Genomic DNA, 576,716 nt, shown 5'->3' on the forward strand with positions numbered 1-576,716 from the left:
AGAGTGACTCACAAACTGTTTATAGTGACAGATGGTTATAGTCAGTAACAAAAGCCCATTTTTATTTTTGCACAAAAGAATGTGCAATTCTGACACAGGATGAGGTCTGAATAAACCAAAAACAGCAACTTTTACAGACATTCACTTGCAAATGCTATTATTCAAATGGATACACAAATAAAGCAGAATATAATCTAAGCATACAGCTGAGCAGTTCATGCTCAAATGTGAGTCAGTGACTTTTATAGGAGATTTCATATCTATGTTCACAACCTTCTGGTCAATAGAAAAAAAAAACCTTGTGTGTCTTTCTGTTGCCTTAAATAATTGTCTGAGTTGTGTAGCACTCAAAATAAACACCAAACCCCTGTGAATTCTTCAATGCAATAGAAAACCAAATTATTATAAATCCACCAAGCTAACAGCCACCTGCTCGGCGTTGTTGGGTTTATCTGCCATTACCACCACGTCTTAGCGCACTCATCTTTGACGTTAATAGGGGACAATTGTCAAACAAGAACAGGATGGTGTAACTGACTAGCAATGGCTTCTAGCAACAGTTCATGGCATTTTTCATGGTGAGACTAATTGTGATATCAAGCAGAGGCTCTATTCCATTTAATCAGTGGTCCTTAGAGGGTGACAGCAGGTAATCAGGCGTAATTAAAGCCCACACTTGGCACCCCAGGTTGGGACATGGGGGCCAACAGCACCATGGGTCACTGCCATGGCAGGTTCCCTGCTGCTTGATTGTGGATAATAGACACTCCAATCCATTTGGAGGAGGGGTGGTTTGTGGGTCCACCATGAGGTCAATGCCAGGCTGCTGATTGATTCAAATCAACAAAAAAAGAGGCAAGAGTGGGGAGCATGTGGCATAATGTCGATGCTGATGATGTTAACGACACTCTGCTATGTTGTTTTAACATGCAGATAACATGGTTCTGAGAATGGTTTTATAGGTTCAAATGAAATATTCTGTGCTATGCAGGCATTCAAACTGAGCATTGATTTTTACAGTATATCAATTACATAGGCCAAGCCAGTGATCCCACTTAAGACACTTATGATCAAACATCTAAAGTGATGCAACAGAAAAACAGTAAAAGTCAATGTAGATGTTTTGTGGTCTTTCTTATCTGCACAAGGTTTGCCTTAGTTGTTGAGTTCTTGCAGGAACTTTTCTCTCAAGTCATTATTAAAAATGACAACAGGCATATCCTTGAATTAATGTTTGCAAAACCCACAATTACTGTCAATGTTGAAGCCCCAGGCCATGCTGTGCAATATTCAAATATGTTCTTTATATCATGGATTGTAGTTAATAATAATTTTTTTCTCTTTTTTTTTTTTGACAAATCCAGTCAACGATTATTAAAAAAACACTGCACACAGAGTGTTTATGAAGCTCGGAGACCACAGCGGTGACTTAGTGCCGGCATGCCTATGTGATTGTGTGTGGAGAAATAAGCAGTGAGTGGCAGTGCATGGTGGGGGATCACAGAGAAAGCAGCAAAATGAAGGAACAGAGATTGTAATGAGCTGTGAGCAGGGGAGCTGATGTAAAAGAAACCGTTTCATTCATGCTTTTCAAGGCAGATGATTTTCGCTCCTCCTCTCTTTCTGCACAACCTCCTTGCAGTAGGAATCAATGGTGAATCAATGGGTGTCTCTGAGAGCTGTTTGAGGAAAGCAATTCCTCCATGTTGCTTAAAAAAAAAAAAAAATAATAATAAAAAAAAAGGTGGTGTGCCAAGAATTCCAAAAGATGCCGCTGCTTCGTCCAGGGCGGACACTTTATTGACAGAGGAGGATGTACTGTACAAGAGAAAGCCTTAGGATTAGACAGGCATAAAGAAATGCAAAGGAATGGACTATCACAGCTTTGTTGGTGGTGACGGGAAATGCAAAGAATTTATGAGAAAGTAAAGTGCATCCCATTTAAAAAATGTACATAAATAGCAAAAACAAAACCTCACTACTGCCCCAGCACTAAGCTTAGTTCATGACGTATCTGTGCTCTTATTATTTATAAAATATTCACTTTGAGACACTGAGGTGGATATTTCTAGAGATTCAGAGATTTCTAGACCTTCCTCTCCCTAGCTTCCTCTTTCAACACCTCCACAGGGATACCCAGACAATTCCAGGCCAAATAAGAGATATAATGTCTCTATCTATTCCTTACTGCCCCACAGAAACATCTCACCAGGAACGTGTCCTAGACGCATCCTATTTAGATGCCCAAGCCAACTCAACTAGCTCCTTTGGGTGAACAGGAGCATTAACTCTGAGAATGTCCCAGCTCTTTAACCTATAGCTAAGGTTGAGCTCAGCCCCTCTGCAAAAGAAGCTCATTTCTGCTGTGACTTCATTCTTTTGGGTGCTACCCAAAGCTTGTGACTGTAGGTCAAGGTTGGGACATAGACTGACCGATAAATTGATAGCTCTGGCTTTTGGTTCAACTCCTTCTTCTCCAAGGCAGACCATTACAACCTCCTGACTGCTGACACTGCACCAATCTATCTGTCAATCTCTTGCTCCACTTTAACCCAAGTTGTGAACAAGACCCACAAAACAAACGAAAACTCTTCTGCTTGAGGCAGTATCTCATTCCCAACCTAAAGGGAACAAGCCTACAGATAACAGATATACAGATAACGTTAGCTTAAATAAAACAATGGACATTCTCAATTAATTCAGTTGCTGATAAAGCAACATTTTAAACATTTAGAAGATGTAGCTAACAAGGTCTTCTACATTAACATCACCCAAAAGAGATTGAGGGTTGCCACTTGTCTGTGAGTAATTAACTGATAACAATAGTTAATGATATACATTTAGAATTTAGATAAGAAAAAAAGGAAATCACTAGGATGGAAATGGCAGGTTATGTGTTTAAGCCCAAACATTTAATGTATTTTACACTGGAAAATTGGTTCAGTTCATTTGCACTATTCTTATTAAATTCTTGATTGATGGTCACAATACACTCAAAACAAATTTATTTGCAGCAATTGCACATTTCATTACATTTTCTTCACCCACTTGGGAAATTGAGGAGCTGAACTTTGCAGTGGGGCTCCTGGTACTTCCATTGTGTTAATAGGAACATTTCTGCAGAAGTTTGAGTAGAGTTACTTAGAAGTAAGTCATTTAAACTTGAGAACATTTTTCTGTTGTTCTGTATCAGGACATGCAATGTGGACCTCATTATTGTAAGTGGATCTACAAATTCCCACATTTGCAGAAATCATTTAAATGTTCATAATTAGAGCATTCATATGTATATAGAAATATTACCATACTAATGAAGATGAAGTGAAACGGCTAACAACAATTATTATGGTGCCTAACTACAATAACACATCTTGCAAATTCAGACGATTTTTTTTTCTTTCTGAATGTAACTCAGTGTTTGTTCTTTTTTTCTTTCTTGAGTTCCATTATTCTTCCTATAAATATATGCAGTATATATATGACCCAGTCCCTCACAGGACTTCAAGACATGCAGTTACATCTCATTATGCTCTGTGTAGAAATAAGAGAGACACGTGGCTGAGTTGTACATTCCAAGTGCTAGCACAGCCCCTTAGGAAACTAGTGCTGCTTGGGCTGGAGATCAGTGAGCTGTGACAAGGACTTCGAATTAAAAAAGAAGTGCATTATCTAATGCATGGAGAGCAAGTTGGTACCATATCATCTCCCTAGATCTGTTGTTCACCACCACACAGGGCCCTTCAAAGCATTCTCATTACTCTACATCCCTGTGTTCTTTGCAAGCTTATATCTTAGTTAGCATTTCTGCTTTTTTTTTGCACTCTTCACTCCTGTCCTCTCATTATGTTACCATGAGAGAAAGTTTGGAAAACTTTATTTTGAAGAATTAGGTAGCACACTATATTAGAATTAAAAAGATTTGTCTTTATCTGAGCTTTGGTATTAGAAAATGACTATTAGTACATTTCGGAATGTTTTTCTACATGCAGTTGAGAATAAATTGTTCAAGTAAATTAACCTTAATTTGTGTATTACAGCTTAAGGTTTTATGTAATGTCAATCGTAGTTATGGCATTTAAATAAAAAAAAGAAAAAGCTGTTAAAATTCAGCTTGTTTCATATATCAAATAGTGTATAAGTGTCAAGATTCTAAGGTCAAGATAAATGTTTCATATTTATCTGCAAAACATTGAGCATGAATTTATAATTTAACCTCATTTTATTTTCCATTAGCTACAGCAAGGAATAAAGCCACTATGTATTTTTATTCATCTTTATTCTTTTTTTATGCATTTATCATTCTGATTTTGCTCGTTTTTCAATGTTGAATTTTACCACGAAACAATGTATTTATATATGTAAAAAAATAGCCAGTATTTTTTTTGGGCATATTCATATAGGTTGGTTGTTTGTTTGTTAGTTAGTTAGTTAGTTAGTTAGTTAGTTAGTTAGTTAGTTAGTTTCTTTCTTTCTTTCTTTCTTTCTTTCTTTCTTTCTTTCTTTCTTTCTTTCTTTCTTTCTTTTTTAACTGTTTAGAACAATACAATTATGAATCATTTTACATACATACTTATCTATTAATAATGCCAATAGTTTATTGTTACTGTGATGAAAACAACAATTACTACCACTATTAATAATAATATGTATATATCTATATACCGCAATTTTCGGACTATAAAGCGCATCCATATGTAAGCCGCACGCACTGAATTTGACAAAGATTTTTATTTTAAACATAAATAAGCCGCACTAATGAAACTAATGAACTTTATACAGGCTTTAACGAAAGACAGTGTCTGTTACACGGTGTAACGGGTGAAATATGTTGTGGCTCCTTTAAGAGCAGAGCGGCATTTTGGGAATAGGTTGCCGCCGCATTTTTTCCGGTATTACTGCATGTGTGCAAGGCCGAGGAATATGTCCTTATTATTTTCTGATGCTCATTTCTAAGTTTCTTTGACTAACCCGTAACACTGTTGCCAAGAAAATAAAAAAGCACGAGTTTTGGAAACCTGTCTGTGCTTATATGATTTCTGTTGCAACTGGAGTTAGCGAGCTCTCCCTTCACCCAGACTCAACGCGTTACAACGGCTTGTATCTAAACAGTAGCCGACCAAGAAAGTAATTGTTTACTATCTTCCTCCTTCCTTCCACAACTATTTCTCTCTGGAGTTTATCTTTTGGCATCGTCGTGCGTTAAAAACGTTTTTTCTCCCGAAGCTGTGCAGCTCAGAACACGAGTGAGGTGCGTTTTTTCGTTTCCGTCCGGAATTTTAATTGGTCTAATGTTATGTCGCTCAGTTTTTTGGCTTGAAGTTTGTGAAACCAGGAAAAACCCAGGAAAAATTCATAAATAAGCCGCTTCGTTGTTTAAGCCGTGGGAAAAAACGTGGGAAAAAAGTAGCGGCGTATAATCAGAAAAATACGGTATGCATGTATAAATTCATACTCTTCAACCATAATACGTTGCACTGAGAGAGAATAATCATATTATTTCAGAAAAAATAAAGGATCATTCAAAAGGTTCATCTATTCAAGAATGTGGCAAACATTGGTGTATAATGTACAAATGACCTGAGCTAACTGAGCTTGGTCTATAATTCCAGCTAAATTTTACTGTTATTATTTTAAACTTTGTTTCATTTAGAAATGATTAAATACTTCCTCAAGTTATTAATTAACAAAGTGCAATAATAACTACTCAATGATCTGTTGAACATTTAATAATTACCATTATTAATGAATGTAACACATGCCTCAGGTTTAGCCGTTTATTTGCTTATGTGCAGAGGAGTATTGCATGTATTAATTCACCATTATGAAAACGTTTATTAAGTATTAAATATATGCTAATAAATTAAAGTATTACCAACAACTTGAAAGTGTTTTTTTTAAATTAGCCATCAAGGTATGACTTCAAATCAAGCACAAGCTAATGACATGAGAAGGTAGAATCCGGGAATTCTGATGCATTAAAAAAAAAAACGTGAATGCTACCTTCTCTAGAATATATATAATAATATATTATATATTATAATATTAATATATTATATGAATGACAGGCAAATAGAGACCTGACTATTTGGATGTAGGTGGCCCAAATCATTTGTCTTTCCCCTTTTTAGCTGGCCTGGGGCTAATAAAGCTGTTGAAATGTCAGAACACTCTTCCATAACTTCACTATTCGGAAAGTCATTTTAAGTAAATGTTACTCCTGCATTGTAAAATCACTTCAAAACTGATTACATGATGTAGCCTATGCTGTCAATCAAGCATAGAGTATTCCATGTTTTTAAGCCCTGCTGGATTTGTCAAATAAAAAAAAGTAATTAAATAAATACTGAATAGCAATGAAATATGTGAAATGTATTCCAGAAAAAAATGTTTTCAATAAATAATCACATTTCTGTACTTGTACCAACTACCAGATCGACCAGATTGGGCTCAGCTGAATGGTTTATTATGTAAGGAATAACACACAAAAGGCAGCATGGTTACCTAAAAATGATTTTGCCAGTGCTTGCAAGTTCATACACCAAAGTACTTCCTGTTTTGATAAGTTGTCATTCCCTCACAAGCAGCTTGTTTTTTCCCAGAAAGCATGGACCTTTAAAGTACAGTCACTATTAGAAAGCTTTGACTTTTGAGACTTTCAATGTTAAAAACATGTCTGCTAACAAAGTTGTGTATTAATTGCCTTTTTTAATTCTTCCATTTATTACTCGTCACAGATTAGATTGTGCTAATACCAAACAAGTCCCTCTGTTGGAGCTGATACTGTTACTATAGAAACAATAACTTGTAAGAATGAGCGCATTAGTATTAAAGTATTCTTTATGCTATAGTCAGAACAACTGCCCTCACCATGCTGTTAGATCTGAATAACACACCTTCTGAACAATCAGATTCAGATATTCAACAGCACATCACAAATTGATACCACAGGCATTTTGGTAACAATTATATATAATAATAATAATAATAATAATAATAATAATAATAATAATAGCAATAAAAACTATTCTTAATATAAAATTGTCATGGTACAGAGAAACCAGAAGCACAGTCATCTGTTTCCTGAATGATCTCCCATAATTGATAACTGAATGCAAAGTTCTTACACTAGACACTTCTATAAATGTTCAATAAAACGTTTTTACAGAAAATCATAACAACATATCAGTGACTATATTATGTTATTATTTAGTGAATAAATTGTTGTATTCTTTGTTTAAAAAAAAAAAAACATTATGAAACATTATAAAACATTAATTAATAAAGTTAGAATCAGGGGTTAAAACAAGGTCTGATGTTCAGGTCTTGAAGGGCCTCATTAGTGCAGGAATTTAGTGCTCAACTTGCTTGAACACATTAGTTCAGTTCCTGGCGACCTCCGTAATTAGCCAAGTTAAATAAGGTAACACTCGAAACATGCAGGGGTTAGCAATGTGACCCACATCATTTATTAACAAAACCATTAGCTATTAGTTAGAAGGGTTTTGTTTTATTATTATTATTATTATTATTATTATTATTATTATTAGCAAATCTAATTAATACAAAAAAAACAGAATAGCATGTTGGTACAGCTATTTTTCTTACCCAACCAATAAAACAAAAAAAAAAAAAAAGAAAGAAAGAACAACCCAAATTATTCCCACTTAATTTAGTACAGATGGAAGTAGAGGAGGAATGTAAAAATAATAATAATAAAAAAAACTCGGAAAGGAGTTAAAGAGGGAAAAAACCTTTGGTCTCTATGGGATTTCAATCCACAATACGACGTCATTTATGTCCAGAAAATTATTTCAATAATGATGGCACATTCAACTCAAAACAATCAAGATGGTGGACAGTGCTGTAACTGTGCTTGTTGTGCCTGATTCAGTTAGATAGAGTTAAAACCTATGACTATAAACTACATTCATTCACACAGACAAAAAGTAAAAAATGCATTAAAAAAAGTCTTCTGTTTTTTTTTTTACACATGCGTAGTATAAGTATGTAAGCTGTTTCAGATGTTTCCATATGTGGATGATGTGAAGGTTCTGGAAAACATGAAAATGAAAATTAATTTGGAAAAAATTAAAATGTTGAAAATGTAAATAAAGTGTATTTAAAACAAAATGTAGTTTTCAGATCTTTATTTCAGATTTAGATTTTAAGATTTATTTCAGATTAATCTGGATGCAGTACAAGAAAAAAAGACAGAGATAGACTGGTACATTTTTCCACTTTTCCTCTTTAGTGTTTTATTATTTGAGTAAATATGTTTCCTAAACATCTCCACGCTTCTACCGGTATGTCATCTGGTCCAACCGACTTTCCATTCTTCATCCTCTTAATCGCTGCTCTCACTTCCTCCTTACTAATCCTATCTACATCCTGCTTCACCAACTCCACATCATCCAACCTTCTCTCTCTGTGATTTTCCTCATTCATCAGCTGCTCAAAATACTCCTCCACCTTCTCAACACACTCTCCTCACTAGTCAACACATTTCCTCTCCATCCTTTATTGCTCTAACTTGCAGTACATCCTTCCCAGCTCGGTCCCTCTGCCTGGCCAATCGGTATAAATCCTTTTCTCCTTCCTTAGTGTCCAACCTCTTATACAGCTCCTCATATGCCTTTTCCTTGGCTTTCGCCACATCCCTTTTACCTGCTGCCGCATCTCCTTGTACTCCTGCCTACTTTTCTCATCACTCTGTCGATCCCACTTCTGTTTTGCCAACCTCTTTCCCCTAATGCTCTCCTGCACTTCCTCATTCCACCACCACGTCTCCTTGTCTTGCTTTCTATTTCCAGATGTCACACCAAGTACTTTTCTAGCTGCCTCCTCATCACTCCTGCAGTAGTTGCCCAATCATCCGCACCTCTTCACCACCACCAAGCCCCTGTCTGACCTCTTCCCTGAACCTCACACTACACTCTTCCTCCTTCAGTTTCCACCATCTTATTCTTCTTTCAATCCTTACTTTCCTCCTCTTCTTCTTTGCCTCCAAAACCATCCTACAGACCACCATCCGATGCTGTCTAGCTACACTGTCCCCGCCAACACCTTACAGTCTCCAATCTCCTTCAGGTTGCATCTCCTGCATAGCACATAGTCCACCTGTGTGCACCTTCCTCCACTCTTATACGTCACCCTATGATCCTCCTTCTTCTTAAAATACGTGTTCACCACTGCCATTTCCATCCTTTTAGCAAAATCTACCACCATCTGCCCTTCCACATTCCTCTCCTTAAAACCATACCTACCCATCACCTCCTCATCACCTCTGTTCCTTCACCTACATGCCCATTAAAGTCTGCCCCAATCACCAATCGTTCTTTCCTAGGTACACCATCTACCACTTCATCTAATTCACTCCAGAATCTTTCCTTTTCCTCCATCTCACAGCCAACTTGTGGAGCATAGGCACTGATGACATTTATCATCATCCCTTCAACTTCCACCTTCACGATCATCACCCTATCAGAAACTCTCTTCACCTCTACTACACTCTTACTGTACTCTTCCTTCAGAATCACCCCTACACCATTTCTCTTCCCATCCACACCATGATAAAACAGTTTAAACCCACCTCCAATGTTCCTGGCCTTACTCCCTTTCCACTTGGTCTCCTGAACACACAGCATATCTACCTTTCTCCTCTCCATCATATCAGCTATCTCTCTCCCTTTACCCGTCATAGTACCAACATTTAAAGTACCAACCCGAACCTCTACTCTCCTACACTGCTCCTTTTCCTGCCGTCTCTGTAGACGTCTTCCTCCTCTCCTTCTCCTCCTTCGGCCAACAGTAGCCCAATTTCCACCGGTACCCTGTCGGCTAACGATACCTGTGGCGGTCGTTGTTAACCCGGGCCTCGACCGATCCGGTATGAAATTCTCCTTTGTGATCCGCATATTTGATTTGGCACATGTTTTACGCTGGATGCCCTTCCTAACACAACCCTCCCCATTTACCCGGGCTTGGGACCGGCACTAAGAGTGCACTGGCTTGTGCCCCCCTAATGGCTGGGTTCTGTTGAACATTTAATAATTACCATTATTAATGAATGTAACACATGCTTCAGGTTTAGCCGTTTATTTGCTTATGTGCAGAGGAGTAGTGCATGTATTAATTCACCATTATGAAAACGTTTATTAAGTATTAAATATATGCTAATAAATTAAAGTATTACCAACAACTTGAAAGTGTTTTTTTTAAATTAGCCATCAAGGTATGACTTCAAATCAAGCACAAGCTAATGACATGAGAAGGTAGAATCCGGGAATTCTGATGCATTAAAAAAAAAAACGTGAATGCTACCTTCTCTAGAATATATATAATAATATATTATATATTATAATATTAATATATTATATGAATGACCTGACTATTTGGATGTAGGTGGCCCAAATCATTTGTCTTTCCCCTTTTTAGCTGGCCTGGGGCTAATAAAGCTGTTGAAATGTCAGAACACTCTTCCATAACTTCACTATTCGGAAAGTCATTTTAAGTAAATGTTACTCCTGCATTGTAAAATCACTTCAAAACTGATTACATGATGTAGCCTATGCTGTCAATCAAGCATAGAGTATTCCATGTTTTTAAGCCCTGCTGGATTTGTCAAATAAAAAAGAAGTAATTAAATAAATACTGAATAGCAATGAAATATGTGAAATGTATTCCAGAAAAAAATGTTTTCAATAAATAATCACATTTCTGTACTTGTACCAACTACCAGATCGACCAGATTGGGCTCAGCTGAATGGTTTATTATGTAAGGAATAACACACAAAAGGCAGCATGGTTACCTAAAAATGATTTTGCCAGTGCTTGCAAGTTCATACACCAAAGTACTTCCTGTTTTGATAAGTTGTCATTCCCTCACAAGCAGCTTGTTTTTCCCAGAAAGCATGGACCTTTAAAGTACAGTCACTATTAGAAAGCTTTGACTTTTGAGACTTTCAATGTTAAAAACATGTCTGCTAACAAAGTTGTGTATTAATTGCCTTTTTTAATTCTTCCATTTATTACTCGTCACAGATTAGATTGTGCTAATACCAAACAAGTCCCTCTGTTGGAGCTGATACTGTTACTATAGAAACAATAACTTGTAAGAATGAGCGCATTAGTATTAAAGTATTCTTTATGCTATAGTCAGAACAACTGCCCTCACCATGCTGTTAGATCTGAATAACACACCTTCTGAACAATCAGATTCAGATATTCAACAGCACATCACAAATTGATACCACAGGCATTTTGGTAACAATTATATATAATAATAATAATAATAATAATAATAATAATAATAATAATAATAATAATAATAGTAGTAATAATAATAATAATAATAATAATAATAATAGTAGTAATAATAATAATAATAATAATAATAATAATAGTAGTAGTAATAATAATAATAATAATAATAATAATAATAATAGTAGTAGTAATAATAATAATAATAATAATAGCAATAAAAACTATTCTTAATATAAAATTGTCATGGTACAGAGAAACCAGAAGCACAGTCATCTGTTTCCTGAATGATCTCCCATAATTGATAACTGAATGCAAAGTTCTTACACTAGACACTTTTTATAAATGTTCAATAAAACGTTTTTACAGAAAATCATAACAACATATCAGTGACTATATTATGTTATTGTTTAGTGAATAAATTGTTGTATTCTTTGTTTAAAAAAAAAAACATTATGAAACATTATAAAACATTAATTAATAAAGTTAGAATCAGGGGTTAAAACAAGGTCTGATGTTCAGGTCTTGAAGGGCCTCATTAGTGCAGGAATTTAGTGCTCAACTTGCTTGAACACATTAGTTCAGTTCCTGGCGACCTCCGTAATTAGCCAAGTTAAATAAGGTAACACTCGAAACATGCAGGGGTTAGCAATGTGACCCACATCATTTATTAACAAAACCATTAGCTATTAGTTAGAAGGGTTTTGTTTTTATTATTATTATAATTTTTTAATAATAATTATTATTATTAGCAAATCTAATTAATACAAAAAAAAAAACCAGAATAGCATGTTGGTACAGCTATTTTTCTTACCCAACCAATAAAGCAAAAAAAAAAAAAAGAAAGAAAGAACAACCCAAATTATTCCCACTCAATTTAGTACAGATGGAAGTAGAGGAGGAATGTAAAAATAATAATAATAAAAAAAAAACTCTAAAAGGAGTTAAAGACGGAGAAAACCTTTGGTCTCTATGGGATTTCAATCCACAATACGACGTCATTTATGTCCAGAAAATTATTTCAATAATGATGGCACATTCAACTCAAAACAATCAAGATGGTGGACAGTGCTGTAACTGTGCTTGTTGTGCCTGATTCAGTTAGATAGAGTTAAAACCTATGACTATAAACTACATTCATTCACACAGACAAAAAGTAAAAAATGCATTAAAAAAAGTCTTCAAGTCAAGTATGTAAGCTGTTTCAGATGTTTCCATATGTGGATGATGTGAAGGTTCTGGAAAACATGAAAATGAAAATTAATTTGGAAAAAAATTAAAATGTTGAAAATGTAAATAAAGTGTATTTAAAACAAAAATGTAGTTTTCAGATCTTTATTTCAGATTTAGATTTTAAGATTTATTTCAGATTAATCTGGATGCAGTACAAGAAAAAAAAAAGACAGAGATAGACTGGTACATTTTTCCACTTTTCCTCTTTAGTGTTTTATTATTTGAGTAAATATGTTTCCTAAACAACCAGCAAATAGACAAAGCATTTTTGTTGTACCAAGGTAAATCCAATGGCTTCCAAAGATGCCTATATCAGGACCAACATTATTATTATTATTATTATTATTATTATTATTATTATTATTATTATTATTATTATTATTATTATTTATTTATTTTTTTTATTATTATTTTTTTTTTATTTATTTATTATTATTTTTTAATAGAATAGTTGGTCATAAAAATGCTCAATGTTGTTACTTCAGCTTCTATGTAGCATTGGTCAATGGACAAACGTGGTTTAAATCACAAAGACATAGTTCTGTGAAAATTCTTGCAGGTATTGGTTTATTCAGAGGGATTAAAACTCTACATATTAAAGACTTGTTTTGGTGCTTTGAAAATAACAGGTTCTTCTAAAACGTCTTTAATGGCAGAGTTGTTTTTTTTTAAGCAATAATGTTGTTTTACCTCAAAATATCTAATTATGTAAGAATATATGTTGGCAGTTCAAACATAACACCTTTATCCCATGTGCATTTGGGTAAAGAAATAAGTAAGTGATTTCTGGTATAAATTTCCACAAGCAGACAGAACAACACGGTTGGCTGTGTTGGGCTTGATTGGTGAGCATGAACTTTTTTTCGCCATTTCAAGCGAGAAATAAATCTGCACCACAAAGTTGACAACAACAGGCCTGAGGCTTGAAAAACTGCACAGTGTGATTGAAGCTAGTGCTATGGTATTAATTGAGGGCATATCAAGAGAATATATCAATTAACTGTCAGGAACATAGCAGACAGAGCCTCAGGAAATTATTCATTACTTTAAACTATGCGTGTTTTTTTTTGTTGGTGTTGCTATGGTAAACATATTTTTTTTGCAGATCCACACAGGTAACAAGTACAAAGACCTGTCTGTTTGCTGGATGCACACTGCTGATTGTGTTGTTTGTGATGGAAAAGGCAAGTGTGAAACATGGTCAGGTTTGAGCCTCAAGAAACATAGATTTCATGACTTGCCACAGATTTCATGCATTTGTTATTAACCACGCATTCAGACAGAAGTTAGCAATGAGTAGCAAATCCACTGTGATGTGCAGGTACAAGTGCTTCTTCTGCCTACAAACCGAGAAACGTATTAATGCCATGGAAATAAATTGGGAGTTAACTCTAAATGTGATATTTGGTCTGCAATAGCAGTCGCATGGGAAATCGCAGGGTTGTAAAACTATCCAAGAGTGTTGATCCTGATTTGTTTAATAGATAGAAAATAAAACACATTCTACTTAATGTTGATATCACTTTCAAACTTGTTTACAACTATGCTTTGTCCGATAGCCATAAATGTAATAATATCACTGTGAGATGAACATATAAGTTTTTACACACTAACTTATACACACTATGATATTATAATACAAATATATATATATATATATATATATATATATATATATATATATATATATATATATATATATATATAAAAGAATTATTGAATAGTCCATGTGATAGGCTTATTGAATTAATTCCTGTTTACACTTAGCAGCAATAAAAATTAGTTTCCTTCCCAAACATGGAAAAATTTACAGAATGTACCCTACTAAAAAACAGAAGAAAAATGAGATCCTCTGATAAGCTTTCCCAAAGCACTTAAACTAGCGACTACTTTAATAAATGTTTATTTTATCTGTTCATTATTAGTCTTATATTATGTATATTGCCTGCCAATACTGCCATCCCTGTAAAAATTAGTTGTAATTATAGAAATAAGAAAATAAAGTGCATTTGTGTTATAATTAAAATTCCAAACATTATAACCAGCACTATTAATAGAGTTACTGTTAAAGAAAATTAATGAACAATTTCTGACTATTCGAATTAAAGTGTTTAGTAGCACTATAGTGTAAAACAGTATAATGCTTATTTTGGAGTATAAATAACACTCTGGAAAGTGCACTTTCATAAAGTTAGCCCAAAACTGCATACCTATTGCCTCTAGCCAAGCTCTGATTGACAGGTTTTGATCATCCTTTCCTGGAAAATCCACCCCACTTCCAATGACCTTCCCAATTTTCAGCCTGTAATGCTAAAACGCAGGCTCTAAACTGGAATGAATTCATAAAATGTGCACACATGCAAAAAGGTCAGCGGATGGAGATAGGCGATCACGTGGGAGATCATATTTACATCTTCTAATTCTTAGGGAAATGACAGAAACAGGACAGACTGATGAGCGATGCATAGTGAGCGAGAGACAGAAAGACTGATGGCTCGACAGTCAATCAGAGGGCAATGGGAGGGTGAGCACTGCACCATGGGACTCATTAAAGCTTTACATGGCAGAGAAAGAATAAGATAGAGGCGCTGACAGAGGCTGACCACAAAAAGACAGTTGTGTGAAAAAGTAGTATTGTGAAGTAAAGCTCACACAGCGAGGTGTGTGATGGAGCCCGACGATCCACACGGACTTCATTTGAGAGTTCAAGGTCATCTTTGAATAGCAGCCACTTCAAAAATAAACACGATTGCGCCATGATACAAGAAGCGAAAGCCTGTACTGATTTATTGAAGAAGTCCCTTCACTTCTTCTTTCATGAGAAGCTGTAGTTTCATCACAAAAAGGCCTGGATGACACAATGGTTGGCAATTTTTATCAGATTTATTTGATAGAAACTCTTTCAAATTTTTATAGTCATGATCAAGTTACATTTTTGCCTGAAAGCAGTACAGAAAAAGTAAGATTGCTTAGTTTACCTTCAATTTACCATATTTAGATATGAAAAGTGGTCTAGGAAAAGAGTATGTCATTATGAAATCACCTTGCTATTGGTTTACACCTTCAGCAGGTAGATGGGGATATTAATAAGGCAACGATTTGGCAATAATGTAGAAATTGCAAAATGTATAGAATTTTATTAGTTGTTCCGTTTTTTTCGGTTTAATTAGTAATTAGGCTATTTTCCACAGTGGTGCACCATCTTATATATAAGTAAACAAAATATGATTACTAAATGTATGAGGAAGATGCTACTTGTGCATTGACAAATTTTTTTTTATATTGATGCATTGTCTTTGTTTCAGTTCACACTTCAGAGTGTTTTATCAGCCATGCCTCAGTACTTTTGAAGAGAAGAGAAGAGAAGAGAAGAGAAGAGAAGAGAAGAGAAGAGAAGAGAAGAGAAGAGAAGAGAAGAGAAGAGAAGAGAAGAGAAGAGAAGCGAAGCTTTATACTTGTCACATTTACATAGCAACCCAGTGAAATTCTTTCTTTGCATATCCCAGCAATGTTAGGAAGCTGGTGTCAGAATGCAGGGTCAGCCATGTTACAGTGCCCCTGGAGCACAGAGGGATTAAGAGTCTTGTTAAAGGGCCCCAAAAGTGGCAGCTCGATGATACTGGGGGTTGAACCCCTGACCTTCTGATCAGTAACCCTGAGCCTTTACCACTGAGCCACCACCTCCTCTTGTTAATAACCCCACTAGTAAAATCTCCACATGTTATAAGACTGAATGCACAGCCAGCACCTGTGATCTAATGATAGGATTGTTGAATATTAGATCTCTCGTGTCAAAAGTGCTGACTATAAACTAAATTATTACCGATCAGGATTTTAATGTAATGTGTTTGACAGAAACATGGATTAAACCAAACGAATATGTAGCATTAAATGAAGCAAATCCTCCTGGGTATAGTTACATACATCTACCCCGTCTAAATGGCAGAGGAGGCGGAGTCGCAGGTATTTATACTAATAATCTTTGCATCACACAAAAAACACGTGTAACACAGTCGAAGTTCTTTACACCAACATAAAATATTTAGTGTCCAAAAGCAAGTCTAGTCAGTCAATTATTATTTATAGCCCCCCAGGGTCCTTTCTTGTAGAATTTACAGATTTCATCACAGATCTAGCTACTTCTTTAGACAAAGAATTAAATGTTGGTGACTTTAATATGTATTTGGAAAATCAGAAAGATTTCTTAAGAACAGCAGTTGTGTTCATTCTAGATTCAGTAGGAATTAATCAGAATGTTATAGGACCCACTCATAGTGGTGAAACACTCTTGATTCAATATTAACATTTGGATTTGATATAAAAATAGTCATAATTCCACAGTCTAAAGCTATTTCAGATCATTACCTCATCTATTTTAAAATCTGCCTCAGTCATTGCATTAGTACCTCGCCTCGCTGTAGTTATCGACATAAATTAGATCTCCGTCTGACCCCGCAGAGCCCAAATAGGCCACCGAATGCCTAGAATCAACATCCCTTTACACTCTAGATGATGTAGCTCCCCGTAAAAACAAAATGATCAGGGGAAAAAAAAACACTGTGGTATAATGATCATATGCGCACCTTAAAACAGACCACTTGAAATTAGAACAAAAATGGCGTCAAACCAAATTGACAGTATTTCAATTATCATAGAAGAAAAGTCTCCTGAGTTATACAAATGTAAAAGTGTTGCAATATCAGCATATTTCTTTACCCTCATAGAACAAAGCAAGCATAATCCTAGATTTTTATTCAGTACGGCAGCAAAATTAACAGGAAATAAAAGCACTGCACTAACATGCACAAAATCCATAGATAGCAATGATTTCATAAACACTTTCAATAATAAAGTTGAAAACATCAGGCAAAAGTTCCAGACGATTAATATAAATCCAAACTATTTTATAAATAACCCTGTAGATAGCACTATAATTATGACAATCAATTTACATAGTTTTATTTCTTTTCAAGGGAATGACAATTATATTTATTTCTTCATCAAAATTATTAACTTGTATTCTCGACCCCTTGCCTACAATTTTCTTCAAACAGATAATTCCTTAAACTGGCAGTTATCAAACCCTAAATTAAGAAACCTGACCTTGACCCATGTCAGCTGTCCAACTATAGACAAACATCAAACATCCCCTTTTTCTCCAAGATTTTAGAAAAAGTTGTAGCATAGCATTTATGCTTACATTCACTAAGGAATAATAATTTTGAAATATATCAGTCAGGATTTCGGCTTCATCATAGCATAGGGGCAGCACCAATTAAATTCATTCAAATTTATTTGTATTGCACTCTCAACAATGAACATTGTCTCAAAGCAGCTTTACACAGATAATGTGGTGATAAAAAATGAATAAGATTATCTTTATGTGTAAGTTCGTCCCTGATGAGCATGACGGTGGCGACTGTGGTGAAGGAAAAAACTCCCTGGGATGGCATAAGGAAGAAACCTTGAGAGGAACCAGACTCAAGAGGGCACCCATCCTCATCTGGGTGGCACCAAATGTCCATTTATTACAAATAAATGATATTGAGGTGTGCAGTGATGGTGATCAGATGCAAACTGTAGTCCTGAGTCAGTGTAGCAGACTGCTGACATTAACTACAGTCCAAATCCAAATCCTTAAAGCTACTGTACTCTGTAATTTTATAGATCTACAGGGCGTTGATGAGAAACCAATTGAACAGAGCTCCAATTGAAGAGAACACAATCCAGATGCAGGCCAGGACAAAGTGGGCAGATCCGAGGAAAGGAGAGGGGCAGGAACTGCGGTCGCTGGAACCTCAGGAGCATGTCTAATTAGAGAGAGAGAGAGAGGGTTATAGTGCTAAATTACCTGCTATTGCCTCTGATCAGGGTTTTGTCTCCTTACTTGTTTTGCTCGACCTTAGTGCAGCTTTTGACACCATTGACCATACTATCTTCTTTGCTAGACAAGACAATGTTGTTAGAATAAAGAGAACAGCTCTCTCCTTGCTTAGGTCTTATCTGATTAATCGCTATCAGTTTGTTGATGTAATTGGTGAGTTATCTAATTTTGGTGTTCTGCAAGGGTTTGTCTTAGGCCCACTGCTTTTCTCTATGTATATGCTGCCTCTGGGTGAAATTATACATAATCATGGTATTAGCTTTCATTGCTACTCTAGACATTGGATGCTTGATAACTTTCTTCTGCTCAACCTCGGGTATGACGGAAGTACTTTCACTAGGACCACATGCAGTTAGAATAAAAACTTTCAGATTACGTTACATCACTGGATAGTCTTTATGTCTCTGTGTACAGAACCTTGGTGTGATTAGTTACTCTAGTCTTTCCTTTGAGGCACATGTGAATAACATTACCGGGATCGCTCTCTTTCAAGCTTTTCCACTACTTAATGCTTTTGTTACATCTAGATTGGATGCAACAATGCTTTACTGTCTGGGTGTTTAAATAAGTGCATAAAAAAAGCTTGTTAGTTCAGAATGCAGCAGCAAGACTCCTTACTAAATCTAGAAAATATGACCACATCACCCCATTTTTAATCAGTCTACACTGGCTCCCAATTAAATTTCGCCATTGATTATAAAATACTACTGACGTAAAAAGCACTTAATGGCCTTGCACAGCTGTATCTATGTGAACCTTTGTACCATTATGATCCCCCACGCCTACTTAGATAATAAGGTGCAGGCTATTTGTTGGTACTTCATAAAATAAGGACTACAGCAGGCGGCAGATCTTTTTCTTAAAAAGCCCCACAGTTATGGAACAGACTTCCAATCAGTGTTCAGGATTTAGATACAGTTTAACTGTGTTCAAGTTGAGTCTGAAAACATATTTATTTTGTCAAGCCTTTGATCTGTTGGTTTTTCTTAGGTAAAGGAGCAGATCTAGAGTATTCATGGATATAGAGTGTTTGGTGTATTGGGATATTTGTATGCTGTCGTCCCCTCACTCTCATACGTTCACTCAGGTTTGTTGATGGTGGTGTGGTGGGCCGTCTCTTATCACAGGGATCCCTCATGTCAGTGTTACCTTTTGGTTCTCCCTTTTAGTTATGCTGCCATTGCAAGTCTTGCCAGAGTCCCCAACTGCACAGTGCCCTTAATTTACAACAATTAGGATACTTAATAATCCATCTCTCTCTCTCTCTCTCTCTCTCTCTCTCTCTCTCTCTCTCTCTCGGTTGAGTTAAACATGCTCCTGAGGTACCAGTGACCACTGTTCCTGCCCCTTTTCTCTCCTCGGATCTGCTCGCTTCAACTGAACCTGCCTCTGGATGGTGTTCTCTTCCATTGGAGGCCACTCTGTTACACATTATCTGTGTAAAGCTGTTTTGAGACAATGTTTATTTGTAAAAGTGCTATACAAATAAATATAAATTGAATTCATCAGTTCAAATGAACAAATCTCCAGAAATAAGACTAAAGCTAGTAATCAGCTAATCCTTGGGGATCTGAAACATTAACTAACTATATAGACTGTGCTTTGAATTTAAGGAGTTTGTTTCAGGATTGTGCCAAGAGACTAGGTTTCCAACAAGCCACATGACTTTCTGCACCTGATTCACATTTACTGCTAATAAGCACTGCTCATCCTTCCCTGCACCCCCTGTCTTTTATTTGTCATCTTTCATGGTTGGCATTGGGATTTTCTTTTCAGTTCAGGTTATGGTCTTTGTTTCTTTGTACCTTTATTTTTTGTTTGGTTTCAATTCAGTTTATTTTGTTTTTATTTTTTAATTAAAAGTAATTTATTATCTGCACTTGCATCCACTTTTAGCCTCATTCCGAGGCAGTTCATCAGTCTAAAAACGAACTGCTGATTTGAGAATAGATCCCCTAATGATTTGAACCTTTACAAAACAATTTATTCCAGTTTACACCATTATATACTGTAGATTAGTACCTAAGAGCTGATGTTATTCTCATAAAGTCTGTCTATTGTTCATTTCACAACTCATTCATGTTTCTTTTAAAGGGTACTGTGAATGGCTAAAGATATAAAATTGAATTGAAAGGGGCACCAACTATATGATATCTATGCTCCACTGTTGTACAGAACAACATGCGGCCTACATTCAGTAATTATAGACCACTCAAGTGCTATACACTGGGTCTATGCAATAAAATGGCCATGTGTGCAGCCATAAAGTAGATGTAGCAATGAACAGTTTAATGTGACCAAGTGCACAATATTTCTGTGGTTTAGCTTCACATTAAGGTCTTTCACCCCATGCACATACATTACTGTGGATTTTTTTTGCACTTGTTAAAAGAATCGATCCTCACACCCAGCAGGTGAAATCCCACCAGCTATACTCTCAAATATTCCTTTACAAATACCATCACCATCTTTTTTATTAGGAACACTTATTCTGTAATGCAGCTATACAGACAGCCATGTGACAGCAATGCATGAAATCATGCAGGTACAGGTCAAGAGTGTCAGTTAATGTTTACATTAAACATAAGAATGCGGAAAAAGACCGATATTTGTGACTTTATGGCACTCGAACAAGCCAATTTGAGTATTTCAGAAACTGCTGACCCCCTGGGATTTTTCACACACAACAGTGTCTAGGGTTTACATAAAGTAGAACGGTGCGGTTAACAACAAAAATCGAACAAGTGACAGTTCTCTGAGATAAAAATGCATTAGATATGAAAGACAATCACGGTAAATGTAGCCAGTTTGCTTCAAACTGCATAAAAAGAATTAGTAAGTTATATAACCACTCTCAAAATATGGTGAGCATGTAAATAATGAGCCTTGAGGTGTCCGAGTTACAACAGTAGATGTTCCAATTAAAATAGACAATGTGGTCAGTCCTGTGTAGAAGGTCATCAGAAGCAATAACAACGTTATGAAGAACAACTTGTGATCACTGTTTTGAAACAGGGCAGGTTCCAGCTTGGCTTCCCATGCAGTGGTATGCATCAGGTGTCAAGATACAGGGTTGTTTGTGCATGTGTTCCCTCTTTCATTCTTAGCTGCTGACACGAACACAACCATGCACGCAAGCACGCACACATGGCCGTCACTCACCATCTGATTCTGACAGATGCATGCAGACATCTGGGCAGTCAGGCATGGTCCACGTCACTGAGTGTCAGTGTCGTTTTTGTGTGTGCGTGCGTCAGTGAAGACAATTGGACAAGTCTGTACAACACTGACCATGGGGTTAAAAGGTCTCTCTGCATGACACGTCCGCCATTTACTTTTTCACCTTTCAGAACGACCTACTCATGTAGCTTTTAAGAGCTTTTTCGCATGGCAGGTGAGATATTGCTCGCCCCTCCTCCTACCTTCCTTCTCTTTCTGTATGAAATGTCAGAATTCTTCTGTTCAGCAAAGCTTTTGTATGGCAGGCAAAAAATAACATTTACCTCTGAAAGAATGGAAGCAATGCTAGGCACAGCCAGTGCTTGTCCCTCTTATATTGATTGATTATTTCTAACCAACAGATGTTTTATGAAATATAGAAAAATAAATAATCAAAAGCAAATAAATATACACTCAATAAAGACATATTACTAGAAAAAAAGCTACTTTATGTCATCTCTAGATTTATAACTGATAATGTAGCTAGAGCTAAAATTAGCTAACAAACTCATCTGTTTTTATACATTGCTAAGAAATAGTTAATAGCACCTAGCACATATGTAAAATTTGCAAAATCAGCTAGCTAGCATTCATAGGTTAATGCCTTTATGCATTGCTCAGCAAATATTAAGACCTGCTAGAGTTAATTTACACTAGCTAGTCAAAGTTAGCCAACAATTTTACTTTATACTTCACTCACGAGAATGAAACATATCACATATTTATTTGTTGCCTAAAACAAATGCTGATGGTGGAAAAGTACCTGACAAAATCACTCTCACAACAGACATAGTTAACAATGAACACCATTTCATTGTTTTTATCATTTTACCCAACTAACTATCTTGCACCAGGTTTATATCATATATGCATTCTCCTTTTGCTATGCATGAGAATAGTGTTGCTTAATCCCATAAATGTTTTAAGACAGCACTGTATATGTTTATGAATTATTTAGCTGCCACACTCGTTCCATGCGATAAGTGGATTCTTTTTTTTTATTTTTTATTTTTTGGTGGAGGTGTTGTCTAGCAACTGACTGCATTGACTATTAAATATTATTGAGTCTAAATTTATGAAAACATTCATCCCAAATCATGTTTTATCCTGAAATCTCATTCTGAAGTTCACAATTCAGTTATTTAGCCAAAATAAGCTATCACAGTGTTCACTCCATCATTCTGCATTTCAAAAAATGATAGACAGCCCGCTTTTTTAGTTTTAAAGAGTGTTCTGCCACAGCGAGGTGCAGAAAATGTTATTTTACAGACCAACAGTGACACAATGTACTATATGTCATAGTATTCTAGGTTTCTGTAAAAAAAAAATCCTTTCTGCACATACAGACCTGAAACTAGTCAAAAAAAGTTTGAACAATGTAAATCTAGACACATTTATTTATTTATTTGTTTATTTATATAGCATTTGCATGGGAAACAACTTCACCGTGGTGCGCACGCATTTCTGATTTGCAGTATCTATCTATTATCATCTCCTATTATGCTTTTTGTTCAAATTTGACGATCTTTGCAATATATTAAAAGAAATTGTTCTGTATTTTGTGGATACAGTGTTTGCAGTGTTTTGTTATATTAATTTTTTTGTTATAGTCTGTGTTTACAGGAATTGATTGCATGTCATAACTCTATGTGACTCTAAATGACTCAATAAAGAAGGAAACAAACCCCTCTCATGAAATTGTATTGTACACCTTGTTCCTAATTTGACAACCTTGGCAACCTTGCTGTGTCTTGATGCAAGATGTAAACTTGGAGCCAAGTGGTTGCACATGTTTTCATCTTAGGTGCACCAAATGCATTATGTGGATTGAGCCACAAGCTACTTGCCACGTATCCTAATGCTCCACCAGCTGCCCACCCACCTCTGACTTCTGCCTCCTGTGTGAAAAGCCCTTTAGAGTGATGCATGGATGTATTTATGCGTGTGTTTGCAGGAGAGAAAGTGAGACTGACTGAGAAAGACACACAAAATGCCAGCAGGGAAAAACTGCAAAGTGAGGGAAGCAATTTGGCCTACCTGTCGTGTCCCATTTCAGTAGCTGCCAGTCCCTTTAGATCGTAGGGAGTTGACACACTCCTGTCCCATATGAAGCTCTCGGCTACACTCGTCCACCTTTAATAGTCTTCAGGCCGATCTGACAGCGTCCGTGTTTTGTCGCTGCTTTCAGCGTGTGAATTCATTTCATGCTTAGTTTAGAGACATGATACTGCATGTGTTAGTGTTAATATGGAAAGCCACAGCTCTACAGCTCTTTAGATGCTAGAAGCAGGTCTTGCTAATAATTAAAGAGATGCTGGATGTTGACATGGGGAGATGAGTCGTTTGTGTGCTGAGTGAAGATGGAGAGAGAGGAAATGTTTGCCTTAGCTGTGTAAATGTAGGAGATCCGGAGATAGCTATACACTAAACAACAACATGAGATTTAATTGGTAGATGTTGTCCAGTTCTCGTTCTCTCACTCTCTCTATCTCTTAAACACACACACATATACAAACACACACACTCACTCACTCACTCTTGTTCTCTTTCTGGTCCACAAACGTGCATCTCAACAACACACCACCTTAAGTGCTACAACTGGAGGTTCAGTGCCGCTCATTCCTGTCCTGTTCTCCCTAATTGCATCAGCTAATGGAGTTTCCCACACCCAGGTCCATTCTCATACAATTATGCACACTATGACTGCAGAATAAATTACTTTCCAAGTAGGCTTTCTCTGCCACTTAATAGGTTGTACAAGACTGATGCAAGTGTTACGTTATCCAAAAAATAATGAATAATGAACGTAAAATATGAATTGCTGAAGAGTCAGATTAAAATGAGGCAGGAATTGTATGTGACTCTTTTATTATGAATTAATGGTACCCTATATACAGATTTAGTGACTATTTTAAGATTATTATTTGACAAACCTTTCATTTATGCGCATTATGGACAATATACAGTAGATTGTTTTCAGCAGAATATATACAGTAGAAGGTTTTCTGAACTTAGCTCAGCATCTGTTCATTCTGTGACATTTTCTGGGTGTTCTGTGAACATTTAAGCTAGAAATTATAGTCCAAGCATGTAAGCACTAGTTTTAGTGCTAGTTAGTTTCGAAAGTTTTATGCAGTTGAATATGTAATGATATTTACAAAATAAGTAAATATAAAAAATAAGTACTATATATTCTGTATATACAGGGCTTGGAAGCTGAAACACTGGGAATTAATACTGGGGAATTAAATTGATCAGTCACACCATGAAGTTATGGGAAAGAGTAGTGGAAGCCAGGCTGAGAGAAGAGGTGACCATCTGTGAGCAACAGTATGGTTTCATGCCGAGGAAGAGCACCACAGATGCCTTATTTGCTTTGAGAATGTTGATGGAGAAGTATAGAGAAGGACAGAAGGAATTGCATTGTGTATTTGTGGATTTAGAGAAGGCGTACGACAGGGTGCCAAGAGAGGAGTTGTGGTATTGTATGAGGAAGTCAGGTGTGTTGGAGAAGTATGTGAGGGTGGTGCAGGACATGTATGAGGACAGTGTGACGGCAGTGAAGTGTGCAGTAGGTACGACAGACTGGTTCAGGGTGAAAGTTGGACTGCATCAAGGATCGGCCATGAGCCCTTTCCTGTTTGCAGTGGTGATGGACAGGTTGACGGACGAGGTCAGACAGGAGTCTCCATGGACTATGGTGTTTGCGGATGATATTGTGATTTGTGGTGAGAGTAGGGAGCAGGTTGAGAAGAGCCTGGAGAGGTGGAGGTATGCGCTGGAGAGAAGGGGAATGAAACTCAGTAGGAGTAAGACAGAATACATGTGTGTGAATGAGAGGGAGGGCAGTGGAGTGGTGCAGTTGCAGGGAGAAGAGCTGGAGAAGGTGGAGGAGTTCAGGTACCTGGGGTCAACAGTGCAAAGTAATGGAGAGTGTGTTAGAGAAGTGAAGAAAAGAGTGCAGGCAGGGTGGAGTGGGTGGAGAAGAGTGACAGGAGTGATTTGTGATAGTAGGGTATCTGCAAAAATGAAAGGGAAAGTTTATAGGACTGTGGTGAGACCTGCGATGTTGTATGGATTAGAGACAGTGGCACTGAGTAAAAGAGGTGAAGCTGGAGGTAGCAGAGCTGAAGATGTTAAGGTTTTCGTTGGGAGTGACAAGGATGGATAAGATTAGAAATGAGTTTATTAGAGGAACAGCGCATGTAGGATGTTTAGGTGACAAGGTGAGGGAGGCGAGATTGAGATGGTTTGGACATGCGCAGAGGAGGGACATGAATTATATTGGTAGAAGAATGCTGAGGATGGAGCCACTAGGTAGGAGGAAAAGAGGAAGGCCAAGGAAGAGGTTCATGGATGTGGTGAGGGAAGACATGCAGGTAGTTGGTGTAAAAGAGGCGGATGTAGAGGACAGGGTGGTATGGAGACGGATGATCCGCTGTGGCGACCCCTAATGGGAGCAGCCGAAGAAGAAGAAGAAGAAGAAGAAGAAGAAGAAGGAAGCTGAAACACTGACCAGTCTAGTGTCGGAGGTCTTATGCTTAAGTATACTTGGCCTGTTGGCCAGTCTTCTAAGACCAGCATATGTTTCCTCACTGTTTTTTGTGTATCAGAATGATAATGCACCAAAACTCACAGCAAGCCTGGTGACAGGGTGATTTGATCAACATGAAAGTAAAGCTGAATATCTACCACAGGGTGCACAGTCCCCCAATCTGAATTTTACCAAGCCACTTTGGGGTGTTTTGTAGTAGTAAGTCATGAAATGTTTCCTTGACCAGCATCACGTAGCGACCTGTCCAATGGTCTGCAGGAGAGATGGCTTCTTATCCCTTTGGCCACTGTGTAGGACTTGTGTCTGTCATTCCCAAGATGAAAAGGAGACCCTACACCATACTAATAAATTGTTATGGTATAAAGTATTATGTACGGTATAATTATAGACATCATATAAATGTTTACAGAACACTGCAGGGACATTATTTATTGAGTATCCCCCAAACCCCATTTTATATGGTTTAACAATGTAGTAATTATGATTAAAGCTAAACAAGGGGTAATTTTAAGTGTGATACAGGAACATTCACACCAGAGCCAATTGGGTTCAGGCCTAGAATATTTTCCACAACAATCTCTTTACTGAACTGTACAAAAGAGCATTTCGACACAGATGTTTCTTAGTGGTGTTTTGAGAACTATGTTATCCAAGGTAATGTCAACATACTACCATGAAGGATGAACACATTCAACAGGAGTAACTGTCTATGTAAAGAGAAGATTGTCTGAAAGGGTTGTTTGGATATAAACATAGATTGTGTCCAAAAAACATAAAACCACAGCTGCCCAACTCAATGTAGAATTAAATGCACAACTCGACTCTCCGATTCCACCAAAACGGGTTACCAGGAGCTCCACAGTGTCCATAATAGTGATCTGGCTGTTACAATATTTGATCATTTGTGTCAATTACTGTACCAATATACAATCATTCTACTGAACTCTACACTATACTATTAGCACATTGATGTTTCACTGATGTTCTGCAATCATAATGCAGTTCTTCTCCATTCTGTCTAATGTGTATTTTCTCCATATAATTGTATATAATTTTAGATTCAAATCTGATTTTCTAGGTTATCTTTATATATCAGTATATTTTCTAAAAATGTTTGTATATACTCTAAATATAAATATATTTAAATGCATATTTGGCTTTATCTATCTATCTATCTATCTATCTATCTATCTATCTATCTATCTATCTATCTATCTATCTATCTATCTATCTATCTATCTATCTATCTATCTATCTATCTATCTATCTATGAATGATGAAGTTTTGCTGAGGTAATGAGGATTAGATTGTTAGCATTTATGGAAGGAGTCTCCACTGCCAGTTTGTTCTTTCTCAAAAGGGAAACTGTTGTGATATCGATATGCTATAAGAGGAAGAAAACTGATATGCTGATATTGGAAACTAGGCACTCATTTAATTATCCAGGAGGCATTTTTTGCAAAACAAATACTTCCTAAACATTCTGTCTATTCTCTGTTAGCTGGAATGATGTTTAATTAATTACATTTATACAGTACATCAAGGTCCAAAAAAGAAATGTATCACTTTTCCTTGCCGACATGAGCGAAAATGTCAGCCGACCAAAAAAAGCAGCAAAACTCAATAAACTGATAAGAACATAGTGTAGAGCATGAAGAATTTAATCAGATCAAACCAATACACTAGTACAAGAATAGTACTTTAGAGGTGTAATATGTTACAGAAATGTGTTGTGTAGTATCAGGATTGGTGACTAAGTACACTTTAAATCACATAACTAGAAATGTCCCCCTATTTAGAACATTTTCTATACATTTTTTTGAACATTATCAGGATGTAACGCCACATTATCGTCGTTCTCAAACACATTTTTCATACCTCTTAAACTAAATTCATTCAATGATTTATCATTAGAACATCCACCCATAAGGCCCAGTGTATAGTGTCTTATCATTCTCCCTCAGAGCTGTAATGAAATTATCCACTGACTCCTAGCTCCCAAACCAGGAGCTCATTCTTCATCTCAGTTTTTTTATTTATTTATTAAAAAAAAAAAAATTATTCCCACAATAGGAGGCAGAACACAGGAAGTAGGGAGTCAAATATCAACATTGAAGCACAGGTGACAAATGAACCCCTAAAGGGGGGTGATTTCATGAATTTTTAAACCAGGTGCACTGCCCTAAGCAAAGACAAAGTGTCGCACATCAAAGCTGTTACTCAATACGTTCCTCAATAGTTTGTGGCTGCATACGTGTGGGATTTAGGTTACGTCCTGTCTAGTTTGCTGAGAATGAATTGCATTCCACACTAGTGGGACGCTTACAAATGCTGACAAATGTTTACTATATGTCAGATCAGCACGAAGGTGAATTCTCAAATCTGATTGGTCAGAAGGATATTGATTAGCTTTAACAGTAAGTCCAGAGTGTGCTCCAAATTATAGTTTTAAAGTAATGTATTAATTTGTATTTGGTGTAATTTCTATAATACCTTTTTTTTCACTTTAGATTTATTTGAAACATACATGTGTGTACAATCATATAGCATATTTCAAATTACATTTGCAATTAACTAATGTTTTAAGTATAAATTAGATAGATGGATGGATGGATGAATGGACAGACAGACAAACAGACAGACAGACAGACAGATTAAAAAAATATTTTTATGTTGAAATCAGTCATTTTCAGTCAAGTTCGAGAGGATGTATGTTCATTAACTGATACAAATTTAAAATCCCTGTGGTATTTAAAGTGGAATAAGCCAGATATGGGCATACTGTTAAAGGAAAATTAACACCAAAAATAGATTTTCTACCCCTTTTCTAATGGTCCGCTTTTATATTCCCCACTTTAATTAAAGTTTTTTTTCTTCAAATAGTTGTCAGGATCTGACAGACTGCCCTGCACTTTTTTTTTTTTTTTTACATCTGCTCCAAGATGTTTTATGTTCCCTGCTAGAATTCAAATAAGCAGACATGACAGTAAATTGATTTTACCTGTGAAGGGCAGCAGATGGTCCGAGTGATTTGGCTAACTGCTACTTTGTCATGCCACACACACCCAGGTCTTAGCTCGCATGGCTGGCCCATGCTAATGGGTGCTGCCCAGGCTCAGGGTTATCCATTACCATCCCATCAACCTCCCATTAATGCCTCAGCATGCCCATGCCTCCACAGCCTCCCAGAGCAGCTTGCTGAACCGTTACTACACACACAGACACATGAAGACACACACCTGGTCCATTACCCAGCACTGTAACAGGGTGATAGTAATCTATGTCTGTCTTTCTGTCTATTCCCTATCCTGTTTTTTGTCTGGCATGATTCAAGTCAAGACGTTTTTTTGTTGTCACCCATCTGTGATATGAAATATAGACGCTCTATTATATTTGTGAGGACATTCCACAATAACGACCCACACTTTGAGTACTCGTGTTTTGGAGTTAACGTTTGTTTACATCAGAGGTAACAAATGACACAGTGTTGATGGCAGAATCTATGAAAGTCTTCAGTAGTTGCATTTTCCTGTCCAGGATCATTATGGATCCAGAGCTTAGTTTTTAAACACAAGGTACAAGGAATGGGAATATAACCATTACATGAACTCATACACACACACACTCACACACACACACACACACACACACACACACACACACACACACACAAACACACACATTTATTTGCACATAAAAGTGCTATTTCAAATAGCTAATACATTTACTGCCATATTTTTTTAAACTTGGAGGAAACCAGAGAACCTGAAGGAAACCCTTTCAGCATGAGGATAAAAGTATGAAAATCTATACCTCAACTCAATATCAAACTGGCTACCCTGAAGCTATGATGCAGCCCTGCTACCCACAACCCCACTGGGGCACCCTGTGCTAAGTGTGTTCACACTGTAATCTTCACAGCATGAACAGTCTTTTCTTAGCCATTTACTTACAAACCAGAAAGAAACATTGAAGTTCCTGACAGTAAAGTCTTGTTTCAACTGTCATTATGCCTTTACTTTGACTGTACAGTATAAAAGAATTAATTGCTGCATGCTAGCTAGCTGATTTTTTTTCTCATTAATTAGCCTATACACTCTAATTAACTGGCATGATCAGCATCTTTCTGATTTTTTGCTTGCAACCGTCTTGCATTACATCTGTCATGCAAAATCAAACTAGGGAAAAGGGTCCAAAGTGGCTGCCCTCAAAACATTTTTATGCCGATTGTTGTTATTTGTACTGTTTTAAACCATGATACTGTGTGGCATAACTGAAGTTACATACCCAGGCATAGTCTGAGGCAGACGTGTAAACTATTAATTGCAATCCTTGTTAACAACTTTACAGACACCATACTTTTATTGGCGAATCAGCTACATCGGAGGTAAGCGGATAATTGTGTAAATTATTGTGTAAATGAAGCTGGTCTGAGGTAAAGTTCAAAGCTGGAAGTTTGAAAATCTGAAGAAATTAGATCTTTGCTATGGGACGCCACGTATATTAGAATTATCTAGCAGTATTTGAGAAAAAAAGGTTAATGCTCCCAATATCTATGCTTGTTCTAGCTGTTGGACCATCAATATATCAATAGGTTAACATGTCAATGTATTAATGGCGGCTGCTAGAATTCCCACATGATCTATATTTCCAGACGTCAATGGCACAAAATATTTGCTTTAAAAGTACCTCTAGAGAGGTTCACTGCTGCCTCCGTGTTTATAGTTTATAGAGATATTCTCCATTACACCAAAAGGAGGATTAATTTAGCCTGCAGATCCCCCCAAACAATCCCATTTCTTGCTGAAATGTATTCAGGCCTCACGCATCCCACATAAACCACACAAAGCAGGTACCCATAATGCGTCTGGATCCCAGCCATTTTCCCTCGAACACAACTATAAAGAACGCGACGCGACAGGTTAATAGAATAGGGGCTCGTGTCGGGGAGGCTATTTTAAAATTTAATAAGACGTCCCTGGAATTGGAAGCCCGGGTAGCGATTCTATCCTCTTTTCTCTCCACTCCTGCAACCCTGTCCTGCACCTCTTCGGTGTTATTTAACTGTCTGACCTATGATTTATAAGAGTTTATTACCGAAGACAAGCCAGCTGTATCATTAAATCTAATTTTGCATGTACAGGGCTGATAGGGGTCCAGTGGAGGTGGGATTGTAGTTTAAGGCACTTACCTTACAATCGTATTCAATCAATCACAGCAGTGGTATTCAGTATGTGGTATTTATTTACGAGCTGCTGGTTGATCCAGTACACTTCAGATGCAGCAGGCCAAGCAAAACATAAATAAAACAGGATGCCACCAGAGGTGTGATTGCAGTTTAAGGCACTTATCATTGCCTCTCTCTTTCTCTCAGCGAGCAAATTGCTCGGCAGAAAGGGGAAAAAAAATTCTATCCCTTCATTTTTCAGTTAAACTCATACCTCAGTGCCAATCTTCTGCTCAGTGCCAAAGAACAAATGAAATATGAACAAGCAAAACATTATATGGCTCAACTGGCCCAAGCTATTGAGGAGTAAATTACGAATTGAGGTATTCAATCGTTTATTCACAAGCAGACGGTTGATCCAATATGCTTCAAAGGCAGCGGGGCTAACACAACAGCCCAAGGCGAGCCATTTTGCTATGGATCCTCGAAATACATTTCCATCCCTCTCTTTTGATTAGACTCCTGCACCGAGAATGCACTTTTATTTTGCCCTATTCGCAAAGAGAGTATAAGGAATAAAACTTTTTTTTTTTAGCATTTCACAATGTCCCAGACACAGCAATACTCTCAGCTGCCAATCAGGAACTGCCAATCAAATCAAGCAATGTCTATTCTCAAGCCCAGCACAACACAATACATTATTAGCTTTACTTCACACCTTAACCTTCACAGGAAAAAACTAATCCTAAATAAACCATAGCTTTATAGTATAGCCATAGCTTGTGTTTACACAATAATAAAGTCCTTATATGATTTCGGCATATTGCAGTGCTCATACACAGGGCATATTATAAGGTATGGTGCTTGATTGAATGTTTTATTAGGAAGCAATAAATTTATAGAATAAAAGAAATCCCAACAAGACCTTTTATATTACTCAAATTATAATTTTTTTTTTCCCAGGAAATAAATCATGCCCCTCTTTTTTGGTGAGTTAATTGGTGAAACATAGTTACTTAATTTGGACAAAGTACTGATTAAGTAACAGAGATTCACAAATCTGAAATGTTCTCATTGTCACATTACTTATGTGCATCTAACCATGTTAATCAAATTATTGCAGTTTTTCTTCTTTTTTTTTTGATAATTATTTTCTGCATGTACTTGTCATTTTCCCCACTCCAGATTCTTTCGTCACACTACACTGCACATTTTCCTGCTCATAATACCCTCAAATCAGCTCATTTACAGGCTATTTACAAGGCTAAAATGAGAGTGTTGGCGCAATAAACACAAAAATCTGCAGTGCAGGATTTAAACAAGGACCAGGGGGATGGGAAACAGCTCTAGATGGTTCAGACGTGTTAATAATGTACAGTAGCATCTGTAAAAATACACCACCATCCCCATGGTGCCCTTCCGTGTGAGGTCTGAAGTCCAAAATGAGTAGGATGAATAAACGATACCGAGCCCAGCTGGCGTTTTCAAAAGGCACTTCATTTTTCAGCACGGCCAAGCATGTAGTCTATGACTAATCTTTCGCAGGTTGTTTTTGGGCCCGTGTTCAAATGAAATGCGCACGTAGCGCAGAGCCGTCCTACGCACACACTCAGGAGAGATATATTTATAACGTACAGTTAGACACCGAACTCTAATCACAGATATCCTTCTCCAAGTCTGTTGTGGGCCATCAGTGTAATAAAAACACCTGACATAAGGAAACCTCCTTACAGTTAAAAAAGAATATAAGATTAAAGATACAATAGAGCTGAGTGGTGGGGGGCGGTCAGGGGGATTGCTGGGTTACCAGAGCTTACAAAAAATAAATGATACTGGCTTACTACCATTAGCTCCATTTCTATTTAAATGTGTTTGATAGCAAATAAATTTAGAAAGGGAGGTAAAAAAAAATATCCATGGATACAGTGAAGCTCTAACAGCAAAGGGGAATTAGTAAATTATGGGTGACTGGACATTTAACCTGCCCCACTATGCAAAAACCCACCTAAGGCCTATTCCACCAAAACTGATGCACCAAGTCATCAAACAGTGACCTCCAATATATCAACCATGGTTATGGACACTATGGAATTTGTGCATGATAATTCTAGTGAAGGGAAATCTTAGTTAATGCAGTATACAATTATATTCTAAGCAATTTTGTGCTTATTTTTTTGGCACCAGTTTGGGTAAGGCCCACATGTGCCTGAAATGGTTGTGTATACTTTTGGGATTAAAGCATTACACTGTGTAGTGTGTGACACCATTTAGGCCTAATCGCCTCGAAGCTTTCACCGAATAGACGTAGCTGTTAACCTAGGTATAAGTCCAAAAACAGAGAGATGCATGACTACACGACAGGCAAGACAGGCAAATATATGAGGTCTTTGAAATTTAAGGGACCTCATTGAAAACTGCCATCAAGGGTAATGTAATATAAAGATTTTAACCGGAAAACTCTCTCCAAAAACACTTTGTGCAAGCAGGCACATAGTTGAAAAGGTGAAATAGTTTTATTTGAGCTTTATGTATAAACGCAGGTGTTGGCTCTTCAAGGTTCAGTCATGAACTGTTTACATACTGAAAAGCCTTTTCCCAAAACATCTTAGCGCAAGGTCAGCACAAAGATAAAACTGCCTCCTAGGCTTTAGTAAACACATTCCTCTGCACAATCTATGCCCAGAGATGAGGTTTTCATTAACACGTAAGTCTCGAGAAATGTGACATGCCCTAATAACTGCAGAAATTTACATTTCATACTGTATCAATAATATCAAAAGGTAAGACCCATAAATATAATGACAGCAGAGAATTCAAAATCATACATCTGGATTTGGCCGATACATTAATAAACAGTTAAAACTTTTTTCTTCACATATGCAGTAATGGCAGGAAGCTGTACGCAAAGCACATGAAGCAGCACCACTGAAACAGACAGGGTTATGGGTCTGCTCAAGAATCAACAGTGCGAGTAGGCAGGGTTTAGACTTGAGACCCTGACCTTTTGATTAGGAACTACTGTAAGTACCTTAAACTGTTAAGCTATCACTGCCCCTAAAATCAGAATCAGATCAGAATCAGGTTTATTGGCCAAGTGTGTTGACACACACAAGGAATTTGGTTCCAGTTGTTAGTGACTCTCAAAGTACAGACATAAATACAACTATACATTCAGCTTGGACGATACAAGACAAAACAGACAAAACAAGACAAAAACTAACTATCCAAGACAATATAGACAGGTATGATAAAGAGTTACTTTAGAACTTTGCTTTACTTCAAAAATGACAATTACTGTAGGTGTGAATTCTGTAACACACTTTAGATTAGCATTTAAGACAGTCGTTCAACTTGGTGATTTATGGGAGAGTATCCTGCTGTGTTTGGAGACCTCCCTCTGCAAATAGATCCTGGACTTTCTACGTGGGAGGTCTCTGTATATCACCACTCCCTTCTCTATATCACTATGCTGAACATTGTTGTTCCACAGGGCTGTGTGCTCGGTTCTTTGCTGTTTCTGCAGGTAAGTCATGACAAGCAGCATCATGTTTGTTGATAACATCACAGTGGTGGTTTTCATTGGCATAAACACTGAGTAGGCATACATGGAAACAAAATTTGTGCACAAAAATTATGCAATACTGGAAAGAACACTAAGAAGAAAGCTGGTGTGCACATTAGTGAGGATCATATATGCACAATTAACATTTAGTCAGGAAACAGTAATAACCTCTTTACTACCTTCCCTCTTTACATCCTCAGCACTGTATACAAGAGGAATACCCTGGCCAGCTGTCTCGCTGCCTAGTATGGGAAAAACACTGTCTCAGACAACAAGATCATCAATCCTCTAGTGACACCTCCCACCACAAACATCTGCAAGACCACCATCATTGTTCTTTCCCATTCCAACCTACTAATACACCACACCCTCCTGCTGTCTTGCAGAAGTCCTGGAGCAACAGTGCCACCTTTACCAGACTCTGCAACAGCTTCCTCCTTGAAGTCATCAACTCAGCAACCATTTAAAAAATTTAAGACTCTCAATCCACACTCAAATGATCATATAATATTTAACCAACATAGCACACCAGGGTGTGGTAGCTCAGTGGTTAAGATGTTAGGCTTCTGTTTAGAAGGTTGTGTTCAAACTTTACCACCACCAAACTACCACTGCTTAAACATTAAGCTGTGTAAATAAGGTAAAAACCTGGTTAAAGATTTAATACTGTACATGTAACGTGTTATGGTTATAACTTGTAACTTCCAAAAAGACACTTTTTTAAAATTATTCTATATAATCAATCAATTTCTGTTCTATTGTCTTGTCTAGTTGCCATGTCCTGTTTTTATAATCCTGCGTATTATTTGTGTATTAATTGATTTTTGACTTTTTTTCTCTTACATACAGTATTTGTGTTGCATTGTAATGCTAAAGTAACTATATTTTGTTACGGTGAATGCACATTATATGAGGAAATGACAATAAAACCCACTTGACATGAAGTCTGTTTCATTTTAGAGCATCTTTCAAACATGGTGCAGACATGCAGCCTACTGTACCTTGTCACATTTTTTATTTTTTTAAGAATGCCACTAGTGTATGTTTAAAAGTCTTCAATAGCCAACAATACACTGCACCTGTAAAAAATTAGAAAAAAATATTCATTATAGTTTGGAACATTATATTATTAAACACATGAATTAAACTTTCCACTTTAGCATTATTTGGATATAAATAATATTTACCAAGTAATTAATAACTTAATAAGAGATATGGTTATGATTATGTTGTTGCCATTAAAGGAAATTAATTTAGTTTAATATTTATGCAAAAAAAAAAAAAGATTTTAAAGGGTAATTATTATTATTATTATTATTATTATTTTTTTTTTTTAACATTCAATGTGATGTGTTTGGTATTTATAAAAATAGATCTTGTGCCACATCATGGCATCGGCAGGCTGTGGAAAAAAATGTCAGAACTAAAATGACTTTTAAATTGATGTTTCAACTTTCAAATAAGGCCATGAAAGCATCCTTGTGGGTTATTTTAATATGAACTTCACCAAATAATATTTTGTTTTCAAAATGTTTCTTCAGAATGAATTTCTTTTTTGTATGAATTTTAGTTGAAGTTTAGTCAATGTATGTCAGGCGGAAGAACGTGCCGGAAACCGAAGTGCAAATCATGAAGGTTTTTAATGAACAACAAAGGGGAAAAGGCAGAAAACAGCAAACCCATCCGACAAGGTTCATCAGCATAGACTGTAGAACGGACAATAAACTGGTGGGGGAACGGAGGTTATATAGGGTGGTGGTTGATGAGTGCCAGGTGCAGGTGGTTAGTAGGCTGGAGAGCTGCTTGGAGTGATAGGTGGGTGTGGTGAAGGTGTGGCTGGTGGATCCCTGACAATGTATCAGTCACCTTTCTAAAAATTAAAAGAACATTATCGAGTAAAAGTGGAATACAAAACTAACCCACAACAGTGATTTCACTGCCTTATTGGAGAGCAGAGTCAGTATATTTGTTCAATCCGTAACTAAAAATGATTAAAAAAACAATTGTCAATGGCCAATATGAACTCATGAAACATATCCATGTTTCAGTTGGTTCCTTTAAGAAATTAAGCCCCACTTATGAATTTTGTGAATTAACCAACAGGAACATGTTAAGAACCTAATTAACATATTAATGAAGGGATTTTATTATGTTCAATGTGAAAGTTTTTTTATTTCAATGATAGAATAAATGTTCTTTAGTAAACAAATCAATTGTAAATATTTGTGTCAGCTGCTTTGTTAAAAAAAATTTATCTTAAAAAAGTGTGAATTACATTGTTAATACTGAAGATGCATTAATGCTGAAGGTCATGGTTTGTGAAAATCTACTTTTATGGGCGTTATTATAAATAGCTGCCATTTTTTGTGTCCAACTTTTTTTGTCTGGAAAAGATTTAAAACTAAATCTACCTAATAATAAAATAAAATAAAATAAAATTTAATTTAATTAAATACTACTACTACTACTACTACTACTACTACTACTACTACTACTAATAATAATAATAATAATAATAATAATAATAGGACACTATAAAAATCCAAGTAGACTTAATTTTAATTAATTTTAATTTCATTTTTTTTTATATTAATCTATTTAGTCAAAGACAAAAATTATTAGAAATGCAAAATCCAGAAAAAAATGCAATCTATGTAATAAACATTTTATTTATATAGAATTTTAACAATGACACTGTCACAAAGCAGCTTTACAGAATCCTGAGTATAAAATGTTTAATAATATTTTTTTTATTTCTGATGCTCCTGAGCTGCTGAGTCACACTGATCCTATAATAGTAATGCACAGTCAGTGCTGTGTCAGGGGTGTCAGGTCCAGAACTGAGAACGTTGTAAACATCCATCATATGGCAGCCACTTGGTCCTTCACAGGGTACCATGCATTCACACTTTTACATTTTGATTCACACATATAGGCAATTTAACACAAGCAGTTTACTGTACCTACTTCCATAGGTTTGGAAAAGTTTGAAGAAAATGGAAATCCTGAAAAAAATCCACTGAAGTACAGCAAGAACCAAAATTCAGCACAGACAGTAATCCAAGAATACTAGCACTGTAGGGTGGAAATTCTGTTCACAGCTCAACCATGTCACACCCAACCAGTAATAAATCTAAATGTCTTTTCTATTCAGCAAAAAAAAAAAGTTTAAATCCAGAAATCCCTTTAACCATTTATAGCATCCTATCCTATTTCACTTCCTCACTTGTACACTATTTTGCTCTCTTTTTCCTGATTGGATGCCATTGAATATCATATCATATCCATGGTGTATGGCAGACATATGAAAATATTTGCAAGACAGAAGTCTACAGAAAAAGACAGATAGGCAGATAGGTGCTGGCATCCAATCAGGAAAAAGAGGAACCAAGTGTTGTGATGATTACCTTCAGATCAACTGCAAATCTAGCTAGGTTTGGCAAGTAATAAAGATGAATCAAACAAATCAATAATTGGTTGAAAGATAGAGATACAATCAATTGCTTTATGCTCAGTGTAAAATTTGTAAAATTTGTTTAATTAGTTTTTCAGCTCGAGAAAAAAGTGTTTTTTTTCTACTAAATCTTGTATTTATTGGTCTATATTTTGACTAGCATTTTAAAAATCAGTCCCCTGCCTAACATGGTTTAGAGCTACAAAACTAGCTCATGGTGCATGCACAGCAGCATGCTGTGAAATTACACCAGAGCATGTGATGTGCTTTTATTTTCCACCTGGTATTCACTGATGTGCACAAAAGTTTCTTTTTTCCTTTTATTAATTCTCATGATGCTTCTTTTATACTGAAGAAAGAGTACAGTTGTGAATACTCTAGTCGCATCGTAGCATACTAAATAGTTTGTCAGTATGCCATTGGTTTTAAGGCACAGCACGTGAATTCTCACAGCCTGGAATTCTTTCTGAAGTAGTGAGACTAATCCATGGAGCAGAGAACAAAGCCTGATTTACGAAAAGTAGTTTGCAATCAAGTTTTAACCACTAGAGAGGGCAAAACACTGTTACCAAGAGCTTTAAGCACCAGATCTGTGTCATTCTCATTCTTTTAAAGATGTTTTCAGAGAAAAGCTGTGGCTATGCATTACCAAAATCGACACTCAAAATTAGCACTAAAAATTGCACTAAAATGATGCCAAATCCTGGATTATGAATAGATTATTGAATAATAAAAATTACTGAAAAGTAAAAATTTAATATAAAAAAACGAATAGGTATATTTGTCTCTACCTAAGACCATTAGTGTTCGCTCATAGCAGTCCTGGTTTTGAATAAGCCTGAGGCTTGAAATAAAAGCTGGCTTTAGTTATTTCAGTAAAATTATAAAAAAAAATATATAATTCAGTGTGCCTACCACAGGGCACCCTTTTCAATGCCATGCATATGTTACTTTTGGTAGACTGTCTCATTTAGTAACTGTATGAAGGATGAGTCTTTGTTGAAGAGTGCTAGCAAAAAGCCATCTATTGAGGCTGCAGTCCAGATTTTGGGTGGCAAATATTGTCACAAATTCCTCAAGTTTACTTTATGTTTTCCTCAGCTCCTACTCCACCTCCTCACAGTATGTGTCTGGTGTGTTTCAGCTGTCGCTTGGTGTTTCATCAGATGAGCCTATGTATGTGTTCTCTCTCTCTCTCTCTCTCTCTCTCTCTCTCTCTCTCTCTCTCTCTCTCTCTCACTATATATATATATTTCTATTTTGCTATATATCTAAGTTTCATCATAGTGACTGTGTTTAGTGGTGGTGTTTTGTATTGTTTTAAAAATGTATCATACTCTTGATATCACCCAAATAAGGATGGTTTCCCTTTAGAGTCTAGTTCCTCGCTAGGTTTCTTCCTTATAACATCTAAGGGAGTTTCTCCTTGCCACAGTAACCCCAGGCTGCTCATCATGGATAAACGCACATCATTCAGCTCAATTCTTAAATTCTGTAAAGCTTCGTTGAGACAATGTCCATTGTGAAAAGCGCTATAGAAATAAACTTGACTTGACTTGAATCCATGTGGTGCCATAACAGCATAAATAGTATGGACAGTATAGTCCTATTATGTGACTCAATGTTCTCACCAAACAAAGAGCTTGGTTTTTTAAAATGCATTTTATGCACTATTTAGAGTTTTAACACATTTAACATACAGTTTAACACATTTAACACGGTTCTGTTTCATTGTGGATAAGTAAAAATAATACCCCTTATGTGGCATTTAAACACAGTAAAAAGTCTGTGCATATCATGACAACAATCACAGTGATGAAGGTTTTAAAGAGAGAATTGGCTTATCAGTTTAATTGCTGTGCATGAAATGACTGAACAATCTGTACTTTCACTACAAAACAGAAGGGGCAAAGATATATAAGCTCTGACGACTATTTTGCTGATTTACTCCTTAAGATTCACATAAAATATACTAAGGAATGTGGTTGCATAATGTCACTCGCATTGCAACTGCTCCTCCAAACACACACACACACACACACACACACACACACACACACACATATGAATTGTCTAGATTTAAGTATAAATCAGTCTTATGGCATTTACAGTGTAAAACAATTGACCTACACTAATGTATTTTACATACAATATGCTACAAATAATATATAGACAAAATTTGTGGACACCTTACAATAAGATTCTTTTGTGGGTTTTTTTAACATCCTATTCTAAATGTATTTCCTATTTGCTGTTATAATAACCTCCACTTTTCTTGGAAGATGTTTCACTAGACTTTGGAATGTGCTCATTCAGCTTCATAGGGTGTTAGTAAAACCAGGTAATGATGTAGGGTGAGGAGGCCTGGAGTGCATTCAGCATTCCATTTCATCCTAAAGGTGTTCAATAGGGTTGAGGTCAAAGCTCTATTGCAGACTCCTTAAGATCTTCTTCTCCAACCCATGCAAACCATATCTTCATGGAGCTTTTTTTAAACAGGACCATTGTCATGCTGGAACAGGTTTGGGTCTCATAGTTTAAATGACTGTAATGCTACCAAATCTAGAGATATCCTATACAACTGTGTGCCTCCAACTTTTTAAGGAACAAACGCATGTGGCTGAAAAAGTCGTGTCCTAATACTTTTGTCCAAATATAAAAAATATTCAAGCAAATTTCTAAATATGTACAGTGTGTGTGTATATATATATATATATATATATATATATATATATATATATATATATATATATATATATATATTAGAATGGTTTGTAAATAGTGATAATGATTGCTTGAATAATCCCACCAGTTATTATTCTTGATGACATTTCAGCCATCCATAGGAATTGTGAGACTAAATCAGTGTCAACTGTCAAAAAAAAAATGTTTCTAACAAGAACACTGTCTTTGGAGTGAGAAAATATTTATAAATGATTAAAATTATGAAATGTAAAAAATATTAAATTATAAAAGATTATTTTATAAAGATTTGATTTACCAACACTCTCCTAGTAAATATGTATGTATGTACCGTATTTTTCGGACTATAAGACGCTACTTTTTTCCCACGTTTTTAACCCCACGGCTTAAACAAAGAAGCGGCTTAATTATGAATTTTTCCTGGGTTTTTTTTCGGTTTCACAAACTTCAAGCCAAAAAACTGAACCCCATAACATTAGACCAATTAAATTTCCAGACAGAAACGAAAAAACTCACCTCACCTGTGTTCTGAGCTGCACGGCATCGGGAGAAAATTATTTTTTTTTTAAAGACACGACGATGTCAAAATATAAACTCCCGAGAGAAATAGTTGTGAAAGGAAGGAGGAAGACAGTGAACAATGACTTTCTTGGTAGGCTACTGTTTAGATACAAGCCGTTGTAACACGTTGACTCTGGGTGAAGGGAGAGCTCACTAACTCCAGTTGCAACAGAAATCATATAAGCACAGACAGGTTTCCAAAACTCGTGCTTTTTTATTTTTTTTTTGGCAACAGCATTACGGGTTAGTCAAAGAAACTTAGAAATCAGCATCAGAAAAAAATAAGGACATAATCCTCGGTCTTGCACACATGCAGTAATAGTAAAAATGCAGTGCCAGGCTATTCCCAAAATACCCTTTGCTCCTTAAGAAGGCGCAACATATTTTACCCGTTACACCGTGTAACAGACACTGTCTTTCGTTAAAGCCTGTGTAAAGTTCATTAGTTTCAATGTAGATGGCTTATAGACAGGTGCGGCTTATTTATGTTGAAAAAAAAATCTTTGTCAAATTCAGTGGGGTGCGGCTTATATTTGGGTGCGTTTAATAGTCCAGAAATTACAATAAATAAATAGATAGATAGATAGATAGATAGATAGATAGATAGATAGATAGATAGATAGATAGATAGATAGATAGATAGATAGATAGATAGATAGATAGATAGATAGATAGATAGATAGATAGATAGATAGATAGATAGATAGAAACACTTTAAAATTGATTTGATGATTAGCCCAGAGATTACAGCCCTTTCAGAATGACTCATCTAGCTGATTCACACAGCAAATTTTCTGACTGCATGCCCTGTTTACCTGCTGCTTTAGTCTTTGGCTGTTTTTGACAAGCTTCCTTCCAAAATCTGACCCCAGAGAGCTTGTGATTGACAAATAAGTCGACATGTATTCACAGTATCGCATTAAACAGAGGCAATTTACAATTCATTTCACACCTTGTTTCCCCCCCCCCAATCTTTTACTCACCCTCAGGATTCCAATCAATAATTAAGGATTCTGTTAAGGAGCTTGCTCATGGACTGCATCAACACAAAAATATTGCTCAAGAGGAAACAAGGAGCAGGATGCTCGAGATGGTGAAGATCGAAGGTAATCAAGTAAAACTAGAAGATGCTATCTGGAGACTGACATTCTGGGTTGCAAAAGGAATGAATGAAGGAAACAGAGTGATTTCATGGAAGATAACATGATTCCCTATGTCAATTTGATGTTTGGAAATTGAAAAGAGACAGTAGTTCATGTTCTACCTTTTGATGTCTTAACAGAGAAAAAAGAATTTCCTCCTGTTTTGCGAGCAAAGCAGAACATTCTGTCAGGAGACTTGCAAAAGATAGCTTAAAAAAATATTAAAAGGAAATTGAATAATTGTAGTGACTCAAAGAATAACATAGCTCACAGTGTTGATATGAAGGGAGTCGAACAGAAATACTTCAGTTGCTTTGGGACATCTGGCCTCCTTTATGCCTGTGTGCTGTTAATGTAAATTAAAAGAAGTGGTGAAGAGGAAGGTTAGACAAGAAAGATGTTGCTAATCTGACCTGCCATTAGGTTTCTGGACAGGTGTTTCATCCTACTGTATGTGGTGTAGAACTACAGACCTCCAGTCAATTCCAGGGATCTTTCAAGCACTACATCATCACATTCAAACAGGTGCTGCCTTTATCAGTAATCTGGGAGTTCATGGAAGGAACCAGAACACAAATAGACCCTGTCACAATTGGCAGATAAGTTCCAAAAGAAAAAAAAATGTTATGTTGAGCTGCCAGATTAACAACTATTCATATCTCTACATACAAAGACAGACTATTTGAATAAAGATAACCTCCTATAAAGATATTCCTTGGAAGGAAGTGACACTGACATGGCCCTATACATGTAGTCCTAGTGAGTACATAAATGGCTCGCGGATCCATTAAAGTTTCTTCCTCGTGCCATCTCAGGGAGTTTTTTCTTGCCACAGTCGCCACTGGCTTGCTCGTTAGAGACAAACTTATTACCATACTTTTTTTTATTGTAAGGAATAAACACATTCTTTAGTATTGCTTTCTCTGTGTAAAGCTGCTTTGAGCCAATGTCCATTGTTGAACATGCTATACAGATACAAATTTATTAAATATCTTTTTGGGAAGGTTTTCCACAAGATTTTGGATTGTGGCTAAGGGATTTTAAAGGCATTAGTAAATTCTGGAGTGTAATAGGCATTCAAATTAAACTCAAAAGTGTTCAGTGGGGTTAAGGTCAAAGATCTGTACAGGGACACTGTAGTTTTTCTACACCATGTCTTCACTGTAATGCTGGAACATATTAAGGTTTTTAAGTACAAGTGCAATTGTAATGAAACAGCATCCAAAGACTTTGTGGCCAAAGTTTAGGAACTCACATATGGGTAAGATGGCTAAAGGTCTAACTAAATGGAAAAGAAAAAACACACACAAAAAAAAACAAATTTTAATTGGGAAACACGAATACTGTGGTGTTTTGCAAATTTCTAATATTCAGACATTCTTCACTGCATGATCCTTCTTTCTTTCTCCCAATCTTTGCAATATTTCTTACAACAGAAATTGTTCTATATATCATACAGTAGACTGGCTGCACTTATAATTTGGAAATGTATTATATTTATTCGTATTATTTGCTATAAAACATGATCGTGGTGGCCACATATCACCTCTTATTAACAGTCCAGTCTGCTCTTCTTTCTCTGAAAATGTGAGGGAGCATGGGTATTACTTCAATAGGCCTCTATTCGCACTTGTTGCAGTTCCTAATTTTAACCAGTAGTAAATACAGTGAACACTAGTTTCATAGCTTTTCTTTCAGTTGCACTGCTTCTAGTAGTGTATATTGATATTATATTTTTTTATCCAAATATATTTTAGCCATCACATGTTACCAGGGTCAAAGGAAACTACACTGAGGAATAGCATAAAGTACATGTTGCCTGAAGCCTGTTGCTTTAACCAATCAGATTTGCACACTATTGCCATCTAGCAGGTGTACAATAATCTCTGGAATTTATGTCCTTTGATTGGATAGTCAGCGTGCACAAGTCAGCTCAAATACATTTTTGTGGATTTATTAGCTGTTTTTTTCATTCCACAATATTTGCTTGCAGATACACTTAGAAGAACATTTTTAAGACAGACTTTTCAAGAAAAGATGAGCATGTTGAGGAAAGGTCAGCCAAAACAGTTCAAAATCATTGTTAGCCTTTTTCATGAACCATTTATACTTCTGTGTTTTCTTTCCCACAGAATTTGCACAAAAACTCACAATTTGCCTTAATGTTCAATCCCCAGGAAAGCTGTAATGTACAGAAAAAATGTACAAAAATGCATTTTAAGAGGTTAATATTGATGCTTCCGCTAGCGATGACGTATGCAGCTCGGCTGCAGTGAAAAAAATACTTTTTGAATTGTGTTAATGGGTTTCTTGCTTTAGTAATACTTACCTGTCTGTGATGCAGCACTCTCTTATACTGCAGTTCTGTATAATTTTGAAGGTTTCTATAGCAATGGCATCATAATGATAATACTAAGAGGTGGCTTTATTCAGGAACGACACCACTGAAGGCCTAGGTGTGAAATGCACATATCAACACTGAGTAACCACTATTAAGGATCACATATACAACAACAAGCTAGGAATACAAACAGAATACAACACAGTTTAGCAAAAAATTGTGGGGTTCTTGCCAAGATAGTGTTAAATCAAGAGCCAGGAATAAAGCATGTCATATCCAAGCATTGCCATGTATGATTTGTATATAAATGTCATTTTTAAAGTTTTGTCCTTTTTGTTGTTGTTAAATGTTTTATTAGTTATAAGTAAGTCCATCTTTTTTAACACTGAAGATCGATAAAGGTATATGCAGGCCGCATCCTGATCGGTTGTTGGAATGGCCAAGTCTGGCTGACCTTAGGTGGTCGTTTTTTGACAAAGCGCAGGAGGGAGCAGCACCTTTTGAAACAACACACATTTTTAAAGATTTTCCTAACAGCACGTGTTCAATACGAGGTTCTGGCTGACCTTTCTGAATAGCCTGGCCGCTTCACACTCCAAACACACTCTGCCGTATAAAAGAGCTAGCTGTAGCCAAACAGAATAAAAGGCTACAGCACTAGCATGCAGAGCAGGAGGAGGAGTGGTGTGTTTTTGTCTGTGTGTGTGTGTGTGTGTGTGTGTGTGTGTGTGTGTGTGTGTGTGTGTGTGTGTGTGTGTGTGTGTGTGTGTGAGATGCATGAAGTACAAGAGTGGGCGAAAGGACTGTGTGTTCCTGAGAGCACAGAGCTAGGCTTAAATGTGTCTGAGACAGTGAAAGACAATGAGGAGAGAACCGTGCAAGCGTGTGAGAGTGTGTTACTGCGTCATGCAGGGGATCAAACAGAATGCCTGCAGACACAATCAACACCGACTGACACTCGCTTCATCACTGACAGACTCACTAAGTCTCATCCTGTGCTGTTAGCAGAAATCCATTACAGCCTTCTAAGTAAAAAAACGGCAGGGTATCTAATATAGTACTTGTTCTTCACTTTCTAGTCTTCAGATTAACATTTGCTCTTCAATTTATCTGAACTGAAGTGACTCCATTTCGCTCACTAATGCTATAGCATTAGTTTTGACCAATTGGCAATGAGATGGCAAAGGCAATAAGGAAAGTAGGGATGTCCAACTTCAAACTATATTTTGACTGAAAATGTACCCAAAAAGCAAAAATCCTCTTGAATATTAATCTTTATTACAGTAGAGATATAGAAGTCTGAATTTGAAATGGGATTCTACCTAGGAAGGCGATACAGCAGCAATAGTGTGTCCAGCTCCTCATCTTTACATTTTGCACAAACCGACCTGGTTCTAAAGCTTCAACAATACACTAATATAACTTATTTATAGTAACTTTATAGTTTAATTATTCTTGTCTTATTCAAGATGCATTGCAGTTTTAGACTTTGAGTCCATTAATATGATATTGAATGTTAACCTGCAAAGTACAAGGTTTTATCATCTGCATAACCTTCATATTGCTGGTGAAATGCAGTATTTAAACATTCAATTTTGCTTATTAAATGGCTACCTCATTGTCACAGCAACAAGTGCAATAGTTCTCTCTCTCTCAAGTGGGGTTTGAGGACCACCAGTAGTTTATGGAGCATAGCAAGGAGGTTTTGCGGTTTGTTTTATTTTTTCACCATTTTTTCATTGTCTTATTTATATTCACTCAGTTGGCTTCTTGGTCGTCAGTACAAAGCCAAACAAATTTATGTAAGTACCAGATCTGGAGAAATCATGGATATAGTATATTTTGCTGAACTGGTATATTTGGACAATGTTGTCCACCTATTTTCACACGTTCAATAAGGCTGGTTGATACAGTATGGTGTGCAGTTTCTTATAAGTCACTCCGTACACCTTGATCACACTGTACATTGTCCTTAAACATTAATGAAGTAATGAGAATGCTTAACAATTATTATTTCCCTGTCCCTGTCACACCTTTTCTCTCCTTTATTCTCTGCTAGATTTATCCCAACACCCTACCTCTGGATGGAGTTTGCTTCAATTGGAAACTACTCTGGGCAGCTGGGGATGGTTCCACATTAACCAAAGACCCTTAAAGTTACTGAGCTACTCAAGAAATTTGAGGGAGGATTAAGTTGCATGAACAGTTTGCATTTAATGTCTATCATTACACCCCTCAGCAATGATGGAACTGGAATGAATAGACATTCTGTGCCATCCAAATGAGGGTGGTCCTAATGCCATCTCAGGGAGTTTTTCTTTGCCACAGTCGGAAATGGCTCACTCATTAGAAAACAAACTTTTAGGCACTAAACCTGCTGTATATGTTTTTTTTATCCACTTTATCGGTGTAAAGCTGCTTTAAAACAATGTGCATTATTAAAAATCAATTGAAATTGAATAGAACGTATAAAATTAAATAGCTCCATAGCTCAAGTCAATGTTATTACATTGAACTTATGAGCCTAATAATTAAAAAAGATAGAACCATACCATGTCTTAGCTATTTAACTACATTTGGGTTCAATGGAATACTGTGCAAATCAGATTTTTTTGTCGAAACCATAGACTTCATATTTATGTAAACTCAGTTATAGAAAAGCAATCTGACTGTTTGCAAATGAAATGTTGCCCCAGCATTGTACACGTGTACATCTCATTTTTACCTTAATCACGTAATAATTTGACCGGAATCAGCCAGTAGACTATTATGCCACTGTGAATTAAGGCACAAATCATAATAGGAAATGCCGGCACGTCATCATCACAGTTAATTTTGCTAAACCATGATTTACAATCTCATCGAGAAACATCATCAGCTTGGAAGCGTTCTCTATAAATATGTAAATCAAGTCAGTTGAATATGTGAGGAAACTCAATATGCAGGAAAGCAACACAGCAGTCACCTACAAGAGCGAGCGCTCAGTCAGTGACAGTCATTAGTCAGAAATAAACCAGCGTTCTTATGATGAAGAGCCTTATAAATAATTAGCTTTCTAGTTCTGTTATGCATCAAGGCAAGATGGTGAAATCTGAAAATTTCATGGCTTTTTTATGATGAATGAGTCTCGCTTTTGTTCCCCTCTTGCTCCTTCACATTTGCTGACGAAGCTGACACTGATGGTTTACCTATTGCATCTAAATCTTATTACTTATGCGTTTTTCATATAATAGTGAGCTTCAATCGATGTAAAATAATTTCAGTTAGGTAATTATTATATTAGGCGCCATCGGTGGATTGTTTATAACTAATACATCTGTCGTTTCTCAAAATGAAAGTGTGTGGGGACAAACAGTATATCAGTGATTCATAGTCATTAAAATTTTATACTGGGTATACAAAAGAGGTTATATGAAACTTTTCATAAACTTTCTTCATTCTTTTTAACTTGTTTTAAACAATATTTTGTTATATATGTTATTTGGCAAGACTGCTTTGTTTGATGTAGCTCTTCAGTTTCAATATAAGCCATAGATGGCATAAGCACTTATTGTCCTATGAAAGAAAAGTACACAATGGCAGAAAACTAAAAATATATTTGTTTGTTTGTTTATTAATTGTTAAATAAATGATAAAGATGCATAAATTATTTATGTAATATTTGTAGGGATTGTGACAAGAAGCCACCTTGCTATTATAGATTTAAAGCACTTTAAAAGTATATAAATCATAAATATTTGTGTATCTTTGTGTTTAATGTTTTTTCCCACATTATAATGAAACCAATTCAATTTTCTGGTATTAATGCATTGTTCAATTTTAATACATTAAATACAATTTGAATATACTTCTTATCTCATATGTAAAATATATAAATATATAAAATCTGGTCAGTGGTGATTCTTTTTACTGTAATGGAAATTTGGGAGGCAGGTGATAGTTTATTACTTCTAAATATTTCAAATGGTGTTATGAAATAAAAGAAGCATCTAAAACTACACTAACTGCTGAAGTTTACATACACTATACAAATTTGACACTATAATCTGTCAGTCTTTACTAATGACCTTGTGTCCGAATCAATGCAAATTTCACTCCAAAGTTGTTTTAACAGCAAATGGGACAAAATTTGTAATAGGATATGCATTAGCACATTCCAATCTGATGTCCAAGTGTCCACAAACTTTCGTCCATATAATGTATATTTACATATAAATAGTATTAAAATAATAAAAAAGTAATAAAATGTGATATTGGTTTTATATCTATTTAGTGTCGATATGTACATGTTTGCAGAAGATAAAATAATAATAGTTTATCAATCATCCTGTTGAAAAGTTTACACCCCTCTGGCTCTTGATTGTTTTTGTAATCAATGAATGTGTAAAAAATCTCAAATCAATTTAAATCTCAGTCAATTTTGGAAAGGAGTCAAAGATGCAGATGATGCTGAAAAACCAAATCATGTGCAGTTCCAGAATAATTTTTCATGAGAACAATGTGCAGATTAGCTGTTTGGGACTAACATTGGACTCATGGACGACTATTAAAACAATTATTGATCATTCAAGAAACAACTGCAGTATTGGGAAGCTAGCATATGTTAACTTTTTAATTGGTTCATTCATTGGTTCATTCAATTTCTGCAATTTATTAACATTTTATAGATTCATATATGTCCTATATGGATTTATGATCTTAAGTGTACACAGTGTGTATGTGATATGACTTAATTATGACTATTGGCTCAAATTTTCAATAAGTGATATGCAAGTGTGCATCTTTTACAAGATTAAACAGGCAATATATTACATATTTCTGTTTACTTTATTATTTATTATATACAGAATCACATTAAGAAACATGATTTGTTCACCCAAATCCAATTCTCCTAACAAATCCACAACTCTTATGTTTGGTAGTAACATTAAAGGTAATGAAAAGGGCAACGATAGCTCATGGTTAAGGTCAAGTTCCGATTAAGTCTCTACAAATCTCCTGGGCATCAGTGCCTTCATTGTTTTGGAGGCAGCAATGCAATTAATCCTTTGTAACTGAATGTGCCTTGTCCAAATGCCGAAGTCCTTTAACAAAGCTGGATATTTGGCTAGGTTCTGGTCTTTTGCACTAATGATGGGAATTCTGTCTCTTTATAAAGTTGCAAATCATTTGTATGAGTCTATGAGAGAAATTATTTTATATAAAAATTGTGCTAACTTTTAATAAAAGAAAATACCATTCATTTGCATTGCATTTAATTAAATCTATTTAAACCAAAGCATAACCTGATTGGTCAATCTGTGTTCATTCATCTTCTATAACTCTGAATGTAGGGTATATTAATGCTCTCTCTCGAATTCGTTACTTTCCATAGCAACAAAGATTTGAATTTGATTTGATAAAGACTTGTACAGCTGTAATTTAAGATTAATATTAAGCAGATAAACTTTTTTAACAAAGAAAATACTTTGCATTTATTTCACATTCTTAAGAGAAGTATTGGGTGTTTGCACTTTGTAACTGATATAAAATTTTTCTCCATGGGAGAGTCTTCAACTTAACTTTTTTTTTTATACATAACTTAATACATAAATACATTCAAATACACAAATACTTATTAATACATAAATAACAAAGATGAAAAGCAGAGAACAAAATGAGAGAATGGCAGTTTATTGCTGCTCTAACAAGTGGAACAGCAGTTTCACAAAATCTATCTACATTTAAAGCAAAGCATATTATTAATAAATTAACAACATTTAATTAACAAGAAAATGCTAATAAGTGTAATAAAACAGGAAATAGGAAAATAATCCACTTCAGGTTGGTAAAAGTAACTCCACTTTGTGTTTCTTCACCTCATCATGAATTATTTTCCTGTAACAGCACAGCAAGTCATGTTAATTCTTACTTAAATAAATGTTAAATTACAAAAAAAATTAAATCAAACATGCATTGGAAAATACAGTCCCTGCATTGTTATTGTGCATGCTGTGTCTGAGCTTTATAAAAAAAAAATTTATTTCATTCCAGAAATTGATCACCTCCTCGAATATTCTTGACTAAATGCAGGACATATTCAACAAGCTACAGCACACTAGACCCCCACTGACATGCTGCCACAGACAAACAGATGCTTAAATGTGGTTTCCATGAAATCATTTAGATTTATTAATTGTTATGTTATGCACTTTGTATGTGAGTCTGCTTTCCACATTTACAGAGATGCGGCTCAACAAGCGAATTAGTTTGTGAACACTTTTTTTATAGCCTTGCTTAATAGCCACTTGCACCATGTGGGGTTCCTATAATGCAAAGAGCCTACAGCAAATTTGGAAAGCTCCTAAGGCTAAGGATCATGAGGCTGAGTTTGAACCTCATAGAGAGAGATCAATCATAGTCAACAGTCAATCGATGAAGAAGGAAAAGGATAGGATATGACTTCGAGGGAGCTTGTGGGCATCAGGAGAGATGGAGAGTCTACAATTGCTAAACTGAGGATCGTCCATTTGGTTTTTGATGGCAGCATTAAATTTACCTTTACATTTACATCCATTTGGCAGACACCCTTATCAGTGGGGCAACTGACAGAAGTGCTATAAAGTGTAAAAACAGATCTTGCTCGATAATAGTTCACAAGTACACAGTCTAAGAATAATCAGTCTATAAACTCTGTGGGAGTGATGATTAGAGGGAGTTTACTAGTCCTTAGTTTACTAGGACAATTACTAGTCCTTAGCCCTGTGTTTTCTGTGATTGTTGTTGTATGTAGCACCAGGGTTCAGGAGGAACGTTGTTTCATTTCACTGTGTACTCCATCAACTATATGTGGTTGAAATGACAATAAAAGCTTCTTAACTTGACTTGGAGTGTGGTGCAGTAGAGGGGTGGTAAATGCTTTGAGGTTCTAGTTTATTTTTGGCTTTTTAGGCAAACATCAGTGATTAAAATCTGATGCAGGTAGCTATAGGTAACCAGTGAATGAAAAGTAGCAATGGAGTGGTGTAGTAAAAAAAATGGGATTTTGGCCTCAATGAGCCTGAGCCTGGACCTCAGGATATACCGTTGGTGGCTTTGGAATCAATGGCAGGACAAGTTGTGTGAGAGGTGCCGGAAGGTTTGAGAGATGGCCTAAGGAGGGGTTAATATCCGGACAGCTGTGGCCCCAGGGCTAGAGCATGAAATGAAAAGGATTATAGAAAAGGAAGAAAAAGTATTGACTTTGTATGGTGTCTCAAAAGGGGCAGCTCATTGTTTAAAACTTTGGACTCTGATCTGAAGGTCATGAGTTCATATCCCAGCACTGTCAAGCTGCCACTGCTGGGCCCATGAGCAAAAACCTTAATTTTCATTACACTGTTCAGTTGTATGAATTAGATATGTGGCACTCTGTCAAGATTCCCTAAATGTAAATGTAAGCGTAAATGTGAGGTCAAATGTCACTCAAAACAGACCTACCACAAGCAAGTTGCCGTGGTTCGACTGTGACATGACAAGAGATGGAACAAATATCTGAGTGAGTTGTATGGATCGGAAAGGACAAATTCATCTGGTAATGTAACTACATTAGAAGGCAGCACAGCACTTGCAGTGGAACTAAATAACAACTCGATATTTATGCTTTTAGCCATATAATTGTGATGTTTATTTATAATCACATACCTATGAACAATGCTGAATAGTTGAGTGTAAAGTTTGTAATAGTAAATGCACACTTGCTCAGTGGCTAATGAGGTCTAGGGATATTCCATCCCAGTGATTGGTGAATGGTGCAAGCTGACATCACACTACTGCCTTACTACTGGACTCTTCAGCACAACTCTTAAGCCTTAATTGCTCAGATATATGCCGGGATTGGATTCTGCTTCAGTTGTAAGTTAAAAGCACCAACCAAATGAATAAATCAATAAAATGACTCCAATAAATGTGCAGTCAGTTGTTCAGCCAGCAACTGTTTCAGTTCCATGCTATCAATCTTGATTGTTAGGTTAAATTGTCAATGTTGTGTAGGCTATTTGGAGTTTTGTTTCCCCACCCGCTGTTTTTTTTTTTTTTTTTTTTTTTTTTTTTTTGCAATTCCTGTTAAAGCTAGAGCTATAATGGTGTATTGTGTTATTATGATTCTAATGAAGGATCACATGCTGAAGAAAAGTCAGTAACAATTAGGCCCGCAACATGCAACCAGTCAATTTTGTTCCAAACATGAAAAAAATCAATACGTTATCAGCTGCATAGTTAAAATGTAGCGCACAAGACGGCTTTCTAAACTAACTGTGCGGGTAAACTGACTGCAACTGTCTGATGTTTCATTTACTACTCTTGCTTTGAAAGGGGACACAGCAGAGAGCTGATAGCTGATATACAGATAAGAAAGTATAGTCTAAAAAATAGAGGTTTTTTTTACTATAATCAGATGATTTGCTCAAGTAACATGGTTACACCTTGTTAGAGGGCTTCAATAATTAATAATTAATAATACAGGTTCACTGCACATTGTTATTTCATTCTTGAAAGAATAAAAAAAAAATATATATATATATATATATATATATATATATATATATATATATATATATATATATATATATATATATATATATATATATATAATATTATTGTGTAATTATTGATATAATAATATTACATTATATAAATAAGAGATGCAGATAAATAGATATGGCAAGTCATTCAATCTTGCAATCCCACCACCTGCCCTCTGGATCCACTATGCTTCAGACCATCTCACAAGACCTCCTGCTGTTCATCTCCACAATCGTCAATGGGTCCTTTAACATCTGCCATTTGCCAACTACCTTCAGGCTATTCCCATCTTAAAGAAACCTGCTCTGGATCTATCGGACATTAACAACTACAGACTAGTATCACTTCTCGCCTTGTAAATTTCTGGAATGCACCGTTATTAACCAGCTGTCTGTCTGTATCTCTCACAGAACAACCTCCATTATCCAAACCAGTCTGGTTTCAAAGCGGCACATTCCACCGAGACGGCCCTTTTGGCTGTCTCTGAGAAACTACATGCTGCTCGATCAGCCAGGCTGTCATCTGTACTCATCCTCCTTGACCTTTCTGCAGCATTCGACACAGTCAACCACAAGACTCTCTTGTCTACCCTCAGGAGCCTTGGATCTGTGTTACAGCATGGAAATGGTTTCCTTCCTACCTGGAAGGTTGCTCATACCAGGTAACATGGAGGGAGTCTACATCTGCCCCATGCAGACTCTCCACTGGTGTCTCACAAGGCTCAGTACTTGGGCCCCTTCTTTTCTCCTTCTATACCCACTGTCTTAGTGAAGTCATATCCTCACATGGGTTATCTTATCACTGATATGCTATGGATTGCTCATCGACTGAAATTTAACCCCATCAAGACAGACCTGCTGGTCATCCTAGGTGATTCATCTCAGGTCAGGATCTCAGAATAACTCTTCATTCACCTTCAGCCACTGCTTGCAAACTTTGGGTAACTTATGACTATCAACTGTCCTTCTTCTCTCATGTTACTAATGTGGCTCGTTCTTGTCAATTCTTCTCTACTACAGAGGAAAGATTTCTGCCCACCCATGCTGCCCAGGTGCTTGTTCAGTCTCTAGTTATTTCAAATTGCACTACTGCAACTCTCTGCTGGCAGGTCTTCCTCTGAACGCTACTCGTCCACTGCAAATGATCCAAAATGCAGCTGCGTGACTTGTGTTCAATCTGCCCAAGTTCTCCCACACCACCCCACTGCTGCGATCCTTTCACTGGTTTCTAGTAGCTGCTGCCTACTAAGCCAAAAATGGACCAGCAGCATATTACCTCAGAGACTTCATCACACCTCACACTGCACCATGCTGCCTGAGATCCTCCAGCACTGCTCGACTGGTAGCACCTTTTCTCAGGGTAAGAGGTAAGTATACTTTAAGGCTCTTCTCTGTTCGGGCACCAAGGTGGTGGAATAAACTTCCCCTATATGTCAGATCAGCAGAGTCCCTGATTATCTTTAAGCGACGGGTAAAGACCTTCCTCTTCCTTGAACACTTAAACTAACACTTTCCAAATTTGCTTTGTAAAAAAAAAAAAATAAACAACCTCTCAACCGAATTGTAGGCTGATTAAATTGTAATCTAGAGTACCAGTGTAGATTTATTCATTTATAAGAGACTCAACCCACTTTTGTAAGTCGCTTTGGACAAGGGCGTCTGTTTTAATAATAATATTATATTTAAAATATATATATATCTTTCATGTATTTGAATACATTTTTATTTATACAACCCTATTTTAAAGAACTTGCCATAGAAGTTCCCTGAGCTCAGGTTACTGTCTTTATGGGGATTTCCCTGTATCTGAGGGGGTTTTTCCTCCCACATCATAAAAACATGCTAGTGGATGGACTAAGCTCAGTGAGCTCATAGGTGTGAATGAGTCTGCGACAGCATGCATTCAGGGGTATTCTCACCTTATCCGAGGTTTATTCCCAGAATAGACTCTGAATCCATCAAAACCCTGACCAGGATAAAGTGCTCACTGCAGATAAATTAATTTATCCTATAAATACCTTGCAACATCCGTGATCATTTAACAAGCCCATACGCTGCTTTCTTTCGTTTTCCACAAATGTGGATTTATGAAAGAAAATATATTTTTCTGTGTCTGTTCAGAACCTGCTACCCTGCATTGATTTATGCCCAGTTCGCATGTGTCTGAAAGACATTTGTTTTTCATTTTGAAAACAAATTGAGTAATAAAGCGTAATACAATGCATAAAAGTTTCATTACGCCACCCAACATCATTTATCTTTATATATTGTGAAGATATTTGCACTCTTTCACTACACCCGTGTTTATGTGTAATTATGCTTGATTTATAGATTTCAGCTTCTGTACTCATTTGTTTACTGCCTGCCAGTGACATTAGATGGGCTGGCTAGAATCTGATATTTATCAATAGCTCAACGATGAAGCTATTAGAGCTGAGTAATGCATTATTTCCTGAAGGCATAATAAGAAACATGTTAGACAAACTATTACACATATTTGAAGATAATTTTGAGGGTTTAAGTGATTTAAGTGAAGTGGGATAAAAAATCTATCAAATCAATTAAAACCTAGGGGGTCTAATCACCTGACATCCAAACGAACAATCGTAAGTATTTATTTTTTTAGCAAATAATTGGATGTGGATGCCAAAAAAATTAAACACAGCCATTTGATTGGCGCAGCTTAGATAATCACCAAAGAATGATTTTTCGAATGCCTCACTAATATTTTGCCTTTTTTTCCACCAGATTTTCTCTACCCACCAAAAAAACCATTACACAAAGTCTGCAAAGAAACATCTTTTTACTTCACGCTTGTATTCCCTTTACAAGATGTGCCTCCATAAGTATGAGCTGGAACCATCAGTAATACGCTGGCACTAATGTCATGAGTGGTTGACTTTCACTTTAGTCTAACAGGCATCATTGCTTCAATCCAGAAAGAGGGGGAAAAATCCACATCTTGTCAGAGTAGCTTCCTTTCCTTTTATTTTTTACTGTAAACACTAGATTACCGACCCAGTCACAGAAAAACCGCAGGTTAAACTGGCCCACCCATGTACCTGAAATGTTTCCACAGACCCCACAATGCATCTGTAGACTGTGAATGCTGTGTATGTAATTACAGTCATTTGCTGGATTATGTTTTTGCTGCCATTGTCAGTGATTTGAATCAACATTATGATTTGGGAGCTGGAAGTGGGAATTCTATGACTCATATGAGTCACATGAAAAGATTTAGAGTGTGAGGTTAGGGTTAGAATAAACTTGTTCCTATTATCCATATAAAAAATTCGAAATCATATATATATATATATATATATATATATATATATATATATATATATATATATATATATATATATATACTCTATAATAATAAATACATAATAGTAGTTGGAGTTCAAAACAATTTGCATATTTGTGATGTACATGAAGAACAATTATGGATTGACCAGATATACAATATTATCAAGTTATATTATCAAACTTTTAAGGTCATTCCAACCATATACTGTACAGTACATAGTGAAACAGAAAACAATGTTCCCCCAGGACCAAGGTGCTACATCAGACAAAATTTGACACAAAACACAGAACTACACGACTGACTAGGATGCTTTTTAAAGTGCACATGAGCAACAGTTGCAATTGCAAAACAGCACAAGACAAAGCCGCACCGACCAGTACAAATAATTTGTCATAGTGCAAATGAGTTGTTTATATTAGGGATGTGCATCTCCATAGCTGAGCTGATGTGATTAGCATCCCGATGCATAGCCAACGATACAGAAAAGATACATATGAAGCAGCTACCGATGCAATACTATTCACGCCTATTATTTTTATTTGATCTAACACAATGCCAAAATATATGATACTTTGTATTTAATTATGGTACAGAAAGGTTGCTTTTATTTCTTTGGTTCAGACAGACAGCAAAACATAAATTTACTTAAGTGTCTTCTGACTTCTAACTCATGGCCTTTTCACAAACAGGCTTTTGGAGTTAAATAAAGAAAAGAAAAAAGATGAAATAAGAGGTCTCGAACTCAGCTCGAACTCTGCCATGTAAATCTGACTCTCAGGACACGCCTCGGTCTCCATAGTGTTGTGATGCGTCATATTCACGCAGCAGCAGGGTTGTTGAGAGAACCTTTTTGAGAAACAGTTCAATCTACATATAGAATATACTAATAATTATATATAAATAATGATCTTTGCAAATATGTTGAAAACGATGCATCGCGATACAAATGCCAACTTGTATTCGATGCACACTTTTTAAAAGCAATGCATCACATCATCAACTTTTATGCCGATGCATTCAAGATTCATGTGAATCATGAATCTTACCCTCCCTAATTAATATTATAATTGATACTGTACATACAGTTGATGAGTTTGTTCTATCTATCTATCTATCTATCTATCTATCTATCTATCTATCTATCTATCTATCTATCTAGAATGGCTTAATTTTACTATTAAATGAGTAACATTGTTCATAAGTGTATATTTTTTTTTTTTTTTTTTACTTTATCAAATACACCAAATGTGCTTAGCTAGCTTCCATGATAAAAGCACCAAGGACCTTCTAATTGTTTACTTAGAATTTAATGTTTTACTTTGAAAAGATCGATGTTATAAAAATAGTCAAACTACTGCAAAAATCTGATAATCTTTAAAGCATTTTAATAGTAATATTTCAAGGTAGAGTGCAGTTTGTGTGGGATGCGACATGCAGACACACAAGTGCTCATATGTTTTTTAATGTTTTAAGTTATTTCTCTGAAAGATTAACAAAGTGTTACTAGAAAAACAGTGAAATCTAAAAACAGGAAGGAAAAATTGAGTTTTTTATTATGAATAAATAAACCTATTTTTTTTTAGTTTATGTGAGAGTACCTACATTAGTAATTGTCACTCTTTTCATAAGATGGTTGCACTATTATTTCTCAAAAAAAAAAAACCTTTTATCATTTTCAATGCTTAAAATCACAATGAAGATAATATCAAATGATAAACTCTTTGACAAAATGCAGTTAAATAGTTCCTATAAAAGTTTTTAGTGTAATTTGCAAAAGCAATAAGCTGAAAGGTGAACTGAGGCTGTTTGAGGCAGCTGTGCCAGGGAGGTTTTATAAAGTGTTACCCAAAAGGCATTTTTTTAACGAGGATGTGTGAGTGTAATTACCTAGCATGTGATTTCTTTTGGAAAAATCTACTGGCTCTGGCTAGATGCTGAAAGCATAAGTGCCTGTCCAGATGTGTGCAGCTGTAACACTGCATTGCCTGGAGGATGCAAAGTAAGCGACTTATTTTTGGCACGCTTGACACTCTGACAGTGTTGGTCTGTTGCAATGGTTTACATGGACATGACACTGATAAGTAGGGCTCCATCCCTGAATCCCTGAAATAACCCCCACCCAAAAAAAAAAAAAAAAACGTATACTTTCTGTTTCCTGTGGCCTATATACACTGCGGCATTGCAGATATGATCCTGTAACCATACTTTATATGTGTTCATGTATTCATATAATTGTTATATACTATAAATATCAATATTTTAATAATTCTAATAGAAATGCAGCTTTTATTTGTAGGTTTATTAGTTGTTTTAGGCATAAAATCAATGAGAGTATATCCTGACATCCTCACATATAACCTACAAAAACCTTTACCTTATCTGCTTAGCTACATACTGTACTGTATGCTTTTAATGCTCTGTTTCTAAAGGAAGAATTCATATGACCTAAAGGTACATGAGATTACTGTGGAGTGTACCACTTAGAAACTATACAGACAGCTTTGGAGTGCAGTTAATATGAACTGTTTGCTACAATAGTCAAGGACTACAATTTCCACAAACAATTTTGCATTAAAATGTCCATCAACAATACCTTCACCTCAACAATAATAAAAAATGTACAATAAACGAAGATCTGGTGTCACCCAGATGAGTCTGTTTTCCATTTTGAGTCTGGTTCCTCTCATTCCTTGCTCATAACATCTCATTTTAATGAGTTTTTTCTTGCCACCTTCACATAATTTTTTAGGAATACATTCACAAAACCAAACCTAAGAATTTGATAATTCATATTCTAAATCAATCTATTTCTCTAAAACTGCTCTGTGACAATGTCTATAGTAAAAGTGCTATACAAAATAAAATCAGATTAAGTTCGATTAGATTTATTTAAATATGTAACATTTTAATTATTTCTGTAAATTTTTGTTCTTTATTGATTTCATGTAAAATGTTCAGTTTTAATTATTTTTATTATAAAAAAATTATCAGTTTAAAATTTTTTCCATTAATTTATTTAATGACAATGGCTTCATTTTCGCTCTTAAATTACTAACATGGTGGAGAGGTGTTTTTGTTTGTTTTTATCTTTTTCTTTATCAAATCACCAAATGTGCTTAGCTAGCTTCACACTAATGGCATGAAGGACATCAAATCTTTTTTTTATCACTTTGAAAAATCTTTTGTTAAATAATTTTATTTCACCAGTAATATTTTAAAGTAGAGTGCAGCTTGTGTGGGCTGGTACAAGCAAACATGCTGTTTTTATGGATTTTTCATGTTTTAAGATATTGCTGCTTCTTTCGGCTTCTCCCATTAGGGGTCGCCACAGCGGAGCCTCCTTCTCCATACCCCCCTGTCCTCTACATCTGCCTCTTTTAACTCAACTACCTGCATGTCTTCCCTCACCACATCCATAAACCTCCTCCTTGGCCTTTCTCTTTTCCCCCTTTCTGGTGGCTCCATCCTCAGCATTCTCCTACTGATATACCCCATGTCCCTCCTCTGAACATGTCCAAACCATCTGAATCTCACCTCCCTCACCTTGTCTCCAAAATGACCTACATGTGCTGTCCCTCTAATAAACTAATTTCTGATTCAACATCGCAGGTATCACCACAGTCCTATAAACTTTCCCTTTCACTCTTGCAGATACCCTTCAATCACAAATCACTCCTGTCACTCTTCACCACCAACTCCACCCTGCCTGCACTCTTTTCTTCACTTCTCTAACACACTCTCCATTACTTTGCACTGTTGACTCCAGGTACCTGAACTCCTCCACCTTTTCCACCTCTTCTCCCTGCAACTGCACCACTCCACTGCCCTCCCTCTCATTCACACACATGTAATCTGTCTTACTCCTACTGACTTTCAATCCCCTTCTCCCAGTGCGTACCCCAAGCTCTCCAGGCTCTTCTCAACCTGCTCCCCACTCTCACCACAAATCACAATATCATCTGCAAACATCATAGTCCATGGAGACTCCTGTCTGACCTCGTCTGTCAACCTGTCCATCACCAATGCAAACGGGAAAGGGCTCAGAGCCGATCCTTGCAGTCCAACCTCCACCTTGAACCAGTCTGTCATTCCTACTGCACACTTCACTGCTGTCACACTGTCCTCATACATGTCCTACACCACCTCACATACTTCTCTGACACACCTGACTTCCTCATACAATACCACAACTCCTCTCTCAGTACCCTGTCGTATGCTTTCTCTAAATCCACAAACACACAATGCAACTCCTTCTGACCTTCTCTATGCTTCTCTATCAACATTCTCAAAGCAAATAATGTGTCTGTGGTGCTCTTCTTGGCATGAAACCCTGCTGCTACTCACAGATGGTCACCTCTTCTCTCAGCCTGGCTTCCACTACTCTTTCCCATAACTACATGGTGTTACTGATCAACTTAATTCCCCTGCAGTTACTGCAAGACTGCACATATTTTTAAAGATCAGTACCAGCACTCTCCTTCTCCATTCCTCAGGCATCCTCTAACCTTCAAAAATCCTGTTAAACAATCGTGTTAATAACTCCACTGCCATCTCTCCTAAACATTTCCATGCTTCTACCGGTATGTCATCTGGTCCTACCGATTATCCATTCTTCATCCTCCCAATTGCTGCTCTCACTTCCTCCTTACTAATCCTATCCACTTCCATCTTCTCAACACACTCTCCTCACTAGTCAACACATTTCAATCTTCATCCTTTATTGCTCTAACTTGCAGCACATCCTTCCCAGCTCGGTCCCTCTGCCTGGCGAATCGGTACAAATCCTTTTCTCCTTCTTTAGTGTCCAACTTCTCATACAGCTCCTCATATGCTTTTTTCCTTGGCTTTCGCCACATCCCTCTTTACCTGCTGCCGCATCTCCTTGTACTCCTGCCTACTTTTCTCATCACTCTGCCAATCCCAATTCTGTTTTGCCAACCTCTTTCTCCTATGCTCTCCTGCACTTCCTTGTTCCACTACCAATTCTCTTTGTCTTCCTTTCTATTTCCAGATGTCACACCAAGTACCTTTCTAACTGTCTCTTTTATCACTTCTGCAGTATTTGCCCAATCATCCAGCACCTCATCACCACCACCAAGCCCCTGTCTGACCTCTTCCCTGAACCTCACACTACAGTCTTCCTCCTTCAATTCCCACCATCTTATTCTTCTTTCAGTCCTCACTCTCCTCCTCTTCTTCTCCACCTCCAAAACCATCCTACAGACCACCATCCGATGCTGTCTAGCTACACTGTCCCCTGCCAACACCTTACAGTCTCCAATCTCCTTTAGGTTGCGTCTCCTACATAGAAATATATATAAATCCCTTTACCAGTCATAGTACCAACATTTAAAGTACCAACCCAGACCTCCACTCTCCTACACTTCTCCTTTCCCTGCCGTCTCTGTAGAAGTATTCCTCCTTTCCTTCTCCTCCTTTGGCCAACAGTAGCCCAGTGTCCACCGGTACCCTGTTGGCTAACGATACCTGTGGGGGTCGTTGGTAACCCGGGCCTCGACCGATCCGGTATGAAATTCTCTTTTGTGATCCGCATATTCGATTTGACACGTTTTGACACGTTTGACAAGTGGGGGTGGTTAACAAAACCACCCCCACTTATCCGAGTTTGGGACCAGCACTAACAGTGCACTGGCTTGTGCAACCCTAATGGCTGGGTTAAAAACATGAACATAGTGTTAATAGAAAAAATGAACACTAAAATGTTATCACTGAAAAAATTTTAATAAAGAAAATTAATTTTCCCAAACAAAAAACATGAGGGAGGAAAAAAAAAGGGATTTTTCATACTCATCAATAAGCAATCTTTTTTTCTTATGTAAAAGTATCTAGTTGGTACATTTTTTTTTTAGATTAGATTAGATTCAACTTTATTGTCATTGTGCAAGGTACATATATATATATATATATATATATATATATATATATATATATATATATATATATATATATATATATATATAAATCTTTCTTTACATTTTAGGTGATTGTGATTTTACAGGTTATTTTATAACCATTATGTGATCATGTTTAAAAGTTTTTAATTTCATCATGAAACTGGACATGTGAATGCTATGTAAATATTAATAAACCAGTGTAAAAAATAGTCTAATGGGAAAATAAACACATATGACCTACATGTGAAGAATTAACATAAAGTAATAAATTAATCATGTGGAAAAAAATCGGATGTCAAAGTAAAACCATGTGACCTACATCTGAAACATTTACAGATACTAAAAAAAATCATGGGTGGGAAAAAGTACAGATGAAAAAATCTATATGTAAAGGAAACAAATAAATGTATGTGATAAATTGAAATAAAACTTGTGAAATGATTTAGTTAAAAAAAAAATTATGTGGAAAAATAAAACAACTTCTATATTTTTTTATCTTATTAAAGTCATTAGTGTTCAGACGCCAGCAGAAGGAAAACAGTGGATACTACAGCAGGATTAAATGACCCATTCACTTCTCAAGAAGTTGCATTGGCAGAGTTTGAGACCTCAGTTCACAACTTGTATAGAAAGAATGGGCTACTTTCAGCCTATTTATCTATTCGCATTAAATGGAAAAAGGATGGATAACACTGGAACAAATTGTGAGGCTGCTGATGCGTTGGGTGCAAAAGATTGAGAAAGGAATGGTGGGGGGGGGGTTGAGACATGGCTGTGTGTGCTGGGCTGAAGTAGCCAGTGGGGACATCATACGAAATCGGACTCGACGAGCAGCGGCAGGCTTTTCCACAGCTCACTTCCAAAGCGACAGCTGTCTCCCCTCATCCGGCCAAACATGAGCTGAGAGGAAAGCAAAAAAAGGAGGGAGGAATGAAATGGCAGAAGCGGGAGCCGGGACTGTGCTCAGATCAGAAATTAACACCTGACAAGGTGACGGAGGATTACAGAGGAGACAAGGTCTCACTTCGCAGACATTTGCAGGCTGATCAAACCCAACAGCAGCCTGATATCTGTAACTGATCATTGAAGAAAAGGTAGAAAAGAAAAAGCTGCTGTCTGATATGTGTCTGTGTTTGCCTGAGAGAAAGAGAGAGAGAGAGAGAGAGAGAGAGAGAGAGAGAGAGAGAGAGAGAGACTGTTTCAGCTCTTGAAGCTTGAACAAGACCATTTATTTTAGAAAGGCAAAAGAGACAAACCACACTTAGCTTTGAATATTTGTAATATATTACAGATATTATAACAACATTAAATCTGATAATCCTGATATGTCTGTCAATACACACAGTGTCTGTTAGAGTCTGCAGTGTCAGTGTTTTGAACCAACTCTGATATGAAGCTATATTTTTAAGTCTTTTATACATTTTTAAGTCTTTTCCCAGTGACACACTTTAAGATAGAAGAGTGAAAGCCTTGGAGAAGTAACAACTGCAAAATTTTTGTATTATTAATTATGTGATAACAGCTTAAAAGTGTTTCCCAAACATTCCACATCATGAAGCGATTATAAACTATGAATAACTCTAAACAGATAAAACATACAATGTGTCATTGTTTCTTAGATACAAAATTGTTAGTATTGGCAAAATGTTGCTGTTATGAAATCCAAGGAGTCAGATGCAAGTGCAGGAATCTTCAATAATAAAACAACAGAATGAAAACAAAGACCGGAAATAAACCCCGAAAAGTCAATGAAAGCTAAAGAAAGGGGAGATGACCGAGGCAAAGTAGGGACAACTGAATATGAAATCAAAAGCTACATGTATAAGTAAAAACCTGCCAGTAGCCATACCACTAGAACTCCCTAGACCTAGAACTCTCTCTGTACATGTGTTCCAATTGTATAAGCATAACTTGTGTGTAAATAATGACTTATTACACGCATGTATATGAATTTGGAAAAATTGTAGCAAAACTATTTTAAAAATCTCTGATTAGCTATGTTAACACTTCTCTGGGCGATGTCTAAATATTTAAAAGTCTTCCCAAAGCCAAACCTCTTCAGTTTTTTCACCTCATTATCATACTTATATCTAACACTTTTCAAACCAAAGTTCTACCAATGGTTTGTTAGTATTCTATGGGTAGTACTTCTATTTGCCTTTAATTCCTCCCCTAAACCAATTAAAACCGATCCAAACTTATTTAAACTGAAAAATCAACCGGGTCTCATGAGTTCTTTGTGCAAACCTGAAGGAATGAGAGCATGTGGTTTTCCATTTAAGTGAAAAAAATATAAAATGCAGACCCTGCCTCTAGCCCTAAATGTTTTGAATATGCAGATGAGTTTATGCTTTTTTTATTTTGTCTAGCGGCAGCACAGATTAGTCAGTAATATGGAGTAAAGATATCTTATTACACTGCATTAACCACTACTAATAATCAGCATCATTGTTACAACCCAACATGCTGTGATTATTTCCCGAAAAAATTATGTAATTATTAATGAAGAAAATCTGTCTTTAGTATTTTAAAAATGAATACTTTTACAAGCACCTGGCAGTCGAGAAGTGTTGTCTTTGGCGGTCATGTTTTTTCATCTGGTAAACCGTTTTTTCTCTTTGGTTCTGGTGTTGACATGATGAAGTACAAATTTTGAAAATTCAGCCAAGTACACATGTATGTGGAAAGTATAGCAACAAAGAATTTGCTATTCTGAAATTTCATTGGCTATATTCTAAACACTCAAACAGTCAACAAACTTGGCATTTACCTCCATGGCCTCCATCAAGTAGGACTGTGATTACAGCAAAGTAAGTCACGCTTTTAACCAGGGTCACTGTCCTATGATTTAAACAGTTGTGCTGCGACTACGCTTTGAAATGTCGGTGAAACGTAATAAATTGGAGGGCATTTCCACCGTCACTTTAACTGATAAACAGAGCCACTTGTTCAGGCGCTTACTGACCGCTGGTGCCATTAATCTGCCCATCACGTGTTTAATTATGGTGCGAATGCACAAAAGTTCACTTCACAGAGATCAACCCAAGCTGATCTATTCATATCAAGTGTATGTGTGTCTGTTGGTGTGTGTGTCTGAAGTAGACTGTGCATGATGTACAGAGACACTGCAGAGTCATCGAGTTCCTCAGAAGCTATGCTACTGAACAGGTTTAATTAAGTGTGAACTGTCAGCGCTGGCAGGGATGCATTATTCATGCCTTAAATGCAAAAGCAATGTGGTGATTAATGTTTTCTTCCAAAGACAGACGCAAAACATGTAACTTTTTAGTGATTTCATGATTAACGGTTGTAAGGTAGGGGCACTAGAAAGGTCCTTTAGTAATGGACTGTTCCAAGTTCCAACCCACAGGCTTATGTGTACTGCTAGATGAGAAATCTGTCTGAAAATAATAAATAAAATAAATAAAACTTATTTTATATGGAAAAAGAGAACACTGTAAGTGTGGTTTTAGCTTTCCAATATGATAACAGTCATTGCAGCAAGAACCTGAGAGAACTTGTATTGTGTTTTCAAGCAACACTACAAGTTATCCATTCCTGTAATTATGCACAAAGGGCAACAATTTGAGATAATTAGACAGTTTGTTATAAAGAATATACTCCTAGTAAAACTAGTAAAGTTATAAAGTATTCAAAACTCGTGCTTTTTTTTATTTTTCTTGGCAACAGCGTTACGGGTTAGTCAAAGAAACTTAGAAATGAGCATCAGAAAATAATAAGGACACATTCCTCGGTCTTGCACACATGCAGTAATACCGGAAAAATTCGGCTCTGCTCTTAAAGGAGCCACAACATATTTCACCTGTTACACCGTGTAACAGACACTGTCTTTCGTTAAAGCCTGTGTAAAGTTCATTAGTTTCAGTGCAGCTTATAACTTAAACCCAAAAGAGAAAATTTGAGGTCTTAAAATTTGTAATAATTTGCTGATATTTTTATATATTTATTTGGCAAAACAACAAAGAGAAATTCTCATTGTTTATTCTAATTTCAAAACTAGTTCCAAAAAGCTTGTCTGTGTGTTGATATAAATAGAACTAGCATCTGCTCTAGATTCAAACCAGTTTGTTAAAGGGCTGTTATTAATATAGTTATGTCAGCATTACTGTAGCACCCATTATCCTCACCTACAGTATATCTGTATGAAATCCTACACTCCAACACCTCTCATACTCCAGATTGATGTTCTGTAATGATATTCGTATCATGCAGTGCTTTTAAATTAGCTTAGCCTTCCCAGTGTTATTCCACCAGTCTCTAACCGGCTCTGACTACACTTAACTCATCAGGAGCTTATACTACAATGAGATCAGGGCAAAAAAAAAATATCACATGCCAGGAAACATCCTTTGAGGGCCTCCCAACTGTGCATTAGACTCAATGTAAAAAATTGCTTTATTTCCACCACAAGTCCCAGGAAATACACTGAGTTGCTAATTTATTGGGTGTACCAATCTAGTACGTACTGGGAGATAAACAAATATATAGTATGTTTGGAGGCCTGGGAAAGCAATATATAGTTCTAAAATGACTGCTGAATAGACAAAGTGTCAAATGGTGTGTCATTTTTAAGTCCTGGTTACTCACTAAAGTAAAAGATGAGGAAGTGTAATGTTTAAGACAGCATCACAAACATGCTCAGTTGGTATCTGACAGGTTTTACACATCTTTAGGTAGACCATCTGTTTGTTAACCGTAAAGAATTCTACTCTATATTTGATACCTTTAACAGTGAATAAAATACATGTGGAAATACAATCAAATACAGTGTAGATACAAATAAATGTTTAAATAAATATTTCAAACAGCAATATCTGTATTAAATATCCACGGATCATTTTCTATAAAATGTTATAGCACTGTCTTTTTGAATACTTTATTCTGAATACTACTCTGGAAGATGTGCCTTGAAACTGATGATAGTTCGTGTCAGGTTGCTCATTGTTCTAAATTAATGAGCTCATAAACTGCAGTTATAGTGGTACAAAACGTAACAAAGAGTGAGACAGCTATTGTAAAAATGTCCTAATTAACTCATTTAGTTATTACTTAGTCATTTAAATTACATGGTGAAGTGAACTACTATTTTAACATTTTCATTATATAATATACTTTCTAATATTTTTTCTTATATTTTCTTATTTTTTCTCATTTTATATGTATAATCCCTTTTATCTAATGAACAATTTTCACTTTACATTTCACTTTAAGTTGTATTCTGTATATAACTATGTTTAGAATTTCTGTATTCTGTATATGACTATGTAAGAAAATCTTAAATCTTGAAAATCTTCAATAAAACAATATTGAAAAATGGGCCAAACTGAAGAAGATAACATTGAAATGAGAAATATTACAAAATACAGCACATGGTGTATAACAGCATAACAGAAACAACTATTATTTGTAGGCATAGATGCCTATAATTCACGCATACACACTCTTTCTCTCTTTTTCCGATTTGTGCCATGTTTGGTCCATCATCTCCCGGCTTGTGCATTAAAATTGTGTAACACACATCTAGCCGTGTACTATTCCTTACATAAATAATGTTTATTCTCTGTAGATAGGTTGATGATGCGAACAAACCTGAGCTGAAATACATGAATCTAATTTATATATGGAATAAGAAACAAAACATTGATTGGTCAAAAAGTGTGGTTCTTTATTACATAACTAATTTCCACCTAGAAAAAGGAAGTGAGTATAAACACTTTTGAGTGTAAACCATAAGCTATGAATAGATTTCATTATTTTTTTAATTACTGATTTTTCCCTAGTTAATCTATGTTTTTAACACGATTAAGTCGACATGTTAATCCATGACATTTTAGCAAGATCTTTTCTGGAACACCTTCATCAGAGACTTTTAAGGTTTACTTATTCTACTTAGTCAACATGACCTTTGCCTACTCAGCATTAAACTCAACATTAAATAATAAACACATTTGGCTTGCTGGATTTGATGGTGTTTATACCGTACGTTAAGGAATGAATGTATGCTGTGGTCAATCTGTTTCAACCACAGAGACATTTTAGGTTTTCTATGCCTTAACTGGCTCATATACTGTATATTAAAAAAGCTCTATATACCGTATTTTTCGGACTATAAGCCGCTACTTTTTTCCCACGTTTTGAACCCCGCGGCTTAAACAACGAAGCGGCTAATTTATGAATTTTTCCTGGGTTTTTCCCGGTTTCACAAACTTCAAGCCAAAAACTGAGCGACATAACATTAGACCAATGAAATTTCCGAACGGAAACGAAAAAACTCACCTCACCTGTGTTTTGAGCTGCACGGCTTTGGGAGAAAAACTTTCACCGGTGTTGATTTTTAAACGCACGACGATGCCAAAAGATAAACTCCCGAAAGAAATAGTTGTGAAAGGAAGGAGGAAGTCAGTGAACAATGACTTTCTTGGTAGGCTACTGTTTAGATACAAGCCGATGTAACGCGTTGAGTCTGGGTGAAGGGAGAGCTCGCTAACTCCAGTTACAACAGAAATCATACTGTATAAGCACAGACAGGTTTCCAAAACTCGTGCTTTTTTATTTTTCTTGGCAACAGCGTTACGGGTTAGTCAAAGAAACTTAGAAATAAGCATCAGAAAATAATAAGGACATAATCCTCAATCTCCACACACGCAGTAATACCGGGAAAATGCAGTGGCATGCTATTTCCAAAATACCACTATGCTCCTAAAGGAAGCGCAACATATTTCACCCGTTACACCGGTAATGTGTAATGTGTCTTTCGTTAAAGCCTGTGTAAAGTACATTAGTGCGCCTTATAGACAGGTGCGGCTTATTTATGTTAAAAATAAAAATATTTGTAAAATTCAGTGGGTGCAGCTTATATAGTCCGGAAATTACGGTAGATACAGTATATAACAATTTTGCAACTCAGTGCTTAGGCCCCTGTATGGGTTCAGGCAATGCCTTATCTTAAATCAAATCAAACCCAGTTGGGTTAAAAACATGATTTTTATATTGATCAATTGCACCAGTTGGTGTGCAATTGCAGCAAAGTATTTTCTCTACAAATCTTTACAAGCTTTCCTTTCTAGCCCTCTTCAGTCAGGCTGGAAAAGTGAGAACTGCCTTTGAAGTCACTGTTGTGTAGAGCGAGAAAAAAGGGAGGGAGAGAAAGAAAAAAAGGAATGCAGCACTGGAGATTAATTAAATGCAAGTCGCTGAGGGTGTCTCTTCCAATTAGCATCATTCCATTCCTTTCCCGTGGATTTTTTTGCTGATCGAGTTGCGTCTTTGGTAGCTGATATTTTTCCTTGACAATGGCATTGCTGCTGATTTTAATAAAAAGGTATGAGGACAGATTAAAAACCAGTGCATCAGATAACACTGGCATAATATCGTAAAATAGCTTCAGTGCCTCTTTCTGTCTACGCCAACTGATTAGAAATTGCTGTCACGAACAAGAAGAAAACTTTGGCTGGATTTACAACAGGGAACACTGCACCTCACGCATCAGCGAGGCCTAATAATTAGTAGAGGAGTGCCACTACTTGGCATGATTTACTGGCTGCTTTGTCACTGACTGCAGTGACATTTTTGTAACAGCATCCAGCGTTAATCAGTAGACCTGAATAAGTACTCGTGGATGTTGATTTAGTTGGCCACGACAGACTTACAAGGAAATCAGATGCTGTTATTTACCTATTGTGCGTTTGTCTTGTGCGTGAGTAATGGCTGATAAGCTAATAATCACTTTATTATGTTGCGGTAGACGACCTACTGGTGCAGAATCAAATCCTTTGAATGGGAAGGATAATATCAGAGCGAGTTAACAGCTTGGGATGTTTCCCTGTCACATCAAAATTTAGTTATGAACCACACAACATGGACAATTAGTTACACACAATTAGTGAGGCCTAGTAAAGTAATCACACCATTCTTATTTTTACCCGAATGCAAAAAGAGCAGCTCCTGCTCAAATATCCCATTTACAGAATGTAACCGTTGAGGGAACATCGGATGAATGAATCATAATGACAAACAATGCAAATGAGCTATTCATCAATTATCTGGCAGGTAGGGCAGAAAATAAAACCTACTCATTGTTTATGCCCAACTGCTACACCATATTAACGTGCATGCAGTAATTATAGAATGCTGTAAGAATGGTATATGGCTATTTGTAGCAATATTAATTATTAATACATTACATTCAGACCGGTTTACATTGCCACTGTTTAGTGCATCGAATGCCAGTATAGGTGCATGCAAAAAAACATATATAAAATACCGTAATTTCCGGACTATAAAGCGTACCCATATATAAGCCGCACCCACTGATTTTTCCAAATATTTTAATTTTTAACATAAATAAGCTGCAGGTGTCTACACTAATGTACTTTACACAGGCTTTAACGAAAGACACATTACACACGGTGTAACGGGGGAAATATGTTGCGCTTCCTTTAGGAGCATAGCGGTATTTTGGGAATAGCATGCCAGAAGCGAGCTATCTCTTCACCCTGACTCAACACGCTACAACGGCTTGTATCTAAACTGTAGCCGACCAAGAAAGTCATTGTTCACTGTCTTCCTATTCCTTTCACAACTATTTCTCTCGGGAGTTTATCTTTTGGCATCGTCGTGCGTTTAAAAATCACCCGATGGAAGTTTTTTCTCCCGATGCCGTGCAGCTCAGAACACAGGTGAGGTGCGTTTTTTCGTTTCCGTTCAGAAATTTTATTGGTCTAATGTTATGTCGCTCAGTTTTTTAGGCTTGAAGTTTGTGAAACCGGAAAAATTCATAAATTAGCCGCTTCGTTGTTTAAGTCGCGGGGTTCAAAACGTGGGGAAAAAGTTGCGGCTTATAGTCCGAAAAATACGGTACGTGTGAATGCACCTAACAAACATTTAAAAGCATGAAGAAACTAGTTGGCCAGATGTCACTCATGAATGCCAAGGTGACCCTAAAATACATTACAGTACACATGTTCCATTGTCTCTCTATGCATACTATACAGTAACCATAGACGATACAAAGTTGGCATACACAAGAAACTAAAGATTTGCTAGTGATTTGTACAGACCCTGGGATGGATAAATTATAAATCCATTAGCTAGCTCACAAAGGAAGAAGAAGCTCTATTGTGCTGCCCAGTACTGTGTTTTGGTCGCCCGGAAACATAATTGAATAAGATAAAAATGGAAGCTAACACATAATACTGTACTTTATATGGTGAGCAGGTTAGCTTGTTAAGTGCATGAATACAGGCACAAATGAGTATGACTAAAGGCTAATGACTCAGCCAGTCATTATCCTTTTCTAAGAAAATATCTGGGGCACCACATCGTGTTTGTGTCACCAACACATAAGCACAGAGCCACTGGCCATCCTCTGTATATGAAATGTGGGGTTTTTAATTCACATTGCACTTGAAAGCTGTTCAAGTTGGCAAGCATCAATGAGGTGACTGTATCTTGTGCTAGCAGGACAGTTATAAGATACCGTTATGCTGCATTTTATTTAACTTTTTTTTTTTTTATTCAGTGTTTTATCACTTCACCTGATTCAGAAAAGGTCATGTGCCATTCTGAAACAGTAATTAATCTGCTGAGCAAAAACCAATTTGTGTATACACACACACACACACACACACACACACACACACACACACACACAGTAGGGTTTATTTCCTTGCTTCCTTGAGGCAAAAAAACTCTGAAATCTTCCAGTCATGCTACTGAGGATCCACCTCTGGAAATCACAGAATCACAGATGTGTATGCTATGGCTGCATCCAGGGTTACTCTTATTGAGTCTCATTCTCTAAAAGGAGGTTGGCACCAACTATTGTGTTCATGAAATTAAAAATGTTAAGTTAAATTGTGAAAACTGCTGCTGTTTTTTTTTTACATAGAACAGTAAACAAAGAACAACAATAGAAGCGAAACATTTGAGAAGTGTTATAAGTCTATTTGCATATGTGCAATGCAGCAAACGGCTTTCTGGATTTAAAAAAGAGGCAGATTTGAAGTGTAAATGCACAAGTTTAGAATCCAGTTACAAGGTGCGAATAAGGTCTGTTATGTCTTTGATGGTCTGTTAAGTCTGACAAGGAGCATATTGCAATGTAAACAAGCGACATGTTTAAGTATGGGTATTATGTCTACTGAGAAGGTCATGGGGGAAAGTCTTTGTCTAGTGAATTTTTAGAGTTTGGACTGTGCCATCAGTTAATGCTTTTAAATAAACAAGAACTGACAGGTAATTGGAGTCATAAGTCTCCTTATTCCCCTCCAATTATTTTCGCGCAGTCTACTTGAGGACCAATTATCACAAATTGTGTTGCCTTGTTGCTGCTTTTTTTTTTACTTATTAACGTTCACATGGGAACTGATCAAGGGTTAACAAGGCCACTATGATGATGCTATTCTTCAAATAATTATTTGATTTTAATTATATCCTGGTTATATTTAACTATAAATAAAGGCATGAGGAAGCCGGTGCAATCCTCTGCCAAAAGTGGAGCTCGATGACATCTTAATTTCCCTTGTGTTTCACTTGTCGCTATCAAATCCTGCAAATTATTGGCTGAAATACAGCCGCACAGCACAACACAAAACCCCTTTTATTAAGCCCCTTGCTTTAAATGTCACTAGAGCCCACCTCGGCGTCAGGCATGCTGGGTAGGCAAACATTGTAGGGCTAGCACAAGGCAGTGGGCAAATCTCTTACTCGTGACTTGATCTGAGTGAAATCGAGATGATGGCACGTGTCAGCTTGCATATACTTGCTGACAGAAAACCATAGATGATCTGGTGCACATTCTTTGCCCTCTGCTCCCTACTCACACAAATAGCTCATCTCCCACAATTCCTGAAGCAGAAAGCGAGTCATCTAGTGGGTTTCTGTTTGTGGCCTGCTTGGCATAAGCTGGCACCTCCCAGAAAACCTCCAACCTGATGTTTGACCAGAATAAATAGCAATAAATGATGAGGGAGTAGGGATGAGTCATTGAGAAGAAGGCACACACAGAAAGTCATTATAGAAGAGGGGGAAAAATACAGTGCACTGTAACTATACTGCTTTTGTAGGGCTTTAGTACTAGAAGTGTAAGTGGGTGACAGGAAATAAGGCAGCATGGAATTTAGTTCAAGGCCAAAGGAACAGGAGGACAGAATCAATTGTATGCTATGTAGCCCCTTAAATTTTAATGTTCTTTGCATTTCAAGGGCCAGGAACACTGTGTACATAGAACAGAGGTGCTCAAGACAAGTGTTAGGCAACTTAGATAGACAATAAAATATCAGGACACTACAGCTCATTCTCTTAAGTCATAAAAGTGCACCCGACTTACAGACAACTGAGGTTAAAGAAAGATGGAGGAAGTGCAAATAGAGATCGATATTCAGGTTGGTGGTGCTGGCAGGCCATCAAATTTGGCTCATGGAGGCTCAGGCCGTGCCAATGGGGAGGCTAGTGTAAGATTTACAATGTTGGAAGCCCAGAAAATCCCTATAAACCATTGCAACCTCTTTGTATTATGTTCAGACCCCGTTGCCTTTAAAATAAAAGTGATGGAAGCCAAGGCAAAGATCACAACAGCCACAGAAGAAGAATGGTGAGTTTTAAATACATCACTCAAAGAGAACGGCCATGCTGTATTGAAGGCCTCTGAGCCAGAGGGGACAAGACACCCCAGTGCTTCAGAAGCAGATGAGGACAATGTGTCAGTGAGTATTAATACTATCCCAGCATTCACTTCTAATTAGGCACAAAATAGCCTCAGAGAGCTGGGGTTTGATGACAATGAGCTACAATGAGCTTTCCACTCTGTACTGGGAAATTTTTTATTTGCTCCTCAGTGGCTGTGCTTCGCCCAGGAAGACAGTCAACGCAAATGCTCTCTGACGTGCAAATAAAGCAAGAAGGCAGATTGCAGCTTGTGGCTTCCAGTTCAATCTCACGCAGGCACTTAAGAAGAGCTGCCTTAGCCTTTTTCTTTTTTTTTTTTCAAACAACCACCAGCTGAACTCCCTCTGTGTCACAATAACCAACAACATAGTAGCGAAGATGGTATTTTTTGGAATAACTGCATATTCTCTAAACGTTTCCAAGGAAATGGCTGTTTGTTTATTTTTTCTTTTTTTCTCCCCATTAATTCGAACAAGGAAACTTCTAATATGAATGCCTGTGTAAACAAATCGATGCCGCTCAATCATCAGGCTGATCGTCCACAACATGGCAAGAATTTTTTGCCTCTTTGTTAAGACTCCAGCGTTAACGACATGATAGATGTTGAGGCAGTGTGCCTGAAAGCAACCTAATTATAGAACGTGGAGACAGCAAGGCAGAGATGGAGAGAAAGAGAGTGGGATGGGATATAAAGAGGTAAAGAGAGAAATGCTTCCCCTCCATGTGACAATGTTATCTCCCCAAAGAGCCAGACTCTTCTGTAGTAGTCTCAAACTGGCAGATGCGGCTAGACAGACAGAATCAGGCTGATAAATAACGACGACAGCACAATAGCAGGCTCTTCCATAACACTTGGCTCATCGCAGAGGGAAACTAGAGGAAAAGGCAAATAGGGGAACAGGGGAAGCTAAGAGAACTCTTAAGACCGAGACTAAATCGGTTGACAGAGGCTTTTAAGAAAGATTCCCTCGTACAGCTCAATCTTAGTGGCCATGGTCACATGTGGCTAGCCGTGTCTGGAGTGTCGGAAGAGAGTCTGAAAGAGTGCCCAGGCTGCATTTAAAAGATCCAGTGCACCATGGTGCTCCAATTATTCCACCTCTCAGCCTGAAACCTTTTCACCAAGCCCCTGTGTGTCTGCGATTAGAGCACTGAACTCGCTCCCTCCAGACAAGTGGCGCAAATCTCTGGCAAACTCTCAAATTTGGTCACCATATGAGACACTGAAAACTAAGAGGGAAAGACAAAGCAGGAGAGATGACAGAGGGAGTTTTGTGGGACTCTGAGCAGTAATAGGCTGCTCCAGCTGCGAGGGATTTGGCCTGACATTTTTGCAGTGCAATTAGGGAGCTCTTTTGTCTGTCGCAGCTTTCATGTGCTGGTTTGTTGCTTCTGGTCTTCACAGCTTGGGCCAGAAGTATATCAGGACAATTTGAGTGTGATGCTGTGTGATGGGCTTGATTCAACTCTATTAGGACCTTAATGCATTCATGAATGAAAAACAAGGTGCCACCTGATCTCCTGCCACAGACAGAAAGAGATGTCCGCAAATGCGAAACAAGGAAAGTGATGGAACACGGTCAAGAGTGTGGAGACAGCCTCCAATCAACCGAGAGGCAGAAATGTTATTGACAGAGACAACTTTGTTTATCTGCCAGAGTCAAAAGACCTTGACAGTTTGAAAGGCTAGGCTGCTTTATCTGATGCACCACTAGTGATATCCCTTGGTCTTAGTGATTATAGAACAGAACATTTTTCAAGAAGATGATAAAAGGAATTAATTGACCCTTTCCTATGCAAATGTGGCTCAAGACATATCATGCTCATTCATATTCAGTTAATCATGCCCCATTTCTCAAGTTTTCCAATACTATTGTAACATCACTGTGCTCTCATTGTGGGACAATGTGTAAAAGTTAACCCAGTAAAGAAATGTTTTACATCAGCAAACAGGTACTTTGTTATAACTTTTTGAGCCTGAATGACCTTTAGACCTGGTATTGCAAACTTAAACCATTAATGGTGCAGTATTTTTTAGAGCCCCTGCTGCTGAGGAGGCAAATTGAAGTTACATCAAAAACATTGACAGTCTTAATACACTTCCACAGAAATGACACTTGTCATGCCTTTGAATCTATGTAATTGTTGTAGGTTGATATTTCTTACAAAAGAGAAGGTACTAAAGGGTTAGTTTAATGTATATCTTATTTCAAATAATATGGCAAATCATGTTTTTCTGTTATTAAAGGTAGACAATATCATTCAATAATATTGGTACTCTGGTTAGTTAATGGATTTTTTAGCTTCCTGAAATGGTTTTTTATCTCTGACCGGAAAATGTTCGAATGCAAAATCCCCCCCACACACACACAAACACACACCACCACCACCAGCAGCAGCACACACATATGAGGAAATTATGACAAAGAGAAAACTTGATTGTAAAATGCGCTTGAAAAGAATAAAGAAAAAAAGCGTACACATCAACTACAGCACTGCTTTAGAACTTGTCTTGATGTTTAGCTTAGCATGTCTCACACCATAGCCATCTATCATTACATCACATCCCAGTGTTTTTCATCCCACTAGGAAAAACACACACTAGTGTCCTCTAGTGGCTCATTATGCCTTCACCACAATTGATTAGTAGTATTAAATGAGTCAGTATGGTCAGGAAGACATTTGAATGCTTTCCCCAACCAGATGTACTTGAATGGAGTCAGGGTTCACTGCTGTAGACTGTATCACAGTGGATCCAGAGCCTGTTCCAAGAACACTGGGCATGAGGCAGGAATATACATCATGGACAAAATGTCGTTTGGCATCATGCAAAGATCGTCCTTATGGGAAATGTATCATAGACAATGTGTGACTTGGAGAAAACATAGCAGGCACAGAGAGAACATTTTATAACCCAAGCTCACAACTAGGAAACCAGGGAACTGCAGCTACGTAGCAGTTTAATTACAGCATTGTATTAATGAACTGTGTGACATAATTTCACGAAATAAAATAGTTTCAACTCAAATCCTAACCCCTGAGCAACACTCCAGATTTCAAGTAATTCTTGTATGAATTGGTCATTTTCAGTCTTCGTGTTGTTCAAACAATTAAATGTCTTACATAATTATAATCAGTCCCTAAATTGCCTTCTCTCGAAAAGCTCTGGTGTTAAAGGAGCACTACAGGGCTTTCATTTGGCAGGCTTCATCGTCGAAACTGCGAATGACAAGCGCATGCTAGTGACAGGTGTTACTCTTCAGCTTTGCTGGGTCTAAATTACAGAGGATAAAACATGGCTAATTTTGCCTTGAGTTGCCTCTCTGTATAATGGGTGTTAAATTTAGCAGCCTAATGCTGTAGAGAACTAGCGGGAATAGAGTGGTGAATATGCTCTTCTGACATGCCAACAAATCTCTTTTTTTCCTCAAGTGTTTTTATTTTATTTTTTATTATTATTATCTTAACTTGTCAAGTTTTTTTGCAAGAATTATCTGTGATTAAAATCCCTTGCAATTTTGTACTTTGTTCTACGACGATTGTCACATTATAACATTGTTTGGGCAATTACTGCTTCTTTCATGTGGGAATTACTTTTGCATTTCATTAAAAATAGGAGAGCTACAAGAATAATTGCATGTCTTTTTTCATTTCATCTTCTCCTTGATGCTCTTTATTCCCCCTCCTCCCCACTCCCTCTATCCATATCTAAGAAGCAAGTAATCAGAGGAATAAACAGTCAGACGGTGAATGGAATTTGTTTGAAATTGCAAAGAACTTGAGACTAAATCTGGTGTCATCAAGTGATTCGACAACAACAGCAGATTTTGACTAGGAGGTAAAACAATGTGCTTGTTGACTCGGCTCTGAGACAAAGCATAGCCTCGTGATGTACAGTGAGTTCTTTCTCATCATTGCTGGGAGACACAGCTGTATTTTTTTTGCACACTGTGGAATAAATTTTTCATTAGTGTTTTTTGCTGTTAGATGCATTGCATTGACGTTTCATATTATTTTCGGTGATCACAAACATTTTTAATATTAAAACAAGCACTTCTTTCACCATTGCCATCTATGAGATGACAAGTTTTGATGGCATTGACGGTAAAAAAGGTAAAGGCATTTTTTGCTTGTCACATATCCTAGAGATGTTAGAAAGCTGGGTTCAGAGTGCAGGGACAGCCATTATACAGCGCCCCTGGAGCACAGAGTGTTAAGGGCCTTTCTCAAGGGCCCAGGAGTGGCAGCTTGACGATACTGGGGCTTGAACTGCTGACTGTGCAATCAGTAACCCAGAGCCTTAACCACTAAGCTACTACAGTATCAGTATAAAAGGGTGAAACCTTTAATAACTTCTCATGCTACTGTCAGTGGATAATATAATTTGGATTTAAAAATTTTCAGCTGAAACATGTAACTCAAACTTATTACACAATAATAATTGAGACCATATTTATCATTTATTACTATGTGTTATGAAGTCATTCGTGTGAATTTTTCCTTTAAGTGCAGTTTGTATTAATTTTAGGCTGTATATACAGTATACACAAAAATATAGAATAGCATGTAAGGCCGATTTTAAATACATATATTTTAGGCAAACCTTTAGTATCTTTTCGTGTATCAATATCAATATCAATAGCATTAAAGAAGAAAATGCAAAACACTGCAAAATAAATCCTCCTAATGAAAAGCAGAATGCATGATCTTATAATAGAGAATTTCATGCACTACATGGTTTTCTTATATTCTGTCATATCAACATCTTTGTAAACAACACACCATCATGTAAGTGCTTCTATCCCAGGGCTTTAAAGCTGCTCGCTCCCACTCACTTTGATGTTGATCATTAAACTATGGACTGATGCATTGTTATTCATGCGCATGCTGCGGTTTTAATATATGCAAAAACATGCTTACAACTGCATATTTTTAATATGCAGTATGATTACAATGACAACCCTACAATCTACTATACAATGTTTACTATATGGGTCTAATTCCACGTGAATTTTTGTAATATGTTAATATTTGTTTTGTACTTTAATAGATAAATACATATAATTAAAAAGTAAGGTTTCCAATACTTCCAGTACTTTGAATACTTGTACACAGCAAGCAGTATTTCGTGCCTTGGTACTATGCACTAATTTCTGCAAGGTTTCTACCACAATAAACAGCATATAGAGGGAGTCACATCAACCATAGTTATGACTGGAGCTCTATACAAACAGACTTCAGCTTCTGTGCATATACAATATGTAGGGAGGGGTTCAGAAGATTGGTGTGGCTGTTCTCAATGACACAGCTCCCCCTAGAGGATGAGAAACAGGCTGTGTCTCTTGTTTAAGACACGTGATCCCTGTTGGAAAAGAGCAGAGCTGCCTTGTTGGGGCATAATCACAATCTCAATAAGTAAAGCTTCTTACAAAATGGAAAGACAGACATTCATTCCTGCACAAAAGCACCATTCAGAGCCCACAGTTACTCCTCGTGGACGGCTTTTGGGCAGCACGTGCACATCAGCCTGACAGATTTGGATCTTGCTCGCTCAATTCAGAGATGACTTATAACCTGCACTAGCCTTTCAAGAACAAAACAAAATAATAACCCAGGAGATTCTAAAACAATTCCCAGGTCTCTGCGATAATCAGTTTCCCCTCTGCTGTGTCTCCACAGCTTTGAAAAACCCAAGTCCCTGCTGATTCGATTCAGAATAAGGGAGAAATTGCACTGCTTCCACATTCCAAGCCTGAAAATGATGTGCACTGAAAGAGGTGAATGGGACTGAATGCTAAGCAAACCTAAGATGAAAAGGTTCCTATTGACACTCGATATGAATATGAAGATGATTCAGAGATGGCATTTTCATATAACCAGGAGGGGTGCGACCTGGATTATATAAACGAGACATAGGACATGGGGAAATGTAGTTATCGTGAGCATTACTGCTATTTCTACATGCTGATACTACTACGAATAGTTGCAATGTCTAATATGCATGATGAATTCCTCAAATGTGTACAGGGCCAGTTGTTTGTACAGTAATATTCCATGTTTTTACAGTGATCCAGGTTTACAGTAAGCATTTTAATACTTAACTATTAATGACTATTAATGCATTTAAGGCTTAAAAACAGAACAGTTCCAGGTTATGTTTGGTTTCATAGCAGTGCATTATTTTACAAATTTGGACTCTTAGTGCCATGAACAGATTTTTAATATAAGGAGAATAAGCATATATTTGTCTATCTTTGGAAATTCTGCTTCTGTAGTTGACTAGCCAGCTTGCTAATCAAAACAGTTTAAATAAAAATCTACGAAAAATCGATGGAACCAGTGTTTGATGAGCAACTTTCCACAAAATAATGATCATAAATGTATTCAATCAGATAAATCACAAAGCCGACAGAAGCTCTCTTAAATTCATGCTAATATAACCACTGAACTATCAGTTTATCATGCTGAAAAAATATTTTTTTGTATTTGGATCCTTTTTGGCTCCACATCTAGAATGCCTTGTGCTACTTGATGACCTGTGCTACATAATATCTTTTGCACATTTTAGCTTTTTTCAGAAAAGAAAGCTCCTGAAGTGTACACCAGAGATAACTGTTTCAGGCTCAGCTATCAATGATAACATTAGCCATTCTAATAAACATTAACCTTGAAACTTTAAGAGTATTTTGGGTTTTCTCAAGCTAGATTTGCCTCTCGCTTCATAAACATCCCCATCGAGCCTGCTGCTGCAGGGAAATGCTGAAGGTCAGCCGCATCCATTCATCGCTCCGTCCGCTTTAATGTTTGCGCACCCGAGAAAATTCCCATAAAAACCCAGAGCGGAGACAAAGAAGCTCATCTCGCCTCTGTGAGGAACCGTGACCTGGCAACTCATATCTCTGTTTAGTTGGGACTATTGGTTTTCCACTAAGGTGCTGCTCAGGTTTGGTGTTTGTAAGCCGTTTCATAAAGCACCACTTTGAAAACGGCCTCGTCTTTTGAAGTGAGAATGAAAGCGGACATGTTTATCTGTGCTCTACGCTTGAAAATGCTGAGTCCATGATTTTTTTTTTTTGGGCTATAGACGCCTGGCGACGAGCTTTGAGCGCTCGCTTTTGCTGACACTATATCTGCTCAAGAACATTGCGAGCGCTGCTGCACATCAAAGTCCTGGTCTTTTTGGATTTCCAAAGAACCAAAAGCAGTTGCGCTCCTAAATTCTCAGTCGTTCTTGTGACTGCTTTGGTGTCGCACTCTGACGAATCCCTGAATCAAACTTGGATTTGAATGTAAAGTATGTCATTGGCAGGCAACAGCATGGTTGATTCAAAAAAAGGTTTGCATTTAAAATCCTGGAGATGGAAAATGTCATCCGGTTGGTGTTAAGAGTTGCCAGACAGCCTGGGGACCAGAGGGAGGATCCAAATGCCCACAGCCTGAGCACTTATTAACTATTTAGCACCTTAGATTGGAAAAAAAAAAACAGTAAATTATTAAAGTGAAGGGGAAAAAAAAATCTGGATGCATCTCCAAGAGGATGTGACCTTGATGATGCCATGCTAAAGCGAATTTAAATGAATACAAAGAACGTACCAAATCACTTATGCTTGCATTTTAAGATTTTTACATTTCTTTTAGCCAAGTAACAATGGGCACAAATCTGATGTCCACTCTAGTGCGAATGACTTTTTGGAAAGACCAGAGAGGAGTTTCAAAAGTAATGAAATATGGAATGGATCACTCTAATCGACTACCTGCAGGAAAATTTCAAGCTCAGAGTTTTGCACACCACTGATTTTGTACAATGTAAAATCACCTCAAATCTGGGGCTTTACGTGGCGTGGTTCATGATATTTCCTCTGTCTCTCCTTCACTATCTCTTTTTAGACACCAGGAATCTGTTTGTTTGCTGATGGAGGAAAGTGGCAAAGCCAACTTTTTTTTCCATTTCACTCCCAATTGCCTCAATTCCACAGGGACTGGCTTCATTTACATCCAAGATGCAATGTGCACTAGCTAGCACTTAGTAACACTGGACTAAAACACCATAAAATCTTCATTTGAAGCTGACACTCTAAAGGGAACACTGTAGATATTCAAATTACTGCAGCATATTTTTTCCAAAACTGGTTTATAACAGATTGGGGGTTCCAGTGGTAGGTTTACAGAGGATGAGATATCTTAGCTTAGTCTCCATTAATGCAGAGACCCACACAAACCATTATTATTGAGTGTATTTAAACATTTTCTGTATATTTACTGCTTATTGCCACTAAAGAGTGTTAAAAAAAAGAGCTCAATTAAGCCACTCACAAAGGGTAGCATGGCTGAACATCTGCACATCATTTCCTGTTGCTTTAAATCAGAGATGCACACTTGCAATGCTGGAGATTTCAAACCCAGCACAGTTTGGTTATTTCCTTCTATAATGACTGCTTTATTTCAATGATGCAACTGTCTTATGTTGTTCAGATTGCAGTGACTGCCACCGCAATTCATTGCTATACATCCATTGATGTACTCCTTGTATTCAGGCATGTGTTGCGCACATGTCCACATTCAGATTATGCTAATTATCCGTGCATAGATGCCAGAATATTCTTAAGAACAAGCATCTGTTACCACATTTTCCAACAGACCACCAGCTTTATACGCAAACACTTGCTTTGTTTGTTTACATTACGCTTGAAAAAATCAGGGATAGAAAACAAGTGAAAAAGTATAAAAAAACAAATCACAAACGTGGTATGATGCAACATACAAAAAGATTAAAAAGATTAATGTAATGATATATTGTTAAGGTCTTAGACCTCTGATCAGAAGGTCATGGGTTCAAATCCAAGAACTACCAAGCTGCTACTGCCCTTAACTCTTATTTGCTTAGTTATATAACTGAGATAAGTATAAGTTGCTCTGGATAAGGGCATCTGCCAAATGCTGTAAATGTAAATATATGAATGAAATGTTGCCGATCATTTATACAATATACATATAATACAAGTAAAGACAATGATATTGTGATTTGTGGTGAGAGTAGGGAGCAGGTTGAGAAGAGCCTGGAGAGGTGGAGGTACGTGCTGGAGAGAAGTGGAATAGTCAGTAGAAGTAAGACAGAGTACATGTGTGTGGATGAGAGGGAGGGCAGTGGAGTGGTGCGGTTGCAGGGAGAAGAAGTGGAGAAGGTGGAGGAGTTCAGGTATCTGGGGTCAACAGTGCAAAGTAATGAAGAGTGTGTTGGAGAAGTGAAGAAAAGAGTGCAGGCAGGGTGGAGTGGGTGGAGAAGAGTGACAGGAGTGATTTTATAGTTTATAGGACTGTGGTGAAACCTGCGATGTTGTATGGATTAGAGACTGAGGCATTGAGTAAAAGACAGGAGGGGAGCTGGAGGTAGCAGAGCTGAAGAAGCTGAAGAAGTTGAGGTTTGAGGTGAGATTGAGATGAGGTTTGGACATGTGCAGAGGAGGGACATGGGGTATATCGGTAGGAGAATGCTGAGAATGGAGCCACCAGGAAGGAGGAAAAGAGGAAGAACAAGGAGGAGGTTTATGAATGTGGTGAGGGAAGACATGCAGGTAGTTGGTTTGAAAGAGGCAGATGTAGAGGACAGAAGGGTATGGAGACATGATCCGCTGTGGCGACCCCTAATGGGAGAAGCCGAAAGAAGAAGAAGTTTACTTTTACAATATGATTTTGGCAAATTTATTATTCAGTTTAAAAACACCATTTGAAAATCATAGCACAAAAGATATCATAGTACAATATATAATTGTTCACAAAATTTCACAATGCTAAATACAGTGGAACCTCAGGTTACGAGCGCCCCTGGATACGTAAAATTCAGGTTAAGAGTCGCAATTCATAAAAAATGTTGCCTCTAGTTACGAGAATTTTTTTAGGATACGAGCGTTGCGCACGGAAAAATCGCAGGCAGGTTAGTTTTTTTACGTATCGCCACGTGCTCTCGCTGCGCTCTCGTGCAGCACATACACATCCACTCGTCGCTCTAACAGTGTGGAATTACTGAACTTTAAATACTGTACGTATTCCAAAATTTGTATCGGGATACGAGCTTTTCAGGTTAAGAGTAAAGTGATGGAACCAATTAAACTCGTAACCAGAGGTTCCACTGTATAGCAATTTGTCAGAACATTTTATGTACAGTGTGTACATGCTTTAATATAATTCATACGTTTAGTCATAAAAATTGTAATGAATGAGAAAGTCTAATCAGTTTCTACGAACTGATGTGTTCAGTTTGAAAAATACACTTTTTATGAATCTTATCATTGTATGAAATCATAAAATTTTTACTTAATAATCAGAGGGTTGCGTTGGATTAAATTCTGCTTCTTGCTCCAGCTAATTTCATGCAAGAAAAAATTGGCTTAAGTCCAAAGGTCATAAAGGTTTAAAGCTCAAAATTATGTTTCATAACCACATTTTGCTTTTTTTGTCAAGAAGAAGCAGCAACAACATAGCCACCCATGTACTAAATCCAAAACCTTCATGGTACTTGGCATCATTTGACAGTGGCAGTAGGGGGAATAAACCAATGCATGACAACAGGTTATTTGTGAATGCTGGGTAAGAAAGTAAAGAAGACAAACATCAATAAACAACACATCCTCACTATGCTATTCAAGAAAACCTGCACACTGGCATCACTGAAAAGTTTGGTTTGTTTACCATAACAGGAGATGCGAAGAGTTAGATATGAAGACATTAACACACATTCACACAGAAAGAGAAAGAAGGAGAAGACGAGGGAATCAACCATGCTGAATATTCCAAATACTCCAAACAAGTAGAGTACTGAACATATTTAGTGTGCTTGACTCGACTGGCAGGACCACGAGACAGAAAAAAAACAAATCACTGCACAGTCAAAGGAAGGGCAACAGCAATAGGAAAAGGTTGTGAGGTTTGCTTCAAGCTGAAGATTGAATTTATTTCTCTTTTTGTGCCACAGCAAAAGAGCAACTAATTAAAATGTTCCAGTGAACATTTTATGCTACAGACCAAATGATGTACCGGACTCAGCTCAGACAAAAATTTTACATTCTGTGTGGATTAAGTGTGCACGCTCACACACACACACACACACACACACACACACACACACACACACACACACACACACACACACTTTTCCATTATCACAGTGGCAAGGTAGAAATTCAGAACAGTGCCTCTTCTGGCTGTGTCAACAAAACTCTGAGATGTGCTGCAAATCACACCTTTGAATGACTTTTTCTGAGAAAATAACACTCACTATAATACAAGCAATGTTATTTTAAACTATAACAAGACTAGAAATATACACTTCTGTATCTAGCCTGGGTTTTTCTTTTTTGCTTTGTTTCTCTAATCTCCTTCTAATTTAACCAGATATAGTGACTCTCACGCAATTTTTATTATATTTTTACTTTAAAACAGAAACCCCTCCCCCACAAATATTTACATAATGGGAACCACAGCCATTATATAAATTGAGACGTTTAATGCTACTGAATAATCACTGAATAATAATGTCACTATCACCTTAAAAAACTATCATTTGAGGCAGTGAGATTGTTACGATGTGGAGCTTTGGGGAAATTCTGCCCGGGCTGGTGCAATTACAGGTCGTTACAAATAGTTTATTAGACGTTAGAGACAGCTTAGTTTTAGAAGTCACATGACTTACACCAGACCTGCCATTAAAACCCTGCTCAGATAATAATGCTAATTATGCTCAGAGAGAAGGTACTGTGTAAAAAAAAAAGGGTAAGTCACAAGACTCCTCTCTCCTTAGAGTTTAATTATGGCCTCAGCATGTGTGTCTTTAATTCTCAGCTATGCTACAGACTTATGCTATACTGCTTATTTTGTATACTGTTTATATCAAAATGAATACATTAGTAATGCATCTACACAAAATTTTAACGGCACAAATTGTATTAATGAACGATTAATGCAGCTAGCGTTTGTTTGACCATATTTTATTGAAAATATTAATAAATATATATAAAAGGGGTGAAATTAAAACCTTTATTGCAAAACACATTTATTCACAACATAATTTCTTTACTCAGATATTTTTACTGATGTGCCAAGTCTCAAATCAAGCACCAAAATTCCTGATGCACACATCCGGCAATTAAAACCGTCCGTGTGGAAACATAGCACAGGTTCGGTTTAGTGTCCTGATGATTAACATAATTCAACACATAATTACTTTAAAACATTTACAAGATTATTTTATGTTTTCATGCACTATGTTGTGTATGGTTTCACCCATCATCTTCGAGGAAGAAGTATAGTCGGGAAAGAAATCTTGAATGATCGTGATCGGCGTTTGGTCAAATCAAATCATAAAGAAACAACGGTAGAACTCACAGCTATGTTTACTAGTGTAAGTAAGAGCATTTCCACATGCACAATGAGAAGGGAACTCAAGGCATTGGGGCTAAACAGCTGTGTAGGTTTAAGAAAACCACTTATCAGTGAGGCTAATCGGAAAAAAGGCTTCAGTTTGCTATGGAGCCTAAAGATTGGACTCTGGATCAATGGAAGAATGTCATGTGGTCTGATGAGTCCAGATTTACCCTGTTCCAGAGTGATGGGCACATCAGAGTAAGAAGAAAGGCAGATGAACTGATGCATCCATCATGCCTAAAGCCTACTCTACAAGCATGTGGGGCAGTGCTGTGATCTGGGGTTGCTGCAGTTGGTCAGGTCTCGGTTCAGCAATGTTATGTGCCCAAAGAATGAAGCCATCTGACTACCTGAATATACTTAATGACCAGGTTATTCAATCAATGGATTTTTTTCTTCCCTGATGGCACGGGCATGTTCCAAGATGACAATGACAGGATTCATCTGGCTTAAATTGTGAAAGAGTGATTCAGCGAGCATGAGACATAATTTTCACACATGGATTGGCCACCACAGAGTCCAGACGTTAACTCCATTGAGAATCTTTGAGATGTGCCGAGAAGTTGCAGCGGTCCGACTCTCCCATCATTAATACAAGATCTTGGTGAAAAATTACTGCAACTCTGGACTCTGAAATGTTGTGACATTGCAAAAGCTTATCGATACAATGGTGAATGCATGCCGTAATCAAAGCTAAAGGTGGCCCAATGAAATGTTTGTGTGTGACGTTAATATTTTTGTACAATCATCTTCTTATAAAGCCCTGCATTCTAGTGAAGGGGGCAGGGTCATCCTGAAACAAGCGTTGCTCATCAGGATAGAAATAATTACATAAATAATAATATATGAGCTTTTTTATTTATGTTTTAATTTGTCAAAATTTGTATATTCTCCTTCAGCACTTCATAGTTACAGTAATGTGAATTGTCTTTTCTGGCATTAGAAGTGTCAAAATGAACAGCTTGCTAGTTGGGCGTCATGCATTTCTATACACAGACAACTAAGAATTGTTTATTAGCTCGTAAAGATATTTTTAGTGCAACCAATAACAATAAAGTAATGGTCTTAATGTGCGTTTAAGTACCTCTAGAAATTTCTCCCTACAAGGGGTTGTGGCAAAGGTTTTTCTATAGCTGAACAAAATGAAGTGCTGATCTGAGGACATGCTTTCAGAGGAATCAGACAAATCCGTAAAAAGTGACTGTAAAGACTATTCTGTATACTATATGTATATTCATAGTACATAGTAACATGCAAACTGAGCAATTTGTAGCTTTTGTTGTAAATACTTTTTTGTTTACTGTCCTGTTACTCAATAATTAATAAACAAGATAATTCAATCAAACATTCAACGCAGTAGCAAGCATTTAGATTTCAAGTATAATGCTCTGTATAATTATCTGTTTTACCATTTAAAAAATTTCTTTCGGCTTCTCCCATTAGGGGTCGCCACAGCGGATCATCCGCAGGTTGGTTTTGGCACATGTTTTTACCATGAATGCCCTTCCTAACGCAACCCTCCCCATTTATCTGGGCTTTGGGCCGACACTAAGAGCGGCTGGGGTTGGTTCCCTGACCGGGGCTCGAACCCGGGCCGCAGCGGTGGGAGCGCCGCATCCAAACCACTAGACCACCAGGGGACCTCAATCTGTTTAGCCATTTAACTGTATATAAATCTACACAATGTAAAACAATGACATTTATTGATGCTAATCATTTTTCTTTATGCATATAGTTTTCTGATGTGCTTCATCCCGACAGCTTGTTCTACACTTATATGGACAGAAGTTTGTGGATACCTAGCCATAAGATTTGTATGTCCTTCTTGAACACGGCCACAATCTAGTGTATAGAAGGCCACTCCAGATCTTCTTCTTCTTCATCTCATGTACATCATATCTCCATGAAGCTTGCTCCATGCACAAGGCACCACAATGCTGTGACAGTTTCTGTTTCTTAGTTCAAGGGACATCCAAACACATTCTATACAACTGTGTGCCTTCATCTTTGCAATAACAGATGGGGAAGAAAAACTCTGGTGTCCTAATTATTTTGTCCATATAGTGTATCCTGGTTGCTATGTGAGCTTGCTGGCACTGTGAGAAGGTAACGCTACACCCTTGCTCCATCTTGCTGCTACTTCTAGATTTGCTAAAATTAGAATTGCTTATAAGATCATCTGTCCAGACATCTCCTTTCACTGCTTTCAACCAAATATATCTGTCTTTCTGAGAAATGTTGTAATGCTAAGAAGTTTCATGGCACTCAGTCAACCTCCATTGATTTTATTTTCGTTTTGAACACAGACATTGATCAATAATGTGTATGTGTTCTAGGCAACATGTATGGTAAGGACATGGTGTTTTCCGAATTAACCTTATGTTAAATGTTTAATACTAGAAATGATAGTTAAAGATAATATTTTGAAGTGTGCTTTTAGAGGAATGGTGTGATGTGGGCCACAAAGCAGAGCTATGGTCAATTATTTTCTTATCCTATTCAAGATGAAATATTTATAGTATTATATCTCATAGTTACCTTCACACTGAACGATAAATAAATAAATATGCACATTATTAGTTATATAAAAAATGTCATTTATTATTACTTTTTTTATTATCGTACTTTTTATGTTTTGCTTTTCATTTAATTTTACTTTAATTGTTTTAATATGCTTACTTTAATTATTTTTTTATAATTTTAATTTAATTTAATCCTATTGCTGTTGTATCTTCATATCGATAAAGTTCTAGCTTTACCTCTGGAGACTCATTGACAAATGGTTAACAATTACATACATTTTTAATCTGTTTGTTACACATGTCCCTGTGAATGAGCAGTTGCTATAGAAACGGCAATCTATTAGGAACAAAGAGTAGGATAGGAAATACTTTATTAATCCCCAAGGATAGATTTGGTGCCAGACACAACATAGGTGCAACTGGGAGACTGAAATGTTCACATGACTTGCACAATAAACTCACAATATATGTGAGGTGTTGAAGTGAAATTTTGAGTGTATAAAATGAAAGAACATTTATTTTTGCATTTATTTTTCTACATAAATCCCTGCTACATTGATACACTTATTCCAGTGTTTAACTAATGCCTGGAAAGATTCAGCATAAAAAAATTTGTCAGTATTCCTAAACCATTGTAGGACAGCCTGCTTCATTTCATCTTCCGTGAACCACCACGACTGGGATAGTCACTGAAGGACATATGGTCATCTTTGAGACATTTACACCATTCAAATGTTACACCATTCAAATGCTTACTGTGGCTGAGTGTCTCATCACCATACTGTACTTAAAGTCTTCTGTAGATATCACAAGAAACTTCATCACCACACGCTGTTCCATGCATGCATCAACATTGTTGTCTGCCATCTTGATTACTGGTCTCTAGACTGGCCTGTGACCTGTGTGCCACTTATCAATAATAGGACACATTAGTCACTTACTACTGCATCTAGTACAGCAATGCTAGCCTCCATATTTTGTACAGGTGAAAGTCCCAGTTTGACTTAACTTTAACCTCGTACAACAAATAAGAAACAATATAAACAGCTGAGTGATGCAAGAAAAAAACTTCTGCTCCTCAATGTTGCCAAAACCAAGCAGATTGTGGTAGACTAAGGAATTAAGCTCACCCCATCAGCCCCATTAACATCATGGGTCAGGATATTGAGCTGGTTGACACTTATAGGTACCTTGGTGTCAATCTTGACAACAACCTGACCAAGAGGACAAATTTAAATCAGCGAATGTACACAAAAAAAAGGATGAGCAGACTTTACTTTTTGAGGGAGCTCAGGTCATTAAATGTTTGAATTAAGCTGCTGGAGATATTCTATCAATCTCTGGTAGCCAGTACAGACTTTTTTCCAGCCGTATGCTGAGGAAGAAGCATCAGAGCTGGTGATGCAAAACAGCCCAACAAGCTGATCAAGAAGGCTGGCTCTGTCTTGGGCTGCATACCGGACAGTTTTGAGATGGTGGTGGAAAAGAGGACACTGTAAACTCACAGTCATTTTGGACAACAAACAGCATCCCCTTGATGACCTACTTGCAAAACAGGAGACCTTCTTTAGCGGAGAACTTGTTCACCTTGCCTGTAGAAAGGAGCAGTACAGGAGGTTGTTTGTTGGAACAGTGATCACACTGTAAAACTCTGCACTGTGCCAGTATAAGGTTTAGCGGACTGGACTCCATTCACTATTTACAATCATACACACTGCCACTTTAATGCCATTCTCCACTGTTACACTGCGGACAATGTTCACTTTATTCATGTTTGTACTGCAGTGTCACTTTAATTTACCTCAGGTCTGCTGGGTATCAGCAATATTTACGTACACAAAACACTATATTGAACTCCCAATCACACAATCACACCCTCACTGTATCTGTACACACCGTATCTCCATATATACTGTATATCTATACATTTATTATCTTATCTTTTTGTATACTTTTTTTTCTCTCTGCCACTGCGATACATGAATTTCCTTCTGGGATTAAGAGTGTCTATATCTATTTATGTAAAAAAAAAAAAAAATACCTACATACAGCTAAATAATGATAGACTACAATGTCTGTACAAAAAAATTCACATTATTGATACAAGTGTATTAATATACACCTGTGATTTGGGTATTGTCATTGCTGATGTTATAGAAAATAAATAAGACGCTTCTCATCTAAATTCAACATTGCTATAGTATAAAAAACATATAACCATTGGTCCAATGTGGCATAAAATAACAGAACATTGTTTTTTTATCAATTATTTTTAGTAACAAGTACAGTAAGCATTAGAGACTGTCAAGATCTGCTCATATTTTCAGCTTTCAGTATTACTAGAGCAAACACATTGGTTTTACTATTAAAAAATTCTGTTATGGTACTGACCCTGAGAACTGAATCAGAAGAAATTATAATTCCAATGTCCGTATATGATGCATGTATTTCCTGAGCCTATAATATTACCGATATACAGTATATCACGTTGCAGAAACATGTCTTTCTTTTAATCCACAATATGAAAGTCTACTGCTTCTTGTAATAAAGTTCCTGTTCCGTCAGGGCTTGTGAAGACGTACGGCAGCAAAACAAGGAAGAAAAGGGACACCAATGCCATCAGATTTAATTTCCCTGGCCATGTCTTAAGCTTTCCCAATATGAAACTTCCACACTAAGTGACCAGACATGCATAGAGACTCAATGGTTTCTGCACAGGTATTAATTGCAAGCAATTGTCTTTAAACTGTGGAGAAGAACACAATTTAATTATTTTGGGGTATGAAAAGAAAAATTGCAGAAGGAAAATGTCAGTGTTGACGTAGCTCTTGTAACTCATAAGGACTGGATATATCTAAAGTTTGCAATTGAAGTTTGCTGTTGAAATGTTTTGCACTGAGACCTGCAGTAGTTTTGTGTTTGACAATGCAACCAGGACACGCAATGTCTCTGGTGAAAGGATGTAAAATAAAGTTGCAGGAAAAACAGAGCTGTGTACAATGGGCAAAAGCCATTCAACAGACTTTTGTAACGTATTGGAAAACATGTTAACAACAACAGGATTTGTTGTGATTGGACTCCCTGTAGGGCAGAAATAAACACGTTTCTAGCAAATCGCTTGTGGATGGTTTGGTACAATTCACATGCAGTTGTTATACACAGGCATTAAACACACCATGGCCCTGAGTAGCCAAAGGTTGATGTGTAGAAACACTTATATTTAAGTCTGCTTTTACAAAATAATAAAAATAAATAGCAATCAAACAACCCTAGATTCAATAAAATGGTCTACACTATGTTTTCTTTACTTAATATATTTTATGAGTTTCTATTCTTTTTATCTTTTTTTTTGTAAAATACATGGTGGAGAAAAAACAGACTTGGAAATAATTTCATTTACCAGCTGCAGTATGTTTTAGTGAACCTTAAAAAAACCCTTCAGGGAGTAGTAATTGCATGTGCAAATGAATACGACCATGTATTAAACTTGCATTCTGTTTCCACCAGATGAAAATTTACCAGGGTTTAATAAGAAAAACAAGACCAGCTCAAAACTATGGACTAGCAGAGCTAATACATAACATGAACATTCATTTTTTTCACTTATTTATTTATTTTTACTTTTATGTAACATTACAATTTGTGTAATGGTTGCGAGTAAGATGGGGCTGTTGGTAATTTCAGTTCATCAAAGTGACTCCAATTCTTTTGATTCCATTCCCCAAATTAATTCATTCAATGATTTGTCCAATAATACTTTACTTTTACAAGTTTTATCAATACAATCTAGTTTTGAAAGAAAGTCATTTTCACATGTTTGTATTGCAGTGTGTGCAATGTAAAAATTAGCAACAAATCATAAAGGCTGGCCTTCGTACTACACACTTTTCAAATGCACACTTCTTTTTAGTTGTTGTTGAAATGCTACTGTGAACAAACAGCAGGAGTATGAGCTTATAAAAGTGCAGCATCCAGCTTTTTACTTTGTGCCATTTTGATTGTTTATAGTCATCATTCATTACATATTAATTAATTATAATACTTCATGCACAGATCTATCAAATGTTTGCACAAACAATATTATCACATGGAGAATTTTTCCCTGTTGCATGTTTGAGCAAGTGCTAACATGCCTTAAAGCCTTAATGGCATAAGGTTTCGCTAACAATTATCATATACTTCGATTTGTTAGCAACTCAGTGCCGACACTGTACATCGGTGTAAAGGACCCGACTGTGCAATAATAACGTTTAAAGCTACAAGATACTCATGATGTAAAATAGCTAAGCTACACCCAAACTACTTGTTTTGATAAAGTAGACACACTACTGAGCTTTGAAGAAAAAGTGGCTAAAAATATTACTGAAAATCAAATGTAAGACAAGTTTATTTCTATAGTGCTTTTCACAATGGACATTGTCTCAAAGCAGCTTTGCAGAATTTAGGGTAAATGACGTGTATTTATCCCTGATGTGTAGCCTGGGAAAAACTCCCTTAGATGTTATAAGAAGGAAACCTTGAGAGGAACCAGACTCAAAAGACGAACTAATCCTCATTTGGTTGATATCAAGAGTGTGATTATAGTCTTTAAACAATACAAAACACTGGAGAGTGAGAACTAACATGAGCACTTGAATGTAAGATTATGAGTAATGTCCTTTCTACAGTCTTATACATTTGACATTTAAGGTTATGGAAACAGGAGCTACTGAGCAACTCATAAAATAGCTCAACATTTGCAATCATCACAGATCCAACACCAGCTTCTCCATGCCAGAGCCTTTAAACACTCAAAGAGGTCCAATGTTCAAGCTCTATACGAGGTGGAATGAAAATGGCGCTGGTGCGTCTGTAGATGGTTCAGGATGTTTGTGGGGTTGCCATCTACTTTTTTAAAGGTCCACAATCTTCATGAGGTGGGACATGACGAATTTTGTTGCTAATTTCATCCACAAATATAAAATGTACATGCTTTAAGTCAAATATACATTTTTTTCATTGTTTGTAAACTTGGTTTAGATAGCTAACACTTGACTTGACTTGACTTGACTTGACTTGACTTGACTTGACATGTTATGCTTAACCGTAAAAGCGGTCAGCCTGTGATTTTTATATAACCAGCATCAGTAATAATATTTAATAAACTTACCAACTTTACATGTGTCCTTAAATTGCTGCTGAAAGTCTCAAATGTCAGTCATATATTTGTTTTCCATTTGCAAAGGTTAAAGAAAAAAAAAGCTGAATTAATCTGTTAAATATGCACACGGACACTGATGAAAAATTACCATAAATGCTCAATACTGACATTATTCTCCCAATAAATCTGTGCAAGCAAAATCATATATTAAATATTTGTTATTGGATTTTAGAAATATTGTTCCTGATGGCTACAGTACTTTGAATAATCCATTATATAGCACCTTTCTAAGCATAAATCCACATACAAATAATATAAAACACCACATAAAATGTATGTTACGCCAAAATGGAAAATAGAGTACAGCATAACTGTAACTACATATAATTACAGATAACTACTCCACAACACTGCAAAAAAAAAAAAAAAAAAAGCAAAAAATGAGGCTTTTAATGGTCTTAACAACAAACAGTGGGCAGGAAATTAGTGAAGGATTAATCAAATAGTGTCGATCTCTCGCTGCTCTATCAATCCTGTTTCCATTCATGAGCTTGTTATCAGCCCTTTGTTGGGCTGCATAAGGTGTTTGAGATAACAAAATAATGACTAAAAATAATAAATCTTTAAAGCATAAAAAAAAAAAATAATCTAAAAGATTCAAGATATATTTAATAATGTATGTGTTAGGGGTTTATGTGTGTTAATTAATACATGAGACATTTTAGTCACTATCATGATTTTACCTGCATACAAGACAAACATAAAAATAATAATAATAACCAAAAATTAGGAAATGGTGTCATAGTAGAGTCTCAAGAGTACAATTATTTCACTTTTGTTTATTCTTTGACCAATGCTTTGTTGTTAAGACCATTATATGCTTCATATTTGCCATTTTGAGCTTGTCCCTTTTTTTTGCAAGATTCATTATAGTAGCATTTTACATTGCAATTGTTTTTTCAGCACTGGTTGCTGCATTTTGGGAAAATGACATAACAACAAGGTTAAAAGCAGGGGATTTGGTGACAGGCTGATATCAATTTGATGGATATATTTAAGAGTTGAACCCAAATTCAATATAAAAGCAAACAGCCCAAATACTCCAACTGTTGACAGACAGACATTTCATTTCTAGACTTGTTAGATTTGGCTCATCAGGTTTATGTCTGTGATTAAACACATGTGCAATAACTAGCCTTTTGTAAACAATATTCAGTTTTAAAGTAGTATGTGTTTAATCGAGCCTTTGTCAGTGGTGAAAGCACAGCCCCAACACTTTGACGGCACTGACACTGACACTGCCCACACAAAAGCCTTCAGCCTCTGAAATGTGGCAGCTAATGCCTGAGCAATTCTGTCTGTAAATAAATCTCATCTGGGCAGGAGGGTAAAAATAAATAAAGAGGCAGGGGGATGTTCAAGCACATAGCTGGCCCAGGAGTCCAACCTCCACTAGTGAAAAGACAGAAATAAAGTGTGCATCAACCAAAAAAACTGCAAAACGTGCCTGCTGGTGCTACCGAACCTGACCCCTATTCTATCAGCAAGCCCGGTGGGTTTGAGCTGTTTACTTGGCGAGCTGCCAGTCATCATCATCTTCATCTTTCAGGACAAAAAGATGAAAGACTGCTCTCTCTAGCATTCTATTTTTTTTTCCCCCTCTCGCAATTTTAGTTTTGGTGCCTGGAAAAAACATCAATTCCAGGTTGTAGGTTAAACTCTGATGGCAGTCTCATTTTTTCTGCATCCACACCACCATCACCTCCGGCAAAGCTTCAAACACAGGTGTGTAATCAGCAGGATGCTAGCTCTCAAACATTCAACATTTGGATACAACTGGCAGAAGATCTAGGAAGACATATTTATTTATTTATTCAATTATTTATTTATTTAAATTATCAAATGAACTGCAAGAAATCGGTGTCAGCATCTGCATAAGTATTCCACTTGCATTTGCAGCCAGCATATCTGCTTTTCATGACAGCCACCAGACATCATACATCAAGGAATGTACAAATCAATCAGAATCAATTGCTATCTGTTATACATTTTTAAAAATGCCAACAGCATGGCACTTTTCTTGTACTATGTTCCTTGTTTCTCTGATCAGCTCGCATTTTTGCAAAAGTTCCTGAAAAAAGAGTGGAATCGAACAAGATATTGATATGAAATATTCAAAGTATAGGTTATGGGTATTATATCTTTCACTATTCATGTATGACATTGTCTCAAATGCTGATATCAAAGGGTGATATTGCTAATGCGTTTACTGCACAATTCTATTGAATCAGCATTTAAATCAGCAAACATAACTGTTCAACTGATCAGGTTTTGTTGTTGGCGCCAAATGAACCAAATATAAAAAACTTATATTCTACACATTCAATGTTTTATCTAGTGTATCTCTACTTTACCTCAAGTACATGTTTTTTGTTTCATCCACCACTGCTTGTATCATGCAGCATTATATTTTTCCTTAACTGGAACTAGTAGAACCAAACCTGTTTCTACATGACAATTCCCTGTGCACAAAATGAGCTCAATGTATACATGGTATGCCAAAGTTAGAGTGGAAGAACTTGAGTGGGCTCTGACCTCAAACCTTCTGAACACTTTTGGAATGAACTAAAACGTTGACTGCACCCCGAGCCTCCTCATTTAGCACAAGCGCCTAATCTTACTAATAAGTTTGTGGCTGAACACCAATCCCCATAGTAATTCTTTAAAATTTAGTGGAAAGTCTTCTCAGAAAAATGAAAGTTTTAATAGTAGCTATGAGGACTGAATCTAAAATGCTTACCACCAGGCATTAGAGGAGAAAATTTAATTGTTCTAGTCAAGTTATAGGCACTATTGTGGAAAAAGTCAATTTTAGCATTCTTCATTTAATTCTATGTATAATATATTACACAATTAACTAAAACAGCACTGCAGTCTTTTCTCCATGTATTCTTTTAGTCCCCATCAGACCACATTCACAGTATGACCATGCTATTTCAAGCCACATGAAAGTAAAGGCAGCTTTAATCACTGGCTAATTATCATAATAATATCATAATTTTAACACTTAGTTCTAGGCTTACATTGCCTGTTTGGGGACACCAAGACTTTTTATAATTTTTAAGGGACACATTCATGTTCCTTTTGTTTACATGCATCAAAGATTTACTTTGGCCAAACAAATATATAAATGTTAAACTTTATTTTCATTGTAAAAATTTCCCTCTTAGCATGAATTACAGCTTTACACACACTTTAGTTTGTCCAAACATTCAGCTGAAATACTTTGCAGTACTTTAGAGATTTCTATCTGACCTTGCGATCCCGATTATCCCAGAGCAGTTTAATATCCCAGAGCAGTTCAATAAGATGTAGGGTAGGTCACTGGGCATTCCATGATAAATAACGCTCCAGCTGACTGTTTACTCACTTAATACTGCTTCCAGAACCTGGATATATGCTTCAGGTCATTGTCTTGTTGTATAGTGAACTTGATTCCCATTAGCCCATTATTTCGGTATGGTATAATAGATAACTTTCCTGCCAGCTGGATAATATGCATAGTGTACAGTGTGTAGTGCAGTTCAGAATGGCTGAAAAAGTTTAAAACAATGTGGAAAGTCAGCACTCCCCCCCGACGATAAGTGGAGTAAAGAGGGGGAAGGACCTCAGTCCTCAGTGGAGCAGGGCAATGACAGCAACCTTTCACTGAAGCTGCTCCTCTGCCTGGAGATTATGCTCTGCAGTGGATGCAGTGGATTTTCCATGATTGACAGAAGCCTGCTCAGCGCCCGTCTATCTGCCACTGATGTCAGGCTGTCCACCTCCGACCCCACAACTAAGCCAACCTTCCTCACCAGCTTGTCCAGAAGTGAGGTGTCCTTCTTCTTGATGCTGCCTCCCCAGCACATCGCCGCATAGTAGAGGGCACTCGCCATGACAGTTTGATAGAACATCTGCAGCAGCTTTTGGCCAACCTTCTGAGGAAGTACAGCCGGCTCTGTCCTTTCCTGCACAGAGCGTCCTTGTTCGCAGTCCAGTCCATTCTATCATCCAGATACACTCTCAGCTATTTGTGGGTCTTTAAAATCTCCACACAGTCGTAGGTTATAGTCAGAGTATTAAAGCAGTTAAAAATTGGTGCTTTACAATTCTCTTATACTGACAACATTACACCTCATGACAAAGAGGATTTGAGAATTGTTGCTCTCAAATCTGTCGAGGCTATAATAAGATCGGTAACACCCTGAAACTGAGTTACAATACAGTGGTCAGGGTCATACAGAGGTTTTTCAAATGCCAGCATTGCTTTAGAGGTTGCAGTTCCTGTGGGGCATCCTCAAGCAGAAGGTGGAAAAGTGACATCCAGCAGCTCTGTGATGTCATTATGGATGAGAGAATAGGATCCCAGTAACAACCTGTGCAACGTCTGTGAATTGGATGAGGATGAGTTGCCCTTCGAGTTGGTTCCTCTCAAGGTTTCTTCATCATACCATCTAAGGGAGTTTTTCTTTGTCACAATCGCCTCAGGATGATTATCAGGGATAATCACACAATTCCCTTTAATTCTTAAGTTCTGTAAAGCAGTTTTGTGACAATGTCCATTGTGAAAAGCGCTATAGAAATAAACTGGAACTTGAATTCCATACACAGGAAGATTAAGGAGGTGCTGGATAACAATGGTGCTCACACAAAAATATTGACACTTTGGACACAGTGTTGACATGTTCACTTTTGTTGCCAGTTATTTAGACAATAATGGCTGCATGCTAAGTTATTTGTAGAGGACAATACATCTATACTGCTATACAAGCTGCACACTGACCTCTCTAAAATATATCTATTTTTCATTTCTATAGTGTTGTCTCTTGAGAACATATAATAAAAAGGTTGCTGAAATGTAAGGGATGTACTGATTTTTACTGAGATACTGTATATAATATGTAAGATCAGATGCAATTTGTACACCCATGCTGTCTTTCTCTACAGTCAGAATGAAATTAAGGAAAGTTTATGAAAGCAAGTGGTTTTCACGAGCCTATATTTTAGTCCGTATGGCCTGAAAGATGTGAAAGATTGTCTGAGGCAAAATTAAATTGAGAGAATGAGTTTTATACCTGACAAGCTCAATCTGCCATAGTATACAGTTTATATAAAGTTTTATTTCTGTAGTGTTCCAACCAGGTGTGGAAGGTTACATGGTTAGATGTCAATACCTATCGCATTCAGTTCGGTGCTCATGTTGAGTCCCTCTTTCTACACAAAAGTTCAGTCCAACCAAGCCAGACAGATGGCTTTTCAATGGCTGCTATTGTTTGAAAGGAAACAGGTGTGCAAATAGCTTTGGCTTGCTTTGAGGCAGCTGCGGGTTTGTTAAAAAAAAATAAATCAAGAAATATATCTGACAAAGATGTAGGAATTTTAATTGATATGTATTGTTGGTTGAAATAATTTTAATATGCAGATCCTACAGTCCATTACCCATATATATATTTTTGGAAAGACAACCTACAGAACTAAAGATTATGTCCAGGTAAATGCTTAGGCATAAAGAATTCTGGAAAAGTACACATTGCAAGTACATGTATACAGACCCAAATATAGATGCAAGTTCCATACTTCAAAGAAATATATATATATATATATATATATATATATATATATATATATATATATATGACAAAAACTGCCAGCTTTTACCCAATAAATAATAGCTTGCACTTTACTTTTTACTTTTACCTATACAGTTTTAAATAATTAACTTTACAATTTCATTTATTTGCTATTTGCAAATGGTATTTGGATGCTAAATGTTTTAGATTGTCTCTACACTTGTGCTCTGATAGTGACAATATTGTTAAGCCAACATAACCTAATATTATGCTTTATTATACAGATTATTATTCTGGTCGCACTTTGTAATAACACCGCTTGAACATGAAAATGAAATGAAAAGTCAGCAAAACCCTAGCGACACATGCACCTAGGGCAGAATTTGGAACCATCACTACAAATGAATACTCTGAAATCTACTCAGAGAGCGGGGTGAGGTTAAAAGAGGCCAGCAATATGATGAATTGGAACCGAAAAGCTGGCTAATAAACTCTTGCCTCTGATCTGCTTGACTGCAAAAGAAAAAACTTCAGGGACTGCTCTCCTCTACTTGCTTAGCTTTTTACTACCCTGAAGTGCCATGTCGGGGACATTTAACTTTAATTAATGCAGTCCGCTGACAGCTGATCCAGCATCTCTTTCTGTCTTTGCTCATCTCCTTGAGCAGTAGAGGGTGGCAGGTATACAGTAGGGAGCTCTAGCTTGCAGCTGTGACGTGGTTGGATTCGGAGTAGATATCTCAACCACGGCTACTCCTGCCGCATGGTGCATGTGGTCTTAACGACTTGATAAGGGCTGAAACAGGGTCACTATAGAAACAAGAGTTTCTGCAGTGTCACGCTTTTCACAATGTAAACTCTCGATGTAACATGAGTAAGCTATAAAATGGTTCAGTTTTGCCATTATAATTCAGTCCTACACCTGGAATATGGTAACACAAATGTGTAAGCAGGAAAGAGAGTACAGGCTTCAAGTGTAAGTGAAAGCATTCCCTGTTGCAAGTCTATTATGCATTCAGCGGCGCATTTAAAGAGTTTGAGTGTACACCTTAGGTGCCTTCATTTGACGTCTTTGTTCGTTTCTCATTAGCGAGTGGCGGCAGAGGAGTTTCTGGGGTAATGAGCGTTTTGTCATGTATTATTCCGGTTTGCATTGAAGAAAGAGATGACTACAGAAATACACTGATTTTAAACCTTTAAACATTACAAGTTAAAAATATGAGTCATGCACATAATTAATGTGGGGGAAAAAAACACTTATTTACAATTCAAGAGTGGACACTTTACACAGATATAAGATTTCACAGTGGGGAAAAAAAAATATCACATTTTCACTTGAACATAACTCAATTTTTTTTCTATTATTAGCTGATTCATGTGTGTTGATGCAGAGGGGAAAAAAAGCAATCACTCTGGCTGTTTGTGTCCGCTGCTCTGAGTTTTCTTGTTTACTGTTTAGCCTTTTGGCCTTGTGGACAATTTCCCCAATCGTCCCTGTTGATACACTTATTTTAGCCATTTCCTCATCTCAGTAATGATCAATACCCACGACCCCGAAGGCCAATGCTTGTTTTATCGTCTTGAGATTTACAGATGGAAGTTCATACAGAATAAAAGATAGAAACAGGATAGGTGATGCCACAGCTATCTCTTTTTGAGAACCAGGAGAAAAGACAATTTGGCTGTGCTCTCAGGCTGGGAAAAGGGTGGCATAGTTGCAAAACAGAATTGGGATCGACAGAGTGATGTGAAAAGTAGGCAGGAGGTAGCAGGTAAAGAGGGATGTGGCAGAAGCCAAGGAAAAGGCATATAAGGAGCTGTATGAGAAGATGGACACTAAGGAAGGAGAAAGGGATTGGTACCAATTGGCCAGGCAGAGAGACCGAGCTGGGAAAGATGTGCTGCAAGTTAGAGCAATAAAGGATAGAGATGGAAATGTGTTGACTAGTGAGGAGAGTGTGTTGAGAAGATGGAGGGAGTATGTTGAGCATCTGATGAATGAGGAAAATGAGAGAGAGAAGGTTGAAAAGCGTCAAGATGGTAAAGTAGAAAGTGGATAGGATTAGTAAGGAGGAAGTGAGAGCAGCGATTAAGAGGATGAAGAGTAAAAAGTTGGTTGGATCAGATGACATACCAGTAGAAGTGTGGAGATGTTTAGGAGAAATGGCAGTGGAGTTTTTAACCAGGTTGTTCAACAAGATTTTGGAAGGTTAGAGGATGCCTGAGGAATGGAGAAGGAGTGAGCAGTTACCGATCTTTAAGAATAAGGGAGATGTGCAGACCTGCAGTAACTACAGGGGAATTTAGTTGATCAGTCACACCATGAAGTTATGGAAGAGAGTAGTGGAAGCCAGGCTGAGGGAAGAGTTGACCATCTGTGAGCAACAGTACGGTTTCATGCCGAGGAAGAGCACCACAGACGCCTTATTTGTTTTGAGAATGTATAGAAGTATAGAGAAGGTCAGCAAGAGTGAAAGGGAAAGTTTATAGGACTGTTGTGAGACCTGCGATGTTGTATGGTTTAGAGACAGTGGCATTGACTAAGCTAAGCTAAGAAACATGTTAAGCTAAGAAACATGTTTTCTATATCTGATGTAGAGAAGCTCATCCATGCATTCATGACCTCCAGACTGGACTACTGTAATGCATTACTAGGTGGTTGTCCTGCATCGTTAATAAACAAGCTACAGTTTGTCCAGAATGCAGTAGCCAAAGTTCTCACAAGGTTGAGAGAATATGATCCCTACACTGGCTACCTGTGCAACTACTTATACTTAATTACAAAACACATGGTTTGGCTCCCCAAAACTATCCAGTCTTCTAACAAGATACAATCCGTCACGCTCTTTGAGATCCCAAAACTCCGGACTTCTAGTAGATCCTAAAAAAGCAAAGTCCACTTAAGGTGGTAGAGCATTCTCACATTTAGCTCCTAAACTGTGGAATAGTCTTCCTGACAGTGTTCTGGACTCAGACACACTCTCCCAGTTTAAGTGCAGATGTGGTGAGGGAAGACATGCAGGTAGTTGGTTTGAAAGAGGCAGATGTAGAGGACAGGGGGTACAGAGACAGATGATCCGCTGTGGGGACCCCAGATGGGAGCAGCCGAAAGAAGAAGAAGTTAGTAATTAGCATGTGAATGGAGAGAGATAAGAAAGGTGTTTGCTTTTTGTTTAAAAGGTCAAGAATTCAAATCCAATCATTACCAAGTCAGCATTGGTGTCATTTGGATTGTGACTGTAAGTAACTCAGGATAAGGCCAAGTTTTAGTAATGTAAAGAGAGCTTTTTGCACTTTGCTAAATTTTTTTTTTTTACCAAATTTCAACACTCTAATAGTTAAGTAAAGTAATTGATTAGTTCACAGCAAGATTCACAATGTGTAATTAAATATAATATACAATATATATATATATATATATATATATATATATATATATATATATATATATATATATATATATATCACATCTAATCCATTGTGGATCACATGCACACATCAAAGTGCACCTTGTACAGCAAAGCCAAGAAATGCTTAACTAACTTCAAACAATGGCTATGCAGCAGTTATTCTCTCATATTTATTCATTACTGGGATTTATCCTTTCGTATTTATTTAACTGGCATGATTGCACGTTTGTTTATTGTTTGTTTCAGACTCTATCATTTTCAAATATAATCACATTCAAAGCCAAATTCGATTGTAATGGTAAACTTTAATAATGTTTTTAATTCTTAGGGTTTTTTTTATCTGTCTTTGGATATATCCTGTTTTAAGACTTGCATGCATAATAACACACTCCAAAAAAAAATGCATTTGATAGAATGCAAGCCAGCTAAAGTTTACTTTAACAGGCGTTTTCATGCTCATTCACCTGCAGCCGGAGAAAGCTGCTGGTTTGGGGATTTAGCCTTCAGGGTTGGCTTTGCTATAACACTCTTAATTCACCATAAAGGAGGAAAAACATCTCACTTCTAAATACAATCCTTCATAAGGAGCTGTACTGCAAGCTTCAGGGTGCTAATGTTTAGTCTCAGACCGCCCTCTGTTGGCCATCATTAAAAAAACGATTTCATGTCGTTTTAGAATTTCACTGTAAGCTTCGTCTTTTAATATATATACATAGATGTGCAATTTTTCCAAACTGTGTATCAAAGCAGGTGTGCAGGTGTTGCCCTTATCCAGAGCAACTTACAACTAAGCAGTTGAGAGAACAAACTCCAAGACCCCAACCAGTCTGGCTTTAAAGCACTGAGAAACAACATGCTGCTAAATCAGCCAAGCTGTCACCTGTCCTCATCCTTGTAGTAAGCATTCTCCTAATAAGCATCCACCTGTAAGCAGCATTTAATAGGTTTAATCACAAGACTCTCTTGTTAACACTCTGAAGACTTGGTATCTGTGGAGCAGCATAGGGATGGTTTGCTTCCAACCTAAAAGGTCACTCATACCAGGTAACATGGAGGGGGTCTACATCTGGCCCACACATACTTTCCACTGGCACCCCACAAGGCTCAGTACTTGGTCCTCTCCTTTTCTTTCTCTATACCCACTCTCTTGTTGAAGTCATATTCAAACATGGGTTTTCTTACCACTGCTATGCTTGAGACACTTATCTTCTCCTTCCATCCCTCAGCTACCACAGCTTCTGCTTGAATATCAGCATGTCTGGTGGACATATCATTGTGGATGAGTGCTTATCAACTGAAATCCCAACAACCCCAGCAAAACTAAACGTTTGGTAATTCCAACTGATTGGTCTCCAGCTCTCAACTCTCTGATCTCCCCTTCAGCCACCACTCTCAACCTTGGGGTAACTATGGACAATAAACTGCCCTTTTCCACACATGCTGCTAATATGACTAACTCTTTTTGGTTTCTTTTCTAGAATATCAGAAGGATTCAACCATTTCTGTCTACACAAGCTGCTCAAATGCTTGTTCAGTCTCTTGTCATTTCGAGACAGGACTACTCCAACTCTCTGCTGGCAGGTCTGCCTCTGAACGCTATTCGTCCACTGCAAATGATCCAGAACGCAGCTGCGTGACTTGTGTTCAACCTGCCCAAGTTCTCCCATATCACCCCACTGCTGCGCTCCCTCCACTGGCTTCCTGTGGCTGATTTATTCATTGATAGGGACTCAAAAGCACTTTTGTACTTCGCTTTGGATAAGGGCGTTTGCTAAATGCCGTAAATGTAAACGCATGACCGATAATTGTATATTTGCATTGACAAAGCACAAAGTACAAAATAAGGATATGCAAAATAAATAAATAAATAAATAAATAAATAAATAAATAAATAAATAAAAACCATGACTTTAAAAAAGACAAAAATTACTACTGGATTCAAATAAAAAAACGAACTATGTATATTAGTATACAAAATCATTACAAAAAGAATGTTTTACAAAAAGAAAGTTAATAAAAGGATAAATATGTATGATATATAAGTATTTTTTGTATGCTTATTGCAAGTGATTTTATTCCACTACATTTTTTTTTTGCTAACAAATGTCAAACCTATATGCATAAATCAATATAACTGTGCTTATAATTATTTTTAAGTTGTATAGTCATAATTGTCAAACTTCATAGAAAATGAATATACGATGTGTTAAATTAGCCATAAAATACTGTAAATTAAGTAATTAAAGGGTGGTTAATTCCAGGTTAATTACAACAACAGACACATCAGAAGTATATCTTTCATGTAAAAACTTTCTTTCGGCTTCTCCCGTTAGGGGTCGCCACAGCGGATCCTCCGCATGTTTGAGTTGGCACATGTTTTTACGCTGGATGCCTTCCTAACGCAACCCTCCCCATTTATCCGGGTTTGGGACCGGCACTAAGAGAGGCTGGGGTTGGTTCCCTGCCCGGGGATCGAACCCGGGCCGCAGCGGTGAGAGCGCCGCATCCTAACCACTAGACCACCAGGGAACCCAAGTATATCTTTAATGTAACAATTAAAAAGGAACATCACAAATAAAAATTACATTTACTTTGAAAGGAATTTTTTTTAAACATTAAATACTTTAATAAATAACTAAGAACTTAATCATGAGTATAGCTGTAATAGTTCATAAATATGAGCTGCTTTAAAATGTTAAGATGTATAATTAATGTACTGTGCGTCTGTGTGTGGACTTTTTACAGACTTTTTCGTCCATGCTTGGGTCTTCACTAAACAGTTTGAAGCACACAACTGTAAAGGGTGCCTTCGGATTCGTTAGAATTAAATTTCCTTCACTTAAACTAGGGGAACCAAACCTGTTCTTGCATGACAATGCCCATGTGCACAAAGCCAGCTTTATGAAGATGTAGTTAGCATAGGCTGGCCACTTCAGCCTATAGAGCTCTGTTTTATAGCTCTGACTTCATCCTTATTAAGCATATTATGTGGAAGATGTTCTAGGAATTCTGACTGCTGTTGTAGCTGAATGAGCCCAAACCTCCTCAACCACAGTCCAAAAAAAGCTAGTTGACCATCTTCTCAGATAAGAGGTTTATAATACAGAAATTAGTGACTAAATGTGGAATGGGGGATGTATGAATCTAATAGTCATGTTTGTGTCAGCTCTCTACATGGTGATCCCTTTACTCTGGGAAAAAAAAAATTATGCTGGTGAGTCCTGATCCACTCTTTCTTTATAAACTGCTGAGGAGAACCATTTAAAGGTGGAATTTCTCCTCAGCCATGGCTTCATCAGTGCATGGACGCAACCCTGTATAATGGAGTGCAAGTCCATTTGCCTGAGGCTTGGTGTGTGAGGTAGTAGTGGTTGTAGCTCTCTGTTGACTGATAAAGGCAATCAGCCCGCTGTGGCATGGCCTCTGCTTTATATCCTACGTTTAATCACTTTCTAATTAAAATGTGGCTGAGATTGTCTTTTTTTGTGGGCAACAGCACACTGGAGGAAAGTGTGTTGATTGAAGCTTGTTGTCCAAGTGGTTTTTTTTTTTTTTTAAAGACTACATATAAGTGTTTTTAACATTTCTATCAGTCAAGGTATGGACAAGTTTCAGATTCTGAGCTGAAAAACATTGTTTTACTCTACTCAAACCAGATAATTCATTAAAAATTAAGTATTTGTTGCATTTTGGCAAATGTTAATGACTTTGTTTTTATATCTCACATGAATAATACCAAGTGTAATTAAAATCCCAGGGTTTTTATAGTAACAATTGTTAATTGTTCTTCACCAAACTGTTACCTCAAAGTTGAAAGCACACTAATGTGTAGCATGTCTTCGGATGTAGTAGCACTAAATTTTCCCTTCATTTGAGATAAGAAACCAGTTTCATAAAGATCTGGTTTTACGTAGGTTATAGTGAAAGAGTTTTCACCTCAAAATCTCACTTTGGAATTGGAACGAATTGAAACACTGACTGCACTCCAGGATTCACCACGCAACATCAGTACCTGACTTTACTAACTACAATGTGGCTGAATGAGCACAAATCTCCACAAGCACAGGTTGTTATAACAGCAAATGAGAACTTAATATGGAATGAAAAATTCAAAAAACACATATAAACCTAATTGTCAGGTGTCCATAAACCTTTGCCCCTGTACTGTAGCTTAAATAACATTATAATGGTATTATATAAAGACGATCGATTCTTACATGGGAAAATAATATTAATGGTAACATGAATAAAAAGTATTTCTTCTACCTTGCCTTCATTCATCCTCCAAATAAGTCACTCAGTTATTTATCTTGGGATTGCTGCATTACAAATATCTTCTTTGAGATCATTATCTATAAAGAAGGAGAGTTGACCAGTCAAAGAAGAAACAGGTTGAAGGGGGGAAATGTTAACATTCTCTTGCTCATCATGAAAACCTATAAAGGGGAAAGGACATAGAAACAATATTTACTGTTTACATATGGCTAGTGTGAATATTATATTTTTGTTAAGTTTGTTAATATCTTATTTTTTTGATAAAAGGTTAGGTTAAAAAAACAAAAAAAAAACAAGTCCAGTCCACTGTAGCTATTTTTAATATTAATAATAATATCTCCATATTCTCCATATTCAATAACAATCTCCAAAATCTGCTATATTAGTGTTGGTATCAATGTTAATTATACTGGTATTGAAAGTACATGGTATCAGAGTGAAAAGAAAATGAGTGATATTGCCTATCTCTAAATGATGAATGAACTGGAGAGAAGGGGAGAGAGAGAGAGAGAGAGAGAGAGAGAGAGAAAGAGGTAGGGGGGTCGACTGTGAAGCCCTCCCACTGAGAACACTGATAGCAGACACAGAGACTCTTCTCTGTTGTTCTCTTGCTATGTCTTTGTCACTCGCTCTTTCAAGACTATCCAGACTATTGTGCAGAAGTTGAGGAAGAGGAGGCAATTACTAGCTGTGGATTGAATACAAATAATAAAAATGATTAACTTTAGGTTGCTGACAATAACGCAACATGTTGTGTCTACATCACCTAACAGCAGTGTTGATTATTTTTCACACAACAGTTAAATGTGTGGGTCTTTTTTTTTTTTCAGCTCTATTTTTTTCCCCAATATTACAAGCAGTAGATACTCCTAATGTCCTCAAACTACATTTAATGCTGTACAGTTGCATATATTTTGCCATAAAGCATCATTGTATGTTGTAATAATAAGTGGCGGTTTAACATTTGACTCTGCATGTGTGTGTGTGTGTGTGTGTGTGTGTGTGTGTGTGTGTGTGTGTGTGTGTGTGTGTGCGCTTCTTTGTAAATGGTTCTGATCAGTGGGTCAAAACTATATTATATTCCATTAACACTTTTGTATTGTGTTCTGCCTCATTTAGTCGTCTCAAGAAATAAAAATGCTTACCAAATGAAGAAACAAACAATTCTAAATTAGCGACTGATCTGTAGTGTCGTTATTACTGTCCTCTGACTTATCATCTTGTCGTATTCAGCCACTGTACATAATGAAACTTTACTAAACCCACTCAGGGCGATCACACACTCGCTAATAATGGCCACTTCACTTAGCATGTTTGTTTACACAAAGGCTAATCAGCACATGAGGAATGAGAAGCACATGCTTTGTAGCTAGCTGCACTGTTTTGGTTTAGCACATGCCACTTGTGGAGGCTGACACGTAGCAAGGGCGTAAAGAAGGCTGCATTTAGGTGGAGAAACAGGTGCATAGAGCATTAGCTAAAGAGTGTGCACAGAAAAGTCTGTGATGGCATTACTGTTGCTTTCTACACAGCATTATTTGTTTGAAATGCAATAGATTACAGCATGAGTGCTATGAATCCATATAAGATGTGTTCAGCTAATCATTGGTTGGAAAATGCCAGACCTGTCTCTAAATTTCTCAAAAACCCTACAGTAGAAAAGGACATGAGAGCACACCAGATGACATTTATCACTATCAGCAGAGATGTTCCAACAGTCATTAAATATATTCAATCAGTCTTCCTGATGTAATATATAATATATATATAAATATTCTATCAAAGCTTTGTATTTATGCATACAGTAAATACACACACACACACACACACACACACACACACACACACACAAACACACACACAAGAATAACTCGCTAAATGACATTCTATGTGTAGAAATGCAAGGTTGATATATGACCCAAGTTCCTTACAGAGCAACACAGCTGGGATAAGGTTGAGTAATGGGACAGGTTACTGACAGCACTAACTGCTTCCTCTACAAACATCTCTGGCACACACACACAACATCTACCAACCCTTTTGAGAAACAAATTTCCTAGATCTGTTATTACAGAAGGTGGTGATAGCTCGGAAGGTAACAAATTCAAATCCCAGCACCACCAAGCTGTTGGCCCTTGAGCAAGGCCCTTAACCCTCCACTGCTCAGCTGTAAGTTGCTCTGGATAATGGCATCTGCCAAATGCCATACATGTAAAAAAAAAAAATAAGTGTTTAATAGTGTACTACAGTTGATCTCGTGATCTCTACTGAATGTTAAACAGGTGAAGTGCATTTAGTATGACACATTTACTGCCATCTATTGGGCGTTTTGTAAACTGCACATGCTGCACATGAAAATATGTAAAACAATTTACTTATAATTAAAATGTTCTTTTTTTGCATAAATTATTAAAACAACATGCTTTGAATATTACACCTGATTATAAGCTTCAATGGGAGATTAGTGGGTTGGGCCAATTTATAGATCCCAGTCAATGATCAAAATGATTTCCAAACGTTATGATGCTGTGTAGCACCAAAGATAAATAAATCGCCATAAATAACATTCTAATGGCTGTAAGCTCATGCTTGAGGTATGGTCTACATCATGGCTAATCTTGAGTCACGGCTTTGTTCTGATGGGCAGATAAACATGATATTTCCAAGGTGGTATGCGGGCTTGATTACAGTGTAAGTGTTGGCCAACATTCAACCTTCACTTATTTGCATTATGGTAGTATACATAACACACAAGTGTCCTAGCTTTGTCTTGTTTTCAGATGATTATTAATAATAAAATAAAAGTTTTACTTATTGAGTAATATCTTTTTATATAATTATTTCCTCCTGTTCTGTTTTAAACCACATAAATAATATCCAACCTAAAGGATTCAGCATTAATGAAATTGCTAAGAACAATGTGGTTGCTGAATGGTCTCTAATATGTATGTAAGGTCTTCTTATTGATGGCAAATACAAAAATATGCATTTCTGCTGAAAGTAGGAGAGAAAGGATAAAAGCTCATTTAGCTGTACGTGCAGTTATGGTCATGTTTAGAGCTTATATAGGGTAGCTTCCAAAATTCTCAGACCACACTATATTTTCTCATGAAATCTACAGTTCCAGGCTGGTTAAAGTGAAATATAGTATTTATACTTTTAGCAGTTTTATCAATCTGAGCTTTGAGTTCATACTGTGCTGAAGGCAGAAATGATTCCAAAAGCCTTCTGTGCAAAGAATGAATGGACTGCTTGTATGTGAGAGATCGCAGATGGAACAAGGAGATTAAGCAGATAAGGATCGTTCGTGCCAATGACAAATGCACAAATGTAGTGTGTGGAGGAAAAACTGCATGCAGCTTCATTGGAGGTTCCATGGTATTTGGAATCATGGCCCAATTTTGATAACATTGAACCCACCATACCTAGTCTTTGTGCTGCATTTTCATTTCTGGGCTGAAAGTGTGCTCAATTATAAGTTGTTATTAGAAAGATGGTCTCATCAAGATTAGGGTGGGAGATGTGTTCTGGCAGGCAGACATGGATGTGTTCATCATCATACCATTGTGGACTGATAGTGATCAGAGAAGTCTGGGATGAATCAGTGAATGAAGTGGAGGTGAAGCAGATGTTTACAGACTGTGGATACGCCTGACAGTAAACTTTGGGTTAAAATGCAATTTCTATTTTGAAGAAAATCTCATTTAACATGTTGGATAATGAGTAAAATGTAAGTGAACAAATGTTTCGGCTAAAAAATAAAAAACAGGCTGATATTTTCTAGCCTGGTGTCTTTAAAACTACTCTTTAAAGAATATATGAACAAGGATGTATAATCTTATTAAATGGCTAATAATCTTATTAAATGGTTAAGGTTAAGCCCTGATTTTTTATTCTCTTTTTACCTTTTTGGCTTTTTTCTTATGGCCACCATCCATTTTGTGAATCTCACTAAAAAATTAATCATTTTAATGCATGGAATGTACTTCCAATATACTTTACTCATATGAATTTATAACAGTGCCAATAATTGTATTGCACCCACATATTGAACAAAGCTATTCTTTCAGAGGAAACTGGGTTATGTTTGACATTTCTTAATATCCATGAGTGCTGAGTATTTTTGCGATTTTTATTCTTTTGTCAAAAGATAATTTGTCACAACCATAAACTTTCTTTCAGCTTCTCCCATTAGGGGTCACCACAGCGGACCATCCGCATGTTTGATTTGGCACATGTTTTTACGCTGGATGCCCTTCCTAACGCAACCCTCCCCATTTATCCGGGCTTGGGACTGGCACTAAGGCTTGTGCAACCCTATTGGCTGGGGTTGGTTCCCTGACCGGGGATCGAACCCGGGCCGCAGCGGTGAGAGCGCCGCATCCTAACCACTAGACCACCAGGGGATCTAATTTGTCACAACCATATTTGCTCATATTTACCAAGCGTACCAATAATAGTAGAGGGCGCTGTATCTGTCGCTAAGCTAATAGACTTGCATAGCTCTTTAATGGTAAATCCCTCTAGGAAAAATAATGTGAAATCTTTGAGGTCACATTTAAAATAAGTTTCTGTTGTCATCACAGCTATTATAAGGACATACAGTAGCAGTTGTTATTGTTGCCTACTTTGCTATACTTTTGCATCTGTTTGGATTTTTCCCTTCCTCCTCTTCACACTTTTTTTAGCACGTCATACCAATTTGGGCTCATGAGCTTTCGTAGTGTTAATCTGAAGGGCGACACAAATGGTTCCCACCTGCACATTGTTTGTCCGCTATCCCTCCTCCAGGGACACCTGTCTGTCAAAATACCTAAGGTTTATATTGTGTAGAAACAACTGGTCTTGTTTACAACCAATAAAGAGGAACAGTTTGGATAAGCTCAGACTCTCAAAACGTGACATTGGACTAAGAGCATCAGTCAGCGGTATTCCATTTCTAGTGGCTACAGGCATTCTCATTACCCATACCATCACCGGGAGGAATAGGCATAGCATCAAACATGTTTGTACAATAGAGCCGGTTGTAAACTGTTGTCCTTCAAATGCATTGAGCTGCTCAGCCGTCAGAAGAGCTAAAGTGCTTTACACACATCACCAGACAAACGTCTCGTATTGCCTGTTGCAGTGAAGTGATAGGACTCCACTGTGAACTTGCCGGATTAAATTGGGAGAAATTGCTCAGAAAAACAACAATAAAAAATAATAAAGCCTTTGTGTGAGACTTGTCGACATGCCTGAACAGAGGTCTGGATGTCTAATTGTAGCAGAGAGATTGCATGCTCAGAGCCTGACATTGATCGATGAAAAACAGGTGCCACGAGTCACTCGGCCAGGTACAGTAAATCATCTGCAAAAATCCATGAAAGGCAATTATAGATGCTCACACATGACAAACACTTCAATGTCAGCGGACATTCAGGTGAACTAGCTGTAATGGCTTGGAAAAAGAAAGCTGAAGTAATGAATGTTGTACATATAGGACACATACGACGCATTCGGTTGGACCTATATCATGAGCGATGAACAGTATAGACGACGTAGACCTGCAAGAATGCTCTGGAGCAGTAAATAGTAATATTTCAGTTAATCAAAGTCTTGTATCTTTAATAAATCTACAACGTTATAACAAGCAGAATACTAATATAGTAAATGTACAGCTGGAAGCAATGAATTAATAGCACTAATATATTTAATGTCTAATTACGCACCATATGATATTACTCTATTTGAATTCACATTTCTGGCTTGTGTAAGGTATTATAAACTGCTTATTTTGGATCTCCAGTTCTGGAGACACCTAGGGTGAAGGAAATGTCTATTTTACGGTGCGTTTTTCATTGTTTTATATAGTAGTCTCATTGCACACGTGTCCATATAGGGTATTTTTAATTATTATATAGAAGAGCAAATCTAAATGTAAAAGAGATTGTGTGGTTGTGGAGATTTGTGCTCATTTTGCCACAAGAGTGTTAGTAAAGTCAAGTAATGATGAAGGTGAGGTGAGGAGGCCTGGCTGCAGTCAACATTCAAATTCAGCCTAAAGGTGTTCAGTAGGGTTGAGTTTAGAGCTCCTCACCTATATATATATATATATATATATATATATATATATATATATATATATATATATATATATATATATATATATAATAAAATTTCGGTCCAAAAAAACCCGTCTTTCATTAGTTGTTGGAAACCTCTGAAGATTGGTACCAGGGAGATCTGAGAGCTGTAGTTCTCTCTCTATGTGAGCTACACATGCTCCTGAGAGGCCAGTGATTCTATCACCTTTCGCTCTCCAGACTGGTCTGTTTCTTTCTGATGCCCTGATGGAGTAATTATTTGGACTATACTCGCTCCTGCTGAGGATGTTTTCACATGGACAGACTAAAAACACTTGAGATTACTGTTTTAGTTCTATAGTCGCATAGGACATAACCTAAATAATGAAAAAATGAATGAATGAATATTTGGTGTTGCCCAGATGATTATGGGTTCCTCGTTTGAAAGTTTTTTCCCCCACATCATCTCATAGAGTTTTTATTTCAGTTTATTTGTATAGCACTATTAACAATGGAAATATATGTATAGCAAATATACATTTTATATTTGTTTAAAGTTGATCCCAAACCAGTGGTGACAGTGGCAAAAAAAAAACCTTCCTGAGAAGGTATGAGGAAGAAACCTTGTGATGAACCAGACTAAAAAAAGAGCCCATCCTCATCTGTGGGAATTTTTCCTTCCCACCGTCTTCTCTGAATTGCTCATTTGGGATAAAGTTGAAAAAAAAACAACAACAATTAACTATGAATATAAAATGTATGTATTCTGTAAAACTGTTTTGGAGCATTCTCAAGTGTTAAAAGTGCTAAGCAAGTAAAACTATAAAGGTGGGTTGTTTAAACGTGACAAAATCGCTATTTTTATTGTAATCAACATGACTATTGCTATTTATGTAGAACAACAACTGTCATTGGGTTCCATAATGCGGATAGACACAGCTGCCCAATCAAGCTAATATAACTCGACATCTGTCCTATGCCCCGATTCTGATGTGATTGTCAGACAAGAGCTTCCCATATACAAGAGTGTTAAAAAAAGCTGGAGGGGAAGGTGCGAGTTAATGCTTCACTGAGGATAAACAAAAAGTGAGTGTTTGAAGTGTGTGCATCAACCAGCCACAAGGAGGAAGCACATCTACAGTACAAAGATTCAATGCTCCTCTGCAGCTCCGCATTCTGTGTACATGCTGCATTACTCATGAGCAGGAGATTAATATTCAAAATCAAAGTATATCTTCATATATATATATATATATATATATATATATATATATATATATATATATATATATATATATATATATATACGCATAGATTCCAAGCTTCCTGTATCATTTATTGTTTATGTTTTTATCTATGATAAATTTACGTTTCGATTGTGTGTGTACAGTTTCCCATTCACATCACACTCAGACTTGGCTGTAAGATGTGACAAAATGGGGCCCGGGGTCATGTATACTTTGTCTCATTTACACTAGATGGCAGTAAATTTTAAGAGGTAGTCCATAAACATGTCGCTACGCACAATCGGACTGCATTCATCCTTGAAGTCGCACAAGGCGACATTCCATGCGAGGAGTAAACAAATGCATTATTTAGTCCACTGCCGAACGAGGCGTCCTTGCTATCATGACATCCTTTCAAATAGAAGAGCTGTAAGATAATAACTCACACATAATAACTGCTTCGCGATGATCAGGTTCACAGAGAGACCCGGGCCCTCAAGGAACACTGGAAGCTACGAGGCCGGGATTGTACTATGAGGACGCCTTTACATTTTGGCTTTGAGTTTGCATTGATTAGTAAAATTATGCATGCTGGATTCTGTTCTCTAGATTTCCATACACAGCTGGAATTGCTTTCCAGCACTCCCAGAGTATGACACACACACACACACACACACACACACACACACACACACACACACACACATCCTGATAACAACTTCTTTCAGGTGGTTCACCGTCACAGTGATTGAATTGGTATGGTTGTTAAGGCAGTGTTAAGGATGGAAATAAGGGTTTTTAGGTAAGTGTACTGGAAACCAAGTGGAAAAAGCTGTGGATAGGAATAGAATAGAATAAAAATATGGAATGCTAAGCTGAGGTTAGTAATGAAAAGTATATGCATGCATGTATGTATGTATATTTGCATGCATATATATATATATATATATATATATATATATATATATATATAAATGTAGTAAATAAAGGCACTATCCAGAGTGTATTATCACTAAACCCTTCATTTGTCTGTGCATTTGGACAGGGTGCATTCTGTCTTTCTCTAGCTCCCCCTCCTTCTTCTCTCTCCCTTTCTCTATCTCTCCTCCCCTCCCTCTCCTCCTCCTCCCTCTCTCTCTCTCTCTCTCTCTCTCTCTCCCTTATTGTTTCACAGTCTCTCTCTCTCTCTCACACATCAGGGATTTTCTTCCTCTACAGTCCAATCCTGGCGCTGACAATGTGGACACCGGACAGGAATATTGCACCTAATTCCGGCTTTGTTTGATCCGCGCGCGTGCCACTCCGCAAAAAAAAAAAAAAAACCCAGGTAAGAGCGCAACCTATCCCTCCTTCTCTCCTCTCCTCCTTTCCTCTCTTCCTTTCCTTTCCTCTGTTCCTCAACCCCGAGCACTGAAACCGATCAACGCAAAACGTGTTAGACTTCCGTAAGGTGAACCCTTTTATTGCATCTTGATGCTTAACTTTGAAGCGCGAGACTTCGGCGTGACCGCACAGATGTTTCCGCGTGCGCAAAAAAAAAAAAAAGGTATTTTCTCTTAACAGGTTAAAGGGATGTGTCGCTTCAAAACCCACGCAGGGACCAACATCCTCAATCATGGCATGCACCGGGTGCGGAGTGCACACATGAAGCCCACGCCAGGCTGCCTGGAGCGCGAGCTGCGATTTTAGTCGTTCCCCCTCCTCCTGCGCGCATGCGGCACAAAGAGCACGCGCTCAACCGGGTAGATTTGGAGCAGCGAGCTGTTCCAAACGAACTCTTATTTACAGTGTTGCATTCTCTTATTAGCGTTTGTTTCCAACAATAATGCATGCACTGTTTTCTTTCATTTCTCATTGATAACTGGATCATTACGCATGTTAACTTATCAGTGTTAACCTAACACTTTTACGCAAATTCTTCGCTTTCAAATATACACACATAGACGACGCATTGCATTCATCGTCACTACACAACTTACATTATGCTCCACAACTTGGCCACAAGCAAACCTGATTATCAGTAGATGCACAAACAAACAACACAATGCATTGCAATTAACTGATTTAAACAGCCTGGAGAATTCAACTCCATTAGAAAGTGCTTCAAATTTGCAGCAAAACAGCTGTGTGTGTGTGTGTGTGTGTGTGTGAGAGAGAGAGAGAGAGAGAGAGAGAGAGAGAGAGAAAGGAGCATTATTTCTGAACATCTAATTAGATCATGCTCCATGGGTTGTTCAATTAATCACTAAGGCAAAGCAAAACTGATAAGCAATATGGAGTAAGCATTTATTATTGAGTGATGTTGAAATGTTCAGAAGGTACAAAAATAATCAATTTGTCATCACAAAGTTCGTGATTTAACTCACTGTTTCTTCTCATCAGGTTGAACGATTTAAACGGAGGTGTTCATAAATCGTCCCTCGGTATTAGTGTATGTATGCGTTTGTGTGTGTGTATAGGAATGAGAATAGGAATATCAGACAGTTTTGACCTTGTCTAGCTTTTAACTGGTCCTTATGAGGATTTCTTTTTTAAACAAAAAATGGAGGCTTTGATTTTTTAATTAAATAAATGAGCGAAATACGAGCCAAACATTTTCATTGCTGGTTGCTGAGGTTTAATTGTAGGTTTAGACTGAAGTGTATGAATAGCTTTAATTAGCTGTGATGAGTATGTCAGAGGAAGGTCGTCACAAGGATAGTTAGACAAAAGTGTGTGTGTGTGTGTGAGAAAAAAAGGAGAGAGAGAGTGGTACATTATGTCTGAAGACCTAATTACAGATAGGTATATAACAATGGGTTGCTTTAATTAATCACTAAAGCAAGAAAAAAAAATAATTGTGAAGCACAACTGATTAGCCACCACGTATAACCACCTTTTTTTCAAATTGGTCAAATTAGGAAGCATCCAAACAAAGTTAGTGTTGTAAATAGGTTACTAATAGCTAGTGATTTGAACCACCTTCCTGATAAGATTCTTCGAAAAAACCTCATGTAAATACGTCGCACTACATCTTAGTTTCATCGTTGCTTTGGCGCAAATCCACAAAATTAAATGCGCTACAATTTCAGACATGGTCTGTTCACTTCATATTGTTTGTATGAAGTATTTTACATGCGTCCACTAGGCTTCTTTAACTAATATCCTAGTCATTGCTAATAACCCAGCCACATAATACTGTAGTTGAGACTTGAAAGCTTTGTTTGTTCTTCTGTCAGTGTTAATGGTCCATCACAGACTCAACCCTCAATATATGTCCCAGTTGGACAGCTGGTCACGGGTGCATTACTTATCATCTTGATCCTGGTCACTTAATTGGATTACGCCACACTGCTTCTAAAATTGATTACCCAGACTCCACCCTCACTGTCAACACAAGCACACTGATTTGTACCAAAACCGATTAGCAACGTTGAATCAGCACTTTTATTTTTGTGTATACACTCATTTAAGCAATCTGAAGGGTCTTGTAATGTTAATGTTGGTCAGCATATTCGGCTCGGAGGCCTTGCTATTGCATAATTACAGAGACACGCAGGAAACTCTCATATCAGCCACTTTTTTAATCAAGCTAAACGCGTATTTTCGGTGGAGCCGTAGTAAACATATCACTGTGTTTAACAGAGCATTAAATTGCGTTTTCATTGCGTCTTCTTGCTTTATCTAGACTGAGGATGTCAGTCTGAAATGTTGACGTGGATCGGCTTTCATACGTGAAGCTTGAAATCTTATACAGCCGTTAACGTTGTTTTAATGATTAACCTGTTTACATATGAACAAAGTTTGTGCTAGCTATTAGCTAGCTTGTGTAATTATGTACAGTTTCCTTGAGGACATTGTTACTGCTAAAGAGACCAAATAGTTTAGAATAGAATGATTTTGGCCTCTGTTTTCCAGAGGCTTTTACGTGTAATTAGCAGACTAATGGAGATCAATAATGTATATAGCTTTAAAATGGCAGCTAATGAAAGCAAGCCCACACCCAGTCTAGCTTTAACAATATATACAATCAAAACAGCTTAGCAAGTATTACTTATATTAAATAATAAAACATTAGCCAAGTGTACTCCGTTTTTTAGACACCATTTTGAAACTAGTGAAATGATTTAGATAGCATGTTGTTTTGCTTCTTGGTAGCCACAGCTATTTAACACATTAGCTTTACTCCATTGGTTTTACTACATTTGTTAATTCATGCATGCATCTAAAGAAAAAAAAAGATAACACTATAAAGATGCAGTGTGTATCTAAACAGGCTAATCATGAGACAGTGACGTCCCACTAGCATTAAGGAAGAAAAGGCACTTTGTGTAAACAGCATTTTTCAGCAGGGGTAATTTTTTTAAGATAACTGCTCTTATTGTTGCTTTGACTCCAGTTGCAGTTTCAATTAAATATTATGATTGCAGATTCATCCTGGGTCATGTTGTAGACAGAGGACTGAGAGCTTTTGAGAGTCTGGATCAGGGTTAGATTTGCTGTTAAATTGTATTTTTTTTATCATGTTTCCCCAGAGCTGCGTTATTTTGCATCTTTATCCTCCCAGTACACGAAGACTGCTAAGAACGATGCATGAAAGTAGCCTCAAAATGTCTCTGAACATCACTGCTCATTATTTGGATCAGCAGAAGCTCATACTTTCAAAAGACATGCTGTTGCAATCAGGTAGCGAAGGTGTAGCAAATCACATTAGCTCCGGCATCAGATTAAAAGCCGTGTCAGATTAAAAGAAGTGTAACTCTTCACTTAAGGAACACGTTTCTTTCACAAAACACAGGATTGTTTTTTTTTATATAATTAAGGATGTAAGGCTAAGCATATTTAAATATTTAGCTAATACATATATATATATTTTTTTTAAACAAGATCCATTGTCAGAAGGTATTATTCAGGTAGATTTATATTTCCAAAGGCACAAACATTGTAGATATACCCTAAAATGAGATTAAAGGAGTTAAAAAACATTTTCTCAGAAACAATTTTCTTACAATCCCTCTACCTACTGTAGGTAACCTTCTTTCAGCTTGTTAGTAAAAGACAATGATTTTAAATGTCCATTATGCTAATATTTAAATAGACTTATCACATTCTTAAATCGTGATTGGTCAAAGTGTTGATAGATTTTCTATTCAAATTTAAAAAATATTGAAACCAATGACAGGGTTATGTTGATGTGCTCGTTTTAATAAGATATTGTTTCTATAGTAACAGCAAATACATATGGTGGACTAACACATGCGTAAGTGTGATTGAGAAGTTTTCTGTGATGAAAAGTTCTTTGGTCATCGAAGTCAAATACTGTGAGTGCCAAAATGGGAAAGTCTGCATGATGGACGACTTAGAATTTTCAGAGATTAAAAAGAAAAGATGGTAAAGGAATCAATGTGGTAACAGGACATCATATGTAACAATAGACAACAAGTGCACCGATGTTATTTAATATATAGAAAAGTGTTCATGTTAGAAAATTGCTTTAAAACAAGAAGTATAAATATTGTCTTAAATATAACTAACTTCGTTTCACCCACTCATTGCTACATAGTTAACTGATTATTAACACAGGTCTAGTTTAAGCTAATACAGCTCATCTTATGCAGTGATCCCCAACCCCCGGTCCGCGGACCGGCACCGGTCTGTGAGTCAATTGGTCCTGGGCCTCACAGAAAGAATACATAACTTACATTTTGTTTGATTTATTATCTGATTCTGAACGATGTTTTATTTTGGAAAATTACTGGATTCTCTCCGCCACATCTGTATATGACTCACTCTTGATGCATGTCAAGATGCCTCGGTCACATGTCTAACCTACATCTGCTACCTTCTTAAAGGGGCTGCCCCGCCGCTAACACATAATACATTACCGCTAAATCGAAACCCCCAAGCTAGCAAAATGAACCAAAAACAACACAGTGGATTCACGTTTATCATTATATTTAGAAAATATCAGTTTTTATGCCGGTCATATCATTTTATTTTGTTATATTTATCCGCCACACCTTAAAGCCCGGTCCGTGAAAATATTGTCTGTCATTAAACCGATCCGTTGCGCAAAAAAAGGTTGGGGACCGCTAGACTAATCCATTAATGTCAGAGTATGTATACTGAGACCAGAGTATACTCCAGGTTACTGTATGTCTGCTTTGTGTTTGTTTCGAGTTTTAGTGATTTCTGGTCGAGTCACAGTAAGCACAGCACTGTCTAGCAGTTATCACATTCATCAAGAGCACATAAGCTCTTCTTATGGCTCTGGGTAAGACATGTTTGTGTCTTCATCTTCCCCCAATTCTTGTGAAACAGCAGTTTGTCTAGGTCTACAATCTGAATTCCCCTGATTCTGATAAGGAAGTCTCTTTATTCGACTTATTTTTGGTTCCGGAGGTAAACTGCTTGACTCATAGACGAATGGAAGTCATTCAAAGCTGAGCATAGCAAGAAGTACTGTGATATCGGAAAGAGTAATTGTAAATACACTGATCATTTCCCTTAATTGTGGCATCAGTGTCCAGAATCTTGGGTTTAGCAACGTGACTTCCTGGACTAGAAAACCTATAAATGTACAGATTGCGTTCTATAGCTTTAGTGTGACTGGAAGGCATGTCATGTCTCTCTTTAACCTCGACACATCTACCAGAAATGATTGTATTTCATTAACCAGACTTTCCCAAAAGCACCATAAAAACACATTGATCTTAAAAGATCACTGTCAACCCTGATTCTTAAGATAGCACTGAAGCTCGGTTTGCCTTTTTTTTTTACATGATGCAGACAAAAAATAGGCAAGATTTCATCATCTCAATATTTCCTGCATTATATGAATGAAAAATTCATCACAACATTAAGTCATGCATTAATTTGCCCCCTGATTAATCAACATAAAACTTCAAGAACAGTATGAAAGGCATGCAAACATGTATAGCAGCCATACACCAAAAAATGATAACAAAGAGGCCAGTGCTTGTCTTCTTCTTTTTGATAAAAATGATTGGATTTGATATGCTCCCCGAACTTGAACATAGAGCGAGCTTCCCAGCACAACAATTATCATCAGACAGAGCACAAATCACTCACTGCACACTAATTTACAACGATCTGAACATTGCAATGGGCTTTGAAAACTGTATAGACCTAATTATACAGTCAACTTACAACAATCTGATGCGTAAAAAGTCAAATTATACAACACAGTTGGGTAAATACAAAGACACGCAAATGAGTCATTGCAAAAAACAGAATTTCGATGTGCGAGTTTGACACCAAGACTTCCCCATACGATGCTTCCTCTTGCTGAAATAGATTAGGGTTTGTGTGTGTGTGTGATTTTCTTTTTAACGGATGTCTTTTATAGATATGAGTCTGTGTTACATTTCGTTGACAGATGGAACATTCCTGATTTTTTGTTTGTCTCGGCAGCAGGTTTACTCTGTGAGCCATTGTGTACACGCTGGACATTGTGACCTTTGTGTGAGCAGATGAATAAGCAGGGACCTCATTTCTAGGCAATGTGCACTACTAAGTGGTTGTTGTAGGCCAAGCCAGACCAAAAATCTGTCAGTTGTACATGTTTTGGGATCGTTGGTTTTATTCGCGCCTGCATACTGTATGTTGATAAATACCAAACGCTTAATTCAAAGTGTATCGAGGCAATTTGCAGTTAACAACGCCCACAAATTTCCATATAAGGCAAAGCTCAATGAGAGTTGACGATGATGAAATGACACATTTTCCAGTAATGCATTTCAGCCATTGCGGCACACCAGCTACAACAGACACACACTGTAATGCACGAACATTTTCTTTTGTCTTGCTTGAATGGCAAATTGTGTTTGTTTTAATTTATGGATTTTGGGTTGGATCGCTTTCTTTCATCGCAGTATTTTTCTTTCTTTCTTTCTTTCTTTCTTTCTTTCTTTCTTTCTTTCTTTCTTTCTTACTTTCTTTCTTCTTTCATGGCAATAGCAATATTTTATTCATTTATTTTATTCATTTATTAATCAATTTAATTAAATAATTTTTTGTATTTTAATTTTATTTCATTTCATTATGCTTGGAAAGTGTTTCGAGGTGTATTTTTTAAAGGATCTATATTAAATAAAGATTATTCATTATTATTATTATTATTATTATTATTATTATTATTAATAATAAACTATCTGAGCGTCACAACTGAGCGTAAATTTTTTTTTATATATATATTTTTAGGGCATTAGGAATAAACATACAATTTCAGTTGAAACTCTTTCTATATAACAAAGTACAGTTCACAATAGTGATTTTTTAAATTATTACTTACTTTATTTTATTTTGCACACGCTTGTAAGATAGAAACGCTTGTCCAAACAAATTCCGATTATTTTTATTATTATTATTAGAATGCTGAATTGCTCACATGAAACCCCCGCAAATGATTTATGAATAAATTGGTTCCAGTCATATTTGGTCATATTTGGTCATATCAATATTTAAACTAGCAACGGATTGGCAGATTAATGTTTTTAAAAGCATGCAGTGGCATTGAGGATTATCAGCCAGTTCCTGATTTAACTCTGTGATTTGTACTTTTGTCTGGAGACCAGGTCTAAACTTAGAGCGTGTTCTCTTCGTGCCTGTTGTTTGCCACTCATATCCACTTGCTAACAGTGTCATAGTGTTCTTCTCTCACCTATGCTCACTCACTCACTCATACACACACACACACTCACCACTATTGCCTTTGACACTCTCTCAGATTTCGGGAATACATTGAATGGTAGCATTGATATATTCATTACTGTATGGTTTGCTTTTTATTTCAGTGTTTAATGGCTTATATCGGGGTATAACGTTTTGGGGTGTAAAAAGAAAAAAAAAATGTATAAAGATTTTAACAGTTTAAAGTTTTAAAACAATTTCTAATAAAATCCCTGTTTGGTTAAATATATATATATATATATATATATATATATATATATATATATATAGTATGTACAGTGTGTGTGTGTGTGTGTGTGTTTTACATTTAATATTTAATTTTCTGAAGATATGATCTATTCATTCATTCCTTCCATCCTTAATTTTTTCATTTTTGACAGGATTTGCTTGTTTTATAAGAAATTCTTGAAGCTAGACATAAAACGTGAAAGAATACATAGAATACTATGGATTCTTTAGCGTTTTCATGCAGGTGCAAAACAAATCTGTGTGCACCGAACCGGAAGAACTGTACCCGAATGATTGCGTTATGAATATGTGTACCGTTACACCCCTAATATATATCAGTGTAATTTTTTTAATTAATTTTTGTTTGTTTTTTCTTTTTTTGCTACTGGAGTTTTCCAGAACCAAATCTGCCCTTTATGGCTGAGTGATTCTTTCACATTTCAAAGTTTAAATAGAGGCATGGGTTTATAATGTGGTGGAAGTGTATTCATTTTATTGGGAAAATTAAAGTGTATAAAGTTTTACCATGCTACATTATTTAAGATTCAGTACAAAATTCTTTGTATTTATTATATTGATCCTTCTTGATATTGCAAAAAGGTGCATCAGGACAATTCATCATGATATTACATCATCCTAAATGTTTTTCCCTCAAATATTGGTTTATGTGAACATACTACTCTTAAGAACTTACCAAAGTTCAATAGGTTTTAGACTGATATATATTTGTAGAATGTATATATCTTTTTTCTATTCTATCCACTCAGTCTGTCAAGTACAAACTTTTACTGGACAAGTGACAGCTAATTAAAAAAAGGCAGCTATTGAAGCCAGGAGGTTTTCACGATATAATTGATCTGACATGTGTATCAAACACCTGTTCTGCCAAACAGAACGGCTGCCTGTTCCATTTCAGTCGAGGACCACCGAGCTGACATGGCGTGTCTGACTCATCCCTCTATTTCCTGCAGTATAAACCCAAGCCGTCGTACAATGCAGCCAGCGGGAGAATTTTCCAGAAAAGCCGTGTTCATGAGTGCTGGTATCCTCCCACCCTTTACAACAATGTTTGCAAAAAGCAAAGCGCGTACCTGATTTCTAGACCTGCATCGGTCCCATGGTTTTTAAAGCTTTTGCTTTGTGTATCTTTTTCTGTATCAACATTAGTGCCGGAAAGAGTAAGTGTCAGAGAGGCGGAAGGCAGAGGACCTTCGGGCTTTCTGCTGCTGGAGGCAAATGAATAGAGCTGGGGGGGCACTCATTTTAATGCACTTGGTATTCTCAAAGGAAAAGAGGAGTCTGTTGGAAGAGAGCAGAGATCTTCCATCAGATTGAAGGGGGGGAATTGAGGGGGGGTTGTGGGTTAATAACTGACTAGAGGGAACAGTGAAAGAGACAGAGCTCATTCGTCAGAGCTGGTAGAGACTGTACGATCTTTGTACATAGACAACTGATGGCACCAGATGTGTCCTGGATCCATTATTATATTTGTGTAAGTCCTCATGCTCTGGCTTCTTACATGATATGATCAGTGATGATATTGAGTAGATGCACATGTGCCAAACACAGCCATTAGTCTAGGCTTGTTTTATCCATGGAGATCCAAGCACCAAACCAGCCCAAAGCAGGCCTGAAGCCCAGCAATTATTTGAGTAATCAAATTAACTGCATGCAAACCATTCTCATTGCTAACCAAAACTTTAAACGTAACGATACCAGATGAGACTAAGTTTGGCTTTTCCAAAGTGGGTTATCCTGGGGAAAGCTTTTTTTCCCACTATTCAGGAATGACTTCACAATTATATCAAGCTGAGCCTTAAAGGATTGTACAATTGGGACACCATTTTCTGTCTTGCTCAGTATTGTCCTGCTCAGCACCTCCCCACTCAGATTTCTTTCAAATATGTCCATTTGGAAGTTATTTGGTCATACTACCTGGATATAAATGCCAACTCTTCATGGTGTAGTTTCTGTTCAGTTCAGAAAACAGGAGACTGTCACAAACAGGGATTCAGGCAAATTTATTCTTATAAAAAGTCCCCAGGAGTATTGATTCCTACACCATGTGTCAAAAAATAGCCTCTGTTAGTCAAGTGTTGTGTAAATCTCTCATGAGAATGCCACCTCTGTATTTTCCAGGTCCAGTGAGGGCCCCTTTAAGGGTTTTCTTGGTAGTCAGTTTTAGGACCCCCTCAGATTTGATGACCTTCTAGGAACTCAAATACATTTACATCATTTGACAGACACCCTTATCTAGAGCAATTATCCGTTACACATCAATAAGAGTTATACAATGAGCAGTTGATGGTTAAGTGGCGTGGTCAAGGCCCTAGCAGTGGCAATGTTGCTGGGATTTAAAGTCATGACTTTTCTTACAACTTTGGAAAAGGGAAAAAGTTGATCATTTCTATATTTAATTAAATTGGTAAAAATTGGGTCAAACTGCAAATGGAGAAATATGCTTTGGATATTTATAAATGAACCTTTAGCAAATTTCCTCAAGCTTTTTATAGGGTACAGTTATTTTCGAAGTTTATTCCTTCCCCATTGAGGCTTGATGGTCCCATTTGAAAACATAATGTTTCATAAGTGCAAAAGCAGCTCCAACTGAACGTCTCATCTCTCTTTGTCACAAGGGAGACCCAGTGACAAGACTAGCACAAAAAAGACATTCTTCTATTCGTTGGCAAAGCTGCATAGCCTAACGAACAGCCATAATAGATGCTCACATGTCACGAAGAATGCTCCAGTGGTGCCGAGGCTGTGTGGGCGCATGCATGCACGTCTTCATTCAGTGACACATCAGCGGGATCCGAGCGATGACAGAGCGTCCACTGTGTTAGCCTCTTCCCGTCATTCCCTTGCTCACAAGGGACGGCTTTGTGTGACCATCTATGGGCCAAGACAGTGAGAGATGCCTGATCTTTCTGTCATTCCGTCTCGAATGGATTCTGGGTGAATTTGGTAGGGGAATAGTCAAGAGAGCTAGAGAGATAAAGAAAGAAAGGGAGGGGAATGGTAGGAGTCAGTATCCTGCCAAGTCGGGTAGCAGCAGCCATTCCCTTCCTGGATTTAATATCTTAATGCGCTTCTGAAATCGCAGATCTAATAAGGAGAGACAGAGCGATGGAGAGAGAAAAAAAGGAAGCGAGAGGGGCCTATTTCAATAATGAGAACTGGCCAGAGATCTTGCAAGAACAGGGGGTGAGAGAGATTGAAAGACAGAGTTGAGTGCAGAAGCTAAGAGTGAAGGGATTCTATAAATTACCTTGACCAGAGAGTGACACATGCATCTCTAAAGGCTATTAGAAATGCCAATAACTTGACTCATTTGTACTGCCAAGATGCAGCAGTAGCAGGATGCAGAAGTGAAAAAAGGACTTCACTGGGGGAAATCTTCAAACTGAAGCACTTCTGACTGATCAGGTCCGTTTCACATACCAAATCACCAATCTCAAGCACCCAAGAGACTATCCATCATGACAAAATGCTGACTAGCATTAGATCCACTGAGTGGATATAGGCACAATCCAGATATATGAAAATCCATAATGTATGGATGAAAAATGGGAACGTTCCAAAAGAGAGATTTTTTTTTTCCTCCAAAAAAAATCATCTCACCTCTCCCAAAATGTTCAGTGAACTAATGCAAAAATTTTGTAGCTATGCCTATCTTTATCAGGCAAGGAAATACATCTCTCCTCATCTTCATCTTTTTGAATCCACATGTCCATTGTGGTAGTAATAACCTGGCAGATTTCTTTGTTATTACGAGGACGTGATGTCACGATGAATTACGGAGGAGACAGGTCTGCAGACTCATATTTGAAGATATTATCGTCTTCTCTCATAGCAGTCGCTCTACCTGAATCTCTCATATCCACTTATCACATTCTAATACAAGCTAATCATGAGTATTACCTGGGAAGTTTCCTCAGAAATGAATTGATTAGGCTGAACTGCTTCCTCCTAGAGGGTGTAAAAAAATGACGTTTTTTTAAGTCGGATCTGCATTGGAAGAAGATATTTTGGTATCATCAACAGTGCCTCTGCAATGACATCAGTGAGGTTGACAACATGCAGTGATGGGTTTTGCTTGTCTGTTAAATATTAGACAAAATGTACATTTTGATAGACTGCAGTCATGTATCCTAATGTTACAGCTTCTCAAGACCATCTGATGTGTCAGAAAACCTTTAGCTACAGTAGCTTTTCAGAGTGGAAAATGTTGACACTGTTTTAACAGTTTTGTTCTCCAGATATTTTTCTTATCAATTATACCGTTAACTGTGCCTGCAGAAGAAATAAGAACTGCAGTTCCTCAGCCTCAGCTACATCACTTGAGTTCATAATTGGACTTTTTTTTTTATTCTGTTTACTAATTTTTAACGGCTTGTAAAATTTTCTAACGAATCGTTTGATTCCGATTCCCACAATATACACAATATATATATATATATATATATATATATATATATATATATATATATATATATATATATATATATATATATATATATATATATATATATATATATATATATAGTAAAAATTTTATTCTAATTTAAACCATTTTAACCTGACCAGGCAGCTACTCTGGATGCTGTAAATGTAACATGCAGCAGCACACATAAATTTTAATGACCTTGGTCTATGCTTGTCTTTCGATCTTTATATCTGAACACTTGCTTGTACTCGCATCAATGTTTTCACCTCTTGCTTTCGCAGCTGTTATAAAATTTAAATTCTTAAGATTTATTTTCTATTGATATGTGTTTATGTTCATTTCAAACATTTAATTTTGGAGCAAATCCTGTTCCCTGCTAGCAATGATGATGTCAGAACTTATTAAGGTTGAGCACATAAAGTACTATAGGTTAGCAACATGTCCATGTTTTCAAGATGTACCTTGGTTGACAAGCAGAGATAAAGTAGTTATATTGCATTTTATAAATCTCGAAACATTTTTTTTAATACCCCAGCAATTTAAGCTTAAAAGAATCTTAATGGCTTGAGGATGGACAATCCTTTTATTGCATGTGCTCTTTTCCAGGCTCGCATTGATAACACAGTAAAAACGCATTGATCTCCACCCAAAAAACAGCACTCCAGAGCGTTTTCTGACCATGCCAAAAACTGTGCAAAAGCAGCCACGGAAGCGCTATTAACAACCAGTACTTAAGCTCCTCCAACTTATCAGTGCTCTCCAAATATAAACAACATGAACGTGCCCCCATAATGATCTGAGGCTGAGAAATTTTTTGCCTCACATAGTTGACATAAAAAGATAGCTGGGTGTGAAATGAGTCAACCGACCACATATTATGCGATTATACATTAAAGCTTAATATAATATATAATAATATAATAGCTTATAATATTATAACCGATATAATAAGAGAGGGCTGTATGCGCTTGCGATTTTGACCTTTTTGTTCTAGTCTTGATGTCCTCTTAAGATTAAGAGGACAGAAGAGAATAATATATAGAGATATTTGTTTGCCTTTATGACCCTGGTTTCCTTGATCTTACTTATCATACAGGCTCCAAGCAGCCTTCAGTATGCTTTGATCAAGTCCCAATCAAGGCTTCTGTCTCCCTGTCTATTATAAAAGATTGTTGCGGATGGTCAACTCACCCCCTCCCAAAAAAGTACTTACTTTAGAATAGAGTACTCATTAGGTGAACTTTGATACAGCACCATGGGTCTTCACATGTGACAGATTGTCTGGAAATAAATGGTCCTTAAAACATCTGGCCTTTTCTATCAGTAACTTAAACTTCATGCTAGCATTACCTTGATTGTAAAGCTAGCATTAGCTAAATTGTAAACCTTGGATTTTAGGGTTTAAACCTGGAACCACAGGCAGGAAGTTGAGGTTTATTTATTTATTTTTTCACTTTTTTGGGGGGCTAAAAGTTGACTCTGAGGATTTATACCTGAATCTCCAGGGCTTTGCAGAAAAGTCACACAATGCAGCGACAACAAATGCTTTTAAGCTTTTTTTAAGTTTTTCAGTGCCGGTTTCAGCATTCTCCGTGTTTGTTTAGAAGTTTTTTTGGGTGGGAAATGCTCCCTCTTGCCAGGCGAGTGCCTAAAATATTTAACAAGGCTTGTGCTATTTTTAGTTTGCTGCTCTCTCTTCTCTACATCGCATGTGTATGAGTTTGTTTTTTTCTCCCACCCGGTCTGTGATACCATGGTGTTGTTTGTCAAAAATCTATGCCTCTGCCCAGGACCAAGCGCACTATATGACGTCCCGAGCGGACGTCTGATCAGACAGTGGCATCAGTCGCGTACAAACCGATGGAGACTGGCTGAATGCAAATAGTGCACAAGTCATATTTGCAGCTCGCAGTCAGACGTCTCAGCCTAGTGGCGTGCATGTTAATCAGATTTTCCTGCTTTCTCAGATCTGTTTTTTTTCCCTTGTTGTTTCAAATACACCCCTCCCGAATCCTTCCCCGCACCTGTCCATCAATGTGACAGACAGATGGGATATGGAAATCTGCATGATATCCTGCTGTCGCCTTATATAAAGAAAGCATCAGTTTGTGTTTAGGTTAGAATTCTCAACCGTATTGACGCTAATGATTACCCAGATTAATTGACATGTCACCAGTGCATAATGTTGGTGTGTAAATAAACAATGGCTGCCTGCTGCGATCTTCAATGAAGTTTCTGAGACAAGGTGAGACTGAAGGGATTAATGATAGTAAATTGTAAATATTCCTTTACTTAAACTAGTCGGATTAATAGGATAAATTAAGCTAAACAAAACAGCAGCAAACAACCAAAACAATGTGTATTTGTAGATTTTTTTCTACATTTAGGAGCGTGGCCACATGGAGGCAGAGGGTGGGAACCCTAAAAATAATCCTTTCCACCCCAATTATCCTAAATTTGGACCTTATATTACCTCTTCAATGAAACTATTTTTGTTCCAAACAGCCCGCATTTGCTTTGTAGTCACAGCGTTTATAATTTTAAGATTTTGTTCGTTATAGTGCTATAGGAGATGCTTAAAAGATGCAGTGCACTGAATAGTGAAGTATTCACTTTTATTGGTGTTTACATTTGTTAAATGTGAAATATAACCTTGCAATCCATATGCCTTTGTCTTGTGAGCTAATAGAAACCAAAGAAGATAGTTATTTATATGGAAGGTACTTTTGATTAAGAATATATAGCTATTTATTGTTCATTAGCGGCCATATTGAATTGCCTGAATTTTTTTGGAGAGGATCATGACAAATGATTAGGTTAGCACCACAAGGAGTCTGAATTCTTTAAAACACATTTGAAAACATTAAAACACACAAATGGACTAACTTTCTGAAAACAAACCAAATTCAGCATGAAACTCAATTTCAAATAAAAAAGATTCTGGGCTTAGGTCATGGTTTGGAGAACACATGAAAATCCCAAAGCAAAAAAAAAAAGGGCTTTATCAATAATCTATTGTCTTTACATCCTACTGAACTGGATCCAATAGCGCAGGAGCCATTATGGCAAAGATATGTTTGAGACATTGATACACAAATTGTTAGCGCTTTTCTGTTAGATATTGTTGTCTATGGATAGCATAATACGGTTAGCAAAAAATGTGCCCAAACTTAGAGCAAATGATATCATGTGGTCCTTTATTTAACCTTTTTACATAATTAGGTGGTAATAATCCTTTCTTCTGTTTCTGAAACCCATGGACATGGTGATTTCGCTTTAAAACTCAGATTTTTTGAAAATCTAAATACTAAAATCCAATTACAATTCAAGCATTAAAGTTTTTCCCTTGAAAGACCTGAACCTAATTATGGGTTTCAATACTGATCTTAAAAAAAGCCCACCCGCTGACATTTTCCTCTGCGACTATAATAAAGAAGACAAAGAAGGTCTTTATTTGTTGTTTGGCTGCAGCTTCTACAACTACCAAGTGTATACAGCTGCTGTAGAGCCAAACTGTTCAGACAAAGCAATTCCCTCAGCAGCATGGGGTTCTCCAACCCAACACACTGCCTCCAAGAATGCTGTCTTGGATTAGTTCTAAAGGGCAGGTGATTGTGTGAACTGGGTGAGGTGTTTGGCAGGAGAGACGGCACTGACTGAAAGTTTTCGATAACAATTTTGACAGTATCTCATCCATCCAAGGTCTAAGATATTGCAAAGTATTGCAAACCCACAATTAAATTTGAATTTGTTTTTTTTTATTACCATTATTTTCCGCATTGACTCCAGCCTGGAACACACCTCATGTTTGTCTGGAGAGGAATTTGTCAGTGGAGACCCGTTATCAGTTCAGCCCATTCTAGATTGAGCTAGTCATGGCATGCACTCCACTTAACACTCAATTTTTGGACTAGCGCCATGCTAGATTAGCCAAGTGGCAGTCTGGACATTTTTGATTAAATGGCGCTTTAAGGGGTAGGAGGTTGGGGGGATGAAGGGTGATTTGGTTTTTCCACTAAATACATTTTCAAATCACAAAAGTTATTTAATAGCATTTATTCAAAGCTATTGAAATGAACTGAAATGAAAGTTTTTTATAAAAAACACATATGATCTACAAATTTTTTAGGTTAGGTGGTATGTCACAGGAATTTTAACATGAAGCAAGATATAGCCATACAAAGATTTGCAACTTATCACAGCAAACAGATTTTTTTTTTTCTGCACCCTGAATTAGCATCCAGAGGAAACATCCAGGAAGTGAATTCTATCTTATTTAAGATGGAGCAAATATCAGAGTGTTGGAGAATGTGCAGGAAATATACATTAACATATGAACTTTTGTGTGTAAAGGTATCTTGACCAAAAATACAGACTGTCCAGGAAGGAAATGAGTTACAGGAAGGAAACACAAGTTAGCATAAACCCAATAAGAACAATTAGCTCTGAGTTTGGGCTGTGCGTTATGCCCATGCAAAACATTTATTAGTTATGATTTAGTGTATATCCTTTTTGACTTCTTGTGGCCTGGGTGTTATTTTAAGTAATCCTGATTTTTGTCAGCTTGCAAATAGCCTGCTTTCAGTTTGATAGGCTAACTAGCAAACTGGCTGAAAATGAACACAAAAACTAGTTTGAAAAGCTAATGTGACTCTGTTATATTTAACAAGTGAGTAATAAAACACTTTGTGGGTATCCTGGAGTTGATTATTTTGCAATGTTCTGAGGTATTTTATTCCTTCCCCTTTTTTGTCTCATAAATTCTTTTATTATTGAAGAACAGCATGTAATGTGCTTATGTTTAATGCTGTGATATGCCAACAAAACAAGTTCCTGTTCTTAATTGCGTTAAACCTCAGTGAACTATCTTCAGTAAAACCCTTGAATAAATAGTTACACGTATCAGTTATGTGGCATAAATGCTATACACTATATAGAGAAAAGTTTGTGGACACCTGACCATAAGATTAGTATGTGTTTTCTGAACATGCCATTCCACATATGCTGTTATAATAACCTCCACTGGGATAATGTTCTACTAGATTTTGGAGTGTGGTTATAAAAATGTATACTCATTCAGCCAGAAGGTCATTGGTCATGTCAGGTACTGATGTATGGTGAAGGGGCCTCAGGTACCGTCAGCATTCCAGATCGTCTCAAACGTGTTCAGTAGGGTTGAAGTCAGAGCTCTATAGCAGACCACTCAAGATCTTCTATTTCAACCCATGTAAAACATGTAATACATATTCATAGAGCTGGCTTTGTGCACATGTGCATTTAGGTGTCTTCAAGTGAAGAAAAAAATGTAATGCCACTACATACAGACATTCTATACAATTGTGTGCCTTCTTTGGGGTAACAGTTTCGGGAAGGACCACATATAGTTAATAAAAGGTTAAAAAATAAATACAATTCAATTCCCAGTAGTTTTGTCAATATAGCAAACTTGTCTCTGTGAGTTTTTAGATGCTAACATGTTACACTGAGAGCATTAATTGAAACGCTGCAGTTGGAGCTGCTGTTTTAGAAAATTAATTGTGCATTTACAATGCCGTGGTGTAATCATTGTTAATACATTGTGAAAACAAACCTGGATCATGTGTGGGCTTGTGTGTGTGTGTGTGTGTGTGTGTGTGTGTGTGTGTGTGTGTGTGTGTTTGTGTGTGCGTTCAAAAATAAAAAGGCAGCATGACACCTTAAGTACAAGTATACTATGAAATATGAGACAATCGAACAAAGCACTGACTAGACTACCGTTTTATCCATGATGGCCATTTTAGATTTCATTCCTTTTTTTATATAAATCTGTCTTTAAAATAAAATATCATTGTCTCACAGTGTGTACTGCTTTTATGAGAGGGGAACTGAAGGACAAAAAGGAATCGGCCGCCATCCCATTGGAATAGTGCATTTCAATTATTTTTATGATGTATTTTGGCTGACTCTTTCGACCAGAGCCACTCGTATCACGGGGCCTTTTTTAGAGCGCTGGCGTTTACAGATACATTCCAGTCGAGGCAAGCCCCTCTATTTAACACAGACGCCACCATGTTATCAGCTTGGCTTTGAGCCGATAGAAACAAACAGGTGATAAATAGGTGATAAAATTCACACAACATGGCAGTCCTGCTGGCCCAGAGGTATAGAAACAGTATATTGAAAATATAAGGATTGTTCTATGTCCCTTGGTCTCTCTCTCTGTTTCTTTCTCGATTTATAGGTAATAGCCCCCCCCACACACACAAAACAAAAAATAAACAAAAAATACAAATACAAAGCCATCATCACCTGTGTAATCAAAGCGTGTGAGGCTGTGGGAGGTCAAAACAGTCGATATGTAAATGGAATCTTTTAAAATTAATAATTGTTATCCTGTATAACATCCATTAAAAAATTGACTACCACTACTTTGTGTATTACACATTTCTGCTATCTATAAGCATTGGCTTCTTGGATTCAGAGCCATCCATCCATCCATCCATCCATCCATCCATCCATCTATCCATCCATCCACTATACCAGTCTACTGTATTCATGCAATTATCTGATCAGTCAGCCATGTGGCAGAAGCAAAAATCCATGAAATCATTTAAATACAGGTAAAGAGATTCAGTTTATGTTCACATGAAACACTACAATAAAGACAAATTGTGATGTCTTATGTTGGCATGGTACTGAATTTCAGTATTTAAGAAACTGCTTATTTTCTGGGATTTTCATACAAAATACACTAAAAGGTTTGGGCAGAAAATGGGAAATTTCTAAAAGAATGGTGCAAAAAAACAAAATACATTCAGTAACCAGCAGTTCTGCATGGGGTCAAAGGAGACTGACTGACAGCAAGGCTAGAGTAACTCAAATAATCTTGACAGCCACAATGAGCAGAAAAGTATCTCAAAATGCATAACATCAAAATTTTGAGTTTGGGTAAAAACTGGGTAAAGGTTCTAAACCTAAACCTGTGTTGGTGTGTTTTTGTTACTGAATACTGTATATACAGAATGTTAGGGGTGAAAATATTTAGTGCATATATATATATATATATATATATATATATATATATATATATATATATATATATATATATATATATATATATATATATGTGAGAGGAAATAATGAAATTGCATCCCTGTGTATTGATCTGGATTAGTAGAACATCTTTTTTTTTTAAGTAGAGAAAAGAATTTGTTCAATGCTGTCAGTGTTTTGTCTGCTGTCAGTCGAAATGCTGGCCTTTCAGCCAAGTCGAGTTTGAATAAAGAGTCTCTTATCACTAGTTATACAATGATCATTTCCCACTAAGGGACTTTTCTTTGTTTTATTTGAACAATGCTTCTCATACACATTTAGGGTCTTCACCAGAGTTTTTGGGCATAAACAGAAGTGTTTGCTTTCCGAGTAAAAAAACGGCTTCACACGGATGTCTTCTGATTGCTAATATAATATTCTTTTACGTGCATGAAATCTCTAGAAGGCTCAGAGATACCGGAATGACCGGAAAGCCTAAAGAGGCGCAGCATCATTGTGAGATCTAAGTGCACCCGAATTGAATTAAGAATAGACCAGCTCGCATTACAAGCAATTTAGGCACAAGGACAAAATGTTCGTCTTTGTAATTTATCATTATAAGATTTTCTAGCTGGAGCGAAGCAGCAGGACTGGCCAGAGATCAGGTGATGAGGAGAAAACCGATAACAGATATTTGCCTAGACCAGAGGCAAACCTTTTGTTATACATTTACAACAGTTAAAGCACTGCATTCGATTATTCAGACTAAAAGGGAAAAAAAATGAGTGAAGGACTTTTTGTTTTTGCTAATCCTTGTCATAGATATAAGATGAAATACTATATTCTGATTAAATATGCAAATTTATACATTTAGCTCATTGCTAAATTTATACACGCTTCCCAAGTCACACACTGTCTACTAAAAGAGTGCACACAAGACCTCAGCTGTCAGACTCTCAGTTTCTCATGATTTTTGGCTAAAAATATTTTGTTACCTAGTAGGAAAAAAGACGATACAGATTTATTTACTGTTTCCGAAAACCTCCGCTTACATGCTGCTTGCTTCTCGCTGGTATGCCTTATACAAACAAATACACACAAAAAAAGAAAAACCCATTGATTGGCAAAAACACCAAATACATTTCAAGCACTGCATCATGAGATGAAGAATTCTGGTAAGTCACGGGTGTAGAAAGGGTAGGGAAATGATAGGGTGGGTGTAACACAAGTACTGAAAATATCCAGAACCTGCAGCTTCTTGATGGTAGGAGGATCGATCAAGAACATTTCTGGCTTGGTTTCGGGTTGCAAGCTTTATCATCAGCTAAGCCAAGCAGCGTAGGGAGACAGAGCAGAGGATGTGACCTTTTACCAGATCAGGGTCAAAAGGCTTGATAGGATTTTCAGTCAAGCAGTAGGTGCTACACTTGAATGTTCATACTGTTATCAAAAAGGCCAGGTTTTGAAAGAACACAAGGAGATGGTGAGAAGGAAGACTGCTGAGTCTTGGAGATCAGTATGGTAAACAAATATAATTGTTCACTTTTTCTTGTGAAGGCTTTGGTGTTTTTGGGTAAAATTTTTAAGTAAATGCCAGGCAGAAAAGATGCAGGCGGAAGAGTTTAACGTTTTGCTAGTGCAGTACAGGGATGTAAGCATTTCAAAGTGGAACGATTGAAAACGAAAGTGTGGACGTGGAGCATTTTTAGATTTGAGTTTTCAAACTTATCCAGATTAGTGTAGACACAGCCTAAGAGTTAATGTTCTAAAGGGGTTCCTTATGTAGACCAGCATAAAAGAGGATCATTTGTGAGATCTTTGAAAAGATTGCCTAGGAGAAACATAGAAAAGAATGCTTAAGGATGCTAGATGTATTTTCAAAACTGCAAGAAGAAACCCTAATACTGTAAGATTGCATTTAAAGGATGCTAGATAGATTTATTTAAGACCTTTACATTGCTAGATGGAATTTCAGGATTGGTACAGTTGAAACAGTACGGACAAATTCAAAACCTAGGTTTGCTTGAAGGACTACAAGATGAGGTCCTAGGATGTGTAAATGGAACCAAAACATTCGTCCAATGAAACCTTAAAACAGCTAAACGATTTGCCATGACCATACGATTGGGTGATAGATATAAATAAATAGTGTCCAACTGGGACTTGCTGGTTATCTTGGTTATCAATTAAAAAAATCGCAGAAAGAAAATGGACTTAATCTACTGATTTGAGAAGCAGCAGTTCTGTGAAGATGCTGTGGAGTTGTATTTGTTTAGCAGGACATCTGCAGCACTATGCTCACAGTAGAACAGTTTATTTAGAAGCAGAAGGCCTCCAATCTCCTCAAAGTGCTCTGTGATTAAAAAGGGAGTCTTTTTATCACATGATTACTGAATGTGAACACGGGTGTGGGTCATTAACGGGCCACATGGCCACAGCTCTCCATGGATTCCCATTGGCAGTCTGTCTTTGTCTTGTGATGCCTGCCACAGGTCATGCTGCGAATGCTGTATCATGCCTGCTGTAATGCTATTAGCCTTTAGGGTATTTTAAGAAAGCCAACTCATCAGGCTGGGAAGTGGATTGAGTTGGAGTTTTGGGGGGGTGGTTTCTGCAGTGCAGATATCTATTAGCATAATTGTTTCAGTTGCTTGTGAAAAGCTACCATCGGTCCCTGCTATTTAATTCGTAAGTAAGAGGTAGAACAGGAAGGAAAACCATGTTTGTTTTACAAATCCTTCAAAGATATCATCAGATGGCAAATAGCCTAATGATATTAGAGATTGCATTATGAGGAAATTATATCTTGGACAGCAAAATGCTAATAATTTGTCTTTTGCCGCCCATCAATTAAAGAGCCTCATCTCAGAGATCCTTTTGTGTCGGTGCATCTGTGCTAAGGCGGAAACGCTGGATGGCCCTGATTGCGGTCCAGATGTCCATTAGCCTAATCAAATAAGTAGAAGCAGACTGGTGGAGAACTTTTGAAGAAAAAAAAATGGCACATGGGTGAGGAGGCGAACCTGGCCAAAAGACTCGGGTTACAAAATCCCAGCCTTCCTGCCTGTTTGTTAATGTCCTCATATTGTATTGACTGAATCACTGGATGTTTTAAAATGATCTGTAATAAATGGATCACATTCCACATTGTCTTGAAAGGGGCGAGGGCTTTTGCCTGTAAATTTTTGTGGATATTTAAAGATATATTTAACAATTATAATGTCATGTAAAACTATATTTCCGGATATTTGTATTTTAACTACTAGAATTTGTTATAGTGTATTTTTATTTATAAAAAACAAAAATTTTTACATAAACAGTTGCCTTATTATAAGATTACTGTGACCTTTCTTTAGTGACCATTTACTGTTCTAAAACCCTATAGATGTTCCACTAGATTTTGGAGTGTGGTTATGGGGATTTGTGCTCATTCAGCCACAAGGGCATGAGAATAGTCAAGAGGCTCTGGTGCAGTAAGTATTCCAATTTATATTAAAGTTTTTTAATAGGGTTAAGGTCAGAGCTCAATAGAAGGCACCTCAAGACACTCCAACCCATGAAAGCATATCTTCATAAAGATGGCTTTATGCATAGGGCCATTATCATGCTGGAACAGGTTTGATTTAATTAAGGCAATGTTTAATGTTACCATATCTAAAGACAATTCAATACAATTGTGAGCCTCTACAGTTGTGGGTAACAGATTTGGAAAAGAACCACATCTGGTTGGAAATGTCAGGTGTTCCTATAATTTTGTCCATGGAGAGTGTATAATGTAGATCTCACTAGCCACATTTACCCTGAAAGCTGAAGTCAAAATTAATAATAGTGGGTAGAATATGTGCTTTTAATTAAAGAGCAAAATGCCAGACACTGACTGTAGGTCTCTTGTGACCACCTGTTATATTAAGTCAGTATTCTGTTGTATATAAATATATAAAGATTATATAAAGCTATAGAAATGCAAGGCAGGTACAGGGGTTTTAAGCCTTCGGGGTGCAGCATTATGATTACAATGTCATTGCTGAGGTATATTTGCTGGAAAAGGAATTCGAGTAGCAAAAAAGGAGGTCACACTGGAATGATGAAGAGGATAGCAAAAAACAAAACTCCAAAGTGAAGTGCAGTTTTAGCAAAATGTTGGAGTCTGTGTACACTAAAAGCACAAACGACTTGTGAAAAGTGTATTAAGCATTTATTAAACAGTATTGAATATAAATAAATACAAACTGTACATAGATACACACATACTTGCTTTATTTTGTGCGAGGAAAACCATAAGCTGTTTATTACTTCATCAATTTTTTATTCAGTTATTTGGTTTGTAATGTTTGAAGATATAAACTGTTTAATTGCTCAGTAATTACTCAGTAATATGCCGAAAAAATTAGGTAGCTACTGAATAGTTTCTATTTCTTTACACCAAAACTAAACCTTATTGAGCATCCATGCTGTATAGCATCTGAAATCTGCTCAACATCGTATATCAGTGTGTTTTTGTTAGGGTGCGGCACCTCTGGGCATTTCTCCCACCATATATAACAGATGGTGAGGCATCATCCTGGAGAATTTCACAAGAGACAGGAAAGCTCGCATTTGTATTTGGACTGAGGAATTAGCACAATGGCCAAAAAGATGCTAGGCGCTTAAAGCGATGGACAAAAATCAATAAGTGCTCTGAGGGTTAATGGGCAGACAGACGAGGCAGGAAAGGATGTCTGGCCAGCTGGGATGGAGGTAATCAGGGCCTTCTGGCTATCTCCCAAATCACTGTCCTCAGGGGACAGAGGAAGAGAGTCTGCTCAGTCAGTGAAATGTAGAGCAGCACAGAAGCACACAAAAGGATGCTAGCAGCTAAACTGCTGAGTTAGCTGTATTGTAAGGTCTCTGAGGTGGCTTGCTACGACAAACATTAGCATCCTGCGACTCTGTAAACAAATTCTTCTAGGAGACTTGACTCACTAATTACTCACTAAAGTCTCTGTTTTTTTATTTACTCCTGCAGCTCAGCTGTAATGTCAGCATGCTATTTACATCCATTTGAGTGTATACTACTTAATAATGAGTACAGGAATCAAGCCAGAGAGCTAGTCTGGCAAATTTCATATCAGAATACTTCATTAGCTCGATATTTATTTTTATTTATTTATTTATTTATTACAAAATGAACAGCCAGTCAATACAGCAAGTGGCTAATCAGTGGACATGACGTTGTTCTTCCTAGAGGACGAGGGGAGACATTTACTAATGAGGCTAGGCCATCTAGCATGTCAGGCTACTCCATCAAGCACACACACTTACACATTTACACACAAAGGAAAACAGCAGTAAATCACAATTAAGGTGGCATGGCCTAAAAAAGTCTCACATCCAATCCCTATTAAATTCCTCCCAAAAACTTTAGAAAGGCATAGCTAATAATTATAATCAGATAATTTGCATTTCTTACAAAATAATTGCTATGGTTTATGTCAGGAATAAATAAAATCAATAAGTAATCGATGTTGAAATTGTACTCTGTAATGATTCTTGTGGTTCTACTAACGAATATTATGTAAGGAAATAATAGGGTGAGATGATGTAGAAAAATAATCGACATGGAAATATAATGCATGATTTCCAAAACAGCATATCCTTGAATTTTGGAGTCATCACATAACATAGCAATGTTGTTCCTATTCCATAGTTTGGAAGAAAAAAACTAAGTGCAAATATAAATGCATAGAAAGCACAACATCCCATTTTCCTTAATAATAGCTATATACAGTAATTCAGCAACTTCTTATTTTTCTTAAAGTTAATACAAAAAAAAACTATAGCTTGCTAATGGTACAAAGAAAACCCAAACTTCATGTATAGAAAAATAGTTTTAAATTGATTGCTGTCAGAAATGCTGAAACTGGAGACTAAATCCAAAAATCTTCACAGTATGATGTGATTTAATGATAGAGAAAATTTAAAAATTACGTGGTTATGTATGAAACAGCCCATAAAACAAACCATATTTACATACAAATCATTATATCGCTTAAGGAAATGTCTGTACATTTAATATATCATGTAAAAACAAGCTTCTCAACTATACCTCTGATGCAATATGGAGAGATTTAACAGGAGTTATCAGGAAAGGTTTAGGTTTAGACCATGACAGACGAAAATTTACATTTTCGTCTGTCATGGTATAAACCTTTAAGGCACAGTGCCACGATGAAAGCGACCCTTTTAGCACATGACTGAATAGAGGGTCAACCAAAGCCGTAGCCTAAGCCTCATAAAACAATTTCCATGAATGATGCCCTCTCCACTCCCCCTTTTAGAAGAATTGGATTATCTGGCGTGATTGAAATCCAGGGTTTTATGCAGCTCCTTTGTTTAGGATGTAAATAAATCAGAGGGTCACCTTTAGTTAATTAGCTTTGGCTTGGCATTGCTTGGCCTAAAACACGCCCCTGTTGTATTTACAAGCAAGTGCTCAGAACCTGTATTTGTACATTGCTGTAAGACAGAAGGTCTGTTTGGATTGATGTTCTTGAAGAAGTAGTTTAAAAAAAATAAAAGAACGGCAATTGAAGTGGACTTCCAGAACGAATGGCTTTCAATACACTGTCTACTTTCGCTTGTGTTGTTATAAATTGGTTAATGTTAATTGGCCGACATAAATACTAGAATTACACAAGCGAAAGATTTTGCATATAAATGTAACAAGCCTGAGTGGATGAAGTAACCTTTAGTCTATCCATTAAAGCACAGGTTTGCGATAATAAGCATTGACTGTCATATCCATTCGTTATGTTAAATGAGCCTGTCTGTCAGGATATGAACCGTAATTCATGACATGTCAGAAAGAGGATCGGACTGAAGGCTAAAATTAACCAGCTCTATATATTTTGTACCGAAAGTATAAAATTACATTATCGGTAATGACATGATTTCAAATGACCGCTGACGCCCTAGCTAATCTGTGATAAGAAATCCGGTTCAGTAATTAAAACTGAAGATCACAATTCTTTTATAGTGTAACTTCTTCTTCTTTCCACTCCTCCCGTTAGGGGTGGCCACAGCAGATCATCCGTCTCCATACCCCCCTGTCCTCTACATTGGCCTCTTTTAAACTAACTACCTGCATGTCTTCCCTCACATGCATAAAAAACCTCCTCCATGGTCTTCCTTATTTTCTCCCTCCTGGTGGCTCCATCCTCAGCATTCTCCTACCGATATATGTCCCACCTCTGCACATGTCCAAACCATCTCAATCTCGCCTCCCTCACATTGTCTCCAAAACGTCCTACATGCGCTGTCCCCCTAAAAAACTCATCCTATAAATTTTCCCTTTCACTTTTGCAGATACTCTTCTATCACAAATCACTCCTGCCAATATTCTTTACTCACTCCACCCTGCCTGCACTCTTTTATTCACTTCTCTAACACACTCTCCATTACGTTGCACTGTTGACCCCAGGTACCTGAACTCCTCCACCTTCACCACCTCTTCTCCCTGCAACCACACCACTCCACTGTACTCCCTCTCATTCACATACATGTACTCTGTCTTACTCCTACTGACTTTCATTCCCCTTCTCTCCAGCACGTACCTCCACCTCTCCAGACTCTTCTCAACCTGCTCCCTACTCTCACCACAAATCACAGTATCATCCACAAACATCATAGTCCACGGAGACTCCTGTCTGACCTCGTCTGTCAACCTGTCCAGCACCACTGCAAAAAGAAAAGGGCTCAGAGCCGATCCTTGATGCAATCCAACCTCCACCTCAAACTAGTCTGTCGTTTCTACTGTACACTTTAACTATTTAATTTAAAAGCAAGTAGAAAACTTTGTTTCTGTAGGAGAGCCCTATCTTGAATTTTATATAGGATCGGGATTTGTCTAATGATCATGAAAATTAGCAAAACTTTGTACCCATGGAAGAAATGTCCCTATGTGGATTGGTCTTATTCTTTTCTATGTCATATTTCTGGCAGTATTGACAACAGCAGTAAGCTGGCTAATATTGCAGCTATGATCTGTGACATTCTTGTTGCATGTAAAGATATGTCGGGTTTGCGTCTTTATTTCTGTGCTAGCCACTAGAACTGTAAATGATCTATTGGATGCTTAAATATTTTTGTGACAGTATGCCCCCCAATCACTCAGAAACAGATAAGCCACACCCATGTATAAGTGTGGGATGGTTGCAATTACTATCTCCCCTCTATCACTGTCACACTACCCAAGTAGGGGCATTGATGAAGTCATGTATGTGGAAGATGGCAGACTAACTTATCTGAAAGCTGTTAGAAAAATATGCAGTGTAAGAATTCATGTTTTAGGGCAAGCATGTATGTATATGTAATTAGCAATTGGAAACCTATAGTTAAACCTATGTGATAATTGCACCATCTCACTCGTGCCTTGGCAGTTATTACCGAAAAGAGGTCCAATGGCTCAGTGTGTTGCCTCTTAATCTGGCATGTGCACCAATTAACCTCATGCCAACCTCTCTGTTCATTCTAAACTATTTAGTCAGACCTTTAGTCTTACTTGTGGCCACTGTTTATTGAGCAAAACCATCAGGTCAAAGGTTTAGGCTTTTTCTGAGTGTGTGTGCAATTTGATCAAGAACCGCACATTCTCTATAGACCTCATTAGGCTTTAAAAGAGAAGCTGAAAGAAAAGCTGAAAAAATGACCATCACTTTTTTTTTTATTACTGCAGGGCTTTATTTACTGAAGGACTTGTTTTCAAGTGTAGGGGTTGGTTCCTGCAAATCAATGATATTTTTTCAGTGATTTAAATTATTTTTTTCTTTTAGTTGAATGTTTCAGCCAATTTCACCCAATATCACATTGCTTACTTATCGCATATTCTTTGAAAAGAATCTTGAAATTAAAATCTAATTGAATCTATTTATAGACTTGCTAGATGAGGCATTCTCGACAAAAATCCAAACCAGGAAATGAATACTTTTTATGGGAACCGTTTTCAGCAGGCGTGAGAGGGAAAATGTAATTTAAAGGGTCACGTGTGCTCTTTAACCGTCTGGGAAATTGAGCCTAAATATTGGTGCAAATTAAGATTTCGAAGTGATTAAATTTGTATTTGCTGTATCAAATGCTATTCATTTTTAGTTTAAAAAAAAAAGAATCTTGTGCAAGCTTGATGAAAAACCACAGCACAGAGCGGTCTGGAGTAATGGGCTGGGATTACAGCTAGTTTTTGCGAAGCAGGCTTTTAGGAATCTCAGTGAATCCGACTGACTCCAATGGGCTGTCTGAAGTACCCACAATCCCCCTCCTACATACCCCTCTGGGTGCCAGCTGTCCAGGCAGGAACAGCTGAGGAGATTCCCTGAGATCAGAGGCACACTCCCAAACATCTAAACTCAAACAGCTGACTAAACCCTAACACAACATTCAATATGGCAAAACAGTCCTGTTTTATAATTTGTTGTCAAGACGCATGGACACATCCTCACAAAATGATTCACGAAATCTCAGGAGATTCGAGAGAGCAATTTTAGCACCTGGCTGGCAGGGAAATGTTGGCTGCAGGGTTTTGTTTTGACCTGCAGTACTGGAATTTACAGTAATACAGAGTCCATGGGTGGTACACATTGCTGTTTTAGCAACACACTCCATCAGGCCAAAGTGTCAAGTCCCTAAACCAAGCCACACATGTGTCACTGGAGAGTGCTCTCCAGCTTAGATGTCTTAAAGCCCACCTTTTTGGAAAGGAGGTGGAATAATAAAAAATGCTCAAATACTCAAGGCTTTGCTTCCATCTATATGTGTTGCTGTGGATTTATTTTATGTATTTGGGTAAATTTATGACTAGCCAGCATCTGTTTGTCCAAGAAGCGCTGGATTTTTACCCCACTCTTCCACTAATCTCTGTGCACTGCAGGAGTTTTGGAATATGCATGGCTTTTTTAATCAGGTTGCATTCTAACCAAGCAGTAATAGCTGGTTGTGATATTAGGTGAAGGGCAAAAATATATTTAGTAATAAAATCACAGTAAAACTATTCACGCCGAACAGTGAATTATATAACTGGATGTCTGGGTTCATATCGAATGTTGTCTGAATGCAAAACACAAAAGTTATAACCCTTTTCGTTTGGTTTTTTTTCTTTTAGCGTAGTGTACTTTTATTGTACATAGGTGTTTATTCTTATTCTATCTACTTTATTTTCTCCTTTAGAAAACTATAGAGGTGAATGGATAATGAAGCAAATTTTCTACCTTGTTTATGATCATTGCACCTGTAACCATATTTCAAATGCACCTTCTCAGAAAATATTCACCCTAATGCGCATTAAATCTAGAAGATGTTTTAGCCCGGTATTATGATGTTGCACAGTGGTCATAATGAAGGTCTTGGTTCTTTATACCATTCTTTTTTTTTTCTTATGGCCATATATGGTGCTTGATTTCACAAAAGTGAAAACATTTTTTTTTTTACTATGATGTAATCTGATACGAATAGCAAAAATTGAAAGTTCTTTTGATATCTGGCAGTCATTTAATCAGTTTTGGTAAAAGCATTGGTCAATAGAGTAAATTCTACAATTGCGTACATAACAGTAACTTCAAAACCAATTCCGTTTTACTTTTCTCCTCTTTTTATTCTCCACTTTATTTACTCTTCCATCACCCAGGCTTTCAGGCCATGCCAGGGCAAAAGTCAGAAAAGGCAAACAAGAATAGAAAGGCGGAAGATTTTTCTCTCACTCTCTCTTTATATCTCTCTTACTACCAATATTCTCCAAATGGTGACCTTCTCAGCAGCTGATGTGCAAGAACCAAGTAAAAAGGCTGAGCTGAGAGAAATAAGACCTCAAAGCAGAAGAGTGGAAATGGAGTTTCCTACAGGGCACATCATACCCACTGGCAGGGCTGAAGAAGGATAATAACTGTGCTGCCTTTCTGGAGAATCTAATTAAATAATAAAAAAAGAGAAAAAAATACCAGTTCCATGTTATTGCCTCTACTCATTAAATACCTACTCAGCCCTCATAGTCCGAGCCTTGCTAGATCACTGAACAAATTTAATTCAGCGCCTGCCTTCAGCTAGAGCTTCTCTGTCTAAATGAGAACAAATGGAGACAAGATGGGAGCGTTGGGAATCGAGGCATGAGCAGAACCATTGAGACATTGATACAGAGATTTGGATTCCTGACACATCAGAATGGATGCTGTAACAGAAATAGCCCAGAGGACAGATATTCCAGAAATAGTGATATTGATAGTGCTTGGAATCCTACTGTCATCAAATTACAATCCTGATATGAACATTTTTACAGTTAAAAGGTATAGAAGACTTTAGAAAGACTACTTTTTAATGCTTGGCATGAATTCGACAATAACCCTACAAACCAAGCTATGTATAAACTATATATACTATAGCTACTGTACACAAATTATGGGTTGAATATTGGTAAAGGTATAAGCAGACATTGTGTAACTTTAACACATTTTCTCCTGCCTGCTTTAATCAAGTTGATTGAGTCATAAAAACTGCAAGCAGTCACTTCTGTTACATTGCTCATTTCTAAGCCTGGAGCTTAAATCATAATTTATGAAGCCACCGGAATCTTAAATTAGAGAACTTCTCTGGATTTTTGTTGCTGAAGATATAAATCAGGAAACCAAAAAGTGCCTGAATAAAGATGGCAGTTTAAATAGATATGAAATTTAGACTGGAGTGTTAGACTTGGTTTGGCACTGAGCACCTTCGAACACTTACCAGTTTAATAGGAACAACTGTAATTCTCCCTACTCAATTAGCCAATCATGTGGCAGCAATGCAAAGCAGACAATCATGCTGTAAGAGTTAAAGCTAGAACAGTTCCGTTTCTTGACTGAAATGGGTTCTTCGAGTTTTCATAACCTTCCAACCAATCTAGCTAATCTCCGCTGTACTTTCTGATGAACAATGCATTTCTGCTCGAAGAACTACAGCTTGGTAATGCTTTTTCCAATTTCTCATACCAGCTTATAATGGATTTACAACCATGCCAATGTCATAGTTAGAGTTCACTTATACTGTATGATTAGAGATTCTAGATCATGTAGATGGAATGCAGTTTGGGAATTTATATATATATATATATATATATATATATATATATATATATATATATATATATATATATATATATATATATATAGAGAGAGAGAGAGAGAGAGAGAGAGAGAGAGAGAGAGTCTAAATGCAAAGCTACTAGCAAAATGTATATACTTCTTTTGTCTGTTTTACAACATTGTTTGATAATTGTTTATAGATCGCTCTAGTGAATTGTTTATTAGGAGTTATACTAAAAGAAATGATATATATGCAGTAATTTTTGAATAATTTGCATATAGACAAAGTGAAAAAATCCCTATATAATGGAAAATAAATCAGTTTTGTCAGACAAATCATTTTTTTTTTTTTTTTGGATTCCACTGTACAACTGAAACAGGAGATTTTAAGAATACTTCCAGTCAAGGTCAATCTAGTCACAGAGGATCAATACCAACGAAACAAGACTCGACCTGTGATCCGTTCCCCCCTCTTCCATCCAACATTAGAATGGTATCATCGTATCACTTCCGTCCTGTCTCGTCTATTCCCTGAAGGCAGTGAAAGTCAAGTGTTGACATTCAAATGTTCTGCGGTGTCCAACATCATTTGAATAATCCCCAGGCCTAGTCTCAGTCACAACAGACACTTCGAATATATGCAAGAGACACGTCTTAATAATTACAGCAAGGATCTGACTTAATGACACTGACCCCAGATCTCAATTTATGTGGGCGCTCCACTACGACATCGTGAGTTGTGTTAAGGTTCGGCGACTCACTCAGCCTGATTCGCTCACCACTAAAGATATTGATTTTGCTTCGTGTCTGATTTGCGTCCCTGATTAGCTAAGTCTGTAAAACAGTAGGGGGATGTTTATGCTCTTTGATCAGTCTTCAATCTAAGCTAAAATGATTTGAGAGTGCACTGGCTAGGTGCGTGTGTGCACTCAATTGTTCCTCGGCTTCCAAATCATGAGGAACGATGTGTAGAACCCCCGGCAGAGCACATTTGTTTAGTACTCAAATCCGTTTTGTCCTTCCAACAGCTTATTTGTTTGCATGTGCGCATGTGTGTTTGAGAGCGAGAGAGTCATCCCGAGACAATGTGATTGAATTTGCACTTGGCACTGAATGCACATGGAATAGTCCACAGTAACACTGGTAATTTTGAACATGCTGTTTTTATGTTTTGGCCACATTAGCAGTTTCAATGTGATATCCAAAAGTTTTTCATGCAGAATGAAATGAAAATGACAAGCAGCAGCATGCACACTGCATAGCCTTTATGTCGTTTTTTATATCCATATCTTTAGACAATATTTACATAAGTTCTAAATATGAAGCAAATATCATCTTGCAGCTAGGACCCTTTATGGACAAAGGTTTGTGCACACCTGGCCATAAGATTTGTGATTTTCGAACGTCCCATTCCACATTTAGTCCTTATTTTCTGTTTTTGTAACCTCCAACCTAACTCTGAAGAAGTTACACTAGATATTGGAATGTGGATGTGGAGATACTAATCTATGGCCCACAAGGGCATTAGTAAAATCATGTACTGAAGGAGAGGAGACCTGAAGGTGCAGTCAGCATTCAGATTCATCTCAAATGTGGTCAAAACTTTATAGCAGGCCAAAGCAAGAGCTTCCATTCCAACCCATCTAAACCATATATTCATGAAGCTGTGCATTGGGAAATTTTTATGCAGGAACAGGTTTGGGTCTTCTAGTTCAAGTGGAGGGAAAATTTAATGCTTCTTCATCCAAAGACGACATATTTAATTGTGCGCCTCCAACTCTGTGGTAACAGTTTGGGAAGAACCACATATGGCTGGAAAAGTCAGGTGTCCCAATACTTGTCCATTTAGTCTATGTATTTATTTAAGGGTTATTGGCTTGGAAGCTGTGCATGTATTAAAATTTGAGTTGAAACCTCAGTACTGTCAGAAAGCACTCTTGTGAAAAATTGTAACCAGAAAAAAAAAGGGAAAAAAACATACCTGCCTTCCAGCAGTAAATTAATTGTGTCCTTTTCATGCGGTCCTAAGAGCATGCAAACCTTTGTTTGTCTGCTTGAATGGAGGAATTGATTGATGAAAACTGAGGAAAAATTTCTCAAAGTTCAGAACACTGAACTGAATATGTAATTAGTCGTACTTTGTATTTGCGCTGCAAATACATATCTATTAGGTATTCAGGAAAGTGTTGCTTAAATTGCTCTTGCACTTATTTGGTTTATTCCAACTGAATGTGGCCATTTAAAAATGCATGCAAACAGCTGGGCACATCAGGCCCGACACGTCTCATCACTACTGATTAGATTTTATATTATCCAAGGAGTACAGCAGTGCTCATAAATCAGATAACTCTTATTGTAATTACACAGTTTACTCTAACAATACTGACAATATCTTTGAAAAAAATCTCGTCATATAATTGATCACAATATTATTATAGTCCTTATTGGATTGGATTCAGTGTCTTCGTGGCATTTTACCAGTTTAGGTCAACTACTAAGCACAGAATGTTGTATTGCTATATGTCGCTCCTTCCACCACTTGTTTTTCTTGTGTAAGTCACTTTAGGCTCCTCTTATAAATCTCTACTGGACATGAGGTCCTCGGGTGGACAAGGTCATTGCTGTCATTTAACTGTCACTACCATTCTATAGCGTTTTTTTTTTCTTCTGCCATGTTTCCTTGGAGTCTGTGCACTCAGTGAAGAAGAGAATAAATATTGCCACAGCTACCCAAAGCACCAGCTATTTCGCAAGTCACCTCATGGTTCTGTATCCCAGAATGAGCGAGGCCGTCTGCAATCCAAAACCTCAAGTGTCATCATTATAATTCTCTTCAAAGAATCTGACGATGTAATGAGTGTCTTTTCAGGACACGTAGTGATAACTCGTGTATGGTGGACCTGACCTTTAAGGTGTTATGCAACGTATTATCAATGGGGAAGAGATATGAGTCCAGCTTGAGTAATTTGTTGCAAGGATTTTTTGGGTCATTTTAGGCTTTTGTACATACATTTTATATATACAGTATATGGATATGTGTATATATATATATATCCAGACGAAAACAACAAATACACTCTCGAAAAACAATTTCGCCCCGTATGAATAATAATAAAAAAGCCTAATTTTCAGTTTTCCAGGAACAAAATGTGGGAAAAAGATATTTTCAGAAATATCTGTGAACATTTGAACCTTAGTTGTTCAGCATCTAAAATAGAAATACAGTTTTGTTGCATGCGCTATGGGGGGTTGTTGATAGATCGGTGCACTTGTCACGAAAGAGTATTTTACGAGAGGAAACAGTCTGAACGCTTCCTGCGTGTCACAGTAGGATCAAACAGTTCAACACACACATCTACACACACTGAGTTTTCACAGTCTTCAGAAGAGAGACCTCAGTTTTACCCCACAATTACAGTCAAACTAATTACAGTGATCACACGCACACATGCGGAGGGAGGGTGGGTGTTGGGAGGAACAAAGCTCTTTCTTTCCTTTTCTGTTTGCTTTGTCGAAGCCTGACAAAAAGGCAAAGCTGCATTGCTTGCTACATGCCGGTGGGTGGGTGTGGTTAAATCGTCACTATTACATCACCACTGGGCAGATGCGATCTGCATAACCACTGCCTGTTATACCATAAAAAAAGACAATGCTTAACAAGATTGTTAAAAATGCATCCTGCTACATTCAAGCTACTGAATGAACAGCTGTTATTTTATCTCATTTATTCAACGGTAATCATTCAGTGCTGGCAGATTTAAAAGGACAGGGTAATGAAAGGAAACTAGAGACCCCAAAGAACACTCATTAATCCAAATTCAGATACACAATATAGACAAAAGTATTCTGATCCCTTATTTCTCCGACCAGTTGAAGGCACACGATTGTATAGGATGTCTTTGGATGTGGTAGCATTAAATGTTCCCTTTCACTTGAACTAGGAGAAGCAATCCTGATCCAGCACAAAGCCAGTGTCATGAAGATATGGTTTTACATGTGTTGGAGTGGAAGATCTTGAATAGCCTACTGTAAAACTCTGACCTCAATCCGATTAAACAACTGTGGGATGAATTGGAACACTGACTAAACCACAGGCTTCCTCACCTAACATCAGCACTTGGTTTTATTTACACCCTTATGGCTGAATCAGTACAAATATCCACAAGCACACTCCAAAATCTTTAATATCTTCCCTGAAAAGTGGAGGATATTTTAACAGCAAATTGGGACTAAATGTGGAACTGGATGTTTAAAAAACAAAATTATATGGTGAGGTGTCCACAAACACAAAATCAGACATCGGATTATATCAATATCATAATAATTACTATAAGTCTATAATTTTAACCGGATACACAAGTCAGTATATCATGTTAAACTCCCATTTGATGTCTTTTATATTTAATATAATTGAGCCAGTCAAGTAAACCCTTTTTTTAAGGAACATTATTGGACAGAAGTAATTTTTTCTTGTGCTTTTTTCACAAGCCCTTTGGAACAGCAGAAACTAATCAAACTCACCTCAGCTGCTGAGATTATCACTGCCTTTATATAAAACAGTTTATTTTTCAATTAGATGTTTCTAATACCCTCAGTAATAATAAATGTTGAGTTCAACTGTAAAATGTTTAATTGGTTTATAAATTAGATATTGACCACTTAAACCCATAGAAGTGAAGCACTAGCAAAACAAAAGCTTGCTTATTTTTTGCTATTTATGCAAAGCACTCCTGGAAAAAAAATATTTTTATTTAAATACCACTTGGGCAAATGATCTCATTATTGAGATGCAATAAAAGGTTATAGTTTTCGTCTGACTTGGGTAGTGTCTAAAGTACAATATTTATATAATTACTATGATATTTTAGGGCTAGTAAATCAGAGTTGTAAAGTTGTGGTGAATATACATGGCACATCTTGCTATTAAAAGTGTTACTAATTGTATAATGCTGCTAAAAAGCTTTCTTCATGTTTATTGCTTTTGCTTAGCAAGAGATAGCTTGACCAGTTAGCATGATCTCCTTTCTCTTGTATGACGATGTGTTCTAAGTGAGATGCTAGCTAACTGTTTTCTGATGCTAGTTAAAAGGTGAGGTATGGTGCTTAAAAATACCATCTGAAAATCTAGAAGCAGCAACAGTGACGTGGATTTGATGAACCTTTTCATTACTATAAAAAGCATGTAAACATAACTTTTAAATGCCTGATATAATGCAGAATTGTATTCGGTATGGCAAATCAATCCATCTTTATGTTAGCTATCTCATTGTCTTTTTGCCAGCTCTTTTTATAGATTGTGTTTGGTCACTGGAAACAACCGGGCTGTTATAAGGGATTTATTGTCTTTGATCACTGATTGGTTGTTGGAAACAATAGCTGATCTGTCATTGAGATCACTGGTGATTAATGATTGGTTGGAACAAATTGTTGGTTGTTTGAAGTGCTTGACAATCACTCAACATCATCTTTGAAATATGTTTTCTGAACCCAGGGACAAAAGTTACAATCAACACCGGATAAAAAATGCTTTGTCTTCCAGAATTTGATACTAAAACCACAACACTCTCTGCAAGGTTTAGTTTCCAAGTTATGTGAAACATCACAGGTGTAATTGTGCCACGCAAACCTCACATATACCTGGCATCAAAGGATTGGATCAAAAGAGCTGTTCCGATATCCGATATTGAGTGAATTATCTCTTCTGTAATTACCACTTTCCTAAAGCATGTATTTAAGACAGATAGCATGTCAGTAAGGCCACAGCGGTGAGGTACTGTATCCCTCGCATTGTCACAGCAAGCACAGACAGCCTCAAGGCTGAAACTTAACTACCGAAGCCTGAACATTAGCCGGAATGATGACCATCCTAATGTTCCACCCCATAGAGAGTCTATGAATTTATCACGAATGAGGGTCAGCACTCTGAAATAGTAACCAGGGTGTGCATGGAGCTTGTGTATGCTCGGCATGATACCCAAGTGAGGATTTTAACCCTGTCCAGCTCTGCATCTGAAAGCGATTCAATTATTCATTTCCGCTATGATGAAGCACAGTGGCTCTTAATAGAAATTCCACTGTGCGTGCTGAAGGACGCCTGCGACAGATTCTTCTCGTCGGCGTCACCAAGTCACCCGAATTAATCCTACCAACCCCTCCCTCGACTGGAGAAGAATCGGCTCGGCATACATCGCTGTCTCATCGCATCAAGGCTTTCTTAACCCAGTGTCCTTTCCTTTTGTTTGTGAGAAAAATACAAAAGCGTATAAAAATACTTTGGCTAACTAAACAACGTTTGCCCTGTCCCTCCCTGTCCTGTTTAGAAGTAGTGATCTCTTGTAACAGCAGCAGTGTAGGTGGAATGCAGTATTGTGGGGGGTTAATCTTGCCACATTACGCCGAGTGGCCTTGAGTGGCCAAGCATGTTATGTGAGATGTGCTTTGTAGAGTTTCACAGGGAACGGAGAGGCTTAACAAATAATACACATGCTTTAATTGTGAAGAACCATGAACCCGTGTCATAGTTTCAAAAAAGCCTTTTGAACAGTGCCATATTTGGTGAACAGGGCTGACAGCTTTCTTGAAAAGACATTACATTTCAGTGAAGTAGTCATTACTTGGTGTTTGAATGCATGCCAAAAGGAAGTAGCATATCGAGACAGGAAGATTTTTTTTTTTTCTTGTTTTATTACTGATTAAATTTAGTTTAGATAATTAGTTTACACAACCTACAACATCCAAGTACCATTGTATTATCTGCTACTCGTCTTTATGTAGGAATTATTGCATTTAGATGTCACCTTATCTTACATACACACTGAGTTCAGACTGGCTTTGTTTGCTATATGCACTCTCTAATGCCATACCAGGGCCAATAAGTGGGCGATTTTGCGTCAGTTTGAGCTCGAGCCACAAACCATAACAATAGCGATTATCAGAAAATTCTCACAACAATGTTAAAATAATAAAATACTACTTGATTAGTTTATTTCATGTATTAATTCATTCATTCTTTTCTGTATCTAGTTTATTGTCCTAAAGTGCCTCTTCTCCTGGGTCACTTCAGGTTCTTCCGTGCTTCTAAACAAAGAAACAGCCCAGGAACTTCAATTAGAGACTGAAAGACAACCAGCCTGTTCTCTCTCTCTGGACAGAACTGTCTCGGTATAATCGGTGTGCACCGTGTGTTATATTCGATATACGATCGTCCCCCTCAAAACGGCTGTTTAATTGGTCCTTGAGTCTTTGTTGAAAGGGGAAAAAAAGATAGTAGGAATAAGGGCTATACCCTAATGACTGAACATGTCTCTGTGTCCAGACACAACTGGTCGAGTGACAGATAATTAACACCCCGTACAAGCGAATTCAGACAAGCCGGCCTCATTAACGATGGAGCTCGTGAGAGGCGCAGTCATCTTTTCATTTTGGGTTCTGTCATACTTGTGCCCTGCTTTCTTTTTGTAGCCTTACCTCTCCCTTGTATGGAAAAATGGCAACCTCTGCACACATACCCGCTATAACCAGTTAACAAGGGGGTGGACACGGAGCCTGCAATTAACAAAAGCTCGAGCTGTAATGATGTCTCTGAGGACAGAAAATATGAAGTGATCATCATCATTCGTACATCATATGCACCCCAAAGTGCTTTGTATCTTAAACTTTAATAAAACTAATTATTTTCACAGTATCGGTTCTTTAAAATGTGGCTGAAAAAAACTCGTTCAATAAGAGGACCGGTAGCCAATAATACATGGAAATAAAATGGATTGCTAAACTTGCCCTAAACTAAATTTTTGAGGTTCTGTTGACCGCAAGGTTATGAGTTCAAATTCCACTTTGTATTTGTTTTGCACTTTTAACAATCACCGCAAGTTTGAGAGTAAGACACAGCTTCAGGATATACATTTTAAATGTAAAAAATGTATCCCAAATGAGCAAACCAGAGGTGACACTGTTGAGGATAAACTCTTTAGACAGTATAGGGAACCCATTCTCATCCAGGTGCCTCGAGATAGTGTGATTAAAAGTAATTCCTTTCTATACTTGTGCAATACATGGTTAAAAAGTTCTACTGTGTAACCAGGAAATTTATTATAGCTTGTACGGTTCCATGCATGAAATTCTCTCTATCAGCTGTTCAATGATGGAGACTTTAAAACGGTTTAGGAATTCCACTCGCAGTCCTAATGTTATCATAGAAATTGTAGTGCTTAACCGTCGAAGCAAAACTGTTGGTGCAGTTTTCAATTGCACTCCAAAGCCATTTTCACTGTCGCCAAAACTACTGACACACAAAAAGGAAACCTCCACGGTAAACTACTTCTCTTTATATTGAACACTAAATTGAATGTTCTAAATTGCCGGACTGATGCTGTATTATTGTTATTCCTGTCAGAACTTGGTCATAGTGTGAAGCGATGCTGGTGGAGTTGAATTGGCTTGGATAAAACAAATAGAAATCTAAAGAAGAACAATGTCAATGTTTTGTTCAATATCAGATTAATAATCAATCCAAATCCAGATGTTCAGTACTAACTTTGGAATGCTTTGTAGCTCAGCTACACTATATGGACAAAATGTTGTTGACAAATGGCTATTATCATGCTTTAACCGGTCTGGGTCAAATAAAGAGAAAATTTAGGGCCACCGCATCCAGAGACATCCTAAACTACTGTGTGGATCCAACCTTGTGATAACAGGCTGAACAACATATAGCTGGAAAAATCAGGTGTCCCAATACTTTTGTCATCTATGAGATGACTGTTTTTCTTTAGTGGCTTAAAGTGGTTTTAACTAACCAAAGTAAATCTAACAATTAAAAATAAACACAAAAAAATTATTAGAAATGCCACACGGACACACGGTGGCTGTAAAATGTGAAACGTCTGCCAGAGTGTCTCTCTATTTTTCGCTTGCTTCATGCCCTTTTCTTCCAATATTCTACCCAGACGGCACACCATAGCCAAGAGCTTACACAATTCTCCCTCTAAGCTTCTGACTTGGCGATTAAACCGTAAATTATGACCGCGTTTCAGGATCCATTTCAGCATAAAATGGAATAAAATATTTGAGGGTTTAAGTTGGTAGAATTGGACCACACAGGTAAAGTGGGTTGAAGGCAAAGGTCTTATTTTTTGATAGTTGTTTCTCCCACATCCGCCCACCCATTATGTTCTCTTCTTCAACCTCGAAATCAGCCTCAGTCGGTTCTCATTTTAATGCTTATTTCTTTTGCAAATGAGATATTTGACTGCTCCAGCAGCTGCTCAGAAACGCCCAAGCTCACAGACAAACCTTACAAAAGACATCTGGCCATGCAAGCTGATGCCTTTGCTTAAAAACTCTGAGCTTTTATCTTTTTTTTTTGTTAAATAAATAAATAAATAAAAGGAAGATTTGTTATGCAAATGTAAACAGATGATTGACAGATTGACACTGAAAAGTTTGGCATTATCCTCTAAGCTCAGATTTGACCCAGATGTTAGGATGATGTGCAGCTTAGCAGCATATCATGCAGCTTGTTAACTAATTTAAAAGATGTCACCACAGACTTTTTTTTTTTTGATCACCTGGTTTTCCTCACCACCCCCGTACTACAGATGTGAAGGAGATTAATTATTTATTATATATTTTATTTAATACTGCCATGTTTTAAACATGTTTATTCCACCTATTTAGGTAAACTAGGTTTTGCTGGGTTTTAGTAGCAATAAAAATTAAATGTTTTTTCCTCGTTTGCTATAATTTAATTAAAATCTTTGTGTATGTGAATTAAATTAAAGAAATCGAATGAAATATCTACTCAACCCACTCCCCCATTTTAAAGTGTATTATAGCTTTAAAATAATAGATTACATGCTTACCTATGTTTTTTTCTCTAGTTTTTAGTATTTAAATAACTTTGTAGCTTTTTTGTTACATAAAATTAAATTCAAGTTGTATAATAAATATTATTGAATAAGAAAAATTTCTGTTATAAAAATAGATGATATTTAGTTGAACAAATAATAGATAGATTTAGATCAAACATTATGTATTATAAATAATTTTTCTTTTTTTCAATGGTTAATTTTATTTTATAGATATTACTTAATATAAACATATTAAGATTTCTACAGTTTTTTAACTGTTCTTCCACAAAGTGTTAATATTTACATTTATATTGTTAACATTCAATTTTTCAGATATTAAATAAAATTGTATTTATTTTTTTCTTGCTTTTTAATATTACATTCATTGGCAGATATTTATTTTTAATTTTTATTATTTATTGTATTTTTTGTTTCTTTTTAGTGTTCAATAATTAATTTTTTATTAGTTTAATTGTTCAACTACTCCTTGATTGCAAACTCCTATATTGTGAGACATTGTTTATGGATGACATCATCTTATTGTAATGTAATTGTATTTTTTGTCTCTCTCCTTCACCACCACTGAGTTTTTTCTTATCCTCACTTTTAGATGTCTATTTTACACAGATATAAGGAATGTGAACACTCATTTAAAAAAGAGAACGATCTAATGCGTTTTTTTTTTTTTTGTGTGTCAGATTTTCAACCGAAAAGAAAAGGGGAAAAAAAAGGCAGAGTTCATCACCTTGAACAGCTCCATTTTCTCTAGAGCTTCTTTCATGCGACTCCCTGCGCCGAACTCCGCAGCCAGAATGAACTGTGAGCAGGACTTCGGAGATGGGGGCATGAACGTCACTCTCACCCTCAGGTTGTTGATGCACGGCAAGGTAAAACACACACACATGCACACACACATGCACACAAAAGTGAGTACACCCCTCACATTTCAGCAATTATTTTAGTAGACCTTCTCAAGGGACAATACTAAAAAAAGAAACTTGGATATATTTTAGAGTGGCCAATGTGCAACTTGTATAGCAGTATAGATTTACTGTCCTCTAAAAGTGACTCAACATACAGCCTTGATTGTCTAAATGGCTGGCAACAAAAGTAAGTACACCCTAAGTAATAACAGCTGTATGTGGTTTTACCATGCAAAGCCACATGACCTATTCATCATGTTTTTGGCTGCTTGACAGGACAATACAAATGTGGGTATCTCATACTGACCACTGGATGTTCAACATGGCACCTTGTGGCAAAGGCTCTCTGAGGATTTAAGAATTAGAATAGTTGGCCTTGGCTATAAAATGATCGATAACACCCTGAAACTCAGTTACAGTACAGTGGTCAGGGTCATACAGAGGTTTTTAAAGCGGGGTTCCACTCGGAATAGGACTTACAAGGGTCGATTAAAGAAGTTGAGTCCTCGTGCTGTGCGACCAGAAGCTGTTTAAAAAAACAGACGCATGAGTGCTGCAGCATTGCTTTAGAGGTTGCAGAAGCCGAAGGTCCGCTTGTCAGTGCTCAGGCTATATGTCTAGGAGTGAAAGAGGATCCCAGCAACAACCTGTGCAGCCCAGGAGAATTAATATACATAATTCTACATAATGATGCTCACTCAAAATATTCACACTTTGGACACATTTTTGAAATGTTCACTTTAGGTGTACTCACTTTAGTTTTTTGACAATAATGGCTGTATGTTGAGTTATTTTTCGAGGATAGTAAATCATAGTATTTCCATAGTATTGTCCCAGAACATATACTAAAATGGTTGCTGAAATGTGAGGGGTGTACTCACTTTTGTGAGATACTGTACATGCAAGAAAACATTTGCCCACCCTCTCAGCTCTTCTTAAAATAGCAAACTCCAGCAGTAGCAGCATGTTACTTGTTATACAGACAATCTGATGATATTCAACTTAAAAAAACCTCTCGGTGCTATGACGCCTTTGGGATACTCGCCCCATGATGCTTAACTCTAATGGGTTTTAAATGATTTCTTAACACGGACTAACATTAAAGATATGCAAATCCGATCATGATAATCATGACCCCTCCCCTTTCTGCTAGTTTTCATTCATACTTATCCGTATTATCCATTACTTTTTGTGGGTGAAGTATTCATTTAACACAGCAAGGTGTTTGTAGCAGCTCATTATTGGCCTGCTTACACAATGTCATTAAAAGCAGCACAGTGCCGTAGTGTTTTGCCTGTTAGCTTCCCATGCCATGCATTTTTTTCATTTCTTTTCCTCATTTGCATTAAATGAATAATGAACAAGTCATGAACTGGGGTGAGATATCAACGGGAAAGAGAGGCATTACTTGAGTGTATGTTTGGTGGCCTGGGCAACCACCTGGTGACATTGTGACATTTATTGTTGACACATAAACAAAGGATGGAACATAATTTGGATATAGTTATTGCGATGAATATATCTATTTGTAATTAGACTACAACCTGAAACACACACACACGAGACTGGGAAATTCACATATCCCAGTATTTGTCTATATGTTGTATAAAGAGCCAAAGCGCACTAATTAAATTTTACTACAGTTTTACTCTATTTTACTTAGTATAACATTTTTATTCACCTTGTTTTTTCAAGCCAGATTTTAAAAGGTCATCTGAAGATCAAGCTTGGTGCAAGAGATCAGCGGTTATGGTTGATTTATGGAAGCGTATTTATATTAACCTCAGCTAGTTTTACCTATTCAGCACCAAAATCTAGTAAAAGCTAGGAGATTGACAGGTGACCTTAAAATCAAATAAAATGGCAGAAGCCAGTGAGAGCATATAAATGCTATGCTAATTCCAGATATATGAAATAAATGCATAATAAACAGGGTGCTTTTTGGTAGGTGAGCTAACATACAGAAACCACTCGGTAACTAAGTAAAGTCCAGACCCTCCACAAACAGTTTGAACAATTCATCAGATTATTATTGTCTGCTTTAGACACCCGAACCAGAAGAAGAAAAAGGAGTCAAAAATGTAAAATAAATACCAGGTATAACTTTGGTGCATGGCCCCAAATAAGTATAAAAACGATGTAACTCACGCTATATAAACCTTTACGTCTTTTGCCGAGTTATGTCTTCTAGAAACCAATTTTTTGGGAAAAATGCTGTTCATGCCAGCTGCAGATTTTCAGAGATTTGTAGAATCAGTGCCAATGTGTGTTTGATTAGCAGCTCCTGGCTCAAAGCTACTTGTTAATTACTCTTGATACAGCAGGTGTACTCATTTTTTTGCCCACATGGCTTCTAGAAATTGAGTGATTTTTCCTAAATACATAACAGCCCAGTGGAACTGGTTTTGTGTGGTGTTTTTATACCTGATGGCACCGCTTTATATAACTTGAAGTGGCCAGATTAGGTTTTATTGCATCAGAAATAAATACGATTATAAAGATTTTATTTTAGCAATACTGAGAAAAAGAAATGACAGGAAATGCCCTTATTGGTAAATTATCCATTTAGGATGGTGTAAAGCAGATATGTATGTGAAAAATGTTTTTCTTCTTATACCACAACAATGATCCTGGTGCTTTTTGTCTATTGCTAGTCCCATTTCATGTTGTTGAACATCTGCAAGACTAAAGTTAATATGTTGTTCGACTGAAAGGCCTTTTTTTTTTTGTTACATATCTTGTTTTGTGCAGAATCTCTCAAAAGTGAAAAGTATAAAGTGATTTAGTTGCTTCAAGGTCATGCTCCCAACCTTTCAATATCAGGAGAAATCCTCAATGAGAACATGAAGCAGTCATATGTAATTGCTTCTTGCTTTATTTTAATCACGGATTTCGCCGCCACAGACTATTGGAGGATCACGGGACACCAGACAGCTGCTCTGGTAATTGAAACCGATAATGGAATTTTCCCACTTAAAGAAATCATTTACTAAAGGTTCATTTACCTTCTTATTTCACGTTTCAAGCCTCCTTTCTATAGCTCGTATGTTATGATGTGCCGTTCCCTACGGCTTTCAAATTGAGCAGTCCGATAGTGGATCGGGAAAGGTTTGTTAGATTTGGGACGAGGCCGAGCTCACAGGCGGCTTCCTTGTTTAATCCTGGTTCGGGGGAAAAGTGCTCAGATCAATGCACTTACATTTGCCTTGTGTTTGTTTATTTTTTTTGCAGGAGGTTGGGAGCATCATAGGCAAGGTGAGTACCTCTGTACGTCAGTAAAGTCTGACGCTTTACTGGTCATTTGCATGCTATTTAATGGGAAAATTCACCTTTTATTAAATGCATATGAATATTGAGTTGACTTTTTCCAACTCATTAACAGTTACTTTGATTACCCACAATGCCTTTCATTGACCTGCTCATAGAGGTGTTAGTGAAACATTAAGACTTGTTTAAACTCTGCCTAAAAACTCTGACGCAGCAGCGCTAATAACCCTTACCCAAATATAAAACAAGAAACAAATCAAACAGACCAATCCTATCAACTATGCCATCACATTTTTTGTTAATTTCCCCCTATTTATACATTTCTTCCCCTTAAATACTTACCATTTGCTATTTGATGGGCAAAGGTGAAAGAAAAACCTGTTTCAAGGTATCAACTTGTCTTATTGAATGTATATAGAGGCATTATGCAGAAAAATAACACTTGGAAAGACTTCTGGTGACTGTCCGTAGCTAAATCTATTAGCTTGCTTTCCTAATCTTTTAGTGAAGCTAGTAAAGCAGCTTTAATGCTAATACTGCAGTCATCACCATCGTATTTGATATTCTCTCAGAAACAACAAACATGCGAGTGCTAACCGACACTAAGATTTCATGAGACATTTTGCTGCATTTTTAGCTAGCTTGAGAACCTGTCGAAATTGTTTTGATTGGTTAGGGTGAAGAATATCTCAAAGACTACAGCGGTTCAGTCTAGACTTCATGTTTCAGACATTAAAATAAGGAATCAGTTCACACCCCAGAAGCCATTTTATGGGGATAGATATGTCTTTCGTAAAGAAGTTATCCTAGGTGATAATCTGTTATCAGAATAGTGTTACCTAGAGACCCCAGAGGTAATAAGATTGCCAAGTAAACCATAATCACAATAAAGCTCTATTAAGTTTTTTTCATGCAGTGTAGAAAGCCATGATGGGAATTGGTTACAGTTCAAAACCTTGTATTGCTTAATATCACTGACACTGTTTATCCCTGAAGGCAGCATGAACGTAGATTTCATAAGCGCAAAAGATCATCATCATTAGCGTGCAGTGTGTAACTTGCGTGTGGGCGTGCGGTTTTCTTCAGAGACTGGAGCCACTAGCTAGCATCAAGTCCTTCAGCGTCCTTCCCAAACACAAAAGTCACATGGAATCTTGCAATGTTATCATTTCTCCTGGTAGCCTTTTTTTAAATCCCACACCATACAGACTCTTGCTTGAGAACTAGCCTGCTAACAAACCTCTGAGGTTTTGCTAGCATGTTGCTTTTCCATCACTACACCCCTAATGAAGCATATGCTAGCACAGTGACCTGGAGCATGATAGAGATTTCATGACCATAAACCAGCATGTGCTCAAGTAAACATAATTCTGTTTGAGACATGAGGAGATTGTTCTCTCTTTTAAAAGTCACTGTAACATTACATATTACATTAGAGTGAACAGATAATCAATAATTGTAGCTAGCTAATAAATAAATGAATACATATAGCATTAAACAATAAAAACCTGTATTGCATGTTCCGGTTTACCAGAAAATTAGTTCAGCTAAAAATGCTGGCTAGCATCATTTAATAATGTACAGTGTGCTAGTGAGTTAAGTGCATTGGTATGGATTGAAGGAAACAAATGAGTATATGGATACGTGGCATAAGAGTAGATGGTTTCCCCTCAGAAAAAGCTTAGAGATGTTAAATTCTTACATACATTACAACAAGATGTTATAAGTTTGGCTAGTGTTTTTATTTTCCTGTTGTTTAGCCATGAGGGAATTTATTATCTTGTGTTAGCTTAACAGAATGTTATAAATTGCACCAAATGTCATAGCTACAGTACTTAAAATAAGATGTTAAATCTCTGAAGCACATTATTATATATATATCAATCCATTAAGCCACAATCATATTTCTGACCTTTACCAATTGCTAGTTTGCGACATATTTGTATTTGCTAACTCTGTGCTCCAAAGCTGGGAGTTCCAAGTCAGATAGTAAATTTAGAACGAAATGCAATGATTATCATGAAAGGAACCTTGTGAACAAGACAACATATTGATGCCTGAGGTGCGTTTCAGATTTAGTGATGGAAATTGCTAGAAAGGAATCAAGTTGATTAAGTTAATAAGAGCTAAATGACACCGCAATCGTGCAGCCTCCCATTTGGGATTTAGCTCATCAGGCTCGTCAGCTTGAAAACATTTATGAGTAAGGTTTGGCAGGAAGAATTAGCAAAGCATAAGGAGCGTAAATTAAAGGAGTGTTTAATATGATGTTTCACATTAGGCTCCCTGTTTTCTTATGGAAGTCTTCCATGTCTATTAAACCCAGCCTTCCGTTTAGATTGGTTGTAAAAAAAAATGCCATTCTCTTGAACCAGTGAAAAGACAATGAGAAAACAATAAGCTCATTAAATACAGGTATCCTTGTTCGCTCGTGTAACCTTACCACCCAAGCACTAGAGACAGTCTGTTTATATGACCCTTCATGTGAATCTGCTTTTATTTATTTATTTAGGCTCTTTCCTGACTTAAAAACTGATTCCAAATATCAATGGTCCATACCCAGAACCCCAATTACCTCTTAAAAATTTTAGCACCCTTCATGAAATAGGAAAGAAATGTTAGCAAATGTACAGATTGTTCAAATAATTGCAGACAGTATTTTTCTTTTATTCATTTTTAGTTTCATATAGAATATTGTTGAACCCAGTATGTGTGAAGGTGTGTAGGAAGTAGGACCAGGAAGACAGGCAGACTTTGGCAGTGCTTCGGGCTTGCTATGTTTTTCCCTACTAGCTCTTTTTAACATTCAAAGAAAAAATAAATAATAAAACACTGACAAAGTTCCTGTGGCATTTGTCTCGCTTATGTTCATCAGCACTTTTCAAAATTAATGCACTGGGGTGTGTGGATGGGCATATATGTTGTGTGAACGCTGTCAGCTCTGTTCCTTTTACTCTGGTTTATGGCATTCTTTTTTATTTTATTTTAAATGCAAACAGAGCACACGTAAATTGAGCCACTGATCTGAATTATCATGAAACCTGTCTGTTCAACTTGACCACAGTCTGTTCACAGCTAAAACCTGGCCATGCCTCCACTGCCACAATTATATACATTTACATTTGCCGCATTTGGCAGACGCCCTTATCCAGAGCGACTTACAACTGAGCAGGGGAGGGTTTTAGGGCTTTTGCTCAATGGCCCAGCAGTGGCAGCTTGGTGGTGGTGGGATTTGAACCTGTGATTTTCTGATCCAAAGCCCAATGCCTTAACCACTGAGCTACCACCTCCCACAATGATATAGTCACAATGATAATGATGTAGTCCTCATAGAAACTATAGTTCATGCAAACAAAATAGCCAACAAAACAAACTTGATATCACAAAGATTTTCCTTACACAGAACCCTTACTGAATGTTACAAAGCACCGACACTGGAGACTCTTTTCATAATGGCTGCAGAAAGCACAATTATTTATTTTGCTGAATAAACAATGTTCAATACACACAATTTTCACAGCGTCCATGATACACATTCCTCAATTAGTGACGAATTAGCATATTAGCAAATTAGCTAAATTAATATATAAAAAAATGCCTTCTGAACCAGATCATGGTTACCATTCATCTGTGGACAGAAATGTTTATCAGAATTCCATTTTGTTTTCATGATTTCTTCATTTATTGAAATTTCAAGTCAAGTCTAGAAGCTTTTATTGTCATTTCAACCATCTATAGCGGACGCACTACTCGGTGAAATTAGACGGTTCTCCAGAACCCCAGTGAGACATAAAACAACACAGAGCTACATCACACAATGACATTGTAAACCGTTGTATTCCCTGATTATGGATATATAGCTCTAAAAATATTAACTACAATACTGAATCCTCCCCCATCCTTTTTCTGCATGGGTTTGTTTAATTAATGTATATTACATTAGTGTATTGATCATTAGGTCAATAAAATGTACTACATGTAAATCATCTGTTCTTTATGTATGACAGAAAGGAGAAACGGTGAAAAGGATACGAGAGGAGGTAAGACATCCAGAAGAGTTTGTGTGTGTTTTTGTGTGTTTTGTGCTTTATTTAAACCAAAGAGGAAATAGGACATGTTTGAAGCTTGTCTGGCACACAGCCACATTAAAAGTTCAGTGCGCTGGTCTCAGGCACTGACGGAGAAAAGACTGAGAAAAGGCAGAACACAGAACAAAGTGTGTTTCACATTGACACTAACATGACAACATAAGAAGAGAGCGAGACAGAGAGAGGAAGCATTAATACTGTATGTAAATGAAGCTCGTCATCTCAAGGACTACTGTCTCTGCCTTTCCCCTCACACACACACACACATTCATGAACTCCTGTTTAATGGGGAGATTCAAGGCCACACTCAAAACACCAGGAGATCTTACAAAGGAGAAAACCTCAGGTGTATATGTGTGTGTGTGTGTGTGTGTGTGTGTGTGTGTGTGTGTGTGTGTGTGTGTGTGTGTTTGCTTTCACTGCCGTGGCACATGAAAAATGCTTTTTCATTCTTCCAATAAAGCCACTGATGTAAAGCTGGAACTCCTCAGAAGATGCTTCCGTCTTTTTTGCTCTCTTACACACAGGCACACGCACACACGTATGCACACACACAGAGTAAGCAAATGTATTTAACAGACATGCGCTCGCTGCCACAATGAAATGAAGACTAATGATTTGGCTTCATAATACATAAGACGTAAAACAGGCACTGTACTCACACTCGTTATCTCTCTCTCTCTCTCTCTCTCTCTCTCTCTCTCTCTCTCTCTCTCTCTCTCTCTATCTATCTCTCTTTTCCTCTAATTAGCAACTGAGCATTGTTTTGACAATTTGCAGGCATGTCCAGGGCACAATTTGTCTGGTAACAAAAAAAACCCCTGATAAGTCATCATGTAAAATCAACACTTTCCTCCTCCCAAATTAATAATATGTGACAAGAAGAATGGACAAAGCAAATTCATTAGCCAGTCCTCCAGGCAAGTAAAAGCTCTAGTGTGCTGCCCGGTCTGTGCTTGTTCTTGCCTGTAAGTCCAATTATCCAGCTAAAACAGTGTCAAATAGCATAATTTATCAATAAGATATGAAGGGATAATTATGTGAATTTATACAAATTATGAGAAATAAAGGGGAAATTTGGCAAGGCCGAGGAGGGATGACTTTATCTAGCCCAAGTCTTTATTCTGTCCTGAACATCTCTCCTGATGGATTGTATTTGGGTTCTCGATGAAAAGACATCACGGGTTTTGACAGCGTTTTTGTTGCTTGAAAAAAAAAGTTAGACCAGTGTCTCTAGGCGGTACAAGTTCTAGACTATGTGCTCAGTGTCAGGTTCAGAAAAAGTGTCAAGAGAAATACATAATACCCCCCCATGTGAGCTGGTTATTTATAAAAAAACTTGAATTAAAAGTTTGCTTTTATTAAAGGCAATAGGGCTTAGCATTGGTGGACAGTAACAAAGTAAATGTAATTCGTTACTGTAATTGAGTAGCTTTTTCACGTATCTGGCAGACTTTTATATCTTACTTTTTACTCAACTACATTTTGCTACATTTTGTGAATAAAAACTTAACTGGACAATCACCGAACAGGGTAAAGCCACTTGTTTTGATTGCCGCTTGGTGGTATCTACTTAGCACGAACATACAGTTCAGCAGCAAAAGAGTAATAAATGATGGAAAAAAAACTCTTGACTAACTCGCCACAACACCCTAGGTCTTATTTGCAGAAATTTTTTTAAGTAGTTAAAAAATAATGTTTTGGTCATTTTAACAGATAATAATTAGGGTTTAGGTCCTTAATATCATTCTATTAATAGATTTTTAAGTGTAACAGAGTATTTTTACATAAATGGAATTGATTAAGTAAAGAGTCTTGTGACAAAAATCTAATAGGAACATTATAACCATAGGAAATCATAGTATTTTGGATACTTGTAGAACATTTAAATGCAAATACATTTGTATTTTTACTCAGGTGAAAGTTTAAAGGGAGCACTTTTACTGGAGTTATATTTACCTAGGGTATCTCGACTTTTATTCAAGTCATGGTTTGTCTACTTCGTCCACCTCTGGAGCATCGACTTTTTCTTCATCTGGCTGTTGAGAGACTGAAGTGGAAAAAAGGTGGTAACATCAACAGCCTAATGCGGCCTGTATATGCATAGGTGAGAGCATGGATATGGAATCTGCTTTGCTCCTTGGAGTTCCTAGATTTGATCGCCCCTATAGTTTCTTCGCTTTTCTTACACCTGTGTTTAAGTGCATGTGTGGTCCCAGAGTAGGATAGATAAATAAATAAATAAAATAAGCATAACAATGAAGGGGAGTAGAAGTGCTGAGAGAACAGGAAAGTTAGTTTCTGTTCTAAGAGAAAGGTGAAGTGGTCAAAAATTTTGAGGAGAGCTGATATATTATTAGTTTAGATAGATAGATAGATAGATAGATAGATAGATCGATCGATCGATCGATCGATCGATCGATCAGTGTGTATCAAAAACCATCCCAGTGCCCCAAGCTCAAAATCTACCACTCCTTACTACCCTACTATTCTTTTATGGACCAAATTATGAGTTTTAAATGTTTTTATGTAAAAAAAAACACACACAAAAGCTCAGATCCCAGAAACAAAATAAGTAGCCCCCAATTAAAAGTTTTATCGTTCAGTGGGGTAACTGCTTAACTGGCAACCTTGACCAGAACAATCACTGTCTGGATAAATTCAGTATGAAATTTATTAGTTGAGATACTGAATGCCCAGACCTATTAATGGGCAGGAGAAATACGATCCCAATGCCAGAATTTTTGAAAGGCGGGTACAAATTGCAAATTAGCAATGGCCTCAGTGCTGGTTCACACTTTCATCTGGCCTACATAACACCTTGTAATAATCATAGACAGCTCCGGATCCGGTTGCCAGAACAACCTTGATGAGACCAGAACTGGGCCAAAATTGAAATGTGGCCACAGTATTAGCTACGAGCTACGCCTGGTGGCAGTAGGATACTGGTGTAAAACTCAAATGCAGAAATTGTAGCTTGCGGTCCCCATCAATACATTGGGGGATGAGTGACAATTGACAGAACTGATTTATACGTGCCAAATTTGGAATCTTCTATCTGGTAGGCCAAGTACATCTATAAAAATCCTCAGTAAGAAATGTATTGGACACAAGTAAAAAAAAAAAAAATGGCAGTCAGTATATCTGTAGAAAGTGTTGAGAGCTGATACCCAACCTAAGTGGGAATTACAGTAATAGAGATGACTCACTATATAAGCAATGAAAGCAATAGGCCAAGCAGGGGTCAAACTGAGTTCAAGAGAGGGTCATTAGAGCATCTGGTGACCTACAAACATCTGTCGGCCTAAAAATAACAATAAAAATAAATAACCATCCTCATCTCTGTCTGTGCAGAGCGAGCACTTTCGATTGCAGAAATAAATTTTACAAATGTTAATCAATAAACAAAAAACTAGCTTTTTATTGGGCGAGTCAAAAAAAGAAACCAAACTGCAAACACGGCAGGATCCTGAAAATGACGGCAAAACAGCCTCATTCACGCGCCACTGAAGAAACCCGTTTTTAAAAGCAAACAAGAATGAGTTAAGAGGAGAAGGGCACAATCTCTGCAGTAATATACATCAGTGAAATTGTATCTGAAATGCATGCTGAGGGTGGACAGGGTGTAAATCTTTTTTTTTAGCTAGCCATTCAGGCAACTAAAATATGTTTTTATTAATGTCGTTCCTACCCAGCCGCTGAAAGGGCTCAAAAGATGTAGCTAGCTTAACATGGGAACATATGAAAAGCTAGTCTGAGATGAAAAAGAAAGTGAGTACCTTTTACTATCAAGATTAAAGCAGCTACAAACATTGATCCCTTTACTAGATTTTATGTTTCTCTCTTTAGAACCTTTGAAGAAGATTTGAAAAAGAAATGGTCATGTTACAGAGGAGAGAAAATTTTCCTCACAGAAACCTTCAACAATTACACACCTTTTGGTCATGTGGGGTGTGTACTAGTTTCTGTTTAAGGACATGTTAATCTGTTTCACTTTCGTTAAAATCTGAATAGCATTGATGTCAGACTTATTTGATTCTACTGAACCCAGGTTCATTTGCGCTCATCTAACATCAGCAGAAATGCGAATGGAGAACACAAAGCACGACTGGCCCAATCATTTTCTTTTTGGTTACGGTCATACTCATAATTCACCGACCAGGCAAAACTTTATGGCCACTGATCAGGCATAACATTATAACCGTCTGCCGAATATTGTGTTGGTTAAGCATTTAGCTTAACCCGTTAAGCATTAACAGCATTAACTTCTTCAGCAATTGGAGCTACAGTTGCTTGTCTGTTGGATCAGATCACACGGGCCAGCCTTTGCTACCCACATGCATCAATGAGTGGTTACCAGTTCACAACTGTTCATCCTTGGACCACTTGTGATGGATACTTACCAATGCAGATTGGGAAGACCACACAAGCTGTAGTTTTGGAGATGCTCTGACCCAGTCGTCCAGCCATCACAATGTGACCCTTGTCAAATCCTTGTACCTCGAACAGGTGCCATAAAGAATTGAAAATCAGTGTTATTCATGCAACTTGTCATAATGTTATGTCATAATGTTATGCTGGGTTGGTTTACCTGTTGCATGCCAAAAGTCATTGAATGTACAAAAGAAAGTGAGTGTCTTCCTTAGATGCATCTCAGAAAAGTGAGTACACCCCTCACATTTCAGCAACCATTTTACTATATGTTCTTAAGGGACAATACCATAGAAATGAAACTTGGATATATTTTAGAGTAGTCAATGTGCAGCTTGTATAGCAGTATGGATTTACTGTCCTCTTGTCAAAATGGCTGGCAACAAAACTGAGTGTGCCTTAAGTGATAACAGCTGTGCGTCGCTTAACCAAGCAAAGCCACATGTCCTATTCTTCATGTTTATTTTTTTGTCTCCTTGATGGGACCATACAAATTTGTGTATCTTGTATTAGAGCAGTTAAAATTAGGTGGTTTGAGTACAATTCTCTTATACTGTTTACTGGATTTTCAACATGGCACCTCAATGGCAAAAAACGCTCTAAGGATCTGTGAATTAGAATTGTTGGCCTTAGCTATAAGAAGATAGGTAACACCCTGGAACTGAGTTACAGTACAGTGGTCAGGGTAATACAGAGGTTTTCCTAGATGGGTTCCACTCAGAACAGGTCTCGCAAGGTTCGATCAAAGAAGTTGAGTCTTTGTGCTGTGTGTCAGGTGCAGAAGCTGCTTCAAAAAAATGCTGAGTGAGTGCTGCCAACATTGCTTTAATTTACTTTTGTGAGATACTGTCAAGCATATCAAGCATGCAGATTCTGCCAGATCCAAGAGTGTTAAAAATGAACCAATCCCTGTCCGACCAATCAGAATAGAGTATCCAAGCCTGCCATAATGCACATTTATTTAAGTCCTTTTTTATGTAAGTTGGTGAAAGTGAGGTGAGAAATTTGACCAAATAAACCACACACACTGATGTAATAATACATAGAAAATACGTAGGTGATGCAAATTCTAAATTTAACTCTCGTCCCATTTTGCCACACAACCGATTCCTTTTCAGTTCTGAAATGGCAGCTATACAGGGTTTGTGCAGCACAACTGTGTGGCATATACATGAAGCCAGAGCTGTGTGTGTGTGTGTGTGTGTGTGTGTGTGTGTGTGTGTGTGTGTGTGTGTGAGATTGATGGAGTGATCAGTGTTAATGGGGAGAGACAGCAGGGGGCCTGCAGGAAGATGATTCACACAGTCCAGCACAGCACAGCAATTTCTTGAGTCACACACACACGGGCACACTGGAGAATGAGTCATTGAGCACACGAGCGGAAAGAAACACACATGCACACACATTAATGCCTTTACATTCACTGTTATGATTTAAAAATAGTCTTCTATTTTTACAAAACAAGCATGCACAAGTCTCTGTGTCCATTTTACAAGCAAAATGAAAGCAGGGGCCACTTAGACATCTTTTATCACAATGTATCACACATACCTTCACACACACACACACACACACACACACACATTTTCTCAAGCATATTTCTGTTTCAGAGCCCAGACGCTGGCCCAGAGAAGTGCTAAACGACACACATAAGAATGCAAAAAAGCATCTCTGAGAGATTTGATAGTGAGAAAGAAAAAAAATAGAAAAGTGGTGGAGAGATATCAGCAATAATGTCTCCCACCTCCCTGTATATGATCTACACTTGTCTGGTCCTGTTGTTCAGATCTCTGTCTTTTTGATCTGTCTGTCCTAACAGAGCAGCGCACGAATTAACATCTCCGAGGGTTCTTGCCCCGAGCGGATCATCACCATCACCGGCCCCACAGAGTGTGTGTTCCGAGCCTTCACCATGATCACAATAAAGCTGGAGGAGGTGAGGGAGAGAGTGAAAGCATACACACACACTTTTTGTCAGGCATGCACATCCAGCATGCATATATATATATATATATATATATATATATATATATATATATATATATATATATATATATATATATATACAGCAATTGATGCTTTATGTATGTTTATTATTAGTGAAATCATACTCAACATAGAGCATGAAAACTAAATATTTTTGGAATTATTTGAAATTTATTATGGTGTTCTTAATTACATAAACCATCAGGACACCAAACGGAACTTTTGCTCTGTTTCCACACTGACAGTTTTAATTGCTGGACATGTGCATCATGGCGGATTATGATGCTTAATTTGAGGCACATCAGTAAAACAAGTGTTTAGTGATTTAAAATTATCTTTTGGTGCCGTTTATTTTTTTTATATCTGAGTAAATAAAGCACATCATTAATATACTGTATATATATATATATATATATATATATATATATATATATATATATATATATATATTTAGAGAGAGATAGATAGATAGATAGATAGATAGATAGATAGATAGATAGATAGATAGATAGATAGATAGATAGATAGATAGATAGATAGATAGAAAAGAGAGTTTACTCTCATGTACAGGTCTGTTACACCATCCATTAAAATTCATAATTTATAAAAAAGGACAAAAGGTAATAAGAATTAAAATGAAAAATGTTAATATTTTTAATTTTAATTTTGAAAAATTGTATAAAATTACTGTAGCAAAATTGCAAGAAGGGAGAACAAAAACAATTAAAATGTGTATATAAAGTGCACGTTAAACATGGTGTATGTGAAAGTGCAAAGTCCTGAAGAGAAATTTCAGGAGTAGTCCATGTTGTTATTTAGATTTGTGAGGGGTGTATGTATGTGGGTGTTGTGTGTGTGTGTGTGTTTGTGTGTGTGTGTGTGTGTGTGTGTGTGTGTGTGTGTGTGTATCCGGGGGTAGACTCAAAATAAAACCAGCTAAATTTAGCAAATCTTGCAGGGGCAGACACATGCAAATCTATTAAGCGGGATTAAAACTGCACACACCTCTAATTGATCATTCTCAAGCAACATACAGTAGCTGAGAATGAGGAGCAAAGAGTCAGTATTTATATTTATTGGAAAAAAAAAGAAGAAAACACTTCAAATTTAGGCCACGCCCACTACAGATCTTTGGAGGATTCAGTAAACACAGATTCAGATTGTCTGATTGTGAAACACTGCTGAATGACACAGTTGGGACTGTACAGCTATATTTTATTCATCATACTACCAATTTAAATGTTGATTAATCAATGAATTACCCACAGAATTACCCAAAATGCCCACAAAGTAATTATTTTACGTGACGCACCATTAAGTACAACGCGCCCAATTCTGGCCACCTACAGACACTCAAACCTCGACACACAGAAATCTAATTCACCCCATATGCTTTAATGGCTCCGCCTCAATTGCACCTTCTGTTGAGAACTTTGCCTCGATGCCTCACATCTCACACCAATCCCATTATTTCCTTTATACACGTGGCAGGGTGCAGCTCATTAACCAGCTGCAGGGAATCTCCCCGTGACTCAGCCCGGCCTCGGTCAGATATGAACGAGTTGTCATAGAAACCTCAGCTGCAGCGGGGTCAAGATTCTTCACACCGAGCGCACGCTGCACATCACGGCTTCACAGTGTTTAATTTAGGAACCTGTTCCACTCCAGACATCCTTAAAATGTTATTTTTGAAGTGGATTTAAAGGGCACGGAGGAATGCGGGAAAACCCGAGTAGCACTTAATGAAAGCCCTTGAAAGGTTTTCCTATTTTTGATTTTTATTATTTTTTCATATACAAAACAACATTAAACATAAGAAACAACATAACAAATCAAATCAAATGTTATTTTATTTGACACACACATACAGTATATACAGAGTACGACATGCAGTGAAATTCTTTATACGACTGTCCGGCATGAGGGAATAGGATGGGGAGAAAAATAAAACAAAGAAAAAGAATGCAGATAAATAAAGAGTATAAACTATGTCAAATATAAAATATATAAAGATATATATGAGGAAAATTACCGTAATTTCTGGACTATTAAGTGCACCCATATTTAAGCCGCACCCACTGAATTTGACAAAGATTTTTATTTTGAACATAAATTAGCCGCACCTGTGTATAATCCGCAGGTGTCTACACTGAAACTAATGAACTTTTACAGGGGCTTTAACGAAAGACAGTGTCTATTACACTGTGTAACGGGTGAAATATGTTGTGGCTCCTTTAAGAGCAGAGTGGCATTTTGGGAATAGGCTGCCGCCGCATTTTTCCGCTATTACTGCATGTGTGCAAGACCGAGGATTATGTCCTTATTATTTTCTGATGCTCATTTCTAAGTTTCTTTGACTAACCCGTAACGCTGTTGCCAAGAAAAATAAAAAAGCACGCGTTTTGGAAACCTGTCTGTGCTTATATGATTTCTGTTGCAACTGGAGTTAGCGAGCTCTCCCTTCACCCAGACTCAACACGTAACAACGGTTTGAATCTAAACAGTAGCCGACCAAGAAAGTCATTGTTCACTGTCTTCCTCCTTCCTTTTACAACTATTTCTCTCGGGAGTTTATCTTTTGGCATCGTCGTGCGTTTAAAAATCTTTATCAGTGAAGTTTTTTCTCCCGATGCCGTGCAGCTCAGAACACAGGTGAGGTTTTTTTTTCGTTTCTGTTCGGAAATTTTATTGGTCTAATGTTATGTCGCTCAGTTTTTTGGCTTGAAGTTTGTGCAACCGGGAAAAACCCATAAATTAGCCGCTTCGTTGTTTAAGCCGCGGGGTACAAAACATGGGAAAAAAGTAGCGGCTTATAGTCCGAAAAATACGGTATAAGTGCAGAATGGCGGATATAGAAAAGATTAGATCTGTAGTGATTACTCAACTTCCTATTGATTTGTATTATTGTGTTATCACCTGTTTGTGGGTCATTTTCTTAAAACAGCACTTTCTGTCATGCTATACCTTGCTCCTGTTATCGCTTATGTTATTGCAGCTGTAAACAACCTGTTGTTCTTTTTTTTTTGCTTTCTTTTAAAGTTAAAACCATGAAAAAAATAAGATAAAACACAAAGATGTTCATGTAGAGAAATACATACTGACTCATATAAACCGCTGACACTGAAGACTCCTTCCATGAATGAATAATAAAGCATAACGAAGCATCTCTTTACAGTAAACTTATCACTACCATTTAATGTTTATTTGCAAGATGATTTAAAATACCTTTAATTTTGGCTTTTGATTATACTTTGTACAAGTCCATGTCAAAAAGCTGTTACTATAGAAACAATTGTCTTTGTCAGAGCTGCTTATATACAGTTGACCGTAAATAACCTCCTCTTGATGAATCAGATTTGAGGACTTTAACTGGGTTGTGGTATAATTAAGGAATATCATACAAGCAAAAGTGCTCTTGTACTGAATATCTGAATAATTGTAGTTACGATGTTGCTTTTATACACACTAATATAAACAATACATCATCACGTAAGCAACAATTCAGATAATACCTGTATATGGTTACATTTTTGGTTAATTTGTGCTCCACTAGTTGGAATGTGGAACGCGTTTCTGGCGCGTTCCTATTTTAAGGCAAAAGTCATATTCCTGAAATTGCCCTGTCCACTGATAATGTTACTAACACTATTGTAGTAACTGTTTAGTGCCATTGTATGTGACAAACACAGACGAGTGAAGCGAAACACACAGTTAAACATCCCACATTTCTCTTAGAACATTGTTTAACCAATCAAACTTACTGATTCAAACACATTCTCAAACTAAAAGGTCTTGGTATTTCATACCATCCAGCATGTGTTTAGTTACCATTAGTTTAATAGATATGCTTTAAAGGTAATTCTAAATGCCATCTAGTAGTAAGGCTGGTCATGATGGCATGCTGTCATTCGATAACTTGCTTTATTTCCCCTTCCAGAAAAAGAGCTGACTGGAGCACTTTGGGTTCCTTTCACACTTGGCTTTTTTTTCCTTGAGAAAAGCAACGGCCCGGGCATCTATTTTGCTGATATGGAAAAAAATTAAAAATTAAAATCAGCTGATGCACCTGTAACCATTATAACACTTTACCATTCTTAGCTGGTTAATCGACCAAATAACAAGTTTAGTTTGCTAATGTAGGTAGACTAGATTTGTTGTGATAAGCCCTAAATAAAAAATAGAATGGTTTACCTCATTGAGGTGGTTGTATGCCATAGAGCTTTAGAGAGAAATTTAGGCTGCATGACTATATGTAGCTATAATTAGTAAGAGGTCACATTGTGTGCAGGTGAATATGCCTAAAATAGCAGTGTTACATTGCAACAAGAGAAAATTGGGAATGAAATATTCTCCAAAATGTTGCAAAATCTACTTATATTCACCCACTAAGACTCACTTTTCACTATTTTCACTAGTTTGCAACCTTGAATTTAAAAAAAAGAAAAAATTGTCCCTTTTTTAAACATTGTAAGCTCCACTGCAAACAGAAGAAAAAAAAAATGTGTTCTGGTGGTTGAGATGGGGGGACTTGCCAGTGTGAAAGGACCCAGGATGACAACCCTCAGTCCCCTTAGCTAAGTATTAACTCTCCATTGAAGACAGGCTCGAAAACTGCTTCTGTACTTAATTTCAACAAACTGGCAACACACCTAACAATGTTTTCCTTTATATCATAAACTTAAAGAGTAATTATACCTAATCCGATTATCCTGTTTTACTGGAAATATTCCCTTTCAGTATTATTTTTTTCCCTCATGTTTTTAATGGGCTTTTTTTATCTCATCGATTTTGTCCCTGTTTGTAATTAAGGCGCTAATTCTACATCTAGATTTCTATGAAGCTCATTTGAAACAATTGTTATTGGTAGATTTGCTTAACAATTTCTTAGTAAGTGTACCATGGCTCAGTTCAACTCAATACTTCATAAAAAAGTAGATTTTTTGGGCTGTTTTTTTATTCCAGATAGTCTCCAAATGTACTTTATTTTGGTTCGTTTCTCTTCATGTTTCTATCTCAAGTTCTCTATTTTTTTTCATGTTAAAAGCAAAATCAAGAAATCAAATGACTGCCTTAGGCCTACTTCAAACCCATGTAAAGCACAGATGTCAGCATGTTGAAACTGTAGGAGGAAGTAATGAATTTGATCCCCTCATCAATCACCTGTACTAAAAGTACAGCCATGTAGACACCTTTCTGAAAAAAGAAAAAACACTCTGAAAGTGCGCATAAACAGCTGAATAAAACATTACGGATATTCGAGTCAAGTAACAAGACAGAGAAATCTATGGATTCTGTTAAGGATTCAGGCTTTTTCTGTGCTATTGTTTTACAGATTTACGTTTGTAAGCGTGAATACAGAATTCAAACCTACGTGTGAACTTACTCGTATGGCGGTTAATGTCACAATGAATGACTGATACTTCACCAGGTTGTCAAAGTATATTAGGAGGAAGAGGGTGAAAGGATTGATCTGGACATCTTGCTAGCAGAGGATGCCTTAGTCCAAAACACTCCAAAATTATACAGTGGTTACTACATTAGTATTAATGGCATCATCAGCATACATGGCAAACGATACTTCCAACTTCAAGAATGAAAGCTTAACAGATGAAGATTAAAAGAGCTGACAGATGTACTATAGGGTTTACCTGAAGCATGTTTAACAGGAATCAACAAGGAGTGTGGTGTGCCTATGTTGTCTGGCAAATACCTAAGTTCAAATCAAAGCCATGATGATATTCAGTATAACTACACTTTTGCAATTGATTTGTTGGAAATAAAAATCCAGAAGTTGAGTTTTATATATCTGAGAGGATGTAAGATGTGTAAATGCAAATTTTCAAGTTACTTGTTTTGGCACTTTATTTACAGAAATATATTGGATCCATATCTTTGTATATGATTTTTTTTTAATTAGGACATTTGAAGGACTGTAGAATGCAGAAGTTCCCAGACAGACCCAGTGTAAAGACAGTTGCAGGAATAAATACAGTGGTTGGGTTCCATTCCACTCAGGCCTACACTGGGCGTAATTATTCCCTTCACGTAGCAGAAGCAAAAGTTGATAGGCAGCGAGACAGTGGTTGCTATTTACATTTCAAACTCCAGCAAGAATCCTGCTCCCCACTAATTAATTGCAGTGATGGTGGGCCTTGACTTGGACCAGTATTTATTGCCGGACTTAATTAAAGAAAGAGCCTCTGAAACTGCTCTGGATGACTAATAGACATTCAAGCCCATTGCCCTTAAAGCACCGAGGCGTGTGTTCGTTAAATTTGGCCTGCATTGCTGAACTCAAGCCACGTTGCAGTTTTTTTTTTTCCTCTCTGTCAGTCAGAAGCATTCGAGTAAACGAAATACGAGTGTCTGATTCCAAGGAATGGTCCTGAAGGCAGTGGCACATCAATTGCAGCCTCAAAAGTAACACTTGAGATGCTTGGAATGGGTAAATATTATGCATAACCTGGTGGTGGAAATCAATGAGAAACTCAGCCACAAGGCATGTTCAACTTTGTTCATTTGCTTTTAACCTTTAGCCAGTGAGTCGTATTGATTGGCAAACAGTGAAAGGGATTTGGAGGGGGGGCAGGATAGGCTGATTAAATTCTACTGCAAAAAAACGCTTTCAAGCACGGAATCCGATGCACAAGGTCGTCACTTCAAATCTCAGTAATTGTCTCATTGGAGAAGGTCAGTGACTTTTCTGGAAACGTTTCATACTGTAATTGTGTCCGGCTGATACAAAGGATTCAAAATAATTTTTTTCTGGTTAGTAGAGGCTAGAAGTTGGGTGGTGGGAAAATTGTACAAACTACCCATTGGTCAAACTGCACTTTACCACTCACTGAGGTACCAATATATGCTGTTTTAGGATGCATGGGATATAAAATGATACAAACAGATTTATGAAGCTTTCTCACAGACATGGTATGTAAGAAGGTCAAATCAGAGCTATACTTTAAATAAGGCTTATTCATTCCATTAAATACATTCCACATAATTGCTGGTATTAATATGATACAAGTAAAAGGTTCTCTTCCACTTTTAAACTCTGTTAAATCCTACATATACCATATTGTGTATTTCAGGACCTGGCTGCTCTCGTGGCTAACGGCACCGTCACTAGTAAGCCTCCAGTCACGCTGCGTCTGGTTATTCCTGCCAGCCAGTGCGGCTCTCTAATTGGGAAAGGCGGCTCAAAAATCAAAGAGATCCGAGAGGTAAGGGCCACAGCAATACACTTTATATCTTTGCCTTTCTCTCTCTCTCTTCTTTCTCTTCTTTCACTTGAAGACCTCTAAGGAACAGTCCTCAATGCTTTGTGTGTTCAAGCTGCTTACTCTGCTGCATATTTCATGGGTCTGGATGCCAGTAAAAACCCATTTATTTTACATTTATGGTCTCTGCTGTCTGCCTGGGGATGAGGTAATGCCCCGTGCTGGGTCATGCTAACTTTGGAGTGGTCACTAATGCAGGAAATGGAGGGAGGTGAAAGAAATGGATGGGATAGGTAGCTGAGCTAATAAACACAGGCGTTGAGAACTAATATTTGATATTATTAAGTGCCTGTGTGCGATACGTTTGATGAACTACTTGTCAATTGTTATCTAAAAGGTGTGCGTTTTTATTAACCGGCCTTTTATAGAAGTCAGATTTCAAATCTTGAAATTGATTGGCCTACGAATTTAATAATGTTTGATAAAAGCAAAGCTCTGACAGTAGTTCTAAGTGTTTTTGTTTAGGTTTATATGGGTTATATAGGTTTAAAGGATATATAAAATTAAATGTGATTTATCAAAGAAAACATGCCCAATCATCTGTGTTAGGAGGCACTTTTTTGAAGATTCATTCAAGTAGATGTGCCATGTTTTGCAAATGAGCTCAAATTTTAAGTGGGTGGAACTTTATGGTCTAAAAGGGCAAACTGGTTCAGGAAGTAACCGAGGAATGTGTAGAGTTGTCAAGATGTGGGTGAAAACAATAGGATCTCAGAAAACTGCTGGACCCAAGCATTATTCAAAACATTATCCCCAATGACCAGTACATATCCAGATTTTTAAAATAACTGCATTATCTGTACAAATCCACATACAAATTAGCATACAGTACACCAAAATGGCAAATCATTGTCATATAAAAAGAACGATCCATGTTAGGAGGCAATGGCGTAAAACATGCAGCACAGCACAGCAAAACCTAGCAAACACGGCCATAATTAATTCCTTACTTACTGTTTTAGATTTTATTTTGTGAATAAAGTCTCCACAGAGCACAGATTGTACGTGAGAGAAAATATTTCTGGATTAAGTAGGTGTGCAGTCACAAAAAAAGACCCATCACAAGATCCTGACAGAGCTAATGCTTAAATGTACTGTTTTAATGGCTAGCATGGGGGGGGGTTTAGGCGTGTTAACCTGAGCAAAGCTAGAACACAGCTATTTTTGTATGTCAGCCTACTTTTACTTATTTAAATATATTTGGTTCCCTTCCTATGAACCCTTATTTATAAATCATTATTAACTGTGCTTATAAGTATTTCCTTAATAACCTGTAATCATGTTATTTAAGTGTCACGGGTTTTTATAATACCATGCGGTTTATTACACAAGCTTTAGAACTAATAGCGATGCAAATTATTCTTGAGCAGTGTGTGTGTGTGTGTGTGTGTGTGTGTGTAGTAATGGATTATTCATTCACTAACAGAGCACAGGGGCACAAGTGCAGGTCGCAGGTGACCTGCTTCCCAACTCCACAGAACGAGGCGTGACGATATCCGGGAGCCAAGAAGCCATCATCCAGTGTGTTAAACTCATCTGCACCGTCATATTAGAGGTACTGCTGACCTCTGTCCTTCTCTTCAATCTCACATTTTGTATTATAGGCTGGAACTCTAGGGGATTTAAGGGCTTATTGCCAGACTTACAAAGCATGGAAAATTTCAGAGTGCTTAGAAAAAAAACATGGATATTCTGTTGTCAATGTAAAATATACTTTTGAATAGGCTTTTATGGAATGAGAAACATACAGAAGCCCTAAAGATCATTGCATACTTTTGGAACTTGTTAATGGGGATGGTGTTGTAGGCATGTGTGTGATATTGCCATGATAAATTTAGATTAGATTTCTAATTTTAGATTAGATTTATTTTGCTGTAGAGACTTTAAATCAACATTAAATGCCAATTCATATACAACTGTACTCTACAGCAATCTTCTCAAATCTCTCACATTCAGAGACCCCATAAAAAGTGATTAGATAGATAGATAGATAGATAGATAGATAGATAGATAGATAGATAGATAGATAGATAGATAGATAGATAGATAGATAGATAGCTCAAGTGAGTTATGTTGTCATGCTAAATTTTACATACTGTACCCTATGCTGCTTGTTAAAATACAACGTAAAATTACTCAACACACACAAACCCCAATTAACTGACTATGGTCCCAGTTCTGTTCCTGCATTGTGTCATTAGACTTTTGAACACACTTAAATAAAACGACTGTAGGTATAAAACCCTAACAAAACTTGAAAAGCTTTGTCTAAAATATGAGTCCAAATTTGCACTTTCTTCTCAGGAACACTACTTACAAGGACTATTACAATAAGCTCCTGCAGCGCACACCGTGATTTAAAATTTCGTTATGCGTTTTGCCACAAAAAAAACAGCCAAAAACATTTGTCACTGAGCAACTAAAGTACGATCCATGCTCATTTCTCAGATCTCCAATAGTCCCAGATGAATTCGCTGTTAAATCCCTGTCTTTTAACTTGAACAATTTTGGAAGGAGAGTTTTTTTTTTGTTTAATCATTGGTTACTATGTGCCCAGCTCCTGTTCTTTTAAATGTTAAAGGGCTAGACGGCACCATGACTTGTCAGAGGCTATTTGTGCTAAACCCCTGTGCTGAGAGCTCCAGTTCCTGTTTCAGGCTTGCTTCTTACTGGTTGTTCTCACCTGCTCGCGGATGCAAATTATTCAAAGTCACATGTTGAATGTTTTAACAGATTCCTTTCACTTGAATGGGTAGCTGCGGTGTAGTGCCTGATCCAAATCACTGCTGACATCACACTTTTCAGCACATTGTATTCTTTTCTAAAGCTACAAGGCAGTTAACTTCAAAAGATCTTTATTATATTCGTACAAATTAATATGCAAATTCAGGGTTTAGTGGTTAGCATATTTGCCTCACACTTTTCAAGTAGTTCCTGTTTCTACCCTGTGGGTATGGATGTTCTCCCAGTGTTTCAGGGGTTTTCCCTCACCAATCCAAAAACATGCATCGTAGGCTGATTGTAATTTTCCTAATTGTCCATAGTGTGTAATTGGTTGTGTTCTTTTCTCTCGGGTGAATAGACACCCCATCCACAGTGTCCACTGCCTTGTGCCGTAAGTTCCCTGAGTTAGGCATAGAAAATGGATGTATTGAAACATGATTTCATAATGTCTCGTGCATGAAACATCCCTTTCCACGAGTCATCTATTGCAGTTTAAGACACAATTGATTTTAGTTCCCGCTATGTTACCTCTATGAAATATATCAGGTGTTCAACAGAGAGTTGCATCATTTTTTTTTAAAGATTCCAAATATATTGGAACACCGACTGACGAGGTCCCTTTCAATGTACAACCTTTTTACTCAAATTATAGCCTTCAATATTTCAGAATTTCAAATGATGCTATTAAAAAAAGAAGAAGGAACATAAATTGTTTAATTTGTATGTCATTAATGAACATAAATGCAGGTTAAAACATATATTTGAGACTTATAAAATAAAATACACACAAATATCCTATTAATATAAATTATCAATCCAAATCAATTTTAAAATGTGCCATCCCACAGTATTGCCTGATTATGATCTTCATTCTAATGTTTCTTGGATAAATCGCAGCATTAAATCCTGCATCATTCCCTGACAGGAACCATGTCACATGAAAATGAATTAGATTTATGCTCCTCAATCATGTCATAAATCACCATATTAGAATTTATCTACATGTTTTATATTGCCTCTTGCTTGTATGTTACATCATATTACATTAAAAAAAGCACACAACACAAAAAGTATTTAGTTCTTCAGTCTAGATTTCTATCTTGACTTATCAATCTTTAAAGGCAAGTGCTAATGTTTAAAGATGGGTTGTCTAGACAGTATAAACATTCTGGAAGCCTCAGAAGCAAAAATATACATAGGTCATTTTCTTTACTCTGAAAGAGACATCCAGGGAGATGTGAAACCAGTTTCTGAATATGCATAGCTTTATCTTTCTAACTTATGAACTTGGGTCTCTAACTTTAAATATTAGAGAAGCAAAAACTATAACTGAGTTTGATTCTGACTTACAGCCCATAATTTACAGAGTTTTATTGAAAAACACTAATTGTTTTCATTTAAACCTGCCCAGTCACCGGACTATGAAAAAATATTTGGGATGAGCTAGATTGCAAGGTCCAAAAGAAAAATCCAGCTAGCGAGGAATAACTTGTGTGTAAAGCTGTTATTCATGCTAAGGAAGGATTTTTTAATAATAATTAAGTTGAACATTTTTATATTTTTGTATTTGTTTGGACAAAGTTTTTTAAGTCAAATTTAAAATCAGTTCCATTTCAGGAACTCGAGCTGCGTCGAAACGCTTAGCGTTCCCAAAGCGTTTCCAAAGCGTTTCGACGCAGCGTCTCATTCCCTCAGGGAACTAGGGTTACATACGTAACCTAGAGATGTCTCCTTTCAGGAACTTGAGCTGCGTCGAAACGATTTGGAAACGCTTTGGGAACGCAAAGCGTTTTGCTGCAGCGTCTCGTTCCCTCAGGGAACTTGGGTTAAATACGTAACCTAGAGACATTACATTACTTGCTTTTCTTAATGTTCAAAGTCAGCAAATTAATAAGTAGGGAAAGTTAAAAATATTCAGAGACTGATAACAAACCTCATTGGATCGTCCTTAAGGTGAATGCATATATTTTTTTTACCTCTGAGCTTTCCAGAATTTCAATATTGTCTACACAAACCCATCATTAAACATAAGCACTTGTCTTTGAAAACTGCTAAGGTAAGGTAGAAATCTGAAGTACACCGAAGAACTATTTATGTTTTCAATTGTTGTTGTTGCTTCAGATGTATATCAACACATTGATTTTTAAAATCTGAAAAGAGTAGAGAGGATTTTTCAGTTAAAGTATTCAGTGTCTTCGATTTCACCTCTAATGCTCATACATTTCTTTAAATGCATCATACGGTGCTACGATTTGCAACCATCCTGAGTCTCACCAATATTCCAAATGGCTTCCTGCTTAAGAGATAATGGGCCTCTCCTAAGTAATGCGCTGAAGAACTGATCGATAAGCACATTGCATTTGTGTTCGGCCTGTCAGCATTTCTGCTCATTAAGGTAATAAAGTAACATCAGTCTGCAGTCTCGCCAGTGGAACAAATTAAAGAACACACTGAAACTTCATAGTCCAGTAACCACACCACCATCTCTACCATATCTCAAATATATTAGTAATTTTTCCTTGTTTCTTTTATTTATATTTACTTGGTTATATTTCCGACATTTCTCCACATTTTTGTTTTTTAAACATTTTGGCTGTTATCTTGTTACTCTAGCTAGCATCAAGATTGAACTTGATTGTGGTTATCCAATGTACCTGTGAATATTCTGAAAAGAGAGATCTTCAGTTACATAGGAATGCTGAAATATTGGAATATTTTTTATTTTGCAAAATGCAGTGTGCCATAAAAATGGGGGTATATTAGTCAGAAAGTGAACAAAATTTCTCAAAGTCGATGTGTTGAATGTAGGAAATATGTTCAAAAGGGCAAAAATGTGATGAAAATCGGAGCATCACCAAAAAAAATCAGGTCTTGTGAGGTGTTCCAGTATGCAGTTGTTAGGAGCTACCAAAATTGGTCTAATGAAAACCAACCACTGGATACACATGGTTCATTTGTTGCACATGGATAGCAAGAGCAGTCTGGTCCGAACCCCCAGAAAAGCTACAGTTTGTACACGAATTGATGAAAACTTTAATGCTGGCTATGATTTTACACTGCATTCTAGATCTGGGTTTTTCTTATCAGCTAACTAAATTTGATTGGCCGTTTAAATGGTAAATAATTATATATAATTCCTTTGTTACATTTCTAAAAAGTCTAAAAAGTCAACTTTGGAAGCTCCGTTGTGACCAAACACGCAGGCAGCGGATCTTTTTAAAGCAGCTTCATTCCACCCACCTTGTGGTTGCTTCCCATAGGACTATATGTAAAAAAGTGTGAAAGTACCCAGACTTGTTCATGTAGCAGTTCATCTCAGCTTTACCACAAGCATTTCAATGAACAAACGTCCTTGACAATACACACAAAGTAAAAGTCTGTTTTTGTTCTAAATGATTAGTTTTTTAGGGTTGTTATTATTAATGTTTTTTACTCAGATCTTTCAAATTTGTATACCAAATTGCAGGCTTGCTTTCTTTTTATCTGATTATGCTTCACTTAATCTTAATGGAATCTTTTTTATTATTGTCTATTACTGTGTAATCATGTAATGTTTTGCTGCTCCAATTTTTTTTTTCTTTTCAATGGACAGGATTTTAGTCTTGGCAGATCGTTCCTGTTTAATATTTGCTTAATAACGTATATAATGGAAAAGTATGTTTTTTTTCCACATTTTCATATTTTCCTTTTTTTTTTTCTTGCAGTCACCTCCAAAAGGGGCAACAATTCCGTACCGCCCTAGCCCCTTACCCGGGGCTGTGCTGCTCTCTGGAAATCAGGTGAGAATTAAAAAACGTAATCCTCGACAGACATAACACCAGTAACACTCCGCTCACATTCCATATCCACTACACTGTACACCTAAGTATGTGCCCACCTGACCATCAAACCCATATGTGAATCTTCCCTTAATTGTATAGAATAGTCTTTGTGTGATGTAGCATTGCAATTTCATTTTTATTGGAACTAGAGAGGCCTAGACCTGTTCCGGTATATAACAATGACAAGATCCCATGGTCCATGGATTGTTTTAATCTGCTTGTTTAAATACTCTATAATTCCAATAGGAACATCTAATTTGCATATGCCATAGTTTTATTATAACAGTCAGTTTACTTTAAATGTTCTACAAAAAAAAATGGAAGATTTTAGGATGTAGAACAAGCAGCTTTTTTAATTTCCTTTCTTTTAAGAGAAATAAAATGTGTGAGGCTGGTGAGAAAACAAGCTTTTACTGTAGTTGCTATAACACAAGCGATAACAGGAACTGGTTTCATAGACATTTTTACAACTAGAAATGAATTAACAACAATAATCTCATCAGGATGTAGACCACCCTGCTGTTGCTGATTGGCCTTGCACACCCTGTTTTGTTTTACTTCTCACATTTAGGGTTTCTAGTAATACTAATTCAAATCTTATCATCCCTAATTCTTTCAATGACATTAAAGACGTTAGTGGAGCATCAGGCTAAAGACAAACAAGTATTAACACTGTTTGAAGAGAAATTGTGATAATTTTGTTTAGTGTGTTTCTCCAACTGCTATAAAAGTTTTTATTTTTATTTTTTATATCCAATAATCTGTTCTCGAATAGTAAATATCACCGGCCACAATGCTGTGTTTGATTTCAGTAGATGAATAAAGACTTTGTCCAAGGACACATTTTTCGCTTTGTAGGAGACCAGCGGGATTTGTACAAAATAAATTTAGAAGCTCTGAATGTATGTATGTAATGATTGGTGTCCTTTTGTAATGTAGTTTCTTGGTCTGGTTGGAAATAGTAATTATTCAAATGATTTCAAAATTCCATTGTTGCATCATATTGTATTTAAATCAATTTTTACCTCAGTAAAGTCACTAAAATTATTTTTTAAATTGTGTGTAATAAGGGTAATAATATGTACCTCTCCTTATTACTAGGGTGAAACCCTTAAAATTTATACCTTTAAATGCATGTAATAGTTACCTGCAAATGTCAATAGTGTATGTTTAATCAAAAAAAGAATCAAGGTACGTATCCGGATTGTGATTACTTTCAAAGGGACACTAATCTACATGTACATTTCTAGACGAAAGAATGTTTTTGAAGGTTCCACCCCAGCAACATGGAATAGTGCATGCTAAATATATGATATATCCTGTTATCTAAATGCCACCACCTCCCAGAGAGTACTTAACGTTCCCTTTGGTGAGCTTATTAATGTGATTACTTTTAGACTCAAATACGCGTTTCATGTCGTACTACCTCCTATAATAATTGAACACCCTATGAAAAGATTTAGCATCTTCTTAAACTTATCGTTTAAACTCAAACTCAACGGCTGTAACGTTTATTCACCCCGGCACGACTGTTTCATTAGAAGCACTCTTAAGTGGCGCTCACATTAAGATCAATCAATCTCATGAATATTCATTCTTATTAAAACCGGTTTTCGAGTTGCCTATTAGCCTTGAAATAATGAATTAGAGAAGCAGTGAGTTTGGACACGCCTGGATTTGATAGATCTCCTTATCATTAATACTGCCATATAAACAATTATCAGTGGAAATGATGCATCTTTTATTTTTTTGGGGTAAAATATGGCTTGTAGCAAAATGTTCTTCAAATGAAAGCCTTGGTCTGTCTGTCTCTGTCCCCGTCTGCCTTTTTAAGGTTTTCGAAGCTTCTGAGTTTGGGTCTCACCCTCTTTTCTCAGTGGCTCAGGGAGCTCTGGATCTGCAACAAGTGAGTATCATATTAATAACGGACACCAGGCGGGCAACTAGCGTGCCTCTGCATCCACACAGTATTTTTATTTATTTATTTATTTATTTATTTATTTATTTATTTATAAGTAGAGCTGCCTTAATGCGTGGAGACAGGCTTTTGTTCTCCTGCTATGCTACATGTCGCATGTTGCAACCAGACTTGCTCTTGAGCCAGGGAGAACAGCTAGACAATAAAAGCCCCCCCTTTGCTTTTGTTTTCTTTTAGGTTTATGTGCATGGCTTTTATTCCTGTTTTTGACTGACAACAATAAATTCATAGCCTCAGGTGTAAGCAACGAGACATTCTTGGTCCGTTTTGTTCACTTTACACTAGAGCTAATTATTACTTACAAGTAAAAAAAAAAAGAAATATATGCTAAACTTTCCACTTTGTCTTAATGCAATATTACAGTTGTAATTATTCAGGTGTACAATCAGACAAACTGGAACACCAGCATCATAAGTTACTTCTAGTGTGCACTTGATTGTGATGAACAGTGTTCAGTTTTTAAAATGGCCACCACCACAGATTATAGCTTTTGGGCTAGTTTGTTTTCTTTTACTTCTTTTTTACGAACACCGGTGTATCACACAGTGTATAAAATCACTTACATATGAAATAACATACATTTTTAAATGTGTGTGTTATTATGATTATATAAAACTTCAGGCACCAGACGTGACTGAAAAAGCAGTGATTTTTGGGCTGAAGTGTACCTGTGAAATCCTTGAGAATGATGGTTTACAGAATCTGTAATCATGTCACGTTACGCTCAGTGTTTTGCCCTGGAGGTATGTAGCAACCTAGCATTCATATTGGGTTTGTTCACAACTCGGCGAATCGAAAAGTTTAAAACAGACTAAGTACTTCCATCCATAAATTACCAGCCACATGTGCGCTCAATCTGATTTGCATTTGGTGACGCCCACAAAACTCCATTGGAGGTCAAATAGTAATGATGCAATACTCACAATTTGGTGATACCCACAAAATGAGTATCAATGCAACAGCAACAGTTTAAATTTTTTAAACAATTTAGAATAAATTGCTTGGATAAATCATAAATAAAATATTATTTTATATATAATTTTATTATTTTATATATATATATATATATATATATATATATATATATATATATATATATATATATATATATAATTTTTTTTATCTAAAAAATGCATTGCACTTTTTTATTATATTGATTAAACTCAGCAATCAATTAAATAAGCACAACTGAAATTGATTAAATAATTTACATTTGTTAGACCCCATTTGGGTAATACAGATGTGCATTTTACATTTAATATTCAATTTTCTAAACATATAATCAACATAACTGTTCTACTTATTGCAGCACACTTTAACAAACGCTAGCTAACCAAGAAGTGACTAGCGGCTAATGCTAACGCGATAGAGTCTTTAGCAAAACTGCAAAAAATATATCTTATTTCCGGTACATAGTAAACAAGTAGTCACGCTGACACTGCACTAACTCTAGTTTCTATTTTATACAGCTGGCATTGTTGTGTATGATTTCAAGTTCAATAAGAAAAAATGCACTCAAAGTGCAAGGCGGAGACTAAACAACCTTGCAGTCTGCCACTTAATATGTTCCTGAGGGAATCAGATTCAAGCTATGTTCCGCACGTAAAAATGAATGTACCAAAACCCCTCTTTACCGAACAATTTTGATATGAGTATGTGAATCGTTACACCCCTTTTTGACACAAAAAAGTGAGTTTAAAACGAAAAAAGTCTTATTGTTAGTAATCAGAGTTGCTCTGCCTTCACGGGAGTCCACACATCAATTTTGCAATCAGTCAGAATTACTTGTTGACCTAGGGACTTTATCATCTGCAATATCGGTACAGAATTCAGCTTTACAGGCTGGGTTAGCGATAAAATCAGCCATTCCACAGTCAGTAGCTTAGCACGCTGAGAGCCGAGGGGCTCTGAATATCAAGGCCAGGTGCCCCCTCGTCTCCTTGTGTGTGTATTTCTGCGTGTATGTATGTGCTTAGCCTTAGTGCTTAGCACGTTATTGATGCTCTTATCTGGCTAGGGTTAAAACAGGGGAGACATATGACCTGTATAAACACTCCGAAATAGCAAATACAGACTAAAGTCTGGATGTCAGACCAAACATTTTCTTTCACCTATGAGCCAACAATCCACGGTAAAGATAAATCATCAGAGCCTCTTTCGCCAATAAAGATGCCATAGGAAATTGTGTGTGTCTCAGAGAGAGAGAGAGAGAGAGTTGAGGGGGATTAAAGTGCATTAGTACTCCTATAAGTGCTTTAGACACTATTAACGGGGGCACTGCAATAGAAGAGAAGGAGCGAGACATAAAGAGAGAAAGAGAGACCAATAAGTAAATAAAATCATTCAGAAGGAGTGTCCTATTTTCCAATCAGTAAATTGTTTTGATGTAGACACTTTGGGAACTTTTACGCTCTGAAATAATGTGTGTAATCAGTCAAAAATTGGACGCCGGCCGTCACCAGTGGGGTGACGTCACGACCAGGAGTATAAAACGCATATGAGTTAGGGCAGTGATAGCTTCTGTCTGTTCACGATGCACTCTGTGTGTTTGTGTTGTCTGTCAGATTGTTTGTCAAAAAAGAAAAAGAAAAGAACGAAATAAAGAAAAATCAAGGCTCACTTTCCGGCTGTGCGCTCCTCCCTGCTTCCGCTATATTACCTATCAGCTACTTGTTTGCTACGGTCCTCCCAAGAGAGGCCTCCCTGCTAATAAGCAGACTCTGAGCAGGTGGATTGTTGATGCTATCACATCATGTTATGAGTCCTCTGGTCTCCCAGCTCCCTTTGGGGTCAGAGCTCACTCCACCTGGAGTGTTACTGCCTCAAAATCTTGGTCATCTGGATTTCCCCTCCAGGACATATGTAACACTGCGGGTTGGTCCCGCTGACCTTTGTGAGGTTCTATAAAATAGACCGCAGTGCCGCTCCTGGCCCCTCAGTCCTCCTCTAGCTGTGTTGACAGACCCACACTAGGCAGGGACTGGTCAGTCTGGCATGATTGGACATTCGTTCCCAAAGCGTTTCGACACAACACGAGTTCCTGTAAGGGAACATCTCTCGGTTACGTATGTAACCCTAGTTCCCTGAGGGAGCGAGACGCTGCGCCTCTATGCCGGTGTCGCAGTGCTTCCTTCTCCCTTACAGAAGCTGCTGCTGACCTCACTTATATGCGTTTTATACTCCTGGTCGTGACGTCGCCCCACCGGTCCAATTTTTGACTCACTACACACATTATTTCAGAGCGTGAACACTCGGGTGCGTTCCCAAAACTAGGGTAACATACGTGACCTAGAGACATGCTTAGTGATAGAAATAAATAATTGATTATTATTATTAATTGTGGTTGGCAATACGTGATAATAGTTTTTTATACTTAGCATAGATAAGATTGGTTTATAAATGCCACTGTTGCTTTAGTTATAAACATCAGGGGCAGGTGAAGGGTGGAAAATATTAAAATTCTGTGTGTCCTAGAAGTAGATGAGTATTATTCATGAAGTCTACACCCACAGTTTACACCCCTCCCAGCCATGGTTTAACCAGTTAAAGCATCTTTTCACAAGGTTAAATAACTTCAACAAATCGGTCACTTGCAGAGTCCTTTTATAGCGCAACACAAGGAACAGTAAGCTCAGAGGTGTTGAAATTGAAGAGAAGGAGTCTCTTATTTTCCTAGAGAATTTTCCACCTTAAAAACTGGTGACCAATTGCTCTTATTAAATCCGACACTGTGAAATGCTAACCAGGGTTTTCCTGTGGCATGACCTAAAATTTGTGCATCAATAGCCTTTCGATTTTTTACTTATCAATCTTCATATCACTGGTCTTGTTTTTTTTTTTTTTCGTTTCTTTTTTCGCTTTCCTGCTCTCCCTCCCACTCTTCCTCTCTGCAGTATGTTTAAACTTTTAAACAGGCTTATACAAGAGAGGCATCTGGGAATAGCACGTAGCACTCTCTTTATCACTCCGCTAACTGAGCCTCGCATTCTCTTTAATGCCAAGGCCCAGACTCGCGAGTTCGAAAGTGAAACTCTTCACAGACAGTGGTGTCTTGAAGCTTTTGCAATCCACCAATGCAGTGGTTTAGATGTGAAGAACACAAGCTAGGCTTCAGCCCTCAATTTAACGATATGTATTTTAAACATACAAAGTATAAAAAAAAAAAACACCTCTATTTTTGTTTTTCCCTCTTGCAGGCATACACTGTACAAAACCAATATGGCATTCCACATTCAGAGGTAAGAGCTTCATGACTTTGTGACATCAGTTTATTTAAATTCAGCTAGCAGGCAATAATTTAGATGTTTGTTGTTTCGAATGAAAGGGTCTAAGGTCGTTAGAATTACAGTTAGGATATTTTTCATAGGTTTTATTTCTTTTTTTACATCTTGCATGAAAATCTAAACAAAATCCAACCACAACTTTTTCTATTGTTCATGGAATAATTGCAGGTTCACCTACTTACTGTAGGTCAGTAAGTGCTAGTTAAATAATTATCAGTATAACATCTACACCACAACTAAGTACTCTGGGTCCACCAAAAGGCTCATGAAGGGTTCTCAAGGATACCTCATACCTTTGATATCGAGAGGGAAACCTTCTGGGACAGGGAGAGGGAAACCTTCTGGGACAGAGTTTTTCAGAGAAGCTGAAAGAAAGTTGAATGTCTAGCTTTAAGATGGATACTTTTAGATTTATTTAAGTGGCTATTCTATTTTACATTTTGGCTGCACAATTTCTCTAAATAGGTTTTTTATTTTCTTGTTTGTGCTATGACAATTTATTCTTTTTTTTTTCCTTTTCTCAGCTGGCCAAGTTGCATCAGTTGTCCATGCAACAGGGTCTGACACCAATCGCTCAGCCAGCAGCTACTGCCGTCCTGCCTGGTAGGTTTGTCTTCTTCTGGTGTGCAGGTAAAAAAAAAGTGCAGCAAAGAAATTTGGTGGGTGCTTGGCCCCCTTTCCTGTCAAGTTCAATGTATCTTTGAATTGAATGCTCCTCAAATTCTCAAATCACATCTCATGGATACCAGTATCTTCAGAAGTTGTGTCATGTTAAAACACCTGGAAACAGGAATTTGGATTAAATGAACCTCCTGGTATCTACTGCACCTGCACTTCATAGGCCATATGGTATGTGCAGATTAGACCTGGGTAAAATAGGGCCAGGTCTAGCTGGGATTTCGCAGTTAGCACCCCGGGCCTTTAAAGCCTATTTCCAATTTCCAACCCAGCTAAAGGATCTTCTCATTCTCCCGAGACCTGCAGACGTGGGATATTACCTCCTTCTTGTTCATCAATTCTAGGACATTTCTCACCATGTGTAGGGATCCAGTATATTTGTTTAGAAGCGAAGGTTTTTTTTCCCCCCAAGCAAGGCCTTTTGTACAGCACAGGCCGTCAAGTATTATAGTAAATAAGCACTTTGTGTTGGTGAAAAAGAGGGAGGGGGGGGAGAAAAAGCCTCGAAGCAATTTTAGAAGAGAGTACAGTGCTAGCCCCCCTCTCTTCTAGCGAAGCTTGGAGAGCATCGTTCTCTTGTGAGATGGCTGTGGAATTCGATTATGTTAGAGGTAAAAAGCTCATCAGTCAAGACAGTGTTTCAGTCTATTAAAACGGGCTCCTGATGGCTAAGAGAGCTGGCTCAGAGCCCAGGGTGGATCATATAGGCGGAAGTGGAGAGACAGGTTGCTTTCACTGGAATGCAAATCGCAGCATCCAGGTGAGGCAGCAGATAGTGTGAAAAGTGTCTTTCAGCCTAAAAGAAGCTCTTCTTTTCAAATAATGCAAACCTGGTTATTAATTAATTGTTGATGGGGCACAGTTATAGCTTTGGTAGATTATTCTCTTGGTAAAATTCCAGCCTTTGCCCTGGGATCATGTTTGCTGGCATGTTTTTTTGCAAGGAAACCCACATGTTGCACATAGAGAACATATTGAAACTTTGCACAAACCGATTCAAATTTAGTCACCTGAATTCAGCGTTTCTGGAGCTACAAATTTGGGTTCTAAACTACAGATTGTAAGCAAACCTATCCATAAATTAGTTTGCTAGTTAGGCTACATTGCCTAGTGTAAACACACAAAAAGTCATCCTTCCCAACACTGTTTGGAAACGGTGTTTTGGTGTTTCAGGTCCTTGTAATGTCCAGCCCTGAGAATGATTTTAGCAATGGCATTTTTAAAGACATTCATGTTTATTTCCTCCATATATGTAAAGTTCTGTGTCAACCAGATGAGGTTCCTCTCAATAATTCTACCTTATATTATCTCAAAGGAGTTTTTCCTTGCTATTGTCAACACAAGCCTGCTCATTAGGGACAAATGTAGGGACTAATTTATGAATTGGAAATGTATATCTGTAATCTATTTATGTCTGTAAGCTGCATTGTCAACATTGACAATGTTTAATGTATAAAGCATTAAACAAATAAAATTGAATAGAATTTGGGGACAGCCTGCAATTTTCTAATCATGGACCAATAGAATTTATTGAGAGCCAAAGTCCAGGAAAGTTCAGCAATTTCTTGCTGCATATTGTCTTTCTCTTCCTCTTTTCGATCCATCAGCAGCTATCTTTAAATGAATTTATGAATGATATTAGACATGTAAATGTATATCACTGAAAAATAGTATAGAAAAATTGAAAAATGGTATGTCAAACCTTTTTTGTGATCAGATTAACATCTATCTAAAATTTTTGTTCAATTCTTTGTTAGTTAGTTTTTTTATATATATATATATATATATATAGAATGAACTGTATGTTACTTCTAAATCCTGCAGGCATTCTTTCTCTAGGGTAGTGAGCGTTGTACAGGAAAAAAGCAACATTTATTACCTTCCCTATAAGCCCCTAGAGGAAGGTTTCTGTAACAAAACGTTTAGAAAATAAAGACAAATACATCACATTCCCAACTAAACTTCATCAAATAAAGGCCTCACAGTAGCTGAATTTTTCTTTCAGCCTATTAGACATAAATACGAAGGACTGGCATCCATCAAATTCCAACCAGGGCATTGCAGAAGCCCAAAATACTAGCTCCATGTCAAGTTGAAGTAATGAGCAATTGGAGCAAAGGAAAGTGGAGGAAATCATTTAGAGCTGCGAAATTCAAACGGGTTCTCCTGAGCTTTGCTAACTCCGCATTTTTCCTACTGTATTTCTCAGCAGGCATGGAGTCCAGCAACCAGACGGCATCGCAGGAGCTACTCATTCCAAACGACGTAAGAGCTGCACACTTATTTCTTCACACTTTTTGATCACAACCAGTGCGTGCAGTGGGTTTATCACTTCTTTTATTTATAGCTGTAATTTAGGTACAGTCTTTGCTAATGAGGCAGCCTGTCTTCTCTCTGTCTGCAATTTGGGAGGATTAAAATTGCGCCATGTGGTTTTTTTTTAAAGCACAGCTTTAATTTACTCATAACCTGGCACCTGAGTAAGAGGCATTTTAAAATAATGCAGTCCATAGGACATCTGTTCCTAGCTTAGCCAGAAAGAAGCATGTTTGCATTGTTATGTGGTTCTGTTGGAATGAAAAATATCAGTCACGCTATATAAATAACAACTCCCAGACAAGAATTATGAGAGGGCGCCAACACAAATAAGAAGTAATATGAAATCCGCAGGTAAAAAAAAAAATCAAATATGTTGTGGCGGGTGAGTTTAATATATTAACTCAGGCGACACATTGACATAGACCCGTGGGCTTGTTCATAACTCATGAACTCAATGCAGCCCTAAAAGACGTTCCAATATACTTCATCTTGCTTTTCATGCATTTCACCACGTAACATGTCAGGACAAACAGCCACACAGCAGCTGACGTACTTTGCTCACTCCGGCTGTCAAAACAGAGTGGTAAATAAAAGCAACCCCTCGTCCTTTCATCGAAGCCCTGAGCTCAACGCAGAGAACATCAATGTGCGTGTCATGGCTGCGCGCCGGGGCTCCCCCCTGCCCTGATCTCTCTCTCTCTGAGCCCACTGCATTAATCCACTGGCTCCTGACCTGGCCGAGGACTCCTGCCTTTGTGATTCGCAATGATGCATCGCATGCTTTTCTATTTTAAGGGCCTCGGCTCGGGCAGGGACGAAGATCCGTTGTTATTCGGTGTTGGGTTTTTATTAGTTGTGGCTCATAGCAAAAGGGATTCTTAGAATTGTTATGAGACAAGTGAACAAGTGCAAGGAATGAAGTTTCAAGGACAATGCAACACTCACTTTATACCCTGCATACTGTCCATATGTAGTGGTTTAGCCTCAAATATTTGTAATTTTTTGTATACAATCGCAAACATTATTTTTCCATGATTTAAACTGTATAATTTTACAAGGTGAATTTAAAACTATAACTAGTCATGCTACAATAACTAAATGATGAATATGAACATTCAATAAATAAGGAATAAAACAATAGTGTGGCTTTTATAGGAAAAATCAACAACAGGTAGTGAGATGAAACCAGACCTGAATTCTTTTATGATGTGCTGTTATATTGTTTATACATAGTGATGTTAGAAGTACATCATTCCTTTACTTATAGTACAAATCCCCTATTTAAATATTGCCCCAGTAAAGGTATTTGTTTAACAGTTCTACTTGAGTAAAAGTGCAAAGGGTGTTAAACAAACACAAGTATTAAATGTGAATGTATTGATCTATGAACTATATTTGAATTATTTATATGTCAGTATTCAATAGATATTCCACATTTAAATGTAGTGAAGTAAAAAATTTCCGAAATGGAAATAATCATTTTTTTCTGTAAGCGGCATTGGGACAATGTTTATTTTTCAAAACGTTATACAAATAAAATTGGATTGAATTTTATTTTAAGCACAGACCATAATAATTTATTGACTGCTATCATTCAGGAAAGTTCAGCAACTTTTTACCTCATATTTTCTTTCTCCTCCTCTTTTATCCATTGTCAGCCATCTTTATATTCATTTATGAACAATATACATGTAGTGGTAACAAGATTTAAAAATGGTTTGATGTTCAAAATTGCATTTTTTTTTTTATCACATAAATTTTTTTTAATTAGTTATTATTATTTTTTATTTTTATTTTTATTCCTTATTTGTTACTAATATATAATAATACTCCTAAATTCTGCAGGCTTTTTTTCTCTAGGATATTAAACATTGTACAGTGAAAAACAACATTTATTACCTCCTCTATAAAACCCTAGAGGAAGTTTCTTCAACAAAACGTTAAATAAAGACAAATACACCACATTCCCCACAAAACTTTATTAAAAGAAGGCCTCACAGTAGCTGAATTTTTCTTTTAGCCTGTTCAACAGAAATTAGAAGGACTGGCATCCATCATGTTCCAAGCAGTAAAGTAAGAATTTCCCAAAATGAGAATATATTAATAAAATACAGATACTAGAAAAATGTACTGATGTACAGTCATGAAGCAAAACCACTTCCTTCCTGCCCACCTCTGTTTTATCACAGCATAGCTTTTGTCTGTTTAGAGCTATTTCCAAAAAACAATTTAGTTCCCGTCTTCACTAATACCAGCTATAGTTAGATGTTTTGGCTTTCTCTTGAAGTTAACCAGACAATACAAAATTATGTTACAGACAAACTGCATAACATATCAATCTCTGTCCTTTCAAACTGTCATGTATTGTGAATAGATATGACAGAAGTGGCAGATGCAAGTGCTGAGGAGTGGTTTAATTTAAAAAGGCAGACAAATCCAAACAGGCAGGGAAACTTGCGAGACAGGCTATGGTTGGGTGATCAGCAAACAACAATAAGAGGGCAAAAGCATGAAAGAGAGCAACAAAACTAGGTCAAACCCGAAAAAGGTGAGTCGTAAAACATAAAACAAAATTACTTGGTATCCACAAATAAACTGGACGAGGTACTGTAGAAACCAAGGTTGAGCACACAGTGGTATATAATGTGCCTGTCAGAATTTATTATTACTTCCATAATTTTTGAGACACATACATGTTCCTTTTGCTTATATGCAACAAACTAGGTAATCTAATTGTCAGGAGATTGCCTTGAACCAAACAAATACAATGTACAGATTTTAAACTTTACAGCTTTACACACTCTTGGCATCCAGACTGTTTTTCCAACCATTCAGCTGAAATACTTCACCATTCCTCATATAAAACTTAAAGGTTTTCTTCACCAGATGGACTTTTCCTCCTGACCTTGTGATCCAGTTCATCCCAGAGCAGTTTAGTAGGATTTAGGAGCAGTGACTCAGCAGGTTGTTCCATGACAGATAACACTTCAGTCGACTGTTTGCTCTCTAATGCCTTATTATATGGTGAAGTTGGTTCCAATTAGCTGCAGTCGGAATTGCATTGTTTTGAAAGTATGGAATGGTTGCCATGTTGGTTCAATATTCCTTACACCCGGAATAAGTCTCTAATCTTTCCTGCTCCAAAACAACACCAAAACATATGGTTGTGAGGCAGTCTGGTAGCATCCTTCTCTTCTGTTAGAGCTTAAATGCCAAATTTGGACTCATCTGTCCACTTTCTTCCAGTCATTCATGCTCCAATTTTTGTGTGTTTTTGCTTTTTATCTATTTTGCTGCATATAAACAAATGTATCACGCCTGTGTCTCAAAAACTATAAAATCCTAGGTGTTTTGGACAGGCACTGTACACATACTAATCAAGTGGCAAACGAAAAACAGCTGTAAACACTTGAAACATGAATGAAATGACAAATCACAACACAGGGGTGGAGACATAATATGAAATGAAAGCGAAGGATACATTGCTATATACAAACCGAAACACTGCGTTCCAGCATGCTAACTTCACAACGTTTCCACAAAACTGTTACAAAGCACACACACACTGGAAACAGCTTTTAAATACACGCTAAACGTTAAAAAGGTTGCCTAATGTTTTAAGTGATCCTTATTTTTCACCTATAGAGCCTTTTAAAGTTGCACAATTTTTTATGTCTAAATAGGGACTCGTTAGCCAAAATATTCCTGTTCTACCCAGTGATTCTTTAATATTTATGCATTTAAGGTTTGAAAAGATTGTAGTAAAATTATAAATAGACAAACTCTAACTTGTCAAATCATGTTCTATTAAATCTACCTTATACATCTGTTCTATTACTACATTTATATAACTCTGCAAATGTATTCCGAGCTTCAAAAAGCATACCCCAAACAGGACCAAACGTAAATGTTTGCCCATTCATATTTCCCCTGAAAAAAATATGCTATGAGCAGAAAGATAACGTGGCATTTATTATTGAAATGGGCTCACAGCGTAGTGACTCGGCAGCAAGACGAGATCAAACAGACATCAAACGCCTGGCAGAAGGAAGTTGTTTATCACAAGCAATCACATCTTCGTCTCTAGAGGAGCTTGTTCTCCATAGCAGCCCTACCCATCAAGTCTTCACGAACATGTGGCAATTAGACAGGGATCAGAGCTGGTGCTTGGGAACGTAGTGGCCCTGACATGAGGTCTATGCAGTAAATCTGAGGCCTGGTCAATGCAGTCGGGATCAGTGCGAACGTCCTTGTCTTTTTCAAATGATGAAGGCGAAACGAAAATAGACGCTCGCTAAGGACGTGACAGGGAACTTTCAGGACCTTTCACTAGATATGATTTCTTCCCATAGCGAACACATTTTCAAGCCATACAATAGCCAACTTCAAATGTTTTTGCCTGCACTCTTAAGAATAACAGCGAAAACAGGGAGCGGAATGTGCTGTTTATTGCGTGGATGAATAATTCAGCGCTTCGTAAGAAAAGCATAGAATGAGGGTGGATCGCACTGGTACCAGGGTTTCAGTAAGACCTGGAGGTCTTCCACCAAGCACTTAGACACCAACATAATCAGCCAAGCCATTAATAGCCTCAGGCACTAGGGAGAGTAGTGTGACAAATCAGGAGCTGCAGCAGCCATATGACTTGTGAGGAAAGGAATGTTTTGTGGGTAAAACACACAGAGAGACACTCAACGACTCGCAGTGCGAGGGAGGAATGCAGCGACAGAGTGGGCGAGCGGAGAAAAAGAAAACGAAAAAAAGAAGGAGCTGTCTGTCAAACGAATGCCAGTCCGCCAACACATCTGCATGCAGGTCACTTTTTCATTGTCCAAGCCTGATATTCTTCCCGGGGCACCTTTCTGAGCCTTTGCTCCAGACCCCGAGTTCGACAAACTGCAAATTTGATCTAGGCTTCAACATTGAGTTTCAAGATCAATAGTCATTTAACGGCACAGACAGACGATGCGTGTCCAGAGAAGGCGTCTTGTTTTACACCGTTTTGACGGTCTGCAGTTGAACACAGATTGAAGAGTGTTTGGACTGCTCTTGACAGGCTATCTGCTTCATGCCGCAAAGCACCGTGGTTTAACAGACATTCTCGAGTCTTATAGCAGTGCTCAAACACATGGCCAAAGGCTGCTATAATACTGTTATTTCCAGGTAATTATGAAGAGCATGAAATAAAAATTATTATAAATTTTTTTCAAGATTGACAAAATCATTTAGTGAAATTATCGTGTCCCAAGTCACCATATTCCTGTTGTCTTTGGAGTCTCTTCAAAATGGTCTGGAGCCTTAAACCTAAATCCATTTTTTAAGCATTTGCTTTCTGACCAGAGGCAATTCTCAGTGTACTGAGGCTCTCCCAGATATTGCAAAATGTCACACTCGGCCTTCCTCCGCTGTAGTGTCTATAGTGCTGACATCATTCCTCCGACATGTTCAGAGACGCACTTAATGAAATATGAAACAAGGTTTTGCAACATCTACCCAGTGCAAAAACAAAAACAACAACATTAATCCCTCTAGCACAGTTCAGGTTTGTTGGCTAAAAAGCAAGACAGGGCTATAAGACCCAATCGAGATGCTAAAAGGGCAAGGTGGTATTAGCTTGCCACACACCAGCACAAAAGGATATTAATGTAACCCACTTTGTACTATTCTTTAAAAAATGCATCCTTTCCATCATTTTTTTTTGCTTGTTCTGTCCTTGCAGCTGATTGGTTCAATCATCGGTAGGCAAGGCACGAAAATCAACGAGATCCGCCAGGTGTCCGGGGCTCAAATCAAAATCGGCAGTCAGCTGGACAGCACTAGTGACAGACACGTCACCATCACGGGCTCTCCAATTAGCATCAACCTAGCTCAGTACCTCATCACATCCTGGTAAGTACGACAAGTTTGGCCGCTCTAGTAGAGCAAAGGCAACGTTCACTTTCCTCATATGTACATTTTCAATATCATGCCTTGAGATTATCCTCAGGTGTTTTTCCACAGTATAAAATACTAAAATTTGTGGTCCCATGGGTTTTAAATGGTTGCTCTTATATAGCTTGTTATATCTGAAGGAATTTCAAGACAGAGTTTTCAGGACAGTTTATTGTTTGCTGCCAACAATCAATAAATCGTTTAATTATTAAACCGATTCTAAGAATGATAATTATTTCTAATGACAAAATAAGGATAAGCAAAAGTTACCTTTATGCAAATGAGAAGTTTATTTTGCTCCACATTCTACTGATTACACAAACTTCCGAACCAGTGGTTCATGAGTTTGTGATGAGTTTGTTTTCCCAAAATAGAATGTTTTCTTTCTTTGATACACCAGGCCCTTTAAAACTGTACAGTAAGTGGCAAAATTATATTAAAAAAGCATTTAAGACTTATTCTGATACTAGAACCACGATGCATTGCACTGATGCATTTTAAGCATGAGCAGTTCCATTCAGTATTTTATTTTTAGTGCGCAGAAAATCTGCCGTGGGTGGTTTTATATTCGTTCTGTAGCTAACTCATGCGGATATTTCGCTAGCCTGGCCATACCAGTGAAAACCAGCAGTAAACTAAAGATAGGAACACCTACAAGCGACCAGTATGAGTGACATCAGTGCCAGCATGAGCAAATCATTTGGGGAAAAAATTCTCGCCAATGATTCTTTGGTTGGATGGTCAAGTGTCTTGCTCAAGGACCCACTTTCTAATCAGTAGCTCAGTTAATTAAGGTATCAAAAGCATACCTGCTAAAACAGTGTTTGTTGCCTATTTTTTACAAACGGTTTACTGTGTTCTCTTGTTCAAGACATTACCTCTATGGCAAGTCGGACATTTCATCTATCTTGAATTTGTTTCATTAATACAAGTTCTGATTGTGCAGTGGAAAAACACTCTGTGGTAATCTTGGGAATGTTTTCGAGCAAATCTGATTTTAGACACAAATTGGAAATTAAAACAGGCCACAAAACAGGACCCATCATTATTACATTATTATTTAATAATAAAGGTGATGGCTTGTTAGAGCCAGCGTACACTTGTGCACCGATTGCATTGCCCTTGTTTGATATAGTCAGTATGTGATCTAATATAGAGTCAGACAAGACAGACATAGATTTCTAAACACTTTAATGTATTTGTTGGTGTACTGATCTCATGTGAACATCAGCCTTGATATAAAGTCAAACTAATAAATTAAATAATGAAATGAACCTTTCGGATGACTTCGAAAGACATGGCGTAATAGCATAAATCAAATCCACATCAAAATAGAGTCGAAGATATAATCATTCATGACCGTAATGGTAGATCATTGTGAATCAGTAAAATTTAATAAGATGTGACACAATGCTTATACGCTGTAAACTGATTACAGAGCAATATACCTGAAATGTTTCCTTTACTCGGACAGAAACTGACAGTTTTCACACTTTCCGCACACATTGCTGGAGACACTCATATTCATAGGCGTAATCAGATGTCAGCAGCATATTTATAGGCCTCCATCCTGAATCAGCGGGTATACAGAATGACTCATAAATAATAAATGGAGGCTCGTCCCAGGTGTGTTCAACATGCAGACTGGTGCAGGGTGAGGCTTTTTAATAACACCTTTTTTTAAATTTCATTCCGACTAAGTGCAAATATACTGCACGTAAACAATTTTCCGACATACTTTTTAATTTCTTATTTGATTTGTGGTAATGTACACAATTTTTCCCCATGGGCAAGTGTGCAAAATTCGCTTTTTATTTGTGTCAGGCTAACGTAACTAAAAATTTTGTAAAGCTACACCTGCAAATCACACCCTACGTGACACTAATACTCTGGATGAAGAGCTATTTTGTCGTATGTCTATAAATTTACTTCAAATTGACATTACAATTTCAGAGAAAATCTGAAAGTAAATTACATACAAGTTTAATTACATTTCATTTGTATAGCACATTTAACAATATACATTTAGCTTTACAGAAATATGGCCATTTTAACTATAATTTAAGCCCTAATAAGTAGATGGTGGCCAGAGTAGCCAGAGGTGGCAGTGGCAAGGAAAAACTTCCAGAGAAGTCATGATACTCAAACAGCTACTTGAGTCACCCAGTTACAACAGAAATGTCATTATTGAGAAATAAATTCTGGATGGTAGACATGTGTGCTGTTTATCCTGTGTTTTTATTCAGGATCATGGTTAGCTGTGAGATTAGTCAAAAAGAAACCTGTTGCTGTAAATTTTAAGATTATAATAAGAATCAAAAAGTCCCAACTTACCTCAACAGACAACATTTGACTAACCAACAGCACTATTTTTTACAGCACATTAGCAACCGGTATAATTATTCATTTATATATTATGTGGTATTTGGTTTGTAATTTATATTAAAAATATATTTTGTAATTTGTGATAGTGTGAACTGCAAAGTAGTTAAAGTACTTATCTACCAAACAGTGCTTTATTGGATATTCAAGTACATAGTAACTTATGCAGCAAGTATCAGTTTTCTATAGTATTAGTTAGTTAAGGCAGTTATTACTCCAAAAATATAATGTAGATGGTTCATAATCTGCTATCAGATATTCCACAACATCAGATTTAACTATAAACTGTGATGTGGAATAAAGTGGGCTATCTTGTACTTACTTATTTTTGTTTACTAGTAGGTCACATACAAGCAATCAGTTGTAATACAGAAGAAAAAGAATGACAAAATACACTTTATTTGACCATATAATTGTTAATTAAGTGTGAAAAAATTGTTAATTGTGTTTTAATTCATTGGTAGCTGTTGCCTTTTATTGGTAAACATTTCCTTGTGAATCCAAGTATTTTGCACAAGTTACTATGTATGGAATATTCAATAAAAGTATCATTTGGTGTATTTAAAAAAATACTTAATAATGTTTTTACCCATTAAAAGCTAGTTACACAAATTTCCCTGTTAAATACACGGTAATAATCATGGGTGTATTATTAATAGCTACTTGCTTATTAATTAGCAGTTACCATATTATAAACCACTAATCAGAATGAAGTAAAATCAGACTTTTGGTGTCATCCAAGGTGCTGTGTAACCCATTTTTGTAATACCTTTTGCAGCTATTTAAACCATAAAGGTGAACTTCTAGTATTAGTAAAAGTGATTTTCTTTGTGAATGTGATTTTAAGCCGCTGCTTGTTTTCAAAAGAGTGTAAGAACTAAAAGCAGTCTCAGGGAAGTAAATCTATAGTGTTGCAATCCAACAATGTTTCATTAGTGAGTCAATTAAATGAAACACTTTTATCCTGCCATTTTTATTCATGTCTCAAAATTCAGACTGAGGACGCCACCCATCCTTCAAAAAAGCATTGCAGAGTGTTGCATCAGAAAGTTCTGCATATTGAACACACCCGGTTCTTTTATGTTACCCATTGACCTTGTGATACAACATTCAGGATTATACCCAAAAGCGGGGAAATAATGTAGAGAAAAAGAATACAAACGCAGGTCATCAGTTGCATTCGTTGCAATGGATAGCATATTGCCAAATGCATTTGCTGTCTTTTCCACCACATGTGGATTGAGCAAGTCCTAATGAATTTAAAATCATTCTGTTTCCTCTCCCTAAGCCCTTACCCGAGCCATCATCCCGAATTAAACAGCACCTCCCCCATGAGTGCCAAGGTCCCCCCTCAAATAATCTGTTGCAACCTCCAGCAAAACACACCTCTCTTATGATTTTTTTTGTTCTTTTTTTTCTGTTTGGTTATTTTTTATTTTATTTTTTTCATTTTATTTACATTTTCTCTCAATTTCTTTCTTTAACATGTCTTTTATTTAACCTTCTAACCCTTCTCCATCCGGGTCCTTCTCCCTGTCCCTTCCACCTGTCCTTCCCAACACCTTTTCCCTTCCACCCCTTTCCCCTCCCCTTCCGTCCTTCCTTCCTTCCTTGTACAGTTTAGAGACCGCCAAATCCACCGCCCAGTCCTCCTCCATGTCGAGCCCCGTAGAGCTGAACATGAGCTTCACCCAGCCCGCCTCCCCTGCCTCATCCTCCGCAGCAGCCCTGGCAGCGATGGGCGCTCTGCCCCACGCTCCAATCCTGGGCGCCCCCTATGCCCTCCCCCTCTCCAGCCTCCTGGGAATGAAATCTGTCCCCTTCCTGGCACTCTCAGCTCCTGCCGGCACTGCCGGCGCTCCAGCCCATGCTACCCTGGCATCCTACACAGCCAAGATTTCTTCAGCCAACGGCATCAAGAAACCTGAGCGCCAGAAGTTTGCGCCATACTGACCCTCGTCTTGAAAGAGACAAAAAAATAAAAAATCTCACCTTTGTCCAAACAAAACGAGGAGTTTCTTTACTTTTACCTGTTGTAGATGTGTAGTCAAAGAGACTTTACCTTTTTTTTTTTTTGTATGTTTGTTTCGTTTTGATATAGCTTGTTACATAGTTGTCCTGAACTTGACTCTACTAAGACATTAGGACAATAGTGTATTTAAATAGTCCTATTTATGTTTTTTTTTCCCCTTGGCTGATGTAGCCTCTAAAGCCATAGCTTATTCCTAATCTGAAATTTTCTCCCAATCCTAATACTTATCTATTATCTGCTCCTATTTATTAACGATTATGACATATTCCCGCAAAAGACTTTATACAATGAGACACTGGTGACTGATGCTAAACACTTCTGTATCAGCTTTTATACAACGATATCTGTGTATGCCTCTGTATACAAACTTTCTCATTTTTTAATACTCTATCTATTACAAAAAAATAGAGAAAAAAAATACGTTTTTAAGATGAAAAAAGTCGACAGGTTTAAACGTTCGCTTTGTGTTGGTTGTGTTTTATGTTTTGTCACTTTTTTTGAAAATGGTTTATTTATTTTATTTATTATGATTTTCTTTTACGATCAATGGTTTCCATAACTGTTTCCACAGATTTACAGATTCTCACTCTTCACATTTCACAGATATGCGACTTGGGACTAATATCAGGTCCTCTTTTTCTTTTAGAAAAAATTCACTATATATGTATGTGTAGAAAGGATGTGAGCCACACACAACCATACACACAAACACACATACTGACAGTGTAACACAAAAGCAATACTGGACTAAACACTTTGATTTTACTCCTAGACCTGGACATCAATGTGCATCAACTGTAGCTCTTCTTATCATGACTGTTTTATTTACACATAGATCTTGTTTTCCTTGTGTACCTTTTGCCTTTCGCTTTCCTCGTTTGAATAAATCTATGAATATAACTCACTTATTTTTGTAAAGCCAGATCTTATGGACAGAACATGGCCACGATTCCTCACCAATTCATCCGTTTGATGTGGTTAATCTCGACCCCTGCGTACACGTTGCTCTTTTTATTTTTATTTTTTGTTAACGTTGCCTTCTAACGCCGCTCATAGTCATTTGCATGAATTCAACTTGGCGTCTATGCAAAACATCTCTCGGTGGTTCAGTGAGGTTTCCTGCGTCACGCCTCATCGGCATCGCAAAAGGACCCGGTGCCGGGTCAGAGGACTACTCCGGAAACGAGCGACGAGGCTGAGCACAGATTTTGAACCGTGTGATTATATGTATATATAGATATATCTATATACATATACATTCTATATATTTGTTGTATTCTATCCATTATCTCATTCCAGACATTAACACATAGTAACCACCACTTTTACTGTATAAAAAAAAAGAAAAAAACAGGCACATGCATTACTCTACGACATGCAACATTGCACTTGAACGTGATAATTCCACTATGGCCAAAATGAGTGTGAAATGTTCAACTGCTTGACTACTCTCTCTCTCTTTCTCTTTTTCTCTCTTTCTCTCTCTCTCTCTAAATGTTTGTTTTCATTGATTTGCACCCAGGCGTGACCTCATGTCAGTCTGGCACATTTGTGTGTGACTGTTGATTTTGCTCCATTCATTAATGCCATAAAATGAATAAAACCATACTGTATTAACTCGATTCTGTGGCCATTGTTCATTATCTTGATAATGTTATGAAAGCTGACATATTGTCTAATAACAGCGTCAATGGTGTGCGGCATTTCAAGGAAGAAAGCAAGAAAGAAAAAAAGATCACTTTGGTTTGTCATTATACATTATACTATGTCAAAGTTTTAGGCAGGTGTGTTTTCAAATATGTGTTTATTTATTTTTATCTATTAACAAAATGGAAAGTAAATGAACAGAAGAAAAATTCAAATCAATATTCGGTGGGATCACTCTTTTTCTGCAAAGCAACATCAATTCTTGTAGTACACTTGCACATAGTTTTGGAAGGAACTAAGCAGGTAAATTGTTACAAACATCTTTAAGAACTAACCACAGGTCTTCTGTGGATGAAGGCTGCCTCAAATGTGTTGGTCTCTTTGTGTAATCCCAGACAGACTATATGATGTTGAGATCGGGACTCAGTTGGAGACAAAACTGTTACTTTCAGGATTTCTTGTTCTTTTTTATGCTGAAAATAGTTCTTAATGACATTGGCTATAGGTTTGAGGGTCATTGTCCTGCTGCAAAATAAATTTGGAGCCAATCAGACTGATGGTATTGCATAATGGATGAGTATCTGCCTGTATTTCTCAGCATTGAGGACACCATACATCCTGACTAAATCTCCAACTCCATTTGCAATAATGCAGCCAAAACTTGCAGGAAACCTCCACCATGCTTCACTATTGACTGCTGCCCCTCTCCAGCCCTTTGGCAAATAACTCGCCTTCTCTTAGAGGAGTCCGAAATACAAATGTTTTTTTTGGCCGACCACCCAGTCTATGGTCTAAAACATTGCCTGGTTCTCTGTGCTTCTTCAAAATAGTTTGAAGAGCACATCTTGAAACCCCAGTCTGCTTTAAAATCTTTGCCTGGGAAAGACCTTGCTGATGCAGTATAGCTACTGTATGTCTTGGTACTGTGCTTAGTCTTGCCATGGTGTATGACCAGTGACATTTAGCGGAGTAGTAGCAGAGTTTGGCCTCACTTAGTTTTAAGCCACCTACACATCTGTTTCTGTTTTAGTTAATGATTGTGAAATATGATATGATATATATATATATATATATATATATATATATATATATATATATATATATATATATATATATAGAGAGAGAGAGAGAGAGAGAGAGAGAGAGAGAGAGAGAGAGAGATGGAAAAGAGAGTTTACTCTCATATGTACAGGTCTGTTACACCATCCATTAAAATTCATAATTTATAAAAGACGAAAGGTAACAAGAATTAACATGACAAATTTATAAAATTACTGTAGCAAAATTGCAAGAAGGAGAACAAAAACAATTAAAATGTGTTTTATTATAATGCATTATAATGTTCATGTTTTAAAATATAAAACAAAAAGTCATTCATGGTCTTTAGTATACAGGTCTAAAGATATAATTTGTAATTCGGGGCTTAGAAATTTAATTTGTTAAACAAAATGAGAAAGTGCCATTTGTTGGAACAAACTTGGTTACATTTGTTGAAAAAAACCTTTTACATTACTTACCTTTTACCTTTAAATATGAATATTACATATGTAATATTGCAATATAAAGGTAAAAAAATCAGCAGTTATGTAAAAAGTAAAGAAAATCTTAGACTATAATTAAAGTCAGGAACAAAGCAAATTTTTGATTCGACAAAGTTCATGAATGGGTAAAACAAATAAAACACTATGCTATGGAAATAAGCTGAGTCAGTGTTGCATTAATAACTTTTACTTAATTATTTTCATATAACAGCACACCAAGTTATATTTCTTGTTTAACTTTAAAGTATTTTTTCATCAATGAACATTAGGCATCTTGGTTCAGTATCATTAGTATTTTTCATATGACAAAAATTCACATGACAAAAAATAATTTTTCACTTGAAAACAAGAAAAAGCCATGTTTAAATGATAAATGATGTCTCAGCTTACTGGTGCCCTAGATTTTTTGTTGTTGTTACTCCACTTTCTAACTTCAGAACACATCCTAAGCTGAAATTATGTTCAAATGGCTTGAATGAGAGTTTCTAAGGTTTAAATTTGACTTATTCAAGACTACAAATTAAGAAATGATCATTTCGTTAAATTCAAACCCCCTGAACAGACTTTTCCAACTTTCCTGAACACACTTTTTTTATACACATCTATCTATTGATAATGGAAATGATATTGATGAAATACTCGAGAATGATAAATGAATAACATAAACTAATGGTGCAAAATCCCAGAAAGATTATATACATTTACATACATATGAAAATTCTTTTAAAATCTGCATCATTTGTGCTTAATTTTGCATACTGACAATGCAAATTTGAGTCAAGCCTTTCCTTTAGCTTTATTCCCCTACATGCACTACCAACCACCCTGCCATCCAGACACAAAAAAAGACAGACAAAGATGAGACAACGGCCGAGATGAAAGGCTGCTATGAATAAGCTTGCAATTCAACAGCTGCTCAAATGCAAACAAATTCTTTCAGGCGGCATGAAGGGGTTATCCTGGGCATGTGTGTGTGTGTGTGTGTATAGGGGGAGGTGATTGGTGTAATGATAACCTTGCAACAGGCCCTGTGTCACATCAAAACACACTGGAGTTGACTACATATGCAATCATTTGATGCATCCTGGAGAAGAGCAGCATGTTGTTCTGGTCCTCCACCCGTGCTTGTGTAACCAGCATCTAGCATTTTCGAAGGAGGTCTCGATACAAAAGCTGGAAAAAGTCACTGAGCAATTTAGCCCTGCGATAACCTCATCCCGGGCGAATGTTTCGAATAATAATTGCAATTTACCAGCAATTAAAGACAAGCTGGAGACAAAGGAGGCCCAAAATGGAAGCTGTTAATTACACGGTGAGGGCCTCTCAGCTGTCGAGAGCTTCCACGCTACGTAAATGGGACCTGGCACCATCGACGAGTCATAAACTGGAAAGTACTGTGTGCTGAAAGAGAATTAGAATAGCCCTCTAAACTGGGGTTTTGGAATTTGGGGTTTAAGAACCAGCACTTAGAGTTTTAAATAAACAGAAAATATTTTAAAAGATTGATCTCTGTTTCTTTTCGGTTAGAGGAAGCAGAGTTAAGTATCACGCATGCACACTTTGGGTCTATGAATAGTGCTGGATGAACGTAATAACGATGCTTCTATACACTCACTTTAATTAACACTTATATCCCTGCTGTCAATGCAATTAAACAATCAGCCAGTCGCAGCATATAGGTGTCAAGAGTCTTAGTTGATGTTCACATTAAATATTAAACATGTTTGGGGATTTTGACTGTGGCATGGCTGCTGGGTTAAGTATTCCAGAAAGCTGGGATTTTTTTACACACAATAGTGTATAGAGTTTACACAAGGTGCACAAAACATTGTGAGCAGCATTTTTTCTGAATGAAAAAAGATTCTTGATGAGAGAGAGGTCTGAGAGTGGCCAGGCTGGTTTAAGGTTAGTAAAGTTACCTAATAAACCACTCAAAATCTACCTAAAACACATATAAATTATACATTGATAAAAATGAATGGAAGAAGCATCACAGCTCATCAGCCTGAGCTTCTCCAGTTTATAATTCTATAATATTTAAATATGTATTTTAGTATTTACTTCATATTTCTTCACTGCATACAAAAGTTCATACAGAAGTGAATCTTCTCTAGACAATCTTTAGATTTCTTTTAGGCCTTTTGTTGGTCAAGAGCCGCTGCCCAACATAAATGGGTCCTGGCACCATCTATGAGTCAAACAACAGCATAAAAAATTACAATCCAGCATGCTAAGATTTAAATAAATAAATAATCAGAAACCGAGTCATGTGACTGATTATATGGTGGTGTTTGTAAGAAATGGATTGTGTAGCAGATTAAATTAGAAAGGTTGGCAGAGGATTATGGAAAATGAATTGGTTTTGAGATTGAACATGTCAACCGGGAAAGGTAAATACACTATGGACAAAAGGTTGTGGACACCTGCTTTTGAAAATCCCATTCCTCATTTGGTCCACATTTCCTGAAAATAATGTCCTCCACTCTTCCGGGAAAATGTTCCACTGATGTGGTTGTAGAGATTTGTGTAGGGGCATTAGTAAAGTCAGGTGCTGACGTATGGTGATGAGGCCCGGTGTGCAGTCAGCGTTGAAAATCATCCCAAAAGGTGTTCAGTAGAGCTGAGGTCTGAGCTTTCTAGCAGGCAACTCAAGATCTTCCACTCCAACCCATTTAAACCAGACCTGAACAATTGTCTACCTCTACTTTGTGCTATAGGTTTGGGGAAGAACCACATATGGCTGGAATGTGCTCCAATACTTTTGTTCATATAGCGTATCTTGATAACTATATACACAGTCATTTACATTTATGGGATTTTCTCATCCAGAGCTACTTGCATTTATCTCATTAATACAAATGAGCAGTTATTGCTTTAAGGGCCTTGCTTAGGGGCCCATGAGTGGCATCTTAATGTGGCTGGAATTTAAACTCATGACCTTCAAATCCAAAGAGCAATGCCTTTTCCACTATGCACTTTTCTGGCAAAGAAAGCTTCCTATTTTAATTTCTATTCAGTTACTGTAGTACACTAACATTCTTAAGGCAGCCATTTTGGACATTAACATTGTATACAGCTTAATAGAGAAAGAAGGGTTGCGTTCACGCTTAAAGAATACAGTAAGTCATACGGTTTCTCGAACCACACCAGACACATTTTTACCTTGGTCATCGCTAGCTTTGTAGATTCTGAGAGAAAATATTGTACTAGGTTTAATAATTTTTGGTAAACCACTGCAGATGCTTGAAGAGTCTTCCATACTGTAACAAGGAGCCGATTAAACAGTTGTCTGAAGAACCTTTTTTTATTTTCCCAAAGCTGATTTGATTTTATCCTTGCACTTTCTTTCATCATCAGCTAGCCTTTTTTTTTCTATGTGGTTTGTCATAAATTTTGGAGAGAAGCGTTTTGCTAAGTGCCAAGAACGCTGCTATTTTTAGCCCAAACCCAAGTGCAAAGACGTGCTGTACTGTTAATTCAGTGCAAGACTGAACGAGTACATGAAACACAGAGAAGCGATAGAGAGAGATCAAAAGCAGGCTGGTGCGTTATGGATGGCTTGTTAGTGAACGTACGGTATTACGTGAGCGCGTTGCTGTGATTGATGACTCGCCTATAGGCTCATGAATGAGGAGAAGAGGGAGATTATGGATACTCAATACGACCATAAAATACAGACCCTGATCTCTAATGTTAGAATCGATGATCTATTGCAGAAAATAGAGATGATTGCTGACGGTTGGACTTGTTTTTATAATGAAACTGGTGATTTTTTCCCCCACTTAGTCTTGTTTTTTTTTTTTACTCCACTCACTTTCACTCATTCATGACATAAATCTTTTTAGTCATTCATGCTTCAATTCAAAGTGTTTGCTTAGTCATGAGTATCCTGAATAGATCTAAAAATGGCAGAGCTTTAGAGATGCTTTCAGAAGCAAAGGTATATTTACCTTTATGTGGTTTTATTGGCAAGGCCTTTTTTCACATTGAAATTGATGGGTCAACTTTTCGCTTTATCCAGATGCGGTACTGCGAAGTAAATTGAATGCGCCAGTTTTCTAACCTTTTGTTTGACGATTGGCTTTCAAAGCAGGGAATGTAATAAACTTGTGTAAATTTCAGTTGACCGTTTTAACCCCAAAAGAACAATGGCAGATTTGTATGCCAAAGTTAAAGTTGAAGGCAAAAATCATGTATTGTAAAACAATCATTGGGTTGTGAGTTAAGATTCAAGAAGAAAAATGCAAAATGCAATACCAATTTAATGCCATAGTGATCTAAGATGGTAGATGAAGTTCCTGTGTCCAAATTCCTATTAAAAATCTCAAAGCTGCTGTGATGCTCATATAAATCACAGATACAGAAGCACTGGATTAACCAAATATCTTTATATAAAATTAAAGCCAGGATTATGAATTAACAAAAAAAAAAAACTTTCTTAGAAAGCACAAATATCTTCTACAGACAAATCAATTAACTGCATACAGAAACTGGTTTCAGAAATAATGTCCAGAACGGGTCTAATACTTTTATAATTGGTGTATTCTTATAAAATACTAGATTAATAATTAAATATTACTTTTTCTTTTATCATTATAGCATCTTTATCAGATAATCTGCCATGGAGAACACAAATCCTGTTATGGAGTTTTAGAGAGAGATCATCACATGCAGTATGATGAGTAATACTTTAAAAAGATGTAAATACGTACTTATCTAAAAAATTGTTTAGTTAGCTAGTGTCAGCGGATCCACTTTCATTACCATATGCAATATCACCGTCTAAATTAATGAGGATGGAGGTCAGGCTTCAGTATTACCATAAATGAACTAACATGCCATGAAAAGCAACAGCACAATTCTTTCATATATTTCTCAATTGTTTGGAAGGAATATTTAATTGGCTACCTTACTGTTGCTAAGTACGGATTTAACAAGAACAAGAACAAATAGAGTGTCATTTTTCTTTAAACTAACTGTGTTTTGATGTGATGTATCCTTTGCAAAGTTCTGAATTAGGAATTGCTCATTTCATGCATTTGTAGAGTTGTAGCAAATTAAAATTGCAAAACGTTTCTTATTTATTATTATTTTTTTAATGGAGAACTGATGGATACCTTGGGTTTGGCAAGAAAAATTTGATTGCCATGGAAATAGTCCACTGTTATATATTGTTGCATACAACCTTTGAAGTTCAATGGGTGCATAAAGCATATGAAGAAACAAACATGCTAAAAAACAACTAATGAATATTCATAAAATATCTGATAAGCTATAGAATGTATGCCTCTGAATCTTTTAAACAATATCAAATCAATGCCAAATAAAATGCAAATTATTTGTTTAAATGAAAGAAAAATAAGTCCTGATCTCAGAATCAGATTTAGAAGAGGTTTATTGCCAAGTTTGTTTGCACTTACAAGGAATTTGTTTTGGTGACAATTTGGTTACACATTTTCTAAAGTAAAAAGGAAATTAAAAAAAGCTTTCCTTTCGTTTTCCTCTTTTAAAGAAATAGAGTATTATTGCACAAAAAACTTACAGATTTTGATTAGTAAAAGTGCTATTGCACATATGTTTTATTTTATTGCACAATTTGAAGAAAAATGGGAACAGCAGTTTCCATTTATCCCAAATATACTCTAAGACCATTTGGTAATGCTAATTTAAAACATGCTCAAATCATTGTGTACTTAAATTATGTACATTGTTTAATGACATTTACATTTATGGTACCTTATTCACAAATTAGTAATTATCTTATTTTTACACTTGAGCAGTTAAGGGTCTTGAGCCTTGTTCAATTGCCCAGGACTGGCAGCTTGGCAGGGCTGAAATTTGAACCTTGCTTTATTTGAACTTTATATCGGCATCAGTTCACATTCTAGTAAACTTGAACATTGTTGCTTGAGTTGAAAATTCCTACAGCCTTGTCTATCTCATACACAATTATACTGATTAGCCAGAGAAATTAAAAAAACACTGACAGATGAAGTGAAAAACACGGATTGCGTCCTTAAAATGGTACCTGCCAAGGGGGTGTGGGATAAATTATCTAAGTGAACAGGCAATTGTTGGTGCTTATGTGTTGAAAGAAAGCAGGAACAATGGGAACGTGTAAGAATCCGATTAACTTAGACAAGGACTGAATTGTGATGACTAGACGACTGGGCTTAGAGCATCTCCAAAATAGAAGGTGTTATAGAGTGTTTGCAGTGGTTAATACCTACATAGAGTGGTTCATGGAAGGACAGTCAGTGAACCATGAACAGGGTCATGGTTGCCCAAGACTCACTGATGCATGAGGAGAGCAAAGGCTAGCCCATCTGTAGAAAGCTTTTGTAGCACAAATTGCTGAAAACATTATTGCTGCCTATAATAGAAAAGTGTCAGCTGCGAGTGTTTTGGTTCCAGATAACACAACAGGCTTTCAGAGGTTTTGTGGAGTTCATGAATTGATTGGCTGTTTTAGCAACATAAGGGGGACGTGCATTATATTAGGTGTTTTCAATGTTTCGACTAATTGGTATGGACTGAACCAAAACTGCAAAAGATGCCCAGAGCTGCCATTGTATTATTAGCATTTAGCCACACAGTAGCTTTACCTTTATGCGTGTAGATTACAGTAAATCATAATGTCCCTAGATCCACATTCTGACAAAAGTAAGACAATTTTTCTAACAAATCAAAATTGGGAAATTTTACAGCACTGTGATTACCAAAGATCCTTTGTTACTTATTGACTAAATATACCTAGAATCAGCACATAATCTCCACATAAGCTTCTACAGTTCAATGCATTTCTATGTACTGTATACTGGCAGATGTTTTTATTTAGTCCAGACATTATATTCTAATCCAAATATATAGCAAAGAAATTGAGCATCTTGCTCAAGGGCCCAACTAGGGCTCTATGACAGTTTGAAGGCAAATCCAATATATTATAAAATCATTTACTGGAAACTCTCCGTGCACTTCGGTGTCTATACATATGGAATTTTTATTCCTCAGAGTAGCTCTCGGTCATATTTGCGTCTCTCAAGAGGAAGACGGTTAATCTATAAGCGGCTCTGCCTCGCACTCAAGTTTGACATGATGGTCTACGGTAAAAAGCAACACACCTCCAACACAGCAAAGCATTAGCATTTTAGTGTCTATTACACCTGCACTTCAACAGGACTTATTCATTCATCAACCCGCTTCTACACGGATCGCTACTGTGTGCACAAAGGATGTTTTAACAGAAACCGTGTGGTAACAGCGCTTGCTGGTGATGTGATTAAGCTATACGTCATGCTCCCTTTATTTTTATATATCACATACACTGCAAGCTTGTCTTTCAATTATTTGGTCTGCTTTTATTTTATTAATTTTTTTATTCCATTTCAATCCCTCCCACCAACCATCCCCCCATGCTCTCCCTCACAAACACACATTTCTCTGGTGAAGTCGAAAACAACATTACCTCATATCCAAGGCCTCTGAAGTGTCCCGTTTCAGCGTCCCGTGGGATTGGATCTCTCCCTGAAAGATGGAGATAATCACAGGATGGGATCAATGAAAGCAGAAGAAGAGAGAAAGCCACCTGGTGCCATCTGCCATTTAGGAGTGTCTGCCTTCAGGCTAGGATTTGACAATGAAATTAGTAGCCATCATCTTATACGTGCTAAAATAATGGATTGAAAGACACGTGTTTACTGAACTCACCATGGTTTTGGGCCACATGATCTATAACACTACTACAAATGTAAATAGTGTAATGTTTGGTGAAAATGTGTTAAACCAAGTAACCAACATTAGACTAACCAATACATTTTGCAATAGCTAAGTTTGCTGGCTAGCATTATGATAACCCTTGCATTATGTAATAGAAATCTTTAAACTAACGCAACAAGGTTATGCCAACCATATATAAACGCAGGTGTGATTAAAATGTTTGGCACTATGCCATATAGTTAATTACCAACATGTTGTACAAGCCTGGTGGTAATTTCAGGCTCATTAAACTACATGGACAAAAGTTTGTGGACACCTGAAAAGATTCCCTGACTGCTTTTATGATAACCTCCTTCTGGGAAGATGTTCCACTAGATTTTGGAGTGTGGTTGTGGAAATATGTGCTCATTCAGTAGAAAGGTCATGAGTAATGTCAGATATGTACTCAAGATCTTCATCAAAGACCTATGTAAACCATAACTTCATGGAGCTGGCTTTGTGCTTTTCATGCTGGAACAGGGTTCAAGTGAAGGAAAAAATTAATACAACCTCATCCAGAGACATCCAACTTTGTGATAACGGAAATGGAAGAGTCAGGTGTCCCAATACTGTAAGTTTTAATGACTAGCAACATTTACATTGAGTAATTTTAGTGGCAGTAACAAGCAAGAGTTTCAGAAAGAGTTTCAGAAACTGGCAGCATTTATCCTGAGTGAGTTTCAGTAACTAGAATCATTTAGGTTGAGGGATTTTCAGTAATTAGCAACACTTGATCAGATTCCATGTTCATCAAAAGATTGTCATCATCATAACATATTGTCCCTATATATTTTTTTCTGCTATAATATGACATTTTTACTTCCCTATTCCTTCTGGAATGCTCTGGATATTTAAGTTCTGAGAGTTACTAAGAATATACTTTATGACAGACCACCTACCGCTGAGCAGATGGCCTCCTGGTGGGTGACTTTCAGCTCCCATTTTTAACAAAGGAAAAAATGCAATGCTGTTATAAGGCTACATATTAAAGCCACCACTAGCACTAGTAATTTGAAGGACATGTAATGCCATTTTTATTTTGTTACATTTAATAGCATAGGGTAGTATTTGTAAATTGTATTTGAGCAAATGCAATACCACTGGCAGTTTCTTTCCTCATTCATTTCTTCATTGCTATATCTGTATGATGAAACACAAAACTGTTTGGGGTTGTGCTGATTTGGGTAACAACTACTTAAAAAAGAGAAGTTTATTATCACTATGTATCAGGCAATAATAATATCATTAATTAACATTTCCACTGAGAAACCCATCCTAAAATACATCAAAGATGAAGTGTTTTAGGCATATGGGATCTTCACAAACTTTTTTTGTTAATTCATGCAATTATTTAAATGGTAAAAGAGAAGAGAATGGAATATTTGCTTTGAGAATGTTGATGGAGAAGTATAGAGAAGGTCAGAAGGTGTTGCATTGTGTGTTTGTGGGTTTAGAGAAAGCATACGACAGGGTACTGAGAGAGGAGTTGTGGTATTGTATGAGGAAGTCAGGTGTGGCAGAGAAGTATGTGAGGGTGGTGCAGGACATGTATGAGGACAGTGTGACAGCAGTGAAGTGTGCAGTAGGAACGACAGACTGGTTCAAGGTGGAGCTTGGATTGCATCAAGGATCGGCTCTGAGCCCTTTTCTGTTTGCATTGGTGATGGACAGGTTGGCAGACGAGGTCAGACAGGAGTCTGCATGAACAATTATATTTGCGGATAATATTGTGAATTGTGAGAGTAGGTAGCAGGTTGAAAAAAAATCAATTATAAGACAAACGGATATCTGAGCATGGGGGCTGTTGAAAGAACTACATCAACATTAAAGCAGCTGCAGTACTAGTTGCCTAAGGTATGGGCCAGGCTAGCAAAATACAAAAATGAATGAAGAAGAAAAGGTACACCATGCCTATAATAAAGCATGGTGGTGGCAGCATCATGCTCTGGGACTGCTTTTTATCAATTGGAGCTGAGGCTTTAGTGAGGTGAAGGGAATCATGAATAGCCCCATATACCAGCTCTGTTGGGCACAGATCCTTCTGGCATCTTCTAAAAAGGTGAGGCTGCAGAAAAGCATGACAATGATGCAAAGGATGCATCCAAACCACACAAAAGAATGGACCCTGCAAGAACAGATCAATGGACCAACCGATTCCCAGAAAATATAGAAAATTTGTGGGGATGGACCTGAAAAGGGAGATACCCTCACAATCTGACAGACCAGGAATGTTTTTATGAGTAGAAAAATATCTCAATGTCAATATGTGCCCAGCTGTAAGACTCATATCCAAATAGTGATGTAATACATTTAAATGCTGCTTCAACTCAAGTATTAGTTCAAGGATGTGCACAATTTTTCAATTAGTTTAGTCAATTTTTCCCAATCTTTTTTCTCCAATGTATATCAGTTTTGGTTTTCAATAGCATTTGCAAAAGTTGTATTTTTTTTTTTTATTAAAGGTATAAAATTTGCTCTTAGCTTCATTTTTTACCTCACAAAAACTTGCTTTTTTAATGGGACTGTATCATTTTGTATAACCAGTGTATATTATACAGTATAATATAAAAGTGTGTACACCCCTTACATCTCAGCAACCATTTTATTATATGTTCTCAAGGGACAATACTATACAAATGAAACCTGTATTTTAGAGTAGTCAATGTGCAGCTTGTATAGCAGTACAGATTTACTGTCCTCTAAAAATAACAACATACAGCCATTATCGTCAAAATTTAAATTGAAAAGTGAGTACACCCTAAGTGAATGTCAAAAATGTGTACAAAGTGTCAATATTTTGTGTGAGCACCATTGTTATATATAACTGCCTTAATCCTCCTGGGCATGGATTTCACCATGCCCCACAGGTGCTCAATAGGGATTAGGTCTGGAGACATACTTGGCCACTCCATCACCTTCAGCTTTCTCAGCAAGGCAGTTGTCATCTTGGCGGTGTGTATGGGGTCGTTTTTAAGTTAGAAAACTGCGGCTTCCCAGTTACAGAAGCACTCAAGCAGCCCCAGACCATGATGCTACCACCACCATGCTGGACTGTAGGCAAAACACAATTATCTTGGTTCTCCTCACCAGGGTGTCACCACACATGCTGGACACCATCTGAGCCAAACAGGTTTATCTTAGTCTTATCAGACCACAGGACATGTGACATGTAATTTATGCTCTTGGACAGGTTTCTTCAGCAAACTGTTTGCGGGCTGTCTTGTGAGCCAGATTCAGAAGAGGCTTCCTTCTGAGATGACGACCATTTAAACCGACTTGTTGCAGTGTGCGGCGTATAGTCTGAGCACTGACAAGCAGACCTTCGCTTTTGCAACCTCTAAAACAATGCTGGCAGCACTCGTGTCTGTTTTTTTGAAGCAGCTTCTGCACCTGACACACAGCATAATGACTCAACTTTTTTGATCGACCTTTACAAGGTCTGTTTCGAGTGGAACCCGGCTTGAAAAACCTCTGTATGACCCTGACCACTGTACTGTAACTCAGTTTCAGGGTGTTACTGATCTTTTTATAGCCAAGGCCAACAATTCAAATTCTTATATCCTCAGAGAGTATTTGCCATGAGGTGCCATGTTGAACATCCAGTGGTCAGTATGAGAGACTTGTACTCAAAGCACCAGATTTTAACTCCTCTAATACAAGGTACAGGTAGTCATCGACTTACAACCTATGCAACTTACGACCATTCGACTTTACGACCACAATCGCTAGCTGCGGCGTACATTTTTTTTTTACCAGCTTCCGGCATCATTTCGCAGTACTGTGTATATATAGCCTACTCTAAGTCGCCGACTACCTGTACACAAATTTTTATGGTCCTGTCGAGCAGACAAAAACATGAACATGATGAATAGGACATGTGGCTTTGCATGGTTACACAACATACAGCTGTTAGCACTTGGGGTGTACTTACTTGTGTTGCTATTTTGACAAAAATGGCTGTATGTTGGGTTATTATCAAAGGACAGTAAATCTCTACTGCTATACAAAGCTGCACATTGACCTTTTACAAAGTTTTATTTCTATAGTTTTGTCCCTTGAGAAGATTTGTCCCTACTAAAATGGTTGCTAAAATGTGGCGTACTCACTTTTGTGAGATACTGTATAAAAGTAAGAGACACTTATTTAAAAAAGTTGCTTTAACTTGTTCCAATTCATCTAAATTTGGCTAATTATATGCTCTCAAAACAAGTAATGGATAAAGAACATTGGTTTCCACGAATGTTTTTATGTTAGACAAGAAAGGCTTTCATCATTTTGGTAGCATACAGTGCCAAGGTGCACCATTTTCCACCACACGGTGTTCCACATCTGAGTTCCAAAATTGTGCAAAACATTCTTCAGAAGCAATTTGAGTACATAAACTGCAAGTGTTAAAGGTTTTCACTGCAGTACTTCTGCAACAGCTCTTATAAAATAAAAAAAAAAGACAAAATAAACTTGAATTGTACATGTGACCAATGAGTTTTATTGTCACATACACATACATACAGAGTACGACATGCAGTGAAATGCTTTATACGATGGTCCGGCATGAGGGAATAGGATGGGAGAAAAAATAAACCAAGAAAAAAAAGAAGGCAGATAAATAAAGGGTATAATCTATATAAAATATATGAAGATATATATGAGAAAAAGAAAATATATATAATTTATGATGCAGTCATGTTCCTCATGCAGATAACACAATCATTGTTATATAACATTACATATACTTAGCTCCCAATTATCAATGTCCCAGGTTGTATCAATTTTTTAAATTATAAATAAAGATATAAAATATTTACATTTCCATTAACTTTGACCAAATGCCATCAAATTCCCCACCTTCGCTCTTCTTGTCGCTACAGTGCATCTTAATATCAGTTTTTTAAGCTTTCTGTTTCGTTCACTCGAGTTTTCAGTCTCAATTGTGACTCACGCAATCAAGGACTATTGTTAAAACATCCATAGTCAAAGAAAAAGGGGTCTCATTTATAGAATAAAGAGTACGCCGGATTGAGCTGCCTGAGCTTGGGTTCAGTTTGTAGTTTAAAAATGCACACCTTAAAACAGACCCCTTGTGCTTTTAGCAAGGTCTCTCTCTCTCACTCTCTCTCTCTCTCTCTCTTTCTCTCCGACTCTCAGCGAGAGGGAGCTTTATTTTGTAGGCATGTAGCATTGCCCTGAAATGTTATGTATGTCACAAATACGCCCCGAGACCCCAAAGCCGCTCAGCTGCCATCATGCCAGACAGGACGTAATGCTCAGGCTCCACAGAGCCTCTGTTGACATCATCCACCCAGCTTTGGGTCTTTGGGCCGCCTTTGCACCAAAGCCTTCTTGGAAGCAGAGTTTTATGCACTGACAAAGCAGCAAAAGTTGCTATATTAATTTATGCAATACTTGAATGTTTAATTGTAATTATATAATGCCTTTTTGAGGACACATTCAAAGTGAGACAATAAAATCCAGTTGATAGATAAAGGTATTGCTAAAGGACCCAACAGAGGATTTTCTGGGAGTTTGGGGTTTTATAAACATAATGATTAAAATGAACTTCTAAACTAGTAGAAAATGGTTTCAAGAATCTACTGTTAACAAATTTACCTCAATGAAAAAACTACCAGGAAGTTTCATATATGGCCGAGGTCCCCAATCACTGAGTCATGAACAAGTACCGGGCTTATTTACTTATTGTGCATTTTGTGAATATATGTAAAGTATAAAATTTGGGATGCTGTGTAAAACAAAAACTAAAATATGGAATACAATGATTTGCTAATCTCAAACCCATATTCTATTGACATAGACAACAAAGAAAAACATAGAAAACAAAGGTTTAACTGATTAAATATATTATTTAGAAGAAAAAATAAGGTTATTCAACATCTGCAAAGCATCATCAATGCTGAAACGTACAGTATATACACACTTTAGAGCAACATATGGTTCCTGTGAATTTTAGCAAGAAACCAAACTTCATATTGTATCTATTACAGTAACACAGCTTGCTAGTAGATGAGTTTGGGTTCTCGTCCCAAAACTCTAGCAACTGGTTTCCTCAGTTTCCACATGGACTGTTCCCAGATGTATTGGGGATGTTCTACAGTGGTAAACATGGCCCTGTCCCAATTTTTTCTGAGACATGTTGCAGCTATCAAATTGAAAACTACTTTATTTTTCCTTAAATGGTACCTTTCCTCGTTTTAGACATTTAAAATTTGTTTAGACATTTAAAATATGGGTTTATGAGATTTGCAAATCATTGCATTGTTTTTATCTGCATTTTACATTTTCCCCAAAGTTATTAAATTATTGTTGTGCATGTACAAACACGCACACGCCCCTCCAGACGATCCTTAAGTATATACTTGAAACAACCCTAAACCCCTATATGAGGGGTCTCTGACAATGTACAAATTTTTGGAGACCCCTTATATAGGGTTCTGCATGTACTAGGGGTGTAACGGGACACTTGTTTGTATAAAACCATTTCAGTAGAGGAATTCGGTTACAGTGCACTTGTGTACCGAATGCCAAATGTACCAAATGTAAATAAAATAGAATAAATCTAATTAATGCAATATACTTTTTTTATTACATTTATTTAATTGTGTATAGCTCCATTTTGCTAGACAGTCATAAAAACGTGGGCCATAACTGGAAGTCAACGATTTTTTACCTACATAGAACAAAATCTGATTTGATTAATTTTATTTGTAAATATTATATTTTTTATTTAAACCAAGCAGGTATTTTATTTAAAATTGTTCAAAATTGTAAACTGTTAATGCTCACAATGGGTAATAATAAACAACATGATTTAAAAAATTATATTTAACTAAAATTTAACCAAACCACGACTTTAAAAAAACGGGGTATGTTCCCAAAACATTAATTTTGTGTACCGTTACACCAGTAGCGTATACAGAAACATCTAGTGGGTAATTATATGCCAAAGAACTAATCAATTTCTGAATGAACCCTTTTTTTGAGTGTACAACTTCCTCTATTTTAGTGTTTTGCACACATTAAATGTTAATTCAGTACATAAAATCAAGTAACATCCAACATGTTTATGTTCACTTTAGTAAACTTTGATTTATAGCTATAAATACTGGAACTTGCTACTAAGCCTCAGTTCTGAATTTTACTCATATCTGAACTTGAAGAACAAATTTAACTTGAATGATCTTTGTTTCCAATGTTTTAGTCTTGTTTTAGGTTTAGTCCAATGGTGTTTCTGCTGTAGGCTTCAACAAAGAAGCTTCTATTTTCTCCCAAAAGAAAGAGGATCCTTAAAGGCCAGTTCAACGTGATTAAATGCCTTTGAGTGCATCAACGGAATCAACATTGCTCATGTACATTCCTGCATACTTTATGTACATCCAGGGAATTAAAAGCAACATCCTCTAATTAGCAAAATCCCTATAAATCTGGTTTTGAAGTTCATTATATAATAAACTGTTATATAAACTGTTAATTGTTTAGCTTTCAATTCCCAGCACAGTGCTGTTAAACACACTAACTAGCTTTGCTTCCATCACCATCTTGATTGTCCTCATGAGCCAAGTCTTAAATAGACAAACTCTTGACCTTACATTACTACACTTTAGTTTACACTTCTTAGTTTAAAAACTAAGAAAGATATTTTTTTATGTAATAGGTTGAATTCAGTCAGTGTTAGTACTTTATAACAGTCTACAGTAAGTGGTTCGAGACACTTTTGGTTTGTGTCACATGGTACTACACTGCCCCCACTATATGCTTCGGTATTGCACTACATGAAGGCTTTTGATCAATTCTGAGGATGTGCAAAAGTGATGAAAGCTATATTGTGCATGTGCGCCTGCGCACACTCGTGCATGCATGACCGTTACACTCTAAACTCATCTGCAGTTTTGCTGAGCTTTGCACATAGTTAATGATACTCCTGTGTCCTACATATTGTGTGTGCACTCATATGTGTGCACTGGCAGCACTGGTGTTATCCCTGCTTGTGGAATAAATTAGACTTTCCAACAACCTCGTTATCTCAATCTACATCATGTATAAAAAAAAATCATACTTAGAATCATACTTAGAATATTGCTCGATGTGATCAAGAAAACACGCGGGTAATCTTAGGAATCCCTACAAGAAATTAACACTTTGTCGATGCATGATGTAAAAATTGTGTTCTATATTTGTGATAGATAGATAGATAGATAGATAGATAGATAGATAGATAGATAGATAGATAGATAGATAGATAGATAGATAGATAGATAGATAGAGATGGAAGGATGGATAGATAGATAGATAGATAGATAGATAGATAGATAGATAGATAGATAGATAGATAGATAGATAGATAGATAGATAGATAGATAGAGATGGAAGGATAGATAGATAGATAGATAGATAGATAGATAGATAGATAGATAGATAGATAGATAGATAGATAGATAGATAGATAGATAGATAGATAGAGATGGAAGGATAGATAGATAGATAGATGATAGATAGATAGATAGATAGATAGATAGATAGATAGATAGATAGATAGATAGATAGATAGATAGATAGAGATGGAAGGATAGATAGATAGATAGATAGATAGATAGATAGATAGATAGATAGATAGATAGATAGATAGATAGATAGAGATGGAAGGATAGATAGATGATAGATAGATAGATAGATAGATAGATAGATAGATAGATAGATAGATAGATAGATAGATAGATAGATAGATAGATAGATAGATAGATAGATAGAGATGGAAGGATGGATGGATAGATAGATAGATGATAGATAGATAGATAGATAGATAGATAGATAGATAGATAGATAGATAGATAGATAGATAGAGATGGAAGGATAGATAGATAGATAGATAGATAGATAGATAGATAGATAGATAGATAGATAGATAGATAGATAGATAGATAGATGGAGATAGATAGATAGATAGATAGATAGATAGATAGATAGATAGATAGATAGATAGATAGATAGATAGATAGATAGATGGTGGTCAAATTGAAAATATGGAATATGCACACTGTATGTACAACTGTACTAAAGCTATACACAATATATATACAGATGATATATAGATATGAAGATCTAGAATATACAGTGAATTCACAATTATATACAGATATAATTATCCAGATACAGAGTGGAAAATACTGGACCTTCAAGACAAAGCAGCAAAGTCCCTCACCTTCTCATCACTCATACGGCTCTACATTCGTAGCTATTACATAATTGTGCTCCTATTGACCTAAAATGGTGAGTTTGTACCATTTAGCTATGATAATGCTGATCTTTTTACACATTAAATCAGATCAGTCAAATAGACATTTTATATTACATAAACCAATAATAGAGTAAACTCTTTAGGGAAAAAAAGCTGGTGTCATTTAAACCCTGATATGTTGCCAACCATGGAGGTATATATATATATACCTGAAACAGTCTAAGTATAGCAAGCTAAATTTGCATTGAATCATGAGGAAGCACTGGAACAGACACGCATGTACTATTTTAGCTTCAACAGAACAACAGACGTTGCCGCTATTGCGTAATATTGGGCAGTTTTTATAGGTTTTCAGAAGCTACATCAGGGAACAATTCCATGAGCACCGCTGCATTGGACGGCCGGAGCTAATGGTTGCTCTGTGTGTGTGTGTTCTTTGTTACAATCGACATGGAGGTAAGGGGAGATAAGAGTGGGCTCGTCTGTCCGGATCTGGTTCCCTTCTCTGATGGTGCAGGGCAACGTTCAATTGATTTTTGTACTCTTTAATGGATTTCAATGGAACCCCACACACACACACACACACACACATTAATATTTCATTACTTTTGGCGTCCATTTCCTGCGCTTTAAGAGCACAAGGATGATTACAGTGAGTGCTCTGGGTCGATGGGCTGCTAGGAGGAACTTCTATGTGCATGTACACACACACACTTACAAATATATACACGTGACCATTCCTATGAGACCACCAGCAGCCACACCATCAATCCAGGGTAAACAGAGTTTTAAGAGTTTTAAGAGCAAAACAATAAAGTAGAGATTCATCGTATGATAGAGACGGCACTGATCGCATACAATGTGTTAAGATTTTGCCCCTCGTCATATAGGATAAAAAGATAAAATGGAATACTTAAATGGAGTTATGATTCTTATCTAACAATGTGTTTAACTGTTTCCCTGATCAGTTAAGTCGTGATGATCAATATCAGGTGAAACAGTATTTCACTGATTTTCAGCTCATTGAAACACTTAATTGGAAATATTTTTGTGTTGAATTTGCAGTGTTGAAGTGGAGGGATTGTCCGGTGCAGGTGCAGTGGTGTGCACTAAGTCAATCGGACATATACAGGTCACAGAAAACACGCTGCTTCGGCAACATGCTGTAAAAAGGAATTTATAGAATCCATTGGAAAAATACATTACAAACTATATCGGAATAAAAGAGTCATGATGCCTTAAGAAAGATGTAGTCCTGAGCAATTAAAATACGCCATACTCAAAATGCATTTCTGAGCTTGTCTTCGGGTCCCTGATGATCGGCATCAGGTGTGGCAGATAATCAAATAATTAATAACCTTTAAGAAAAGAATTGTCCCAGAAGGTATTTTTGGTAATTTTGTACATCCAGATGTGATTTATTCCCCGCCCCCACACACATTTTAAAATCATAATCATGATTTTACTTTTGCGTACAAAGAGGAAAATATAAGCGAAGTTTCTCATGTCTTGTCCCTTGTCCCCTGTCCCCAATGATTTCGTGCCACCATTAAAAGCTAAATATTTAAGCTGGGCTTATTGTTTAATTATTATTATTATCATTATTATATTACATTATGTCAGGGTGGAGTGGGTGGAGAAGAGTGGCAGGAGTGATTATGATAAAGTTTAGAAAGTTTATAGGACTGTGGTGAGACCTGAGATGTTGTATGGTTAAGAGACAGTGGCATTGAGTAAAAGACAGGAGGTGGAGCTGGAGGTAGCAGAGCTGAAGATGTTGAGGTTTTCGTTGGGAGTGACGACGATGGACAGGATTAGAAATGAGTTTATTAGAGGGACAGCACATGTTGGACGTTTTGGAGACAAGGTAAGGGAGGCAAGATTGAGATGGTTTGGACATGTGCAGAGGAGGGACATGGGGTATATCGGTAGGAGGATGCTGAGGATGGAGACGTCAGGAAGAAGGTAAGAGGAAGGCAAGGAGGAGGTTTATGGATGTGGTGAGGGAAGACATGCGGGTAGTTGAGTTGAAAGAGGCAGATGTGGAGGACAGGGGGTATGGAGACAGATGGTCCCATGTGGCGACCCCTGATGGAGAAGCCGCAAGAAGAAGAAGAAGAATATAATTACATTATGTCTAAATCTGGAACAACATGTTAAGGCAAAGTGAAAAGAATGAAATATTACTGAAAACCTTCCTTTTTATACCGTTGTCTCTCTGTCCCCTTGCTGAAGTCATACACATTTAAAACTTTGCCATTTCTGGGTGGAAGAAACCCAAAATTCACCCGAATTTCACAATGTAACTCAAAAACAGAATATTGTAAATGTACTATGGGTGTATCCAACAACATGAGAAAGCCGTATGGAAGAATTTTTGTTTTAATATTGCTAAAAGAATCCTAGTCCACAGAGAGAAAAGTACATGTTCACAAAAACTCTAGCAGAGGTATGCAGGTGAGATTTTCAGAAGAAATGTGTTTTGGTGTTAATTTCACACTAAACACAATATTTTATATTATAATAAAAAAAACAAAAAAAAAGAGAAGTGATGTCAGTGAGGAAAAACTCCAACATTTATATGCAGCAATGATCGATGAAGTAACTTGTTCCTGTCTGTTCTACAACATTAAACATATAGTATAACAAAATCTACATTTAAATGCATTGTTGGCCAATTGCTTTGAAATAAGAGGAATAAAACACTATCAGGCATAATGAATGATGTTATAAGAACACCTTCAGCACTTAGTATATTATATAAACCTACACTGATATAATGTATTAGACTTTTCCCAGTGTTTAAGTGGATTTATGACACCATGGCTGCAGCATCAATGTAGAATCAGTAGCAGAAACTCAGTTGTTAGAATGAGCAGTAGGGAAAAATCAGATTGCACCTTCTTTTTGGGAAACGAAGGGCATATGATTTTTTTTTTTTAGACTTTTAGCAAAACATCCCAAGCGTTTAGCTCCAGGACACCAGACTTTAATACGCTGAAGCTAATAAAGGCTTCAATTAGCTGGAGCAGGTGTGTGAGGTTTGGGCTGAATTTAACGCTGCTTGAATTCTTATATTAAGAATTTGAAAGAAAAATATTGGGGAAAAATGGAAAAGTGCATTGAAATGCTACTCAAAAAATCGAGTCTGAATTCTGGGACATAAACACACACATGATCATGATGTTAATAAATAATGGCAGCACTTGCTTTCAGCGGTGGATGATGTACACAAACCATATACTTGAGTTAAAGCAGAGATACACGAGGTAAAATATCACTCCAGTAAAAGTGCTCTCTTTAAACATTCACGTGAGTAAAAGTACAAAAATATTTCCCTTCATGTACTTAAGTATCCAAAGTACTATGATTTATTATTGTTATAGTTTTCTTTAGGCTTCTCCCATTAGGGGGCGCCACAGAGGACCATCCGCATGTTTATTTGGCACGTTTTTACGCTGGATGCCCTTCCTAACGCAACCCTCCCATTTATCCAGGCTTGGGACCGTTACTAAGGCTTGTGCAACCCTAATGGCTGGGGTTGGTTCCCTGACCGGGGATCGAACCCGAGCCGCAGCGGTGAGAGCGCCGCATCCTAACCACTAGACCACCAGGGAACCATTTATTATTGTTATAATGTTCCTCTTATCATTTTTTTCTCTTTGCTTAATCAACTCAGTTTATGTAAAAAGACTAATGTTTCTCTCAGCGCACCGATCTATCACTAAAATGATATTAATGAGTCAAACGCCGAATTTATATCTCTTACAATTATCATGAGCCCAAAACCTTCTTTACAACTACTCCAAAAAATTGTTTATTTAATTATTTATTAAAAATATTCGTAAAACGTTCTGCTTGCTGTTGAACTGATGCTGAACAGTTTAAAACAGAGCGCGAACTCGACCCTGAATGATCGGTGGATTGCTGTGTGTTTGAGCAAGTTTTTATTCACTCATAAATAAAAAAGAATGTAAGATTTTGCTAAATGTCGTTGAGTAAAAAGTAAGATACTTGACTTATAAATGTAGAGAAGTTAAAGTGTCCCCAAATGGAAATACTTCAGTAAAGTACAGATACTAAAAAAAGCTACTTATGTACAGAAACGAAATACATTTACCTCATTACTGTCCACCACTGGTGCTATTGTGGTGTGATTTTTACCAGCTTAGACTAAGTTTTGACTAATTCTGTTCTTTTTCATCCCAATAGTAGACCACGATGAATCTAACTCAAATTTGACCTACTATACATTCTTCTCGCATGTTTATAGCTCTTTACATATCACATTTGAAGACTAGTTGGCGTCTATATTTATCCATGCCAAAGCACTGGAATGTGTTTAGATCGGAATCGGAACCTGTTAAAGACATTTAACTTCTGAGAGACAGATTGCCACATTAGATCTTTTTCTCTCTCTCACACACACACACACACACACACGCACGCACGCATGCACAAAAAGCAAAATGCATTAGGTTGTGTTTTACATACAATTTATTGAAGGCTTTCCAGAAATTATGCTTTGATTTCTAGATTGTGGTTCTCTTAAGGATTAACCTGGATTTATGAATAAATCTGATAACTTGTGATTGTTTTGATGAACAGAAATGGTTTCATTAGCCAGTGTGGTATGTTGGGGTTGGAAGTAATTTTTTTATACTTTTTTTTTTAACTTTATTATTCTTTTTTATTTATGTATTCACAGTTAAATGATGTTGGTAAAAAAATATATATAATATAAATATAAATATATATATATATATATATATATATATATATATATATATATATATATATATATATATATATATTTTTTTTTTTTTTAAGTCTGAGCAAAAAATATTTTTAAGGACTGCACTAGGGTCTACAAGAAACATAGAAATGTAAATTAAATTCCAGGTCCAGGACTGTTTTGCAATTTGTTGGTATACCTCCAAAAATAAAAACGCAACCCACAATTTTCTCTGAAATAACTTAAATTGGACAAAATAACTGGGTGTCCATCATTGTCTTTTGGTTTAATACGAAAAAATTCAGACGGATTTGATTCAACAAAATCTTATTAGATTCAAGATTTGAGAGTTAATTGTCATATGCACAGTCTGTTACACAACACAATGAAATTCTTACTTTGGGAATCCTCCAAGCAGCCTATAAGATAAATTAAGAAAACAAGACATTAATCACAAGCGTACAAAGTCATAATAGTGATTCAATAATAAATGAACATCGCATCGAATGATACGACTTGAGCAACCTTTAGAGGCAATCGATGCAAACAAGTGATTTCTGTAGCTCTCAATGAGATTTCTGCACCTATTTCGGAATTCCGGATTTCTGGAGTAAGAACGGGAGCTTTGAGGATGGATTTGGACTGTAGTTATTGTCAACAGTCTGCTACATTGACTCAGGACTACAGTTCGCTTCTGATCACCATCACTGTACCCCACAACATGGTTTATCTGCTATAAATGGACATTCAGTGCCACCCAGATGAGGATGGGTTCCCTCTTGAGTCTGGTTCCTCTCAAGGTTTCTTCCTTATACCATCTCGGGGAGTTTTTCCTTCACCACAGTTGCCACCGGCCCTCTCTCATCGGGACAAACTTATTTATAAAGAACATATTCACTTTTAATCACCACATTATCTGTGATAAATAATGTTTATTGTTAAAAGCGCTATACAAATAAAAATAAAATTACAGGTAGTCTGGCTCACTCTTCACTCTTCAGCTTTGAAGGATGGCGTCTCCAGACCTCATATTTTAACTCTTTCCATAGATGTTCACTAGGATTCAGATCTGGGTTTATAGAAGGCCATTTTAGAATGTTTTTAGCCATTTTTGGGTGCTTGTGTGTTTGGGGGTGTGTGTGTTGGGTCATTATCCTGTTGGAGGAACCATGAACTGCACTTGAAATGAACACTAGGCAGAATGCTCTACTCCAGCATGGCTTGGTAGTCTATGCCAATTTGATTTTAAATGTTCATTTATCAGTGTATAAAGAGCTTTAGAAATATATATATATATATATATATATATATATATATATATATATATATATATATATATATATATATATATATATATATACATATACATATACATATATATACATATATATATATATATATATATATATATATATATATATATATATATATATATATATATATATATATATATACATATATATATATACATATACATATACATATATATATACATATATATATATATATATATATATATATATATAGCTAGCTAGAACATCAGTGTTTTCCAGGAGCAGAACTAACCGTGACACTATTCAGTTTGTCTAGTGAGGGATTCTGAAGCAGCTTATCCAGCGATTCTTTGCCTTTTTTTGTTTGTTCATGTGACTGGAATGCATCCACAGACTAGAGCAAACAAAAAAACCAAAAAAAAACTAATGCTATACTGAGTATCTCTAGAATTACCTGCCTACTTAGACTCAAGCAATGCGCTCTTTTAATGAACGTGTCACTCATGACTAAGCGAGACGCTGGACCTTGGCAGCAAGACAGGAAGGAATGGGCTTTCGCTACTATTAACCGTGCCCGAGTCTGGTGCGAAAAACAAAAAGACAAAGTGCAACTTAATCATGCGAAGAGATTGACAGCTAATCATCTGGCAGCTATTGTGCTTCATTAGTGTCTTCTGAGGAAAACAGAACAATAAATATCTGCTTTCACAAGAATCTCCAAAAATAACGAAGGTGAGAACACCACGCACTGGGTTTTCCACTTGGCCTAATTATCACAAAGTGATTGAAGTTTGTGTTTTCTGTTTAGACATATTTGGTTCCCACGGGTCAGAAAAATACCTCCGGTAACAGCCTCCAATAACTTTCATCTTCTGAACTGTTTAGAAAAAAAAGAAGAAATGGAGAAAAAATAAAAATAGAGGTCTTGTCTTGTTCAGGATTTCAGTGTATTTGCAGGATGAAACTCTACAGTCTGAAAGTACAGGATTCAATGGAGAATAAACACTTTCATTTATACAATCCTTAACAAATGCTGTCCATCAACCATGATGTATTCAGGTTTTGATGTTTGTGTTTAGTTTTCCAGAACGACGTGTCTAGTAATCTTAATACATTCACTATGATTGAGAACAAAAGAAATGCTAACTTTTACACAAAAAAAAAAACACAAGTACATACAGTATCTATGAGATTAAATTTTCTGTTGATTTCTTCAAATGTGTACACATCATGAGGCCAGATATTTGTTAAATTCATGGTTCTTATCAATAATAAAATCTATCACAAACAAAAGTGAAGCGTATTAAATACATCTTTCCAAGAGTGAGAACAAACTAAAAAAAAAACACCAAGCTGTAATTTCCATTCATTTCCACAGTATTTTGAGATACCGTTCCAATATTTTTGAAAGTACAATTTAACATGATTTGTGAGCTGTAATGTCAAAACAGCACAATTCTACATTGAGATTTTTTGTTAAAAATACACAATCCACAATTTTGTATATTTATTCCACCTTGTCTAATAAACATTTACAAATACACCATATGGACAAAAGTATTGGGACGCCTGACTATTCCAGCAATTGTTTGGTTCTCCTCCGAACATATTTAGAAGCACACAAATTGTATAAGATTTCTTTGGATGTGTTCGCATTACAAATTTTCTTTGAACTTTGAACCCAAACCTGCTCCAGCATGACAATGTCCCTGTGCACAACAAAGTGCTCCATGAAGATATGGTGTATGGTTGGAGTGGAGGATCTTATCCAGCCTGTTATAGAGCTCTAACCACGTTTGGAGGAATTCTGATTGTAGTTCGGGAATCCTCGCCCAACATCACTACCTCACTTTACTAACACCCTTGTGGCTGATTTAACAGAAATTTTCACAAGCAAACGCCATCTAGTGGAAGAATGTGGAATGGAATATTTACAAAGCACATACGAACCTTACAGTTGGGTTTTGACAATCTTTTGGTCATATAGTGTTGTACAAATAAATTAATATTTTAGAGATATGAGAATTAAAGAATTTTAAAGAATGTCTCTGGCTGGAAAGAGTTTGTAGCTGCAGGTTTATCTAACTTATGTAATTACTGTAATCTAGTAAAAATATTAAATGAATTAATATTGCAATACTTGCATGTTATTGGTCATGTTATTTTATAGTTATTTTTACTTCATTCAGTTTGGTTTTATTCAGCACAAGATGGCAAGAATTCATTTTGTAGTAAAACACACCAAAATGTTGCATCAGTTGCTATTCCATCTATTTTTTTTTTCTAATGATTTATCTCAAAACTGGATAATATAACCTTTTTAATGAATTTTGATCTGGCACAGGTCCAATGAGTTTAATAAAAAAAAAAAAAAGATTGTCCGTGATGACCACAGCAGTAAATTTAGAAAAAAAGAAATATACATTTTGAGAAACAATGAATTAAAAGAACAAGCTTTACCTGACTTTGGAAAAGACATCCTACAAGACTACATATGAAATATACCCAAAATAAAAAAAAAAAGCATTAGATGATAACTATAAAAACTATAGATTAAATCCACAATTTAACATTAATCAACCAAAATAATTGTATCCAACCAGGTATGTTTAAAAAGTAATTAATTTTATTTATTTTTATTTAATTTATAAATTTAAGCCCAGTATATTTTTTTAAACTTCTACTCGACATTTTAGATCAAATAAAATAAGATTTTTTATACACATTTATAATAAAGCCATAAAATATTATTGCTTCATTTATTTGGATTTAAAGGTGTGGATTTTCACCTTCAGTAACCATTTATTAATTCAAATAAATTACCCTTTATTTATTAAATTTCTTTTTTATTGCTGTGATTTGAGCTTCACTCCTACTACATCCTGAACACGTGAACTGCTGTGGGGATTTAAGTGTCAAATGTTAATTCCTTGCGATTGAATAATGTATGATGGTTAGCTTGGTGTTTAATACGCATTGCTGCGCCTGAAGCGATTCCCACTCTAATCCAACAGGACTAAACCCCAAGTCCAACTGTGGGACTGCACTGCCACCTAGTGACCAAGAAATGTCATACTAAACCAAATCTGATGCTCTACACTCCTCTGTTCTCAGGACTTGCTTGCAGACTTGGCAGGCGGGTTGCCTGGTTACCGCTGACCTTCCATGCCGAGGTGGCTTTGGAGATGAGATACGTGCGTTTTGAATGCACCCTCCAGGTATTCGGCTTTTTTGTTATTCGCTGTAATCCGGGTTATGAAGCAAGGCTGCGTGAGTTTGGGAATAAAAAGCATGAGAGCGGAGACGGGATTAAAAACAAGAATTTGAAATGTTTACTTACATGTATTTTTTTCTCCATACATAGCATAAATCATTCAAAACACATTGTGGAAAACAACTAAAGAAAAAAAACAAAATAATAATAAAAGCTGCACATGGTATAACAAGTGGAGTGTCGGAGATCGGATGAGGAATGTGTTCCAATACAGTTTCAAAGTGAGCGAACAATTGAAATAGTGTTGAATTACTGGAATCATTCGCAAAAAAACTAGTTGTTGGCACAGTGTTCGACTGGAATATCAGCTTGGTTGTTTTTTTTTTTTTGTGTATGTTTTCTTAAAAAAAAAATTAAAATACAACAAATAGCTTGCTGTGGTTTCATTCGGCTGTAAAAAGAACCTTAAAACCGTTCTGCATTAACGTCACACTAATGCACACGTCGTAGTGTTTACACTCCCACCCGCCCCAGGGCAAGAAAATAGTGTTGAATGTTACAACCAGCATCTCTCCTTGAACATTGTGTGGTAATGCTGAGTGCGTTTGTCAGACATATTTCCAAAAACATTCTGTTGGAAGGAAAATACAAACATGATCTAAAACCATTCCAGAGGTAGATGCCCATCATGAAGAACGTCCCTCTTCCCTGTAATTGGTCCTAAAATGCACACGGTCTGTCAGGATAACGAAACAGACAAACACCATTGTTAAAATTGCACAGGAGTCAGGAAGCTACTGAAAACATAAAACAAAAAAAGAGGAAGAAAAGGCATCAATTTGAGTCAGAACTTTGTTTTAGTTAGCTGGAGAGGAACCTCGGAAAACGCTCTGAAAAAGAGGTGCAGATCAGGAACTAAAAGTCGATAATAAAAAATAAAAACAACAATTTAAAAGCAACCGTCTGTCAAAATTCTCATGTATACAAAAAAAACAAAAAACACAGACCAACAACAAAGAAATAAAAAGTAAGTTGCTTTAAAATAGTGTGTAATGAGAACATTAGATCTTCACGGTTTGGCGAATTTTGAATGGAAGCATATCAAGCATAATCCATTAACACAGCTGTTCACCTGCAACATAAAGTTTGGAGTGTTTGTTTAAAAAAAATTAAAAGTGTGTGTTTTCAAAAGAAAACAGTAGATCATGGTTAGGGCTGAGTCGAGTCTTTAACCACCACAACAACCAGATGCTCCTCCTCCACTTTGCCCAAAGTTTTGAGAACAGTCTGAAGGTATTGCTGAGAGAAGTCACAAGGTGGGAACGCGTACAGCATCCCGCCTGTCTCGCGTTCTTTCGGGCCGCCTAAAGGAAGACCGATGACCCCAGCTGCTTGTTTGCTCCTGAGGTAGGTCACCAGGTTGCGAAGGAAGCGCTTCTGAAGCCCGTCGGGCGGAGGCGAGTCGCGATCCATGGGTCCCTGGACAGCCAGGAGGACGGTGTAGCCGTCGGCACCGCCCAGCCTGATTCGCCGACTCACTTCGTCCAGCTTGGGTTGGTCGAGCCGCAGCCGCTGAGCGATCTTGAGCTGTGTGATTTTGCCGCTGTCCGTCTGGTCCTTCAGAAGCGAAAGGAAGAAGTTGGCTCCTCCGTCGAGGAGATGCATGCTAGTAGGAAAGCAACTGTTTTTTAGAACAAGCGAACCGTGCCACACTCGGCTGAGGGTTTGGGCGTATTCGGAGAGCGTGCTGGGCTTTTTGGGTTCGCTTTTGGGCTTTTCGGAGTGCGAATCTGGCTCTGTGTCGGTTTTGCGATGGTTGCGCTCGGGATCTGCAGCTTTCCGGGCGTCCTGTGTCGGACGTTCGTCGCTTGAATGGCGACTGCTGTCAGGCGTGTTGTCATGCGGATCGGACGTGGAGTCAGGGAGACGGCCGCGATTTCGTTCAGGACTGTCGTCTGGAGTTTTTGGAGGAACTGCTTTAACTCTAGAACGCCCCCTTTCCTCGTGCTGTTCGGCAGGAGTGGCGCTCCGACTCCTACTCCGACGTTTGCGTCTTTCCTCCCAGCCTTTTGCCCAGCGCTCTTTGCTACGACTGCGTGCTCTCGTACGACCAAAAGCTTCTGGATTACTTCTCCGCTCTGTACCTTTCGGTGGACTCCAGTCTCGTTCTGGAACCGCTCGGTCACGTTCTCGTTCTCTTTCTGCATAAAGAGGATGGGAAGGTGAGCGGGCTCGTGCTCGGATTTCCCGCTCCAGGCTCCGGTGGCGAAAGCTTTCGGCTAGAATATCAAAATGTGGGGGCAGAGGGATGGGCGGCGCGTACTGCTGAGGGTACGCTCGTGTCTCCTCTGCTTTGGCGAAGTCAACACGCAGCCTGCGTCCGCCCAGAGGGAAACCTCGCATCTGTGCACATGCCGCCTGGGCCGCATCCAGGCTCTCGTAATGGATGTAAGCGAAATTGTCCCCTTTCATATAATCGATAGTGCGAATGCTGCCGAAGCGGTCGAATTCTCGCGCCAAAGCCGCCAGCGAGGTGTTAGGGCCTAAACCGCCCACCCAGAGGCGTGTAGTAGGGTTCGCCTTGCCATAGCCGATCTTTACCTGGTTTCCACCAAAAACACGTCCCTGCATGGCTACTTTGGCTCTGTGCGCCATGTCCAGGTTCTGGAACTTGATGAACCCGTAACCGCAGCCTTGTCCACGAGCAGGCCTCTTGATGACAATTTCCTCGATGATGCCGTACTTGTCAAAACCTTGACGCAGCTCGGCCTCGGACACGTTGTGGTCGAGGTTGCCAATGAACAGGTTTCTGGTGGCGCGCTGGTCATCCTCGGGCATTAAATCTTCCTCAGGTAGGGGGTACGCGAAGGCACGGGTTCGCTCTTCCAAAGCGGTGTAATAGTCCAAAACGCGCTCACGTTCCCTCAAACTCAGAGCATCCACGTAATGTCTGGCTCGCACGTCCCGAATCGCGCTGGCCCCAGGGGACAGAGAGCGTTGCCTGTAGGGATACGGGCCGTGCAGAGGCGCGTAGGCGGCGACGTCGGGAGGCGTGAGGCTGCGACGCCGCATGTACATGGGCTCGATTTTGAGCGGGCGGTCGTACAGCACGATCCTGGCCTTGGCGTGGCGCGCCTCCCGCGCGCTCTCCGGCTGCCGGAAATTCACGTAGGCGATCCGGCCCAGTTCGGGCGTGTGCGAGAGTTTCACGCTGACGTCCCCGAACTTCTTGAACTCGTGAAACAGTCCATCCTCCACGTGCTCGTCGGAAAGCTGCGAGCCCAGGTTACTTATAAGCAGCGTCTTGTACTCCAGGCCACTCGCCCCTCTGCTGCTAGCCAGAGCGTCCGCGATGGCGACTTTGCTCTTCGGGAGGATGGACGGAGGCCGCGGGAGGAGGCCTGCTCGCTCTTCCCGCGCACGGGGCTTCTCCCGCTCGCCGCTGCGGCTCCGCGGGCGCTGCTGCTGTTGTTGTTGCTGCTGCTTCTGGTAGCTCCGGCTCTCTCCGAGAAGCAGCGCGAGCGGTGGCGGCGGCGGCGGATTGACCGCTGCAACATCTTCCCTGCGGCTCCCTTCGCGCTCTCGTTCTCTCTCCCGTATCCGTTTTGCAAGAGCTCGGTTCGGACTGGAGTCCCGCTCGGCCTGCCTTTTCATTTTCGGATGCTCCAAACTTTTTTTTTTTTACCCCGAGCCAAACAGAATGCAGACCGGATGCACGCCAAAGTCCGCGGTTTTCGGCGCGTTGCACATCAAGAGGTTGAGCCGAGGGTGGAAGCGGGGGGAAACGAAACGCGCTGCCGAGCACCGATCAACGCGCCGTGTAGGGAAAACGAGGGGAGCGCTGAAAACGCGACGAAAACACGAGCATCGTATACCGCTGCACCTACGCCGCCATCTTGGACAATGGAAATGTGTGTGTATGTGTGCGTGCGCGCGCGCGCGCACTCTCGCCGGTGGGCGGGGTTTGTGCCGACGTATGACTGTGCGTCATGACGTCACTAGACCTTGAATTGAATTCAGTACACCGTTAACATACATGTACTAAATTTTTGAAATTTTTTTTATCTTAATAAACGATACTGATATTACAGATAAAAAAATATATATTTATAAATATTTCAGATGGTTGATTCATTGCCCTATATATAACATTTCGCTATAAGTATTTCTGGAATAACCATTTTAAGAATATCAACTGGAACTTGATTTGGACTTATAATAAAAAATATTGTGTTTATCAAATATAAGTTGATATTCCTCAATTCTTTTTTTGTGGATTAAAGGCTGAAACTGTTCTGCATCTTTTTTTTTGTATGTATGTTAATTTCTTATTGGGCTTGAGGTTGAATGTTTATTTACTATGTTGACTGAATCTAAAATTAATATAAGGTTAAAAGATATGGATAAGATTTTCATGCTAAAACATTCAATATTATCAGGTACCTTTTTTATACACAGAGGTAAATTTTTTTATGATTTTGAAACTTTACAAGGACTTTCGATTCAGAAAGCAACCAGAACTTTGGATACACACAAAGATCTAAACTCCTTTTTTAATTATTATAACCTTATATGTATACCATACTAAATTACTCTTGATACCGTATACAAAAGCATTTTGCATTCACACCTGCACATATTCCTACTGTTTTGAAAGCTGAGGCACTCTTAATAACCAAGCGTATTATTTGCATACAATTCATCAAAAAACAAAATCTGTGATTCCATCGAGTGATGGGGAAAAAGTGATGGATCTGGCAAATGGATCATTTATTTGAAGACAAAAGAAAAAGTCTGTCATACCATTAAGACTTTGTTAACACTGAAATGTTCCTCCATCGAGCTTCATCAGAGGAGCGAATCAAAACCAATGAAACGGAGGCAACTAAATCCCCCAAACTGTTACAGGTTCTGAAATCATGTGTAGATAGAAAATCTTTACTAATACAAATAACTTTGAAAATACAAGAGCATAAACTTTTAAGTGAATTATGAGTCAGTTTGCAAAACTGGGTCTGGTTTAATAGTCATCTTCTTCTTTCTGCTTCTCCCTTTAGGGGGCGCCACAGCGAATCATCCGTCTCCATACCCCCGTCCTCTACATCTGCCTCTTTCACACCGACTACCTGCATGTCTTCCCTCACCACATCCATAAACCTCCTCCTTGGTCTTCCTCTTTTCCCATGTCCCTCCTCTGCACATGTCCAAACCATCTCAATCTCGAGTCAAAGTCTGGTTTAATACAGTCAATACAAATTAGAAAAAAGTTTATGAATGACATTTTTATTAATTTATACTTGCATTTGCTGTTATGAAACATCCCTAAAAATGTTAGTTCCTCTTATCACTTGTAATATAATAACTATAAATAGTCATTCCCTCACCAGCCTGTCTTTCCAACATCAAGAATCTTTTCAATAAACTTTATCATAATAACAATTCTACTTCATTTTAAGTGTTTACACAGATCTGCTCAACAGTTCCATATATTTAAAACAGCCACATCTGAGACTTGAACTCTGTCAAAGCCTGCAGTCATTTCAACAGCTTTTCAGAGCAGTCAGATTTGGGGATCTGACAGCAGTGTGGTATAAAAAGATGTAAATAATGGAATCGATTTGATGTCCATCAAAGCCGATGTGATGTCGGCCGACTCTGTCTGGATGGATCTCGTGCACACAAGTGAGACACTTTACCAAAAAAATAAAAATAATAATTAAACTAAAGGAACTCAGAGCAGTTTTCTTATTTTAATGAAAAAGTATAGTACAACCTTAATAAACGTTTTACAGTGACGTCAACATGATTTCTCCCACATCCATATCTTCCATACAATAGTCAAAAAAAATAAAAATAATCAATTTGAAAAGAAACTACAGGTGAACTACAGGGTGAAAAGTGGTCTGCGGTTGTCCCCGTCATGTCTATTTAGGTTTTGATAATGTTTTAACTCAAAGTTTAGCTGAAGATTTGTATGTTGATTGCATTGCATGTAGTTAGTGAACTATTAGGGCTGTAAACCTGAAGCAAGTATGTTTGCTCCTTTTATGCTTCTGTTGAACCATTCTGCTCCTGATCTTTTTTTTTGCTATTGTTCCTGATTCGATTGTTAAACAGACATGTGATCACATGTCAATGAGCAACCAGTTAAAACAAATGTATTTAAAGCAAGTATTTAGCAGTTTACTGACACTACAAGCAAATTAATGTTATTCGAGATAATTGCCATGATATAAACTTTGAGTTGAAACAGTTGTATTTACAGTACAATGTGCCCTTGAAATAATTCATGAATGAAAGGTCACAAGTCCTGATGTTTCCACTAGATTAACAGGCAATATGACAAACAATACCACACTCCCCATCAGGAGGCACGGCGCAAAAGAAAACTGCACCCGCGATGCTCTTGAGCGCTCCTTTTGGTCCCACAAGTCCACAGAGTGTCGTTTACAGGTCAGTCCGTGCCTTGGCGGCGTTCGGGGCATACTTGGGCATGAGCTCGGTGATTTTACGGATGAAGTCTGATTTCTCGGCGCATCCCTTACAAGACTCTCCCCATTCGTCCAGGATCTTCTTTAGGTCCTTCACTTTCAGCTTTTTCAGGTCCACTGTGCTCAAGTCTACTTGTTTATCTGTGGAAAGAGGACACCACGATAAATAACATTGAAAAACATTAGACAATTCTAAAGAGGAATCGCCCAGATTAGAATAGATCTATTTATTTCTATGCTGATTATGTCTAGACAGGAATGATTGAACTCATTCTATAAGCACACATGATCCAGGGTGTCTTCAGCTCCACACTCGTGTCCAGTTTCTACCAAATTTACACTGCGACATGCAGAAGAAAGAAAGAAAGAAAGTACAGCTCGTTTGTGTCTCTGGTGAGTCCACATACACTATATGGACAAAGGTTTGTGGACACCTGATTATAGGATTTTGTTTGTGCCTTTAAAACATCCCAATTCACTTTTACTCTTCTGGGAAGATGTTCCAATACATTATAGAGTGTGGTTGTGGAGATATTTGCTTATTCAGCCACACTGTCATTAGTAAAGGCAGGTACTGATGTAGGTCTGGTGAGGAGGCCTGGGGTGCAGTCAGGGTTCCAACTTATACCAAAGGTGTTTAATTGAGGTGAGGTCCAAGCTCTATAACAGGAGATCTTCCACTCTAAATCATGTAAACCATACAGCATTGCTGTGAACAGGTTTGGCTGGAAAAGTCAAGTGTCCTAATACTTTAGTCTATATAGTGAAGCTAATGCAGTTTTACTATGTAGTTTTTTTAATTTAACTTTTTAAATAAACAGATTTTCACACTGATTAGTGTACTGTTTCATTTCTGTTTCAATTACAGGCATTTTGACTAAAATATAACTACTGCTGTTTCCCATCTGAACAAAAAAAAAAAAAACCCCAAAGTACAAAAAATGCTGCACAGTTTTTTTTCTGTCAAAAAAACTTAGCTGAGAGCTTCAGTTAATAGAGAGATCAAAACTGAAAACCCGATCCATAGAAATTAATTGCCAGCTGCTGTTTGTCATTTTTGACATATATATGATTGTATGATTGTAGCCGCACAAGCTTCTAAAATGTCTCGATACAAAGCGTTATACCTCTCAGGACTGCCAGAGATCTAGTGCCAATTATCTGGTGTCAAAAGGTTACTAGTAATGAGTTTTTAACGAGCGTGTTGTCAACCATCACTGACCCCACTAAATGTTAATGTATCCGTCCCGAGCTGCCAAATCACTCCTACAACCTTACAGATGACAGATATTCAAATGGCGCAGATCAGGGCTGATTTGCCAGGCAAAGCCCATGGCCTCTTTGGGAAAATTGACACCGTTCCCGTACATCTGCCGCCATGGTTTCTCAAATATGCTCAACATTTTAATACGCGATGACAAACAAATCTTATCTCCGATGCAAATACGGACGCCCACTCGATGCCGTGAACAAATGATGAGTGGTGTGTATGAGCACGTTTTATTTCCGTACTGCTGTACTAATAGTAGTGAGGGTTTAATCCTAGCAGATGGAGTCTTTGGGATTTTGGTTTGTCAGATTGTGAGACGGAAATATGTACTTCATAATGAAGTGTTTTCTTACATTTACAACGTTCACAACTTTTGTTCACTTCCCAAAGTGGTGATTTCATTACCCATAATTCTGTGTCTGAAATTTTACTCTCTATTAACAATCAAAGTGAAAGAAATTAAGCATTGAGCTTTAATTAGAAAATACTTTTTATTTTTATTTGGCCTTCACTAACAAAAAACCACTCAAAATCCAGGGCCGCGTCCCAAACCCTATTCTGCACACTAAATAGGTAGCCAAAATAGTACACACTGTAATACTGAATGCATGATTTTGGTGATGTTGATTGAAAATTTGTGAAGCTCAATAGAAACATTTGGGCCTTGGCTGTACTTTCAGGTGTGAAGATGTGGGAAGTAACCATCTGGGCAACACACAGCAGTTCAGTAACATTTCACAACACAAACATTATACACACTTTTACATAACAAATACATCAAATGTTAACTGAATTATATCAACTTGCCTTATGAGAAAAATTATTATTGTAAACTCGCTCCGTTTACTCGGATTTAAGCAAATCACTTGCTCAAATTACTTTTAGACTGTTTGTTCGTTGACAATGCAAACTGGTCCTGGGTCTTTGTTATGTTTTGGTAAATGATTTATCACTGATCGCTGTTTTATGGTTTAGCTCACATTTAACTGGTTGAACTACTATATTGATGTTCTAATCCATGTGCATCCGTCCGACACGTATACATACATACGCATATCCATCCAATCATTTATCCATCCATTTATCCACCCACCCACATATACATCTACTCACATATCCATCTAATTATTCATCCATCCATCCATCCATCCATCCACCCACATATACATCTACTCATATCCATCCATCCATCCATCCATCCATCCACCACATATACATCTACTCACATATTCATCCATCCATCCATCCATCCACCCACATATACATCTACTCACATATCCATCCAATCATTCATCCATCCATCCATCCATCCACCCACATATACATCTACTCACATATCCATCTAATTATTCATCCATCCATCCATCCATCCATATACATCTACTCACATATCCATCCATCCATATACATCTACTCACATATCCATCCATCCATCCACCCACATATACATCTACTCACATATCCTTCCAATCATTCATCCATCCATCCATCCATCCATCCACCCACATATACATCTACTCATATCCATCCATCCATCCATCCACCCACCCACATATACATCTACTCACATATCCATCTAATCATTCATCCATCCATCCATCCATCCATCCATCCATCCATCCACATATACATCTACTCATATATCCATCCATCCATCCATCCATCCATCCATCCATCCATCCATCCATCCATCCACCCACATATACATCTACTCACATATCCATCTAATCATTCATCTATCCATCCATCCACCCACATATACATCTACTCACATATCCATCCATCCATCCATCCATCCATCCACCCATATATACATCTACTCATATATCCATCCACCCACCCACATATACATCTACTCACATATCCATCCATCCATCCATCCATCCATCCATCCATCCATCCATCCATCCATCCACATATACATCTACTCATATCCATCTAATCATTCATCTATCCATCCATCCACCCACATATACATCTACTCACATATCCATCCAATCATTCATCCATCCATCCATCCACCCACCCACATATACATCTACTCATATCCATCTAATTATTCATCCATCCATCCATCCATCCATATACATCTACTCATATATCCATCCACCCATATATACATCTACTCACATATCCATCTAATCACTCATCCATCCATCCATCCATCCACCCACATATACATCTACTCATATATCCATCCACCCACCCACATATACATCTACTCACATATTCATCCATCTATCCATCCATCCACATATACATCTACTCACATATCCATCCAATCATTCATCTATCCACCCACATATTCATCTACTCACATATCCATCCATCCATCCATCCATCCATCCATCCATCCATCCATCCATCCATCCACATATACATCTACTCATATATCCATCCACCCACCCACATATACATCTACTCACATATCCATCCATCCATCCATCCATCCATCCACATATACATCTACTCATATATCCATCTAATCATTCATCTATCCATCCATCCACCCACATATACATCTACTCACATATCCATCCAATCATTCATCCATCCATCCATCCACCCACCCACATATACATCTACTCACATATCCATCTAATTATTCATCCATCCATCCATCCACCCACCCACCCACATATATACATCTACTCACATATCCATCCATTCATCCATCCATCCATCCATCCACCCACATATACATCTACTCACATATCCATCCAATCATTCATCCATCCATCCATCCACCCACCCACATATACATCTACTCACATATCCATCTAATTATTCATCCATCCATCCATCCATCCATCCATCCATCCACCCACATATACATCTACTCACATATACATCTACTCACATATCCATCCATCCATCCACCCACCCACATATACATCTACTCACATATCCATCCATTCATCCATCCATCCATCCATCATCCATCCACCCACATATACATCTACTCACATATCCATCCAATCATTCATCCATCCATCCATCCACCCACATATACATCTACTCACATATACATCTACTCATCCATCCATCCATATCCATCCATCCATCCATCCACCCACATATACATCTACTCACATATCCATCCATCCATCCACCCACATATACATCTACTCACATATCCTTCCAATCATTCATCCATCCATCCATCCATCCATCCACCCACATATACATCTACTCACATATCCATCCATCCATCCACCCACCCACCCACATACATCTACTCATATCCATCTAATCATTCATCCATCCATCCATCCATCCACCCACATATACATCTACTCACATATCCATCCATCCATCCATCCATCCATCCATCCATCCATCCATCCATCCATCCACCCACATATACATCTACTCACATATCCATCTAATCATTCATCTATCCATCCATCCACCCACATATACATCTACTCACATATCCATCCATCCATCCATCCATCCATCCATCCACATATACATCTACTCATATATCCATCCACCCACCCACATATACATCTACTCACATATCCATCCATCCATCCATCCATCCATCCATCCATCCATCCATCCACATATACATCTACTCATATATCCATCTAATCATTCATCCATCCATCCATCCATCCATCCACCCACATATACATCTACTCATATATCCATCTAATCACTCATCCATCCATCCATCCATCCACCCACATATACATCTACTCATATATCCATCCACCCACCCACATATACATCTACTCACATATTCATCCATCCATCTATCCATCCATCCACATATACATCTACTCACATATCCATCCAATCATTCATCTATCCACCCACATATACATCTACTCATATCCATCCATCCATCCATCCATCCATCCATCCATCCACATATACATCTACTCATATATCCATCCACCCACCCACATATACATCTACTCACATATCCATCCATCCATCCATCCATCCATCCATCCATCCATCCACATATACATCTACTCACATATCCATCTAATCATTCATCTATCCACCCACATATACATCTACTCACATATCCATCCATCCATCCATCCATCCATCCACATATACATCTACTCATATATCCATCCATCCATCCATCCACCCACATATACATCTACTCATATCCATCCACCCACCCACATATACATCTACTCACATATCATCCACCCATCCACCCACCCACCCACATATACATCTACTCACATATCCATCTAATCATTCATCCATCCATCCATCCATCCATCCACCCACCCACATATACATCTACTCACATATCCATCTAATCATTCATTCATCCATCCATCCATCCACCCACATATACATCTACTCACATATCCATCCATCCATCCATCCATCCATCATCCATCCATCCATCCACATATACATCTACTCACACATCCATCTAATCATTCATCTATCCATCCATCCACCCACATACATCTACTCACATATCCATCCATCCATCCACCCACATATAAATCTACTCATCCATCCACCCACCCACCCACATATAAATCTACTCACATATCTATCCACCCACCCACATATCCATCTACCCACCCACATATACATCTACTCACATATCTATCTAATCATTCATTGTCCAACACGTATACATTCTTACACACATCCATCCAAGCATTTATCCATCCATCCACCCACATATACATCTACTCACATATCCATCTAATTATTCATCCATCCAAACCCCACATATACATCTACACACAGCCATCTAATCAGTCTTTTTTTCCTTCCAATTATTCACCCAGCCAACCATCCACCACATATTCCTCCCTTTATCCACCCACCCACATGTTCTTCCAATTATTCACCACATTAATTCTTCTTTCCACTCGCCCCAACACATTCACCCATTCAATCACTTATCCATCCATCCATCCATCCATCCATCCTCTCTCAAGCCACCCACCTACCTACATAACCATTTATGCACCCCATCCACATATTTATCCATAACAACTAAAAGAAAAATATTCATTCAGGAGTAAATAAGAGTTTTATATAGAGTCTTGATTTAACTTAATCAGACTTCACTGTGTCAAAAATGGGATTTGTTACTGGAATAAAAAGCTTAAAGTATGACTCGGTGTGTTACTCAATGTTTTCAATCTGATGCATATGCTGTTAAAGAGTAAAAAAAAAAACATTTGGGTGACCTGGTACAAAATCAACAAAGTCCTTTAGTGAACTTTTGCTGAAATAAAACACAACCATGGAGTGAGATGGAATGGGAGACTAGTCTGACTTTTTGGGAATTGTGTCACCTTGTGGGCACTACTGCATAGAGAAAACAGAAGACGTACCGTACTTCAGTTCACAGATCTGACTGTCTTTTTTCTTCAGTTTTTCGCAAACCTTCTCCACTGGCACGTGGTAACTAAGCGGCTTAGAGACCTCGTTGATGATTTTTGTAGCCGCGTCACTTGTGGCTCCAATATAGTAGCACTATAACACAAAAAACAAAACAACAACAACAAAGAGTTAAATGTTGGGGCGGTTGACCTTGTCCATGTCCAGCTCTTGTGCAAACAGGTGACTTACGAATCGATTTTCCTTTCCTTTCGCGTCCTTGCAGGCTTTGACCAGAGATTTTTCAATGGCGTCACTGGTAAACTGTACATCGTTGTCTTTTAGTGATTGGTAGAACTTTCCCAGGAAGTTTAAACATACTGGAAGAAGGGAGAAAGAATGAGGAGCATTAGTTTTACTATCCCAAATCTGGTTATCTTTAAAAACACACTTTTCAATGCAGTGATGACAGTCTGGTTATACTTTCTATCCAGATATAAGACTTTCTTATGTTGTGGACTGTTCCTACATGCTCATTTTCCTGAAAACAGTCGGAATCTTGTCAGATTCAGAGTCAGAATCTTGTCAGAGTCAGAATCTTGTCAGAGTCAGAATCTTGTCAGAGTCAGAATCAGAAACTTGTCAGAGTCAGAGTCAGAGACTGAAACTTCTCAGAGTCAGAGACTGAAACTTCTCAGAGTCAGAGTCAGAAACTTCTCAGAGTCAGAGTCAGAAACTTCTCAGAGTCAGAGTCAGAAACGTCTCAGATTCAGAGTCAGAAACGTCTCAGATTCAGAGTCAGAAACGCGTCTCAGATTCAGAGTCAGAATCAGAAACTTGTCAGAGTCAGAGTCAGAATCAGAAACTTGTCAGAGTCAGAATCTTGTCAGATTCAGAGTCAGAAACGTCTCCGATTCAGAGTCAAGCGTCTCAGATTCAGAGTCAGAAACGTCTCCGATTCAGAGTCAGAAACGTCTCAGATTCAGAGTCAGAAACGTCTCAGATTCAGAGTCAGAAACGTCTCCGATTCAGAGTCAGAAACTTCTCAGATTCAGATTATACATTACATAATCTGCATATTGCGGACATATGATGTCATAATACACTTTTTCTGAGATCTTGGATATCTCGTATACGCCAACTGACAATAACAGTGTCCGAGTGAATATTTTGCATTGTCGGCTTTTCTTATTCTCTATTAGGGTAGATATCAAATTAAGGTATAATAATATGAAGACTTTTTTCTTTTTTTTTTTAATCTATACAGCTGCTCTTCTCATGCAGAACTATTAACCAATCCTCAATTCACGTATCTGTACGTTTAATAAATATATAAATCCATGAAGATGAACCTCTTAATTTCAGTATAGCTGCTTCAGGACAATATCCAGTGTTAAAAGTGCTATAAAAATACAATAGTATTGAACAATTGACAATTTATTGTTGTGACAGATGTGCCATTACATCCAGAGGTTGTTTTTTTTTTTTGTCTGAATAAATACTGTGGCAAAAGTAGTATTATTAGTATTAACAATAATAATACTAATACATTTAGATGTTGTTTAACTTCTACAGATTCACTGTGAGGTCACTGTGAGTGAATATTTTGGCAGTGCACTACATAGGGATCTAAAAGAGTACGTCTCTATGTGTACTATATGGCATACTTTTTAGTACCCTAGTATGCAATTTGGTCTCGGCCATTTAAATCACTTCTATTAGAACATTTCATGTAACAGTAAGTGTTCTTTAAAGTTTATTATTATTCTAGACAAATTCGTCTTTACAGAAAATTGACCCAATCACGAGAAATGAAAAATAAGTGTCCCATCTGAGAGTTGAGTGCTAGTCAAGATGCTAGCTCTTTCAACACATCATCCTCCACACCAACTCACCTTCGCAGTCTCCGTCTTTTAAAGCCTCGCTGCTGCTCGGCACGAGAGCGAACACAAGAGCCACGGAAAGTCCACTCAAACTGAACATAGCGGAAATTTCTGGAAAAAAACACACGTTACATAGAGATATACAGAGATGTAAAACCCGTTCACGCCACGCACAGACACGGTCAGTCCGGATGCCGGTTCTTCTACACGAAAACGTTCCAACTGCTTCCAGAAAGCTTCCTGATCGACTATGACCCGCCCCCTCGCTTATACGCCATTGGATATTTTGCCACTATTTATTACGCTATTGGTTGACCGGCTGCTCCGGCACCACGCGCTCGCTTCCCATTGGATGGTTGTTATCTAGTCGCGGGACAGAGTCCAGTTGGCGGCTGCTGATTGGATGAGGCCTGTGACAGGGTTTTTACGTTTGTAATTTTAACTTCTAGCATCCAAGCCCTGGTTCTGGAAGAACTCGTATTTTTGTTGTTGTTTTTTTTTCATTAATTTATTCATTTATTAATTTAAAGTAGATCCTGAGCTAAACTGAGTGTAAAGAGTTGCTCATTAATTAATTAAATAATTTATTTATTTGTTCGTTCATTCGTTAATTTAATTAATTATTCATTCATTCATTAATGTAAACATTCGTTTAATCATTAAATAATTAAATAATTTCATTTATTGTTATTTGTTAATTTGTTTGTCCATTCATTCAATCATTTATTCAGTCATTCATAAATTGGGTCAAGAACCTATGCCAACAAAATATACTGTTGCAGCACATACTTCTTTACCGTGAGTGAAAAAGTGATCAATACTTAAACTTTTACCAGTTCTGTACTTCTATTCGAGAGAAGGATGTGTGTACTTTTGCCATCTCTGCACCACACTGCTCTGCGGCCTATATAAAAAGACCTCGATGACAAACAGGCTAACTCTCTTTAATGGGATAATATCCCCAAACTAGTTCCTAGGCCCCCAATCAACAAAACAAGTTTTACCTTAAAGCCTAATACCCCACTTTTATAAAACTTGTATCTAAGCAGGACTGTAGGAATTATACATTCAACAGCTGACATTAGCTCTCAACACAAGCTGATTCTTAAAAAGCAAACTTGCCTGAAAATAAATAGCAAGTATAATAATGTTTGCCACACACTGGGGTGACTGGGTGGCTGCCATTTTTGGTGAATTGAGTAGCCTAATTTAGTGTTACTTTTATGAGTTCCAAGTGAGACTGAACTCTGTAATAAGTGTAACAGAGATTGGATGAGTTGTTTCTTAGTGGGGACATGTTCCCCCAAGTTGTCTGTCAGAGGTGTAGCAGGATTTCTGGGTTACTGATCAGAAGGTCAGAGTTCAACCGCCGGCATCGCCAAGCTGCCACTTTTGGGCCCTTGAACAAGACCCCTAACCCTCTCTGCTCCAGAGATGCAGTATCATGGCTGATCCTTTGCTCTGACCCTGTTTCCTAAAAAATTGGGATATGTGAAGAAAGAATTACACTCTTCTATATGCATTGGTGACAAGGCTCTTATTAGATGCCAATTGTTATAAAAAGACAATAGCTTTTTTTTTTAGGTGGGTAAAAATGTTTCTTTTTTTTTTAATGTCCAATACCTTGAATTGTCTTAATGAAGAGTTCGAGTTTGGAACTTTGGCATCGAATGGCATAATGCTACTCTTTTCCTAGAAGTTAATTAATCTGATCCCATAAAAGCTTTGAGCAAGATTTTCTTAAAAGTGTAAAAATGCACATCTTAGAATACCAATAATTAAACTTAAATATGGTGTGAAAAAAAAAAAAAAAAAGAGCTAACGACACATGAATCGATAAAACAACACCTTTAATGTTAGGCATTAATAATGAATTCCACATCACAGTAGTTAGTGAGTGTAAAGTTCACATCACATTTTTGTTCATGCCAGCACAATATATACAAAAAAAAAAAAAAAAAAAAAACAAAGAAAAGAAAGAAAACTTGTACTCATAAAACATAACATGTTCTGCAGCTTTCAATGCAAAATACACAAAAGAACGGATTAGGCCATCGAAAGAGTCACTGATTTTCCCCATTTGCGTTTTAGTTTTAAAAACACATTTACATCAGAAAGTACAAGGCAGACAATTAATCCCAGTCTATACACGATTGGCCCGTTTTAACTGTATAAATACAGAAGGATTATATACATAAAGACAGATGCTGGGATGTATGAATTGAAATGCTTTTAAAATTGTAAGTACTGATCTTTCTACAGTTTTATGTACAAAGACAACTGAAAAGTCCTTCTCTTTGTTTTCCCTTTTTTAGGGACCCCAAGATATTGCCATTTCTTTTTTTTTAAATATAAAAACAGCATCAATCCATCTTACTTGCTTCTTAAATTATACATCATATGACTCAAAAGTGTTGTTAGCAATCTGTATATTGTGTAGCTGATCGCAGGTAACTCGTTTCAGGGGGCAATTCAAACAGATGGATGATTGGGTTCACCAAAACTTAGAACTTTCAATAAAGAAATGAATCCGTTTAAATTGATGTGCCAACTGAGAATGGAAGAAACTGTAATCCTGACATATAGCCCATGTCATAAAAAACAAAACAAAGCCTGTTATACATTAACACTGCAAAATGGGGAAATTAAGCTTATGTACATCTTTTGGATTTAATCATTTATAAGGTTGTATTGTAGCTTCGGTTTTATGTGAACAGTGAAGAAAAAATGTAATGCCTAATGCAACTAATGTAGGAAATTAATGCAAAAACACACAAGCACACCCAGAGCTACTATGTTTTAGTGTGTATGTACAGCGATACAGTATTTTGTTGTAATTTTATTATATGCACAATTTGAGTTAACCAAGATACAATCTCATCTCATCTCATCTCATCTCATCTCATCTCATCTCATCTCATCTCATCTCAGGAAGTTTGCATAAGTCTTAAAAAAATAAATAAATAAAATAATTTTTTTTTAAATTACAGATAGGGACAGATTTAGTGTTGTTTTTTGTTTTTTTTAAACTGAATTTTAAAACTGATTAATATGATCTATTACAAATTTTTGCTTGAGTGACAAATATTTATTTTTGCTGAAATTTATGACATTAAAAACATTAGTGCTATTTCACCAGGGCTTTGATGGTCATGCTTCATTGGTTCTCGATTGGCTAAATAAAAAAGAATAAAAAACAATAAAAAAAAATAAATTCTTGTTTTTTCCCCCATATTTTATACTGTGCATTCTCTCTGCTAATTTGCAAGATGGTAATTAAACAAAAATAATAATCAGCTGTACAAATCCCAAATAAATCCCCTAAAGACATGCACGAACACTTTACCTGTCCACACTGTGATGTATGGATTCCAAACGAAATCTGAGATCGAATTTGGAAAAAACAGCAAAATTATTAAAAATACTTTTTTTTTTAATTAAAGAAATGTAAACGTTTTAATAAGTTCTTTAAAAAAAGTGACAGAAAGAAGGTTATTTCAATCAGGTAAAATTCACAATTCTTTTTTTCTAAATTTTTTTTAGCCATTGAACTCATTGATTCATAAATTAATTTGTAGTAATCACTTGTATCATTTATTACACTATTATTTGTTTGTTTGTGTGTTACTTTAGGCAAAAAATGTGTAGCTCTTGTGTTCTCTACTGGAAAGAAATAAATATAAAAATATATATATATATATATATATTATATTGATATTTTATTTCCATTATGAAATGAGAACGCTCAGAATGCGTCGATTTTAAATCCCAGGATTGTCAATATGTTAAAAAAAAACATACCCTAAACTGCTCGTGTGCTTTTGCTTAAACCTCTGGCAAATGAATAAATGTAAACGTTGAATATTAGCAGCGGTTTGTGTCACTAATTGTTCCTTCAAATGCAAACTGATCGTGCATCTGCTCACTTTGCTCCAAAACTTAATATGAACAACTTTTAATACCACAAAAAAAAGATTGCACAAGATTACAGCCATAAAACTTTTCATATCACATCCTTAAAAAGTAATGCAAACTAACACTTGAACAAAAATCTCACTCCTTTTTTCTTCTGAAGTCTTTGACATAGGTCACTATTATAAAACATAAATCAAATCCTCTAATCTCACATTATGTATCCACCAGGAAGCTATTGTGTCCTTTAGCAGCTAAAAGGGTCAAAATCCCCACACTTGCATAATAACAGTGTACATTATTCAAAATGTTCACACCCATCACCCTGCATTTAGATTAATATATGTTATATGTAATCATTTTGTAATCTAGTTGTTATTTTTCACTATACAAGTGTTGATTAGATAAAGTTAGGGAGGTTTACAATTGCTATCTAAAAATATACTCATCTATACAAAAACGGAATGGGAAGGAACTGAAATAATAAAGCGAAACGTGCCGCTGCGAGCAAAAGCAGTTCCGCTGTAAAGACATCTGTAAAATGGCTTTCGTATTCGTCTAAGTGGATAATTGAGCTGCAAGTGGTTGCCTGATTTGCTTTTTGCGGCGCGATAATAAAGTGTGCGTGCGTGCGCGTGTGTGTAATGAAGCTTTGCCATGTACATAAGCCTCTTAGTGGCATGTCAGTGTGCCAACTCCTGAGAGAACTGGCAGGGAGTTTTCCTATTTCACAACTGAATTCTTAATCATTCAATAGAAAGCAAGCGTACCGTATTGGCGAGGAGTACCGAGGGTCATGAATATGTTATGGAAGGAGAAAATAAGATAAAAGGTAGAGACTTTACTTCACAGACTTAGGGCGATTTCTGTGCTTAGAACAATGCAAAGCAAGGCCTGAGCGTCTCATTCCGAATGACTGAGCAAAAGAAAAAGCGTCTTTTTTTTTTTTAAATAAAGCAAACATTTTTGGTACACCAGAACTAAGTGCTAAAGTGCAGTTCTTCCATGGAAAAAAAATTCAAGTGGCAACTTTGAGTACTCTCGTTTCTTAGCAGTTAATTGATGCCTTAGAATGTGAGATATTCTTAAAATATATTGAAATATTGTTAAATCTATGAAAACATTAAACAAGAATACTTTTCTATATTTTGCCTTTTCCACCATTGGGCATAGCTTAAGGTTCTATTCAAGAGTCCAGAAACTTGTAAGCTTCACTTCCCAGCTCTGGAAAGCTGTGACCTCAATTCAATCAATCCAAACGCTTTCCAAATGTCAACTTTAATCCCCTATTGTCTTACTTTGGGTAAAGTTGCCTGACAATGTAAAGATGTTCAAACCCAAATCCTTACAGTTTTCTAGAAGAATCCTGAACAAAAAAGACAAACCGAAGATTAAACTGTAATAGTGGTAATGGTCGAAATGTGGCAAGAAATGTGTCTAGACAGAGTCAAGGCTGGTTTATGCTTCCTTCAGATAATACTTCAGAAAAATAAGGTAGTCCAGAAAAGTCACTCTTGAATGGGGGTTTTGATTTTGCCTATATTTAAAATGTCATTTGTTTATTCACATTTTAATTAAAACAATGTTAAATTCTGTAGTATTGGATTCATTCTATATAACTGGAGCTCTGAGATTCAGGTTTGTCTTATTCTCTTGACAGATACACTATATGAGCAAAAACATTGGAACACCTGACTTTCCAACTTATGTGTTTCTTTTCCAAACTGTTACAGCAAAGTTGGAGGCTCACAATTGTATAGGATGTCTTTGGATGAATTAACATGGAGACTCAAACCTGTTCCATGAAGATATGGTTTACATGGGTTGGAGTAGAAGATCTCCTGCTATAGAGCTCTGACCTCAACCCTATTGGACACCTTTGGAATGAATCGGAATGCTGACTGCACCCCAAGCCTCCTCACGCAACATCAGTACCTGACATAATACCCTTGTGGCTTTGAGAGCACAAATCTCCTGAACCACACTCCAAAGTCTAGCAGAACATCTTAAATGGGGAGATGAATGGGATGTTCAAAAACACATACAAATCTTACATTCAGGTGTCCATAAACCTTTGCCATATAGTGTAGGTTTATATGTATTTTTATTATTAATAGAAATGCTTTATCTTGTCTAGTTCACAGTGCCAGGTCTGACCCTTACTGTAAGAAGATGTTAGGTAGAATATTAGCAGCAGTAGCTGCATTCTGTTTGTCTTAGTTTTACTTAAACATAGAGAAAAGAACGCCTGGCGAGGGGGCGATTGTTGATAGTGATAATAGGATATAACTCGTTGTGTGGATGTATCATAACATGTAAAATGTGTGACTTGAGCTGATTTATGATTAAAAAAATATGTAATTATGTGCTTAAAGGAAAATAACATAGCTAGCAGGGATTATTTTCCTATAACTGCACCACCTACTTGGTTTTTTTTTTTGCAATGATTATTAACTGCTATACTTTACATTCTTTACATATGGATTGAAATCATTTTAATGTGATGTTCTCTATACCTGTTATATTTCTTGTTGATTGGAGGCACTTATGCAGAGTACTTGTAGCTTATCTTACTAAAATTTGAAAATACGTACAGTAGATGCGTGAATTTATGCGAGATTGTCTATTTTATGCAGATGACATAACATTCAAAACCTTCCTCATTCTGCTTGTCAAATCAAAATCATTTGTCTTTCACTTAATACTTATTCCTGTTTACACTCCTGCCCATATTATCTGATAAGTAGCCTGATTAATGATCAGTTCTCTTTAAGGTTGTTCCCAGAAGCACTTCTGATGAAGCATAAACCAGACTGTTATAACCTTGAAAGCTCATTCAAAAGAATTTGTTCAATCCTTGCTTCGGGACCAGTGAGGCTCCTACTTTAACTGTTAACAAGTCTTGTTGGAGGTAATGTGACCCAGGTTAAAATCTCTCATTCTACATTTGTACAACTCTCCAAACCAAGATTCAACCACTCAACATGCAATTGGTCTGCCCTACCACTGGCCACACCTTTACTCCTCACTAATTCCGTGTTCCCATGCCACTTTTGCCTGCTCGTCCTTGTTGGTGAGCAGTGGTTGGGAGATCTTGCGTGGCATTGGTCTCGGCACTGGCCTCGAGTCCTCCTCCGGGATGCAGCCTTCTCTCAGGTACGGTTTGGGAGGAAGCACTGGGGGTGGCTCATGCTGTTGGAGGTGGTAATGGCCGATGTGTCCAGCGTGAATATGGTGGTGTCCGTCTGGAGGCAGCATGGGCATGACGCCCACAGGTGCTGAGTGACTGCGGCAGGGGGCTGGCTTTATGCTGTCCAAAACATCAGGCTCGGAGATGCTGTAGCGGACGGTGCTGGGAGTCTCCGCTTCGTCTGTGTCCGTGGTCCATGTCTGGCAGCTGGGTGTCGAGTCGAGTGCCGGAGCATCTGATGACGAAGGGCAGAAGTTGCTCTCGCTTAGGGACGAGACACCACTGCTGGCACTTCCTGACAACGTGGAGTTACTTCCATCAAGAACCGACTGAGGACTTGTGGGTGAGGCAGGGATGGGGTGAAGTGGTGACTGGAAGAAAGGTGGCATTATTATCGACACAAGCCCTGGGCAAAATTCCAATGTCAAACCAGTGGTACATGTACAATAGTTTTGCAAATCCAGTTTAGCTGACCTGAAAAACAGATCTTTTATATTTTTTTGATTTTTCACCTCTACCCAAGATCTGTAACTCTTAGTCAGCTTGCAAATGTCATGCCCTATGCCTCCTCTAAATAAATAGCTGAGATATAGCAAAGATCTCCCTTTTTTTTTTTAAACCTGTCCACTTGAGCTTTCTTTAAACCTATACATATTGCACGGCTAATAAGAAAAAAAACATCAGTGAATTAGTGCAGAAATAGTATCAACAATTCAACGGAAAAGAAAAGATGACCTTAATGATGGAACGCTAATGATCTAACCACCAATTCAGGATTCGGGGGAAATTCGGACAGGGTGTAAAGAATGTTTTAAATCGCCAGTTGCATGCAAAATACGGAGTGTAGAAATTAAGATTAAGATACCTTTCTTAAGGAGCGTGCAGGGAGAGCTGGGGGGAGTTCACCAATCTGCTGCTGGAAAGCATCAAAGTGCATTGAGAAGTGCCCTAAAGTGAAGGACACCACAGATTTTAGAAAGAGCATGCATTCTTACAGAGGTACAGAAAATTCTTCCTGAACATTCTTTTTAAACATTCAGGATAGGCACAAAAGGGAAGTGGTGTCCCATATGAAGCGGGAAATCTGCAAGGATGGCCGCTTGAGGGCTTCAAATGAGTGAGATGGTTTCATCTAGGGTTGCAGCTATTGATTATTTTAGAAATCGAGTATTCTACCGATTATTCCATTGATTAATCGAGCAATCGGATAAGAAGTTATTTTTCTTTTTTTCTAAAACAATACTAAAAATACCGAAAATAGAGAAAAATAAGACAAGTCTCTTAAAATAAATAAATAAATTAAATAAGTAGAATGGAATAGAATAATATCTGTTAAAAACTAAACTCTTTTTCTTTAATTGCCAAAATCAATTCGAATGAAAAAAAAATGTAAATAATAATAATATAGAAAAAAATGTCATAATTAAAAATACAATAATCTATTTCAAATTACTGTAAAAAAAAAAAAAAAAAAGGTAATCACACTATACAATGTTTACGTTTTAGTATGAAATGATCCCAAACTTCTTAAAACTTTTTTGTTGTTTTCTCCCCGTTCCTCCATTTTTCATTCTGCAGTGTCTTGTGTCTTCACCTGTCCAGAGTACTCCATAGTTTAGTGGGTGGTGCATCAGTAATAATAGTCCATGGGGAAACACAATGCTCCGTGCGTAGTTAAATGGACTAAACGAATAAAACAAATAAATTTGCTTTGATGCTTTTTATTTATTTATTTATTTTTAATTACTCAAGGAATTGTTTCAGCCCCAGTTTCAACCATGGCAAACAATGACCCTGATTCAATAAAGTAACCAAAAACATGTGCAATGTGCAAGCCGATTTACTAACAGGATGTCTAAAGGAATTACCAAGGCAGCTTAAGATAGATTTGTCTGTTGTCTTTGTTTTTTGGTCCTGATGATTTTAGTGTTTCTAATATACAGTAATCCCCCATTTTTTTGCGGTGGTTACGTTTCCAAAACCACCTGCGATAAATGAAAAAACTGACCCCAAAAATGCTATTTTATGTATACAGTACTGTACTGTATTAACATTTTACTTCATTTTATAATGAATAATTATATTTTTATTAATCCATTTCATTATTTCAACATAAAACTCAATTAAAACAATTCTCTATACTGTTTTTGGTCTATCGTGCTTTCCGCGAGAGACCGGGAAAATCAGCCAAACAAATGAATAATGTGCAATTCCGTGATAAACCGGGGGCGCGAGATTGCAGTCAAGCGGTGGATTACTGTACAGTGGAAAAATACATAGCAGTGCCAATATACCGCAATGAATTGTGCACCAGCTATTAGATTTACTGTGCTGGAGTCCGTTTCTGCTATTAACCCACATCATAATGTCTTTTAAATAATTTTCAAGCAGAAGGTTTTATTCATTAGTAGGACTCCGACACACACTCATAACTACACTGCTTTATGTTAGGCCCATATTATAAACATTTATGTTAAACAATTTCATGTTCATATTTCTGACTTTAAGCTATCTTACCAGGAGGAAAGTTGCGAGGGGGCACAGGAGGAGCCATCACACTGCCCACATGGGCCGAGTGGAAAGGCAGTGCGTCTCTTGTTCCACTGTCCAGGCTCCAACTGCTAGGAGCAGACAACACTAAAAAAAAAATGATTTACTTAAAATACAATTATAACTCATTGTGTATTAAGAAAAGTTTGCAGCTTTTATACAAAAGATTTTGAAATTATATATGGATTAACGTTTGTGGACTTGAGATTGCACTTGAGATTTGTTTGTGTCCTTTCAACGTCCCTTTCTACATTTAGTTTTCATTTACTGTTATGATAAACTCCAATCTTTTGGGAAGATGTTCCACTACATTTTGGAACGTCAGCGTTCCAATTCATCCCAATAGGGTTGAGGTCAGATCTCTACAGCAGGCCATTCAAGATCTTCCACTCCAACTGATGTAAACCATATATTCATGAAGCTCACTTTGTGCACAAATCGTAATGCTGAAACAGGTCTGAGTCTCCTTGTTCAAGTGAAGGGAAGATTTAATGCTACCACACCCAGAGACATTCTATACAACTGTGCGTCTGAGGTTGTGGCAGCGGTTAGGGAAGAAACCACATATGGCTGGAAATGTCAGGTTTCCCAGTACATTTGTCCATATAGTATATTTGCAGAGGCTTACAAAATTAATCACCCCTACAATTTAAACCATTAACCAAGGATTATATCTTAAATAAATAATGGCACTTAGAAGGCAGAAAGAGGAAATTATATTTAATTGGGGAAGGAAAATTAATAAGAGAGTAAATGGTTATGCCCTGATCTACATACTTCTGAAACTGTGATTATTGCTTTTAATTACGGCATTGCACTGAATTATTGCAAATTAAAAAATACAATGTCAATCTCAGAATTTAATAAGATAAAAATATAATAATATATTTAACATAAAAATGTTAAATATGTCTACATCTGAACACCTGGTATTAATGAAATGTATTTACATGTACCAATTATAATTTAATATATGGTCATCATGAAAAAAATTCAAATTGAAGACTTTTTAAGACCTTTTTAAGACAATTAACAATGAATTAATTTTTTTAAAAACACACACAAATATGTTGTTAGCAAGTGGTCCAAAACAAGCCACAAATGATTTTTCTAAGCCAAGTATCGCTAAACTTGCACAGAGTTGCACATAGCTAAAAAATAAAATGTTTTGTGTTTGTGCTACAATCCCAGAGATATTTGCACCAATAACAGAAAGCTGATTGGCTGTTGCATGTTGATCTCATTTGTAGTCATAATACATTGAATTATATTTTGTCTAGCAAAAGAAAGATCTACAACACCATGGACACTAACAAACAAAAACATTCTAAACTCCCGTGGTAGCATTTCAATGGGCTTTGGAGGTAACATAACATTACCATTGTAAATCAAGACCTGTTTTAAAGATAAAATATCACAACAAAATAGCTACCTTAAAAAAAAAAGCATTAAAAAAGCTACCTTTTTCCACCACAGAGAGATTGGGGTCACTGCATGGCTTGCATGGGCCGATCACTTGATGGAACAAGGCCCTCTGTAGGTTAGTAGGCTGGAGACAAAAGGTTGTATTTATAAAACTATAGACCATATAAAAGTATACAATTATTGCTACAACAATGTATATGGAAAATGTACAAGTTAATTGAATGCATAAGAGTAGTAGATGATCTAATGATCTTTGAAATTTACCAGGAAATAAGGTTATTCTACAAAAAGAAAGAAAACTGTCTCTTTAGATTATGCACTAGTCTTCCACAATAATTTTGACAGTATGTGGACTTCTACGAGGTGGTTTCGAAGACGATGCTAGATGATAATCTTGCACTTGGTTGAGCTGCGGACCTGCCTCGAATTTTTCAGTCGTGGAGATGATAGGCTCTTCCACTTTGAAGACTGATGCTTTGTCTCAGGTTGTACCCGTATGTTTCGTCACCAATATGATCCTCGACATAAAGGACGTGTCATCCACGGCATGATGACAGTGTTTTTGGGCAGACTTCGAACTTGGCAGCAACACGGCGCATGTTCAAATCACATGAGAGGATTGCCTGAACTGTTCTTTTTGACACACCTACCACGGCAGCAGTGTTGTGGATTGTTCTCCAACGATCATCATGCACAAGTTGCTAAATGGCTTTGACATTTTTGGGTGCTTGTTCAAGGTCTTCCTATCTTTTGTCGTCTTCCAGTGATGTTCTTCCACTCTTGAAGTGCATGTGCCACTCGAAAGACCTCGAAAGACTGCAGAAGCGTCATAAACTTGATGATGAACTTCCAGACGTGGTAATGTACGTGATCAGAATAGCAGTAGCTGCACAGCTCCCGATGTATACAGGATGATGTGTTTTGACACAATGACTTATGATAGTCGGTTCTCCCTGTGACTGTGTGTGCAGCCTTGTGCTGTTATCTGTTTGTGTGTTATAAAACAAGTCTCGAAACTGTTTGACACCACCTCGTATGATAGTGTTAATATGGCCAATTTTCTATTGTCCTCTTTTATCAAATACTGGTGCTGGGTTATCCATATGATAAAAAGATGGGAAAGACAGTCAGGCAGTACTGTATGTATTCACGTCTCATGTTTCTCGTGTGCATACCTGTCCATTCTCACTGAGGTTTGGGTACATGGCGCTGCTAGGCCTATCTCTGTGTCCTGGCAGCAGCATCAGCATCTCACGCTTGTGCCTGTATCGATCAGGCAGTGATGGGGAACCGACTGTATGAGAAAAGAGAAATCGATGTACCGCAGCTATACTCTTGATCCGAACATCTGCACTGCAAGTCCATAATGCTTTACTTAAAATATTCCCATTCAAATATAATATTTATAGAGTAGCTTACAAAATTAAGTACACCCCTCACATGTCTGCAACCATTTTAGTAGATCTTTTCAAGGGACAATAATATAGAAATGAAACATGTATTATAGAGTAGTACAGCTTGAATAGCAGTATAGATTTACTGTCCTCTAAAAATAAATTAACATTCAGCCATTATTGTCAAAATAGCTTGAAACAAACGTGAGTACTCCCTAAGTGATAACAGCTGTACGTCGTTTAACCATGCAAAGCCACATGTCCACAAATCCATTCATGTTCATGTTTTTGTCTGCTTGACAGGACCATACAAATTTGTGTAAAATGTGGTGCTTTGAGTCCTCATGCTGTGCGTCAGGTGTAGAAGCTGGCTTCAAAAAACACACACGAGTGCTGCCAGCATTGCTTTAAAGGTTGCAGGAGGTCCGCTTGTCAGTGCTCAGACCATACGCCGCATACTGCAACAAGTTGGTTTACATGGTGGTCGTCCCAGAAAGAAGCCTCTTCTGTAACTGGCTCACAAAAAAGCCCTCAAACGGTTTGCTAAATTCAACCTGTCCAAGAGCATGAATTACTGAACCATGTCCTGTGTTCTGATGAGACTAAGATAAACTTGTTTGGCTCAGATGGTGTCTAGCACGTGTGGCGACACTCTGGTGAGGAGTACCAAGAAAACTGTGTCTTGCCTACAGTCAAGCATGGTGGTGGGAGTATCATGCTCTATGGCTGCATGAGTGCTGCTGGTACTGAGAAGCTGTGGTTTATTGAGAGAAACATAGATTTATACATATACTGTGACATTCTGAAGCAGAACATGATGGCCTATCTTTAGAATCTGGGCACAATAACAATCCCAAACACACTGTCAAGGTATGTGCTGAAAGTGAAGATGATGGAGTGGCCAAGTATGTCTCCCAACCTGAACATTATTAAGCACCGGTGGGGCATCCTCAAGTGGAAGGTGGAGAAGCTTCATGTGTCTGACATCCAGCAGCTCTGTGACGTCATTATAGAGACGTGGAAGAGGGTCCCAGCAACAACCTGTGCAGCTTTGGTGAATTCTATGCCCAGCAGGATTAAGGCAGTGCTACATAACAATGGTGTTCACACAAAATATTGACACTTTGGACACAGTTTTGAGATTTTCACTTAGGGTGTACTCACTTTTGTTGTTTTGTCATTTGAGAACATAAATTTAAATGGTTGCTGAAATGTTATATATATATATATATATATATATATATATATATATATATATATATATATATATATATATATATATATATATATATATATATATATATATATAAAGCTCTTACTTTATGCCCTGTGCTGTGATCAGAAAATTATTTAAAAGCTTTTATTTACAGTTTTAACAAGATTTTAGATAATTCACTCTTTTCCTACTTGGGGTTAGTGATATCCAGCTTACCTCGGATGCTCCCGGGGCCTGAGTTGATCATTTGAGGAGGAGCAGAGTGAGTAGAGCTCAGGCTGGACGTTGAGGGACTGGGCTAGAGATTTAATAGTTTATAAATTGAAATAATTCCTTCAAAAAACAACATTTTTGTTCACTTTGAAGATCATGTGGACTGACCTGCATGCGGTAGAGCTCTTCAGGATGCTCCATCAACACTCCGTCAGTGAGGATTACTAGGTTCCCTGTCTCACTGGAGGAGAGGGAAGATGAGGAGTGACGCACGGTACGCAACAGAGGCGCACTGCGGTGAGCGGGACGGAGTGGAGTGGTGGGAAAATCGGTATGGCAGCATAGCAGTGATGGATCGCCAAGATTCGGAGGTGAAGACAGTAGACCAAGGCGGTGGAACAGTAAGGAGGAGACCAAAGAAGTGGCAATTGATACAAGATAAAAAGTAACACAATGGCATTGATAAATGATGCAGCAAAAAAATTTGAGGAACACAAAAATGTAGGTGGAAGGAAAGGGAAAAAAACAGTGAATAGAAAAAGAGAGAAAAAGTAATGAGTGAAAAGTAGAGAATGGTGTAAATGAGAGTGTTTGGGTCAGGAGGAACACAGTGGGTTCGGTGTGCTCATGAGAAAATGATGGATTGGCTAATGCTTCTTTCAAAACCCACATGACTGAACCTGAAACTTTAATATATATATTGCACTTTTTGACTGAACAGTGTGGCGCAGTACAGAGTGATAAATCACCCATATTCCTCTATGATGTAGCTATGCTATATTGCCAAAATTGTGTGGATGCCTGACCATGACAAATGAACTTGTAAAACATTCAGTTCTTAAGACATGCACAAATTCCTCCATTTACCTCTATAATAACCTCAATTTGATTTGCTCTCATAATCTCATATTGGTACAGGTTTGTGATACACGCTTTAGGTCCAGTAAAAGAAGATTGTAAGGTTAAAATCATGGTTGGCAAAAGCAGTGGTGAACAAAGTACACAAACCTTGTACTTGATTTAAAGTAGAGATACACGTGGTAAAATATTACTCCGGTCATAGTAAAAGTGCTCCCTTGAGAAAAAGTACAAAAGTATTTGCCTTCAAATTTAATGTACTATAATTTATTATGGCTATAATGTTTCTATTGCCATTTCTGTTACAAGAACCTTTGCTTAATTAACTCAGTTTATGTGAAAAGACTGAAATAATACTCTCAACACACTAGAATGTGTGCACAATTATCATCTAGAATGATATTAACAAGTCAAATGCTGAAAGAAGTGAATGTAGTTGAGTAAAAAGTAAGATATTTGACTTTGAGATGTAGTGAAGTCAAAGTAAAAGTCTCCCCAAATAGAAATACGTCAGTAAAGTACAGATATAAGAAAAAGCTATTTAAGTACAGTAATGAACTCCACTTACTTCTTTACTGTCCACTACTTGGCAGAAGTGTCAGAAAGGCACATGTATGAGGATCATTATCAAGCAACTCAAACTATGCTACTCTTTTTAGCCAGGTAGCATGCAAGCCAGGATAAAACATGTGGATGGAGGTTAAAAAATAGCCCAGAGTATGAATTGTTCAACAATAAAACAGATGTCCTAATTAATGTATGTAGCTGAAACTGGTTCGTTGCCAATTTTTGGGTGTCTCACATATTCGAATGTATATGTAAATATCGGTTTAAAAACACAGCCGCTAAATGCAGTCTGTCTATGGATGTGTCAAACCTTTGTTAGCTAAGTGGAACTTCCTCACATACGCAATGTCATAGTTTTTAGATAGGGAATGAATGGGAATATTTCATGTAACATGGGTCATGTTTTCATTTCAATTAACTTAGGATACAGGGTTAAGAATAGAGGTTTAGATTTAGGTACACTACATGGACAAGTGTGTGGACACCTGACCATACGATATATAGATAGATTTAGATTTCAGAATGTGTTTGTTTAGTGGAGGTCTGGGGTGCAGTCAGCTTTCCAATTCTTCCCAGAAGTGTTCAATAGGCTTGAGGTCAGAGCTCTATAGCATGTCTTCCACTCCAACCTATTTAAACTATATATCTTCATGGAGCACACTTTGTGCACAGGGGCATCTTCATGATGGAACAGGTTCTAGTCTCTTAGTTCAGATCAAGGGAAAATCTCATGCTACCACATTAAAAGACATCCTTCACAATAGTGTACCTCCAAGTCAGGTATCCCAGTAGTTTTATCCATATAGTGTAAGAGTATTTACTTCATTAACATATCAATAGAAGGTCCTCATTAGGAAATAGAACATAAATGTGTGTTTGAATATGTTCACCTGTGTCTGTGCATGAGTTTGATGCTCTCTGGACTCATAGGATTATGGGATTGGAGGATGGCTCGTGGATTGCTGGGTCCTGAACAAGCTGCACTCAGTCTTTCCAGGCCGGGCAGACCCTGCAGGACACACAATGAAAAAACACACTCCACTCAAAATATAAAACACACAAAGTGTACAGCCGTAATCATGGCTGAATGGTTGCAGCAGCACAATATAGAACAAATGTTGAGTTCTCACATAGCACAGACTGCTCCTCATCATCTGGAACTGATCAATTAGCTTCTTGTGCAGGGGACGCATTTCCGGGTGTACCAGTTTCTCATGGACCGCCAGCCCTACGCCCAGAATGTGGACCTTAAACAAAACCCAACAAATTATACTGACTACACACATCCATACATTTTGTTTCATTTTAGAGAACGTGTTGCGTAGAGCTTTCCATCTTTACCTGTTCTTGCATGAGGTCTTTAAGCTGAGTGATTTTTTCAGTGTCCTCTGGGTGAGTGGAGATGTATTCTTTGTCAAAAAACGCCTAAAAATACACAGAAAATAGAATCAATATACTTTTTACTTTCTTTAGGCAGATAGTGTTATTTAATTTTCTGTAACAGCAGTTCTGCCGGGTTTAAATGAACACACTCATTCTAATACGTCTTGTTTATTTTGTATGAGGTTCAGGTTTTCTGAAAATCAGATTTTGAATGAATAGCTATTTATGCTAGGTGGAATGAACTATGTTTTCCGTCACTACACATCATTCACATTTACATTTATGGCATTTGAGCAGTTGAGAGTTAACAGGACCACGTCACCTGTCTATCTGCATACCTCATTCGTGTTCTTGCTATTTATTCACGTTTGGTCTTGCGCATGGTCAGGTCATGGACTTTTTCCAGTGTTCAGGTTTTTTTTGTGTCTTTTGTAAATGTGTGTGTGTGTGTGTGTGTGTGTGTGTGTGTGTGTGTGCATGTCAAATTAAACATTTATGCACTTCCATCCGCTTTCACTTCGTTTAATGACATAAGGAGTCTCCAGTGTCGGTAGCAGCATTGTAAATTGCATGTATTTGTAGTTTTTTTGTAACTTTGCTTATTGCGGTTATTAAATTTAAGAGAAAGAAAAAAAAATAGGGGACGACTGTTTATAGCTGCTATAATGTAAGTGATAAGAAATATCATGGATGTTCCACAATATTAAATATAACTATAAAAAGGATGCTGTGCACAAATATTTAGACAACACCTCGCAAATTGCTATGATATAAATGGATAAAAAAAAAGTTTTTACATGTACATTACAGTGCTGTAAAATTCTTTCTTCACATATACCAGCTTGTTAGAAAGTCAGAGCACAGAGTCTGCCATGATACACTGCGCCTGGAGCAGAGAAAGTTAAGTGCCTTGCCCAAGGGCCCAAGAGTGGCTGTTTGGCAATTCTGGGGCTTGGACCCTGACCTTTCGAACAGTAACCCAGAGCCATAACCACTGAGCTGCTACTTCCACTGGACACACTGATGGTGTGTTATCATTGCATTACACTACACTGTAGCTATAGTTTCCTATAAATCACTGCCATGCTGTGTGCTTAATGCTTGATGCTTAATGATCATCTGACTGTTTAAAGAAAACATATTTAGCTATGTAACTAACCGGGAAAATAGCTACCAGTTTAGCAACCGCTAAGTTAACTTGCATTTGTGGTATATATTAAGTTGTGTATTGTTTTATTAAATTATGTTGATTAGTGAATACTTGTGGAAAATGGTGAATATAATATATTTATCTTATTATATAATTATGTAACATACAATTCTATAAGAGAGAACATTTAAACACTGTTACTGTTTCGTTTTACTTTTTCATTTTCATCTCAAATAAAAACTGAATAAAGACAGAAAAAAGACTGAACTGCTATTAATTTTATTGCAGCGTACTGTCAAGGATTTAATGTTCATATAAATGTTCTCATTTGGCAGCATTTGCAATCGCCATTCTCAGAATTTTGCTCAATCACGATCTTTAATTAAAACTCAGCTAAAGCTTATATGAAGCTAATCTGCCTTCCGAAAGTTAATTAAACGGCTTGTAGATGAGACACTGCATATCAGACATGGTCGTTTGATAACAGCAGGCCTGAGCAGAGCTTGTTTTTCTGGATTTCTGACCTCCTGGTAACGAGCAATGCCTCCGTTGACAGCCGCATCAATCACGCCATTCAGACACATGCTAAGCAGGTTAATGTTGCCGTGCAGCTGCTTGTGCTGGTACTGGCTGATTAAAGTGCGCAGCTCCAGGTTCTTATTCTCCACCACGGAGATGGCGTTCTCCAGCGGACTCACTTCAACCTAGTGGAGAAAGGAAAGAATTACAGATTACAGCACCTCCAAACACAGCTGTCGGATTTGATTTTCTAGGGCCAAAAATACACCTGCATTGCATTTAGGTTCAATTTAATTAACGAAAAAATTATGAAATAACGTGGCACAGTTTTTACAGTAGAATTCCCATTGTAGTAGCTGAAATATATTAGAATAAAAATAAAAAAAATAAATAAAAAAAAATAATAATTTTACAATTATACTCGATCTGAAAAAACTTTTCGGGGGCTTTCATGTATATTGATTTTAAAGCTAGATGCATAGTACAGGCAAAAAACAAAAACAACAACAAAAACATTTTTTGTTGCAGTAATTGCAGTAACAGTTTCGCATTCTACTGTCCATTTTATGATTGACGGGATTCACTTTTTAAATTACTTGAAATCATTTGATTTGGAAGTCAAATTTGGTTTAAATATAACATTTAGTCAAATACTTTATACATGCTTTTTTAATCACGCTCAATTAGAATAAACTGCAAACTCAATGATGCAGAAAGGTGGCAGAAAAGTTGAGGAGCAGCTCTTCAAAGGTACAACATACAGTGAAATCCTTAATTTCAACTGTTCAGTAAAAGAAAATTAAATAAAAAGGGATTTAAAAAAATGTACAATAAAATAGAACAAAGGAATATAATAATAATGTAAATAATAATTTACAATAACAATTAAAATAGAATTATATAAAAAAGAAACATACACAGATGTTAAATATATGTGGCAATATTTATTTGGAACCACATTCTGGAAAATCATTTCTGGATTAATTCAGTTTTTAAAGTCAGTTTTAGTATCATATTGTAATAATTAATATTTTTTAAATCACTTCTGCTCCAGTTTTAATTCACTAAAGATTTAAAAATGGGTTAAGATAGGTATTAAGATTAAATCCAAGTTTAAATCAATTCACCCAAACAATTAACATTAGTTACTTGTCTTCTAGGAAATCAATATAACTTGGTTTGATGCAACATTTTCTCTTGATTTCAATAAAATTGTATTTAGTATTTAGTCCAGCATTGGAATTTATTTCACAAAGATGTACAAAAGTTAAGATTATTTTCCAAAAGGTCATGCAATAAAAGTGGAATATTAAATGATATTATAATAATGATAGGAATATTATCAATAAAATTACAGGTAGTCCCTGACTTACAATAGAGATGCGTTACTATGAGGCGATCTTAATATAAAAAATATTTAAAAGTTGAGACATGACTTAGCCCACCCAGGAGTCTTAAAGAATGGAGATCAGTATGGGGTAATACATTGTAATTTGTCAATAAATAAATAAAAATATATAGTACATAATTTAGCAAAACAGAGCAATTGACAGTACCATAATGTATGCACTTTAGAGTATATATGTATTTGGCAACGTGCACAAGTGCCGGTTTTGTGAGTGGACGGCAGAGCCGAACATGTTCAGTTTGAGTGTCTGGTGACGCAGATACAGAAACAAGAGCTGAAATGCGGCTTTGAAACACCAAAAACACAGTAATAAATATGCTCTCTAACACTGAGACCACATAACTCTATAGACCGCTTGCGAGAGTTAGGCATCTCACAAGGCGGGAGATGGGGGTTCCTCCTGGTAGTGTCCCAACATATCATACAAAAATGTAATTGCTGTGGAAAAATGTAATCGATAGTCATTGCAAGATAAAAAATTAGTACGTCGAACCATCCTAACTCGAGGACTACCTGTACTTGTTTTTTTATATGATTTTATTTAATTCTTAAGGTTTCACAACAAAAATGTTTTCTAGCAAGGTCCTTTTAATACTTTTGTAAAAGGCAATAGCATTAAACCAGTAACCACTAACCAGCTCTCTTTTCTCCACCTCAAACCAGCAAGAGATGCCTGGTAAGGGATGTGTGAGGATAAGTGTGGTCCTCTCAATCCACAGACTCTGCAAGGATGACAGAAAAGCAAAAATTTCCGTAATGTTCATAATAGTGTGATAAGAATACACATAACAAAGAATACCAGACCCCAATATAGCTTATTTTTGTCAGTCACGAAGATTTTAAACACCCTCCCATAACCCCAAGTATCCTCTAAATTGTGCAATATCATGTTTGTGCAATATTAAATATATATTTCCCTCCTCTCTCCATCTTCTTAGCTAACTATACAATCAATGTACTATAATGTCACGAACAGGCACAGGCCAATATGTACTGTCTTATATGCTCAGTCTTTTAGTTGTTTTAGTTGTAAACATGTATTAGTCTTGTTTCAGTTGTATATGTTGTATAGTATATGGTTAAACAGTATGTCACAAAAGTGAGTACACCCCTCACATTTCCATTTTCCCTCGCAACCATTTTAGTATATCTTTTAATGGGACAATACTATAGAAATGAAACTTGCATATATTAGTCAATGTGCAGCTTGTATATTGTAAATAACTCAACATACAGCCATTACTGTCCAAATAGCTGGCAGCAGAAGTTAATTCATTCTAAATGATAACAGCTGTACATCTTTTAACCACCAAGTCACAGTTTTTGTCTGCTTGACAGGACCATATCTTGTGTATCTTGTATTAGAGCATTTAAAATCTGGTGCTTTTAGTACAATTCTCTCATACTGACCACTGGAAGTTCAACATGGTGTCTCATGGCAAAGACTTTCTGAGGATTTGACAATTGGAATTGTTGCTCTCCACAAAGATGGCCTCGGTTAAAAGCCAGTCAGTGCTTTTCAGTGCTCACACCATACGCAGCACATTGCAACAAGTCGGTTTGCATGGCCATCGTCCCAGAAGTAAGCTTCTTCTAAAGCTGGCTCACAAGAAAGCCCACAAGCAGTTTGCTAAAGAAAACCTGTCAAAGAGCATTAATTACTGGAACCAAGTCCTGTGCTCTGATGAGACGAAAATAAACTTCTTTGGCTCAGATGGTGTCCAGCATGAGTGGCGACACCCTGGTGAGGAAAACCAAGAAAATTGTGTCTTGCCTACTGTCAAGCATGGTGGTGGTAGCATCATGGTCTGGGGCTGTATGAGTGCTGCTGGTACTGGGGATTCATTAGGGGAAACATGGATTTCAACATGTCATATTCTCTCCCTCCCTTCAGAAACTGTGCCGAACAGCAGTTTTCCAAAATAATAACGACCCCAAACACACCACCAAAATGACAACTGCCTTGCTGCGGAAGCTGAAGGTGATGGCGTGGCCAAATATGACCTGAACCCTATTGAGCACCTGTGGAGCATCCTCAAGCAGAAGGTGGAGAAGCGCTATGTGTTTAACATCCAACAGCTCTGTGATGTCATTTTGGAGGAGTGAAAGGGGATCCCAGCAACAACCTGTGCAGGTAAATTCCATGCTTAAGAGGATTAAGGCAGTGCTGGATAACAATGGTGCTCACACAAAATATTGACACTTTGGACACAGTTTTGACATGTTCTCATAGGGTGTCATTTGACAATAATGGGTGTATGTTAAATTATTATCAGAGGGCAGTAATTCTGTACTGCTATACAAGCTGCACATTGACTAAAGTACATCCAAGTTTCATTTCTATGGTATTGTCCCATGAGAATATATAATGAAATGTTTGCTGAAATGTGAGGGGTGTACTTACTTTTGTGAGATACTGTATATGTATTGTTTGACAGGACTACTGTGCAATGACGATGGACAGAATTAGAAACAAGTTTTTTAGAGGGACAGCGCATGTAGTATGTTATGGAGACAGGGTGAGGGAGGCGCGATTGAGATGGTTTGGACATCGGTAGGAGAATGCTGAGGATGGAGCCACCAGGAAGGAGGAAAAGAGGAAGGCCAATGAGGAGGTTTACGGATGTGGTGAGGGAAGACATGCAGGTAGTTAGTTTGAAAGAGGCAGATGTATATTACAAGGGGGCTATGGCGACGGATGATCCTCTGTGGCGACCCCTAATGGGAGCAACAGAAAGAACAAGCAGCAGCAAATTAAATGTTTGAGGATGGTGCCACCCATAACTGGCTGGTTATGATTAAAGAACATGGCCAAGAAATTTGAGAAGCTGCTCCTGAGTGGTGCAACTGAGTAAAAGTGGTGTATAAGAAAAAGATATGACTGGGAAGAATCATGTGTTGGCCTTTATGCTTGCCAGGCAGTAACTGGTGTAACACAGGAAAGTTAGCTGGTGGGCCAAAATGGCCAAATAACCAAATTAGGGAGAAATATAAAAGGAAAAATAAGAAAAAATGATCAAATGTCACTGATTTATAGATTATTCTCTGTGCTTGCAGCTTTCATCTAAAAACTCAGTTTTTTCTGTTCTTCAAACTCTTTATACTGAGAGTAGACTACACATGAAATATATATTTATATAACCCCAGTGTGACCAAAGTAAAGAAAGAAGTGGCAGCAAAAACCAGGGTGAAGCTAGAAGAAGAGGTAAACAGTGTGTTTCAGGGCAGCAGTTCAATATCTGTAAAAGCATGAGTAAATAAATTTGTTCAAACCCCATTACAATGAAAGTGATTCCTACTGGAATTGTTTAGAAATAATAAGCAGAAATAATCAAATAAATATCAAACAACTACACCAAAATCAACAAACTACATTTCTGTATATAGACTGAATTGTTTTTACATTTGTTTTTGCAATTGCTTTGCATTCTTTATTACCTTGAACTCATTATCCTTGTCTTTAGGGCCTTTGTGGAAGGGCCGGTCGTAGCGAAAGCGCCGCACATTGTTCACACGGTAGAAGCTCTTAATACGATCAGGCACTCGGTCCATCTGAAGCACTTCTATGTTTTCTGGAACTGGAGATACAGCATAGATCTGCAAGTCTGGGAGGCTTTGTGTCAGGGAATTATCCCATTTTTTTTTAATGATGCACATAACGCACGTAACGCACATGGTCAGAATAGCACCAGTTGTCCAATGTGCCCAGGATGATGTCTTACAGCACACTGACTTACGAAAGTCGGTGCTCTCTGTGACTATGCATGCAGCCTTGTGCTGCCCTCTGTTGGCGTCTTATAAAACTATTCTCTAACCTTTTTGATACCACCTCGTATGTACATTATTTTGTGATCTAAAATGCTAGAATGGGAAACATAGAATAACTGACTCTGAATTTCAGAAATCCCATTTACTCTTCAATGCTGAAGGATACACTGGGCATCACACTGTAAAATGGCCTCATCTGGTTGGTTGGGATGTTGCATGGCAATTGCTTGCGGGAATTCTCCCAGCATCCTCTGCTGGAAGGCTTCGAGCCTCTCGTAGTCATGCCCTCGGCAAACAAACTCCTTATTCTAGGCCAAGCCAAAAAAATCAATAAATAAAAAAATCTTTAGTATATTTAACAACTTTCCACTGACTTTCTGTATTAAAATTGGATTAAAACTGAACTGTTTGACTATTTAACATAACTCTGGCATCGGTGGCAAAATAACAGCGCTAGCTCTGGCTAATCGGTCATGGATATAAATATTAACAGAGTGAGAGAAAATGATTACACCAGCTTACCCTGAGGAAGAAGGGAAATTTTCGACCGTAAAAGCCCACCCTGAAGAACTCCGGCTCCAGTCTCTGCTGCTCCATAATATTGTCATAGTAGGCTGCTTCCATTTTCTATAAGAATAGAAAAACTTATTTGATCAACAGTGCTTCATTCGTGTTTTTTTTTCATTCTTACTCGAGATCTGAGAAATAAAACGCAACATTTGACATTGCACATAACTTTCTACAGCTTTCCTTATACTAATATAATTCGGGTTCACTTCGGACTCACCCGTATCCAGCTGAGGCTCTGGTAGTCGTATAAGGATTCATATTGTAAGGCTAGCTCTCGGCAAAAAGGAATCCCATACTCCCAGCACTGAGGACAGAGCACACAGCAAAATGGTTTTTGGCTTATATGTATCATTTATAACCACAGTGCAAACTCATTGCACATATTCAGGATGTACTTTGAAGCTCTGCTTTGAACAGCCTACAAGCCTGAATTTATACTTTACTATGTATCTACTCAAATACGTTTACTCAAACAGGTCCCAGATTCTCAGGCTGTACTTCTATCAGTGCAGCGACTCTACTGGTAAACCAGGTTTTGTAATATTGACTCATTATTGTAAAACACAGAAGACTGCAATATTAAACATCTATAATGTAATCACAAGCAACAGGATATTGTATGTATTCTTTACAGAAACAATGATCGAAAATACACAACATTTGACTTGAGTCCTGACCTCAACCCCACCTAACACTTTACTCAAGCCCTCCTTGCTAAAACTCACACAAGTATGCTTTTCTGGTTGAATCCCCACAAATCCTAATAGACATACTCTAAAATCTTTTGAAAAGCTTTCTCAGAACAGTGGACACATAAGACAACTGTAAAGTGGAATTCATTTTGGAATGGGTGGCACCTAGGAGAGCGGTGGTGAGGTGTCTATTAACTTCTGGCTATATAGTTGAATTAATAAGTGATAGCTCAGCGGTTACAATGTTAGATTTTGGGGCAGAAGGTCATGAAGTAAAACTACAGCACCATCAAGTTGGGATCTGTAAGCAAAACCCTTAGACCTTAACTGCAATTGAAATAATTCTAAGTCATATTTAATGTACCAAAAGGGCATTTTCCAAAATTCTGTAAATGTGTATAACAAATTTGTTATGCACCATATTATCCTAGTTAGATATTTATTCTCCTGGTTAATATCCATTTACTTCCATCCTAAATACAGACATGAGACTAAAGCATTAAAAGCAAGTCTCTTAGTGAACCTTCACAAAACATACCAAGATGTTACCAATACCCCAAGAGTACTCTGCGCTCTCTCTCTCTCTCTCTCTCTCTCTTTCTCACTTACATACAGCAAATGTATAATCTTAATGCTCTACACCACAGTCCCAACACACCTCCCAGTCTTCCTCTCTCTGTACTTACTCCATAGACTCCCAGATATACACAAAGGCCCTTTTTCATAGACTTCCAAAACCTGTAGTCATGACAACCGAGTCTATTGAAGGGCAAAGACGTGAAATAAGTCCTAAAAAGCAAGGAACGATAATTTCCTTCACCACTAGTGTGTGCTATTTTCTCATCGGCAATAAGTGACTCATTAAATGTTGATACACATATGGATTGATATATCCTACATGCAAATGTAATTAGGACCAAATCAGTTACTTGTACTTGTTTCGACTAAAAACAATTGATATGATTTCTGCAAAAAAATTTTAAGATCTAATTATATAAAGCAAGTGTTAAAATTATTATGCTCAAATCTGATTGGTTAGAACAGGGTTACCAAACTTTATGCTGAGTATAAACTTTATAATGAGTGCACTAAATTATGAGTGCAATGCCTCGATGTTTTAAGGGTTAAGACTATTCAGGTGAGAACCAGTATAATATAATATAATATACTTTGATCAACATGACAAAAAAAACAAAAAATTGTAAGAAACAGACAATTGTACACAATCAATTAAATGAATGCGCAGAGGCATTCGCAATTAAAAGTAGTTTTGAAAATTTCAATTCTGATATGAGAAACGCTCCAAAGCAACCGAGAAAATTCTGAATCACTTGTCTAATGAACATTGCCATTAAAATTACATCTAATGTGTATAAGCAGGTTTATTGTAAGCATTTAACTGTAGTTAACTAATGTTTACTATATACTGGCTATGTACATTATAGTGAAATATTACATTAATAGATTTGATTTCACATTAATGGTTTTAAATTTGTTTTTATTTCTGTTTGTCATGACTAAAATCCAATTCATTCTATTTTATTAAGCAGGCAAATCTATGACGAGGAGAACACTGAGAGCGCTGAGAGGTTACTGGGGGGAGATGGGAAAGGAGGGATGGACTGTCGATCCAGATTTATATTTCGATTGGTTTATAAGCTATTTTAATTAGGAGTAAAAAGCACTTTTGGGTTGTTTATTATTGCGTGATAAGTCGGCATAGCTTATTCTCTATTCCGGCCTCGCTCTTGAAATTCTGTTTAAGCATTTCCACTGGTGTAAAATATTCATTTTGTTCATACTTCTACCCTAAACCATATGATTAGAATTCGTCAGAATCTATTAACATACAATGAGTTAGTTTCAGATGTACTGACAAGGTCAAATATTGCAAGAAATGTTTTGCGTATGCATAAATGTGTGTGTAGATGAGTGTATATGTCCCCTACCTTGCCTTTGTTGAAATAATGGATGACCTTGCGGCAGAGATCTTCTTTGCGATGCCACTCGCTCTGAGCCGGGTAGTGCAGAAACTCCCTCAGGGGTCGATCCTCCCACTGCAGCAGCTCCCAGTACAGGAGCAAAGTGAATGCGGCCTCTGTGAAGCAACGCAATCAGATTAATCATGATACGAAGACATTGTTTTTTTTTCCGCTCTCTGAACAGAAAGACCTCAACATTATCTCTGGAATATAAATATTTTAAAAAGCTGCTCTTTAGAGTCATGTGTGGCAAAACTGTCTATGATTTCATTTAAATTTTTTGGCTCATTTATTCAAAAGTCAGGCCTGGAGTAAAACCAGATGAACAAAGCGATGTCTGATTGTGCCATTTTCTGAGTGTGTTTCTCTTACCTGTGTAGTTCTCAGCTTGCAGGTGCATGTCACACAGCTTGTGAATGTAGCGGATGTACATCTCCTCCTTGTTGATCTCAGACTTATAGAAGTTCTGCGAATAACACACAGTTGAGTAGCTAAGAGTCCCAAACCCAAACATTCAGTTCATTGTTGCATATACTGTACAGGAAACAGTCTTTCAAACCACATGATTAAATTCTTATTCCAAAAAAGCTCCTGTGCAAAAAGTGCAAACTCCATAAAGATATTGTTTGCCAAGTGTCGAAGAACTCAAGTTGCCTGCACAGAGCTTTGACCTCAACCTCACTGAACACCTTTAGGATAAACTGGAAGACTGACTGCACCCGAGTCCTTCTTACCAAATGCTTGTACTAGTATGCACTTACAGTGTGAGTGAATCCCCACAAAATCCCTACTAGACATACTTTTAAAACTACTGGAAAGCCTTCCCAGAGGAGTGGGGCTAATTTTAACTGATCAAATCTGGAATGGTTTTTATTTAAAAAAATCACATCTGAGTGTAATTAGGTGTCCACAAATTGATGGTCATATAGTCTATCTTATAAATAGTTTTGACACATGGTATTTGCCTTTGTAAACCATCCATGTATTAAATTTTACAATTTATATCCATTCTGAATACAGGAACAAGACCCAAGCAGGGAAAACTGTTCTCTCAGTGAAGCTTGACAAAACATACCAATTTGATTTTATTTATTACTTTTAGTTTTTCACACGATATTTCAACAATGGACATTTTCACAAAGCAGCTTTACTGACATAAATAGAAATAATTTAATATATAGAAATAATTAAATATTTCTGATAAATGTGAAAATTGTATATAATATGATCATAAATGATACATTCATAAATGTGTCCCTAAAAGTTTATCCCTAATGAGCAAAACCATTGTTGGCAGTAGTACGGAAAAACAGAATCTATCCTAATCTGGGTGTCACTGAAAGTTCACATTCATTCTAGTTCCATCATTATTGAGGCTATCAACTGTTCACTGATACTGGTACTTGAATGTAAACAGTCTCCCTCTCTCTTTACACAAGAATAGTTGTAAAGAAAGCCACCCAAGCTTTATAAACAAAACACAATCGATGTTAAAAGTTCCAGAAAAAAAATCACTTTTAGCTTCAATTAATGGTTTTTAATTGGCAAAATATCAACTCACTAGCAAGTTGACCGTGCAGCCGATCTTCTTGTTCTCCGTCTCATCTCCCTTCATGCAATCTCTGCCCACAGAAACCAGGAGTAAATAAACAAATCTACAACTTTTTTATGACATTCAGCACAGCATGCAACTCTGTATGAGTCTGTATATATAACTGTAAAGCTTGCTGCCTATTAAAAAAGGAAACATATGATGACAACAACAAAGACTAAACAGAACAGACTCCAAACATTGTTAAATTCTTATATTTTGATAGCTAATATCTAATCAATCCTGCTAATCATATTTTAGCAATTTTATTTAGCAAATAAGATGTTAAAAGAGAATTCTAAAATGTCTGGGAAAATCACAACAGGATACAACCATTCTGGGGAGGCGACTGGATATTACATACAGAAATCCCAAACTAGCTAATCACAACAATTTAGCTAGCTAGTGAAAACAAAGGTTCTTAAGGTTAGCTTTGCGGTGTACTAGACAAACTCAAACTAAAAAAAAAAAAAATACATAAGAAAAAATTAAATTAAACTGTAATTACACTTGACTGCAAATTAAATGTCTGTAAAGTAATTAAACTGAGAAGAGAAAAATTGTCATATGTATCATCTTTTAAACATGCTAAAAATAACAAATTATTTTAGATCATGTTTTTTTTTTTAAAGCATATTAAGCACATAAACACGACTTGTAAATTCATATTTTCAAAATGTAAAGCAAACACACTAATATATTTTTATGTAGGCAAAAAATGTAAGGGCAGAGTTGCAGATGCATAGCAGATGCATAGAAGCTAGCTAATGTGCTAGCTAGCTAACAGTGACTGAGTGAACTAGCATATCTTATTATTTATATAAACAATAAGTGTTTTACTTATGGTATATACTGTATTAACAAAGGAAATTTAAATATTATATTTTATATAAATATAAAATAATATATAACTATTTATATAAAAATTAAATAATATTATATACAATTTTAATTTGTGATTAGTTTTCTGTCAAATGTCAACATTGAGTTAAAACTTGTAAATGCAGCATTTACTAACAATTTTTTCAATACCAGAGAAGTAGAATTGTGCACACACACACACACACACACACACACATTATGACCTTGCAGTTTTAACATTTTGAACCATTCCTAAATTATAATTGCCTGCCAGTGTTATACTTATGGTATATACTGTAGTAACAAATATGGCATTTGCCCTATAAACCCTACCTGTAATCCAGTAGCCTCTCCATAAGGCGAGTAACCGAGGTGACGAAAGAAATGCCTGTCTCACGCCACGTCTCCTGTTCGATCTTTTCCAAAAGACTAGACATCAACAATAAAATGCAATGTCAGGCTTCTGAATGTCAACCAAAGGTGAAAAGCATGGTGCTGGTTTGAAAGATGAGCTCAGTGTGTTACATAAAATGGTTTGGATTATTTGATGGATTTTCTTCTTATGATCACAACTTGTTTTCTCATGGTGTCGACACAAAAGTTATTTTCCAATGATCATGAAATAATTTTTCCGCTTACTCGAAAGAACAACGTGTTTTAATTACTCTGGAGGCAGCAACTGCTTACCGCAATCACAGATGAGCAAATTGGTTTTTACTTTGATCACGGATGCATTCAAGCTGAAACAGCTCTGTGTCTGTCAGTGATGAGCAAAGTGAGGCACAACACACCGTGATCGACTACCAGCCAATATTGTTAACTTATAATTTAAGGACAAATATTGTTTCACATGTTTCAATCATGCGCCTTATATCTTCACTGGTATGCTGAATGGATTTATTTATTTTTACAGTCAAAGTACCTTACTGTAGGACATTTTAAAAACCCTGCTATTGAATACAACACAAATCAGCATTTAATGTGGAGTACATCTCTACAAATAAAATTTTTACCTACTATTCCTACATTAATGAAAGCCATACCAAAGATCTCCAACAATCCTACAACAACAGTCCCATTAACAACGAGCAAGACTGCATTGTGATAAAATTATGCTGTGTTTTTTAAATATTTTACGATTATGAGAAAAAACACACATTTCATGGCTTATTACGGTTCCTGTATAAAACTAAAGTGGTTAGTGTGTTCTTACCTGGGATAGGGCCCAAAAAGCTGAGTACTACAGTCCGGCAGCACAAAGCACACACAGTAAGGCTGTTAGTTTAATGAAATGCTACACAAAACATGTTAGAATGTAGCACCAGCATCCCACTTTACCAAAAGAACTATAATATTAGCATTATTATTAGTATTATTGTTAACATTATATTGGAAAGTAATCTGAATTGGGTTCTGTTCACAAAGTGAGGATTTAATATTAATTATACACATCTGTATTCAAAAATTTGATCTACAGAAACTACGCATTTTTTTAACCTAATGTACCCCAAAAGTCCTCTTAGATGAGCAATATCTCCTCCATGAGGTGAAAATGGCCTTACAATTAGACACACCCAAATCACTGTGTTTGTTTCTTCTATCAACCAATCAGTGCCGAGGTAGAAACACAGTTAGAGTCACCACTTTTTGATGCAGTCTGTTTGTCCTGACGTGTGTTTAAATGCATAAATATTGTACATCCAGAGGCTGATTGAGAAAGTATATTCAATGAAGTAAAGATACAGCTTACAGGTTCCATTTGCAATATCAAAAGACTGCATGCTCTTACACCAGTGCCCCCTTAGTGTCATCGGTGGTATATCCTTTTATAAGATATTTCTTTTATGTTTATAGAAGCCATTAACTCATAAAAATAACTAACAATAATATGACAAAAATGATATTTAAAGAAATCAACAAGAATTAAATAAGTAAATATGGCTCCTACAATCAGCATACACACAGTATACACATTTGTAAGACTGAGTTGGTCATGAACCGATTCCTGCTACAGACATTAAGGAGGACATCTGGATCAATTTTTTAACTATTTGTGGTGTAAATTATATTTAGCTCTTAATTTGAAGTCATTGAAAACATAGTGTCATAATGGAATGATAAGCACTCAGGATTTGGTGTATGTTTAGTGTATGTCATAGTTGATGTAACCACAATACTTTACATGAAATGCATGTGAAATGTAAGAGGAACAAAAATTAAAGGGCTACATAACTACTGAAAAGCTACATAACTACCGAAGGGCTACATTACTACTGAAGTGTTACATAACTACTGAAGTTCTACATTACAGAAGGGCTACATAACTACTGAAAAGCTACATAACTACCGAAGTGCTACATAACTACCGAAGGGCTACATAACTACTGAAGTGCTACATTACTGAAGGGCTACATTACTGAAGGGCTACATAACTACCGAAGGGCTACATAGCTACTGAAGGGCTATATTACTGAAGGGCTACATAACTACTGAAGTTCTACATTACTGAAGGGCTACATAACTACCGAAGGGCTACATAGTTACTAAAGGGCTATATTACTGAAGGGCTACATAACTACTAAAGTTCTACATTACTGAAGGGCTACATAACTACTGAAGTTCTACATTACTGAAGGGCTACATAACTACTAAAGTTCTATATTACTGAAGGGCTACATAACTACTAAAGTTCTACATTACTGAAGGGCTACATAACTACCGAAGGGCTACATAACTACCGAAAGGCTACATAGCTACTGAAGGGCTACATAACTACTGAAATGCTACATAACTACTGAAGTGCTACATAACTACTGAAGTGCTACATAACTACTGAAATTCTACATTACTGAAGGGCTACAAAATTACTGAAATGCTACATAACTACTGAAATGCTACATAAATATTGAAGTGCTACATAACTACCGAAGGGCTACATAACTACATAAAAATGATAAATTGTGGAATGCTAGATGAGATTATTGTATGAAGTATAGGCATGTTTTTTTTTGTTTGTTGTTTTTTTTTATCAAAATGAGCGTATCAAATTGACAAAAATATATTAATAAATAAAACAATAATATATATTTTTTTAATCATTTATTGCGATAGAACTGTCACAAAATTAATTTCACTATGAATTTTCATTATGACATTGACTGGAGGGTTTTAATTGCCGGAAGTGTGCATCAAGGCGGATTTTTGTGCTTAATTTAAGACTTGGCGCATCAGTAAATCAAATATTTATTAACAAAAGTTTTTTAAACAAAATAATTTTTGGTGGAGTTTATACATTTTTTATATCTGAGTAAAGAAAGAAAAACGTGAATAATTGTGTGTTTCATTGAAGCTTTTAATTTCGTCTCTTATATATTTGTTTATTTATATTTTTTTATAAAAATGATAAAACAAATGCGTGCCGTTGCAATTAATTTGCGTTAACACTTTAACGTATTAATTTGGCCAGCCCTAATATAATTCTCCGCATCTCTGTGTCATGTGTTTGAACTCACAGCAAACCAAAAAGCTCTCTGTAGTTCTCGTCTCCTTTACCCTCAGACACCAGACTGTCCAGCTTGTCAATAAGCTCTGCCTCCACCTAAACACACACACACACACACACACACACACACACACACACACACACACACACACACACACACACAGGAGAGAGTTTAAGGAAAGAAATCCATGTAGACAATCCTTACATTTGATCCTTTCACCCCTTCACTTCACAAAGCTGCTATAGAGGCCTCACCTGTTTAAAGTTGCCATTCTTGCGCTGTTCCCAGTCCATCATGTCGTGAAAGATGGGGATCATGATGTTCCTGACCTCACTTTGAGGCACCAGAGTCACGCCCAGGAATGGTCCAATCATTCCTGGGATAAAGTGGATTTTATTTTCACCTGGAGAAAAGAAAGATAAATAAATAAGTAAATCTTTTATGTATACTGTATATTAGGTCTGTCAATCAATTTAAATAATCAATTGCAATTAATCTCATGATTGTCATGAGTTAACTTGTGAATAATCGCAACTTAATAGCACATTTTCTATCTGTTCTAATTGCGCATTAATCGCGCATTAATTAAATTAGCAGTGGCGTCAAAATAAACTTGCGTTAGGAGACTCATCCTCCAACATTCTGACTCCCTTGAGACATCCAGTCATCTAGCGATAACAATATAACCCTCATCTTCACTTGTCACCCACCTGTTCACTTGTCCAATATATCGCACCCCTTGACAGATGCCATTGTAATGAGATTTCCAATTTTATTCACTTTTAGTAGATGGCCTTATCCAGACTAACAATTCAGTTATCTCATTTATATGATCAAGCAGTTGAGAGTTACTGCCTAATATATCAATGTTATCATGGTGAAAGTTTATATATGTACATGTGTCATTTTGCTTGTGTTCGGTCACATTAGCATTTTATTTTCTTTTGTTCAAACTGCATTTAAATGCCCTTCTACTACAATAAAACAACGCTTTTTATCTGTTACAAGCATGACCACCATTAAATTAGAAAAACACATTTAAAAAATGACACTTAGTAAAGACGACTGTAAAAAACTGAATCTGGATTCAATGCCTAGTCAAGCAGAGGAGACCGTGAAACTGTAAATAATACATGATTTATGAAGTTGTGAAGACCTGCCTTGAAATGTTCTTCCTTTCATCTATAGAGGTCAGTATTGCTTTTCCGAATAGAACCATACACATGCGTATAGGGGCGAGAGAGTTAGGGAGAGATAGAATGAGGCAGGACATTAAAAGACACCCACCTAGATTTTGCCACATGCTGAAGAGCTCATAGGCCATCATGACTCTCATGTCACCATACCTAAGCAAGAAAAAGTAAAAAAACAATGTTTGGAAAGATATGAATTTTTAACAATTAGATTTAATCTAGGGTTGCACAAGCCAGTGCACTCGGTCCCAAGCCTGGATAAATGGTGCTAGGGGGGCAAATCGAATATGCAGATCAAGAATATGGATGGTCCGCTGTGGCGACCCCTAATGGGAGAAGCCGAAAGAAAAAAAGATTAAAAGAGAATCGTCCCTATAGAAACAAACCAGTTATGAAAGAAGAATAAAGGTAAGCACATACACAATACATTTTAAAGGCTATTATGTAACTACCGTTAAATTCTAGATTCTGATTAATCAACATGTGTCTGCTTGTGTGTGTGTGTGTGTGTAAAAAATTATCATGTAAGAGCAACTTAGTGTAAGAAATTTTGCCTTGTCAGTAAGAACTGTTTACACATACACGATCAGGCATACCTTTATGGCCACTGATCTCCCATAACAATATGACCCCCTGCCTAATTTTGTGTTGGTCCCCCTTTTGCTGCCAAAACAGTTCTGAGCCGTTGATAATTAACAGCGTTAACTTCTTCAGCAGTTTGAGCTACAGGAGCTCGTCTGTTGGATGGGACCACACAAGCCAGCCTTCGATCCCCACATGCATCACTGAGCCTCGGTTCACCGCTGTTTCTTTTTTGGAGGACTTTTGATAGATACTGACCACTGCAGACCAGGAACAACTCACAAGAGCAGCAGTTTTTGAAATGATCTGATTTAGTCGTCTAGCCATCGTAATTTGGCCCTTGTCAAAATTTGCTGAAATCCTCACATTTGGCCATTTTTCCTGCTTCTAACACATTAACTTTGAAGACAAAATGTTTACTTGCTGCCTAAAATATCCCACCCACATACAGGTGCCATGATAAAGAAATAATCAGTTCATCGGTCAGTGATCATAATGTAATAATAATAATATATATATATATATATATATATATATATATATATATATATATATATATATATATATATATATATATATATAATATGAAAGCTTAAACTTCACCTCCTTCATATGCAGTAGATTAATGAGCATAGGGTTGATCATGTTCAGTAGAACCAAAACACACTCATGCTCATATTCTCTCTCTCTCTCTCTCTCTCTCCTTCAATCTCCAGGAAAAAGCAATTAATCACGCACAGAAATGTACTTAAAAGGAAAGAAGTACTTTAATTTCAGGCACACTGTTAAGCACTAAGCCATACAGACACACACTCATTAATCACTGATCTTCATGAAGGCATCGCAAACACACATTAAGTGATCTGTCCCCCCAAACCCGGGCTGTATGACATGTAATAATGCAACGCAAAATGAAATGCTTATATTGTACCTGTAACGTACCAGTATGCCTGCTTAAAAAGTACAAATGAAATGATCTTTGCTAAATTCATGCTGATGGAGATAAATATCTGTACACAAACACAAACTTAAAGACAAGCCACAGCTCATGTTCCGTTGAATTTGTTAAATACTGACCCCATGTATCAGTCCTTGCTCATCTTTGTACATGTTCTGTGACTTTTTTTTGTCACTCTTGCATGCAGAGCACGTGGTATAGCTGGCACCACCATTCCACAAATTCTTCCCTTTTTCTCAGTTGAAAATGTCTGTGCTTTATTTATAGTGATAGTTCTTTACTGAGTTGTTCAGAAAGGCAGCAAATACGCAATGACATCTTGCCGAGGTCTTAAAGCCGTGGGGTCTCTTGAGTCATTTAAGTAGAACAACAAATTTGAAGCTGGTTTGCAGAGCTAATGCTGAAAGAGCTACCAAACTCTCTAACTAGAAAAAATCTAACTGCTGTGATGCCAAAGGCTTTGAATGAACACATTAGGCTTTTGGTAGCTGCTTAAGTAGGACATGAGCTGGCAGTGCAGCAGATTTAGGCTGGGTGAATTCTGCAGCACCGTTAGGCTGATTTGATCCCAGTCTGAGCTTTCAGGCAGCTCAATCAGAACTGATTATTGATATGGATAATCTGTGAGTATAAGAGGTTGATCTCATGCCGTTAGATGTCTTCAGATGTGATCAGTGTTTTTCTAGCACTTTTAAACATGTTTGTTGCTAAGCATTTTCTTTTTTTTTTTTTCTTTTTCTTTACATGTGCAACTGAGGACAAATGAAGACAAGATTGCATTAGGCTTAATTTATCCAATGCTAAGACAAACTAAAATGTACAGCTATAATTCCAAAAGTTTCTGTACCTTTGATTTTTTAAATATGTTTATGTTTATAAAAATGAGTCATTTCTAATATACCAAACAAGTTCCTGGTTCAGCCTTTTGTGATGTCTTCACTAAAGGATGTCTCCAGATCTGGGGAAGACTACAAAAGAATTTCTGCTGCACTGAATATTTCCAAGAGCACAGTCTTCTCCATAATTCTCAAATGGTTTGCCCAACTTGGATCCTTACAAAAGCTGGTCGTCCAGTCAAACTGAGCAATTGGGGAAGAAGAGCTTTAGTAAGAAAGGTGACTAAGAACAAGGAATTCTCTGGACTGATGAAACCCAGATTGAATGTTATGTCTGGAGGAAACCAGGCTCCATCCCAAACGTGTAGCATAATGGTGGCAGCATCATGCTGTACGGGTGTTTTTCTGCAACAGGTACTGGAAGACTGGTCAGGATTGTAAAAAAGCTGAATGAAGTAAAGTACAAAGATATCCTCAATAAAAAAAACTGTTCCACAGCATTCAGGACCCTCAGGTTCACATTTCAACATGACAACAAACCAAAGCACACAGCCAAAGAGTGGCACTCTGTCCTAAAATGGCCCAGCCATAGCCCTGACTTGAAACCAATTAAACATCTCTTAAGAGAGCTGAAAATGGTCGTCCACTGATGGTCCCCATCCAAACTAGCTTAAGAGAATTTGCAAAAAAAGAATAGCAAAAAATATCCTAATCCAAGTGTGTAAAGCTTGTTGCATCATACCCAAAAAATATTCGAGGCTTTGATTGCTGGGAAAGTTTCTTTATGTAAGTACTGAGTAAAAGGTCTGAATATTAATGTACATTAATATTTAAGGTCTTTTTTTCTTTTTTAATACATTTACAGACATTTCTAGAATTCTGTTTTCAGTTTCTCATTATGGGGTACTGATTGTGGATTAATAAAGGGAAAAAAAGCATTTGAAAGAATGTAGTATCAGGCTTCAACATAAGAAAATGTAAAAATCCACTGTATTTATATCACATTCTTATTTTTGGTAAATTGTCAACTGATAGCAAAAGTATGTTGGCTTTTATAACATTTTACAAGTGTTGCCAGAGCTACTTGACAAAAGCAGCATTCAAGGCAGTTTCCATAGATGTTTCATTCACCATGGTCCCTACAATAGTTGCATATTATTGCACATTTTGTCAAAAGAAGCCCAGTTAACAGGCATGATGCTGTTTTCTGGATCTGGATTTTATAATACAAAAAAAAACCCAACATACAAACAACAAGAAAATTACCTACTGGCAACTGTCCAACGTTTAGTACAATAAACAGAGCACATTTAGTCCCATTTGACAATCCATTTTTTCCTTCAGAGTTTGCCAGGAACATCCTTTTTTGGTCAAAAGTTTTGTGGGAAAAGCAAATCCACACTGTATTAGGGTGTAAAAATAGTGTAAATTATCTCGAAGACAAAAGGGAATGGTGCAAAGTGTATCCATGATGTACACTAAGCAATTATATAGTCATGCTACAGCTTTTTCGTGTCCCTTTTTCAAGATCATAACCTTCTGGGCTAGTTCCAGGTGTTTTTATGCAGTTTCTGACATACAGATTTTTTTTTCTTCTATTTGACGAGACCTGGAATCCAGCAAACAGAAAGCATACATTAAGCCTTAAGTCTTACTTGTCTAGTATCTTCTTCCTCTTAGATGGGCTTAAGGTCTCTAGCTGCAGGCTGGGCTGGTTGATGTACAATACTGCCAGACTGAAGTATGAGTTCCAAACCTAAAATGAAGAAAGATCTGTATCATCAATATGCATGATGGACCTAATGCCAACCAATCTGTATGACAATACAAAAGCAATTCAGAATTGCTAGTGTGGATAAAGATGTCAAAATATCTGTCCACTTTAAAAATATTGTGCAATTTAAGTTGGTCAAGCTGTTTTTGCTATAGGCTTCTCTTTACTGACTCTGATTAAAATGTCAGTCTGAACTCAAACTTAAATTAGTCCATATAAAATTGTCATATAATGAAGGATCAGACAGATGCAATTGCAGTCTGGGAGATTTTCCTGAAAGGCTCCCAAACAAATGCAAAACCATAGAGGCAGATTCGATATTAAGGCCTGCTATGGACTAAGAGTAATACAAACAGAGCCTTTTTATTGCAGCGTTTCTATGAATGAATGTCCTTTAAATAGTCTGCAAGTGAGGCGTGTGTGTGTGTGTGTGTGTGTGTGTGTGTGTGTGTGTGTGTAATTAAGAACAGATGTGTCTCATTAGAAGCTGGATCAGTGTGAGTGTGTATGTGTGTGTGTTTTGGGAGTTGCAGTCTGTGGCAGCCATGTCTGTAGGCCATGTGGGTTGCTGGATAATAAAGTTCTCTGTGGACATGACATAAAATAATAGATGACAGTCCATGAAATGACTAATAAGATAAAGATCCTAACTTGTAGGTTCTGACCTCTGAATAGGCAAAAACAAGAACAACCACAACAAAAACATCCCCTCAGAAATTCATACTGGGAACTCAGGATTTGCCCTTCAATACTGAGATGTCAAATCAACATGACTGCTTCCAGAAAGAACAAAGTAGTAGTAGAAGATTAAAGTAGCACCTTACCTTTAAATAAAAATTAATTATATATATTATATATTGTCAAAGAGAGTGGGTTTTATTTCACAAACTGTATACATTACAGCAGTGAAATGCATATGTTGCATATGTCAGCTTGTTAGAAAGTGCAGGATGTGCCATGATAGAGTTCCCCCCTGGAGCAGAAAGGGTTAAGGGCCTTGTTCAAGTGGCTTTAACCTTCTGATCAGTAACCCAGAACCTTAACCACTGAACCATAGTAAGTCTAGATGCATCATTCCACACAGTAAACTTGTAAACTTATTGTTAACAAAAAAGTAGATGTTCATGCTGCCCATTTTCACATGTTTACCCTTATTTTAAATGAGAAATATACATTGTAAATATAATTGAGTACCTGTATTTGTATATAGCTAAATATGACTAGACTTACTGAGCTTATAAAGCTAGCTGCACAAGATACTTGGCTAATTTTTGGAAAACTATAACAATATTTATAATAGTAACTGGGTTTTGGTACCTCAGTCCTGATTTGCATTGTAAAAGTAATTTAATGAACACCATCAAACCTGTCAAACACAGTAGCATGAACATTACTAAGATTAGCAAAGACAGCTAGTCTGTTAGTTGCTGCTATTATATTAGCTTGTTTTCGTCACAGGTAGTGGTCTTTATTTACATGGCCAATATTTGATGGATTTAAAATACTGTATATAACAGTTTGTTTAAAAAAAAAAAAAAAACAGAATGTAAGGCAATGTTTTAATCACTTCTGTTAGGTAATTAGCTTTCAAGCCTGAGACTGAAAGTATTGGATAAAAGGTGATTATGACTTTTGTGGTGTGGTCACTATTCAAAGCCAAACACCATTCCATATACTAAGAATCAAAATTGCCGGGAATTTCCATTTCTAAAACTGATTTTGAACTGACTTTCAGACTATAACAACAGACCGTAATTCTACATTTCACAGCCCTCTCTGGATGTTCAGTTTTTCCTCTGTTAAACAATCTTGCTAAATTATTCAGTTCATTTAGCCTGTGCTGTGTGTAACTCTCTCGGCCTCATGGAGCCATCTGTCAAATGCAGGGTGGACAGTCTGCCACTACTGCTGAGTGTGTTTGTATGTGTAGAGGGTAATCCCTGGCCTGCTGTGTCCTGCTCAAGTTCACCTTACTAATCAAAGTCACACACCTTAAAGTCAAAGTCAGCATCCGTGAAGTTCTTGTGAAGAGCAGGAGAAAGATACTGCACTGTGGTCACTATGATGCTGCAAACGACAGGTAGAAGAAAAAGGAACAATTAAAGGAGAAGTTGGGCGAGTCCCATGCTGTGGCTGATGGCTTGCAACAAGAAAATAAAAAAACATTCCCCCCTGTGATTTAGCTTCAAGGGAAAAGTGCAGAGATCGGAGCAGGTTTGAAGAACTAGGCTGGAAAATAAATAAATGGAAGCCTAATTTGAAAAAAAGAGAAAAAACCCTAGTAAAATCTTTTGCATGGTAATACTGAGAAGTGTTTAAATTGTAACTATTATACTTGTAATTATAAAATAAAATAAATAAATAAATAAATAAAAAACACGGGTAGGAAAATATCGTAGCGTGTAGCTTACGTGTAGTACAGCATATGCATTTTAAATATCATATATTCCTAGTTTAGTTCTGAAAAAAAAAAAAGTGAAATAAATACTTCTGATAAACGAAGACGATAGACGAAGCTCTGGCTTTTGCTCAGAAAGAAATACCATTTTTTTCCCACCTACCCTGTTTAATATGATGATGCCAGTTTTTTGAGGACCAGGCAAGTTCGCAATGCATCACATGCCATTAGCCAGTGCAAGATGAGAAAATCGGGGAATGCAGGGTAAAAGACAGGGTGGAAAATGAGAGAGAGTGAAAATAAGGAGGGAGGGTTGCATCTCACTTGCTGGTCAGGAGCCGCATCACATTCCAGTCTCTGGGGAAAATGCTGAGCTTCATCAAGTTGCGGAAAACACAGAAAATCTTCAGCAGGAACTCCTGCAAAGGGAAAGAGAAGGAGAGTGCAAACAGAAGTGAATACATTACAATAAGCCTAATGAGCTTGAACTAATGATTTGCATCATATTCTTCGTTTTCAGTTTGAGTGTGACTATGGCACTACAACTTTAAAACCGTAATTTTTTTTAGCACTTACACACGAGTAAGTGGAAATTTATTAAGTAGTAAAAAGGTATCAAAATATTAAATATTATAGGACAGATTTAATTGATAATTAGGCAGATAGACACATTTATTCATCTACAGTTCTGTTTGTTAGCAAACAAACATGCAATTCATTGGCAAAAAGTCAAGTCAAGTCAAGTTTATTTGTATAGCGCTTTTCACAACAGACATTGTCTCAAAGCAGCTTTACAGAAATCAACAGTGTAAAAAAAAGTGTCAAAACAGGTTCATCAAAGGTTTTTGAATAGTTTATAATCCTTACTTTCCATTACGGATGGTAGTGGATGGAGTCGCATCGGTACATCGACATAAAAGTTAACACTGTGATGCATTGATTTTAAAAAGTGTGCATCGGATACAAGTTGGCATTATCGCAATGCATCATTTGTAACATATTTGCATCAGTAAAAAAACTATTTATTGATATATAATTATTAGTAGATGTGCTATTCTTTATTATTTAGAAAGTGACCAAACATTTGTGACCAATATTTGATGTGAAGATTGATTTCTAAACTGTTATCCAAGCGCGTATTCTCAGCACCACTGCTGCTATGTGAATATTTGACGTATCACAATGCTACGGTGACTTAGGTGTGTCCTAAATCATGTAGAATATAGATTAACATGGCAGAGGTAGAGCTGTACTTCCTAAAGACAGAACAGGAAAATATTTTTTTTTCTTTTTTTGCACTGCAAAGGCCTGTTTGTGAAAGGGCCATGCATTAGACGTCAAAAGACACTTAAGCAAATGTATGATTTGCTGTCTGTCTGAACCAAAGAAAAAACAGCGAACTACTGTATCTGTACCATATTAAACTGCATTGCATCATATTTTTTCACATTGAATCACATCGTGTTAAATCAAATTGGAATCGGATCGCACTGCATCAGTATAAGGCTAAATCGTATCCCATCACATCGGTAGTTGCTTCATATGTATCTTTAATGTAATGTATCGTATCATTGGCTATGCATCAAGATGTGAATTGCATCAACCTCAGTTATGAAGATGCACATTTCTACTTTCCAAAGACTACTTTCTATTTTCCCAAAATCTAAACCCTCTGTAGATGAGGTAGAATGACACATTAACATCCAAGCTACAGTCAGTTCTAATAAACCTACATACAGCCATAAAGTGTAGATACACTACTGTACAAAATAAACTGTCATCTCAATGTTTGGTTAGTGTATATACTGGAAGTAGTTAATTAATTTCATATCCCAATTGATTTCATGCTCATTATATTCTCGGGAAAACCTGCTCTTTGTTTTTTTTCTTCAACTGACCTTTAACTCTTCTTTGCTCTGGAAGTTGTCCAGGAGGTGCTGAAAGTGGATGTCTGTCATCTGCCTCAGGAGGGACAACAGGCACGACACGTATTCACCCTGCCAATTAAAAAAAAATTTTTTATTAAAGCAGTCATGAGCCAATCACCTTTTTTCAATGGCTTTTAAAATGACCAGTTCAAAACACCGAAAGTGTGAGAAGATGAGCAGCTCATGGGAGAGCTTGGTAGAGGAGAATGTACAGTAGATGCTAAATGTACAGACACAGAAACCAGAAATAATAAATGTGGGGATAAAATATACTATATGTTTTAGGAATCTAGTATTTTGCATAATTTATTTACACTTTTAATATACTTACACTTTTTATATTTTCGGTTTGTTTGACCAAATCTAGTTTTTTATTAACAGAACAAAAGATGCCAATGCTGACAGAAATTTAGTTTTTAAAATGTAAATAATAGTAATAAAAATGATGAAAGGAAATGAAACACAGAAAAAGGATGAGAAGGCAAGCTGAGTAAGAGATAATACATAGTTTCAGCTACGTACATTGATGGTTGTGAGAAGATTGTGGTGGGAAATTAAAGGAACGATGATTGGAAGTAGAAAAATCAGATTTGTTAGTTACTAACAGTGATCTCGGCCGTGCACTGTGGGCAGCGCTGGCCTCTTACCGCCTCCTGAGCTTGCGACTTGCTCATGATGGTGAGCAGGGTCTGCAACAGAACATCCAACAAGCTCTCCACCACCATCTCTACCTCTTCCTGCACTGAAGTCTCCTACAGAGACAAAGAAACACAAAAACATGGACACATAGTACAAGAAAGGAGCATCTGTACAACAGCTTGTGTTACCAAGTAAAAAGATCTTTTACATTTTGTGCAAAATCTAATTATATTAATAAAAGATCATTTATCTTCTAACAGTCATACTATATCACCAACTCAATGCAATATTTGTGTGATCACATTTTAAATAAAAATGCTTCTGTGCATATTACCAGCGAACTGGCCTTGATGATGGAGAAGATGCTGCTCAAGATCCCTGAGCAGATAAGTAGTTCTTTTTGCTGCCGAAGATGGAGATGGATGTGGTGCAAGACCACAGGTAAGAGAATCCTCCTTGACTCTGCAGTAGGACCGCGAGAAAAAAATAATTCATTTGCCATTTGTACCAAGTAAGCATTTTAATCCACCAACAAGCAAAGGCTAAATGTATTTTTTAAATGTATGATCAAAGGATATGCACAATTGAACAAATGATCTTAAACATCACTGAAGTCCTACCTGGAAAAGAGAACAACCTGCTATCAACTGTCCGAGCGATGGACTGTAGCTTTACCACATCCATCGACTGGCCTATGTGCACTGTACTGGGCATGCTCCCCAATGTTCCCCTCACAAACTCAGCCACCTCCTGCACTGTGAACATCTGCAGCAACTCGTCAAAGATGGCTGGGAAGGAATTAAGCAAGGCTGCCTGCAAAGCAAGTGACAAAAAAAACCTTTGGTAATGTGTTTTGGTTTGGACCCTCTTGAGCACATTACTCTTCTCTGGAATACTCAATTTGTAAAAGTATAGTCAGACTGAAGGCTGGAGGTAAAACAATCTGCGAAACAAAAATGTTTTGGAGTATTGAGTTTACAGTACAGAAACGGATTATTTGATAGGTTTTGGTTTCTGGTCTAAATGTCATGTTGTCAAATATACAAAAAATCTGTAGAAAACGTAGACCATATCAAAAAGCAGCACACAGACCTCTGAAATGATCCATTAGATCATAGTGGCAAGGAGAAAAAAACATACAGGTGGTGAATAAACCACACCAGATATAAGATGATTTGTGAGGTTTTTAAAAAGAGAAAGCAAAGAAACAGGAACAAATACGAACATCAACACCAAACCAAAGCAATTCTAAAAGGTGCAGGGTTAAAGATGTTGTTGGTGTTGGTCAATCAGTGTTTTTTCTGATATGTTGTCTAGTTTGTGATGGGGTTGAGGTCACAGTTCAGGAGATGCTGAAAGGTTGGTGGCTTCTTGGCTGTTGGGTGAGGATTTAAGTACAGTAGGTAGTGATTTTTTTTTTATCCACATCAACTGAAAATTTAACTCAAGAAAACACATTCACAATCAATTCAGCCAGACAGGTTTCAAGGGCAAGAAAGATGTCAGTGTTGGTAATTCAGTTGGTTGTTGGGATTTTTGTCAGGTTGGTGAGGGAGGTGAGGAGGATGATTCAGAGGATAAATGCTGGATGGTGGCATCAAGATTTAAGACAGTGTGTTTTGCTTAACTGGGCCAAAACATTGAGGCACAAAGTACTTACTGATAATAGAGCTGACTTTGGAACACTACAGCTCAAGAGTTGCATACAGCTGGCCTGATTTCGGACGGTTTGTCCATGTGGAAGCTGGGGGCCCTGAATTGTTCAACAAGGGGTTAAAGGAGCCAAAGGAGGAATAGAGGGTCACAGTCAAAGGGCCAAACAAAAAAGTTGTGTAGAGATTAGTAGTTAGTGAAGGAAGATTCTACTTTTATAAAAAACAATATGCTAATAAAAAATATTATTTGTTCAAGTGGAAATGGAATCTTGTGATCAGAAAATTGTTATAGTTACCCAGATGATAATGAAAAAACTTTGATATATATATATATATATTGATATATTGATAGATATGATATGATATGATATGATATGATATGATATGATATGATATGATATGGTTAATAAGATATGACCAAGAAACCCACCAAAAAATAATGCTAAGAGTAAAGTTGGATAGGTAGCTGGAGATCATTTGAAATGTGAATTAATTCTTAATTGTGTGCTAAAAGTCTGGTCTTGCTGTAGAAAATTTGACTATTCATTGTTATAGAGTACCTTATTGTACCAATATACAGCACAGTAGACTAGAATGAAACCAAGCCACTAGTTAAATTCAAGGATCTTATACCAAAGCCCTGTTAAATATCCAATTTTTATGTTTATGACATGAGAACTTGTGTTTATGGCACATTATGATATGCCACTTGATTGAAAATAAGTCTAGTTTCATTCATTGATTATATAAATTAATGTTTTCTGTATTCTGAACTTGACATTTAGCCAACTAGAGGGAAAATGAGTTCCCTCGTATTCTCTTCATATGTGACAAATGTTTTGTTGTGACCTGTTTCTAATTCTGTTGTGTATATTTGATTAATTTAATGACTAAACTTTGTTTTGTACCATTGGCTCTCTTTTTTGGCTCATAAGTAGTGTATCTGACTAACATTGCTAACCCAAGTTTAAGTTTTACCATGAACAAAAGTTATAAAACTTGAAAATTCTGTGAGCTGATGTTTTAAAATGTTACAAACCGCTGTGTTGAAATGTCACAAATTTGCATTGATAAAGGAAATTATTTAAATGCTTTTACTATTCTGACATGCTGCACTCACACATTTCACTAATTAATATAAGCCAAAGTTTCAGGTCTATCTGCCTCCACCAAAGAAAAAGAAAACAAAGTAGTGTGTCTCATATGACATATTTCTAGAACCTTCTATGAACATGTCTCAAATGATATTTATAGAAAGTTCTAGAATTTTACTGAATATGATCACTAACCAATTATCATAATAATTTACTTTTTTCTTTTTTTTAAACCTTTCCTATTTCCTTCAAACATAACAAAAGGAATGTTTTGTGTTGCAGTCTCCTGGAGTCTCTACTGAATGTAGCTTTTGAATCTTGTGAACATGCACAATTTAGACATACAAGCATGTGTTCAATGCCACTCCTGTTGCCACTGCTTTTAAAATAAAATACATAACATGCCTCAATATTGCACTAACCCAGCATGAATTACCGTATTTTCCGGGCTATAAGCCGCTACCTTTTTCCCACGTTTTGAACCCCACGGCTTAAACAATGAAGCGGCTAATTTCTGGATTTTTCCTGGGTTTTTCCCGGTTTCACAAACTTCAAGCCAAAAAAACTGAGCCCCATAACATTAGACCAATGAAATTGTTCAGGTGAACCAATGAAACTCTTTATATTAAATCAGATGCGCTCCCACTGAATCGGGCCGCACCACATCATAAATATGGATGATGTCGCTGAAAACAACCGGGCATGAAAAAACGCACTTCACTTGTGTTCTGAGCTGCACGGCATCGGGAGAAGGCTTCACCGATGGTGTTTTTTAAATGCACGACGATGTCAAAAGAAAAACTCTCGAGAGAAATAGTTGTGAAAGGAAGGAGGAAGACAGTGAACAATGACTTTCTTGGTAGACTACTGTTTAGATACAAGCCGTGTAACAGACACCGTCTTTCGTTAAAGCCTGTGTAAAATTCATTAGTTTCAGTGTAGACACCTGCGGCTTATAGACAGGTGCAGCGTATTTATGTTCAAAATTAAAATCTTTATAAAATTCAGTGGCTGCGGTTTATATTTGGGTGCGTTTAATAGTCCGGAAATTACGGTATAGCAACAAAACACTACTCACTATATAGCAACAAAACACTACTCACTAGAATGTTAAGCCAATGCAAGGACAATTTCTTTGTTTTTAGTCACCTTAAATATGCATCCATATATGAGTATTATTAACAAAATACATTGGCTAAAGGTTTCAAACATACCAAAATAGACACATCTATATAAATATAAATCTGTACATATCTGTCATATACTAAAGCATGGTAGTTCAGTGCATGGTAAAAAAAGCATAGTAGACTTGATACATGTCTTAATACCTTTAACTTGTCTCATACCTTCATAAATGATAACTATAATGAACTTAACTATAAAAACAAAAAAGGTATTTAATTATTTAATATATTTGCTATCATCTATGACAAAAATTAAACCCTTTGAAATGTGTTGTTATTGGAAATAAATCAGCTTTGTAGGTCAGGAAATCACTTTGCTATTATCCCTATTGATAGTTATTTTGTTTTATAATTTTGACATGTAAAATAGACAATTATATATTGACTATATTCGTTCTATAAACAGCAATTCAATATATTTTTCAGCACTAACAAATGCCTGTAATTTACCTTCCTTAGAAATGGTTACATAATAATACAGTATATTTGATCTTAAAAGAAAAAGTAAATTGAAAAAAAAAAGAATTACAAAAAAAAAAAAGGTGTTCAGATTCGACTCTGTAAATATGAAGCAGACTAAAATAGAAGAGACACAACATGGGGTTGTCTGTTTAGTCTTGAGGGCACAACAAGGCAGACATATCAATCTGTCAGTGGACCAGACAAACCTGCCTCTGAAAAAATCAGCCTTGATTCTGGGTTAACAGCAGCTTCACTCAGCACTACTTCATGCCTAACACCGTGTTTTCTTCATTAACAAGTAGTTTTTAAGCTTTTGATTTCAATGATTTATATTGTATTTATTTGCTATACTTGCTAAACACTTCTGAACATTTTCACTGCCCATAGCCTTTATGTTTATTTGCTGTAGATATATTTACATATTTATCTGCACTTGTCAGTTTGCACAATGCTGCTATTTGCACTTCAGGTAGATACCAAACTGCATTTCCATGCTGTGTACCTGTACTATGCAATGACAATAAATTTGAATCTACTGTATATATCTCTGTATTCATCTTGAGTGCTATAGTGGAGCTCTGACCTCAACCCTACTGAACACCTTTGGGATAAATTGGAACAATGGCTGCACCCCAGATTTCCTCACGTTACATCAGTACCTGACTTTACCACTGCCCTTGTGGCTTAATGAGCACAAATCTCAACAACCACAATCCAAAGTCTAGAATTTAGTGGAACATCTTCCCAGAAGAATGGAGGTTATTATAACAGCAAATGGTGACTACATGTGGAATTGGATATTCGGAAAGCATGCAGAACTCTTATGGACAAATTTCTGTTTACATAATGCGCACACACATACACACACTCACACACACACACACACACACACATATATATATACACTAATTACATAGTACATATAGCACATGCACAATTTCATGAAAGAGCTATTTAAGGGTTCATAGGATAGTTTTAGGTTTTTGCTAACTATTTAATTACTTCTACTACTAACACTCATATAAAACCTTTACAAACTTCAATTTGAGGAAAATCACAGATGACGTTCCTACAGGATGTTAAGTAATCTGTGTTTTTCTTTTTTTTTCCTGTGTTTTGATCTGAGGATAACATACAACCTAAAAGTTCTATGCGGTGCTAGGTTCTATCAAGAAAATGATGTAACTTCTAAAAATTCCTATTTTTTAAAAATCTGAATAAACCTGTAAAAAACATCTACAACATACCCACAATCTACAACGTATTTGTAGGGGAAATGTACTAAAAGCAGGGACTATATTTGTTGTTGGGCTCTCTGACCTGGGTGAAAATGAGAGTTTCTGAGCTGCGGCTGTCCAAACTCAGCACAAAGCGAATGGACTGGAAGAGCTCCTGGATGCTGGTGCGAAACTGTTCCTCCTCCATACCACAAGTAGCCCGAGAGTACAGGATCCGTGACTGGACAATGAACTTGAACAAATACTCCAGGGCCTGAAAGTCAAGGGTTTTAAAGTCATCTTGAAACAATCATAGAGAACATTCTTAGATTTTACATTGTAAGCACCAATATCTTTGACACTATAAAAACGTCCTTAAGTTTTTGTGAAAGAAACTGCTATGGGCTCAGGCTAAATCGAAATGCATCCCAGCTACATTATATTTACTGAAATGAGGAAAAAAAGCCAGGAGGCATCCCAGCAGGATGCTTTACATCATATCTTGGATGGACAATTCCTCTGCAGGGCAGACAGTGGCTGTGAAGTCAGACTTGTTTAAAAGTGTGCGTGATCCATGAAATATTCACATGGATCCCCTCTGAATTGAATCACAGCTTGACCAGGCCTCATGAATATTACATACAGTTCATCTATTAAGCAGTTCCAATCTCATGAGTGCCAAGCAGGGTGACAACTGTTTGCCATACGATGAGTTGTCTTCTATTTGCATTCCAGTGCGTTGTGTCTGATGAGCAAGACAACATGTTCAACAACCCAACTACAGTACATAATCTGACAGGCGGTAATTATGGGATCTTAATTAAAATAACTTGAGCGGTCCTGTGCCAAAAATTACAAATCACTTAAAAGATTAATTGCTTCAATTTCTGAAACTGGAGTGGATACATGAGCATACCCTCATTGCTTCTTGAATGTGGTCCTGCCGGACGACCTCTGCTGAGCGGTCCATATACCATTTCAGGCAACGTATAAGCTCTCTGGAAGTATAACACACATACATATTAGCCATCTAAAAGTTTTTTTTATTTTTTTAAGGAAGCAAAAGTTTCAGAACAGTCTGTGCCAAACTTTTTATTTAACTACTGACTTTTGTTAAATACTGGATATTAATTAAAGCATGTCTTTTTATCCCTTTTTTAATATTTTAATAAGTCACTAATAGCACAATATATATAACATTCTCCTAATGCTATTTAATTTTTAATCTTTGAAAACCTTTAATCAAATCTGCTCTGAATGAAATGAAAATAATTAAACAGAATACTCATTTGCTATATAAATACAAATTAACTACTACTAGTACTACTTGTATTGTACCACAATACATATTTCTCCACATGAATTACAAATACAAATTAAAGGAGCAGATCAGTAGGCTGAATTTAAGTGAATTGACAATTATTATAAGTATATATTTCTATACAGAGCTCATTTTTGCCCCTAACTGTAAACATGCTTACTTATATGCTAGGGCTCCAGCAAAGTGTTTCTGGATGTAAGTGTCCATCACTGGGCGGAAGTGGTAGTATTTGCTATCCCGGAGCAGATTGATGATGAATACCTGGTCAGAGAAAGAGAGCCAACACAAACACAGCTCAGCGAGGTTTGAAACGTAGTGAGGATCAAGCACAAAGCTCTGATTCAGTCTGAAAGGACCGTCATGCATCAGTGCTGCCGTGATCTCCCCTGACCTCGTTTCAGACAGCGTGAAGTGCCGGCTGTCAGTTTGAAAAGTACAAGGAATTAACAACGTGCTAAGCATTGCAAAGCTTTGAAAACTCAACACAATTTTAGTTTTCACCATTGCTGAATCTGAATCAATAGCTAATATTGACACATCTTATCATGTGTATGATATATTCTTTAAATAAAGTAAAGAAATGAAACTTGGTTTGAGTGTGATCTCAAAGGTCAGAACATCAGCCTTGCTATCACCCGGTCATCCTGGACAAGCACCACATCAAGTAATCCAATCATCATATTTCATACTGAGTATTTACACTCGTGACAGAAATCATTGCATTCACAAAATGCTTTAAAATGACATTTAATGAGTGCAAATGAATTAAATGTGGCTGTTTAAATCTTTACACATTTAAAAGGTTTATTTAGGATGTTTTATATTTATTCATTTATTAATTTTTTGTTGTTGGTATATTCATGTTGCTTTCAGTATAATCTTTTTTATTTAGGTTTATTCTCTTGTATGATTAAAAAAAATCTTCTCTTTAATTTTACATTTACATTTATGGCATTTGGCAGATGCCCTTATCCAGAGAGATTTACAGTAATCATACTTATTCAACTGAGAAATGTTATTGTATTTGTAATTTTATCATGGTTTAGTCAATACAATTATGTTCCTGCATGTTTCACTGTGTATGGTAGTGGATCTGACAAATAAAATCATAATATAATAATTTACACGGCTCCATTCTGAAGATTTAAATAAGTAAATGTATTCATTAATAATTTTTTATGCATCTCTTGTTTTTAATGAATAATTGGTAATATTAATTTAGTTTGGATTATCACCAGCTATTATTATTTCTAAACATTCGTCTAGTGCTGCTCCGATTGACAAGGAGAGGTCACTATTTCCACCCAGAGAGCAGAACCAATTACAGTCGTGATCTAAAGATTATGAGTTCAAAAGGTTGGGCATGGAGCTAACTATGCTTTTTTGAACCTTCGTACCAATTTCTTTTAGCTGCAGCACTAAAAGCAGACCAACTGAAAGATTATGTAGTTAAATAGACTCACATTTAATATCTTTACCACCTCGAAGTCATCAACCCTTAATCATCCACTTTATAAAAGTATGATGGAGCAAACACTCTACATGGATATTAAATATAATTACATGCTTGGCAATGCAGGTAAAATCATTAGAAAACATTTCCATGAGAAGCCCAGTGAAACGATTTCCTCTTTATAAAGGTATGACAGATGTGATTAGGGAGGTAATAGCCAAAACTCCTTGACTCTTTGTGTTGAGCCCTGAAAAGCTAAAGACTCCCTACGGGATGGCAATGCAGGCAGCTGTGATCTAATAACAGCTGGCTCCCTGCCAGCTGAGACCTACTATTCATCACACACGCTCACAAACACACACCAGCAGCAGCATGGGTATTAGAGAAAGAGATCAGTGATACAAGGGCCTGGAATACACACAAACACAGACTGAATACAGATGTGAAGCTCACTTTGTGCTCAAATGGTTTGATTATTCATCTTACAAAATGGGCATAATGTGGAAAATAAATGCTTCCTACCAGCGACTGAAACACCAAAGGACCATATTTGTCTGTGTTGTCATCTAAAATGGAGAACAGTGTATCCAGGATGTCCTGAAGAAACTGAAGAAATTGCAGCGTGGTTTGAATGAATATTTCACACCATTACACTCATTAATATTTTCCAGCTTGGATTTGATGTGCTTACTTTCACTATTTCCTCTCCACTAACGTGCCTCAGTCGACCCAGAATGTCCATCACGCGATCAGGTTGAGCTTTCCACTTCAGCAGAGCCAGCAGGTCCACTGCACCAAAAAAAAGAACATAAAAGTATTACTGTGTGACAAAACTAAAAATAAAGTCGTCTATCAATCGATGACAAACCAAAGTGTGTGCTATTCAGAAGTTGTTGGAACATACCGTTCTGTGTGAGCTTGGTGGAGGAGAGCTGAGTGGAGATCCACAGGGTTTCCTTGGTGCTTCGCTGGAAGATGAGGCTGGAGGGAATGTTGGGGCAGCCGTTAAAGTCGTCCTTACAGCATGGTAGGCCCAGATACAGAGCATGGTTGCTGAAGGTTGTGTTCTCGTCACACTGCGAATATGAATTTGGAAGCATAAAACATCCATTTATCTGTTGTTTTTTCAATGAGAAAAGGAAAAATTTACTAATTTTAACAGAAATTTTTTTAGGAAAAGATTTGGCAGCCCCTCAAAAAAGAGGCACTCTGTCATTAAACCATAGAAGATAAATGTCTATGCAGCCATAATGGATGTAATCAGTTATTCTGTGTAAACTGATACTGGTGTTACAGCCTGTGATGTTTCCATTATGTGTTTTGTGTTTTTGGTCCGTGTCTGTATGTGTGTATATAATATATATATATTGGCAAAAAGAATCGTTCATCTGCCTTCACATGCAGGTCTGAGGTCTGATGTTGGATGAGAAGACCTGGATCACAGTCTCCACTCTAATTCATCCCAAAGGTGTTCTATTGGGTTAAGGTCAGGACTCTGTGCAGGCCATTCAAGTTCTTTCACACCAAACTTACTCATCCATGTCTTTATGGATCTTGCTTTGTGCACTGTTCCACAGTCATGTAGGAACAAGAACCGGCTGTCCCCAAACTGTTCCCACAAAGTTGAGAGTATGAAACTGTCCAAAATATTTTGGTATGCTAAAGCATTAAGAGTTCTTTCACTGTAACTAAGGGGCCGAGCCCAACTCCAGAAAAACAACCCCACATCATTAACCCCCTCCACCAAACTTTACACTTGGCACAATGCAGTCAGACAAGTACCGTTCTCCTGGCAACCGCCAAACCCAGACGGATCCATCGGATTGGCAGACAGTGAAACATGATTCGTCACTCCAGAGAACACGTCTCCACTGCTCTAGAGTTTGATGGCGGTGTGCTTTACAGAACTGCATCCAATACTTTGCAATACTTGGTGATGTAAGGCTTGGATGCAGCTGCTCGGCCATGGAAACCCATTCCATGAAGCTCTCTACGCACTGTTCTTGAGCTGATCTATAGGCCACATGAGGTTTTGAGGTCTGTAGCTATTGACTCTGATTTTGTATCAAAATACTTTAGAGTACGTCAACATAAACTAGTCTACAAGTAAGCTCTATTTCTAAGATATAAACTACATGTTTGTACATTATTTCATGAACCAATTAATCCATCTATAAGACTTGAACCACTTTTATTATCTCATATTTACTTTAAAAGGAATCATTCTTTCTGGATTCCTTTTGTCTGAGATTTTATCAGTTCCCTGTGTAATGTGCTTTGAATCGATTTCATGTGCTCTACTGCTTAGCTGCTTTTAATACCACTCATGTCTAAGAATAAATTTGAATATTCTGCTGTTAAATTATATATTGAATACTCAGTTGCTAAAAAAGACCTCATGATTAATAACTAAATCTTCATGAGAACCAAATAAATAATGAAGCACAGTCTGTGTATATAAAAAGCACATTTTGAGAGCTAAATATAAATTAATTCAGATATAATTAGCAGAAAAAAATGTTCTGACCTTGTACACATAGAGTTCGTGACACTCATCGGACAGCGTCGTACCATCTTCCCTCATTAAAGGTGTGAAAGCAAAGCCAAAGAGCTTCTTCTCGCCTTTGTCTTTTGCTGCAGAAATAGGAAGATCTTTTTATTCTTTGCTCATATTGTCATCACAGAAATTACTAAATGTAATTGCAATAAATAATTAATATGAATATAAACAAAACTGAGAACATATACAATTTTAAATAAATAGTAAGTTTTCATGTTGATGGCTGCAACAGGTTACAAATAAGTTGGGACATTGTGCACCAAAGGTTTTAAAATGGTGAAAGATCTAGACTGCAGACAGGCCCGTACCTGGACATTGCCTTGCTAACAAAAACGCAAGGCCTTCCCTCAAAAAGACGTCTTCTGGATGTAAGTATATTCTGCTTTAAAACCTTTATATACGGTTCAGCATTGATGGAGCCTTTCAAGCTGCCCATTCCACAGGCAATAATGCACTCCCATACCATCAGGGATGTGGCTTTTTGAAGGCTGATAACAAGCCAGATGGTCCCTCTCCTCTTTAGCCCAGAGGACTTTGTGTCAATGGTTTGCAAAAAGAAATTATATATTCGTCTGAACACAGAATAGTTTTTTACTTTGCATCAATACATTTTAAATGAGCTTTGGTCCAAAGAGGATGAAGACATTTTGGATCATGTTCCCGCATGCCTTTTTCTTTTCATGATAGAGATTTAATATTTGTGGATTACAAACTGTGTTCACAGACAATGGTTTCTGGAGGTGTTAATAAGCCCATGCAATGATTACAGAATCATGACTATTTAGAGTACAGCCTGAGGGCCAGAAGATCAAAGGAATCCAATAGTGATTTTTGCTCCTGTCCCTTTCATTTCTGTAGATTCTTTGATTTTTTTAAAATAATATTATGTACTGTGAATGATGACATATTCAACTGTTTTGCAATTTTATGTTAAGTTCCGGATGCTGCCATTCAGCTAGACAGGCTAGCCCTGTTTTGTGGCAACAGAAATGGAGCTCTGTGCGGTAAGACTCGCTGTGGTGGCGTGTGTGTTCATATCAACAAGGAATGGTGCAAGAACTCTGTGCTTGTCTTCAGCTACTGCTTATCGCTAGTGGAGTTTGTCACTGTAAGATGCAGGCCATTTTATTTAACACGGAAAAACCCACCACTGCTTTCATTGTCATATTGTACATTCTTCCAAGCGCTAATGCTAAGGAGGCACTGTGTGAACTCTATGGGGCTGTTAGCGACGTGCAGAATGCTCACCCGGGTGGACTTAATTATCGCCTGAGAATTCAACCATGCAAATCTCAAATCAGTGCTCTCGAAATTCCATCAGCATGTGGACTTTGCAACGAGAGGAAAACACACTGGATTTTGTTTACACAAACACGGCGTATACCGTGAATAGCCCCATTCCCACCTCAGCTTCTCAGACCACATCTCAGTTATGCTAATTTCACAATACAGTACAATACAATACTCCTTAAAACACAGTACTTAACTGTATCCAACTCACATGCGCATTCACTTAACTGTGTGATACTAAACTGTTACAACCTGAACTCAAACACGCACTCAATACTCATTTCAGTTCATACACATCCATGTCTTTAGCACCGCCCATATTATATTATAATCATATTATACTGTTTACACATTATTATATTTTGTACCTCTCGAATGCTGCTCTTGCTGTTTTTGCACAACATTGTGTTTATGTTTACAAATACAGTAAAGTTCTCTTTTGCACATTGTACTGTATAATATATTATACAATAGATTTATTGGTCGGCGCTTGTTTTGTGTATCTGCCCCACACAAGTGTTGCAGCCATCAAATTCAAAATGATCTTTGTATTTTTTTTCTTAAATGGTACATTTCCTCAGTTTAAACATTTGATATATGTTGAATAAAATGTGGATTTATGAGATTTGCAAATCATTGCTTTCTGTTTTTATTTATATTTTAACGTGTTGATTTGAGGTTGTATGTATTCTATACAGTATAAATCCTCAACAGTGTCTCAGAATCATTCAGGCACTAATATAGAACCTCAATCACTTCCCAGTTGAATATGTTGAATTTTGCTAAATCATTGCAGAAACTTACTTGAGCAGTGCCTGAACTCAAAGCGTAGATGGGAGCCTCTGAAGCGATCGATGGGAATGGGCAGCTTGATCACTTCATTCCAGCGAGGGCTGTTGTTGTGGTAGAGAACGAGTGAACGAAGTTCACTGATATTCGGCTCTCCTGAACCCAGGCTAATGCAGTCCTAAAGTAGAAAAAAGAGTACAGATGATGATAGATTTCTTAAAATATAAACACCACAATAACAGTTAGTATACACTGTTATACAATAGGCTTCTTTGCAAAAAATTAAAATAGAATTTTAATGTAATATTTAAAACCTACCTTAAGAATCTCTCCGTCGGCATACAGCACATACACTGTGACCTCGATATTCTTCTGTACGCTCTTCCCTCCTCTCTCAAAGTCGCCTCTTTCCAAGGTGAGGTACAAATCGTTACGGATATCACCTAAAACATTATCAAAAATATGGGATCAAGTGAGCATATAACCAATACATTTTGCTTTATCACAGCATTGATGTAAAATCATTAACCACGCATGATTCACAGCATAAACACTTCCAGAATTGAACAACAAATAGTCAATCCCAAATGACAAAGCAGATTGATCAACACTTGCAGCATGTGCTTACTTTAGAAAATGCCATGTAATAGAGAGACAAAGATTAATAGTGGCTGCTGACGTAGCTAAACTCTGAGGCAAGCTGCAGTATGAAGACAAGGCAATTCTGGTAATAAAATAGACTGGTGTTATTATTTTCCAGTTTACTTAGTATTTTTAGTATGTATAATTTTGAAAAAACATAACATTTTTAAGATAAGTCCAAACATTTGGATGACTTCAGAGGGCTTTTCAAATGATTTTTTGTTATAAATGTTGTTATACTGTATGAGATATGCACACGGGCTTAATCACACACAATAAAAGAGATTCTCATTCATTCATACATGAATTCAAAGCAAAAGAAAATGCAAAGTATGCACTCAGTTTGTGCAGCGCATGTGTTTTTTCCAAGTCTTATTACTCTGTGTTTTTTGTTTTTACATTTTTTTTTTCTAAACCAGTACTGCTTGACCTGTTGCCAACGCAACTGTTTGAGCCTTCATTACATGACCATATAATAAAATTCAGCAAAACAAATTTGTGTTCTCCATGTCATCTTATATGATCAAGACCCTCTTATGATGTACTAAAGAAAATTACTAATCTTTTCTCAGATGATCAATCAGACCATGTTCAATGCATCAAATCATCAAATGATCAGACAAGCCGGCTGTACAAAGGAACACCAATCGATTAACTGTCCTAATGTTAACCTAAAACATAATGAAATCACAAATATCATACCAATCATCGCTACATAATGTCATATTTCATTATGTCCAGTAGTTCACAATTCTAGTCTTGACAAAAACCCAGTGTTTTGCTCCTCAATCACAGGGCTCACCCACGCAATTTCACCAAATATTTCATTAGCATAAAACAAAATGTCAGGGCTAGCTATTATGTAATATTACTGACGCCAGTCTACCGTAATGCATACAAACTGCTTTCAACAACTCGGCCCAATTATTCCCACAGAGCACAGCGCTACTCCTCCGCTTCTTCCCTTCTCTGTGTGTGGGAGAGCCATGCTAACCTCATGCTAATCTCTTCCAAAAAGTTGACCCATCGGCCCACGGTCGCTGCACCGCTGTGTTCTCCTAGCTGTCAGAATGCCCTGAGCAATTTGCATTTTGTTTTGTGTTGTCCCAGTATTGTGCTACCGAGTGAACTCGGAATTAAATTTAGCCTTCAGCAAAAAAAACAACAACATGAAAAAAACAAAGGCACCGTTATTCTAGTACAAGTCTTTTAGACAACATAATGTTAATACAAAACAAATAATTTGTTGTAGTAATGGAAGCTTAGAACATCTGGATACTTGCTTTTACATTTACTTTGTCTGAAATAATACCTACTAACAGTGCCCCAGAGCACTGCTTGTTTTTCTATGCCTTTCTTCACTGAATGATAATAGTGACATGATTATATTACATATATACATTGAGGGTTTTATGTATTATACATGAGTATAGTTTGAATGGCTAAATAAAACAAAAAAATAAATTCCCCAGTCTCAATTAATTCAAATTAATTTAGTCTTTTTTTTATACAAGTTTTGAGTTTCTCTATTTTCAATAATTCTATAACTTTCTATTATTGTGTGAGTCTCTGCTTTCTGGTTGGATCAGATAGATATTTGATTGACATTTCTGTTCATGTTTGAAAGACATTATGAATATATCTAGCACTGCTGCATGAGAACAAAAAACACCTCGCTACAAAGTGAACTGAGCACAACAGATGACAGCACACACAGTCGCAGGAAGCACCGAACTTCATGAGTCAGTGTGCCCAAAAACATCGTCTTGTGTACATTGGGAGATGTGCAACCGGTTCTTTTCTGAACATTTTCTATATTGCCACGTCTGCGATTTCATCATAGACAGCAAGAGCAAATGTGCAATTCTGTGTGAAATTGGTGAAAATCTGAGACGGAGATGTTTGAAAAAAACTCGGCAAGTTTAATAATTTGATTTGACACTTCAAGAGCGTTACAACATCAATAGAAGATAACGGGAGATCAGGAAGACCTTGAATGAGCCCGAAAAATGTCGAAACCATTCGCCAACTTGTGCATGATGATCGTCAAAGAACAATCCACAACATTTCTGCCATTGTCAGTGTGTCATACGGAACAGTCCAGGCAATCCTCATATGTGATTCGAACATGCCATGTGTTGCTGCCAAGTTTGTCTCCAGGCTGCTGACCCAGGAGCAGAAGGAACATTGTGGCAAAGTCTGGCAAGAACTCCTTCAGACGACTCGTCCTTCATGTCGAGGATCATTACTGATGACAAAACTTGGGTGCACGGGTTCGACCTTGAGATGAAGCATCAGTCTTTACAGTGGAAGAACCTATCATCTCCATGCCCAAATGAGGCGAGGTAGGTCCACAGCTCGACCAAGTGCATGTTCGTTGTCTTTTTCGACATTTGTGGCATTGTGCATGGAGAATTTATCCCTAGGGCCAGACCGTCAATATCGAGTTGCACTGGCAGGTTTTGAGCTGTCATTTGGCCAAAGTGAACGGATCTGTAGCACGCTGGTCTCAGACCTTTTTGATACCACTTCGTAAAATAGCAGTGTTTTGTGTGAATTCTGGCTCTGACCATACGATATTTCTTAAACTCAGCTACCTCACAGAACTTCGTTGTTTGTTCAAGTTTACTATATTTTCTAACAAATGTCATCAATTTCCGAGCGCTTTATATCTGACTAAACAGATCTCATGAAAGTAAAAACCTCATGCTTGCTTTATTTTTTGTAATCCATTAGTCTCAATAGAATTTTTGTAAATAAAAATTTCTTATTCGTGTCTGTATTTGTATCTGTATCATAGCATAAAATCTGTTCATTCTGGACTCATTAATGTTCAGCTTTATCTCAAATTAAACTATACTAAAATCTGAATATTAACTGAATATCATGTGGCATGTTGGTATAAATTTGAGCCTACATCTTTCAAAAAAAGAACTATCCATACCTGCAAAAGTAATGTGTAGGAACTTATGAACCAAGAAATGTTGTGCTTTTTCCACATATTGTAATGCACAACCTGTTGTTTTGTCTGCAGTAAAAACGTCAGTCACAATTGTACTTCAAGTCCAACAACCAAAACACTTGCTGTATGAAATGGCCGTGCAAAGCAGTAATCATTGTGTGTTACTACCAAACACATTCTACAGTCAATGTCTGCAGGTGTCTGGACCTGACAAAATCTTGGTTTATATCATATAAATGATAATTCCAATTGTGCTGCTTACAAATGCACAGAAGGAGCACACGGAAAAGGGTCTAGACCAGTCTAGACCGGTCTAGACCAGATTAATGTTGAATCACAAATTTCTTTTTGTAAAAAAAAAAAATAATGGGTAAAATCATCAAAGCTAAAATATTAAATTTAAAAAATATTATAATTATTACATTAAAGTTTTATTAAAATTTAAGCCGAAGTGCACCTAATAGTAAAAAGAAAATGTATGAAACTGCAAATCTATCAAAACAAAAAACAACTGTGAACAAATGAATACATTTTGCAAAATCTAAGTTTGTTATGATGCATAAATCTTTTTGAAAAATTAGAAAATATATAAAAATAGTTCTAATTGTCTTAACATAATATAACTAGCGTAATATGATTGGTTTCTATTGATAGTTTTGCTTCAGCTTTGCTGCTAGAACATTAGTTATTATAGGTTCATGGCTGTTTCATAAGTAAAAGTAACTCTACATGAATAAGATGTTATTTTGGTAAAACAGTATTAATATCAATATTAATTTTAATTCTTTAAAAAATGTCCTGCTACTGAAAAAAGTAATCAACTTCAAGAGTTACATTTTCTTGTAAATTTCATTATATAACACCTTTGAAATTCTTCCAGTGTGCTTTTATGTTGGTCCTGTTTTGGATTAAATCAGTATAATTTATTCAAAAGACATAAAAAAAAAACCCTTCAGGCTGGTTTGAATTGATCAACTGCTCCCAGCTCAGTAAAGTCTACTGATTCAAGCTCTAACAACAGACAGAATCGGGGTTAGATATAAACAGAGTTAATAATAATACACAGCATAGACATTAGATACAGTATAAAATCTGTTCTAGTGTTAATAAATTAAGATTAAGCAAGCAGCGGGAACAAACTCAGGCTTTTGTGTCACACTTACAATCCTCTATCTTCATTTCTTAAAGGTCACCATGAGAGCAGAATTGCCAGTGTGAAAGGAGAAAAACACAAATATGATTTCAAAACTTGTGAGAAAACAAATTTATAAAAATCAGTAAATCGTTGTGCTTTCACACAACAAAACATTAGTTAAAATATTTTGGTGTTTCATAGGAGTTTAAAGTTTTGTGTCTTTGGGATATGAAACTACAGATAGTGTCAAGTCATTTATTATGCCTCTATAATTCTGTAGCTCTGATAAATTACATTAGTTTTATTCTATAATTAGTTATATTCTATTATTATATGTGAATCTATCCTTAATATATAATGAACTCAGAACAAAAGACTTTGAAATAAACTAGCAAATTGTCTCTTCAAACAATAGCTAGCTACACTATGGGTGACACCATTTGGTTGACACCTGACCTTTAGATTCATGTGCTTTATGAACTTCCTGTTCCACATTTAGTCCCCATTTATTGTTATAAAATCCTGCTCTTCTCTGGGACGATAATTTAATAGATATTATACTGGGTGCAGTCAACATTCCAGTCCATTCCAAAGGTGTTCAGTAGGGTTGAGGTCAAAGCCCCATAGCACATCACTCAAGAGCTTTCACTCCAACCCATGTAAACCGTACATCCATGGAGCTTGCTTTGTTCACTTTGTCAGGTTGAAACAGATTTAGGTCTCATAGTTCAAGTAAAGGGGAAATGTAATGCTACCACATACAAAAACACATCCTATACATTTGTGTGCTTTCAATTTTGTGGTAAAACTTTGGAAAAGAATGTGCCTGAATACATGTTTCTATATAGTGTATGTTACATCAGCTTTGAACAGTCGAGTGTAAATATATTTTGGACTGTGGACCAAAATATCTAGCAAACAATAGCTGTTTTAGATGAGAAGTCTCAGTTGTAAATATATATATATATATATATATATATATATATATACAAACTTAAACAGCAATACATTTATATTAACACAATAAAATTATGAATATTTTCAACAATATATAAATAGAACATCCTGCTCCAATTCTTCAGTCAGTTGCTCGAGATGCCTGGGTGTTGGGTGTTGGGTGTTGGCTGTGGTATGCTGCATGGGGTGCATTTTTCCTGGCAAAGTTCTTTTCACTGATTACATTTGATAATACAATTCCAACCTTGATGGGTGAGGAGGATGAGCCCAACCCCCAGGCCACAGGCAGTAAAATAACAGTGAATTATTATATGAAGAGGAAAATGATAGCAATCAATTCTATGGCATTCAAAGTCACCAAAAATCCTTACCTCAGTAAAGCACCATCATCAAAACTGAGAGAACACCTACTGGAAGAGTGATTTTCCTTGTTCTAGTAGAGCTCCATAAACATGTTGAGACTCAAAGCACTTTTGTACATTGCTCTGGACAAGGGCGTCTGCTATATGCCACAAATGTAAGTGTAAATGTGGAGTCTATGCCGTGGTGATTCCAAAGTGTTCTGGATGCCCAATAGAGCACGAAAGTAGTTTATGTCCTTTTTAGATTTAATGTGTCACCCATATGCACTGTCTATCTACTGACACATATGCTGCAGTATTAGTGAATGTATGCTATTCTGAAAATATAGATTTTTTGGATTATTTCTCATGCTGATAATTCTCCATAGTGATCCAGTCCTAATCCTGGCAAATTATTTATAATACTGTGTCAAAAACCGAATCATAATTTGGGACCATATGAAACATTACATTTCCAAAAGTATGTAAACAACTGACTAATCGCATATACTATATTTGCTAGTTGACCAATGCATTACAGATTTAGTCTAGTGATGTTTCTAGAAAAACTCTTTTGGGAGGGCTTTCTACTAAAAAATAGTAGATTCTGAGGATTTGCTTGATTTATTTACTGGAGTATTAGTAAGATCTTTGAGATCTTTGTGGTGGCCACACAAGCACTTCCACTTCAATCTCAAAACCACCAAATAATGGAGTGAACAAGTGTAATGCCATGATGGGACAGGCTTGAATTCCAATAAAAGACAACTTTTAATGTTAAAGCACTTTTCGACATTCGATACTATTGTGTGCTTCAAACTTTGTGGCAACAGTATTGGAGAAAAGCAGCATATGAATTTGATGGTTAGGTGTCTACATATATTTGTCACTATAAGGTATATTTCCACTGCATTCCATCTCACAAAACACAAATCTCCCAAATCCCATAATACATAGTTTTCTTCCAGGCATTATAGTGCAATTCATTCCAAGGCCTTATTAGAAATGCACACATAAATACCACTTGGTGCCAAGGACTCTCCAGGCTTTACTGACTTATTGACATTTCAAAATGCTGCATTTGAACACAGCCTTAGCTGCGATTATAAATGGCGTCTTTCAGATGCTAACGATGACAAATATAAAGGCAGTTCTTTATCTGGCTCAAATAGAGAATTTTGAGAGGATGGCCATGCATAATTGAGGGTGCTGACTAGAATATAGATTGAGAGAAACTCATATCCCATCAATCCACATCCATTTGAAGGGAACAGACCCCACATTTGGGAAAAGAGTGCCTAGGTCCAATCAGCACATAGGGGTTCCTGCCAAATGGACTTTTTTCAGTCTGAGGATTTGTGGCAAGGAAGTATGTGTGTGTGCTGCAACTCCAAATGGTGTGAGTCAGAGATCCTGAACTGCACACGGGTATAAATAAAGTTAGACTTAATAATAGCATAGGTGCCATCCCCCTGGGCTTGCTGCTGAGTCACAGGGATTGCACTTTTTAATGTGGTCCATCTAACCATTTAACCACTAGGTCTAGAATTGAGTGCACATCCGAGAATAATCATCCTCTCTTCTCTTTTCCGTTAAACACAGTTCACTTTTTTTTCCGATTATATGCTGTGGTTTATGTTATAATGACAGAGATGAGATTGTATTATTTCCTGGGCTGTTTCATTTGCATGTTTGTAATCTGTATAACCTGACAACAGCTGAAAATGGACCCATTTTCAGCACATTGTTCAAAATGCGCTTAAAAGTAAGGTCAGCGAGTTTTAAGCCAGAATGTAAATTGTAAACATTTCCAGAGGTGTTCTCCTGACATTGTGAAAGCCTGTAGTACAACAACTGTTCAAAGGAAAAACACAATATTTTGGCTGCCTCAGCATTTATAGACGTATAAAAACGCCAACGTTGCCCAATCAGGTGAAGAACACATACCAGGAACCTCAAGGCATTTCAGGGGAACACAGTATAGAAGACTTTAGCTAAATCTTACACCTTTGAAATAAAATCTTTTTGACTCCAAGCAACTGTATTTACTTTTGATTGTTTACTAGTATTTTAACATTAAATTTATCGCAAATGAAAGTGTCGCAAGAATACAATACTCTCAGTGAAATCCCAGAACACTACTTCTATTGCATTGTAGTCTTTAATTGCACTACACTCACAAAGTTCTCAGAAATTTCCAGCAATTTACATATTGTATTCCAACTGGAAGAGAGACAATTTCATTCATGTCTATGTGTAGATATGTAATTTAGAAGAAACAACGTATTTTTTTTGTATGGTAAAGAATGCCACACTTTTTTGTGTGCAGTTTTCTACATAATTTAATCTTGGCCAATTCCCACCCATCAATTGTGTCTACACTCTTATTCAACAGCTACCAGTCTAGGGGGTGGAGGCTATTGTGTGCTCGCTCCAAGACATGTGAAGCAAGCCAACTTTATCTCTTGAAACTGCTGCTCACTGGGGTGGTGTAACTTCTGCAAACTTCTGCGCTTCATAAGCTCAAAAATGCCCATTACTGTTTAGTGTCACTGCGAGTAACAGGGGGCAGAGTATGCCATTGACCACTAAGGATCTTTGGATGATAGAGTGAATGTATATAACCCAGTTACATAGACCACAGACCCCTTTAATGCAAATTCTCACTGCACACAACTACAGTATAAGAAACACCATTTAGAAGTCTCACCTGGCATGATGACATCAGGGAAGCCGAGTTTGCGTGTGATTGCGACGCCGCGGTTAAAGATCATAGGATTCTCCCTTCGGATCTGTTCTGTCTCTCCCCTGAGCAACTGCAGGGAGATGATCAGACCTGCTCAGGTGCAGAGAAGGAGAGAAATGGAGGGAAAAAGGTTAAACACACTTGCTATGGTGCTGTGGTTTGTCTGAAACCTTTGATCAAAAGATCACACTGAAATGAGAGGCTCAAGCAGGAAAAGAAACAAAAGCAGTAATCACACATAAGAGCATAGCAGTTCTGATATTTCAGCTGCTCAAAAGAGCCTTCATACATTTTCAGTGCTTTTACTTCTCTGCAGGCTAGTCTGAGGAAAAAAGCAAGTGGGGTGCATCCGCAAGTATATGGGCCCACTTTATATAAGGTGTTCACTCTGTGGGTAGTTTCTATATTATTTTTTGTTAAATATATCTTAGCAACAGGCTGTATTTGACCTACAGGCCTTAACAGTGACACATCACATGCCACATCTGGGCTATTCCAGGAAAACTGATAACTGAGAATATTGGGATTCTGAGAAGGCAAAGAAATTTAGTTTAATTTCAAGGCATTCAAAGGATGCACCAGCTCCAGTCACGTCCCACTTCATGAAGATTCTAGACCTTTAATGAAGTAGATGCCCACCGACAAACATCCCGAACCATCTAGAGACGTACCAGCGCCATTTGGATTCCACTTCATGTAGAGTTTGGACATTGGACCTCTTTGAGTGTTATAAGGTCAACTGACTGGATAAGACTGTAGAAAGGACATTACTCACAATCTCACACTCCGGTACTCATAGTAGAACTCACTCTTTGGTGTTTTGTATTGTTTTAAAGATTTATAATCACACTCTTGATATCACCCAAATCAGGATGGGTTCCCTTTTGAGTCTGGTTTGAGGTTTCTTTCTAGTATCATCTAAAGGAGTTTTTCCTTGCCACAGTCACCCAAGCTGCTCATCAGGGATAAATATACCTATTTTACCTAAAATTCTGTAAAGCTGCTTTGAGACAATGTCTATTGTGAAAAGCGCTATAAAAATAAACTTGAACTTGAGGTAGCTGCATTGAATATGTCTGGATTGTAGGAAGAAACCAGCGATCCAAAAGGGGAAAATACACTAACATGGGGATAATATGCTAAAATTCCCCACAGATAGCTACCCTTAGGATCTAAACTCAGGATCAAACTGAGGACCTTGGCTACACCAGGCTACCGTATGTTATACACTTTTGTGTGGTCAAAATCTGATTTTTTTCTAATCATTTGCCATACACATATTTGTATACATTGTATTTGCATAGGTTGTTAGATCGTCAGACACACCAAATGTGAAAATGAGACTGGATTATTCAAATATTGATGTTTGGCCATAATGCATATCACCATCTTTGGAGAAAACCAAACACAGCATATTAGCACAAACACCGCATAACAACTGTCAACCACGGTGGTGGAGGGGTGATGAATTGGGCTTGTTTTGCAGTCACAACACCTAGGCAACATGCAGTCATTGAGTTGATTAAAAACTCATCTGTATACCAACGTTTTCTAGAGTCAAATGTGAGGCCATCTGTTGTCCAATATTATAAATGTTATCAAATCCGAATTTGATTGCATAAAAGTGAAACAGTGTAATGATATAATATTATATGTAGAAGCTTATTCTGTATGCAGCAGTATTTTCATTACGGAATCTAATGGCATATCAATGGGATTAATGCCCTTTTAAATCATTTACATCTGACAAAAGTTTGCTCATTTAAACAAAGGAATGTCAGTTACAGGATTAAAGCATTTGTCTGTTAGCCCTTGAACTTGCACTTTGTCTTCATTTTGAACTTTTTTTAACATCCATGTGTTTCCCCCCACTGTTTCACTGTGCAATTTCAGCTCATGTTTAAGTGTATGAGTTTTTGCGTGCTATTTGTTAGATTGATAACAGGTGGTAACTGAACATTAATTTTGGTGGTCTTATTAAATACTGTTTTGTACCGTGCCTTCTAATTACATCCTGCTATCCACATGATAATGAAATTTCCCATGAAATAAAACATTTCTTGTTATATTTTCCTAGTTTTTCCTAGCATTTAAAATCTGTCAGAACGACTTAAAAATCAGTACAATAAAAAGAAACAAAAAGCAATGATGTAAGTGGCTTCAGTAGTGCACATTCTGTCATAGGAAGTAAACAAGTGTATGCCAAAAACAAGTCTACCAAGTATACAGTACCACATATGTCATGTGATTTAAACATTACAGTTCTTAAGCTAAATTTCTGTAATGTGACAGCACCAAAAGTAAAGGTTATAAAATATATTTGTCTCTTTTGATTCAGAACACTTTACTCTGTTAATTCAGTACCCAAGGAGAAGAAATACTAGGTCATCAAAGTAGCATTTCCAGCTTCAAACCGTTTTGCCTTCTTTTGAGAGGATGTAGTTGGGGATGATGACATACTGCTGAAATACGGTCAGTGGCATTTTCTAGATTTATGAAACACTTTTGAAACCTCTAGTCGTATACACGCTAGGCATTTTGGTCTAGCGTGTGATCGGGATTCATCTTCCAGTCTCTTTCACGTTATATTATTTACATAGAGGCCTACTGTTAAATACAGATTTTTTCTTTTCCAGTTGCCTTAATGTGTCAGAGCTCTAACATGAGGATGTCAGATACCACAATATTCAACTTATCAGTTTTGAATCTAAGAATCTAACATAGATCATTACTGGGCTAAACAGTCTCCCAACCTGGGGGTGAGGGATTAAACCTAAAGAGACTAAGCTGAGAAAAACCTTCTAAAAACCCTCCACAGAACATGCATAACATACCATAATTGGTGCTAGGTGCAGTGTATTTGGTGCTGGACTTGCGGATGATGTTTTCATGAATCTGGTACCACTCATTCTCATTGTTGCACCTGGAGTAACACAAAAAAAGAGAAAGCAAAGAAGCAATCAATTATGTGTAGAAAGAGGTGAGATTGAGTTTCAGCATTCTAATAGAGACACCATTTAACCTAGAGATGTAAGCTCTCGATCCTTCAAATAGGGCCGAATGAGGAGCGAACATTGAAAGTAGGCTGTCTCTTATTATTAAGAGTTGGGAAAATAATGACCAATAGTCTAAGGCTGGTAGCCAAGACTGGGTGACTTTGGACATGTTCCATTTGTAAAACAGATACACTGATTCAATTATTTCTTTTTTCTCAAGTGCCAAAACCAGACTGATATCGAGAAAAACGCTATTTTGGCAATTAAAGTAATACAAGCAATTAAGCCTCTTTGCACTATTGGCAAAAACAAACAGTAAAGATGTTGTTTGAAATCTGACATTTATACAAGTAAAGACACATTCAAATCATCTTAGTAAACTATGATTCATAATATCACCATATTGTATGTGTATCTTTAATTTTTTTATGCATTTCGGCATTAAATTTTCAGGCCTGGAAAATAGCTTCACCCCCTGATTACCCAGCTAAATGACTTGAGCATATCTTTTACTCAGGTACATTATACATTTGCATTGCATTTGGAGAGAGAAAAAGGCTCGTCAGTGTTTCAATTGGATGCATAATTCAACTTCCAGTCAACAGAGGGCCTTAAAATTCCCCTACTGCACCTTTAAGGCAAGATCTGTACATTCAAATCAAGTCAAGTCAAGTTTATTTCTATAGCGCTTTTCACAACGGACATTGTCTCATAGCAGCTTTACAGAACCTAAGAGTTAAGGTGAACGATGTGCATTTATCCCTGATGAGCAGCCACGGTGACTGTGGCAAGGAGAAAGAACCAGACTCAAAAAAGGAACCCATCCTCATTTGGGTGATATCAAGAGTGTGAATATAGTCTTTAAAACAATAAAACACTGGAGAATGAGAACTAAAACGAACACCGGAAATATAAGATTATAAGTAATGTCCTTTCTACAGTCTTATACTGTAATTTGACCTTGTGGGACCAGGAGGTACTAGCTAACATAAAATAGCTCAACATTTGCTATCATCATAGATTCATCACCAGCTTCTCCATGCCATAGCCTTTAAACACTCAAAAAGGTCTAATGTCCAAACTCTACATGAGGTGGAATCCAAATGGCGCTGGTACGTCTCTAGATGGTTCGGGATGTTTTCTGGGTCGGCATCTACTTCTTTAAAGAGGTTAAAAGAAGTATTATTGTGTTATTGTGTAAAAACAGAAGAGCAGCCTTACATGCTTCTAAACTTCAAAAGCTGTGCCACATAACAATAATAGTTTTATACATTATATTTTATTCAAATGTATTCAGATGGAAAGAGAAGAGCACTATCAATTAAGCCCACTGACATTCTGACTATTATGTAACTTGTGCAATGCAAGCACTTAGCAGAAGCAAGTTCAGTTGTGTAGAGAGGCTGGGGTGCAAGCCAAGATAATAAAGCTATCATTAACTTTTGGCACTAGGAGGCAAACCACAATGTACTTTTCAAAAAAGAAAGTGAGTTGTGAAGTTCTTTGTCTCTATTGAAATTCAGAAAATTCGGAGAAATCTCTACCTGAGCCCTCAGATCTGGTTCGGTCAAACTTGTGCATTAAAATCGGTCTAAAAGCCGAACCCTGCTGATTTTTTTCTCAGAGAACTTTATTTGTCTGAATATATTACAAAATCACACTGATATTGCAGAAGTCATATTGACATACAAAGCAGCAGTGTAAATGATCATCACCAGTCAGAACCATTTACACTAGCTAAATTGGATCAATGGATTAATGCTGTTGACGTCAAAATCTCAAACTACCATCTGCATGGTTCAACAGAAATTTGAATTCACAAAAAGATTCATCAGATGTGATATTCTTCCAATCTTTAACTCTTTACTTTGGCTGAGACTGTGTCCATTGTAGAGCAATGGTAGATCAATCAAGGCAGTTTAGCTTACTGATCAGAAGGAGGTTCAAGCACTAGTACTGCCAAGATGCCACTGTTGGGCCCCTGAGCAAGGCCCTAAACACTCTTTGCTTTAGAGGTGCCACATCCTAGCTGACCCTACACACTGACCACAGCTTTCTGACATGCTGTGATATCAACAGAAAATCTTTTCAATGTGCATAATGTAAACATGACAAATGTTTTTTTTTTTGGTTTTTCAGATTCATCTTCCAATATCATCTTCTGCTAACCCGTCTGCCTCCTGTTTTTCTGCTCACCACGGTTGTAAAACGTGATTATCTGAGCACACATAGACATGCTGTCAGCTTTCATAAGCACTGTTTATACAGCAAACTTTTACCATCCAAGTAATACGAATGTGAGAATGGGAGTGCCGACAGCTAATGAAGTGTCGCACCAAGCGTGGCAGCACGATTGCCAAGGGATTTTCACACTGAATAGCCTGTGATAGTGGTGATAGTGCCAGGTCAAGGGCTTTGCAGGAACTCAAACTGAGTCCATCTGGCAAGTTGTCATTGCAACCACTAGACAAGCATCAGAGGTGGAAAGGGCCTGTCATTTACAGAAACTGGGTCAGTGTGCCTTTGCATGGCTGTGACAAACACAGGCACGCTTGCAATCTTTCAAATATCAATGCTACATTTTGTGGAAACAATATTTAGGTCAATGGTTGCTAGGTGAAGAAAATATGTCTTGGTATAGAAATAAAAGTTCTTAGTAGTGACCTAAAAGTTGTAAGTTTAACAAATGAGAATGCAAGAGAGGCCCTTATTTGGACAGTTCCTGCAAATGCATACAAAGTCATCCACATAATGTCAAAAGCAAAAATTACAACCAGGAACTTGCATGCGATTGTCATGCATGAAATCCGCTCAAATAAAGAGCAGCTATGAATAAAGTTTCTTTCACCTTCTCCCATTAGGGGTCGCCACAGCGGATCATCCGCATGTTTGATTTGGCACGTTTTTACGCTGGATGCCCTTCCTAAGGCAACCCTCCCCATTTATCCGGGCTTGGGACCGGCCCTAAGAGCAGCTATGAATATAAGCCACTAATTTCTTCCAAATCACTTGAGAGCAATACTGTCAATTGACAATACTATTACCAATCACAATGCGTATTTGTTCCATGTACTGTTTATTGTGTTTACATGCGTGTATTACTAAGAATTTCTAAGCCGTTTATATGATGTTATGTGTTCGTTGTTATGGATTTGATTTGTTGTAACTGTTACATGCAATTGCATTGCTTTTGTTTGGTCTGGGCAAATGTCCTTTAACATGTCCATATAATTGACTGTCATTTATTGTTCTTTACTCTAAACCATTTTTAAGCTCAGGAAAGGTGCTATTATTATTATTATTATTATTATTATTATTATTATTATTATTATTATTATTATTATTACCAAACATTTTTTGGAGCTCTCAGAATATTCTTCGGTCTCAATCTTTACTAACTTTGAACATAAAAAAAGGAAAAAATAGGAAAAAAATAGTAGCACTCCCAAAAATATTTTTTCTTTGTTTTGTTTTTGAATAATTTTTACTTCTTTTATATGATGCAAAAGTTCTAACCTGTGCACATTTTTTCATTCATGAATAATCTTTCTAAAATGTATTCAGCATATCATACAACTAGAAGGATTTGGCATTTGGCAGACGCCCTTATCCCGAGATGGCAGATTGGTGGTGCTGGGATTTGAACTTGTGACCTTCCGATTCTTACGCCTCAACCACTGAGCTCCCACCAACACCAAATGCTACCAATCCATCCAAATATGCAATTAAATATTTATTTATATGATTTATATAATATTTAATGATGAGGGGCATATTCTTGACATACTCACCAAACTGTTCCCACAAAATTTGGAGGCAAACAATTGTATAGGGTGTGTTGGGGTTCAGTAGCATTAAACTTTCCCATACCATGAACTAGGAGACCCCTATTGAACACCTTTGGGACGAGTTGGATTGCCGCCTGCACCTCAGGCCTCCACACAATACACCAGTACCTGATTTTACTAACTAAATGAGCATAAATCTCCACAACCACACTTGAAAATCTAGTGGAACGTCTTCCCTGAGGAGTGGAGCTTATTATAACAGCAATTAGGGACAAAATGTGGAATGGGATGTTAAAAAGCGCACATTACGCAACCTTATAGTCAGGTGTCCACAAAAACTTCTGTCGATATAGTGTATGTAACTATGGCAAGCTCTTGAGCTTTTTATTATGTTTTAACAAGGTATGTACGATATATTCACATCTTAATCCCTATATACTTGTACATATACTTGTATATACCAGATGGTCAAACTGCATGTCAAACACTACTCTTTGAAAGCAGACTTACAGCTTTATGCAACACAATGTAAAAAGTAAAGGTGGTTTAAAAATACTTGACTGATCCCTGTATTCCCTTACACCACTAGGTGTCCCTGCAGAACTCATACTTTCATATATCTCTTACAGGCTCCTTCACCCTCCCTCTCAGTTCTCTCTTTCATGCTCACACATATAGTCCAGAGTGCAATGATGCAATCAAAGAATGCTCATATTTCATGCACTGTGCCAAAGAATACAGTGTCTGATTTTTTATATATATTTATAGTAGTATGCATTCACTGATAAATATTAACCTTATGCACAAAAATCCATTTGTATTTCTTTACCACGTCTCTAACACTCTCTTGCTCATTTCTGCAGCTGAGAGAGACGGGATCATTTTTGCGGCTAACTTGCATGCCAGAGAGTCAAACAACTGTCAGACAGCCTCAGGCTCGCAAGTGCAGGCTTCCAAAACAGACTAATGAGCTTGACACGTTGGGTCTCCAGCCCTAATCGTGACACTACAGCAATGATAATGCATATGGAGGGAATGGAAGGGTTGAAGGGAGCATCACTGATTGGAAAGTTCAAGGGTGTCATTTCTGAAAATGATCAGATGTGACGTTCAGGATGGCGGCTGGAAATGTCTTAACCCACTCTAGAAAAGAGGCTAACGAGATGCGACCACCAGAGTTTTACACATTCGTTAGGATTTGGGTTTTTCCAATTTTATGCACCATGAAATGACTCCACTTCTGTGGTCAAGCAGCATCTGGGGTCTAGCAGAATATTAATAAATCCCAATAAATGTTTAATGTATATTTTCAAGCAGTGGAGCATGTAAAACATTTTTTTCTTCCATGTATGTTGTTTTTTGTGGTTTAAATCTATATTCTACCAAATGCTCCCTGGTTTCAGAAGAAAGTCATATTTTTTCTTTCACACTTGCAGAAACATGAGTTCAGGGCTTTGATACCACATGATTACCTGTCGAAGTGATTGCTAGTCTGTCAAAAGGTTTTCTGTGTGTTAAATAGTTTCTCCCCATTTTCTCCCTTCTTAACCAGTTCTGCTTGTTCCCCAGACAACAACTGAGTATCGTATCAGCATCGGTGCACACAAATGGAATGGAAGTCCATGATGGAGGGAGCTGAAAGTGAAACGTCTTTCACGTAGGAATTTTTTGAAAACATTGGGTTTGAGGTGCAATGCTTCTCAGAAACACTCAGAAAGTAATTAACCTTTGGAAGTATCATTCGCCGGTATCACAGCCATCATATTTGTCCGTTTGGTTGGTAAATTATGAAAGTTTTAAAGTTCCAAAAAAGCAATTTCAAGCAATTGATTAGATTGTTAGGAGCTCTACACACCATGTACTGTATGTCCAATTATTTACCAAAATAATTGCCATGAAGTCAACCAATCGCATTTTGATTTCCATTAGATTGGATTACCTTGAAAGAAGGATTCTTTTTTGTATTATTTACTTTTTTGGATTAGGAGAAGTCATGAAGAAATATCTGCATGCATTATGTCTTTCATACATTGTATATGGAGGCTATTGTATTTTCATTCAACGTATATTGATGGTACTAGTAATATAGTACTTCAAATCATTATAATTCAACCTTCTTTTTTTTTTTTCTTTAAAATGTGACAATTTACGCATTTATACAACCGAGCAGTTGAGAGTTAAGGACTTAATTATCAGTGGTTTAAAATCTTTTTTAATTTTAAAAGAAATTAGGACAAGAAACATCAAAAGGACCATTATTATAAACAGTGGCCATCATAAGTCATCATAAATCATCATAAATCATCTCCAGGTCAAGATCTCCGAGTAACTCCTCATAACTCTCTGCTCTCTGCTTCAGCCACTGCTCGCAACCTTTGGGTAACCATGGACAATCAACTGTCCTTCTCCTCACGTTTTGCTAATGTGGCTCTATGAAGGATTCAACCATTTCTGTCCACACAGGTGCTTGTTCGGTCTTTAGTTATTTCGAGACTGAACTACTGCAACTCTCTGCTGGCAGGTCTTCCTCTGAACGATTAAAGGTTGCAAATGATCTAAAACACAGCTGCACGGCTTGTGTTCAATCTGCTCAGGATCTCTCACACCACCCCACTGCTGCGCTCCCTCCACTGGCTTCCAGTAGCTGAACGTATCAGATTCAAAACACTGATGCTTGCCTACAAGGCCAAAAATGGAGCAGCATATCACCTCAGAGAACTCATCACATCTCGCTGCCACTGCAACACGCTGTCTGAGATCCTCCAGCACTGCTCGACTGGTGCCACCTTCTCACAGAATGAGAGGTAAGTACACTTCAAAGGTGGTGAAATAAACTTCCCCTAGATGTCCGAACAGCAGAGTCCCTGGCTGTCTTCAAGTGACGGTTGAAGACCTACCTCTTCCTGAAACATTAAACTAACACTTTCCAAGTTTGCTTTGTAAAAATCAGAGTTATAGTCTGATTTATCTTAAGTTTGTTATCTAGTGTACCAGTGTAGACTTATTCATTGCTAGAGACTCACTTTGTACGTCGCTCTTGACAAGAGATTCTGCCACAAATGTAAATGTAATTCATCTTTGGTAGCTGATTGCTGATATCCTTACCCCCCTTTTTTTATAATTTGGTGTACCATTCTGGCAGTAGCGTGTAAATTCATTAATCAGACATTTATAATCAGTACTAAGGAATGTACAATTTTTTTTGGCACAAATCTTTTCAAAAAATATTCAGAACACTGCTGGATTTCTGTGTATAAAGTATTGTGATTGTGTTTAGCTGTTTGTGAGCAGGGCAATGGAAATGTGAAGGGGTGTGCACCTCATCCCCCAAACCCATTTACAGCTTTTCAATTTTAAGGATAGACCCCAAAAACTAGCAGAAAAATGCTATTTTTGGTCTCTGGTAAATTTATCTTTTAAACTTTACATTTATTCATACAAATGAATCTTTATCTAAATACTTAATAAATACATACTACATAAAATTACATTAAATTAATCCTTGATATCCGTTAGATTAAAAGTGAGAATGCTTTAAAAATAGAAGTGTTATTAGTTTTTTTTTTTTTTTTTTTATGAATTAAGAAAATGGAGATCCAAATCAATCATTAGTTGGTGTGAACACCTTTCCATCAAAATAGCATGAATTCTTCTACACTTTACACGTTTTTAAAGAAAACATGTAGGTAAGCTGTTCTAAACATCTTGGAGAACATCTGTAGGTGTGTGTGTGTGTGTGTGTGTGTGCAAGAGAGAAACCTTTTTTTTTATTTTGTATATTTTAATAAAGCAACTCATGATGCATAAACCGTCATGCTTAATATCAAAAAGTAAGCTTTAAAAAAATATACGACTAAGCATAATTCTTAATGAGGTGATAACTGACGTGACAAAACCTTAAATTCTTTTTCCCTGTAATTTCTTTTCCTAAAATCACCATGGAGACAGAAATCTCTATGTGAAAACCATTTCTAAGAACGTCATCTATCACTCATAAATCTTTACATTTTATTATTTAATAATTTTAAAAACACATGTATGCATATGCCAGACACTCACGTGTAAACTTTGAGCACAAAGTCTTTTTCCTCCTTGAGCTCCGATATGGTGTGTAGCACATCGCTCATAGCGAGCACGGCGCATCCGTACGGGCGTCGATAGTGCACATGTGGAGGGCCCTTCTTCGAGTCGTTCAGCAGCATTCGCCCTGTGCACAGAGAGCACTACATTACCACGTCAACATCCACATACTGAAATGGATGAAACTATTACAGCAGAGTCACTGTAGAGTATGGAGTGAGGGAGTAATGTTCAGCAACAGGAACATAAATCAGAAGCAATGGACTGCATATCTGAGTCACTGTCTGCAGCATTATGATCTAACACACCTGATTGCAGGCTGGAGAATTGAAATCAATAAAAGCAACCTTGCAAACTAAAAAAAAAAAAGAAGTCCATACTTCAGCAGAATTAAATATTCAAAATAGAGCTTCAGCCATAAAGCTCCAAATCCACAAAAAAAAGCACAAATACAACACTTTTCAGATACATTATAATGATCTATTAACAAATGGCACATCCTTTTTAATTGATCACAATTATAATGTTAACTACTTTCTGTCAATATCACTATATGTTTTAATTAATAAATGCCGTACTATTAAAATGTAGTATTCAATTTTTTGGACATTTCTGATGTAAAAAATTTCAACAAACAAAATTAAACAAAAAAAAAAAAAAAAAGTTTATTCAGTGATTTATTAAGAAAAAAAATAAAAATAAAAATAAAATACATTAGGATAAAAAATTAAATAAAATAAATAATAATAATAATAATAATAATAATAATAATAATAATAATAAATCTATTTAATAATCTACCCCCGGAGCTTCGCTTATCAATCATCGACCAATCAAACATCATCTAATAAGGTTGCGTGTAAACATTTCCATACATCAAAACAAATAGTTTATTGCGGTTTTTCAACTTTTCATAAAGTAAAAAATTCCCTCCCAGTCACATCTGTATGGTGATAAATGCCAATCACCTATATATTTTGGGCATTTTTACATTTACTGATCTACTCACACCACCTACAAATCTATATAAAAGGCAAAGCTCACAAAGAGATGAAAGTGGCAAAATAACAACTAAACCGTGAAAGAACGCCTCCTACACTAAACCTTCCAGTATTACAGCTCAGCCACTGCAGTGTGTTAGCGATCACCAACACTAACACACACTAACTCCTCTTTCTATAATATGACTAATATGACTGAATGGATCGTCTTGTTTACTTTATTTTTTGGATTTATTTTAGTTTTCGTTTAATATGAAATGACTGTTACACCAATTATGGATAATTAAAATAAATAAATGGGCAATTAAAACCTTGACAACAATGTGTAAGAGAAATTAAAACAGGTCAGTCCAAGTTTCTAATTTGGAGTCAATAAAATTAATTTAATGTATTCTCTATATATTGATGGTAAATAAAATAAAAAACCTTTTCAGAAATAAATACTACTGTGAATGATATTTGAATATATTCAAGTATGATAACATCTTTGAATGGAAGACAGAAAAGACCAAAAAACAAAAAGAATGTCACAGAAATGAGAGAAAAAAATACACAGTATTAAACTGATAAATAAATGATGATAATAATGAAATAATGATAATGATGATGGTTGGTATTATTGCAGTAATCATAATAATAAACATATTTTCAACATATTGCAAGGTACTAAAATATTTATGTCACATATTAATATGTAATAAGTACTATTAATTCATCTAAAGCAGATAAAAACAAAGAAAAGCAGAGTGCTAAAATCGCATTATCATTGCATACTGGGTATATTAGGATGACTTCTTATAGCACATTATCCTCACAGCATCCTGATGAGGGAAGGACTATCATCCACCATCCAGAGCATAAAGAGCAGCATAAATCCTTGTCGTTTTTTACTGATTCATGTGTAATAGCTTATCACACAAATTAACATAGATGGAATCTTCTGACAAGGTAATAAAAAGCAATACAAATACTGTGCAAATGGGCTGCATTCTACTGATTGTACTGTTCTTTTTGCACATTACTGAGTCCAAATGCACAATGCTGCAGTTACATAACAGCACCTGTGATGTGAATTCCATAGCAGGTAAAGTGAAGTGCAAAAGAGGGAGACAGAGAAAGAGAAAGAATGAGAGCAAAAGAGAGACAGAAAGAGAAATGGAGCACATTCGGCTCAGAGCGAAAAAAGTCCACGTGTGTGTGTGTGTGTGTGTGTGTGTGTGTGTGTGTGTGTGTCGATTTTAGCTCTGCTTTATAAAGGAAAAATTCACTTACCGGTCCTGATGACCTGAGCAACAACGTATAGGTCTCGTTTCATATCCTTATTGCTCAAATCCTAGAGAGAGAGAGAGGGGGGGGTTCGGGGGACAGAAGGCATACTCTTGAGCAATGAATGTCAATTTCATGGGACATCATTGTATCCCGTGTGCCCAATGTTCAATTTACAGCCAGGATAAAGTGTTCTCTAATATGCTTTCAGTACTTACTGTGTATTAAGTCTGATTTAAAAGAAAGTGTTCATGTTTCTAATGACTGCTGGATATAATGAGTGCTCAATGTTCTGGATCATAGTCATAAGGATAAGCAAGGGGCAAGTGAATTTACAATATGGTTATTATTCTGAAACAGTTTCTGAATCAAGGTGTAAAAACTGTTCTTTGTAAATATACACCAATATGAGTTACCTAAGAAACAGCAATGGGATTATATCTTTATGTTGAGTATCACATTCACTTCATTGTTTTATTAAGAAAATATTAGTATATTGTAAGTGGTGGATGAAGTACACAAACAATGCATTTGAGTTAAAGTAGAGATAAAGTAGGCTGAATATGATTCCAGGAATAGTAAAACATGCTCACTTGAGTAAAAGTACAAAAGTATTTGCATTCAAATGTACTTAAGTATCCGAAGTATTATGATTTATTATGGCTTCAATGTTCCTATTATCATTTTTGTCACAAGACTCTTGCATAATCGATTTTGTTTATGTGAAAAGACTCGAATGTTACTCTCAGCGCACCGATCTATCAATAAAATAATAATAATGAGTCAAACATCATTATCATCAACCCAAAACGTTCTTTTTCTTCTTTTGGCTTCTCCTATTAGGGGTCGCCACAGCAGTTTATCCGTCTCCATACCCCCTGTCCTCTACATCTGCCTTTTCAAACCAACTACCTGCATGTCTTCCTTCATCACATCCATAAAACTCCTCCTTGGTCTTCCTTTTTTCCTCCTTCCTGGTGGTTCCATCCTCAGCATTCTCCTACTGATATACCCCATGTCCCTCCTCTGCACATGTCCAAACCATCTCAATCTCACCTCCCTTACCTTGTCCCCAAAACGTCCTACATGCGCTGTCTCTCTAGTAAACTTATTTCTAATCCTGTCCATCGTCGTCACTTCCAACAAAAACCTCAGCATCTTCAGCTCTGCTACCTCCAGCTCCACCTCATGTCTTTTATCCAATGCCACTGTCTCTAATCCATACAACATCGCAGGTCTCACCACAGTCCTATAAACTTTCCCTTTTACTCTTTTGGATACTCTATCACAAATCACTCCTGTCACTATTCTCCACCCACTCCACTCTGCCTGCACTCTCTTCTTTACTTCTCTAACACACTCTCCATTACTTTGCACTGTTGACCCCAGGTACCTGAACTCCTCCACTTTCTCCACCTCTTCTCCCTGCAACTGCACCACTCCACTGCCCACCCTCTCATTCACACACATGTACTCTGTCTTACTCCTACTGACTTTCATTCCTCTTCTCTCCAGTGTGTACCTCCAGCTCTCCAGGCTCTTCTCAACCTGCTCCCAAAACCTTATTTTTAACTACTTAAAAAAGAAAATCATGCAAATGAGCCCACAGGTGTTGTAGCAAGTTCGAGTCAGGAGTTTCTTCCATCATTTATTCCACTCAAAATGTTCTGCTGGTAACTGATGCTGAACTGTATGTTCCTATACTGTAGATACCACCAAGCAGAACAAAGCATGTTCAAAACAGAGCGTGTGTAAAAAAGTTACTTTGTTACTGTCCACCACTGTATATAATGCAGTTAAAAATAATATTATACAGTAACTGATAGAGATCAGATTCATCAGGATTTTGTATTATTGTACAATTTGTGTTATTACATTTACATTATATTTTCAAATACATTCAACTACATGCTAATGTTTTCCATGAAGTACAGTATTACATTTCTCATTGAATTTCAACTTTCAATTTTGATTGAAGTTTCCTGATTTTTTTACTTTACATTTTGTTGTTTTATTGATAAACCAACTTTTTCCAACGTATGCATTTGACCTACCAATTTTAAAGGTGTTTTACATTTCATAAAAAAAAAGAAGATAAAAACCCCTTCTCTCTACTTTTTTTTTTTACCGTAAACAGTGCGCAGAGCCGGTCGATTTTCTCTGGGTTCTTTGGTCCTCCGTTTTTGTTGAGCCTCACCATGAACTTCTCACTGCAACAAAACAGTACAGGTCTATATTTACCTTGAAATCATTGCGTACGATGCCTAGTTGCTCATATCTTAACAACTCAATACATCCTGATGTTCTTTAATACAAACAGCTCTACGTAATGTCAATTAAGGGTGGCCTCCTGGAGACGCTTTGACACCTTAGCGGCTCTCGCACATGAGAAACTGAGACTAAAGAGGAGATGGACAGTTAATAATGTGCCTCGTTCTCCTCTTGTTCCCCACAGGGGGTCTGGGAAAATCAAGGATGGAGAGACAGTGCGATGACAGGAGGAGAATGAGGGAAAGCTGGGAACTTTAATCAGATCTGAGGGACGAGAGGAGAATACTTTCTGTCTGCCACAGCAAAGTCTAATGGAAGCAGGGTGTCATGGGTTATGAGAGTTTGTGGGAGGGAGACAGACAAGAGAAATGTAGTCTACCTGAGGCATGGCTGACAGAAAAATAGGCTGACCAGACAGATGCTACATCAGATGAAGACATATTTCTTTAAAAGTCAATTAGAGTAGCGCCTTCAATTTGTCTCCCTGGCCCTGTTCACACCTGCTCTCTCACATATTCAACTCTAATGAACTTGTCCAAAGTGTACAGGGCTGTCATCGTTCTTGAATTTATTTTGGATAATTGCTGTGTCTGGAAAATATCCCATTTCATATAAACTGGGGCTCATTTAAATACTGGTCCACATCTGATTTCTGTAGTATCGCTTCCATTTGTTTTGTGTTTCTACTCCATATTCGGCAGACAGGAGAATCAATCTTGTGGTAATTGATTTGTAAAATACTTTCTAGCAATTTAATGCACTTGGCAGCTTTAATATATAGTAGCAATCCTTTTAAATGGCATAATAGCATAACATTGAAACATTGCTGCAAATGTATGAACTAAAAGTAATGGCAGGTTTGTTAATTGGACAGAATACAAACATGACACTTGACTCAATTATTATTATTTATTTCATAAATATTATATCATTGTATATTTTATATGTTATTTTGCCTTCTTACATCCTTATGTCACTTAGTCACTAAGTCTTGACATCTGTATTACACACATCCACACTTTGTTTTTCTGTTTCCAGGTTGTTATGCATGTGTGTTGATTTTAATTATTAAATACACAACATGACCTACATGCACATCGTGTGCTCTATATGTACTGGGGCAACCTGACAATCACACCCCTAATCCATTATAAAGTGATCAATAAAGATGATGGTTCCTTCAATGTTTCTATAATAGTGTCCTTTGTTCTGTGGTTTTCCAGTAGATTTTGTAAATTGGCTTTTGGGATCTGTGCTAATTAAGCCACAAGAGCACAGATGTATAGATGTCAAGCAAAAGGTTTTTTGCACTGTTCCAAATCATCCCAATGACGAGGTCGAGGTTTTGTGTAGGCCACTGAATCTCTTTGATTCAAACATTTTTAAACCAGTTATTTACTGACCTTGTTTCATGCACTTAGTCCCTAAATTTCCATGAGTCCTTATTGCCCATATAGTGTATCTTAGTTTGCTGCTTTCTTTGTTCATTATTAACACATTATGATGATAAATATTCTCAAATTGTCCATCATTAAAACAGTGAGTTCACACTCTTGGGTCTAAACTTATCAACCTGTATGTTACACATGTTAGCTTACATATGTAAACCATAATTATACAAAAAAGAAAACAAATGCATTCATGCAAAACTCATGTTGAGCCGCACCTGGCTATAAGCCACAGGTGTCTACATTGAAACTAATGAACTTTACAGAAGCTTTAACGAAAGACAGTGTCTGTTACACGGTGTAACGGGTGAAATATGTTGTGGCTCCTTTAAGAGCAGAGCGGCATTTTGGGAATAGCCTGCCGCCACATTTTTCCGCTATTACTGCATGTGTGCAAGACCGAGGAATATGTCCATATTATTTTCTTTGACTAACCCGTAACGCTGTTGCCAAGAAAAATAAAAAAGCACGAGTTTTGGAAACCTGTCTGTGCTTATATGATTTCTGTTGCAACTGGAGTTAGCGAGCTCTCCCTTCACCCTGACTCAACGCGCTACAACGGCTTGTATCTAAACAGTAGCCTACCAAGAAAGTAATTGTTCACTGTCTTCCTCCTTCCTTTCACAACTATTTCTTTCAAAAGTTTATCTTTTGGCATCGTCATGCGTTTAAAAAAAACGTTTTTTCTCCCGATGCCGTGCAGCTCAGAACACAGGTGAGGTGCGTTTTTTCGTTTCCGTTCGGCGATTTTATTGGTCTAATGTTATGGGGCTCAGTTTTTTGGCTTGAAGTTTGTGAAACCGGGAAAAACCCAGGAAAAATTCATAAATTTGCCGCTTCTTTGTTTAAGCCGCGGGTTTCAAAGCGTGGGAAAAAGTAGCGGCTTATAGTCCGAAAAATACGGTACATGAAAAGGGGATTTTATAATATAATTAATATATTGAAAGTAAGACTGGTGATATACATCCCTGACTACCACTGCAAGTTGTTCATTTATTCTTTGGATATGAAGGTTTTTGTTTTTATTTTTTAAAAAGGAGTTCTACTTGGAACTCTTTAAGGTTATAGAATTAGGATTCTATCCCACTTGGTGTTTTTTTTTATATATCTATGCAAGCATAATAAACTTCCTAATTACCCCCTAAATGTACCCCAGCAGACACTCTCTAGGCATCACTGGGACAAAGATGATTTAAACTCATTGCTTAGAACTGCAATGTAGATACTCAGGTGCATTTTGTGTGCAGTGGTATATATGAAATGAAGTGAAATGAGGAGTGCAGATGGAATTTGAATTGAACAAGGCCTCGACATTCACAGAGGTCAGTGGTAGCTTACTGGTTAATATTCTGAGCTAGCATTTGGAACAATTCCGATTCAGATCATGGTGGGCTTCTGCTCAGCTCTATGTGATTAGGTTTCCTGTTAATCTTCTGTCTTCTAATCCTTGTTTTTCTTTCCTTGCAGCTTCGCACTATCCAAGTAGTTCACTTGTCTTAATTATAGTTTCTAATTTGCTGTTTACCATTAGTCATCAGTTTATCACTTCTTTTCTGTGTTTTGCCTGCAGCAATCTTTTCTCTTTCAACACCAGCTATACCTAAAAACTCACAAAATACCAACAATTAAGCAGTATTTTCTCACTTGGTTTGTGTTTTTAGAAGCTTAAAATGATAGTCCCCAAATTGTACGCATGTAAACCGGATGCAAAAAAGATTCCTGAGAGATGTCTGCTCAACTATCTGGAGACTACCAGCATAGGAATGCATGTCATTGCATACAAGTTGACTTGCTGATTTGACAAGCTCTCCTGCCAAGAATGTCCAATCAATTCACAGAAAAGCAACAACAGCCCTCACTAGAGGAAACAACATCGACAGGTTGTCATTAAACCCTTTCATCGCTAACAAATAAATGTTTCTTTGGCATTGTTTAATTCAATGGCGGCTCTGACTATTGTCAGATCATTTAAAAGATGTGTACATGTTTAAACATAGTTACCCAAATGCCAAAGGGTTATAAGGTTGATGAAAAATCTGGTTAACAATAAGAGGCATGTTGAGAAACTTTACTGGCCAAGAACTGACATGATAATATATCAGTCCAGTACTAGTGGATGATGTGAGTTTTCAACTGAGGGGTCAGTTATGTAATCACATCAAGTTTGAATGACAGTGAAAGATTCAGTGAAAGGAAATGTACATTAAGTCCTTGGCAGCTGAAATCTATAAAAACCTTTATGAAAATGTAAAAAATTGTCCATCCATTTGGATGCTGTCCAAATTGTTTCCAGCATAGCAGGCTGATGGTGCCGGTTGTCCATAAGGTATAAGCTGTCAAACGTGTCTAAAGCCTACGGGATATTGTAGTACATTTTCCTAGCCAGTCATCACAAATGCTTTTAAAAAGTTCACAATCACTCATACACCAAACACATTCTATCATTTATCTTATTTAACCTGGCCATGGTCATGTTGGATTTAAATCTGGGAAACCTTGATGTAAGCAGAAATACACCACTGATCGCATAGTAGCTTGCACACATTCACACCTTAGGCAAATTCAGCATAGTTAATAAAAAAGTAGGATAAAACCTAGAGAATATACACACATCCTTCACTTAAGTAGAAGTACAGATACTCATATTTAAAAGTACTATGGTAAAAGTTAAAGTTCTGACTACATTTTTTTACTCAAGTTAAAGTAAAAAGGTTTGGGCTCTGACATGTACTTAAGTAAAAAGTAGCCATTACTACTACCTGTTTTAGTGTCACGCTGGTAACTGGACATGACGTCATATTAATATTAGGGCTGTCAATAGATTCAAATATTTAATCGCGATTAATCGCATGACTGTTACAAGTTAACTCACGATTTAATCACAACTTAATCGCACATTATTATCTGTTCTAAATGTACCTTAAATTAATACTTTCCAATTGTTTAATACTCTAATCAACACGGACAAATATCGATGCTTTACACAAATGCACGTTTATTATTCGTGACCCCAAACACAACATAGAGCATGAAGACAAAATATTATTGTAAACGTTTTAAAATAATTGTGGTGTTTAAAATTTATGTAAATTTATGTAAATTATCAGGACAACAAAAGGAACTATTGCTAAGTTTCCACACTGATGGTTAATAAGGTGATACCTCAGAATCTGTACCTCTTATAACTTTCATACGGATTACCTAATCAGAGAATATTTGTATTTGATGTAAATTGGTTTATAGACACTTTTTGAGCTTTCTATACATATATTTATTATGTCTGTGAGGCAAATATTCACTGAGATTCAGGCTGTTTTATTTATGTGTCTGTAAATAGAGATGACCGAGACGGCAGAAAGCGCACCCTGTCTGCTTTATACAAAAGCACAGCGTTTTGTTATTATGAGTGTGTACAAATAAATCTTGACAGATTCGAAATGTGATTTGCTTTTATCTGTAAAGATCAAAAAAGAGAAAAGTCATCTAAGTTAGTTTTTGGCGTCATGAGGAAAAAATGCCACAAAACTCGCTGGCTTGGCGCATCAGTAAAACAAATGTTTACTGATTAGAAATATTAAAAAATTGCCATCTCACAAATATATTAAAACTAAAGTAACGAGAATGAATTGAAAATGTGAGAAGTAGAAAGAACAGATATTTGTGTAAAAGTCTATCAGTAAAAGTAAAAACTTGTCCGACAAATTAAAAAGTGAAGTAAAGCACTAATACCAGAAAAATCTACTTAAGTACATTACTTCCCACCTCTGCCATAGACTAACCCAAGCAGGTCAAAAATATACCCAGGAGAACATACACAAGTTTTTACTTTTACTCATTTTCACAGGCACAAAGAGCAAAGTATATTTAGACCAGACTCTCTGTGGCATCAGCTACTGTGTCTGCTGCCCCATGCTGCCACTCAATTAACAAAAGCATACAAACGCATAAAGAGGGTTTTAAATGTTCTGCTGCAGGTTTCTTCAAAGTCCTTCAGCCTTACTGACATGAAAGCTTTATTATTTTGTAGGAAAAGCTAGATGGTCGGTCTAATGAACAAGAAAAAGCAGCACCATTTAGAGAGCCACGGAGAATCAGGCAGCGCCAGATGTGGTCAATGTGTAAAGAGGAAATAAAAGAGATACAAAAAAAGACACAATATCTTACCATAATTTCTTCATGAGAAGTGCTTTAAATGGCTCAAAATTCTCACATTTAGCTGGATGGAATATTTTATGAAAGAATCATTGAGATACTGCTTTCAGATCTGTACTGAAAGGCTCTGAGGCAAAAGGTTACACTTTTCATGACACTTCAATAAACCATCAGGCTTATCGTTGCCTAATTGCAATGAGGTGTAATACAATTCTGGGCTGACCCTGGAAGGGAGCGGTGGACAGCTTTCAAGTGGGAGGCTGTGGGACCATTAATGAACCGTCAAGCCTTGGATGAGTGGGTGGACAGAAAGTGAGAGCAAGAGAGTAAGTGAGAGAGAGAGAAAGAGAGAGAGAGAGAGAGAGACCAAGATGTTGTGAATAATAATATTTGGCTAGCACTGGATTGGTGGGCCTTATATAAAACTGCACAAAATGTAATACGATATACAAAGTATGGTATCAACTTCTATAACAGTAAAGTTTGGCTATAAAACTTAATATGTAATTACAGAAGGTTGGGTGTATTTCTCTGTGTATTTTCTTCTGATCCGGATGAATGAATCAATTAACAGTGGGTTTAAAACAAGTCATCCATCTTTGACTTCTGAAAAGTATTTCCAAAGTCAGCAAAGATGAAATTAGATAAAATGAAATACTCTATAATGATTTGTATGAAGCCTGTGTGCACTATGGTTGCCAGAATTCCGGTGAGGGTGTTTCTAGCTGTGACAGCATGGAGGAAAATAATGATTGCTTTCCCAGCTGATACTCATTTCCAGATTCTGCCAAGCCTCTAGGGGCAAGGACGATTGCAACAACAAGTACTCCCAAGCGGTTAGCTAAAGCCTGAGTGCTGGTAGCATTTTTAGGTGATTGACCTACATCTGGTTGTGGCAATTCAAATCTTGTCCTTGGGTTGAATCAAAAAGGTCCCAAGCCTCAAAACAGATAACATTCATAGCCCAAGGACTGTAAGAATTGCCCATATACAAACTATAAAACATGAGATGGATGTTTGGCAGCACTAAAAAGAACAGGATACAGAGCTACACAATTTATTTACAATTGAGTAAGTAAGTGTTTTATTTCGAATTGGTTAAATAATTAATAATAATTAAAATATCTATCTGTCTGTCCATCTGTCTGTCTGTCTGCCTGGCCACCCATCCATCCATCCATCCATCCATCCATCTATCTATCTATCTATCTATCTATCTATCTATCTATCTATCTATCTATCTATCTATCTATCTATCTATCTAAAAATCGATTATTTAAATAATAATCTATTATTTATTTATGATGGCTATTTCAATTAACTTTCTTTCGGCTTCTTCCGTTAGGGGTCGCCACAGCGGACCATCCGCATGTTTGATTTGGCACATGTTTTTACGCTGGATGCCCTTCCTAACGCAGCCCTCCCCATTTATCCGGGCTTGGGACCGGCACTAAGGCTTGTGCAACCCTAATGGCTGAGGTTGGTTCCCTGACCGGGGATCAAACCCAGGCCGCAGCGGTGAGAGCACGGCATCCTAACCACTAGACCACCAGGGAACCTGATGGCTATTTCAATAAAGGCTATATACAGTTTATTTCTTAGCATCATTCTTTATTCACTGTGCCCTGTATATTCTTCATTCACTTGGTCTGTAAATTTAGTGTTAAATTACATTTGTACAGAACTTACTGTTATTTTGCCTTCCAATGGATATTGACTTGATAATGACAAAGTGATAATGCTCCTCACCTTATGTGTTTGCCTTCACGAAGGTCATAGAGGGAAAAGAATATGTCTGTGTCTTCTCCTATGGTATTGTAGGTAAAGCTCTTGAGATTGACAAACAGGTGGTGAGGGACAGGAACCCGACATGCGTCACCATGACGCTGCCGCATACTATCCCCCTTCAAAGAAAAAGAGAAAAGCAGAAAGTTTTTCCTTTTCCTTGTGTTGCAACCTGGAACTGAAAAGACTTGGAGGTCATGAAAAAAAATCCTACACACTATACCTTCTTCCATCTTTTACAATTCATCCCAATAAAATCCCCATCACCATGAACAAAGGTTTGTGTACAACTGACCATAGAATTAGTATGTGCTTTTAAACATCCTATTCCACATTTAGACCCTATTTGCAGTTATTATAACCTCCACTCTTCTGGGAAGATGTTCCATAAATGGTTGTAGACATTTTTGCTTGTTCAGCCACAAGGGCATTAGTAATGTCAGGTACTGATGTAGGGTGACGAGCCCTGGGGTGCAGTCGGCATTCCAAATCATCTCAAAGGTGTTAAATAGGGTTAAAGGTCAGAGCTCTCAACATATCTTTGACCTGGCTTTGGGCACAGGGGCATTGTCATGACAAATCCAATGCGACCACATCCAAAAACATCCTATACAAATGTATATCTCCAAGTTTGTAGAGACGAACCCATGATGGCTGGAAATGTCATGTGTCGCAGCTTTTTTTGCATTATTGACACAAAAAATCGGAGTCGAATATATAATTAAATATGAATTATTTTATTCAGTTAACACACCTCACAACTGAGGCACATAATATAAAAAAAATCATTTTAGTTCCTAAATATTATTGTTATTTCCAAAATGTGTTACCGAGGATATTGTGATATTTAACACATAAAAATATTGTCATGGGGACTGAATATGTATTCCTCCCCTGTGAATCTTCCAGGCGTAGGATGCTTACGTAAGTTGGACAGTGTTTATTCTTCTGAGACTGTTCCTGATTATGGGTCTTTGCAGAGAAAGCAGTTTTGTTTGTTTTTTCATTTCAAGAGTCTTAGATTTTTTTTTTTACATTTAATGTTCTACTTATTATTTTGCAGAGCATTATACAGAATAAAAATTATAGCACAATAGCATAATATACATTTTGCCTAAACACTGCATATTTAATGCAATAAATAGCCAATTTACATTTTTATCATGTGTCGTCAATCTGTAAGGCAAGATCTTTTTTCACTTTAATTATCCATTTACATAACTTGCATCTAAGACGCTTTTATAATTATATTAATGAACATCAAAACAAATTATTTGGTGTTTTTTTCTATAATGTATATATTTGAGTAAACAAAGGACGTCGTGAATAAATGTGTGTTGGGTTGAAGATTTGAATTTCATCTCTTTTATATTTATTTATTTACATTTTTGATAAAAATGGTCAAACATAAATGCGCACTGCATTAATCGAGCGTTAATAAAATTGTCGGTAAAATGAATTTGCATTAACGTGTTACTAACGCGTTAATTTTGACAGTCCTAAAATAAATATACACAAATATACACATTTTCCCCGGAAGTCTTCAACGATCTATAAAACTCTCAGACTGCGCGGTGTGAAGAAAAGCCTTAGTGAAAGGTGGCGAATTTATTCAGACAGGAAAGGAAGTGATTTGTGTACCTGCGATGTAGTTTGCTGGACACTGTGTCTGCTGGACAGATGCTGGTAAGGCAAGAAAAAAGGAGGCAGAGAGAAAAAAAGAGGGAAAAAGAGAGATGTGAAAGCAGAACCGAATTTTTTTGAAAGCATATCGTGAAAAAAAATCCCAAGTGATGCGTGTGTCTGCTGTGCTTAGGGTCTAGCAGGAGAATAGCATTACGTTGTCAGCTGTGGTTTTAGTTGGATGTGGGGGGAAAACCTGCGGCAATAACACCAAACCATATTGAATAAAACACTGTGACATATGGGGAAGAAAGACAAACACACACACAGGGTTATGGAAATCTTCTGATAGAAGCATATACATATATAAACATAGCACAATTGCTGATTAATGCAAGGAAATTAATTAATGGGATAGGAAATGCTGTTACAGGAAAAAAATCAATGGCAATAAAGTGTCAGGATTGTTTTATAATACATTTTAAAATGTATATAAAAGAATGGTATAATCCCAAAATGAGAGGTGGATCCAAAATGCCAGATAATTAAGCTTTTAATGGTCTTAACAGCAAATCAAGGGCCAGAAATAGAGCGGGAATGAAAGAAATGCACTCCTGAGACTCTCCTGTGCCAGCATTTCTTCAGCTTGAAAAAGGAAAATAAATGCAATGTTACCAGTGATACTAAATGTTTGGGTTCACAATTTTGCATAAGCTCATCAACATTAAATGCATCTGCATGAACTCTTCTAAGTAGTATGAACTTTTCAAGAAATCGGAGCAAAATCCTTTCATATGCTTAATTTTACATTCATTTTTCTCTGTGTTTTTTTGCTGACTAATGATTAGTTCTTAAGAACATTATAAGCTTTATATTTTGCCAATTAGGGAAGAAGTGTATTTACCCTTAATTATTTGGAACATCTACAAAACTAAAAATGTGAGATCCTACTTATACAGTAGCAACTCTACACTGTACTTCCTGTATAGAACAGCTGCTGTATGATAAAGGAGAGCTGGTGGAAATCAAGAATTGGCAGGTGATTAACTGGGAGAAAATAGTGTATAAGTTTCACCCACCATATGAAAGTCACTGTCTACATTGTGCCTATAGATATAAGATTTTATTAGAATAAGAGAATTAATATAAATCTTGTAGCTGAAACTTTTGTTCTGAGCTGCGGTTCATACATGACATGTCAAATGCTGTTTCATGATTCCATACATGACATGGCAAAGGTCTTGTGACAGAAAAGTCGAACATGCATTACATTCAAAGGGCAGAAAGTAGAACATAAGATTAGAACTGTGAAATTGGCTCTGACAGCTCAATCCCATTCAACAGATATGCACAAATTCCCAACCCTCATACTGGAAACACTGCTAGGTAATGGAAAAGAAAACACTATGTTAAATTCTTTTATTTTTGCAAATGATTGTGACAATAATTAGGAACAATTTGTTTACCAACGAGTTTCAGAAGTCAGAATCGCTTTATCACGCTTTTTCTGTCCTCATGAGCGCTCTCATTTTAAATCAGACAATATCACAGCATGATTTGATCCACTCTGTTCCAATTTATTCGTTTTTTCAGAATCTATTGCTATTTATTGAACAAAACATGCACTAAACCCCACCTGCTCTCTAATTACATTCTCTGCATTTCAGATCCATATTGAAGTGATCGTGACTACGTCCTTGACAGTGAGAACTATAAACAGAACACACTTGTGTCTCAAATACGTTTCATTGCTTTGGTTTGGTACTATCCTACAAATAGCTACAGTGGGTGGTCTCCATTTAAATCGTCTTTCCACCAGGAAAGCGGTGAAAATGCCCATGACATGGAGTGCTTCTCATTTCTTAAATTGCACCTCCTCATTTCTCATTTCCTTTTCTTGTTTCCCTTCCTCGCTTCTTCGCTCGTCTTGCCGGAAAAAAGGGGAATGAGGCCAGGAAACAATTCGAAAAACAAATGAGATATCCAGGCTCACAGATGCGCCACTTTCTTAAATGTTAATGCTGACTCATAATCTGACTTTGCCTGTTTTATAGCACGGGAATTTTCTCTGAATTTCATCCAAGGATTTTATTTGTGGTCTTTTTTCATTTAAAATCTTTTACATTTAAAATCTTTTTACATTTTTTACATTTTTTTTACATTTAAAAAAGTAAAAAAAAAAGAAAAAAAAAAAATCTTTTATACTTTACTAAACCCACAGGGAAATTGTTATTTCTTTGCATATTTCAGCGATGTTAGGAAGCTGGGATTAGAGAGCAGATGCAGCCATGTTACTGCACACCTGGAGCACAGAGAGTTGAGGGCCTTGCTCAAGGGTGGGAGATTGAATAAAGCTGAATAAATAAATAAATTAATTAATTAATAAAAATTGCTAGGAAGCACCTGCGCATTCTCAATTTCTCTGATCGTATTTAAAGAACTGGTGCTTTCTAAATCTTGCTGGACTAGACGGGTCGATAAATTTTGATCTTGACAGGATGGATTTCCCTGGTCACATTTCAGAGTAGGCAAAATGGAAACTCCAATGAGGCTTGCGATGCACTTCGGTTTGAGAGCTATGATTCGATCATTGTGCCAGCGGTGCGCGAGTGGAGGGCGGAACCGGACGGAACAAGTGGTAAGAAACACCTGCAGCTGATGAGACTAATCAGTGCGCTCTGTTTCAGTCCGGTGATGCCAATAAAGAGGAGAAAGACATCAACCTCAGAGAGAGAGCCACCAAGCAGAGGGACTAGCAGAAGGGTCGCCAAAGGGTACCAGTGAGTATGTTACAGTCAAATATTATGTATTTCCTTTTTAAACAGTAGGGCTGTGACAGCACACACTAAAGAGTGTGCCTGACTCCAACAACAGTAACACTTAAAATAAATCCTACCCCCTGCCGTTTCTGAGAAGAACTGAACTGTGGCTTAGCAAATTGGTTACATAATACAGCATACAGCATGAGAGTTTGGAGCTGTGAAGGATTTCACACTTTGCCAACTGCAATGTTTGCAATGTTGGTATCCTAGAGCAGAGGTTACCAACCATGTTTTATTGGTACTGGGACGTGGATAGTTTGCTTGTAGCATTGTTTTTCCTCTCCCTACTGTACCTCTGAGAACATCACATGCTCCCCTCAAGGGAGAGTCTGTTATTTAACATGAGCGAAATGTAACTGTATCCAATTAGCCTTCTGGTCAACACACACACACACACACACACACACACACACACACACACACACTGCAAGATATACACATTTAGGATGGCGGATATCAACATACAGTGTTTGTTCTTCCTAATATTTGATGATTTTTTTTAATAGGTTGAAATATGTTTAAATATAATTTATTTCAGTATAAAAATATACATGAAATTGCTTTTATTTTAATTTTTGAAATATGCTGCAGCATTCCTTCCTTCCCTACAAATTTTAGGACACCATGTTGAAACATACACACCTAAGGGGAATCTAAGGGCAATTTAGTGTCATCAAGCCGCCAACATTTTGGAAGGCAGAAGAAAACCAAAAGAATCCAAAATCGATTCACACAGAAAGCACATGTATTTTCTTAACAAAGCAAATGATTGTGATGAATTTCATCTTTTGTTAAAATATGATCATTGCCAAATTATATTTATGCAGTATTGCTGCACAGCCCAAACACACACACACACACACACACACACACACACACACACACACACACACACACACACACACGCACACACACACTTGCTACAGGATTGTGAGTGAATTATGAAGCTCTACTACCAAGCATATGTTCCCCCTCTTGAGGCTTTGCAAGTGCTCTGAATAAATCAGCCAGACCCCCCGCCATGAACACACTGATAGAGACATGCAACTCAACGCAACATTAAACCAGACTCTGTGTTATCTGATTGCATTCCGATCGTGCAACTTTGACACAGATTCAAACAACAGCAAGGTGCAGGCATCACGAAAGCCTGACAACTAGCAAGAACTCATCTCATCCTCTATTCCAGCAGGGGACCGCCTGATTTAGAAACACTCCGAAAACAAACATCTTCCTTCTTTTCTTGATTATTTTATCATTAGAGATGCAAAATGCAAGCCTCGAGGGACCCATTAATCCCAAATGGTGCTGAAAGTTATGAAACACATCCTATACTGTATATATTTTTTACTTTCTGGAATTAGAATATTTGAGAAAATGTAGAAATGTTTGTATTATATCTACTCCTGTTAATACGCAATTATTGTGTAGCTTTACATTTTGGACTAATTGTTTAATTTATTCCCTCTCCAATTCTGGTTTTAAAAGCTTTTTACAAGTGGAGAATATTGTTGAATTGCAAATGAATCATTAAAATATAATGAGGAAAAGCGAAATGGTAAAACTGCCTGTGGAGCTGCGCGAAGACAAAAGACTTTTGCGAAAGAATGAGATTATTATTGAGCGCAGGATTTTATTACCAAAACAATGTTTTATTCTCATTCATTTACATTTACGGAAACTGGTAGATGCTTTTATTCAAAGCGACTTACAATTATCTCATTTATTCAACTGAGCAGTTGAGGGCAAAGGACCCTAGCTCAAGAGCTAAGCAATGACAGCTTTGGTGGTGCTGTGAACTCATGACCTCATCCAATGATTTAATTACTTGTAATGAATACACAGAACAGTACCCAATAAAATAAAATCAAATTATTTAAAAATAACCCATCCACATATTACAAATGATCAAAATAATAATGAACAGCATTTCGCTTTTTTTTTGCTTTTAAACTTTATTTTTAAGTCGATTTATTCTATTTATTTGCAGTATTTTAATATACAGACACACCAGCCTACACCTAACAGTGCCAGAAGCTCCAAATGTAACCCAAAGGTCTTTTTTCTTGCCTGAAGGTAGGTACATGTGGAGGATTTTTACAGCTCAGCTTTGCTTTGTTTGGTTTGTGTTGTTGGTACTGGCAAGGAGTCCCTCTTCCTCCCACTACTGAAACTCAGCACAGTAACATAACATGTTACACACATCCAAAAAGTGTTGGAGAAGTTGGTTTTGAAAAGTGTTATGTATACTCCAATTCATTTTATCCTCAGTGCTGCTTTATCTTACTGTTGAAAATGAACATTGCTGCTTTTGCCAAATTTACTTCACTTTTGCCTAACTTGCACTCGATCCAACAACATTGGGAAAGGTAATAGTTGAAACATTTAGATAGTTAAGAAATGATTTTGGTGTATTAACATCATATCTGTCATGTTTCAAATGTACATAACTCACTGGTCTCTAGGAACAGCATGATCCATATGTACGATTGAAAAATGATATTGACATGCACATGACATGCACGTGGTAAAAGGCTGTCATACCAGACTATCAGCATGCGATTATGTGCTGCAGATATGCCATCACGTTAATGCAGTTAATATTTCAGAGCACCCAGCAATTTAATTCAACGTCGCATATTTATTTTAAATATTTCATATCTGTCATTTTCTGTCACACTTCCTTGTCATCAGAATTTGCTGCGAATTTGCATTACTTTGTAATCTCAAGTGTAGTAAATGAATAGCAAATTAATTTCATGTTATAAACTTACTAGAATCACACATTCATTCAAATGGTACACCTGGTCCCTGGTGTCTATCCACTGCATGATCCATGTGTAAGATTGCAAAATGATATTCACATTACATTATATGACTTTAAAGCATTAAATATTTTAACGTGCCCCTGCAACAATTACAGAATAATTTGCCAGATTTTTAAATACGCCATCTGTTTCTGTATGCAGTAATACTGCGAGCTGAGCAATTTGGTAAGATTTTAATTTTTTTTAAATCTTCTTTTTGGTATGATAATGTACGGAAGCGCATTGCATTCACAAAGAAAAAAGAATTTTACAAAAAGGATCTCATAATTATGACTTACTAACTCATAATTACAACTTATTATCTTATAATTATGACTAATTATCTCATAATTATGACTTAATATCTTATAATTATGACTTAGTATCTCATAATTATGACTTATTTCAATTATTACTTATTATCTCATAATTATGACTTATTATCTCATAATTATGACTTATTTTCTCATAATTAAGACTTAGTAACCCAATTATTAAATCCTGATCTCATAATTATGACTTACTAACTCATAATTATGACTTAATATCTCATAATTATTACTTATTTCATAATTATGACTCACTAACTCATAGTTATGACTTAGTATCTCATAATTACAACTTATTATCTCATAATTACGACTTATTATCTCATAATTATGACATACTAACTCATTATTATGAGATCCTGAGCTCATATTTATGACTTACTAACTCATAGTTATGACTTATTATCTCAATTATGACCTATTATTTCATTATTATGACTTAGTAACTCAATTATTAAATCCTGATCTCATAATTATGACTTACTAACTCATAGTTATGACTTAATATCTTATAATTATGACTTACTAATTCATAATTATGACTTAGTATCTCATAATTATGAGATAAGTTGGGGCAGTCTATGGCAGGGGAGCATTTTAGCGCATAACACCGGCTCGTTAATGCATTCTTTGCTCGGAAGCGTCTCATTGCGCAACAATGGAGATGTAGCAGCTATAATATGGTTTAGCTTGGTGACTGTATATGTTAGTGTTAAGATGGTTCTCACACTGGTTTTCTAAACACATTCCTGTTATCTGTTCAGTGTCTATGGGGTCTTTACGATGTGAGTATGTAAGGTATACAGGAAGTCTTTATCTGGGCTCACACATCTCTGGTTATTATGTCTTCTTACCCAATCAGGAACAGCTTTAGCAGTTTTTTTAGCAATATTTTCAGTGTGTGTATATATATACGTGTCTGTTATTTGCATTAAATTAAAGAAAAACATATGCACCATTCTGTGTGCTTTGTGATTCTTCCCTGATCAGAAAAGGCACCACGGGCATCGTAGATCGCATGGAACACCTCTACAAGAATGACGTTTTGTTTGGTCATAATGAAAATCTTAACAGTATATTAGTTTATTTAGCTACTAGACATTTCCTCACTGACCCGCTCCTCCTGATAATGAATTTAGTTACGGTAAGTCTTTCTTCAGTTAACAGATACGGGGCAATAACTATTATTATTATTATTATTATTATCATTATGATTATTACATTTTAACATTGACTACTAATATATTTTACACATTCTGACTGTCCACTTGATAAAAATTCGTTATTATTAAATTAAAAATCATAAGAAATTATATTTTTATAAATATAATAATAATATATGTAATATATCCGTACATATAATATATACAATATTAATATTATATATAAACATTGTAGGTAAATATAAAAAAATTATATATATTTTTTTGTAAAAGCTGCATACTGTTAATTGGGATTTTGTCATGCCAACACGAGAGTCAGTGCCTCACTACAACTACCAAAATGTTGTCATTAATAGCCGACATCACCCAACAGTCACCATCGTTCTGATCATCATAAATACCTGAACTCAATTAATTCTACATGCTATGCGTACACAGTTAAAGCTTACATATGCCAAGTCCTATTATTGTGATTGTGCCTCAGGTGCTTTGTTCCATTGTTAATGATTTTTCAATTTTTTTATTTTTACCACATTACAAAAATTAAATAAGGAGAAATTGAGTCACCTTTAAAACTCCACTGTGCCTAACTAGTTTTTAAGCTTAATGTTGCTTAACAACATGACATGGGTATCAAAACACGCTGATACTTTCAGTATCAAAAAAAGAGAATGCAGTATAATGGTTAACAATGCATATTAAATCAATTTATGAAGCTTAAAGCTGTGTATTAATAATCAATTACATGATACGACAAGATAATGCAGGAAATGTTACACATTACATTCATCTTCCTTGCAAAATTATTTGACAAAATATGGTTAGATTTTGCTACCCAAACCGTTTGCTTTTAATTCACTCTCTACACAGAAAAGTAAAAAGTGAGTGTAATATTAGTAAAACGGTGAGAAGCACACCTCCCTGCCATCTCTTTCACGACAGTGGCAACACGCCCTGCAGGAGTGCCAGACCTCAGTGCCAAGGCCAGGATTGCATTGCCCAGTTCATGCCAACCTCAGGCATCACCTGATGATAGTCTTGGCAGCATTTTAGATTTTTTCTCGTGTTGTCATTTCTCGGTATTTGCGAGGCAAAAATTAAACTATTATTCTGCCATACGCATCAGTGCAGCTGAAAGATGATGTGATGTTTTGTCAGAAATAATAAAAGCATATGCTCGCCCTCGTTCTAGAAAGACAGCATGCAAATTATTAAGCTGCTCGCTTTGATGACATGCAAATGCTTAATTAATGCCTAGTTGGTTTGGAGAATTTAGGGGCATTAATGGTTTAGGCAGTTAAATCCACAGTTGAAATGATTTTTTTTTTTTTTATCCAATCCATCATTTAATAATATCTGCTAGCACTGTGGTACTTGGTGACAAACTAGCCAATACTGAAAAATGTGGCGGCAAAGGTTTTTAATAACATATACTGTATTTTTAGATTGAACATTAGCAACCCATAATGGAGGTTGACTGAACATGAAATGTATCAAAGACTAAACATTTAACTGCCAATTTAAAATACACACATGTATAACTATAGTTGTGCACACATGCCTAAGGGCAAAATAGACAAGGTTCTGCAGCACATTTATCCCCTGTTTAAGGTCACTGGACCAAAGCTTGATGAAAGCCTAATAAACATTACTTTATTCAGACTTTGGACTTCATGTGTGTCTGGATGGGTTTTTATTTTCCTTCCAAACCAAATATATAGATTCACATGTAAGAAAAAAGAGCCTGATAAACCTGATGTTGGCAACTTAGACTTGCATTTTCCATTTGAATCCATATCTATAATCAGACTCAGAGTCCATCATATTTATTTTCGTCTGACTGCTTGGGTAAGTGTGAACAAATAAACAATATGGACCCGACACTCAAATTGAACAACACACACCAATCAATACTAGCATATCCATGCAACCACTCATGCAACCATCAGTGTCTGTATGGATAAATGGATACAGTAAATTAATTTATTACTGAAGATTTATTTCTGAAATGTTACAGAAAAGTTGTACTTGTCTTCCAACATATCTGACCCAAGCACCTCAGAGTGTAAATCAGCTTTAAAAACTTTCCACATGGAGATTCCAAATAGGGCTGACGATCCCAATCATCCCACAGCCATACAGTGTAGGGAGTCCAAGTCTCTCTCTCTCTCTCTCTCTCTCTCTCTCTCTCTCTCTCTCTCTCTTTTCTCAAGCCAAACATAGGGATGTGTGAGCTCACATAATTGAAAGCGGGCAGCTAGCGATTTACTCCGGGTGTATGATGCTGTGATAGAGAATGGGCAGCTGTTTGAAAATGCGGTAGTTTGTTGAAATGAAAGGGTCTCAGAAGAAGAGTGTGTTAACTGTTGTATTAAAATGGAAAACTGGCTGGTGGTGGCAACACATGCAAATTCTAAAGAAATATAATCAATTATAAAATATCTTTCAAAAATATTTCCCCCAATGGTGCCCTTTTCTTAACAATAGAATATGATGTCATTTAAATCTGTTTGATCTACACTGTTGCTTTTGTTATAAGAGACTTAACAGTGGACAGAGGTCAAAAAAATTAAATTAAAGTAAGCAAATAAAAGTAAATTAAGCAGATTATAATACATGTTTACAACAACAGGTTATTTGAGCTAATAAAAAGTTAACCCTTAAAAAAAATTACAATTACATACTCAGCACTTAATTTACCATACATGCTCCTATGATAATGTCTTTTAAACTGAATGTGATCATTGACAAACATTGGAAATATTATGAAAGTGATTACCATTTTGTAGAGGTCAGAGACACTGATCTGATCTGCATCCACCATTTCAAAGTCCTTCCTTGGTACGAGATCAAGGCCTAAGTGTCTGTTAAAAGAATGCAGATAAAAAAAAAAAAAAAGAGAGAGAGAGAGTTGTTGTAATGAAAAAGAGGCTGGAATAAAGAAATAGATCATAGAGTCAAGTTAAAAATAGCTGGTGTGAATGACTAAAATCTGACACGTTGTGGTGCTTTAATGCATGCCAAGTAATGCTGTTCTTACCCACCGACCATCTGTCACACATTGTACAATGTTCAATGTGACAGTGGATTTCAGAGTATGCCAACTACACAATATATCAAACTTTATATGAAACGAAGCTTTGTAGCTTTGTATTAACGTTGCATGTCTCAAAGTTTTTTCCATGGCCTGTGTGAATACAATTTTACATCTATATCAATAAAACATGACATAAACATGACATAAAAATGTCATCACATTCCTACTTTCCTCATGAACCAACAGTCCTACAATGTAAAGGACAGACTTCACAGGTTTGGTGTCAAACTGAGGTTTTAGTTCCTGAGAAACATATAACCAAAAGTCCTACTAACTGTTAACTATCAGCTAACAGGTGATAACTTCAACAGTGATAAGACCATAATAAATTAATATCTGGTTTGGCCCAGATGAGGATAAGTTCCCTTTTATTAAATCTGGTTCCTATAAAGATTTCTTCCTCATAACGTCTCAGGTTTTCCTTGCTACCATCACCTCTAGTTTGCTCATTAAGATAAACGTTTATTTATTTATCTATTGAAATCAATTTTATTTAAAATTTCTCCTTTGTTTGGGTGGTTCCATGAAATTCTGTTTTAAGTATTAAGTTAATACTTTGTAGCGCCACCTTTTGCTGCGATTACAGCTGTAAGTCGCTTGGGGTATGTCTCTACCAGTTTTGCACATCAAGAGATTGAAATTTTTGCCCATTTTTCCTTGCAAAACAGCTTGAGCTCAGTGAGGTTGGATGGAGAGCATTTGTGAACAGCAGTTTTCAGTTCTTTCCACAGATTCTCGATTGGATTCAGGTCTGGACTTTGACTTGGCCATTCCAACACCTAGATATGTTTATTTGTGAACCATTCCATTGTAGATTTTGCTTTATGTTTTGGATCATTGTCTTGTTGGAAGACAAATCTCCATCCCAGTCTCAGGTCTTTTGCAGACTCCATCAGGTTTTCCTCCAGAATGGTCCTGTATTTGGCTCCATCCATCTTCCCATCAATTTTAACCATCTTCCCTGTCCCTGCTGAAGAAAAGCAGGCCCAAACTATGATGCTGCCACCACCATGTTTGACAGTGGGGATGGTGTGTTCAGGGTGATGAGCTGTGTTGCTTTTACGCCAAACATAACGTTTTGCATTGTTGCCAAAAAGTTAGATTTTGGTTTCATCTGACCAGAGCACCTTCTTCCACATGTTTGGTGAGTCTCCCAGATGGCTTGTGGCAAACTTTAAACGACACTTTTTATGGATATCTTTAAGAAATGGCTTTCTCTTGCCACTCTTCCATAAAGGCCAGATTTGTGCAGTATACGACTGATTGTTGTCCTATGGACAGAGTCTCCCACCTCAGCTGTAGATCTCTGCAGTTCATCCAGAGTGATCATGGGCCTCTTTTTAAAAGTTTAGAGGGACGGCCAGGTCTTGGTAGATTTGCAGTGGTCTGATACTCCTTCCATTTCAATATTATCGCTTGCACAGTGCTCCTTGGGATGTTTAAAGCTTGGGAAATCTTTTTTATCCAAATCCGGCTTTAAACTTCTCCACAACAGTATCTCGGACCTGCCTGGTGTGTTCCTTGTTCTTCATGATGCTCTCTGCGCTTTAAACGGACCTCTGAGACTATCACAGTGCAGGTGCATTTATACAGAGACTTGATTACACACAGGTGGATTCTATTTATCATCATTAGTCATTTAGGTCAACATTGGATCATTCAGAGATCCTCACTGAACTTCTGGAGAGAGTTTGCTGCACTGAAAGTAAAGGGGCTGAATAATTTTGCACGCCCAATTTTTCAGTTTTTTATTTGTTAAAAAAGTTTGAAATATCCAATAAATTTAGTCCCACTTCATGATTGTGTCCCACTTGTTGTTGATTCTTCACAAAAAATTACAGTTTCATATCTTTATGTTTGAAGGATGAAATGTGGCAAAAGTTCGCAAAGTTCAAGGGGGCCGAATACTTTCGCAAGGCACTGTATTTACTTTTAATCACCACATTATCTGTGTAAAGCTGCTTTGAGACAATGTTCATTGTTAAAAGTGCTATACAAATAAAAATGAATTGAATTGAATTGAATTGACAAATTTCCACTGTTAAACGTGCAATACTGTTCAAATAAAATTGAATAAGCTGGTTTGAGTATTTCAGAAACTAATAATCTTCCAATATTTTCATACACAATGGTCTCCAGAGCGTTCCCAGAATGGTGGAAAAAAACAACAAAAATTCAGTGAGAGACTTCACTGTGGGTGGAAATACTTTATAGTAAAAGAGAGCTGAGGAAAACATCAAACCTTGAGGTGGATGGGCTACAACAGCAACAACTTTGGGTTCCATTTCTGTCAGGAATCTGAGCCTTTAATGAGTAGACTCACCCAAACTGGACTGCTGAAGATTTTAAAATATATATATCAACTGGTCTTTCTGCGGTCATCATCTGTCCAGTTTCTGTGAATCTTTTCCCACAACAGCTAAAAATGTATATTCTTGATTGACATGAGTGGAACACTTATAGCTCTTTTACCTGATCCACCACAATCTTTGAAGTATTGTGCATTCTGAGATACTTTTCACCTCAGTGTGGGTAAAGATGAGAAAACGACACGTCAGCATTCAGAGAGGAGGTGGAAAAGTTAACAGCCTGCAAATTATGTGTTGAGGACAACTTACTTTAGTTCTTAGCTCTGTGTTCTGTTATGTAGCTCTATGTTGTGTGATGTAGCTCTACCAGGGTTTCTGGAGAAACGTCTCATTTCACTGTGTCAGTTATATATGGTTGAGATGACAATAAAAGCTTCTTGACTGGACTTGAGGTGATTATTTGAGTTACTATAGGCTTCTTGTCAGCTTACACCAATCTGGCCATTCTACTCTGATCTCTCCTATAAACAAGATGCTCCTTCTGCTCAGTCACTGTTTTTTTTTTTTTTTGTCATTCTTTGCACCATTGTGTGTAACCTCTAGAGACTGTGAGAAATTCCATGGCAATCAGAAGTTTTATAAATTACTCCAGCCCATCTGGAACCAACAATCATGTCACAGTTAAAGTCAGAGATAACACTTTCTCCATACTGATGTTTGATGTGAATAACACCTAAAGCTCTTGACCTGTATCTGGATGATTTGAAGCATCGTGCTGCCGTCACATGAGGTCTGACTGGATAAGTGCATGAATAAGTTGGTGTATAAACACACACGATGAACAAATTACAATTAATATGAAGAAAATAGTGAATTTATTTTGTTTGGTGTGAAATGGCTGATTAAATAGATGCAATTACTAAATAGGGTGATGAGCCTCATTGAGCACTTTAAGGTGCTCCAGAAATAAATAAATAAAAACATGATTATGACTGCAGGGAAATGAGGGCACACTGACACTCGATGGCACAACATGCCAAAGTGAAGAAAATATTTACTAAAACTATATCTCTTCGCAAAATAAGGCTGGTATTAGCAGTTACAAACAAGTGTGGATTTATATACTACTTCGAGTGCCTGGGTGACAGAATATAGAAATCATTAAGCTGTTAACCAGAAGAGTTTTCTTTTATTATCTTCTTAGGTCATCACTAAACGTCTCTGTGTTCCTTACTATTGCTAAAGTCTGTCTCCTGGAGAAGAATCTAGCAACACATTTTTATACAGTTTTTCTTTTTATACAGACTTCTATGTTCACTGGTGGTCTAGTGGTTAGGATGTGGCGCTCTCAACGCTGCGGCCCGGGTTCGATCCCCGGTCAGGAAACCAACCCCAGCTATTAGGGTTGCACAAGCCTTAGTGCTGGTCCCAAGCCCGGATAAATGGGAGGGTTGCATTAGGAAGGGCATCCAGCGTAAAAACATGTGCCAAATCAAACATGCGGATGGTCCGCTGTGGCAACCCTAATGGGAGAAGCCGAAAGAAAGGTTTTTTTACTTTTATACAGATTTCTGCGGGGGGGGGGGTTCAAACTCAACACATCTGGGTTCACAACATTTTCCAACTGAGTACCACCATTCACTGGAACAGAACTGACTTTCTGTAAACAAGTTGTTTACCCACAACACAAACATTTAAAGAAATCAAAAGGAAAAGCTATCCATTTTAGTCAAATTGAGAGAGAAACGATTAAGAAGGTTTGGTCATGTGCAGAGCTGGGACATGGGGTATATCGCTAGGAGAATGCTGAGGATTGAGCTGGCAGGCAGGTGGAAAAGAGGAAGGCCAAGAAGAAGGTTTATGGATGTCGTGAGGAGAGGACATGCAAGTGAATGGTTTAGACAACAGATGTAGAGGACAGGGTGGAATAGAGAAAGATGATCAGCTGTGGTGACTAACCTAACCCTAATGGGAGCAGCCAAAAGGAAAAGAACTTAGTGATAAGCTATGCCATACTAAGTTACTTTATCTGTTTCTTTTATTTGTGTTTGTTTCCTGTTCAATGGTGTGTTGTTTGTATCATTAAAAGCTAATCGTTTAAGCCATTTTGAACCCTTTTTTTCACACAGGAGTGTACACCACACAAACCTGTGGTTCTGATCATAGCCACTGTTTCAGAAAATTAATCACCATCTTCTGACCAATCAGATATGAGATTTGATTGTGTGGTGCTATAAAATTATATTCATAATGACTGTGAAACCCAAGAAACTGGTCATGTGGTAGGAGTTCTATACATAATATATTCAACATGTAATTTCACTTAGCACAATCTGTACCAATCTACCATAATTTCCGGACTATTAAACGCACCCAAATATAAGCCGCAGCCACTGAATTTGACAAAGATTTTTATTTTGAACATAAATACGCCGCACCTGTCTATAAGCCGCAGGTGCCTACATTGAAAACGAATAAACTTTACACAGGCTTTAACGAAAGACAGGGTCTGTTACACAGCTTGTATCACCATCGGTAAATCTTTTCTCCCGATGCCGTGCAGCTCAGAACACAGGTGAAGTGTTTTTTCATGCCCGGTTGTTTTCAGCGTGACGAATGATTCGCATTTCCTGTTGACAGTCCGAGTGAGCGGCAGGTCAAACGTCAGAGGAACATCATCCATATTTATGATGTGGTACGGCCCGATTCAGTGGGAGCGCATCAGATTTAATATAAAGAGTTTCATTGGTTCACCTGAACCCTTCCGGCAATTTCATTGGTCTAATGTAATGGAGTTTAGTTTTTTGGCTTTGAAGTTTGTGAAACCGGGAAAAACCCAGGAAAAATCCATAAATTAGCCGCTTCGTTGTTTAAGCCGCGGGGTTCAAAGCGTGGGAAAAAAGTAGCGGCTTATTGTCCGGAAAATACGGTACATAAGCATTTGTAAATGTCTGTAAATAAGTTATAAACACATTTTGCCATATATTTAAAACCTTATGTAGTGATTCTGTCTACTTTCCGTGTGATATATATGTATTGCATTATAAAATTAGACTTTTATATTTCTTTCAAACAGTAATTTTGCTAAATGACAGAGGAAATGCCAGTGAATGTTTTGATGCATAATTGTGGGCCCACACACAGGTGGTCATTTTGAGGCAGTTTAGTGTAACTTGCTCAGGAAGAGCTTTCATTTTTGTCCTTCAGGTGTCTGAATAAATGTCAACTCAGTAAATGTCAGAGACTCCTTCTCATTTTATCCAATTTACTCAATTATCTGTTAGCATAGCCAGCACTGGAACTTGTGACAATATTCTGCTGACAGTGTAATGGCTTAAAAGTGCATTACTGAGAACAACCTTGAAAAAAAACAAAATGGCCTCCATAATTGCTGACACAGTTGTTGACACACGTTGACTTTCATAGTACTGATCATTCTAGAGGCAAATCTGTATATCATCATATCATTATACTGTATATAACATTATACTTTTACCACTATAGTTCTGGCTCTATAAGATTTGAGCTCAAAACTTGAATCCATTAAGAGACCATTTAATTTGTCTGGACTAATCACTAGCATATTACTATTTAATTTCTCAAACCCATGGCTTATTCATTTATTCATTTAAAAACACATTATTCAGTAACTACTATCAATTATTCAGGAAGTCCTAAAACTAAAAGGAAGCGTGTGCCGTTATGAACATGAAAAATGCTAATCTGGACCCCTTAATGGGTCCTGGGACTTTAGGAGGTTAATAGTATTTTGTCGAAATGATAATCAGTAATGAATGAGAGAACAGACATTTTCCTACTGACAGAAGCTAAAATGACACAAGTCAGAAGGTGAAAGACTTGGAAGCACAACAAAGTTCCCTTGTTTGACAGTAATTGAGGGATATTAGCATTTATCCAAATTTCCACTAGAAAAGGGGGCCAGGAATAAATCTACCTCTCTATCTCCAGCTGAGTACGAGCTCAGGAGGCTGTGCTCAATCTCCCATTGGCACCAGGCCATAGCGTTCATTTAAACTCTAGATATGCTTGATTTTCTAAATGGTTTTATGAAGTGGATGAATGAATTGGTTTTGGATTTGTACTGAGGGAAAAGAAAAGAAAAGAAAAGAAAAGAAAAGAAAAGAAAAGAAAAGAAAAGAAAAGAAAAGAAAAGCACAATGACTATGCAGTCATTGTGCATTTCTTTTCTTTTCTTTTCTTTTATGGCAGTTATGTTAAATGTGCATGTTTGAAATCTCTAAATCCTCACATTGTTAGGCTGTTCGATACGGCAGATATATCATATCGCAATACTTTTAAACATGTTCACAATACAATATGCACCACTGATGATTGGCTGGCAAACCACCAGCAAGAGCTACTACAGAAAAAGTCCTTTCTTTTTTATTTATATAACATGCCATTAAAAATATATACTGTTTAACATTTAAATAAAGATACTTTAATTTAGTAAGTGTACCATAATGTTATATCACAATATAAAAAAAAATCCAATGAATACATAGAGCCATGAAATTTCAAGCAAGCGTTAACCATCACTTTTTAATCAGTATTTCATTATAATAAACTACTACTGCATTACAACTGCATTGGTAGTATACATTATTTTTATTATTTACCTTATTTAATGGGAGAAGCCGAAAGAAAGTTTACCTTATTGTTCAATAAATTAGATATCTTCCATGCATTCATCAATTACTTTAGGCAAGTAATGACACCTGCTTATGTGAAGGCTCACTCTCCTTTTAATTTACGATTAGCTGTAATTAGGTACCTAATAACGAGGGAAATTAACCCTCCATTTAAAAACGTGCTGTGATGGGGAAAAAAAGATATTCCTGTTTTACATGCCGCTCAGCAGCAGGGTGAACATCTAGGGTCAGACCTTCCTGTGCTTGTACATGCATGGATGGAAACTAGTAATTACTATAACAAATCAAGTTGCAATTACACTTCATGACCCAGAGAGAAGAACACATATTCCCATAAAAGCGATCCGGTGGCTTGCTGAGAATCGTAATCACTCATTGCTAATGCAATGCTAGTCTAGTGTACTGAGTGCTTTATTGATTTTTTATCTTTGTTTGACCAATTGTTCTATAGTAGACATTATGCATATTATTTGTTCCAAAGTATGTGAACACCTCACCACCATACCCAATTGTTTTAAAACTCTAGACTTTAACACTGAGATAAGGAATGTTAATCATAAGGTGGATCAAATAGCAAGCACAATAAACAAATTCAATATACAAAACTACACAAAACATCAAATTCTGATGTAATACGTCTTCTGATTTGACAGTGGGTTTTTTTGTCTATGTAATCCCTCCGAAAAGGCATGTGGAAAAAGTGATCTAGAAATGAATCTTTTGTGGTTATTACACCAACTATTATATTTCACATAGCTTTCTTAATCATGGATGTCATATCCTGGAGCTCTAGGGAGAGCGGAGGCATAGAGAGCCACCAAAGGGGGCATGGCAGGTGGATCCCTGAAACATATGCATCAGCATAGTGGACATAAATATCTCCAATAATAGAGGAATAGAATAAACGAACAATTTGCACTAGAAAGAAATCCGAAACAGCGTACAGTGGATGTACAGCATTTCTGTCAAAAATTCCTTATTTGTATGTGCTTTTCCTTCAAATAGCAAAAAAGACCTATAAACCTATAAATACCAGCCCATCCTGTGCACCGCTAATCCAGATTTATTAGCATGTGATCAAAAACAGTGGGCTGAGATTATAGGAAACACTAATAAACCTGCAGTTAAAAGTGTAGTCTTTTCATAATCTGCAGTGTAACTGCCCTAACAGACCTTAGAAGTCACCATCAGTGTCTTTGTGTGGATCATTGTATTTGTAGATGGAGGGAAAATTAGTGTACCTCAGTAATTTCTGCAAAACCTTATAACAAAAAAGGAAACATTTTAGAAAGTTAATATACAGTCTGAAAATATAAGTTCTCTAAAATAAGATCGATAGTGGTCATAATAATATTGCTAGAAAGTAAATTTCATGCTAACGAGGAAAAAAATCAAGCGTAAGATCGCTCCTGTCATTAAGGGTGAACAACAAGTGTTTTCTTCACTTATTTATTTCAAAATAGACATATATACTGTACTCTATATGACGTTACATGACGTGTGGACAGTAACAAAATATGTTGCATTATTGTGCTGAAGTACTTTTTCAAGTACCTGAGTATTCTCATTTTGGGAAACTTTTACTTCACTACGTTTTAATGTGCAATTACTTTTGGTTTTTTAACATTTCAGGTATAGCATGCTGTAGCTCACTACTTTGGAAGTTAATACATAAATTAGTTAAGAGTTAAATGGAAAAAAGTCTGTCTCAAGATCCGAAGCGTAAACCCATGGTTCTTGTGAGACTGTGTTTGAAGTCTGGGTTTTCTAACTGTGTGTCTATTATAATAGAAATCTCTCTTCTAAAAAAACATTACAGTATGATATTCAGGAGTAGGGAACATTAAACTGCATCAATTATTAAAAAGGTTCTTAGAGATTATTACTTTTCTTATTTAAGGACATTGAAAAGCCATTATTTCTAAACCAGAATAAAACAATACAGATCATTAGAAATAATCAATAGTCAGGCTGTGTGATACAGTGAAGTTGCCACCGTGAAGATGATTATTTTTCAATAACTGCATCACCTGTTTGTGTTTTGTTTCTCTTGTACTACAGCAATTACCCATTTATTAATTAATGTCACACTGAGCATTTAATTTGTTTCTAGTTATGTTTAATGTTGTGGAGGAAGTTCTGAAGTTTAGTTCATTTCTGTTATTGCATTATACTATAACAGCCAGAAGAGAGATTTTGTTTTATCATCTTTTTTATTTCTTTTTATTTGCTGAGGAAGTGCTCTATCCTAAAGTGTAAAAAATAAATAATAATAAAACCAGCTCTGATTTTTACAAAAAAAAAAGCAAACCAGACACTGTGCTTCTTACAGGAAAAAACTCTGCATATTAACAAGTCAAGTCAAGTCAAGTCAAGTTTATTTGTATAGCGCTTTTCACAACAGACATTGTCTCAAAGCAGCTTTACAGAAATCAACAGTCAAGGTGAACGGTGTGTATTTATCCCTGATGAGCAGCCGTGGCGACTGTGGCAAGAAAAAACTCCATTAGATGTTATGAGGAAGAAACCTTGAGAGAAACCAGACTCAAAAGGGGAACCCATCCTCATTTGGGTGACATCAAGAGTTTGATCATAAATCTTTCAACAATACAGAACACTGGAGAGTGACAGTTCTGACTGGACAGTTCCAACACTGATGGAAACATTTCCTTTATGATTTGCAAATAATTTATATAATTAAATTTAATTGTATTTCAAAATGTAATTCTTTATATTTGTTCTACTTTTATTTATCTTATTTTTCATTATGTTCTTTGTTGTCATCTACATTCACATACACTGTAGTCATAGTGGATACAAAATGTAAAAAATGACACCAATAATGGATATTATTTCAAATGATCTGATTTTTAGTGGCACACTAAAATGCTTAAAATTGTCCTGTAAATGCATTTTAATTGAGTTTATTTTAATTCTACCTCTATTTCAATCCACTTCTGTGATGTCTAATGAATTGGTGCATTGCTGTTACCGATGGAACGATAAGTGAAGCCAAATGTCCGACACAGTTTGCCTCTAAATAAAGCAGATAGGCTTAATTGTTTGCTCAGGATATATGAGCCAATAACTCTGCTAAGTGCAACTGTGAATTGTTGTTCCTCGCTACAGAAGCAAATTGCTTTTTCTCTCATTAGCTATGTCCAACATATCGCGATGACTAATGCACACAAAGCAATAATACTTATTTGAGATTTCAGTCAGTCTACAGAGCAAATAGTCTCGGAGAAATGGTGGATTAATAAACATCACAGTGTCACTTTATACCACACCATACTGCACATGGACAATCACGTTAATCACTTTACATTTTTACTGTTTTTACTGTCATACGCATCCATGTATATACATATATTTTTACATATATCTTCATATATATAAAATTTTAAATAGCTTATACTTTTTATTTATCCACCTTCTGTTCTTTCTTGGTTAAAGCTTGAATGCCGGACCGTCGTAATAAAGCATTTCACTGCATGTCGTACTCTGTATGTATGTTTATTTGACATATTTTGATTTAATTTGAAAAAAATGTTTGGTCATTAATAAAATAAACTTCAATATGAACTTGCATGCTAAGCTTTAAACGTGAACATGAACGTTTATTGTTTAAATAACTGGATTACTGTTAAACATATGTAAACTTACTCATTGCCCCAGTCAAGGCGTATGGTGACGTGGCGTTTGACCTCGCGAATCTGATCCTGGGTCAGGTGACCGGATAGCATCTGCCGCCGCAGGTCGATCAGCTCGTTCATCACGTGGCGCAGCTTATAGAAGAGGTCCACTTTATGCTTCTGGAGAGGAAAGAAGGAGAATGTAGGAAATATATTTTTTTATTTATTTTTTATTAAAATATTGGAGCTAATTGGGATCAGCTGGTAAAAGGCACATTGTTAATTGAACGATTCAATCATCTATTTATTTCTAGTCTGGGTGACTGTAGATCCAAAGCCTATATTTTCATATACTCAGTCAAACCTTGGCTTAGTGTAGTTGTTTCACTTGAATGTATTTGGAAGGGTGAAAAAAACTGAAGAAACCCACAAGAAACATATGCCAACAAAGATGCAATATGCAATTGCAACAAATCCAATTAAAAATTTGTAAAAAAAAAAAAATAGATTAAAAATAATAAAAACATCTACTGTCGCTGCACCAATAGTTTTGGACACATTCGCTCTCAAGGATCAACTGCCTGATGGATCAAACTGTTACACAAGGAATTTCACATTGCCTTCCAATGTTGACAGGAGGAAACAGAGCATCCAAATTGGCAGAAAGCAGTCCTCTGACATTCTATATTAGTGACAGCAGAGCAGAAAATACACAACTCTATCTGTACCTCTGCTGAGGATCAGAATGAACAAATTCCCAGATCTCTCAGAATGACAGGACATATTACTTTTTGGATAGGATTTATGGTGGAATAAGCTTCTCAAGGACTTTACTACACAGAAACCATCCTGACATGGCAGAACAGTCGGAGAACAAAACATGTACACTGTAAAAAAATGGTGGTAAAATATCATATCAGGTGTTTCTGATCCCTTTATCAAGTAAATTATACAAAAGTCTGAATTAAACAAAATTATTTATATCTGTGAGGCACAAAAGACAGGAGATGGATGTCCCAGCTTTCCCCAACCTGACATAACATTATGACAATATAACTTTATGACTGGTGAGTGAATAACACTGATCATCTCTTCATCCTGGCACCTGTTAGTGGGTGGGATATATTAGGCAGCAAGTGAAGATTTTGTCCTCAAAATTGTTATATATTATATTAAATGTTTTTTTGCAAAAAGGTGAGTAAAAAAATAAAGCTATCTATGTTATAAGAAATATTACCAATGTCTAACATATCTTTAGCCTTAAGTTGCATAACCATAAAGCATTTATTTACATTTTATTTATATTTCTATAGCATATTTAACCATGGACATAGTCTTAAGGGAGCTTTACAGAGATAAAGAGGTTATAAAGCTGTGTGTGTGTGTGTGTGTGTGTGTGTGTGTGTGTGTGTGTGTGTGTGTGTGTGTGTGTGTGTGTATATATATATATACATATATATATATATATATATATATATATATATATATATATATATATATATATATACAGTACATAGCTGCAGGATTATACAGAAAAGTTAAACACTTTTGTTCATATAATTATATTTAAATCTATTACCAATCGAGGCACTAAATGTCCTAAATTTTAATCTAAATGTCCTCAACTTGCTATCCTATGGACTCTGCACGAAACAAAGGTATGCAGATGGATTAGCGACACTGGCTTGATGCTAATTAGAGATGACTGATGTAATTTAAAACCAATAACCAACCAGTGGGAATTCGGGAGTGCCTGTAATTGAGTTGTGCTGATGGTAATGTGATGTAAGAGAAATATATATTTCCTTATGCTAAGGTGATTAAACTAAACCCAGAGCATCACTGTGTAACCTGAGATTTCTATAGGTATAGATCTACACTTTCAAACTAATAAAATGTGATACAGGGGTGGGTTTCAACTACAATAATTGGCCAGTGACTTATGTAGACAACCATTAGATTTAGCGTTTCAAAAAGAAATATTTGAATGGTTTATTATGGAATTGATATATGATACATTATTTTTAATAATAAGATGTTAATAAAATGGAGCATGAAGGTATTTAGACTCCAAGGCTAATCTAATGTTTATTCCTATTACAATAAAACCAATTACATATATGATGAAGAACTAATACTACAACAACAAAAAGCAGCATCTGAAATATTTAAGAAAACAAGTGAAAACTTGTGAAAACATTTCATATTGTGTATTTATGAAGAGCTTGGTTTAGAACTGAAGCCCGAACAATGCAAAGAAACCGCGTTCGGTGTAATGTCTTTTATATTTTCAATCTTATGTTGATATCTCTGCACAAGAATGTTGTTCAGGGCTTTAAAAAGTATTTTAGTAGTCAAATAAATAAATAAATAAATACTGTACTAGGGCATTCAAAATATAAATAAAAAAGCCACCGTTCAGTTTACTATGGCAGCTTATTATGTGCAAATGCACTTAAACATTTTTCAGTTTGATAAGTAAAGTGGCACAAACCCAAACAGGGTAAAGTTCACCAATCTCATTAAGCTGATTTTATTTCTTTTTTTCTATACAGGAGCTTTTAAGTGCTTTAGTTATTAATGCTCATGTATCAGCGATGTGTAGATTTGAAAATCGTCACCACTTTGCCAAGACACTTTACCCTGATGAGGATGGGATCCCTTTTAAGTCTTGAGGGATTTTGAGGGATTCTTCGAGGGATCTTAGCTTGCTCATTAGGAATATACTTATATAGATGTGTTTCTGAAATTAAAATATATAATCTTGTATATATAACATCTATTTCATTCTGTAAAGCTGCTTTGCAACAATGCCCAATGTTAAATCAACTATAATAAAACTTTCTTTCGGCTTCTCCCGTTAGGGGTCGCCACAGAAGATCCTCCACATGTTGGATTTGGCACATGTTTTTACGCTGGGTGCCCTTCCTAACGCAACCCTCCCCATTTATTCGGGCTTGGGACTGGCACTGAGAGTGGCTGGGGTTGGTTCCCTGACCGGGGATCGAACCCGGGCCGCAGAGATGAGAGCGCCGCATCCTAACCACTAGACCACCAGGGAACTAAATGAACTTTAATAAAATGCGCTGAAATCCACAGAGCTTTTATTTTGTTTGAAAGTATTTGTGTTGTAGGTTTTGTTTTTTCTGATTATTTAAATGATTTATTTTGTATTCTTCTCTTTTGGCACACAGTTGCGCTGGGTTTTTCTTTGTTTTTGTGTGTGTGTGTGTGTGTGTGTGTGTGTGTGTGTTTTCTCTAAAACTTCAATAATGTAGGATTTGAAAACAGTTTTGTGCACAGTGCTATGTGGTGCTCCTAATGCTACTATTGTTTACATTCTTTCCAGGAACAGAGGAATACATATTCTTGCCTTTCTGCTAATCTACACCTACAATCCGTTATACACTTCTTCCAAGAAGACGTTCCACTAGATTTGTGTATGTAGTTGCAGATATATGTGCTCATTCAGCCACAAGGGTATTAGTAGTCAGCTATTGATCTAAGGTGAGGAGGCCTGGGGTCCAGTCAACCATCCAATTCATCCCAAATATGTTCAGTAGAGCTGAGGTCAGACATGTATACCATATCTGAATTTAGCTTGCATTATGCACAGGGGAACTGTCATGCTGGAACAGGTTTGTGTCTCCTAGTTCAAGTGAAGGGAGAATTTAATCCTACAGCAACCATGGACATTCTATAGAATTGTGTGCATCCACATATTCTGGTAACAGTTTGAGAAAGAACCACATATAGGTTGAAAATTCAGGTGTCCCAATACTGTTGTCTATACAGTCTTTTACCAAATCATTGCAAGAAAAATTGAGATTACACCCAAAATAGCACCAACCTAAGTGTCACTATTAAAATTCATAATATGAAAGACCATTTGCTGTGAAAATGCTTGTAGTAAATACTGTACTAATAACCTGTTTTTCATATCTGCGGGAATACAGTTTAACAGCAAGTTCGGCGTTTACTTGTGGCTTATATTAGCACACAGATTTAAACGAGTGGTGCACGAAGCACTTTGCAGGAAGCTTTAATCATAAGAGGCCAGCCCTGGCCTGACTGCTTTTAGTCACACATCAGTGCGCATAATGGAATTGGGAACAAAGCTGATGTGTAGAAGGTGTGCAAAGTTCTTAAACAAAAAAAAGAACTACATATGTGATAGAAAAATAAATGCTGACTGTTACAGAAGACCACTCACACATCTGTATTTATTTACTATAAACTCACACATCTGGAGGAGAAGGAGGGTAAAATTAAGCTCAGGCTTACCTGTGATGGTAGTAACTATGGTTGCTGCTTTTCTCTATGAAACTTTTTATTGCGATGTTTGCTTTCCATGCGACACACAGATGCATGCATAGTCTCATTTCACACATGTACAGTATGAACAACCAACAAATAAGAAAGGATAAAGATGTAAATCCAGTGCTTCACCCGAAAGATTTCACATGAACATCATAATAGGTCAAACATTTTCTCAATCAAACTTTCTCTAATTGAACCTGATGTGCAATATATAACATTTATTCCAGCCTCAATTAAATAAATATCTAAATCTAGTATTTATACATATTGCAAAATACAGTAAAATGGTTTTAAGATAAACCCAAATATTAAGCTTTCAGTGGTCCTTAGAACATACCTCTTTCTGCACTATCACCCTTCATCAGTACTAACGCCCTTGTCTAAATGAGCACATATCTCCTCAGGCACAATCCAAAATCTATTAAAACCTCTTCCCAGAAAAGTGGAAGTTATTATAACATCAAATAGGGACATAATATAGAATTAAAATGTTCAGGTGTCCAAAATACTCCTCTGTATATTTTTGGAAAAATTTTTTACCAATGATTTAATCGTAGGCTTAATGCTGTAAAGGAGGTAAACGCAAAATCAAATAATGATGATACAAAAAGACAACTACAACAACATATACTGCTTGGTAATTAAGGAAAATCACAGAACTTAAAAAAAGGATTTTTATAATAGGGATATGTATAACTAAGTTTAGTCATTAGCCAAACACAAAACAAGCGTTCACAATTACAGAAAGAGAGGCGGATCTTTATTACAAAGGAGGACAATAAAAAAAAATGTGAGTGAGATTATCTTCCCTTAATGTGGGGTGAGAAAGCTGGCTAGCTCTAACAAACCATAAAATAACTAATTAAATTAACCATTATTTCCACCAATTCAGTCAATTTTGTACTGCAAACATCAACGACAGCTTTCAGTTGTCAGTTTTGGCGAATGAACATGGTATAAGTCAGTGGTCCCCAACCTCTGGGCTGCGGACCAGCACCGGTCCCAATTTACCCAATTTAAATTGGGACCGGGCCGCACAGAAGGAATACATAACTTACATTATTTCCATTTTATTTATCTGATTCTGAACGATGTTTTATTTTGGAAAATTAACAAATTCTCTCTGCCACATCTGTCTATAACTCACTCTTGATGCATGTGAAGGTCCTCGGTCACATGTCTTACCTCCACCTTCTTAAACACCTTCTTCTACATTACCGCTAAATTGGAACCCCAAACGAGCAAAATGAACAAAAAACCACGCAATAGATTCACGTTTATTTTTATATATTGAAAATACCAGTTTTTATGCCGGTTGTATAATTGAATTTTTTTTGTATTTATCCGACACACCTTAAAGGCCGGGCCATGAAAATATTGTCTGACATTAACCCGGTCCGTGGCACAAAAAAGGTTGGGGAGCGCTGGTATAAGTGCAATAATCTATGGCTAGGTAGACGTTTTGTGGAAGGTGGTCATTTGCCTCGACGCCATGCACTAAAAAATGTGTAACACACACATAGATCCTAAACCATATATTATTCCTTCAATACTTCTATTCCACTAATAAATTCGAATGATCAAAATGATTATATTGGACCCATAAAAGACACAGCACAGGTTTATAGCTTGTTGACTGGAAAGTGTAAAATACTTTCACATTGCCAAAATAGTACATACACTCTATAGTGTTTGTAGAGTAATTAGCTAGCTACATAGATGGAAGCTGTAAATCATTTTATTCTTTATTTCATAGTATATATACATAGTATTTTCTATAAATAGTAAAGTATTGATACCAGAAAAATCTACTTAAGTACAATAACAAAGTATGTGTACTTCGTTACTTCCCATCTCTGACTGCCACAATTCAACAAATCCCGTTATTTTATTTGTACATTTTAAATAAGGATTGCAGTGTTGATCATCAGATGAGATTTGATATTCTGGAAATATCAGTCACACAGACACCAGGACGTGTATGAAAGATATCCAAAGTTTACTGACAGAGAGAATGCATATCTAGACCTCTATGACGACTATAAGACTTTTGAGTTACATATTAGTGCATGATGAACAAAAACATTGTTGAAGGTTATACTGTTCTTGATACATACGTAAGCATTTGTCAAAAAGAAGTCACACAAAATAGGTGAATTACTCCTGCTAGAATAACTGAATAAGAACTGAATTTTGTCTAACACATCATCGTCTGCAACTGCCAAAACTTTAATGTCACCTGTCTTTGGTTACAGTCGAATGGAAATTGCTGCCAGTGAACACGTCACATTATGCGTATAAAGCCCACAGATCTTTACTAAAGATTTTCCTTAATGATGTGCTATTGTGTCTGTGACAGCAAGTTCAAGCTGAAAATCGTGCAGAGTAAATCCAGCTTATGCTTCAATTGGATTCTGTCTCACGTCTCAAGTTACACTGGATGGAGCGTCTGCCAAATGAATAAAAATGTAAATGAAATTATCCAGTGTGTATTAGTATTCTCCCAAGAGCAGGCTGATTTAATGCCATGGTGGACAGAGTGTTAAATAGAATAAGGGACAACGATAAAAAGACTCAATGAGACATTAAGGGCAGCCATGTGACAGAAGCACATCCTTTCATCTTTCGGACAAATTTGAAGCCTTGTGCTGCAGGCATTGACTCTTATCCTCTGCAGGTCATCTCCTCTGCTGTTAAAGCTCGCTGCATTCGCATAAACATTTTAGATCGTTTTTGCCTCTGAGCTTGCGATTGTTACGATAAGATCGGTGGTCAAATAATTCTTTGTCCAGGATCAGCACAGCAGAAGCAACATCAAAACCATCGAAGCACGAAGGTGGTACATGAGCAAGACTAGAGCAAGGGTCACACCGAACACGTTCTCTTCAGATGAGCATCTTAACGTTATGGAGCTGTGATTTCAAATCAAATTAATGACATAAAAGACTGATCTGATTATTATGACCAATTAAATAATCACTTGAATTCAGTAGCATGTGTGAAAAGGCTGCACGTGTGCAGAGTAAATGGTGTAGGTATGTAATGATGCAGGGTTGCAATACATAATAACAAAATACATAATAAAAAATGATGTAACATGAATGTGGCAATATAAAAAAGCAAATAATAAAGGATATTAGCATGCTAAAATTAAATAATTAAATTAAATTAAATTAAATTAAATTAAATTAAATTAAATTAAATTAAATTAAATTAAATTAATTGGTTAATCAGTGATGGACATAGCCTGAAATGGTAATGGATGTTAAAAAAATTAATTTTTTTCACATATTCTATATGTTGAATATGAAGATAGCTAGCACTAGATGATTTGAAAACTTGCATTTACAACCTGTCATTTATCAAACAGTAAAAGACTTCAAACAAACATTAATACAGTTCAATAGTCAAAGAAACCACCCAGGAATGAGCACTTACTGTTTTGTCAACTGAGAACGGCTCATTTTCAATGAATTCATTAGAAGCTTTAGTCAGTTAATGAATATTCCAATGAGAAGAAAAGTACTGTTTAAACTATGTCATCTGCACTAAACCTAAATGTGGGTACATCTATAAGCCTTTAACTAAGAAGATTTGCATATAAATGTGTATATGAAATAAATCACTTTCAGAATTAATCCAAATAGCACATTAATAATAAAAAAGATCAATTAGACATGAGCCTTAAGATCTGACTGTAAAATGACTATTAATTCTTTAACTATAATATAAGTATATTAAGTATTTCTATAGTCTTACACGTACGAAAACATAACAGTTAAACACAAGATACACAAGAGCTGTACATTAGGTTAACCTGAAAGGTGGAAAATATCACTGATGGAAGATCACATGTAGAAAAAGACTATAGTGAGTCATGGCATACCCCATGTTTTATTATTAGAGAACTTACAGTATGTGAGGGTGTTTGATTAGTTGGCATGATGGGTAATGGCCAGACGTGTCAAATGGAATTTATTTATTTATACATTTTTATATACAATTAAAATGGTCACGATTAACAATATTTAAACTGTCATCAATAGTCAGGATTCAGAATATTACCAGGATATTTAACTGTAGTTTCTCTCATTGTATAGCAAACTATTACATTCAGTACAATATGGAGCTCAATTTCAATAAATCACATTTGACTGTAGTGTTTTTAAGTTTGACGGGTGCATGAAATATTATTTAAAATGTATCCAGAATTGAAAAAAAGCTGTGCTCCTGATGATCTGGGACAGAATTTATCTTGGGAGCACAAACACTGTCCAAAATGCCTGCCTACATAATGCACAGGGAGACAATAATGATATTGCGTAAGATTTTCTGACTCAGAGGCTGACATAACATACAGAAAATAACTTGTAGAGATACAAAAAAAAAAAGAAAAAATGTTGAGGGGATCAAATAGACAAAACAGGAACACTAATTGAAAATGTGGCTGAATCGCAATGAATAATAGGCTTCAGCGATGAAAGGCGTATTGATATGTAAATTTCCAAAGCAATAGGAAATGTCTAACAAAGGTTCAAGTTGTAGGCGTCCTAATTGCAGCCATGCTTTTCAGCTAGAGAGAGAACACATTGGAACAGGGGCAAATAAATTATAATGCGTTTACGTTCTAAATAAAGCAACGGCTTTTTATTCAAGAGCCCCAGGGTGGTTTTCCCGGGTTGGACAAACTGTTCATGTTTCCACCTGTTATTGACTTCATTGGTAAGCCTGCAGCGTTTGCTACCGATCTGAACAGACCTGCTATGCCAGATGACTAGGTCAGAGTGGCACAGCAGGCCACACTTATAAATTATAGGTCTGGCCCCTGGAAATAACCCCAGTATACCGATGTGTATGTAAAGGTTGAAAGCTACTCCTGCAAGGGAGTGTACTCTAGCTAGACAACATAAATGGTGTTCTGGAGTTTCAGTCACTAAACAGCTCTCTGTAGGGTTATTAAGTGCAAAATTTTTTTAAACTTTCATGCAAACATTTTGTACAATTTGTACAGTTTGCCATACAAACCAATGGTAGACATGGATAAATAGTATTTTCAGGATCATCATCAACTCAACCTATTGAAAACGATGGCCATTGTCTGCAGTGTGTCAACCAAAACACTAGTTTCACAAATGTGGAAGAATATAGTTATTGTTCTCCTCAAAGTATGTTTTGCCCTATGAAATTCCATTAAAGGCAGTTTAAAAAAATGTGGTGATTAACAAATATCTCTCTTAGGATCCCTGACTCTCCTCAACTGGTATTTGCTGTGCAATAGGGAAGACTCAACAAGCAGTTGATAATTGCCTATGGTCAAGGTGGGAATACAATGGTGTGAAAAAAGAAAGAAATCCAGAATGTTGTTAATCATCAGAACTTTACATCATTATCCTATACCCTGGGTTAATGATCAGAAGATTGGGGGTTCAAGCACAGGGGTTTATGGAAGCTCATTAAGTTTCTACAGGATTAGTAAGGTATAAGTTACTGCTTTAGTTGTTAGAAATAAAGAATTGCCTTAGAAAAGTTCCAGCTAATTGTCCAGTTTCCAAATGCTGAAATACATTTGGTCAGTTGGCACACAGCGGTTCTCAAGCCACTATTAACAACATAGGACAATCGTCAGACGTCAAAATGGGTCTGTTATTCTAGTACACAAGACAAATGCCAATTTTTATTCAACCAGCCCAACACAGCATTGTTGCAACCACTTCCTGGAAAGCAAACTCTGGGGAAGACATATGACTCTTACCTTGCAAGTGCACTACCAAGATCAATACTCCTTTAATGACATCTACCCTTCTTTAGATAAAGAAAAAGACAGGCTGACCATAACCTTTATGCTGAACAGCCATTCTTTTTTTGTTAATCTAGTGCTAAAACCCTCACATAACTACATTTTTAATTCCTAGGAGTAAAGCATCAATCAAAAGTATCAAAGCATCATGTTCATGCATTTACTGACTTCTTTTTACACCAGGAGTTAAGGAAACTAATGAAAAGTGCTCTATTGTGAGGAAGACAGTAAAGAGATTTCAAAGAACCTCTAAAAGTACAAAGAAGCAGACTAAACATACTTTATTAGTTAGAAAATACTCCAGAATTGATGGAGCCTATTCTACAGTCAACAGCACAAGACAAAAGGTTTCTTTTTTTGCTTTACTTTTGATATTCATAATAATGATATATCCCAGAATTCACTGCATAACCACATTATACACTATATCTGAAGATCAGTACGCTTGGCAACAGGGCCGTGTTCTGCAGACATTTTGAGGGGCAGTGGCCCAAACCACAAAAGGAGCACTAAGTGGGTGGGTGCTTGTTAATACAAATTATCCAGTTGTTATAAACATCCTTTTAAAGGAGTAGACCGCACACACTGGAATAATTTCAGACTTTATTGTAGATGTTTTGATAGAACATCACAATTACACCGCTGATAACAGAAACTATTAACTCTTTTAAGTTTTGATATTTACCTTTTCCTTTTACAGCAAAACCTTCTTTATTTGGTAATATGTCCTGAAATATCTTGAGAACCTTATCATTTAAGATTTGCCTCTACACATCATTTCTAAGAACGTTGTTACCAGTTGTTAACACTTTTAGATGACAAAGAGCAAATCATTACCGACAGAAATACAAAAACAAATGGCCAATTTACTAATTCAGCAGATCGGGTTGTTGTCAAGGGCACCTCACCCGATGAGGCCACAGAGGCAATGTCTCTAGCCACCGGTTACTGCACGGCCATGCTTTGCAATACATCATACTGTAGTTAACATTACAGTGGCGATGTGATATCTTTCGTGACCAGTTCTGTGTAAATAAACACTTTCCAGTTGTAAGAGCGTGATCCAGACTTGCTTTCAATTGATAGTATGGATGAAGTTGAACATGGTGCACAGAAGCTGCCAGATGTTGCTCTACTCATTGTATTCTCCATCAATCAATAAGCAATATGGAGCTTCCATGCCACATTGCACTTCAGAATCAACTATTTTAGGAGACCTCATCCACACAAGTGCATTTATAGTATTTAAATAATCCTTAAACAATGTAAAAAGGATACACAAATGTATTAAATCGTATAGTGTTCTGCGATTAAAGATGTATAGATGCGCTGTTTTATGATTTTTTTGTCATTAACAGTGCAAAAATCAGCACTGAGAGATTGAAATGCAGTCTGTAGCCCGTGTATGCCTGTACAAAAGTATAATCCTTGCTGCACAAATAAAGAGATGTCCCCAAATCTCCTCTATTTTGCTGAGCACTAAAGCACTCTTCCTACGCATAAGATACTTTTATCTTGTAAGCTAAATACTTAAATTTAGATTTTAAAATATTAATTCTACCAGACATTATATGACAATTTATCCTATTATACTTTTCTTATTACGATGCATGTAAGCAAGGCTGTTTTAAAGTACCTATTGCAAGCTCAAAACCTTCAGATATCATTGGTAAAATCAACCTGGCTTCCAAAATTTTTATTTTTTTTACCACCCACTGTCCTGGCTCATTCAAACATGTGTGGGCTGTGGAGAAAACTGGCTACGGCAGGTGAGTGTTAGAACTAGTGAAGGCGGCTATGATGCCGCTACGCTGGCGCAGTGAGTGGGTGGTAGGGAGCAAAAGGGAGTGAGTCAGCCCACGATGAGGACACAAAAGGAGGACTGAGAAAACAAGGAACATGGGACACTAGCATGCTAACAAGCTAATGCTTGAGCTGTGCTTCTCCAGGACCTACTTCATTGTAATTTTGTTGCTAGCTTGCAGCTGCTAGCATGTAGCTGTAAGCACAGTGAGTGGGTGATAGGTGTGAGTCAGCTTCCACTTAGGGAAGAGTTTGAGGAAAGATTTGAGAGGATGCATTGGCCCAATAGTATGCTAACAGTATGCTACATTCGCTTACAGTCACTTCAGATTTCCTGAAATAGATATATTTACGCTTCACTTAAAATTTTTTGTTTTTACGTTTGGACACCAAAAGTCTCCCCGTCCACGGCTGTGTATTAATGTGTAATGTGTATTACAATGATTACGTACAATAGATGATATACAAATATTTCTAGTTGACTATATGCAAAAGTCTACTTCAGATATTATTTTTAGCTGCCAGGAAAAGTACACAAGTCATTTCCTTTACTGAAGGCTTCATTTATCAAAAATCATTAGTTTTAGCACTAAGGAATTCTCCCCTAGCCAAGCTTGAAAGGTGCTGTTAATGACAGGGTCAAAGGTCTAAATTAATCTCACTATTTGCTCAAATCAAATATTTTATTTCAATGCGAGTCTGAAAGGAAGAATATTAAAAACCTTGCATATATAACCGAAATTCAAGATATTTTAAATGTAAAAGGGATATTCTAGAGAAAATGATGTAGAACGTCATATTAAAATGTTGTACCACTTAAAAAGCGACAATATTCTAACATCCATATATTGCGTATACATTTTCTTTTACATCAGTACATCAGCGACAATTCAAATATCTGAATACTGGATAAATTCAGCATGAATTATGTGGCCAATTGTTTCAGCTTAGTGCCTGGATTTGAACTTTATTTCTGTATCCCAAAGCCTATACCCGACCACAAATGCTTAATCCAAAGATACAAACCACCTGCTCACTTTAATAGGAACATCCTGCTCATTCCTGCAATCGAGGGTTGCTTTTAATTTGCTGTTTCATCATTCAGTATATTTCTGCCAGAACCCCTGAACTGCACATATTACACTCACCGGGTATGTTAACAGGAACATCAGATCTCCTGTTCATTTTCCAATGACCCAACAATGTTGCTGCATCATCAATGCATACAATCACGCATATAGATGTCAAGCACTTCAGATAATGTTCTCATGATATAGTTGTGCAATTATAGTGAGCCCATTGTAGTCTCATGTTCCTGTTCTAGGCAGTGTTTTAAAACAACCCTGTCAATATCACTGTAATCATATTTTTTTCTATTTTGATTTTTAACATGAAAGGAAGCGCTATATGTGTACCTACAGGATTTTATGCATTGCATTGCTATGACATGATTGGCTAACTAGGTAATGACCAGGGGTTACAGTTTCAAAAAAACAACTATAACATTTTTATGGACTAGGTTATTATTTTTGGGCTACGGTATTTGTACTAACAGGGTGCTGGAACTCAGTGAACGGCAAATTAAGGAACAAATCAGTGAATCTAAACACCCGACAATATAAACAAGTAAATAACTGACAAGCAAGTCGAGAGCAACACCTGGAGGAAACTACAGTAGTAGAAGACAAAGATGGAAAAGGCTTATATTTGTACAGTGAATTTATTTTCTTTGCACAGCCCAGCTGGATAGGAAGTTGGGGTCAGGGTGCAGGTCAGCCATGATGCAACATCCCTGGAGCAAAATGGGTTGAGGGCCTTGCTCAAGTGTCCGACAGTGACAGCTTGGTGGTGATGGAGCTTGAACCCCCGACCTCCAAGCTGCCACTGTTAGGAAAGCAAAAAAAAAAACCTTTTGAGATACCAAGACTCTGAGAATCACTCTAGCAGTATGAACATTTGCAGAATAAGTTCAACACAACATACGATGTGAGTTGGATGCTGTGAATGAGTTGATCTTATGTTTCTTGAACTTTATAATGGTCTCTGATTGGACCAGTCATTTTCTTTGTAAAAGGTTCAATATTCATGTTCTACAATATGCTATAATGCCTTTCATGTTTGTTCTTGTTATAAACATTCAAAAGAGATAAAAAAACGTAGCATTTATATTTAAGCGGTAACGCTATAAATGGCTAAAACAATTACTTTTTGTTAATCAATCAATAAAAAAAATCAAGCTTCACGTATTGTTATTGTTTACTTAAATAAAATATAAAATGCTAGTTTTTCTAAATTCTCCCCACAGACTGATCAGATGTAGACGAGGCAGACGATTAGGCACATCAACGGAGCTTTATGCTGCCTGAATAATACTATGAACATATTTGTATATAAGCTGTGGAAAGGTCACTGCATGGGGCATTGTAGACTAGTAAAAGGACAAATAATGATGATTTTAAGAGCATTAATGGCTATTCTGTACTGCAGAAACACTACAAAAAATCTACAACAAGCACACTAAAATGTACCCATACAGTATAAATCGCCTAGACTTGACAATATAAATACAAAGCGATGAATTACTGTATGCTGTAAAAAAATCTGTATTGACTTGCATACCTGTATCGCTCAAACATGAGCATTATTTCATCATTAAATCCACCAAAAAGAACTTACATTTCCTAGGTGGCAGGCCATACTCTGATTCATCCCTGCATTTAAATATTAGTGTCTTTCTCTTCGGGTGCTTCCATACACATGACATTCATTCGAATTAGTATATTTATCCCCTTGATGCATTTATTTTGGGTAAAACATGAGCGAAATACGATTCAACTCAAATACCTATATAGAATAATCGGTGAGCAAGCTCTCTTACAAGTGCTTAGATGTGCCTCAGCTAATTATAACAGCCACTACAAAGCAATGACTTTCGCTTCTGACAGCTCCACAGAGATCTGGTTAAGTCGACAAGTGGCTCTCTCTGTCTAAATGCAGCCCTTCAAGGACAACTTTTATTTTCCAGCATTCGTTTCTTACATCCTCTCCACAAATATAGGCTTTACAGTGTCATAACTATGAATGATGATCTCTACAGAGATATTGCGGAGCATAAGCGACAGCGGGGGGGGTATCCATTCTGCAGCGAGCAGCTTTCCTGCAGGTCAGCTTTGGCACCTCTGGATTTCCGCAAACACAGCACACCATTGCATCTTGAAAAACACAGAATGCTTAAGTGTTTCTGCAAAGAAGTTTAACATCTGATCAAAATACAGCAGATCTAGAAACACGTTTGGCACTGTCCTAAACATTCAACCTTTTTGTTTAGAACGAAAGCGGGATAAATTACCCCCCTTACTGCAGAACATGTTATATTGTCACGAAGGAGACAACGAGATAACATCCATGTGTGTCACTGGCTCATACTGAGGTCATAACCCTGACATAACGGAAGGCCCTGAACAATCAGGAATACATATTTGGTAATGTTCTGTTAGAAAAAGAGCACCAGGCCTTTCAGTATCATCAACAAAGAATACAAACATTATAGGATTCATGGAAAGAAAGCACTTACCCTTACAGAAGCAAGCGTCTCTTCCCGTTCTTTCCCTCAGCTCCAGATAGCAAGATGTAAACATGAGTGTGACGTGTGAAGCAAATAATAGCCTGTCAAATAGCCTGAGCCCCCTTCTCTTTCTCTGTGCTGCCGCTTTCTTTTTCCTGGTCTCAGGCTCGCTTTCGAATGCTCGTGCTCTCTCGCACACAGCCACCCACGGAAAAACAAGGATGCAAAGGATTCCTAAGCGGAGCGATTAAGGTGCGTAGCATAAATTGATAACCACATACTTTTGTTTTATCCTAAACTCTTTGCAAACAATGCATAAGGTATGCTGCTGATTCCGGTCCTGTGCTCTCATTTCTCTCTCTTTCTCCCTCTCTCTGTATTGCTCTTTCTTTCTCCATCTGTTCACAGAACTCTTCTTTTTATCACTCCCTCCCCACGTTCTCTGTGCTATAGTTACCTAACTAACATTGTGTGAAACTGCTCAGCAGCCCACACACACATGCACCCTCCCGCACCGTCTTGCTAAAAGCACCAAGGATGCCATTGGTCCAAGTGGATACCAGGCACAAAGCGCCAGCTGTGCCATGTCTTGCTCGTCCTTCCAGTAATTAGGGAAAGGATTTTGCAGGTGTAAACACAGCAAGCATTAGCCCTTGCTGTCATGAGGCACAGGCATAGAATACCAAGGTAACACTGAAACTTAGGGTGTTACATTTTTAACATACTTCCCATAACATACATTAGTATTACTTGTGGTTAATAAACTAGAGACTGTATGAAAACTAGAATGCTTTATTATACTGGCCTTAAAAACCTCAAACAAACATCAATCATGTGCCATTTTATTAGGCATACTTGTCCAAACTAATGCATGAAGTTTCAGAATTTTAGACACGAGACCAGAGATACACACATCCTTCACTCAAGTAGAAGTACAGATACTCATGTTCATGTTTTTCTCATAATTAAAGTTCTGACTACACTTTTGTTACTCAAAGTAAAGTATAGAAGTATCTGCTCTGACATGTACTTAAGTAAAAAGTAGCCATTACTACTACCTGTTTTAGCATCACACTGGTAACTGAACTTCACATCATATTAATATATTAATACAAAAACAAAACAATTAAAAAAAGTTATCTAATGAATGTATCCAGGCAGAACATCCACCATATAGAACACAAGTTAAGAAAAGATAATGATGATGATGATGATGATGATGATGATGATGAAGATGATCAGAAATGTCTCTGTTCTCAGTCATGTTTTCATTGTTGACTCCCTCTGTCTCATCCACAATAACCCCATACTACTTGTTGCCTGCTGCTTTGCTCATTGTTAGCTTTATAAGCTAGCCTACGTCAGTGGTGCATGATATCCAGGAAATAATACACCAGTGGTAGATGGAAAAAACCACGCAATGACAAGAAATCGGTTGATGGGCTGAAAAAGGTGTGCAATGAAGAAAAAATATTGATTATGACACCAAATACATTCAAACTAAAGTAACAAGTCTTTTTTTTTAAAGTAAGAAGTAAAAAGTACAGAGATTTGTGCAAAAAATGTAATGAGTGAAAGAAAAAAGTTAAAATAAAAGTATTGATACCAGAAACATTTACTTAAGTACAGTAACAAAGTTGTTGTACTTCATTACGCCCACCTCTGAATGAGACAACATGGTCAGAAATGGTGTAAAAACCATGGTGATTGTGGCACTAATGCTGGCACCAAAAGGGCTGCTTTCAACATTTCAGTACCTGTCCAGGAATTCCAGACATAACAGTCTGTGGAGTTTCTACAGAACAGCATGAAAAACATCAAACAACAATGAAAAACAGTCCCACAAGTGGAAACACCATGTCAAGCAAAGTCAGAGGACAAAGGTCAGAATGGTTTGAGCATTGAATAACTAAAATACTTGGCAAGCAGAAAATAATACTATCTCAGGGAGTTTTTCCTTGCCACTGTCACCACTGGCTTGCTCATTTGGGATAAACTTATAAGAGATAAACTTATAGTCACTTAACTTCAAATTTGAGAATTTGTATCACTGTAAATCTGTTTTGGGACAAGTTACATTGTTAAAATGTACAAATACATCTGAATTTAACTCAACTGAAGGCACAGAAATTCTTACTCAATAAAACGTGAAATTGGGCAGATCGTGAACATTCATAGCACTTGCAAAGAGGTAGTGTATAATAATTACATTTCATTTAAAGTTACATTGTGTGTTGGAGCTTCATGCATCTATTTCCAGAATAGTCTCTGGATCCACCACATCCTTGAAAATGTTGTAAATCAGCTTGATTACAGAGGTAATTTGCTACAACGATGCTAAAGCTGCTACAAAAAGTTTCATTGTAAATTTCACAGAGGCTACACTGTATAAAACAATATCATATAATGAGCCATAGTTCCATCAATGATATATTATTAGGGCAGCCTCCATTTTCACAGATTTTAGAAAGTTAGCATTTACTGAATGTTAAGATATATTTATACAATGGTTTAGGAAACTAGAACAGCCAGATGAAACTCTAAACATCAATTGAAAAAACAACCTAAATGGACCATATATTGGGGATAAGTAAATGCTGTGCATTATGGGAAAAAAAATGCTAAAGACACTGATTCAAAAACAAAAGCATCAAGAAAGGCCTAGCCCTATTTAACCCAAACCATACAGTTGAGTAGATTGAGGGTCTTGTTCAAGAGCTCTTTGGCAACCTTGGGTTTTGAACTTTTAGCACTTTTTTGTTCCCATTATTTATCCTACCGTAAGTGCTTTTTCCTGGACAGGGTCATAGTGGATCCAGAGCCTCTCCTGGGAATACCAAGGAAAAGGATAAGAAAGGGAAAGCACCCTGAATGGGATTCTAGTCAGTTCACAATATCATGGTGACATGTCATTGTCATTTGCTGTAAGAGGTAAAGTGTATTTATGTAAGATACAACTAACCTAAACTGTTATCATGTAACTATGGTTACTGGTTCCCATTAGCCATGTTACCATTTTATCCATGGAAGCACAGACACACACTCCTCAGCCTCCAAAGAGACTGCAGTACTCAACACATTACAAGGGCCAGATCAATGGAAGTCAATAGATGTCAGTAGAGAGAAATGGGAGCATGACCCTTCATTAAGAGCATCAGCTGAAGATCAATAGCAAGAGACAATCATTGGTGTGGCTCAAAAATAATATGAAGGTTAGTGCTAACACTTTGGAAGATGAGGTCTTGTTGGTTGAACTACTGCACTCAGTGTGTTGATGATGTACTGTAAGTCTTACTGTGTATAGTTAAAAAAAAAGTCAAGCAAAAAAAGAACAAGACAGAGTTAAATGTGAAAGTCAAATGTGATAAATATATTTCAAACGATGTATTAGATAAGGGGTTACGGTCAAGGAAAGTTATCAAGATTAAGAATTGATCAAGGGCTGAATTCATATAATAAATTTAATTATATATTTTTGTAGTATTAATAAAATCACATATATCACTTGTAGTACACAATTCTGTGTTATGTCCATTTGTCACTTTCTATTGACATTAGCAAATCATACAGTGTAAGAAACCACATTTGTTTAAGATACTGTGTCATGGTAGTACCAGTACTTCACTACCCATCAGCCCATGTCATGTCCCTAATTTCCTCTCACCTGTGTCTCATTATACTGTACCTCATTAGCATCACTACTTAATTTCTAACATCAGTTTTCAGTGTCTCACGGTGGAGCTTCTGTCATTGTTGTTGCGTGTCAAAGTATCTTAAAACAAGCTTTAATATAACTACATTAATATAACATATTTCTTATATTAATGCTCAGTAAAAAAATTAAAACTTGTTTTAAATGTAAAGTTTAAAAAATACAATGAACAAATCTATTTAAGACAATCCTATGTAATATTCCATTCTCCTCTTTGAATGGAGAGAATTTTCTATTGTTAAAGTCACACCCTGAGAGTACCCTTACTTTTCGCAAGAAGCGTGGTCTTACAACAGCTTAATTTTAATACATTTAACACAATTAACAATTCACACAATACAATTAATATTTAATACATTTTATTTTTTTATTTACTATCAAGTGAAGAGCAAAAGCATGTGGTTCTGAAATGTAGTAGAATAAAAAAAGGAGATACTACACATTAAATTTAGTGAAATAAATGTTTCCCAGATTGAAAAAAATATAGAAAAAAAATATTGGAAAAATGGGCTTAATTACATTAATGTATTAAAAATACTTTGTTACTGTCCACCATTTTTATGGTTTATGTTCATGGTTGTTTGCTTGCACTTGCTAGTATATACTACTGCTAGATTTTTTGCTAACCCTGTAACTTCAAAGTAAAGCTAACAAATGGCAAACACGAAAACATGTTCTGGCTAATAACAGCTAACCCTAACCCAGATGTGAATTTGATTCACAATACGATTCATCGTTATTCATTGTGTTTGGTTGCAGATGCATGAACCGAATGCATACACAGTGTTGTGATGTAACTAGCTGTAGTATTTCAGGCAAAAGTGCAAAAGGTGGTGATTCATCCAGCCTGCTCGCTCGGCCTCTCTGGAGCTGAAGCACAACCTGCTTTTAGCATATCACATCCACACCACTGGCAGCTATGCACATTGTATGCTCATAATGATGTGGGGAAAAATTAAATAAGCACACTCATTATAATTCTGTAACTACACAAAGAGTTCTCCTGGGGAAGGAAGTCTCATGTTCATCGCTTGAAAATAAAAGAGCAGTGATTGTGTATAAAAATACATGTGAAAGAACATATTGTGTATGAGTTTATTATTCGGCTCATTAAATGTAAACTCCTGTGTGCTTCAGTCTAATGTTAATAGCATGAGTATTCAACTAAAATGTCCAGTTACATAAAATCCCTTGCTTACAAATTCCTTCCTTCCTTCCTTCCTTCCCTCCCTCCCTCCCTCCTTTCTTCCTTCCTTCCGTCCTTCCTTCCCTCCCTCCCTCCTCCCTCCCTCCCTCCCTCCTTCCTTCCTTCATTCCATCCGTCCTTCCTTCCCTCCCTTCTCTCCCTTCCTTCCTTCCTTCCTTCCTTCCTTCCTTCTTTTCTTCAAATACTTGTTCTGCAGCTGGTGGTCCACCAATTGATAAATAAGAAGTACTTTTTTCCAAATTAAAGAGCAATACTAAATTCACAAAATAAACAAGTACTTTGTTTCCTTTTTAGAAAAAATTTTACTGATAAAATTGCATACAAGAATATCTGTGAAAACTAAATTTAATGCATTTAATTGCCATATTGCATCAAAATGTAAATACAAATATATATTAAAAACTAATAAAAACATAAAAACTATTTTAAATGGCTTTGAAAAGGGTAAACGCAGTGTTCTGTGTTTTTGAAATTATCCCAAACTTTAAATTTCTGTTGTGTGCTTTGGCCTAAATCTTTTACTCATCCTTCAGCCACTAGTCAGCCAGGATACAAAGCACTACGAGTGAAGCTTCATATCCTTTTTTTTTTTTTTTTGCTCGTAGTTTTTTTTTTATTTTATTTTTTGTGGAGTCATTATCTAAGCATTCATTTTATCTTGAATAAAGTTAATTGTATAAAGAATTTCTTATTATAAGCCTTTGATTAACCACATATAAGATCATTACAACAATACTATTGGACAAACGTATTGAGACACCTGACTTTTCCAACCATAAGGTATGTGATTATTCCCCAAACTTTTACCACCATGTTGGAATCACACAACTGTATAGGATGTATTTAAATGCAGTAGAATTAATTTTCTAACTTAATTTTTAACTTCACTTCAACTAGGAGACCCAAAGCTGTTCCAGCTCCTGTACACAAAACAAATTTTATGGTTTACATAATTTGGAATAAAAGATCTTGAGTGGTCTGTTATAAAGCACTGACCTCAACACTATTGAATACCTTTGGGATCAGCTGAAACACTGACTGCACCCCAGACCCTCCTCATATCACCTACATGAAGATTTGACTAATACCCTTGTAAATAAAGAGAACATTCAGCACATTCCCAGGTCTTGTAGAACATTTTCCTATGTTGGAGGAATGGAGGGTATTATAACAGAAATTAGGAGTAAATGTGTCAAAAAAGCACATAACATTCATAAAAAACTTTTGTCCATATACTTCATTTCTGGATATTATTATTCATTTTTAAGCTTTTTTTTTTTTAAGGAATAATTGCCTGTTAACAGACCAAAACTTTTTCAAGCTTGAAATGAGTGCAAATGAATTGAAACAGGTTTAATTTATTTTGTATAGGCATCTTATAATACACTTATATAAATCTAAATACTTTTCAACAATTTCATTTGCTGCAGTGCATTCGTATCGCATCATCTCCATTTTTTAAATATGGATTATTCTTGTCTGTTTCTGTGTGTCTGTTTACACACCTACGCCACAGACTCGGGCTATGATTTGTGCATTATTAGATAAACAACATGCTAACTACCAACTTCTAAGACCTTTACCTTCAGGTTTTAGCTTTCAATTCACACACACATAATGCAGCCACATATCTAATGTTAACAGAAAAAATTCACCGACTTGCTCTCAGACATCAATTGTAAGTGAATTTAAATAAAACCGGATGCCGGTTCTTTTCCCAGCACAAGGAAACAAGCTGATATTCTTCATCTGCACTAATCATATAGTAGATGCACTACAGATACAAAACACAGTACACTAGATAAAGATTTGATTTAAAAGGTTCCTTTAAGAATATCTACAGACTCTTTTTCTTTAAAAGGTTGCTGTTAGAAACATGGCAATGTGAAATAAGTGTTGTGCTTTGATCACTGATCTATGAATTCAGACAGAACTGAGATCTTTTGTCATTGAGTATTAAGTGTGTTGACAAACCAGCTCGATATGAGTCACTGTAGAGGAGACTGAGGCATAATTTACAGACAAAAGGGCACGCACTTCTCAGATGGAAGCATTGAAATAGAAGAGATGAGGTTAATACAGGATTAATAGACGGCCAGGTGAGAAAATGACAAAAATTATTCACTGCAAAGTGTCGACAATAAAAGGTCAATAGAACATTGCCTTTCCCTGTTTATTTCTGCAATTCATATTATAAATTGTAAAACTAGGATTAAGATTAGAAATTGTCGTCAAGCCTCAGTATTTCTTGGTTCTGTTTATTTGCCGTGGGTTACTGGCAAAGCCTTGGGTTCATACATTTTAAAAATCTAAAATTCACGGATAATATCAACATACACACACATACACACACACATGTGCACACACGCAAACGCACACGTCTCTCCCGGCTATGATTGTAGTCTAACAAGTCATCACTGGGCATCTCCTTTTGGCTCACAACACTGGTCAGCCATATTTTACCACTGACTATAGAGCAACTAGTTGCTTAGCAACCTTTCCAAGCACTGCAGAGTGATGCAGGAGAATATTCTGATGCCGCAAGGATTCGAGCAAAACTCCGGGCTGCAGACAGGATTTCTAACAACATGTACCGTGTCAAATAAGTACTCTGAAATAATGGCTTCGTATGCTTACACGAGATACAGTATGTAGTTTCTTAACTCAAGGATACTCAAGTACCTTTATATAGTGTGTGTGTGTATGAGCGAGAGAGAGAGAGAGAGAGAGAGAGAGAGAGAGAGAGAGATCAACAAGGGAAAATACACAATCTGTGTGGCCTTTTTTTGTGCAGGGTATTGATGTTGTACATAAAGCAGGCTGCTTGACCAAAGCCTAGTCACTGAGCTCAACAATTCTCTCTGAAGCACTAAAGACAAACTCACTTGTCACGGAAACGACATCGTGCCTGTGGGAAATGGACAACACGCCGAGTCAGAGGACGTGCTGTGCCACGTCAGTGTACGCTCCTCAGTTAGGAACAGTGGGAAACACTACTCGCTCCTTTTTACCAGGCGCTCCCCACTGTGGCTGCTTCGAGAATTCTGCTTAAGCGATGTGGTAAAGAGGTAGAAAGAGGGAGTGAGGAGTGTGGAGGAGGAGGAGGAGCGGAGGAAGGGAACGGGAGTAATGAATGTAACTATATACACAGCAAATTGATTTTCTGTTTATCTTTCACTTCCTCTCAGTATCGGGTTTTCAGTTGACTTTTTGTTGAAAGGGGGCATATATTACATTGGCTGCACTGTTAAAAATTGCTTGGGAAAAATAACAGTTCTAAAATCGTATGTGTCTATATCCATTCATCATCCAGCACTGAGCAATATAATCAGCTTTTACACAGTGCCAGTACAAAAACATTGTCAATGTTAATAATCCATTAGACCTTTTTTATATATTTGGTAATGGACAAACCATGTTTCCAATTTTGTGCCACTTAAACTCCCCATTGTGAACAAAAAACAGCACCAGTTGGAAGGACAGATCATTCAAGTTAAATATTCTTTATCTTAGTGCTGTCTGTAAATTTAGAGAACCTGACATGCTCCGAACATGTTAATAATAAAATTCAGTGCTGCTGTTTGGAAATTTCGGAGTATCTGAGAGCATTTGACATATCTGGTCGAGGTCATTATGAATGCCTGCAGTCTTAGAAACAACACTGAATGAAGTAAACCCACACACTTTACGACTACACTGATAATAACAAGCAAACAGAAGCTCTGAGACAAAAAGAATCTCTATCCTACAGTAAACAACTGCCCTTGATACTCTGGGGTATCATTGTCAAAGCAGGATTTTGGAATACAGGTTACAGGGTACAGGTGTCAAGATACCGGTACCTTTGAATGTTGTTATAGGAAAACGATTAACAGTAGGGTGGTGTGGTGTAGGTGTAAGGCAGGAGAATTAACCTAGGGCAGTCCTTTACCATCCACCACTCATACACACTCACATTTACATGTATGGGTCAATCCACCTATCTGCATGTTTTGGGTAGGTAGGTAGGAGGAAACCAGAGAATTTGACAAAAACCCACAATGACCCAGAAATCTTACAAATCTCTCTGCAGACAGTAACCTGAGCTCATGATTGAAGATGTGCTCGAAGCTGTGAGGTGGCAACGCTACCCACTGTGCCACTTTGCAGCTCTGTAAACAATTGCATTTTTCTCTGTGTCTCTCTCTCTCTCTCTCTCTCTCTCTCTCTCTCTCTCTCTCTCCTCTCTCTTTCTCTCTCAAAACAAATTGAAAAGTATCTTGTTATAATACTGCTAAAAAGTGCAGTGGCAGAAATCTGGAGCAAAAAAAATTAAAGTTACAGCTATAACTCCTAGAAAGTGCTTACACTGGAGATTCTTTCTACAAAACATTCCTTAAAAATGTATTGTATGAATAATTGTATGTGCTTTTTTGCTGAACAACAGCAGACTGTTACATTATGTGGTATTAAAGGAGCAACATTTGCAAATTTTGGGGGAGTTTAATAAAGGTTCACAAAATCCAAATCCAGGATCAAGAAGTGCCGGGACAATACCAGAGAGGGCTTTTTTTTATATAGAAGCCTAACCTCAGATTTGAGAGTTTAATATTGCTGTATTATCATATCAGTTATATAAATTTTTGGCATTGTAAAAACCATACTGTAATGTGTAATGAGTGTTTGAGCCAAAGATTGTGGCTACATGTATGATCAGAGAAAAAAGCAAAGCTCTGTGAAATATATCTGGATGGAAACTGTCTTTGCAAAATGATGCAATCGGGTCTTGGTGGAATAAAAATATACAGTAAGTGGCTTGTGGCAGACATTCGACCTCTTCGAGAGTTTCTGCTGAAATCGAGCTGCAATAGCATTGATTCCGGTACATGATTTTCTGCTCATCACATGGAAGAGAGGTATAAGTCTACTAAAGTTATTCTAAAGTATTTATATAAAACAATACAGTGGAGGGGGACATATAGAGTTTAATTAAATTACACCTTGATTTTTAGTGTGACTTTAATTAAATTGTGACAGTGAAGGCATTGAGATATATTTGTCAGAATTACAAAGCAAAGGAACACAGACAATAAGAGCTTTATAGCAAAGAAATTATATACAGTATAATGGTGGTCTAGTGGTTAGGATGCAGCGCTCTCACCGCTGCGGCCCAGGTTCGATCCCAGTCAGGGAACTCACCCCAGCCACTCTGGTCCCAAGCCCAGTTAAATGGGGAGGGTTGCGTTAGGAAGGGCATCCAGTGTAAAAACATGTGCCAAATCAAACATGTGGATGATCCGCTGTGGTGACCCCTAATGAGAGAAGCCAAAAGAAAGTATTTATAATAAGCCAATTCCTAAGTGTGTGTAGGTTGGGGCGTGATCAAGCATTGGTTTGTGAATGGAGGGCAGAGCTGGAGTGAATAATTGGTAACGATCCCACTCCTGGGTAAATTCTAGCTAACCATTAAGCTGCACACACTCAAATTTCAAACAGCAACCTTCTCTGTCTCTGCCCACTATTCACAAACCAGCATTTATCCATGCCCCTACTTCCACAGAGTGATCTCAGTCATGAGAAACAGTGAGCTCATATGCCCAATGGCATGACAATAACTGACAAATATATTTAACTTATTTTTGAAGGAATAAAATTTGTATATTTTATGTGCATTTATATATTATTAATTATATATTATTAAATTATTATATATAATATATTATTATATATTAAATATAGGCAACAACATGCAGCTTTTGTTCCATTACATACTTGGAGGGTGAGGGGAAAATGTAAAGAAAAAGAAATTGGAAATTGACTGATTTTATATATATATATATATATATATATATATATATATATATATATATATATATATATATATATATATATATATATAGTCATATACAATATAAAATATACAGTCAGTGAATTAACATTTTATGATTTGTAAACCTACTTTTCCTATCATAAGTAAAATTTCTAGAAATTTTGTTTGTGTAATAGTCACTTTTTAGAAAAATTTTTGTCAAGGATTACAGTAACTTCAAAGAACAGCAAAGTACTGCATATAATTTGAAAGAATATTATTATTTGAAAAAATTGTCCTAAAGAATAAAGTTGTTGAATGATTGTGTGTAAAACATGTATTTTAAACAATACATGTTTATGTGGGGTTCCACTAATTCTGCAGAGAAATGAATTATTGTATGATTCTGGCCTTTGCCTTCATTTTTATCATGTTTATCATAACATATATTTTTATGTCTTAAGGAACAGACATTGATACACAATATGGACTAAAGTATTGGGGAACCTGACTCTTCCAGCTAGTGTGGTTCTTCTCCAATTGTTATCACAAAGTTGGAGGCACACAGTTGTATAGGATGTCATTGGTTGTTGTAGCATTAAATTGTCACTTCACTTGAACTAGGAGATCCAAACCTGTTCCAGCGTGACAATACTCATGTGATCAAAATCGGCACCATTTTAAGATGGATTGAAGTGGAAGATCTTGAGTGTTATAGTATAAAGCTCTGACCTCAACTATATTGCACACTTTTAAGATGAATTGGACTGAAGAACTGACTGTGCCACAGGCCTGTACATCAGTACCTGACTTACTAACACCCTTGTAACTGAATGAGCACAAATCTCAACAATCACACTCCAAAATCTACTGGCACAGCTTCTCAGAAAGTAGAGGTTATTATAACAGAAAATTAGAGCTAAATGTGGAATGGGATGTTGAAAAAGTACATACCAGTCTTGTAGTCTGGTGTCCGCAAAGTCTAGTCTATGTCTAGTCTAAGTCTAGTCTAGTCTCTAGTCTAGTCTAGTCTATGTGGAAACATTAACAATCACATATGTCTGAAGACAAAGAGACAATACGACTTGAAAGACATGCTGTGCATTATAGGATCTGCCAAGTGCTTTGTGAACAATGCATTAAAGGGTGCTTGTCTTTTAGGTGTGGCTTAGAAAGATGGATTTAGTTATACTGAAAAAATATTAAGTTAAAAAACCATTAGCATGAATGCACGTTACCCACTTTTTATGTGTTTTTTTTTTTTATTTTAGAAAAAATAAAAATTGTTAACTAACTCAAATATTTCACTGATTTTATAGTGCATATTGATCATTTTAACAACCTTTTGCACTTTTACAACAATGATGATGATGATCATCATTACAAAAAAAATAATACAAATAGTACTATTACTACTACTACTAATAGTAAATAATATTTAAAAAAATAATAATAATGATAATTTTATTTTTTATTGTTAGAAATGTTTACATTTTAATTTTTGAGAGTTAATTAAGCAATCTAATGGATGCCCTATCATGGGATAAAAATGGAATATTTACCTCATTTTACTTGGGTGCATTAAAATGAGATTTTCTCATATACCCTACTTATATAAAAAGCATACTTTTATAAAAACAATTTTTATAAAATACATTATATCTTGTTTGTAAATGACCACAGTCAAAAAAACTGCTAGCTCAGTTCATAGAGATTTGTAAGCTTGGTGTGAACTTTCGGAACCTTTTGGAACTTGTGGGTGTTCTTCTATAGCTAACTCAATCCTCAGTGTCAGTCCTTCGCTCATCGAGAAAAAAATAAATCTCTGTTAGCAGGCTGTGTAAAATAAAACATTTGTTGACAGTTGACCTTTCACCTTGGAGAGGGTCATCCTGATAAAAATTCCTAGAGGCGTTTTTTTTAGACGCCCATACACCTTCGGTAAGAAAAAAGAGAACGCAGAGGTGGCTACATTAGTGCTCATCAGTGTGTGTGAAGCTCAGTGGTGCACAATACAACCTGACAATCTCCAGCTACGCTAATTACACACTCCACGCAACTGTAGTCATAAACAAGTGACTGTAAACATTAAGTACAGTACATATCAGATCCACGTTTTCATGCAAAATAACAATGAATTAAAGTGAGATCAGAAGGTGATCTTTAAAAATTGAATAATATTAGAACTACATGTATCTGGGGAAATCATAAACCCATTAGCTAGCTTACTAAAGCTCATGTTCTAATGTGTTAACTTAATATAGTAAAGTTTTGCATGCTGAGTAGTTTGCAAGTTGAATGCAATTATACAGATTCAGGAAAGTTAAACAATTCCCACTAGTGCACTCCAGCTTATTAAACCTATTGTCCTGAGGCTAACTATGAATAAAGTAAATAAAGTAAAGTTATATACATGAAATTTATCTACCTCTGACCAACAATGCACCATGGAATAACCAGAATTATGAAAGAGTCACACACTGAGTCCGTTGATCACACAGCACTGAAGTAAACTATGATCTGAGCAAGAACAGGATGTAACATGGCCACAACAATGCTCTTGCTGATAATTTTGGTGTCTTTTTTACAAACCAGTGGTAAAAACTACATAAAATTGCATATCATTTCTCAATGACTGAACACGAAATGATTTTGATTCATAGCAAACAAAGATATATACTGTAATTTCCGGACTATAAAGTGCACACATATATAAGCCGCACCCACTGAATTTTACAAATATTTTTCTTTTTAACATAAATAAGCCGCACCTGTCTATAAGCCACAGGTGTCTACGCTAATGTACTTCACACAGGCTTTAACGAAAGACACGTTACACACGTTGTAACGGGTGAAACATGTTGCGCTTCCTTTAGGAGCATAGCGGTATTTTGGGAAAAGACCAGCACAGCATTTTTCCGCTATTACTGCGTGTGTTCAAGATGAGGAATATGTCCTTATTATTTTCTGATGCTCATTTCTAAGTTTCTTTGACTAACCCGTAACGCTGTTGCCAAGAAAAATAAAAAAGCACAAGTTTTGGAAACCTGTCTGTGCTTATATGATTTCTGTTGCAACTGGAGTTAGCGAGCTCTCCCTTCACCCAGACTCAACACGTTACAACGGCTTGTATCTAAACAGTAGCCGACCAAGAAAGTCATTGTTCACTGTCTTCCTCCTTCCTTTCACAACTATTTCTCTCGGGAGTTTATCTTTTGGCATCGTTGTCATCGTTTTTTCTCCCGATGCCGTGCAGCTCAGAACACAGGTGAGGTGCGTTTTTTCGTTTTCGTTCGGAAATTTAATTAGTCTAATGTTATGGGGCTCAGTTTTTTGAATTAAAGTTTGTGAAACCGGGAAAAACCCAGGAAAAATTAATAAATTAGCCGCTTTGTTGTTTAAGCCGCGGGGTTCAAAACTTAGGAAAAAAGTAGCGGCTTATAGTCCGAAAAATACGGTAGTTTGCTTAATGCTAAACTATGGTAGCTTCTCTTACTTATTAGCAATATCAGCATTGCAGGTGTAAAAACATGTTGTAAGAGGAAAAATGTGTGTTGCTGTTGTAATTAAATGTTTAATTAAAAAATATCCATGTAGTTTAGTTCATTTATGATATAACTACAGGTAATGGTGGTTCTTAGTACTAGCTTTGCTCTGTCTGATTTCCAATTTGCAGTTTAGCCCGTTTTTGCTGTTCGCTAAGACATCAGAAAATGACCTGTTTGACCTGAACATTCTCTGTAATTCTCTAAAAGCTTTGCGCTTCAGTGTAAATGTAAGCTCCGATGCTGAGGACATGCGTTAGCGGAAAATGTACTGATCCTGACAGGTAAAACCAATATGAAGCCCTGCTCTAATGAAAAGAAGACATTAAATAAAATAGGATTTCTTGTTATTATGTGTCACATTTTACACATGAAAAAATTTGGGGGGAAAAAAAGCATCAATGCTTCGGTTTATATATGTCACTTAGCATGAGATGGTTTTGGTGAAGCGCATGGAAAGTGCAAGCCTCCACATTTCCTTGAGGCTTTCAGGCTTTAACTGAGAGACACATGACACCGAACATGACACTGCCTGACATATAATAACCTAATAAGGTGCTTCCCCTTAAATGTCATTTACTACCAGGCTGGTAAGAAGGAAATCGCTCGTGTCTGAGTGAACATCTGACTTCATTATGTAGGAAAATGACAAGCACACGATGGCCTAGAGCAAGCAAATAATCCAATGCCTCATCCTAGCTCCCCCTGGATGATTATTAGATCATCAGATCATGTTTTGTATTATATATATAGATGATGAGGTCTGTGTCCCACTCATGATTCTCTTTCCCTGTCTTTTTTTGTCTTTCTGTCTGCAGGCCACTCATATGAACGTAAGCGCCAGTGACATCTTTTCACTTTTACTCTCATCAGCTCTGTGTGACTCAAGCTGCCATCTCTTTTATCGGCTCATTAAGCTGTTATTACACATGCTCGTGTTGCTACCACTCCAAATAAGTTTTAATTGGTCTTTAAGGAAAGAAGGCAAACTTATTTATGCACTTTAATGCACTTTGGTGACCAATGATATCTAACTTTATATCTTAATAGGGATATATATATACAAAATATATATAATAGATTATATTATATTATAGTATATTACATTATACTATAATATAAAATAATATAATTTAATATACAACACTTATTTCCAGTCCACTAATTTGATTAGTCAATTGGTATCCCCAAAGTGCCTACCTTTACGCTAAATGCACTGGGATGTTTTAATGTGTATATCATTGTGCTCATGTTTTTCACTTTCTAGTTTGAAATACTGTAGGTACTACAGTAGTCTTAGCGACATCATCAGCAAACAAAAACTTTCTTGTTTTGTTTTGTTTGTTGGAATATAACTGGTACTTTCTTTCAGCTTCTCCTATTAGGGGTCGCCACAGCGGATCATCCGTATTCGTGATCCGCATGTTCGATTTGGCGCATGTTTTTACGCTGGATGCCCTTCCTAACGCAACCCTCCCCATTTATCTGGGCTTGGGACCGGCACTAAGAGTGCACTGGCTTGTGCAACCCTGAATATGACTATTGAGTTTAAATACAAAAGTTCCTAAAATGAACTCTTAATCCAACAATCCAACCAACCAACAATCATCTATCCAACCAATCAGCAAATGAATAGATCAGCCGACCAATCGATAAATCAATCACCCAGTTCAATAGTAAATCAACCAAGCAATCAACTTCTTATATAATAATTTACTGTCTTGCTTTACTATGGTAAATATAATGGATATAAATAAAAGTACCCAAAGTGGATTAGTCCAAAAATGACTCTGTCCTGTCTCATAGCAGTCCCTTAAATATGGCTAAACCTTAAAAACTGTCTACAACCATTCTATGAAACCTGTCCAACACACACACACACACACACACAGAAGAAGGAAACGATGGTCAATAATCTGGTATCTGTTGGTAAAAGTAAATGCAGCGAGCAGCTATTATTACAGAAAATAAGACAATCTCACTGCTTATCAATACCATAAGCAGGTCAGTTATTAATAGCGCTGTCTGTTAGGATCTCATTCTTTCATATTATAAGTTTACTGGAGATATTTTAATGAGTAAAAAGAACAATGAGAAAAATAAGAAATAGCCCATCATTACTTGAATTAAAATAATGTCAAATTTTCACACCATTAAAAGTCAAAAGATTAGATTTAACAGACTTCAAACGGAAGGAGTAGGAAAGTAATGCTGGCTGTTTCTAGATTCAATCTTACATTTAACAGTGCCGTAAAATCAGATTATACCACAGCGCTGTTAAATCCTCAAAGCACATTCCAGAATCAGAAGTGATTCATTCATTGCAAGAGTGTGATTTTGCGAGTAGTAAATAACAGGTTTATATTAATGTGCTGTAAAAATGCATAATTTCTGTAGTAACATGTCACAGACACTTCATAGTGAATTTTGAACGCAATTCAATTCAAAGAGAAATATTTTATATAAAGAGAGGACTGCATTATATTGATTTTATGATGTGTGTTCAAAGCATCTAAAACAACCTTACAATTTTATAAATGGCTTTGTACGAAATTGTGGTTTAATTTTTGAATCTGATTAGTCAGATGGTGCATTATTTTCGTATAACAGCACAGATCAGACAATCCATCGTTTTTTTGTTTTCATAGTGAAATCTTATTCAAAGGAAGTTGGGGGCAGATGCTCACAATTTATGACAAACAATGAAGCGATGGGAAAAAAGCATGCCATTGTTTAATGCTGTAAAACTTATAATCTTTCACATGGTGATGTTTTTAATAGATGTTTATTAAACCTTTTTGGGAGGGATTTTTAGCACTTTCAGTCACGATGCTTTACAAAGTTTCTTACAACTCGTTATCTTCAGGACAGATTAGTTGTTATGATTTTCTTTGGTATTTGACAAGCTGCAGTTTTTATAAAAGAGAGAAATGAAAGAATGACTATCACGACAGTAACATAACTGATAACAAAAAGCGATGTGACTTTTAGACATATTCTAACATTAAATTGAACAATAAACCATTTAAGTGCAAGGTGTTGTACAATAGTATATTAAACTCTGTAGTCATTAGATGCACTTGAAGAAATCTCATAATAATAAACGTCCTTGTATGCACAGGTTCAGTCTAGTGGTAAACATTATCTGCCTTATTTGTCTGTTAGTGAGTTTACTTTAGTTGCAAATCCTCTTTCAGCTTCTCCCATTAGGGGTCGCCAAAGCAGACCGTCTCCATACGACCCTGTCCTCTACATCTGCCTCTTTCAAACCAACGACCTTGCATAAACCTGCTCCTTGGTCTTCCTCCTTTACTCCATCCTGACGTCTCCATCCTCAGAATTCTCCTACTGATATACCCCATGTCCCTCCTCTGCACATGTAAAAACCATCTCAATTGTGCCTTCCTCACCTTGTCACCAAAACGTCCTACATGCGCTGTCCCTTTACTAAACTAATTTCTAATCCTGTCCATCATCGTCACTCCCAACAAAAACCTCAACATCTTCAGCTCTGCTACCTCCAGCTCCACCTCCTGTCTTTTACTCAATGCCACTGTCTCTAAACCATACAACATCGCAGGTCTCACCACAGTCCTATAAACCTTCACTCTTGCAGATACTCTTCTATCACAAATCGCTCCTGCTATCACTCTTCTCCACCCACCCCACCCTGCCTGCACTCTTTTCTTCACTTCTCTAACACACTTTCCATTACTTTGCACTGTTGACCCCAGGTACTTAAACTCATTCTGCTTCACCACCTCTTCTCCCTGCAACTGCACCACTACACTGACCTCCCTCTCATTCACACACATGTACTCTGTTTTACTCCTACTGACTTTCATTCCCCTTCTCTCCAGTGTGTGTCTTCACCTCTCTAAGCTCTTTTCAACCTGTTCACTACTTTCACCACAAATCACAATATCATCCGCAGACATAGTCCACGGCGACTCCTATCTAACTTTTAGTTGCAAATGACAAGCATTATTAGGACACTTTTCTTTGTCAGAACAAAAGTCTACATATTTAAAGCCCAAACAAACAGGTGTGTATGTGAATGTGCATGTGTACGTGTATGTGTATAAAATACTTTGAAATGCTTTTAAAATGGCTCATCTGATCAGATTTTAAAATAGCCTCCATATTTAAGACTGAGTACCAAGGAGTCGGGACCAGTGATGAAGGTGTACCCTTAATACCTGTTATTCCCAATAAAGAATACGAAAGGCTATTTATCCTATAGTGGAAATGAAACCACAACTCCTTCACTGGTTCTGGCAGGCACAGGACACAGCTTCTTCATTAGGACTGACAGGCACAGAGGCCACACCTCCTTCAGTGGTCCTTATAAGCACAGAGAAAGGCACAGAGGCCACAACTTCTTTAATAAGACTTGCTGGCACAGAGGTCACTGATCCATCACTGGCCCTGACAGTCACAGATGCCATCTACAAACATTCAGACAGCCACATCTCCTTCTTTGCTATTGACAGCCAGATGCCACACCTCTGTTAGTGGTACTAACAGGCACAGAGACCATACTTTCCTCTCTCAACGTGACTTCGCTAATCAGATTGTCAACTAAAAAAACTTATTTATATTAATTTTATTCTTTAAATTAGTCCTAGGTAAGTCACTACAACAAAAAAGGAATAAAAAAGCACCAGGATATGCTGTTACAGTAAACAAATCCATTTTGCATTGGACCATATCAGATCACCACCATCATGGAATGGCCCATCATGTATTATTCTTTAAAAAAGCATCTATAAAAAATCTTTAACAGTAACCTTGACCTACAGTAAACTTGCTGTATACTGCCGTAGTACACAATACATACATACTGTACTCGATTAAATTCATTTTAAGGTACAAGTGCTACCACTGTATAACTGACATTTATAAACAGGCTGCTTGTAATTTACTGACAATCTGTAAATGGTTCACTATTTGGCAATTTTAGACAGTGAAGTCTTTAGGCATGCTGCCAAAGAAAAATCTTCAAAAGTTTCTGTAACTGTGCAGAATGTCATAACAGAAGTGATGGCCCACTTCTTCTACACGTGAATTTTACACAGCTATGGCTCAGCTTGAAGCCTTGTGGTGTTCTATTGCTACTCATCTTGACTTAGCTATCTTTATTCTACTCAGCCATCAGCTTAGATCTTGGTTTCTATTAGGTCTGTCTGTCTTGAGGAAGCTTATTGCAAGCCCTTAAAGTTCTGTAGATTATGAGAACATGATGGTAAATAAGGTACCATAACAGAGTGGTTGTCTCTGCTGTGTTTGAGCTCAGCAGTCGCTGATGAGATGTGGATTTTTTTCAACTGTGTCGACTGGGTTGATGAAGCATTTAAAAGGGAGACATTCATAACAAATAAGCAGAAAATGACAACCTGTTGTGAAGCTGCTGCACAAATCATTGAATTGCATGAACTTGAACTCATTGCAAGGTCCCTAAATAGTAATGGGCATCTATCCAGCACAGCATGTTTTTTATGAAGGATATATTTTTTAGAAATCAGTGTTTTGAGTCTGTATTGTTTAGAAATGTTTCATTTGAATATAGAGTAGACTGAGACTGAGGATTAAGAAGTCCGGACTACTGCAGAAGGTGTAGCATCTGTATATGTTACTCCCAGTAAAGTATACAGAAAGGGCATTTATCCTTTACTGGTCGAGAGAGAGAAAAAACACCTCTTTTAATGTTTCTGACAGGCATAGAGGCCACACCTTCTTTGTTGGTCCTGACAGACACAAGCGACACTTCCGTCACTGGTTCTAAAAGAGGCAAAGAGGCCACACTTCCTTTACTGGTCCTGACAGGCACAAAGGCCACACTTCTTTTACTGGTCCTGAGAGGCAAAGAGGCCAGAACCCCTTCAATGGTCATAACAGGCACTGACAGGCACTGGTCCTGACAGGCAAGGAGGCGAGAACCCCTTCACTGGTCCTGACAGGCACAGAGGCCACACTTTCGTCACTGGTCCTGACAGGCACAGAGACCACACCTCTTTCACTGCTGCTAACAGGCACAAAGGCAACACTTTCGTCACTGGTCCTGACAGGCACAGAGACCACACCTCCTTCACTGGTGCTAACAGGCACTAAGGTTGCTCCTACTATTCTGGTCCTTACAGGCACAGAGACCACACTTCCTTCACTAATCCAAACAGGCACAAATGCAACAATTTATTTTTTTACTAATATACACATAGGTTATGCTTCTATTACTGGAGCACAATTAATATGGCGGAGGATAGAGGACAAGCTACGACATACAGCACAGAAAATAAAAACGAGTGTGTGTGTGCGTATGTGTGTGTGTGTTGTGTGCACTAGAACAAGCTGTGAATAAAGCTGAAAACAAGATCACAGTGTACCTCTTCTATGTTTCTTCCTCTTACCAGCAAGCGTTGACTGACTTACTTCTAAGGACCTGTGAAAATATTTTGCTCAGGAATATCAAACATCATAGTGCTACAGTTGTTATAAATCAAAGCTGGTTTCAACACATAAGTATAGAAAAGAGAGGAAAGGAATTTAACAAAAACTCCGAGATCAGGAACAAGACTTAGGGCCGTTGTCATTGTCATTACTTAAAGTAATGCACAATAATCTGAAGGGGGCCTACATAAAGCACAATGTCACAGCGCAACCTTTTATTATTGTCTGCAGAGCACACTGCTGTTCATACATAATTATACCAATCATTTCGGCACACTAAGCTTGAATGTAAGGTTGACTTTGAAGTCAGGTAATATAACAAGTTTCTCACCTCCAATAAAATGTTTGTATATTTTAAAGGTTTTAGAATTGCTCTGTTTAATAAGATGTTAAAGCCAATTCAAGCATTGCGAGAAAACCTTCTGAAATCTTGTTTCCATACAGTATGGGGTTCTTAGCTAATTGCAGTCTGACCAAACCAAAGCTATACAGTAATAAAGAGTACATAGTAATAGTAGTAGTAGAAGATGTAGCATGTAGTAGTAGCAGTAGTAGTACTAATAGTAGTAATCCATAGTAAATGGTAATGCCCTTTTAAGGGAGTCAAGTCCTTGAGTTACTCTGATCCCACTATTTGTAATGTTTTTGTTTGAAAGTTCTTTGTAAATTGAGTTTTTTAAGGCTAATCTAAATAACTAAAAATAAAAATCCCAAGGTGTTTGTCATGTGTGGTGCTTTACCTTAGCATTGCTTTATTTTACTTTGCTTATCAGATTAATGGTTTATGACTTGTTATCAATCTGTAAGTTAATCGTAGCCCTAGCATTTGTGTACATCTTTACACAATATTTATCAGCTGTGACAGTTTGTGAATGGTAATGTTTGCGGCAGCAGGTGGGAGTAGACACAAATATCGCAAGAGAGAGCAGGACACAAACGTTGTGTGAGCTGGCGATAATGGTCCCAAATTCAGTGGGATTGAGAAAACAGTTCCGCACAAGGCTCTACACCAATCCCCAATCCTATTCCACACACTTCCAACATTTTTTTCTAGTCTTTGAAAAGCAGGCTCTGTTGGAACTGCGCAAAACCCAAATTTTCTCCAATTAGAGGCAAACTTAGATTGTGAATGCAGAAAAAAAACTCTAAACAACACCAAACATGCCCTATGAGTACTAGTAACTGTTAACAAAGTCAAGCACCTAATTATCACCGTGCTACTACAGTGTAAACAGCACCAGATCAACACAATACAGAAACCATTCTTTACTCATCAAAAGTCCTAAGGAAGAATTCACTTCTACCATGTGTTTATATTTCTGTTTAGTTCAGTCCCACACCAAAATTGACCACATCAGCTACAATCCATCTGAATAGAAGTATGCAACATCAAATCTCACCACATAGAGCTGCTTCCAGAGTACAACCCATTCCTGTAAAGTGGAGGTGACTTCGGTTACGATGGGATCTTCAAGAGGCACCACTGTCTCATACTGCCTGCACACAAAAACACAAAGACTGCAAGGTTAGAACAGAGTACATGAAAGTCTTAGGTCATGACATGTCTTATTTACCATGTAGTGCACTAATTAGGTGTCTAATACAATCTAGCATGGTTTTACTTAGCATATTTGAATGCATTGAAAAGGTGTGTTACTTCAGTGCCTTGTGATGGTACTACAAGCCCACGATTACAAAGGCTTTCAATTTCAGACAGAACTCAAGAAACATCATCGAACGATGCCTAGTATTTGTTCTTGTAAGTTTTATTTGTCAAAGCAGTCATTAACTGTAAGGAATGTAACAAAATGTCCTTCCATGGCTCCTTTTTTGTTCCCGTGCCTTGTCTTTCCCCCACTGTCTCTTTTGTTCTGTCTTGCCATTTATCTCTCCATCCCATTTTCTCTCCATCAGCCCTGTCATGTCCTTCCTTTATCATTTTTTGTATTGTGCTATGCAAATGTATCTTACCAAGCCCACTTTTCATTTTTATGAACATGTGTGACTTTTTACTCAAAAGAAATAGTATAAAATGACTGTAAAGGCAGAGATCTAGTTAATAGGGTGAAGAGATGTATGTAATAAAGCAATAATATACAGTACAAACAGATGTGTATGGCTAATTTATGATGCATTCAGGCAGTTTGTAAGCGAATGCATAATTACCCCAAACATATTCTTGAGATGCAGGTGCAAGTTTCAATGTAGAAATGCACTTGTTTTGACTATGTCTGAAATGTATGCTTTGTTCTGGGATTTTAACTGTTAGAAAGTTGGAGGCAAAGTTGGAGCCTTTGTGAATAAAGTGACCTCCTGAAGGTATGATTTGCATGAACTAAAGTAGATCTTGAGTGGCCTGCTCTAAAGCTTTGACCTCAACCCTACAACTGCAGCCCAGGCCTCCTCACTCTATATCAGTATCTGAGTATACTAATGCCCTTTTTGGTGAATGAGCACAAATCTCCACAACCACACTGGAAAATCTAGTAAAACATCTAAATTAGGTATCTATATAATGTTAAAACTAAGAAAATGTACCATTTTAAAGAAAAAGTAAGGCCATTTGGCTACAACACAAGGATAGAAAAGTAGATATTACTAAAACGAAAAGTGTATTGGTGCCTATGAAATAGTCTGGAAAATCTGGAAAAGTATCATCAAGGCTGAAAGGTATGAAATGCTTCCATCCAGATATGTTTTTCAGCGAAAGCCAAGACAAATAAAAAAATAGAGACTGGGTGCCGAACTGGCCTGCTTGCAGTCTTTTCACCAATTGAAAACATTTGGAGCATCATGAAATGAAAAACATGACAAAAACCACCTAAAAATTGCTAATAAAAAAGAAAACAACTTAAAAAGTCATCAAACTACTGTGAATTGCTAAAAAAAAAAAACTGTGACAACCTTGGTATAAGAAATTAACCAATATACCTGAAAAGTATTTTGCCCTAAGAGTAACATATTGATGTTAGTGCAATAGTGCTGCTAGAACAGAATTGGTGTGTGTGTGTGTGTGTGTGTGTGTGTGTGTGTGTGTGTGTGTGTGTGTGTGTGTGGGTGTGTTTGTTCATTCGTTCGTTCTTTCGTGCAACTGATTATTTTCTGAGTAAGCAATTGTTAAGAAACGATAAATAGCTAAATGGTACTAATTTACTATATTTCAAACAAAATACAAAATTTACATCTCGGATACGGGAGTCAGACTCAATACACCACCTCAGACTTAGTGTAACTCTGACTCAATGCACGTCAGCTTAAATACACAGCCTCAAACTCAACACAAACCTTAAAATCTCATTAAATTCAAAGATCCAATAAACAACTTCAGATTTACTGAATATCAGACTGAATACAAAAAGGCAGACTTGGGCAACTTTTTTTATTGTGGCGGAAACTGACTTCCATATTAATCCTCTTCTTTTCCCTCGCTGTTTTTAATTTTTTTCATTCTGCAGCATATCCTGTGTTCACCTGTTCAGAGCTCTCCAGAGTTTAGCAGGTGGTGCATCAGTAATAACTGTCCATAGGGAAATACAATGCTCCATGTGCAGTTAAATGGACTAAATGAACCATTGAGGCAAATCATTTGCCTCGATGATTTTTTTGTATTCAAATTACTCGAGTTACTCAAGGAATCATTTTAGCCCTGATATACAGCATACATAAAAAGGAATAGATATAAATATACAGTATATAATATAATTATATATATATATATATATATATATATATATATATATATATATATATATATATATATATATATATAAAGGAATAAAAAAAACCCTCAGGATGTGCTGTTACAGTATACAGTAAACAAATCCATTTTGCAATGGACCATATCAGATCACCACCATCATAGAATATTTTCCTATCTTAGAATAGCCCATCATGCATTATTCTTTAAAAAGCATCAACTGTATCTCACAAAAGTGAGTATACCCCTCACATTTTAGCAACCATTTTAGTATATCTTCTCAAGCAGTATAGATCTCTAAAAATAACTCAACATACAGCCATTATTGTCAAAATAGCGGGCAACAAAAGTGAGTACACCCTAAGTGATAACAGCTGTATGCCATATAACCATGCAAAGCCACATGTCCTATTCATCATGTTCATGTTTTTGTCTGCTTGGCAGGACCATACAAATTTGTGTTTCTTGAATTAGAGTAGTTAAAATTTGGTGCTTTGAGTCCAATTCTCTCATACTGACCACTGGATGTCCAACATGCACCTCATGGCAAAGAACTCTGAGGAATTGCAATTTAGAATTGTTGCTCTCTACAAAGATGGCTTAGGGTATAAGAAGATCTGTAACACCCTGAAACTGAGTTACAGTACAGTGATCAGGGTCATGCAGAGGGTCTGCTTGAAAGTAAAACAAGAGTACAAACAGAGTTAACGTAAAAGAAGAAAAGCTATAAAAAGAATGGTCCAACATTACTTTCAACTAAGTGATATCTGCTCTGTCATGCTATTATAATTTCCCAGTCACTATTCAATGTCAGCAGAAAGGTACTTACCCTGGGTTGGTGACGAAAGCTTTTCGCAGATACACATAGCTGGCTGGGAAGAGCCCCTGTAAAAAAAAAAAAAACAATAATAAAAAAGATTGATGGTAAATCTCACCATTATTACATAAAATGCCAATTCTTGATGAATTAAAAATATTTTTTTATCTTTTAACACACAAATTTAGAATATTACACTATATGGAAAAAACTGTGTGCCCCCCCCTATTATTAATCATATCATTCCAAAACCATTGCGATCAACCTTTGCCTTTATTGTAAACTCACCCTGCTGGGAACGATTTTGGAATGTGACTATGGGGATTTGCTCCTATCCAGCTACTAATGCTCAAGAGGTTTGGGGTTGATGTCCAAAAGAAAGACCTGATGAAGTTGGTATGCAGGCCACTCCCTTCCACAGCAACCTTACCAAACCGTGTCCGTATGGGTCTTACTTTTAAGGCAGAGGTATTACCATTCTGTAAAGGGTTTGGGCAAGGTCACTTAGTTCCAGTGAAAGGAAATCTTGTGTGTTTCTAATTTTGAGGTAACAGTTTAGAAACAAATTTCATATGAGTGTCATGGCCAAGTGTGTATATACTGTGCTTTTGGCCATATAGTGTATATTGATTTACTGTTTAGTACACACTTAACAGTAAACCAATATACACGAAATGGTATGAGTGAGGGGGGAAACTTCAGGAAACTGTAAATATCGTCCCACTCTCCATATGTCATATGTTCATGCTTTCTAAATGAACAACTTTTTGTTCTGAGTTTAGGCAGAGGTAGAAAGAGTATTAAAATAATCTATTAAAAAAAAATATATACTATTAATTGTATGTTATTTTGCTTAAGTATAAGTAAAATTGTTGATCAAAAAAGTTACAAGATAAAAGTAAATGTTAGCTATTAAAAATGTTCAAAAGTGGGGTTTTATGAGATATTTATTTCTAGAGTATGGGATTACCTGTAATAATATGATGATAATACACTGCTGAGCAATGGGACAGCCACAGTAACAGTAACAAAAAGCATAGTTTGTCTTCCTAAAAGAAGTCACACTTGTTGCTTTATTGTTGTCCTTGTGCTCAGCAGTGTATCGCTCTGGTTCTGTACCTGCACTGCACTCTGCTCCTAAAATTGCAAGAGCGATTACGGGTAACACAAAAGAAGTGAACTATCACTCTTATTATTCACTCAGTTATAAATTTTGATGTGATTATGTATGTCCTTCAGTCATGTCCTTATTAATATTCAAACAGGTGGTCATTTTAATAGGACATCTTTAGCATTAGCATAATTGATTTCTAGTTATCAGCAGGTTGCTAGTGCCAACAATGTCATGACCAATGTCAGGGATAAGGGATAAATGCACACCGTTCACCTTGACTGTTGATTTCTGTAAAGTTGCTTTGAGACAATGTCTGTTGTGAAAAGCGCTATACAAATAAATTTGACGACTTGACAATGTCTTTTTGAGTAATTTGAGCAAAGCGGCATTACATTTTTGATTTACAATTGACTTAGTAGCAGATGGGATTTAAAATGTAGTGAAGTACAACACTTCAAACAAAACATACTTAATAAAAAGTAGAAATGCACTAAAACCTGACTAAATACAGCAATCTGTGTGAACGTAATTCATTACTATCCAGATCTGAAATCAAGACTTGTAAAACTATGTAATGTATTACTGCATCACTACTATCCCAACTACTGAGAGCATCAGCAGCTCTTGAACAAAGACTTTATATAATATTGACAACATTAATAATGTCCAAGTCTCAAACATTGGGCTATCAAGCAAGATTCCTATTGTCATTGTTACAGTGCGTGAGGTGAACACAGAAGAGCTAACCAAGGTTGGCCGGTTGCAGAGAAAATGTTAAAAGAAACGCAGAAGACCTAGCATAAAAAATGATGTATTGAAAAACAGACAGAATCTTTTTTGATTAGCCTCTGTATAGAAACAGGCTATTATGGTGCTTCCTTTTTCATAAGCCCCAAATTCATCTCTCATACATCATACAATAAAAATAGATCTGTATATCATATGTATACCAAATTGTTTTTGGAAAAAACAAGTTGTTGGAATACTTTCACCAACCTGGCAATGGCATCTCTGCTGTAACTCATGGCAACTGCATTGTACAGCTTTTTTTTTTTCTGCATACTAGGACTTTGCCATCTCCACTACTTTTATGTTAGATTTCTCATTAATATGAAATTGTTGAAAAACATGTTACTAGAAAATGCTGAGTCTGAAATTAATCTTGCGCTCTTTTGTTTTCTCTTGTTAAACATCCCTGTACTCACAATATCCTCCTGTAATATCGATACTCTCACAGGAGTAACAAAAATACAGCGGTATCAATAACGCCACCAACACACAGTAGCTAAACACGTCACATATTTACTGTAAACCTGTACAATGAGATTCGGTCTGGAGATTTACATTGCACCGTCTTTTTTTTGTATGGACTTCATGTTCATCAGGCTTTTTCTCTCAGTATGGTTAATAAGCATTACTTTAATTTGTATCATGTGTTATTTGTGTGTCCAGCTGTTTTTATTTGTACTAGACAAAAGTCTTATGTTTGTTTAGTTTATTTTGTTGTAATTTTCTGTAAGTTTCTTTTACATTATGATCTGCCTGTCATATGGTGTGTCTGTCTTGCTGATTGTACCAAATGAATTGTACCAAACTTGTCTTAAATTGGACTAAATTTCATATGTTCACACATTTTATATTTTTCAACAATCACTTTAAATCTTTAAAACACTAGATGCTTAGAACTGTGTGCACATTAATGCTATTATAGGAGGACAGTTTTGTTCCTTGTGGTGCTAATGAAGAGTAATGTGGACCATATTTTTGATCTAGAGAGTAAGATGCTCCCTAAATGCCATTCTATATAATATAAATGCCTGTCCTTGACAAGAAACCAAATTTTATTCACATATTGTTTAATATGCTGCTTAAGAAAAATGTTATTCTTCTATCAATTAGTAAACTACTTTATTACCCAAAGCTGAACAGCCTAAATTTAGGATGAACATAAAATAAAAAAAAATCCTTTACCATACAAAAAAATAACTTAACTGTGAATAATTCATGGTAACAAAGAAGTTCGTATTGAGTAGAATCCTGATTTAGATCAACCTATTCATGCCTTCTGCCATTTTCCGACATGCTTTACATTCTATATAACATGAATCACAGTACAAATGAATTGGAATGAAATAACAGCAGGTAGGGGTGACCCCGAATAGTTAAAGATTTGATGCTTTGAAAGGAGGTGCCTGATTCGACTACGAATCTCACAATTAAATCTTTGCAGAGATGTTATGAAACAAGGATCATGCCATGTTGGTTTCATGGGGGTGCTCAATGTCTGATTTTGACCTAGATCTACTGTTTGTCTCCTAATAATTTAATATACAGCCTATTATATTAATGCTGTAAATAAAAATGTGAAAAGAAAAAAAGCTTTTAATATTTCTAACAAGGATAAAAAAAGGGCCTCGTGACAGATTTAAGTTTTTCTTTCCATGACCGACCCAGGAGCATCTTGGTGGCAGGGATTTAAATAATTATGTCTGGGATATTCTGTAAATGAATATTCTGTTCTAATTTAATTCTGTAAATTAATTTTTGATTGTTTTTCATTTGCCGACATGTGAAATGCAAATCCTGACTGCAGGTTGGCCTTTCTGCAGTTATTTGTTATTTTCTAGGTTGGTCCAAAATACATGTATACATTTTCTTCTATATCTTTGTGTGAAGTTCTGTACATCATCGCTTTGAAACGTTGTGAGGAATTGTTTTATGAATGTTTATCTATATTGCTTCTCAACTTACCTTTAAATTAAAAAAAGAAAAATTGTCAGTTGCGCTTTATGAGTCAGTTGCTTTTGTGTGCTGTGAGTGAAAGAAAATAAAATTGTCTTACCCACTAGTTGACCACCTGGCGCCCACCCACCCCATCACAAACACAATGAGACACACACACACACACACACACATACTCACAGGATTCCACTATGTAAATCTTGGTACACACTATTCTATACATTTCTGCCTGGGTGCAACACAAATTTTCATTTTGATATCCAACCTTCTCGCTTGTCTGTTTGTATTCACTTTGAGCTTACTATGTACAGGCATTGTGTTCAACTCAAGTGTGGTAGAAGCTGTATAAAATATGTCATATTTCAGTGAATCACTATAGGCATTGGGACACTTTTTGCTCAATCTGGCATGAGCAAACATGATGCTCAGTTGATGCTGTTTGGGATACTGGGAATTCATGTTTACTGCAGTAGACATCTTCACGGAGTGCTAAATCAGTTCTTGCTGTAGTTATACACGTCTCACAGCAATCCAGAAATTTACTCTCATGTTTAACAAGTGAATTTTTGTTTACTGAACCTCCACCAGATAGTGAGGATGGCTGAGAAGATCATCGGTGTCTCTTTTCCCTTCATCATTACACAATACGCAAGGCCACTAGCATGGTGGCTAATCACACACAAACACCCCTTACATACTGTTCACCCTCTTGCCATCTGGAAAAAAGTACCAAACCATTTGGGCACTTTAAAAAGAGACTAAACTGACACCCACTCACACACTCGAACAAAACTAGTGCACAGAAATGCTGCTAAACATCCAATACATACATATACAATATTTATTCGTATAATGTACTATTCTCCACTGTATTATACACATCTACTGTATTTGTTTCTTTGGCAATGTCACTTTATTTACCATCTCACTAACTTGTTTTTTTGTTTGTTTTTTTGGCAGAAAATGCTGCACACATGCACTTTATGTAGTGTCCTAGTGTGTTCTGTGCTATGTTGTGTTCATTTATTTTGATTTGTGTAGCACCACTTGTGGAACGTTGTTTTATTTCACTGTGTACTGCACTGTATATGGTTGAAATGACAAGAAAAGCCTTAAAGTAAATTGACTTGTTGGACAATGTATTAGCTGATCTGTAGTTAATCTTTTGTTTTAATTGCTTTCCAAATGTAATACTAGTCATATGTTACCTACATTTAAATGAACAATTTAGACTTTAGAAAAAGAAGAAGAAGAAGTAAGTGAATAAGAGAGAAAAAGAAGAATGTATTTGGAGAAAAAGAAGAATTAAAAATAAAAGAAAGAAAATAAAGAAAAAAAGACGAAGAAAATTAAGAGAAAGAAGAATGGAAAGATTTTTTTAAATATGAAGAAAAAAATTAATAAGAATGAAAAAGCACAAAAAGAAATAATATAAAGAAAGAAAAGAAAGGAACAAAATTGAAAAACAGTAACTTTCAATTGTCACACTGGACAGCAAGTCATCCTGCACTAAGGTGCCACAACGCACTGCACTGAAGAGCATGCCATGGATTCACAGCTGCACAAAGTGTTACATGATACAGTCACATACTGTACAGATGGTACAATAGTACCAAACAGAGAATTAAAGTATTACAGCAAACTTCCCGGCCATTAATTCAAGCAACAGACATACCCTACACTGCCAAAGTATTTAGACTGACCAAACAACCCCATATGTGCTTGCTGGACATCCTAATATAAATTTTGTCTCACTTTACTGTAATAATAACCTGCACTCCAATGCGAAATCTTTCCATTCAATTTTGGAGCATGTACCTGTCTAATGAACATCGTGTTGAAAACAGTTGGTTGACCAGCTTCTGAGTCATCAATAACTAGATCTAAACACATCCTAATTATCCCAACCTTATGCTCACTATGCCGGGGTATATTAAATTCTGGGCAGCAATTCTGGGCACAACATTCTATCTTTAGCCTTTACACCTCACTGAATCAACTGAGGTAATAAAGAAGGAAGGAAAAGAGCTGATAAATATATGGGCCGTGAACGTCCTGTCCTGCAAGATTGCACATCTGTGTTATGCCACAGCAGCTCAGAGACACTTCGACCATACAACCACATGGCCCCAGGCTCGTTATGAATGCTAACTCATGAATCATACATGTCAACGACAACGGTGCAGTTTGGAGTGTCCTATTTTACTCAACCCCTAAAATCCAGCTCAGACTAACAATTTAGAAAAGAGGATAAATTGAATGACTAATTTACTGGATTCAGTTTGTATTAATATCCAATACTTCTGTTAATACATTTCACACAAGGGGCAATTCTGTTTTTTGTTATACAGTTATACTGGTCTATGCTGGACATGGCATTGATATCACACCAGTAAGTGTACCATAAGGTTAAGATATTTATAGTAAATGTGTGAAGGACACTTTTCAGACTGCATTGCTATTTAAGAATCGATTGGTTTAAAAGTGTCACCCAGTCCAATAAAGAAGCCTTAATATAAACTGTGATGCTATGCATACTTGCGATATTTTACATATAATTTCTTTGCGCTATAGTGTATTCAAAGATATACAATATAAACCAGGATCAGAGTAACAGTTTCTAAAAATACAGAGTTTGGTAAATGGATCTTCTTGAGAATGACTGTCAGTGCACAAATTTTAAAACCAAATTATTCACTGCAAGATAAAATCCGAAAATAACATCATGACGTACAATACTTTGTTTGATAGGTTTTTTTTTTGTTTAATTTTCGAAACTTTTTCTTTGAGAGGTTTTCAATCAGCAGCAGAGCCGTAGCACTATGTGATATCGGATGTTACGCACTACTACTTTATACTTCTGTTTAAATAAATATGTGTGCCAGGTAGGTGAGGAGAGATTGGAGTTAAACGAGTTACTTAGTCCTTGGTGTCATGTGCTTTTAAGCACAGCATGTTGTAGGAATCAGTGAGTGCTGCATAGAAGAACCGGTCACACCAATCCTTTTTAAGATATTCTTCGGTACCACCATTACAGAAGTCGTGTTCACTTTCAGCAGGTGAGAGCTGCTTTGGAGCTCGGGGCTGTCTGGCTTGTGTCTATACTAGCAGGCTTTTCCAGCAGAAATGTTTATTGTCTGCAAAAATCACCTATTATCTATACCCTTCGAGCTACTGGTCTGGTAATTTCAGGAACCGTCACTGCCACCATAAGTTGCGTACTTGCTAAACAACATTGAGCAGTTGTACATTAACAACTTAGTCCACAAGGCAATGTGATTTATTCCTTACAGCCTAAAACAAAGATGGCATAGTGGCACAACAAGTCACAGTTTCATGGCCCCTTGTTCAGTCCTGAGGCTGGGCTACTGTTTGTCAAGTGGCTGTACTGCCTCTAATGTTCGAATGTGGAGTAAAGCGCAAAAATATTACAATATAATAAGCAGTACTGCAGATGTTAACATGACATGTAGGTTAGCAGCATTTGGGTGGAGTTTTATATACTCTCTGTGAGTTTTGTCCAAGTAATTATCCTCCTGCTTTTTCCATTTCACTCACACTTCTCAAAAAACTTGCCAGTAGGTAGACTGAAGGTGCTAAATTGCCCCTAGATGTGCGAGTGTGTGAATGTGTGTGGGCACAATGACTGGCATCCCATCCAGAATGTGTTAAATCCCAAGGTAATCCCAAACTAGACTCCAGATCCACTGAAACCCTGACCAGGATAAAAACGGCTCATGAAGATGACCGAAGGACTAAAATCGAACATGTTCGCATGCAATTTATAGTCTATAGAGGAGATCCAAACAACAATTGCTGCCATTTTCTTAAACTTCAATCGTGCTGTGTGTATGTTATCAATCGGTTATCAAAAAATTTACCTCTAGCGATGCCTGTACCTCTATATGGTTTAATTTATTTTAATTCAGAGATAAATAGGTTATAAAATATGAAAATATATGTTAGTGCCTAGAAGTTTAATGCCTATAAATTGTCCCTTATAAGTTTATCAATAATTAGCAAGCCAGTGGTGAAGGGTCCCTGATGGTCTAGTGTTTAAAATGCGGCGCTCTCACCGCTGTGGCCCGGGTTCGATCCCCGGTCAGGGAACCAACCCCAGCCACTCTTAGTGCTGGTCCCAAGCCCGGATTAATGGGGAGGGTTGCGTTAGGAAGGGCATCCAGCGTAAAAACACGTGCCAAATCAAACATGAGCTGTGGCGACCCCTAATGGAAGAAGCCGAAAGAAAGTTTTTAGCAAGCCAGTGGTGACAGGCAAGAAAAAAAATCTCTGAGATGGAAAGAGGAGAGGAACTAGACTCATTTGGGTGGCACTGAATGTCTATTCATTACAGTCCCATCATTGTGAGGTGTGCTGTTCAGTAATAGGTTCTTAAATGCAGAACTGTTCATATAAATTGCAGTTATCTGTTTAGATTCGTCAACAAAAACACCATTTTCAAAAACAAGGGCAAAAATACCTGTGCTTTTATACACAATCCTTGTCAGATGCTTTGATTTTTATATATACACATGATGTTTCTTGAGCAACTCAAGAACTTTGAGGGTTGATTTGGACTTTAATTAATATCAGCAGTCTACTATAATGGCTCGGGATAACAGGTTGCATGAACAGGTTTGCCATTAAGCACCTATCGCTGCACACCTCAACAATGATGGACCTGTAATGAATGGACATTTGGTGCCACGCAGATAAAGATGAGTTCCCTTTTCAGTCTGGGTCCTCTTAATGATTCTTCCTCATGCCATCTCAGGGAGTTTTTCCTAGCCACAGCCACCACTGGCTTGCTCATTAAGGACAAACTTACAATTATAAGGAACAAAGTTATACACACCAAACTTATACATTCTTTTATACAACTTTATTACCTTTTTTTTATCTCTGTAAAAGCTTTGAGACAATGTCCATTGTTGAAAGATCTATACAAATAACAATTAATTGAATTGAATTGCATAGACACACGTTTGAGTCTGATCATCGATGAGATGTACAGCTTCAAATGCTACTACATTCTTTAGAATCAGGTAGTATACAGAGAAGTCAGTGGGGTGAACACGCTGAGCTGTTACTAATGGTCTTTGCTCCCAGCTAGAGTGTACCTTAAACTGTTTAGGAACAAGGAATCGGGGGAGGCAATGTAGAGATAGCGCAGCTTCCATTCCTCTGCCTGAACGCTCACTTAGCAAAAAAAGGTCAGCGATGAGCCGAATAATAATAGCATTTCCTGCTTCAAGCAAAAGAAACGCAAAAGTGAAAAAAGCAGCCTCTGCATGTCAGAATCATCACTGGCAGTCTTTTCTTCTCTCTTTTATTATGTGGGTAGCAGAATAACTGGTGTTTGCTTAATAATTCGATAGTACATAAACACTCAGTAAAGGCCTTGTTGATGTCCCAGGATACAATTGTTTTCACTTTTTCTTTAAGAAGGAGGAAAAATTCAGTGAACAAAATCATTGTTACACAGGCATCTTCCTACGCACTGTTTTCTTTTATGTTATATTACAGAGTTTATGAAGAAGGTGAAAGAACTAGAAATTACAGTTAACATTATAAAGTAATTTATTTAGTGCACAGAAAGTGGTGTTCAAATCGCAAGGTTTCAGAGCACAATATTCCGCAGTTATTTCCCATCTCTAACATAATATAACGGTAGGTTTGTTGCTTGCTCAAAATTGCCCCTGACTAAGAAATTCGTGTAATGTCCTGCAGTGGGCAGGTTTTCCATTCCTCCCCCCATCCCCTCAGTATGCCCCATGAAATACTTGAGAACACTGTAATGCCAGCTCAGTCAGCATGGTGTGTGATTACTGGAAGTGACAGTTCCTCAACATCAGGTACATCACTCGAGTTCCTAATTACTTTTAACTAGATCTGGACACAGTACATTCTTTCTATAATTCATTCCTACAATTATTGTTTTGTTTGTACTCACTCATGATATAGTGATAGTCATGATACAGAATTTCCAGATACAAACTGTACAAATGACCATGAGTAGGCAGTTACTATGGATAAGTGAATTAACCTTAAACAGGAAGAAGCTAAAGATAAATGAATGAACCCTGACAAAAGTCATTAAAACACATGCATAAACTCTGACTAGGCAGCTACTAAATATAAATGAATGAATTTAGACCACACTGTTACTAAATATGAATTAATGAATGTTAACAAATATGAGCTTTGCACCACATTCCTACCATTCGTACACCATGTTTTTGTCTAGAACACTTTTTATGCATCTCTAGTAACTGCTTAAGTACCAAGTAAAAACAAAAAAAACCCGGCATGTAATTAATTAAGCAATAAAAGAGCAGAAGAATCCATCTAACCCTAACTCTGTGAGCGGTTAAGCACTCAAAAGCAATCAAAAAACATCATGAATACATTTTGATTCGATTGCAAAACCAACAAGGTGCTGTGTCTAATCAGGAAAATGAATTCAGAGCTTTTACCGTAATCAAACCAATTTAATAAGACACTGTTTTCAATTGCTTGTGTTTTTTTAATGACTTGCTATAAAAACAACTCAGTTTGATAATGTAACCATTTGTAAGTCTGTATATGGTAGAAAAGTAAAAATCTGTTTTCTGGACTATTAACAGCACAAACATCATTGTAACATGGTAGATTAAATACTAAATAGCACCATTCCTTTATAATAAACATAAACTGGACATTGCGGTGCTTTCTTATATTTTATAAATATAAGACTTTTTTTAAATCTTTAACTCCCGCTGATGTTGATTAATAGCTGAGCCATGTGTGACTAACAGCCTGTCAGGAATCTCGCTACCTCTCTAACCCCCCACTTGATCCCTCTCCATGTGTGGTATTGGGTTGCATTTCTGCTACGGTAAAGAGTAATGATCTGCTCTAATAGGCTGGAATTCATCTCTGAAGGCTCTACAGATGGATGGAGCCTGGTTGAAGAAACCAGAATAGAAACCTTCAGCAAAAAACAAATGATGCGTGGTTAAAAAAAAAAAGTCATCTCTTTTTTAGGTAAAGTATAGCATAGAAAAGGTGATTAATCAATCTGGAGTTTGAAATAGAGCGAGCTGAGCTCATCTTTCTTGTTTGCTTTGCCTGAAAGGAGGCCAGACTAAAAAATAGATTGAAAAAAATAAGAGACTTTTTTGTTTTTTGTATGGGGGGTTTTGGCTCATGCACAGTATATTATGACAACGCAGTGAATTTGGCATTAGACCCTGTCAAGATTCATCTAATCCAACTGCGTCAAATGGTGGCGGCAGCTTTGGAAGGTTTAATAAGTTTTGATTATAATAGATTAAAGCAGGGGATGCTTAATGAAAATATATGTAGATCCAGTTACAATAAAATTCTGTGCTTATTAACGTCTGAATAAGGAGCTATTAAGCAGCATTATTAACATTATTGACTACATACATAGTACACATTATGCTTATTAAAAGGCTGCACAATGAATCACATTTCTTATTTAGTTTTTAATACAATTTGAATAATAAAAAGTTTTACGTTTATTTAAATTGATGCCAACTTTGTTTCTTAATATGCAAAACGCAATGAATAATTAGGATAATTTCAATACAGTGCAAAACAGAAAAATCCAAAAATCTAGGGATTTTAGCTCTAATTATTCAGTCCCTTTGAAACAGTTCATGGAGTGTGCTACAGTGCCCTTGTTACTTGATAATGTACTAGCTTCTTTAGATTCTTTTAGATCTGTGGATCATTTTGGCAAGAAAAAAAACTTATGCTTTGGGTTGAACGTTTCTCCTCATTATATGTTGTGATTTTTTTTGTCATTTTGCCAGCCATTTCATCATCAGCCCAACACTGTGTGCTTAACATGCATTGTTCAGACTGCTGGCAGGACGCATTGCTCACTTGTCATTCAAACTCAGACCTATTGTTTACCTTATTGTATAGTATCTATGCTAATCTGAGAGCTGCTTATTTTTCTGCCAGACTGATAAGTAATTTCTTGTCATTTTGTCTGAAAATAGGACAATAGCGATTAGATAAAACAAAAAAGTTAAGAATAAGAAAGTAAGTTAGCATTAGCGTTAGCTCCCAAGAGTGCTATGAGCTTGACTTGATAAAGTTTTCTTTTCAAAAAGTCCCTGTGGCAGTGATTGATTTTTCATTATGCTTATAAAGTGTGGTTCACAGAGATATTACTTTTAAATGTTTTTGTTATTTTGGTTTCCTTATTAAATTGTGTGTAACCAATTGATTCTTTAGCAAAAGTTATACTGCTGTAGGTATAGATCAAACCCACTAACGTATTCACTGGCATAGCAAACCCACTGGAGAATAAAGTCATGTTAATTGTTCTTATAAGTTAAATCAAATAAGGTTTTTGTAAATACATCCATAAGTATTTACATACAGTGAGGAAAATAAGTATTTGAACACCCTGCTATTTTGCAAGTGCTCCCACTTAGAAATCATGGAGGGTCTGAAATTGTTATCGTAGGTGCATGTCCACTGTGAGAGACATAATCTAAAAAAAAAAATCCAGAAATCACAATGTATGATTTTTTAACTATTTATTTGTATGATACAGCTGCAAATAAGTATTTGAACATCTGAGAAAGTCAATGTTAATATTTAGTACAGTAGCCTTTGTTTGCAATTACAGAGGTCAAACGTTTCCTGTAATTTTTCACCAGGTTTGCACACACTGCAGGAGGGATTTTGGCCCACTCCTCCACACAGAGGAAGGAGGTTGTTCCCCAAAATCTCACAATACATGGCCCCGGTCATCCTCTCCTTAATACAGTGCAGTCGTCCTGTCCCACGTGCAGAAAAACACCCCTAAAGCATGATGCTACCACCCCCATGCTTCACAGTAGGGATGGTGTTCTTGGGATGGTACTCATCATTCTTCTTCCTCCAAACACGTTTAGTGGAATTTTGACCCAAAAGTTCTATTTTGGTCTCATCTGACCACATGACTTTCTTCCATGACTCCTCTGGATCATCCAAATGGTCATTGGCAAACTTAAGAGGTGCCTGGACATGTGCTGGTTTAAGCAGGGGAACCTTCCGTGCCATGCGTGATTTCAAACCATGACGTCTTAGTGTATTACCAACAGTAACCTTGGAAACGGTGGTCCCAGCTCTTTTCAGGTCATTCACCAGCTCCTCCCGTGTAGTTCTGGGCTGATTTCTCACCTTCCTTAGGATCATTGAGACCCCACAAGGTGAGATCTTGCATGGAGCCCCAGTCCGAGGGAGATTGACAGTCATGTTTAGCTTCTTCCATTTTCTAATGATTGCTCTAACAGTGGACCTTTTTTCACCAAGCTGCTTGGCAATTTCCCCGTAGCCCTTTCCAGCCTTGTGGAGGCGTACAATTTTGTCTCTAGTGTCTTTGGACAGCTCTTTGGTCTTGGCCATATGGGGTGGACAGGTGTCTTTATGAAGCTAACGACCTCAAACAGGTGCATCTAATTTAGGATAATAAATGTAGTGGAGGTGGACATTTTAAAGGCAGACTAACAGGTCTTTGAGGGTCAGAATTCTAGCTGATAGACAGGTGTTCAAATACTTATTTGCAGCTGTATCATACAAGATGTACACCCAGATGTTTCCATGTTTCTTCATTTTCTTACTGCCTAGCAAAACCTCCAGTTGGAAAATTTTACACAGAGTTGAATTATTACACTTTTACAGTCTTCCAATTCAATCATTTGTAGCTGATGAGGTAAAAGTTTTTACAAAGAGAAGAGCCAAGGAAATTTAACTTCTCATTTCACAACAAATGTATATAATCTTATTAATGTATCAGCAGTGAATTTATATATACACTCATTATTAGAAACATCTATACACCCTGCACATTCATGCAATTGATCCACTCAGCCAATCACATGGCAGCAGCACAGTGCAAAATAAATCATGCAGTTGAGGTCAGACAAGGTTAAACCATGAGCACACATCTGTCAAACATGTTAAGGGTCTATCCTAGGAGCCCAAATGTGGCATATAGTGAACTTCTGATAAGTAAACGAAGGTCTTAACTATTGAGACAACACTGATCAGTTGTTCCACAGATTTTACGTATTTGATATGTTCCCTTTTTGCTTTAATGCTTGATTACTCATGTTAGATTAAATCCACTGGTGTGTTGTCTGAACAGGTGTTTCAGTAGAGGAAAAGTAAATGTATATATATATTTATATTTTTTATATATTTATAAAACAATAATATATAATAATAATATATTATATAATATATTATAATTTGATTGATTGCTTAAATATTGAAAGTTTTAAGAATGTTTAAGTGAACTAATAAAAAGATATTATAACAGTGATCATTTCCCCAATTAAAGTATTACTAACAGAGATTAGTGGAGTAAAGTGACGACAATAAGACTTATGTTTAAATGCTGCATGTGACTTGTACCAACTCTGATGTTGATGTCAAAAGTCTTACAGTATGTGGGTGGTGCTTATAAGTAGATTAATGTGGTAGTAGAGTAGGGAGGGGTTTCAGTGAAATATGAAAAAAAAAATATATATATATATATATATATATATATATATATATATATATATATATATATATATATATATATATATATATATATATAATTTTCTGCCTTTTAATTATCGATGTAGGTGCATTATCCTCATCCTCATCATCATCCTCATCATCATCATCATCATTATTGTTATTATTATTACTACTACTATTATTATTACTATTATTATTATTATTATTATTATTATTATTATTATTATTATAATTTGGCTTGCAAGAAAAAGTGAAACAAATTAAAGTTATTCAAAGGCAGTACTTGAGATCTTATGTGAAAATTACACAATTTGAAAGGTCTTTTACAGGCTGTCAAAACATACACACACACTCACAAACTCAAACAAACACAGATCTTTCATAGATTGTTGGTGTCTTTTAATACAGTTCCTAAAACCATGACAAAATGATCTTGCTTGCCTTCATGCTTCTCCACATTCCACTACACATTTCAGATGCCTTTGCTCCTGGGAAGCACTCAAGTCATCAATCATGGTGATGGAGCAGGAGACAATGCATTTTCCCCTACAGACTGGCGTTTCTTCCTAATCACTTACGCTAAACTCTCAGTCAGCTGCCCTTGCGTGATTTGCATTAAAGGGTTTGGCATGATCATGTTGTGTTAACCAGAGGATTTAAGCCATTCTGATTTTCTGATATATATATATATATATATATATATATATATATATATATATATATATATATATATATATATATATATATATATTTATAAAACACTATATTGGGTATTGGGTATTGGGACCCCTGCCCATACCTGTTATATGTGGTTATTTTCCAAACTTTTACCAGAAAAACTGGAGACACTCAATTGTATAGGGCACCTTAATGCAAAATAATAACAAAATAATAACATTTTAAACTTGGACACCCAAACCTGTTCCAGCATGGCAATGCCCCTGTGCACAGAGTGAGCTCCTTGAATATATGGTTTAAATGCTTTGGAGAGGAAGATCTTCAGTGGGTTGCTACAGAGCTCTGATCTCATCCCTTCTGAACACCTTTGGGATGAATGTGAACGCTGACAGCACCCCAGACCTACTCACCTATATCAGTACCTGCCTTTCGTAACACTCTTGTGGCTGATGAACAAATATTCGTAAGTACACTCCAAAATGTAGTGGAACAACTTCCCAGGCCAGAAGTAAGGAAGGAATTATGAGAGCAAATTGGGACTAAATGTGGAATGCAATGCTCAGAAATGACATACCATACTTATGACCATGTGACCTAATATAGTGTGTGTGTGTGTGTGTGTGTGTGTGTGTGTGTGTGTGTGTGTGTGCGTGTGTGCGTGTGTGTGTGTATATGTATGTATATATATATATATATATATATATATATATATATATATATATATATATATATATATATATATATATATATTATGTGTACACTAAATGGGCAAAAGTTATAATAAGCTCCACTCTTCCGGGACGATATTCCATTAGATTTTGAAATGTGTTTGTGGAAATTTGTGTTCATTCAGCCAAAAAGGCGGGTCAGGTACTGAGGTAACGTGAGGAGGCCTGAGGTGCAGTCAGCGTTTAATTCATTTAAAGCTGTTTAATAGAGTTGAGATCAGTGCTCTATTGCAGGACATCTTCTGCTCCATCTCATGAAAACCATGTCTTTATGAAGTTAGCTTTGTGCACAGGGGAACTGTCATGCTGGAACAGGTTTGAGACTTAAAGTTCAAGGTAAAGGAAAGTTTTATGTTACTGCATCTGAAGACATCCTATTCGATTGTGGGCTTCCAGTTTTGTGGTAACAGGTTAAGGAAGACCCTCATATAGATGGGGAACTTGGGTGTTCCAAAACTTTTGACCATACAGTGTAACTAAAGTGTAGATATAGCCCTAAGAGGTTTAGATCTTAGTACGAATATTTTTCCTTGAATGACTGATTAGCGGGCACTTACCTTTTTTGTCAATTGTATAGGACATTCATGTCCATGCAAGCAATGGCACTGAATGCCTGGCTCTACAGTTTTCTCAGTGTGGGTTTGGCATGCTAATGATGGTCCACACGCCAGCTTTGTGTCACCTCTAGAGCAGATTAGCTTTGGCTGGCACAAAAAGCTGACACTAGTAGAGATGGCGGGCACGTCCAGCATGACGCTTTGAAGTGCTGCCACATGGCACTGTCCACACAGGCAAATCCACAATTTTATATCATACCTCTAAGCTTTCACCTGGTGAAATGTGTAAGGTGTCATGTGGCACACCTGTACCCAGCCAAGGGCTTGAATTGGCAGAGAAATCTAGTTGTGAGAAAATCTGGGTATATAATCTTAATTTCTTAATTGTTGCTTCATTGTTTTCTTCTGAAAATTTTTCGGACTATAAGCCGCTACTTTTTTCTCACGTTTTAAACCCTGCGGCTTAAACAACGAAGCGGCTAATTTATGGATTTTTCCTGGGTTTTTCCCGGTTTCACAAACTTCAAGCCAAAAAAACTGAGTAACATAACGTTAGACCAATTAAATTTACGAACGGAAACGAAAAAACGCATCTCACCTGTGTTCTGAGCTGCAAGGCATCGGGAGAATAAACTTTCATCGGTGGTGATTTTTAAACGCACGACGATGACAAAAGATAAACTCCCGAGAGAAATAGTTGTGAAAGGAAGGAGGAAGACAGTGAACAATGACTTTCTTGGTCGACTACTCTTTAGATACAAGCCGTAGTAATGCGTTGAGTCTGGGTGAAGGGAGAGCTCGCTAACTCAGTTTCAACAGAAATCGTAGAAGCACAGACAGCTTTCCAAAACTCGTGCTTTTTTTTTTTTCTTGGCAACAGCGTTACAGGTTAGTCAAAGAAACTTATCGCATCAGAAAATAATAAGGACATATTCCTCGGTCTTGCATACATGCAGTAATACTATTCCCAAAAAGGAGCCACACTGTCTTTCATTAAAGCCTGTGTAAAGTTTATTAGTTTCAGTGTAGACACTGCGGCTTATAGACAGGTGCGGCTTATTTATGTTCAAAATAAAAATCTTTGTCAAATTCAGTGGGTGCGGCTTATATATGGGTGCGCTTTATAGTCCGGAAATTATGGTAGTTAATGTGCAGCTTGAATAGCAGTACAGATTTACTGTCCTCTAAAAATAACTCAATATACAGACATTATTGAATCCCAGCAACAACCTGTGTAGTGTTTGTGAATCTTATGCCCAGGAGGATTAAGGCAGTGCTAGATAACAATGGTGCACACACAAAATATTGACACTCTGGACACAGTTTTGACATGTTTACTGAGGGTGTTCTCACTTTTGTTGCCAGCTTTTTTGACAATAATGTTTGTTGAATCCTTTTCAAAGGACAGTGCATCTGGAAATTATTCACAGAGCTTAACTTTTTCTACATTTTGTTATGTTACAGCCTTATTCCAAAATAGATTAAATTCATTATTTTTCTCAAAATTCTACAAACAATGCTCCATAATGATACCATGAAAGAAGTTTGTTTAAAATCCTTGCAAATTTATATAAAAAAATAAATAAATCACATGTACATAAGTATTCACAGTCTTTGCCACGACACTCAAATTTCAGCTCAGATGCATCCTGTTTCCACTGATTATCCTTGAGATGTTTCTACAACTTGATTGGAGCCCACCTGTGGTAAATTCAGTTGATTGGACATGATTTGAAAAGGTACACACCTGTCTATATAAGGTCCCACAGTTAACAGTGCATGCTGAAGCACAAACCAAGCCATCAAGGAATTGACTGTAGACCCCTGAAAAGGGGAAGGGTACAGAAAAATCTCTGCAGCATTGAAGGTCTCATGAGCACAGTGGCCTCCATCAAAGAGAAGAATTATTCCAAAGAAAATGCCAGAAAGTTTCCAAAGTTTAGGACTATTTAAAAAAAAGACAAAGAAAACACTGTACAGTGCGGTAACTGTTTGTTTTTAAGTAATTTGAAATAGATTTTTATATTTATATTTATATACAGTGCTGTCAAAAAGCCCCTTTGCAGTGGTCGTGTAGAGCAGGTAGTGAAGCACATTTTTAAAGCTGGCGATATACACATGGATTTCAAGCAGCTTTTCGGAGATAAAAAAACACATCATGATTCTGTGCTAGATTTCATTAATAAATACATGTGTGAATAATAATCCTTTGTTTAATTTTGATGTAATATGGCAATTAAATGCAATAAATGGCTTTTGTTTTCACCGATATTCTTGTATGCATTTTTAGCAATAAATTATTTTTTTTAAGAGACCTGTCTTATTTTCACCTTCCCATTTAGTATTGTACTTTACTAAGGATAAAGTACATCTTAACTAATTACTTTATTATTTGATGAAATAATCATTAGAATACTCGATTACTAAAATAATCGATAGCAGCAGCCCTAATTTGAAACAAAAAAATTTTATTTTGTCATTATCATAACCCATTATTTGATAGGGTTGATGAAAATAGCTTCATATTTTGTATCAAAATACTTTAGTGTTTTGCAAATTTGTAGTATTAAAATACTGTAAAATACTTTGTAAGAACTCTACATGATGACATCATAAAAAATGATTAGTGCGGTAGACTCGGTAGTTTAATCATAACAGAAAATTGATCCATATGGAATAAGGGGGTTGCCAGCTTGTATATTAATCATTAAATAATTATTGAAATGCTAAAATGTTTGTTTTTAATGTCCAAATATGTATCCAATGATTTTTTTAATAAATATGATTGCCAGAAATTTTACCCTAATTGAAGTAGCTGTTTAGTAGGATCATTTTGCTGCCTGACACATAATATATTGTTATATTTATAATTAACAATCAAATGAGTAATTAGTTAGAAACTAGTAGCTATAAATACGGGTGCCATCAGTTGTCTTCTACTGCTAACTACTACTAAATACTACATTGTGCTTGTTTAACAGTAATTAATGTTGTTTTACAACCATCTTAAGTTGAAACTTAGTTTAAAATTGTGCATTTTGAGTTTTAAGTTCAGAACGATTTTTCATCTTTTTACTATTGCCATAAAACCTCGACAGTTAAGCTATAAGCTTGTATAGAAATCTGCCCCGATTGCCTTGAATTCACATGTCTAACAAAAGATTAATTTAAATGGACTAAGACTCGTGATCAAAGATGTACAATGCTAAAAGAATCTTGTTCACAGCACACACTAAGTTCCCCTCAAAGTTATATCAGTATACTGTAACTTTTTACAGTTTTTTCTAATATCTCCCATGAGCCTTTCTCATTTATCTCCTCCCAGCAAAATCATGACATTTCCTTTTTAATACCAGCCCAGTGGCAGTCAAAAAGCAAAGCCCCTGGCTGCCATGAAAAAAAAAGAAATGCCATCCTCTCATCTTTATTGAAAGTGATTGTTTTTTTCTGGACCATTTTTAGGATGTTTTGCCTCAAGGTCTCATGAGGAAAAGCTGTACACTATTTCGAGGGATTCGGACAAAGGCACAATGTATATTATCAAAGTATTTGTTTTTAAAGGTCAGTGGAGTCAGAACACTATTCTCTCTGGGGTGAACTTTGCTCACATAAAGGGAAACTGTTTGAAAATGTCAATCCTTGGTTATATGGCTAGACATGACATCTTTTATTCTGTAAGTGGGAGCATTTTTATATGAAGGATTGGTGATAACACTTTAATATAAGTCTTAATGTTTTATAAAATTTGCTTTATAAATGGAAATATGTATTGGCTCATACCCTTAATTTTGCAATTTCTCTATATGAACGTTTGACCAACAATTAGATTATGACATTATAACAATAAGACTGGTGATTGAATAACACTGATTATCACTTCATAACTTCATCATGGCACCTGTTAGTGGGTGTGATGTATTAGGCAGCAAAAGTGAACATTTGTTAATATGTTAGAAGCAGGAAATATGGGCAAGCATAAGGATTTGAGAGAGTTTGACAAGGGCCAAATTATGTTGGCTAGGCGACTGGGTCAGAGTATCTCCAAAACTGCAAACTCTTGTGGGGTTTTCCTGGTCTGCAGCGGTCAGTATCTATCAAAAGTGGTCCAAAGAAGTAACAGGGTTAGGGTTAGGGTTAGGAATCTGTGACAGGGTCAAGGCTCACTGATGCATGTTTAGACTGTAGCTCAAATTGTTAAAAGTTAAAGCTTTTAATGTTTAACAGTTCAGAAATGTTTTGGTAGCATAAGAGGGACAATGTTGGTCAAATACAATGCTTATTTTTTTGCATTAATAAAAATGCTCTGATACCAATGTCCAATTTCACATGATATTTTGACTAGACGTATTTCACAAACTGTGCTATGTAAAATAACACTGCAGCATCATCTTCCAATACAAATGAGATAATAAATCTTCTTATAGTATTTGAACAATATTGTTAAAATACAGCATAAGGGCAGCTATGCTATTATTCATAGAGCGGTGACGAAAAGGTATTCATAAACATTAAGCATTGAAATTTACCTGGAAAAAAAAAATGCCATGCATGAGAGCACTTATGTTCACCGAGCACTGAGCACTGAGAAGTGTATATTTCTTTATCTGTCACTGATTAACACTACATGTTTCTTATGGCACCTTGTAGTTATTTTTTAACACATTCACGATGCATCATGTTCTATATGAAAGATACTGGCTCAGTTTAAACACCACTTATTATCATTAAACAGAGTATGTTACTCATTTCAAAATCTGTACATACAATTATACATAGCGATTAGTACACCATAGATTCATTTCGAGTTTCTGGAAATAGAAAGGAAGACAGAGAGACGTGGTGGTGTAAAGAAGAAGTGCAGGAGAGCATAAGGAGAAAGAGGTTGGCAACACAGAATTGGAATCGACAGAGTGATGAGAAAAGTAGGCAGAAGTACAAGGAGATGCGGCAGCAGGTGAAGAGGGATGTGGTGAAAGCCAAGGAAAAGGCATACGAGGAACTGTATGTGAAGTTGGACACTAAGGAAGGAGAAAAGGATTTATACCGATGGAAAAGATGTGCTGCAAGTTAGAGTAAAAAAGGATGGAGATGGAAATGTGTTGACTAGTGAGGAGAGTGTGTTGAGAAGATGGAGGGAGTATGTTGAGCAGCTGATTAATGAGGAAAATGAGAGAGGAGAAGGTTGGATGGTGTGGAGATGGTAAAGCAGGAAATGGATAGAATTAGTAAGGAGGAGTAAGGAAGTGAGAGCAGCGATTAAGAGGATGAAGAGTGGAAAGTCGGGAGGACCAGATGACATACCGGTAGAAGAATGGAAATGTTTAGGAGAGATGGCAGTGGAATTTTTAACCAGATTGTTTAACAAGATTTTGGAAGGTTAGAGGATGCCTGAGGAATGGAGAAGGAGTGTGCTGGTACCGATCTTTAAGAATAAGGGAGATGTGCAGACCTGCAGTAACTACAGGGGAACTAAGTTGATCAGTCACACCATCAAGTTTTGGGAAAGAGTAGTGGAAGCCAGGCTGAGGGAAGTGACTATATGTGAGCAACAGTATGGTGTTATGCCGAGGAAGAGCACCACAGATGCATTATTTGCTTTGAGAATGTTGATGGAGAAGTATAGAGTCAGAAAGGTCAGAAGGAGTTGCATTGTGTGTTTGTGGATTTAGAGAAAGCGTACGACAGGGGCCCGAGAGAGGAGTTGTGGTTTTGTATGAGAAAGTCAGGTGTGTCAGAGAAGTATGTGAGGGTGGTGCAGGACATGTATGAGGACAGTGTGACAGCAGTGAAGTGTGCAGTAGGAACGACAGACTGGTTTAAGGTGGAAGTTGGATTGCTCTGAGCCCTTTTCTGTTTGCAGTGGTGATGGACAGGTTGACGGACGAGGTCATGATGATATTGTAATTTGTGGTGAGAGTAGGGACAGGTTGAGAAGAGCCTGGAGAGCTGGAGGTACGCAGTGGAGAGAAGGAAAATGAAAGTCAGTAGGTGCAAGACAGAGTACATGTGTGTGAATGAGAGGGAGAGCAGTGGAGTGGTGCGGTTGCAGGGAGAAGAGGTGGAGAAGGTGGAGGAGTTCAGGTACCTGGGGTCAACAGTGCAAAGTAATGAAGAGTGTGTTAGAGAAGTGAAGAAAAGAGTGCAGGCAGGGTGGAGTGGGTGAAAAAGAGTGATAGCAGGAGTGATTTGTAATAGAAGGGTATCTGCAAGAGTGAAGTTTATAGGACTGTGGTGAGACCTGCGATGTTGTATGGTTTAGAGACAGTGACATTAAGTAAAAAACAGGAGGTGGAGCTGGAGGTAGCAGAGCTGAAGATGAGATTTTCATTGGGAGTGACGACGATGGACAGGATTAGAAATAAATTTTTTAGAGGGACAGGGCATGTAGGACTTTTTAGAGACAAGGTGAGGGAGGTGAGATTGAGATGGTTTGGACATGTGCAGAGGAGGGACATGAGGTACATCGGTAGGAGAATGCTGGGGATGGAGCCACCAGGAAGAAGGAAAAGAGGAACACCAAAGAAGATTATGGATGTGGTGAGGGAAGACTTGCAGGTAGTTGCTTTAAAAGAGACAGATGTAGAGGACAGACTAGTATGGAGACAGATGATCCGCTGTGGTGACCCCTAATGGGAGAAGCCAAAAGAAGAAGAAGTTTTATTTTGAGTTTCTCATATTTAAGATCCGGTTTGACAAACTTCTAAATGCTTTCTAAAAAAGTGGATGCCCAATGTGCTTTTCTGGTCTGCCATTGTATTGTATTTAAACAAAGTTGGCATGGGCTAATAAAACTAATAAATCTTTCCACATTACAAAAATCTGCTCACTTTTTAGCAGGCCTTCTTGAGCAGATATACAGTGTTATAATCAGACATACCTGTTTATTAAGTACACCAACACAGACAACAAAGACAGTCTTACAATCTCAGGGAAATTAATATATTAAGTTGTCTAAGGTAGGGATTCCTTTATCCTAGAGAAAGAACTACATATAATCCCAACAACATGTTGCTCTCAGCTAATACCTGGCCGTACCTCTATATGACAGATGGAACAAGCCATGACAAATTTAATTTGAGTTACGTTAAACCCCTATTCCACACTCCCCAACCTTCTTGTTTGTGGGAAGAGCATATTGGAGCATGCTGTGTCCTCACCTTACACTGGCTTAAGCTCTGTGTCGAATTAGGTCAGCAAAAGCATGAAAAAGTGCATAAATCTTGATTTCCTGTCCTCTGCTTGGAGGCTGTAGCTGCTATGAATATTAACAATGACCTTGTGTATATAACACCCTCACTGAGATGCAGTATTGTGCTTTTTACATGATACAGGCATGCACTGCCTCTCCAGTGATTTTTAAGAGGGCAACATTATACATTTAAAGCAGTAAACTCGGAATACAATGATTGGTGTAAATTGTTATCAGAAGCTACTTGAGAATTTTTCGTTTCCCAAAAGTGATACATATCATCCTGTTCAAAAGTTTACAACCCATTTACTCTTAATTAATATGCTGCCTTCCTGAGAATCAGTAAATGTATTTTTTATGGGGGGTTTTTCCTTAAAAAACTGGTAGTTTAACTGCTCAGGACAAACAAAGGACTCATCAACAACTATCAAAAAAAAAAAAAAAAAAAAAAGTTTTTATGATCCCGCTTAAAAACAAAATAAAACTTTTGCAAATACTTTAAGCCAGGGGTCACCAACCTTTTTGAAACTGAGAGCTACTTCTTGGGTACCGGTTAATGTGAAGGGCTACCAGTTTGATACACACAGTTTTCAGTTTGATCTGAAATGACATATTTGCTCAATTTACCTTTTATTATATGTTGTTATTAACTTATGTGGTCACTACTTATGTGGTCCTTGCGGGCTACCTGGGGCCCGCGGGCACCACGTTGGTGACCCCTGCTTTAAGCCATATGACCTTATATATAAGTTTATGTAGTTTAAGAAGCAGACACTGAATGTGACTGAGTAATTGATAAACATATAATGCTCTAATTCGAAGTTACTTTGAACTCTCTAGCATTTAGGCGCACAAACACTTCAGTTTACATAATAGCAATAAGTTTGAAATATATGCTATTTTAAAAATATACAAAGCAACGTTATTGCACCACTTTAGAATAATTTAGTTGCCTTTGGGAAAAAGCTAACTTCAAATGTTTTTTGTTTAGCTAAATTTAAGTACAGCCCTGCAGGTATGCTTTTTTTTGCTATAATGTTCACTGGATAAAAGTTCCACAGAACTCTAATAAGGTTTGTGCAACTTTTCCAAAGTCAAATTCACTTTCAGAGGAAATAATCAGACTTTTTTTTCTTCTGCAGAACAGCTCAACAGTGAGTACATGGCATGCATGCTAAAGTATAAAGTATAAAAAATATGTTTTTTTTCTGCTTTTCCTTTGGGTTCTCAAGTTCCCTCCTTCCAGAAAAAAATGCCAGGAGTTGGATTGAATTTGCTAAATTGCTTTTAGGTATTAATAACTGTATGAATGTATGTATTCCTGTATGTATGAACAGTATCCCTGAAATATACAGTACATGATGCTCCCAGGATAGGGATCAGATTGAAAAACTAACGAATGGACTTGAATTTACAAAATGTACTCTATTAAGCTTGAGTATGCAAATGCCTACACATTGCTTAGTCAGTTAGCTAATACTATGGTAACTTTCAGTTTCTATATGCTCAAGGATTCATGTATGCATGCATGTGTATATTAAAGTTATTACACCAAATATGCATGTATTCAATCCTTGACCTAGTGTATTAATAACTGTATGAATGTGTGCATACATGGTGCATTTCCTCCCTATATATGATGTTCCCATTATAGGCTTTAGATCCAAGATGTAAAGAATTAAGCTCAAGTCTCCATATGATTTCACAATGCTTGGTTAATTATCAAATTCTTTGCTAACTTCCAGTTTGTATATGCTCGAGGATTCATGTATGCATATACAGTATCACAAAGTGTGTATTAAAGTTGATTAAATTACATCAAATATTGATGTATTCAATCCTTGACCTAGTGATCTAGCAGAATGTGGGGCATCTGGTAAATGCTGTAAATAAAATGCAGTAATCCATGTTAAGGTTTACATTAGCTCGACTTTTGTAGATTTACACACTTTTAGGGGTATATTGTACACATGAAAGTTTTTATGACTTTACAGGATTTTTTTACGAATGCCAAGTTTCTCGTCTAAAAACAATTTATTAATAAATCCATTTGTGTCCAGTTTGAGAAATGACAAAATCTTGACAAGGTCAGGATATTTTGAAGCTGTTTATATTACTATGCAGGTATAGAGGTGAGAATGACAAAAGGAGAAAGATACGTATTAAATATTTAGGGCTTTCCTTGAGGGCCCATATGCATCAATCCTGAGAAAGTGTCTGCTGTGGAAAACTCTTTTGTCCATTTTAGATTATTTTCAGACACATGGACATGTGCTAAATAGTTTTAGATATGTAAAAAGTACATAACAGCTCCAATAAATATATGTAACAATATGATATTTACTAAAAGGTATATAAATATTTTTTTGTGACATTTCTGACATTTCTGACCAACATTTTTTAAAAAATCACATCACAAGAAGGAAATTTATTCTGTGAGTAGGAAAACCGTACTTTTTACCTTGATATTAGGTTTTCTTGTTGAGAATCCTCGAAACCATCCTGAAACAAAAAGACAAAATGTGTTTAAAGTTTATTATTCAATTTACAGCCTGCTTTTTAATTGTTTAATTACAATGAGGTTAAATACAACACACTAGAAAGATGGTGGACATCATCATCATCAACAACACCAAAAGTTATATAAAACAAACAACTACTACTACTATATTATAACAACATAAGAATAATTTGAATAATTTTTATTCTTACAGTATTAGCAGTCGTAGTTCAACATTGGTTGTATTGTTGTTATTCATTTTTATTGTTGTTGTTATCCATTTTTTCCATTAGTATATGTGTTTCTCTTTATCGTACCATTATTAGTGGATTATAAGCCTGTATATTAAAGTAGACAATGATTCAATGTCAAATGATTATTTCCTCATGCTTCTTAATACTTACTTCCACTTACAGAGTCTAGATACTCATGGGATCTAATTAACAAGCGATGTAGATCTGCAATAAAATTTATATGAATTCTGTTCTCGCTCCCATTTAAAGACATTTTATTCCACATAATGGACCAAAGGTGTGTAATATTCATTTTGAGTAACAGAAGCAGAGAAGTTTAGAAGCTCTTATCAAATCATATTCAACCTTTAGCAGTGAAATTATCTATTTTCTATGTATGCATGCAAATGAAAAACATTTCGGAAAAGAAATTAAAGCATACAATACCGCACACAAACAATGATGGTGACTCATCCACATATAAAGTAATATGTTGTTGTTTTTTACTCTAGGTTTTAGAGAAAAATCTTCTCTCCAGATTGTGTCCTTTGAAATAAATACTTAAAAAACTATTTATACACATATCCAGATTTTTTTTAAATAGTGTTTTTTTTTAGCTTAATTAAATATGCTGAAAACAAAATGTTAGAATATTGGATTAGATAGACAAAAAGTGAGGTTTTGGTGGTGTAGCAGGTTGCGTTACAGTCCCACGGTTACGATTCTTAGCTATGGTTTCTGCGTGGCTTTGCCTATACCGTGTCCTTGTGGGTTTCCGGCATGTTCTCTGACTTTATGCCACCTCTCGAAAAACATGACAGTAGGTGGGGTCAGTTATTGTTCTAATGTATAAATTTATGTGACATTGCGCCTGTTAATAAACTGGTGTTACATCTAGGGTGAATTCTTTCCTCACACTTAGTATACCCAAGACAGGACTGGGAAAACTGGGAACACTGACCTGGATAAAGAAATAACTGAAAATAAAAAATGACGATACACACATGACTACCAAAGTCTTTTACAGTGTGTAAATTAGAAGACCACTGGTCAACCACCTGCCTTGTGTGTGCTCACACTGAAGCTTTACTTTGTGAAATCTTGAATATAACAAATCAGTTCCAATCTGTGTGGTCCTATGATAGCGATTTTTCTGTTTCATATTCTAGATCTGAACAGTCCTGCCCAGTGCCCAGTACTGTTGGGGAAGGCCCTGGATTCCCCTGGAAGTCACAATTTATTTACAAAGTACATTAAATAATCATTTATTTATAACCCACATTCAGAAACAATGACTGTTAAGAAAATGCTGTTCAGACCATTAAAGAAAGATGATTAAATCGAAAAAAGATTAAATAGAGACTTTATACTGAGGCAGTTCAATTCAGATGGTTTTTATTTGTAGAGCGCTTTTAACAATGGACATGGTCTCTAAACAGCTTTACAGAGATACAGTGATCATAAAGTTATATAAAAGAATGTATAAGTGTAATGCTCATAAGTCTGTTCCATTTAACTGTAGGTTTGTCCCTAATGAGCAAGCCAGTGCTGACTGTGGCAAGGAAAAACTACCTGAGATGGCATGAGAAAGAAACCTTAAGAGGAACCAGATTAAAAAATATCCATTCATTACATGTCCATCATTGTTGATGCGTGTGCAGTGATACGTGCTTAAATGCAAAACTGTTTATGCACAGTCAGAAGCTAAAAATAAATATGCTTTCAGGCGGGACTTAAAATCACCAAATTCGGTGAGGACTTGATATGGAACGGCAACTCGCTCCAGAGCATTAGTCCAGCAACTGAGAACGCTCTGTCACCCTTTGTTCTTAATCATGTCCTGGGGACAGTTAACTGAGTCTATATACTCATGGGATCTCATTAAGAGGTAAGAGGGAACTGTAACATTTTAATATTAAACCTGTTAATTTCTCATTCCTGCTTTAAAGGTATCTAACACACAATGGACTAAAAATGTGTAATATTTATTATTATAATTATTTATTAACAATAGTGATAAAAAAAAACCTTTAGAAGCTCTTATTCATTGTTCAAGTGGAACATTTTCAACCTTTTACCAGGATTAAGCAGGTACTGAAGACAAAATGCATAAATGTTTGCTGAAATTTGCTCCCAGGATACCTTGTCATTCTGAGTTGTACTTCTGCATGTTGATACCTGACTGCAGATTTAAGGGTGAATGTTTTTACTTGAAAGTATTTAAATTTCGTTTTCTTTTTCTTAAAGTATATTGTCTTTTCATTTGTACTTTGTGATCACATTAAAGGTGGAAAAAAGATTGTATTATTTATCTTTTATTATTTTTTACATAACACCTGTCTAGACATCTTTATATCCACTGAATGTCACAAGACCATGAGTTATCTTTCAAAAGCTAGACCACAGTTTATCTTCCAAATGATGGACTTCTAAGGCACAAAACAGCAAAGGCAATGTAGTACTCATGTATTTACTAATTTATTAAATTATTTACACTAAAAGCAGATGGCTGCTAATGTTGTACAGATAATAGAAGATTAGTATTAAAGCAACCACAAAAAATAAAAGCTACAAGGTTGACAAAAATTGAGGAACTAACTACATCCAATACTGCTTATACCCACAGATGCAGCATGCTCCTCAGTAGAAAAATATGTTGTTTATGGCGTAGGCTCTTAATTTTTTGTAACACAATATCAGTACTGTTAATATGTCTATATAATCAGCTCAAAGAGTAGATCATGAATTTGATTACACATCACAGAAATGTTTCATTGTTGGACCAAAAGCATTATGTGCGAATGTATGAAATGTTACTCATGTATTAAGGGTCAAAGGCAAGTGGTGCATGACATTCACATGCTCACGATGAAAGACTCAGAGTAAGAAATGCAGAGACATAAAACAGGCTGCTGTAGCAAGCATGTCATATTTTATCAAATTTTCCTCTCAATTACAGATCTATGATATTCCATCTTAAAAATCGCGAAAAGAAGCCATAAAGCATGCCTAGCCAATACCGCATGGCTATAGAGCACACCAAAGGACTCATTCTGAATCTAATTCATCCATAGGCTTAAGGTGCTTTTTAATCTTACGTATCAATTTCTCCACTCCTGGCCTTTGTCTGGAAAAGAAAAATTACCTGACTGCACAGACACTGAGTCGCTTATAATCGTGTGCTATGAGCTGTGGGCTCAGAGAAAGAATACCTCATGCATAGTCTGATTTACTACTGCTTAGTATGAACATACATCAGAATATAATGCAAATTTTTACTCAGTTTAATTTTGTTATTCAAAAATACATTGTTTAACAGACTCAACAGATCACATTGGGAACTCCATTTATAAATTTAAATCAGGAATTGTTTGGCCCACTTTGTGTTATGAGCAAAACAGCCCTTCATCCAGAAGAATATGCAGAAAAAGAAAATAGCATTAAAAAAAAAAGTGTGTGATAGACAGAGAATGAGAAAGATATAGGGAGAAAAGATAGGGAAAACAGGGAAAAAAGACAAAGGTTAAATTCACTAGAAAATTGGCAAGATTTTTGCGTAATTTTGGATGTGCTCTAATAACTTGGACACATAACACAGATCTAATCCCGCTCTGCTAACGACTTAACATTTTGATGCAGCTCCTTGCAATTGAGCGGCTACAAGAACGGCATGAAATATTCATAAGCGGGTGGCTGAATGGTATGCACCTGTGGCCATCTGTCCCAAAATGTAGATGCTACACCTGCTGTGTTAATTGTCCACAGTCCATCTTTGTTAACATTTATAGCACATGGCTTGTGACTGGTAGGAAATTATCCTAAAATTAAGTGTATCCCCATCAACATCAACTAGGTTTGTGCAAAAAATTTTAACCTCTTTACACGATCTCACAATGTCTAAATACTTGCTGTAATCTGGTTATATTACACAGAGCATTCTAAAATCTTTCAGACCATTTTGTCACATTTTGTTATGTTGCTGAAATGGTTTAAATTTATTTTTCCACAACAATCTACACTACATTACCCATAATGGCAAAGCAAAACAAAAAAAGATTTGCGATGTATTAGAAATATAAAAATGAAAAACATAATTTCTCAGACCCCTCACTATAGTACTTGAAATTTACCTCAGGCAAAGATATGGCAAAGACTACAAAGAAAATTCTCCTGCACTAAAAGCTCTTAAAATCCCTTTAGCCTTTATCATTCTTAAATAGAAGAAGTTTGGAACAACCCGGACTCTACCCACAAGTGGCCCCAAGTCCAAACTGAGCAATCAGGTGGGAATAAGCTCTGTTGTGTATGTCTATTTTATGCTAAAGCCAGAAAGACTGACTACTACAGAAATCCCAAGAATTAAATTATATGTTACATGCAAAGTGTTTTGTTCAAAATAAAAATAAAGTATTAATACTAGCATGCTAACCGTGTCATGCTTAATGAACATTAGCTATGTTGCCAAAGCAGAAAACATCCCCCTTAAACTTTTATTCACTCTCAGTTGGTTAAACGCTTCTATAGTTTCTAACACTTTTCAATGCTCTTTCAGAAAACTAGTGCTGTTGTGGAGATGCACATTAGCTGGCAGCAACAACTTTTAGTGATTATCACAAAACCGTGATGAACGACGGCTAACAGCGCAACTGAGACAAGTGTGACTGACACCTGATGAAATGTGTCGTCTTTTCCCCAACAGGGTTTCAGCAAAAGGACTTCTGCTGTCAAGTCTCGGCTGTTATTTGCAGTTCCAATAGTGGCAGATCTATCACAAAGTGTGGCCATCTATTTTCTCACCATTTCTGGACCTGAGGGATGATGCATGCTTTTTCTGTTTATCTCTTTGGCTGTTTACTTTAACACTTTTTACAGGAAACCAGAAACTCTGTGAAAAACTTTTAGAAAAGGCTAAAATATCGGAATGTTTTTTACAGCAGGAAGCTGCACGGACTCATCCATTTGAGTCTAATCCATAAATAAATGGACAGTAACTGTCTGCCTTCCCACATAGATGATTACAAATGGAAAAAAAAGAAAGAAAATTTCCTCTCAGAGTAGTTCAGCCATCTAGCCATCCTGTGTCATACCAATGCCAGATTTGTCTAAAAATGTTTCAAATGCTTCGATTTTCCAAGCATCCATTACTTTAGAAGCATAGGGCAGCAGGGAAATAATCGATTTACACAGTGAACTGCTTACCCCTACAATCAGAGCCCAGATTGTTCCATATTATGTGCTTATCTCACCTACTGACCCAGAGCTTATCCATCAAACTGCAGACACTTTTTTTTTTTTATTCATTTAGCCATAAACTTCTTACTTTCAGTATAATGAAACATCTCACAGTGTGGTCAATTCTAGTGTCACATTTTCATGATTTCCAAATGAAATTAATTTTATTTTTATTTTATTTTGTACATTTCTCCTTTTAATCTGCAGATTTGCTTCTTTGCTTGATTTCACACTTCATATATTAAGTACTATTATTACAGTATTAATTGGCTTTCTTTTTCTTCTTCGATTTGTCTGAAGGTTATGCAAACTTTTGCATCTAATAGTACTTGAATAATGAACATAGAAAAGAATATATATGGCCATATATTATAGTATATATTCACTCCTCACTCGAGTTCAACCTACTTTTAAGTACATATCTTTATATCTTGTATCTTGCAGTGATAGAACTGCAAATTTTACTTATTCTTTAAAAAGACAGTAATAATATTCAAAACAATGTTGTACAACTGCAGCAACACAAGATACACGAACACAATATTGGACATTATGCTTTAAAAGACTAATATAACAAACTGAATGCAACAGTACTGGTTTATCTTATTTAGATAACATTTAGATCATGAAAAAGCGGTATTAAAAAGTTTTTTAAATGACCATTTCGGCAGCGTTTAAGTGAAGTTAAAGTGAAGTATATGAATAAACATATATTTTATACAAACATATATTTTGCTCATTCACAATCAGAGTATTCCTATATCAAAAATATGAAACTTAATGTAAAACATTATGATTATTGTCACCATTACAGAAATTTGAATTAAACTATATTATAGGAGATCAGCAGGTGAGAACTAAGCAGGGAAGAGACATTCTGAAACCATTAGTCAGGCCAAAACCATTTTGACCAGTCCAATGATTTGGTTGCCAACTAAGCACACACAAATGTATCTGGTGTACATATATATATATATATATATATATATATATATATATATATATATATATATATATATATATATACACACACACAATTGTATTGGGTGTCTATGTAAGCTTTACAACTACACAAATCCATGCCATGCTTCAAAATTTAATAGAATGGTTTTTAGAAGAATGGAGGATAATACAGCAACAACCTGGCAACTCAATCTAGAGGGGGTTATCCAAAAAGCACATGATTTTCATTTTCAGGTGTCCACACACTTTTGACCATACAGGGTACGTATGCACTACACACTAGTTCACTGTCAACCACAAAAATGAAACCAATGTATAATGATCACATATGTGAAAGGAAAAGAAAATGTTGGAAGTGTAAAAGTAGTGCACTGACTGCAACATATTTCTCTCCCAATTACGAGGCAACACATCACTGAAAGACATCCTGGACTGCAAGCTACAAGTTCCAGTGCCATCGCTCATCCTGGGCCTGGAGGCCCTCAAATGTCAGACTGAAGCCATGAACAATGGCAGTAGACCAGAACGAGGGTTCTTTATGACTGACCTTTAAGCACCAACATACGGCCACAGACCCGTGTTGCTTTCGAAAAGCCCAAAGGGGCATAAAACCTACAGTTGTATATCCTTTATATTTTTATACCTTATCTCCAATGACACTGAAAAAAATTACCTGTACTTATTTTACAACAATTTGACAACATTAACAACTTTTAAAAATATATATTATTATTATTATTATATTATAAAAAGATTGTTCCATGATTGTCCTACAACTTTAAACATAACTGTAAATGGTTAAAAACAAACGTGCAGGATGGGTCTTTTTAATAAAAAAAAAAAAAGGACATGTATGTAGGACATTCACAGAACAAGATCGTTCCAGAATTGTTTTTGTTTGGCATGTTACAGAGAGAAACCACAAAGCCATCCATCAATCTCTATCCATCCATCCATCCATCCATCCATCCATCCATCCATCCATCCATCCATTCATCCATCCATCCTGAAGGCTTTTGTGTCAGAGACTGTAAAGTTGAACTTTTGACTGTTGCAAAGTGTCTTCTTCCAAAATAAGCTTCTTTGCACAAAAAAACACTTATTTGCACAAGAAAATTACAAATTTCTTTGTTTGGATTGTTATGTAGATCTACGTAATCTTTTAATATAAAACAAGCCAGTTATATTTGTAATTTGCTTGTAGCCTAAAATCAGTCCTAATCGTGCTGTTATAGGAAATTAAACACTGCTTTAATTAACATTGTTTATAGTAAATGAGTGTTTACAGATTCTTAGAGATGATATATCTAAACATTTACTTAATTCTGTATGACTGTAGATCTTAGACATATCTTAGAACAGAATCTACTGCACTTCCAAACAGTACACTAAACAAAAGTTTTTTTTCTGGTGGTACGAGACTAGCTTACCTTCACACTTCTCCAGGATCTGAACAGTTTCTCCAATCTCTAGAATCAGGCCATGAGCCAGAGAGCCACGGAAGCTGCAGATCACTGAGTAGAAGAGAAGAGACAGAAAAAAGAATTAGACATAAATGCCGTGATGTACTGAACACAGGGATTTAGTGATCTGACAATTATAAATTGCTGTTTATCACAAATATGAATGTAGTAATTTGATATTATAGAATTACTTTTTCTACTTTTTCTAATGGTACTTTTTTATTGCGGTTTTATCGATAGCAGTTATATAAAATAAGTCATATAGACTATAGAACACAATGACAAAAGGTCTACAAACAGTTTATTGGAGATATTCATACAAATAGTCACAGGCAAACACTTATTCAATATTAAAGGAATTGCACAATCCGAGGTGGGCAGATCTCTTTTTTTTTTTTATTCCTTATTTTTTTCTTATTTTTGGATTTTGACAATAAAAATGATCAGATCATAGAGAAATTACATCTGGACTAATGCAGAATGTAGGAATTATCTTGCAGATAAAAATATAATTAATACATAAATGGTTTGCTGTAAAAGGATTTCTGTAAAAGGATTTCTGGTTCTTGTTTTTTGCCCCACAAGTTTATTAGCACTACTATGGGATTTTTTATAAGTGCTCATTTATTGAAAAACATAGCTGGGTCTACATCTGCACTACAGCCCCTTATTTTCGAACCCTCAACCATCCTGTGAATCAACAACTCTGGAATTACTCTGGACTGCCAGATTGTTTTTTTCCCAGATTCTTTCCAAAACTATTAAGAAATGCGTGAAAGCTGACGTTATCCACGAGCAACATCCTAATATGTGTATGTGCATGTCTCAACATCTCATTCACAAAAACTTCACATAAAAAAAAAAAAAAAAAATCAGTAGGTATTGGTAACAAAGATTAAAAAAAAAAAAATTAGGATTATAATTCATTATTAATATTTAGGACCTTAATTTAATCCAAAAAATTGTCGTGTAGTTCAATGATACAATGTTCACTTTAGCAGAACAAGATTTAATGATGTGCTGTTTTGGAAAATAATCAGCTGTGATTCATATCGTTTCCATTTACACCAATCTGATTATTGTCTGTAACTGCACACCCCTGTGAGTTTTCTAATTTCCTTATGTGTTGCCTGCAGTTATGTATATTACCTGATAATCTGTTTACTTCACAATTTAACTTTGCCAAACTTGTTAAATTGCATCTGTAGCTCTCTCTGTCCCACAGCCATCTTGTGAACATTTGGTGAAACTTCTGTGTAACTTCTCAAATGGCTCAATACTTAGAACATCATCTGACTCACTTTGGAAATAAATGATCCAAACATTTATATTATAAATAATAATATTAAATATGAATAAAGAATATTTAAAGCTATTCTAATCAAGACAATAGTCAGTTGCTGTTTCATCACCATTAATGCCAGTATCAGCATTGTGTCTCCAGGAAAGACCCAAGTGGTTTGGATTTAAATGAGATTAAATCAAACAGCAAGTCTTTTGTTTAGTAATCCTACTTAATGCCTTTTTCATTAGAGCATTTAGATTTAGCAGACAGGGGGTACTGTCTTTATCTCGTTCATTTAGTTGCATTCATGACATCATGTGATTTGTAATTAGGCCACAAACACTTTTGGTTTAATATTTAATGTTTGTTTGGAAGTGCTGCAGTAATTTCCAAGAAAAACACTGAAAGAGGTTCTGATGGGAATCTGTAAATATTTAAAAACAGCATTAAAAGTGCCTTTTTTCAACAAGAGGTCTACTTTAAACATCCTGTAGCCGGACCTAAGTATAAAGCCTTCAGAGTGACGTTGTTATATTGCCATTCATAATGTGGAAATTAGGTACCAATAAAAGGCTGCACTGCACTGGAACACAGCAATGAACCCAGTCAGCCATTAGTGACTTACTGTATATAAACTCTTGTAAATAATAAATAAATAAAAATATTCTTGCAATTTTCAGCTCAAACCATTACACTGTCGAGCAACTGATACAAATCAGATGTTATTGTCTCATCTAATCCCACAACTAGCCAGCAGTGGGCAGGGTGGCTGTTCATAGAAGCAAAGAGGAGGGTCAAAATTAACAGCATGGTTTGAGAAATTATTGCATTTCAATTATGGAAAATAGATCATCAAATTAGTATTCATTACAGAATCCAGGAGCAGCAGTGACCATGATGGCACAAGGAAACCGTGCTCGTTCTCTGGGGACCCCATTTTTTTTATGTCTTCATCAGATGTTCATCGAGGGCTGTAAACCTTTTAGATTTCAAGCCTTTTTAAAAATGGTTTCTTTTTAATACTACGACCTATTGCATGTTGCTACCATGGTAATAGTGGTTGAACTAGAGTTAACTGGATTAAAACACACACACACACACACACACACACACACACACACACAATGTCAAAGTCATCACAGTGCATCCGGAAAGTATTCACAGAGCTTCACTTTTCCCACAATTTGTTGTTACAGCCTTATTCCAAAATAGATAAAATTCAAAATTTTTCTCTAAATTCTACAAACAATACCTAATGACAACTTGAATTTTTTTTTAAATCTTTGCAAATGTATTAAAAATAATTTAAAAATGTATATAAAAAAAAGAATTTACATTTACATTTTGGAATAAGGTTATAACATAACAAAATGTTGTTGTTTTTTTAATACACTATGGCCCCAAATCACAGTTGCAAGTTTTCTTTTGGGGAACTGCCAGTGCCATCATAATGCTCCACTATATTACTACTGTAGCAAAGTAAAGCAAAGTTGTTTGATGATCATCTGTTGAGGAAATCATAGTCACTTGCTCTCACCTTAACTTCTAAATTCCCTGACAGCCACTGTGTGTATAAACATAACCCAGATTCAAAAATGCTATAAAACATAAAATGCACAGGATTGTTTAAAATACAGCGAGGAATGCTTGCGCTTGTCCTTTTTTGCCCATGTGTTTTTGTGTGTTTTTACAACTGCTTTAATTTTGGCTTTGGTTCTGTCCTAAAACCTGTTATATCAATGGTTTGCTTCTCTAATGTGTGCACCTGTTTTGTGTTTAGCACTTAACTAGTTAGTCTATTATATCCTGCTGTTTCTGTAGTTTTTTGCAAAGTTATTATTTTTTTAACATTTAGTTCAGAGTTTTGTCATCCACTTTTTCTATATGGGTTTTCTTTTGTGCCTGGATTTGCCATTTGTTTCTCACCATCACTCACTGCATTTTATATGAAGAAAAACCTGAACCAATGATCCAGCATTTGTGCTTCAATTGTTGAGCTACAGTTACATTTGCAGTATGTTTTCTATCCAAACTTAGGTTGTGTTTAAATTGGACATGTATTTTATGATGTCTTATATTATCTTTCATGAACATATTATCTTTGCTCAACAGCCAGCAACAAGTATACAACTAAATAATCCTAAAACAATGACAATTAATTTAATTGAACAAAACCCAGTCTAATGATATAACCTTCTTTGGTTTGTTGTGTTCTGCTTGCAAATCAGTTTGCTCTCTGTTTTGGTGTTGAAATTGATATCGTCATTTATAATAGCATATACTTTAATTAATTGTAATTAATTAGAAGGACCTCCAAACTTCTTGTCTGAAGGCTTTTAAAGTGGCATTACCCGTGCTTATTGTGCATTTTTGCTTTTAATAAGCTTGATTATCATGAGCTGCTCTGATTGGACAGAGTGGCACAGTACACTGGTCATCTCAGCTACTGAACCTTCATCTTCACACAGAAAGCAAGTCATAAAAAACTGTATTCACAATACATAGGTGATCCAGAGCCATTCGTGTCACTTTTACACCTTTAGTCCTGACACATACATGGGTGTACAGTACAATGACACACCTGTAAAATCACAAACTCACTTTGGTAAGCTTAATAACTACATACATTTTATTTGTGTATTTTATGGGGGGGTTTCTTTTAGTTTCAGTATTTTTAGTATGTTTGTTTTGCTTTTGTTGTTGTTTTTTCTAGTGTTTTGTTTTTCTGACTACTTTTTTTTCTTTTCTTTTTGTTTAGCTTTGCTTTTTTACATTTCTTGGTAATTTTTTTTTTTTTTTTTTTGGTTTAGTTTGAAGTTTGCTTGTTTTTTTTTTTTTGTTTTTTTATCCTGTTCTCCAGTGACTGATTCTGTTATTAAAATTGTACTAAATCTGTACAACACTAGATGGCAGTCTGATTAATGCCCATTAGAAAATCTCAACCTCTCTGTCATGCCAAGTCTCTACAGAAGAGTATTCTCTCTCTCTCTCTCTCTCTCTCTCTCTCTTTCTCTCTCTCTCTCGCTCTCTCTCTCACACACACACACACACACACACACACACACACAAACCTTTTAAGCCTATCTATTAACATCAAACTGAGTTTTGTCTGCTGTTTACCAACTAAAAAAATAAAAGTGCACAAGCGTCACAATGACTTCATACTGTTAGTGATAAATATACTACTCCAGTGAATCTTTCGCTTACATTTAGAGCCGAAAACTGCATAAACGTACACATCGAGAATAAGTGTGCTCTAAAATGCGAAAGGAACTAAATGTATGTGCTATTGATTTAAAAGTATGTGTAGCAGAAGGCTTATGGAAACTGAACTGAAAAATTCTTATTGCAAATTATTTAAATTAAACATGCACATTTATGTATGACTATAGACAGGATCTTATTTCCTCATGCTTTTTGTTTGAACAATTAATAATAAACATTTGAGGCAATTAAATGCTTAAAAGAAAATAAATATACTACACATACAGAATCAATAACATACTCTGTATAACAAGTGTATGAGCTGGTTAAGAGTCAAAATAATAATGTTTTTTCCCTCCTTAAAACAATTTTCCAGAAACTTACCAGATTAAAGGAAAATTTGACGAATTTTGAAAGTGTATTAACTGAACTTTGATGATTTGTTCAAGGAAAACCTTAAAATAAAGAAATAAGACAAGATAGCAGATATAAAAGATAAAGTAGATATTGGACATTAGTTTTAGTGCTCATCTGAAGGCTATTTAAATGAAATATTTAAAGTTTTATGATGAAGAGTTGATACTTAACACCATTTGACAGTTGAAGGATGAGGGGGATATTTGCCTGCTGATACTGATCTGAAACTAGGGGCTGGGTTTAGACATTACTTAGATAGGTAATAAAATGTTTACATTATATTCCAAATACATTATATGATATTTTTCCCATGTTTCCATATTATCTACTGTAAATAACTGAAACAGAAAAAACCTGAATACTTTAAATACCTAAATACTTCAAACTGCCAGTTATCAACCCCCCAATTAAGAAACCTGACCTTGACCTTTGTCAGCTGTCCAACTATAGTCCAATATCAAACTTCCCCTTTATCTCTAAGATTTTAGAAAAGGCTGTAGCACAGCAGTTTTGCTCATATCTACTGTACTGAGGAATAACATTTTTTGAAACGTATCAAGTCAGGATGTAGGCCTTATCATAGCACAGAGACGGAGCTAGTTAAAGTGGTAAATTACCTGTTATTGGCCTCTAATCAGGGTTTTGTCTCTTTACTTGTTTTGCTCAACGTTTGATCATCCTATCCCCCTTGCTGGACCAGAGACTGTTGTTGGAATAGAGGGAACAGATCTCTCCTAGCTTAGGTCTTATCTGACTGATCACTATCAGTTTGTTGATGTAAATGGTCAGTTCTCCACACTCACTGAGGTAGATTTTTCTTAGGTACAAGAGCAGATTTGTAGGATCGTGTATAGAGTGTTTGGTGAACTGGGATATTTGAATACTTTTATCCCCTCACTTTCACGTGCTTACTCAGGTTTGTTGACGGTGGTGTGATGGGCCGTCTCTTATCCCAGAGATCCCTCATGTCTGTGTTACCTTCTGGCTCTCCCTTTTACTTATGCTGCTATAGCGAGTTCTGCCGGAGTCCCCAACTACACAGTGTCCTTAACTTTTATACAAAAATAAGGAAAACTAATAATCCATATCCTTCTCTCTCTCTTTCTCTCTCTATCTCTTTCTCTCTTACTCTCTGTCAGTGGAGTTAACATGCTCCTGAGGTTCCAGTGACCACAGTTCCTGCCCCTCTCCTCTCCTCTCCTCCGATCTGCCCACTTCGTCCTGGCATGCCTCTGGATAGTGTTTTCTTTCGATTTGAGGCCACTCTGTGCAGCTGGGGATGGTTTCTCATCAACGCCCTGGGGATCCATGAAATTACAGAGTAAGAACAGTAGCTTTGAGGATTTGGATTTGGACTGTAGTTAATGTCAACAGTCTGCTACACTGACTCAGGACTACAGTTTGCATCGGATCACCATCATTGCACACCTCAACATGGTTTATCTGTAATAAATGGACATTCAGTGCCACCCAGATGAGGATGGGTTCCCGTTTGAGTCTGGTTCCTCTCAAGGTTTCTTCCTTATACCATTTCGGGGAGTTTTTCCTTGCCACAGTCGCTACCGGCTTGTTCATCAGGGACGAACTTACACATAAAGAACATCTTATTCATTTTTTTATCACCACATTATCTGTGTAAAACTGCTTTAAGAGATCATTGTTAAAAGTGCTATACAAATAAAAATGAATTAAATCGAAATAAATGTTGGATCAAGTTTTAAGGGTGACTGACCAAAAGCCATTAGATATAAGATTTAAATTCATCAGTGTGCCGAGTCAGCAAAGGATTCGTTGCGACTCACAGGTGGTATTGTTGCCTACAAACACGGTTGCCATTCACAATCTGCTTTGCAGCCTATAGTCATGGCCGTCATGGACTACAACACCCCACACACACAAACTCTCACATGACACAGTCACCACCAAACTGATCACACACAACTAGACTCAATTACACTCCCACACACCTATACTTTCTAAACACACTATGATGCTATTCTTGACTTATCAAGCCTTACTATTATGTTTATTAATACTAGATTCTTGTTGTATTTTTTCTTCATTCTTGATTTTTGCTCCTATCTACCCAAGTCTGTTTTCTCATGGCTAATTTTGCCTATGTATCTTGTATTTGTCTAGCGATATGGACTTTATGAGAGTGTCAGGATCTTCTGGTTCCGTGGTGTGCACTTCCGGGTCGGCGGCCATCTTGCCGTTTTTCCCTGCGACTCTCTGTATTTAAGGACACCTGAGATTTTAGCTCGGGGCCAGATTATTTTACCGGCTCCCTAGCCCCTGAGATTATTTTTGACACCCTGCATGATCCTGATCCTGATCCTGATCCTGTTTCTGACATCTCTGGTTTTGAACTCTGGACTGGTTTTTGGTTTGTGTTTCTGCCCTCCCTGTATTGCTCAGTTTGCTGGCTTTGTTTTTTTTTGGACTCTGTTTTCGGTTTTGTTTTTGTCTTCCCTGCATCACCCTGTTTGCCTGTGTGTTCAACCCTGGACTGTTGTTAGATTTAGTTTTTGCCTTTGCCCCAATGCTCTGTTTACTTTTTTCAAAGCCTGTTTTCTCCATACCCCTGTGACATCCTGCATTTGGGTCCTTTCAGTCACGCTCCAGTCACCTGCAGAGTGATCTAATCATTACAGAAATAAAGTCTAATTGCTAGTAAACTTGATGAATATCAAAAGCACTTAATTGTCTAAAATGCCTTAAGATTATGTAAAGAAAATGTACAGTATCTCCATAGCACAGGGACAAAAATTATCCATTTAAATAATTTCTGGGTATACCCTTGTTTACTCCCAACTGGTGATTTAAACCCATAGGGATGCTGTAATCCTGGTGTGAAAACACAATGAATAGATACCAAATGCACAATATTGAATTCTCCACCTGATATTGCAATTGTGTGTCATTAAATAGGAGTGTTGCTATATTTGTAGCACAATTTATGAACACACCTGTAACTATTACTTGCAATAGTTGGTGTTTTTCAAAGTCTTTGTTTAACTAGGTAATAGTACATTAATTGTAGAAGAAACGAGAATAACCAACTTCAGATTGATATCATGAATTTTCCTGGATAAGAGTGTCAATGTTTGGCACCGCATGTGGTCTTTACTTTCTAAAAATAAATCTCTGCATTTACGTTTTTTCTTAAATTTTTCTTAGTATCAGGACAAAGTAAAAATGATCTGGTCCTTGTCCAATCTTAAAATTAGTTAAGTACAACCTTAGATAAACATCACGTCCGGTCAAGTTTATTTCTATAGCGCTTTTCACAACAGACATTGTCTCAGAGCAGCTTTACAGAATTTTAAGAGTAAAGGTGAATGATGTGTATTTATCCCTGATGAGCAGCCATGGTGACTGTGGCAAAAAAAAACTCCCTTAGAGTTTTCATATTCAGAATGTATAATATATCTGGGTATGCATATTTAGTAGTATATTTGATGTAATATTTAGTAAATGTTGGTATACATAGTTGTCCCCAGACCAGTTCAGAATAAATGACCAATGCAATGCTAATAAGCCATGATATTTTCATTCTGCTGTGCATTAAATAAAATGTGGAATTATGAAAACTCCTAAATGAACTGAATTCCTATGTGATGGTTACAAAAAACATTCGGATTCTTATGTTGCTGTGCAAGTTAGCTCTTTGTTTACAATGCATAACTGGCGCACCCTCCTCTTCTCTTTGTGTGTCTGTGTGTGTGTGTGTGTGTGTGTGTGTGTGTGTGTGTGTGTGTGTGTGTGTGTGTGTGTGTAAAGGAAAATCAATTGCTTTGTGAATGAAATATATGTTGGCCAGTAAGCATGCTCTGTCATGGTTAATGCCCCAACTCGATATGGCAGACTGAAAAGCAGACGAGTACAAAGCAATAGCCACAAACTAATGAAATAAGTTGTTGCAAAAGTACCATCTAGATATGCTGGCAAAATATTGTAATCTGTCTGCCATGCAAAGTAAAACTGAAATGATGCACATGTTATGCATATGTTTACGCTCTAGTATATGATGTATAGTTATATCCAAAAACTGTAGATGAATCCACTTAATCATTTGCAAAGGTTAAAAATTAGGACAGCATGGTAGTAAATATTGTATGTACTTTTATTTTATTTGAAAATCCAACCTAGTCCTAACTAGTGTCAACATATACAATGTAAGGCTAAAGGTTTATGGAGAGTTGACATAAACAATTGTCTGTCCTTTTTTTAAAATGAAATGAGTTTGTCTACTTTGCTGTTATAATATCCTTCACCCTTATCAAAAGGCTTTTCACAAGATTTTTAAATGAGCATTAGTAAGGTCTGGGGTGCAGTCAGCATTCTAATTCAGCGCAAATGTTTTCAATGGGGTTGAGGTCAGGACTTTTTGCAGAACACTCGAGTTTTGCCAGTACAACGATGGCAACTCATGTGTTCATAGAGCTACGAGATTGTCATGCTGGAAAAAGTTTGGGTTTTTTACCTTATCTGAATTGAATTTGCAATGCTAGCACATACAAAAACTCCTTTAAAATTTATTAACAATATACAATATAAAATGTAAACATTTGAAGTAACAACCTCATAAAGATTAAATTCTTACTTATAGATCATACTGTATATATGGAAATTTCATTATGCACATTACTGAAGGTCAGGTATTTTGCTAATACTTTTAAAGTCAAGTAAAGTCAAATTTATTTCTATAGCGCTTTTCACAACGGACATTGTCTCAAAGCAGCTTTACAGAATTTAAGAGTTAAAACAACAAAGGGAAAACCGAACCTAAGCTGCCAGATAAACACAGAGTTAATTAATCCACTGCCACAAATAGAGACAAACACATTCACATTTAGCCCTGCTTTAACTGTCACAAGAAAACATCCTTGATGCTTACCACTCCATAAAATAGCAAAAATCTACCATTATTTAAATTCTTAGGGGTGTTCGTCTGTAATGAATGGAAGAACTTAAAAACATTACCAGGAACAAGGGATTTCTCTAAGAAACCTGAAAGGCCTATAATCTCCAAATCTGTATTTGTCTAAATTGCCAACCAATGAAAAGTTTTCACTCTAGCAAAGTGAAGATATCGATCTACTAGTCATAGGCCAAACTCCAACCTCTGGCCTAAGCAAGACTGTCATGACAGGGATGTTAAAATAACTTTGCTGGTTGATTCTGAGGGGGAAAAAAGCATTTACGAAACGTTCAACCAGAAGGTCATTTTGAGTATACTTCAGAACAAAGAACCTGACCAAGGCATGGAGGGTACGTTTTAGGGTGAAGTAGGCTAAAGCATTTTGAAGGGGTTGAAAACTTAAAGTTCAGCCTTGCTGTTTTGTCCAGTGCCCTTAAATATGACACTTCTTTTTCTTTACAGCTCTTGTTATTTCTCAAAAGAAATCTTCATTAAACACTGGTTGCTATATTTAGACACAAGTGACAGGTTTTTATGTGTTTCTTTAGATATGATTACATTTCTACCCATCTGAACATTGAACAATAAAGAAATCAATAAGACCAATTTTACAATAGTTAAAATGAAATTTGGTTATGAAATATCAATGCTATCTTACTGAAATGCCACTGGAATCTGAGTCACTGATGGCAGGCATGTTTTTTTGTACTAAAGTGATAATTAAAGTTACAGATTATAAGAATGATGCACTCATGAAAGCTTTAATGCTTCCCAAGCAATTAGATCACCATATAAAATAATTGTGCTAGAACAAATTTCAGCTCAGTCCGTATGAGGCTATCTGATTTTAGCACTCTCCCAATGTATGATCACTCCTCACATTTCCCGCCAAGTTTCATTTACTTACATCCAAGCAATCATAAGTTACAGCTTATTGGATAAATGAACAAAATGAATAAACCTTCTGTTAATTAATTATGTGAATTATAATATATTTATTATATTCAAATTATATATAATATAAATTAAGCCCTATTCATTGACCAATTTTCTGCATGATTTGTTTTAAGAGGAATAAAAATCCTGTTTGAGTACCTTGTGCTTGGACCCCTAAAAACAAATAATTGATTTTTAACATCTGAACAGTCAGAAGATTTTTTAATATCCTGTGATAGCAGCTCTGTCAATATTCATAGATCAATATTAATCGTCTGTCAAAGCATGCCCTATCATATTTTATTCCTTACTTATATTTACCCACCAATCAGACCATTTTTTATGTTTAATACATCACTGAACCAACAATCAGGGCACTTATTTTCAGCATGTAGGTCAAGCACACACAAAATTTGGAACATGAAATTACTATTAAGCAATAAACGTAAAAACCCAGAAAGCAGAAAAGTAATTTTTGTTTTGGATATTGTTCTATGCCAAATACAACAATTGTAATAGGAAAGATGTGAATGAAGTGAACTTAATTCAATTAAATTCACTCAACTAAACCACTCTGTGACACTTATCAACTATTATTTACATAAACATTAATACAGCAATCTGACAATTTCATATCAGGTCAGACCTCCAAAATGCAACTGTGTGTAAAAAATTATTGAATGTCAGACTTGGCAATTTTTGATGTGTAGGAGGTCTGCAATTTTACATTAAAATATTATGTTATTGCTCAATAATGTAACAAATAATCCATAGGCAGATGAGGCAATAAGCATATATATTATATCAGGAATGATTGACAGCCCTGGCCCATTTTCCAAATCTCCTGTAATGTTTCAGCTGGTATTCTCATCTCCACTGATATTCCCGCATGAAAAGAGGCGCTGACGTGGCATTGTTGATTTCTATCACAGTAATTGGAGAAGGTTTTGAGTTCATTCAAGTGAAACACAATCTACCAAGATAAAAAAAAAACAGGGCTGCATAAGGGAAAAAAATTGTTAATAAGGCTGCATTATAGCATATGTTATCAATGTTGGCTTTAACACCTGACATGTGGTTGCCTAATAGGCTGATAGGATTAAATGGGGAGAATTATGATTTATTATGTCATATTTAATAATCATTAATTTTGTAAGGATTTAAAAAATGTTATATGTTGTGCTATATACATAAGAGTACAGTTGTTTTTGGTTGTTTTATTTGTTAAATAAGGTACAACGCTGGAGTTTCTTTTTTTAATGTTTGGATAAAAAAAGGACGTCGTGAATAAATTTGTGTTGCGTTGAAGGTTTTAATTTCTCCATTTATATTTCTTATTTTTAATAAAAAAATGGCCACAGAAATTTTTTGTGATTTTTAGGCTTCAAGAGGTTTTAAATCTAGATTCTATTAGAGAGATAATTAGCAAACCGAGCAACCAACAGCTTGATTGTATAACCCAATACTATGAAGCCTTTTTAACAAGATGCTGTGGTCAACTGTGTTAAAAACCTTAAGGAAAAAGAGCTGAACATGTCTTTTTACAGTCTAAAGCTTCAAAACTGTCATTGGTCTTTTTTTGCAGCAGCAGCAGCCACAGGAATAGTACTGTGTTGTTTCCAGAGACCAGACAGAAAAACAGACAATACAATGTTCCTTTCCATAAATTGCTTCAGGTTTTTTTTATCATGATATACAGGTAGCTCCTTTGTTATTCATAATTGAAGAATCCTCACCTTTGAAATGTGGGAGAATTAGGTTCAGGAAACATTTTCTTAGTTTAGAAATATATTATTATCTCTAAATATGCACTTGGGGACAAAAACGACTTATGGGCTTCTTTATGCAAGTCAATGGAAGAAAAAAAAGAACACACAGGCTATGATAGTTCTTAGAATGCTGTATTTTCCTGGTTTCCTTTTCTGTCTTTGACAAGAAACTTCATGAAACATTTACAGAGCTCTATCCAGCAACAACATGCCACTTTATCAGTACTGTTCCACCCTGGCTCTCCAAGAAGCAGCCGAATGTGCTTTATTGCACAGGAGTGGTAAACACTTTAGTTTTTTAGTGCTAGCTGTGGACAAATTTATTTATCACATACAAATGTTGTCTTGATGTGGAAAGTATGTTTGGCCAACCTTTTTTTTTTTTTAAACCATGATTTCTAAAGTTTGAGCACTTCCGCTCTTTACTTCCACCATTTCAGTTTGGAACAGGCTAAAGTAAATCCATTCACTCATGAAAATGAGAGTCCTGGATGTCCAACAACATTCCAGCAATGTACTAAAAAATAATAATTTGGTGAAAAAAAGCTGAACGTTTAATTTAAGTAAAGGCAGTGTCTTGTTTGATGTGAGAGTAGGGAGAGTAGGGGGAAAGTATTAAATATGTGGGATGAGATTCAGAAAAGAGGAGTTTCTGATGGCCAGGCATGGCAAAGCAAGCTTCTGTCTCTTATATGCTAGTTTTACTGAATGACCAAAGGCAATATACTGTATTTTTAGATACTTTATCAGTATCAATACAAAAATCTATAGTGTGATGTTGAAATCTTTAAAGAAAAACATTTACAGATCTCATTAAAATGCAACAAAAATATGGTTGAGGCAGTGCTAGATAACTATGGTGCTCACACAAAATATTTCACTTAGGGTGTACTCACGTTTGTTGCCAGCTATTTTGACAATAATGGCTGTATGTTGAGTGATTTTCAGAGGACAGTAAATCTGTACTGCTGTACAAGCTGCACATTGACTTCTCTGAAATATTCCCAAGTTTCAATTCTATATTATTGTCCGTTGAGAAGATCTACTAAAATAGTTGCTGAAATGTGAGGGGTGTACTCACTTTTGTGAGATACTGTAACAAAATGGAGGCCAAATTAAACATTCTGAAATATATGTATTTCACTCAAGGTTTATATTTTACATATTAAAAAGTATTTCATATTCAATAAAGAAAAGAATGCAAATAGAAATAGAACCATCTGTTCTACTGGTTGGAGAATTATGGAACCATTGTGTATACACATCAATACTGTCAAGCATGCAATAAATACATAATACATAACACATTAACAGAAACCCTTATATGGTATGGAGTGTTTCCTTGTACATGCACATTAATCATGCACAGTCTATGACAGGAACATTGAGAGAACCCCAATGGTAAGTGAGTCAAAAGCAGGACACACACATGTTTAAGTTAAATATAGACCAAAAATAGGTTAGCTTACATTAATTCACAATGGAGGGGTAATACACAATCGAAGATGCTTAGATGCTAAGCAGTGTGGTTATATGCAGCTGTGGAAGGCTCTTTGCTTCAGGGTCCTGCTGCAGTCAGTTAATCAGATTAACTTACTGACCTAAATAAATTGTGCTAAGCCGCTTCGAAAATAAAAACATTTCAGCCTATGTCATGAGGTACGTATAAACATTGATCTTCTTCGGAATACCTTAATACTACCCAAGATTCAATGTGACGCCATCATTTATAATCTCAATTATAACCCTTTCATAAATCACTGTCACACACTATCTGTATGGCCATTTTTTTACTTAAAATCAATAAATTAATAAAACAAGATGCAACTGCATAAACTATGCAAATACTTGTCTATAGTGGAGGTCAAAACACAGACAGAGAAAGACTCAAATAGACATTCTTATAATAGTCAAACATTTGTAGAACAGGTGAACGTAGCAAGGCATTACAATTCTTACAATACAAAGAGGAGACAGGACTGAAATAGAATTAAAATGCAAACATGAACAAATGTGTTCATAAAGAAGAAGAAAAATAAGAAAGATGACATCACTATGCATCACTATGGCAATTCTACTTTGTCTGTTAAAAAAAAAAAAAAAAGGTTTCGAGATTTTTTTCCTCACTTTTTTCCTTATTGTGTGAAAACCAAAACCAAAATGAATATAATATTTAACTCATTGATCTCTAGTGCAATGATATATTTAATTAAAAAAATTCATTCTGGTTCAGCAGAACATCATCTATGTCAATGATTTTGCAAATGAAATTACAGGATATGTCATGCTATACAGCTTATCAACAAATAAAGATGTCAATTTCTTTTAGAGAAAATTTAATATACCCATTTTCTTTTAAAATGCATCTTATAGGATTCGAATTTGACTCAGATCTTGTATGAAGATCTATAATTTTTCAGACTAGTATGGTTTAGATACAGATAATAAAAATAATAACAATACATTAGATTACATATTCCCATTGATAATACCAGTGGTGGGCTATCAGGGTCACCAAAGCCTTCTCTGCTGGCCTAAACACTATCAGAACCACTGACCTACATTTACAACCTAAATTCTAATATTTGTTCCAAGAAATTGTATTAATTTATTCACAACAGTTTATTCTCTTTATTTCAGAGTGTTTCTTTTGGCTGCACTGCTTCCAGTACGTGTATGTGAATGTTAGATTTTTTGTTCAATCAGATTTAAGCCTCTATGTGCTGCCATGTCAATCTAATCTGCCCAGGGCCTTCATAGTCAGTACTGCTGGCCAATGTACCTTAAACTATATTAGCAATGGGTCTGTTTCTTTAAACAATCAGATTTCCTCACAGCATATTGTCAGCATTTTCCGTCCTCTGATTGGTTGTTCAGAGACAAACCGTTACAGCGAAGTTCGACTAGCGATCAGCAAACATCAATACATTTGAGTTAGAATTTTTACACCCACAATATCTGAATTTCATTATAGATTATCATAATACATAATTGCAGAATCATCCTAGCCATATACATTTAATATGCACATTGCTCAGAAACTGCAGTTACTTTAGCAGAGGAAAAAAATTCAGCAGATTAATATCATGCTTTTTTGTTTTGTTGTAGCAGAGGCACACCATGATAAATGAAACAACATGCATGTGTGATTGAGAGTTTTTCCTCTTTCCCTTTTATTTTATTCAATATAGTGATGTTTTAGGGTTTTTTTGTATTCACTGTAATTTCTATCCACATGCCTCAAGAAGGAATGAGAGCATGAAGCATTTCAGAAGGAGGTACTTTCCACAAGCAATTAGGGCTCTGAATAGAACCTCTAATCAGCCATAATCTCCTTTATCTCAGTTTTGTGGACACATATCCACTAACATCCACTATTTGGACACAAGTATTAGTACACTGTCCCTGAATTTCCTGCCATTTGTGGCTCTTTCCTAAATTGTTACCACAAAGTTGAAGGCAGACAATTGTATAGGATGTCTGTGGATGTGGTAACATTTAAATTTCAGTTCACTTGATATGCAAGACCCGAACCTGTTCCAGGTTTGTATACAAAGCAAGCTTCATGAAGGTATGGATTACCTGGTTACAGTAGAAGATATTGTGTGGCCTACTATCAAGATCTGAGCTCAACCCTATTAAACACCTCTGGGATGAATTGAAATGTTGGCTGTACCCCAGGCCTCCTCACCACATCAGTACCTGACTTTATTAACGTCCTTCTGACCAATCTCTACAAGCACACTTCAAGATCTCATAAAACATCTTTCCAGAAGAGTAAAGGTTATTATGACAGCAAATAGGTATAATGTGGAATGGTATGTTTAAAAACACATATGAATCTTATGATCAGGTGTCGACAAACTCTATCAGTCCATATAGAGTATCATGCATTCCAGCAGCACGAACACTCAATACAAATATGTGTTAAAGTGGAATTTGCCTCGTAAGCATTCCTGACTAAACAACACTGTGCTTCTCCTTTGTGTCACTGATTTCCCAGCTGGAGGGAGGGTGAAGAAGGGCAAAAAGTCAGAGAGAAGCTGTTTTTCTCCTGCATAATAAGAGCTATTGATTTACCTGTAAGGTTCTTGGTTGAGCTGCCTGTATGAGCTGATCTATGGAGGGCCTGGGGGTCTGTCTACATATATAGACTCCAGGTAGTAACTGCAGTGTATTTAAGTAATTAATGTAGATGAGCTTATTTGTGACAAATCCTCTTAGGCTGAAGACATTTATTTGGCAGATTTTTTTTACTCTACCTAAATAAGATGTCTTATATGCTTAATTTTTCATTTGCCTTAATGATTGTTTAAAGTTTTTATGTTAAAGTATTGTTGGTGAATGTTAAAATACTATACTTTTCTAGGTTTGCATGTATTTCCTAGATTTTACGCATTTGCTTTTACATTTTAAGCTTTCACATGGCCACTGCAGATGTTTGCAATTTCCCCACTGTGGGACGAATAAAGGTATATCTCAAACCAGAACCTGGGTGCAATTGAGATCACATAGTTGTTCTCTTAAAAACAAGTGCAATACCAGCTTTAAAAAAAAAAAGAAAATGATAGGACAATGTCAAATCTTCAACAGTTCAATCAGCTTTAATCAAAATATGATTAATAAAGTGCTTTCCAGCTCTCTTCAAGCTGCTGTTTTTGGTGTTACCCTCCCATTTTCACTGTATTCACCAGTCATTATTCTGGTTTTCACTGATTGATCTAATTATTAGCTCACCATTTGTCTAGTCTTTGTCTTGTGTACTATGGTGTGTTCCACAGTAAAGAGTTTGGTGTAAGGTTTCTAGCTTCCATTCTTTAGTCTCAAACTTTGCCTCATTACTAGTTCCTTTTTATATTATATAATACAACATATATTATAATTTTCTTATTCAAAGATTTTTAGTTATTTTTACTATTGACCGATATTGCCTCATCTTAACACTAAACAGAGTTATAATAATAGAAGCCAGATATAAGCATACCTCAATGCTGATATCTATTTGTAAAATTTCAGTTGCTGTACACTCACGAGTGTAGTGCTACAGAAAAAAATTAATAGAAAAGTTCAAGAATATAATCTAATCCTTATTATGTCATAAATAATATAATAAATAGAAACATCTAACATCCCACACAAACCTTCAGGGCTTCACTCAGTGTGAGTTGAGAGCAAATGTCAAGCAATAATATTCCTGCTAACAAAACTGAATAATACACATCGTATCTAACTTTTGTCCTCACTAACCCTGCTCTCTCTGCCTGTGTCTAAAATGACTGGAGTACACTAATATCTTTAGTAACCCTTTACAACTTGGATAGAATGGTGGATAAGGAATACTTTTTTTTTTACCAGAGAAACTGGGTGTGAAATTAGAATATACCCTGGTTGTGATGTGTATATACACACACACACACACACACACACACACACACACACACACACACACACACACACACACACTTCATTAACTCATTTTCACCAGAGGTCAATTTAGAGACACTACGTCACCTACTGGCAAGCTTATGGGAAAATGAGAGGAAACAAGGGGGAAACAGGGATGAAACCCATATGGACACAGGGTGACCATATGAAACAAACAAATAAGATAAAATTAGATAAAATAAGTGTGTATCTTTGACAATGCAAAAGTTTATAACAATTGCATATGCATATTCATAACAATAACATAACAATATGCATAACCCTATGTCAAATTTCAATTATGATTTTGAAGTATCTGCCAAATACATTGTTTTATATTACTTGTAACAATCTTTCCACATATCTGTAGAGAACAGGAGCAGAGCACACAGATAAATTCAGTGGAACCTTGATTCTCAAAACCATGACACTCGCAACCTCGATAGTTCGCAACTTTTCATTTGGAAACGGACCAAGAGTAACTCGCGAAAAATCTCATAGGTTGTGAGTCGCTCGAAAAGTCCGGAGTAACTTTTCAGAACAGAGTTTGTACTAATAAATTACATAATTATTATTATTATTCATTTAAAGTAGTAAATAAAACATTTATGACAAGTAATTCACAATTTTTGTTGAGTTTACAGTACATGTACAATTCCCCTTGAAAAAGAAACCATCAAATGAGAGTCTCAACCTCGCGATTTTTTGTTACTCGCTAGGGGTCATAGAACGTGACCCCTGCGAGTATCGAGGTTGCACCGTATTTCTTAACCAGGTAATATACAGCTCTTTGGCTACTTACAAAGATGTCAGCCAGGTTACTATTAATAAATGTTCTTCTCATTCTGCTTTTTATAGCTTTTTAATATTTAGTCACTATAATCAGTCTTAAATGATTTAGGATTCAAGGACAGCCCCAAAAAAAGTAGTTTGGGTCAATTAATGACTGGGGATAGTTGTATGAAAGGAACTTTAGCTGAATCTTTTCATGGTGAGAGAGTGGCGATTTTATTAAACATCAATAATAATGTACACTGCCTTATAATATTGATGAGTTTACAGCAAAAATTATAATAAATAGAAGGTCAGAAGATTTACTTTAAGTTGAAGGTCTTTCTAATTAGCAAATTTGTATTATTGTTGAACATTGTGTAGAATACACTGTCATATCTGTGCTTTTTTGTGTTTAATGAATGCTTAACGTATTAAAGTGGACTTAGTTGGTACAACAATAGTCTCTGCTGTAACTGCTATGTCTAGTCTGGCATTGGACAAAGCCATGTTTTTGTGCCAATCTGTCACTTGGCACAGAGTATAGGAGCGAGTGTTAAACAAACAAGTGTGCCAGTATTATGTCATTCTCACGCTTCTCCAGTTCATAGGAATACCAGCTACCGATGTGGTGAACTAAAATCCTTGATTACTGTCACACATCTTGCCTTTGTGTTAAAAGGTGGAGTGTTAGAAATCTGAGTGCATGACACAATTGAACAGAATGATGTGTGTTTTTGTGATTAACACAATAAGTGGTGAATCATTTGCCTGTAAGGTTATTCGTTTAGAGGTACTTAGCCAGCAGGTCGTGAACAATTGTAATCATTTGTAAATAACCCTTTTGAAAGCGGCAGTCAAAATGTCACTTTGTAATGATGTCAAACTGATTAAATTAATGTTGCATTACTCACATACTTCAAATTAATCAAACATGCCCCATGTGAATAATTAGTTAATGATATAATTGCCATGGGTCTTTAATTAGTTCCTTTGGATTGGTTATCTCTACCGTAAAGTATAATAGTATAATTGCAATAAGATGTAAAACAGCCAGCTGGGTAAGGACTCAGGATACGCACAACAAAGCCTCAATGCATGCTAAGTCATGTGACAAGGAAAGCGCATAAAGAGTAGGAGCATGGATATTTATTAAACTGTGACAGAAATCCAATGTTCTCCGCAATGCTCTTTAATGAAACTCTGGCGTGCCTAAAACCAACAAAACAGCAATATTAGGTCAGCGCTAAGAGTCCAGCAGCCACCATCATATGACCTAGAGCAAATAATAGAGACAAATAAGGACAACAAGACTCTGATCTGAAATGCCACCTATAATAATGTCCTGGAGGAGAAAACAAGTACAATGGAATGCAAAAAAAAATCCTATTAAGATTGGAAATTAACCTTTGAGTCTCCAACAGAATGGTCCAACCCTGGCAATGTGGTGCTTCTAATTCCTTGTGTTTCCCCTCCTTGAAAATACAGAATGTTCTTAAATAGCATGCTTGGATTAGGTTGTAAGGACAGTCACAAATGAGACACCCACTTGTACACTTCATTCACGTCCTTGCTAAACTCATGCTTTAACTAGAAGATTCTCTGGCCATCATGTTAACTAATAACTGTAGCATAAAGCATAACAGATTTGGTGATAGAAGAAAAAGAAGAAGAAGACTTTAAAATGCTGCCTTTTGCATTTAAGGTTTACAATGGAACAGTATGATTTTTATATAAACCATTTCTTTCTTTAATTTTTTTACTATTTCCCTAAGGGATCAATACAGTAAATTAATGGGTTTTTATTAGCTAACTCAATTTAGGTAAACAAAAAAGAAAACAAAATATAACAAAGATATAATGTAGTAATCATTTTGCTTCATTAGATTTTATGTTCTCTTTTTTGCAATTACATGTTCTCATGAACATGTAATTTAGTTTAATCTAATTTACTGGTTATATCTGTTTAATGTCTTACACTGTACAAGTTGTACAGTACTTGGGTATGTAGTGACTGGACTAGTAGTGTAGAAGCATATACAACTCTTGCACTAAATAGAAATGGAAATTACCATGCCATACCTCCCATCACCAAACCACAAGGGCAGCCTTCTTAAACATTTTGCTGTAGGGGCATTACTTAGTGTGTCAACCATTTAGAAAAACCGCTGTGTTACCCACTGGCTCAGATTCCATTATTGCATATCTCATAAGTATTAGCAGAGCACCACTCTCTAAAAGTACAGTTCTTTAGATGATAAATGGCTAAAGCTTTCTAAAAAACTTGGTACAGTGGAAAACCCTCTGTTGTAAGATCTCTGGAGGGTTTGACACATTGTTTTTTTCAGTACGACAACACTATTCGCAATGAAAAAACTTTTTTGTTTTTGCAAACAAATGTTTGCCAAATTAACCTCAATGTAATGGTCGAGAATGTTCAAATCATGCACCCACAATATTTAATCAGTGCAATTGAATATATATTTACTTACACCTTTATGCAATGTCAAGTCAAGTCAAGTTTATTTCTATAGGGTTTTTTTTACAACAGACATTGTCTCAAAGCAGCTTTACAGTATTTTAAGAGTTAAGGTGAAACCCATTGGACCATTGTCCAAACAAAATATAACAAAGATATAATGTAGTAATCATTTTGCTTCATTAGATTTTATGTTCTCTTTTTGCAATTACATGTTCTCATGAACATGTAATTTAGTTTAATCTAATTTACTGGTTATATCTGTTTAATGTCTTACACTGTACAAGTTGTACAGTACTTGGGTATGTAGTGACTGGACTAGTAGTGTAGAAGCATATACAACTCTTGCACTAAATAGAAATGGAAATTACCATGCCATACCTCCCATCACCAAACCACAAGGGCAGCCTTCTTAAACATTTTGCTGTAGGGGCATTACTTAGTGTGTCAACCATTTAGAAAAACCGCTGTGTTACCCACTGGCTCAGATTCCATTATTGCATATCTCATAAGTATTAGCAGAGCACCACTCTCTAAAAGTACAGTTCTTTAGATGATAAATGGCTAAAGCTTTCTAAAAAACTTGGTACAGTGGAAAACCCTCTGTTGTAAGATCTCTGGAGGGTTTGACACATTGTTTTTTTCAGTACGACAACACTATTCGCAATGAAAAAACTTTTTTGTTTTTGCAAACAAATGTTTGCCAAATTAACCTCAATGTAATGGTCGAGAATGTTCAAATCATGCACCCACAATATTTAATCAGTGCAAGTGAATATATATTTACTTACACCTTTATGCAATGTCAAGTCAAGTCAAGTTTATTTCTATAGGGTTTTTTTTACAACAGACATTGTCTCAAAGCAGCTTTACAGTATTTTAAGAGTTAAGGTGAAACCCATTGGACCATTGTCCAAACAAAATATAAATTACACAAAAATTATTAAATAATTACAGTAATTACACACTAAACAGTCAAAGTAAAAGTTCTCACTTTTTCTAAAAAAAAGGGGTACAACCTTTCTGTTTATAACCAACCCCAGCCACTCTTAGTGCCGGTCCCAAGCCCGGATAAATGGGGAGGGTTGCATTAGGAAGGGCATCCAGCGTAAAAACACGTGCCAAATCAAACATACGGATGATCCGCTGTGGCGATCCCTGATGGGAGAAGCCGAAAGAAAGTTTTTATTTTGAGGAAATGCAGCAATGAACCCAGCAGAGCAGAGAGCGGATAATTCCAAGTCGGAGAGAGCCTTTCTGATGATTCTGCACCGCTCAATCAAAGGAGAATGCATTTTGTGGTATACTGGTTTGAGAAAAATAAGAAATTGTTTGAAGGATGTTTTTAAGCCTGTTCTCAATGATTTGCTGCTCAACCAGTTGTGTGAAAAAAATGTGAATGAATATATGAGAAAAGCTTTCAGAAAAGTACATTCAGAACTGTTGCACCGAAGAGTTTTCTTAGGCCCTGAATAATTTTCAACTTCAAAGTTAGAGCAGTACCATGGAAATGCTAGTAAAAGAAGATGACAGTGTTATTATTTTGCCTCTTCAGTGAATAGAGGCAAAACTTATCAGACAGGGTGAACTGGATCATACATGGAAATATTTTAATCAATCAATCAATTTTGACAAACTTTTACTCAGATAGTCAGTTAGTGTGAAGAAGATTTGTATTATTTTTACCATTAAAGTGGCTGAAACTGATACACAAACATCCTCTCATGTTGAAACAGAAAATAATGTGTGTAAATGACTATATGGGTTCCAAGTTACATATGAGCAAAGCATAAGGACAGCTAATGTATTTAGCATGGCCCTGTAGCAACCAAATCATACAATGATATTTGTGCCTCCCATTGTATAGTCACTTTTCAGTATTAGGCAAAGAAGTACTGTATATATTTATATTTTCCATTATGTTAACCTAGTAATAATTGTAGTAAATATCTGAAATGTCTCTGATTTCAGATATTCAGCAGCTGGATTATTCATGTTTTGATTATATGATAAATCAAATGCAAACCTTTCCTTCCTTCTCTGATTTTTACAATTTATGCCAGAAAACATTTGCATAGTAACAGTCTATTTTAAGTATTTTTTGATGGAGGAGAATCTGGGCCCAGCCCTAAATGACTAACAACCCAAATAAAGCCCCTGCTAGCTAGACATCTGTTAAATTACCCAATTGAATGAATGAATGAATTCATCATAAATATAATTTAAGAAATATATAAATTCCAAAGCGGAGCTGGACTTGAGCAAACATTGATTGTATATGAGTAGAGTGAAGTCTCAAGCCATGAGCAAGTGAGTTTGGCTTCTTTAACATGCTCTGGAACCCAGTAGTGCGTTACAGAAATCTTCTGATGTCATTAATGAGACATCATGATATAATACATTGCTCAAATTTTAACTTTTCTTTGTCAAGCTGTTGATGGATAACTCCAATGTATTTTAACTAATTGCAACCATCACTGTCCTGAGGCAGAAATTACCTTTGTTAGGAGACCAGGCTCAAAAACACCATGTTCTTTGTCATTCTGGGGCCTTATTTAGTGGCTTTTTGCCTTGAATTATTGATACATTGACTGTTCGATCCTATCCGAATTAAGGTTGTTACCTTTGCTTTTTTAAGATTCCTCCTTATCATCCTGTGTTTTCTCCAGCCACTGTCGCTTTCTCTTTCTTTATCTGAGTGGGTTTTTTGGCTTACCATGGTGTTTTTCAGTCAGCCATGAATGAGAAGCTGAAGCTCCGTGGCACATTCAGGAGGCCGTCTGCTCGCAATCTGTCATCCTGATCAGCCGGCCATGCCAGGGCAGTGTTTACTAATGAGTTTACTTACTTATCCACACAGACATGGCTTTCACGACTCAGGCCAGGTATGCTTTTACATTCTCTTCATTTTGATTAGAGCCAGATCTCAATAAATCTACCCATAGATTACATAATTAAGTTAATAAATAGAGTTGCACAATGGGCCAATAGTTTTTATTTTGTGTTGGAAATTTCTAGAAGTGTCTAGAATCACCATGCAAAGAAGAATGTAAGACTGTTAAAACTAGTTAAATTTAATTCATGGGATTTTATCGTAATAAACAACAGACTCAGGGGTGAGGTTTTCTTGTTCAATTAAATTCATGTTATTTCTTACATTAATTGCTTAAGAGGACTTGGAGTAACACATAGACTTTATGTTATAGCTGCAATGCCAAAGGCAATATATTATGACATGGCAGGATTCTCTGTGCAATATCAGCTATTTTTTTTTTTTTGTGCTTGTCATTGTTTTGACTTGGGTCCTGTCCCTACCCTGTTATTCTTATTGGTCTGTTACCCAATGTGTTCACCTAATTGTTGTTAGTCCTCAAATAGTTTGTGGATTTAAACACTACTGTTTGTGTGTAGTGGGTATATGTGTCATTACGTCTACCCCTTGTTTTGTGGTTCTGTGTTCAGTGTATCTTGTACTTTGCAAAGTTTGTACATTGACAATATACTGTAATAAAGTATATACAGTGCTTTAATTTGTACTCCTTTTTTTATGTACACAGAAGCTATATCTGTAGGTTGATTAGGTTAGTTTGTAAAATATGTTTTCCACAAAAAAAATGAATAAACAATACTCATAGTTGTAATTGTAGTAAAATTGGTCACTTTACAATACAATATTTTTTTTTAACTAATTTCAACTTTAGACCATGTAATGTTAATGTTAATGGTAATTTATTTTTGTCTTTTGTCTTTGCTGGAAGTACCAGAGCACATTAAATTTTTCAGGGATAATCACAGTATTTCTGAGCATATAATCTTAATCAGATTTACAAAAATCATTTATGCTGTCATATACTAAAAACTTTTAAACAGTAGTCTCCACAGTATAAGGATGGATCAGTTTAATTTGACCAGGAAATCCTGGTTTGTCTTTAAGCTGCCCTTGCCCTTTATGTCAAAACATAAATCAGTTTATTTAAGAAGATCTTCTTCTTCTTCTTCTTTTGACTGCTCGCATTCGGGGTCACCACAGCGGAACATCTGTCTTAATACTACTCTGTCCTCTACATCTGCCTCTTTTAAACCAAAGTTTATTTAAGAAGGTGTACATGATATATACAAAAAAATACATTTCTATACAATACTATATAAATAAAAATTTAAATAGGGACATTACTGTAAAAATGAAAATTGAATATACATTACAGTAATCAATGTGCAGCTTGTATAGCAATACGGATTTACTGTCCTCTGAAAATAACTACATACAGCCATTATTTTCGACATTATTTTTGACATTTTGAGTGAAAAATGATTATGTGTTTTATGTAGCACTGCCTTAATCCTCCTGGGTATGAAATTCACCAGAGCTGCACAGGTTGTTGCTGGGATCCTCTTCCACTCCTCCAAAATAACATCATTAAACTGCTGGATGTTAAACACATGGCGCTTCTCCATCTTTCGTTTGAGGATGCCCCACAGGTGTTCAATAGGGTTCAGGTCTGGAGACATGCTTGGCCACTCCATAACCTTCACCTTCAGCTTCTTCAGCAAGGCAGTTGTCATCTTAGCAGTGTGTTTGGGGTCGTTATCATGTATTGCTTTAGAATGTGACAGTCAATGTTGGAATCCATGTATCCCTCAATGAACTGTAGCTCCCCAGTACTAGCAACACTCATGCAACCCCATACAATGATGCTACCACCATCATTCTTCACTGTAGACAAGACACAATTTTCTTGGTAGTCAAGATATAGCCAAATATGCAGACATCATCTGAACCAAACAAGTTTACAAGAGGCTTCCTTCTGGGACGATGGCTATTCAAACCGATTGTTGCAGTGTGTTGCGTATGGTTTGGTGTGAGCACTGACAAGCGGACCTTCCACTTCTACAACCTCTAAAGCAATGCTGGCAGCACTCATGAGTCTGTTTGTTAAGCCAGCTTCTGCACCTGACACAGCATGAGGGTTTAAGTTCTTTGAATGACTCTTGCGAGGACTCTTCCAAGTGGAACCTGTCTTGGAAAGCCTCTGTATGACCCTGGTCACTGTACTGTAACTCAGTTTCAGCGTGTTACCGATCTTCTTTAGCCTAAGCCATCTTTGTGGAGAGCAACAATTCTAATTCTCAAAACTTAGATTTTAACTACTGTATTTTTCGGACCATAAGCCGCTACTAAAACTCGTTTTTTACTATCACTCCTGTTCACTACGTATCCCTAAACTTTAAAATTTTTACTTTTTCTTCTTTGCTTATGTTAATTTTCGTCACAATCTTTGCTTTCTGGCTTCGCTTGACCATCTAGCAGCGGCATCTCAAACTCGTACCTCAGTTTTTTGCTCGCGTAACAAAACAAAAAAAACGACCGAGTGGCCGCTCATACCTCGGAAAACTCGTACATTAATGCACTCGTAGGTCAACGTACCACTGTAGTTGTGAAAGGAAGGAGGAAGACAGTGAACAGTGACTTTCTTGGTAGGCTACTGTTTAGATACAAGCCGTTGTAACGTGTTGAGTCTGGGTCATGGGAGAGCTCACTAACTCCAGTTGCAACAGAAATCATATAAGCACAGACAGGTTGCCTAAACTCCTGCTTTTTTATTTTTCTTGGCAACAGCGTTACGGGTTAGTCAAAGAAACTTAGAAATAAGCATCAGAAAATAATAAGGACATAATCCTCAGTCTCATACGCACACACACACACACACACAGTAATAGCGGAAGAATGCAGTGACATGCTTCTCCCAAAATACCGCTATGCTCCTAATAGAAGCACAACATATTGCATTTAGTGTCTTTCGTTAAAGCCTGTGTAAAGTTAATTAGTTTCAGTGTAGACAGCTTATAGACAGGTGCGGCTTATTTATGTTAAAAATAAAAATATTTGTAAAATTCAGTGTGTGCAGCTTATATAAGGGTGCGCTTTATAGTCCGGAAATTATGGTATGTTCTGCACATAGTTTAGAATCGATATTTGTCTAATAAGATAAAAAAACATAAATAATTTAAATAAAATACAACCTACCTACCAGAGATGCATACTTATAATTACACTGCTCCTTAGAGGCTGTAAGCCAGTGGTACCGGTTATATTCATGGTCTGGAAGTGGCGAACAAACCCTTTTTTTTTCTCTGGCTAAGACAAGCTAGCTAGCTTCGGGGTTGGCCGACCTCTCCTCACGATGTCTAGCTTTTCTGGAAAATGGATTTTTAAAGTATGTCCGAGACCAAATCAATTTCTATTCTTCCGTAGGCATACAAAAGTCTAACTCAGATTTATTAATGTGTGCAGAGCTACACATGTGTTTTGCCAGTCAAACTTGGCTGTAACAGTGTCCCTCTAGCCAACCAATTAGAGGACAGAAAAATGCTGACGCTATTCTGGGCCAGATACCTGTTCTATTTTTCATGTTTACATGTTGGACAGGCGTAAAATAGCATTCCACTACATGTCATACTCTGTATGGATGTGTATGTGACAAATAAAATTTGAATTTAAATTTGCACAAGCAACACCCATGGTCGCAATGAGAATCACATTCTGGGCAAGCTAGCTCATCCTGTGAGGCGAATATGTAATCTCTTAAAAAACAGACCCATTGATAATATTCTTAATGGTCAAAAAGCCAGCAGTACTGACTTTGAAGGCTCTGGGCAGATTAGACTGACATGGCAACACATAGAGGCTGAAATCAGATTGGACAATAAATCTAATATCCAAATACACGTACTGGAGCAGTGCAGCCAAGAGAAACACTACAAAATAAAGGGAATAAACTGTTGGGAATAAATGAATACAATTTTATGGAACAAATATTAGAATTTAGGTTGTAAATGTAGGTCAGTGCTTCTGATAGTGTTTAGGCCAGCAGAGAAGGCTTTTCTGGGCCTGACCACCCACCACTGATATGTGTGTATATATATATATATATATATATATATATATATATATATATATATATATATATATATATATATATGTTGGATACTTCTTTTACTCACAGCTTATATATAATACCTATAGCTCCACTATACTTTTATGCATTTTTTCTGTGGGGGTGGGTGTGTGTGGGTGTGGGTGTGGGGGTGGGGGTGGAGGTGGGGGTGTGTGGGGGTGTGTTTGTACATTCTCACATCATATCTCCCTCAAGCAAAAAGAAAACAAAATGGATGGGCACACAGGATTACAGTGCAGATGGTAGCTCTTTCCATAACTGGACCAGTAGGTTAAGCCTCCATTACACAGGCTTAAAGCACAGAGAACTGTTTATCACCCAAGGCCTATGGATAATGTTAACAGCAACTATTCAGTTATGCACTGAATGATTAAAAAATTACCACAGCCACATTTGATGGCATAAAAAAATAAAATCACGGTTTGTGATTTTCAATATTAAGCTAGTGGGAAGGTCAGTATTAAGGTCAGTTTTAAACCAGCTCTAGTGGGAACACTATTTGTTTCTGCGGGGGAAAAAAAATCTGAAACAGAGTTACTGTCTCCCCTGAAGAGCGACAGATTCTCAGTGAGCCAAAATTCGTTTGATATTATCATGCCCAGTTTACGGATTAATTAAAGAGCCTGCGAATCTGTACAAAGCGCCACTTCCAGAAAACCATCCTGCCCTACTGTGCTTTATTTGGTGAGGCCAAAGTGCAAACCGCTAGCCAATTCTGCCACCCAGAAAAAAAAGCAGACAGGAAATCCTCAATCATTAACACCGGGCACTGGATGACGAAAAGAAAAGCAATCAACTAGACGACTGATGAAAAAAATAATGGAATCACCCTGTGCTCACACTAGAAAGCAACTCCAACGACAAATGACCACTCATTTCCTATGTAAGTGCATTATGCAGAGCCACCATTCCAGAGATTGCAGTAAGCCACATGAAAACTGACAGGAAAAGCTAGATTTGAACTGACAGTTGCTCAATTCTATGCAAATTGGGCATGATGCAATATTGGTGACAAATTTAAACATTGGCTCTAGTACATTCCTTACCACCTTAACACCTTTCTGTTTACTGTCCACCTCTACTCTAATCTTTCTGCAATGGAACATTGAAATAGCCGAAAATCAATGTGATGTATTTTCCTGGGTGTTAGAAACACAAATATACTGTATGTTACTTAAATGTATAATGGTGAGCTTTTTTACAGTATTGATGTTTACAGTACATTATACATTACACAGTTATAGAAAAAATAATGAAAATTACACACACACACACACACACACACACACACGTGTGTATGTATATATATATCAAATTCTTAACCTTATTTTAATACTTTTTAGTTAGAGGGTGAATACCATTTTACTTAAGCAAGAAACCCAGCAAAGACAACTCCAAACTTCTACACTACCACTGCAACTGTGCACCTACATCATCTGGAGCAGTTCAGAATCAATATTTGTCTAATAACATGATAAAAACCTTTAAAATTTTAATTAAATACTTATAATTTGTACCACTCTTTAGAGGCTGTAAGCCAGTGGTATTTCTCATATTCACTGGTCTGGAAGTGGCGAACAAACCTTTTCCCAGGCTGAGACACGCTAGCTAGCTTCGGGGTTGGCCAACACACAAGTGCTAATTAACACTAAACAGTGAATGTTGGAATCAAGTGATATGCAGTGGATAATGGGAACAGTAGTTCAGGTCCATAATACTGACAGATATTGATTTCTGAAATGCACAAAGCATCTTTTCAGGTCAGGTCACTAAGATTACATATATCTCTTATTCTGAAATCTGATTTAAACATTAGCTGAAGCGTTTTTTCATGATTTTCCGCATTGCACTGCTGTTCCATTATTGTCTGATTGCATACGACCAGGGTTACAGGTGTTACTATCAGTAGCACTGTTAAGATTATTTTATAGCCACTATGCTAAATGATGTATACCAAACCTGTATAAATATAAAGGTGCCGTCAAGAATCCATACAGATTCAATGAAGAATAAAATTTTTGCAAGTCATTGTCGTTTTTTTAAACCAAATTTCCTCAGCAAGGAAGGTGTGATGTGAAATTACCTTTGAGCCAGCCGCTTTACATTCAAAGCTTACTTAATTCTCAATGGATGCCCAGTTAAAAATAAGCACTTTCACACTGGACTCCTTTTTTATGCTAAGTCGTACTTTTGTAAAAAGCTGCTTGGTAATAACAGAAGCCCAAAACAACTACTATTGAAATAAATAGAGTCCTGAAAAACTAAAAGGGAAAGACAGGACATGAAAGCTAAGGCTATTGATGTGAAAGAATAAAGACAGATAAGAAAAAAAGGGACAAAAGGTACTCTTGAGAGGACAGTGGAAAAAAAATAGCAAAAGAATAATGGATAACTGAAAGAATGAGAGAGTACAAGCGAAAAAAAAGCAAGCAGCAGGGGAGGAAAGTAAAAACTGCGATTGAAGGGAACAGAATGAAGCTGAGAGATACGGGAATGAGAGATGAGTTGCTGGACAGAGAGAGAGATAAAACCCCGTGACCAGATGGTGTTCACACACTCATGGATTAGTAGCAGACATAAAACCCTCAGCTGCACATGCATACAGAATTCACCCACGACCATATTAGAGCATGGCTTACCTTACAGGTAGAAGCCACATGCCCAGAAATCAATGCAGGAACATTTGGTATTAATGGCCACAGGGCCCTGATGTCCCTACAATGGATTTGATATCTGTCATTTACTGGCTAAAATGTTTGTCTTTATATGCTGATATGATGCAACAGAGAATGATTGTTAACCCAGCCTGAACATGTCTAAACCACTTCTTCTTCTTCTTTTGGCTTCTCCCATTAAGGGTCGCCACAGAGGATCATCCGTCTCCATACCCCCCTGTCCTCTACATCTGCCTCTTTCAACCCAACTACCCTGAACATGTCTAAACATATCTGCAAATATTACACATTACATATCTGTAGCAGTTTGTGTCCTCAGAAAACCTTTTCATTTCATGCACTTCATAGCATTGCTAGAAGTATTTTAGATGCATTTTAATGACTGTAGATGCACTGAATAAGTGCTCCAAAGCCAAATGATAAAGGACAAGGATCCATGCCATGTCCTGCATGATATCAGATTAGATATCAGGCTGTTTTAGTCCCAGCTTCAGTCTCCAACTTAATTTATAATTTAATTTCAAAATTGAAAAAAAAAAATCAGGGATAGAAAATGCAGACTGAGATTACTAATACAATTTAGCAAATAGATGCTGCAAGAACGATCCTAGATGTAATATTTGAATTAATCACTGCAAATCTTTTTTTTTTTTTAACAATATGCAATTTCATTGTATAGCAGCGTATAAAATAGCACTGGATCCTGTACCTTCAAATCTTTTTTCTTTTTTTTTTTTCTTTACATGCAAACCCTATTTTAAAAGGCTTTTAATTTTCTATTTTGAATGGTCAAATACTTACAAAAATGCCAATGCTTTTGATCATTATAAAAATTAAAATTAAACATGACCTGTCATTCTCTACTCCAAAGACAAGTTTTGTGGACTTTAAAGAGACAAGATTAAAAGTGATAAATAGGATCATATTTAAGTATGGCATTCCAATTTTTTTAGTACCTGTATATCCATCCCAAGAGTAAGATTTGTATTATGATTACATCAGTAAGAAAAACAATAGTACTGAATATTATGCTGTTCCTCACTTGAGCTGTTGTCATGCAACAAAAATGGGCTCAAATCCAAGGTCAGAATTTCCTGTAACTAAGATACGCCTCTGTTTAAGATAAATCCGACCCTATGTGCATAACTCTGGAACTCTATGCAACTTCTGCATAGAAAGATCTGAATATTGATTTATGCAATTTCAGTATTAAATCCTTACTGTACTACACAAATCCTCTGAATATGGCCCAAGGATTTAAAGCCTGAGAATTTATGTTGCATGTTACCCCAGTCTTTAATTGTTTATTGCCTTTTTAATTCATTGCTCTATGAATAAAATGCCAATAAACAATTTCTAGCAAATTTATATGCCAGAGTGTATTATGTTTCTCATAACTTGGCAAAAGGAGCTTGCAGAGAATTGACTCACTAACTGTGAAGTTGTCAGTACTGGATCAGAATCAATTATAGTCAGAGCATGGGAAAAGTGGGATTTGTTATTTTTCATTTTGTCTCTTTCTTTCTTACACTCACACACACTCTTTCTATAACCCAATCTAAGTTTTCTATCACATTCACTAAATTACTACACACTGAATTTCCTTCACATGAAATCACTGCTGTGTCACGGGATGGCTCTCTGGAGGGTGTTCACTCCGTTGCTCATCTTCCAGTGACTTGTGTTTGGTCACAGTTGGAACTCACTTTGACATCGCTATGCACTCGCACTTCCGGAGTCACACTCTATATTTCTGTCATTGCAAAACACATGATGACAAACAGACAAATGACGTTGTTTCACACTTCATTAACTTTCCACTTCTCCCCTCTTCCTGCATCCGTGAATCATCCAACAGTTTACAATACCCATTTTTCAGTGAGCAAAAACATACTGAATGTGATTGCAAAACCTTGTGTATACCGACTTCATCAAACTAGCATGCCTCCAAGTTAACGTGTACAATCTGAATTTGGGTCATTGTTCCTGATTGCCAATTACGTTATGAAGTAAACACATTAAAGAAGGTGTAATACTTTGAGAGACATAACCGCTCTTCCTTCTTCTTTACAACATGGAATTTATCATAAAACCCACATGAATGCCTGCGGGAGTCATGCTAATTTGACATTTGACATTCAATACTTACAGTAGTTGTTTATATTTAGTTAGTTAGCTAGTTTAAAAAGCTAACAACAAGAAGGCAACAGGAAGTATAGGGCTAACGTGGATGAGACAGAGGGAGTCAGCGATGTAAACATGACTAAAAGAAAAAACATTCCTGATCACCTGATCTTCATCATCTTTTTTCTGCTTGTAATCTATTTGGTGTATGTTCAGCCTGGTATTCATTAGATGATTACATGATACGACCGGCATAAAAACTAGTATTTTCTTAATATAATAATAAACGTGAATCCTCTTGTTGTTTATTTGTTAATTTTGCTAGCTTGTGGGTTTCAATTTAGCGGTAATATATTATGTGTTAGAAGCCATGCTGTTGTATTAGATGCAGTATGCCGTTTAGCATTGCTATGCTGACATATACAAGGCTTTCCCTAAAAAAAACATCTATTCGATGAAAGCATTTGTTGTTCTAAAGCCAATATCTACTTTTCAGCATTGAAAGAGCCTAATACACCACATACTGTACAATCAGAAATGCAGGTTTTTTTAACTAATGGTTGATAATAATAAGATCAATAATGATAATAAAATCAATGGCATCCACTATTGATTTTCTGACTTTTCCCTTACATGCAGAGATTTCTCCAGAATATTTTGTCTGGATCTGTTGATGATATTAGTTAGGGAAAGTTGTAACTCAGTGGTTTAGGCATTGGACTCAGTATCGGAAGGTTATAATCCCAGCTCCACTAAGCTGCTACTGCTGGGCCCTTGAGCAAGGCCCTTAATCCTCAACTGCTCAATCGTAAATCACTATAAAAAAAGGACTCAATTTGTAGATGTAGTTCTTCTGAGAGGCTCTGCCCCACTATGATACTTTTACCAAATCATGTTACTGACCTGTTGCCAATTAACCCGATTAACCTAATTAACTGCAAAATGTTGGCCAGCAGTAATTTTTTATTAAATCTTACTTTTACAGCTATTTTTTGCCCCATCCGACTTTTTTGAGAAATGCTGTGACCATCTAATACAAAATTATCATATTTTTTCTGTTAAATGGTACATTTCCTCAGGTTAAATATTTGAATTGTGTTTTATGTTCTATTGTGAATAACAAATAAATACATTCAACAGCACAGTGTCTCTTCTCAATGATTGTCATCTGTAGTGTGTGCATTATTCTCTACTCAGTGGATTCATACAAGTGTACACCTAGGGGTGACAATGTCATTCAATCCACTTACCAGCATCGTTTTACAAGGTAGGAGGAAATCTAAGACTCCGGAGGCAATCTACGTAGGCAACTCCACACAGATGTCATGAATCAGTGATGGAGGTGGGTGCAAGTGCAAGTCATTTATTGTGGAAAGTACAAACAAATTTAACAAATGAGTAAGCACACGAATCTTTATCTAACTACAGAAAGGAGACAAAAAATACACACACACACACACACACACACACACACACACACACACACACACATATATATATATATATATAAAATAGTGGTGCTAACGATGCATAGCAAGACTTTTTGATTTGGAGATAATGGTCAAGTGTTTACATGGGTAGCATCTAACTAAAACTGGATTTATGTACTAGGCCATTTTTAAACCCATGTCCTTTCATGACCAAATCTACCTGGTCCTGCAGTTTTTTACCTGTTTAAAAGAGTTTCTATTTACTGTAAGTGAGGTGGTTCTTTTCACCATATTGTAAGGCTAACCAGGATAAAGCAGTTGCTGAAGATGAAACAAAGGTAGTAAATGTTGCACAACACCCGCTATACTCACATGTTAATAAACATGGCCTTTTTTATCCTGTGACCACTCGCTCTCGCCCACATCAAAAGAACCACATGCTCTCACGATTTGAACACTTCTACTAGCAACAGAATGCACTCAGTGGCACAGTTTGTTTCTATGCAGGTTTGATTAATAAAGCTCAATGTGCTTGCAATAGCTATAGTATTACAGTTTAGCTAATTAAAATTTAATTATGTGACCCACAAACTGGTTTCTCACTTTTCTGTAACTTTAAGGTTGTAAACTCTCTAATAGCCTCTATTTTCACTCAGGTATCTTAATTAGAAGATGTTTTTGAGTTGGCTTGCTTTTTTCTATCAAGAATCTAGGGTTAGGGTTAGGGTTAAAATAAAAACTTTTATTTTTTAGAATAAAAGTTCTATACATCAGTGATGACTGGCAAGAATATAGAATTTTTAGTCTATAACATACAGGATAATTCTTAATTTTGCAAAAATAAATATTATAGCTAAAAGTCTTATAGTGGTTACTTTGGGGTGGAGCCACCAGATAATGAATGAAGTAGAGGTCCAGACTTATTTTCTTATAGCCCAAACTCTAAAGGAAAATTTGACTGGACCTCTAATTCATGCATTATCTGGTGGTCCCACATTAACACTATAACACATTTGTTAACAGTCAAGAGGATGACATGGATTCAAATAAAAAATGTCTTGAAACAGAAGAGATGACTTGCCCTTGTATCACCATTACACCAGCCAGTCCTCTATGCAGTACTATCCTTTACACTGCTGAGCTAAATGCTAATGTTAAATCAGCCATGTCTCTTTCACAGTGCGCTCATTATTATACCACTGTAACCACATGAAAAGAAATTGATGAAAAATGGCGCCATGGTTTGATGGAGGACGTGACCCAGGATAAATTCCCCGCACACAGTTTAAGTGGTTAACGTGTACCATGCTTTTCAGCTCAGTGGGAAACACAATCGAGCACTGCAATAATCAATGGCCAGCCAGGGCAACTCCTATCATGCAGGCAAATTTGAATTCACCCTGTGCCTCGAAGGGAGCATAGCTACACAGCTTATTGCTCCCCTTGTCAGTAGTAACAGTAAATTAAGCACACACTCGCAAAGTACACACACAATCCAGCAGGCACACAAGTGTGAGCAGTCGCCTGCAGCAATGCCTCATGAGGCCAATGGTAAAGCTATGAATATTCGTGAATGCCCAGTTCTCCAGCAATACAATGGACATAATAAAAATTGCTGAAATATTTTTCTGTAATATCCAATTTTAAAGTAAACAGATACGTGTAAGTATCTATTTTAAAATATTGATTGTATAGCTTCATTGCACGAGGTAGAAACAAGCACGAGGTAGAAACAAGGTATCTATAGCAAAGTAAAGTAATTACTGTACTATAACTATTTTTTAACATATAGCCAAGTTAGCTTGCAAACATTAGTCTGCTATGCTAATGATATCTGCAAGTTAGCTAGCTAAAATTAGCATTATGACCAAATTCTATTACAATTATTTAGGAGAATGTGGTCATATAAAAAAAAAATACAGAGTACAGTATATTATACTTTACATTCTGATATACATCCAATATAAGTCCAATATAGGTATTAATTAAATATATCTAACTAAGTTAAAGCTTTTCTATTTTATGTACAAAAAAAATTAATAAATAAATAAAAAACAACAACAAAAAAGTAAACATTATAATGGTACCATGCACTAAAGGTATGTGCTTAAATTTAACACAGAAAGTGTAAAAAGTGTAGAAAGTATACACAGGTTTGTGCAGGAAAGAATAATATGAAGGTACAATGATATTCTAGCACATCATATACCAGAAGAGAACGTTGTTGATATTGACATTTAAACCTTTTTCTTTACTCAGTATTGCTATTAAAATGTATACAATATCATTTAATTTACACTTTCCTTCAGTTATTTCCATTTAAATACTGTAAATGAGAAATGACATACTTATGAGCCATGTTTGCAGGTGTAGCAAAAGAAGCAATCACAAAGCTCCTTGTGCTAGGAATTGTATAGGATTGTATAATAATTGTAAGGATATAGTAGCAAAAAAACAAAAGGTCCATGTTTCCAGATATAGATAATCCTGGTACCTTTGGAATACTCATTGCAACATACTACAATTTGGGACACATTAATTCTAATCTTAGATACATTTTAGGATGTCCAGATTCAGTAATGTCCTCTTAAATGTAACTGTGTTATGCTTGTAAGTACAAAATAACTAATAAGGTCAGATGCAAGACAGAAAAGCTTATAAACAGAACTGGACTTTCCCTAAGCATATTCCATATACAGCACATTATAGTGATAATGATATTTGGCAAATATGGGCAGTTAGATATCATACTCCAAAACTCAAGGCTTGATAAGTGATAACAGGTTCACGCTCAATATATCCTACTTTTGCACAGAAACCAGTCAATTCACATGCTTGGCTTCTTTAATAAATACTTAATAAAGTCTGTGATCATTCTGTAGACCCTGGGAACCCTGGAAAAACATCATGTACACTTCATTTGAAGATTACTGCATAGTAACATCATAGTGTGAATCAACAAAGGCATCAGATAATATGAAAAGCCAAACAACCTCCCACTCCCCAAATGTGTTATGGAGGAATATTGAGTTATAAAATGTTACCCATATGGGTTGCGGCATCACATGCATTACATGGGGACATGAGACTTTGGTCTCATTAACTTACACTGACCACAAAACCATCTGCCATGAATTGGGAAATCTAACAAGTGAGAGTAAAGTCATCATAATACAGTATATGAACAAAAGATTGCAACACCTGACTTTTCCAACCATATGTGGTTCCTCTACAACTCTTACCACACATTTGGAGGAACATAACTACATGACCCTGTCGCCAGTTTACCACTGTTCCTTCCTTGGACAACTTTTAATACTGACCATTGCAGACACCCCATTAGAACACCCTATTGAGACCCCACAAGACCCCTGCAACACCCCACAAGAGCTGCAGTTTTTGCGATGCTCTGACCCATTCGTCTAGCCATCACAATTTGGCTCTTATCATCAAATCCTTACACTTTCCCATTTTCCCTGCTTCTACCAAATCAACTTTGAGGACAAAATGTTCTTTTGCCTAATATATCCCACCCATTAACAGCAGGATGTCTTTGGATGCAGCAGCAATACATTTTCCTTCAATTGAATAAAAAAAACAAAGTTCCATGATGCTATGGTTTACATGGGCTGGAGAGGGTTCGGGTTGAGTGGCCTGCTCATATCCTATTAAACACCTCTGAAATTCATTTAAGTACTGACTGCACACCAGGCCTTGTCACCCTACATCTGTACCTGACCTTACTAATGACGGTGTATCACTGACTGTGCACAAATCTCCACAAGCACACTCCAAAATCTAGGGGAACAACATCTCAGAAGAGTGAAACAACAAAGCAATTTTGGAATGGAACGTTCAAAAAGCACCTATACATCTTATAGTCAGGTGTCAACAATGGGATGATCCTCTTTTATTTCATTTTCATTTAAAAATTTATACAAATGTAAATGATGTGTAAAAACTATTACAAAATAAAAAAGCTTTAAAGTTTCTTTTCTTCTCCTTCGCTATTACAATTTGAGAAACGTTTGACCACCCAAAAGTTACAGACTATGAGCATTGTATTTTAGCTGAAGTAAGCTACCATTTTATTTAATTTGAATAAAGAAAAAGAAGTTGACAAGAAAGAACAACAAAAAAGTCATAAATGGCAAAAAATAAAATGTTTTTGTTTTTCCTATTTTTCAGTTCCAAATGATGGTTGTGCCACTTTGCAGATTTAAAACATTAAATGGCTTTACACAATCTTTATTGCTGAGGTGCATCGGTAAATTCACAGAATCTCAAGGAAGCCTTATGATAACTTAGTATTATCATTGTGCATGGCAAATCAGGCTTAAATATTTATACTCTTTAATGTCGCAGCAGAGTTCCATTAGTGCAAGGAAGAAAAACGGGCCAGTGTAATTGCCCATCAGCAAAAATGCAAGAGGAGAGTGAGTGTGTGAGAGGGAGAGACGCAAGGAGAGAGAGATAGCAGAGATAACAACAGAACAGAGATGCTGTGGATGGAAAGAAGGATGGTGCATTGGGAAACTGAATAGTATGAAATAAGAAAAGGGGAGAAATGTATTAGAAAAGGAACCTCATGAGCTGCTAGTTCATAATTTATACAAATTTTTTGAATGTTCAATGACCTTTGCACAGTCCTACACATTTCCTCGCCACTGCTAAGGCTGTTTCTCATTAATGAGCCTCGTAAATTTAATCATAAATATTCATGCTTTTTTGTGTAATGCTTTTCTCTGCCAAACTAAAGAGCATTCAGGATCATGGTCACACTTAGAAATCTATAGTAAATATTTCTATGTGGGGATTGTGCTGCTGACCTCTTAAATCTGATAGGTCAGGTGGTGTTAATTATATAACAGTATATCTCGATCTAAAATTTATGGCCGCTCCAAATGAAACAGTTTACTTTTTTAAAAGTTAAAAAAAGTTGATATTTTTTAGTACTTATTGAATGTGTCTCCAGTGTTAGCACCTGATTTAAGGAAAACTTCTGAATTGAGAACCTGTCAAATGGTTGTAAAAAGATGAGCAGCATTTCTGTCTATTACGGTTTTGTTAAATGAGAGAAAAAATAGCTGATTTGGGTTGACAATCCAAAAAAAACATTTCACAGTTATAAGAAATAAGAAATTCTATAACTAAGGGAATGAACTGTATCTTGTCACTTTATATTAGGCCACATGACATCATACCATTACTGATTTTTTTTTTATGAATAAAACTTCTACCATGATCAATCTATTTACTAAAGCTGACCTTAATCTTATTATCTTGGCTTAATATCATAGAAAATCTTTGAGACTCATACAATAAAATTCTGTGAATCCCACAAGCAGCCTATGGAATAAATTAAGAACATAAGGAATCAAACAAATAGTCCTGCATAGGTAGATTTGCATATACCAGGTTGTCAGGAAATTTGGGTCAGAGCACAGTGTCAGCAGAATGAGTTAAGTGCAATGCTCAAGGGCCCAACAGTGGCAGCTTGAACCCCCAAGGTTCTGATCAGCAACCCAGAACTTTACTGAACCACCACTGCCCTCAAAGAAAGCTATAAAAAAAGTAAATCTATACAGAAGAGATTAAAAAAGAGGCAAAACTGCCTAAACCCCCACCCAAAGCATCACACCTAGTAAGGTTTTTACCTTAGTTTAGTACTAGTCTTTACTTTGTTATTATTTTTATTCAATTTGAATTCTGTATTTGAAGGAATTTGCTACACTGAGCTACATGATAAAATCTTTTTCTGACACAAAGCCATGGTAACAAAGAACCCAGGCAAAACAGACTGCAACAGGACACACACATTAGCAACACACAAGGGAGCATTAACACTGAGTCATGCAGTAAGAGCTCAAGCATGTGCTCTCGAATGAGACTGTTTCAAGCAATGAAGAAAACCTGAATGTTCCCAAATTTCTCATACACTGGTTAACTTTAAGACCTAATTGTACAGTATTAGTTATTTAAAACCTGGAGTTACAGTCAGCTCTACCACAGCTCTGGCCCATTAAAGCATTGTATCAGAGACATTAGCAGCGAATTCTTTTGCTGATGTTAGAGACAAGGTGGGGCCTCCATGTGCTGAACCTGTTTGTCATCCCACAGATCCCAATCAGACTGACATCTGAGAAATTTGGAGGCCAAATCAACACCTTGAATTGTTTTCCATGTCCCTAAATCAATTTATTCTGGTAAAATATGACAATGCCATTAGAAAATACATTTGACATGAGGGGGTGTACTGGGTCTGCACCAATGTTTAGGTAGATGGTACATGTCAAAGTAAGATTACCTAACAGAATATTGATAAGAGCTTCACACTACCACCTTTCATTTTTTTCCATAGTTCATCCTGGTGTCATCTCTTCTCCAGATAAAAGATGCACATGTGCCCCACTGTCCAAATGATATAAAAGAAAAACATGATTTGTCAGGCCAGGCCATCTTTTTCTATTGCTCCATGGTCCAGTTCTGGTGTTCACATGCACATGCATACTATTGTCGGTTGACAGGGATCAGCAAAGGCAGTCTGACTGGTTGGTCATTACAGAGCCCCATATACAGTACAGCAGGCTGTAATGAGCGTCAATGAGCCTTGAGCGCCCACTGACCTGTCACTGGTTTATCGGTTGCCCTTTCTTAGACCTCCTTAGGTATTAACCATAGCATACTGAGAAAAGCTGTTGTATTGAAAATGCCCTGACCCAGTCGACTATCCATCACAATCAGCCCTTACCAAGATCCAACCAATCCTTTAGCTTGCCTCTTTTTCTGTTTCCAACTTAAAAACCTGACTTAATTTGCTGCGTAATATATCTCACTTCCTGACATGTGCCATTGTAATAAGATACTTGAACTTCACCTATAGCTTTACCTATCACATTGTGTATGAAGGCGTATGAAGGCTGTCACACTCACATGGTCACAAAAAATGTAATTATTAAAGCCTCTAAGTGAAAGATCAGGTTGCTCTAAATACCAAAAATAGCCTTTAGCCTTCATGACTTTCCTGAAATATCAAATTTACCTTCCTTGTAATGTCTGCATTTGATTTTTACCCTACATGTCTGCAGCTTAATTTTTGTAATACTAATTAATCTTTGCACATATTTTTTAAAGCACTGAAATCACACTAAAACCAGGTTCTTTAAGATTCCAAAACCATTAACAGTTGAATCTCTCATAGTCAAACCTCAAACTATGAAATGATAATTATCAGATTTATTTCAAAAACCCTACTGGGTTATTCTTTTGCAAAACTGAATAAAGCGCCACACTGTGTAAAGCAAGAGATTATAAAGAGCAGAGCACAGAATATATTACAAAGCCTGAACATATTGTTCTTACTTCACTTTCTTGCAGGCAGGTATCCTAATTGATACTGTATATGAGAAATATGGAATATATGGAGAAAGATGAATGCAATGCTTATTAGACCACATGGCCAATCTAACCTGTGCTAACACACATCGCCACACAGTTACACATGACACATGAACCCACCAAAGCCAGGCACAACACAGCCATTACAATGTCACTTGGCCCTAATCAATAGACAGGGAGGCCAGAGTCGCCTTTCAGCAGACAAAAGTGCTTCTCTGTAACAGCTGACTCTGGACTTCTATTCTGGGAGCATGGAACATGGCAAACTGGGGATTTTTAGGGAGGCTAGAAAACAAAATATGATATTCTTGGTGCCACTCACACCCTTTGGGAAAAATGCTGGATTAAAGCTATGCTATTTTACTAAGCTCTGTCACTCAGTAGGGTTCTTCAAACAACAACAAAATCAGGACTGTGAGAACATGCAGGAGTATTCAGATTTTACAGATTTACTCTGTGTGTATGCATGTTTATAATTTCTATATGTTTTGCTCGATGACTTGAATAAGGTGTATTTCATTAAAAGATAAAAAGATTGAACTAATGAGTGCCGTTTCTTATCGAATGCACCCAAGCAAACAGCAGCAGTGTACTTGCCTGTACACTGTGCTAATAAGGTTAACTAAGGTTAACTCATGGGTACATACAAATGAAAGGAATCTAATTCAGGCTATGAGGAATATACTCAAGTTTTATTTATTCGGCTTTTAAGTGAAACTTGCCATATTACTAACACTGACATACTGAAAATGAGTAAAATAAAAGGTAAAATAAGACTTCTCCTCCTGCAGTAAAACCTTTTACCTGTCAACTTTATGTTCTTTTACTGGTGTAGTTCTTTATTCCAACCAAGTAGGAGCCATACCTGATTCCACCTGTTTAGCCAGCTGATCTTAGCATTCATTTAAATATCATGTGTGGCTTATTCTTTCGGAAAGAAAGACACCACCCCTTTGTGCATAAGATTGGACCCCTGTATTGGCATACATTTTTTTTCCAAGAAATAATATTTAGTTGCAAACACTGCCTCAACTCTGAATTCTTCTATTTTCTTGCGATTTTCCTTAAATAAGGATAATGCATCCATTTTACATGGCAATTTTCTTTCAGCAAAAGCAGTATTTTCGAGACAGTTCTACTGGATAAGGAAGCACAGCAAGATCGAAGAAATCAGGCTGGACCCAAGCAGTTCAGGCATTTTTGTAAGACACTTCCGACTGCTGATATTAGTTATCACTATACAAAAAAGTACACAAGGTCCATTAGAGGCCCATTAGATATGCACTATAAGGTTTGACAGAGGAGATATTATGCTTAAGAGCGTAAAAGCCTAAGAGCTTTCCTAACCAATGCCACCACCACTGTTTCAGGTCAATTTTTATCTCATCAAAACATTTTTCCACTAGAACACCACAACTCTAGGTATGTGTGATTACAATTTAGCATGTTTTGCAATATATTAAATTTAGCTTTCTTACTAAACAGCATCAATCTATCCGCATTTTTACTTCATCAACAGGGTTGTTATGGCGATGCTGGAATCCCTGAGCCAGAAGTCCACAGGGCTGGCCTCTCTTTCTTATTGGTTACCATAACAACAGCGGAACTCTCAGGCAGAATCCCACAAAGCTTCGGGCTCAACCCAGGACAGGGCTGTATGCGAGATAACTTGTCCCTGAAACCTTGGAAATTGTCTTTCATTAAGCTAAAAGACCAAAATTGATAATGGAAAAGACACAGATTACTTTTCCTTTTATACTTTTTTATACATCCCATCACAAGTGTGCCCATTGCAGTGTAATATTCACAATCCTAGTCCTTAAACTGCACATTCGACACTTGCTATTCCAGTAGCTCTAGAAATTTTCATATGTAAACACGTTTTAGAGAAAGAACCCTGAATACTACAACAAAAACATTGAGATTAAAAATTAACCTTTACAGTATGAACGTCTCCCCTTGAGATGTTTGCTGATCAGTGAAATCAAAAGCCTTTCCTGCATAGTAGACCATACTGCCTTGAGACTTAGAAATCATATTCTCCAGCTGTAGTCAATGGTTTGTCTAAAATTTGCAGCATTCTAAAAAAAACTAAGCAAAAGCGACTGATTCCTACTTTGCTTTTGCTCCAACCTTAGATCTCTATCCTGCTATTTTGCTAAAAATGCCAAAAAAAAATGCTTTGCTCTTAATGTGACTTACAGTATAAAAGAATAGTTTTATTTTTTCTGAAAGCGAAGTACAACATTTATTTTATTATATATTCTTCCTAATTGGTTCAGGTCTGAGGGGTTTTGTGGCATCTGTTACAAATGTGTCTACAAAGTAAGAGTACTAACAAGAGCAACTGTCAGCCGATGAATAGTATCATTTTTATTTTGTTTAATAGTTTAATAGCAAGTCAAGGTGACTGGAATTAAAAAAATATTTTAAAGCCTTCCAAAAAACTTGCATGAAAAATTGATGAGTCACCAGTAGACATTCAAATTCCAAAATGGCTGAACTGAAAAAGCTGTTTACACAAATGTAGAAAGACTGTTTTTCACTTTGCCAAAAGCATTTAAAAGGTTTTTAGTTACTTTCCTCTTAGTATTATAAGGCTTATAGCTTTCCTTATATGAATCCTTGAATTATTTATTTTTTATCACTAATGTGGTTGCCTACAATTTCAAAAAGAAGCTTTTTGACTCACAATGCAAATGAACAACCACAGATATTTCCAACTGACAAACAGCAAACATGTAGTTTAATGACTTAACAATGAGATTAGCTGAACTTTTTCTCACACAATTGCTGTGAAAAGCTAATTCTTGTCAAAATAGACAAACGTTGACTCATGGGCAAAGACCTTAAGGCTGGGTCTGTCTGTTTACACCACTTCCACACCAAAATCAACCAAGTCAACGCATCAAGAATTAACACTAGTGTTTATTAGTGTATCCATAGACATTTATAGACATCCATTGCCAATTTGTAATCTGCATATGTTTAAAAGAATCTGCATTAGAATGATTTTGTGGCCTGTAGTCACAGCAAGTGTTTGTGCTGCAGATATTCGTTCCACCCAAATGGTTTTTTAAAACAACTACAAATATGCTATTTAGTGCCCTACTCGCTCAGGCTAGGTTCTTTAGTAAACTGGAATTACTCAAGTAATCACCCCTAACTCATCTCTTTGTTGCATACATATTGTACACATGGTCATTATATTTCATGATAAAACACAATGTGTGATGTGTTTTAATCCATGTTTGTAACATTTACATTTAAATGTCATGTCTACTGTCCACTGCAATGTACATACACATGACAAAGTGGAGGACACCATTTGCTAGACATATTCATGACCTTGGACAGTTCCCTTACAATTCTTGTGCCCTCCATTGGCTTGTTCATTAATGATCTATTATTGAATCACTTAAAAAACAATAATTATTAAAATGTAATCTTACATTTCATTTAGACCACCTCTGCTTATTTGCAAAGCAAAAATCCCAATAATTATTGTGATTCAACATCTAGGGTAATGTACCTAAACTCTATAATTGCTAACAAACATCCATTCAGTTCTCATGTCTCTAAACAGGAAGCTGTTTTGAACCAAAGAAGAAACAGGAGATGCTTAACTGTATAAAAAAAGTAGTAAGGAAACCAATATTTTTGTCCTTATCCAGTTTCCATATCTATAGATATTATTTTACTTTTCTGCTCAAAGCAAGTCTGTGGCAGTGAGGTCAAAAAGTACTCATGAAATGCTTCCTGTCCACTCTTTTATTTATCATAAACAGAACACTAATCTTTCTTTCTACCCCCCTCTCTCTCTCTCTCTCTCTCTCTTAACTTAAACTACATGAAGAGCTTAGGTGATTCAGTGCTCTGTGATTTTATTTCTGTCCCGAATTTATGTTTTTCCTCCAGAAATACAGAATTCTAGGCTCTGATTTAGACTTTTCAGCTAGGATATTTTAACACTTCTATTTGTGTTTATATCTAGAAAAATCTTCAAATACTTTCAGAAATTACAGAATTGAGGATGATTTTTGAAACAGAAATGTTAATTGTTGGTTGTCCTGGTCCCTTCATCTGTATACTGACTTTAATAAAAGCTTAATTGCAGAGTGTGATCCTGAATAATAATTCAATTTGGCTATTACAGTAACAGCTACAGAAAGTATAAAGTCCCATTACATTTAGATATGAAACAATATTAGATATTGCACAATATTATGATGTTCTACAGGGATTCAACTTGTGGATTATTTTAGTAGGAATAAAGTTCATTGTCTAAATGATTGTAAGCTTTGAAAGTAAATGTAAATGTTCAAATATTTGTGATAATGGTGCTCATTTTTTTATTGGTATTGTAATATTATCATTGCAATGAGATGTTACTTCTGCGAGTAAAAATATAAACAATTTTAATTGTTATAGCTGGCTTATATTTCACTTTTCAGATCCTGAAAACAAAAGAGCAAGTGCTTCTGAACTCACAATTTTCCTGCCACATTAAACATCATATTAATTAGAATCCTAACATAGAAAAACTGCAGATAAACATTAGACTAAAAGTCCCAGATACCAATGCAGCCATTCAATGCAATTGCTCTGATATAGAGATGAGGCTCAGCTCAGCCAGCATGTGTTCTATTAGATGGCAGACTATAGAACTAATAATAATAATTCTACAATGATTCAGGAATATTATTTCATCATCTGGATTTCTAATTGCTATATTATTCAAATGTTCCTCCATGATGAATAATATAACAATTAAAAATCCAGAGAAAGAAATAATATTTCTGAATCATTGTACAGTAGTATTATATGCTAAATATATAACAGAATAAATTGGATGCATAACAAAAAGGCTGAAACAAGCGAGTAGCTTAAACGCACCAAAGCCACCGCCACTACTGTACATGCCCTGTGTTACAAAAGTTAACATGAGAGACTATGAATAGCTCCTAATGAATTTAATGATCTAGTGAGCAACAATAGGCAATTTCTCGTGCCTTTCGTGAACAGTACTTTATCCCCGCTGGCCATTTCTGTTATACGCTAATTGAGCTCAGCCTCTTCATTAAGCAAAGATGAATATTCATAATGTGAATATTGAAAAAGAGTCCACAGTCTGCATGTGCCAGCTATGATAGCCTTCCAACCAATAGAGATTCAATTAGAGGTCATAATAGCTGCAGATATCTGCCTGTTAACTTGTTGGTTTCTGTTTGTGCAAAGAGAATATAGTAACTGATTTCGAAAAGGACAGTCTAAAATACCCAGGCGATCTTCTTCAATATTGCTTTAAATGGCACTTTTCTCTGGTGAACAATAAAAAATAAAAAAAAACATGATACTTAATCAAATACTACACCCAATCAAACGAGAATCTCACTAGCAAATATAACTTTCGCATTAGCAGTTGTTAGGGCATACTTCATATCACTAAAGTAGATGAAGTAGTGACTGTTACTTAGTGCTAACATCTTGTAACATCTTCATTAAGATTTTCTGACCTCCAGGTACAACATCTAACACGTCACATCACATTAGCATTCTCCCAACACCCCACAACACCAGGGTAGCTTTCAGGGGCTAAATAAATCTCTTTTTTTCTTAAAGGAAAAAAAAAAGCCTGGAAGAGGAAAAGCAGCTTCAGTGGTGGGAACTCCACTGTGCTGCATTCGAAAGTCCTGAGGCTTGCGTTGCTTTCTCCCTTACAAAGAAGCCTTTCAGGAGCAGTGTAGGGAGAATGGCTGTTTTTCTATGGTGCGCCAGAAACTTGGGAGATCTTTTGGAGTGCAGCCATAACTTTCCTCCTCCTGTTGGCTTGAGACATGAACCCTCAGTCTTTATGAAAGATGGACTTGTTGGTGGCAATGCTATGCTTTGTTGTCCCCTAATTCTCTGTGTGTTTTCTTGAATTGAATGGATGGCAAAGTTTAAAACCCTCCTTTTGTGGACATACAGTGCTTCGCATAAGTAATGTCTCTCTTTAACTTGAGTAACAACCTAAAACTTGTGACTTTTTGAATACAAATTGCTCTCGGCAACAGATTTATTGCGATTTATTAACTTGTCAATTGGTGACTTGGATTGGACAGTAGACAATAGAACTGAAACAGTATGATTTATTTGATATAGATAAGTATATTGAACATATTTAAAATTACCATGCAATATATACATTATTATACGTTTTCTAAAGGCATCTACTCCATGTTACAGTTCATAATCACATTAATATGTTAATAACAGGTTGTGAACATCCACTGTTCCATGAACTTCTTGAATGTCCACGGTGAATACTATTTGATTAAAATATCCTTCCGTTTCTGCACAGCGGCTGGAAATATGGCAGAAATATGATAATGATACATGAGAACATTTCTACATCAAATGTACCACGATATATACAGACTTAATGCATCTGATGTTGCATCATATCACGCATAAGCAAAAGTAAAATTACTACGTCCGTTTTGTCCCATGCAGATTTGTTCATGGGGGAATTGTGATGTGTTGAAGGAGCAGTTCTTTGCCCCACCCCGACCTCTCACTGCACGTCATATGCAGGTTCATAATAAATAATAAACCCTTGCTAAGATGTAGAAATGTAAGTAGAAACTGCCATTTTGTCTTGTGACTCAGCAGAGCATGGCACCAAACACCTGACTGCAACTTTAAAGGATATCTTAAAACACACATCGTGGCTGATGGAATTTTAAGAATGATGCTGTTATAAATTCTCAGGCACTGAGACATTATAATTACACTGTTGTATGAAAACCGTAGAAATGTGTAAACAACATAGCTGTCAATAATAATTGATTAACAGTTTATTTTTCTGTTTGGAATGCCCTAAATCTAGTGTATTTGTGTTGTCTTGGGCATTTTGTTATAACTTGTGTTAATGTTATTATTATTATCATCATCATCATCATCATCATCGCCATCATAGTTTACAATATACACTATAATCCCTATCATCAATATTGTGCTGCTCGTTGTAATATAAATCTGTAGATTTAAGTGTAATGGTTATATTCATATGTTAGACAGTATATTTATATAAATGACTGGACTTGTTATAAAACAGCTCATTTGTTGTTTTGCACAGTGAAGTTGCTGCATTTTGGTTTTTCTGTGCACCTGTTGGAAAGGTTGGCTGAGCGTTCAGAGCCCTCTAGCGGTGAAAAATGAGCATGACCCCAACTAAAACCACGACGCAACTAAAATCTGTGGCGAATAAAATCAGAGAGCGGCTTCAAAATAATGCAAATATAAAACATATCCTTCTTTTTTTAAAGTAAGGATCATAAACAGGATGTAAGAGCCATGTCCCTGGTTTATTGTATAACGCAAATTCCGCACAGGAAGCGCATAGTTTGATTGATTTAGTTTGGTTTGGCATTGCAGCGCAGTGTTCGGTGCGCATCCGCAGGCTGGTGCCGTGTCCCTGTAGTTCGTGTTGCATGCTGATAAAAATGGATTGACAGTGTGTTTGTTAGTGTTTTTTTTGCCGCATATTAGAAAACAGAACACACACACACACACACACACACCACGGGTAGCGACACTCACCCACTCCGAGCTTTTCGTCCTCCGTCGGGGTCCACATGATCCCCCCGGTTCACGAGCTGAGCACGAAAGTTGCGCTCGGATCACAGCATGGCTTCTGAGAGGTTCTGGTGGTGAACGTACTCCAAACCCGACATGGCAAATCAAAGTGGTGTCAGTGCTCTTCTTGTTTTTCCTTCTCGCGGAATCCCGAAGATCAGCGCAGCTTCAGCATCAGCATCAGCATCATCCCGAGCTCTCATTGATAGATTTCTTTATTTTTATTTGTTTATGTGTTTATTTATATGATGTGTTTGTTTGTTTGCTTGCTTGCTTAATCATTGGATTTCAGCTTCTCCCTCGCCCTCATCTATGTGTCTCCCGATCAGGATGTTACGCAGCGGAGATCGCGTTAAAAACGTGTGCCCACGTGTGTGCGCTCCGCTCTGCGTTTTTTTCCCCCCGCCGTCGCAACCCCTCGACACTGAGCTGTTTACCGGTGTAGTGAACTGTAATGCTCTTTACTGCACACGCGCTCGCTCTCTCTCTCTCTCTCTCTCTCTCTCTCTCTCTCTCTCTCTCTCTCTCTCTCACCCCTCTCTCTATCTCTTTCACACTCTCTCCTCTATACCTCTCTCTATCCCCCTCTCTCTCTCTCACCCCTCTCTTTATCTCTTTCACCCTCTCTCCTCTATACCTCTATCTCTCCCATCTCTTTCCCTCTCTATCCTCTCTCTCTCTCTCTCTCTCTCTCTCTCACCCCTCTCTATTTCTTCCACCCTCTCTCCCATCTCTTCCCCTCTCTATCTCTCCCCCCCTCTCTCTCACTCTTTCCTATTTTCCCTCTCTGCCTCCCTCTCTTACTCTCTCTTTCCCTCTCTTTCTCTTTTTTCCTCTCTCCCCCTCTCCCTTTTCTCTCTCTTCCTCTTTTACGTGACGTGAACTGACTGTGACACACTACCGGTAACACACCATCCATAAGCACCTGTGTGTGTGTGTGTGTGTGTGTGTGTGTGTGTGTGTGTGTGTGTGTGTGTGACTCCCTGCCTCTTGTAGAAACCTGTCCGGGAAAAAAAAAGTCCAGAAAGACTTCACTCACGTGTGCACATTATGTAATTTTGATCATTTTGTTTTGAACGCGTTTGATTTGTTCCTAGAAGATTCAGGTGTGTCGTTAATCGAAGGTGTGTTTTTTACACGCCTGTTTTACACATGTATTTTTACGTTTTACCACCGGAATTGTTTGCGTTTGAAAGTGATTTTTTTCTCGATTCGTTTCACTTCAGATGTGGTTTTGTTTAGATTCATTTTGAATTCATGAGTGACGTTTCACACGCTTCTCGCTATATTTATACAGGATTTCTCTGCAGTGATTCACGTTAATTACATGGCTTTTTTTCGCATGCTACATTTCATTTACAAGTCTACATGCTTATTTTGAAGGATTTAATTAGGATTTTTAAATTAATCAATTGTTTTCATATGTAATTTTTTTTCTTCTACTCGTGTGATTCATTGAATTCATATTCGATCCACTGAAATATACTATTCTATACTATACTATATACTATACTATACTATACTATACTATTCTATACAATACTTTACTATTCTATACTATTCTATACTGTACTATATACTATACTATTCTATTCTATACAATACTTTACTATTCTATACTATTCTATAATATACTATATACTATACTATACTATACTATTCTATACTATTCTATACTATACTATTATATACTACACTATTCTATACTATACTATTCTATACTATATACTATACCATACTATTCTATACAATACTTTACTATTCTATACTGTACTATACCATTCTATACTATACTATTCTATACTATACTATTCTATACAATACTTTACTATTCTATAATATACTATTCTATACTATACTATTCTATTCTATACTATACTATACTATACTATACTATTCTATTCTATACTATGCTATTCTATACAATACTTTACTATTCTATAATATACTATACTATTCTATACTATACCATTCTATTCTATACTATACTATACTATTCTATACCATACTATTCTATACTATTCTATTCTATACTATAATATTCTATACTATACTATTCTATACAATACTTTACTATACTATTCTATACTATGCTATACTATTCTATACTATACTATGCCATACTATACTATACTATACTATTCTATGCTATACTATACTATTCTATTCTATACTATACTATTCTATGCTATACTATACTATACTATTCTATTCTATACTATACTATTCAATTCTATACTATACAATACGATACTATTCTATACTATACTGTACTGTAATATACGATTCTATACTATACTATTCTATACTATATTATACTATATTATACTGTACTGTACTATACTATACTATACTATGTGGCTATACTATACTATTTGCCTATACTATATTATACTATATTATACTGTACTGTACTATACTATACGATTCTATACTATACTATTTGGTTATACTATACTATACTATTTGGCTATACTATACTATACTTATATAATACAAAATGTACTAACTTTTTTTGTAGTACACTAATTGTAGTACACTAATGAGAAAATCTTTAAGCTTTTCAGCTTCTATGAAGAATGAGACCCTGCAGGGATTTGGTGCACCTTACAAATGTACTTCTCTAAGTGGGATTTGTGGTGGTAATAAGCTGAGAAGGTCAGCCAAGACTTCTCTATCCCCAGCTACAGATACCAGCTCCTCTTGGGGGATCCTCAGATGTACAGTGTCTAATAGAGCTTTAACATGTGCCATCAAGGGGGCATCATTAAAATATACTGTAACCAGCTTTTGATTCTGAGGCTGTTTTGTTTTTTTTTGTTTCCACACCTTATCAAGAAAAAGAGAGTAAATTTGGAGTCCATGAAAAGGAAGCTGTACTCATGGCCTGAGCTTGTGACCATAGCTGAGGGACACAGACTAATGTTGTCACCCAGATGATGGTAGGTTAATTTTTTTTGTCTGGTTCCTCAAAAATTTCTTCCTAATATTCTCTTTTTTGTTTGTTCTGCTTGCTCATTAGGTATAAACTTATAATGACAATTTTTTAAATTCCAAATTATTTTTTTTATCTATTTCTGTAAAGCTACTTTGTGATTGTTAAAAGCAGTAAATAAGCTAAACCATATTTTATTTATATACTGTATGTCATATAGTACCACCAGATTCACGAGGAACAGTCTGGTCAGGCTTTTTTGTGCGAATGTATCATTTCAGTACTTACTTCTTTACAAATGAATTCAGTGTAGTGCATTCCAATTTATGAGACATGATCTGGCGACCCTGTTTACAGATCTTTCAATAAGGTCTCTTAACAGCTTAAATTTTTTTTTTTTTATGAGCTGTAAATGTAATGTGGCAGTTCACGCTTGCTGAGCAGAGACCACCTACAGACAACACGCCACATATCGAATGTGGGTTAAGCAGCCATCTGTCAAAGCAGCAATAATTCCTCATCTTCACACTAATGATCTGGACATAAGTGTAGCAAGTGTGAAGTAGAAGTGCACATGGATGCAAATTTGTCATTTATTTTCTTCTTTTTTAATTGCAAAGTAATGATTCATGATAATAAAAAATCACAAAAACAATGTGAGAATGTCAGCGTCACGTAATCCTCTACAACATTTTAATACATGTGCTAGTGTATTCTACCAAAGGTATTGTCTGATCAGAATGCAATCTTCCTGTATTAAAGTTTATAATCCTATATCATGTATTAATATACTATGAAAATAAATTGAATATATGCAATTTTGCATTAGTGAATCAGTGTCATTTGTTAGTCTATCACTAGATCTATGAGGCTACATAGAGAAATGTGTTATCTGTTCTGCCTATTACAGTTACCATCTCATTCATTTTGGGATGTGTGTGTGTAATTATATGAATTATAGGAAGATTACTATGGAAAGGTGTTTTTAAACGAGCTCTCGGTAAACCAAATAAAATATCAGGATGCCCCAACCCAATCAATCAGCTATCCGTTATCTGATGAGTAATTCCTGCATGCAGATCTATTCATAATCAGACCTAAATCAATCTGTCATTATGCAGGGCTATAGCCAATCACCCATAACCCCCACCCCCACCACCACCACACACACACACACACACACACACACACACACACACACACACACACACACACACTAATGCACATGGGGATATGTGTATTCAACCATATTCATACAGCCATGCAAGATCACAAGCACATGAACAGAAGATGTCACGTCGCTATGCAGGGACTGTAAATTGATTTTTCCAGCTTGAGCTGCATTTTTTTAAAAATTGATTTTTTTTTTTTTTGCATTCTGTGATAAACAACAGGCTTTCAGCAGATATTGGTAGTGTTTCGTGCCCTGCTCTACTTTGTTGCTTGTCTTTTTTCATAAACACAGTTTGAAGGATCTATGAATTCTGATTGTCCTGTTTGAATGTCACATTATATTTGCATAAGTATCTACACTGAGTTTATTCGCTAGTAGATACCTATATGACTAAGATTAAGGAAATCTGCCAGACCTTCACTTCCTGCCCAACAATGACTACACTACACATCCAGGATTCACCTACTTATTCGTTGTCAAGCTACTGCAAGTCATCCAATTGTGCAACCCCACCACTTGCCCTCTGGATCCATTACCTTCCACTATGCTTTAGGCCATCTCACAAGACCTCCTGCCATTCATCTCCACGATCATCAATAGTTCCTTAACATCTGGCCAGGTGCCAACTACTTTCAAGCAAGCGATGGTTATTCCCATCTTGATGAACCTGCTCTGGATCCATCAGACATCAACAGCTACAGACAATTATCAAGTCTCTCCTTTCTTTTTTAAATCTCTGGAATGCACTGTTTTTAACTGTTTGTCTATTTCTCAAAGAACAACATCCATGATCCAACATGGTCCACATCTGCCGCACACAGACTCTTTACTGGTGTTCCACAAGGCTCAGTACTTGGTCCCCTTCTTTTGTCCCTCTATACCCACTTTCTTGGTGAAGTCATATCCTCATATGGGTTTTCTTACAATTGCTAGCTGATGACACTCAACTCATCTTTTATTTTCCTTCCTCAGATACCACAGCTTCTGCTCAGATATCAGCATGCTTGAGTGTTATCTATCTTAATGGATGAGTGCTCATCAAATGAAACTCAACCCCAGTGAAACAGAACTGTTCGTCATCCCAGGCAGAGATGGCAAAAGTACACACATCTTTCACTTAAGTAGAAGTACAGATACTCATGTTTTAAAATACTGGGGTAAAAGTTGAAGTACTGACTATACTTTTTTAACTCAAGTTAAATTAAAGAAGTTTGGGCTCTGGCATGTACTTTTGTAAAAAGTAACCATTACTTTTTAGTGTCATGCTAGTAACTGAATGTCACGTCATATTAATATTAGGGCTGTCAATCATTTAAATATTTAATCGCAATTAATCAACATGGGCATGGACAAATATGGATGCTTTATGCAAATGTATGTTTATTAGTGAAACCAAACTCAACATAGAGCACAAAGACAAAATATTTTTGTAAAGATTTGAAAGTAATTATGGTGTTTTAAATTTATAAAATTTCATAAATTATCAGAACACCAAACGGAACATTTGCTGTTTCCACACGGACGATTAATGAGGTGATACTGAAGAAACGATACCTCTTATAACTTTCATATGGATGACATAATCAGAGAATAATTGTATTCGACAGGAATTGGTTTATTTAAAAGTATTGACATTCAGGTTGTTTTATTTGTGTGTCTGTGAATAGAGAAAACAGAGACGGCAGAAAGTGCACCCTGTCTGTTTGCTTTATTTTACAAAAGCACAGTGTTTTGTTGTTATGAGTGTGTACAAATAAAACTAGACCCTATACAGATTCTACTGATGTACAGCACTTATTTGTGCCATCAAAAAAGCCAGAGTAATTTAAGTTCGTTTAAGCATTATGAGGAAAAAAATGCCACAAAACACGCCAGCGTGTTTGTCGACCTCAGAGGGTTAATTGTCGGATGTGTACATTATGGCGGATTTAGGTGCTGATTTAAGAGTTGGTGCATCAGTAAAAAAAATGTTTACTGATTAAAAAAAAAAAAATCGGGTTTATTTATTTATTATATCTGATTAAAGAAAGGGCATTGTGAATAAACTTGTGCTAAAGGTTATAATTTCCCATCTTTTATATTTATTTATTTATATTTTTAATAATGGTTAAACAGAAATGTGAGCTTTAATAAACCAGTGCCATTATAATGAATTTGCATTTCGACCGCCCTAATGAATATATTATAACAAAACAAATACAAAATTTTGTTACCTAAAGAATGTATCCAAGCTGAACATCCAGCAAATAGGACATAAAGCAGAGAAAAGATGATGATCAGGATTGTCACTGTTCTCAGTTATGTTTACATCACTGACTCCCTCTGTCTCATCCACGTTAACCCCATACTTCTTGTTGCTTTCTGACTTGCTCGTTGTTTGATTCATAAACTAGTCTAAGAAATACACCAGTGGTGGATTGAAAAAGCTGCGCAATGACAGGAAATCAGTTGAAATGAGAAAAAATATATTGATTTCACCAAATAGATTAAAACTAAAGAGCCTGTTTTGAAAATGTAAGAAGTAGAAGGTACAGAGATTTGTGTAAAAATGTCATGAGTAAAGGTACAAAATTATCCGAAAAATAAATTTTGAATTAAAGTACTAATGCAAATTCTCTCGCCATTGGGCGGATGAACATTGATCAGTTTTATATAACTGAGAGACAAAATAAATTTTTCTGTATTTTATTTATCCACAGTTCGGGATTCTGATGTTTAATTAAAAATCCAGAGTATTATAAATTTACATTTTTAACAAGTCATGCATAAACTATATGGGCAAAAGGTTGTGGATGCCTGAACATAAGATTTTAATTAGTTGTTTTTTTTTTTTGGTACTGATGTGGGTGAGGAAGCCTGGGGTGGAGTCAGTTTTCCAAATCATACCAGAGGTGTTTAGTAGGGTTGTGGTTCAAGTTCTATAGCAGGCCACTATAGTCTTCCACTCTAACCCAGCATATCTACATGGAGTTAGCTTTGTGCATATGGGCATTGTCATGCTGGAACAGGTTTGGGTCTCCTAGTTCAAGTGAAGGGAAAATGTAATGCTACTGCATCCCAAGACATTCTATACTGTTGTGTGCCTCCAATTTTACGTTAACACTTTAGGGAAGAGCTCCATATCCAATGTCTCTCTGTCTGTCTGTCTGTCTGTCTGTCTGTCTGTCTATCTATCTATCTATCTATCTATCTATCTATCTATCTATCTATCTATCTATCTATCTATCTATGTTTAATTAGTCTTTTTGGAAGGAGTCTCCTGTATCAGTGATAAAATTTGTAGAAACCTTACAATGTCAGACACTGGAAGTCAGAATTGAGGGCTTTGAAAGTCCCCTATAAAATAACATGGGAATTTTTCGTCTTGATAATTAGGAAGGAAAACCAAAAAGAAATGAATTAAAATAGAGGCCAGTGAGAGAACATATTTTAATAAATATTAACGTCTAGTTTTAGCTAAAAAAAATGTGTTTATAGCTATAATGTAAGTGATATCAGGTACATACTTATTTTATGGATGTTCACCAACTATGACTTCACTTATATGTACATAAGTATATTTTTAATTCACAGTACAACAACTGCTCTTCTCTGTCTACTTTACATATTTAAACTGCAACCCTGTGATATATTTTGTGCAGTTAACTCATACAAAAAACTTTGAAGTGATTTGGAAAGTTGTTTAGATTTCTTTTTATTGTTTCTTATTTGTGGTATATTGACGTAACAATAAACTGTTGCTATTGTGTTGCAGCTGTTGTGACCCCAAATTTCCCCTTGAGAATAAGACAATACACTCCACTCTTCTTTACTTTACTCTACCCTACTCTATTCAACTTTATTTTATACTACTCTTCTCTACTCTACTCTACTGTACTGTACTGTACTCTACTCTACTCTACTCTACTCTACTCTACACTACACTACACTGCTCCACTCTAATGTACTGTACTCTACTGTACTCTACTCTTCTCTACTCTACTGTACTCTACTGTACTCTACTTTACACTATACTATACTGCTCTACTCTACACTACAATACTCTACTCTATTTTTCTCTATTCTACACTACACTGCACAACTCTACCTTTCTCTACACTACTCGAATCTACACTACTCCACTCTACTCTACTTTACACTACTCTACTCTTCACTACTCTACTCTACATTACACCGCTCTATTCTCCTCTACTCTACACTACACTACTCTACATTACACTGCTCTATTCTGCTTTACTCTACACTACTCTACACTACATTGCTCTACATTACACTGCTTTACTCTACTCTACACTACACTGCTCTACTCTACACTACTATACTCTACACTTCTCTACTCTACTCTACTCTACTCTACACTGCTCTATTCTGCTCTACTCTACACTACACTACTCTAAACTACACTGCTCTACTCTACTCTACTCTAGTATAGAATACACTACACCACACTGCTCTACACTATCTACTCTACACTACTCTACTCTAATCTACTCTACACTACTCTACTCTACACCACTCTACTCTAATCTACTCTACACCACTCTACTCTACTCTACACCACTCTACTCTACACTTCTCTACTCTACTCTACTCTGGTCTACACCACACCACACCACACTGATTTACTCTACTCTACACTACACTGCTCTACACTACACTACTCTACTCTACTCTAGTCTACACCACACCACACCACACCACTCACACCACTCCACACCACTCTACACTCACACCACTCACTCCACACCACACCACTCTACACCACACCACTCACACCACTCTACACCACTCTACTCCACTCCACACCACACTGCTCTATACCACACTGCTCTACTCTACTCTACTCTACACTCACTCTACTCACACTACTCTACTCTACTCTACTCTACCTCTACACCACTCTACACCACACCACACCACTCTACTCTACACTACTGTATTCTACTCTACACCACTCTACCACTCTACACCAAACTGCTCTACACCACACTGCTCTTCTCTCACTCTACTCTACACCACACTGCTCTACTCACTCTACTCCACTCTACACTACTCTACTCTACACCACTACACTGCTCTACTCTACACTACACTGCTCTATTTTACTCTACACCACACTCTACACCACTCTACTCTACTCCACACCACTCTACTCCACTCTACACCACTCTACTCTACACTGCACTGCTCCACCTCTACACTGCTCTACTCTCACTCTACACCACCTACTCTACACTACTCTACTCTACTCCACACCACTCACTCTACACTCACTCTACACCACTCTACACCACTCTACTCCACTCCACTCTACACTGCACTGCTCTATTCTACTCTACACCACTCTACCTACACCACTCTACTCTACTCCACCCCACACCACACTGCTCTACTCTACTCTTCTCACTCTACACCACACTGCTCACTCTACTCACACTGCTCTACTCTACTCACACCACACCACTCCACACCACTCACTCTACCACTCTACACCACACCACTCCACTCACACCACACTGCTCTACACCACTCCACTCTACACACCACTCTACACCACTCTCACACCACTCTACTCACACCACTCTACTCTCTACTCTACACCACTCACACCACACCACTCTACCTCACACCACACTGCTCTACACTGCTCTACTTTACTTTATACCACTCACTCTACTCTACACCACTCACACCACACCACTCTACACCACACTGCTCCACTCTACTCTACTTTACTCTACTCTACACACCACACTGCTCCACTCACACCACTCACTCTACTCACACCACACCACTCACACCACTCTACTCACTCCACACCACTCTACTCCACCCCACACCACTCTACACACACTGCTCTACTCTACTCTACCTCTACACCACTCTACCCACACCACACTGCTCTACTCACACTGCTCTATTCTACTCTACACCACTCACACCACTCACTCTACTCTACACCACTCTACTCCACTCCACACCACACTGCTCTACTCACTCTACTCTACACTACACCACTCTACACACCACACTGCACTACACTACTCCACACCACACCACTCCACTCTACACCACTCTTCACCACTCTACTCTACACCACACTGCTCACTTTACTTTATACCACTCACTCTACTCTACACCACTCACACCACACCACTCTACACCACACTGCTCTACTCTAGTCTACACTACTCTACTCTGCTCTACACCACACCACACCACTCCCACTCTACTCTACACTACTCTGTTCTATTCTTCTCACACCACTCTACTCTACACCACTCTACTCTACACTGCTCTACTCTACTTTACTCTACTCTACCTCTACACCACTCTACCTCACACCACTCTACACCACTCTCACTCTACTCCACTCTACACCACTCTACACTACTCCACTTTACTCTACTCTACACCACTCTTCACCACTCTACTCCACACCACTCTACCTCTACACCACTCTACTCTACTCTACCTACTCTACTCTACACTACTCTACTCCACACTACTCTACACTCTACACTACACCACACTGCTCTACTCCACTCTACACTGCACTGCTCTACTCTGCTCTACACCACTCCACTCTACACCACTCACTCTACTCTACACTACTCTACTCTACTCTACTCCACTCTACACTACTCTACACCACTCCACTCTACTCTACACCACTACTCTACTCTACTACTCTACTCTACCTCTACTCTACTCTACTCCACCTACACCACACTGCTCACACCACACTGCTCCACTCTACTCTACTCTAGTCTACACTAAACCACACCACACTGCTCTACACTACACCACTCTACACCACTCACTCTACTCACTCTACACTACTCTACACTACACTGGTCTACACTACTCTACTTTACACTACACTACTCCACTTTACTCTACTCTACACTACTCTGCTCTACTCTACACTACACTATTCTACTCTACACTACACTGCTCTACTCAACTCTACTCTACTCTACACTGCTCTACTTTACACTACACTAAACTACACTACACTGCACTACACTACTCTACTCTACTCTACTCTACACTCTACTCTACTTTAATCTACTTTACACTACATTGCACTACTAAACTCTTCTCTACCTTACTCATATGGAGTTACTTTTAAATAACAGCTACCAAGCCATCAAAGCACAAGGAAATCAAGATATGGCATACTTCATATTATATTTCCATTATAGTTGTCAGCACTGGGAGAACTTAATTATTAGTTAGACCCATTCTTTCTTGAGCAGGTTAAAGGAATTCTCTCTTAAATAAGCTACAAAACCAAATTGATTTTACATGAAAGAGTTTCTTTAAAGAACATATAGCAAATTCAGTTTAAAGCCCAAAAGCATACTCTCCACAGCCACTATAGATTTAAATATGCAGCAATCACAGATGGGTAAACTCCATCTGTGTGCTTATTTTAGGGTGTAAATGTGAATGTATGGCAATAAGCATATCCTGGGGGGGGGGGGACATGACAGAACTAACAACAACAGAACACAAGGTTACCATGGCGATGCAAAAGAGACACCTGCCGATGCTCCTCAGCAAAGCTCCTGTGTCTAAGTGTGTGTGTGTGTGTGTGTGTGTGTGTGTGTGTGTGTGTGTGTGTGTGTGTGTGTGTGTGTGAATGAAACAGCTTTCGTATGCCCTTGTGTTTTCTAAATCATGGGCTTGTGCTTTGATAATCAGCTCTATTCAGTTTACCCTCATCTAATTGGAAAGTAAGAAGGCCTCCCCCAGAATCTGTCTTAATGATCTCCAAAAAATCTTGTACTCAGCTCAGTCACACTGAATAAAATCAAAGTCTATTGATGTTTGCTTAATAGTGAGGTTGTGTAGTGTGATAAACATATGCTGTTGAATACTTTACTGTATATGTGTTATGGAGGATCCCACAATTTTGGTCCCACTTAAGTAAGTTTTAAACTAAAGTAAAACACAAAAACCTGTCTGCATGTTTCGGATAAATAACTTAAAACAACAACTCACACTATGTATAGCACTTAGAAGATAGCGTTTTCATGCCTCCCTCAGCTGACTATTATATTATTTTTTTTAAATAAACAATATTATTATTATTATTTGTTGAAATCCATTTAACATTTTGCACTTGAAATATTACTTTTGGAAAAGATTTGCTATATGTTCATAATTTTTAAATACATTTATATATATATATATATATATATATATATATATATATATATATATATATATATATATATATATATATATAAATAAATGCAATACTGAAATCCATCGATCCTTAAAAAAAAAAAAATCCAATATTCCACTGTCACTATTTTTTCATTCCAAATTTCTTGAAGAAAGTGTATTAAAGAAAAGTCAACTTTCCTGTTTTCCTTCTCTTAGACTACTCTGATTGCCTAAAACACCTGACTTTTACAGCCATATGTGCCTCTTCCTTAAACTATTACCGCAAAATTGGCGGCACAAAATTATTTATAATGTCCTTAGATGCAGTAGCATCGTTGGGAGTGACGAGGATGGACAGGATAAAAATAAGTTTATTAGAGGGTATGTTATTATGTAGGACGTTTTGAAGACAAGGTGAGAGAGAGAGATTGAGATGGTTTGGACATGTGTAGAGGAGGGACATGGGGTCTATCGGTAGGAGAATGCTGAAGATGGAGCCACCAGGAAGGAGGAAAAGAGGAAGGCCAAGGAGGAGGTTTATAGATGTGGTGAGGGAAGGCATGCAGGTAGTTGGTTTAAAAGAGGCAGATGTAGAGGACAGGGGGGAATGGAGACGGATGATCCGCTGTGGCAACCCTTAATGGGAGAAGACAAAAGAAGAAGAAGATGCAGTCGCATAAAATTTTCCGTTCACTTGAACTAGGAGACCCAACCCTGTTCCCTGTGACGATGACCCCCTGTCCACAAAACCTGCTCTATGCCACAATGGTTCACTAATTTGCTGCTATAGAATGCTGACCTACAGTCTACTTTGGGATGAATTGGAACACTGACTGCACCGCAGGCCTCCTCACCTCATTTACATCAGTACTTGAATGAGCATAAATCTTCACAACCACACTCCAAAATCTAGAGGAACATCTTCCCAGGAGAGTTTGGGATTATTCTAACAGCAAATGGAAGTAAATGTGGAATGGGATGTTGAAAAACCAAATAAAATAAACATTTTCTATATAGTGTATAATTGAATTTGAGATTTTATTCATTCTATGCTAAACTATAAAATATACCTAGGCTGTTAGCAAAGGCCCAAAAATAAATAAAAAAGTCAGAGATTGACAATGCTGCAAAATTCCTTATTCATGCCTTATTCATCATTCATGATGAATAACAGCATTTTTAAAATGTTGTCCCTAATAACCGCCTCAGCTGTAGGCCGGGTTTTCAAACCTGTTTCATAATGGATTTGATAAATCATAAATTGAGCAGTTAATAGAAAAAATACAGCATGATCTGTTGCTAAAGGCATGCATTTAGATGTAATCAGAGACAGCCTTGGCCTTCAATAAAGAACTCTTTTCTGAAGAGGAGTTGAAAGCGTCTGTAACAGTCTGTACTCAGTTTACTGATGTATTTATCTGAAGGTCAGTAATGAACTAGAGAGAAGCTACTGTTGTTAAAGAAGCGAAATGAGGCTTTGAATAAAACATTTAGTCTTTGGACAGGGTTCTGCTTTAGGGAAGCTCATGAGCAGAAAAAAAAGCTTGTATTCTGTTTGGTTGTTTGCGTTTGCGTCATCTTGTGAGCAGGATGTACTGATATGCATGCAGATGTAGGTTTAATAGCAAGAGTTCAAATGTAAAAATCCCGTCTTTTCGATTGCCAGAAATGTCTTTCAGGTTGACGATTATCCATTTGTTGACTTAGAAGACAATACAATTTGAAAGACTTTTCAGACTCTTATTTACTTGTTTTAGAGGCTGGTTATATAATTAGACATGTTCGTATTGCATAAGGAGTTTACGACCTTCAATTGTTTGTTAGAAATGGCAAAAGCTGGCTGCTACTGACATCTAGTGGTCATTTTATATATAAAAATATTTAGGTATTGAAGGTTGTATGTTTGCACAGGCAGGAGCCTAAATCATTCTGATGGGTTTGGGTTTCATGTCATGCTTTTCAAATCAATTTTTTTACTGTTCAATTTGGTTTTACTCTCACTATAAAAGGTTAAATAGCTTGTAGACATAGATATTGCTCTTCTGTTTCTTGTACTGCATTTATTTATGCATTTTATTTGTTTGTTTGGTTAGTTGGTTGTCTGGTTTTTTTTTTGTTTTTTTGCAAGTAAGCAATAACTTGTGCAATAACTAATTTTGCACTGTTTAATGAAAGAAATAGCAGTATGATCTACTTCGCTGAGTCAGTTCTTTTGAAATTAAATGTTGTTAATGTTGTTGTTGTTTTTGTTGTTGAGCTCAGCAAGAAACACTGATAACTATGTAATTCAACTCATTCTGGATACCTGAACACACATGGTCTATCTAATAAAATTGTTCTTGTTTTAATGCAATTCAATTGAATTGACGTTGATTCAGAATCTTTCAACAAGTGAAACACAACAGACAACTGTTAACTGTAGTTGCCATACAGATAATATTCACATTCATTTACATCATTTTGAGAAAATATACCTAGACTGATTGGTTTTCAGTCTTATTTCATGGCAGACTGCTCATCTAGGCCATGAATCTTGTTATTTTACTGCTAACATGAAGGAAGGCAATAAATTAGTATATGTAGATTTTCTCACGCTCACCTGATTAATGTCTAAATGGTGTTTAACAGCATCGTTTCACAGTCAGTTTGGGCTTTAATAAATGAGTTTAGAGTTTATATGGAAAAGCATAATGAAGATTGATGGTGACTGTAAATCTTGAATGAACAGTCTTGTTCTATCATTAGAAAAAAAAAATCACACAAGCAGCAGGAGAACTGCACATAAGCACAGGCTTGAGTTAAAAATGCGTTCTGAAAGTAATTTCAGATCTATACTTTTAGTCTAATGCTAAGTTTGTGAATTTGTTTCCATCACTATTGCAATTTATTTTCGTTTTTTAGTGAGTGCTCAAATGAAAAACCCAAATTAAATTGTTGTTGAAGAGGTTGTGGAAGACAGTTTCAAGTCACTGGTCATACACCACGACTAGTCTGAGCAAAGCAGCAAGAAACAAGGTAACTATACTGCATCAGCAGGGTTTCTCCCAGGCACAGATTTCAAAGAAGACTGGGGTTTCAAGTTGTGCTGTGCAAAGCTATTTGTCCCCCACAGAGCCCTGCTCTTCACATCAGTGAGTCTGTCTGGAATTACACGAAGAGACAGAAGGATCTGAGGCAACCTGTAACCATCGGTGGTTAGTTTTACAAGATGGTTGGGAAAACCGACCTGCTGAGATCCTTTAAAAACTGGAAGGTTGGTTATTTTTTGGTTTTGCCATGAGTTTTTCATCAGTGGAAGCAGCTGATGGAGAAATTGTGAAACAGCAGGTGGCAATGTGTGATCAGGATGAATTGCTAGGTGGTCATTCTGTTTTTCATTAAATAAATGGGATCAACCATAACCTGTTTCATATCTAACTGCTTACCCTGGTTTGAATATACACAGGCCTTTGTGTTCATTTGGTCTTATATCCAGAAGAAACAACAAATATGGCCATCCTCAACACTCGTGCATAATTTTTGAAGACAGTGGTTAAAGCTCAGGTTTGATGATCAGAAGGACAGAAGGTTAAGCACCAACATTGCCACTGTATCACTGTTGGGCCCTGCAGCAAGGCACATACCCCCTATGTTTCAAGGGTGCTGCATTAAGGTTATACCACCAATATAATAATTTACTGTACAGTGTATGATACAAATAAATGCTTCTTCTTAAAGGCCAGAAAACAGAAACAGAACAGAACCTGTAATCAGGACCAAGAGGCATCTCTGTTTATCAGTCATGCTGCCTGTTAGCTAGGAAACAGCGTCAACTTTAGGCTTAATTTATATTCAAGTGAACACTTTTTTGCCCTACTAACAACCCTAAAACATTGAATTTAATCTACTCAAAGTGGATAAATCTAATATAATAATAAAATAAAAACAGAACAAAACAAAACAAACAAACAAAAAAACACGCAAAAAAGCCGACCTGTGATTTTCCCAATTCCATAATGGCAAAAGAATTTGTAAGGCATGTCTCGGTTTAACTGCTTTGTATAAAAAAAACAACTATGCTCGAACATGCAATGAGATGTATATCTATAATGTCATAACAAATGGCAGATATGAGGTAAAAGTCGGGTCAGAAACCCAGCGTGCATATCCTGCATGACATTTTGTGTTTCAGACATTGGGGAATGTTTGATAAATGGACTGAAAACACAAGTGTGGCCAAAAAAATAAAAATAAATAAAAAGAGAAGTTGCAAAATGACAGAAGTCATGGCTTTAGAGTTCATTCTGCACTCCAAAACAGCTACATTGTAAAGGAGAGAATGAGAGTACTAGTTTAAAACTGTAATTGTTATACAGTATATCTTATCATTTGTTATTCCTATTAAAGCTAAAAGAATGCACAAACATTGTTTCATCAAAACTGATTTTGTAAAGTGAAATATAATCCATAAATAGCTTAGAGACAATAATGATGCACATTCGCTTTTCTCAAGAGGTCACTGGTTGAAACTGTGAATAAATAAAATACAACAAACAAGATTTTTTAATATTCAATTATTGATGGACCCCATGTAAAAATGAACACCAGATGAAAATAGACAACACGGAGCTACAGTCTGTTTTAGAATAGTTATAACACAAACATTTGTTCAATAACACACAGTGGGTGAATTATTAACTTATAATCATGACATATACATCATAGAAATAAAATAAACCATAGCATGATGCATCTTTAGCTCAGCACTAACAAGTACAACCAACAACTTGAGTACATTTATTTTTAAATATAAAGTCTTTAGATTATACCTGTTATGGTTAGCACATATAAAAATCCATTGGAAAATAAAATGCACAAATCTGATTGATAAAGCTTTTTTTAATAAAATGCACCAGTTTCTATAGTCTGTCGCGTATTGGCTGAAGCCATGCAAATTGTTTTGCTTTCTAATCTTTCAAATCTCAGGCCCGGATTGGACGCCGCTTTCTTATTAGCCTGTCAAGATTAGAAGAAAGAAAATCCCCTTTACTGTGGTCCAGTCAACCTGGGAGCCATTTTCCTGAGTAGTGACAAAACTCAGATTGGCTTTAAAAAAAAAAAACATTTTGTCCATTGTACTTCATGCTCATTTTTCCCAGATGCTTCCATACTTTGATGTTCTTTCCATGCAAATGTGTGGGCCAAAGAGGAACAAGGAGCCTCTCATGAAAAGCATTACTTTAACAATAAAAGTATAATGTTGCTTGCAGTGAATGAAGGCTATTAGAGATAAAACAGGATCTAACTGTTACCCCAACTGTATTAGCATTTCAGTTACACAGCTTCTTATGACTTTTATTTCTGTTCAGTGTATCCACAAGCAATAGAGTGGAAAATTAAAATAAAAACATCCTGGTGTGCTTAAGAGGTATGAGGAGCGTCCTCCAGAGTTCATAAAGAAATAAGTTCATTAAACACTGATATATCGATCTAGCCAACATTAAATCTACATAAAGCGGGTTTGTTTTAAGCAGCCTGGACGTTTGGTAATTAGTTCCAGAATAAGCCTATTAGCAAAGCCACTGTTCCTTAGGAACCATAGCTGTGGTCTTTTTTTAAAAGCTTCACAAGTTTTGCTAGGAAGTGACTAAATAAAAAATGACTTTTTTTTCTAGATTTATAGATTTCTTGTTAATTTGAACTGAATTCATAATTTACTTTTTTTATTATTATTATTATAGTCAGGTATTAGGGTGGGTTAGGGTGGGTACAGAACCCACCCTCAGAACACTGGGCGTGAAGCAGTCGATTGACTGGATGGGATGCCACACTTTAGTGTAATTTAGAGTCACCAATCCACCTTTTTGCAGGTTTTGGGGAAAAGGAAGAAAACCAGAGAACCCAGGAAACAAAAGAATATTTTCAAAAACTTGACACAGACAGTAAACCCGATCTTTGTAAATAACCGGAAAACATGGAGCTGTGTGGCAGCAACCAGCCCTGTAATTAGTGAATCACACACTTCTGAATTTAATTACAACTGAATACCGTTCTGAAAAGAAATTCTGCTCTAATTGTGTGCTGCAAGAAGTCTCAGTGATTCTCATGACAATCAACATGGTCCAACATATACTCTAGTGCAGGGGTCCCCAACCACCGGCCCAACCACTGGGCCGTGGATCATCAGGTACTAGTCTCGATAGCAAGAATAAAAAACTTTTTAATTTGTATTTTATTTGCATTTTATAGACTTTTTGATTTTTGAAAAAGGACCACTTCTGGCAATGCCAATTTCTCGCAAATTGTTTTAGTCCCAGTTATTTTCTGTGTAATAATTAAATTAACAAGGAAATCATATAATGTGTATAATAATAATAATTGCATAATATGTGATAATATGCACACGATTGCCGGTGGTTTATTGGAAAATGCTTTTGCGTGGTGAAAAAAAAGGTTGGGGACCACTGCTCTAGTAGAGGCAAAACACTGAGTGGAGTTTTCAGTGAGTGGAGCTTTCACTACCAAATAATGCAAATCAAACTATTCTATAAAAACAATAAAAAAAAATCTGTAGCTGTGTTCTATTTGTTATTGCATGATAGACAATCAATTTGTCCATTGATGTCTCCTCGGTTTTACTTTGTACTGTATCTATTGGCTATTTATATTATCCTTACAAAATTAATTAGGTAATAATCTACATCACAATACACTATATGGACAAAAGTTTGTGGACACCTGACCATAGAATTCAGCCACAAGGGTGTAAGTAAAGTCAGGTTATAAAGTAGGATGAGGAATCCTAGGGTGCAGTCAGCATTCCAATTCATCCCAAAGGTGAGCTTTATAATAGGCCACTCAAGATCTTCTACTCCAACCCATGTTAAGAATATTCCTAATGTCATGCACTGGCATGGCACTGTAATGCTGGAACAGGTTTGAGTCACCTAGTTCAAATGAATGGTAGATTTAATGCTACAGCATCCTAAGATATCAGTTACAATGTGTTGTAACAGTGTGAGGAAGAACCACATATTGCTGAAAAAAACAGTTGTCCTGATATTTTTGTCCAAATAGTGAATATGTGAGATTTTTTTTTTTTTAGCTGGAAAACCCTGACTGGTGTCTCAGTGTCAGGAGTGTAAGCCCCAAAAGCTGTGTGATTTTTCTTACACATTGAATGTCAGGCTTTGTTGTAGGATAAGTCTGTAGCATTCACAAACATACATATATAATAGAAAAGATTATAATGAAAGGGTTTTACCAATATTTGGGTTAAATTTGACTTTGTTTTTTTCCTTGACCCTCTTCACGTTTATGCTCACTCATAATGTCTTCTTTCATCTAATCTTTTAAAGGTATTTTTTCCTAAACATTTTCCTCTCGTTCTTAATAATTTCCCCATATAACCATGTATAATGCTACTGTCAGATGCCAGAAGATCAGGATTCCTGATTTAAAAGAATGTTGTTCAAGACACATATGTCTTTGGGTTGGCTGGGGGGTGTAATCTGGCTTCCTTTAGTAATCAACAGCAACAATGCTAATGTGGCTAATTCTAGTATGGAATGCTTTTCCTCCAAGACAAACCCAAATGTCTTTTAGTTTTTCTCGAATGTCTGTTCCTCAGGTTTCACTGGAGAGGCTTGTTTGGTGGATTTTGCCTCCGAACTCGAGCCTTGCTGCTGTCGGACCTCTGCTTCCATTTTAGTGTGCGCAGTTTCTGCTGTTTCCGTTTCTCGCGATACCACAGCTGCTCACAGTACTCATCCGCTGTTAGCCCACTAACGCCAATCAGATGCAAGTCCTTGTAACTCAGTGAGGATGGTGCATAGTTGCCACCCACTTTGGGGTCAGAGTGTTGAGTGATGCGTGTGTTTGTTACGTGCTCCTCGGGGATGACTTGCAGCTCGTAGCGAGCTAGCGTACGAGAAAACGAGTGCTCGTGAGCTGTGCACGAGTAGACGCCAGCGTTTAAGGAAGTTATCCGCTGCAGGAGGAGACCTCGTTTTGTAAGAATGATGTCTTCACCAGAGAGCAGCTGAGAAAGAAAATTGTGTTGTTAAATTTTTTTAATATAGCTGTTATCAGAGCTATCAGATCAGAATAAAAAAAATTCTAAATATAAACACATTTTTAAAAATAAGGTTCTATTTAAGATTTACTAGTCAATACATGTGTGTATGGTTTTGATACTTCTGTGCCTGTTCAAAGTGACATGGAAATGTTTTTCTTCATTTTTTGTTGTCCAAGAATTTCAAAATTCTCGCTGCAGACTTCTCAACATCAAGTAGAAAATTTTCACCAAACAGCACCATGTTAAGGGTTAACTCTTGTCACCTAGGTGTTATTTTTTAATGTATTGTATAGTAGATCTAAAAGTATAAAAGCTATAAAAACAATAAAAGCACTTGTCTAAAAGCACTGAAAAAGAGCTTTTTAGACAGTGTGTTGTATCTCTAGCTAGAACTGCACTGGCAAACAAACTATTCTAAACCTGCTAATATTTCTATATAAAGAGGCAGTGAAGTGTGTGTGTTCATCCTGACCTCTTTAGTGCTCTGGCTGTGTCTTTGCTGCATTATCCATTTGACTGTCGCTTGAGGTGAAGAAGGCATGCATTCCAGGAAGGTTGAGTTTTTCTCTACCCCATAAACTACCTTCAGCTCAATTTCCTCCGAGACTGCAAAGGATTTGAAGTGTGTTACATTCCAACTTATTATGGGAAACAAAGAAATCATCCAATAAATGAAATGTTCTAGGAAATATCTACTCAGTTTTGTATACAAGGAACTTTTAGATTCCTTTGCTGACACACAGTAGAGGACAGAGCAAAGATATGAAGCAATTACCATCTCCCAGATCCTGACACTGGCTCCATGGGTCGCCGTACCTAACATCCTGTCGACGGGAACGTCTGCAAAAGGCGAGTGTGTAGCTGTTAGACATGGCTATGGAGATTTTTAGTCTCCAAGGTCATTTGCAATGTGTAGTAACAGTGACATTATCCATGTATCTAACTAATCTGATTGTGAAGCCTTGTTCTAAAACATAAAGCCAGAGCTTATATAAAAATCTGATGTAATAGAAAATCAGGGGATTGCGTAAACTAAAAATAAACAAAGGATCAAATTTTTCACTAACAATCTCTATACACTTTTTTATACCGCATGTATTATCTTATAAACAGACACATCATGTACAGACTTGTGTAGCTTCAGTCAGATTGCTATGTTTTGTCTTATTCATATAATAGATACCATTCTAGAAATTGATAAACTTAACTACAACTGTTTATCAATGTACAAATAAGAACATAAGACTCTACTAACAGATAGCACTGGAAAGTAGTATAACTCTCAATTTAACACATAACTAGGCCTACACTAACACCCCTGGCATACAACAAGCAAGTTGTTTTATTAGGTGTGCAGGACTTCATTATAGCTTCCTTACTCATGAATCCAGCTGTGCCTGGAGCATCATATCCATATAAAACAGCAGCATGCCAAATTCTTATAACCCTCATAATAAAAACTGCCTGCTTTCCATCCTTGTCATGGAGTAAACATTTGCACATAAACAACAGATATTCGTGCACAGCGTAGCTATATTTCAGCCTCTGGCACAAGTTTACCATGTGAGTTCATGAGAGTTCATGTTCAGAAATATAAATAAATAAGTTAACATCATGACACAGCATACACTGCATCATGTCAGGGTGCTTAAACAGATTCCATATGGGTGCAAAAGAGAACTACTTTACCTCTTGTTAGTGGGAAAATAATTGGTGCAGGTGGTACCATCCCAAGCACAATAAGGATCCCGAGCCAAGCAGCAGTCGGCACAGGCCTTCCCATAAAGCTCACATCGCTGCAGGGGCAACCGAGCCACTGCATCTGCACTGCTTACAAATAAAGCTTGCTAAAAAAAATATATAAAGGGAAGAAAAGTTTTATGTTTTGCCTGGACAAAACTGTACCCTGTTATTCCTACTGCAATTCTGGGATACTTGAATAAATATGACTAAGAATTTCTTACAGTGGTCAGGTCCTTAAACTTATTCATAGCATTTATGTGAAGCCAAAGTTAAGAACACATCTTGACATTCCTTCTAGTTGAAATGCATTTTATCATATTCAGAGCTGGGATAATTCCATCATTTACAGTGGGCCCTTAAAATTAAAGCACCCACTTTAGCAGTGGTATGTTTCTACATCCACCTCTGAGAAAGTTGCTACTTAAAACAATGTTCTTCAACAAACAGAACACAATCAAACAGAACACTTTCTGTTTGCATAATGTATGCAATATTTTAATGCACTGTACTATACATTTATAATCCAATAAAGTATATTCTGTCACACAGAAGAAGTGAAAATTCACCATATTGCCAAGAATTTGTGCACACCTGACCATCACATCTACATATGCTCTTGAATATTTCATTCCAGATTTAGTTCCCCCTCTCCAATATCATATCAATTAGATGTTAAAGTGTGGCTCTGGGGTATTTGCTCAATCTAGCGGTAAGAACATTAGCAAGATAAGGCAAAGGTTTTCAGAAGGGTCAATGTCAAAACAATGTAAAGGGCCACTGGAGCTCTTCCACTCTAACACTGATAAACCATGCCTTCATAGACTTTTTTGGAAATGGCTGGGTTCAACCTCTTTGCACCAGTTAATTGGGAAATTGTAATCATAAAGCATAAAAAAACGTGCAATACAATTGTGTGCTTCCTATCTCCTATGTGGCAAGAATTTTGGGCACACAAAAGGTTCTGATGGTCAGCTCTCCGTGTAGTTTTAGCCATGCAGTGAATAAGTAAAAATTGTACAAATAAAGACTACATTCCATAGTATAAAAAATGCTGATAATAGCAGTTAAAAGTGAGAGTAAAAGCTCATGTTATCTAGGCAAACATGAATGTGAAAAAATCTAAATTATAAATCTAAAAGGGACCTGATTCACTTCATAGGCATGCACTTCTGGATTAGAGCTTCCTCTTCTTTTACTAATCTCCCAGAAGGGAAGTCATTAAACACTATTAAAACCTACTTTTAAACGACCACCCACAAAAGCTTTACGTACCCTTTTGGTGGAAATCTCCATGCTTAGGATAGGACTCTATGAGATAAAACAAAGAAAACAAATCGTCATTATGCGTTAGAACAGTGACATGAATCACCCTCCAAATCAGGGAGTAGGTGAAGGAGGATACACATTGTTGGCACTGAACAAGAGGCTCATCTCAGGCTGCTGCAGGCTTTTCTGGCTCATTGCTTCATTTATCCTCCATATGCTGCCAACAAATGGTCCTTGACTTTTAAAACAACTCTCTCTTTTACAAATGGCTTTGTGAGGATGGTACCTAAAAGACTATTATCCAGTGTCTCCAGTGCTGGTTTTGCAAGAGTGAGGAGTGCAGGCTCAGTGATGCTGGGTGTGATACAGTATAATGTTTATTGTTCTAGCTGTAAAAACGCTGAGTCACTCTGTATATTAGTAAGTGGGAATCTGGATAAAATGTCACTTTGTAGCCTTGTAGGTGCATTGGACAGACAAGCATTTTTATGTGTTTGCCAGCAATTAATTAAATCAGGGATTATATATATATTATATATATAACTGTTTATATAAACCTTTTGCTTTTGGATGACATAGCTTTCAAGACCTTTTCTAAGCTATCATCAGACAATAGGTATTTTGCTGGTTTCATTTATTGCGGGTTCCAGTGCTTTATGGGAGCCTCAACATTGGTTTTCTTTGAAAAGTCTTTAGCTCATATATTTTATCGCACATTTTCTTTGGTGGTTTTCTTTGGTCTATCTCTTATTAACCTAAGAACCCAAAGTTAGAGCAAAACCTAATTTGTCTTCGTTTACTTCCTCTTGTTTGTCCCAGGGGGAATTCAGCATGTTCCTAGCTGTCTACAGCCTTGAATAAATGATCTCCACTTTTCATTTGCTAAGCAAACAAAGATGATCCCCTTAGTCATTTGTTGTTTCTGCCTACTTGTTCACTCTTTTCTCTCACTGACTGGATTTGGGCAATTGGCCTGAGGGCCATGGGAAAAACTCAGGTCTGTTTTCCCTTATAAAAGGTTATTTCTGTTGGGGAGCCTAAACCCTCACAGGAAAACTGACCAGACAGAGCCTGCAGCTGAAGATCATGTGGCACGTCAACAGATGGCATTAAGACACTGGAGGAAATGTACGATTGATTGAAGGGAGTATGACAAAATTGAATTACCTGAAACACACTTAGCTCTTCCAGGATGATTTCTTCAGTTTCCCAGTTCTCCTTGGGAATGGATACCACCTTCAGAACCTTGCCATCATCTAGAAAGAGATACTGGCTATAAAGTAGCTGCACATGAAGGTCTTTGTGTCTTTAAAAATCCAGAAACTATAAACATTATAAAATATTAAAACTGTTCAAATTTGAAGAGATTTTAAAACATTATAAGACATTCAGAAATACATTTACAATGGTATTTCATGTTTTTTTTAAACACTTTTATTTTTCACAGTCCCGGGATAAAAATATATCTGTTTGTATTCATAATGTAATTTAATGGCTAATACACCTGCAGTCAAATCAGCATACAGTTTGCCCTTAAGCTTCAGTATTAATTTCCTCCTTTCTCCCTACACTCATTTGAATGTGTGTGAATTTGTGTGATTATTCTATCACCCCTTGACCGAGCAGAGGTAAATATAATAGGGTGACAACGCTTTTAAATGAGGATTAACGTGACTCCCGGATGGCTAACAGCTGTTACTCTGCTCTCTTTACAAGCTGTGTGGAGACTCGGATGGGTTTAGGGTAGAAGAATGCTCTTTGCACACAGATGCTCCCAGAGTCTGTATTTATCTTAAATGATTCACATACACATGGCAGAGTTTACAGGCTCAGCACACAAGGACATAGCATCTTGCATAATCTCTGTATAAGGACTGTGCAAAGAGAAAACTGCAGACATTGTTTTGGTAAATTGTAGTGCATGGATCCACTGGTGTGTATAAAGCAGTACAGATCAGTTATTTACACCAGTGAGAGTTTATACTAGCGCAATCAATCTGTTAACGGGCCCGAGCGACATATCGCTTGCCTACAGGATCTTATAACAACCATATCTGCTTTGACTTCCATATTATATTAACTTTATCAGATAAATTGTGTCACATTATATAATTGTTACAAAACAAACTTTTTAAAAGTTGCAGTAGCAAAACTAAGTTATAGCAATAACTAAATCAGATTTACAAAGACTACAGCAGAGGTGAGAAATACCTCGATTACCAATTAACTACATTATCCTGGCATTTCAATCCATAACTGAATAAGCACTAAATATGTCAGAGATGATTGACTACATTTGAGGTAAGTAGGAATTTGTGAAATTTTATCTTATAGGCAAAAAAAACAAAAACTCTGAAATGATCCCAAGCAAAATCTACAAAGACAATCTTCTTCTTCTTCTTCTTCTTCTTTCGGCTTCTCCCATTAAGGGTCGCCACAGCGGATCATCCATACCCCACTGTCCTCTACATCTGCCTCTTTCACCCCAACCACCTGCATGTCTTCCCATACCAATCCAGAATTAAATGATTGAATTGTTATGTTTGGTATTTTGATAAAATTACAAAAGAAGTGACATTGTGAGAAAAGAAATTGGAATCAGATCACTCTGGCCACTTCTCCAACCTACCTGTTCCTAAATGCAGAACATTGTATTGGCCATCTTCTGCGTCCACTTTGTCCACTACCAACTTCTTCAACCTGTAGGGGGCATTGATCTGAGTAAAAAGTGGACGTCGGTGAATTGGCACAACTGGCTCCCACATCATTTGGTGGCCTCTCATAAAGCTCATAACCTCATCAGGAAAGTCACGGGTAGACTTGTGTAACGGGTCGTATGTCTCACTTGGGCACTGAGGGAACATGAATGGGAATGTTAATCGTTTTTTGTAAAAAGCTATTATTTGCATGCTTAGAATCATATAACCAGAATCAGGTTTATGGATGTGGTGAGGGAAGACATGGTTTGAAAGAGGCAGATGTAGAAGACAGAGTAGTATGCAGAAGCATGATCCGCTGTGGCAACCCGTAATGGGAGCAGCCGAAAGAAGAAGAAGAAGAAGAAGAAGAGCTGTAAACAGAATCAAACCAGCTTTTTAATGAACCAGAAATCTATCTTGGCATTTATGCCACTTTTTCAAATAGTAAAAAATGTTTTACATTTTGATATCCATTATTTACTATATAGTATTTGAATGCTGGCATATGGCAGTATCACCTCCCATAACTAGAATATCCAGTATTAAATAAGGTAGCCAACAAATTTGTTTATTTTTTAGTGCTTTTAAAATGTCTTTATCTAGCTCAGAAAAAAAAGACAGAATTTTCCTAGACATAACTTGACAATACCTGCTGATTGTGCTGTACTTAGTGATTAATACACTAGTTATTAAAACTCAACTTCCCCATACTTCCCCATTAGTAGAAAGTAATATTACATTATTACTTAACATATTAAAATAACAGCAGCTGAAAACTAAACAAGTTAGTCATCTAAATAAAAAATATATTTTTTTTAATGAAAATATGAGGTTAGTGGATGACAAAAGCATACATACCATAGCTGAGTAAAACTATAACATTTCTTATATATTTCTCTTCAAGAAATTAAAATCACAAAGCATATGGATAAAACCAAATTGCTTTAAAGCCAGTAGTCTGATGATTGGCCAGTCTTGGCGCACAAGTTTCTTTCTACGTTCTGCTGTATCAATATGGTATTGCTTTTTACATAATAAACTTGATAAAGCAAATGCAATTTTCTTGTCCTCATAGTTAGTTGTTAATTCATAACTAATACAATCATTGCAATCAGGATATTAATCATGGAAAACTGAAATGATGGCATATATTGGACATCCATAACATAACTGGAAAGTAGCAGCATCTAAATATCTAAAAATTACTTTAAATAAGCTTTTTTTTCCTTTTCAGGAAATGAAGGTGAGTTTATGCAGAACCATGAAAACATCTATGTTTTAAGGTTTATTTATGATATTGGCTCTCATAATTAGTCAAGCATAGGCAAAGACCTAAAAAGCTTTCCAAGATTTCCCCTGTTGGAAAGCATACGTGCTAACAGCACACACCTCTAGCACTTTAACAAATGCCCCACACTCTGACCCTGAAAGCACCTACCAGCATTTTTATATTCCCACTGTGTGAGCAAAGCCCAAGTGAGGAATGATGAACAGCAGGATTGTGACTGCAACACATGCAATCCCATGGACTGCATGTATGTTATTCATGCAGGAAAAATGTGCTTTTCATTATATATTACTAAGAACAACTTAACCTGAACATTAGTGTAGGTTTTAGTGCCATGCTTTGTGGTTGCATGCCAGGGTTGTGGGCTAGATTACTGTATAACGCTCAACTCAAGTGGGGATTTAAACGGAATGTAAAATAAATATTATTCATAAAATCTCACACTGTTCCCTACTTTAACTCCATTTGCACTTAGATATCAGCTGTCAACCAAAAACCGCAGCTGTTTTCACAGTTATGCTTTCCCACTGGTCTTTCTATAACCCCCTTTCACACACATCAGAATCTCCCTGTAGTCAACTCACCGTCCCTGGTCGTGGATATGGGATCCTGCCTTTGTACTCCACCCAGCGGTAGTCAGGGCCTTCTTTGTGGGCAAAGGGCCCATTGAAGGCAGCTCGGATGGATGCCATTGAGTAGACGCAAACGGCTGAGCCTCGGAAGACAGAGCTTTTGAAAAAAGAGAAGAAGGGGAAGTGAGTGTTGGCCTGCTGCTGAGTTAGAATAACATAGGCCCTTGAGCCTGGTCACCTCTGACCCTGCCTGAATGGCCCGTGGACTTCCCTCTCTTCTGGGGAACCCAGACAGATTGTTTTGGAAGAGTCAGAAGGAGACTGTTGAACTCAAGCTGTTGTCTTTAAGGGCGTAAGAGTGCTGATGTCAGGTAGCAGGATGAAGCGATTTAATCAAATTACATACATTATCACGGATATGGGTGTCATACATGCCGGAGATGCAAAGAGGGGATTATTCCACATCCGTTTTCCCAGAAGTGTCATTGCATTGAGATAATATTTTTTTAATTATTTCCAAGCAGCAGCATTTCCAACAATGTATGAGTCAGATTTGTCATCTAACTCTTTTGTATGCAATTATAATGAACACCACCAGATACCTTTAGTGCACTCAGAGCCACTGGGAAATACAAAAAGATGTCTAATAGAAAGTGTACAGAGCATTCTTTGTTCTTAAGATCACCTTTAAGCTACCACAATTGTAGGGATCATGTAACACGCAAATATAAAATTTAAAAGGATCAAAACAAAAATTGATACTTAGCCTGTAATTAATATGAATTTCAATATCTAAGAACATCAAATGCTTTCATTTATGGATATATTCATATACGTTTTAACCTTATCACAAACAATATTGCATATTAACCCCACATTTTCCCCAGTAATGTATGCTGTACTGTGTACAATATTGTATGTATATTGTACTGTGTACAATATAGTAAATAATGCGTAAATAATATTGTGAAATGACAGTATAACAGTTTTCTTCAGTTGAGTCTTACCTTGATGTTGAGAAGACACCGTATATAACCGGATTTTGTGGATCCTTTGTCTCCAAAAGAAATATATCCTCTAGAAATACAAAAGTGATTTAAATAAATTAAATATTCCTTTATTTGTATTGCTGTTCTATATCTTACACTAGAAGGCACCACTGAATATATAATTTCTTAAGAATGTACAAACCCAGCTCATCAAAGTGTGTGTCCATGCCTCCTGACCCTGACACTGAGCAGACCAGCCTCGCCTTTAGGAAAGTACTCCAGCGATTAATCAGACTCCGCTTCCCACCAATATCATTCTGTCAAACAGATGCACAATATCATAGTTTCATATAATGCATTATGTAAACATTAACACAAACACATTCTAAATATAGTAATCAAACCAGATTTCAAAGTCTTACAAATAATATTCTGATGCTTTAGATGCTTTCCCTGCTTGGTGAGATTAATCAAACTGGCTGAGATGCCAGAAATTGTGTCCAACAGTATCTCAAAGAAAAAAATGTTAAGAGCCTATAATATATTTATTTGATATATTAATTTTTTTTAAATGCTATGAACCAGTACTGGATTGAAAACATTGTATTAAAACTGAAGGTCTTTAAAACAGCATTAAAATTTCATTAGCATTGTAAAAGCTGACCTGTTTGAAATGGTCCACTGGTCTTAATATTTATTGCACAATTTCACTGACTGAACTCACTTAATACCACTTATGTATAACACTTTCATATACTGCTAGTTTGATTATCTATTTAATTTAAGTGTAATGTTCAGAGTATTTGTGTGAGACCAACCAAGATTTTTGTTTTATTGCCCCTCTGGCTAATAATTGTGTTTAAGCAAAGGGCATATATATATAAATGCATATATTATTAAAAACCTAGACAAATGCATGTATTATTGAAATCTAACCAAATTTCAATATAATTTTTGGATTGAATGAATAAAGTATTGTAAACAAATATAAGCACATATAATAATAGGACATTCATTTCTATGTTTTCTATATCTATAATCTATTATTTCTACTCCAATTTTACTGTAGTAAGGAACAGAGCCCTATCTTTTCCATTTCACATAGCTTTAAAGTTTTATGTCAGGCATATATTTGAGTGAAACCAAAGTGGAAAAAACCTGTCATAGCAGGATTGATACCACTCCCAGAACCTATACAGAACACCGGGAACATCTGCTCCAAAGCTAACTTCAAAAGAGTGTGGTTACAAGGTGATACAAAGAAATGTTGGCATATGACCTAAAACAAGATTTAAATTATTTGCTGTGTTTTAAGGCAAAGTGGTTTACCAAGCTGGAATGCCTAAAAAGGAGCATTTGTTTAACTTTCTCAAAGAAAAACCTGGCATAAAAAGTTTGGGAGTAATGTCTTAGCACTAACAAAAGGCAACTCAATGATAAAGTTAACATAAAACAGTCTACATTGCTCAAGATCTAGTAAAATACATTTAAGTGCCAGTTTATTATAGTGTCTAAATAAGTGTACTTAATAAACCGTGTAGGTCTATTACTTGCAAACAAACACCTTATTCATTCCTCCTAAGATAAATAACACTACTAATACTCTGGGCATGATATTACACAGGCTTATACATAATTTCCGTGCCTAGTTTATATTGATGCATACAAAAGGCGCATTCATTCAGCCTTTCTGGATCGCATTTCTTTTTCATTAGCAAATTACAACCAGTGCCAGCCAGCTCACCTTGCATACTCTAGCGACTCGACTATAGATGCGCTTATCCAGCTGGTTGGACTCTACAGCCGTTTCCTTGAAGAAGAAATAGACCTTGTCATCATCTACGCTGTGTGTGTCTGGGATGGAGTACGAGCCCACAAACTCTGGCTCTGTGGAGAAAAAGACAAGTTAAGTGCTTGTTGAGTCTAATTATTGGATTAAAGGTGCACTTTAAAAAGGTGCATATGACTTCTATTTCAATGAAAGTGAACCTCAATTCTTCTCCTATATCTATAAATATATCTATATACACAATATGGACAAAGTTTTGTGGACACCTTAGCATTACATTTGCATGTGCTGTTTGAATATCACATTCCATATTTAGTCCCCATTTGCTTTTATAGTAACATCCACTCTTCTGGGAAGAGGTTTCACTAGATTTTGGAGTGTCCTTGTGGAGGTTTGTGTTCATTCAGCCACAAGGGTATTAGTATAATCAAGTACTTATGTATGATAAAAAAAATGCCAGGGTACTGTTGGTTTAGCAATTTGTCCCAAAAGGTGTTCGAAAGGGTTGAGGTCAGAGCTCTATAGCAGGACATTTAAGATCTTCCATTCCAACTAAGGTAAATCATGTCTTTATGGAGCTGGCTATGTGCACAGGGGCATTGTCATGCTTGAACAGGTTTGGGTGTCCTAGTTCAAGTTAAGAGAACATTTTATGCAATCGCATCTCAAGACATCTTACAATTACTTCTGAAACAAACTGAAACAACTCAACACTACATTATGCATTTATACCAGATAGCCTGCAAATGACAAAAAGTGTTGTTTACTTTCACAAATAAAATGAAAAGGTCATGTCAAAATAATTAATAATGTTTAAGGATAGTTTTAATTTACAATAGTTACATTATGATTTAAAACCGTATTCAAAAATGCCTTTGTTTTAATGAAATCCTGCTCCTTGGTCACAAATCAATTTAAAGTCCATAAAAACCAGTGTGCCCTGTTAACTTCTCAATCTCACCGTTAAGCCAGTGGTCATTAAAAGCCTCTGTGCGAATGTAGTGCTGACTGGTTGTGTGCACAGAGCTACGAAATATGGCTGCATTGTTTCCCATAAAGTCCACCGAAGTTCCTGCATACAGGTCTCCATCTAAAATAAAGACATAGACATGTGAAACCTAAAGCAAACGATACATGAATTTAGACTTATTAGGCCTGTCTTTGATCTGGACATTCAATCAAACCAATTCATATTTATAGGGTCTTATATAATTTGGAAGTTGGGCTTATTCCAGACTCTGCTACAATGCTTGATTGAATGATAATAACAGAAGTCTGTAGCCTAAGCAGCAGACGTTAATTAAACAGTATACGGTTCAATGACGATTGAATGATAATAACAGAAGTCCATAGTCCAAGCAGTCTTCAATTAAGCAGCATATGGTTTATGTACCCTTTCCCCATGGAGCATGGAGTTATGCAGTTTTTAAAAAAATGACAAAGATTATAAATCAAGTGCTTTACTTTCATTTCCTGACCATGGAACAACATAAGCAGCTTTCATCCCACCAATTAGCCATGAAATTATAGGCCATGACAGCATAAGCCAAGGACACTGCTGATTATTTCTTACAGTGTTGAGAGCTTCCCACACTAGTCATACAGCTGTGCATGAACTATAGATCATACTATAGCTCCTTAAGTGAAACTTATTATTGTGACAGTAGACTTCCTCTAGATAGATGAATGTGAGTTCATAAAAATATTGAAATATGATGTAATGCATGGGCTTATTGATACTACAATGCTTTATTTTAGGTCAATTTATATTTAAAATTGTTTTTTATCAAATAATGTGCCATAAATGTAGTATTTTTTGCACTGCTTTATATTCAGTAGGTAGGATTAATATAAATGTAAGGGTTATTTGCATTGCAACATTTTTATGCAAATCACGTATATACAGTGCAACCTACAGTGCATCCGGCAAGTTTTCACAGCGCTTCACTTTTTTCACATTTTGTTATGCCTTATTCCAAAATGGAATTAATTCATTATTTTCCTCAAAATTCTACAAATAATACACTATAATGACAACATGAAATAAGTTTGTTTGAAATCTTCACAAATGATTAAAAATAAAAAACAAAATAAAATCACAAGTTTTCACATCCTTTGCCATGGCACTCAAAATAAAGCTCAGGTGTATCCTGTTTCCACTGACCATCTTGAGATGTTCCTCCAACTTGATTGGAGCCCACCTGTTGTAAATTCAGTTGATTGGACATGATTTGGAAAGGTACACACCTGTCTATATAAGGTCCCACAGTTAACAGTGCATGTCGAAGCACAAACCAAGCCATGAAGTCTAAGGAACCGCCGAGACAGGATTGTATTGAGGCACAGATCTGGGGAAGGGTACAGAAAAATCTCTGCAGCATTGAAGGTCTCAATGAGCACAGTGGCCTTCATTATCCATAAATGGAATAAGTTTGGAACCACCAGGACTCTTTCCAAAAAGCGGGTCACCAGGCCAAACTGAGTGATCAGGGAAAAAGGGCCTTAGTCAAGGCGGTGACCAAGAACCCGATCGTCACTCTAAAAGAGCTGCAGTGTTTCTCTGTGGAAAGAGGAGAATCTTCCAGAATAACAATCATCTCTGCAGCACTCCACTAATCAGGCCTGTATAGTAGAGTGGCCAGACAGAAGTCACTTCTCAGAAATAGCCACATGACAGCCTGCCAGGAGTTTGCCAAAAAGGCACCTGACTTTCAGACCATGAGAAGCAAAGATTGAACTCTTTGGCCTGAATGCCAAGTGTCATGTCTGGTAAAATACCATCCCTACAGTGCAGCATGGTGGTGGCAGCATCATGCTGGTGGGTTGTTTTTAGTGGCAGGAACTGGGAGACTAGTCAGGATCGAGGGAAAGAAGAATGCAGCAATGTACAGAAACATCCTTGATGAAAACCTGCTCCAGAGTGCTCTGGACCTCAGAATGGGACAACGACCCTAAGCACACAGCCAAGATAACAAAGGAGTGGCTATGGGACAGCTCTGTGAATGTCTTTGAGTAGCCCAGCCAGAGCCTAGATTTGAACATCTCTGGACAGATCTGAAAATGGCTGTGTACCAATGCTCCCCATCCAACCTGATGGAGCTTGAAATGTTCTGCAAAAAAGAATAGGTAACACTGTCCAAAAATAGGTGTGCCAAGCTTGTAGCATCAAACTCAAAAAGACTTGATGCTGCAATTGGTGCCAAAGGTGCTTCATTAAAGTATTGAGCAAAGGCACATGTGATTTTAATTTTTTTATTTTATTTTTTATTTTTTCACTTCACTTTGTGATACTACTTTTACATTGTCATTATGGGGTATTGTTTGTAGAATTTGTAGGAAAATAATGAATTAAATCATTTTGGAATAAGGCTGTAACATAAAATGTGGAAAACGTGAAGCACTGTGAATACTTTCCAGATGCACTGTTTCCCTTAATGTTCACATTAAACATCAGAATGGGGAAAAAACATGATCTCAGTGACTTTGGCCATGGCATGACTGTTGGTGCTTGTGTGATTATTTTAGTAACTATTAACACTACTACTGTAATGGGATTGTCATTGAATTTTTCATTTGTGACAATCTCTAGAGTTTATACAAAAAAGCTTACAGGAAGGCCACGGTCACTCAAAAACCCAATCTTTACAAAAACATCTCACACTATTTTAAACACATTAAACCATTATTCTGATGGGCTCCAGCAGCAGAAGTCCACAAGGTTCCACTTTTCGATAAAACTACACAGTTTTGCATTTGAGACCAGAGGATGTTTTATCCCATATTTTCCCCACATGTCCAGTTTTTGTATACCAGTGCCCTGTATCTGCATGATTCTTATGCATTGTGCTCCTGTAAAATGTCTGGCTGACCAAATAATTATATTATTTTAAAAGTGTACAGGTAATAACGTGGACAGTAAGTGTATTTAGTTAAATGAATGCAATACTTTTACATGCTTTTATGTTTATGTTCTATTTTAGAAGGTTTTGGTGTGCTTTTTCTGTTTTCATAAAACTGATAGAAAACTACAAGCCTGGTTAAAAAAATAATGATAAAAAAAAATCAAATAATTCAATCACAAAACATTTGCTTACCAGTGAGTCGAGCAGTGAATGGCTCATGCGGACTAAAGGGACATTTTCCTCTCCCGGACTCGACAGAACTGCTCAGTAGTCTAAGTGCAGGTTCCTAGGCGACAAAGACAACCATGTCACCCTCTTAACCCTTTTTTATATATTGTCTTCATTGTTAGCTGAGAGTTTTGGTCAATAGTTCTCAGCAGGTGACTGAGGGTGTTATTCTTTCCTGTTAGTGTTCATATTAAAAAGCGGTATGCTTAAATTTAGCCCTTAAATGTTTGGCAGGCTGATTCATGCCACCTGTGGGTCTGTCGTACACAATGAAAGGCAAAATGATACAATGCTGTCAGTAAACATAAAAAAGCAAGATAAAGAGAGAGCTGGAAAATGTCACATTGTACCTTGTGCAGGGTGACTTTCTCACCTCAACATTGTGGCCCAGATCAATGTATGTACACTTAGGGTGGTATGCTCCTGTTCCACATGCAAACACATGAGTTTTGTTGAATGGTTGGAGGAGCCTCACAAAATTGGCACAGTCAGTCTGGGGATATAAAACAGTATCTCAGTTTAAAGATTGAGCAATTACATAATTAAGTGGGTGAAAAGCAATGCTGACAGCTTCATATCACTGCATAATACTCTCTTTGATGTTGTTGATGTTGCACAAGATACAGGTCAAAGGCAAGGACAGTGAACTTACCTCCTTACATGATTTTTAATTAGCAATATCCTGTCACAGACTAATAAATACTTTATGACTATTTGTGTGTATCTGAGAATTGGAGAAGATGGCACTAAAAATCTAAGATGTTTTTAGGAGTATGTTGAACTTTTTTAACCTTTTGAGGTTTACTTACCAACAGATTCTTCCCTGCATGTTTGCAGCGTTCGGTATGTTCTCGTCCAGCTGGCCAGTGAATCTAAAAATGGATAGGACAGAAACTTTTTCCCCAAGGCTTTTTAAAAAAAGAAAAACACACAGTATGTACAGAGCAATGCATGGGAGCAAAATATTGTACAACAAAATATAGAAAACATATCTTGTATTTGTTATACAATAATTTGCTGTGTATTTTCCCCATGTCCCTTTTTTCTCTCTCTCTCTCTCTCTCTGTCTCTCGCTATATATATATATATATATATATATATATATATATCCAGAAAAATTACTAGTTTTGCTAACTGGATGACTCTGAAAAGAATTTAGCAGTCACTGATGTCAGTTAAAATGAATCCCTTCCTAATGGAATAACTCACTGATAACTTTAGTAAATACATACCAATAAAAATCCAATTTACCCATTACCATAAATGTTGTCAATTAACCAAGAAGGTTGGGTTATGACTTCCCTACCCTCAACGCACCTGGTAAACTAATTGAGGGCTTAATAATTCATTGACCAATTGTTTCCTGTGGGTCTCAGTAGGGAAAATTATGCAGGCCAATAGGTCCATATTAAAAACTAACTTGAAGGCACCAGATTTCCTAAAAGGTTTTTTTTGCTGATCTTTTACGTCTTTGCTTTTGTAATTGTGCTAAAAATCTGTTTATACAAATGCCAATATAATTTATGTTTGCAAATACACGTCACCATATTTTTCTATATCATGTATTTTATATTAATGCAACGGCACAGCACAATGGTGTGAGATGAAGATTTGGGTGAGATATCATAATAGTTATGTATCTCTGATGTAAAACTAAAGAAGGCAATTAAACAAAGTGTGACTAAGCAGTAAAACTGCAAATAATACAAACTAATTGTATACAACTGAAGTAAATAATGAATACCATATTGATTCCTGCATTCTGCAGTAGGTCTAGGTGTGACACATACCTTACAAATTATGCAATTTTTGTGCAGCAAATTGTTACCAGGTAGTGACCCGAAGAGCTGCTGCCAGTTTGAAGACTGTAAATTGTACATGGTACCAGAAGGTCACACATGGTACTCACTATTGCAGTTTGTACCTTCATACCACTCTATCAGTCAAGCAAAATGTTAACTTAGTTTTCTTACAAGCATGAAAGCCATTTCAACCTCAAGAGGCATCATAACTTTCATGACAAATTGGGAAAATTTTGGCACCATTAAGTGAGAAAACAAATAAACATGCCAAGCGCATAGTGGTACTGAGTATGGAATATGTGAAGTGTGCAGTCCTGTTGATACTGCAGTTCATAATGGAATGCTGTTCTTTCTCAAGCAACTCTAACCATTTCTTTCACCTTCTCAGTACATGTGTAATGAAGTATGTGCCATGATGATGTAAATATAATGTATTGGAAGGTGTTGACGTGAAATGGAGGTGATAGGTGAAGAGTGTGAAGAGAGTAACCTTGTCTATAGTCTGGTTCAGATTCTCAGAGTCGAGCATGTAGACATGGTCTCTTCCTCCAACCAGCAGCCAACCACGATCCTCATCCAACAGCATAACCTCATAATACCCATGAACCTCTGCACCATTGTCCCAGAACATGGCTAAGCTGTTCTTTGACCGTAGCTCTGAGGAATTAAATGAGAAGAAAACTGTATGAAAAGTGAACAACTTCATTTAACAATACATATGTGCACAATGGTTACCACTATTTTTTTTTTATTTCCCAGTAATGCCTTAAGGTTGTTATTAAAAACCAAAATCATAGTTCTGTCAAGTTAACTAGAATTTCTGGTATCATTTATATGTGTGTTACTAAGCTCTGTTTGCTTAGTTTACATGCATCCCATGTTCAATATTTTATACAAAGCTCAAAATGACAAAAGAAATAGAAAATAAAGTTCATTTGATCTTGTGGAGCTTTGTTAGAAAAACTCTACAGAGATAAGGGTGGTGGACAAATCACTGGCTACTCAAGCAGATTGTGTGTCCAGGGTATCAGTATTTCATGTGTAAGCAGACAAGTTCAGGAAGCTGCTGATGTAGCAGTCACCAGCTTTTTTCCTTACTCTGCCAACAACCAAAGAATGAAAAAGCCTACTACTCCCTGCTGACTTTCACAAAACATAATATTTTCTTTAATATGTTTGTTTTAATGTAACATGCTCCATGGATCATATATTTCTGTGGTACAAAGCAAATCTGCATTACACACAAACCAAAGATAGAGTTTGGCCATTGATAGAAAATATTCTACTTGACAAAATAATTAGCATCCACAATAAACTGGACAATGTTTTCAGAATCAGGATTACAAAGTTATGTGGAAAAATCTGCACAAAGTATAGCATAGTGGGGTTTTCAGTACTCACTTATTTTACACAGTCTGCATTATTACATATAATTTACTTGTCATTTTTGGGAGCGAAATTAAATTAGTTGTCACTCTTTAGCACAGTTAAGTTAATCATAATGCTCTAGCAACCAAAACATTTAGCTCAGCAAGCACAGTGGAGACTTTTACATTCTTGGTAAAATATAATACAGGTAGTCGTCGATCTACGCCCACGATTTGGTCTTAAGTAGAGTAGGCTATATGTACAGTACTGTGAAATGATGTTATAAAAATCTTTAAGTAGTATTTTATCACAATTTTCTTTCATTATTGTTATACTGTATATATCATTTTCTTTGTTCATTTTATGCCATTTGTATCATCTCTACACCATTTTGTTTCTTACTGTCGTACGCCTCGGCTAGCGATTGTGGTCGTAAAGTCGAATGGTCATAAGTTGCATAGGTCGTAAGTCAAAGACTGCCTGTAACTATTTTGCACTAGAATCTAAACATGTAAACAAATGTCTATTCAACGCAACCTTGTATTGAAAACCTAATTACTTTGAATAAATATTTTTCAAATTGTTGGCTCACAGTATTTACACTTAAGTTATGTATTTTTTAGTGCACAGATATAAGTTTACAGAAACAATGCAGATCATTGGTGCATTTTGGTTCCTTGTCAATCAAATGTCTGACTCTTAGGGTCAATGAAAGGGTATCATTAATTTGAAAGGCACCTAAAATAAATATGTCAATCATATGTCCTAACGCTACCTTTTAGGACCACTTTCACAAATTAGGCCTTCCGATCCCCATGTGGAAAAATGTGCGTGTTGTCCCAGCTGGGAACTGTGGAAGCTGTTATTCAGACTGGTGCAGGTTATGCAAACAGAACACACACATGCACACTCTGCCTTATAGCTTAAGCATGGCTCGCTGTGTCCTCTCTCCCCACAGGGAGATGAAGTTTAACAAGGCAGAAAATGACCCTGGCCAATCAGTGCCAATTAACCCTGCACACCATCGGCTGACATGTGCACCATGTCCAACAGACAGCCGGAGAGCACAGTGGGAGATGTCTGTGCTTACACACTGACATGGTGTTTTTTTTTCTGAATGCTTTAAGCATATCTCAGTGTGATTTGGTAACAAATTCTGCAGGTGTTAGTAGTTTACATTGAACAATACAAATTGTGTCAAATGTGCATGTAAAAGTATATTTGATGGAACATCAGTGCTACAAATTACAAGTGCAGGGAAACTGTACTTAAATGTAAATTCATATTCCGGCTAATTGCCATTTGTCTCTTTTAAGGCACTTACTAGCTACCTAGCTGTCCATAATATTACATCACATTACATTATGTTAACAACTAAATTTTAACATAGTGAGTTAAGTTTCTGAGCAGGTACGAATAGGGGGTTGGGCAGACACACTTAGGCTTCCACTAACCTGGTGGTCTAGCTAATAAATTTGCCATATACTTTTTCTAATGTCTAACGTTATTTCTTCAATCTTTGCTGTCTCACACTTTGACAAACTACAGTTTTTGTCAGTTTAAACTGGCAAAGTTAACTTAACAGATTAAACAATAAAAAAATCTTAAGCTTAAGAAATGTTTCATACATCATTTTCTTTTCAACATTATTCTTTCCACTGAGACAGTGATTGTCACTTTGATTAATTCCATTCCTAATAAAAGTCTAATTCAGCAGTCTACTTTATCCCTAGACTGTTTTTTTTCCCCTTTCACTTGTTGGAAATAAGACCGCTCTTCACATCTCAAGGCCTTTGAAAACAGCACGACTTGTCTCCACGGCTTGCTACTTGCTGATGGAGATTAATTGGCTGAGGGAGAAGTGCAGAGTGCCAGTGATGAAGTATCCTCTTCAGGGGCAACTAAGGGCTTCATGACAGACATTTAAATTCCAGCTGCATACGGAGACAGAATTCCCAAGACATCTAAAGGAATCACATAACTATATAGTAGACTGTTTAATTGGAAATTTTAGTACTATGTTAGGAGACATGAACTGTATAACAACATCAACCATTTCAAGTAATTAATTTAAAACTATTTAAACATTTTTAAACATATTTTACCATTAAATATCTATGCTTTAAAAAATACAAATTAAAAGGAAATAAAAGTACATTTTAGTTCAGGTTTATTTTTTTTAGTAAATCATCACAAAATAGTAGCCAGCAATGTTAAAGTGCACAGAAATAACCATGACATCACAGTACCAAACTGTTTAACACATTTGGAGCAACACACTGATTTAAACACAGTATTGTTCTTCAGTGTGGTCTTTTATTTACTGAGTAGAATGACTCTTTAAAGGAATAGTTCTTAATAGCACTTATTCATATATTACAACAAATTTTTAGTAAATAAAAAAAGGCAATGTATTTAACACCTGTGAGATTCGTTTCCACCTTGCCTACAGCATTGCTTCATCAAGGTTTTAAGAGATCTTTAACCTTCAATGTTTACTATGAACCCAACAGAGACCCTGTGTTCTTCTAACACGCTACAATCCGTCACGCTCCCTGAGATCTCAAAACTCTGGGCTTCTAGTAGTTCCTAGAATAGCAAAGTCCACTAAAGGTGGTAGAGCATTTTCACATTTAGCTCCTAAACTCTGGAATAGTCTTCCTGACAGTGTTCGGGGCTCAGACACACTCACCCAGTTTAAGTGCAGATTAAAAACTTATCTTTTTAGCAAAGCCTACACATAACACACATCGCATCATAACCTTGTGCTCCAGAACATCTGATCACATGCACATTATCAACTTGTGCTGTTAATATCATGAAGAGCAGCTATGCTAATTCCTCTCCACTGCTTCTCTTTCTCTCCCTTATCCCGAGGCTTCCTGAGGTTTGGCCAGCTCCAGTCACGTCCCTCCTCATGAAGATTATGGACTTTAAAGAAGTAGATGCCAAACTCGCAAACATCCTGAACCATCTAGAGACGTACCAGTGCCAATTGGATCCCACTACATGTGTGGAGTTTGACATTGGACTTCCTGAAGTGTTTAAAGGCTCTGGCATGGAGAAGCAGTTGCTGGATCTGTGATGATCACAAATGTTGAGCTCAGTAGCTCCTAATTTTATACCAAAGACTGTTGAAAGAACATTTACTTATAATCTTATACTCCAGTGCTCATGTTAGTTCTCACTCTCCAGTGTTCTGTATTGTTGAAAGATTTATGATCAAACTCTTGATGTCACCCAAATGAGGATGGGTTCCCCTTTTGAGTCTGGTTCCTCTCAAGGTTTCTTCCTCATTACATCTAAGGGAGTTTTTCCTTGCCACAGTCGCCATGGCTTGCTCATCAGGGATAAATACACACCATTCACCTTGACTGTTGATTTCTGTAAAGCTGCTTTGAGACAATGTCTGTTGTGAAAAGCGCTATACAAATAAACTTGACTTGACTTGACTTGAGACCCTGGGTTTTACTATGTGATTTTTGCAGGACTCCACATTGCAGATTTAATAGTAAATAAATAAATAAATAAATAAATAAATAAATAAATAAATAAATAAAGTATAGCTTTAACACAGTTACTCTTCAGGCATTTTTTATTTTTACCATAAATTTTATTTGATTAATTGCAAACCTTTGACTGTGTTAACTTATTTATTATGAACATTGTATATGCTGTTTGATTTCTTACTTTTAATACAAACTTCTTATGCGCGTGTGGCTAAATGGGCAAATCCCTACAGCTACAGTATGTTCCAAAAATCTAGTGGAAGATTTCCCAGAAGAATGGAAGTTATTCTAACAGCAAAATATAGATATAGATTCTCTGCAGTGCAAATGAGAGGTTATAGTGAGGTGTCTACAAATGTTGGTCACACAGTGTATGCTATTATAGATTTAAGACATCATGCACTTAATGGGGTCACGCTGTAAATCACAGGAAAAAACACATCCACTGAGGCCATTATTAGCATTCCTCAAATTCTGTGTACATTCCACAGGTCATCAAATGTAAGAAAAAATCCAATATTTTAATATTTTCCATATCACTGATGAACTCTCACTTGGATCTCATTTTCCCATTACCAAATCTGTTCTATAAACACTGGAGATTTCCTTGTTCCCACTGTGCAAACACATCTGCTTCCACATAGCCACATGAATCATATTATTGAAATTCATGTTATCAACAAACATGTGATCAAACTGGAGATGACCAAAGGTGAATTTTAGGGTGCCAACCCCTCATGCAAATGTCTTATACAAAGCTGGATTTTCTCATCACATTAAAAAGAAGGTGTGGACGTTTCCTAATTTGTGCATTTTGACCTTAAAGGCAGTATTTCACCAACAAATCCAGTCAAAAGAAATAAGTTGGAACCAGGTGGTTGAGGTCATCAGTTTGTAAAAGGGGAAAAAAAATGGATTGGTTTCATTTGGCCCAGATTTAAAGAATCCGCTTCAAGCAAGCTGATATTTACTTTCCAGTTTTATGAGGGACAAACAAAACTGCAGAAATGAAAACTGTGATTGAGCCACTTAAAAGTATTAGATGAGAAAAAGAAGGCACTGAGAAACTGACAGAGCCGACCATTTCTATTTAAGACAATTTGCTGATGATCGATGTGACGTGTTAACATGTTTATAACACTAACCGTGTTTTTCCTCCAGAGTCTACTCATGGTGGGGTCAGGCTGAGCAGCTCTCATATTGTTCCAGTTTGCTGCCACAATCTGCTGTATAATACAGCACTAATCAAGAAGATGTGATGCAGATGGTCAACAAACCATCTGGGATAAGGCATACCAACCCCAGAAATTGTTTCAAAGTGCTATAGGTTTACTGGGTGTTTAAGAATAGAATCAACTAATAAAGTATATCTTTGAAGTATATAGCTTTTTTTTGCTGCACAGTGTTGGCCTCCAGCTGTTCTTTGGAAATATTCAACTGTTCAAAAGTAAATTGTCAGAATGATAACTGAATAAAGTTTAAAAAACTACTAGCTACTGTTAGTTTAAAAATTTAATTAAGTCAAGTCAAGTCAAGAGGCTTTTATTGTCATTTCTACTATACACAGTGGTACACAGTACACAGTAAAAACGGGACAACATTCCTCCAGAACCCTGGTGCTACACTGAACAACATAGGGTTACAACACAACACAAAGCTACAGAAAGTGCATCGAGTGCAACCTAGTGCAAACAGTGCAGACGAAAAACAGTACAGACAAACAGTGCAGACAGACAACACAAGACAAAACACATAACCCAAGATAGCGCTGACCAGTAAACCTACTGTATACTCTGTATATACAGTACATACAAAGAGAATGGTATTCAAAACCCCTTCTTGAACTTTTAAAGCTTGAGTTATTCAGCTTAGAGATCAAGACAGTCATTCCCATGGGCATTGACCTATCAAAATGAAGTGTTAGCAGAAAGTAACATGAAACCTGAACTTAGAAGATGATGATACTAATCGCAATGCCCACAATTTCACCAATATAACAATGTCTACCTTTGCTTTATTTATATTATGCTGTATGGGTCAAATCAGTATTAGATTAAGTGACTTAACTGCTTGCCAGCATTTATGTTATTTATGGATGTGCATAACTATATGCTAATGCTCTAATGCAATGCTACTCTTCTAAATAGAGAACTCTTCTAAAGTCTTTAGATACAGTGCAGGTCTGAACACCAGTGTGTATGATTTCATTAAATCCTCTTTATGCATGTTTAACTTGTTTATTAAGAACTTCATTAATAATCATAAGAACTCCAGGTTCAACAGAATTCCAACTATTAGAATTAAGGCCAGTTGGAACTTGAAGTTTCAAAATACTAGTATCATCTTCTAAGATCAGGTTTCATGTCATTTTCTGCTAACACTTCATTTTGATAGGTCAATGCCCATGGGAATGACTGTCTTGATCTCTAAGCTTAATAACCCAAGCTTTAACAGCTCAAGAAGGGGCTGAATACCATTCTCTTTATAGAGTTATACCCAGGATTAAGTCTTGACATTGATTAGGCCACCTAGAAACACTATTCACCCTGAGCTTTTACCTCTCCAAAATCTTTAACAGTATTATTGGAAATATTCCAAATTCCAAACCCATTATATCTACAGTTATTTCAGGTTTGGCTTTCTCTTTTCTTCCCCTGTAGGCATGTAGAGAGGTTCTCTTGAGTTCACAAGATTAAGTGATTGCGCATAGGAGCTCTGGTGAAACATAAACCATTTACAAACATTTGTTAGAAGTTGTTTGCAATCTAAAGCAGAAATGACCTGGTCCTGTTCCCAACACCTGCCGCAAACTCGCAGACAGATTGATATCAAAATGTACAGACAAAGCAGTGATAAGCAACGTGACCATTTTAGAAATGTGACTGGGAAATCAATGAATACTTTGTGGGTGTGACAACCCAATAAGGGCAAAAAAAAAGGTGGTTTTAATCAACCTTTATTGGAAGTGGCGTTAGAAAAGGTCACTAACATCATATGTATCTCATCAACCTGATGAGAAACAAGCATGTGCAGAATTATATCTGAATTTCCATCTCCGCTTCTTTGCACTTAGGCTATTTGATTGACCGTAAAGCTCGAGTGGCAGAAAAAACACATGGATGCCAAAAGTTCGGAAGCACGAAGGAAAGGCAAATATCCCAGCTGCTAGTGAAGAAGGGAAAGAGCGCATCGGGAAAATATCTCCTTGCAAACTGCATCTGCACCCTGACATTGTGTAAGCAAAGCATTGGACAGTATAAGAGTCAGCATGGAGTTCAGGCTCTCAGCCAAGATGTCTAACATCTGCAATGGCCAAGGATGCATATCTACAAAAACTGACATCAATCTGTCATTAAGAGGGGTCATATTTTACCTCATTTGACATTAAAATGTAGATTAAAAAAAAATAGGGTTCATGAGTTTCACTCTGTTTGGTGTCTGTAATAAATCAGTCTCATGTTTAGTTTGTTTTTTTTTTGTTTTATGCCAATTACTGAAACAAGTTATTGTGTATCTGAAGTTGGCTAATAGCTACTTTAAGGTTAATTTGTACCCAGTCATTCATAGAAACTCATGCAAATGTGTAATTTGTATATAGAAAAGGAAATTGCAAGCATATTCACTTTTGTACTTCAGCCGTTCTACAAAGGTGGAGTATTTTGCTTCAAACACATTACGTCATCTTGTTACTGGGTGCAGTTGCCCATCTTGTTACTGAGTGCATGCAACCACGTAAAGTTAAAAAAAAGTGAAAAAGTGAACCATTTCACTTCCTAAATCATTAAAAAATATCAGTAAAACTGTCTTCTATGTGCCAAAATCTGACATCTGTATTTTGAATGAAACTTGCCTGACAAAATCACCCCAGGAACTCTGCAAAAAAAATATTACAATTAGACTAGACATGCCTAAATTATGGTTAGCATTAAAGGTTTGTACTAATGGTTCAAAAATGTCTCTGGTACAATGTTTTCATTGTTTCAGATTTCTTGATACAAGTGGCTACAATTTTCAATTCATTGCTTCTTTTGTATTCAAAACATTATTGAATGGAAATGCACTAGGAGACATATGATTGCACAATATAGCAATGTTTTTAAATTCATAATTTGAGTGTTAGGTCAAAAAAAGTTGTGTGGCATTTTTTACATTTTCAATGTGTTTACAGTTGTGGATTTGCTGTATAAACAGCAGCAACAAGTTTTCCACTAGCTGTGGAGGCTTGAGAATACCTTATTAATGTTACAGTTGCCATGCCTTACTGCACATAGTATAGCAAAAAGAAAAAGAAAGGGATGCATACAAGAGATATGGGGGGCATGATGGAGACCCTAACCCTAGTTTTAGACTCAGCTCAATGGATTGGTGCAATCCATCAGCACGTCATTTATTAAGATTTCACAACAGAAACAAATGTACACAAACACTGTTTGTTGTTAAATTCAATATCGCCTTGATGAAATGAGCCACTGATCTGTAAAATTCTACAAAAAAGACAGTTATTAAGATTTGCATCTGTGTTCATGCAGATTATAAAAAACTTAGTTTTTTCCTGTGTTTCAAGTAGTCTACCTTTCAGTGGTTATGGGCACCAGGATGTAACTTCTGAGACAATTTCCTGATGTTTCTCCATGAAGGTTAAATGGAGGGAGAGCATGGGGGCAAAAAAATATGGCTCTCCTCAGATTTCTTTCAGCATTTAATAGGTCTGGGGGGGAATCTGTGTATTGATGATATGAAAGCTTAATGTATTCCCCAGCGAAAATGACTGGGCTCATAAACATAAATAAGGTGAAGCAAAGGCACACAATAAATCAGTCCTAATTTTATGGAAAATTCTGTTTTTTGTTTGACTTTCTAAAATCTTTGGATTTAGAAAAAACTCTTTCCCACTTTTATATTAAAAAAAGGTCGTTTTTAGTGACAGGAACTAAATCTGGATCAGAGGAGAAATTTCCTTTTATTTTGCAGGATGTATATTCATCAAAGAAGCTCCATTGTTCATTGTAGCTCAACTTCAACAATGTATAAATGAGTTCAAGAATTATGGCTATTTTCTCATTTGGTAGACTGAGGCCATTCTAAAAGGGCAGAAGGCATGTTAACTTCAATTTTGCACCTTTTTCATCTTCCCCTCTCAAACTTGCAATATCCAGATATCCATTTTGAAGTTGCCGGATATTGGGAGACTCCACTGAGATTTCGAATTTTTGCTTGGGTCAGTGGCAACCAGTGACCATAATTACTCACAAGGCACCACTCTGCAGGAGGTGTTGAGGGTCAGCCTCATTAGCCTAATGAGGGGGAAACGGAAAAATGAGGCAGAATGACAAGAACTAAAGAAACCCCCACCCCCTCTTTTCCTCCACTTTGCACTTGGTGTTCTCAATAGCAAAGAATGACGACATGACCGAGCTCTGCTTCATCAAACCGGAGTATAAGAAGAGCATCACATTAAGGGAATCTCAAATAGTTGAAAAAAAGTACAACTAATAAATTTTCAAAGTGAAACTATATAAAGAACTCATTATTGTAAAAGAACATTCTGTCCTTATTGACATTTATTGAGTATTTAAAGGAATGAAAAGAAGTGAGGGTGGGAAAGAGTATTTGGGTTTTATAAGTAAAGATGCTTATGAAGTTTTGAAACAAAGCCCGGTTGAAACAGGGGACAGAAGAAGGTCAGTAAAGGAGAGTAAGAAAAGCAAAAAAAATGAACACGTTATGGTATAAGGAAATTATGTCTAAGTGTTTCTGTCATAGCTAAGGCTACAAATTCCCAGCCCTAATCTACCATTGCTTATACTGAATCCGTGCCATGGAACCTTTTCCTCTTTCCAATATTATATCACTTAATGTCTTACCATAAGCAACAAATACAAGGTTTGCACAGCAACTATGCCATGTCACAAAAGCTTAAAGCTTTAGTTTGTTATTCTTTCCATGTGACTATGCTTGCAATAAGATTGCTGTAAGCATTTAACTGATATCACCTGTTAGTTGTATGATAAATGTATAAAGGACATATACTTTATAAAACAATATAAAACCAACACATTTTTACTTAGGTGGCTTAAATATTGTCTGCTTGGTACCTTATAAGAATCGTACCCTCCTGTATACCTTCTTTGCACTGGTGCAAAGTCCATATCATTTCTTCTACTTTTGCCTACCTACTGTTTATTATTTTGTGCTGGTCAAAATGAGTTGATTTTTTTATATAACTGAAAAGCTCTGACTGTGGCATATTATATTAATACGAATGTCTTATTGTTATAATAAAAGACCAATTCACTCACAAGTCTAATATATAGATTAAAAATCAGTATGCTTTAAACACTAAGAAATACATATAAATATACTATTTGTGATATTTGAATCAGGAGAGGTTTATTATCAGTATAAAGAACCAGTATCAGTACTTTTTAAAAGTCAAATGTAACCTTTAAACCTTTTGCCAAGTTTAAGTCTAAAAATTGATGATATTCTAACAGTTGTTTTATGAGGTTTATGATAAAGTGACTGTATGCATGCTTAAAAAATAGGTACATGCTTCCTGAGTGAACTGATATTTGCTCTGGGTGTTCATAAAAGTTACACTGGCTCACACTGGGCTATATTACATGCCAGTGTCCTTTCTTAATTAATGGTTTTCACAATAATCTTGCAAAAAATAAACAAACCAAGGTTCTACCCTAAATAGAAGCTATATCGATGAATAACTAGATAAATGACTAAAAATCAAATGCATTGTGGGAATAAATTAGCTTACATGCAACTGATAAATTCAAATAACTTTTTCTGAGTTGTTGTACTGTCTGAGTACAGGATCTAAGTGGTAAATGCTTTTGTTATTTTAGAAGACCAGTAAAAAGCACATTAATCTCACTTAATTGTAAGAACTAGGGGAAAAGTAGGGATTTCAGGAGAAAGATAAGGCCAAGATTCATTGTTTAATTGATGTAAAAGCTTAGATGGTCACTCTAATTTCTTTCTAAAGTATTTATAAGATCAAGCTGCTCTTTTACATGATGCATCCCTTCATATAAAACAGCTGCTCACATGCTCATTAATTTGTGTGTGTGCATGGATGTGTGTTGGGAGGATGTGCAAGCGAGTACATGTGTCATTTCTTTTACACGTTACACTATTCACTCCCCTTCACCTAAATCCCTATAAACAGCTGACTGAACACACCTGCTGCCCTTGCCAAAATGATATAACTGTTTTTAAACATTTAGCTTCCTACGTAAATATTGTAACTATGTTCAATGATCATGAATAATATAATTACAGTTGAGAAAACGGTTCATTTGAATGATTTTTTTAAATCTTTTTATTAACTTCTCAAAAATGTAGCAAAATTGTGAGATTTGGTTTTGATTTAGTTTTAGCTATTTTGGATGATTTTATCCCTCAGTCTGGCACAACCAGTCTCTTTGTGGTTAGTAGTTTCAGTGTAGTCAGTGAGTAATTTCTATAAGTTAAATATTATTCTTGAGCAGCCTGCTGAAGCTTGTTATGGTCAATACCCCGTTCATGATGGAATTATATGCATCTACAAACATCTACATGTATTAGATTCCACATGCCTCTTGAATTCTTATTCTAAGCCAGGCAGATCTCGTAATGCCCTCCTTTTTTACTTGTGTAAAGTCTTTTTACTTGTGTAAAGTTTTCTCATTGGCCTCACATTTTTTTGGCCTCATGTAGTCCACTGCACTTCTTCATTAAGCAATCAGCTAAGGTCACTAACCATCCAGTTAGATGAAAACATGTAAGTGTTGTTACTTTTAGGGTTTCAAGAGGCATTCTGGTTTTTATCACATTACCATGAGTGTAAAGCTTGCCATAGCTATATTCTATGTCTCAAAACAAACACTTAGTAGTAAATTAGTTACAGAAATATTAAGGTTGGGGTGTGCAGGATTAGTCCTGGACTCCCTGGGGTGTCGGGGGTAGTGGAGCTGCACAGACACACTGCAATGAGGAGAACACCTTTGGCACTTTGTGCTTTTGCTGCAATACGTATCACAATGTTCTGTAACACATCAAGTCCCTGAGAGACTATGCTATACATTGCTGCAGAGAGTGTGTGGCAACACACACACGAACACAGACATACTCAACTGCAATGTGAGAGATACTTCAGGCAAGTGAGGCACTCCAGATCCTGTTCCCTTTTCAAAAGAAACTAGACCACATGCTGCTTCGCCTAGTGATACACAACCACTTACATTTCAAGTGAATATCTCTAGAAATCCAAAAGGCTTTGATCTATTTTACTTACCAGTGATCTAGCCTAAGATTAAATGATCCAGATCTCTTTACACATAAATGAAGATTTATCAGAAGGATATGGCTGTATTACTTTAGTGGAAGTTAAGTAAATTTAGATCATGTTTAAGAGTAGATTAGGTTATCTAGCATCTTTGAGGATAAAAACAAAGTGTGGTTAACTGCAGCTCTGGGCTTCTGGATAAAGGCAGCTTCCTTTCCTTAATCATTTATCTACTTGCGGTGGTGTAGATGATACACTCAGACTCTCATGCCAGAGTGGTCCACTGTTTCCCCACATATGCATCCCCTAATTAAAAGCATTCTTAAGCAAGGCTGTGTGCCCTGTTCTGTGTCCCTGGCTTGACAGCTTCATTAGGTCAAAGCTTTGAGAGTAAAGCCATCCGACATGTACACAGATGTCACACAGTCAGAGGCCGTCGCCATGACACCACATGGCACCAACAGCCTTACTATCTGAAAGGGTTCACATTCCAAGAACAGACATAAATGCAATGTTTAAAGGTGGACTCAACCTTTGATATTCTACTACCTTAATCAAAAATGACATTAGGAAATGGATAGAAGTGAACATGAATATTTTACTGTCAGAGACAAAAATCCACCATTGGAACCTTTTATGACTTGCTGCAACTCTTCACCTTGGGGGAAATTAATCGCTTAAATCTTGAGTAACCAAAAGACTCGAAGAAGTGCAGCTGCCAAAATTGCTAATTGCGATTATGATCCTCACTCGGGCTAGGAAGAAACAGAGACATGATGTCATTCACAAACGTGAGGCCCATTTACTTTGGTTGTAATCCACTTAGCTGTCCTCGTCCTCTGTCAGGGGAAAAATAGCTGTGAGAATTATGCTGTTGAGAACCAGATATATAATGCCGTCACCTGAACATCTATTTTATGTCAATCTGTCAGCAAGTCTTTGTTTATAACAATTAATCTTGATTTACAAGTGGGCCATCAAAATCTGTTCAATCACAAGAAAATCATCAGATCCAATCGTTTCATGTTAACCGTAGACTTGATAGTAACTGATGTTTTCTTCAGGAAAGTGCAGAAGTTATTCAGGGTAACTAATGTATTATTTTCCGAAAGCTCTTGGAGCCAAGGTTCCAGCCTAACATTGAAATATTATCATTAGGATTTACCAAAAGAAATAAAAGAAAATATTACACATCATATCAAAAGCCCACTAAAACAGGAAACTTAGACAGCTAACCTTTTTGCCTAAGCATTGTGTGCAAATTTTGTTTTTCCTCCTATTATTTCCTCTCAAAGTGAGACAACTGCCCTCCATGCAGATACCGTTCCTTGTTAATGAGTAACGTCTGTGTTCGAGTCTCTCTGTCCAGCTTTAAAGGTGTGTTGCTCATGTGTCATAAATAACTGGCGCCTCAGAGATGATGATGTAGGTTTGAGACCCAGTATTAACATGCTTAGAGATAATGGGAAGCACATTGGCAGTAAAGAGGATAAGACACTGTACAATGCCTCCCTGTGTGGTTCTTTCCTGTCAGGAAGTCGGCCGAGTGCTGGCCAGTTCCAGAAAGTTCTGGAGGTCAGTGCCGTGGACAGACTGGGATGAGCTGATAACAGGCTAGAGCTCTGGAGATGAGCGCTTTGTGGAGAGAATGATCACACAGACACCCTGTGGGATGCCAAGTCAAATATCCCAGGGGCCAAGCCTTATCTCTGGAACTGTTGTTTTTTTTGGATACTGTAAAAGTGTCGTAGTTATAACACCGTGGAAAAAAATGACTTATGACTTGAAAAAAAAAAGTTTTCTGTTCTGTTGCTTTTGAACAATATGCTATACAACCCTTGTGATGATAAACCCATTCACTTATGCAAATACATAACTTCCCAGGTAACTTAGGACAAAGTTTTAATGGTTTTTTTTTCTTAATATGATTAACAATTCTAGCATTTGGAATTAATAAAGCCAAGATGTAGTTGTGGATATTACTTACAGATTTATTCTGAGATTATAGATATAATATATAACTGAGATATAATGAGTGTCATTTTCAGAAAAGCTTGCGCATGCTTACTATTGCCACTGGCTGTATTTATATCCCAAGGGCTAAGCAGACGCACCATTTCCAAAAGCTTGCACCTTGTTAAACCCACAACACTGACAAATTACTGCACCATAAACACTTCCACACTTGGCTCAAAAAGATCTGATAGGATTGGACTAGTTGACAACAACTGAGGAAACAAATATCCATAGAAGGATTCTTAAAAATGCCTTTAATTTGTCCACTGTGTCGCTTTTATTGATTAACAGTGGTACTATCAAAAACTACAGTCAAAACTACCCTGTATGTTTTTTGCTACTGGGAATGGAACGTTTATAATGAGGGCTAGAGTGTCAAGTTATAATGAATTTAATGTTACATTCCTGTAATACATTTTCTATTCCCTCTATAAATTCAATTAAAAGTACTCCGTAACAAATGTTAGACGTGTTATAAAATATATTTATGAAATTCCACAACCAAGATTCTTTAAATTCTTTGTTTGCAAAGCTTACAAATATTAGATATCCTGGTAGCATAGAACATATGGATACAAAATGTATTTAGAACACTAAAGCTTTATTTTTCTAACCTGTATTTGAGAGCTGCAGTCGTGGTATGTACTGATTCCAGACTCTGTTAGCAATAACACCAGGCAGAAGTAACTGAAGTAGCATGGCCAGCAGTGGACAGATGTGGCCCGTCTTCCAGAATTCTACAAACCTCATCTTCAGTTTCTTCTTCTAACAATGCAGGAAGTTTTCTCCTTTACATTACTGTTTTGCTGCTGTGGAAAACACAAAAACACACACACAAAAAAATGATGTTGTTACTGATGAAATTTAGCATGTACAGGAAACCTATGATTAGAAGCATGTGTGTATGTATTAGTTTCACTATATATGATTACTGGATGCTGTCAACGGGTAATGGGACGAATTCAACATAATCATAGACTAATCAGTCGGATTCATTCAGTTTGTTTTAATTATAATCAAGACCTGAACTTTCCTATGAGCTAAATATATGTGCCACACATCAAGGACAACATTTACCCAGATCCAAATTGGTCCAGTTTGGTACACACAGGCAACGCATTTTCCCATTAAATTTGAACAGTAATTCAAATCCATAAAACATTTCCACTTGGTTGCAAACCCTTGAGAATCATCTGAATTAAAAGACAAAAAAGTTGGATAAGAGGCCGTTTTCCTGTTCAGCTTAAGGATGCCTCAATAATGCTAAATAAGGCTCCAGATGACATTCCTACACTATGACAGTAGCCATGTTGACGTCTGTCCTGTTTTCTGTAAAAAAAGGGAACCGTTCCAGCTGCACATCCTCGTTTGTAGTGCCACGCTCTGGGGCTGACGCCATCCTGAAGTCGCCAGCACTTGGGAAAGTGCTTCAGGATTTAGAGTGGTCATGGTATGTAAGAGAAACAGAGCCTTGAACGACAAACATTATTACTCAGAAAGCTGCTACCTGATTCTGATGTGCGTGTGTGCCAGCGTGTGACCTCCACTGGACGAGGTTCACCCCGAGGGGAAAACTGACGCATTGTTTAGACAAACGTTCCCATGGCTAATCAGCCCCCTGCAATCTTTATTCTATTTCCTTACAGAGGTCACACTATGTAAACAAATTGCATGTGGAACCTCAAAACACTTCAATGGACATTATAAGTGCACCATTCACACAATAAATAGATGTAGTAATAGTACAACCAAAACATTATGGAACTTTCTACTCATTCAAGTAGGCCAATGTGTAGTATATTTTCAAACCTATTATAACTTTTTTTGCTCTGCTAATTAGCTGGCTGAGAAACCAAAAAAATAGGCTTGTTGAATAGTTAGTTTTCTTTGTGCGTTCTTTACATACTAGGCCTTTTCCCATGGGGTTTATTGTAGACAGAACCATAGAGACCCACTTATACTACAGCAAATACCCCTGTGGAGAGTTTCAAACACAGGCAAAATGAGCTTAGAGCTAAACGTATGCAAAATACAGATAGGGCACATTTTCCCATTCATTCACAATCTCAAAAGGCTATGCCAATTAAGCTGCTACTCCAACACAGAAACTTTTATCAGGATCTTCAGCAGACAGAAACCATTGAGACATTTGAGCCACATGAAATCTAATTCAACACTAAGTTTAATTCCAGCATAAAAAGCCCAGCTTGAGTCACCAGTTTCCACTTCATTTCCACAAGACCAGGGCATCTACTTAAACATCTCAAAGGCAGATGGGATGACTGGGGAGCATCAAAAGGTTTGGAGGAGGCGACAGCTTTATGGCAGCAGTTCGGATGATGTTAAGTCTGATTTACACTTCAGGCCCATTCAGAGTCCATAAGATCTGGACCGATGCCTAAAACGAAATTTACAGCTCCAACCGAGGTGCAGGTGCTTGACTCAAAAAAACAATCAAGCGACTTTCTTGGCTTCCTCCAAATCACTGCAAATGTATTAATCTTTCTGTTGCAGGAATTTAACTCACACTTTTGAATCAGAGACAATATAATTTGAGGTCTGCAAGGTGAAAGCGATACATCTGGTACTAACATAATTCATTTAGCAAAACTGTCCTTCAGGGGGTTTTTATGTCTGTGTTAATAGTGACAGAATCCAGTTGGTGGAAAAGAAAGTATTTAAATCACACCTCATCATTTTCCATTAAACTAGGGTTCTTCATAACTGTGATTTATTAGGAATTACTAACTTTGATTTATGAGGAAAAAAAAGCATGGTTTCCATCATCATTACTGACTCTAAGGAGACTTCTTATCGCCACTATTACAATATGCTTGCTTCTCAGTGAAGAAAGCAGTGCATTTCTGAAACTAATCTAGTGGTGATAAAGTGCAATCAGGTGACAATTTTTTTTTTTCATTTTTCGATTAACAAACCAACATTTGCCAAGGAGGAATTTGTTACTATCTGATTTTTTTTTTTTGGTGTTTGGAACTAGATGGAAAATTAATTTGCAGTCTGAATGTTAATGTTTTATTTCCTGTGACCCAGACAAAAGTCAGTCATTAGCTTTTTCAATACAAGGAAAGAAAACAAACACAAAAGTGTGGGAAAAGCATCACACATCAGGAAGAGGAAGTAGCTGATACTCAGGCACTTCCATGTGACAAGAATTCTGTATGTTAAACAATCTGGTCTTTGGTGGCTTCCCCACTTGACATTGTTTCTTTCGATATATTGCTTTGCAATAAGAAAAAAAAGAACACAGCATACTGAAATAAAAGCTAACAAAGACACTAAGTAAGCAATAAGTAAAGAAATATTCACTGCATTATCTCATCAATCTTAAAGCCAAAAGCCATGAATGCCTGATTGTGTGACCATGAAAAAGAATTTGACTATTGAGAATGGCTTAAAAGAAGTTCAAATAGCAGGTGGTAGAATACTATGACGTTTCCTGTTAAAATGTAAACCCTATACCGAGCAAACACACAATGAGCTCTTCCCCATAAAGAATACTGTGTTAAAAAAGCGGGACATACATGCAAAGACTTAGACAGGGCATGATGGAAGCTGTTAAGCTGAACGCAGTGTTGGTGTTGTCATGGTAATGGATGAGTGCCTTTACTTCCCATAGTGGCCTTGGTGAGCCTGTGATTGGACTGTGGTGAACAGCAGGACACTGGATATGTTTCAGTGATTGCTCGCTATGTAACCTCCAGCCCTTCAGAAATGTAAAGCCTCTCATAAAATTAACACTCATAAAAAGACTATCTCAGAAAATTATGCACTGAAGATGGCCTGAATATTGCAATATTAAACTGCACTTTATTATTTTTATGGGGTCAGAATTTAAAGGATCAGTACCGACACTTATAATTCCCAGTGAAAGTCTAAGCGTTTAATTAGTTAAGCATCACATTCATTTCTGCATCTCGATGTAATAGCATCTTTGAGCACTTGCATTGGTTTTTACTATAATAAGGGATCTGGAACTTTGGCTTTCAAAATATTTTCCAAACAAACCACTATTTCATGCGTTCGAGCAAAACAGATTCTGCACCTGGGTTATAAATGTTTTACTTGTAATTGCCTGGCAGTTTAAGAACCAGAAAAATGACTTCCTATTGACTTTTCCAAAACAAACGTTTCTTATTTGGTAGCTGTAACAATAAAATCGATGCTTCAAAAACCTAGAAGTTGCTGCACTACACAAATCAATATCATTAATTAAGCTGATTCTATCAATGTGTACAGATAACAGAAATAAGAAAATAAGAAACATTTTAAAACATTTGCAAAAGCGAGCACAATTATGTGCAGAAGAAAGATTGACATTAAACACTCTTTTAGCAGTCATTTACGTTTCTGGTCAACCAAAACAAGCGAGTGGGCAAATACACAGAGGCATCCAGTTGCCCCGGTGGTCTAGCTAATTAATTAATCATTTGTCCACTCTGTAACATCCCAAACACCTCCCTTAGTTTCACACTCGCATGGTCGCACATATCGGCACTTTTCTCAAGCTTGAGCTTAAAGAGCTCAGGTTTCTGTAAAAAAAAAAAAAAGCCACAAAAGACAGAAGCACAACATATTTATTATGTGTTATATTGTGAAGAGAAATGTGTGATCTTTAGAGAGCTGAGGAAAGGCTTACCACCCTGAGAGCACACAACACTGGGCTCAACCAGCCGAAAAACAAGCACCCGGTCCTCTCATACAAAGACAGCAGCTTAATGTACACCAGACATGTATCCAGGAGGGTTCTGAAGGCAAACAGATTCTAATTCAAACCGGTTCTTTTCATTCTGAAGCTTGAACACGAGCTTTTGGATGGGAAACCGTTTCCATAGATGGAACGATCTTTTAACGATCTGGCCAGTTTGATCACTATTCATTTAGCCAGAACAACTAAACAAACTAGGTAGCCTGATTAGACAGGACAACTGACAGATCTGTTTCCTGTTTCAGGAAACACATGGAAGAGTGATTCAAATGCTTCTAATCACTATTTAATTAATTGGCAAAGTGATTAAGATAAAGTACCATGTGCGAAAGCTGCTGCGCTACTGCAGGTAGCCAATGCCAAGATGGTAAGTAGGAAAGAATTATGAATCAAATGTCTGTAATTATCTCACATCTGTAGAACTGCAGCTATCTATTATTTAAGTGATTGAGTATTTTACCGATGAGTTCATCGATTAATCAAGTAATCGGATAAGTACTTTTTCTTCATTAAAGTGCAATATTAAATAAGAGAAAATAAGACAGGTCTCTTAAAATGAACAAAAAATTTGTTTCCTAAAAAAATTTAAGAAAAAGAATTTAATGCTAAAATTGCAATCTGGGAAAACTAAATATAACATTTAATTGCCATCAAAGCATCAAAATGCAAGTATATATAAATATAAATATATAAATAAAATATATAAATACAAATCCGATAAAAATACAAAAATCTATTTCAAATTAGTTTATCAAAGGTAAATGCACTATATGGTGTTTTCTTTATGTTTTAGTTTGAAATGATTCCAAACTATGGAAACTCTCTGTTGTGTTCTTTGGCTTAAATCTTCTCCTCGCCCTTCGCTGTTGTCTCTTCGTTCCTCCTTTTTTTTCATTCTGCAGCGTTTTCTGTGTTTACCTGTCCAGGAGTCTTGAGAAAAAGGTTGAGAAAAAGAAAGTCTCTATAACATCTCTATAAATATATCCCTAAGAAATTTCCCCACTGTGGGACGAATAAAGGTATATCTTATCTTTAAATTTTAACCATTTATCTACTAACCAATCTAATACTATCTAATTCTAACCAAGCCCATTTTTCAACAAGTCTGTAGAAACGACAGTTTCTAAAACATCTGTTAGTCATATACTTGTGCTTTTTGGACTGAGGAAATACAGCACTACATCCAAATGTGTCCCTAGCCACAGGGCAGGCAGGTTATCTGATGAGAACAAGGTGCGAACATTTGAAATAGTGTCCTGTAGTTGAAGGACGGATACCTCCACCCTTTCAATGCCTGCACAGAATGATACAAAGATAAGTGAGCTCTGAATGATAAATATGTCTATCTTCCTAAGCTGTCAACATCCACACTAATACTCCCATCCTCAGTGCATAATTTGGCAGCTTAGTTCAGTGGGAGATCATTCTAGTATGTACTAGGACATTGGGCATATTTTAAAATCATCAGAAAAACATGTAGGTCAGAGATTGACTAAAGTAGTTTAGTCCTGAGGACAACACTCCCAAAGATCATGTGAGCTAAACTCCTACAATAACAAACAACACCTCTGCTTCAGGTCTGTTCTGGAGTGCGTGTGCGCTGGACCAGATAAGGGTCCACTCCTTCACATACCAGGTCACAAGGCCAATAGAAGCATCAGATTCCTCACCTCTGCATACCAACATCTGGCCACGTGGAACAGCCAGAAAGGCAAACAGATGGACCTTCCCTGTTAGATGTTTTGACTTTGAGAAAATCCAGGAGTTGCTTTTAGAACCAATGTGGATTGAGCAATTCAATGTCTGAGTGGTTTGTCCTTTCACATATTAAGGACAAACCACTCAATGTTTGAGTGGTTTGTCCTGAATATGTGAAAGGCATTAGCTTGACACAGTGCTGCACTTTTATTTGATAGCCAATATTCAGAAGACATTGTTCACAACAACTAATCAAACACAGATTTGATAGTCTAAGCTATAGCATAGTTTTAAATTAGTTTCTGGGGACACGTGTAAATTGAAGAGCACAGTTAAAAGAATCAGAACAAGCTCATTACACTGCTTACACCGCTTTGCTGTGAATTTAATACGAAGATGAGACAAATGGCAAGAATTCATTGCTCATCGCAAACCTCAGTCACGCAGCCTAATAAAATTGAGGCGCATTGATGAGAGCAATGTGTCATTTTCACAAGGGGTCTTTGTCTAAAACGCACGTTTTCATGTTTATGACAAAATTCCAGTGGTTCTAAGTAAACCTTTGTTTACCCCAGCCAGTTAGAAATACGAAACAATAAGACAAAGATGCGTGAGAAGTTTCCCAGGAAGCGTGTGTTTTTAGGGATGTGTGAGGGACAAAGGAAGGCAGATCAACACCGTGGACAATTCTGAAAACACTTGTTCACAGGTTAGCGTAAAAAATAAAAAAATACATTTCATATTGGCAATAATAAAAAATATCAATCTATACATAATTCAAGAAATATGTGCCATGTGAACAATCATTTACAAACCACACCATGTTCATAATCATTTCATAAAATGTTTCCAATAAAAACTATTTTCCCCTTTTGTAATAATCAGCCAAATTAATTAAATTAATAGTCATTCAGTTTTTTTATTTTTCTTTATTATGAGTACTGAATAATCGATTTGATTGGTCAGAATGTGCTGATAAATTTTCTGTTTCAGCACAGCTCTGATAGTATTTCTGACTTACTTTCCAATATTATCGAACTATGTGTTTCAAATCAAATTCAACTTCATCAATTTCTGTGTGCTACTTCATCTCTTTACCCTATAGTTAATTATTTTCTTGTACGATTGTTTTCTAAAAAGCAAAGTGGAATAATTTTCAAACATGCTGCTTATAACACTGTATAACATACAGTCATTAACAAACGTTAATGAACTTTTTTGCAAGCAAAGTCAATTCCTTCATACTTGAATCCAGTTCAGAAATATGAATAAAATATTTGGCAGCAGTTTACAACTTGGCACATGATATGAAAAGTATACAGTAAAACCTGTATAATTCTTAAGAGATCTTTAGGGATCAGCAGTAAGTTTCAATGGTGTTTTAGTTTTCTACTGTATGCACTGTACATTGCAGCAATCATGAAATCTGATACAGGTAATCTGATTCAAATATATAAGTGAGAACAACAAAGTCCAGATGATTTCTTCTTAGATTAATCCCATCCATTTATATTCAGAAATACAGGCGATGAAAATATGCTACCCAGACCATATCAACACTTAGAAACAGTGCTGCAATTGCAAAATATCATAAAAACCATCTGCCTCCCCTCCGTTCTGATACACTCCTGTGTCATAAGTCACTGCACATAGATCTATGCATAGTGTCAGCGTAAATTTACAAATTGGCTGCCTGACAGTTCTCACATGTCTGCTCAATCTCATTCTTAATCCCCAATGCAACCCAAGAATCATACTTGCTTTGCAAAAGCCACTAGTTGTGCACAACATGAAACAATTTCAGAACTTTCCAGCATATTATTGGAGGCATTCATAATGATTCATTTGGTATTCTAAGGCACCAGATTCCCATACAACCTCCCCAAATGACGATTGAGTTTAATGCCACCACAAGCCTTACAAGGAAAGACCTTCTCTTTCATACTCACTCTATCACCCTGCTGCTGTTAAGAAAGCACACTCGGTGTGATCTGAGAGACCTAAAACAGCAGTGGCTTAGGGGGAAAAAAAGCACATAGATGAGTAATCTGTCAAATTGACACTTTTTTTGGCTATCCATCTAATGCAGAGATTTGAGGCTGATTTCTGTTGACTGCATTATAATAAACAGACACTGCCGAGTGTTGTGGATTTTGAACTAGAGATTGATGTAAAAATCTGAATAGAGATATGCATGAGTCAACAAATCAAAAGAATAGAAAGAATTAGCAATAATGCATTCATCAAGGTTTGAAAAGAACTGTCTGGACATGGCGCAGATGGTGCAAAGACTCGTTAGAGTTCTACCCAACCAAATGTACTCTAGCTGTACAAACTGACTGCAGGGTAACAGGAAGGCCAAGGAGCACAATGCACAGAATTCCTCCAGCTAAACAAACCCAGTTTGGGTTTGTAAATGAACAATCACAATTCAGCATGTACTGAACTTGTGGCGATGTATTAGCCCGAGTGGGAAAACCACTGTGTGCTTTGAATAGCATGATTTGTGTTCAAAATGCGAAATTGCCAAACTAATAAATGATTGTGATAAGTAGATGCGTGGAAATGATCCAATGAGGAGAAGTCATTTTAGAGATTCACAGAAATGTGGTCTAAGACTTTAGACTGTTTACACAGTAGGCAAGCAGTTGAATCAACCTCTTTGGTGTAAAACTGTTAAATCTGGGATCTTGTTTTGGCTGTGGATACAGAAAAGGAAGTTTACTGTAGATCAGAGCTAAGGCTTGAAGGCACTTTGTCAATATTGTCTCTGCTTTAGCCTTTCACTATGGGGTGTCTTACAAGTGAAAGGCAGCTTTCCAGCACAAACTGTGTGTCTTTGGTTGTTTAGACTGTTTTTACTGATGGAGACAAAACATCTAGTGCACATCAAACCAATTAGCTTCAGAGTGAAGTTAAATAATAGCGTGGCCTTGCCAAAATTCATATCAAAAGGACTAAGCTCTGTGCTATCAAAAGGAATTAGTTTAGTTTATACACCGGCTTAACAATACACATAAAACAGATCAGCTATCAAACCTATCAAAACAGATGACCTAAACAAGTTCACTGTAGAAACTGGGCCCAACTAATAAATGTATTAATTTACAAGGAGCATTCAACAAAAATGTGTACATTTATGTGCCCTAAAAAAATTATAAACATTAAATTACAAGTGCCTTTTCATCATTCACCTGTCCAATATCTATTTATTTATTTGTATTGTTTAGGAATTATTGCTTTCAGCATTTCATTAAGTCATTAAGTAATTACTCACCACATGAATATATTGTTTCTTAACAGATGACATAAAGAAGGTTATAGATGATTTCATCAGAGGTGGTCTGAATGGCCTCATTTCTGTTTGTATGTCGAACCACCCATGAAACACACATTTATAATTCCCCATAGTGGAAGTTCAAGATGTCTGCCTGACAGTGAACAGTAAATCAGCCCACAGTAATTCAGACTGACAGTGGAGCCAGTGTGTTTAAAACAGTGTCACTATCCACTTTCCTGTCTGTCAGGGCCTTATTTGGACACTTCCTTATGTAGTACAAGACAACGCTAAGATCAGACTTCCCTTCAGAGAGTCTATATGCACGTACACATATTGCCAATTTAAATATTTTCAGTGCCTAAATTATCATGTGACTTTCATATGAATTGAAATGCCTTTTGGACTAGTGAAGAATAATAATAAGACAAGGTCCTTTACTGCAATTAAGCAAACTACTTCCAGAGAACTCCATTTATCTCCAACCAGGTCCCTAAGGCGATTCTGAGGACATTTACATATAGCCAAGACTAACCACAGTTGCAGAGTTCTGTTATGGCTTCATTAATAGATCATGTTTGATTGGAGAGTCTATAAAATATAAAATCTCAGTTTATATAAAGGAAGACATAAGTAAACATATAGAAAACCAAGAAAGCCATTAGTGTCCCACCATTGTGGCTTCTTTGGCTAAAGTTTTATATGCTGATCTTTGCTTTATTTTAAAGTCTTGTCAGGAGAGATGGAAGCTAATGCTACACCAAGGCCGAATCCCTTATGTTATTTGAGGTCATGAATATGATGACATGATCTTGGCATAATGCAAATGATTTACACAAAGACACACAATCCCAAAACAAAGAATTTAAGGAATGAAAAATTACAAGGATAAAATAGACAGACCCAATCCTTTGGTGATATCAATTTACCTTTGTTCATCCTTACCACAATAGTAACTCATGTCCTGCAAAATGATATAAGAAGCCAACTAAATCAAAGTTGAAAAGGAAGAATCTCCCTTTTTTCTGTTCATGCTTGTACGATGCATACTTCCCTATATCCCATCTGATTTATCTTGGCCCTTTAGGCCTGAGAAATACCATTGCTGGTTGTTACAGAGTAAGAGAAAACATAGTAAGAGCTCTGGGAGGCAAGGATCCCTGGAGAGTTAAGGGGTCATAATGGCACTCCCATCCCATCTAAAGCTATCTCTGTCTTTTTGCCAGGTGTAGCACCACCTCAACTCCCGCTTCCCTTCCATTACTACTCTCTGAAACAGAGTCAGTTTTTTTCATCTAAGCAGTTTATACTACCATATCAAATGTGTCATATAATAAATTGTGTTTAAGAACACATGTTTAAAGACATGATTCATTTATTCTTTGTTTCTCTTAATAAATCCACTTTTTGTAAGGAGTCCCTGCTTCTCAGGCAAGCAATGAAAATCAAAATCGAGCAACACAGATGAATTATAACTTAACAGAATCTAATCTGTTAAGTGACTTCGGAGAAATGAATTTTGATTTTGTGTCAAAAGCTGTGCAAATAAAGGCTCTATGTTACAGTAGCTTAACAAAAGCCTTGACACTCATTTGGTTATCAAAGTAATTGTCTCCGGTTCAATCAAAAGTCTAAACACTTTAATCACAGCCTCAGGAACCTTGAACTCGGTCATCCTGACTTAGCAAGCAAACATCAAATTCCTACAATAAAGAAATCCCAGAGAAGATCAGTGGATCTAATACTAAAAGTCACAAGTGTTATTCATAATCTCAGCTGCTCAGTCGACTCCTACCAGCAGAGCTGCTCATTTCAAAGAACAATGGAAAACAAAAATAGCCTGGTTTTTACGTCAAGCCTATTTCCGTATTGCATCACAAATTAGTTTTGTTGCAGGGGCAATACTGTCTTAGAGCTCTCTGAATCACAATGTAGTATAACTTTTTACTACAGCATATCACCATCGTGTCTATTGCAACTGGCTGGGTGTGTATAGCGGAAACCTGCCTCTGTCTGCCACACATGGACTCACTTCTAGTCTGTCGGCCTGGGGTTGGCGCCAGCCGGCACGATTATTCAGATGCACACTGGGAAGGAAGTGCAATGCTGGGTAAAGCTCCGTTATTGTTGACTGAATGGAGATAAGCAGCAATTAATTATGATAATAGAGGGCAATACAATTATCTATGGAGGTACTTAGCAGGAAAGATGTTGCTGTCTTGCCAATTCACGGAACAAGTCACACAAACTGATTGTAAGGGAATAAGTAAAGTTTTATTATTAATGGGCAAAATATTTATCTGCCACTATGGCTGATGGCAGAAATAATAGAGTTAATAAATATTTCCTGTAACTAAAGTGTCTAGGGACTACATATGTCCATACTGCATTAAAATTTTAATTTAGAGATTAAAAATAATACTTAAATGTCATCATTTATATAGATCTGAATTAATTTAGTTAAATTATTTGGGCTCTTATTGCATGTGAGAGTTTTACTGTATCTACTAAGGATCATAAACTAAACCTCTGATATGTCCACCCTTTCTTTTGTTCGAGTGTTGTTTCATGTATGATCACTGTGGAGAGTACATAAATACAGATCTAACAATAGCCCCCTTCAGAAGTCTTGTGAAACAGAACTGTGGTTGTTAAAGACATGGTAACTTGTACACTGAAAATCATTTTAATGCATTAATTTGCACCTTCAGCACCAAAATTGATGGAAAATGTAAATAAAAAAGAAAGAAAGAATAAAGGAAAAAAAGTGTTTGTGAGTGTGTGTGTGTGTGTGTGTGTCAGGGGTGTTAACTTTTGTTTATGTTTTGTTAAGATGGCATTTCTCACAAATATGACTTTTCCTCATCAACTTCTGTCATCACTCACCAGGAGTAAAACAGAGCAAACTAATCAAAGTCAGGCGTTCATTTTAACACATGCCAGCAACAAAGAATGACTTTCAACACTGACTTGAACTTTCTCACCTTATATGTGTTCTTACATACCTATCGTATTCCTGAGTGTGAGAGACACATTGGCAGTTTGTTAACACATTCTTTTCACACTATCCTCAACCTTAATTCATACCGGATCGGTCGTTACCAAATGACCGCCACAAGCATTCCGGTGGAAATTGGGCTACTGTTGGCGAAAGGAGGAGAAAGAGAGGGGGAAGACATCTATAGAGACAGCAGGAAAAGGAGAAGTGTAGGAGAGTGGAGGTTAGTGTTGGTACTTTAAATGTTGGTACTATGACTGGTAAATGGAGATAGATTGCTGAAATGATGGAGAGGAGAAACGTAGATATGTTTTGTGTTCAGGAGGCCAAGTGGAATGGGAGTAAGGCCAGGAACATTGGAGGTGGGTTTAAACTGTTTTACCATGATGTGGATGAGAAAGAGAAATGATGTTGAGTTTATCCTGAAGGAAGAGTACAATAAGAGTGGAGGTGGAGTTGATGAGAGTTTCTGATAGTGATGAATGTGAAGCTGGACGTTGAAGAGGTAATGATAAATGTCACAAGTGGGTTGTGAGATGGAGGAGAAGGTAAGATTCTGGAGTGAGTTAGATGAAATGGGGCAGGTTTCAATGGGCAGGTGAAGGGAAGGTATGGCCTTAAGGAGAGGAATGTGGAAGGGCAGATGGTGGTAGATTTTGTGAAAAGGATGGAAAAGGCATTGGTGAACACTTATGTGAAAAAGAGGAAGAAGCATAGGTTGACATATAAGGGTGGAGGAAGGTGCACACATGTGGACTACAGTCTATGCAGAAGATGCAACCTGAATGAGATTGGAGACTGTAAGGTGTTGCAGGGGACAGTGTAACTAGACAGCATCAGATGTTGGTCTGTATGATGGTTTTGGAGGTGAAGAAGAATAGATATAAGGGAGATGTGCAGACCTGCAGTAACTACAGGGGAATCAAGTTAATAAGCCACACCATTAAGTTATGGGAAAGAGTAGTGGAAGCCAGGCTGAGAGGAGAGGTTACCATCTGTGAGCAACATTTTTGTTTTTTGTCAAGTAAGGTTCAAGGATCAAGGTTCAAGTTTTTTAGAGAGAAGTTGTGGTATTGTATGAGGAAGTCTAGTGTGTCAAAGAAGTATGTTAGGGTGGTGCAGGACATGTATAAAAAAAACAGTGTGACAGCACTAAAGAGTGCAGAAGAAATGGTTAAAGGTAGAGGTGGGATTGCATCAAGGATCGTCTGAAAACCCTTTGCAATCCTGTTTGCAATGGTAATATACAGGTGATGGACGAGGTCAGACAAGAGTCTCCCTGGACTATGATGTTTGCGGATGATATTGTGATTTGTTGTGAGAGTAGGGAGCAGGTTGAGAAGAGCCTGGAAAGGTGGAGATATGCGCTGGAGAGAAGGGGAATGAAACTCAGTAGGAGTAAGACAGAATACATGTGTGTGAATGAAAGGGAGGGCAGTGGAGTGGTGCGGTTGCAGGGAGAAAAGCTGGAGAAGGTGGAGGAATTCAGGTACCTGGGGTCAACAGTGCAAAGTAATGGAAAGTGTGTTAGAGAAGTGAAGAAAAGAGTGCAGGCAGGGTGGGGTGGGTGGAGAAGAGTGACAGGAGTAAGTTGTGATAGAAGGGTATATGCAGAGTGAAAGGAAAAGTTTATAGGACTGTGGAGAGAACTGCGATGTTGTATGGTTTAGAGACATTGGCATTGAGTAAAAGACAGGAGGTGGAGCTAGAGGTAGCAGAGCTGAAGATGCTGAGATTTTCATTGGGAGTGACGACGATGGACAGGATTAGAAATGGGGCATGTAGGACGTTTTGGAGACTAAGTGAGAGAGGCTAGATTTAGATGGTTTGTCAGAGGAGGGACATGGGGTATTTTGGTAGAAGAATTCTGAGGATGGAGCCGCCAGAAAGGAGGAAAATAGGAAGACCAAGGAGGAGTGTTATGGATGTGGTGAGAGAAGACATGCAGGTAGTTAGTTTGAAAGAGGCAGATGTAGAGGACAGAGTAATAAAGAGACGGATGATCCGCTGTGGTGACCCCTAACGGGAGCAGCCGAAAGAAGAAGCAGAAGATAACAACATAGTGTGCAGTATAGTTTGTTCCAGTCTCTTGCCTATGGTTAACTCATATTGCCTACATTAAATCTATTTACAATTCCATTGCATTTGTCTGCATCCATTAAGAATTGCAAGAGGGCATTTCCCTGCTTTGATAATGCAAAACTTTTACAGATGAAATCATATCACATCTGCAACAATGGAATTGCCTGAAACAGCTGTAGTTACAACAAATTTATTATAATTCAGCTGTCAGGCAAAAAGTGTGTTTACTTAGTTAACACTAGTTATTAGTCTATTAGGCCAATAATAATAATAAATAGTAATTAATAATAAAGCGCCTTTAAAAGTAGTATCTCAAAGTGCTTTCCAAGCATAGAAAAAAAATTGATAATGAAAAAATAATTATAAAAATTATCAATCATTAATTCTGTATTAATGTATTCTGCCAAGTTAAAACAAAAATTAACAAAAAACAACAACAACTTTTCTGTGATTTTTTCTGTGGGAAAAAGAATTCTAAATGACCCACTTAGAATTTTCCACATTCACATTATGTAGGATAGATAGATGAAGAGATGAGGTCACTAGTGACATTCTTTTTGGGTGGTCTGTGCCCTCCTCAGTCTTTTTTTCTCTTTTTCTGTTCTTGCGCACTCCTCCACACACAGGAAACAGCAGGCTAGGAAGGAACAAAAAATACGCTGGAGACAACTAACCCACAATAACTACAATAGCCCCTTCACAATGGTTCTGCACATAACGTCCACTCGCTAATGTTATTTCTTCTTCCAATGCTGGCTTTGTTTCCCACAGACTTTATTTAATAGTTTCCGCACTCCTGCGCTGGCAAACAGAATGATTATGAACCAACACCCTTACTATAAGCACTCTTAAGGGGAAAACTCTCTGGATGGGTGTTTGATAAAGTGAAATAATTGACTCATGAGCTCTGAATAATATTGGTGTTGCACACAGATTGTGTGAACAGGAAACTTAAATACTGTGAAATAAAATTAAAAAAAAAAACAGAAAAAGAGAAATAGAGCAAAATGCCAGGATAATGAAATATGACATGTAAAACTACAAGGAAAAAGTGTGCGTTCCAAGTCACGGATGAAGGCGAAACATCAGCATGGTAAGCAAAAGCTGTTTAATCCATATCATGTGAAAATGGTATAGTTTAATGAACAACTATTGAGTAAATTGTCATCAAAATCTTCACCTTGCATACTCAAATGCTGTTTTGTTTTTTTGTTTTTTTTTACATAAAGAAATAACCCAGCATGAGTGAATTTGTTCAAAGAAAAAATCCCCTATGCACTCCTCAACAAGCAGCCAATATAAGCTTCAATAAATTGCAAAAATAAAGATAGTTAAACTTAATATGTGACTTTTGCATTTGTGCCATTTTATACATAAATACCCTGAATATTGGTTTATTAAAGTTATAATAATGTTATAATAAAATGATTGTATATAAAGTTAAATTAAATTGAGTTTTAAATGAGAGTTAATGAGTTAATGAGAGTTTTTTAATTATTCGATTAATCGATTAATCAAAAAGAAGAAGGAAAATAAAATCACCAGATTAATCGATTGTCAAAATAATCGTTAGTTGCAGCCCTAGTAATTATGAAACAAATATATTATCAGGCCAATATATAATCCAATCATTCCTTTTAGACCATGAAACAAATATGCATCCAGTAAATTCAACTTCATTCTGTACATACAGATTGTGCCAACTATTCATGTGTTATTGCCCAAACTTTGATCAACCCACCTCCAGCATCACTGGCCCTTATTATAAGGGAAAATAAATGTAAACGCAATTGCCCATGAGGTAAGCCATTTCACATTCACAGAACAAGTCACCTCAAAGAAAATGAAGATAAAATGCACATTTATGAAAGAAGAAATTTACACCTCTCCACTCGTTAACAGACAGAATCCAGGCATTCTAATGGCCCTGTGCCTCCAATTCTCGCCTACGCAATAAAAGCAGTTGTGACAATGTGACGTTAGATGCCCGCCTGCTCTGTTTGTCCTGAAACAATTTGCAGAACCAAAGAGCAATAAAAATCCCTCATGAAAATTCTTTACAGCGCCTGCACTGCCAGACCACCAATCACACCATGGTGCAAGAGGCTCAATTGATATATCGTTATTAATCATGTGTGGTAACCCAAACCCTTTAATATAAATAATATGAGAGAAAACCAATCTCCTAGAGCCACATCCTGAAAGTTGACCTCAAGTCACATTTGATTTTAATTGTCAAATTGGACAATGACCCTTTTCCTTGTCTACAATGGAAACAGCTTTGCGAGCTCAGGCTCAGCTGACGTAAAACAGACCAGTATACGAGGTGCGAGACCTAAAGAGACATGAACAGGGGGTTGATTTATTTAGAAGTGAACCTGCTGCAAACATACCTGGTTTAAAAAAAAGTGAGATCATCAACTTGATATGTATTCTCTCAGGAAAATGGTGATTATTAGAAATAATACACCACAGAGTCTAAGTGGGCCTTGTGCACTGGAGATTTATTTTAAACATATGACCCAAATGAGTCATAACAAATCTATAAAGGGCAATTTTTACTCAATTTTCTCCCAATTTAGTTTTAGGCCATTCCCACAGACAGCCTTGGTCATCCCTACTGCACTACTGTTATGTGAAATCTAACACATGCTTCCTCTGATGTACAGCTGCCAGTGTAACTGCAACAACTGGCAAATGTCAATCTTATCAACATGAGAGAGAGAAGAATCATTCTTCCCACCCAAAAAGCCGGGCCAGATATGTTCTCTTGAACTCTGCCACAGAAGGCTAGGGTTTTATCCAGGTTCAATGAACTCTTGAAATGAACTCCTGACTCCTGTTTGGTATCCAGGTCCTCAAGAAGGACAGTATGAATAAATTGATTTGATGAAATACAAATCCTAGCAATAAGATTAGTGGTACTGTGCATTGTTTCATATATATATATATATATATATATATATATATATATATATATATATATATATATATATATAATCTAGTGAGAGTTTAACTAAGAATGTAAGATTTTTTTAAATGTAAAGTATGAGTGGGGCATTATGTAGGTCTCAAACGCATACTGTTTATTAACACATACTGTATAGGTGGCACCCTGCTATATATACATTTATTTAAATAAAATTGATAACAAATCCAATACAAAAAAACTGCTTTGTCTGAGTTATCAGCCACCCAGTTCCTCTGTAACACTGTAACAAAGATTTGTTTGCTTTGAGAAAGAAGGACAGGCTCATGAGGGAAAATCTATTTATAGCTGTTATAATGTAACTGATAGCAAGACCTTGTTTTGCAAATATTCCACTACAAAAAATGTTAGTGTTCACAATTTACGGTGGTATAAACAGAATAAAACACTAAACCAATGCACACGCCATCATGTCTTGTGTATTTGTTGGTAGCAAAGTAATAGCAACAAATAGTTCAAGCACCTCACCCTTACTAAACTGATCTAAAATTCATTCGTACCATTAAGTGTAAAAAAAACAACAATCGATTTAACCCATTCAAAAAAGCTCTTTGACTCTTCTGAAACATTCGAGATGAGAGCAAGAAACCAACAGATGCTCAGATAAGCAGAACCAGATCTGAACTTGTATAAATCAGCGACACTCCAGCACGAGACAGGGATGTATGGTGAGTACAAAGCGCAGTCACGCTATCAGATGGCAAGGGAGTCAAAGTTGAAAAGATTTACTTGTGAAACTTAATTGAAGTCCCTTTACTGTCATCCATAAAACATACGAAGATGTCCTGAACTTAGCTTAATATCTGTGAGTAAAGAGGACAACCCAAAGAACTTGTCCATTCACTATGACTCAAAGTAAGAAAAATAACGCAGCAGAACCAATCTGAAAATTAGATCCATCTGACAAATGCCATATTTTCTTTTTCAGCTAAGTGCTGTGTTTTCAAGAAGAACTGAAATACCAAAAACCTTAGTCACTTCACATATTCAATAGGAATGACTGCCTGGGTTTCTGTAACACACATGCTGCATTACACAACACTGTCTTATATGATCTCCTGTCTTCCTATTAAACAACATGAGAAAAATAAAATCGTATGTAATACATACCTTACACACGTCTCAACGCACTCAACAGAATACATTGTTCTCCCTGACATTGCATTAAAAGTTTTCCGAATTAAAATGTACTTGAAAATTACATTGAAATCAAATTATTTTCAATTTCGCCAAGCAAATAGTTTTATTTAGAAGTTAAAGATGCAGCCAACGCAAGCCTGCTTTACAACTTCAAGATGTTTGGCTCCCCCATGAAGCTCTTTAAAAGATGCCAATAATGTGCAAATGTTCATTTGAAATAATGTTAAACATTTGTATATATATTTTAAAAGTGTTATACTGAATATTCCCTTACACTGAAAAAGCCTATGCTTTGCCGATTTGTATACAATTCCTGACATTAATGCAGATAACCAAAAAAGCAATTCATTGGTCTTTTATTCTGTAAGCAAATATGAGTGCAAACTTAAAAGCGAGTTTCATTATGATATTTAATAATGTTATTATTAACATTAACATTAACATTTTTGTTATAGTTTTATCTATCTTCACACACTTGTGAACATTGCTTTTTGTCTGTCATTGCCCCTGTTCCTGTTCTAATGTCTATCTTGTGTCATCAGTGTTATGCATAAAATCCTATAGATACAGGTGAGGAGCTTTCGGTAATGTTTACATACAGTTTCAGAATGCGGAAAAAAAGGGATCTTAGTGGCTTTAACTCCTGCATGGTTGTTGGTGCTACAGACGCTGCTGATCTTCTGGGATTTTTCCAAACAAGAGTTTTTAGAATTCATGCAGAATGGTGATGAATAAACATCATGTGAGTGGCAGCTCTGTGAACAGAAATATCTTGTTCATAAAAGAGATAAAAGGAAATAGCCAAACCTGTTTGAGTTGACAGGAAGACTACAGTAACTCAAATCACTCCTCACCACCATGATGAACAAAAAACATATCAGAACACATAACCCATCAAAAGTTTAGGAAGATGGTTAGAAGATTCAAATTGGGTTCTAATGTATTTCTGACAGTCACACAAACAGCCACCAAAACTGGACAGAATACCAGATGAAGTTTTGATCTCCACCTTTGCCATTTCAGCCATATACAGTTCAGTGTACAGTAAAAAAAAAGTGTTCCCTCAGGACCAAGATGCTACATGAAACAACACAAATAAATGCACAAAACACACCTAACAGGAGACCGACTAAAGTGCACATGTGCAAATCTGTGCAAACAACATTTAGTGCAAACTACAAAACACACTAAGACAATAAACACAATGACAATGTAGCTGTGACCAACACAGTAAACGTGTGTAAGTGCAAATAAATTGTCTATTTAATAATAAATAGTGTACATGTAAGTCTTTTTTTTAACTCAACTTAAGGACATCTTCACTTGTGCAACAATAAACACACACGCACACACACACACACACACACACACACACACACACACACACACACAACATATGAAAATAGGTTCTATGTTAATGATTGAGATTTTGGGAGTTAAAATCCGAAGACCTCTATAGACCCATCTTTGGGTTATTGCTCTGTAACTGCTTAGATTTTGTTTTATTGAATTGCACCAGATTCTGTTTTAATTGCAAGTCATTTTGTATAAAAAAAATATATATATCTACCATATGAATATTGTATGTTTTGCATCCATTATTATCTGTTTCGAAAAAGATGAATACAGATGGGTTTAATTGGCAAAATGCATACAAAAAAAATGCCAAAAGGTCCTACATCTCAATTACAGCTATCAGAGAGAAAAAAAAAATAAACCAGGCTCCCAATTTTCTTCCCAAAAACAAGAATTCAAATGAGTCAATTAAACACTCTGTTTCACTTATCTCGTGTTCTAGTCCTGCACAGCCAGAGTTCAGGAATTTATTTTGATCATGCTCTAAGACAATTCTCAATTCCTGAGAATTTACTGGCGATTGGATCTGATCTCCTTGAGCTGGAGAACAGTACAAACAGTACCACACTATGACTCATTCATCCACAGAGCACATGAAATCCCAGCAAAACCAATGTTACCAAGCATTAATACTAATAGTCTGACTACCAGGATCATTACTGACAAACCCTAAACGAAACACAGATATAAGCTGTAGGAAAACTTGACACTTGTGTAGTTTAATGTACGTTTTTGCGTATGCATCATCACACTTATCAGGTGCATGTGAGCCAAAACACTGACATTTCACCAATATACTGAACTTCTATGTGATTATATTTATTCGTCTTCGGAATTCGTCTTTATCCTGCTCAGTGCGTCGACAGCTTATTCGAGGGATACAAGGAGAACATGTTAAAACTTCTCAAAGAAAGTAACTAAACTCAGGTTCGAACCAATCTCACAAATATCAATTCAATATTGTTTGATATGAAGGAAATTCCTTATCCCAACAGAATAATATATTAATTAAAAGAAGTGTGCAATATTCTGCTTTAAGGTACATCTTATGATGATCTTATGATAATTAGGCATAGAAATGTGTCTGTAGTGACAGATGATGTATATTCAAAGACACAATAGTGGTCCTTAAAGTCAGGTTTGGATTATAAATGAGGTTTAAAGGTATTGACAGGCTTTAAAGGGCTCTAAAAGTTATTTGTTTTTAAGGTGTTTTTTTTCCAGTTTAGTTTTATCTTCACCTACACAGACAGACATGTTGTAAGCATGCACAACAAGTTTCATGGATGGAAATACAACTGCACAGGAAAAGAACACAATTAGAGGACATTACTCACCACAAACAACTTGTACATATTGTGTACATTGTGTACTTATTGAGTGCATACTACTAATATGCACGTAGCCTGTAAAATTACACTTTTTTGTATAACTGTAAAAAGTTTATTTTATATGTCAGGAATATTATCTATTATACCAGATTAAACCTGAATAAATGACCCATAATAATGTAAGCAAATAAAATAATTCTATATATAAAAAAAAGAAATAGTCATTTGTTTGTAACTTACCAAAGTGTGAGATTTTTTTCTTCTTTCTTCCTTCTGCTTTTTGTAGTAATGAATGAATTATTCCGTCTCAGACGCCGGTTGTTGGGAGCGGCGATGACGCGCGCGTGTCTCTTTCCCAAGTCTCGCTCTTAGCCAGAGGCTATAAACATCAGGCACGTGCGGGCTGAGTTGAGGTTACCCAATGTGGAAAGCAAAAGGGGTCATAAACTAGGAAAATGGTATCTCTCCTTGTTTTCAGTGGAAATAAAATAATGATGTAATAAACAGATAATAGTAAATAGTAAATAGATACGACCTTGACTGTACAAGGTCATCGGTTTATTTATCACTACATTAGGTTAAATTTGTTTCATTTTAATAGGTTTACAAGGTTTGATTTTGTAGCCCAGTGGTCCCCAACCAGCCTCTGACCAGTACAGAAAAATTAAATAAAATAAACTTTAATTTAGATTTTATTTCGATTTCTTTGACTCGCATATTTTTGACTTCACGATCTTGTTTCATTTGCAGTTAATATCTGTAATAGAAAATTGATTAATTACGATCTCGATGATTCTGTATTATAGTGAGTTGAATTAGTTTTGTTATATATGCACTAATTAAATGAATGATTAAATTATATTCTATGTATGGTAGTAATATAATATGCATGTTATTGTGTTTAGTTATGCACGTGATTCTGGGTGGGGTGAAAAATTAGCTTGTGTGAAACTGATACCTGGTGCAAAAAAGGTTGGGGATCGCTGGTGTAACCGATAGCTGCAATTACACTAGAGTTTCAGCATGAACAATTTTTTGGTGGCAAAATGGGTAGAAACTGGATATAGTTTAATACCACAAACCTGGCAGCTTTGTTTAAAATGTTGACATCTTATTTTACAGTTGTGTGATATTAAACAGGACACTGACACATGGTTATGATCTGTGTTTTTTCATGTTGTATATTCTGGAGGTCACGCCTTGATGTATTGATCTCCTATCAGTCACTCATCTTTTGTCTACTTGATATGAATTTGCAGGTCAAAGCACACCAAAGATTTTAATTTGGTATACAGCAATATGTCAAAACATTGGTCCACTGAGCATGTGCTTCTGGGCTCCACCATTTGCATGCATTGAATAGAAATTAAGTGTATCATTAACATGGTTTGAAGATTATTTTACTAAACTAAAATTAAGAGACTTAATAAGAGATAAATCAATGTTTTAGTTTTGTCCCTTTTCAGTTACAATGCTTTATTTCAGAAAAATACTTTAAGAAAATAATAAATATGTCAAAACTACATGCCACTCAATGTTATTTTATATTGTAGTTTAGACTAAAAATTTGAAAGCTGCAGCTCATTTGGGTTTGAAAGTAAAAAAGAAAGTAATTTTGTGACATAAATCATGTCATGCTTGTTCTGTATGTTAATTGACAGCAATTAGCACAAGAATAAATTATAGTAATGCATATCTTGTGTAAGAAATGCTGATGTAATTATTATGTTTCTATCTACTCAACTGGAGCTGGTGCAACTTCAGGATGCCTTAGCGTGAAGATGAATTAGCGTAGCTGCTGTTCATAATATTAACAAGCACAAGTTGATAATGTGCATGTGATCAGATGTACTGGAGGACAAGGTTATGATGTGATGTGTGTTATGTGTAGGACTCTGGGAAGTGTTTAAACTGGGAGAGTGTGTCTGAGCTCCGAACACTGTCAGGAAGACTATTCCAAAGTTTAGGAGCTAAATGTGAGAATGCTCTACCACCTTTAGTGGACTATTCTATTCTAGGAAATACTAGAAGTCCAGAGTTTTGGGATCTCAAAGAGTGTGACGGATTGTAGCGTGTTAGATAAATTATATAGTATAAATTATGCAATGAATAATGAATGAATAAAAGTGAAATACAATGCAGAGTTTTATTTACAGTGACAGTATTAAAATATATGCATATACTTTTTTTTTTGCACAAAACAAAGTACATACTTTTAGTGTATACTATAAAGAAAGAAGGTGAACTGGGACACAGCAACTGCCTAGGACAATGACAAGTCCAAAAACATTAGAATTAGTAGGCATTAGTAGTGCAAACAAGTGTTAGTATGGCCTTCCACATCTTTGTCCCTGCACCACCAGCTGTGACATCCTTCCACTTAGTTCATGACGCAGATTTGAATGTTCTCTGGTTATGCAGGTGTCATTTTAACAAGGACTATGTTCCCATTATTGTTTGTTATGTCGATATGTAGGATGAGATATGAGGGGTTTTATAACGCTTGGTTGCTTTAATTGCCACTTATTTCTCCTACTAAAGCATTAGGTTTATCTTGGATTCATTCAAACCTGACGTTCATTTTTTTAATAAATTGGTCTCAAGGCTACAACATACTGTACCTGTGAAAACATGTCTGAAAACATGGTTAAATTAGTCTTTCCCAATATTTCTGTATAAGCACACACACTTTCAGTATAAAAAGGCCTTTCCATTAAGCAGATTTACAGTGCATAGTCTACAGTTTCAAATTATTAATTAGCTTCATTTTAAATTTATTTTACAGAGACTATAGTAAGATACTCTGAAATGATCAGTAGACACATCCTTATACAATGTGGCATTTATTACAATTCAAAGTCATGATGCAAATGGGAATAAGTATTTACATATCAATAAAAATTCCAAACAGTTTTAAAAAGTATACTCTTTATATAAAGTGATTAATTTAATAAGTCTCAATTGCAGGTTTATTGTATTAATAAAGATTCTCAACACAAGCGTAGTGTAATATATACCTACATTATACAACCAGAAATGTTTAAACCTTCATTCATACCGTATTAATAATCTGTTTACTTGCACATAATATTATCATTATGTAAAGGATAATACATTATGTATAACAAAGAAGCCTTAAAAGCATTATATTATAATCTGTAATGCAGCCAGAAAATAATTACCAACAATTCTTTCACATTTGTCACTGATAAAAGTCATAAGGCATGATGCTACAGGAGAGTGCAGGAAGTCGGATATTTTGTGGTGTAAACCTTCTTTTCAGTCCCATAAACAAAATAGTCATAGACTTTGCCATTGTAGGAGTAGAATGCTTGAGTGAGAGGCACCAGCTCTACCGACTGTCGCTGTGGAGAGACAGATAAACATACAGAAAGAGAGAAAAATAGAATGAGAGACGTAATTATTTTTACAATATTTCAGCAACAATGAAGCATTCCATCCCAACAACTCAGAGCATAGCTCTGGATAGATTTTCCTAGGTTAGTCTAAATTTAACACCACCCTGAAGCTCACCAGTAAAACCAGTACCCTGGAATTACATGGTGTTTGTTATTTTGCAAGTCTAAAGTATTGAGCCATACTGTTTGGATATGTATGTATTTATGTATGTACTCATAATACACTGAACAAACTTAATGGCCACCGATCAGGCATAACATTATGACAACCTGCCCAACTATTGTGCTGGTCCTCTTTTCACTGCCAAAACAGTTCTGACCCGTTACAGCATTAACTTCTTCAGCCATTTGAGCTACAGGAGCTCGTCTGTTGAATAGGAGCACACAGGCTAGCCTTCACTCCACACATGCATCAATGAGCCTTGGCCGCCCATGACCCTGTCGCCGATTTTCTGACAGATACTGACCGCAGCAGACCGGAAACACCCCACAAGAGCTGCAGTTTTGGAGATGCTCTGACCCAGTCGTCTAGTCATCACAATTTGTCAAACTCGCTCAAATCCTTATTCTTGCCCATTTTTCCTGGTTTTTCCTGCTCTAACACATAACTTTAAGGACAAAATGTTCACTTGCTGCATAATATATCCCATGCACTAACAAGTGCCAGGATGAAGACATGACCAGTGCTTTTCACTTCACTGGTCATAATGGTTATGGCTGGTTAGAGTGGTTACCCTTAAACCTTTGTCTTGAACAACACATTAGTGTATAAAATAACGTGATATCTCTATTATAAAATGGAAAAGCTATGTCTTGCAGTGGCAAGCATATATATAGTTTTCTAACCCAAAAACACTCCAAAGTTCATAGTCCTTTTCAAAATAATAATAATAATAATAATAATAATAATGCATCAGTAACTTGCATGCTTCTGTAGTAAATATTAGAAACATTTACAGAACCCTGAATATATTAAAGCTTTATTTTGTGAATTGCTTCTATAGATACTACAGCATACTATGTATTCTGACACCATTTTAGTTTATGCGCTGGAAGGAATTGGAAATTCGTTGCATTTTCTGCCCCCTAGCGGATACATCAAAAGCTGCAATTGCCCAAGTAATAAGCAAAAGCTATTGTTTTGGAAGATTTTTTGCTCACCTGTTGCACGATGCGACTAATAAAGAGTATTTATTCAGGTGCTCATGAATAGCTTCTTCAGAGGCATTGCAAATCTCTTTGTCAGGGAAGCCTACAATTGGATAAACCTGCGAGAAAAGCTCTAGTAAATACTGATTTCTTTTTACATATCAGGATATAAAATCTGTTATTGATTTATAAAAACAAAAAGATCCTCATTACACAGATATTCTGTTTAGCACATGTTGTTATCTTTAAAGCCATTTATAATGCTGCTGTGGATTTATTAAGCCTCAATTTTAATGCTAAAATTTTAACAAAATTTTAACGCTATTACAGGTGAAGGAAAATGATCCAAATGGAAAAATGAATACCAGGAGACTTTCGTCTATAAAGAATGCTTCCCCGGACACTCTCTCAAACTTCTTCAGGGGGAACTCAGGCAGCCGGTCGGGTATGAACTCATACACTTGGTTCTTCCTAAGAAACGTTATATACAAATACACATGTTTAGGAACAACTAAAAAATCATGGATTCCATTTTAAAACTGAAAATACAATTTTTATGTAATTTTTTAGTACTTTAAATGTTTAAGATGCTGCACCATTTCCTACGTCACTATATAAATGAAATCAAATCTGTGATATTGACTAAGTTATCGCCCTTGTGCAAAAGGCCACATTTTTTCATGCATCTTATCTCTTCAATTGAAATCTTGTTTAGACAACACACTAATGGTTTTGACAACAGGTTTTACACAAACTTCGGGAGTCTGTGTCACCTTGAGTGCCTACTGGCATTAAGGCACAAAGTAAATGCACTAATGACTACAAAATTTTGAATAGTAACAAGATTCTACATTCTGATTCAGGTTATTGTTGATATCATTATTTATAATGAAAAATATCATGTTAAAAAAGAATGCCAAACAAAAACATTTGCAATAGTTTTCTCAGACACTTGGAACACACTGTATACGTCTAGACAGTGAAACAATTTTACATAATTGTAATGACTAAATAGATTTGGAAGGAATCAGTGTTTAGAGTGTAGACTTCAACCTTTAATGAAAGAAGTATAACAAAACTTTGTATTAACCATAAATGCTGCAAGTCAACACATTATTCACATTTAAAATTGCATCACTTCAAATCCATTTTGGTTATCTATACCGGATAAAAAATTTATTACTGTCCAAATAATTATGGAGTAGACTGTACATATACAACTGTACACTAATCAAAAACAAGGCATAATGTGTAGGTAAAGACCTGCTTAATCACAGTTGATTTTATCCCATGCATATTAAAGGGACCTGAGATTTCAACTTAAAATCTTTTGATCTTTATTTATATAATTTTCTATTCATCCACTTTTCTTAAACTTGCCTTAGAAATTGATCCTAAATCAAAACATTACTGGAGAAAATCCACTTACCATGTGACAGTGAGCTGAATGAAATGCAAAAGCTTTTTACGGCCATTACATTTACGGCATGTTTTATGACCACTACCATGGCACCATGTACATCTGAATAAGAAAACACTTATTAATTACAGCTGTATTTAAATTATATCTACCACGTAATTTGATATCAATATAAAGCATACAGTTATTAAATGCAGCTTTGACATTAGTGGTGTTTACAATTCAAATTACAGATTTCTATTAATGTACAGTACATGTATTCTATCAGTAGAAACAACTCATGATTATTTCATTTAACCTGTTTTTAAACTATTTTTTCTAATAATTAAAAAATATCTAGCTATTGACATCATCAAGATTTACAGCTTTCTGTAACAGGAGACTGTTCAGAACTGTTCAGCACACAGGTAAAGAAACAATGGTTTATAGCTGCAATAAAGTGATAACAGGAACTGGACATGCAGGACATTAAGTGATGTCATTTTATTTTATGGAAAATAGCTGTGGTATAAAAGAAATAAAACATTTCGAGACAAGCTGTTATTGGACAAAAATCAAGTTCAGGGTGGTAATGATCAAACCATTCCATTGGTAAACAATATCCAATAACATTATGTCCCACATATTTTATTCTTTACTTAGTACACCTTGTGTGATGCAGAAGATGCAGTATAAATTGTGACACTTACATTTTTCTTCCTCTTCCATGGCAGCCTACACATCTTCTGTTCCGGCCGTGAACAGCACCATGACAGGACATACAGCTGGTCTAAAGGTAAAAAAAAAAAAGGTATTTTAAAACATAACACTATTCATTATTTTTATTATTTAACATTGGATGTTCCAGTGGCCTTGTCTTTGTAGTTTCCAAGAATGTAATCATAAAATGTTTCAGAGCCCTCTGCTGTCTGTAAAGTGAACTACAGTTGCAATGTAAATATATAAAACTGTGTGCTTTGTGGCTAACAAATTGAGAATTTAAAAAGAATCACCCAAAATAAATATATAATCATAGCTTTCCTAAGCAACATTTTATTATTATAATTTATAAACTGTACCACTAGATATGTGATTAATGTTATTAGGTATTGCCACACACATAAATAAACATGGACACTAGGACCCTTAAGTAGGATCCTCTATGTTTTTGTATACAGCTGGGAGATTTTGGCTTTTGGCTTTCACTTTTACTAATTTATTTCACATTCAGATTGGCATGATCAGAACATATTCACTGTTTTGAAATGTGAGATCATATTTTATTTTATTTTGAGCCTTAGGCATAAAGGTTCATATATTCTAGTTTTCAAGACTACAGGAAATGAGTTTTACAGTAAACACTAAGAATTCAGGTCAGCAAAAGTACAACAGCCACAATATATTTTTCATTAAAAACTTTTGCTCAACTCAATTTAAACTTCAAATACAACTACTCACCCATCCTCTGCTATGGCAGTGTGTACAGCGCACACGTCCTTTCCCCTGGCACTGATGACAAGCCTGAGTAATGACAATAATTACACAATTAATTTAATGAGAGAAAACAAATATCACATACATTAAATATAAACATCTAGGGGTTTCCAAGTGACCTCGAAGTGTTCTATAGCAAAGTGAATACAGTAGAGTAAATACGAGATAATGACTGCAAAAAAAAATTAGTAAGGATAAAAAAAATTACAAAAATTAATAAATAACAGAAATCATAATATTGGCTCAAGATTCTTAAAGACAATACCTTTACAGATGAAGTGTGAGGCACACGCACTTTCTGGATCGTGTCAGTGAATTTGGAGGGATACTGCACTTCTACCTGCCATGGAGGAGGAATGCTGCCATACTGTGGTCCGTCCACATACTGACCTATTCATGAAATAAATAAAAAATGTTCAAAAAAAGTGTATTGTCATAGTGTGTATGAACTCAAAGATCAATACTGGCATTAAAAAGTAAAAATTCTAGATATTGTATTATACAAATGGGTGGATGAAAATAACATGATTTTAAAATTAATTTGACAATATGACACTTTGTCACTGTTCAGCAGATGTGACTGGATTTGGCCAGCAGTCCAAACTGCATGCCTGAATCACAGTTACATTACAGTCACATGGAAGTTTTGGTTTTAGCAATGTAAGACATGCTCTTATCTATAAAAATGGGTAAAAAGGTGTCCCATTGCTAAAATAGCAGTAGTAGCTAGAATCAACTTCTTCCTGGGAATAGTTTGGCATCATTCCACGTAAGACTCAGGTAGGACATGTGATCCAAAGTTTAAATGTTACATATCTATGTACCACATAGCCACATAGTGTTACTACTGAGCCAAACCATGTTGATGCTGAATTGGTAGATGTGAACTGCTAAGGTTAAGTGTAAAAGATAAGGATTACCAACTTGTAATACCTGTTCAGGACGAAAAATAAATAAACTAAACTAAAAGTGTTGATCTTTAACAAAAGTTGTTAATGGCATCAGGGATATACACACTATTTTTAATGTTAATCTATTTTGACTTTACTACTCTGTAATGAATGCAAGAATAGGTCATCCATCATCTTTGGTTATCGTTCTGTAATTTATGAGAAGCTTTGCCTTGCTTATCTCTGGGAGCTTCCTGAGTATGACAACAGAGACATTGTGTGTTGGCCAGAAATAGAGCTGGGGCCTTGGTGCAAAATAAAAAGTGCACTAAAGAGGACAAACAAGTTTAAACTTTATGGAGTAAATCAGTTTGTAAGGATTTACAAAAATATGTGTGAAAGACATTATCATGAAAAGTATGAAAGCAAACAATAATGTTCTGCATGTGCTGGTACAGGCCTTGGTTTCAAAAAAGTAAATAAAAAAATTTTAAAACCTAAGGGCTAACAATTTTTGTTCGCTTAACTAAGCAATAGAAATAATAAATGTATAATGTATATATTATCTCATTCATTAAAAAATACACAAACATTAAAATTTAACTTTTTACAAGCATGTGCTGATATTAAAATGGCTTAGAATTATACCTTTTAAAATTGTAAGCATGTGCTAACCCCTTAACCGCTCATGTAACTATGGTTATTCATAAGAATAATATAAAATTTTATTCGCTATTATGTTAAAATTCCTTGAAATGTTAAAATATTAAGTAATGTTTTTTTTTTTTTTACAAAAGCAAGGAATTTAAGTTTGGAGATGGTGACAGTCCTGCAATTCGCTTAATTCAAGAGAGCTATTTTTTTCTAAACTTTCACATTGAATCACATACAAATTTGTAGATGAAAAGGCCCCTGTTCTTATGCTGTGTTTCAAATACTACCAACTTTATCACTTTAAAATTGGTTTATCAGGTGATATACTGTATACATATATAACCTATTATTAGCACATGCTCAATGTGTTGCATGTTATATACAATACCAGTATATATCTCATGCTCCCAGGCACTTGATCTGGACTCTGTAAATGTTTCCAAGCGATACTAAACAGAAAAAAAGGTTATTTTCAGATAAAGTGATTGTAACTGGAAAAAAATAAAGTGATTGGTTGTTAGGTAACAAGCAATAATTACTTTATAATAATAGTAATGTCAGAATACCACTAGCATGACTTAATACAGGAATTGATTTACACGATACACTGTAAAAGGCTTCAAATCCTTGAAGACCAGGTTCTGGGCAGGTTTGCTGCTATATGTCCATTTTTTTCCAACAAACTTGAGCAACGCTTCCCTGGCCACATCTTCAGACACCTGAGGCACCCTGTAGGATAGAATACAATTACATAAAATGTACAGTTGCATTCACACATTTTAAAAATAATAAAATAAAACAATGTATATATATATATATATATATATATATATATATATATATATATATATATATATATATATATATATATATTTTTTTTTTTTTTTTTTTCACATAGATATGGCTGAACATACAAGTGCATTTCAATAAATTAGAATATCATTTAAAAGTTGATTTATTTTAGTAATTCAATACAAAAAGTAAAACTTGTATATTATATAGATTCATCACACAAAGACTGATATAATTCAAGCGTTTATTTCTTTTAATTTTGATGATTATGGCTTACAGCCAATGGAAACCCAAAATTCAGTATCTCAGAAAATTTGAATATTGTAAAAAAGTTAAATATTGGAGACTGGTGGTGTCACAATCTAATCAGCTCATTAAATACAAACACCGCAAAAAGATTTCCTGAGCCTTTAAATGGTGTCTCAGTCTGGTTCAGGCTGCACAATCATGGGGGAAGACCTCTAACTTGACAGTTGTCCAAATGACGATCATTTACACCATGCATATGGAGAGAATGACACAAAAGGTCATCGCCAAAGAAGCTGCTGTTCACTGTGCTGTATCCAAGCCCATTAATGGAAAGTTGAATAAAAGGAAAAAAATGTTGTAGAAAAACATAAAACAAAGCCCATTCAAGAATTTAGACTGCAGCTGGAGTCAGTGCTTAAAGAGCCTCTACGCACAGACGTATACATGGGCTACAACTGACGTATTCCTTGTGTCAAGCCACTCCTGAACCAGAGACGACATCAGAGGTGTTTTACCTGGGCAAATTACAAAAAGGACTGGACTGTTGCTCAGTGGGCCAAAGTCGTCTTTTCATGAAAGGAAAGAAAATTTTGCATTTCATTTGAAAATCAAGGTCCCAGAGTCTGGAAGAAAAGAGGAGAGGCACAGAATCCAAGGTGCTTGAGGTCCAGTGTAAAGTTTGCACAGTCAGTGGTGGTTTGGGGAGTCGTGTCATCTGCTGGTGTCGGTCCACAGTGTTTTATCAAGTCCAAGGTCAGCACAGCAGTCTACCAGGAAGTTTTAGAGCACTTCATGCTTCCCTCTGCTGACCAGCTTTATGAAGCTACTGATTTCATTTTCCAGCAGGATTTGGCACCTGCCCACACTGGCAAAAACACCAAAAGTTGGTTAAATGAGCATGGTGTTGGTGTGTTTAACTGGCCAGCAAACTCAACAGACCTGAACCCCATAGAGAATCTATGAGGTATTGTCAAGAGGAAAATGAGAAACAAGAGACCAAGAAATGCAAATGAGTTGAAGGCCACTGTCAAAGAAACCTGGGCTTCCACACCACCTCAGCAGTGCCACAGACTGATCACCTCCATGCCATGCCGAATTGAGGCAGTAATTAAAGCAAAAGGAGCCTCTGCCAAGTATTGAGTACATATACAGTAAATTAACATACTTTCCAGAAGACCAACAATTCACTAAAAATGTTTTTTTTGATTGGTCTTATAAAGTATTTAAGTTTTTTTGGTAAATGTGAGCCAAAATTATCAAAAGAAATAAACACTTGAAATATATCAGTCTCTGTGTGATAAATCTATATAATAGACGAGTTTCACTTTTTGTATTGAATTCCTAAAATAAATAAACTTTTTATGATATTCAAATGTATTGAGATGCACCTGTAGTTAAAGTTTATCATTTATGTTATAAGTTAGCTAATTAAGCTACATTACCATCTTTATTTTCTCTTATTTAAAGTTATGACAAAATGCAGCTTGTGACATAAATGATCAAACTCAAAGTGCAATTTCCTTCATGTTAAATTGATGTCTTTATTAGGACACTGAGTAGATGTTTCACCATTTTTGCAAGAGTCCAAATAACATGTTCTAAATTTATTTGTGATGTCACCATTCGCAACAGTGAGTAATGGCTCATAAGTGTTATCATTTTCTGTGGCAGTTATATACAAGGCTTTATTATGAAAAAATGCTTTATTTGCTCTGTCCATTTTATTTCAAATGTATTGTTAAATATATCGCTCTCTACTTTCACAATTCTCTACACATAGGAACCTTACAGTGTCCTGACAAATCTTCTAAAAGAATTTAAGTGATAAAATTTATCATTTGCTTATACAGATTTAACCAAAAATATGGAAACACTGGTGTACTTTGGAAAAGGAATAAATAACCTTTTTTATCTGTATATGGTTGGGTCTATATCTAAAGATTTACTATAGTATTATTTTTTTATTAATACAAGTGCAGTAATACGCACACCTAATAGTCAATCGCAATTTAGAATGTAGATTTTTGTTATGGTATAAAAATAATTAACTTCACATAAATTGAAATACAAAGAGTAACATAATAATATCAATATTTATGAGCATAATAGTTTGCCTTCAATCGAGGAAGAATTTTGGAGAGGTGTAACTATAATTATAATAATTATTGGTGTAACTATAATTTGTATTGTGAAGCTTTTCTGAAGTAAAAATTATACAACATATATACAACTTTTCATACATCACATTAGGGATGGAGGCTTTCTTGTCATTCTCAGGCTCAGGAATGAAGTCAGGTGGAGGAGGGTAAATCTGATCTGTGCAGTCTGATTACAAAAAAAAAGTGTCAACAACTGTCCGCAAATGAGGAATTAATGTTCAACATGAACTACCAATCTTTATTAAACACCATCTGGTATTGTAATTTCCACTAATAAAAAACTTGAGACTATTATATTACTTTACTTAAAAAAAAAACCTTCATGAGTCTGTTTAAAGAAGCATTGGATTCAGTGGAAGCAAAAAATGTCTTCACATTTACATAATTTTTTATGACACAAAGTGTTTACCTCCACCTTTATGGCCTTCATAGCCCGTCACACGATCCAACCAGCCTGCAGGTGGCACTGTAGGACCCTCCTCGGGAATGTTTAAATCAAAGGCTCCTTTATACAGAAAAGAAAACGTAATTGACAAAATGACTGTCCCAAACACTTCTCTGTCCCTAGATGGTAAACCTCGAAATCTCTTTGTGTGGTTTTCATGTGTAATTAATAATCACTTTTATAAAAATAAAACATTTCCTGGATTTTCTGCATTATATTTAAAAAGTTAACTTGCGAATTTGCGTGAAGATATTTAGAAATATAAATGTAATTGAACCAACATTTACACCATTAACTATGAAAATGTAACAGTAACAAGTCATAAAATCTATTTTTTTATTTCAAAAATATAACCAAAGACAGCATCAGTCTATTCTTTTTTATTTTAATCCCAGTTCATCAGATTTTGTCCAACCTACAATGCACCATCTGATTGTCAGGGATGACCTTTTAATAAAGCAATTAATAAAGCAAAAATCAATAACTGATGAGACAGTATTTATACAATTTTAGCAATTACATTCTGGTTCTGTTTATATATTTTTTATGCTAAAATTGCTAACTGATAAATATGAAATATTGTAAATGTTAGACACATGTTCTTGCAATTTTCTTTAATATTTTTACTATAGAAAATAACCTATATATGATTATGCATTTGACAAAAAACACTGTCCCACTGACATTGTTAAGTTAATGATTATTAATAAAAAGGACAATGTATGCAGGACAACTTAGACAATGTATACAGGATGTCCTGTAGATGCATGGGTTTTACACAATCTCTGAAGCTCCACCTCATTTTTACATCTTTGTATAAATGTAAACATGAGAATGCCAAAAAAGCACGTTTTAATGAGTGACTGATTGCAGTAGCAAACTTTCAGCAGAGCCTGACAGCTTCTGGATAAACAACTGACAAGAAACACAAACATTGTTGTTTTGGCTAAAAGGCGAACCATTTTAATTCACCCATTCTTCCAGTGGCCTATTCATTGGGTCAGCTGTCTGGTTGCTCCAGCATACAGAGTTATAAATACAGCATTTCTCACATTTCGATAAGTGAACAATACATTTATGATGGAGATATAAATAGCAGCGTGAAATCGCTTCCTCCAACTGAGATCATACTTAAGATTTGTATTTGACCACAAGTAAAAGAAAGGTGAAGGAATGGTGGCTGAACAAACAATGCACTGAAAATACATAACTATATTAAATGGGGAAAGCTGTGCTATATTTTCCAGAATGTGAAACCAATGTTTGCTGTAGGTTCTGTCATTAAATAGTTAAACAAATATGATAAACCAAACCCCTATGCATTTTATTAGGCGAAGCGTGTTTGGTGTAACAAGGCTGCACGTTTAGATTTGCAAGAAGAAAAACAAGAAGTTACGACTGTAAAACAAGTAACAAATGTTTTACATTTTCACTAATTGAGGCAAAAAATATATATAAAAAAGTAGAAAAAAAATGTATAAAGTTTGATCTGTCTTTAAAACCTGTTACATGACAGCGCTGTTAAATTCACAAATCTGATTGGTTGGTTGGAACCTATTGATGAACTTTCTTCATCAGCAGTTCTGACAGTAGTTCTAGTACCAAGGTTTATATTAAAGCATGTTCTAATATGTCTGACACTGATGAACATATTTAAAGAAATTATTTGTTAAGATGGTGAAGTTTTCTTCGAGAACATCTTTATTTAGTGTTTTTTGAAGTCTCTAGTGTTCTTTGTAACAGTTTTATTTTTTATTTTGTTATGCTTACCACCATACTTTCTTCAAGAGAAAAAGAAGCTGGTGATTAAATGCATAGTTATAGATGTGATAAGTGATGCTCCATTACAATAAATGTATCAATATATGGTTAAAAAAAAACAAGCTGTCTTTCCTTAATAAACGAAACTGACATATCGTAGTACTAAAACACTCGGAGGAGTTCTGCTGTTAATGGGAAAGTATTAAATCCATGCATTGCATCAACACAAATCAGAGTTAAACATTTCTGTGGAACTTTTGTCACTATATCTAAAAGAATGTATGTCAAATTTGATTTATTCTGTTTAATTTCCTTTTTTTTTAACCATTTAGATAAGTGTGTGTTCTTGTTTGGTTGACCTTTTGTGCTTTGAATCGCACATGAACTTCAGGAATTGGCCACCAGATATTCTCTTTCACAATTTACTGGGAAATAGCTCATTTATGGAAATTTGCCCAGTCCTTGAAAAAGCAAAGCATTCACACACCATTAAACTACAGCTGCTCTACATTTTTTTCTTTGCTTTACACCAGATATAACGGGACACATGACATTCAAATAGTTCACCAGTCTACAGGACATTATCCCAAATGTCTTGAAGGTCATCCATTTTTTTTTTTTTTTTTTAACAAATGTGAGATGAGGCTTTGTAGTATACCAATTTTAGTTTACCAATTTTCACTGAAAAACTCTTGGGGGACTTTTTCATAGCCCAGTTATTTCCAAGAAGATTCACAACTGTTCCAAGTTTTTTGTTTTCCATTAGACAATAATGGCTCATACTATGCATAACTGCATAACTTTAGAAAAGACTTTTGTAACCCATTTACTTTACTTTTTAATCTAAATGCTGAGACTTTCTAGCCTACTTAATATTGCTATAAGGTGATGTTTAGATTCAAGAAATCCACGGTCAAACCTGAAGTAAAAGCAGATGTATTATAGAAAACTGTCCAGGTATATTTGTTTCTCCCAATACAACTATAATTCATCAGTAATTAGTGATCAGTAAACTTTAACCCGAGTATGGGGTTACAATTGAATACTAATGTGTTCGGTCTTCCCCCTGTAGTTGATAGAAACCAAATGTATAGTAGCTTACCGACATTCTGCTCCTTTTCATCCATAATCAGTAAAGATCAAAGTGCCGGTCTAACATCTACTGGATGTCTGGAATCTGGCGGCTCGAATATATTTGATCTGAGATTCAACTTGTCTGCGTGCTCGATAACGTTCGATAAAACCACGCCCACCTGGTGATGTCCCTCTCTTACTCCTTAGCGTTCACTTCGTTTGCCGTGATGAAGAATTTCCGGCTTGGGGGAAAAAAACCACTTTCCATCATGGAGTGGGAGTTTCGGAAAGTTTGTTCGACACACAAAGCGATGTAGTAACTGACAGAACGGTCATGTTAATTACAATAAAAATGAGATAGGGGGTCGGGAGTGGTAGTGGGAGTGTTTGTTTTGTGTGTGTGTGTGTGTGTGTGTGTGTGTGTGTATGGGGGGGGGTTATAATGGATTCAAAGTTGAAAAAATAATAATAATAATAATAATATATATATATATATATATATATATATATATATATATATATATATATAATTATTATTATTATTATTATTATTTTTAAATGTAGAAGTACTTTGACCCTCCAGCAGGGGGTAATACGGGCCTACATTTTCCATTTTACTGCCTGCTAAAATTGAGTTATGTTAAAAACATACTTTTGCGAACTAGTCCTAGGTTTTTCGTAAAACCAGTGTAGCAATGTTCAGTAGACAAGAATTGTTAATAATTATAAAAATAAAAATAAATAAAAAGTTGAACGTTTAACTCACGTGGCTACTTTGACAAAATGGCAATAACCCCTGAACGGAATGAGATATCCTCACGAAACTGTGTATATGTGCTCAATCTTTGGTCAAAGAAAATAAATGCATAGCTTTGCCACATGGTGGCGCTAAACAAGGAAGAAACGCTGTAACTACGCAACTGAACATGGCCGTCATCTGCCAATTACTTGTGAGCACCTTCTAAATAACGTCACCAAAGGCGTTTTTATTTTTAGTATTTCTTTTTGGAAAACATTTTCCAAAAATAAATTGTAGGTGCCTCAGGCCCCTTGGTCCCAGATAGTTATACTATTATTATTAATTAAATATATATAATTTCTTCTTTTTGGTGGTGCCTCTGGCCTCCAGGCAGTTTGGTTGTGCTATGTTTTGGCTTGTGCTGTGTTTGCTGCTGTTTGTAAATTATTACTAATAATATTATGAACATTTTATTTCAAAAATGACAAATATCAGCAAAGACAGCAATATCCAAATGCAGGCATCTGCAGCCAAGGGCCCAGAAGCCAAGTACCCAAAGGGTTTTATTTTTTCAGATTTTTTTAATTGACTTTTTTTTTTAATTATAAATGCAGATCAACATATGCTGCCAAAATACCAGTATTAATAGTCTGTATTAAATAACTCAAAAATCAAAAAAAACATTTGCTATTTAAATAGCAAAGAGAGCGAGAGAGAGAGAGAGAGAGAGAGAGAGAGAGAGAGTAGGAGCAGTGAGTCAGCTAAATGGCTTTAAATCACTAATGGAATGATGTCATTTTCTCTCTAGGTCTATAATATGTACAGTAAATGGGCTGGATTTAAAAAGAAATACATAGGATAAAGCAAGGTTTGAAACTATTCGTTGTTTTTGGACAAATTGATGCATATTTCAATGTATACTGTTCCAACAGCCACATACACTATGCCAAATTTTTTTATGAAGAGTGATCAAAACACATAGCTATCCAAACTCTTCCTATATAATAAACAAACTTTATTTCAAACCAAATAAGTTTTTTTTTTTAAAGTACAAGAGGCATACAGTGATAAGGCAAAATTAATAATACAATGGCTCTGAATTCTGTTTTGTTCACTGCAATGGAAAAACTTCACAAACCCTTGCACCATCCTCAACCAAATCAATATAATGTGAGTGCCTGCTAATTTTATTACTCCCAGACCTAGAAGCTCTTCTTAAAGGGGCAGGATGCTGATCTTTCCCACAAGAAGATGTGGTTTTCTGATAAGAGTCAGGACAAGCACTAGATTAATAGAATATTAATAATAATAAAAAACTATATACAGAAACCCTTATAGTTGTATTTGTAGTCTATGTCAGTCCTTCCGAACAGAAAGTCGTAAATTAAAATCCCTCTTCCACCAAGTTGAACCTTCTAGGCACTTACACAAGGTCATCAATCCTCAACTGAGGTTTTCCATTCACTCAGTTAAATGAATGAGATAATTGTAAGTTTCTTTGGATAGAGGTGTCTGCCAAATGCCATACTCTTTTAATGCAAATTCAATGGCATTAATATGATAGCGATATTTTATGGTAGTTGTTTCTGATACAAGGTGCATGTACAGGATCTCACATTTAATAAACATCTTATATGCTGCATCTTACATTACTGCTGGATCCCCTACAGTTGCATACCGAGCAAACAGATCGGTGGATGACGCAGTCAACATGGGGCTAAACTACATTCTGCAACACCTTGACTGCCCAGGAACATATGCCCGGATTCTGTTTGTTGACTTTAGTTCGGTTTCAATACAATAATTCCGGGAATTCTCCACTCCAAACTCCTAAACCTCACTATACCCCCTGCCATCTGTCAATGGATCACCAGTTTCCTGACAGGCAGGAAAAAACAGGTGAGACTGGGAGGTGTTACCTCCGGTATTCCGACAGTCAGCACTGGTGCTCCTCAGGGGTGTGTCCTTTCCCCACTGCTATTCTCCCTTAATACTAATGACTGCATATCAAGTGACCCAACTGTCAAACTCCTGAAATTTGCAGATGACACCACGTTCATCGGGCTAATCCAAGATGGTGACGAGTCTGCATATGAGCAGGAGGTGAAGCAGCTGGTGCTATGGTGCAGTCAAAACAACCTTGAGCTAAACACACTCAAAACTGTGGAGATTATAGTGGACTTTAGGAAACACCCTTCAACACTACTCCCCCTCACAATATCCAACATCCCTGTGTCATCTGTGGAGAACTTCAAGTTTCTGGGCACTACCATTTCCCTGAAATGGGAATCAAACATAAACTCGATTCTGAAAAAGGCCCAGCAGGGGATGTACTTTCTATGTCAATTAAGGAAGTACAGTGTGCCACAGGAGCTGTTGATACAGTTCTACACTGCAGTCATTGAATCTGTCAAGTGCTCATCAATCACCATCTGATTGGGAGCAGCAACAAAACAGGACAGAAACAGACTGCAGAAAACTGTTAAAACAGCAGAAAAATCATTGGTGCCCCTGCCCACTCTCCAGGACTTGTACCAAACAAGAACCAGAAACCGGGCAGAGAAAATCATTAATGACCCTTCACACCCTGGACACAACATCTTTCAGCTTCTCCCTTCTGGCAGGCGCTACAGAACTTTGTTCACTAAAATTGCCAGACACAGGAACAGTTTCTTTCCCCAAGCAATCACCCTCACTAACAACTGACCATAATTATATTCCTGCTCATATCTATGAGTACTGCACAGAACTGTCAGTCATCACATTATCTGTATATGTTGCACACACTATTGCTGCGATATACTGTACAAAGTTTTATAGTAAACTCTCTAATCATACCTGGCACACAATACTGTCATTTGCACTACCATGCACTCCCACACTTTATGTACATTACTGGTCTGTATCCCTATTTATTACCCACACGGTCTATACTGTCTCA

The 576,716-nt window shown here is 36.6% G+C and overlaps 6 protein-coding genes across 17 annotated transcripts; 1 reads left to right on the top strand and 5 right to left on the bottom strand.

The window, feature by feature from the left end:
- The first annotated feature begins 116,359 nt into the window (after positions 1-116,359).
- On the top strand, positions 116,360-207,247 carry pcbp4 (poly(rC) binding protein 4). 5 transcript variants are annotated; one of them, XM_046874932.1, is made up of 14 exons: positions 116,360-116,527; positions 158,204-158,392; positions 161,660-161,683; positions 165,703-165,735; positions 172,034-172,150; positions 179,289-179,420; positions 180,904-181,032; positions 185,906-185,980; positions 187,857-187,928; positions 192,197-192,238; positions 192,808-192,886; positions 195,171-195,226; positions 201,000-201,169; positions 204,882-205,355. In XM_046874932.1, exons 2-14 carry the CDS (start codon positions 158,285-158,287, stop codon positions 204,988-204,990), a joined length of 1,146 nt encoding a protein of 381 aa, XP_046730888.1. In that variant the 5' UTR covers positions 116,360-116,527; positions 158,204-158,284; the 3' UTR covers positions 204,991-205,355. The 5 variants fall into 5 exon arrangements, with proteins under 5 accessions (XP_046730888.1, XP_046730887.1, XP_046730884.1 ...); XM_046874928.1 differs by having other exon boundaries at positions 116,361-116,527; positions 205,213-207,247; XM_046874929.1 differs by having other exon boundaries at positions 116,361-116,527; positions 195,174-195,226; positions 205,213-207,247.
- A 27,886-nt stretch (positions 207,248-235,133) lies between these two features.
- rbm15b (RNA binding motif protein 15B) lies at positions 235,134-239,258 on the bottom strand. The gene has a single exon (XM_046875601.1). It carries the CDS (start codon positions 238,690-238,692, stop codon positions 236,248-236,250), a length of 2,445 nt encoding a protein of 814 aa, XP_046731557.1. The 5' UTR covers positions 238,693-239,258; the 3' UTR covers positions 235,134-236,247.
- A 1,511-nt stretch (positions 239,259-240,769) lies between these two features.
- manf (mesencephalic astrocyte-derived neurotrophic factor) lies at positions 240,770-250,246 on the bottom strand. Its single transcript, XM_046875746.1, has 4 exons — positions 250,017-250,246; positions 248,374-248,501; positions 248,136-248,277; positions 240,770-241,670 (listed from the first exon to the last, which is right to left on the bottom strand). Exons 1-4 carry the CDS (start codon positions 250,102-250,104, stop codon positions 241,486-241,488), a joined length of 543 nt encoding a protein of 180 aa, XP_046731702.1. The 5' UTR covers positions 250,105-250,246; the 3' UTR covers positions 240,770-241,485.
- Positions 250,247-255,768: 5,522 nt separating this feature from the next.
- On the bottom strand, positions 255,769-484,635 carry dock3 (dedicator of cytokinesis 3). Of its 7 annotated transcripts, none has more exons than XM_046875280.1 (54): positions 484,124-484,635; positions 434,715-434,798; positions 426,818-426,858; positions 400,828-400,883; positions 397,702-397,798; positions 360,149-360,297; positions 349,183-349,267; positions 339,301-339,342; positions 337,624-337,778; positions 330,132-330,213; positions 328,010-328,070; positions 325,716-325,863; positions 317,707-317,795; positions 314,837-314,962; positions 306,408-306,532; positions 306,105-306,267; positions 303,978-304,084; positions 302,355-302,526; positions 302,142-302,239; positions 301,973-302,056; positions 300,158-300,258; positions 299,593-299,674; positions 298,780-298,950; positions 293,685-293,877; positions 293,399-293,526; positions 293,073-293,177; positions 292,396-292,494; positions 290,822-290,916; positions 290,091-290,166; positions 287,981-288,081; positions 284,044-284,102; positions 283,011-283,159; positions 282,766-282,851; positions 280,467-280,493; positions 279,587-279,682; positions 278,363-278,423; positions 277,174-277,267; positions 276,769-276,917; positions 274,345-274,431; positions 274,080-274,184; positions 273,724-273,865; positions 273,228-273,394; positions 270,425-270,511; positions 268,387-268,566; positions 266,671-266,754; positions 266,460-266,576; positions 266,220-266,338; positions 264,073-264,196; positions 263,908-263,989; positions 262,257-262,375; positions 261,118-261,205; positions 259,624-259,743; positions 257,972-258,054; positions 255,769-257,477 (listed from the first exon to the last, which is right to left on the bottom strand). In XM_046875280.1, the coding sequence occupies exons 1-54, from the start codon at positions 484,158-484,160 to the stop codon at positions 256,935-256,937; spliced, it is 6,120 nt and encodes a 2,039-aa protein (XP_046731236.1). In that variant the 5' UTR covers positions 484,161-484,635; the 3' UTR covers positions 255,769-256,934. The 7 variants fall into 7 exon arrangements, with proteins under 7 accessions (XP_046731236.1, XP_046731237.1, XP_046731233.1 ...); XM_046875281.1 differs by having other exon boundaries at positions 264,073-264,145; positions 293,031-293,177; XM_046875277.1 differs by having other exon boundaries at positions 293,031-293,177.
- Positions 484,636-500,970: 16,335 nt separating this feature from the next.
- Positions 500,971-557,916, bottom strand: si:dkey-49n23.1 (semaphorin-3D). 2 transcript variants are annotated; one of them, XM_046875154.1, is made up of 18 exons: positions 557,792-557,916; positions 536,569-536,763; positions 521,271-521,437; positions 519,788-519,850; positions 519,352-519,471; positions 518,943-519,036; positions 515,810-515,938; positions 514,804-514,946; positions 513,262-513,376; positions 513,078-513,147; positions 512,083-512,227; positions 510,141-510,363; positions 508,679-508,767; positions 507,518-507,553; positions 506,192-506,349; positions 505,278-505,342; positions 504,975-505,108; positions 500,971-504,466 (listed from the first exon to the last, which is right to left on the bottom strand). In XM_046875154.1, exons 2-18 carry the CDS (start codon positions 536,702-536,704, stop codon positions 504,059-504,061), a joined length of 2,295 nt encoding a protein of 764 aa, XP_046731110.1. In that variant the 5' UTR covers positions 536,705-536,763; positions 557,792-557,916; the 3' UTR covers positions 500,971-504,058. The 2 variants fall into 2 exon arrangements, with proteins under 2 accessions (XP_046731110.1, XP_046731109.1); XM_046875153.1 differs by having other exon boundaries at positions 536,569-536,760; positions 557,792-557,910.
- A 2,462-nt stretch (positions 557,917-560,378) lies between these two features.
- ssuh2.1 (ssu-2 homolog, tandem duplicate 1) lies at positions 560,379-573,870 on the bottom strand. Its single transcript, XM_046875729.1, is given in 14 exon segments — positions 560,379-560,916; positions 562,132-562,154; positions 562,157-562,238; positions 562,485-562,590; positions 563,549-563,641; positions 564,229-564,308; positions 564,977-565,039; positions 565,278-565,402; positions 566,945-567,005; positions 567,156-567,285; positions 569,838-569,922; positions 570,166-570,261; positions 573,065-573,278; positions 573,803-573,870. Coding segments are annotated over 13 exon segments (1,104 nt in total). The 5' UTR covers positions 573,090-573,278; positions 573,803-573,870; the 3' UTR covers positions 560,379-560,781.
- Between the last annotated feature and the right edge of the window lie 2,846 nt (positions 573,871-576,716).

This window comes from Silurus meridionalis, chromosome 19 (genome assembly GCF_014805685.1).
Source record: "Silurus meridionalis isolate SWU-2019-XX chromosome 19, ASM1480568v1, whole genome shotgun sequence".
In the NCBI taxonomy this organism is placed as follows: domain Eukaryota; kingdom Metazoa; phylum Chordata; class Actinopteri; order Siluriformes; family Siluridae; genus Silurus; species Silurus meridionalis.

Coding starts and splice junctions, on each gene's coding strand:
- manf (XM_046875746.1), bottom strand. CDS start 250,104: ATGTTCAGTTTGAGTGGACTTTCCGTGGCTCTTGTGTTCGCTCTCGTG. Junction 248,278..248,373: donor AAGGAAAGGAAAATCGATTC/GTAAGTCACCTG, acceptor TTTGTGTTATAG/TGCTACTATATTGGAGCCAC. Junction 241,671..248,135: donor GATCTGTGAACTGAAGTACG/GTACGTCTTCTG, acceptor CTCTTTCCACAG/ATAAACAAGTAGACTTGAGC.
- pcbp4 (XM_046874928.1), top strand. CDS start 158,285: ATGCGACTCCCTGCGCCGAACTCCGCAGCCAGAATGAACTGTGAGCAG. Junction 158,393..161,659: donor GGTTGTTGATGCACGGCAAG/GTAAAACACACA, acceptor TTTTTTTTGCAG/GAGGTTGGGAGCATCATAGG. Junction 165,736..172,033: donor TGAAAAGGATACGAGAGGAG/GTAAGACATCCA, acceptor CTGTCCTAACAG/AGCAGCGCACGAATTAACAT.
- si:dkey-49n23.1 (XM_046875154.1), bottom strand. CDS start 536,704: ATGAGGTTTGTAGAATTCTGGAAGACGGGCCACATCTGTCCACTGCTG. Junction 510,364..512,082: donor CATATCCACGACCAGGGACG/GTGAGTTGACTA, acceptor ATGTTCCCTCAG/TGCCCAAGTGAGACATACGA. Junction 504,467..504,974: donor ACAGCCAGAGCACTAAAGAG/GTCAGGATGAAC, acceptor TTTCTTTCTCAG/CTGCTCTCTGGTGAAGACAT.
- dock3 (XM_046875277.1), bottom strand. CDS start 484,160: ATGTGGACCCCGACGGAGGACGAAAAGCTCGGAGTGG. Junction 400,884..426,817: donor CAAGAAAACCTAATATCAAG/GTAAAAAGTACG, acceptor TTTTTTTTACAG/GGGCTCTTCCCAGCCAGCTA. Junction 276,918..277,173: donor GCAAGCTGAGAACTACACAG/GTAAGAGAAACA, acceptor GTTGCTTCACAG/AGGCCGCATTCACTTTGCTC.
- rbm15b (XM_046875601.1), bottom strand. CDS start 238,692: ATGAAAAGGCAGGCCGAGCGGGACTCCAGTCCGAACCGAGCTCTTGCA.